Source organism: Eleutherodactylus coqui, chromosome 1 (assembly GCF_035609145.1).
Source record: "Eleutherodactylus coqui strain aEleCoq1 chromosome 1, aEleCoq1.hap1, whole genome shotgun sequence".
NCBI classification, from domain to species: domain Eukaryota; kingdom Metazoa; phylum Chordata; class Amphibia; order Anura; family Eleutherodactylidae; genus Eleutherodactylus; species Eleutherodactylus coqui.
Window position 1 is genome coordinate 192098639 of NC_089837.1, and position 487474 is coordinate 192586112.

The window sequence follows — 487474 nt, forward strand, 5'->3', positions numbered from 1 at the left end:
ATGGGGTGCATCAGAAGAGGTCATAGGGCACATGATGAGAACATTGTTCTTCCTCTTTTCAAGTCACTGGTCAGACCACACATGCAATATTGTATAGAGTTTTGGGCACTGATACTCAAGAAGGACAAATCAGAGCTTGAGCAGGTACAAAGGCGGGCAACTAAAGTAATAAATGGAATGGGCAGACTACAATATCCAGAGAGGTTATTAAAATTGGGATTATTTAGTTTAGAAAAAAGATGGCTGAGGGGGGACCTGATAACTATGTCTAAATATATCAGGACAATACAGAGATCTCTCCCATCATCTATTTAAACCCAGAACTGTAACAAGCAGCCCTCTAATAACTATGTATAAGTATATCAGTGGACAATATACAGATCTCTCCCATGGGGAAAACCTCATTGTTTTTTTTTCCTTGTTTTGGATCAACATTGGGGGGTTATTAGGCAATGTTATTTGTGGAGGAGACTTCAAATGTAGTTTCAGATATTAGCATAGATACAACCTTTAAACTGTGTAAACCTACCCAATCCCTAGGTGATAGATGGTAGGAAGAAGAACGTTTTGATGTTTGGCAAGCTATGCATAGCTCTAAAAAGGATTATTCCTTTTATTTATAGAATCAGAGAGTTGGAAGGGACCACCAGTGTCATCTGGTCCAACCCCTGCTCAATGCATGTCCATAACAGCTACTCATGGATTCAGATGTTTATCATTGATAGGAATTTATTATTGCTATTCTAAACTTTGATGATTGAATCAATTACATGCTCTGATCATCCAGTGATATCTTTAACCATTGGGGAACAATATAATCTAACACCAACATTCTTGTGGCAAAGTAGCAATTTTTTTGTTAGCTCAGCCTGGACACAAAACTGCACTTGAAAGAGACCTAAGGGAATATTAATTCATCCCCTGGGGTAAATACTCATGTCCTATGGAAAGCACATAAAGCCTGTAGGAAAGGCTGGTTCATAAGATTAGGGCACTACAGAAAAAAAGAAAGAACTAAACACCAAGAGGAGCTGCTCAATAAAATTAAGGCCCTTGAAACACAAAATAAATAAACACAACACAACAACCAAAAGAAATGTTTCAATAAGAGACAGGCTGCTAGGACTTGAACCCGGGGCCTTTTACGCTCCAGTCAGCAGCTCTCTTCCTTGGGCTATCAAGGATTTCAACAGTTCCTTGCTGAAACCCAGCCTTGTTCTATGTTTCCTTGCTTCTGCAAAATCCACTTCCCGTCTCCCTGTTTGGGCTCCACCCTGCTACTAATTAGGACTTCCTATAAAAGCCTGACCATGTCTCAGATCCAGTATGTGATTATTGTGGTCCACCACCTTGATCAAGCTCCTCTTTCTCCTGCTCATCTGCAATTGTACCGATATCTACTGCTGCTCATCTCTGGCTTCCATTTGACTATGGCTACTACATCTGTGGCTCCACTCCAGCATCGGTAACACTTAACAAAATGATCACTCACAAACATGGAGCCCGTAGTGAACAAGTTGCAGAGCTCCAGGAATTTTTTGCCTCCTATCAAGAGAAGTTCGCTGGATTACAGACACTGGTGCTGGATCAACAGAGGGAAATCATCAGTTTACAGAAGCAACTTCTTGACTTGCATCGCTTAGGCTCTGATGTCCACATGCACTGCCCACAAAGTATGGTGGGGATCGCCATCAGTATAGAGGCTTCCTCAATCAATGCCAGATTTATTTTGAAATGCAGCCCACACTGTTTACCAGTGACCGGAAAAAGGTATTCTTTATCATTAACCTCCTCACTGATAAGGCACTTGCCTGGGCCTCTCCATACGTAGAGACCAACAGTAATCTCCTCAACAGCCTCAATACCTTCTCGGCTGCTATGGGGCAAATCTTTGATGATACGAACCGCTGAGCCACGGCTAAAGAGAGGTTACATAGCCTACGACAAGGGTGATGTTCCGTTGCAGAATATACAACAGAGTTTGATCACTGAGCAAATGATTGTACCTGGAATCTTGCTGCATAACAGAACCAATTTCGCCAGGTATTATCTGAGTGGGTAAACGACAAACTTGCCAGAGTGGAGGCTTCCAATAACCTAGAAGACTTCATCCAGTTATGCATCTGGATTGACCAGAGACTTTCCAAACAGCGAAAGGAGAGACTGCAGGGTTCAGGCACCAGCACCCATGCTCCTTCAGTCAATCCACGTTGAGTCCCCACCCGAGGACTGAAGCTGCTCCCGAACCCATGCAGGTCATCCGCAAATCTCTCTCCACCATGGAAAAGGAAAGGTACTGGGCTGAAAATCCGTGCTTTTGTTGTGGGAGCTCAAGACATTATGCCCTAAACTTTACAAACAAGCTCTAAAGGACTCTCGCCTTAGCCCATGTTAAGCCCATGGCCAATCCAGTCATCGTGAAACATGGGGATGCAACCAAACATATCTTTCCACCAGTAGTTCAATAGTGTGAAAACCTTTCCCCCACGCCACCATTTTGTTCTCCCAATTGAGATTGTAACAGGCAATCAGAAGACACAGTGCTCAGTGATGTTAGATTTGGGGTTGTGGGGGGGGGGGGGGGGACTTCATGGACTTAACATTTGCTCGTGACAAAGATATTGCAACCAGACTCAAGTCCATGGAAACCCTGGATGGGTCAGCCTTGTCTTTAGGTCCTGTCACACAGGAGACAATTAAACTGGAGCTTCACATTAACCCTGATCATCAAGAAACCATCAGCTTCCAACTCATCTCATCCTCTAAATTTCCAGTGATTCTCTGGATTCCCTGGTTTTCTACCTATAATCTCTCTATCAACTGGGAGACCAGGACCATTGCCTTCCCCTCAGAATACTGTAAGGAAAACTGCCAGATAGCACCATCCACCCCTAAACCAGTACAGGACCTTGAGGATGATTAACAGGACTTAGAGAGATTACCACTTCACTACCAGATGTTCAAGGATGTTTGCAGTAAGAAGAAGGCTGACCTGCTGCCACCTCACAGGCTGTATGACTGTCCTATTGAGCTGCTCCCAGGATCTTCTATTTCATTTGTGTGTATCTTCAACCTCGCTAAACCTGAGTTAGGGCCCTTTGGGAACATCTGGATGAAAATCTAAAGAAGGGCTTTATCCGGCCTCCTTCCTAATCGGCAGGAGCACCCATTTTCTTTGTTAAAAAGAAGGATTCTACTCTTTGCCTATGCACCGATTTATTATCCATTCAGTCGCATCCGACCTTCGGTCACTCTATGGATCAAGTTCTCCACGCATTCCTGTCTTTCACTGCTTCTTTCAGTTCAGAAATTGACATATTTTTGGTGGCCTTGATTGTATCTAGAGCTTTCTATCTAGCTCATCTTGTACTTTGTCGTTCTGATCTCTTTCCACTGACCTTGCCAAGCATCAATACTGTTTCCAGTGAGTTAGCGCATATCACATGTCCAAAAAAACAGAGCAACTGTTTGATGATTTTGCCCTCTAGTGATCTTTTTGGTTTAATGCAATCTAACACTGCCTTGTTCATTGTCATGGCAGTCCAAGGTATTCGTAGCATTTTCCTCCAGCACCATTGTTGAAACGCATCAATTTTCCTTCTGTCTGTTTTCCTGAGCGGCCAATTTTCGCAACCATACGTAGTTATGGGAAAGACGATTGCATTGACCAGTCTGGTTTTTGTTGCAATGCTAATATCCTTGCTTTTTCAGATCTTTTCTATTCCTTGCATTACATCTCTACCAAGTGTAATTCATCTCCTGAACTCAGGTCTAGATTGCCCATTGCAATCGATTTTGGATCCAAGGAAGATGAAATGTTGGACCGACTCAACTTCTTCTTTGTTAATTTTTATATTCACAGTACCGTTGCCTACGGTGGTCATGACTTTCGTTTTCTTGCTGTTGAGATACAGTCCCATGCATTTGCTTTCCTTTTGCTCTTCTTGGATAAAGGTATTCCAGGTCCCTTTCTCTTTCCGCAAGCAGGGTTGTGTCATCTGCATATCGAAGGTTGTTGACATTTCTGCCACTGATTTTGACTCCGAATTTCTGATTTGTCCAGATTGTATCGCCTCATGATCATTTCTGCGTGCAGATTTAAAAGGACTGGTGATAGAATGCAGCCTTACCATACTCCTTTCTCGATTCTGAACCAATCCGTGTTTCCATAAGCTGTCCTGACTTTCACTTCCTGGTTGTTGTAAAACAACCTTATAAGCTGTTCGAAATGTTCTGGGACGCCCATTTGCTTCAGACACTTCCAAAGCTTGTAATGTTCGACCCAATCAAGTGCCTTGCTGTAGTCGATAAAAACCCATGTACACGTCCTTTTGATACTTTTGGTGCATCGATTACCGGGAACTAAGCAAGATTACTATCAAGGATTGCTATCCTATTCCATTAATTCCAGAACTCCTGGAGAGGCTTCAGGCAGCCAAGGTCTTTACCAAACTGGACCTTAGAGGAGCATATAACCTGGTACGAATCCATCCTGTAGACAAGTGGAAGACGGCCTGTAGAACAAGATATGGACACTTCGAATCCCTAGTGATGCAGTTCGGTATCTGCAATGCTCCTGCTGCCTTCCAGAACTTTATCAATGATGTATTTCGAGACCTGTTGAATCAATTCTTAGTGGCATATCTTGATGACATCTTCATATTCTCTGAGAATTTGGAGGAACATCGTGGACACAAGCTGGTTGTCTTGGAATGACTCCAAAAGAATAACCTCTACATCAAGTTAGAGAAATGTGAGTTTGAACAAGCCCAAATACAATTCCTGGGATACATTATCTCCCCAGAAGGCTACAGTATGGAACCCAGCAAGATTAAAGCTATCCTAGATTGGCCCATTCAAGAAATTTGAAGGAAGTACAGCGCCTGATTGGTTTCGTGAATTTCTACAGAAGATTGATGAAGGACTTCTCAAAGGACATTTCTCCCATCACCTCCCTCACAAAGAAAGCGCATACATTTTTCTGGTCCCCGGAGGCACAAGCTGCTTTTGAGAAACTAAAGACCCTGTTTACTTCAGCACCAGTACTGATCCACTCAAACCCGGAATTACCTTTTGTTATGGAGGTGGATGCCTCCAACACAACTGTGAGAACCATCCTGTCACAGCAAGTTGGAGATAAGATGCAACTACATCATTGCGCATTCCTGTTCTATACCCTATCACCCATAGGAAAAAACTATGATGTTGGGAACAAGGAACTTCTGGCCATCAAAGTGCTTTTCACCAAATGGAGACACCTCTTAAAAGGAGCTCATCATCCAGTAATGGTGTTTACTGACCATGAAAAATTTGAATTCCTTGGTTCTGCCAAGAGGTTATCTGAAAGACAGGCATGATTGGCCCTGTTCTTCTCCCGGTTTAATTTTGTTGTGTCCTACCGCCCAGGTTCCCGAAATAGCAAGGTAGATGCATTGTTCAGGATATTTTCAGAGCCTGAAGAGAAGTTAAATACAGACCACACAATTCTGTCTTCAAATAAGTTTCTTAGGTATCCTGTATTCAGAGGACCTCCTAACAAAGTTTAAAGGAGACTACGAAAGTGACTTTTTTCTGAATTGTCCTTCTAAGGACGTGAAGCTCTCTTTTGAGAATGGACTTTGGAGACATCCGGACTTTGGACATCAATTGTATGTCCCTGAAGCTGGTCAACTCGAGGTCATCAAAGTAGTCCACGACTCTAAACCTGCCGGTCACAAAAACCTTGTAATGTCTACTTTTCTTTTTCTGGTGGCCCGACTGCAGGAAGGATGTAAAGATGTACATTACCTCTTCTAAAGTATATGCTCATAACAAGACACCACAAGCTCGCCCTCTTGGTTTGCTACAGCCCCTTCCAGTCCCATCTAGGCCATGGGGGTCTATATCTATCAACTTTATAGTGGACCTGCCCCCTTGAAGGGAATGACTACCATCCTTGTGGTTGTGGACTGACGCACGAAGATGGCTCACTTCATCCCCATAGAGAAGATTCCCACCACTGAGCATGATTCGGGAAGTGTTCTGACTACATGGAATTCCTGAGGATGTGGACTTCAATAGAGGGGTTCAGTTCACCTCAAGATTCTGGAAACAGGTCTGCATGGCCCTGGGAACCTCTGTGAATCTTTCCTCTGCCTTTCATCCACAGTCCAACAGCCAAACTGAGGGAACAAATGAGACTCTGGAGCAGTATCTTCGTTGCTTCAACCCCTATCTCCAGGACGATTCGATGGATTACTTATCAAATGTGGACTTCACCTATAATAATGCTAAACACAGTTCTACTGCCCAGACTCGATTTTATGCCAATTACAGTAAGTATGCTGCCTTTATTCCTGTTCTCCCTATCAATACTCCGGGGCTGACTGTCACCCAGAGACTGATAGCGCTGGCTAGAAATCAGAGTAAAAGATAGCCTTACAGGAAGTTCAAGAGGCCTACAGAGATGCAGTGAATAAACACCGCTAAGCTGACCCGCCTTTCAAATGGGAGAAAAAGTTTGGTTATCAACCAAGAACAATATTTACAAATCCACAATTTTTTAACCTTATTTGTTTCATGGTAACCTGAACATATTCAAGATATTTTCCAGAGTAACGGAAATATAAGGGATAAAGCCTATTTATACCTAACTGCATGTCCCAGTAATTGTCCATAAAATATATCCACTAAAGGATATACTCAAGGATATGCTATATCCTAACTGTACAGTCAGCTGTTGGAGAAATTGTGTCATAGGGATTCATTGCTACATGTCTTGTGGAGAAGCCCATTTCTCCAACAATATTTGGACTCTGTGTTTGAGATGTTTTCCTCTTTGGTGGTTTGTGTAGCACTTAAAGCCCCGTCCTTAGATTTGTTAATATTGCAATTCCAACGGAGTTTCAGATACTAGGTTGCAAGATACTAACTTTAGCTAATCTCACCATATTGAGGCCATGGAAAAGCACAGATGTTCCCAGTATGGGAGAAACTGTATCCTCCATAAATCAAACATATGCATATGAGAAAATGCTCACATGTAATACCCCTGTGCTTCCCAAATTCCATCACATATGGAGAGCATGGTCAACTAGCACCTATTGTGTAGCGAGTGAATTATGACCTTGTCCTCCAGATAAGCCTCTGATTCATTAGGATAAGTTGGCAAGTGCCTGAAACACTAATTATGCCACTTGGCATAAAAGTGAAACCTGGCAACTACTTTTTATATCTAAATGCTTTCTCTTTTCTACTTCTCTTTCAAGTTATATGTTTTACAGATTTCAATTTAATTTTTGACTACTGTAAATCAATTTTGTAGGCTACACGATATACTCTATATTTCCTTGTACATAAAAGATGATCATATTTGTTGTACCCTGTTTTTAAATTAAAAAATGTAATAAAAATCATTGAAACAAACAAAAAAAGGACACTGTATAGAATAAATTTGGTTTACAGGTACACACGTTCATATATAAGCTCACTTTCTGCAGTTCCCTGTAAAAAGTTTCTACCTTCCCCCCAGGTTTTCTTATATTTTATCATGTATCAACATTAAACCAGTTTGGAATTAATTAGGATATTTTTATACATCAACAAAAAAGATAAAATAAAGCTGCCGGGAAGACAAATCTATTCTAAGTGGTTACATTGATTACAACTCTAGTAATTCCCTTGAGTTTAAAAAGTTGCACAAACTTTCAGGCCAAAACTTCCATTCATTCATTTCAGATCCCCTGATATGCAGTTTACAGCCTACCCCAACTTTCAGACTTTTTTCCTGTGGCAAATATTGTTATTTGATCATTGTTTGGTGACATTGCTAAGTCATGGCATGGTAACATCATTCTGTCGCATTAAGGCCGCCTGCACACGAGCGTTCCGGATTCCACTAGCGGATTTTCACGCGCGTATGGTACCTAAATGTGCTTGCGGATAGGTGCGGATGCGTGAAAAATCACGCACGGATATACGCGGATGTGTTGCGGAAAAAAACGCGCAGAAAATCCGGAAGACACCCTTATTGTAAACCCAACCCCTAGAGAACTGCCCATTCCCTGGAAAACAGCTTAAAAACCAACACCCAGACTCCGTTTTGTTCCTCTTGCTTGTGCAAGCACTGTTAAATTATTCTGGCAACATGCTTTCACCCGGTGAGCAGATGTCTTTGTGGGCATGGTTGATCCATGTAACTTTTTTCGGACGTACTATAAAAATACTATATAAGTGTGGTAACGTAGTAATCGTACTGACCCATAGAATAAAAATATCGGGTCGTTTTTGTTGCACTTTGCGCGCTGCAGAAACAGGACGCACCGAAAGATGGTGGAAAGTCTTTTTTTTTCTCTCCGATTACAATTTTTAAAGGTTTTTCAGTAAATTATATGGTACAATAAATAGTGCCATTGCAAAATACAACTCGTCCCGCAAAAAAATAACAAGCCCTTATACAGCGACGTCGATGGATAAATAAAGGAACTACGATTTTTTAGGGAGTAGGGGGAAAAAAAGGAAAAAAGCAAAAAAGCTCCGTCACTAAGGGGTTAAAAGTGGGGATGGAAAAAAGCACAATAAAAACAAAAGTAAAACTGCTTGGCCACTAAGGGGTTAAAATGAAAAAAAAAAGTACATTTGACGCAATAGCAAATAATACTCACGCAAGTTCTTCTGTTCTGCTTCTACTGCGTTCGTCCACGCATCCCCATAAACCTGCGCGGACAGTAGACGCCAGGATTGTTCCTTTCTGTTCTTGTCGAGGTATTCTGGGGAGTTACTGTCCCATAGGCTGGGGAAGTCCTGCATGATTGCCACAAGTTTCTCCATGTCGATCATTATGGCTTGTGGCAGGCTGGTGTCTGCTGGCTGCTCTCTGGTAGATGAGGGGACTGAAAGGACAGATCTGCAGTTGAAATGTGCCTGTGAAGCTCTGTGCTGTGTGTTGGGACGCCTCCTACCATGCCTACTTCCTGTAATCATAGCAACCAGTGACTCCATCCGCAGCTGCACTGCGGATGTGCTGCGTGAAAAAACGCACCCATTCACTTGTATTGGAGGCTTCACGCGCATGATCCGACCGAAATTAGAACAGGTCGCAGATTTTTTCACGCGCGTGAAAAAACGCGATACACATCCGTCTGTCTGGGGACAACTGCGGATCCTCATAGGAGTATATTGGCTGCGGTCTGGGGCAGATTATGTGCCTAAAATCACGCGCTTGAAATTCTGCTCGTGTGCAGGCACCCTAAGGTGGTATTATTCTCTGTATGATGATGTTATTTAGTTACTTTGTGGTGCCATTGTTCAGTCACTATACAATGGGATTATGATGACATTATTCAGTTTCTGGATGGAGAGATGCATCACTGTTTGGCAATATTATTCAGTTACTGTATGCGTGATATTTGGTCATTATATGATGGCATTAGATGCATGGTATTTTCGGTCTCTAATACGGTTTAATCATTCCTTCACAGTATGATAGTATTATTCATTCACTGTATAGTGGTTTACTCAGTAACTATATTGTGCTTTTATTCAGTATATGAAAGTTATTGAGTCATTGCATGGCTCTATTAGTGGAGCCAGGATTCTATCAACACCAATGATGGCACATGGTGAAAATAAAGAACTTATATAGATAACTTGGAAGACATTCATGAATGTATACATAGACCAACCGTCCATATTGTCATATAAAATAAGGGTTCAATAAGAATAACCCCAATGCCCTGGGTCGGGTATTTCTTAACTAGAGATAAGCGAACACCAAAATGCTCGGGTGCTCATTACTCGGGAGGAACTTTTCGCAATGCTCGAAGGTTCGTTTCGAGTAACGAACCCCATTGAAGTCAATGGGCGACCCGAGCATTTTTGTATATCGCCGATGCTCTCTAAGGTTTTCGTTTGTGAAAATCTGGGCAATTCAAGAAAGTGATGGGAACGACACAGCAACGGATAGGGCAGGCGAGGGGCTACATGTTGGGCTGCATCTCAAGTTCCCAGGTCCCACTATTAAGCCACAATAGCGGCAAGAGTGGGCCCCCCCCCCCCCCCGCACTGTCAACGTAAAGATTGTTCTCCTCTGCCACAGCTGTAACAGCTGTGGCAGAGAAGAATGATGTTTGCCCATTGAATTCAATGGAGCCAGCAATACAGCAGGTTCCACTGAAAGCAATGGGCTGACGGCGTGCGCGGGATGAATTGTCGGGAAGGGCTTAAATATATAAGCCCTTCCCTGCAATTCATCCAGAAATGTGTTACAATAAAAATATATACCGGCGTATAAGGCGACGGGGCGTATAAGACGACCCCCCAACTGTCACCTTATACGCCGGCAATACAGCGGAGCAAAGAATAAAAATCATTACTCACTTCTTCTGACGTTCTGTGGTGCTCCTGCAGGCTGTCGCTCCCTCCTGGTCCCCGGCAGAGCATTGCTTTCTGGACGCAGGGCTTGAAATCCCCGCCTCCAGAAACACAGGTGCCTTCAGCCAATCACAGCCATTCAATGACATCATTGTCATTGGCTGTGATTGGCTGAAGGCACGTGTGTTTCTGGAGGCGGGGATTTCAAGCCCTTCGTAGAGAAAGCAATGCTCTGCCGTGGACCAGGAGGGAGCGACAGCCTGCAGCAGCACCGCAGAACGCTCGGTGAAGTGAGTAATGATTTTTATTCTTTGCTCCACTGTATTGCCGGGGTATAAGGTGACAGTTGGGGGGTCGTCTTATACGCCCCGTTGCCTTATACGCCGGTATATATTTTTATTGTAACACATTTCTGGATGAATTGCAGGGAAGGGCTTATATATTTAAGCCCTTCCCGACAATTCATCCCGCGATCGCCGGCAGCCCATTGCTTTCAGTGGAACCTGCTGTATTGCTGGCCCCATTGAATTCAATGGGCAAACATCGTTCTTCTCTGCCACAGCTGTTACAGCTGTGGCAGAGAAGAATGATTTGTCTTCTATATGTTCTCAATGGGGTCGGCGCTGCTGCCGCCGGCCCCATTGAGCGCATATAGAGAAGAGAACAGAAATCGCAGATCGCACATAGGTGCGATCTGCGATTTCTATGGCCTTAAGAAGGACCGTTGGGGTTCTTGAAACCTAAAATCACTCCTAACACTCTCCCTATAGCAGCTCCACCAAGATACCACTTTCCCTGAACTAATGTCAGAATGCATCTGTGGCGAGCCGCGGGAGGGGCAGATTTTAATACTCGGGTGACACCTAATCTCGCCAGCCACTCACTGCAGGGGGGTGGTATAGGGCTTGAACGTCGCAGGGGGAAGTTGTAATGCCTTCCCTGTCTTTCTATTGGCCAGAAAAGTGCGCAAATTTCTCAGGGAAGAAAGTGAATGTAACCGGAACACCGCGTGGTACTCGTCACGAGTAACGAGCATCTCGAACACGCTAATACTCGAACGAGTATCAAGCTCGGACGAGTATGCTCGCTCATCTCTATTCTTAACTGTGTTGGTGAGGATGATAAACCACAAGTTGTATCTATGTGTCAGTAGTCCTGCATAATATATTAGGACTAACATTTCACAACCTTAACTTCACACGATTTTGGGTTTGCTCAAAACATCCATCCTATATTGATATAAGAGCTCTGTCTGCACATGATTTCATCTTAAATTAAGACGTTTCATCATTAGTTAGACAGGTCTGTGCAGACAAATCAGGACTTCATGCAACAACAAGCAGATGAGTAACTACTATACATTGTTCGACTGTTTCCTGAGGAGAGAAGAAGTAGCTTTGTTGGCAGTGCCCATTCCTGTCTGTTTGTAGCAAAAGATACAGAATAAGGATTGTTCTCCTAATTGTTCTTTTTGGTCCAGGTTAGAGAGAGTGCTTAGTGGGCTTTTGAGTGACTATGATTCTAAAATTGATATGTCATGGTTACAGCAGTACTTTATGTTCTATATTATGGTCTTAGTGTTGCAATGTGCCTCACTGGCTAAAATAGACTATAGTAGAGCACTGAGGTAGGAGCAGCAATCTTACAGGTTGTACAGCGTATGGTTCCTGATGAATAATGTTACATTTAGCATCTCTTGAGATGGCTAATGACAATTTTATATAATGCCAGTTCTTATAATAGTAGCATGGCCAACAAAGATTACTGGACATTCATATGTCCTACCTTACGTTGTGCTAGAAGAGATGCATTCATTTTTGATGGTGGGGAAGCTACAGGTACTACTACTGTCTAATACAACACAAGATTTAGAAGCCCAATTTTGTAAAAAAGTCCAAAGTCCCTATTAAAGGGAAGACTTAAATCAGTTTATGGGGTTATAGGACACGGGCTGAGGAGTCCAGGGATGTGCTTTTTATACATACCTGGCTCCCCGTTCTTTTGCTGTCAGCCCTGGAAACCATCACTTGCTCCGTGCATCAGACTCATCTCTGTAGTCCGTGTATGCACATACCCTAAAGAACACTGGGACTTATTTGCCAATACTGTTTAAAAGTCAGACAGTGCAAACTTAAACTAGAGAGTCTTAAAATGCAACAGATTTATCACTGAATAATAAATCTGTCACATTCTAGGACTGTCTAGCCTAAGTTTAGACCACCTATTAGTTGGCTTAGTTTACGATAAAAGTTGCGGCAAACTTTTGGCGCAATTTGCTGCTATTTAGACCACGCCCCTTTTTGGACCTGCCAGAAAAACTGTCCAAAAGTATCTAAAACGTGACAAATGTGACCCAAGCATGGGAGAAAGTTTTTTGTCATGATTTACTCCAGAAAACTGTCAAATAAGCCACACCGTGTGTGCATATGCAGAAAAGAGTTGGATGCAAGGCTGACAGTGAGGGAATGGGGTGTCGGGTAAGCATAAATAGCACATCCCTAGACGCCTTGGCCCCTGTCCAGTAAGCCCATAAAATTAGTTCATTGTGCTTATAGGTGATGACAGGTTCCCTTTAAGTACAGTACATGTAGCTGGTACCGTAGTTAACTTTGTGATTAAAGGGTTTAACCCACTAGGTAAAGCACAGTAGCTGCTTTGACTGTTTCCCTCTATTTAAAATGGGTCTCTGTAATTTTTTGCAGTACACCTGGTCACAAGCCATGTTGTGTCATAAAGTGTCAGTGACCACTATTTCTTCGCATTACTGGCGATATAAGAGGCCACATCCCCAATAACCAGACATAGAGGAAATATCCTATTGATATCCCATCAGCATTTCTGGTGGGGAAAATTCCTTAAGGGTACATGCAGATGGATGTTCTTTCTGACCAATTTTCAGACTGAAAAATCGGTCAGAAAATTAGACAGAACTAGCACCCATTTATTTGAATGGATGTATGTACATGGGCTTTTTGTATCGCAGCATGCCCTATACTTGTCCGATTTTCTGACGAGAATGACACATGTCATTGCACGGTCTACCAAATATCGAACAGCACCCGGGTGTCAGTGCTGCCCTATTCGAGTTGCGCCAAAGAGTTTTAAAATGCCCATGTGCATATACCCTCAGGTTATATGCACATGGATTGTTAAAAAGTTGTGCCTGAGTTTCTTGGGCGCAACTTGGATCAGACAGCACACGGACATCCTGTCCATGTGTCCTCCGAAGTAGAGGACCCTGCATATGTACAATTGCTATTTTTGTCCGAGAATCTCACAAGAATATGACATGCTGCAAATTTTTTTAGACTGTCAATAAAATGAATGAGTGCTATTTCTGTCCAATTTTTGGACCATAAAATTGGTCCAAAAATTGGACAGAAATGTCTTCCGTGTGCATATACCTTAATGTATGAAACCAGTCATTGTACCATTGCACATTACTTCTCTAAATGATAATGATTAAGCAAGAAGTGTCTGTTTAGCTAGAAAAGAGTTTAGTGGCGTTTACTTTTTATAGACATAGCAGTGTCAATTATTTCAACCATTTATTTAATGGTTTGGCTTATTTCCTGTTGATCTGAGTATTCTGTATCTGTGAAAGTCAATTTAACTGAACTTATACCTGGGTAGTCACTGAAGTGGAAAGGCCCCAGAAGGATATTCAGCTCTGTCTCTGTTCTGTGAATATATCGTTCTATATAACAAGTTCTACGCGTTTCGCCAGATGGTAAGCAGGAGACTCTGTGCTGTTGCTGCTTTGCTATTTTGGGCCTCTGGCTTTTGGGGTTATTAGGGCAAGCAGTCTTTTGATGCACCACATGCATCATAGATAGCCACTTCAGCTAACCTCATCTAAATGTAGATAGCTAGCTACAGGTTAGGTTGGTAGCTAATTTAGCACCTGTGACAACTATCGGAGACTAACCCTACCTATACCTAGATAGCTAGCCATAGTACAGAGCAGTAGAGGTTCGCCCCGTGTGGGCATCTCATAGGCTATATTGAGCCATTTTTGCTGTTGCTGCTTTGTTATTTTGGGCCTTGGGCTTTTGGGGTTATTAGAGCTAGCAGTTTTTTGATGTACTACATGCACCACATGCATCATAGATAGCCACTTCAGCTAACCTCATCTAAACTTAGATAGCTAGCTACAGGTTAGGTTGGCAGCTATTTTAGCACCTGGGGCAACTATCAGAGATTAACGCCACCTATACCTAGATAGCTAGCCATAGTTCAGACAGTAGAGGTTCGCTCCGTGTGGGCATCTCATAGGCTATATTAAGCCATTTTGGTGTCCATTTCTCATGACCAGTTCTGTTTCTGAAACCAATTTTGGTTCCTGATGAGTCATACATGACGAAATGTGTAGAACTTGTTATATAAAACGATATATTCACGGAACAGAGCTACGTGTACAACAGCCGTTGTAATAAGAGTATACACAATTTTACCCGAATATCAGTAGTCTATCTATGTGGCAACCGGCATATTTCTATCGCAGCATCATAGATAGAGAACTATCACTGATGGGTATTAGTCCGGTGACACACGTTTATCACTCTAATACTAATCCAAATACACAGGACCGCTTGGCCCTGGGCGGTTCCATTGTGTATTTTTGGACATTTCTTCAATACTGGCTTGTAGCCTAATTTGGAGAAGTATATTTGTTTGTGGTCTTTTCATGTTGGTCCCAAATATAGAACCTATTAATCATTAAATAAATCAATAAAGGTTACATTTTAGGGGTCCCACCCAGTGAGAACTTATACCTGGCTTTTGTAAATTGAATACTGTTGGTCGGTTGGTTGAATGGGCAGACAGACAGGCTAATTTATAGATACGTGTTGTATAATTAAACTGTTTACAAGTCAGAGACAAGAAATACATGCTGTCTTATATAACTGATTGATTTTCTACAGTACATCACCATGGTTCATAGCCGAAGTGTTTGTAATGCATATCATAAATTCAGCGTTCAGTTTGCTGTTGAAAACAGTACTAAAGTGATAGCTTTATTACTCTAATTTTATTAACATTCAAGTAAGTTTTTCTCTGATGTGCTATAGTTGTATGCCAAAAAGTCCAGAAGGAAGCAGATTAATAAATGAAAGTGCAGTGATATTTTACCTCATATATCACTCCAATCACTAAAATAGGGAATCAATTAACTAAGTTCACATAACTGTAACACTATGGCAGAGGAAATAGCTTAGGGTTAGCGCCAATGTTATTAAGGTGAGTCAACTCTATATAAATTCATGGGTCATCAAGCCCAGTCTGAGTTATTCTACTTGCATTTTGCCAGAGGCCTTCAGTTTAAACTACTTTCTTGTTTCCTCTGGATATAGAAAATTGAATTTTTCTTTTTTGAATAGTTTTGAGTGTCGGATGGAATTTAGTAATATCTAGGTATGTTATACTCATTTTAGACCGGACATCACTGTTATGTTACAATAGAAGTAATGAAACCTGTATAATTGAGCAAGACAAAATAGATAAGTTATAGAAATTTGAATATTAAGGGATCTTTCAAACAGTGTGAAATTGTTCCATAACACACAGCAGAATTTGCTGCTGCGGAAATCTGCATGTCTAAATAAGGATTTTGATGGGGAAATGCTGGAAGAATTAAGCCGTTTTTAATTCCACAATAAAATCCGCATGATAGACATTCAGATTTTGGTGTGGAATCTTCCAAACAACAGCTAATTCCATTGCCAATCTTATCCTGTGTGAAAGGCCCCTTAGAGTACAGTATATTCACAGCCAGGAGGAAGACAGTAGAGACCAGCTGAGCACTGGGCTAGTGCAGCACTGACCAGCTCCATGTAAAGGCCCCCTTTAGCCAGAAGGGGTTAACAGAGGGACTTTAGGTGTAGTAAGTGTAGTGGGGAGGTACCGTGTTTCCCCGATAGTAAGACACCCCCGATTGTAAGACGTATCGGGGGTTTCAGGGGGGTCGGCCAATGTAAGCCGTACCCCGAAAGTAAGACATATATCTTACTTTCGGGGAAACACGGGGGTATTGCCGCCTCCCTCTGATCTTAAAGGAGTTGTCCCGCGCCGAAACGTTTTTTTTTTTTTTCAACCCCCCCCCCGTTCGGCGCGAGACAACCCCAATGCAGGGGTTAAAAAAGAACACCGGAGAGTGCTTACCTGAATCCCCGCGCTCCGGTGACTTCTTACTTACCTTGTGAAGATGGCCGCCGGGATCTTCACCCTCGGTGGACCGCAGGGCTTCTGTGCGGTCCATTGCCGATTCCAGCCTCCTGATTGGCTGGAATCGGCACGTGACGGGGCGGAGCTACACGGAGGCGGCATCCTGCACGAGCGATCCCATTCATAAAAGTCGGCTCCATGGAAACGAGGACGCTAGCAACGGAGCAGGTAAGTGAAAAACGTCTTATAACTTCTGTATGGCTCATAATTAATGCACAATGTACATTACAAAGTGCATTAATATGGCCATACAGAAGTGTATTTTTTCCAATATAAGACATACCCCGAAAGTAAGACATAGTGGGGCTTTTGGGGATAAAAAGAAAGTAAGACACTGTCTTACTTTCGGGGAAACACGGTATTGGTAGCCTGAGAGAGAGATCTGTAGCATAACGTGGTTGCTGAGTAGTGGTGTCTACAATGCCCTATGTCTTGTTTGGAGAGACGCGTCCACTACATAATAGATAATACATTATCTTATACTCTCCTGGCTACCGGTATGTCCTGTGCTGCCTCTCCATGCCGGGTTTGTTTTGACACAGTCATCAGCCTGTGTGCGGGGCATCACAGGCTGCTGCAGACAATCATAGACCTCAGCATTCAAGTGCTGAGGTCTAATTATTGGTTAGACCTCAGCATTCAAGTGCTGAGGTCCATGCTTGGTTGCAGCAGCTTGTTACATCCTGTAAACAGACTGCTGCAGCTTTTAAGCACAGCGTCACAGGAGGGACATGAAGCCACCACTGTGAGACATGTAGGGAGTTGGCAGAGTGAGTATAGCCTATTTTATTTTGTTTTGGCACAGCGAACACTTTTTTTTTAAAACTCGGATAAACCCTTTAAAAAAAAAGAAGTGTTGCATGTTGTTCATTAACTCTACAAACACCATCTCATATGAAGATTACTTATGACACTTGCCGACATTACAATGGATTGCACCTGCACCGTACCATAGCTTTACTGTAGACAGGAAGTACAGTCACCTTTCTGCTGGTTGCTATTGGAAACAGTCTACAACCTTGCTGTCAGACACACCCCTAACAGTTTAATGAGGTTCCTACAATTCAGTAGTAAATTAACTTTTTCATACGGCAGTTTTCTAAGTACAATGCCTGAAGCAAGAATTAGCCCTCCGAGAATGCAGATAACCTAAGCAAGCGCTGTGCAGCCAGTAAACAATACTGGAGGAATTCAGTCCTGAACTGTGACAAATGGGGAATGCAGTTCTAGGCTACAATACAGATTACAATTCTGTAAATGTGGTTTTGATATCCAGATTTGCATAAACTTTACACTTGCAGTTTAGCGAACTGTTGCAGCACTCATTGCAGAGCATTATGTATATAGAAGTGAACTGCAGAACATTCTGTGGCCAAAGTAAAGAATGATCGACAATGCCAACTGTATTCTAACTAAACTCCAATGCTCTTATTGAGTAGATTTCTGGTGAATACTAATCACTCATTATTTTGATCGTACTAATTGCCAGTACCTGAATATTTCTGTGGTATCATTTTATTGATATCAGTTTTCTGCTAGGTCGAATGAAAAAATCACGTGAACAGTAGCAGTAGCATTTGGGGGAATAAAGCTCTGTTACTGACAGGCAAAGTATATCAGTCTGAGTTTAGAAGAATAAAGTGCTTTGCAGAACTGTTCACAATGTCACTCAGCGCAGACAACTCAGACAACTATAGTGGATTTCTTACAGTTGCAGCCTAGATGTCTCACCCTTCTCGATTCAAGTCTCTATTGTTGACGCTTAAATAGAAGATATAATTTATCAACAGAAATATTCATCTATTGTAAAGTAGAGAAGCGGGACATACTGTACTTTCCTCTAGAGTGTATGTGATAAATCACCAACTTTCTTCGGCTGCATATGAAAGTACCTGCAATCTGTCTCTTCACAATCTACACAGGATCACAGCATGACGTCTCTTGCATTCAGTGCATTTCTCTATACTACGTTATCATGTAATAAGAATACTTGAGACATTGTCTACATGTCACTAGTAAAGCAAATGGTAGAATACATTATAAATTGTATGGCATGTTGTCAGATTCACAATGCAAATGAAAAGGAATGTACACAAGGGATAGGAAATTCAGATGTAATAGATCAGCGTTTGTCATTTAGTACAACTATTAATTGTGATTTGATATCTGGGGATTTTTTTATGGAACTTGTGAGGATGTAACCTTTACCACCATTATTTGTATTATTTTTGAGTTGCTTTGTCCCCCTTGTGCTTGCCTGTTCTCTCTCTTGTGGTGTGCTCGACGGGCCGCTATGAATAGGATGACTGTCAAAGACTACAGTGTTGCTGGTTGCCAAAAAAAAAGAGTTTTCTGTTTTCTTCTTATCTGAACACTTCCCTTCTTAACTTAATTCATATCTGACACATATTGAAAGTTTGAATCATGCCCCCCCTCTCCCTTTTTCCTCCTGGCTATACAAATTAAGTCTTTCCTGATAGGTTTTGCTCTTGAGACCTTCCACCATTTCTGTAACCCTTCTGTCTCTCAACTTGTATTCACATCCTGTTCATTGTCAGCTGATACCGAATTCACCGCATGTTTTATTTTCTCGAAATCCCGGTACAAAGCATGAACAGCATCAAAATGTGATGACCATCGTGTGTCAGATAGACGCTTGACCACAAAATCTGTTCCTAAAGATGAAGTCAATACATTCCATCAATGAGTAGAAGCAGTGAAAAAGAAATACAGATGCTGAACAAAGTCAAAGAATTTTCCAGTTTGTAGACAACACTCTGCTTTTACTCCAACCAAGTTCAGGCTGTGTCCAGGACAGGGGACATAGATGGCGAACTCATTGAGCTGACGAATTTGTGCTTGTAGTCCAGTATATCGTCCAGACATATTTGAGGCATTGTCATTTGACTGACCACGGCAGTGGGATAGTGGAATTTTGTTCTCATTAAGAAAATCCACAAGAGTGTCTGTTAGAGTCTTTACTCCATGAGAAAAGATGGGCATGAACATCAAGAAACGTTCCACAGACTCACAGCCTTTAATGTATCGGACAGTAACTGTCAGATGATCTGTGTGTGAGATGTCTGGAGTGGAATCTACACTTACTGAATAATACTTTGACTCTTTTACTTCTTCATGAATAGTACAAAGAACCTGTTGTCCCATTACTTCAATACATTCTTCCCAAATGTTTGCTGATAAATATGTTGGGTTCCCTTTTCAAGGATTTTCATACAGTTAGAGATGTTCTTCCAAGAAAGGGGCAAATTCACTCAACAGCTCTAGTATGCCTTAATAGTTGCCATTTTTGCTGACCAAATCAGGTGATTTTCTCCACAAAATGGTAAACCTCTGGAGGCAAGAAAGGGAATTACATAAACCACACATGTCAACACTTTATGCCAATATTCCTGCTCTCAGCGATGTTGTTCAAGTAATAAAGAATCTGCAATTCCAGTTTTTTTATGCCTAATTAAATATGCCATCATGCAATTTCGATGTTCTTCTCCATTTTCATGTTCTACAATAACATTGCTGTGTTTCCAGTCATTGACTCCCGATGTAGCAAATGGAGATTCATTCTTGGACAATAAGCGATATACAAAGCAGTAAAAATGGCCTTGGCATGGGGAATAGAGTAGCCATTCTCGTTTTACACACTCGCCATTACGCAGTACACATTTGAACACATTATTTGATATGTACCTTGTCTTCATACTCTCGACTCCAGCTGTTTCATACACTCTGTGTGAGTTTGAAAGGTTGCGATCATGATTCTGACATGAAGAGGGCCCACTACGAATCCAGTAATCTACTGTATAAGTATCATTAAAGGGGTTGTCCCGCGCCGAAACGGGTTGTTTTTTTTTTTCAATAGCCCCCCCGTTCGGCGCGAGACAAACCCGATGCAGGGGTTTAAAAAAAAAATGGATAGTACTTACCCGAATCCCCGCGCTCCGGTGACTTCTTACTTACCTTGCGAAGATGGCCGCCGGGATCTTCACCCACGGTGGACCGCAGGTCTTCTCCCATGGTGCACCGTGGGCTCTGTGCGTTCCATTGCCGATTCCAGCCTCCTGATTGGCTGGAATCGGCACACGTGACGGGGCGGAGCTACGAGGAGCAGCTCTCCGGCACGAACGGCCCCATTCAGAAGGGAGAAGACCGGACTGCGCAAGCGCGTCTAATCGGGCGATTAGATGCTGAAATTAGACGGCTCCATGGAGACGAGGACGCTAGCAACGGAGCAGGTAAGTGAATAACTTCTGTATGGCTCATAATTAATGCACAATGTATATTACAAAGTGCATTAATATGGCCATACAGAAGTGTATACCCCCACTTGCTTTCGCGGGACAACCCCTTTAATGTTTCCACAGCCCAGGATCTGTCTCTTGGATTAGAAACTCATCTACTGTTACAAATTTGAGTATTTCCTCTTGTGAAGAGTAGCAACAGGTAATGATACTATTGGTATTATGTCTGCTGAAACTGGATGATTGGTAGCAAGAATGGTATTTGTGTCTGACATTGCACCTGTGTTGAACCACGTTATTCATTTTGAAAGTTTGCCAATTTTCTCTTTCTCCTCTGTAGCTCTCTTTCTCATCTGTGCTCTGCTCAAAATGTTCCGTTTCATTTCTGCTGAAAGGGTTATTCACCTGGAAATATGTATTATATGGGGATGCGGCAGGCATGGGAGGACGAACGAGTTAGTAACTGGTGACCTCGACTGGAGAACCAGAAGTCTAAGTCTCTAGGGTCCATTTTCCTCTTGCACTGTAGACGTCGCTTTGTTCATAGTGCCAAGCTACTTTACACTAGACAGTAACGAGACGATGTGCTACACTTCACAAGATGAACCTTTTGGTGAGAAAACTCTCATTATTGAAATTATGGATAATTTACAATAAGAATTATGGGTAATTTACAAAAGGAATTACAGGTAATTTGAAACTGAAACACAAAGTGAGAAAATGAAGGTCTTCACACATGGCATAGACAGATTGGAGCCAACTTCATATCCCACCACACAACATTATCATATATGATACAAGGTGCATTAAAATGTTAACATGCTTGTGGGGCCCCCGGGTAAGCACTAATCAGGCCCATGCGTTAAGATGGCACTGGCTGTAGGGTATATATATTATTTATTGGATCATAATATAGGGTACTGCTTAGAACACTAATACAACAAGGTAGTACATGACAGATGGGAGAGTGGAAGACTTCCAAGCTTTCTTTCCAATGATTTTTATTGGTATTTTCAATAACATAAAGGTGTATGGCTGCAGACATCAGTATTAATTACAAAGGATAGATTATACATTCATTTTTAAAAGGAAAGACTAGACGCAATGGGGGGGGGAAACTAAAAGGGAAGAGACACAAGTTAGGTATTAGAAAAAACTTTCTGACAGTGAGGGTGATCAATGAGTGGAACAGGTTACCACGGGAGGTGGTGAGTTCTCCTTCAATGGAAGTGTTCAAACAGAGGCTGGACAAATATCTGTCTGAGATGATTTAGTGAATCCTGCACTAAGCAGGGGGTTGGACCAGATGACCGTGGAGGTCCCTTCCAACTCTACCATTCTTTGATTCTATGATTATACAGCATATGGTCCAAGTATGCAGATTCTTTACATAAGTTTAACTGCAGCCTGTAATGCTCAGATTACTTTATTAATAACATTGTTAACATTTGAAACAAGAAGTAACATTTAACCAGTGTGTACCATTTTGATAGTTATTGAGCCTTTAGGTATTGATGAATGGGGTTGTAAGAAGAGGGGTTGAGTTCTTAGATTAACGGAAGATAATGGTTAAGCCATATGTTCCATTTGTCAGTGAAGGCGTCTAATTTCCCACCCTGGGCTGCTAGCATTTTCATATAAGCAGCTGTTTGAAACTATCAGTATGATATCTTCTATGAAAAATATTCCATTCCTTTTACAGTTTTGTGCTAGTGTAGGACGGGAAGCATGAAGTACATGGCTTGTTGTAGTTCTGAAATTCAGTGGGAGGATTTCAATGCCAAGCAGCAAAAGGGCCAGGCCCGGATTACTTTTAATTTGGGGTGAAGCGGAGAGTAAATTCAAGAGACGGAACCCCGAACTCCATAGATAAGAAATATGTGGGCAGCTACAAAAGATATGTAAAAGCATGTCCCTTCGCCCGCAGCCTCTCCAACAAAGAGGTGAGGTGTCAGTAAAGATATGCCCAAGTCTGTCGGGGTTTGTACCACCTTACTAGTAATTTCAAATATTGTTCATGGTGGGAAGCGCATGGTGTGGATTTAATAGCCCAGTTTATAACGATTTGCCAATCCCTAATAGAGAACTGGCTCGCTAGGTCTCCTTCCCATTTTAGGAAGTGCCCGGTTCTCGCCAGGAACATGTTATCTGCAAGGAGTGTATACATTTGTTTTGTATTTTTTGTAGAGTATTTGAAGAACAGATGACTGGGGCTGTTCTATATCGGAGTATAGATAGGGAGGAAAGTACACACAGCAGTGTGCAGAAGAGGGGCAGCTTCTCTCCAGCTTCTCCCCACCTAGCTCACCTTGATTGACAGGTCTTTCCCTATACACCAAATAAGGAGACTCCTATTAATCAAACTGAGCCATGTGGGAAAAAACCAAAGAGGACAATACTTCCCTGGTCCGCTGTTAACAAAAAACATGTTTTGTGTGAAAGATTACAGTGCTTCAGAGTAAAACTTGGTTGTTGTTCATAATAAGGGGGTGAAACTGTTGACAGGCTCCCTTTAAGTTAACTGTAAGAGTAGAACAATGATATAATACATTTTCAACATTATATGCAAAAAGATGAACTAAAATAAAATAAAATGCAGACCGTGCACAATGTACTAACGATTCTGCACATTTTTCAGGCTCCTACAGGAAAATATGATGATCTTTTTGCAGTTACTGGATATTCAAAGCAGATTTTATGACCACAACTGAAATATTCAACACAGGCATTGGACTCTCTGTACTAATAAAACAGGATTGCTGTGCCCATAGTCCTTCACTGAATATTAATATAACCAGTGTTATACAGCGTGGTCAAATGCAGAGTCACAAAGAGGGGGTAGAAAAAGTGGGAATATATAAACTCAATTTATACCTTAAACACATGAATTTACAATGCTGCATCTTTACTGAGCCCTACACCATGCTAGTATCCTCATGGCATTTTGGGGGCTTTATATTCTGAGTATTGGGTATGGACACTGGTGCTTTTGGGGGAATTTTAGTAGGAAAAACAACCTGTACTAGTCAATATGAAATATGTCAAAACCTGTGTTTTTATTTTTAAACTTTTTTGAGTTTATGGCATTTAGGTGTGACATTTTTTAATTTTAACGACACAAAAATTTCAATTGCATTACCTGTGTTGACATTTTTCATCCAGTTTTAATATTTTCTTTTTTTTTTTACATAAAATTATTGTTGCTTCAAATGTATTATTCAAGTGTATTTTTTTGTTACATTTTTTTGACTGGACACTCCAGATATGGAAGTAGGTATCAATATACAATATTTTGTGCAGAATTATTTAAAATGCTATATACTTAGACATTATACAAAGCAATTGTTGACTTCCTTGCTTAGCGGTAAAAACTGTAGTCACAGTCCAAACATGAAAATGTCTATGCATTACGCCAAGTTAATGCTTACAAATGAGATGCATGAAATGAGATTGAACACCTGGTCTTCTGTTTTACAGGTGTAGGATGGGACTATATTTATCTTCAACAGTAATTTAAATGAACGCTCAGCTATTAATACATAAAGTGAGTACACTGACAAAATCTTGGCAGCTGTAGATAGCAAGCTTCAATTGCTACACATATAAACCTTGTATTTTAAAGGGGTTGTCCAAGTTAAGGACACCCCTGTAATCAGGTCCCCCATGGTATAAAATAACATCAGCAGTTATTCACCTCTCCCCGCTCCCCCGTTCACCCGTTCTCCCTGTGACATCAATCTGCATGCTGAGCCCATCTACAAACAAGCTGAAGCAGCCAATGACAGCACTCAATGATCATGGCTGGGCACTGTCATTGGCTCATACAGCAGGTTTACGGGACATCACAACTGCCTTTAAACAGACAGCACAAAAGAGAAATGTACAGCAGCACTCAAAAAAAAACCTTCAGGGGAGGTGGAAACAGAAATGCCAGCCACTAAAGAGTCAGAGCCTCCAGACTCTACAAACAGTCCTCAGAGATAAAGAGAAAAGTGGCAGCATGCAGAGGTATGGTAAAGTCTAAATAATCTTTATTGTTCCATGGTCATTCCATAAAAGAGAGAGCAGGCCTACGTTTTGGCCTTAAAAGGGCCTTTTGCAAGCTACCCTCTACACACACAGACAACACTTAAATAACACCCAACAAAAAAGCAACCACAAATCACAGACAAGTACACACCCACATTAATCGAAATATAACACTAATCAGGTGCATATAAATAATATATCCCCATATATAGACATACATTGCACCAGAGTGGGACACGGAGGCTCCTCTGCTTCCAGGATGTAGCACAGTGTCCATATCTGACCACTGCGCATTTGTGAGAATAGTGAGTATCGCGGCATTTGCTGACAAAGGGTGCCCGTGATGTCTGCGCATGCGTCGTAACCATAGAAGCGGCAATACTAGATATAGCCCACAGGAGGCCACGCGGCCAGGTCATGTGACAAAAAAACTGATCACATGATCATCCTGGTGGGGAGAACACAAAAAAGGCATATATGCACATAAAAACGTAATATAATAAACCAAATTAAATAATAAAAAAAAATAATCAAAAGTATATTAACAACAAGACAAATTTTATGCCTTGTCTCAAATAGTGAATTCTTTATTGAAATAATGAAAAAAGAAAAGCAAAAGAAAAGCCAATTTAAAAAGTTTTTTAGTTTCATAATTATAGACAACTTAAAAGACAAACAGAGGCGAAAAAATATATATATCGGAGCAGAGGAGATATCAGTCCAAACCGGAGTAATCAACTAGAAAAAGACAAATAAAAATGTGGTTAAAACATGAAGCAAGGGGGGACAAATCATTAAAGAAACAGCAACGAAGAAAGAAAAGAAAAAGAAAGAAAAACAGGCCTGCTCTCTAGAGTTGAGCGAACATACTCTGGCGAGCTTGATGCTCGTTCGAGTATTAGCGTACTCGATGGTGCTCGTTACTCGAACGAGCATCAAATCACGTTCAACCCCACCCCAGCTTTTGGCCCCTCCCCTCTGTGACGTGCCTGTTTTGGCCCCTCCCTGCCGCGACGCAGCGCGCATCATTTGAAAATTTTTGGTCTGGCAGAGGAAGGGGGAGAGAGAGAGAGAGAGACGAACCAAGTAAAAGAAAAAGCTTGGGAACCTGCGTTCCACAAACAAAATTGCTCGAGTCTCCCATTGTAGTCAATGGGGTTCGTTACTCGAGTAGAGCTCTCAAATTTTACGAAAAGCTCGACTCGAATAACGCGGGTGCTCGCTCATCTCTACTGCTCTCTCTTTTATGGAATCACCATGGAACAATAAAGATTATTTAGATTTTACTATACCCCTGCATGCTGCCACTTTTCTATTATTTTTAAATAGACAGCAGAGACCAGAACCGGTGGCGGAGGATGACCGGAGGAGTGGAGATGGGTGAGTAACTGCTGATTTGTTATTTTATATCATGGGGGAGCCGGTGACAGGGTTTTCCCTTACTTGGACAACCCTTTAAGTTTAAAAAGAAAGCTATGTGGAAGGAAATTGTTCCATTAAGACTAGGTGCCCACTTGCATTAAAAAATTGTTTGTTACATCCACAAAAAATTGTCATTATTTCATACATATGCAGTTCTACGTGTCATCTGTATGCAGTCTATGTGTCAGGTTTTTTTACTTCTGTGTGCCATCCGATTATCACCTCTGAAAAAAACAATACTATAAATCTTACCTCCAGTTCATACTATATAGAACTCATGTACCCCATCTCATGATTCAAAATGCTCCAATCATATAAAAATTTTGCGGCCGATCTCCACCTCGCATGGGTTTACTAACACGTTCCATTGCCTAAAAGGAGAAGGATGTAAAACAACCTTGATTATGATGGGCAGAAGATGCCCGCAGCGCCATAGAAAGAATCAAGTTTTGATAATTCAATTATACCTCCTTTGGTTTTATAAAAAGCATAGAAGTCATTAATATGGGCCTTCATACCCATTTAATATATTTTGGACTATGCTGAATATTAACAAGTTTATTAGAACCCAAATAGCTATTGAGAGGCATTTTTTTAAAGGGACTCTGAGCCTGTTGATACTACCAATGTTGTGGATACCCATACTACAAATGATGATGTTGCTGTTGTAAGAGAGTAAACTTTGCCAAAAGAATTAGGCAATGAAATGTGTTCTGAATTTCCTGATCGCAGAATGTAAGCTGCAAACTACTGCTGGCTGAGCGAGGGCATTGCCACCTTGTTCTGCATGGCGCAGTGGGGTTTGAGGACTTTGCTGAAGGATTTGTGAAGAGTTTATTGGGGACTTCAATGGGGTCTCACTTTGCTTCCATTCTGTAAGGTTTCCGTGTTTTGAAGACATGAAAATAGCACAGTCTGCAGAATTTTTTTCCATCTAAAAAAGCAGAAATCTGACAGAATAGAAGCAAACTGAAGTTTTTCTACTTTTTTAAAACCCTATTGATGTCAATGGGGAAAAAAATTGATAATTGTTTTCTGTTTTATTTCAGTTTTTCGCCTCCAAAAATAGAGCAGAGAGGGAGAAACCCTGAACTAAGCACGAATGCAGGTGTGAAAGCAGCCAAGGAGAATGAGCCTGCTCATGGCTGGAATGTAGTTGGAATTTCTGGAAACTGAAAGCAGATGCTGATAGAACTCCAAGCTGGAATAGAGAAGAGAAAAGCAGAGACTCTGTGAGAGACAACAAGAGGGTTTCATAGGAGGCCAAACTGTAACCCTGCTGAGAGAGGGATTCCACTGAAGAGAGAGCAATAACTGCTGAGAGAAGGTGTTGTACACCATACGCCAAGATACAATTTATCTGTCTGGCACTAGTTTATATCTTCAAATTCAGGGTGCCCCTATGCACTGTAAGTTCTCACCCTCACTAACAAACTTATTGTCTTATCAGGAAGAGAATTACATTTTCACTCAGGTCAATACATTTCATGATGCTATTGTATGTTACGGGTGCTTCATAGATGACATGTCACTTATTGGCTTCTTGGTGAGGCACCCATACCAGCCTTTCATGTATATATTAATGACAACCCATATAATTTGAGATTTGTAGGACACTTTTGTGTTAAAGTTAAATCAAGAAAATTAACTGTATTAAATGGATACAGTGTTTAAAACAAAGTCTCTTCCTCAAGATATAGGAATCCCTTTTCAATTTATACCATTCTTCATGCCAAGTCTAGCCACTCCAAACACACTATAAAGTCAGTCCCCTTGGGAGAATATATTAGAATGAAGCGTTCATGTTCTGACGTCCATGATTATGCAGAAAATATTTATGATCTTAATCATCGTTTGAAAGCAAGGGATTATATAAACCATGGGTGCTGAGGAGAGCAGCAGGTATCGTGAAGGAAACACAAGGAATAGCTTATTAATTGTCACATAAAATGTGAATTCCTAATCAATGCCCACTTTTCCACAGCTGACAGTAATAAATACCATCAGATTAAAAAAAAAATGTAATAATTTACCAGTGTTATGTCAAGATGAGAAACTTTTTGCCATTTTAAATAAGGGACGCAGAATAGTAGCTACGCGAGGTAAAACCTTAGGACAATTACTGTTTCCAAGTGAGTTTTGTATATACATTCTACTTGGTTGTTAACTTACGGCTTTTTTTAAGTGTGGCCTAAATCAGTGCACAGTTTGCAAGTATGCGGTTAACCATACTTCATCATTTGTAACAAGTTCAGGTCAAAATGTATCCATCAATTTATACATTAACTGCAGAATAGAGATGAGCAAACGTACTCGTCCGAGCTTGATGCTCGGGCGAATATTAGGGTGTTCGGGATGCTCGTTACTCGTAACGAGTACCACGCGGTGTTCGGGTTACTTTCACTTTCCTCTCTGAGACGTTAGCGCGCTTTTCTGGCCAATTGAAAGACAGGGAAGGCATTACAACTTCCCCCTGCGTCGTTCAAGCCCTATACCACCCCCCTGCTGTGAGTGGCTGGGGAGATCAGGTGTCACCCGAGTATAAAAATCGGCCCCTCCTGCGGCTCGCCTCAGATGCGTTGTGACAGAGATCAGGGACAGTGGTATCGTGTTGGAGCTGCTATAGGGAGAGTGTTAGGAGTTAGTGTAGGCTTCAAGAACCCCAACGGTCCTTCTTAGGGCCACATCTAACAGTGTGCAGTACTGTGGAGGCTGCCTTTTGCAGTGGTGCACATTTTTTTTTTTGCTATATCGACCGTGCAGAGCATTGCGCCCTGCAGTAATACTACAGGGACAGAAGTGGTGGTTAGGCAGGGAGAGTGATAGGAGTTAGTGTAGGCTTCAAGAACCCCAACGGTCCTTCTTAGGGCCACATCTAACCGTGTGCAGTAGTGTGGAGTCTGCTGTTAGCAGTGTTGCACATTTTTTTTTTTCCAAATCGGCCGTGCAGAGCATTGCGCCCTGCAGTAATACTGCAGGGACAGAATTGTGTAGGCAGGGCCAGAAGACATATTTTATTAATTGAATATAGTCAGTGGGCCTTTCCTTTAAAAAAAAGGGAAAAAATTCTATTTGGCCTGCCTCTGACAGTCCTCAGCGTTCTGGGTACGTGTGTGCTGGGTGGAGAACTTAAAGAAATCATACGCAGCCAGCTAAGTTTAACAGCAGGCTTGCGCCAATTTATTTCCTGGCTGGGAAATCACCGCTCTGCTGCAGTTCATAACAGTGCAAGACTGCAGTTCTGTGACACACTGCAGGGCCACAACACATTTATTATTGATTGAATATAGTCAGTGGGCCTTTCCTTTAAAAAAAAGGGAAAAAATTCTATTTGGCCTGCAGGCTTGCGCCAATTTATTTCCTGGCTGGGAAATCACCGCTCTGCTGCAGTTCATAACAGTGCAAGACTGCAGTTCTGTGTCACACTGCAGGGCCACAACACATTTATTATTGATTGAATATAGTCAGTGGGCCTTTCCTTTAAAAAAAAAAGGGAAAAAATTCTATTTGGCCTGCAGGCTTGCGCCAATTTATTTCCTGGCTGGGAAATCACCGCTCTGCTGCAGTTCATAACAGTGCAAGACTGCAGTTCTGTGACACACTGCAGGCCACAACACATTTATTATTGATTGAATATAGTCAGTGGGCCTTTCCTTTAAAAAAAAAGGGAAAAAATTCTATTTGGCCTGCAGGCTTGCGCCAATTTATTTCCTGGCTAGGAAATCACCGCTCTGCTGCAGTTCATAACAGTGCAAGACTGCAGTTCTGTGACACACTGCAGGGCCACAACACATTTATTATTGATTGAATATAGTCAGTGGGCCTTTCCTTTAAAAAAAAGGGAAAAAATTCTATTTGGCCTGCAGGCTTGCGCCAATTTATTTCCTGGCTGGGAAATCACCGCTCTGCTGCAGTTCATAACAGTGCAAGACTGCAGTTCTGTGACACACTGCAGGGCCACAACACATTTATTATTGATTGAATATAGTCAGTAGGCCTTTCCTTTAAAAAAAAAGGGAAAAAATTCTATTTGGCCTGCAGGCTTGCGCCAATTTATTTCCTGGCTAGGATATAATCACCGCTCTGCTGCAGTTCATAACAGTGCAAGACTGCAGTTCTGTGACACACTGCAGGGCCACAACACATTTATTATTGATTGAATATAGTCAGTGGGCCTTTCCTTTAAAAAAAAGGGAAAAAATTCTATTTGGCCTGCAGGCTTGCGCCAATTTATTTCCTGGCTGGGAAATCACCGCTCTGCTGCAGTTCATAACAGTGCAAGACTGCAGTTCTGTGACACACTGCAGGGCCACAACACATTTATTATTGATTGAATATAGTCAGTGGGCCTTTCCTTTAAAAAAAAGGGAAAAAATTCTATTTGGCCTGCAGGCTTGCGCCAATTTATTTCCTGGCTGGGAAATCACCGCTCTGCTGCAGTTCATAACAGTGCAAGACTGCAGTTCTGTGACACACTGCAGGGCCACAACACATTTATTATTGATTGAATATAGTCAGTAGGCCTTTCCTTTAAAAAAAAAGGGAAAAAATTCTATTTGGCCTGCAGGCTTGCGCCAATTTATTTCCTGGCTAGGAAATCACCGCTCTGCTGCAGTTCATAACAGTGCAAGACTGCAGTTCTGTGACACACTGCAGGGCCACAACACATTTATTATTGATTGAATATAGTCAGTGGGCCTTTCCTTTAAAAAAAAGGGAAAAAATTCTATTTGGCCTGCAGGCTTGCGCCAATTTATTTCCTGGCTGGGAAATCACCGCTCTGCTGCAGTTCATAACAGTGCAAGACTGCAGTTCTGTGTCACACTGCAGGGCCACAACACATTTATTATTGATTGAATATAGTCAGTGGGCCTTTCCTTTAAAAAAAAAAGGGAAAAAATTCTATTTGGCCTGCAGGCTTGCGCCAATTTATTTCCTGGCTGGGAAATCACCGCTCTGCTGCAGTTCATAACAGTGCAAGACTGCAGTTCTGTGACACACTGCAGGGCCACAACACATTGATTATTGATTGAATATAGTCAGTGGGCCTTTCCTTTAAAAAAAAAAAGGGAAAAAATTCTATTTGGCCTGCAGGCTTGCGCCAATTTATTTCCTGGCTAGGAAATCACCGCTCTGCTGCAGTTCATAACAGTGCAAGACTGCAGTTCTGTGACACACTGCAGGGCCACAACACATTTATTATTGATTGAATATAGTCAGTGGGCCTTTCCTTTAAAAAAAAAGGGAAAAAATTCTATTTGGCCTGCAGGCTTGCGCCAATTTATTTCCTGGCTGGGAAATCACCGCTCTGCTGCAGTTCATAACAGTGCAAGACTGCAGTTCTGTGACACACTGCAGGGCCACAACACATTTATTATTGATTGAATATAGTCAGTGGGCCTTTCCTTTAAAAAAAAAGGGAAAAAATTCTATTTGGCCTGCAGGCTTGCGCCAATTTATTTCCTGGCTGGGAAATCACCGCTCTGCTGCAGTTCATAACAGTGCAAGACTGCAGTTCTGTGACACACTGCAGGGCCACAACACATTTATTATTGATTGAATATAGTCAGTAGGCCTTTCCTTTAAAAAAAGGGAAAAAATTCTATTTGGCCTGCAGGCTTGCGCCAATTTATTTCCTGGCTGGGAAATCACGCTCTGCTGCAGTTCATAACAGTGCAAGACTGCAGTTCTGTGACACACTGCAGGGCCACAACACATTTATTATTGATTGAATATAGTCAGTGGGCCTTTCCTTTAAAAAAAAAAGGGAAAAAATTCTATTTGGCCTGCAGGCTTGCGCCAATTTATTTCCTGGCTGGGAAATCACCGCTCTGCTGCAGTTCATAACAGTGCAAGACTGCAGTTCTGTGACACACTGCAGGGCCACAACACATTTATTATTGATTGAATATAGTCAGTGGGCCTTTCCTTTAAAAAAAAAGGGAAAAAATTCTATTTGGCCTGCAGGCTTGCGCCAATTTATTTCCTGGCTGGGAAATCACCGCTCTGCTGCAGTTCATAACAGTGCAAGACTGCAGTTCTGTGACACACTGCAGGGCCACAACACATTTATTATTGATTGAATACAGTCAGTGGGCCTTTCCTTTAAAAAAAAGGGAAAAAACTCTATTTGGCCTGCAGGCTTGCGCCAATTTATTTCCTGGCTGGGAAATCAAATCACTGGTAATACACCATGCTGAGGGGTAGGGGTAGGCCTATAGGACGTGGACGCGGGCGAGGACGCGGAGGCCCAAGTCAGGGTGTCGGCACAGACCGAGCCAGTGCGGTGGCCAGGGGTAGAGGCAGGGCCAGACCGAATAATCCACCAAATGGTTCCCAAAGCGCCCCCTCGCGCCATGCCATCCTGCAGAGGCCAAGGTGCTCTACGGTATGGCAGTTTTTCACAGAGACGCCTGACGACCGACGAACAGTGGTGTGCAACCTTTGTCGCGCCAAGATCAGCTGGGGAGGCACCACCACCAGCATGCGCAGGCATATGATGGCCAACCACCCCACAAGGTGGGACGATGCCCGTTCACCGCCTCCGGTTTGCACCACTGCCTCTCCCCCTGTGCCCCAACCTGCCACTGAGATCCAACCCCCCTCTGAGGACACAGGCAGTACCGTCTCCTGGCCTGCACCCACACCCTCACCTCCGCTGTCCTCGGCCCCATCCAGCAATGTCTCTCAGCGTAGCGTCCAGACGTCGCTAGCGCCGCAGTTTGAGCGCAAGCGCAACTACGACGCCACGCACCCGCACGCTCAAGCATTAACCGTGCACATTGCAAAATTGATCAGCCTAGAGATGCTGCCGTATAGGCTTGTGGAAACGGAGGCTTTCAAAAGCATGATGGCGGCGGCGGCCCCGCGCTACACGGTTCCCAGTCGCCACTACTTTTCCCGATGTGCCGTCCCAGCCCTGCACGACCACGTCTCCCGCAACATTGTACGCGCCCTCACCAACGCGGTTACTGCCAAGGTCCACTTAACAACGGACACGTGGACAAGCACAGGCGGGCAGGGCCACTATATCTCCCTGACGGCACATTGGGTGAATTTAGTGGAGGCTGGGACAGAGTCAGAGCCTGGGACCGCTCACGTCCTACCCACCCCCCGAATTGCGTGCCCCAGCTCGGTGGTGGTATCTGCGGGGGTGTATGCTTCCTCCACTAAACCCTCCTCCTCCGACGCAACCTCTGTCTCGCAATCAAGATGTGTCAGCAGCAGCACGTCGCCAGCAGTCGGTGTCACGCGGCGTGGCAGCACAGCGGTGGGCAAGCGTCAGCAGGCCGTGCTGAAACTACTCAGCTTAGGAGAGAAGAGGCACACGGCCCACGAACTGCTGCAGGGTCTGACAGAGCAGACCGACCGCTGGCGTGCGCCGCTGAGCCTCCAACCGGGCATGGTCGTGTGTGACAATGGCCGTAACCTGGTGGCGGCTCTGCAGCTCAGCAGCCTCACGCACGTGCCATGCCTGGCCCATGTCTTTAATTTGGTGGTTCAGTGCTTTCTGAAAAGCTACCCCCACTTGTCATACCTGCTCGGAAAGGTGCGCCAGCTCTGCGCACATTTCCGCAAATCCCACACGCACGCTGCCACCCTGCGGACCCTGCAACATCGGTTTAATCTGCCAGTGCACCGACTGCTGTGCGACGTGCCCACACAGTGGAACTCTACGCTCCACATGTTGGCCAGACTCTATGAGCAGCGTAGAGCTATAGTGGAATACCAACTCCAACTTGCGCGGCGCAGTGGGAGTCAGCCTCCTCAATTATTTACAGAAGAGTGGGCCTGGTTGGCAGCCATCTGCCAGGTCCTTGTAAACTTTGAGGAGTCTACCCAGATGGTGAGCGGGGATGCTGCAATCATTAGCGTCACCATTCCTCTGCTATGCCTCTTGAGAAGTTCCCTGCAAAGCATAAAGGCAGACGCTTTGGAATCAGAAATGGAGGCGGGGGAAGACAGTATGTCGCTGGATAGTCAGAGCAACCTCATGTCTATATCTCAGCGCGTTGAGGAGGAGGGGGAGGAGCATGAGGAGGAGGGGGAAGAGACAGCTTGGCCCACTGCTGAGGGGACAGATGCTGCTTGCCTGTCATCCTTTCAGCGTGTATGGCCAGAGGAAGAGGAGGAGGAGGAGGGGGAGGAGCATGAGGAGGAGGGGGAAGAGACAGCTTGGCCCACTGCTGAGGGTACAGATGCAGCTTGCCTGTCATCCTTTCAGCGTGTATGGCCAGAGGAGGAGGAGGAGGAGGAGGAGGATCCTGAAAGTGATCTTCCGAGTGAGGACAGCCATGTGTTGTGTACAGGTACCCTGGCACACATGGCTGACTTCATGTTAGGATGCCTTTCTCATGACCCTCGTGTTACACGCATTCTGGCCTCTACGGATTACTGGGTGTACACACTGCTCGATCCACGGTATAAGGAGAGCCTTTGCACTCTCATTCCCAAAGAGGAAAGGGGTTCGAGAATGATGCTATACCACAGGGCGCTGGTGGACAAACTGATGGTAAACTTCCCATCCGACAGCGCTAGTGGCCGAAGGCGCTTTTCCGCGGCCCAGGTAGCAGGGGAGGCGCAGAGATCAGGCAGCATGTACAGCGCAGGCAGGGGAACACTCTCTAAGGCCTTTGACAGCTTTATGGCTCCCCAGCAAGACTGTGTCACCGGTCCCCAGTCAAGGCTGAGTTGGCGGGAGCACTGTAAAAGGATGGTGAGGGAGTACGTAGCCGATTGCAGCACCGTCCTCGGTGACGCCTCTGCCCCCTACAACTACTGGGTGTTGAAGCTGGACACGTGGCCTGAACTCGCGCTGTATGCCCTGGAGGTGCTTGCTTGTCCTGCGGCTAGCGTCTTGTCAGAGAGTGTGTTTAGTGTGGCTGGGGGAATCATCACGGATAAGCGTACCCACCTGTCAACCGACACTGCCGACAGGCTTACACTCATCAAGATGAACAAAGCCTGGATTTCACCAGACTTCTCTTCTCCACCAGCGGACAGCAGCGATACCTAAGCAATACGTAGGCTGCACCCGCGGATGGAAGCATCGTTCTCTCTCACCATCCAAAACGGGGACATTTCTGCTTCATCAATCTCTGTATAATATTCCTCCTCCTCCTCCTGCTCCTCCTCCTGAAACCTCACGTAATCACGCCGAACGGGCAATTTTTCTTAGGGCCACAAGGCTCACTCATATAATTTTTCTAAACAATTTTTATACGTTTCAATGCTCTTGAAAGAAACTTTACTTGAACCAATTTTTCGTTCAACTGGGCTGCCTCCAGGCCTAGTTACCACTTAAGCCACATTAACCAAAGCGATTAATGGGTTTCACCTGCCATCTTGGTTGGGCATGGCCAATTTTTTCTGAGGTACATTAGTACTGTTGGTACACCAATTTTTTTGGGCCCTCATCTACAGTGTAATCATAGTAATTTCTATGTTCTTCGCCTGCACTCATGGTACAGAAAGGTGTGTGGGGTTGGCCTACACTTTAGCTACATAAATGTAACTGGGGCCTTGTCTATACTGCAGCTACTGAAATGTGAAAGAGACTGTTATCTCCCTAAACTGCTGCAATGGGAATGTTACTGGGGCCTGTCTTGAGTGCTACTATTACTGAAATGGAACTAAGACTGCGCTCCCCCTATACTGCTGCTAGAAATATGTTAGTGGGGCCTGTCCCTAATGCTACCGCTGAAATGTTAATAATTCTGGGCTCTGTCTATACCGCTGCTAATGGTATGTCACTGGGGTGTGGAAACAGAGGCTTCACAAAGACATGATGGCGGCGAGGCCATTTCCCACCAACACTGTTACTGTTAAGGTGCATATAACCACGGACACATAGTGCCTCCAAAACATCCCCCTCCTCCTCCAACAATGAAAACATTCTTGGCAAATACCTTTGCATTGGTCCGTCTGGTGGCAGTCCAAGAATTTCACCTTTAACGACACAACAAGAGAGCACCACCACGATCCCCCCGCCACGGCCCACTTAATCCTGGCCACATTCTGAAAACCAACTACATAAAACCGCGCTACCAGGTCCGCAGTCACCACCACATTACCACCAACGAGGTTACTGTTAAGGTACATATTACCAGTCTGACTGGGGCATGCAGTGTGGGCCGAAGCCCACCTGCATTAACCACGACATTACCTCAGCTGTGATGGGCAATGCAATGGGATTTATTTATGTACCGCCGGTGGCTTCCTGGCACCCACCCATGCTGTGGGTCCACAGGGAGTTTAACCTACATCTGTCCACTTGTAAAGAACCCCAGTCTGACTGGGGCATGCAGTGTGGGCCGAAGCCCACCTGCATTAACCACGACATTACCTCAGCTGTGATGGGCAATGCAATGGGATTTATTTATGTACCGCCGGTGGCTTCCTGGCACCCACCCATGCTGTGGGTCCACAGGGAGTTGTTACTACATCTGTCCACTTGTAAAGAACCCCAGTCAGACTGGGGCATGCAGTGTGGGCCAAAGCCCACCTGTATTAAGCACGACATTACCTCAGCTGTGATGGGCAATGCAATGGGATTTATTTATGTACCGCCGGTGGCTTCCTGGCACCCACCCATGCTGTGGGTCCACAGGGAGTTGTTACTACATCTGTCCACTTGTAAAGAACCCCAGTCAGACTGGGGCATGCAGTGTGGGCCGAAGCCCACCTGTATTAAGCACGACATTACCTCAGCTGTGATGGGCAATGCAATGGGATTTATTTATGTACCGCCGGTGGCTTCCTGGCACCCACCCATGCTGTGGGTCCACAGGGAGTTGTTACTACATCTGTCCACTTGTAAAGAACCCCAGTCTGACTGGGGCATGCAGTGTGGGCCGAAGCCCACCTGCATTAACCACGACATTACCTCAGCTGTGATGGGCAATGCAATGGGATTTATTTATGTACCACCGGTGGGTTCCAGGGAGCCACCCATGCTGTAGGTGCACACGGAGTTTAACCTACATCTGTCCACTTGTAAAGAACCCCAGTCTGACTGGGGCATGCAGTGTGGGCCGAAGGCCACCTGCATTAACCACGACATTACCTCAGCTGTGATGGGCAATGCAATGGGATATTTTTATGTACCGCCGGTGGGTTCCAGGGAGCCACCCATGCTGTGGGTGCACACGGAATTCCCATTGCGGAGTTGTACCTGCCTGTGACTATTTATAAAAAACCGCGGTCTGACTGGGCCATTCAGACACCTTGACAGAATGAATAGTGTGTGGCACATAGGTTCCCCATTGCTATGCCCACGTGTGCAGCTCCAGATGGAGGTGGCACAGGATTGGATTTCTCATTGCTTCTGTACAGCATTGTGGACTATCGGCCCGCCCCTTTTATGGGGGGGGGTCGCTGCCTAGCCATGCCAACCCTCTGCAGTGTGTGCCTGCTTTTCCTCTGGCAGACGCACTTATAAATAGACATGAGGGTGGCGTGGCATGAGGGCAGCTGAAGGCTGGGCAGGGACAATTTGGTGTACGCTGTGGACACTGTCGTGCCGGGGGGGGGGGGTTGGGCAGCATGTAACCCAGGAGAAGTGGCAGCGGAGTGTCATGCAGGCAGTGATTGTGCTTTGTTGGAGGTAGTGTGGTGCTTAGCTAAGGTATGCCATGCTAATGAGGGCTTTTCAGAAGTAAAAGTTGTTGGGAGGGGGGGGGCCCACTCTTGCCGGTATTGTGGCTTAATAGTGGGACCTGTGAACTTGAGATGCAGCCCAACATGTAGCCCCTCGCCTGCCCTATCCGTTGCTGTGTCGTTCCCATCACTTTCTTGAATTGCCCAGATTTTCACACATGAAAACCTTAGCGAGCATCGGCGAAATACAAAAATGCTCGGGTCGCCCATTGACTTCAATGGGGTTCGTTACTCGAAACGAACCCTCGAGCATCGCGAAAAATTCGTCTTGAGTAACGAGCACCCGAGCATTTTGGTGCTCGCTCATCTCTACTGCAGAATATGGTATATTGTGGTATATTGTATATCTTGTAAATGTTGTCATATTAGATACATAGCTGTACGACACACATGCACAAAATAACAATAGCAGCTAATCTTTTCTATATTGCCAAACAGATGCCACAATCCTCTGGAGCTGCACGTCACTACTTGGATGTACATGCAGGAGATGGTACATACTTCTCATTTTATGCCACGTCATGGGATAATAAACACATACAAATTGGAGATTGGCATGTTAATTTGTATACGAGTGAGTCATTTTGGATTATGAGATGTGGTACATGAGTACTCAATGGTATGAACTGGAGGTAAGATTTATGTTCTCTATATTAAATTTTGCTAGCAATTTTTAAATACAGCACATGTAATATTTATTAGGGCAAAGGTTCATAGCAAAATGTGTCCATAACCTTTAAAGAGCTAAGCTAAATATTTTATTAAAGTAAGACTTAAAGGAGTATTCCGGTAAGTCTAAGTTATGTCCTATCCACAGGACCCCACCAATCACCATTATGAGGGTCCCATATCCCCCTAAAAAACTGGCAAAATCAATGGAACAGAAGCGGCAAGCTCAGCCACCGCTACATTCATTTCAATGAAAGTGCCGAAAAGAGCTGAGTGCAAGCACTCAACAATCTCCGGTGCTGTCATTGTAAAGAATGGGAGCTCTGAAGATAGCTGAGTGCTTGAACTATGCTATTTTCAGCACTCCCATTAAAATGAATGGAGTGGTGACCGATTATGCGCGCTTTCACTCAATTAATTTTGCCAGTCTCTTAGGTGGATATGGAACCCCAGTTCTCGTGATTGGTGGCAGTCCTAGCAGTCAGATCCCCATCAATTAAATTAGTTTTTTTTTTTTGGTTTTGGGATAAGATATAAATGGCTATGGAATAGCTTTAAACGTAGAGATATATTTGGAAGCCACCATGCAAACATTATTAGTACATTTCCACTATAATTCTTAGTTATATTTTCATAGCAGCTCTCCAGTCATTTTAAAAGAGATTTTCCTTTTTAATAACCTGCCTCCTACAACTGGCATGTTTTAAGTGGTTATATGAAACATTTATTATATGCCATGATTGTGAAGGTTATATACTTTTAGAGTATAAATTCAATTTAGGTGATACTCAAGGGATATCATAGCCTTATCAATCAGGTATGTCTAATTATTTTTTGGTGCATCAGAGAAGAAACAATGAGAAACACTCAAGTGATGTTTCCAAGCTCTTCTGACGTGTTTTATTATTTGCGTAGTCTATATAGAGACATGGAAAGCAGTGATAATAATTGTTCGACTATCGTAAGTAATATAAGTACAGCATTTTTTTCCGTCATTTGTTGCAAATCATGAACAAGGTCTTCTATGACATTTGCATATATTAGTTCATTTCACATGCCCCCTGGTCAGAGGTGTAACTTGAAGCTCCTAGGCCCCAATGCAAAACCTGGAATGGGGCCCCAAACTATAATGCTTTATTCATGGTACTGGACTTCCTATATGGAGAAGAGAGGCCTTATGGGCCCCCCAAGGATCCTGGGCCCGGGTGCAACCGCATCCCCTGCGTCCTCTATAGTTACGCCCCTGCCCCTGGTTCTAGCTAGCCTGCTCGGCTTTCGACCATTTCATGAGTCTTTTAAGTGAACTATATTAACTTTGGGGGATAATGTCCAGAAGTCAAGTGAATTGTATTAATCCTGAGGTCTAATGTGCAGAAAGAACTGCTAGATAACTCTTACAATAGTAAATTGGTTACAAAGTATAAATGGCTTGGTATCCACATAGTTCAATTTAATAATTGCCAGATATTTCTGTTATTTACTTTGACATATCAATAACAGCCAGTGTACAAAGTACTATGAAATAACATTATGTCCATCTCATAAAACATTATAAGTTGCATTCCCAATGTAAGAACTCAACAATTATTTGTAAGGAGGCTTGGGTCAATGGGAAGCCTTGGCTCCTAGGCAGACAATTAATCATGAATTTTCCTCAGCTGCTTGCTTGCACAAACTTGGACTTTGGAAACCATGTGTGACTAAGCCCCTGGGTTCTCTACTTACTTGATGTACAATAGGCAGCACTTCTATATTTGGCAGTCCTAACAAGCTCTCTCTCAATCTCTATGGGATTTGCTTAGAAAGTAAAATAATCAGCCAATTTTACAGTTGTCACAAAAAAGCTAAACATAATGTACGGTTAATTGATAAACCTTATTGATCTCATAAATAAAAATCTGTAGATTGTTGCTAAACTAAGTATATAGACAAGAGAAATGTTTTGGTATAATCAAGATGGTACACTTTGAAAAATTTCTTGATATTACTGTTGTAAAAAGAAATTCTAGTGAAATATTGTATGATGAAGATGGCTGAAAAATACACAATGTGGACATGCATTGGTTGGCACAACAGCAATAGAGGCTCTGCAAAAATATTTCTGGTCAGCTGCAGCATTGTCTGGCGATATCTCCCATTGCTGAGAAGGCAACAGGGTCAGGAGAGTTGAGGTAACTATTGTGTCCTCCTCAATAATGGGCTCTGCTGACTCTAAGTTTCCACTGAAGTAGGAATCCACTTTGTTCTATTAAGCAGAGATGGTTGAACAAGCCAGATTATTTTTTTATTCAAATGTATTGTGTTCATTTTGATAAGAGAAGAATCAGGTTTTTTATACGTTCGAGTATCTCTGATTTCATATAACAAAGTGGAGCCCTGCCCCAGTGGATTTTTAGTCAGCAGTGCCCGTTATTGAGGAGGTGTTAAGACCACTGAGTGTGGACCCACTGTGACAACTAAAAGGTTTAAGGTTAGGCTAACCATAAGGGCGTTATACTGATGGTTCCCCGGTATTCATCCTTTACCCCCTGTACTGGGATTTGGCCTCCGCTGCAGGGAACCAAACAAGACATTACCTCTTGGGATAGTCCTGGTGTAGTTCGCGTCTGACACACATGGGTCGGCGACACTGGTGCAATGCTCTACAACATAGGCCAAAACAGGACACGGATATTGTGTCGGAGCAGGTGATATATAAACGAAATCCAGGTGATAAGTCCGAGGATCTAGGCAGGCAGAGTTCAAGTAAGTCTGGTAAACAGGTGCAAGGGTCGGTACATGGTAGATCAAGATCAGAAAAGCTAGCTGGGAGCAGGAAACAAACAACACCAAAGTTCAGGCAAAGAGGAGTGTCTCGGGTTCAGTTAAATAGAAGGGTAACAGCTTATTAGTTTTCAGCTGCGCTGGAGGCACTGGAGAGGATTAACTCCCACAGTGTTGGAGGAAAAGGCTGTTAGGTTGTGCTGGCTGGGATCTGTTGTTCTACTGGGTTCCAGAAGCACACCTGCACAGGTTGGGGTTAATTGAGCTGGCAGGGTGTGGTATTCTCCAGCAGCCAATCCCCTGTAGTCTGCAGCACATAAAAACCTGCATCTCTCAGTAGTTGATGCTGGTCTTTGTACTGTTTGGATGTATCTGTTTTGTGCCCACTCTGAGCTTTGCTTGCATGTTGGTCTGTTGTGTCTCTCTGCTTCCCAAAGACAGTTTGGACACCTGTAGTCCTTGTCTATATCATATGCAGACCCCCTCTTCCCTTACCCTGACAGGTGCGGCCTCCAAACGTCTTATGTCTCGTCTGTGTGTCAGTTGGTGGATCCCTGACACAGTTTCCTATGTCAGCTCAGTAGCTGACTGTGTTTCCCCCTGGTATGAGGACACTGTTAGTCTTGCTGTGGAGTTTCATCTATGTGCATATGAGCTCTGGGTGGAGTCCATGTTGTATGCACTACCTGTTGTAGTCTGGTGTGAGCAGTCTTGTTCTGTGCTCATTCTGTCTGTTTGTGGTGTGAACAGGTTCTATGTGTGGTAGCTGCAGGAAAGGCCTGCAGCCTGCTGACATGTTCTTAATATGTACAGCACTGTGCAAACATTTTAGGCAACAAAAAATGCTGCAAATTTAGAATACTTTCAAAAACAGAAGAGTTAATAGTTTATTTTTTTCAGTTAACAAAATGCAGTGTGAATAAACAAAATAGAAATCTAAATCAAATCAATATTTGGCGTGACCCCCCCCCCCCCCCTCAGTTCTTCTAGATACACTTGCATACAGTTTTTGATGTAACTTGGTAGGGAGCTTATTCCAAACCTGTTGGAGGAATAACCACAGATCTTCTGTAGATGTTGACTTGCTCAAATCTTTCTGTCTCTTCATATAATTCCAGACAGACCTGATGATGTTGCGATCAGGGCTCTGTGGGGGCCATATCATCACTTCCAGGACTCCTTGTTCTTCTTTACTCTAATGATAGTTCTCAATGACATTGGCTGTATGCTTGGGGTCATTGTCCCGCTGCAGAATGAGTTTGGAGCCAATCAGATGCCTCACTGATGGTATTGCATGATAGATAAGTATCAGCTCCATTTGCTGAAATGCAGCCCCAAACTTGCAAGGGACCTCCAGACACGCTGACTTCTTTTACAGCCAAATTCTTCACATTTTCACTAATCAGTCCACAGCACCTGCTGCCATTTTTCTATATCCCAGTTCCTATGTTTTCTTGCATAGTTGAGTCCCTTGGCCTTGCTTCCATGTTGAAGGAATGGCTTTTTGGCCCCATTTCTTCAATGAACAACACTTCTGGTCAGACATCTCTGAACATTAGATGAATATACCCGAGTCTTATGGGTTTCTGACGGCTCTGAGCTGATGGCACTGCTGGAGATCTTATGATTTCAAAGGGAAGTAAATAGCATGGTGCATAGAACTGTCCTAAGCTTTGCACAACATTTGCTATGTGTTTTTAACACTTTTGGACAATTTTTCTGATGGCAATTTTTGCATAAACTAAGCTAATAGGTGACCTAAACTTAGACTAGACAGACTAAAAAATTTGACAGATTTATCATTCAGCAAAGCTACTGTGATAAACCTGGTGCATTTTAAGACTTTCTAGTCTAAGTTTCCGCTGTCTTAATTTTAGACAGTATTAGCAAACAAAGCGGATTTTGGTGCGCAATTTACCATGGCTAGCAGTGCATCATGCAGCCTATTCTGTCCCATGTAAAAGGTTTCTAAGGACTAACTCATATGTGTGTCCAAATTCATTTTGGCTATCCATGAAAGTTTATGCTTTGGGTACACCATTACGTTTGTATTTTTTAATCAGGCCAATTTAACATTATTAAATGGTGGTCAGCTGGGACTACTTTGATTACGAATAACTTAACTCAAGGCTGATTACTAATGCAATTATACTTGACCTTTTTCAACATTATACTCAACCTTTTTAACCCTTTCCAATCCAATTTTCCTGTAACCCACACCTTCCCTAACTCTTATTTATTTTGAGTGGGAAAGAGCGTTGTATATTACTTGAAATAACTCAACAGAAACACATAAAAATGAACTCAATTGATGTTTTTATTACCAATTTTTCAAAAAATAAAATGTTTTCGTTTGGTTTTGTTTATAATTTATTATTTTTGAGAGCGTGGCCTTTTTTTAAGAAATCTCCAGGATGAAATCCAGGCTTTCTGCTGCATGTCTCGCAGTCAAAACTGGTGTCTTCTCCTTCCTCTTTTCTTCTGCTACACACCATGCAATCCTTTGTGGATTTTTTTCATTTTTCATGCATCTTCCCATTCAGTCTATCCTCAGCCTCCAAAATCGATGGTCTTCCCCTCTTTCTCGTATTTGTGTTCCTCACATTGCCCAAAACCTGAGTGATGAGGTTTTTCCTGTATGAAAGGTGGGTCAGCATTTTTGGGGCCCTCTCCTTCTTATCTAAGCAATACAGGATGTAGCTGTTCACAACTGCAATTTCTATCAGCCAGAAGAATAATTTTTTCCACCATTTGTAGGATCTTCTGGTAGAACTGTACCATCCACAGTACTGATCAGCTATGTCCACATCTCCCATAAACTTTGTGTAGTCCAAAACAATGGTGGGTTTTTCAATTTTAACTGTCTGTTTCTTCCTATAAGCAGTGACCGACTGTGTTTGAGGGACATAATAGTTACATTCATAGGCACATACTTGATATTCCTGATTTTTTTTTCTTTTTCAGTTCACTAGGAAAATCTTTTGTAGAAGCCATAAGTGTTCCTGTAATATGCATTTTCAATCAATGCAATTCACGAGCAAGTTGAGGGCTTGTGTAGAATCTGTCAGTGAAGTTATGATAGCCTGCACCACTTGTTTGGCCTTGCAGGCCTTGCGTCAAATGAACCATAATCTAAGACATAAATGGCAAATCAGGCTAAATAAGTCTTTCTAGTCTTGCCATAATAGGGAATGTGCGAAAATATATAGCTATTTTCAGAATTGCACGGGCAAAAAATTTGTAGGCCCCACTTTGTAGGGTCTTTGGATTCTAGCAATTGAATTCAACTGTGTGCTTTCTTTATAGCCACATTTCTTCCTGGGACATACAGTTCTTTGCATTTCTTGTTGATCTAATTACTGACGTTCGGGGACTCACACTACCTTGCGCAGCGTCAAGAAGAACTAAATGCAGCATCCAAAATACTTGTAGAAAACGGAGGCGGAGAAAACATCCTTGAAGAATGGGGTTTGGTCTAGTCATTCATTGGTAAAATAGTCCACTAAATGTTACTTCAATTCAGAGCCATATTCACTATGACTCCAAAGAACGCCTTCATTTCTTCTCGCGGAACATCCTTCCAGTAGTGCCATATTGAGTATTTTGGCAGTGGAGTCATTTTTTGAATTTTTTCTGCTGCATACAGATTTGTTGCCGCCACAATTTCGCCAAAAAGTTAATCTGCGAAAACAGCTGGAAATATTCTAGCTCCATTTTTGGGCAAACACTTCGTGGAAGAATGAATCCCTGTTATGTCATTGTTGTGCCACTATGTATGGGAACTGTATAAGATTACCATCATGATATTCCTTCCATCTAGCTGTAACAGGTAAAAAGTTATCGCCACTTTCTGTTTCATCACTAGTTTCAGCATCACTGGAAGTATTATCCTTGAAACAGTAACATGTTCTTCATCATGACCATTTTCATTGCTGAACTCTCCTTCACCCACACTCCACTCCATAATTCACCTTGCTTTATCCTCATCACTGGCTCTCTCCATCCCTGCCATCTTTTCCTCTCAAATGGTGGATCAGCAGAAGACACGCTGCCTGCACAATCACATAATGCATTATGTCATTGCGCCAGGCAGCCTCTGGCAAAACAGCGCAGGGACTCTAAGTACATGTAACTGTAAGTACATGTGCTGGACAGCCTCCGACATCAGAGTGTTGCCCGGTACAGTGTAAATAGATGTGTAGGACCTTGCCCGACATTGGAGCTATGCGGAGAATTCTGAATGTCAGATGAGGTTTTACACTGGAGTGTAAAAAAAAGGGTTGATGCACATAATATAGAGTCATGAAACTAGATTTACCACTGAAATGATTTCCTATTATTTCTTTGCTTTATGTGATATTATAAGCTATACTGTAAGCTGAAAGTTTGATGTATGAAGTGAATGAAGTTGGAGCACTTATATATAAGATAGCTTCTAGCCAAATAAGATTGTTTCCGATCTTCCCCTAAACATGAATACTTGGCTTGGCTTTTTCAGTGGGTAGAGGAAGACAAGCCCCTATCAGACCCAGATTGTATTCTGACAACATATCTGACCCTTGTTTTCCCACACAATTTTCCATCGAGTGACCATTGGACAGTAATAAAGGACAGTAATATTATATGCATGAGCAGCATTAGACATGCTTGCTTTCCCTATTTAAATACATGCCTTTAACAATATACAATTGTACCTTATCTTTCTAAAGTGCTCAATTACATTCGGCATGTCCACAAGCATTCCTGTAATGTTACTATTAATGCAGGAAGCAGTGTACTTACACTAATGTCCCGTAACTGTACAGCATTTCCTTTAAAGAAATTGAGTCAGTAAATGGACATATTTCTACTGGGATCTGGGTAAACTACACGTTTTATGAGGACAGTGGGTTTCAGTTCTCTACTTAATCAATGATGTCTAAATGCAGCAGCACAGTCCATTAGATTTGTCACATACAGTGCTGGACTTTCTAATTGCTACTAAAGTCTAGAAGGATTAGAAGGCTCATTGCACAAAAAAACTATTAGTAAAATAAATGTTATAACAATATGTTCCCAAAAACTCTATTTCTATGCCAGGCTGAATAACTTATTCATAAGTATGGGAAGAAGGGCACAGGGGTGACCCCGTCTGATGCATGTTCACTGTCTCTATTTCTATAGTAAATGTTTGTGATGGTTTTCTTGCTCGTACAAGCTCATCATCTATACTCAGCTGGAGCTCCCCTTTCATTTTTAGATGGGAACAAATGTTATATTCATTATAATGAAAGTAATTTGCAAAAAGTACTTAATACTTGACTTTGTTTTTATTGTAAAATTACTCTAATACATAGCTAAAATTGAATTAGTAAAGAAAAACTGGGTAACGCTTTTTTTCATTTCAGTTTTCTCTTATATGTGTATCTGAGTTATGTCATTACAGCGTGAAAGAGAACCGGCCTGCCAGGGCTTATAGACTACAAGTGATGGGAAAGGAGATGGTAGGTAAGGATAGAAATTGCTCATAATGTGGTGCAGCAGGGTTACTGCAGATTGTAGGCTTTTTTGAAGAGGTAGGTTTTCAGGTGCTTTCCGAGAAGGTGGAGAATTTGATGTGTTGAGCTAACAAGTTCCAGAATTAAGGTGACGCATGGGAGATATCCTGGACACAACTGTGTGAGGAGCAAATGAGAGGGGAGCAGAGAAAGAGTTCTTGTGAGTATCAGTGATTACACATGGGGAGGCATCGGACTATTATGTAAGAAATGTACGGATGAGGATGGTTTTGGGAAGACTTGCATGTCATTGATAAACTCTTGAATTGGATTCTGTGGATAACGGGTAGCCAATGAATGGATTGGCAGAGGAGAGAGGCAGGAGAGTATGAGGGAAAGGTGGATAAGTTGGATTCTCTGATGCTTCCCTTCTCCAGCTTTAAATCACTCCTGCATAACATGAAAGTATATTTGGAAATTGTCCAATATGAAAGTGTATCCAATGTAACTCAAACATCAATTTTAACCATATATTGCAAAACAAAAATATTGTTGTCATAAAAGGGTGTATTTGATATGCACCAATGTTTAGGTAAGTGGAACGTATCAGACTAATATCCATATAATTGCCAGGACCCAAGATTTTACAGCAAAACATGGCCCATCACACCGCCCCAATGGTCTTGTATTTTTCCCATAGTGCATCCTGGTACCATCTCTACCCCACACACACCCAAACTTGACTATTTACATAATGTAAAAAAAATTGTTCAATAGTCCCATTCTAAGGCTGACATGTCCATTGTAGGCACTCTGACTTATCTGCATCTATGCAGCCCCTTACACAGCAAGTTGCAATGCACTGTTTGTTCTGACACCTTTTTATCATAATTAGCATTAATGATTTCATCAAATTGTTCTACAGTAGCTCCTCTGTGAGATCTGATCATTTGGGCTAGGTTTCACTCCATATGTGCATCATTGAGTATTTGGTGCTCATGGTCTTATTCACTCAGTGTCCTTGTTTGAACCACTTTTGGTAAGTACTAACCACTGAATAACAGAAATACCCCATAAAAGCTCTAGTTTTGGAGATACTCTGATCCAGTGGTCATGAGAATTTGACCATTGTCAAAGTTGCTCAGATCCGTACTCATTCTTCTTGCCTCCAACACATCAACTTCAAGAGTTATGTGATAGCCTTGCTGTGTGCAGCTGAGCATTATCCTACTGGAAAATGCTGTCAGAACCGGCAACTCTCGGGGCCACTGTGCCCGCACTGCCAGTCCTACCACCCGGGTTGCAGAAGTGTGGCGCAGGGGAGCCCCGGTTCTAGTGATATCCCCTGGCCGCTGTAACTCTGGTCACCGCCGGGTTGCTAGGGACGCAGCGGGTGCCGTCCCGCGCGTCCCCATCTCCATGACTACCAAGCCTGCTTTCTTGGTATCCATCTGTTCAGCAAGGCTGCGGGCGGTGCTCCCAGTGTCTCATTGATTGGGTCCTGCTGCTGTCAGGCTCCCCGCCCCAGTTCTGACAGCATGTCTCTGTTTCCTTCCAGGTTTGCCAGTGTTAGTTTGGTCTCCAGCTGAACCCGCGTATTGTTTTGACTCCTGTTGTGACCCTGGCTTTCTGACTTCTGCTTTTGGACTTGACTTCGTTTTTGCCTTACCCCTTTGTACCGCGTGCCCTCCTATTGCCGACCCAGATAGTCTGACCATTCTACTGTTTGTTTGTCTCCAGTGTCTGTTTGTCTTTCCCGTGTCCCGCTTCCCTAGTGAGTGTAGGGACCGCCGCCCAGTTGTCACCCTGGGGGTTAGCCCAGGGGGGCAAGTAGGCAGGGACAGGGGTTGCGGGTTTTCTCAGGGACTTCCATTATCCCAGACCCTGTCCTGACAAATGCCTCTTGGAAGCCCCATGAGAGACAACACATGTGGCTGCAGGATGTCCTGAACATATCGCTGAGCTGTCATTGTCACAGAACGGCCCGGGTGAAAAGCTATTCGTCGATATGACCATCCAGCTTTTTGGATTCCAATAATGCGCATCCCTCAAACTCTGTTAACTGGGTGAAATCTCTTTGATTTCATTGCAGAGGCATCTAGTGGTCAACAAGCTCTACACAAGCAGAAAAAGAGGTCCACTACATGCAAGTAGCCTCTAAGAGCTTTTTATAGGCCAAGGCTGGAACCACTTGCAGGGCTTCAGTTCATCTAATCATGCCACAACTCTAATGATGTGCATATCTGCCTGAGATGTAACTGCATGCCGAGTTTTGCAGCAAAATGACAACTCCTGCTAGGTGCTTGATTTTTTTGACAAAGTGTACATAATAATAGTAATCTCTACTTGTATAGCGCCATCTTATTCCGCAGGGCTTTGAATATATTGAACAAACAAGAACAAACTAAAAGTAAAACATGTATTCTTCAGTCCACAAGTACTTCCAACAGTTGCAAGTTGTCAGGATAGTTACCACAGCCATTTTTTCTGTAGAAGATCTTTAGAACATCACCTATTGGGTTTTCTTGAGGCCTAGAGTGGCAAGACATTTATTTACTATAGGTGAAATAGCTTACATTTTATAGCTATACTTCCGTAATATACTTACGGTAGTTACTGTATCTTACAAGATTTTTCAAAACATGTTTCAAATGGGAAATGCAAAAAAAATCCGACTAATACATTTGACCTTTGCAACTGTGGTTTCAGGGCAGTAGAAATGCAATTTTCAATTCAGAACATTTTCGATCATTTCCACAACTTTCTGAGTTGTTTTAAACTATTTTAAAGCACATGATTCCTGATGGGAACTCATTATGATCTATTTTGCATTAGTGATCTGCAAATGGCCCAAAGTGCTTTTCCTGAGACTATAGACAGTGAGAATAATACATATGTATTTTAATTAAATTCAGATTTTATATTTCTGTAACACAGAATATTAGAATGAATATTATAGTGTATATATGCTTTAACATAGTTCATATTCCTGCTGTCGTTCTTGCTAAGATTATGGTAAAATACTTTATGTGTCCTACCCCACGGATAGATCAGAATTTTGTTAAGTGCGAACTTGCCTCATTAGTAATTTTGCTTGTTATATAATACGTTGCTTAAAGGGATATTCCCATCTCCTCCAATCATGACAGAGAGGGAAATACTTTTCTGTACTTGGCGGCCAAGTGGCCAGGCGTATGGAAACAGCTAAGCAGGCTGTGCTATAAAGTTTCTGTAACTTTCCTAGAAGTGAATGGGAGTTACAGAAAAGTAAAATTCTGAGATGGAAAGACCCCTTTGACCCCTTAAGAACATGGTCTATTTTGCTATGAGGACACAACGATTTTGGGGGGGATTTTCATCTCCACTTTTCAAAAGCCTTAACTTTTTATTTTTTCATTGACCTGGCCGTATGAGGGCTTGTTTTTTTGCATGGCGAACTTTAGTTTTTATTGGTACCATTTTTGGGTGCATATAATGTATTGTAAAACTTTTATTTATTTTTAGAACAGGGAGAGAAAACACATCAATTCTGCCATTGTTTTTTAATTTTTTTTACAGCGTTCATCATACAGCATAAATGACACAATACATTTTTTCTGTGGGTTGGTATGATCACGACAATACCAAAAATATTATAATTTTTTTAAGGGTTTCCACTTGTGCACAATAAAACTTTTTTTTTTTCAAATTATAATTATTTTTACATCGCTGCATTCAAAGTCCCATACGTTTTTATTTTTCCATGGACGGAGCTCTTTGAGGGCTTCCTTTTTGTTTGATAAGCTCTAGTTTTTGTTTGTACCATTTTGGGGTACATATGACTTTTTTGATCACATCTATTGTGTTTTTTGGAGGTGAAACAAACAAAATAAGCATTTTCCTTATTTGTTTTTAATTTTTTTGATGCGCAGGATATATACTTTTTAATAGATTACATCGCGGGGGTCCGCAGCATAGATCACAGCATATAGGGGTATAACAGTTGGGGTCGCTGTCCTTATGTACCCCCACTCTTGCAGTGGGAGACCGGTTATCGGTAGCAGCCATCTCCCGCTGTGAGATAGAGCGGACTCAGCTTCTGATTGCTCACCATCCACGGGATGTAAGCTTCCGTCCTGTTGCGTTAAGTACCCTGCAGACAGGACATAAACTTACGCCCGGTGGCATTAAGGGATTAAAGGTGTTTTTCGAGACATTTAAATAAACTGGCTATGGGCAGGGAATAGGTTAAAATAACAAGCTATGCAGTGCAGTAACTCACTTGTTAAATGTTCCACTGCTCCAGTGCAGTTCATTCACTCGAACACTGCCACTAATCATTGGCCTCACTGGTCACATGTCGTGCATAGCAGTATCACCACTGAAGCTAGTGATAGGCTGTAACATTCATTTGACTGATATACAGCATATAATTACTGCAGAAGCTTTCATGACCAGAGCTTCTGCACTGGAGCAGCAGGACATTTAACGCATGATTACTGGATAAGCTTTTTATTCTGTTTCCTCCTCTTAGGGTGGTTTTATAAACTTTTTTTGTTGCAGTTTTATATGCAGTTTTTTAGCCAAACCCAAAATTGAATTTAACCCTTTTTTTAAAAAAAAATTTTTCCTCACACCTTTTAAAAAAATCCTAACTCTTTTACTTATTCATCAACATAACTATCTAAGGTTGGCTTCACACGAGGGTGTTTTTGTGCGTGCATACGCGCACACAAAAACACGCTTTTATTAGAACCATTGCATTCCCTATGGTGCGTGCACATCTCCGTGCTTTACAGGCATGTGCCTGCAAAGATAGGACATGCATGCACCATATGGAATGCACGCAATGGTCTGTCGGCAGCCCTGAATTTATTTTCAGGGAAGAACTCTAAACATAGGCTCTTCCCAGAAAAACAAGAATTTTAGTGTAAAAAGAAAAAAAATACTTACCTGTCCGCTGCTGCCGTGTCCCTGCGAGGATGAAGAACGCATTCTGCCGCATGTGGAAGATGTGTCCTTCATCCCCGCGAGGAAAAATAATTCCCTGCTGCACCTGCACATCTGTGACAGATGCAGCAAAGGAATTCTTCATCCCTGCGGGGAATAAAGGATTCCCTACCACAGCTGTCACAGATGACAGCTGCAGTAGGGGATCCAGCTTCCAGCATCCTGCAATTGTTTTTCAGGGAAGGGCTTTAAACATAAGCCCTTTCCTGAGAAACAAGGAAACGTGGTGTTGAAAATAAAAAAAAAAATCATACCTTCCTTCAGCTGCTGGGGATCAGCAGCGTCCTCTCTGCGCTGTCCCCAGCTCTGTATTGCGGTTCTATCAGCAGGTGGGGATTTAACCCCTTAACGACTGCCCCATCGGGAAACTACGTCCTCAGTAAGTGGGCTCTAATCCTAGAGGACGTAGTTTTATGCAACCTCTTTGGATTAATGCCCACTTGCCTGAGGACGTGACATCTCCATGCTGTCGGTGCCCGCAGGTAGCCGACAGCTGGAGCTGTCATCCCAGGATGTGGGCAGTCCCCCCCCCCGGTATTGCGATCGGCGCTATCCAATGGATAGTGCCGATCGCAAAAAAGTAAATAAAAAGGTGTAAAAAGTAAGATATTCAGCTGCCCTGATGGATTGGATCCATCAGAGCAGCTGAAAATAATCACCGGGCTTGTCGGCGGTGTCCCCCGAAGATCTAGTCCTCCCGGACCCGCCGCCGGCCTTCTGCGCATGCGCGACATACGATGACATCACGCGCATGCGCAGAAGCCCGGGAGTCCCCGGCAAATTTAAAATCTCCTGGCTCCCAGCTCCTCAAGGTAGCCGGGAACCAGGAGGTGTTACCGGGTGCCCGCTGTGAGCGGTCCCCGGGCCCGCGATCGCCGCTATCCATTGGATAGCGGCGATCGCGAAAAAGTTTTAAAAGTTTTTTAAAAAGTAAAGTTTCACCTCCCCTCATGGATTGGATCCATGAGGGGAGGTGAAAATACTCACCCCCGGTCCTCAGCGGTGTCCCGGTCTTCTGGGACCGGAGTCCCCTTCTCCGCATGCACGCCCGATGATTGACATCGGGGACGTGCACAGAGGGGCTCGAGCTCCAGGAAATTTAAAATCCCTCTGCTCCTGGCTGCAATGTGTAGCCCGGAGCAGAGGGTTGGCACTGGGGACATGATCACTGTCATCCAATGGATGACAGTGATCATGTATAGTAAAAAAAAAGTGTAAAAAGTAAAAAAAAAAAAAGGTTAAAAAATAGAGATGAGCGAACGTACTCGTCCGAGCTTGATACTCGAGCGAATATTAGCGTGTTCGGGATGCTCGTTACTCGTAACGAGTACCACGCGATGTTCTGGTTACTTTCAGTTTCCTCTCTGAGACGTTAGCGCGCTTTTCTGGCCAATTGAAAGACAGGGAAGGCATTACAACTTCCCCCTGTGACGTTCAAGCCCTATACCACCCCCCTGCTGTGAGTGGCTGGGGAGATCTGATGTCACCCGAGTATAAAAGTCGGCCCCTCCCGCGGCTCGCCTCAGATGTCTTGTGAGTTAGCTGAGGGAAAGTGCTATCGTGCTGGAGCTGCTGTAGGGAGAGCGTTAGGAGTTAGTGTAGGCTTCAAGAACCCCAACGGTCCTTCTCAGGGCCACATCTAATAGTGTGCAGTACTGTGTTAGCACTGTATTTTTATTTTTTTTTTCAAAATTGGATCTGCAGAGCATTGCGCCCTGCAATAGGGACAGAAGTGGTGGTTAGGCAGGGAGAGTGTTAGCAGTGAGTGTAGGCTTCAAGAACCCCAACGGTCCTTTCTAGGGCCACATCTATCCGTGCGCAGTACTGTCCAGGCTGCTGTTAGCAGTGTTGCATTTTTTTTTTTTTTTCTCAAAACCGGCTGTGCAGACCATTGCACCCGGCATTAATACTACAGGGATAGAATTGTGTAGGCAGGGCCAGAAGACATACATTATTCATTGAATAGACGCAGTGTGGCTTTTCCTTTGAAAAACAAGGGAAAAAATTGTATTTCGCCTGCCTCTGACAGTCCTCAGGGCTCTGGGTACGTGTGTGCTGCGTGCAGAACGTTAAAAAAATCAGACGCAGCCAGCTACGTTTTACTGCAGGCTTGCACCAATTTTTTTCCTGCATGGGAAATCCCTGATCTGCTGTAGCGAATAACTTTGCATCACTGCAGTTCTGTGACACATTTGCAGGGCCACAACACAGTTATTAAACTTAGTAGTATTCATTGAATACACGCAGTGTGGCTTGTCCTTTGAAAAACAAGGGAAAAAATTCTATTTTGGCTGCAGGCTTGCGCCAATTTTTTTCCTGCATGGGAAAAGTAACCGCTGTGCTGCACTTCATATAACTGCATTTCTGTGCAACACATATCTTATCTGATTGAATATAGTCAGTGGGCCTTTTCTTTTTAAAAAAAAGGGAAACATTCTATGTGCCCTGCCTCTGTCAGTCCTCAGCGTTCTGTGTACGTGTGTGGTGGGTGGAGATAGTCCCTGCAAAGCATAAAGGCAGACGCTTTGCGCTCGGAAACAGAGCCGGGGGAAGACAGTATGTCGCTGGATAGTCAGAGCACCCTCCTGTCTATATCTCAGCGCGTTCAGGAGGAGGAGGAGGATCATGAGGAGGAGGGGGAAGAGACAGCTTGGCCCACTGCTGACGGTACCCATGCTGCTTGCCTGTCATCCTTTCAGCGTGTATGGCCTGAGGAGGAGGAAGAGGAGGAGCAGGAGGATCCTGAAAGTGATCTTCCTAGTGAAGACAGCCATGTGTTGCGTACAGGTACCCTGGCACACATGGCTGACTTCATGTTAGGATGCCTTTCTCGTGACCCTCACGTTACACGCATTCTGGCCACTACGGATTACTGGGTGTACACACTGCTCGACCCACGGTATAAGGAGAGCCTTTGCACTCTCATTCCCGAAGAGGAAAGGGGTTCGAGAATGATGCTATACCACAGGGCGCTGGTGGACAAACTGATGGTAAACTTCCCATCCGACAGCGCTAGTGGCAGAAGGCGCAGTTCCGAGCGCCAGGTAGCAGGGGAGGCGCAGAGATCAGGCAGCATGTACAGCGCAGGCAGGGGAACATTCTCCAAGGCCTTTGCCAGCTTTATGGCTCCCCAGCAAGACTGTGTCACCGCTCCCCAGTCAAGGCTGAGTCGGCGGGAGCACTGTAAAAGGATGGTGAGGGAGTACGTAGCCGATCGCACGACCGTCCTCCGTGACGCCTCTGCCACCTACAACTACTGGGTGTCGAAGCTGGACACGTGGCCTGAACTCGCGCTGTATGCCCTGGAGGTGCTTGCTTGTCCTGCGGCTAGCGTCTTGTCAGAGAGTGTGTTTAGTGTGGCTGGGGGAATCATCACGGATAAGCGTACCCACCTGTCAACCGACAGTGCCGACAGGCTTACACTCATCAAGATGAACAAAGCCTGGATTTCCCCAGACTTCTCTTCTCCACCAGCGGACAGCAGCGATACCTAAGCAATACGTAGGCTGCACCCGCGGATGGAAGCATCGTTCTCTCTCACCATCCAAAATGGGGACATTTCTGCTTCATCAATCTGTGTATAATATTCCTCCTCCTCCTCCTCCTGCTCCTCCTCCTGAAACCTCACGTAATCACGCCGAACGGGCAATTTTTCTTAGGGCCACAAGGCTCACTCATATAATTTTTCTAAACAATTTTTATACGTTTCAATGCTCTTAAAAGCGTTGAAACTTTAACTTGAACCAATTTTTCGTTAAACTGGGCTGCCTCCAGGCCTAGTTACCACTTAAGCCACATTAACCAAAGCGATTAATGGGTTTCACCTGCCCTCTTGGTTGGCCATGGCCAATTTTTTGGATGTACATTAGTACTGTTGATACAGCAATTTTTGTGGGCCCTCGCACTACAGTGATTACACTACAGTGTAATCAAATGAATTTTTAGCCCACCTGCATTACAACTGACGTTACATCCGCTGTGTTGGGCAATGCAATGGGATATATTTATGTACCGCCGGTGGCTTCCTGGCACCCACCCATGCTGTGGGTCCACAGAGAATTATAAATGCATCTGTTTCCACATCTAAAGAACCCCAGTCAGACTGGGGCATGCAGTGTGGGCCGAAGCCCACCTGCATTAAGCACGACATTACTACCTCAGCTGTGTTGGGCAATGCAATGGGATATTTTTATGTACCGCCGGTGGGTTCCAGGGAGCCACCCATGCTGTCGGTCCACAGGGACTTCACAATAGGGAGTTGTACCTGCCTGTGTCTATGAATTAAAAACCGCGGTCTGACTGGGGCATGCAGACACCTTGACAGAATGAATAGTGTGTGGCACATAGGTTCCCCATTGCTATGCCCACGTGTGCAGCTCCTGATGGCGGTGGCACAGGATTATATTTCTCATTGCTTCTGTACAGCATTGTGGGCTATCGCCCCGCCCCTTTTAAAGAGGGTCGCTGCCTAGCCGTGCCAACCCTCTGCAGTGTGTACCTGCGGTTCCTCGTCATGGCAGACGCACTTATAAATAGACATGAGGGTGGTGTGGCATGAGGGCAGCTGAAGGCTGTGCAGGGACACTTTGGTGTGCGCTGTGGGGGGGGGGAGGTTTGGGCAGCATGTAACCCAGGAGAAGTGGCAGCGGAGTGTCATGCAGGCAGAGATTGTGCTTTGTTGGAGGTAGTGTGGTGCTTAGCTAAGGTATCCATTGCTAATGAGGGCTTTTTAGAAGTAAAAGTTGTTGGGGGGGGGGGCCCACTCTTGCCGGTATTGTGGCTTAATAGTGGGACCTGTGAACTTGAGATGCAGCCCAACATGTAGCCCCTCGCCTGCCCTATCCGTTGCTGTGTCGTTCCCATCACTTTCTTGAATTGCCCAGATTTTCACACATGAAAACCTTAGCGAGCATCGGCGAAATACAAAAATGCTCAGGTCGCCCATTGACTTCAATGGGGTTCGTTACTCGAAACGAACCCTCGAGCATCGCGATAATTTCGGCCCGAGTAACGAGCATTTTGGTGCTCGCTCATCTCTAGTAAACACCATTCCACAGCCAGCTCTGTTCTCACCATGGGTCTTTATTTACAAACTGCAGTGCTAATGTGTCTGTATACACGTCAATCACGGACATTAGTAATTGGCTGTAGTGATCACGTCTGTATACATATACATCACTGCCATAATTTGTAAACAAAGACCAGAAGTGAGGAAGGGGGTGGCAGCGCTGAAACAACCGGGGAACAGAGCACTAATTTTGTTAGGGGGTCTAGTTTTTAAAATGGTGTCATTTGTGGTCGTTCTCTGTCGTTTTGGCCGCTCAATGGCTCTACAAGTGGGCAATGGGGCCTAAATCACCTTCATGCTAAATTTTTGTTCTGAAAGCCACCGACTACTCCTTTCATTTTGGGCCCCGTTGTGCATCCAGACAAAAGATTAGGGCCACAATGGGTATGTCTCTGAACACGGGAGAAACAGGGGTATCCATTTTGAGGTGCAAGGCTTCAGTCATGTGTGTGCTGTACAAAAAAAGCTGTTTTTAGAATTGACAACAGAATTGACAAAAAAACAAAAATCACAATTTTTTCCTTCTGCTTTGCTTGAATTCATTCAAAAACTGTGGGGTCAAAATGGGCAGTACACTCCTAGATAAATTCATTAAGGAGTCTAGTTTTCAAAATGGGGTCACTTGTGGGGGTTCTCTTTGGTTTTGGCCGCTCAAGAGCTCTACAAAAGTGCTATGGGGCCTAAAACGCCTTCAAGGAAAATTTATGTTCTGAAAACCACGGACTACTCCTTTCGTTTTGGGCCCCGTTGTGCATCCAGACATAAGATTAGGGCCACAATGGGTATGTTTCTGAATACGCGAGAAACAGGGGTATCCGCTTTGGGGTGTAAATCCTCATTTTCATGGGCACTATAGGAAAAAAATATGTCTTTAAAATGACATATTTGCAAAAATATGACATTTTATTTTTTTTCCTCTAAATTGAATTAATTCCTGAAAAAAACTGGTAGGGGCAAAATACTCATGACACCCCTCAGTGAATACATTAAGGGGTGTAGTTTTTAAAATGGGGTCATTTGTGGGGGTATCTATTATTCTGACACCCATGAGCCTTTGCAAACTTGGCTTAGTGCAGGAAAACAACAAAGTGCTCCTCAAAATGCTGAAAAGTAATGTTAAATTTGTACGTCCTCTAAATGGTTAAAAAAAGCACAAAAGTTTTTCAAGTGTGCATTCAGAATAAAGTAAACAGATGGAAATATATATCTTATCAAAAATTTGTACAGTATGCTTGAACATATTTGAGATATTACGGTTGAAAATATGAAAAAATGACAATTTTTTTAAAATTTTTCCAATATTGGTACTTTTAATAAATATACACAAATTATATCGGTTTCTTTTTACCACCTAAATGAAGTACAACATGTGGCGAAAAAACAATGTCAGAATCACTTGGATATGTAAAGCCTTTACGGAGTTATACTACGTTGAACGACGCATGTCAGATTTCCAAAATTTGGCTCCGTCACTAAGGCGCAAACAGGCTTCGTCATTAAGTGGTTAACATCCTCGCCTGCTGATGAAAAAGCTGCTTCTGATTGGCTGAGGTGCTGCTTCTGGGACAGGTAAGTATTTTTTTTTTACACTAAAATTCTTCTTTTTCAGGGAAGTGCTTATATTTAAAGCTCTTTCCTGAAAAGCAATTCAGCGGTGGCGGCAGACCATTGCCTTCAATGGAGCCACTAGCAGCAGCCGCGGCTCCATTGAAGGCAATGCACGGACCTTCATACACGCGTGTTTTTGCGCGTACAGAGGTGCGCACATATGTACGCACCTATGAACACACACTCACACGCTCGTGTGAAGCTACCCTAAGGGCTTGTTTTTTTTGCGGGATGAGTTGTATTTTTCAATGGTACTATTTAATGTACCATATAATGTACTGAAAAATATTTAAAAAATTCTAAGTAGAATAAAATGGAATAAAGTACGATTACTGCAATACAAATTTATATATTTTTTGGTGTGCTGCTTTTAAAATCTAAAATATCTTTGGAAATAACTGAAATTGTTTTCTGCAGCCGTCTTCTGACAGCCATAACTTTTTTATTTTGCCATTCACATAATTGTGCAAGGGATCATTTTTTTGCGGGATGTACTGTAGTTTCTATTGGTACCATTTTGGAATGCATGTGACTTTTTGGCATTGAGTATTTTTTGTCTCTTATGCCATCCACTATGTGTGATAAATAATGCAATACTTTGTTACTTTGACTTTTACAGATGTGGTAGTAAAATAGTAGTGGAAAATAAAACCAATGAAGGCAAATACAGAGTAAATACAAATACTAATAACATAAAGTTGCAATGTCTTCTGTAACACGTCCATATTATGGATTAATGTTACGGACATGTGACAATACATTCGTCTGAAACTGGTCTCATACAGAGTGACTGTGCATGTGAAGCAACTTTTCAGCCAGGAATGAGAAGCACACACCATGGGATTGATTGTAGTCAGGCTCCACTAATCAGACATATGTCACATAGTTCTCTGCAGTATTGATTCTGTTATATGCCCCACATACAAGAAATATAGTTGTAGCATGCCAACCAACAGATGTAAAGTCTGCTGCATTTGTATGCACAACAAACTAAATGCTTAAGGCTGGGTTCACACGGGGCGTGATTGCCGCGGAATTTCCGTGCAGATTTTCTGCACGGAAATACCGCTTGCTACTTTAATCCCGAGATCAGCCAGCAAAGTGGATGAGATTTGCAAAAATGTCATCCACACACTGCGGCTGATCCATTGCGGCCAAGCCTTGCTGAAATTGACATGCCGCATGGAATTCAAAGATGCAGCATGTCAATTCTGTCCCTGTTTCCGCGGCAGCCTCCCTCTTCTCTTTGGGGAGAGATGGCCGCAGCGGAATGCAGGCAGCAAAGCCACTCTAAACCCCGCAGCGAAAGGCCACAGGTTTTGAACCTGCATTTCTACCGGAGGAAATCTTGTGGTATTTCTGTGTGGTATTTCCGTGAGATTTCTGCCTGATTTCAATCCGGTTTGAACCCAGCCTAACAGTAGTTTTTGCTGTTTGTTTTTTTTAACGACAGAATTTTTGTGCCTTTTTTTTGTCTTCTTGTCCATATTTCTTCAGGTAAAAAATGGCACCTCTAGATGTAGCGAAAAATGAAATGCACTACAAACAGTTTGTTTTTCTTTTGGCGACATTTCTTTTGACTTTTTGTATGTTCTTTGGGTCAGTGGCATAATTTGGCAATACCACCAGGCTGTAGGTTTGGCATTTTTTTCTGGCATTTTCTAGCATTTTTGCATCTGCTTCGCTATAGGGCATGAAAAATAGCATTAAAATGCTTGTTAAAACGGTGTAACTAAAAAACAGCAGCTAGATATTATCTGCAAAAATGAATGCAGCAAATTGAAAAATGCTTGCTCTTTTAGGAACTGTCTTCTAGGATAAAAAAGGACACAAAAAATGTGTGAAGGAAGCCTCAAATCAGTTATATCTACATCAAGAAATCATGTAAGAGCGAGGAATGAAAACGAGTAGCAAAAGACTGCAAGATCAAATGACATAGGTTTATTGATAGTCTGCGACCATGAAATACCTGAGTCTGCATAGGAGCTGTGTACACAAAATGGTAGAATGTTTTTAATCAAACCATTGGCTAATGAGACGCCTAGGATGCTATCTTTTCTCCTTAGGGAGAGGACCTAGAAGGAGAGTGAGTGAGTAGAATTATAAGACATAGAATCTGCACCATGTTATCCACATAGTTATCACCAAGGCAGAGTGGTCTCAACTCAATATGTTACTCACAGAAGGAGAACCCTAAAACTGGTAGATTAGTGTTATACCCGCCTTCTTAGTCAGTGAATGACCCCTTAGGTCATACCAGGGCTATTTCTACATCTGGGCTCTACCCGTTATCTACTACTTAAAATTGGTATCTTCCCATTCTTTATTTGTGGAGAGTAGTTTTTGGATGTTTTCCGTCTATTTTGTCCTTAAGTCCCGTCTTTTAATTTAGTTTAATAAAAGCCAAGTTTTAGAGTTCTCTTTTTGTGCGTAAAATATTATCCACATGTGTATTAGCCCAACTAAATGCAAATCTTCTGCAGAAACAGAAATCCGAATCTCAGCCAGTTGATCCTCTACAAGCATTTAAATGGGCTTTCCAAGTTATACAGAATTGTAACACATGGCATGAAATGGTTAAAAACAACAAATAAAGGTATATTCAGTGCTCTGTTCCCCCGTTGTTTCAGCGCTGCCACCCCCTTCCTCACTTCTGGTCTTTGTTTACAAATTATGGCAGTGATGTATATGTATACAGACGTGATCACTACAGCCAATTACTAATGTCCGTGATTGACGTGTATACAGACACATTAGCACTGCAGTTTGTAAATAAAGACCCATGGTGAGAACAGAGCTGGCTGTGGAATGGTGTTTACTAGAGATGAGCGAGAACCAAAATGCTCGGGTGCTCGTTACTCGGGACGAAATTATCGCGATGCTCGAGGGTTCGTTTCGAGTAACGAACCCCATTGAAGTCAATGGGCGACCCGAGCATTTTTGTATATCGCCGATGCTCACTAAGGTTTTCATTTGTGAAAATCTGGGCAATTCAAGAAAGTGATACGAACGACACAGCAACGGATAGGGCAGGCGAGGGGCTACATGTTGGGCTGCATCTCAAGTTCCCAGGTCCCACTATTAAGCCACAATAGCGGCAAGAGTGCCCCCCCCCCTCCCAACAACTTTTACTTCTGAAAAGCCCTCATTAGCATGGCATACCTTAGCTAAGCACCACACTACCTACAACAAAGCACAATCACTGCCTGCATGACACTCCACTGCCACTTCTCCTGGGTTACATGCTGCCCAAACCCCCCCCCCCCCCCTGCCCGACCCAGTGTCCACAGCGCACACCAAACTGTCCCTGCGCAGCCTTCAGCTGCCCTCATGCCACGCCACACTCATGTCTATTTATAAGTGCGTCTGCCATGAGGAGGAACCGCAGGCACACACTGCAGAGGGTTGACACGGCTAGGCAGCGACCCTCTTTAAAAGGGGCGGGGCGATAGCCCACAATGCTGTACAGACGCAATGAGAAATCCAATCCTGTGCCACCTCCATCAGGAGCTGCACACGTGGGCATAGCAATGGGGAACCTATGTGCCACACACTATTCATTCTGTCAAGGTGTCTGCATGCCCCAGTCAGACCGCGTTTTTTTATAAATAGTCACAGGCAGGTACAACTCCGCAATGGGAATTCCGTGTGCACCCACAGCATGGGTGGCTCCCTGGAACCCACCGGCTGTAGATAAATGTATCCCATTGCAGTGCCCATCACAGCTGAGGTAACGTCCGATTAAATGCAGGTGGGCTTCGGCCCACACTGCATGCCCCAGTCAGACTGGGGTTCTTTAGAAGTAGACACATGCAGTTACAACTCCCTGTGGACCCACAGCATGGGTGGCTCCCTGCAACCCACTGGCGGTACATAAATATATCCCATTGCAGTGCCCAACACAGCTGATGTAACGTCAGCTTTAATGCAGGTGGGCAAAAAATTAATTGGATTACACTGTAGGCGAGTGCCCCAAAAAATTGGTGTACCAACAGTACTAATGTACGTCAGAAAAATTGCCCATGCCCAACCAAGAGGGCAGGTGAAACCCATTAATCGCTTTGGTTAATGTGGCTTAATTTCTAACTAGGCCTGGAGGCAGCCCAGTTAAAATAAAAATTGGTTCAGGTGAAAGTTTCAACGCTTTAATGAGCATTGAAACGTATAAAAATTGTTTACAAAAATTATATGACTGAGCCTTGTGGACCTAAGAAAAATTGCCCGTTCGGCGTGATTACGTCAGGTTTCAGGAGGAGGAGCAGGAGGAGGAGGATAAATATTATACACAGATTGATGAAGCTAAAAGGTCCACGTTTTTGATGGTGATACAGAACGATGCTTCCATCCGTGGGTGCAGCCTACGTATTGTTTAGGTATCGCTGCTGTCCGCTGGTGGAGAAGAGAAGTCTGGGGAAACCCAGGCTTTGTTCATCTTGATGAGTGTAAGCCTGTCGGCACTGTCGGTTGACAGGCGGGTACGCTTATCTGTGATGATTCCCCCAGCCGCACTAAACACCCTCTCTGACAAGACGCTAGCCGCAGGACAAGCAAGCACTTCCAGGGCATACAGCGCGAGTTCAGGCCACGTGTCCAGCTTCGACACCCAGTTGTTGTAGGGGGCAGAGGCGTCACGGAGGACGGTCGTGCTATGTACTCCCTCACCATCCTTTTACAGTGCTCCCGCCGACTCAGCCTTGACTGGGGAGCCGTGACACAGTCTTGCTGGGGAGCCAGAAAGCTGTCAAAGGCCTTAGAGAGTGTTCCCCTGCCTCTGCTGTACATGCTGCCTGATCTCTGCGCCTCCCCTGCTACCTGGCCCTCGGAACTGCGCCTTCGGCCACTAGCGCTGTCAGATGGGAATTTTACCATCAGTTTCTCCGCCAGGGTCCTGTGGTATAGCATCACTCTTGAACCCCTTTCCTCTTCGGGTATGAGAGTGGAAAGGTTCTCCTTATACCGTGGGTCGAGCAGTGTGTACACCCAGTAATCCGTAGTGGCCAGAATGCGTGTAACGCGAGGGTCACGAGAAAGGCATCCTAACATGAAGTCAGCCATATGTGCCAGGGTACCTGTACGCAACACATGGCTGTCCTCACTAGGAAGATCACTTTCAGGATCCTCCTCCTCCTCCTCCTCAGGCCATACACGCTGAAAGGTTGACAGGCAAGCAGCATGGGTACCCTCAGCAGTGGGCCAAGCTGTCTCTTCCCCCTCCTCCTCATCCTCCTCATGCTCCTCCTCCTCCTCCTCAACGCGCTGAGATATAGACAGGAGGGTGCTCTGACTATCCAGCGACATACTGTCTTCCCCCGGCTCTGTTTCCGAGCGCAAAGCGTCTGCCTTTATGCTTTGCAGGGAACTTCTCAAGAGGCATAGCAGAGGAATGCTGACGCTAATGATTGCAGCATCGCCGCTCACCATCTGGGTAGACTCCTCAAAGTTTCCAAGGACCTGGCAGATGTCTGCCAACCAGGCCCACTCTTCTGTAAAGAATTGAGGAGGCTGACTCCCACTGCGCCGCCCATGTTGGAGTTGGTATTCCACTATAGCTCTACGCTGCTCATAGAGCCTGGCCAACATGTGGAGCGTAGAGTTCCACCGTGTGGGCACGTCGCACAGCAGTCGGTGCACTGGCAGATGAAACCGATGTTGCAGGGTGCGCAGGGTGGCAGCGTCCGTGTGGGACTTGCGGAAATGTGCGCAGAGCCGGCACACCTTTCCGAGCAGGTCTGACAAGCGTGGGTAGCTTTTCAGAAAGCGCTGAACCACCAAATTAAAGACGTGTGCCAGGCATGGCACGTGCGTGAGGCTGCCGAGCTGCAGAGCCGCCACCAGGTCACGGCCGTTGTCACACACGACCATGCCCGGTTGGAGGCTCAGCGGCGCAAGCCAGCGGTCGGTCTGCTCTGTCAGACCCTGCAGCAGTTCGTGGGCCGTGTGCCTCTTATCTCCTAAGCTGAGTAGTTTCAGCACGGCCTACTGACACTTGCCCACCGCTGTGCTGCCATGCCGCGCGACACCGACTGCTGGCGACGTGCTGCTGCTAACACATCTTGATTGCGAGACAGAGGTTGCGTAGGAGGAGGAGGAGGAGGGTGGTTTAGTGGAGGAAGCATACACCGCCGCAGATACCACCACTGAGCTGGGGCCCGCAATTCTGGGGGTGGGTAGGACGTGAGCGGTCCCAGGCTCTAACTCTGTCCCAGCCTCCACTAAATTCACCCAATGTGCCATCAGGGAGATATAGTGGCCCTGCCCGCCTGTGCTTGTCCACGTGTCCGTTGTTAAGTGGACCTTGCCAGTAACCGTGTTAGTGAGGGCGCGTACAATGTTGCGGGAGACGTGGTCGTGCAGGGCTGCGACAGCACATCGGGAAAAGTAGTGGCGACTGGGAACTGAGTAGCGCGGGGCCGCCGCCGCCATCATACTTTTGAAAGCCTCCATTTCCACAACCCTATACGGCAGCATCTCCAGGCTGATAAATTTGGCTATGTGCACGTTTAACGCTTGAGCATGCGGGTGCGTGGCGGCGTACTTGCGCTTGCGCTCCAACACTTGCGCTAGCGACGGCTGGACAGTGCGCTGACAGACATTGGTGGATGGGGCCGAGGACAGCGGAGGTGAGGGTGTGGGTGCAGGCCAGGAGACGGTAGTGCCTGTGCCCTGAGAGGGGGGTTGGATCTCAGTGGCAGGTTGGGGCACAGGGGGAGAGGCAGCGGTGCAAACCGGAGGCGGTGAACAGCCTTCGTCCCACCTTGTGGGGTGCTTGGCCATCATATGTCTGCGCATACTGGTGGCGGTGAGGCTGGTGGTGGTGGCTCCCTGGCTGATCATGGCGCGACAAAGGTTGCACACCACTGTTCGTCGGTCGTCTGCACTCTCAGTGAAAAACTGCCAGACCTTTGAGCACCTCGGCCTCTGCAGGGTGGCATGGCGCGAGGGGGCGCTTTGGGAAACAGTTGGTGGCTTATTCGGTCTGGCCCTGCCTCTACCCCTGGCCACCGCACTGCCTCTTGCAACCTGCCCTGCTGCTGCCCTTGCCTCCCCCTCTGAAGACCTGTCCTCAGTAGGCGTAGCAAAGCAGGTGGGGTCAGTCACCTCATCGCCCTGCTGCTCTTCCTCCGAATCCTCTGTGCGCTCCTTCCTCGGACTTACTGCCCTTACTACTACCTCACTGATAGACAACTGTGTCTCATCGTCATCGTCCTCCTCACCCACTGAAAGGTCTTGAGACAGTTGCCGGAAGTCCCCAGCCTCATCCCCCGGACCCCGGGAACTTTCCAAAGGTTGGGCATCAGTCACGATAAACTCCTCTGGTGGAAGAGGAACCATTGCTGCCCAATCTGAGCAGGGGCCCGAGAACAGTTTCTGGGAGTCTGCCCGCTCCTCAGAAGGTGTCATTGTAATGGAGTGAGGAGGCTGGGAGGAAGGAGGAGCAGCAGCCAGAGGATTCTGATTTGCAGCAGTGGATGGCGCAGAACTCTGGGTGGACGATAGATTGCTGGATGCACTTTCTGCCATCCACGACAGGACCTGCTCACACTGCTCATTTTCTAATAAAGGTCTACCGCGTGGACCCATTAATTGTGAGATGAATGTGGGGATGCCAGAAACGTGCCTCTCTCCTAATCCCGCAGCAGTCGGCTGCGATACACCTGGATCAGGAGCTCGGCCTGTGCCCACACCCTGACTTGGGCCTCCGCGTCCTCGCCCGCGTCCACGTCCTCTAGGCCTACCCCTACCCCTCAGCATGGTGTATTACCAGTAGTGCAGAAATAGAATGCTGTAATTAAATGTGCCGCTTATTGGCCTGTGGTTGGAGGCTGACTTCACTTACGGAACGCCAGGAAATAATTTTGCGCAAGCCTGCTGTAACACTTAGCTGGCTGCGTATGAATTAGGAAGACAACTACACCCAGCACAGACCCAGAACACTGAGGACAGTCACAGGCAGCCCAAATAGATTTTTTTCCCCAAATGTTTTTGGAAAGGCCCACTGCCTATATACACTGTATATGTCTTCTGTCCCTGCGTCACCACTACTGGCCCTGGAGTATGTAAAATAACTGCAGACTGTTGCACTGTGGACTGGAATGTGATGTAACAGCCAACACAGAGCCAGGAAATAATTTTGCGCAAGCCTGCTGTAACACTTAGCTGGCTGCGTATGAATTAGGAGGACAACTACACCCAGCACAGACCCAGAACACTGAGGACAGTCACAGGCAGCCCAAATAGATTTTTTTCCCCAAATGTTTTTGGAAAGGCCCACTGCCTATATACACTGTATATGTCTTCTGTCCCTGCCTCATAATATATGTCTTCTGTCCCTGCCTCACAATATATGTCTTCTGTCCCTGCCTCACAATATATGTCTTCTGTCCTTGCCTCACCACCACTACTGGCCCTGGAGTATGTATAATTACTGCAGGGCGCAATGCTCTGCACGGCCGATATACAAAAAAAAAAAATGTGCAACACTGCAAAAAGCAGCCTCCACAGTACTGTACACGGTAAGATGTGGCCCTAAGAAGGACCGTTGGGGTTCTTGAAGCCAAAAATACTCCTAACACTCTCCCTATAGCAGCTTCGGCACCAACAGCACTTTCCCTCCTCTATGTCAGAACAAATCTGTGGCGAGCCGCGGGAGGGGCGGATTTTTATACTCGGGTGACACCTGATCTCGCCAGCCACTCACTGCAGGGGGGTGGTATAGGACTTGAACGTCACAGGGGGAAGTTGTAATGCCTTCCCTGTCTTTCTATTGGCCAGAAAAGCGCGCTAACGTCTCAGAGATGAAAGTGAAAGTAACTCGAACATCGCGTGGTACTCGTCACGAGTAACGAGCATCTCGAACACGCTAATACTCGAACGAGTATCAAGCTCGGACGAGTACGTTCGCTCATCTCTAGTGTTTACGTCTTAGTTCCTTGTTTGTAACTATTTCATACCATATGACATATTTTTAATGACTTAAGACACTCCTTTAATGTTGGCTTCAAATCACTCCTTTAAAGCAGTGGTATTCCTTATCTGGTTGTACAATGGAATGTTAGGAAGGTTAAGAAGAAGAGCCCAAGCATTAATTAATATCATTAACCCTTTCCAATTCAATTTGTATCCTGGTTTTCCTAGGGGGCTTACTCTTTTTCTGCCGTTATACAACGGCGCTATCTGCTGGCTAAAGCCAGTACTGCATGAGGTGACATGTTGGATAGGCTCCGACAGCAGAGAGGCTGGCAATATACAGTAAGAAAACCCTGACAGGCGTCTTCCAACATCGGAGCTGTACAGCCTTAAATCATAATGTCTTTAGACATCAGACAGTGGATTGGAAAGGGTTAATATGCATGCAGATCCTTAGTTTTCTTGGAAGTTACTTTTCTATGGTGTAAGAGATAGTTCTGAAGTTTTGAAGTTTGTGCTGTGTTTTATTCACTAATAATTATCCCTTCCTAATCTCCAAACATTAGATGTTAAATGCGCCAGATGTAAAAGAAACAGATAATTAAGCCCCATCTAGCGCTCCATAGTGAAAACCCTATAATGACACAGCTCTATTGGAGTCCTTGACATCATGAGCCCGTCTTTTAACAGTACATGTAGGTAAAATAACTACTATATAGCTGCACTTCAATATGGAAGCTTCATCCAATTTTCTCACCGCTTTGTGTGGAGTTCATTACAGTTTACGTGAACACATTTTAACACTTTGTTAGAAAAATAACCTATTTTTTATCAAAACCTTAGTTATTGTCTTCAAATACAGTTACTTTCTCACAAGTGAAGATATCAATGATTCATGATTTAAAAAAATTTAATGCCACAATTTCTGACTGATTTAAAGCAACCCTACAGTCTCTGGAAAAAATTGTTCAGAGACCAGAGAGGGGGAAAGTATATCATCAGCTGCCTTTCTTTCTCCCATGTTAGCTTCCTATCAACTCATTCCTGGGGACCCTCTTTATTCTTACAGGATGGCCACTACTATTGTTATACTACTTGATCCACTCTGAACACTAGTGGTGCATTGGTAGTTTAAGGCAGGGGCGTAACTATAGAGGATGCAGGGGATGCAGTTGCACTGGGCCCAGGAGCCTTAGGGGGCCCATAAGGCCTTTCTTCTCCATATAGGGAGCCCAGTACTATAAATATAGCATTATAGTTGGGGGCCCTGTTACAGATTTTGCATTGGGGCCCAGAAACTTCAAGTTACGTCTCTGGTTTAAGGAATTACACACTGCTCTGATTGGCCAACACTGATCACATGAACAGTGCATGCATTTCAAAAGAGTATGCCATGTCTAACTACCAATGCACAGTGTTTATCAAATAGTGACAGGAGCATAGCAGCCATCTTGGAAGAATAAAGTAGGCCACCAGGAAAAAGCAGACAAACTGGGAGATAGGAGGATGGCAAGTAATATTACCTCCATCCCCACCCCACTCGATCTATGGACACAAGGTCCCTTTAAAAAAAATTACACTCAAAACTAGAGTTTTGCACAAGATTTATTAAGGAGTTCCACACATTAACCCCTTAGCTATTCTTTTCTTGCCCCTTCTAAGACTAACTATCACACTAGAGCCTTTGCAAAGCAGTAGTCTGAATTAAGCTTCATTGGCATGCTTTTTGTACTTGAGTCTATGGGAATAAATCTATGTCTCTCATACAGGCACCAGTACCTTTTATTTGCAATCAAAATTATGTAACCCTCCATTGTTGAGTTTAGTTGCCAAATTTGCAAACTTTTGGATGTTGGTAAAAAAGCAATTTAAATAGCTCAACACAACTAATATAACAAGTGGTTTCTTCAAACTCAGCATAAAATGTCACTTTTAGGCTGCATTCAGACGAACGTATATCGGCTCGGTTTTCACGTGGAGCCGATATACGTTGTCCTCGTGTGCAGGGGGGGGGAGAAGGAAGAGCCAGGAGCAGGAACTGAGCTCCCGCCCCCTCTCTGCCTCCTCTCCGCCCCTCTGCACTATTTGCAATGGGGGAGAGGTGGGCCGGGGGCGGGGTTAATTCTCAGAACTTAGCCCCGCCCCCAGCCCGCCTCTCCCCATTGCAAATAGTGCAGAGGGGCGGAGAGGAGGCAGAGAGGGGCGGGAGCTCAGTTCCTGCCCCTGGCTCTTCCATTCCCCCCCCCTGCACACGAGGACAACGTATATCAGCTCGGCGTGAAAACCAAGCCGATATACGTTCGTCTGAATGCAGCCTTAGTGACTACTGAAGTCTCCTAATAATTTAACCACATTTGCCAATCAGCTGTTCTCTCAAGCAGAACTAATCAACAGCTTTATTAGTCATCTGGTGTGCTTGAGATAAAACACACTAAAAACCTGGATTGGCTACAGTTTTTTGATGTTTTATTGCATGTTAGCAATATTGCTAAGTCAAGAGACTGGTCCAAACGGTTAAAAGAAGAGATAATTGCCTTGTCCAAATGAGAAAACTCCTATCACAATTACTGGTGAGCATTAAGGTCCTTTTACACGGGACGCCTGTCAGGCACTCGTCCCAGCGATAATTGCTCCTGCGCTTATCGCTCAGTGAATGGAGGCAGAGCGAGCAGGAGATTGCTTTCAACCTTTTACCTCCATTCATAGTAAACAGGCAGTCGTTCTTATATGAACCACATGAGAGAAATGGTGGCTGGAGAGATCCGAAGGGGGTGCCTTATGATTTTACTAAGATTCAATTGGAACCATGAACATTAATTTGTAATAGCAATTAGAAGAAGGTGGTGTCAACCAGGTGGTTGCCTCACTTAGACAGCTTTTTGGGTAGACTAATGTATATCCACTAGTGAAAACAGAAACACCTAGTACATGGCGTAGCCCTCCAATAATAGTCTTGTGACTAATCCAGAAATGGTAAATGCACTTTAGTTCATGAATACCAGCAATAAACGTGTTTTGAGACAAATGGCCTCTTCATCAGTACAGCTGGGAGATGAAGATAACAATAAGGATATTTACAGAAACAAATAAGGGGAGGAATGGAAGTAAAAGTTGAGGGAGCATAATAATTATAAATTTAAATCAATACAATATAAGAATATGGCAATATGCTGTAATAAAAAATTGAAACAGAAAAGTGTCAAAAAATAAAAACAAGAATGTACACAAATAAAATTGGAAAATTAATAAAATCCTGCTTTCTCGAGGATCCGCAGGACAGCCACAATGTCATCCGCGGTTGTGTTGTGGATCGGACAGCTTCCATTGGCTTCAATGGAAGCTGTGGAAGCGTTCTGATGGGAAAATCATAGAAAATGGAGCATATTGCAGGTGTCTTCCCGCGCGTGCAATCCGCACACCTGGGGAAAATGACATCCGCAGGTGTTTAATTACCTGCGGGTGCCCAATGATTCCCTATGGCAGGGATCACACGTGCAGGAGACCGGGATGGATTTTTTAAATCCATTTTTTCCCGTGGACATGAGGCCCATGAAAAGATGTTGGCTTTTTCATTTGAGAAGATTCAAAAGATCACATTTGACAGGTGGAGTTGTAAGACAGGATTTCTGTTGCTGGTAGCTTCTGTGAAGATGTTTTAGTTGGAGGTGACGGTGCCATTTTAGAATTGAAAGTAGCCTATATAGACAAATTAGGTTTCTATATAGTTTTTTTTTTCCCTTTGGAGGATTGTCCTTTACCTTTGAAGGGGTTGTCCCCTTATAAGCTATTGAAGGCCTATCCATAGGATAAGCCAGAGAGAAGTAGATTGGCAGGGGTCCATCACCCTGAAGCCCCATTGATCAGCTGTTCACTGAGCAGTTGCGCTTATACACAGCTGATTTTTGCAGGAAGTAATCATCTTCATTCCAGCCGCAATGGCCCAGCTTGATATTACAGGCAAAGTTCCTATTCACTTCCATTGAAACCTTGCCTGTAATACTATTCTTTGCCACTACTTCATGCAGAAATCAACTCACTGCACAAGGACACCAGCTCAGCAAACAGCTGATTGGTGAGGATTCTGGGTGTCAGACCCCCACTGATCTACAATTGATGAGCCATCCTAAGGATAGACCATTAATAGTTTACAACTGGACATCTCCTTTAAGACTTTTGTACTATTTTGACTATGCAAGAATGCTGGATAAACAGAAGTCAATTGAAGTAACAAAGCCTTAGTGTAGGTGTTGCAGTATGTCAGTCACGACAGCGTCGTGGCTTGGTGGCCATGATACAGGGTCAGACCTGTCGCCCTGTTGCTATGCAGGACAAGGGTTAATGCATGTTGTGCAGAGATTGCTTTGCCATCTCTCTGCATGCTGCATAATTGCTTGCTGACTATTAGTCATACCTAGAAGAGGGTTTGGGGTGTGGTTCTCTACTTACTCTTCCTATCAGCAGGTGTGGAGAGCTTTTTATTCTTATACTCCGCTGTTTCGTCCTTGCTGGTTATTCAGTTCACTAAAGGAGAGCTTGGAGTTGGTGTGTTTCCTCTAGCCTGGGTGATAAGCTCCCATTTCAGTTAAGTGTTGCTTTATCCTTTCTATTGTTTTTCGTTACCTTTATTGTTTGCGTTGCTGTGGCAGTCCATCTTTCCAGGGGATCCTATAGGGATACTCAGGGCCCAGAGGAAGCCAACGAGGCTGTCCTTATCAGGACAATAACTGTGCTTGAAGGCAGGGACTCCTCACTTCCCTGTTTCGTAGGGACAGGTTCTTTTCATCTACCTGGAGTGGTGCTCACTGTCCTGCACTTCATGGTGTGTTTTACTTGCATTCAGTGTGAACATCACCCTGTGCCCATGCTGAGCGTGGGGCTCCTGTGCCACACGGACATTACAGCAGGACTCTTTTAAACTCACATTTAGGATTAAAGCATGTATGATCCTTTGAAATTTACAGTTTAATTAAACAAGGGGGAGGGTGGGCAACTAGGTTTACGAGCTTGCTTAATGGATTTTTGAACATTAGATGCTAGTTACAGTAAGCTTTGTTGAGTTCTCCTAAAAAATTGGGATGGTGACTTTTTAAATAATAAAGAACCTTTTAATGTACAGAGCTCTTTTTTTTAGACAAAAAATGAGTATCTTTGTAAGAATATAGCACAGTCACTTATTTTATAAATAGGAAAAGGGGGCTTCTGTGAAATAAAGATGCAGACCATGATATTATGGGTCTCAGAAAAATTAGGGTAGTGCCCTTTAAGAAACAGGACAGTCTTGAAAGATTACTTAACAAATAAAACAGGCTGCACAGTAAAAGTGGAATAAAGAAATGAAGGATCTTGCGGAATGGGGTTGATTGTCTTGTCAGCCTCTGTGGATGTTATGTTTTAGTTCCAGGGGGTTCCAAGTTACCGAAATAATAGGTCTACCAGCTACTCCAAAGCCAGGACTGCAGCTCCAGGGAATATACCAAGTTCCCCTCTTACCACAGCAGCTTGTTTCAATATAGTTTGCTGCCTCTGGTGTTCTGAAGGTACTGCTAACCTGAGGATAAGTTTTCCTGAAGGTGAGTATCTTGCGTGACTGCAAATCTCTCTTGGAAATCATGAGACGCAGTCTGACTATTGGGAGGATGGGAGGAGAACTGCCGGCACTTCCTTGCCAGGTCGCTTCACAGTCTGGGCACTTGGCACAACTCAAGGTGTAAGATTCAAAGCATGTAGTAGGCAGAAATTTTGACAAAATGGGCCAATAGTATATTCAAAGTGCTCTTCTCTTCCCGCTGAGCAGGAATCAGAGGTCAAAAAGTACAAAAATTATATAAGAGCGCAGGATAGTCACAGATTGTCTCTGCTAGTTTGGAGATTCTAAGACATCCTTCCAGGCCCTGCCTGCTGGGATCTCATAGTGTGAGTGCTTCTAGGGCACTTAAAAGACCTTGTATTCAACTATAATCTAGTTCTGTGTTTTCTGATGTTTTGTTAGTACTTTCTGAAGGGGAGCTGGGGGATAGTTAAGACTTTTTCTGTGAAAGCAATAAAGAGGATAGGAAATATTATCTCTCCATAGAGAACACTGAGATGCTACCCAAAGCAGTTAGCAGCACAATGGGTATTGAGGAGGTCCAGAAGCCAGGATCAGGGCAGGATGAAATGTTTTGAGCCTAGGACGTAAATAAAAATCCTAAAGACCTTTCTAGACAACTGTGAAGAAGCAGAAAATAAACTGGTTGTTCCTAGGGAATTTGTAAACAGGCTCCCCTTTTATCATGATGACTCTAAAGTTTGTGAAGCAATTTTTCCAGTATTAGTCAAGTTGTACTGTTATGACTTGACAACATGAAAAATGGGAATTAGTGCCCATTGGTAATTCGTTTTGTATGAGTCGATAATGGCAGCACCCTCATTTTCTCTCCCCTTTATTTGCATGTAGTCCTTGTCCCTACAGTGATCAATAGGGCATCTTCCTGAGGGCATCCTGCTATAAGCCCATGTGGTGCTTCTGATTTGATATGATGCATTCATGCACACAGACATCAATATAGTGCACATACAAACATATGGGCCCATACTGTATTCCTGTGAGTATTTGTCTCACTGATTCAATGCAAATGGTCCATTGATAGTTTGATTATGAAAGGATTCTCTTCTAGAAATATTGCTAGAATTATGATGTCATACAAAGACACCAAGTGCCAGCAAAGGGAGTGCCTACAGGTCCTTAATACTAGTCCATAGGGACTACATGTGTCGATTCATTAAATGTGAATAGAGATGAGCGAGCACCAAAATGCTCGGGTGCTCGGTACTCGAGTCGAACTTTTCGTAATTCTCGAGAGCTCGTTTCGAGTAACGAACCCCATTGAAGTCAATGGGTGACTCGAGCATTTTTGTATGGGACCGATGCTCCATATAGGTGATGACTTGTCAAACACCAGAAAACATCAGAAAGTCATGGAAATACCACAGAAACGGATAGGGAACGGCAGGGGCAGCATGCATGGCTGCATCTGAGGCTCCCAGGTCCCACTATTAAGCCAAAATGGGGGCAAGAGCCTGGCGGTCACCCCCCTATCAATTTACTTGGGACAGACCCTCATTAGCAAGGCACCCCTTAGCTAAGCACCACACTAGCTGCACCCAAGAACAATCTCTGCCTGCAAGTGACACCACTGCCTCTTCTCCTGGGTTACATGCTGACATTGCTGTCCAACCCCCCCCCCCCCCCCCCGCATGACCCTGCACCCACAGCGCACACAAATGTTTCCCTGCGCAGTGTTCAGTTGCCCTCATGCCACACGCTCGCTTCATAGCCACACCACCCTCATGTCTATTTATAAGAGCGTACCGGATGAGGAGGAGCCGGAGGCACACACTGCAGAGAGTTGGCAGGGCCAGGCAGCGACCCTCTTTGAAAGTGTGGGCGATTGCCCACAATGCTGTTGAGAATTGATGATAGATTGACGTAGGATCATCATTCTAATCCTGTGCCACCTCCGTCACAAAATTGTCAGGAGCCGCAAACGTAGGCATAAAGGGGACTCAGGTGCCAGCACTTTTACATATCTCCATAATGCAGCAGCACATATTAACACCAAAGATTGGTTTGAAGAAGGAGGTGTTGCAAAAGTAACCACCACAGGTATACAGTGACCCTGTGAAAGTCTCATGAAATCACTAACGCTTCCTGTGAATGCTCCAATCCTGTATCTCGGATAACTGGGGTAATTTGTAGCATGAGAGATAATATATGCCGACCAACGCAGATCCCCAGACCCCAAGCAGGAGGAGGAGGTGGCATAATAAGCCCGAGAAACCATGACCGAGGTAGGACCCGCAATACTCTGTGTGGGAAGCACGTGTGCGGGCCCTGGGTCAGGCTCGGTGCCAGCCTCCACCTTGTGTGACCCAAGGTGCCGTGAGTTACAAGCCTTCTGTGCCCTACCCAAGTCATTCAGTGTATTTGTGCCAGATAGCTAAAACACCACAATGGGAAATCTTTGTGCACCCACAGCATAGGCGAGCCCATGAAACCCAAGGAAAGTATTAAACATGAAGCAATTACAGTGCCCAAACATGGCAGACTTTCACTCCGCCCAGGACCTCAGCCTCTGCACACACCCTCAGCAATCATTGGCATAAAGCAGACTCGGATGCTAGTACAGCTGTGAACGTCTCATTAAATTGGTTACGGTTGCATTCATCGCTCCAAAGACTGGATGAACCACGAAGAAGTTCCACAGGCCAAACCTGGCGCAGTTGCATTTCCCCCAGGACTTCGGCCTCTGCCCACACCCTTAGTAATCGTGGGCATAACGCGGACTCCAATGCTAGTACAGCTGTGAACGTCTCATTAAATCAGTTACAGTTGTTTTCATCGCTCCAAAGACTGGATGAACCACAAAGAAGTTCCACAGGCCAAACCTGATGCAGTTGCATTTCCCCCAGGACTTCGGCCTCTGCCCACACCTTCAGCAATCATGGGCATAAAACGGACTCCGATGCTAGTACAGCTGTGAACATCTCATTAATTCAGTTAAGCTTCTTTTGATTGGTCCAAACCAGTGTTTCAGATAACTGTGGTAACACGAGAGCAAATACATGTCGACCAACACTGATCCCCAGACCCCAAACAGGAGGAGGAGGTGGCATAATTAGCTCGAGAAACCATGATTGAGGTAGGACCCGCAATACTCTGTGTGGGAAGCATGTAAGCAGGCCCTGGTTCAGGCTAGGTACCAGCCTCCACCTTGTGTGACCCAGGGTGCAGTGAGTTACACAGCAATGGGAAATCCATGTGTCCCAACACAATTCATTCTATGTAGGTGTCAGATAGCTGAACAACGCAATGCAAAAGCCATCTGCACTCAGCACGCTACCCAGGTCAGTCAGTGTATTTGTTCCAGACAGGTAAAACAACACAATGGGAAGTCTTTGTGCACCCACAGCATAGGCGAGCCCATAAAACTCAAAGACGGTATTACACATGAAGAAATCAGAGTGCCCAAACATGGCAGAGTTTCACCCGGCCAAGGACCTCGGCCTCAGCCCACATTTCTGCCCTAGTCAGTCACTGCATTTGTTCCAGATAGGTAAAACACCGCGATTGGAAGTCTTTGTGCACCCACAGTATAGGCAGACTCCTGTAACAAGAGTATAGGCGGACCCCAGTAACATTTCTGTAGCAAAAGTATAGGCAGACCCGAGTAACATTTCTGTAGTAAAAGTATAGGCGGACCCCAGTAACATTCCTGTAGCAGAAGTATAGGCAGACCCCTGTAACATTTCTGTAGCAAAGGTATAGGCGGACCCCAGTAACATTTCTGTAGCAAAGGTATAGGCAGACCCCAGTAAAATTTCTGTAGCAAAAGTATAGGCAGACTCCTCTAAAATTTCTGTAGCAAGAGTATAGGCGAAGCCCTGAAACATTGGTGAACCGTGAGTGTAGGCGAAGCCCGGAAGAATTAGTTAGATAACAGTATAGGCGAGGGCTAGAAAAATTGGTGTTCCAAGAGTACAAGTGCGCCCCTGAAAAATTGCTCAACCGCGAGGGCAGGTGAAACCCATAAACATTTTTTAAAGATACAGCTCGCTGTTGCTTAATTTGTAGCAGAGCCTGAAGGCAGCCCTGTGAAAAAAAATTAGTTTCTGGTAAAGTATCAATACTTTTGAAACTTTGAAAAATTGTAAAAAGAAATATAAACAGAGCTTTTTCGCAGAAAAATTGGCAGTTCAGCGTGATGACATTCTGTTTTAGGAGGAGGAGTAATAATATCCGAGAGTGATTGACAAAGCTAATTCCCCCCTTTTTTCTGGTGATAGAGAATGCTTTTTTTCTCCTGTTGCAGAGAAAAGAATCATTAGGTTCCGCTGCTTTCCGCCGGTGGAGAAAAGAAGTCTGGGGAAATCCAGGCTTTGTCCATCTTTATGAGTGTAAGCATGTCGGCACTGGCAGTTGACAGGCGGGTACGCTTATCCATGATGATTCCCCCAGCTGCACTAAACACCCTCTCTGACAAGACGCTAGTGGCAGGGCAGGCCAGAACCTTAAAGGAGATGTCTCGAGGAAGCAGTGAATTTTTTTTTTTGCCCAGTCCCCCTAATTAAACATACATTACTAATTACCCCTGTAAATTACTTTCCTAGCTGGTTTCTACTTACCGTTCCAGCGTTTCAGCAACTTATAAAACTTTTTCCCCAGATGGCCGCCAGCTCTTTTCGCATCGCTTGCTGTAGCCCGACGTGCGCGCTCCCGAGACGCTACCAGCTGTGTCTCCATGGCAACCAGACGCCCCGCAGCCGCCGACCGGACCCCTGGAGTGAACACCGCCGACCTGTCACCCACCGCCAGGCAGAAGGTAACCGTCACCCCCATCACAGCCCCCGCGGCCCAGCGACAGCCCCCCCCCCGGCCCAGCGCTAGTTCCCCCGGCGCAGCGGCAGCCCCCCCGGCCTAGCGACAGCCCCCCCCCATCGCAGCGGCAGCCCCCCCGGCCTAGCGACAGCCCCCCCCATCACAGCGGCAGCCCCCCCGGCCTAGCGACAGCCCCCCCATCGCAGCGGCAGCCCCCCCGGCCTAGCGACAGCCCCCCCATCGCAGCGGCAGCCCCCCCCCCCGGCGCAGCCCGGCGCAGCGGCAGCCCCCCCGGCCCATCACTTACCAGGACAGCTGGACGGCGGGACAGCTGGGCGGCTTCTCCGGACAGCTCGGCAGCTCTGCACCTTCCTCTAACAGAGGAAGGTACAGAATGGCAGCTCCAGCGCGCTCCCGAGCAGTGACAGCTCGTCTGCGCATGCGCAGAAGAGCTGTAGCGGGGAGCACACTGAAGCGGCTCGTGCTGAATGGAGAAGACCGGACTGTGCAAGCGCGTCTAAAAAAGCAAGCTGCTGGCGAATTTAGACGGAACCATGGAGACGAGGACGCTAGCAACGGAGCAGGTAAGTGGAATAACTTCTGTATGGCTCATATTTAATGCAAGATGTATATTACAAAGTGCATTAATATGGCCGTACGGAAGTGTATAACCCCACTTTGTTTCGCGAGACCACCCCTTTAAGGGCGTACAGCACAAGTTCGTGCCACGTGTCCAGCTTTGACACCCAATAGTTGTATGAAGCAGAGGCATCACGGAGGATGGTGGTACGATTGGCTACATACTCTCTCACCGTCTCTTTACAGTGCTCCCTCCGATTCAGCCTTGACTGGGGAGCGGTGACACAGTCTTGCTGGGGAGCCATAAAGCTGGCAAAGGCCTTGGAGAGTGTTCCCCTGCCTGCGCTGGACATGCTGCCTGATCCCCGTGACTCCCCTGCTACTTGGCCCTCTGAACTGCGTCTTCTGCCACTAGCGCTGTCAGATGGGAACTTTAGCATCACTTTTTCCACCAGGGCCCTGTGGTATTGCATCACTCTCAAACCCCTTTCCTCTTCGGGAATGAGAGTGGAAAGGTTCTCCTTATACCGTGGATCTAGAGGGGTCTACACCCAGTAATCCGTAGTGGCCAGAATGCGTCTAACGCGAGGGTCACGGGAAAGGCAGCCTAACATGAAGTCAGCCATGTGTGCCAGGGTACCAGTACGCAACACATTGCTGTCTTCACTTGGAAGATGACTTTCAGGTTCCTCCTCCTCCTCCTCTACAGCCCATACACGCTGAACAGATGAGAGGCAAGCAGCATGGGTACCCTCTGCAGTGTGGCCAGCTGTCTCTTCCCCCTCCTCCTCCTCCAAAACGTGCTGAGATATAGACATTAGGGTGGTCTGGCATCAAGCGACATACTGTCATCCCCCATCTCCTGTTCCAACCGCAAAGCGTCAGCCTTTATGCTTTGCAGCGAACTTCTCAGCAGGCAAAGCAGCAGGATGGTAACGCTAATGATTGCCGCATCGCCGCTCACCATCTGGGTAGACTCCTCAAAGTTTACAAGGACCTGGCAGATATCTGCCATCCATGCCCACTCCTCAGTAAAGAATTGCGGAGGCTGACTACCACTACGCCGCCCATGTTACAGCTGGTATTTCACTATTGCTCTACACTGCTCGTACAGCCTGGCCAAGATGTGCAGCGTAGAATTCCAGGGTGTGGGTACGTCGCACAGCAGTCGGTGCTCTGGCAGCTGAAACCAACGTTGCAGGGTCCTCAGGGTGGCAGTGTCCATGGTGGACTTGGGGAAATGTGCGCAGACGCGGCGCAACCTTGCCGAGCAGGTCAGACAAGTGGGGGTAGTTTTTCAGAAACCGCTGAACCACCAGATTGAAGACGTGGGCCAGGCATGGCCGCCACCAAGTTACGGCCGTTGTCACACACGACCATGCCCGATTGGAGGCTCAGCGGCGAAAGCCAGATGTCGGTCTGCTCTGTCAGACCCTGCAACAGCTCGGGGGCTGTGTGCCTCTTGTCACCTAAGCTAATTAGTTTCAGCACGGCTTGCTGACTCTTGCCCAACGCTGTGCTACCGCACCGCGCGCTACCGTGCTCACACTTCTTAATTGAGAGGTAGACAAGGCGGAGGAGGAGGAGGGTGAGGGTTTGGAGGAGGTGGCATAAAACGCCGCAGATACCAGCACCGAGGTAGGACCTGCTATTCTGGGTGTGGGTAGCACGTGAGCGGTCCCAGGCTCTGACTCGGTCCCAGCCTCCACCAAGTTCACCCAATGTGCCGTCAGGTAGATATAGTGGTCCTGCCCACCAGTACTTGTCCACGTGTCCGTGGTTAAGTGGACCTTCCAAGTAACCGCATTGGTGAGGGCACGATTTATGTTGCGGGAGACGTGCTGGGGTAGGGCTGGGATGGCACACCGGGAAAAATTGTGGTGACTGGTGACCGAGTAGCGCGGGACCGCCACCGCCATCATGTTTTTGAAAGCCCCCGTTTGGCAATGTGCACGTTTAAAGCTTGTGCGTGTGGGTGGGTGGCGGCGTATTTGCGCTTTCGCTCCAACGTTGTGTTAGCGACAGCTGAACGCTGCGCTGAGAGACATTGCTGGATGTGAGGGTATGGGTGCAGGCCGGGAGGCGCTCGTGCCTGTGTCCTGGGAGGGGGATTGAATCTGTGTGGCAGGCTGGGGCACAGGGGAAGAGGCAGTGGTGTGAGCCAGAGGTGGTGAATGGCCTTCGTCCCACCTTGTGGGGTGCTTGGCCATCATATGCCTGCGCATGCTGGTGGTGGTGAGGCTGGTAGTGCTGGCTCCCCGGCTGATCTTGGTACGACACAGGTTGCACACCAGTGTTCGTTGGTCATCCGTGCTCTCACTAAAAAACATCCACACCTTTGAACACCTAGCCCTCTGCATGGAGGCTTGCTGCGAGGAGGTGCTTTGGGAAACAGTTGGGGGATTCTTCACTCTGGCCCTGCCTCTACCCCTGGCCACTCCACTGCATCTTCCAACCTGTCCTGTTGCTGCACTTGCCTCCCCCTTTGATGCCCTGTCCTTAGTAAGCTTAGCAAACCAGGTGGGGTCAGTCACCTCATCGTCCAGCTGCTCTTCCTCCGAATCCTCTGTGCTCTCCTCCTTCGGACTTACTGCCCTTACTACTACCTCACTGACAGACAACTGTGTCTCATCATCCTCATCCACAAAAAGCTCTTGAGACAGTTGCCGGAAGTCCCCTGCCTCATCACCTGGACTCTGGGAACTTTCCAAAGGTTGGGCATCGGTCACGACAAACTCCTCAGGTGAGAGAGGAACCATTTTTTCCCACTCATGGCAGGAACCCGAGAACAGTTCCTGGGAGTCTGCCTGCTCAGAATATATCATTTTCATGAAGTGAGGAGGCTGGGAGGAAGGAGGAGCAGCAGCCAGAGGATTCAGAGTTGCCGTCCCTAGGCCGGGAGTAGTGGACTGCGTAGAAGACTGGGTGGTCGATACATTGCTGGACGCGTTTTCTGCCATCCACGACAGGACCTGCTCGCACTGCTCTGTTTGTAATAAAGGTCTACCACGCAGACCCGTAAATTGTGATATGAAGTTGGGGAGCCCAGAAACTTGCCTCTCTCCTAATCCCGCAGCAGCCGGCTGTGATTTATCACGCCCAGGAACTCGGCCTGTGGCCACACCCTCACTTGGACGTTCACGTCCACGTCCACATCCACGTCCTTGACCCCTACCCCTACTCCTTTTCATGGCGGATTAAGAATAGAGCAGGGCCCAAATAAATTACCCCTCTGTACAGCACTGACAACTGTGGCTTAATTCACCGCACACAGAGACTTGTAGATAGCGCAGGCTCTATACTGTGACTTGAAAAAATTTACCCGCTGTCTTGTGCTGACACCTAGGGGTAATTTACTGCTCGCAGAGACTTGTAGATAATGGAGACAATACCCCACCAAGGAAAGGGTATTGTGAGACGCTCTGCACAGCGGCAGAGCTTAAATACTTTACAGTGGCCCAGGAAATATTATAGTACTGTTTAGCGGTGAGACCTCTGTCTAATGCACTGCAGACACAGAACGGTATAAATGAAGTCGCTTGCAGTAGGCTAGGAGATGTTAGAGAGCAGTTTCACGGTGAGAGCTGGTTGTACGGCACTGCAGCCTGAGAACGCTATTACTGACAGGCTGGGAACTGGCTTAGATGCGTAATACAAAAATGGATGCACTACTACTCCCAGCCAGCCACAACTATAATGCACACTGTCCGATGTAGCCCTAAGAAGGAGCTTTAGGGTTTTTGAAGACAGGATCCTACTCTAACACTTTCCCTATATCAGCAGCAGCTATTTCTCTAAACTCTGCATAATACACTGCAGACTGAGAACACTATCGCTGAAATGGCCTGCACAGCCCGAGATGAAAAAAAAAATGGTGCACCACTGCTCCCAGCCAGCCACAACAGTAATGCACACGGTCAGATGTGGCCCTAAGAAGGACCGTTAGGGTTCTTGAACACTATCCCTGTATAAGCAGCAGCACTTTCCCTAACCTCTGCCAGCATGTGTCTGAGGTGAGCCGCGGGCGGGACCACTTTAAGTACTCGGGGGTCACCTGATCTCGCCAGCCACTCACTACTGTGGGGTGGAATAGGGCTGGCACGTCACAGCAGGAAGTGGTAATGCCTTTCCCGCATGTCTATTGGCTAGAAAATGGCGCTAAACATGCGGGGAAGGAAATGGAATTGACTCGAGTACCGCATGGTGTTCGACTCAAGTAACGAGCATCTCGAGTACCCTAATACTCGAACGAGCATCAAGCCCGGACGAGTGTGCTCGCTAATCTCTAAATGTGAACTTTACAGTCAATGAGGGGGTAATGCAGGAAGATATTTCAGTGCCTGGTTTATTCCAAGATGATTTTAAAAAGTGTTGCTCAATAGAAAAATAATTTTAGTACTGTTTAAAATAGAATGGAGATGACTGCTGTTGAGCATGTAAATGAGATTTCTAAATATAAGTGAATGATGGCTTTTTACAGAAAATCAATGCAACATAAATAACATAAATGCCTTTGATCTCTCTGAAGACAAATACAGTGTATATGTGTTAGGAAAATCCAAATCTTTAGACATCTCATTAAACATTTCCATAGATCTGCATGGAGAAATCTGCAGTGTGTTTCTGAGGGCTCGTTCACATCAGCGTTTGATTTCCATTTTCAATGGATGTATTTGTTGGGTTTTTTTCTCAAATGGAACTAATAGTGGGGTGAGACAGCCCCAAAACAGTGACCCCCTGTAAACATGGTGACACTACACCCCATGTGGCATATGCGCTCCTCTCATCACCACAGTCTTCATCCCCTGCTGCAGAGACTGCACATGCACGAACATATCTCTGCTGCTGTGTGAGCCCCATTACAGTTCACATAGCAAGTGCAAATGCTGCCACCGAGCCCTATAAGATCATAATTATTGTTACCCGTTTAGTAGTTGACGACCCTCCGCGACCCTAAAGGCGAGCTCCCTCCATGTTTTTCGGTTTTGCACTGCTTCCTTGAGTTGTGTGATATCCATGCCGGTATCAGCTCTGACAGTATCAGCCATCGTGTTCTTTGGCGACCAGGTCTTCTTTTGTCACTGATCTGTCCAAGCATTATAGATATTTCTAGCAACTTTGCTCACATTACATGGCCAAAGTACGTGAGTCAGAGTCTGGTCATCTTGTCCTCCGTTAGTCTGAGTCTGGTCCTCTTGCCCTCCAGTGATATATCGGGTCTTATACGATTCAGGACTTCTCTGTTTGTTACTCTCAACGTCCAGGGTATACACAGTAGCTTTCGCCAGCACCACAGCTCAAGCACATCAATCCTCCTTCTATCAGCTTTTTTTGCAGTCCAGCTTTCACATTCATACATGGCTATGGGGAAAATTATGGTTTGCACTACCCTGCATTTAGTCTCTACTTTTCCAGATTTTGTCCATGTTTATCATCGTGCTTCGCCCCAATGCTATCCTACATTTTATCTCTGGCATAGATTCTCCAGACTGCTCAATTTTTGAGCGAAGGAAGATGAAGTCTCACCCGCATTCTATGGCCTCATTGTCGATTTTGATTTGAATTTGGCAATTTTTTGCAGTTGCCATAATTTCTTCTTTGAATTCAGGTAGAGGCCCATTTTTTACTTTCAGTTTAAATCTTACATATCAGCTACTTCAGACCTGCTTCTGTTTCTGCAAGCAGAGTTGTGTCATCCACGTAACGGAGATTGTTGATATTTCTTCCACCTATTTTCACCATGATTTCCAATTCGTCTCGGTACATTTTCCGCATGATCAATTCCGCATATAGATTAAATAAGAAGGGTGAGAGGATGCAGCGCTGTTGGACTCCTTTGCTGATCCCAAACTAATCTGTGTCCCATATTGTGTTCCCACAGAGGCTTCTTGATTGGTGTAAAGGGATTTTATCAGCTTGACTAGATGTGCCGATACTCCAGCTCTTGTAGGACCTGCCATAGCTGGTCATGGTCAACGCAGCCAAAGGCCTTGATGTTGTTGGTGAAGCTCATGTAGATATTCTTTTGGTATTCTCAAGCTTTTTCCATGGTCCATCACAGGTTTGCAATATAGTTGTGGGTGCCACGTTCTCGCCGGAATCCTACCTGCACATCAGGGAGTGCCGCTTCAACTACTGATCAACTACTGGTCTTTCATGTATAATTCTGAGAAGGATCTTGCTTGTATGCAGAATGAGGGCTATTCGGTAGTTAGAGCAATTCTGGGAGTTGCCTTTCTTTGGTAGAGGGATGAAGCCAGATCTTTTCCAGTCCTGTGGCCATTGTGTGGATGCCCATACTGCCTGGCACAGCGCTGTGATGGTTTTCACTGGTACTGGCAGCAATAGCTCTACCGGTATGTTATCTATACATGGCGCTTCATTTTTGGCTAGTTGCTTCATTGCCATAACCACTTCTTACTCCATAATGGAGGACTCCAAGTCCACAGGCTCCACCTCATGCAATGGTCCAAATATGTGGTTGCAGGCATATAGTTCCTCTGAGTGTTCCCTCCACCTATCCTTGATACTCTGTTGGTCATTCAGTTCCTTCCCATTTTTTCCTTTGATTGTGCCGTTGCGTGCCAAGAAAGGTTTTCGGGCCATCTTGACCTGTGAGAATAGGCCCTGCATATCGTCTTTCATGGCTTCTGCTTCGAGTTGTTTGCAATGCTCATTCCAGTCCATTTCCTTGTCTTTCCTTGCCGCTCACTAAAAATCGGCATTTAGTTGCCGAACTTCGTCTTTGTTGCCGGCTGCCTTTGCTGCTCTTCTTTTATCAGCTATTCTGAGGGTTTACTCGGACAACCAATAGCGTTGTTTTTCCTGTTCCTTATAGGTGAGATGCTTACTGGATGTTTCCATAACTGTGGACTGTATATTGTGCCATAGCTCTTCTGGATGCTTTTCTGGTGTGTCAAGCAGTTCGAATTGGTTTGCTACCTCAATAGTATATGATTTTAGAGGTGTCAAATTTACTCAATGGAGCACCTTTCTACAGAATTATTCTTGATCTTAGCACCAAGAAGTTCATGATCAGTTCCGCAGTTGGCGCCAGGAAAGGTTTTTAATGCCATGACTGAACTTCTCCAACGATGATTACACAGGATGTAATCAATCTGATTTCAATGGAGGCCATTTGGAGATGTCCACATGTACAGTCGCAAGATTAGGGGCCATCTCTCCATTGTTCATAAACAATAGTTACAAAACAGTAAAGCACAAGTGTTGGTAACAGTTGTCAGTAGGGTTTCTGGCAGTTGTCAGTGACTACAGTTGTCAGCAATGTTACAAAAAGCAATGTTATTGACAGTTGTCAGCAATGGTTTTGGCAAAAAGCAATATTACTAACAGTTGATAGCAAAGTTACTGAGTGTTGTTAGCAGCATTACTGACATTTGACCATTGTCAGCAATGTCTCAGTTGTCATTAACTTTGCTGACACTTGTTAATAAAGTTACTGACAGTTGACCATTGTCAGCAATGTTATCAGTTGTCAGTAACGTTATGGATAATTGTATTATATATATATCCAGTTGAGTTTATATTATATCCACGTGAGTGGATGTGTATGTATGTATAATGGATAGGTGCATGTGTAACATGAAATTACATGCTATAGGGCTTGTTCACATCAGCACTAGGGGTTTCCGTCTTCCTGTTCTGTTGGGGGAGCAGGAAAACAGCCCTTCCTGGCCGAGCAGATTTTTCTTTTAATAGAACTACTGGGTTTCCCCGAAAATAAGACACTGTCTTATATTAATTTTTGCCCCAAAAGAGGTACAGTGTATTATTTTCAGGTAAAGGCCTTATACTCAACTAGTCCGCGGCGTCCCAATGACATCACTGAATGGCTGTGATTGGCTCATGGAGCGCCGGTTGTGATTGGCTTCTGGAGCTCAATTCGCCAATCACAGCGCTCGCTTTGGTGGAAGCGGGGTATTCAAAGCCCCGTCACCAGAAAAGCTGAGATGGCAGATGTGGAGGACTCTGTAGTTTGCCACAGTGCCACCGGGCACCATTGGGATGCCGCGGACCAGGTAAGTAGTGATTTTGGGGGGGCAGGTTAGCTAGGTCTTATTTTCGGGGGAGACCTTACATTTCAATGTTGATCTTGTGATCCAACATCTACATTGAGCTTCTGTATCTGGCAAAAAAAATTGTAGCAGGAATCTTTGCCTCACATTTCTGTTGTGGATTATGTTGGGGGCTGTAAATTTATCAAACTTGGATTACATTGTACATACGCTGTAGGGTGGATTGTTATGGTGCTTTAGGGGTTTTTTTATAGGATGACTGACGTCCAAATAATAATTGCTCGAAAGAGTGAATGCAAATGACAGTTGTTCCATGTCAGCTCGGCAACCAATATACTGAAGAGTCATAATTTCTTCACTAGTCATTTTGATTCACCTCAACAAAAAAAATAATTGCTGGCTGATCAAAAGTCGTCTGGTGTAAAGTCAGTCATTATTTGAACGACTTGCAAAAGGATTTGCATGGATTTAGTCTATGAGTGGTCTTGAGGGACAACTAATGAACAATAAGCGCTCTGTGTAGAAGCTTTCCAACAACAGTTGTTTGTATGCTTCAACAACTTTTTGAAGTGACTATCAGAACAATAGCTGCTAAATGTAAGTGTATGCAAAAAATAAGCTGAAACAACTCCAAACGAATACTGAATGATTTACTAGTGGATTATTTCCACTAAATTGCACACAGGGACTGGTGTATCAGGGGATACAGAAGGGAGAATGAGTAAGGGTAGCACTTAGGGAAGAAGTGGGCATCACTCATCTTTCATCAGATGACTGTGGGAGAGGGCGGTTGAAAGTGCAGGGAAACACAGGAGTTGGTGAAGAAAGCTGTACTTTACAATGGTTTTGCATGGTTGGTCAGAAGAGCTCAATGCTGAAAGTTACAAGCAGGACCTGTGATCAGTGTCTGGGGGGAGGGGCTACACAGCCAGCACAGGTAATCTGCATAGCAGAGTAAACAGACCCGCCCATTGGATGCAGAGTATAAACAGTAACAAAGGGCTCTCCTGGGATCACAGGGGCCAGGAAAATGGAATTCATTCACTTCAACAGGTTATACAGGATATGTAAAACATGCTTTCTTCAAAAAATGACACCTGTCGGCAGTTAGGCCAGCTTTACACGGCCAAGAAAATCATGCAAGATTTGTGCATTACAAGTCGTACAAATCTCGCTCAAATAGGAACTCCATTCTTTTGAATTGGGTCATACACATTAGCGATTAAAAAAAAAAAATTTAATCTGCATAGCACCGCAGTGCTATGCGAGAAACAAATCGCGGCATGTTCTATCTGGCTGTGTGATCTTGCATCGCAGCTAGAGATGAGCGAACGTACTCGTTTAGGGCAATTACTCGATCGAGCATCGCTTTTTTCGAGTAACTGCCTAATCGGGCCAGGGGTGAGCAGGGGGTTGCAGAGGGGAGTGTGGGGGGGGGAGAGAGAGAGCTCCCCCCTGTTCCCCATTGCTACCCCCCGCTCCACCACATAGATGGCAAGTGCAATATCGGGCCTTGATCCAGGGCCCGACATTGCCCTTGCCTGTGTGAAGTTAGTCTTAGTATGCATTATTGCTTCTCAGCCCAGTCACTTCAGTGGATTTGAGCCGCGAACCAGATGTTGTGTTTCCGAATGAAGGTAGCCATTTTATGAAAAACAGCCTAAGGGCTCAGTCACATGGGCTTTTGTAATAGGCGTTTTTCCGCGCATCAAAAAATTAGCACTAGATAGAACAAAAGCTTTTCAATAGCAGCGGTCACATGTGCAAATTTTACATGCAGAAAAACGCCTACGGCAAACCGATATTCTGTGTACGTGAACCCCCTGGATGCTATCGCATCCAGCGGTTTCACCTTGCGCTCAATGGAGCCAGCGGCAGCAGCGCCAACCCCATTGAGAACATATAGTGAAGATCGTGATCCTCTGCCAATGCTGTCACGGTGTCCAGTGACAATGGGACTTTCCGCGGAGATGACGAAATCCTCTGTCACAGCTGTAGCAGAGGATCGCAATGTTTTCTGTATGTCAATGGGGGCTTCCACAGCTGCTGCCGGCCCCCTTGACTACAGGTGAAACCCCTGGATGTGAGAGCATCCAGGGGTTTCACATCCAAGGAATCCCCTGCTGCAGCTGTCACAGCCGCAGCAGGGGATAGCAGGCAGCGCTCTTTTTGAGCAGATAAACACTGCCCTGATGCCCGCTTCGGTCACACGAATTTTTGAATGGATAACTGATGCGTTCAAAAATTTGTGCGTCAAAACGCGCGGTGTCTAAGCCCTAAGCGTGTTTTTACATGGGGCGGAAATGCTGTGGAATGTCCATGGCAGAAAATTCCACGGAAAATTACTGCATTCAAAACAGAGTCAAAATCTGCACCATAGTTGCGGATTTTGACTGAAAATCAGCTGCTGATTTCAGAAGATACCGCGCTCATCTTTGAAGTCTTCGGCTGCCAGTGTTGGACTGTACTGAGTGTGGTGTTGCTGGCCAGGTGATGTGGAAGTGCAGATTTTTGACTCTATTTTGGATGTGGAAATTTTTATGCTGCGGACATTCTGCAGTATTTCCGCCCTGTTTAATCATACCCTAAAGCCAGTTTTACAGGAGTGTATTCCGGGGTCATTTTTCTGATTTTAATATGGATTAGTGTCCTGGCTCAACCACGGGTCTACTAACCCGAACACAGAACATCATAAGGATCTATGATGTTGTGAGTTCAAGTCAGTAGATGTGTGAAACTGGGCTCATAGTAATTGCTATCATTGAGCAGCTGAACAACAAAATCTCCCGTTCACTCCATCATGTAAGTGGTATGATGCTGTAACAAAATGTAGTTTTCATGGAAAAACATAAATGTTCAACTTCTGATTAAACACAGCAGGCAAACAGAGGAGGAATCATTTCATAGCAGTGTCTTTACTTAGGAAATAAATCACTGAGTTTGAAAACAATAATTTTAGTGCCATTTATGAGATTACGTGAACAAGACTGGTTTTTGGAAACGAGTTTCCCCGCATATGCCAAAAAGCCTTGGGCCACTCATATTTTATTTAGTGTGTCACCTTGCCTTTAAAGCCCTTAACAGACACATTTAAGCCTGTCAAGGACAGTATAATTTGTTATAAGGATAGTTTTCTAGAAAACATGACCTTTGAAAAGCATTAGCATAGAAGATAGATATATTATAGAAATAACTATAATATAGTTATTATATCTTATAAGACCAGATTCATACAGGCGTATTATGGCTGCATTTCTGAGTTTGTAATATGGATGTGTGGCCCGGTCCAACCACAGGGTTTACTGGCCCAAAACGTTGACCACCAGGATTCTATGATGACAGTTTGAGCCAGTAAACCCCACATTCGAGCTCTGACACACTTCCGTATTAGGGATGCAGAGATACAGCCCTAATACGCTTGTGTGAATTTGGCCTTCAGGTCACAGAGCATTGTATGAAAACTCCAAATATAAGTTTCAGGAAATATTAAGAGAAGTCACTTTCACTACTTGTAAGTATGGAATATGTTTATAAAAGGAAAAAGTGCAGCCTCGTTCAGCTATTGAGGAGTCTTTGTGATGATCTTGAGAACTGCTCCCATACAAAGAAAAACTCAAGTATGAAGAGAAAATCTAATTTCCCATTACCCTAAAAATCTAATTTCCCATTAATTTATGCAATGATACCATGCAGCAAAGCATGTTTAAGCTCTTCCTGCAGCTATTAGTGTTGCTCGTCATGATTGGCCAGGAGGTAAAATCATCCCAATTTCAGCAAAATTGAAACGGGTAAGTCTAACCCAATTTTTGTCAAAAATCTCAGGAAAATTAAATTTCCCATAATGCCTGCTACAGAGGACAGCATGCAGCCAATCAGCAGCCAATGTCACCAAATATGTACTCTATCTTGCATATAGGCAGCAGTTTGATTGAACGCCTACATCACATGACCAGCCAGATATAATGTAGGAACTGTCTTACCAGCAACCATTATTCATCTAAGCACAGGATAGTTAAGCTACATCTATGTACTCCATGGCTTTCTGTTTTCACATATCATGCTGCCCTGGGATTACGGCCTAGTTGATGCTGGTGAGTTTTTGTGAATTAAGAAAAAAAGAGGAGGGTGATAATATAGGTCCAGAGGCAGGGGAGGGGCTACGCAATGTTGCTTCCATCTATCACTAACCCCAGCTATTCTATGCAGATGGTGGCACCAGCCAGAGGTACACTAAAGCCTGACTCGAAGCACTTAGGCACTTTGATGCAAATGAGTGCCTTTATGATGCAGTACTTGCAGAAGGACTTTTGCATAGCCCCCATCAAAACATCACATCATTATTTGGTGGCCACCCTCCTTCATCTCCACTACAAGGTCAAAATGACAAATCTCATTCCAGCAATAAAGAGGGATCTCAAAATGCAGTAGTTTCAGGATAGTCTGTTAAGGAGCTTAAGAAGAGCATCTCCCTATGAGAGTTGGGGTGCATCCGCAATGGATCACAGCTCTGTGGCTCATGGTGGACAAGCAGGAAACCACCACAGCAGCACCCCCAATGGTGACAGGGGAAGTTTAACAGAGTTAGGTATATTTTTTTCAGCCTGCAGCAACAGCACAGTACAGGACTCAGTCACAGGTATCACTTATCTCTGATGATCCAAGAGTATGCCAACTCTTGCATGGATATGACTTTGGTCCCTTTTGACTTCTGGGGTCTAAACTAGACAAATGGCCAGAGCTTGCATAGCATGCTTTAGAGGTGTTTGCCTGTGCCGTTTCCAGTGTGCTAAGGGTGTTCGGCACAGCTGGGGATGTTATAACTGATAAATGTATCCAGCTAATAATAATGTAATGGACAGCAGCACAACCACTATAATCACCGAGTGGCGGGATGTTGTAATGCGGTGCACTAGCCCGTAAGCCAGGTCCGGACCTAAAGACCCTTCAGAATAGTTACCATGTAGCAGATAGGACGGATCAGCATTTGGGAACTCATTTAAGAATTGTACAAAATCTTTATTCCTCCAACATATAGAAGCTGCAACGTTTCGGCCTGTTAGAGGCTTTTGTCAAATGTATCCACCTGTCAACGGACAATGTGAATCGCCTAACATTTATAAAAATGAACCAGGCGATGATTTCACCTGACTTCGGCACATTCCACTGATTAGTTAGCACACTGGCAATTTTTACTCACATATGACTGAGCATAGATTTATATCAAAGACCACACTGTGCTGCTGCTGTTCTTCTCCTGCTTCCACCATGTCTCCTCCTACTACTCCCCCTGATCCAAATGAAAAATATGGAAATACAGAGCTATAGCTTTTATATTTCTATGAAGAGCACACTCTGCTCTCAAGGTGCTGTTGATGGTAGTGGTGCTACTGCTGATACTGCTGTCCTTCTCCTGCTTCCACCTTGCTTTCCCTCCTACTTCCTTCCAAAGGAAAAATATGTCAATACGGAAATATGGAGCTATAGCTCTCATGTTTTCACAAGGAGTAGACTATGTCCTCAAGGTTATGGTCATGGTGGTGGTGGTGCTAATCTCCTTCTCCTGCTTCTGCCATGTTTCCTCCTCCTCATTTCCCTAAAACAATTTTTTTCAAGTCTAGGGAACAGTTGTAGCTCCACAACGTTTTCTTGGCGAAGGCCTGTGCTTGGCTGTTCTCTTTAGCTGGTAGAATTTGTTTTTTGCTTTTTAAACAAACAGCACACATAATCTTTGATCTAGGAGAACCTATGTGAGCCTTTTTTTGTTTTCAGTGACATCCCTGTGCTATGAGTGACTCCCTACAGCACTGTACCCTATATTTGCCCATTTTTGGGAGGAGCATAGTGTTCCTCAGATGTGTGGCTATACTGCCATGCAATATGGGGGCTTTGGTTGCATTAAGTACCTTCTGGAGGGTAAATTAGTGAACTCGATTTAAACTCTCTGACTTTAATGGGAGCCAGAATCAGCAGTCCCGAATCACGATGATTTGGCTGAAATTGGTCCAATTCTGACATAAATCGATTATTCCACTAATCAGTCATTACCAGTCACTATCTTTCAGATTCAGTTTCCACTAACATTTTACTAAACAAATCGTAAAATAAATACATCTACAACTTGCTAATATAATATGCTTCCTGCAAATACCTCTAAATAATGGGTTGGCACTAACCCTGGTAGTTGGAATATTTTAGGTATCATAGCTAGCAGTAAACAAACGCCAAAAATACCGTATAATCATCTGACAACTTACTAACAGTCCTTAAGGACACAGGGGGCTGTGTGGTACTTTTCTGTTGTTGGAATGTTTCAAATGTTTTTGCAAGCAGGGTTTTGCTCTAAAATTTTGCGGCTTTTTCCATTTACACACTTCTTACTTCTATTTTACTACATTTCTAGAAAAAGAGGTGGATTTTGAGTGGAGTTAGTTTTTCAGATTTAGGAAATAAGAAAAAATTGTCAAATTTGTCGCAATCTCACTCCAGTAGCTGTGCGGCATCAAAACTGATTCCACATCTTTAGACATATTGAGTTCACTCCATTGTAATGAAGCAGTGATTCTATTTATGTAGTATTACTAGCTCTTTCAACCTTATATAAAGCTTATATTATAGACTTTCTTTGCAAATTATTGGTTGTTCTCTTAAAGAAATATTGTTGCATAAAATTTTCATTATAAAAATATATGTTTAGTTTCCTTTCTTAAAATGCATCAATGACACCTATATAAAAACCTGCTGGAAAAAAGACACACGTTAATGTTATTAATTGATAGCATTATCGTAATTGTAAGATAGATAGATATATATATATATATTATATACACATATATACAATTTATGTATTATGCTTAACTTTGTCTATAGCTAATAAATTTTGGTAAATGATTTAGCTATAGCACCACTTTTTTTATCCCGACCCACCGAGTATTTTTTTCTCTAACTTTTCAGACTTTGATATATACATATGCCCACTGAGGACTAGTGAGCATATACTCCTGTACGCTTCTCTGCATCTTCTGGATCAGAATGGGATTCAAATGCTGACACCACTTATACACAGTGAACCAGGACTTAAAGGTGTGAGTGGGCTTTTCCTCATTGAGGAACTCCTGCTCGGCACCAGGTGAGTCCCTCTATGTTATGCACTAAAGAGTATTTGATGTATTACAATAGATATATCCATTACACAAGGCACTGTTCTTTTGTTTCTAATCCTAGATATTTAGGATCCTTTCTTTTTTGAAGACCATTTTTTGAAATTTTGGGTGATTGTCTCAAAGATGATGCTGCATTGAAAAGGTCACTCCCAGTCATAAATTAGGAGACTTGAAGTACAGAATACAAGTGATGTAAAGTTATCGCTGTGAATTTCTTTTATCCATGAAAAAGTTAAAATGCATCTCTACTATTTAGATATTATTTATTAGCATTATACACTACTGATCAAACGTTTTAGAACAACTCATTTTTTCCAGTTCTATTGATATTTACACAGTTTATTGTTTCAAATGTACTTTGAAATGAAAACATAGAACAAATAAACGAGTTAAGATGAATGAAATAATGGATTAACTTTGTTTCACCAAATGAAATCTAGATTTTTTTTAAAATCAAAATGCTGTGGTAGCCCTTTTAGTCCAGTGTGCCAGTCACCTCGTGCAAGTTGCCAACTTTGGATCCATTAAAAGAGCCCCAGTGCATTGCTCTTCCTTCTCCATGTTTGACAGTTGGTGTCACACACTTAGGAACCATCCATTTCACCTACTTGACTGCATACAAAACCCTGCATGATCCACTAAAGATGTCCTATTTTGATTCTTCAGTCTACAAGATCTTCTTCCACTCTTCAGTCGTTCACTGGAGGTGCTGCTTGGCCCAGACAAGTTTTTTTCTATAATGCGATCTTAGCTGTGGTTTTCTTACTGATACTCTACCTGTCAAACCTGAAGATTAAAGTCTCTTCACAGAAGGAATCAAACTTGGTTTATTTTTTGACTCTCAAAAAACAGTCATCTGATTTTGTAGTGGCCTGTGGTCTGCCAGACCTCTTCCTATCCAGTTTCCAAGTGTCTATTGATAGTATAGGAAACTGTACTGACTGCCACCTTAGTTTTCTCTGTAGGACAGACTTACACTTCTAAGGGTTTATAATTGCCGTCTTTGGTTAATTAACTTTTTCTTGCAGTAATGACAGCAATGTGATCTGTCCAAACCCTGCCCTAGAGAGTGTTGCAATGCAGTATGCTCCAATACTGGTTATGTAAAATAAGGGGTTTGAAAGTAATCTACAAACTTTGAGACACCTGCAGGAATAGTTTGCATCCAATTTCAAACCATAACTTTCTTTCTGGACTGCAGATCAGTTGTCCTTGTTGTGTTCCCTGAAAAAAGCCATTTGGTTAAAATTATGAATTCAGACTATTGTTGCATTTCAGGTTAAAATTTAATATTTATATGTTTTTAACTTACTTTTGAACCTTTGAACCATTTCCCGTTATTTGCTGGACTAGAACAGTAATTATATAAAAAATAATTGAAGACACTGAGATGTTCTAAAACTGTTGACCAGTAGTGTATATATTGTGTATATTACTATTTCTTTACTACTAAGCTGTAATGAACCAAACTATTCTCCTAGATGAACTAATAGCAGAAGAAGTACATGTATTTAAGAAAAGGTAGAATGTTTTTTTCAAATACAAAATATACAAGTTTCTACAGTTATTAAAACAATGTAGAACATTGTTCTAGGCACTCGTCCCATTGCCAGTAGGGAAGGAATTTCTCGGCTTTTGGACTATGCCTTATAAGGGTGTTTTTTTTCTTCCTATCGATCATTTGAGGTTTATAAATATGAATACTTAAACTCAATGGACATATGTGTTTATTTCAAGCCAACTCTGTAACTAACAAAGCCAATGCATACTAAACACTCCGAGCATTCACTTAATAGACAAAATCATGAAATGCATTACCAAATTTTTTCATCTCCACAGTGACTTATCTTAACCCCTTAGTGACCTCCAATATGCCTTTTTACCGACCTCACTAATGGGCTTTAAACCTGCATGTACATTTTTTAAATCAGTGGCTTGCCTGGCTGTTAACAGCCAGGCTCCTGCTCCAACTGCCAGGAACAGATAAACTTTAGATCCTTGCAGTTTAACCACCTACATGCCACATTCAATAGGAACTGCAGCATGTAAGCAGATGACAGGGGCAGGGGGCATCTTCTGTCATTCATCAGCCCCCAATAGAGCAATCTCAAGGTACCAATGAGTTCCAATGGCAGCTGGTGGCCTGACAAAGGACTTCATGTCTGCTATGTAACTCCACCTATTAGACCCTGCCTCCATCAGAGCTTAATAAGCTGATGTCATGGGCATAGTAGAATGCACTACATAAGTAATACAGTGTGCTGTTCTAGTGATCGAAGAATTGTATCTTCAAGTGCCCTTGAGGGCCTATTACATTGTCATAAAAGTTCAATAAAGTTTAATAAAAATTCAGTTTAAGAATACACATTTTGTTAACTAATATATTTTAAAGTAAATTAAATACCAAACAAATGCTTCAAAAACCAACACATCATATGTAATACTGTGTTTGTAATGACACAAAAAGTGAAAAATAATTAGTTATTTAATGTTACAATTGATTTTTTTTTCATTTGTCTATCAAAAAACGCAATAAAAAGCAATCCAAAAGTCACATGTACCACAAAATGGTACCAATAAAAGCTACAATTCTTCCTGCAAAAGCAAGAAAAATAAAAACATTATGGTTCCTAGAATGCGGTGATATTCAATTGCTTTTCAGCAAAAACATGTGTTCATGTGCTAAAAAATAATAGAAAAAACTGAAGAAAAAAAAATCGCAATAAACTTGGTATTGTAGTAATCGTGCTGCTCCAAATAAGAAAATTATGTTATTTTTACCAAATGGTGAATGCCATAAAAACAAAACCCAAAAAAACAAGTTTACGCAATTAATTTTTTTTTCTTGAAGATGGTATTACCAAAAATGTGCAATTCGTTGTTTTTTTTTTTTCTAATGACATTCGCCTAAGGGATAAATCATGTGTTACTTTGATAGATTGAATTTTATGGACCTGGCGATACCAAATACAGGAAAAGGGTTTTTTTAGACTTTTATATCCTTTTTTTTCGTACTTTATTCTTACATTTTTTTAATCCCCATAGGGGACTTGAACTTGCAGTCGTTTGATCGCTCATGCAGTGTAATTTAATTACATCATACCACACTTTGACAGGCAGTCTATGAAAGCTTGCCTCTGATTGCAGCTCTTGTGGGCGTCTGCTATCACAGACAACCAGCACCAGCCTTGTATGGAGTTAGATCATCTTGCGATTCCACTCCATATGAACTCTGCATACCCAAGATGTAAAATGTACATCCTCTGGTTTTAAGGGGTTAAAGCACCTGGGCCCCGAAACTGTTCCGCAGCATGCAGCAGAATTTGTATGTCTAATGTGTGCATTTTGATGCAGAATTAATTTAGTCATGCAGATTTTAATGCGTATTTTCGTAGTGGCAAATTTCGCTGCATGTTGTGGATCAATTCTGCTGCGTGTGACAAGTTCCTAAGGCTTTATAGTCTGGTACAGCTTCTATGTCTGTATTTTGTATATCTAGGCCTATATCAAATGATATGTTCACCATTAAACTTTACTTTACAGTTTAGACACTCCTTATCATTGAAATTGCAGCCAAAAAAGAAAAGTCATGGAATTATGAAAATCATGGGATCAATAAACATGTTAATGATATGCAAATGATAACAAATGGAAACAAAATATTCAAAACATCTTGATTTATTCAGTATCGAGTATGAGTGCCACACACAGAAATACATGCACTTACACACCTAAACATGCTATTACACCATCCCAGGATTAGGACCAGTGTAACGTTCCCTCGTCAAGGCCTCTTCATGGCATTGCAGACCAATCTCCATCTATCATTGCGTCCGAGACAAAAGCAGAACATATTCCTGAAGACGACAGAGCTCCATTCCAGCCTACATTGGCATCTTGCTCTGCACCATGATAGCCTTTGAGAGCGGTGGCATGAGGTCAATGGAACACTTGTTGCTAGATGTCTGGCTCATATCCCAATGTCTTGTAAGTGCTTCCTGATGGTTTTTGTAGACACTCAAAATCCCCGCCTCCAGGAAGGGCTGGCTATCATTGGTTCAGGAGCACCGTGCCTCAGCCAATCAGAGCTAGCACTTGATGAACCAATCACAGCAATTCAATAACTGAATGAATGGCCGTGATTGGTTCACCAAGTGTTGGCTCTGATTGGCTGAGTCATGACGCTCGTGAACCAATCACAGCCAGCTCTTCCTGGAGGTGAGGAATTTGATCCTCCAATCCAGGAAGGGCTGGTAGAAGACTGAAGACAATATCCGGAGTTAAAGAGGAGACTCGCACCGGAGATGACAGCACTTCTTAGGCAATGTATTATTTTTTTTTGTTTGTTTTTTACTGCAGCTAGGGCTTATTTTTGGAGTAGAGCTTATATTTCAAGCCCTCCCTCCCCCCTGAAAATCCTCGCACATGGTGCTACAAAGTCACGCAACTTTGTAGCACCACGTGCGACTTCATAGTGACACAAAATTGTGATATTGCCACGAGAAAACGCTGTGATATTGCACAGAACACAGATGCAATATCGCTGCAATTTTCTCCCAGTGATAGCGTTGTCGCCCATGCGGGTTTAAAGTGACCCTCTGGTCCTGGACAAACAAAGACGGACGAACCACATCTCTGACCACCTGATTCACATTATGTATAGTATGCATCAGTAGTCTAAGACACGACTATCCAGTGCTGCTCACATAGGTAGCACTGGTCAATGAAAGCAAGTGTAGTATCTTAGACTAACGATGCATACTAATGCACACTGTACATCAGGTAGTCAGGAAGAGCGGTTTGGCCATCCTTGCTTGTCCAGGACCAGAACATCACTTTAACCCTGGAATACTACACTGGGAGAAAATTTACTCAATCAAATTTTCAAACTGGTGCCATCAGAGCGCTATTAATTTGATTTCTCTTATTACAACAAAACTAAATACATGTATGACGATACAGTTGTCAATTGTTGTACAACAACTTTGAGAAAGAAAGTTATCATCTTCATATATTTTTTATTGTTTTTATGTCAAAAAGCAGACTGGGTGAAAATTCAATCTAGTGTAGTATTAATGTCTGTCCAAGAAGGTGTAGTATTACAGGGCTAAAGAGTTGTCCAGTTGTAAACTATGGATGGCCTATCCGCAACACAGATACAGCACAGTTCAATGGAACAAAACTTTGCTCCAGCGGGGGAACAAAGGATAGCTATAGTAAAATATCAGCCTTGCACTTGTTGCAGATATGTTATTAAGAACAGAGATAAACAATATTTGATATATACTCATGTCAAATATGGGCTTTACTTATTTTTGAGGTCCAAGAAACGGCGCCAGGATTCATTTCTTGTTAATCTTAACATGACAATAGAGGTATGGTACCTCTCTGATCCTCGTCTTTCAGGTTGGCAGTCTTTGCCACTTTTTCCACCACTTCAAAGAAACTAGTACATTTAGGAAAAGTGCCAATGCATCATGGCTGTCCCTTTTATAGATTTTGTACACAACTATGGGCATGCAACCCTTTCCAGGTTTAATTAATCCTTTCTCTGTGGAGCTTAAAATGATTATTTCAGACAGAGATAGATGAATTACGTTGTGCAGGAACAGGGAGAGAGAAAACAGACTCTGGCTTATGCCTCCCTCCCCAAGGTTACCCGCTGTGCCAGTCTAACAAGCAGCATCAATATAAGTTTTCAGTTTTAGAAATTGCAGATATAAAGTCACTTTTCTTGGTACTTTAAGAGACGTTGAATAGACGCCTGGAAGAATCACAGAATCTGTGTACTCATTTGTACCTAGATTGCCCATAGGATGTATTTGTATCTACCAGTTCCTGTAATCCTGGTACGCTTCCAGATTCCAATACAGTGTTTACTGTGCCTGGAGGAAATAAAGTTGAGCTTTACAATTTTCTCATAATTAATTTCCTTCCTTCAGACTGCGGAGAATTAGCCTGGTGAAAGTTACCAGCGGTTCAGTTCAATTAGCTGTGCGGGCACTGGAGAGCAGTTACTGTTCTAGGTCCCCGGGTTCCATCAGGCTCATTTTCTCATTCTAATTTATGGACGCATTGACTGTACATAGCATCAGGACATACATCACTTTGATCTTTTCAGTGTTATTCTTGCACACTCTCTTTACTTTTCAAGCAAAGTGGAGACTAATAGCAGCTTCAATATTGTGGTATTCCAAAGGACTTCTATTTAAATGTCTACGTTATTTCACTGGCAATTTACAACAGAGGAACCGACAGTGACAAAATGGAATGTTAAGTGGAGTGAAAGTGGAAGTCATAAGAAATGTTATTGAAGGCATTTTAGAAAATTCTATAAGTACTACTCTACTGAAAAAATGGCGTAGAAAGCCTTTTCAATTATCCTATGTTAGTTTGAAGCTAATGACAACTTTTGCTGTGTGAGTCCTAGTCTAAAATCACTACCGCAGCAGAATTACAAATCTTAGTACATTTCAGTAGGCTTGGAGAGCATCAAATGGCCTTCTACAAAAAAATAAAATAAAATTATATATATATATATATATATATATATATATATAATTTATTTTTTTTTGTTTCATGGTTTTTAAAACAGCAAGCAGCTATACTCCTCACCTATAATACCATACACTTTTTGGCATCATAGATGTGACTTTTGTACTATGAATCTAAAACGAATTACTAAAGACCAATTCTACCACTGGCATTATTAGGCATGGGCATGTGCCCTAGGTCTTTTGCATGGTTCTACACGTTTCTTGAGCTAGCTGTTGTCACTTTCAGTTGAATCCATGTTCTTAAAAGGCCAATGCAAAGCAAAATTAACTAGCAGGGAAGCATTCACAACCATTGACCTTGATCTGTATCTGTATGGGGTAATTGTGACTTTCAACTGTGGCTGTAGGGTCATTCTGGCTATCATGAGTCATATGTGGCTGGAATTGCTGGGAACACAGTGGCAGATATAGAGTCATCTGAAACTCTCCAGGAGGTGTATGTATATGGAATACTTGGGAGGCACTTTCCTTCTAACTTTTATGAGAGCACTGTAGTTCTTTTGTGGCAATCTGTGGCCATCATGGAGGGCCTCTACGGCTGTCATGAGGGAGCATGTGCTGCAAAAGTAAAGAGCCAAAGGAGTCATAACTGGAAATCATAGAAATTAATAGGAACTGTGGATTGATCTATCATGATCTGTTTTTGACAAAAAACACTAGTTAGGACAAAGCCTTAGTGGTAGCATAGTATGCAAGGCTGAAAAAAAGACAAATGTCCATCTAGTTCAGCCTATTTCCAGCCCCCCACAAACTTTTTTGTTACAAAGAATGTGAATGGTGTTCTTATCTAAGTCATGGGTGCTGAATTCGAAAATGAAATCAGTTTTTGCCTATCGGGCTCAGTTTTCTTGTGACACGCTACCCTTTTTATAGAAATCCTTGAAAACGCTGCATTTTGGTATTCTGCTGTGGCTTAATTTAATTCAGCAGTTGTAATTGTTGAAAAACAATTGAAATATACTAGGAATTACAATATAAAAGCCTTAGTTTAGAAAGCCACCACCAGGAAATAAGTGAGATTTGGCCCATGAGTCGTGCTGGAACATGTACAAACATGTTCTGTTGCGTCAGTTGCCACCTGTATCTCAGCATTGAGAGTTCAGTCAACAATTGCTGTTGGAAGTGACTGCTTGTAGTTCTATGTTTGTGAAGGTTTGTGTTTTGTGTCACTTCAGAAGAAATGCCTCGTACCTGTGCAAATAGCCCAATTTCTTTTTGTTATAACTGTGGAGAGTTTACTCTGAGATCGCGAAAACAAAAACTTAATCCTCTAGTAAAAAAGTGCTCCGAACTATATTTCAGGTGTAAGGTTGGTGAACAGGACCGCAAATGGGCTCCCCACATTTGTTGTTCGATATGTGTTACACTCCTGACAGGCTGGTTAAAAGGAACACGTCACATGCCCTTTGCTGTTCCCATGAATTGGAGGGAACCAATGGATCACACAACAGACTGTTATTACTATCTGACAAAAATAGCAGGAATCACCTCGAAAACAAGGAAAACTGCGCAATATCCTAACTTACCATCTGCTAGAAGACCTGTATGTCACAGTGAGGAATTGCCAGTACCAGTGCCTCCTGAGAATGTGATAGATGAATACAGTGACGAACATGCAGAAGACAGAGAAGGGGATATGTATACCGAGCCAACATTTCAGGACCTCTGGGAATCAAATGAGCTCCACTTTTTGACTCAATGGGATCTCAATAATCTTGCTCGTGATTTAAATTTGTCGAAGCAACAGGCTGAGCATTTAGGTTCGAGATTAAAAGGATGGAATCTTTTTTTCTTGCGATACGAAAGTGAATGTTTTTCGTAACAGACATGCTATTTTTTTTTTATATTTCTCCTAGGAAGGTAACATGGTCTTTTGTAGTGACATCGAATCCGTTATGGAGACGCTTGCCCATGATTTCACTGTAAATGAGTGGCGCTTGTTAATAGATTCTAGCAAAATTCATCTGAAAGCAGTACTTCTTCACTTTTCTTCAGTCTTATGTTGCTTATATCGTTGATTTCTTTGTGAACTGACAGGTTTTTTTGGAACTCTTGTAGCAGAAGTGTGTCGTTTTGCCAGATACATTTAATAGCTACATACGCCGACGCAAGCATTTACAAAACCATTATCACATAAAAACTGAGGCTGATACAGAAATTCTGAAATGAGATCTGGATTCAGGGAAGAATTATCTTCCAGAAACAGTGTGTTTTATTCTTGTAACAGAAAAATAGGTGGTTTTTTTGTAGACCAGTGATTTGAGGCGACGTATGACACATTGTCATTATCTGGAAAAAAAAGTTGTCCGTGTTTGAAATTTTTCATCGATAGTTGAAACAGGTGCATATCTGTTTTTTGTCTTTTTAGGGGGCCCATAAGGCCTCTTTTCTCCATATAGGGAGCCTAGTAGTATGTATAAAGCATTATAGTTGGAGGGCCCTGTTACAGATTTTGCATTGGGGCCCCGAATCTTCAAGTTATGGGTCCCTGAGCCTTTAGTTAAGCCCTTGGTTGAAGAAAAGACTTTTCCTGAAAAAACATTTCCACAATGTTCCAAAAAGCATTTTGTCCATGTATGGCCAGTTCAAGCTACTGTAAAATCCAATATGGAATAAAATTTGCAGGCATGCATCTGCAAAATGGTGATCATGCATTAGGCGATTGTTCAATTATCAGTCTACTTCACATTAAAGGGTACCAGTCGCCACCAAAAAGCCCCATAAACTAAGTTATCGTGCTGTTTAGACGGAGAGACAAGGGGTGTTTTTTTTTTTTATAATCATCTGCTCCCCTGTTTCTTCCAGTCAAGTCCCTTGACAGGTCCGAAAATCTGACTCTTAAGAACATTGTGCTATGAGAGTGCCTGCACACAGCGGTGTAAAAAATGTCCAATTTTCAGACCATGCCGGACTTCACTGGTCTACATACAGTGCAAAAATGGGGGAGCATAAATACATCCCCTGGCTCCCAATCACCTTCCTGAACCGCCCCATAACTTAATCTATGGGGCTGTTCGAAGGGAACAGGTTAGATTTGTTTCTAAAAAGTTGTTTCTTTTTGCTATTACCAAGAAACATAGTTGCAAGACCTGTTTCACATGAGCCTAATTTAAAACGGCCATAATACAGATCTGCAATACGGACGTATGATGCAGCAGGATGCATCAGAAGTACATTTGTATTCATTGGTATTTTCTATTGTGAAAAAATGGATAACATTTTTAAGCAATAGAAAATAAAATCAATGAATGCAAATATGGATGCAAATAAGGATGCAATACAGATGCACTGTATTTTACAGTATACCTAATTTTCATAAGCACTCTATATCATCAATAGCCACCATTTTGCTGCTGTTTGTACCCAGTTTGAGCTCTATCAATTCAGTTTTCTGTGTAGGTTCCCCTATTTTAGTGCCGCCCTGCTGTCTGCAATCCATTTACAGGTGGTGGCATGTCCTAAACCAGCCATTATGCTAGTGCTGTACCTGCAGGAACTTCTTCTCCCACACTTCCCATGCTGCCATGTATAGCCCTGCAAAGCAACATCTGGATATATGCAGTATCAGATGCATGAAGTAACCAGCAGTGTCCCCCATTACTAGACAGGTGCCTAACAAGAGGCAATGGATTGAAAAGCTGCTGGAGGGAAAACGCCTAGTGGCAGACACTTCAAACTTGATTTGTAGGGGTAAAACAACATCTTTTTTAATACGAGTATATTACAAGATTGATAATGCACACAATGGCTGTTAAATGAGCATTACTTGTATGAAAAATTAGTGTCCATTTAAACACTTTCCATTGGCTTCAATAAGCATGTTCCATCCACAAAATGGATAAAAATAGTGCATGCTGTAATAAAAATATATGCTTATTTTATATGCCCATGTAAATAGACTCAGAGAACAATGTTGGCTCCACATTACGGACAGCAAAAAAAAAAAAGTTTTTTTGAACCAACCTGAAATCTGCACGTGTAATTTTATAGCAGATATTGGTGTGGATTTAGCCACAGATTTCATTCATTGCATTCTCTGGTACAAATCCGCAAGAGATAGGGCATGCTATGGATGTGAAAATCCACGGCATGTATCGAGTAAAAAACTGTTTTTTTACTGATGGTTGTATTATCATTTTGTAATTAAATAGCAAAATAAAAAATATTGTCATAGTGCATGAAAATGAGATTACAGTTGTAAAATGTAATAATAACCATAACCAGTTTTAACATATTGCTTCCGACTTGTCAGTGACATTAGGCCATCTCTTTCTCCAATACCCTTCTCCAAACAAAATACTAACGATGACCTGTGCGTCCGTGAGTGAGTGGGTTTGTGAGTGACTTACATGCTCCGCCCCTGATCACATGATGATGATGTCACCAAAGGTCCTTCATCCCCAGTGATGGAGTTACATGCTCTGCCCCTGATCACATGACCCTGACATCCTCACAGGTCCTTCATCCAGAGGTCATCGTGAGGGAGTTATGCATCCACTACAAACCCCCGTGGCCTCAGTTGCTATTTTTTATGCTTTATCAGGAATAGTTTCCAGGATGGTGGTTAGGGTTGTTTCCAAACCTGAAGAATGGCTTTGCAGACTGCTACAACTGACACATGAAGAATTTTAATATTGCTAACAGAGATAACACCATTACTTTTATTAACCCAACTAATAATAGCCCAGCAGAGGTAAATGGCGCTTATGGTACTAAGTGATTGGAGACAAAGGCGTGGACTTCCAGGAGGGCTGAATGTGTGGGTAATTCCACAGGCAGTGATAAAGGGCAGCTTTTGCCTCACCACACTTAAAGCATTGTGAAATACTGTAAAGCCCCGTTGTGTGGCCTTATTGAGGTGTGAGATATGCTTTGTGATGTGTTTTGAAATGCATTTTAGTGAATCTAGACATGGGGAGGAAAGCATGTGAATATTTAATGGATGATAAAATAAGGGTAGGGGGTAAGACTTGGCTCATCATTGTGCCACGTATTTATAGCAAAGTGGGAAGTAGTAAAGTCTAATTAGGCAAATAGTAGTATATAAGTCCTCAGAATTAGAGACTTACGGAAGGCAGGGCCATGTTTCTTATTAGGCACTGCAAGGCACATGCCTAGGGCGGCTCATTGCAGAGAGGGCGGCCCAGCTGCCAATAAATGTTAACTATATGGATTTCTAACAAGCTCCATGCCCCGCTTCCTGCCGGATGTAGAACTAAATAGCCGTATCTAGTGATCAGCAAACCTGATCGGGAAGAGTGTTAATGAGTGAGGGCAGAATTTATTGTAATCTGTTTGACAGTATCTATGGATATATTAACTCAGCCCGATATCGCATATGCCTACGTGCATTTTTGACAGCGATGCAAAGCATTTTGATTCAAAAGCGCCTTGCATTACTTCTGTGAAATTGCAGTCCTCAGCCACCTGTTTCACGCGCATCAAAGGATGGCAAGTGTTTCCCATTGATTTCAATGGGAAACATCACATCGCATAGCATGCAAGTGACATGCAATGTCTTTTAGGAACCCATTGAAAACAATGGGCGAGACGTTCCGTGGGAATACCCAAAGATAGAACATGCTACGATTTTTTTCTTTTCCTTCACAGTGATGCTGCAATGAAAGACTCACTAATGTGAATGAATCGATTCAAAAGAATGGATTTCATAATCACAAGTTTTGTGCGCATTGCATAAAACTTGTGCGAGAATATCGCTCGTGTCAATAAACCCTTACATAGATATTTATAATCCTGGATGAAAAGAGAGATTGGCCAGTACGATTGAGGAAGGATGGGATCTTTTTGAGGCTTGAGAATAAGTATCGTCTTAGGTTCCATTAGAGTCTACTTTGCAGTTCTGCTTGTAAACCACTTTAAATAAGCAGGTTAGGGGCAAAATTATATCAGGTTGAAGTATTTTATAGCTTCACCACAGAATATTATCAGTGCTTGGAGAATTACCATTATGTGATGCTGCTATGACTTGCCTGACTTCTTCCTATGAGATAGTCATTGGACCTATACGTCCTTAACCCTCTCATTTCTGATTCCAAATTGGTAGTAGAATAAGTTTTAACGAGCTCAGAAAGAAATAAAGGCAGTCACCAGTGTCTTGTGGTATCAGATGATACTCTAAAATATTTATAGTATCAAGTTGCCCATATACAGAAAGTGACACAATCAGCAGAGATATACACCCTTAAAAGTGATAGGTATTCATGATAGGCTACAACTCTAATGATTAACATATGTTTACACCTTAAGAGGTGGGTTAACGGTATATTATTCAGACATGTGAATTCTAAGAAATGGAGATGAAATAAAGAGAATGAAACTTATAAAAGTGATCGCTAGCCTAAGGAATGAAAAGTGGGGCTTAAAGTTCTCTTTTTTAATCAATGGGAGGGGAGAAACTGCTCCTCAAGAGAAGGCAGAGAGTAGAGATGAGCGACCATACTCGTTTCGAGTACTTACGCACCCGAGTACCGCCATTTTCGAGTACCTCAGTACTTGGGTGAAAAGATTCGGGGGGCGCCGGGGGGCGGGGAGAGGCGTGGCGGTGCGGGGGTTAGCAGCGGGGAACAGGGGGGAGCCCTCTCTCTCTCCCTCTCCCCCCCCCCCCACTCCCCACTGCTACCCCCCGTGCCGCCACGGCGCCCCCCGAATTTTTTCGCCCGAGTACGGAAGTACTCGGAAATCGCGGTATTCGGGCGAAAAAGGGGCGTGGCCGAGCACGTTCGCTCATCTCTAGCAGAGAGATCAAATTAAGAGTTTTACCCTGAGAACAAAGCATGGGGGTGATTAGAAGAATCTTGCACATACAAGCGTATAATATTAAACACTTTAACTATTTAGCTGCTGCCTATTCTAGCAGGGTGCCACATATATTGCCCAGTCTACTAGACTTAATACATGTGTCCCTTTATCCCTCACACAAATCTTCAAAATAGTGAGACAAAATATCTACAATCTTGTTTGGCCCAGTCATTGTTTGGTGTGAAATAGGGTACTAGATTTTGAGTATTGGATGGCATGCCAAATTTGGTACAGTCAGAAGTGAAAGGGTAGGTAAAAATATACAGCTAATTAATACATTTGAGAACCTTGCTATTAGAAGTGGAAAGAAAGAACAAAGACAAAAAACTCAGAAGGAAAGTAGAGGAGCAAGAGACACCGATCACAAACTAAAATGTTTCTACACAAATGCACAAAGCATGGGAAACAAACAAGGAGAATTGGAGTTCCTAGCACAGGAAGAGAAATATGATGTCATGGGCATCACAGAAACTTGGTGGAATGATACACATGATTGGAACACAAGGCTTGGAGGACACAACTTATTTATAAGAAACAGACCTAAAAAATGGGAGGAGGTGGTGCATTGTATATTAGGAAAACATTCATCTCCACAGAGATTAAAGCTTCAGAGCATGGTAGTTCTGTAGAAACTGTTGGGTAAGAATACAGTACAAGGAGAAAACATCAGAAAGGACACTGTTGTAGGCATTTACTATAGGCCACCTGGACAAGAAGAAGATATTTATGAACTCTTTCTACATCAGATGTTCTCAAAAAAGCATGACATAGTGATTATGGGAGATTTTAACTATCCAGACATTTGTTGGGAATCTCTCTCAGGTAAAAGTAATGGATCCAACAAATTCTTTTCTGCACTTGCTGACAACTTTATCTTCCAAAAAGTCGAAGCTAAAACAAGAGCATCTGCTATCTTGGATCTAATTCTTACCAACAAGAAGAGAATGGTTGAGGAGGTACATGTGGCTGGGACCTTGGGAGTCAGTGATCCTGCTATCCTTGAATTTTGGATAGAAAGGGAAGGAAGACCTGAGAAAATTCAGACTTCAAGGTTGGATTTCAGAAAGGCAGATTTTAATGAACTCAGAAAGAGGGTAGGAAGGATTCAATGGCTGGATGTTCTTAAGAATGGAAATGTCCAAGAAGGTTGGGAAATATTGTGAAATGAGATTCTCAAAGCACAATCGTTAACAATTCCTAAAAGAAGGAAGAATGGGAAGCATTTAAAGAGACCAGCATAGAAGACTACAGAACTTGCACACATGTTAAAAGGAAGACAAATATGTTTATCAAATGTTAAAGGGGGAGAATATCTAAAGAAGAATATAATGCGGTCTGCAGAAACTGTAGGGCAAGTGTCAGAAAAGCTAATAATGAATTGAAGCTTGCAACAGAGACCAAAAGCAATGAAAAAGGACTGGGGGGGAAGGGGGGTATGTCAAAAGTCAAAGAAAAGTCAATAAATTGGTTAAGAATGATGCTGACAAGGCCAAACTTTTAAATTGCTATTTTGTATCTGTTTTCTCTGAGAAAGTAGATGTAATATCAACATCACAAAGTAGATGTAACACCCGTGCTATTGGGGGAATAAAATAATACAGGCTATCTATAAGCAGAGAGATGGTGAGAGAACACATAGCTAACTTAATTAAATTAAAATCTCAAGGTCCAGATGAATTACATCCTAGGATACTAAAGGAAGCAACTGAGGTAATTGCTGAACCATTTGCCATAATCATTGAAAATTACTGGAGAACAGGAGAAGTCCCAGAAGATTGTAAAAGGGCAAATGTTGTCCCTTTTTACAAAAAAGGGAAGAAGGTGGACCCAGGAAACTACAGGCTTGTGAGCCTGACTTCTATACCGAGAAAGATCTTTGAACAAATTATTAAACAGCATCCATGCAGGTACTAGGATGAGAATGGAGCAATTAACCAGAGGCAGCATGGGTTTGTACCAAACAAGTCATGCCAGACTTATCTAATTTCCTTCTATGACAGAATCACTGACTGAGTTGATCAGGGAAATGCAGTGGATATAGTACAGTGATGGCGAACCTTTTAGAGACCGAGTGCCTAAACTGCACCCCAAAACCTACTTATTTATCGCAAAGTGCCAACATATCACAATGTATGATTTTACCCCCATCGTTCTAAAAATGACAGCTTTTTGGATGTGGAAATGCTGCAGAATGTACTCAGCGGAAATTTCTGTGGAAAATTCTGCAGCATTTCCGTATCCAAAAAGCTGTTATTTTTAGAACGACAGGGGTAAAATCATAAGTCATGATATGCCCCGCCCCCTGACATGTTGGCATTTGCTGGCAATCAAAACCTGCACCCTGTCTATTTTGAAACAGCCCTGCCCATTTTGTCAACCTACCCCAGTGGTAATAGTGACCCCTCCCCCCCCAATGACCCGAGCAATAATAGTGACACCCCCCAGCGGCCCTAGTGATAATAGTGACCCCCCCACAGCGGCCCCCAGCATAATAGTGACCCCCCCCCCACAGCGTCCCCCAGTATAATAGTGACATCCCACAGCGGCTCCCAGTCTAATAGTGACATCTTACAGCGTACCTCAGTAGTAATACCCCCTAGCAACGCAGCTGAGTGAATGCCGGCAGGGGAGATGCGGCCCCTGACGGTTTTCACTAAAGTGGTGAGTGGCTGATGGCGGTGTATGCCAGTAGGGAGGGTTCTACGTGCCGCCTCTAGCATGCATGTCATAGGTTCGCCATTGATATAGTATATCTTGACTTTAGTAAAGCATTTGACAAAGTATCTCATACCATACTTATTGAAAAAATGACAATATGGAATTGACAAGGCAAATATTAGGTGGATTCACAACTGGCTCAAAGAGTGGTGATAAATGGCTGCACATCCAAGTGGAAGAATGTATCAAAGTGGGGTACCACAAGGCTCTGTCCTAGGCCCAGTGTTCAACATTTTTATAAATGATGATCTAAATGAGGGAATTGATGGGAAACTGGTCAAACTTACCGACGAAACAAAGCTAAGAGGGATAGCTAACACTATGGGAGAGAGATTATTCAAAGCTTAAACAGTAGGTGGTGACTAACAGAAGGGTATTTAACAAGGAGAAATGCAATGTCCTACATCTGGGCAAGAAAAATGAAGAAAGCACATACAGAATGGGAGAAATTGGGCTAAGCAGCACATGTGAAAAAGCTTTGGGTTTACTAATAGATCATAGACTGAACATGAGTCAACAATGTGATGCATCAGCCAAAAAGGCAAACATAATTCTGAGATGTATTAAGAGAAGCATAGAGTCTAGATTAGATCTAGATTAGTCAGACCTCACCTGGAATACTGTGTCCAATTCTGGGCACCCCACTTTAAAAAAGACATAGACAAACTGGAGCAAGTTCAGGAAAAAGTTACCAATATGGTGAGCGGTCTGCAAATCCTGTCCTATGAGGAACGGTTAAAGGATCTGGGAATGTTTAGCTTGCAAAAAAGAAGACAGAGGAGACTTAATAGCTGTGTACAAATATCTGAAGGGCTGTCACAGTGCAGAGGGATCAGCCCTATTCTCATTTGTACAAGGAAAGACTAGAAGCAATGGGATGAAACTGAAAGGGAGGAGACAGATTAGATATTAGAAAAAACTTTCGAACAGTGAGGGTGATCAATGAGTGGAACAGGCTACCACAGGAGGTGGTAAGTTCTCCTTCAGTGTAAATGTTCAAATAAAGGCTGGACAAATATTTGTCTGGGATGATTTAGTGATCCTGCACTGAGCAGGCGGTTGGACCCAATGACCCTGGAGGTCCCTTCCAACGCTACCTCTATGAGATTTGCTAAAAACGGAGGTTTTAGACTTTATGTAAATGTGTTTGTTAAACTTACATTGTAATATAATATTGCAGTCCAATTACAGCTTTTTACAAATATATATATATATATATATAACAATTTTCTTGGGTGCACAGGGCGCTGAATACATGAAGAGGTGCATGTCTCTTTTGCCTCTTCATGAATTCCACGCGTCCCCAACATCAACATGCTCCTTGACAAATATAGATTTCTGGCATAATTGATTCCAGTTTCGGGTGTAAATTGTTGGTTGTGGGTGGCCATGCCCCCTCCCAACAAGCCCCACAAACATTTAGAGAAAATGGAGGGGTTGGCATAGAAGTCTAAAAAGGCAAGCAGCCCTTACACCAAATTTTATGACTTTTCTACACCAGAAAACTGGCATAGAAGCCTTCTTAAATGTCCCCCATAGTATACAAGTCTGAAAGATCTGTAGTTATAACTATTGCTGAGCTTACATTACTGGTACTAAATGAGTCATTTATCATCCATTTCTCAGTTCAGTATTTAAAAAAAAAATTTTTTTAAACTTTCATTGATTACTACATTTTAGTTGTCTTTTGTGCTATAATCGTATAAAAAAAATAGATTAAGGCCGCCTGCACACGGGCGGAAATCCCGCGGCGGGATTTCCCGCGGGATTTCCGCCACTGAAAGTTTGCATAGGAATGCATTACAATACGCACTCCTATGCAGACGGCCGCGGTTTGGCCGCGCGAAATGTCGCGCGGCAAACAAACCGCGACATGTCCTATTTTTGTGCGGGGCACGCACTCACCCGGCCGCCGGCTCCGGTCTGCGCATGCGCCGGCTGCGCCGCAGCCGGCACATGAAAGAGCTGGGGCCGCCAGGCGCGGGAGAGTACGCGCTCGTCCCTGCAGGCTCTCGGGTCGGGTCCCGCGGCGAGAATTCTCGCTACCGGATCCGACCCGCTCGTCTGAAAGGCGGCCTAAGGCCAGATTCACATGGAAGTATGTCAGTTGCACCCAAGATTTTCAGGCACAGCTTGCAGCAGGCAGCACATGGACACACATCCGTGTGCTCTCAGATTCCTGTGAGCAGTGGACATTCTATATCCAATTCTTGTCCATGATATGGATGAAAATAGGACCTGCTGCAATTTATGTCATAGACCATCAGACTGTATGAAAAGGTGCCTGTGTGTGCCTAATTCGCTATAATGGGTCTGTGCGCTGTGCATACAATACATGGACAACACACAAACAAAAATAAGACTGAACGGGCCCTTAGGCTTGAAGCAGTAGCACCATGCAATGTCTCCTTTAAACATTTGACCACTAGAGGTCATCATAGGAAATATTACAATTACTGTCACAAAAGCGCTGACATGATAACATATAAAGAGCTATTGTTAAATCTAATTTCCTTTCTCTGTGCCCAAAATATCCATCTGTGATAATTAACATTTCAACCAATGAAATATTAGATGATGATACAAATAGCTGTTTTAATAATTAATACATGGAGCCTGCCAAGAGATTAGGATCCTTTTATAGTTTAACTCTGTAAATGCCTGTGATAACATATTTCTCCTTGTTCATTGTACCTTAAATAAGGAAAGTCTGAAGCTCTAACTGATTCTAATCAAAATACAGAATGATGAAACTCTTCTCCACAGTTCTTGCTGTTATAGGTTCATTAACAGCAGATCTCAGTGAGTGATCAGACTCGGCTTATAGTCTTCATGTCACTAACTGCAATTAAGGAGATCGGTTGTATAACGAAAACGACAAATACCAATTAAAGTGCATATTCTGTACTGTTTTATAGCTTAGTTAACCTTTTGCTTCTACATCACTATGTATTACATGACATTTTCCTCTAAATGAGTACATTTCACAAACATGTTACAAGTGAAAGACATTGCTGGTACATTATGTGAATTTAGATTCCTGTAAATGTTCTCTGTCAGGAGAAAAACAATCTATTACATAGAATATGCTAGTGAAAGTGTGGATCGAAATATTAATTAGTAGTAATTCTTCTATTAATTCTCTGGAGAAGAATATTACTTAACAATTGGGTGAACCTCATGGTGTTGTCCCACAAAAGTAAGTTATTCCCCATCCACAATATAGGGGATAACTTACTGATTGGTAGGGTTTCAATCGTTGGAATGCTGCCAATACCAAGAACAGCCATCCGAGAACGAAAGGAGCGGTGGTTGCTCATGGATGCTGCTGCTACTTTCATTTCAACTGCCAGAGATAGCAAAGTTCAAGCACTCGGCTATCTTTGGCATGTTGATTATCTGAATGGCTCCATTGGGTCTTGGAATTCATGCCAGCCTTGGAAAAGAAGTATCTACCAAAGAAGCCGATTCTGTTGCAGCTGCGGAGTCTTTAAATATGGGGAGCCCCAACTGAGTCTGGTCTTAATTTCCTTTCATAAAACACAGTGTTCACAAAAGTAACTCAAAAGTAGTTTCTTTGAAAGCGGAACTAGCTGAGAGTCTTCGCACACTTCTCTTCTACAAGGGATGTGAATGGTGAACAGGACGACAACAGGTTCCCTATGATAGAATAGAGTATTGTAGTGAGCAGTTCTTACTGATTCTGAGTTGCATAACCTTTTCATTTTTAATCATGTGTAAATTTAAAGATGTTGTATAGGAATTTAACACTATAGCCTTCATCCGTACAACCTGTCAGAAACCTGTCCTATCACAGATAAATGCATCTCTAGACCAGAGGAGGGGTAATCCAGTGGGCAGGATGGGGGGAGGAGCCTAAAACCATTCCGCCTAAGAGGATCAAACAGTGTGGCTTTAGGCTTCTTTCGTGCCCCCACCCTCCTTCCACCTCCAATCTAGAGATGCATTCTCCTGTACTACGGTAGGTTTCCACAGGCCACATTTGTTATATTTGTGGACAACCTCTTTAAGCCAGAGGTCCAGTGTTATTCAGATTTGCTGGATGGCATTAAAAATTCTGTCAAATGCTTGTCTCAAGGTATGTTCACACACAGCCCAAATGCTGCAGCGTTAAATTCCGTGGAAAAATTAGCATCATTTCAACATCAAAAATCATGCAAAAATCCACATCATTGGTGCAAATTTTGACTAGGAATCAGCTGCATATCTGTAGCTGATTTCAGCATCTACAGTGCTCCCCTCACCTTGGAATACTTCACACTGCCAGCACCAAGAGTGCAAAGCTGGCAGTGAAGCCTTTCACCCAGCAGCCACCAGTGAGTGCCGCTGGTCAGTGGATGCGGAAGTTGCATAACCTGATTGGTGGCGTGGCGCTCACTAGTGGCTGCTAGCGCAAAGTATTCGGAGGTGAGGGGAACACTGTGGATGCTGAAACACTGGTCAACACTGAAATTGTTACTGACGCAAAAAGGTCCTAATCTGTAGCATCTTGGTGTGCTAAACACGAATATGACCATGAACTTTTTTTATTGGCTCTCATTTAGAAGATACTTCATATAGTTCATTTTCTGTGTTTCACTATGTAAATTTATCCAGTAGGACTGTAACATTATCCTTACAGCTACACTTACAGATTGAGCCAGACAGCAGCCGTGTGCTTACAGGACCTATGATGTCACCATCATGTGATCAGTCACTGCCTCTGAGCTCATTACCTCACACTTAACCCCAACATAACCAGTACACCATGTTAACTCCCACAGTACCAATGTACATATCAACACCTAATCACTAATATAAAGCCCAGTCGGAAAGGTTGAGCATTTAAAATATTTTAGACTTTATGAGATACAGTTTGAGCTGCTGTTACATAAAACTATTATTTTATCCATTTAGTTAAAATACAGAACACTAATGCCTTGAAAGTGCATTAATACCTTGGACAATTTTTGCTATAATTGTGGGGAAGTAGCATTTGCCAACCAGAAGAAAAGTATCACTTCTCAAGTGAAGAGAGCATATCATCTTTACTTCAGATGGAAGATTGGCAACCAGGACAAGCCTTGGGCCCCGGATATATGCTGTGCTACATGTACAACACAATGCTCATAGTGGTTGAATGGCAAAAGACCATCAATGCTGTTTACAGTCCCCATGAGAGCCAAGAAACCACAAATGACTTCTGCTTGGTTCCTCCTCTTTCCAGCAGGATAGCAAAGCAAAAGAAGTGGAGAATACTCTACCCCAACATTCCCTCTGCATGGAGACCAGTTCCACATGGTGAGGGGCTTCCTATTCCAGAACCTCCAGCAGAGGTTATACTACGTCAGTACTGTAAGGGGTTAATCTTGTTTTTAAGCTACCAAAATAGTAAGAAAAATAAATGTATGCTTTAGATAGTGAAAGCGGGAACCAGGTGGTCAGGAAATAATTTGTCTCAGACATCCAAGGTCCGCTTATCTGTCCTTTTCCCCGGACTTAGCGTACCAAGGACATTTGTGGTAAAATGACAAGATGTTCTGTTTCAAGTTTTCTCCTTATACTAGCTCATTAAGAAGGAATGTGTTCTTGTTATTATATGGTAACTGTGGGATACGCCCATCCTGCCTGGGCAATGGTCTATGGTCTATATAATCTAATGTACTTGTTTGAATAAACCAGAACTCATTCTGAATCCACACGCTGCTGGTGGTATCAGTTTATGTCTTCTCCGAGTATACTCGCATGATTTAAACTGATTGGGAAGCAGACAGCATCAGCTGATGGGTCCCCTTGTGACCCCCCACAGTACTATAAATATACTATCTTTATTGTTGCTAAAAACCTTTTACTGGCACCGTCTGCAAGTGTAAATATGTGATAGACCATTGGTTTGCTGGTCTGGTGGCACCCTTAATTGTGGTAGCAGAGTCTTCGAGTAACTGAAACACCAGTCCCTCTTGCAAAGCAACCCTTATATCTATGTATCTCTGCATTTAACATCTACTGTATCGTACCAATCCTCATTTGTGCTATGTGTGTCTGAATATCCTTTCCAGAATAGTGTCTGACTCTCACAAGCTTAGACCATTGCTTATTCACCCATGTATACCTTTTGTGTCCACCTTTCCTAAGACAATATTACAGGCAATATATACAATAAGTGTGAAATAAATGTGCATATAGTTTGAAGTTATTTAAAGAAATAGAGTGGAGGGACAGATCTCGTTTAGTAGACTGGGAATGCATTCTCTTTATGGCATTTATTACTACTAATATACCAGTAATTAAGAAATGCTAAGCTTCTTGCATCTAGCTACACTTAATGGCTATCATTCATCACTCCACACTGTGCATTTTAACAGTTTGTTAATACGATATTAACTGGAACAAGCTTTCTTAATATTTATTTCTATAAGAGGGCTTTGAGGAAGGTAGCTTGGCGCAATAACAATAAACAACCTATTCTTTTTAATTTTTCATGTAATAGTACCTATAGAGTACAATACATTTCCATCCTTAAAAAGGTTGTCTCTTCATAGACAATCCCTTTAAAGTGACCAGTTGGTTTTGGGATACATTTCTGTCCCAGGACTGGAGGGTGGGGTATATTATCTTTTGTCATTCTTCTCTGATCCACTGGTTTGGGATCCTGCTTTCAGCAGTCAAGGATGGCCACTGCGATTTTCTAGCTACCTAATGCACACTGTGCACTGCTCTCTGATTGGTCAGCACTGTTCACAAAGGCAGTGCTGGCCAATTAAAGAGCAGGTAAAATGCATTGGTAGTCTAACACTACCAATGCACTATGGGATTCAGTAGTCTGAAAATTGCATCGGCCTTTTTGAATAGCTGAAAATTAGACCCAGAACCAGTGGATCAGTTGGGCCTCAATGCAGAAGAATAATAGAAGGTAGTATAACTACCTCCTTTCACCCCAGGACAAAATTCTGTCCTAAACCTGGAGGGCAGCATTGATACAATAGTCACTGCAGTAAACATCTGACTGCCATAGGTACAAGCTCCTGAAATCCCATCAAACAGATGATTTTGAGGAAAGTTGAAGTCAGCTGATCATTTCCCTAGCATCAGCTACATCAGCCAATATGTAGTAATACACATTGTATAAAGTAGTATACAAGTACATTACATAAAACCAGTGTGCATGAAACTGATCTTAGGAGGACGTTTGCAGCAAAAGCACTATTATAATTCACAACATTATATTTATAAAATACCTGCATATTTATATCATACCTAAAATACGGTACAAGGACTTATAAGAAGCTATTGTTTCAGTTATCAGCCCAAAGACCGAAGCATATTATATATTGTTCTGTTTTTTCAAATGCAATGTAGCTTACTGCATACTAATTGAGCCTTTTTAACTTCTTTTCCTTTATGCGTAAAATATAGTTTACTAAAAGATGTTTTCTTCTATCCATATTACATACCATCTGCTGAGCTATGTATCTAATCCACTCCAAGATGATAAACACTGTGTAATTGGATACCCAAAGGAATGCAGCTGTGATAAACCCTACTAACACCTTCTTTCTCCCCTCCCCAGGGGCGTAACTATAGAGGATGCAGGGGATGCGGTTGCACCCGGCTCCAGGAGCCTTAGGGGGCCCATAAGGCCTCTCTTTTCCATATAGGGAGCCCAGTACTATGAATAAAGCATTATAGTTGGGGGCCCTGTTACAGGTTTTGCATCGGGGCCCGGGAGCTTCAAGTTACGCCTCTGCCCCTCTCCCTTCCAAAGTGAAAGTAAATATATTTCCTGGTTCTTTTGTTTGATGAAGGAGATAACTTCAGACAATAGTGTTAATATCAGGTGAGAAATAAGGATTCACTTCCTATGTACTCTGGGTGTCCCTTCAGATGTCGGATTGTACATCAGTATCACATCTGTGCCTCCTAAATTAACATACAAGTGAAATGTAGTACAGGTTATGAGTGCAAACCAAACATAAGTGCACAGTATGAACCTGGCCTTGCCCTGTTTTGAATAGTTACAGCCATTCAGAAACCATATATGCTATATGAAGCAAATATTTTATTGGACATATCAATGTCAAATTTGCTATTCTCTTCTAAAATATATGACCTTGCGAATATGTCCTAGAACCAAGTAAGATAGCTAACACAGCTGATATCATGGCCCTGAGAAAGGACACAATTTTGTGCATGATATCATGTGATAACCACAGTGCATTACTATTAAACCCAATATCCTTGCCACCTTTTAATTAGATCTACTTCAGAACAAACTGCACAATGTAATTATGCTACAGCTGTTCACGCAGATTGCTATTATATATAAATTCATTTTATGCAAACCATTTTACTGTGCTGTCATTGCTTATTACATATTTTACTTCTGAACACAAGAATTTCATTTGATGGATAAAGTCATGCTACTTTAGCTATGCCAAATTAGTTGTAATATAATATATGCACTCATTGAAAAGAGTAAAAAAAATGTTTCCCAGTGGAACACTTTGAATACTGCTCTTTCGAGTCTGATAGCTTGGTGAAACCTGTTGTGATGTCATTACTGATGTCATCTATGCAAGTCATGTTTAACAGCAAATTATTGGACACCAAAAATCAGTGCTTATTTGCTGCCTATGTCCTCATAGGCTCTATATAGTTGAATAAGTCACCGATAACTATAGCAGCAATTTCCAATTATGACTATGAGAAACCGGGATGGAGATAGCTCTTTAACTCGGTTTGTTGCACCCCTTTCCCCACCAATTAAACTTAAGTAACTTTGCATTCCAAGAGCCATTTGTAGTGTGACAAGTCATATTTCTTAACAGAATCACTTTGGGGTACGTATCATATAATGAAGCTTTATTTTCTGGGGAGAGTAGTAAACTTCTTTCCACAAAAAACTTGTTAAAAAAATCTTTACCTTTTCTGTTGCCATATTCTAAGAGCTATAGCTTTTTATTTTTGTGCTGATAAAACTGTGCAACGGCTTGCATTTTGCAGGGAGAGTGGTAGGTTTTATTTGGAAATATTTGAGTTTTTGACCACTTATTGTATTGTTTGGGGTTTTTTTGTTCAACCCTCCTCCCAAAAAACATAGCAGCAATTGACCTGACATCAGATTGTAACTACACACCAGACTGGACAGTTGCAGAGACAACCATCCAATGCCCAGCAAGAATCAACCCTGGGTCTTAATTACCAGGACCCATGCACTAAACATATTTGACATCAGATGGTTGCCTCTGCAACTGTCCAGCTAAGCATGCTATTATCGTTTCCCACGTGGGATGTCAGATTGGACAAGAAAATATGCCTTTACAAGCCCTTTGATAAATTTTCCCTCTTCTGTACAACTCATGTTGGTAGCACTTACAGAACCAGAGCTACAGACCTTAGAAGTGGGTTAGGAATATTGAATTTACAGCAGTCACTTTTCATCAGTGTATGACAACAACAAAGAACTCATCTACAGCCGATTTATTTCCCTCAAACACAAACTCCAGAGAACACCAGAGATGAAAGAACATTTCTTCACCTTCATGGAAAGAATATTCCATAACAACCACGCAGAAGTGGCACCCGTGCTCCAAGACTCCCAGGAGTGTTGGTACTTGCCCATATTCGGCGTTTATCACCCCAAAAAACCAGGACAGATAAGGGTAGTATTTGATTCGAGTGCAAGATGTGAAGGCGTCTCGCTAAATGATGTCTTACTGTCCGGTCCAGACCTCAACAACAGACTTCTAGAGGTACTCCTCCACTTCCGCAGGGATTCTGTAGCATTTATGGCCAACATACAACAAATGTTCCACTGCTTTCTCGTCAAGCAAGAACATAGAAACTACTTAAGGTTCTTCTGGTACCGCAACAACGACTCTAACGAGGACATCATAGAGTACCGAATGAGGGTGCACATCTTTGGAAACAGTCCTTCCCCTGCAGTTGCCATCTATGGTCTCAGACACTCAGCCCGAGAGGGTGAAGTAAAATACGGGTCTGATGTCAGGTCCTTTGTAGAAAGGGACTTCTATGTGGACGACTGCTTGAAGTCTACACCCACGAACGAGACCGCAATCAATCTCCTGAAAAGAGCTCAAGAAATGCTCGCTCAATCTAATCTGAGGTTGCACAAAATCGCCTCTAACAGCCGTGAGTTAATGGAGGCCTTCTCACCCCAAGATCATTCAAGCGATCTAAAGGACTTGGATCTTAGCACAGACTCCCTTCCCATGCAACGGAGCCTTGGTCTGCTCTGGGATTTAAAGGCGGACACATTTACCTTCCAGATCAGCAAGGAAGAAAAGCCTTTCACACGCAGAGGGGTCCTGTCTACCATAAACAGTTTATATGATCCTCTGGGATTCGTAACACCTGTTACCATCCAAGGAAAAATGATGCTAAGAGACTTTACCACAGAGACGTCTGATTGGGATGATCCGCTTCCCATGGAGAAAAAAGACATGTGGACAGGTTGGAGAAAGTCTCTTGAAACTTTGTCCAGTCTTCATGTGACACGCCCATATGTTTCCGTGCCTTCAACGGAAGTCAAGATGCAAAGACTGTATATCTTCTGTGATGCATCAGTCAAGGCGATTGCTGCCATAGCATACCTAAAGACCATAGACGTCAAGGAACAATGCCATATAGGGTTTGTTATGAGCAGAGCCAAACTGGCCCCACTCCGCGAGCACACTATACTGGAACTATGACTATACCAGACTGGAACTATGCGCTGCTGTGCTTGCGGTAGAGTTGGCTGAACTTATAACATCAGGAATGAATCTGGAAATTGAGGAAGTCGAACTTTACACAGACAGCAAGGTAGTCTTAGGATATATTTGCAATGAAACCAGACGCTTTTACGTCTATGTCAGCAATAGGGTGCTAAGGATCAGGAGATCCACTTGTCCCAAGCAATGGCACTATGTTCCTACGTACCATAATCCGACAGATCATGCAACTAAATCTGTAGCAGCGGGTGGCCTTAAGAATACAATTTGGTTTACGGGTCCTGCATTTCTGTACCGTTCAACGTCTTGCAGCATTGGATCCGACTCATTCGAATTGGTAAACCCAGATACCAATGAAGAAATCCGACCTGAAGTATCTGCTTTGTGCATGGTGACTTTGGAACACCAACTCAAATCCCATCGTTTCAACAGATTCTCCACTTGGATGTCGCTCGTTCGTGCTATAGCCTGTCTAAGCCATATAGCTCAGTCTTATAGGTCGACATTACCTGTGAGTCAAAGACCTTGCAAGGGTTGGCATCACTGCAAATATGCCTTTACTGCTACCAATCTGGACAGAGCCAAGAGTATAATAAATCGCACTATACAACATGAATGTTATGCTAAAGAAATAGACTACCTCAGCAAAGGCCAAACAGTCTTCAAGGACAGCGCCTTGAAGAAGCTTGATTCCATCATTGACCAAGATGGGTCCCTAAGAATAAGAGGTCGCCTACAAGCAGCCCAAGTGGAATTTAAGGAGAAACATCCTATGGTAATTCCCGGGCATCATCACGTCACAAATCTGCTCGTACTCATCACCAACACATTCCCGAGCAAGGATGGGAAGGTACGCAAGTTCGAGGTCAAAGTGTGGAAGCCTGGGGAAGGCAAACTATTCCTCAGGACAGTGACTGAACTTGTTTTGTTGTTTTCACCGGAAAGACCCAATAGTGGCGTCCGTTGACGTCAGACGGGGAGTGTTCTGCCCCACATAAACCGAAGCTACATAACATTCCATTCTAGGTGTTTAGTGGTTACAGCACCATCTAGCTGTGTTACAAATGTATTACAACTTGTTTTTCTATCATAAAGAGTGATGTATTATGGGTAGTCTGCAAGGCATTGTGGGAAGAAGGAACTTTCAGCCAGAACTTCCAGTCAGAGACAGACCTATCTTTGCTCTCTCCTCTTCAAAATCCACCATCTTTGTAAAAGCATATCTGGTAAGAAAACTACCCTTGTTTCAGAGACAGAATGTTATGCAGACCTGTTTAGTGGTCAGTTGTATTGTTACTCAGGGAGTTATAACTGTTTAGTTAGCCATGCAGCACTATATGTAGCAGCCATTTTGCCATGTACCTCCATGTTAATGTTATGTAGTGTTTCCTATGCATCATACGTATGCAAATTATCTGTATTCTTATAGTTTTACCAATCAATCAATCCACGCATTATCACAAGCCTCAATCGCATCAAATGCACGCTTGTATGCTACGATCTGTTAACCAATAAACCTGTCAGATTAAGAAGAACAGTTTGCTTATTTGGAAGACAGAAATGGTTAAGCTGAATGTCGGACTGCACGCTGTGCGAACGTGTAAGAAGACAGAACAAATGTGCTGTTGTCATAACTGTAATGACCCATAAAATACAGCTAACATGATAATTATACCGCATGGTGAATGCAGTAAAAATAAATAAAAAAAAAAACAATGGTGAAATAGCTTTTTTTCATTGCCTCCCCAGTAAAAAAATAAAGTTAAGGGCTTATTCATACGAGCGTATATCGGCCGATATATGCTACCATCTGATGCACGGGACCACTACACAATCTACTACCACTAACTGCCAGTAAGTGACTAGTTTGCCAGCAGCCTTGCCATTGCCAGACTCCAAGTATTCCCAAGCAGCAGTAACTCCAACAGAGGCAGTGTGAGCGTCTTACAGCCAAGTGAGAAGTCCTGCACCCCAAAGCAGCTAAATGTTGCTGCTGCAGCCTGGAGCCGACGAAGCCACATAAAACGCTTACTGACACAGGTAGAATAAAACAGATGATTTCACCTGCTGCTTCAGCCACCCCTGCCAAATACACAGAGCACCTCTATCAGTAGCAAGAAACTATTTTATTCCATACTATGCAGAGACACTATTGCACTTGCAGTACAGAGATACCCTGCTACAGCTTACAAGTTTGTTGTACCTACCGTGTTTCCCAGAAAATAGGACCCACCCCGATTTCCCCGATTTCCGCGGGAGGCCTGAAATATAAGGAATATAAGGATGTCATTCACCGAGTGGCTGTGATTAGCTCATCGGGCACCGACTGTGATTGGCCGGCTGGGGCTCATTTAGCCAATCACAGCGCACCAAGCTGGAGGCGGGATATTCAAAGCCCTGTCACCAGGAAGAAGCTCAGCTGTGAGACGAGGAGGACGCAGTTTACCGCAGCACCGCCAAAGACCAGGTGAGTATAAGGTCCACGCCCCCCCCCCCCCCCCCGCGCGCGCGCGCGCGCTGAAAATAAGACACTGTGCCCTTTTTGGTTCAAAATATTTATAGTAGTGGTGCAGTATCAGAATAACCTGCAGCGTGTGCTAGTCAGGCAGTCTGATACCTGGAAAGTAGAAGTAAGGGTTAACACCTGATGGATGTAGCAGGAAATGGTTGCATTTAAGCCAGTTCCTGCCAAAAGCAAAGGAGGAAGTTACAGATTGGCAGTGCAGGACAGGCTGCAAGTTGAGGTCCAGTGTGGACCAGTCAGGCCTGTTACCCTGTGGGTTGTGAACCCTATTGCTTTTGTGGACTGTATATAATTTCCTTGTATGCTGTAAATAAAGGCTGTCAGGAGACATATTTAAAGAAAAACTTCTGTCGCTGGAGCATATTTCGTGTGAGGTGGCCATTCCAGTATCCCAAAGTGGGCGATCCTGTGGCAAGCAGACCCCAACTTGCCACATATGGTGGAGGATGCGGGCACGATCTGGAGTGGCGCACACAGGAGCAGCATGTGAAGTGGATGTCTGCTGGAAGCAGTGCTGCTGCATGCAGCATTTAAAGGGCCACGATGCCGAGTGTGCAGTTGTTGCTGGATGCAATTTAAAGGGCCAGGAGGCCGAATATACGGTTTCTGCTGGAGCACCATTTAAAGGGCCAGAAGGACGAAGAATTGCGGTTGCCATGGAGGGCAACAGAGGACCAGGAAGAGGACGTCTACGAGGCAAGTTGGTGAACTTGTTTGTTTATGTCAGACTGAGAAGTCAAGATGGCGGGTGGTGCTGGAGGCAACCACAAAGAGCCATGCTGGGGGTGTTTGCAAATGGACTGCTGCATGTACGGATGTCCAGTGGCAAAGTGGCCAGTAAAACCCCACTGGTCTGTGTTGGAAACTAACTGCAGGCCTTTGAGGACACAACAGGAGGTGTCCCCGCCAAAAGACTGGGACAAATATCCAGAGAAGACTTCATGGAGTGGTGAGGCCCCTAAAATGACTAATAGAATGTCTTATGTGCAGGATGGCTCAGCAAAAGCTTCACAATGTAACGAGACATTTGGTGAGGATTTGTCCAAGGACGCTATTGCAGATGATGTGTGGAAATTGTTGCATAACCAAATGTTTTCCTTGCAGGAGGGTACTAGGAAAACTACAGTATCTGCATTGGGTTAAAAGGAGTCCAATAACTGTAGTATGGATAATCTGTTGCAGAAACGTTTCTTTAACTCTGAAATGTGCGTGGAGGATTGTGGGATATTTTCCGTGTATGATATGGATAGAAATGTTCCCCACATAAAGCTACAGTGTGAACAGGTTGCAATGAGGAGTGCAGCCAACGCCCATGTGGGAGTCAGTGCAAATATACCTATAGTGAAAGAGGGGAGAAATAATGAAGATAGTGTGTGTAGGACTAGAAATGCTGGAGTTAGTAGTACTATGCCTTTAGCGAGAGAGAAGACAGATAGTACTAAAGGTGCAAAGAAGAAAGAGAAAAGCTGCTGCTAGTGAGACAAATGAGGTTGTCAGGGCAGATCCTGAGGTCCAGGGTGAGACAGCAAGAGAACGCTTGTTTAAAATTCAGGAGGTATCTGCACCAATGCAAGCTTACATAAAGTTTCTTGAGGAAGCATGGCAAACTGCTAATAAAAGATATGATGCATAGTTGGAAAAAGAAAGGGCCACCTTGTGTCTGCTTGGAGAAGAGGCCAAGAGGCAAAGGCTGTTAGCAGAGAAGCAGACAGGACAATTCCTGATAGAAAAGGAAAGTATTCTCCAGGAAGCTGAGCAGCTGAAAGCAGAGAACGCAGCTCTCTTTTAAAGAAGAATGAGTGTCTTGAGGGATTGGCTAAGGAGGAAGCTGATCACCGAGTGTTGCTGGAACAGAATAATGTTCAATGTGAACAGAGCTTAGAAGAAATAATAAGTGAGAAAAAGAATTATGAGAGATAGCTTTCAACAGCCCATAAAGAGATGGATAAATACAAGACCTCAGAGATGAGGCTGATCGCAGAGTATGTCTGGAGGCACAATCTGTGCAGTGTGAACAGGACTGTAAGAAACTGCAAATGAAAACCCTAGAGTTTGAGATGACGTGTTGCAAGTTAGAAACAGCTTCTACAGATGCACGTAATCAAACTACAGGTTTGCAGAATCAAGTTGCAGAGTTGAAAATGCAGTTAGCAATGAAAAATGGTGACTTGGAGTGCCAAATAGGTGAGCTCAAGGAGTAGCTGGAAATGGAGAAAGCTGCTTGCAGCTGGGCAGAGAAGCAAGTAGAGATCTTGAAAGACATACCGGATTACCGGATTACAAGAAAAACCAGGAAGCACTCCATGATAGACTGGTATCCCAGCTACAGAGGAGATTGAATTAGAAAGCTGAACTACATGAAACCCAGGTCCAGGAGCTGGAACGGAGTCATGCTGTAGTAATGGGGGAACTGTCAAAGCAGTTGGAGCAAACTGAAAAGGTGAAAGAAACGTTGAAAAGAGTGCATTGAGCTGACCCAAAAAGTGAAGGGGTTGTTGGAAGACAAACATGAATTTGAATGTAAGAGAAAGGCAGTAGAGATGCAGCTCCAAGAGCTACAAGTAAAAGTCACTGAAGGTGACAGAAGGCAGACAGCATTATCTGAGAAGGCGAACAGACTGCAGCTGGAGCTGGAAGCTCAGAGTGAGGAGTCTGAGAGGCTGATGCAAGAAGAGGCGCAGCAGAGGCTTGGTCTTAGTGCACACCTGAAGACAATGGAAGATGGGAGGAGTATGTTCCTCAAGAAGGTAGAGGAAGATGCAGAAACAAAGAGGATTCTGTCAGAGCAGGTTGCAACACTTTAGGCGCAGGTGTCAGTTCGGGAAGAAAAACCAGATGAGAACCTTGCATGCTGGGTCACTGCTGAACAGCAAGACAGTGAAGTCCTGGAAGAAGTGGAATCGATAAATCAGCTGTTTGTTCTTCAAACTGATATCTATGATGAACTTGAAGTTTACAGTGAGTCTTCAGTAGGAAGTAGAAGACATTAGTGTGGAGTTTGGTCACCAATGTCAGATTGTGTCCAACTGGAGGAAAACTCAGAAAATATGTGAACAGCAGCTTACTGAGGAGAAAATCAGGTCCACAAGATATGCCACTAAATGTGAGCGTGCTGAAGAAAGGGTCTGTAAGAAAGAGACTTAAGTGTTAACTTTGCCATACACCCTGAAACTGATGTCAGAGAAAAAGGTGCTGTTCCAAATGTACACAAAGAATTTAAGCGTAAAGAAAAAACACTGGGCAGCACAGTGTCATGATGCTGAAAAGAGGGTTCAGAGACTAGTTTGGTCTAGAACCCAGTTTAGACAGCAAGTAAAAGAAAAGAAGGTCTTGTGGAAGATTCCCAATAATAATGCTGGAAAGTGAACTCTGGTACAAGAAATATGCAAGGGCGTGGTCCAACAAGCGGTGGCAGGAATGAAGAGTTGTAAAAATAAGACACAAGTGGTAAAGCATACCAAATTATGTGAAAGTGACCTGGGTGCTACAGGTGAACAGTTTGTAAAGATTGGCATAGTCTGGAGGAAAGAAATCACTTCTGTAAACAAGAGAAAAGACATTGAGCGAGTGAGAGTTGAGCAAACGTTGAAGGGGGAGAGAAGGAGAAGGCGGAAGGTGAAACTGCTGAAGCAGAGAAGGCCACTAAAGTAGCAGAGACTAGGAAAAAGGCCTCAGAAATTACTCCTGTCCTGAATAAGGAAGTTGTACAAATGAATGAAAGTATCTCTGTGATAGAGGGCACACAGATGGAAATAAGTGCAGTCTGAAGAAATGGCTCCTGCAACAATTGAACAGATGAGTGATGTACAATGTGAAGTATCCAATATGGAAGCTTAGGAAGTTGCTGTTTCAGTGGAGATGCAGGATAAGGGAAAAGCCAGCCATGCTGTAAGTGAGGAACAGAGCGACATTCCTACTGCAAATGATGTACACATTAAAGAAAATGTGAAGGTAGTTACGGCTCAAGCAAATGAAAGTATTCTTAGTGTTAGAGAACATAAAGAAATTGAGCTTGAGAAAGTGCCAGTTTGGGCGAGAGACCCTCAAGCCGGGAGTTTTGACCCTGGAGGGCCAAAAGAAAGTGTGATATGGCCTATATAAAAGGGGGGATATGTAGTAGTGCTGTATCAGAATGACCTGCAGAGTGTGCTAGTCAAGCAGTCTGAAACCTGGAAAGTAGAAGTAAGGGTTAACACCTGATGGTTGTAGCAGGAAATGGTTGCATTTAAGCCAGTTCCTGCCAGAAGCAAAGGGGAAAGTTACAGCTTGGCAGTGCAGGACAGGCTGCAAGCTGAGGTCCAGTGTGAACCAGTTGGGCCTGTCACCTGGTCTGATGGAAGAAAACACCCTCCAGACACCCCAGGAGGGGTTAGTGACAGGACCCTGTGGGTTGGGAACCCTATTGCTTTTGTGGACTGTATATAATTTCCTTGTATGCTGTAAATAAAGGCTGTCAGGGGCCAGATTTAAAGAAAAACGTCTATTGTGGGGCATATTTTGTGTGAGGTGGCCATTCTCAAAGTGGGCGATCCCGTGGAAAGGAGACCCCAACTTGCCACTATATATACATACATACATATACACACACACATATATATAAGTATTTATACTGTATTTTTTGCTCTATAAGACACACTCGCTCCCCCCCCCCCTCCAAAATGGGGGGGAAAGGTTAGTGTGTCTTGTAAAACGAATGTGCCAAAATTCAAGCTGGCTGGCACTACTATACGTAGTGTACTATTGTCATAATATACCGCTGATTGGTGTTGAGCGCCAGCGGGAACTGCTGCTACTTCCCTGCCTCCACCAATTAGCTTATTCCCTTTAACTCGCCATACCATGAGCGCCGCTGTTACAGAGCTCCACTACTCCTGTTGTAGAAGAGAAAGTAAAAGAAGTATAGTGGTCCTCTGTTGCCCTGTACTATCCCACGCACTGTTACCTAAAGTCCCCAAGTGAGTTCAAAATATTTTCCACCTCTAAAACCTAAGTGCGTCTCATCATCAGGTGCGTCCTATAGAGCAAAAAATATGGTGTTTGTGTGTGTGTATATGTGTGTGTGTGTATATATATATATATATATATATATATATATATATATATATATATACATATATATATCATAAATAAATGAGTATCTGAGCAGTCCCTCAGCAAAAGAAACAAGATCCATGTGAAGAAGCTTTCAACTTATACAATGTTCCCTCAGCATACATATAAAGTGGAAATCAGTCAGAAATAGCTGCTGGAAGCTTTTAGGGTGGTTTCACATCTGCATCAGGGCTTCCGCTTTCCTCCTCCACTCGGATAACAGGACAGGGGAATCCTGTGGCCAAATGGCTACGTCTCAGGACGGAACAGAGCAGTGCCGAACAGACCTGATTGACTATAAAGGGGTCTATTTGCTTTCCAGTCAGCTGCCCGCCAGAAGAAAAAGTGCTGTATGCAGTGCTTTTCCTTCTGGTGTTTTGTGCTGGATCTGCCACGGAACCTCTGACCAGAGGTTCCAACACAGATGTAAAATTACTCTAAATCACTTTCTATGTAGAGGACAGGAGCTTCTTCAGGGTCTATACAGTACACAGTGTACCAGAAAATCACATGGAGCTGCCCTCACCTGTGTCCACAGGTGAAGAGCAGCACAGAACGTGTAGTACCACAATGTACTGAAGAGAGTCACTACCAGACAGTCAGTGAATGCATACAGTTCAGTAATGCAGGGGTTTTAGCAGTATAATACCCATGCTGATTGGCCTGATTTTCCAACAAAGTGCATATGTCACAGTTCCAGACTGTGTGAGACATTGTATGCTCGGGAAAGAGTACTGTAAGATGAAAATAACATCCCAAGCTCATTGTACATAACGTGAGAGATCACTGTCAAGAGGATAGATAACAGATCATGATCTACAGAGAAAGGTAGTTCGTTCACCCCTCTTACAAGTTTGCAGTATCGGGGCAATCTGGTAGGCTATATCATATACTTGGTGATGGGGACTGAGCATGTGCTAGTATCAAGCTGCAAAGTTCATGTAATTAAAGTGGTTGCTCACTTGTGTATTACCTCAACAGTGATGCTTTGTGTCAGATTTCATCTTTGACTAACATAAGGGGATCCTAAGAAGGATGCCATCACTTTATTTAAAGGAGACAACTGTTACGATCATGTGGCCAGCTAAGCACAGGGCCCACACGATCGTGACTTATAGCATACACACGGGTTTCAGACAACTGGCCCTGAACTACAGGAGGATGACATGGCCCTACCTGAGCGGGGACATCTCCCTGATGCAGGGTGGCCCAATGGTCTTCGGATCTGGGCCCTAGCTGCTCCTAGGAACCACGCCACCAGAACAGGACACATACACCTGCCACCACAACAGGTACAGAACAATAGGACACACAGAGCCAGAAAACAGCATACAGCAGCCAAAATGCAACCACTAGTAACAGGTGATAAGCTATATATAAATACCAGGTATTAGTTGACATTTTGATCAAAACGTGGAAGCTAGTGGGCCACTTCACGGCTCCTGGCTATACCGCTAGTCCCTACACCAGGAGTCCAGCGGCACCGGACACAAGTCACACAGCAAGCTGCACAGGACAGACAACAGAACACAAGTCACACAGCAAGCTGCACAGGACAGACAACAGGGCACTGGCTTTACAGTCACTGGCTTACAGCAGACTACAACATATAGGGCAAACCACACAGACTCCACCCAAAGCTCACATGCACACAGATGAAACTCACAGCCAGTCCAAGTGTCCTCATACAGGGGGGATAGACAGTCAGCCACCCTGTGGACATAGGGAACTGTGTCAGGGATCCATCAACTGACACACAGAGAGAGACCCAAGATGTTTGGAGGCCGCACCTGTCGGGGGAAGGGAGAAGGGGTGCTGCATGTGTCCAAAGGACTACAGGTGTTCAAACCGTCTTTGGGAAGCAGAAAGACACAACAGACCAACTTGCAAACAGCTCTGAGTGGGAAACAAAACAGAGATATCCAAACAGTACAAACACCAGCCTCAACTACTGACAGGAGCTGAGTTTATATGTGCTGCAGGCTAAAAGAGATTGGCTGTTGGGGAATACCACACCCAGCCAGCTCAATTACTCTTCACCTGTGGAGCTCTGCTGCTAGGAACTCTAGTATTACAGATCCCAGCAGCACACGTAACAACAACCTCTTTAATCAAGGGCCTCGTGAGTGTTAAAGGGGTTCTGACATGAAAAAAAAAAAATTGTACTCGCCTTGCCTGGCCTGGCCCGATCGCCAGGCATGTCCCCTCCAGCCGGAATCTTCTTCTGTGCCTTTAAAGCAGAGCAGGAGCGGTCAAAAAGACCGCTTCCTGCTCTGGTCCGTCCGTCAGGCACTTCCGAGGTCAACGGACGGACCGCCACAGCAAGCACGTCACAAGCAGTGCTTGCTGTGGGCAGCCCGTCCGTCCGGCTGAACTCCGGAGTGCTGCGCATGCGCAGTGGAGACGCAGCCCGTCCTGACTCCTGTCAGAGGGCACCTCTCCACTGCGCATGCGCGCGATCCCGGAGCGGCGCGGCTGCTGTAGGAAGAAGACTGCCTGCCGGGAGGTATACTAGCACTTTCTGCTTAGGTTAAGCAGCGCTGCTGATTAGAGCCACCTGATTGGCTTTTCGGCACCACGTGACTGCACAGCGTGCACCAATCAGGCGGCTCTAGTCAGGCTGCTTAACCTAAGCAGAAAGTGCTAATATGCTGCCGGGAGATGACCCCCCGATGTCAACAACAACAGGAGAACAGGTAAGTATAAGATTTTTATGCTTTAGCAGCCATTAACCCATGGGTTCTCTGGGTCCATTAAGCAGACCAGGGAACAATGGCTGCTAAAGCATAAAAAAATTATTCATGTCAGAACCCCTTTAAGACAACAGTCCCAAGCTGTCGTTCACGACTTGAAGGTTGCAGGCTCAATACCCACACGGTTCAGGTAGCCGGCTCAAGGTTGACTCAGCCTCCCATCCTTCCGAGGTCAGTAAATTGAGTACCCAGCTTGCTGGGGGTAATAAATTACCTGAAAGTGCTGCGTTATAAGTTGGCGCTATACAAATAGCAAGTCCCTTTCCCTAATCATAATATAATAGATTTGTGTGAACCAATTATTTGCTGACATGGAGAATTAAATGATCAACAGATATAAATGATCTGTTAATGAAATGTGGGCTCCTAGAGTATAAAGATGTGGGAAGATGGCAGGTCTCTTGTAAAGTTAATTCAAGTCCACAATTGCTTGCTTAAGGTCAGTCTTGTATCAAATTCATTTACTCACAGCTGTCTTCATATTTTATTATGTAGTTTCAAGAGAACCTTGGAGAAGCTGTACAATAGAAATATATGACACTCCCAATTTATTTTTCTGAGGACAGAGATAAAATATACCGGAGTGTAGTATATCAACAGTCAAATGCATAGCTTGGGAAAAAATATTTGCTATATTGGTAGATAAGGCCTGCCTTCCAAAAGAGCAAATGTGAAAGAAATGAAATTCAAAGTGTTAGCACTATTTAAAGCAAATTGGTTTTCAACCCAGTAATTAATCACAGTTTGTCACTGTTCGTGGTACATTTAAAGCCTCTGCTGGGAGCTATGGCAAGCAGTCAGTTTTCTGGGTTATAAGCCTGATGGTAATGTGGTGACTTTTCCATTTGATATGCTTTCATTTTACCAGGTAATTAACGGACCATAATTATAAAATCTAATCTTTCTACAGTTGCTGTTTATAGCTTTTTTAAAGGTTGGCTGTACAAGAAAAAACCTTGCATAAAGAGCTTTTCATTTGCAGTTGTCTGTATTAAATAAAATAATATTGTTTATGTAGAAAGTATCTGTGAATACCAGATCGTAATGGAAAAGTAAATGGGTTATCCCACAATCATTCTTTTTTTTAAGTCTCTGGAACCTCATATATGATGATATCTTGGCCAAGATAGTGTATGGGGATTGCCAGCATTCAGCAAGTACGCATGTCATTGCGTACTTGCTTTATGCTCATGTGCGAGAGATACATGTGCAGCTCACACCCATGTGAGAGAGGCCTAAACTATATCCCTTTATTAAATAAAATCATACAAAAATATAAATAAATAATACAAGATTGCACTATAAATAAGAAATATATATAACACAAGGAAGATTTCACCTAGGAATTGAACTCAGCTATTCTATGCAATCAACCAAAACTTTACTACTGGGCCAGTGTTTCCCAACCTTTTCAGCCTTGGGAAACCCCTACCAAAAAGGGGCATGGCTTATCGCGATATATGATTTTTTTTTCCTCTGGTACACCCGGCATCCATTGGCCACTAGTGAGCACAGTGCTGCTGGCTACCTTCGCATCACCTGAACAGTAGTGCTGCGCTCCCTAGAGGCCGCCAGGTGCTTAATGGAGGTGCCAAGTGTGCCAAGACTTTAGTGGTGAGAGAATCCGGTATTTTCTGAAACCAGCTGCAGAAGCGCAGCTGATTATAAATCAAAATCCACAACATTGGGCCATATTTACTCTATGTCTTTTGCGGAAATGCTATGGATTTTTCACGACGTGTAAACATACCCTAAGACCGGGTCCAACTGAGGTTCGTCTGTTGCGGAATGTCCGCAACAGATATTTTGCAGCAGATCAGCAATGGAAAGTCTGCCTCAAAACCTGCACCATTTGGTGTGGGTTTTATCATGTATTTTTGTGCGGAATTCACCTCTTATTGAGAAAAGGTGAATTCTGAAGGTTACTCATGTGATGTGTCACCTACCCAGAAATTGGCATGTGAGCACTGCGGCTGGGCGTAGACTGCAGAGGCTGGAAATGGGAGGAGCGACACGGGTGAAAAAAAAATTTCAGAATAAATATAACTGGCACCGCTACTGAGTGGGAGAGCTAGGACCTATGAGGGCACCATTACTGAGTGGAGACTGGGGCCTGCTTAGGGCATTATTACGGAGTGGGGGACTATGAGGAGGATTATTACTAAGTGGAGGCCTATATGAGATATTTTTACTGAGTGGAGCCTGTGAGGGGGATTATTACTGCTTGGAGCCAGCCAGGAGGATTATTACTGAGTGGGAACCTATATGGAGCATTATTACTGAGTGGGGGCCTACATGAGTCATTATTACTAAGTGGGGGCCTACATGAGTCATTATTACTGAGTGGGGGCCTACATGAGGCATTATTACTGAGTGGGGGCCTACATGAGGCATTATTACTGAGTGGGGGCCTACATGAGGCATTATTACTGAGTGGGGGCCTACATGAGGCATTATTACTGAGTGGGGGCCTACATGAGTCATTATTACTGAGTGGGGGCCTACATGAGGCATTATTACTGAGTGGGGGCCTACATGAGGCATTATTACTGAGTGGGGGCCTATATGGAGCATTATTACTGAGTGAAGCCTGTGACGTGGATTATTACTAAGTGGAAGCCTATGTGGATGCTTATTTGGGGCATTGTTATTGAGGGGGGGCATAACGGGAGCATTATTAAATGGGGGCAATTTTACTGTGAATATGGCATGAAAAGTGACACTTTTTATATGGGGCCAACAGGCAGCACAAAAAGGGAGATAATATTACTGTGTGGATCACCTCAGATGGCATTACTATTACCTGGGGAGATTATGTAGAAGTTTGGAAAATGAAGCTGGGTCCCTGGAAAATTGAGCAGTGAAAGATGTCTTTGTCAAATTCTGCAGAGACAAGTTATGACCGGCAGAAGTCATGGCAGTTTGGACCAGATCAAGAAGAAGAGAAAGTGAACATCCACAGTCAGAGGGAATGTCACCATGTCCTCATGTATATGGTCTGTAGAGTGCCTGTGTAGATCTAGTATATATTGCAATATGGTCACTGTGGGGGTAGGTAATATTGGTCTTTGTATAGTGTTGTTTTTCAGCAACACTGGTGGTATAATGTGTTCACGGTCTGGGGGTATTATCTGGCCCTCATATGGTGTTATTATTGGTAGTAGAGATCTTTGTAGTGGTCTTTATCTAGTGACAGTATGTTCGTATTAATCTATTTTAGTGGTAATTTGTGATTATGGTGTGATGTTATAATTTGGCCCTTATATAGTGTTATTTTTGCTAATGCTGGTCTTGGTATAATGGGTTTTGTTGAGTGACAGTATGGAGGTAAGTATACAGGCCATGATAATTACAATGACAACACAGGGGTACCAAGAATTTTATTAGACCATGACCTGATCTCCTCCACAGTGAGTGATATAGCCACAAACTGCGTAAAGGAGGATAATGTAGGGGTACAAGTACATATTTAACAATTATTCAGTTTTCTGCATTATCCAATGCTACAAGTGCTTCATGATGTTTAACAAACTTATTGTCCCAATCATTTTTCAACATACTACTCAAGCCCCAAACCCATAGTACCATGTCCATAACTAAAAGGATATGCATAGTTCTAGCGGATATTTCTGCTTCTTCTTCTTCTTTTTGGATGGAGACTCGTTTACAGTGGCTGGTGTGGATCCACCTGTCTTTTCCTTCCAATTGGACTGAAGTGGCAGTCATCAACCGGATCTGGTGTGGTTCATGAAATCTCAGTTCCAAACTTTCTTTTTCAATATGTCCTTTTGAGGACAACCCAGTCACATGAAAGCAAAACTATGCAACTCCTCTTTTGAGTCTGGATCTGTAATCAAGGAAAATATACGTTTATAAGTTACAGTAAACTCCTGATATAAAGCACTCGTGGGAAGTGAGGTCCTTGTGCTGGGCCTGAAGAAAGTATTGGCCTATTATGGAGCCGTTATTCTGGTGTTGGCATTGTTATTTATTTTATTTTACAAGCCATGACTCTAGTTAACGTAACTCTAAAACACCTACCTTTGGTAGCTGTATGCAGTCAATCTGCAGTAGGCTGAAACAGATAGTCTGGCCTTGTCTTGCAACGAGGAGGTATCTTGACCAATTGGCCCTGGTTGTGATGTGGGCATACCATGCAAGCCTGAACCAACAGGGTCTCAGCAGTGTTGAAGCCTGGGGCAATCCAAACAGTAGACACTATATCACACATTACCTCTTTGGATTGATGGGTTTCCCATGGCTCAGATGTGGCATCATGGATTAGAGCATGCAGGGGAGGCGCAGGAGCGGACCCTTCTTCCAAACCCCATCACTGTTGTTTTCGCTCCTCTCTTTTTCCACTCTTCCTTTTCTCCCTTTATGGCCTGTTCCTGCAATTTAAGCAACAGAGAGATATCCACACCTATTTCAGGTGCAATCAGGTTAACAGCCGTTACCTCAGCCAAGGGGAGTTGGGCTGCTGCTTTGGCTGCTGCATCTACTCTCTGGTTCTTTAGAGCCTCAAGAGTTACTTCTCTGGTGTGAGTCCAGAGCCTTATGGCAACCACCTGTTTGGGAAGAGTTAACACCACAAGGATGCAAATTCAAATGCAATTTCCAGAGCATACCTCGAGTCGGTGTAGACACTAACAGTCTTGCCTTATGCCAGTCTACACACTGCAGTGAGTGCCATCAACTCTGGCCTCCTGAGAAGACATCCCAGGAAGGGAGTGGGTTTTTCCCCTATACACTTTACCACTGCATAACCTGTTCTGCTTGTTCATTGTTAGGGCTCAGGGTGTGGACCTACTGTGCTAACCATCCAAACCTGGCTATTAGACCAGTTTTGGTATGACTGGCAGCTGACCCCAGAGGTCAGAGGTACAGAAGCAGGGACTAAGGTGGGTAACTTGCTCTTAGCTAAGCTGGAAGATGGGAAGGCCCTTACCTACAAGCAGGGCGAGTGTCCTGATAAGAACGGCCCCACACTGGAACATGGGTGCCGACTATCCCTGACATAACACAGGGAAGATGATGTGAATACAGGAAACCCAGAACACAGAAAAGGACTGACATACCAAGGAGATGGGAATGATGCAAAAGACTGGGAGAAAATGAACAGATGCACACAGGCTGAGGCACAAAGCAAAGAGCATACAAGATAAACAGATACTGATGTAGATACACAGATAGAATCGTCAGGGACTGGTGACCTAGATATGCTGATGTATGGAACAAACATACATCAATACTAAGGAAAGAGTGGGGTGTCCCCAGCTACCTTAAATAGGAAGGTAATTGCCACTTAAGCTGCAACTGAGCTATGAACACCTGAGCAGGGTTAACTAGTGCATTGCTGGATGAAAACAGAAACAAAGAGTATATTCATATGAAAGGAGCAGAGCAATGCCCATGTCTGCCTGGAATAGCAAAAGGGCAGCAGACACAGGTACCAGACCTAACACCATCTTCATGATTTTTGGAACCATCTAAGAAAACCTCAAAATGCATTAGCAATTGGTTTATCTTTATCATGCTCAAATCCAACAGCTTCCTGCATCATAAGGGCAATGCAATCATGTTGACATAGGACATCTTGTTCTGTGGGCCCTAGTGATTTAAAATACAGAGTATTTTCAGGCTGCTCCGTGATTACTATGTCCAATTCCCCCGTTTGAATCCAGCAAAAGTAATGTAGCAGGATTCAATGTGGTTTATTTTATTGCCCCAGCCTGTAATAAGGCATGAATTTTTACTTCAATGGTGGCCTCCTCCTGTGTGGACTTAAGGGGTTCTGGGGCATGCAGAGAGGCCAGCCTTTTCTTTTAGCTTGTCCAAAACAGGTGGGATTGGAGGTTTCCCAATATTTGTCTTGCTAGTTACCCATAGCATGTGGGACCTGAATAAGCTGGACTATATCTGCAGGGGGCATTGACGATATCTGCATTAGAAATGGAAGTTTAAACATTTTCATAACCCCAAGTTTCACTTACATTAATTCCAGACAATCATGCTCTAGAAGTTTAATCTCATGGTCTGCCCCTGCTGCCTCTACCTGCCCGCTTTTCAAATTCAGCAGAAGTAATAAATCAGTATTTAGAACTATTTTGATTGTAATGTGAGTGTGCTGGCAGAACAGACTTATACTTAGTGAATCTGTTAGTTAAAGGATTTCTAATTTGTGCTTAATGCAGAATTTTCATGTCTGCAGGAGGGATCTCGACAATAAGAAGGCTCACAACACCTCTGGTACCTGCGTAAAAACTTATTGCAAATAGTGGAAGAAATTTACAATGTATAAACATAAGAACTGCACAAATGTTGGTTAAATATGTTTAGAAATATATTCAGTTTCTGCTTGTATCGCTGTAAGTATATCTGCCCTAATGGATTGATTGGGCAGGTCTCTGTTGCCATAAATCTATCCAGATTGGGAATGTGACACTCTTTAAGTACTTTTTTTCCCTTAAAGGAGATGTCCCGCGCCGAATCGGGTTTTTTTTTTTTTAAACCCCCCCCCCGTTCGGCGCGAGACAACCCCGATGCAGGGGTTAAAAAACCCACCCGCACAGCGCTTACCTGAATCCCGGCGGTCCGGCGTCTTCATACTCACCTGCTGAAGATGGCCGCCGGGATCCTCTGCCTTCGTGGACCGCAGCTCTTCTGTGCGGTCCACTGCCGATTCCAGCCTCCTGATTGGCTGGAATCGGCACGTGACGGGGCGGAGCTACACGGAGCCGCTCTCTGGCACGAGCGGCTCCATAGAAGACTACAGAAGACCCGGACTGCGCAAGCGCGGCTAATTTGGCCATCGGAGGCCGAAAATTAGTCGGCACCATGGAGACGAGGACGCTAGCAACGGAGCAGGTAAGTATAAAACTTTTTATAACTTCTGTATGGCTCATAATTAATGCACAATGTATATTACAAAGTGCATTATTATGGCCATACAGAAGTGTATAACCCCACTTGCTGCCTCGGGACATCTCCTTTAATTTAATTCTGCTTGCAATGCACATATCAGGTCTGTCAAGTACCTAATTATGTCCTTTTAACATCATACTCCAATAGTATTCAAATAGGTAGAACCCAATGTTTTGAAAATACCATGTACTTGTGTTGTGTATATCAAACATTTTTTTTCTTTCTTTGCTAGACTGTATTGAGGAGAGGCAAAACAATTACGTACTCTTCTTCACTTCCTTTTGTAAAATACATCATCTAGCTCCACTTGTTGTAGTCTGGCTTTCTTTTAGATCATATACATGGTTTCTTCTCTTTTAGAGCTTATCTTTCGCACTTCAGGTCAAGTGCTCTGAGAGTACACATCTCATATATGACATATACACGGGTCCTCCCTCACACATATTTGATTCACATATTTTGTACAGGCAACTTTAAATGTCCATACATAAACATCCTTTCAATTCCTTTCCAAATAATTTTTATTTGCTTTTCATAATACAAATGGTAGCTTTGCATTATTGTATACAGCATTACAACAACTAGTAATCATAGAAGAAAGATTAACTGGACCTCAATCTTGCATCTCAAATAGACAATTAGATTACGCTAATCAGTTAGAAAAGGTCACATACAACATAATTCGCATTGTCTTGTACATTTGCATTGAATTGAAATTGGCTGTTCCAAATAATATTTATTAATGTAAAAATGTCAACGTTTTAACATACAACTCAGTTCAACAGTTACTCAAATCAACTGATACCCTAAAATTGCCGCCAAGGATTCCACATGGAATTAAAGCTATTCAGGTTGTCGTTAGACTTGGCATGTATTTTTTCATATATATAATGATCTGCCAAAACGTATAGTAAATCTTTAATGCATGGAGAGGAGCATTTTTTCCATTTTTTAGCTATGATAAGTTTCGCCATCAGTAGGAAGTGACAGGTCTATTTTCTATGTAACCTAGGGATAAGATCACTCTCCAGCAGTAAAAGTGCCAAATGTGGGCTACTCCTCACACGAATGCCCATTATTTTTTGAATGTCGTTAAATACATCTTTCCAGAATTTTTGAACTTGAGGGCACTCCCAGAAAATGTGATACAATGATCAATCTGGACTACAGTTTCTCCAACACTCTTTACTCATTGTAACATCTTTTCAATTCAATTTTCTTCTGCATACACTTACTGAGACACTTTAATTCACTTCATTTTTTTTCATCACAATCTGCTATCCAACGTCCACCTTTCACTTCCTCAAATCACCTATATCCTTTCTCAAACCACCTATGTAATGTGCTTATTTCTTTGTGTGATTCATTGTGCATAATTCTATGCACCAGTAATACAATTTCTTATACAGTTATCTGAAGCTGACAGCCCCTCCTTTATCTTTGAAGCGAAGCAAGAAACCGTTAACCCTCTCTAATCAAGACTCTATATAACAAAGCTCCCCCCACCCCCACTTACAAACTGCAAATCTACACTACACAAATAGCAGAAACATTTATTCATTCTTAAACAGATGGAAAAGCTTGGCTAGTAGAAACTGACTCCATAATTACATAGAACGGAAGATGGTGAACAAAGCACGGGTAAGAAAGGTCTTACTCACCGTAGTTTGATGTGTTTGTCCACTATCGGTCATCCAATGCTGCTGATGATCCACAGAACCCAACACATTCCCGATTTTCATTTGTACAACTGTCCAAATATGCTTATCTCACAATCTTGGACACAGGTTCAAAGTCCTGTCTGGTCGCAATTGGAAAAGCCTATATTATGCCGGCACTCTTCTAAACACTGCACCCTTGGCAGTATTCCATACTGTACATTTGACAGTGTACTTATTCCAGGGAATAAGCAGGTGACCAATAACTTTTTAAGTTACCCAGAACACAAAAATCACAAAAACAGCAATGCTGTAGTTATCAGTAGTGCAATCCTCAGTTCCAATCCCATCTCACAACAGTTAAAACAATATCCATCATCTACATGGGTTACTATTTCTCCTGGGCAATAGATTGGCACTTCTCCAAAAGGACTATATTCTCTTTTTTCAATTACTAAATTCCACAGCTTTAGCTGATAAGAGCAATCAGGTCTGACATGTAATCTGCCAGAAGGTACATCTCCTTTCTCTCCATTAAAGTCACTTATGAGTACAGTCTGTGAACAGTATCTATGGAAGATCACTTTCTTATTTGCCTTGCGAGACAATATGACACTACACACTCATGAGGCACACCAGTTCTCCATTTGGAAGTGAAAGACAGAAGTTTCTTATATCTATATATATTAACCAACAAAATCACGTTCCCGTCATTCTTTCACACAGCAATCACTCAACCACACCTAAAATATACCTCTGTCTGATTCATTGACATGGATCTCAAAGCACGATAGTAGTTCCCTCCTTAGCCAGCACAGGGGGATAATCACAACCTCAGGGAAGGATAGATAATTTTTTAAGAAATAAGGTTTCTTACCTTATATTTATAGAGTGCTCTCTGTCCTTCCCAGAGAAGAGAAAGTCATTGAATTATTTGCTGGGATCTGGAGTGAGATTCTGGTCATGCCTCATATTGGGAGCCAAATTTGTTACCACAATACCTATGCTCCAGGTATATTTTGGGATTTTAAATTTTTAAAATTATGAGATGAAGTACCTCACAGAACTAAGACACCTCACACTCAGCTAGGTGTATTTGAGATCGTTCTGCCCTTTATTAGTACTGCATCTCAATTCATAGTGTTAAGTAAAACAGAACATATACTTGGAAAACTGGTGCTGATAACGTCATTAGTCTGGATTTATTGTACTACTTCGGCAAGGCTAAGATATTATGTCTCGAATGCTCTAGTTATGGAAAATTATAAGTTTTATGATATAACAGATTGAAGTATATAAGATGGATACAAGATGGATACATATTACTGCTCTCACATCAGTGTTGCAGCAGCAGGACCTAGTAAATAAAACTGAGGGAGCAGGTCCATCACTATCTATTCAGTCAATTAGATTGAAAAACATTGAAAATTAAGGTGTGGTTAGATCATCCAACCTGCATCCTGTGAAATCATCTGACAAAGAGCTCATGTCCATAGGCGTATGCGTAAAATGCTGCGTGGCTCATGGAGTCTTATACAGCTGTGGTGTCAGTGAGCTGTCTATCGCCGCATAGGGCAGCAAAAGTGCCCTGCTCATGACAGTGTAGCTCACACATGCTGTCATGCACAGTGTGACTTGTTTCTTGTTTTTTATTTAAAATTTCCCGCTCCGTCTCATGGCATATGCAACTCTGCCCATAAGCAATGTATTACGTATGGACAGCATTGACTATGCTACCCATAGAGAATACGGCTGTACGCGCATGATACGTGGTGAAATGGAGCATGCTGCGATCTTTTTCACACGCCTATTTACATACAATGTATATTTACTAATGTCAATGGTTCAATGAGAATCAATGTGCTTACATTGACTCTATTCACGGTGTATTACACAAGCATACATTGCACGCATAATACGCGATTAAATCACGCTTGTGGACATGGCCCTTAGAAGTATACCACTATAATAAACAGTAGAAACATAAAAATAGTTGGCTGGCATATAGTGAAGAAAAAGGAGGTATATTTTGTAAACTATTCCAAAATTTCATAAACAATTATGTAAACGTTCTGCAAAAGACAGGTGGGATGTTTATAACCAGTCGATTCACATCTTTTAAAAAAGCTTTAGGAAAAATGGGAAATTAGGAAAGCATGAACACTCTTTAACTTAGAGTGCTTTCTGACGAGCGTGTGCATGTGAATACATAGGTGCACACAAAACCACGCGTCTATTAGAACCATTGGTTCCCTATGGTGTGTTCCCATGTCCGTGTTTTACAGGTGTGCAAACGCACGTACCTACAAAACATAGGACATTTGTGCACCGTAGGTTCGTGATGTGTGTCAATATTTCCTGCGGGGAGTCCCCTTGTCACTGAACACTGACAGCACTGTTACAGTGTTCAGTGACAAAGAAACTCCCCGCGGGTAGTAAACAATCCCCTGCCACAGCTGTTAGAGCTGTGACAGAGGATTTCTTCATCTTGTGCAGGAGCACAAGAGCGTGTATGTGCGGGGACGAGTGTCGGGCATCAGGCATCCTTTACCTATTGTAAGGATAGTTTCACATTTGTGTTGAAACCTTCGTCCGGAGATTCCATCCCTGAACGGAGCAAGAAAGCGTAATCCTGAGTGCAGGTGTGAAAGCACCGTTAAGCAGCGTGGAAACATCAACAGTGACTTGCAAATAAATGTTTAGTGTAAAATAATGGAAAAGTTCGGATTTAAACTGTGCCTGATTACTGATGAAGATGCGAAGAAAAAGTTCAAAGGGATGAATGAATGGTGTAATAGCGTCATCAAAGACTGGTTCAGCGACAGATTAATTGATATACTTGCAAGTCACTTTGGGACCTTTCAGTCATTAATAGATTTACAAAGCATCAAAGTTTTATTTCAACTTTCCGATACTTAATGTGAAAGCTGTACTCACGGACCTGAAATCCAATTTTTTTATGAAGTCCATGTTTCATAGTAAAACATGCAAAAGCAAATGAAAGTCAATTGGCAAGAATCTTTGACACTGAAAACCCTTTAATTAAGGGATATTGCTAGTTTCAAATGATCTGTGAAATCTTTCTTGTCATTCCCATAAGGACATCCTCGGGGGAAAGATGTTTCAGTATGAGGAACAGAATACTGACTAAGACAAGAGACAGAATGCTACCAGGAACCTTAATGCATTGTATGATTAAATCATTGAGGGACCTGTGATTCAAACTGAGGAAAGTCTAGTGAAAACAGGAGACTCCTTTGAAGATTTGGCTTTATTTTATTATTTTTTTTAATTATCGCTATTTTCTGTATTTAATAAAATTAATTTTTGTGAATTGACATGCAGACATGTGGGTGTGCTTTTTTAATCAAATTATTTTTATTGAAATTATATATTTTTTTTTAATTACTGTATATACTCGAGTATAAGCCTAGTTTTTCAGCACATTTTTTTTGTGCCAAAAAAGCCCCCTTCGGCTTATACTCGAGTCTGGGAAGGCTTTAAAAAAAGCCCTCCATACTCACCGCCCAGCCAGCCTCTGTCTCTCCGGTGGTGGTGCGGCAGGCTGCTTGAATTCTCTCCGCTGTCATCCCTCGCCGTCCTCTTTGCTCGGCTCTGTCATCCCCCGCCGTCAGCGCTGTGTAAGTAAGAGCTATGATTGGATCGAGCGTCAGTCAATCACAGCCGGTGCTCGATCATTCACAGCCAATCAAGCTGATTTAGAATTCTCCCCGCTGTCATCTTCCTGCTCGGCTTTCAAATCCCCTGCTGTCAATGCTGTGTAAGTAAGTGCTGTGATTGGATCGAGCGCCAGCTGTGATTGGTGCTCAATCCAATCACAGCGCTTACTTACACAGCACTGACAGAGCCAAGCAGAGAGGATGGCGGGGGATAACAGCAGGGAGAATTCAAGCTGCTTGTCGCACAGACACAGACGCCAGCTTGGAGGTGAGTATGGAGGGTTTTTTTTACCTAGTATATACTTGAGTACAACTCGACTTATACTCGAGTCAATAAGTTTTCCCAGCTTTTTGTGGTGAAACTTATTGTCTCGGCTTATACTCGGGTCGGCTAATACTTGAGTATATATGGTTTAACTTAATTTAATAACATTTATAGATGTGTAAGTATCATATACATAGAACATACCTTTACCGCAAACAATACAATCAATCATAATTATATTTAAGTATTTAAGTAAATCATAATCTCCCCCCGCATAAAAAATAATATATTTAGGCACATAGAAAAAAAAACTCTTCTCGACCTTCTCACCTCAAGTGCAACCAGTACTTGATGTGAACTATCCATTACATATATATCGGAGTCTCTTTCCCACATTTAGTAAAAACAGCCTCTATTTTGATACACCTTTCTTTCCAAAGATATAACTGCTCTTATTTTTACAACAAAATCTCCTACTCGGAGGGGGGGGGGGCAGTCTGCATCCAACAGGCAGTAATCAGCTTTTGTGCCTGATACAATGTTCTCTGAATATTTAGAAGAGTATGTCCATCAAGCCCATCAACAATACCCGATATACAAATTCTGGGATTAAGATTAATATTGACAAGATATATTTTTTAAATCATCTCTAGTACCTCATTTCAAAATGCACATGATTTCACACAATTCCAGCCCATTTGCTTCATACATTTCCAAAACTTGTCCTGTTCGACACAATCAAATGCCTTGCTGTAGTCGATAAAACACCTCTTGATACTCCCGGGTCTTCTCCATGATCCAAGCACAGATTCGTAATTTGTTCTCTGGTGCCACGTCCTTTGCAGAAGCTAGCTTGAACATCGGGCAGTTCCCGTGCAATAATTGTCGCAATGCGTTTTTGTATGATCTTTAAAAGAATTTCGCTTGCGTGAGGTATGAGGGTGATGGTGCGCCTATACCCATCACATTTTTCTCTTTACTAGTCGTTATTAAAAAAAAAGGGCTGTTTAAAAAAAAAACAGGGAGGAACAGTGGAGCACTAGATGGGCTATTAATATATTTAAAATTAACATGCTGCAAAATTAAATTCCGCACCACATGTCAATATCTGCATGGGTTTTATGCAGATTTTTTCCACAGTGTATGGATGAGATTTTTAATATCTCATCTACTTTGCTGCTACAGCTACTGTAAATTCCACAGCAAATCCAGTAATAGTGACGACCTAGATTGGTGGCCCCAGTAGTAATAGCCTCCCCTATATTGGCCCCAGAAGTAATAGCGACTCCTATATTTGCCCTAGTAATAATAGCAACCCCATATTCCGATCCCAGTAGTAATAGTGTCTCCTATATTAGCCCCAGCAGTAATAGTGTCTCCTATTTTGGCCCCAGTAGTAATAGTGTCCCCCATTGCAGCCCCAGTAGTGATAGCACCCCACCATTGTCACCCCAGCAGCAATAGGATCATCCTTTGCTGCCCCAGTAGTAATAGGGTCCCCCATTGCCACCCCAGTAGTAATAGGGTCCAACATTTCCACCCCAATAGGGATAGGGTCCCCCATTGTGACCCCAGTAGTAATAGGGTCCTGCATTCCTGCCCCAGTAGTATTAGGGTCCCCCATTGCCACCCCAGTAGTGAAAGGATCCCTCATTGCCGCTACACTCTTCAGATGCATGGAGAGAAAGGGATTAAAAGAGTTACTACACACTGGAGCAAGATCGCAGGCATCAGAGGTGGAAGGCTGCTTAACCCTTTCCTGTACCTGAAGCTAGAGGTTTAGCAGTGTGGATTACAAAAGGTGTGAGTGCGACAGCTGTGGGCCCCCCTGGAGTCTTGGGCCCTATTATAATCTGACATTGGTCCCCACTCTAATCACTGCTGTGGCCGTACAAAGAAAAAACTTCAGCAGCATCAGCGGTGCAATTCCATATAGAATTTTATTCCTCCATCACACACAGATAAGCGACGTTTCAGCCATCTTGGCCTTTCTCAAGCTTAATCACTGCTGTGGCGGTGTCTGGACAGGCTGTACTGAGGAAATGAACGTCCAGGACCTGCGGTCAGCATAGTGAAGAAATTGGCTGTGGATTGAGCTGTGGGGAGTTACTTATTTTATTTATTGGAGCTTAATTTAAAAGCTAGTTAGAGTGCATTAATCTTTGTCTCTATCAATCTATAAGTATATATATATATATGGGTCTTGAATGTGATAAACGCATAATGAGAAAGCAACATTAAAAAAATCTCAGCTTGCTCCATCACATGCCAGAAATCAGATGTTCTCCCCTTGAAGCACTGAATTCAGTGTTTTTAGAGGAAAAACCTGTTAGAGGAGTCAATATGAAAGCATTTTGTATGCTTAAATCCGTCGTTTCATATAGGCCTATACTAGTAATTTTCCATGTCTATTTTTCTGCTCACATGGAGATTTTCTCCTACAGCTTCCTCATTTAACAGGAAAACACTCTGCACAAACTAATAATAAGAGACATAGCCAGACACGGATCACAAGTGCTATGAGACATAAAACTATTTCCAGACTAATGAAGATGACTGCTAATCATTAAGAAATATGCAGCTTGGAAAAAAACTCTGCCTGAATACAGATGACCAGCTCTCTCTCCAAGACAAGAACCATACCATATATGTAGATATTTGCTGCAATCACTTAGGCTGGGCTCACACGGGTTGGATTTGCTGTGGAAATTCAGTGTGGGAATTTCTGTTCGGCAAATCTGCCTGTGGCTCCTAATCCTGGGATTAGCCAGCCATGTGGACGAAATTGTGCAAAAGTCTTGCCCTCACTGGGCAGCTAATCCATCACAGCCAAGCCTGGGCGGAACCGGCGATGCGACTGACGGCAATTGACAGCCGCAGTATGTCAATTCTTTTTTTTTTCCGTTGCAACCTCACTCCTCTCTATGGGGAGAGAAAGCCACAATGAAATGCTTTTCAGTGCGGCCAAGCTGCAAGATTTCTGCAAGATTTCCGTCCTGCGGGAACCCAGCCTTACTGCGCATGTCAGAAACTCCCTTGTTTATTTGTTAATATAAAATAAGGAGGAACTATCTTGAGTAAACCAATTTGAGTGTGACTTGTCTAGTTTATTGTAGTACTTCACCTTCACCCAAGTGGCCACGTTATGGTATGTAATTACAGCTCCACTATGCGTGCCATATTGTGAGCCATAATGCAATCTCATATATGTATGATTTTGTCATCACTTAGGCTTCATAATACTCCAGAGCAGAATTCACTGAATTCACCGTTCTGCAATCGGTTATTTGGTTTGTAAAATTCATTTTCAAATACCCTTTTAATTAAAAGAGAGGATGTCTATTGTTCAGGATATCCATCAATCAAAGAAGCATCTTTCACTTAGGCCTCACACAAGCGATACGTTTTCAAGCAAAGTTGCATCGACGTAATCTAATTCCAAAGGGAGTTAGCATTTTTTTGTCCCCTCACACGGCTGCATTGCATGAAAAAAAGGCTGCAGCGTCGGTCAGCAGAATGGCTCTCTTCAGCTAAATGGAGCCATTTGTCTTCTTCAACGAGCGCCGGACCCAGGTGTACTCAATCCCCCTCCCTTTTATTTCAACTCCCACAGGAATCAATGGCAGCTCCCTGCGATTTTTGTCAAAGATAGGTCATGGAAAAATCGCAATGATGGAATCCAATGCTTTACATGGTCACGATTTTCCGGTGGCTTTTTCTTAGAGCTAATAGCATTACACTGACAGTCCACGTATTGTATCATTTCCACTATGGTGATGCAGGGGAATTGAACACTTGGTTTCACTGCAGGTTACAGATGATTTCTGATTATCAAAAATGTAAAATGGTGTTCAAATGTGAACATGCACTTTAATTTGAGAAGCAGGATATTAAATATATAAATGTCAGTTGATATGGCAAGCTGCAGGCAATAGCAGAAAATAATAATCATGTCATTTACTTTGAGTTTCTATTCTGAAATATTAGATCAGTGTCCTAATCCAGACATGTGATGACGAAGCTATTCGGAAAAGTAATAATAAGTGTCATTTTATTGTCTCCCAATTAAGGACATTCATCAGGGCTGAGACTGCATGTTGTTCATTTTACATTGCCTGACAACCCAGCACTCTCCATAGTCTAATAAAGCATTGTCTTTACACTGGCACACAGGAATGAATGCTAATAGTTAATATGGGGAAAGTGCCAAGGAAGCAGCTCATTAATCATTTAATATTTGCTTGCGTGGACTTTTATCAACAATGAGTTGTTTAGTGAAAGAAATTATATTAATGGATTTTCTCCGGGGACCTGAAGTCAGCACAATTTATAATTCATAAAAAAACATTATTATTTGAAATTATGTGTTCAAAACTGTATTTAGGCCAATAACTGCCAATATAGTTGGCGTATAGATTAATAATGTACAATAATGGCTTATATCTACATAGAGAGAGAAAAGTGAAAATGTGTTTGTATATTTGTTTCTTTGTTCTTCATAGGCTCCCACATGCCTTGATGAATGTCAAACAAATTAGATACACATTCTTCATAATCCAACTTAAAATACTGGGGGGTTTCAACTGTTACATCATAGAGTTAACCATGTGACCTGCTGAAGAGTCCATGATCCAGCTGATGCCTGTAGAGGTTGCATCTCCTCCATCCACTCCAGTACTGACCAGTCAGATCACACCATAGATAATACCGAGAATTGGCTTTATACATACTTGATGCTCTGCCTTCAACCCAGCCAGCACAATCAGAGAATGTTAAAGAGATGTTCCTGACATTGATGAACAGCCAGAGCATGTGTTCTGCACTCTGAGAATGCTCAGAATGTTAAAAGAATGTCTATGATTGGTTATTATGTACAACAAACAGTTTTTTACACCGTTTCAATAAATGAAACCTAATTAGTCGAAGTAAGAAATATAGTTAGAAAATATTTCTAATACTGGCAACGCTAGTATATAAACTACTTGATTATACTTATCAGATTATTATGGGGAAACGTAAATATTTCTAGAAACCGAAAGCAGTAGAAAAACATAAGTCAATATTTCACAAGCTGTCAAATGTAAAGCAAATATTTATTCTCTGGGATAGGCATCATTTTTTTACATACACTGAATAATTATCTCTTCTGTCGGAAATTGACATGTCTCGTATTGAAGTCAACGGAAGCCATCCGACCCGCGGGCCTTCCACAAATTAACATTGCGGAAAGGTAGCCGGACCAGTGTCACCGGCTGACTTGTCTGTACTGCACATGTCTGACGGTTGTACTGTAGAAGAAAGAAGAAAATGACAGGGATGCAGGGTCACCGGCCGGGCACAGGGTTGGATTCTGGTGCGGGTTAAACAAACAATCGCACACAGTTAAAAAAAATGAAAACATTTTTTGTTTTATTTTTTAAAAGTAAAATCTCACTCCCAATATTACTGCAGTCATCATGACCCGTATAATTACCTCCATACTGTCATTGAACAAACCCCACTATACCAAGACCAACATTACCAATTATAACACTATATAAGGGGCAAATTATACAGCTACACCATGATCACATATTACCACCACTTGGTGACCGAATAATACCCCTGTGCCGTTACTGAATGACCACTACAAAGATAAATATTTATAATGCTTTATAAGGGCCAAATTAAACCCCTAGAGAATGGCCACATAATACTTTCACAGTGTTACTGAAAAAGCAGTACACGAAGACCAATATTACCCTTACACAGTGATCATATAGCGGTTCATACTAGTGCTACACAGACACTACTCTGTAGACTGTATAAGTGATTACAGTACAGTTATGTTCAGTGATCACAGGTGATGTCCCCTCTGGCTGGGGTTGTTTACTTTCCCTTTTGTTCTCTATTTTTCCCAGACTGCCATGATGACTTCTCCCAGTCCCAACTTGTCTATGCAAAATCTGACACACAAACATCTTTGACTCCTCAATTTTCCAGTCCCTGTGTCTGTTTTCCAAACCTCTATACAATCTTGCCATCTACAGTGCCCCACATAGTAATTACATCCCCTTTTTATGCTCTCTGTAGGCCCCACATAGTAAATGCCATTTTTTGAACATTTCATTTTCATTGAAAAAGGTTTATCAATGTAGTTACAGAAATAATAATAAGCAAAGCACAAAACCTCGTTGAAATGGTCATTGTAGAATTTCTTACATAGAGGTTGAAATGTGTTACTTAAACATAATAGAACTAGAAACTTTTGGATCAAGTCGTAAGTGCCATTTTTACTGCTCCTCCAAACAATAATTATGCACCTCATGGCCTCCATTCAGTAATAATGTCCCCCATGGCTTTCTTTCAATAATAATGTCCCTCAGGAACATACCATCATTGAGGCAAGTTGAGCCTCCTGCCTCAGGGCCGCACCCAGTGGGAAGGAGGAGAGGGAGCAAGATGACCCTGGAGGCCCCTTCTAACTCTACTATTCTATGATTAAGACACACAGAAGAAGAGAAAATCTGCAAGGTAGAGGATAAGTTAAAATGGACATTTGATGATGTCACAGGGGGTGGAGCTCAGCAGACTAGACTTCCTATGATGATGAAGTCTTGAGTGAGATCATATAGCCAGAAAAACACTGGAAGTTGTAGTTCTCTCTTCTTATACCTACTGACTTCCCATAAAAAGAGCCTGATGTGCTGTGAGTTGTAGTTCCCTTACGAACAGGGGACATATAATATCTTCTAACATCGCACAGTAACGACTTTGGCATGCTGTAATTTGTAGTTCCCTCTCTTACATTCACCCTTGTCATTTTCTCTGAACACCCATAATGTCCTGATCATGCTGGCACGTCGTCTTTAGGGTATTGTTCACACGGGGCAGATACATTGAGGATTTTATGCAGTGGAAAATCTGCAGCATATTACAGTAGCAGCAAAGTGCACAGCATTTTGAGATATCGCATTCCACAGGTTGCTGAAAAAATCTTCAGCGTAAATTGATCTTGGTGCAGATTTTACATCCTCAGCATGTCAATTTTTGCTCTGTATTTTCCGTACAGATAGCACGTTTTTAAATGACAGGGTGAAATTCACGTCAAAATCCACGCTGAAATGGATCCACACCAAAATCCACCACAAAGTCTTACATGAGTTGTTCAGTAGTTTAACCCTTAATTACCCAGCCCTTTGTTTTTCAGTTTTAGTTTTTTCCTTTTTTTGCAGGATGAACTGTGTTTTTCAATGGTAATATTTAATGTACCGTATAATGTACTAAAAAACGTTAAACATTTTTGAAGTGGAGTGAAATTGAGTGAATCTGGAGAAGGGGGGGGGGGTCGTACAAACTACAGCAAAAATGATACAATAACTTTATTCTATACAATATTACATTTATATAGGTTTTTTGTACTACTTTCAAACAATTTTATACTTACATGTGAAGGTTTGTTTTTGATCAAGTGATCAAAAAGTTATACACACTCCAAAATGGTACAAATAGAAACTACATGAGAGCCGTCATGTAGTTTCTATTCGTACCATTTGGAGTTTGTATAACTTTTTGATCACTTTTTATAAAAAATGTATTGGAAATAGGCGGACCAAAAAAGCGCAGTTGTGGTGTTTTGTTTTTTTTTTCTGATGGCAAAATAAATGATTTGTTACTTTGATAGACCAAACTTTTAGAGACAGAGCAAAACCAAATTTTTGTTTTTCATTAGTTTTTGTTTAATTATAAGTACGGGTCTAAACTTTTATTATCCTTCATTGTTTATAGTAGTTAAAAAATTTTTTTTAATTTTAGTTCCTATAGGGGACGTCAACTTATGATCATTTGATCACTTATAATAAATCACAGACACCATAGTGATAAATTGCTTGCATGAGTTCAATCATGCAGCCTGTTTATACAGACAGGTAAATAGTTTGCAGTTTTGTTTGGGCACTACAATAAAAATGTGGTTATTTTTTTTTAAATGAGTGTATATGCCTTTAAGATGTTCATTGCAAGTTTGTTACTCACTACATAATCTGCCTGAGAACCTGCAGCATTCCTGATTGGCTGCCCATTCGCTGATTCCCATTGGCCTGAGTAACACCCAGCAATAGCTTATTGATTGGAGGACAGGATAGTCAGGAAATAGCAGGCCTGTGATTGGTGTGTTGCTTTCTCAGCAGTGCCAGAGCCTGCATGGGAAGATAATTTCAAGTGTGTGTAAGAGACAGTGGGCAGTTAGACAAGAGAGTTAGAGAGAGGCCGGAGAAGAGAGAGGAAGCAAAGACCAGAGCAGGAGAGAAAGACCTCCAGTGTGGCAAGGAGGCAGCGGTGTGAGTACTAAGAAAATGAGGAGAGAGAGCAAAGAATTAGAAGAGATAATTGATATAGAGAGATATAAAAGAAAAGATTAATTGACAATAAGAGAAAGAAATAACCTAAAAGAGAAGTTTCAAAGCCAGAAAGAGGGAAACAGAAAGAAAAGTGTAGTGTGCAGATGTGGTTCCTGTACTTATATAACAGGTGATTTACCTCAGGAAATGAAACGAAGTGTCAATGTATTGAAGACTGCTATAAAAAAAATAAATTGTTATTTTGGTTTACTGTTATCCCTGTCTCCTGGAGTACCCTCTTGCCACCGTAAGACCAGCAATGAAGAGTACCATACCAACACCATCCTCCAAAGGAAAGGAACCATTTTCTGACTTTTTTTTAGATTCGTAGAGATGAGCGAGCACCAAAATGCTCGGGTGCTCGTTACTCGGGACGAACTTTTCGCGATGCTCGAGGGTTCGTTTCGAGTAACGAACCCCATTGAAGTCAATGGGCGACCCGAGCATTTTTGTATTTCGCCGATGCTCGCTAAGGTTTCCTTGTGTGAAAATCTGGGCAATTCAAGAAAGTGATGGGAACGACACAGCAACGGATAGGGCAGGCGAGGGGCTACATGTTGGGCTGCATCTCAAGTTCACAGGTCCCACTATTAAGCCACAATAGCGGCAAGAGTGCCCCCCCCCCCCTCCCAACAACTTTTACTTCTGAAAAGCCCTCATTAGCATGGCATACCTTTGCTAAGCACCACACTACCTCCAACAAAGCACAATCACTGCCTGCATGACACTCCACTGCCACTTCTCCTGGGTTACATGCTGCCCAACCGCCCCCCCTCCCCCCCACAGCGCACACCAAAGTGTCCCTGCGCAGCCTTCAGCTGCCCTCATGCCACACCACCCTCATGTCTATTTAGAAGTGCGTCTGCCATGAGGAGGAACCGCAGGCACACACTGCAGAGGGTTGGCACGGCTAGGCAGCGACCCTCTTTAAAAGGGGTGGGGCGATAGCCCACAATGCTGTACAGAAGCAATGAGAAATAGAATCCTGTGCCACCGCCATCAGGAGCTGCACACGTGGGCATAGCAATGGGGAACCTATGTGCCACACACTATTCATTCTGTCAAGGTGTCTCTGCATGCCCCAGTCAGACCGGGCTTTTTAATTCATAGACACAGGCAGGTACAACTCCCTATTGTGAAGTCCCTGTCGACCGACAGCATGGGTGGCTCCCTGGAACCAACCGGCGATACACAAAAATATCCCATTGCATTGCCCAACACAGCTGAGGTAGTAATGTCGTGCTTAATGCAGGTAGGCTTCGGCCCACACTGCATGCCCCAGTCAGACTGGGGTTCTTTACAAGTGGAAACAGATGCATTTATAATTCCCTGTGGACCCACAGCATGGGTGGGTGCCAGGAAGCCACCGGCGGTACATAGAAATATCCCATTGCATTGCCCAACACAGCTGAGGTAGTAATGTCGTGCTTAATGCAGGTGGGCTTTGGCCCACACTGCATGCCCCAGTCAGACTGGGGTTCTTTACAAGTGGACACATGTAGGTTAAACTCCGTGTGCACCTACAGCATGGGTGGCTCCCAGGAAGCCACCGGCGGTACATAGAAATATCCCATTGCATTGCCCAACACAGCTGAGGTAGTAATGTCGTGCTTAATGCAGGTGGGCTCCGGCCCACACTGCATGCCCCAGTCTGACTGGGGTTCTTTACAAGTGGAAACAGATGCATTTATAATTCCCTGTGGACCCACAGCATGGGTGGGTGCCAGGAAGCCACCGGCGGTACATAGAAATATCCCATTGCATTGCCCGACACAGCTGAGGTAGTAATATAGTAACATAGTATGTAAGGCCGAATGAAGACATTGTCCATCTAGTCCAGCCTGTCTATCCTACTGTGTTGATCCAGAGGAAGGCAAAAAAACCCAAGGCCAGAAGCCAATTAGCCCTTTTGGGGGAAAAATTCCTTCCCGACTCCCTAATGGCAATCAGACTGTTCCCTGGATCAACCCCTAATAGTTCCTACCTGCCTGTATACCAGGATTGACACTTAACCTAATATTTATATCCTGTAATATACTTCTTCTCCAGAAAGAGATCAAGTCCCCTTTTAAACTCCTCTATCGATTTTGCCATCACCACTTCCTCCGGTAGAGAGTTCCCCAGTCTAACTGCTCTTACAGTAAAGAACCCCTTTCTGTGTTGGTGATGAAACCTACTTTCCTCTAATCGTAGCGGATGTCCTCTTGTTACCTTTGTGGTCCTGGGTGTAAACAGATCACGGGAGAGATCCATGTGTTGTCCCCTCATGTACTTATACATGGTTATTTGGTCGCCTCTTAACCTTCTTTTTTCTAGAGTAAATAGTCCCAATTTGGATAGCCTCTCTGGGTATTCCAGTCCCGTCATTCCATGTATTAGTTTAGTTGCCCTTCTTTGAACCCCTTCAAGCACTGTGACATCTTTCCTGAGCACCGGTGTCCAGAATTGTACGCAGTATTCCATGTGAGGCCTGACAAGTGCCTTATATAGAGGAAGGATAATGTTCTCGTCCTTCGCCCCTATACCTCTTTTAATGCACCCCAAGACTTTATTTGCCTTTGCAGCAGCTGACTGGCATTGGTTACTCCAGTTTAGTCTATTATCCACTAATACCCCCAGATCCTTTTCCATATCACTTTTCCCTAGTGGTACCCCACTAAGTGAATATTTGTGACATCCGTTCCTCTTGCCCATGTGCATAGTCTTACATTTTTCAACATTGAACTTCATTTGCCATTTTTCTGCCCAAACCCCCATCTTATCCAGGTCCGTTTGTAGCCGCACATTGTCTTCCGTTGCATTAATTATATTGTATAATTTTGTGTCATCTGCAAATATTGATATTTTGCTGTGCAGCCCCTCTATCAGGTCATTAATAAATATGTTGAACAGAGTGGGGCCTAATACTGAACCCTGTGGCACCCCGCTAGCGACTGTGGTCCAATCAGAGTACAAACCATTTATTACCACCCTCTGCTTTCTTTCGTTGAGCCAATTTTTTACCCACTTACACACGTTATCGCCCAGTCCAAGCTGCCTCATTTTGTATATTAGCCTATTATGTGGCACGGTGTCAAAGGCTTTAGAGAAGTCCAGATATACAAGATCAATAGATTCTCCCTGGTCCAGCTTAGAGCTTACTTCATCGTAAAAACTGATCAGATTTGTCTGACATGAGCGACCCTTCATGAATCCATGCTGGTGAGGAGTTATTCCCTTAATCTCCTTGAGGTACTCATCGATGGCGTCTCTCAGAATCCCCTCGAAAATTTTTCCCGTTACTGAAGTGAGACTTACTGGCCTGTAGTTACCAGGCTCACTTTTGCTCCCTTTTTTGTAAATTGGAACCACGTTGGCAATGCGCCAGTCCAATGGTACTACTCCGGTCTTGATAGTGTCTAGAAATATTAGGTATAGCGGCCTAGCTATCTCGTCACTTAGTTCCTTTAGTATCCTTGGGTGTAATCCATCTGGGCCCGGTGATTTATCAATTTTAGTTTTCTTTAGACGCTTCCGCACCTCCTCCTGCGTTAGGTATGAGATATTTTGTGAGGGGTTCGTTTTATTCCCCTGCATCTCGTGTGGCGTTTCCTTTTCTTTGGTGAACACACTTGAGAAGAAGCTGTTTAGTAGATTTGCTTTCCCTTCGTCATCATCAATGATTTCTCCTGCATTGTTTTTTAAAGGGCCAGCGCTCTCCCTGCAAATCCTTTTGCTGTTTATGTAGTTGAAAAATAGCTTCGGGTTGTTTCTGCTCTCTTTTGCGATCCGTCTTTCTGCTTCCTCCTTGGCAGTTTTGATCGTATCTTTGCATATTTTGTTTTTTTCCCTGTATGATTTTAGCGCTTCTTCGCTGCCTTGTTGCTTTAGTAGTTTAAACGCTTTCTTCTTTTCGTTTATTGCCCCTCGTACCGTCTTGTCGAGCCACATTGGTTTCCTTTTAGCTGAGTTTCTTTTATTTTTAAAGGGAATTAACTGCTCACATGAGGTGATTAGGATCCTTTTGAACTTTTCCCATTTTTCCTCCGTACTGATATTTTTGAGGATGTTGTCCCAATTAATGTTACCGATAGTAGTTCTAAGCTCATCAAATTTTGCTTTACTAAAGTTTAGTTTCTTTGTCTCTCCCTGATAAGGCTTCCTATTGATTGACAGCTGGAAGTTGATTATATTGTGGTCGCTGTTCCCCAAGTGCCCCTCAACTTGCAGCCCCCTTATACGTTCCGGTTTGTTAGTTAGTACTAGGTCCAGAATGGCTCTCCCTCTTGTTGGTTCCTGCACAAGTTGGTTCAGGTAATTGTCTTTAATTACTCTCAAGAACTTATCACCCCTGTGAGATTTGCAGGTTTCGTTCTCCCATGTTATATCTGGGTAATTAAAGTCCCCCATGATAATTACTTCGTTTCGTTTTGACACCTCATCTATCTGCCTTAGTAGTAAGTCTTCAGTTTCTTCTGTTGTTTTTGGTGGTCGATAGAAGACCCCTATCAGGATTTTGTTATTTTTTCCTCCCTGTATTTCTACCCACAGAGATTCCACCTGTTCGTCTCCTACCCCTATATCCTCCCGTAGCCTCGGCTTCAAGTTCGATTTGACGTACAGACATACTCCTCCCCCTTTCTGGTTCCTTCGGTCTCTTCTGAAGAGATTGTACCCCTGCAAATTCACCGCCCAATCGCACTTATCATCAAGCCATGTTTCAGTAATTCCGACTATATCATAACTTTCATCAGTCATTCTTGCTTCAAGCTCGCCCACTTTACCGATCAGACTTCGTGCATTCGTGATCATACAATTTATATCATTTTTTTGGTTTTTTAAATTTGTTTTGTAGCTATTCGTACTTATGGCTGATTTATCAGTTCTAACTGTACTAACCCCACCCCCTGCTCGTCCCCCATTCCCTTTGCTTGGACCCAGATCGCTAATTACACTGGCTACCCCACTATTTCTCATTTTGCCCTCCCCCCCAGTCCCTAGTTTAAACACTCCTCCAGCCTTCTAGCCATCTTTTCCCCCAGCACAGCTGCACCCTCCCCATTTAGATGCAGCCCGTCCCTACAGTAGAGCCTGTAGCCGACCGCAAAGTCAGCCCAGTTCTCCAGGAACCCAAATCCCTCCTTCTTACACCAACTCCGGAGCCACTTGTTTACCTCCCTAAGGTCCTGCTGCGTTTCTAGTGTGGCTTTAGGTACAGGTAGTATTTCCGAGAAAACTACCCTGGAGGTCCTCGCCCTGAGCTTGGACCCTAAGTCCCTGAAATCATTTTTGAGGGCCCTCCATTGACGTGCTTAATGCAGGTGGGCTCCGGCCCACACTGCATGCCCCAGTCTGACTGGGGATCTTTACAAGTGGAAACAGATGCATTTATAATTCCCTGTGGACCCACAGCATGGGTGGGTGCCAGGAAGCCACCGGCGGTACATAGAAATATCCCATTGCATTGCCCAACACAGCTGAGGTAGTAATGTCGTGCTTAATGCAGGTGGGCTCCGGCCAACACTGCATGCCCCAGTCAGACTGGTAATATGTACCTTAACAGTAACCGCGTTGGTGGTAATGTGGTGGTGACTGCGGACCTAGTAGCGCGGTTTTATTTTGTTGGTTTTCGGAATGTGGCCAGGATTAAGTGGGCCGTGGCGGGGGATGTTTTGGAGGCACTACGTGTCCTCTCCACGTGTCCGTGGTTATATGCACCTTAACAGTAACAGCGTTGGTGGGAAATGGCCTCGCCGCCATCATGTCTTTGGGAAGCCTCTGTTTCCACACCCCAGAGACATACCATTAGCAGCGGTATAGGCAGAGCCCAGAATTAGTAACATTTCAGCCGTAGCATTAGCGACAGGCCCCACTAACATATCACTAGCAGCATTATAGGGGGAGCACAGTCTTAGTTCCATTTCAGTAATAGTAGCAGCCTACACAGGCCCCAGTAACAATTCCGAAGCAGCAGTATAGTGGGAGCGCAGTCTTCGTTCCATTTCAGTAATAGTAGCAGCCTACACAGGCCCCAGGAACAATTCCGAAGCAGCAGTATAGGAGGAGCATAGTCTTAGTTCCATTTAAGTCATTGTAGCAGCCTACACAGGCCCCAGGAACAATTCCGAAGCAGCAGTATAGGAGGAGCATAGTCTTAGTTCCATTTAAGTCATTGTAGCAGCCTACACAGGCCCCAGGAACAATTCCGAAGCAGCAGTATAGTGGGAGCGCAGTCTTAGTTCCATTTCAGTAGCTGCAGTATAGCAAAGGCCCAAGTTACATTTATGTAGCTAAAGTGTAGGCCAACCCCACACACACTTCTGTACCATGAGTGCAGGCGAAGAACATACAAATTGCTATGATTACACTGTAGGTGAGGGCCCCAAAACATTGGTGTACCAACAGTACTAATGTACCTCAGTAAAAATTGGCCATGCCCAACCAAGATGGCAGGTGAAACCCATTAATCGCTTTGGTTAATGTGGCTTAAGTGGTAACTAGGCCTGGAGGCAGCCCAGTTTAACGAAAAATTGGTTCAAGTTAAAGTTCCAACACTTTTAAGAGCATTGAAACGTATAAAAAATTTTTAGAAAAATTATATGAGTGAGCCTTATGGCCCTAAGAAAAATTGCCCGTTCAGCGTGATTACGTGAGGTTTCAGGAGGAGGAGCAGGAGGAGGAGGAGGAATATTAGACACAGATTGATGAAGCAGAAATGTCCCCATTTTGGATGGTGAGAGAGAACGTAGCTTCCATCCGCGGGTGCAGCCTACGTATTGCTTACGTATCGCTGCTGTCCGCTGGTGGAGAAGAGAAGTCTGGGGAAATCCAGGCTTTGTTCATCTTGATGAGTGTTAGCCTGTCGGCACTGTCGGTTGACAGGTGGGTACGCTTATCCGTGATGATTCCCCCAGCCGCACTAAACACCATCTCCGACAAGACGCTAGCCGCAGGACAAGCAAGCACCTCCAGGGCATACAGCGCTAGTTCAGGCCACGTGTCCAGCTTCGACACCCAGTAGTTGTAGGTGGCAGAGGCGTCACGGAGGACGGTCGTGCGATCGGCTACGTACTCCCTCACCATCCTTTTACAGTGCTCCCGCCGACTCAGCCTTGACTGGGGAGCGGTGACACAGTCTTGCTGGGGAGCCATAAAGCTGTCCAGGCCCTTAAAGACTGTTGCACTGCCTGGGCTGTACATGCTGCTCGATCTACGCACCTCCCCTGCTACCTGGCCCTCGGAACTGCGCCTTCTGCCACTAGCGCTGTCGGATGGGAATTTTACCATCAGCTTGTCCGCCAGGGTCCTGTGGTATAGCAACACTCTCGAACCCCTTTCCTCTTCGGGAATGAGAGTGGGAAGGTTCTCCTTATAGCGTGGGTCGAGCAGTGTGTACACCCAGTAATCCGTAGTGGCCAGAATGCGTTTAACGCGAGGGTCACGAGAAAGGCATCCTAACATGAAGTCAGCCATGTGTGCCAGGGTACCTGTACGCAACACATGGCTGTCCGCACTAGGAAGATCACTTTCAGGATCCTCCTCCTCCTCCTCCTCCTCCTCCTCAGGCCATACACGCTGAAATGATGACAGGCAAGCAGCATGGGTACCGTCAGCAGTGGGCCAAGCTGTCTCTTCCACCTCCTCCTCATCCTCCTCATGCTCCTCCTCCTCCTCCTCAACGCGCTGAGATATAGACAGGAGGGTGCTCTGACTATCCAGCGACATACTGTCTTCCCCCGGCTCTGTTTCCGAGCGCAAAGCGGCTGCCTTTATGGTTTGCAGGGAACTTCTCAAGATGCATAGCAGAGGAATGGTGACACTAATGATTGCAGCATCGCCGCTCACCACCTGGGTAGACTGCTCAAAGTTTCGAAGGACCTGGCAGATGTCTGCCAACCAGGCCCACTCTTCTGAAAAGAATTGAGGAGGCTGACTCCCACTGCGCCGCCCTTGTTGGAGTTGGTATTCCACTATAGCTCTACGCTGCTCATAGAGCCTAGCCAACATGTGGAGCGTAGAGTTCCACCGTGTGGGCACGTCGCACAGCAGTCGGTGCACTGGCAGATTAAACCGATGTTGCAGGGTGCGCAGGGTGGCAGCGTCCGTGTGGGACTTGCGGAAATGTGCGCAGAGCCGGCGCACCTTTACGAGCAGGTCTGACAAGCGTGGGTAGCTTTTCAGAAAGCGCTGAACCACCAAATTAAAGACGTGGGCCAGGCATGGCACGTGCGTGAGGCTGCCGAGCTGCAGAGCCGCCACCAGGTTACGGCCGTTGTCACACACGACCATGCCCGGTTGGAGGCTCAGCGGCGCAAGCCAACGGTCGGTCTGCTCTGTCAGACCCTGCAGCAGTTCGTCGGCCGTGTGCCTCCTATCTCCTAAGCTGAGTAGTTTCAGCACGGCCTGCTGACGCTTGCCAACCGCTGTGCTGCCACGCCGCGCGACACCGACTGCTGGCGACGTCCTGCTGCTGCTGACACATCTAGATTGCGAGACAGAGGTTGAGGAGGAGGAGGAGGAGGGTGCTTTAGTGGAAGAAGCATACACCGCCGAACATACCACCACCGAGCTTGGGCCCGCAATTCTGGGGGTGGGTAGGACGTGAGCGGTCCCAGGCTCTGACTCTGTCCCAGCCTCCACTAAATTCACCCAATGTGCCATCAGGGAGATGTAGTGGCCCTGCCCGCCTGTGCTTGTCCACGTGTCCGTAGTTAAGTGGACCTTGCCACTAACCTCATTGGTGAGGGCGCGTACAATGTTGCGGGAGACGTGGTCGTGCAGGGCTGGGACGGCACATCGGGAAAAGTAGTGGCGACTGGGAACTGAGTAGCGTGGGGCCGCCGCCGCCATCATAGCTTTGAAAGCCTCCGTTTCCACAACCCTATACGGCAGCATCTCAAGGCTGATAAATTTGGCTATGTGGACGGTTAACGATTGAGCGTGCGGGTGCGTGGCGGCGTACTTGCGCTTGCGCTCCAACACTTGCACTAGCGACGGCTGGACTGTGCGGTGCGAGACATTGGTGGATGGGGCCGAGGACAGCGGAGGTGAGGGTGTGGGTGCAGGCCATGAGACGGTAGTGCCTGTGTCCTGAGAGGGGGGTTGGATCTCAGTGGCAGGTTGGGGCACAGGGGGAGAGGCAGCGGTGCAAACCGGAGGCGGTGAACGGCCATCATATGTCTGCGCATGCTGGTGGTGGTGAGGCTGTTGGTGGTGGCTCCCCGGCTGATCTTGGCGCGACAAAGGTTGCACACCACTGTTCGTCGGTCGTCAGGCGTCTCCGTGAAAAACTGCCAGACCTTAGAGCACCTCGGCCTCTGCAGGGTGGCATGGCGCGAGGGTGTGCTTTGGGAAACAGTTGGTGGATTATTTGGTCTGGCCCTGCCTCTACCCCTGGACACCGCACTGCCTCTTGCAACCTGCCCTGCTGCTGTCCGTGCCTCCCCCTCTGAAGACCTGTCCTGTGTAGGCGTTGCACACCAGGTGGGGTCAGTCACCTCATCGTCCTGCTGCTCTTCCTCCGAATCCTCTGTGCGCTCCTCCCTCGGACTTACTGCCCTTACTACTACCTCACTGCAAGACAACTGTGTCTCATCGTCATCGTCCTCCTCACCCACTGAAAGGTCTTGAGACAGTTGCCGGAAGTCCCCAGCCTCATCCCCCGGACCACTTTCCAATGGTTGTGCATCAGTGACGATAAACTCATCTGGTGGGAGAGGAACCACTGCTGCCCAATCTGAGCAGGGGCCCGAGAACAGTTCCTGGGAGTCTTCCCGCTCCTGAGCATGTGTCATTGTAGTGGAGTGAGGAGGCTGGGAGGAAGGAGGAGCAGCAGACAGAGGATTCGGATTTGCAGCAGTGGACGGCGCAGAACTCTGGGTGGATGATAGCTTGCTCGAAGCACTTTCTGCCATCCACGACAGGACCTGCTCACACTGCTCATTTTCTAATAAAGGTCTCCCGCGTGGACCCATTAATTGGGTGATGAATGTGGGGACGCCAGAAACGTGCCTCTCTCCTAATCGCGCAGCAGTCGGCTGCGACACACCTGGATCAGGAGCTCGGCCTGTGCCCACACCCTCACTTGGGCCTACGCGTCCTCGGCCGCGTCCACGTCCTCTCGGCCTACCCCTACCCCTCAGCATGCTGTATTACCAGTGATTTCCAAGCCAGGAAAGAAATTGGCGCAAGCCTGCAGCTAAAATAGAATTTTTTCCCTAGTTTTTCAAAGGACAAGCCACACTGCGTGTATTCAATGAATACTACTAAGTTTAATAACTGTGTTGTGGCCCTGCAAATGTGTCAGAGAACTGCAGTGATGCAAAGTTATTGGCTACAGCAGATCAGGGATTTCCTATGCAGGAAAAAAATTGGCGCAAGCCTGCAGTAAAACGTAGCTGGCTGCGTCTGATTTTTTTTAACGTTCTGCACGCAGCACACACGTACCCAGAGCCCTGAGGACTGTCAGAGGCAGGCGAAATAGAATTTTTTCCCTTGTTTTTCAAAGGAAAAGCCACACTGCGTCTATTCAATGAATAATGTATGTCTTCTGGCCCTGCCTACACAATTCTATCCCTGTAGTATTAATGCCGGGTGCAATGGTCTGCACAGCCGGTTTTGAGGAAAAAAAAAAATGCAACACTGCTAACAGCAGCCTGGACAGTACTGCACACGGATAGATGTGGCCCTAGAAAGGACCGTTGGGGTTCTTGAAGCCTACACTCACTGCTAGCACTCTCCCTGCCTAACCACCACTTCTGTCCCTATTGCAGGGCGCAATGCTCTGCAGATCCAATTTTGAAAAAAAAAAAAAAAATACAGTGCTAACACAGTACTGCACACTATTAGATGTGGCCCTGAGAAGGACCGTTGGGGTTCTTGAAGCCTACACTAACTCCTAACGCTCTCCCTACAGCAGCTCCAGCACGATACCACTGTCCCTCAGCTAACTCACAAGGCATCTGAGCCGAGCCGCGGGAGGGGCTGATTTTTATACTCGGGTGACATCAGATCTCCCCAGCCACTCACAGCAGCGGGGTGGTATAGGGCTTGAACGTCACAGGGGGAAGTTGTAATGCCTTCCCTGTCTTTCTATTGGCCAGAAAAGCGCGCTAACGTCTCAGAGAGGAAACTGAAAGTAACCGGAACACCGCGTGGTACTCGTTACGAGTAACGAGCATCCCAAACACCCTAATATTCGCACGAATATCAAGCTCGGGCGAGTACGTTCGCTCATCTCTATTCGTTTCCTTTTTTATTTATTTTTGCCCCGAGCTGATTTAGGCCGGTGTAAGGGCTGGTGTCACGAACAAATTAATAAATATTACCACTATACCTTGCCCGACCAAAAGTATATGACAAAAAAAGCCTTGAAAACCATGAGATAAAACAATAAGTAATCATTGGACTATGGTGTTGGGGAGTTATTATGTGCATATATGTGATTATGGGATCCATCGCATGTATCACCTGTGAGCAAGCCCAAGTAGTGCACACTTTGGAGTTTGATTATGTTTGGACTATGATTTTTTCACATTTTTCGAAGTGGGCATTATGAAATGTCAGAGCTATTTGAGAATAAAGCTGAAGCATTTGGATTTACTGAAGCAGAGAGACGCTATATTGCAGCAGCGCAACCTGGCTGGTTTGGAGTTTGTAAAGGTGGAGGAATCTACAGCCATTGATTATGCAAGAAAATTAGAAAATGTAAAAAAGAAGGAGGCTTCTTTATTATTGCACGTATCTACCCTCACCGAGTCAGTTCTGCCTGCAGTTGGCCATTGTAAGCGTGCCATCAGATATAAGTAAAGCTGATCGGGAGTTAATAAAAGTGTTACTTGTGGCTGAATGTGAACGGATTCATGAGGAGTTGGAAGGAACTATTGGAAGATTAAAGACCTCTGTTTAGGAAAGTAAATTGAATAAATGTGAAAGCGACACTGGAGATTATCTGTTCAATTGAGTATATACCTGGGCAGAAGGAAAACATAAATTTAAAAGAAGTGTGAGAGCTAAAACAGAATTGATGAGTTCAGATGGTTCTTTGACGGATATTGATGGCTGCGGGAACAGGTGCGTCCGAGAGATGATAACAATGATAACAGGAGAAAAGACCTTTTTTTTTTAGAAAAATGAAAAACAGCGGAAGAAACGGATTCTTCAAATGAAAGTGTATGGACACGAAAAGGCAACAAGAGCTGCAAATCAGAAGAAGTAATGGGAGAGTTACTTGGGAATATTTAATGTAAGGCCAGTTTCACACGACTGAGAAACTCACTCAAGATATGTGCTTTGCGAAACGCACAAATCTCGTTTGAATATGAACACCATTCTTTTCAGGAGTCATATACACAGGCAATGTGGTGCGGGAAAAGAATCGCTGCCTGTCTTATCTTTTCAAGTTCCTCGGAATGCATCGTCATTGTTTTCAATGGGACAGGAAAACACATCGCGCGGCATGCGATGTGCACGCAAGTTCGATGCAAAGTTTGCCATTGAAAACAATGGGAAGTGCTTGCCGATCCTCCAATGTGGCTGAAAGGATTGCTACTTTACTGCCCAGTTGACTTGTATGTTTGATTTCCCAGGTTCTGTAGATCTAAGAGACTGTAAGACTGAGAATGTTTGTTTTTCAGGGATCTAGTTATGGTAAAATATTAGAGTGTGACCAGTTCACTATTTCTTTGAAAATGAAAAATCGAATTCATCCGAATGTGAGTAGCAAGAATGCTGAGATTTTCCAACATGTGTTTATGATAGAAGTTATGCAAAGTTGGGATCTGGGACATCGAAGGGGATATATGAACTTATCTGCAGAAGAGAAAAAAGCGATTGACTGATCAGTTATCAAACTATCAATCATCATCAAAAAGGCAGACTAGGGCGGTGCAACAGTTGTGATGAAAGGACTATTGTAATGAGGAAGAACGACAACTGATTCCAGGTTTACAAACAGCTGACTTCTGATCCAATGTTTATATTTAAGGAGACTGATGGATTGCTGAAGGATGCAGTAGAGATGGAAGTTATAGACTGGTGTGTGAAAAGAGTGTTATTAAATGAGCATCCTATGGTGCCTGTATTTTGTTCCAAATTACATGAAGTGTTCCCCGGGATGCTCTGTAGTGTCCAGGGTGAATTACCTGCTATATCTTCTAGCAGTTAATGTTGATACATTTTTACAAAAAATTGTTGCTCAGCTACCTGGGTGCTTAAAAGATACCACCATGTTTTTGGATAGAATTGATTCCATAGATTTGTCCGATGTGGTGTTATTTGTCACACTTGACATTCAAAGTTGATACACAAATATTTCTGGCAATGAAGTTATACAGATAGTCCGCAAAAAAATGTGAGAAAGTGGAAATCATTTGATTCGATCCATTCTATTATTGGAGATGATCCTTGAGAAGAATTATTTTTGGTTTGGCTCTACATTCGACAAGGCTGTTCAATAGGGTCACCTATGACTCCCAATTTGACTAATATTTTTATGTGGTATTTTGAAGAAAAGTTTGTTATCAACTCGGTGTATGGTAATCTAATCAAAACGTGGTAGAAATATGTGGACGATATGTTTATATTATGGAAATGGACAAATGATGAACTTTTATTGTTTATGAAATATTTGAACCAATGTCACAAATTAAGTTTTCTAGTGAGGCTCTCGCAGCAAAAATTCACTATTTAGATGTAGTGATAATGTAATTTCTACCACTTTGTATTCTAAAGAATCTGATAAGAAAAATTTATTGCAGTAGCATAACTATCATGCACCCCAGACGTTTAGGGGGATACCGAGGGTCGGTTTATCAGGGCCAGATGTATCCGTACTGAGGATGATGAATTATTGAAAAAGATAGAAAAGATGATTAGATGATTGACGAATTTGTAAAAAGGGGTATCCAGAGAAAGAATTTAGAAGTAGAGATGAGCGAGTGTACTCGCTAAAGGCAATTGCTCGAGCGAGCATTGCCCTTAGCGAGTACCTGCCCGCTCGAGACTGAAGGTTCGGGTGCCGGCGCGGGGGAGCGGTGAGTAGCGCTGTCAGCAGGAGGGAGCGGGGCGGAGAGAGGGAGAGAGAGATCTCCCCTCCGTTCCTCCCCGCTCTCCCCCGCAGCTCCCTGCCCGCCGCCGGCACCGGAACCTTCAGTCTCGAGCGGGCAGGTACTCACTAAGGGCAATGCTCGCTCGAGCAATTGTCTTTAGCGAGTATACTCGCTCATCTCTAGTTAGAAGTATTACTTTTGCTTTTCCAATGACACTGTCAGAATTGAGAACGAAGAAGGAAAATATTCTTACTTTCATTTCAAAGTATGATCATTTTAATAATATTAGGAGCATAATTTACAAGTACTGGGGAATATTAAAAACTGACACAAAATATGGCTATTTGTTTCAAGAAGTTCCTAGATTTATAGGAAAGATCACTAGCTAATGCTCTGGTGCGGACTGATAAAGGTTTTATGAAAATGTCTAGGCAGATGTTTTTAAAAACTAGGAAAAATTGAACTTTTCCATGTTTGTCATGGCAGAATTGTAATTGTCTTGTGAAGGGGGTGTGGTACACATTCCTTGTAGTGGTACTAACATTAATGTGAATGGTTATTTCACTTGCAGTAGCCAGGGAGATGTGTCTTGCAGCAAGTCTTACATTGGACAGACTAATCAATTAGTAAAAGTTAGACTGAATGAGCATTGATCTGCTATTAAATTATATTTTTAGAGGCTAGCCAACCAGGAGGAAATGGGGGATAATGGTGGGAAGTTCTATGGTGAAACAGGGGTAGTGAGGCAATTCTTGGAAATGGGACATAAGGTTTTTGATCTAAAATGGAAAGCATGGGAGGAGATTACAGGACGTGATGATAGAAAAAATTAACTGCTTCAAAAAGATACGTTTTGGATTTTTCATGTAGATACAGTGGTCCCGAAAGGGTTAAATGAGATCTGCAACTTTGGTGTATTTTTATGAACCTAATCAATTTCTTAGTTGTTGCATTCTTATGATGATTATTTCTGTGTCTATGAGTTGTAGTTATTCATATTTGTATAACAGATGGCATGTGAACTATATATATAAAGGCGAAAGCCCTCACTGACTGACTGACTTACTGATTGACTGGCTGGCTCGCCACTAATTCTCTAACTTCACGGTGTCGTATAAATGTGAAATTTGCCACAATCATTCTTTAGGTCCTAAATAGAGATGAGCGAGCGTACGCGCTAAGGCAAATTACTTGAACGAATATTGCCATTTTCGAGTACATGCCCGCTTGTCCCAAAAGATTCGGGGGGCGGCGGGGGAGAGTGGAGAGGAACAGGGGGAAGCTCTCTCTCTCCTCCGTCGCTGCCATATGCTCACTCCCGCAACTCACCACTCACCCCTGCCAGCCCCTGAACCTTTGGCACGAGTGGGCATGTACTCGAAAATGGCAATACTCGCTCGAGTAATTTGTCTTAGCGAGTACGCTGGCTCATCTCTCGTCCTAAATAGTAAAGGTAAATAGGTCACAACTAGAGATGAGCAAGTATACTTGCTAAGGGCAATTACTCGAGCGAGCATTGTCGTTAGCGAGTACCTACCCGCTCGGAAGAAAAGATTCGGGCGGGTGAGCGGTGATTTGCGGGGGTGAGCGGGGGGGGGGAGAGAGTGAGAGAGAGATCTCCCCTCCATTCCCCCCCGCGCTCTCCCCCGCCGGCACCCAAATCTTTTCTACAAGTGGGCAGGTACTCGCTAAGGACAATGCTCACTCGAGTAATTGCCCTTAGCATGTATGCTCGCTCATGTCTAGTCACAACTTGATTATTAAATTCTAAGCGCAAAAGTTAGTGACCAAGTGACCTCCTATATTATGTAACTTCCCGATGTTGTACAAGCGTGAAATTTGGCATGACCATTCTTTTAGTCCTAAATTGCAAAAGTAAAGGGGTCACAACTCGATTATTTAATGCTAAGTGCAAAAGTAAGTGCACCACTATGTAATGTACCTGATCTAATTCTCTAACTTTCTGGTGTCGTACAAACATGAAACTTGACACAACTATAGATGAGCGAGCATTGCCTTTAGCGAGTATCTCCCCAAATCGAGACTGCAGGTTCGGGTGCCGGCAGCGGGCACGGAGCTGCGGGGGAGAGCGGGGCGGAACGGAGGGGAGATCTCTCTCTCCCTCTCTCCCCCTCGCTCCCTCCTGCTGACAGCCGCTACTCACCGTTCCCCCGCGCCGGCACCCGAACCTGCAGTCTCGAGCGGGGGAGATACTCGCTAAAGGCAATGCTCGCTCGAGCAGTTGCCTTTAGCGAGTATACTCGCTCATCTCTAGACACAACCATTACTTTGGTCCTGAATAGGTAAAGTAAAGGAGTGACCTCCTATGTTATGTAACTTCCCCGTGTCATACAAATTCTTTAGGTCCTAAATAGGAAAAGTAAAGGGGTCTCAACTGGATTATTCAATTCTAAGTGCAAAAGTATGTGACCCCCTATGTAATGTAACTTCTCGGTATCATACAAATGTGAAATTTGGCATGACGATTCTATAAGTGCTAACTAGGAAAAGTAAAAAAAAGTCACAACTGAATTATTCAATGCTATTTGCAAAAGTAAGTGCACCACTATGTAATGTACCTAATCTAATTTTCTAACTTCCTGATGTCATACAAACTTGATATTTGACACGACCATTCTTTAGGTCCTCAATATTAAAAGTAAAGAGGTCAGAACTTGATTATTCAATTCTTAGTGCAAAAGCAAGTGACCCCCTATGTTATGTAACTTCGCGGTGTCATACAAACTTGAAATTTGGTACGATCATTCAGTAGGTCCTAAATAAGAAAAGCAAAGGGGTCACAACTGGATTATTCAATGTTAAGTGCAAAAGTAAGTGCACCCCTTTGTAATGTAACTAATAACACACATCTGAACCTCCCAAACATGAAATCTGCCACGTCCATTCTTAACATCCTAAATAAGAAAAGTAAAGGGGTCGCAACGTCAAAAATCAATTCTAAGCATGAAAAAATCTGTGATACATGAGATAGTTCTTCTCTCAGAAACCTTAAAGCCTAGGGAAATGATTTGTATACGGAGTAGAATCTACCTCACCTCTACGTGTATATACTGAGGACAATCTAACACTCCTCTATGTGTACACTATATGGACAAAAGTATTTGGACACCGCATGTTTTTCAGAAAAAGTGCTGTATTCTTCTATTTAGTAACGTGTCGGCCCTCCATTTGCTTGTATTACAGCAGCAACACAGCGAGGCATACTTTCCACAAGTTCTCTGTAGGCCTGGGCAGGAATAGCTCGCTATTTCTCTTATAAGGCTGTGAGAAGAGATTGTTGTGAGGATGGACGTGGGTGGTGGTGTTGTACCTGTCGCTCCAGTTCGTCCCACAAGTACTCGATCAGATGAATGAATAATTATTACAAAATGAGCAGCTTTTTATTTTACCCATGCCCTTCCCAGCATACCGTTCGGCAAACTCAGTATTTAATAATAATAATAATAATAATAATAAACTTTATTTGTATAGCGCCAACATATTCCGCAGCGCTTACATAGACAGGGGGGAATACAGAAAGACAAAATACAAACATTACAGAACCACGGTTACATATAGTAATCAGTTGATGGAAACAATAGGGGTGCGGGTCCTGCTCCAACGAGCTTACATACTACAAGTAATGGGGTGATACAGAGGGTAAAGGGGCTGGAGATGTGCATGGTATGGCGAGGTGGAGAGTGAGGGGTGATATACACATAGACAATGGTCAGACATTTGGCCGTGTGACGGCAGAAACGGTGTGACTGCAGGAGCGGTTTATGATGGCTAGCAGGGATTGCAGTCAGTAGGTCAGGGAGCATGTTATCAGGCGGAGTACAGAGAGGTTTGTTTAGGGAATGCGGTATGCCTCCCTGAAGAGGTGCGTTTTTAGAGCACGCCTGAAGTTCTGCGAGTCCTGGATTGCTCGGGTAGCCTTTGGTAGTGCGTTCCAGAGGACCGGTGCTGCTCTGGAGAAGTCTTGGAGGCGGGAATGAGAAGTTCGAATGAAAGGGGCACTCAGTCTGGTTTCATTAGCAGAGCGGAGAGCCCGGGCTGGTTGATGGATTGAGATGAGGGAGGCGATATAGGGGGGTGCTGCACTGTGGAGGGCTTTGTGGATGAAGGTAGCGAGTTTGAATTGAATTCTGTATTTAACGGGCAGCCAGTGCAGTGACCGGCACAGGACAGAGGCGTCCGAGTAGCGGCTGGACAGGAAGATGAGCCTGGCTGCCGCATTCAGGATGGACTGGAGAGGGTAGAGTCTGGTGCAGGGGAGGCCGATCAGCAACGAGTTGCAGTAATCGAGCCGGGAGTGGATGAGGGCGACAATAAGCGTTTTTAACGTCTCCACAGTGAGAAAAGAGCGGATTCTTGCGATGTTCTTGAGGTGCAGCTGACATGTTCGGGCCAGAGATTGGATGTAGGGGGCAAAAGAGAGATCAGAGTCAAATATGACCCCAAGGCAGCGGGCGTGTTGTCTAGGAGTTATGGTGGCGCCACACACTGAGATGGAGATGTCAGGATGAGGTCAGTTAGTGGAGGGTGGAAATACCAGTAAGTCAGTTTTAGAGAGGTTTAGTTTTAGGTAGAGAGAGGACATGGTGTTAGAGACAGCGGACAGACAGTTAGTGATGTTTTGGAGGAAGGGTGCAGAGAAATACCCCCAGAGTATTTGCATATTTGCTAATTTTCTGCAGTGTCCAAATTCTTTTGTCCATATAGTGCATATACTAAAAAGACTCTAAGTCACCTCTGTGTGCATTTACTCAGCAGAAGCAATCGGCCATGAACTGCAGGCATGGAGCATGTCTTTAAGGCTAAGAAGGGGCAGCAACCTCCAGTCTGGGGGTAAATTTGAATAAAAAGGGGATTTAACTTTAAAGGTAAAAAGCTTAATGAGGAAAGTAGGAGGGGTGGCAGATTCTGAGGAGGGAAATCTGTACATGCAGTCTAAGGAGAATCTAATGCTCCTCTATGTGTATACATATTTTATTCCTCGGTTATTCTTAAGTAACCATGACTTCATAAAATGAAGTAAATTAAATGAATTAAATCACTTTATGGACTACAAGCACTTTATGGTGAAAAAAGTATTGTGTATGTATGCCTTAAAAACACTGAGATAAAAAGAAACAAGTCAGCATTGGGCTATGGTGTATATGATTTATTATACTGTATGCATATCTACAGTATAATTGTGGGATCCATTGCATGACATCTATGAGCAAGCCTGAGAAGTACACACTTTGGAGTTTGATTGTGTTTGGCAGTTGATCCCTTATAACTTATACTACAGTACTCCAGTATTGCTGTATATGGTATTCTGCAGACCACAGGTCTGTCTTAGGGCTCAGTCAGACGGGCGTTTTTTCGCGCGATTTGCGCATGCGCATGCGTCCGGCGATTTTATAAAACCATTGCTTTGCAATGGTATCGGACACATGAGCGCTTTTTATGCGCTCGTCCGATAAATTATAGAACAGAATTCGCAGATCGCACCTATTTGCTGAATACTACTCAGAGCAGTTCAGGAGAACTGCCGGCCGGCCGCGCTGAACTCCGTCTGTCGGGACCAGGTGAGTATATATACACTACCGTTCAAAAGTTTGGAGTCACCCAAACAATTTTGTGTTTTCCATGAAAAGTCACACTTATTCACCACCATGCGTTGTGAAATGAATAGAAAATAGAGTCAAGCCATTGACAAGGTTAGAAATAATGATTTGTATTTGAAATAACATTGTTTTTACATCAAACTTTGCTTTCGTCAAAGAATCCTCCTTTTGCAGCAATTACAGCATTGCACACCTTTGACATTCTAGCTGTTAATTTGTTGAGGTAAGCTTGTGAAATTGCACCCCACGCTTCTAGAAGCATCTCCCACAAGTTGGATTGGTTGGATGGGCACTTCTGGCGTACCATACGGTCAAGCTGCTCCCACAACAGCTCAATGGGGTTCAGATCTGGTGACTGCGCTGGCCACTCCATTACCAATAGAATACCAGCTGCCTGCTTCTGCTGTAAATAGTTCTTGCACAATTTGGAGGTGTGTTTAAGGCCATTGTCCTGTTGTAGGATGAAATTGGTTCCAATCAAGCGCTGTCCACTGGGTATGGCATGGCGTTGCAAAATGGAGTGATAGCCTTCCTTATTCAGAATCCCTTTTACCCTGTACAAATCTCCCACCTTACCAGCACCAAAGCAACCCCAGACCATCACATTACTTCCACCATGCTTAACAGATGGCGTCAGGCATTCTTCCAGCATCTTTTCATTTGTTCTGCGTCTCACAAACGTTCTTCTTTGTGATCCAAACACCTCAAACTTGGATTCATCCGTCCACAACACTTTTTTCCAGTCTTCCTCTGTCCAATGTCTGTGTTCTTTTGCCCATCTTAATCTTTTTCTTTTATTGGCCAGTCTCAGATATGGCTTTTTCTTTGCCACTCTGCCCTGAAGCCCAAAATCCCGCAGCCGCCTCTTCACTGTAGATGTTGACACTGGTGTTTTGCGGGTACTATTTAATGAAGATGCCAGTTGGGTACCTGTGAGGCGTCTGTTTCTCAAACTAGAGACTCTAATGTGCTTATCTTCTTGCTTAGTTGTGCAACGCGGCCTCCCACTTCTTTTTCTACTCTGGTTAGAGCCTGTTTGTGCTGTCCTCTGAAGGGAGTAGTACACACCGTTGTAGGAAATCTTCAATTTCTTAGCAATTTCTCGCATGGAATAGCCTTCATTTCTAAGAACAAGAATAGACTGTCGAGTTTCAGATGAAAGTTCTCTTTTTCTGGCCATTTTGAGCGTTTAATTGACCCCACAAATGTGATGCTCCAGAAACTCAATCTGCTCACAGGAAGGTCAGTTTTGTAGCTTCTGTAACGAGCTAGACTGTTTTCAGATGTGTGAACATGATTGCACAAGGGTTTTCTAATCATCAATTAGCCTTCTGAGCCAATGAGCAAACACATTGTACCATTAGAACACTGGAGTGATAGTTGCTGGAAATGGGCCTCTATTCACCTTTGTAGATATTGCACAAAAAACCAGGCATTTGCAGCTAGAATAGTCATTTACCACATTAGCAATGTATAGAGTGCATTTGTTTAAAGTTAGGACTAGTTTAAAGTTATCTTCATTGAAAAGTACAATGCTTTTCCTTCAAAAATAAGGACATTTCAATGTGACCCCAAACTTTTGAACGGTAGTGTATATATTTTTGTTTTTAGACATTTCTGGATGAATTTCCGGGAAGGGCTTATATTTTTAAGCCCTTCCCGAAAATTCATCGTGAGATCGCCCGCAGCCCATTGCTTTCAATGGAGCCGGCTGTATTGCCAGCTCCATTGAATTCAATGCGCTGGACAGCTCCGGCCCGTTTCTATTGAAACGCGGCTAGGAGCAGTTTTTTCGGGCGATTTTTCGGCCCCGGTCACGAGATTTGCGGATGCGCATCCGTCATGCGATCCGCAAATCGCGGGAAAAAAACGCCCGTGTGACTAAGGCCTCAATAGGTAGAAACACTTGGCAGCTTTGGGGACTTTCAGAAGGCCCCCAGTTGCCATGACAATCAAACAGCACCTTGCGATCTTATCAAGACGGGGCAGTTTAGAATCCTTAAACACTGTTAAGGGCTTTTAAATACTGTTGTCAGAATTGGGCAAATCTTTTTCTAAGATGCAATGGAGTAAAGCTTTCAGTTGGGCCCACAGTACATCCTTCTGCGCTAATTTTTGGAAGTACATTATAAAGTTCTAGTCTGATGATATTACCATCCTCTAAGGCTGGACAGGTTGTTCTCAGGCTCTTCCTGTCAGTGCTGAAGATCCAGTGGTAAAAAGAACTTGCTTTAATACGCTTTTTGTGAGTGGCTTGTTATTACTCTATTGTGGCTAGTGGTGTTTTTACTTGGTTCATAAAATTAAGGGACTCACTTTACTACCAAACCCAGCCTTTGCTATATTACTTTTGCGAATAGAAGACACTCCTGTTAAGTAGAGGAAGCTAATATCTTACTTTTTTTGTGAAGCTTTTTATAGCAGACCACAGACTGGAACTCCAGGAAGCTAATTTACATATTCCCTGTTCACAATTTCAACATTGCTGTGTTTTGCCAGGTCTATCTGCTCGGAGGATATCTCCAGATCATACGTCGCTGGTGCGTGAAGTTGTACACTTACTAGCTTCTGATACATTATGTATCTTGGACATATACTGACAACATGGAAGAGGAGAGGAGCCATATGATGAGCTGCAATATATGCTACCTTATATGTTTACCGCCCTCCAGAGGAAAAGCCAAACTTCACCTTCCAGAAATGCAAGCTTGTGTGTCTGCTGGAGGAAAAGGTGCAAAGTGTTCAGGAGAGAACAGTTACATTGAAACTTATTCAAGGATTTTTCAGGCGATTTTCCCCATCTAACTAGCACATTTTTCCCCTTTTCCTTTTTTCCTTCCTTGTATGTGATATCGGATGGGCGCAACCATTTCCTAGTATCTTGGGGTGGTTTACAGCCTTGCTTGTGATGACTCCAACATATTTTCTTATGGTGTAACCCCTCTATTTGAGCTGTACTAGGGGTGAAGCACCTATTTTGCCACATGTACTTGATTGTTTGGTAGATAAATACCCACCTATGTTCAATGTTCATTGACCCCTTGAGAAATTAGGTGGTGAAACACGTGCCGGCCGCAGGAACGCACTATTAGTATATTTGCAGTATTAGTATATTTCCTTTCTTTATACATATTGGGATTGAATTATTGCATATATAAGGACTGAATATTTCTATATTCTTTATGCCAATGCATTAGCTTGCCTAAATGTAATATTTACCAGATTGTGTGAACCTGTTTATATGGACACTGCATGTGATGTTTTTTTAAAAAGTTTAGCAATCTTGAGTTCTAATAAAATTCTATTTCTTATGCTTTTGTGTCTTGTGTGTTGGACTTAGTGGTTTGGTGTAGCTTATATTTATACCCAGACTTTTTTTGTGATTAAGGTTGTTTCCCTTTATTGTGTTTAATACAGTTTTTTGTGGGCAAAGTCATGTCTTGCTGTACATACTAGGAGCACATGTAGTCTTCTCATCCATCCTCCCAGTGGATAGCCATGGAATAATAAGATAGAACAGGATTCTAGAGGTGAACTGGCTACACTGATGGTGCTGTCAACAAAGGTTTGGATTTCTAGACCATGGAGTGAATTACCTATATGATGGACTGCTTGTTGAGACGGGTTACACCTTACAAAAACAGGTAAGGTGTAATATTTGGCAGGCACCATGCTACACTCATCAGAAGGGCTCTAAACTAGAAGAACTTGGGAAGGGAGGTGAAAGGCCAGGTAAAAATATACAGCTAATTAATACATTTGAGAACCTTGCTGTTAGAAGGGAAAAGGCATAACACAGACAAAAATTTTGAAAGAAAGTAGAGGAGCAAGAGACACCAATCACAAACTAGAATGTTTTTAAACAAATGCACAGACCATGAGAAACAAACAAGGAAAATTGGAGCTCCTAACACAGGAAGATAAATATGATGTCATAGCCATCACAGAAACATGGTGGGATGATACACATGATTGGAATACAAGGATTGAAGGATACAACTTCTTTAAAAGAAACAGACCTAATAAAAGAGCAAAAGGTATTGCATTGGTTTTTAGGAAAGCCTACATCTCCACAGAGATTCCGAGCATAGTACCGTATATACCGGCGTATAAGACGACTTTTGAACCCCGAAAAATCTGCTCTGCAGTCGGGGGTCGTCTTATGCGCCGGTAATACAAAAAAAAAAAAAGTGTAAAAAAAAAAAATTTTATTACTCACCTCCCACGGCGTCCTGTCGCGCTCCGGCAGGATGTCGCTCGCTCCGGCAGGCTGTCGCTCGCTCCTCGTCCCCGGCGCAGCATAGCTTTCTGAATGCGGGGCTTGAAATCCCCGCTTCCAGAAAGCTAATACACACGCCGGCAGCCATGACAGCATTGAATGGCTGTGATTGGCTAAAGCACACGTGGCTTCAGCCAATCACACTATTCAATGACATCATTGAATGGCTGTGATTGGCTGAAGGCGCACGTGTTAGCAATCACACCCATTCAATGATGTCATTGAATAGTGTGATTGGCTGAAGCCACGTGTGCTTTAGCCAATCACAGCCATTCAATGATGTCATGGCTGCCGGCGTGTGTATTAGCTTTCTGGAAGCGGGGATTTCAAGCCCCACATTCAGAAAGCTATGCTGCGCCGGGGACGAGGAGCGAGCGACATCCTGCCGGAGCGCGACAGAACGCCGTGGGAGGTGAGTAATAAAATTTTTTTTTTTTTCTCCACTGAATACCGGCGTATAAGGTGACAGTTGGGGGGTCGTCTTATACGCCCCGTCGCCTTATACGCCGGTATATACGGTAGTTCTGTAGAAACTGTTTGGGTAAGAATACAAAGAGAGAACAACAGAAGGGATACCATTGTAGGCATTTACTATAGGCCGCCTAGACAAGCAAGAGATATGGATGAACTCTTTCTACATCATATGGCCAAGCTCTCAAAGAAGCACAACATTTGTTGGGAATCTCTCTCAGGCAAAAGTATTGGATCCAACAAATTCTTATCCACTCTTGCCGATAACTTTGTCTTTTTTAAAAGGTCAAAGAGAAAACAAGGGAATCTGCGATCTTGGAACTAATTCTTACTAACAGGGAGGCAATAGTTGAGGAAATACGGGTGACTGGGGTCTTAGGAGGCCTTCTATGACAGAATCGCCGACTAGTCTGATCAGAAAAATGCGGTAGATATAGTATATCTTGACCTTGGTAAAGCATTTGACAAAGTATCTCATACCATACTTATTGGAAAAAATGACCAAATATGGGATTGACAAGGCAACTGTTAGGTGGATTCACAACTGGCTGAGTGATTGTACTCAAAGAGTGGTCATAAATGGCTGCACATCCAAGTGGAAGAATGTATCAAGTGGGGTACCACAAGGCTCTGTCCTGGGCCCAGTGTTCAACATTTTTATAAATGATCTGCAGGAAGGAATTGAGGGGAAACGGATCACATTTGCTAACGACACAAAGCTAGGAGGGATAGCTAACACTAGAGAAGAGAGAAACAGGATTCAAAAAGATCTAGAAAAGCTTGCACAGTGGGCAGCGATGAACAGAATGGTATTTAACAAGGAGAGATGCAAAGTTCTGTATCTGGGCAAGAAAAATGAAAAAAGCGCATACAAAATGGGGGGAATTGGGCTAAGCAGCAGCACATTTGAAAAAGACTTATGTATACTAATAAATCACAGACTGAACATGAGTCAACAATGTGATGCAGCAGCCAAAAAGCAAACACAATTCTGTGATGTATTAAGAGAGGCATAGAGTCTATATCATGTGAGGTAATTACCCCCTCAAATCATTCCTTCAAATCAATGCTGCCATCCAATAGGTGGCACTGCAAAGGTATTGTTCCATCTTCCTTATTTGCATTTTATCCAGAGCAGCATCGATGGCCTTATAAGTCTCCTTACTCACCTTTTTGGTGCTCTCCATAAGGAGAGATGTTACTCCTCCCGACCCACATCACAGGTCTCTCACTAGCCAAGTAAGTATCCTACTGCATATTGATGAAGAGCTAAAACCCGAAACAGCTGTCTGTGTATGGATTCTGGCTTGGTTTTTAATTCCGAATCATTCCTCTACAGACCTGTATAAAGGGTCAAGCATTGATTTGAAGGAATGCTGCCATCCACTAGGTCATGCTGCAGAGATATTGTTCCATCTTCCTTATTAGAATAAACAGAGTAATGCATTGCATTCATTATACCCTTCATTTGCCTCCCCTCCTCCTTTTTCCAAGTATTCTGTTAAAAAATGTTGCAGATATAATTTATGCTTATTTTTTCTTCTTAATTACTTTTTGTTACATTTCAATAAAAATGTATTGAAACATAATAGGAACTTCCTAAACAAGCATTTGACAAGGGTCACTAATGGTGGCAACTGTGCTCTATATTTTTAAAATTTCACTAAATAAACTATTTTTGCCATTTTTATTAGCACCAGCTGTAACAATGTGTAATATATACAGGACATTTTTAAGACTGTAAAATGTGTGCAGGTTGCCATTTTTGCTCAGAATGTGAGCATTATGTTGTTCTAAATAAATCAGCATTATGTTCCGTTATAGGGAATTATCTATCATTATCTCATAGCAGACTCTCATTCACAGATGACATGTGTAAAATTATGTGCATATATAAATGAACATTAATTGCTGCTTTGGGATTAGTGTGCATCCAGTAAATTAAACAAATGTCCAATGCCAGTTCTCAGTTTATTACAGTTCCTTTTAGAATTTTCTAAAATTCCTTATTAATAAATTCCCAGGGAAAGTGGCCATCGAAATGAAGATAATGGGTTTTGACAGTAAAAAAAAGACTTAAAGAGCCATTCCAGTGATTTTTTTAAATTCATTAAATAGCTATCCCCCAGTATGTATATGTATATGCATATATATATCAACTACATCAACTACTAATGACCTATCTGGGATAGGTCATCAGTTAAAAAAGCGCAGAATACCCCTTTAAACATATAGATATTAGACACAAAAGGGTTGATCACATTGAAGCAAAGACTGATATAGGTAGATCTGCAATACAGAATATATCGCACTATAAAAGAATTATAATGAAAATATGTTTCGAGAAGCAGAAATGAAAACGGTAAAGTAGGGAACAGGAAACTCTTGTAATATACAAATTAATGTCACTTCAAGTAAAACTTGAGAAAATTATTCATAATAAACACTGATATTATAGAACAAACTATTACTCCATCCAATAAAACATAAAAAAATGGGCAGAGAGAGGTGGTAAGTGACCTGTTCTCTTTCCAAGAAGATCTTTCAGCGAGAATCAGTGTATATCTGCTCAGAACAGAAAATGTTTCAGAGTGAATTGCCACTAATACCTGACAGATGAAAGTCCGTAGATTTATTTCAGTAGAAGCCTCTCCTATGGGAAGCCAGGTATATCTACAAATGGACAACTAACAGACTGCACAACATTCAGCTTGGCGTACTTTTTTATGATTACAAATCAGTTTTCTTTGACGGAGACCATTTTTCATGGCAGCGTCTTGAACTCCCTGCTGGTCCTGCCAAATGTTATAACTTCATCAGCGCATGTGGGAATACAATCACGAACAACAGAAAAATTACAAAAGAAATTACAGCTCACCAACTAACGTGATAAGAAAAGGACATAGCAAAGAAGTGTTCGACCAACCACATGTAGATCAGTAGCACCAATGGGAAAATCCAGCTCAGCCAATGGTAGAACAAGAAATTTAAAAATTACCTTTTATTACAAAAATATAAAAAATATGGAACATTAGAAACCCGACCACAATACATAAATAATGCTAGTTTTCTGGTGCGTTTCCGGTGCGAATAACCAGGACTGTGACTGTTACAAGTGGGCATCATTGTAGCTATGACTAAGCATGCTGTTTACACTGGAAATGCACTGGAAAACTGACATTTTTTATGTATTGTGGTCAATGCTCTAATTTTCCATATTTTTTAATAAAGGTACTTTTTACATTTCTTGTTTCACCATTGGCTGAGCTGGATTTTCCTCTTGGAACTAATTACAAAAAATGCCTTTTGCTGAAAGACTGTTAGTTGTAATAAACATGAAAAGCATCTATGTTGGTAAACATCAAAGTATGTATGAGAGCAGCACTCCAGGGGTTAAATAAAAGAATAAATCTTTATTGTGCCCACACTATGTTGGTAAACATAGTGTACAATAGTGGTATTACAGGTCTTCCAAGACCTTGCCGTGGCGTCTGTCTTCCATAGGATATAATGACATACTGTGAAAAAACATATCCGTTTAATAGATGACATTATAGCATATGGGTAACATAGCATATTATGTAAGGCTGGGAAAAGACATATGTCCATCCAGTTCAGCCAATTACCCTGTAATGTTGATCCAGAGGAGGGCAAAAAAGTCCCTGAGGTAGAAGCTAATGTTCCTCATTTTATGAAAAATATTCTTTCCTGACTCTAAGTCTGGCAATCAGAATAATTCCTGGATCACCGACCCCGCTGAAGTAATCAGTGACTATTACATGTAATGTAGTGTCCAAGCCTCTCGTAAACTCTTTTATCGATTTCGCCATCACAGTGTTCTAAGATAGCGAGTTCCACAGTCTCACTGCTCTTACAGTAAAAAACCCCCTTCTATGTTGGTGAAGAAACCTTCTTTCCTCTAGAAGTAGAGGATGCCCTCTTGTTACAGTCACAGTCCTGGGTATAAATACATAATGGGAGAAATCTCTGTATTGTCCCCTGATATACTTATATATAGTTATAAGGTTTCCCCTCAGCTGTCTTTTTTCTAAACTAAATAACCCCAATTTTGATAACCTCTCTCGGTATTTTAGCCCACCCATTCCATTTATTACTTTACTTGCCCCCCTTTATACCCGCTCAAACTCTGATATGTCCTTTGTCAGTACCAGTGCCCAAAACTGTACTCCATATTTCACGTTTGGTCTGACCAGTGCCTTATAAAGAGGAAGAACAATGGTCTCGCCATGTGCCCCTAGACCTCTTTTGATGCACCCCATGATGCTATTTGCCTTGATAGCAGCTGCCTGATGCTGATTGCTTTAGTAAAGCTTATAGTCAACTAAAATCACCAAGTCCTTCTCCATGTCAGTTTTACCCAGTAGTTCCCCATTTATCCTGTTATAATGACATGTATGTAGGTCAAATGAGTCCTTGTCTGGTTAATCTAGATACATCAAACTATAGATCAGTTTGATGTATGTGTCAGGATAAAAGATGTAGTATGTAAGTAGATAAGCAATAAACATACAGCTATTTATTATCTGAAGCAGTTAAGGTAAATCTAGTTCACATTCAATGACAAGTGTGTTCATTTTGGCAAGGCTTATTATAATTGGGCAAATTGTTCGGAATTTTATAGTGAAATATCACAGGACAGCTGGACTGTAGTTTCTGCCAAGGTAGGTTAAAACAGGAAATCACACAGGGAAAGATTAATTATTTCTGTTGCAGCATTGATTAATTATTTACTCGTTCACAAACAGTTCCCCCCTCCTAATTTGGGCTAAATTAGTAAATTCAACAGTTCATTTAAGAAACTGACTTGCATTTAGGCAATTATTAAAAAATGAGATGAAAGTATAAAGTAACATCGGTCAACATAAATGTAATGGTAAACTAATACTTCTATGTACAGATATTAGTTGTCATATCTACAATTAATATGTAATATGTACTCTATGTACACATATACAAACAAAATTGAATGACCTATTGAATGAACATCTATATTGGTTTTAATAGGATATATGTACAATCTAATGTGAATGGGGAGAACCCAACTGTCTCTCCATGTCTCCCATGGAAGAAAACAATGGCTGGACAGGATGGATTATTTGCAGTCTGATCTTTTAGCTAAACTAATCTGCATTTTCCTACTTCCAGAGATATATCCTTATGTTCAGCTAAGTCATAGAAAAATAGCAATATGGGGCTTAGCAAAGACATGTCAGACAATCGTTCTGGTGGTGATCACATGCCAGATGGGGTCAAAGAGCTTCAAGTTAGACCTTATAGTATCAAAATTATTATCAATGTACCAGTATCAAATTCGTCTGGCTAAAATCACTTTAGAAAACACACTGTAGCTATGCAAATAGTTGTATTTAATTCCCCTAAAGAGGATGAAAAGATAAAATGTGACATTAGGTTACAGGTACTGTCAGCACTCTATACACATTTTTGATTAGTTGCCCCAGTCAGTGAAAACTGCAACGGCAGTGCTGTTCACAAAAGTTTTTGCTGGCGTCATGGTAACTAGCCTGAGGAATGCTAGGCCATGTAGATGTTATCAGCTGCAGATACAGAAAGAGATTGGCTAGAAGTAATTCACCTTCTGATTGGTTCTTCAGGTTGTGCTGGAACTTTTTACTAAGGGAGAGGAGAGAGAGCTGCTACATTCAACGTCTGATCTGGTCACATTGCTGCAGTAGATTTAAAAGAAAAATATGTGATATTGGATCATTTTCCTCAATAAATAAGTAACCAAGTCTAATATTTTTGACTCATTTATTTGATTTAGTTCTCTTTATCTAGTTTTAGGACTTGTCTGAAAATCAGATGTAGTTTTAGGTCAAATATAAGCGGAAATATAGAAAATTCTGAAGGATTCACAACCTTTCAAATACCACTGTAATTCCTTCCCTGTGAATCTATACATTTTCACAACTCAATATTAGACAGTCAATTGTTTCATGAATCCTGTGGATCTATATTGGTTTTTGTCTGTTATCAAGCAAGAATTTATATAACACATCAGTCAAGACATTGTGGGTAAAGGATAAAGAGATAGAAACACTGGTATTAATGGAGGTAATGCGCATATCATCTAATGAGCTGCTTGTTGAATGGGTGTAAATAAGAGCTGTTAGTAGCTTATGGTTGTTGTTAGCCGTTTAGTCGTTTTTCGGTTTTGCACTGCTTCCTTCAGCTGTGTGATATCCATGCCAGTATCAGCTCTGACAGTATCAGCCATTGTGTCCTTTGGCGGTCAGGTCTTTTTTTGTCACTGATCTGTCCAAGGATTATAGATTTTTTAGTGGCTCTTCTTGCATTACATGGCCAAAATACGTGAGTCTGAGTCTGGTCATCTTATCCTCCGTTAGTCTGAGTCTTGTCATCTTGTCCTCCGTTAGTCTGAGTCTGGTCATCTTCCCCTCCAGTGATATATCCGGTCTTATATGATTCAGGACTTCTCTGTTTGTTACTCTTGCTGTCCAGGGCATGGACAGCAAGACTTAGTAGCTTCTTTCAGTATTAATAAAGAAGTGGTAGACCAAACGTCTTGGTGCCCCATACTGACTGGATTATGGGGGGGATGAATGAAAATCTTTGGTAAATTAGAAGCACTTGTTTATATGTTAGACTGTCAATCATTGAGTACAGTAGCTTTATATAGAGCAAATACTAGTACTAAAGACATTATTACAAAACTATTACATATGTATGCATATATTTAAAACTATTTCAGCAATAATATTTAGTACATGCCAGTGTTAGTATAGCACAATAGCTTGTAGTCAGCATTTATTTTTCCCTTTCCTTTTGTATTTTCAGCATGCCTTGTATGAATTCCTTTACTTTCCTTCACTTTGAAAAATATGTCCTAGAAAACTGACAAAACCTATTCTTTCTGCTCTCACTTTAATCTGATTCTATTTGATTGATCGGCCTGAAATTCAACCGTATCTTTGTAATGTGCTACTAATAACTGATACCATCATATTACAATCTATAGTAGTATTTCAGCTGTCCCACATACATAGGAAACCGTTTTTTCCGTTCCCTTGCTATATGTAGGGGATTATAAAAAGACTTCCTGTATTATTACTATTTTGTTATATATATATATATATATATATATATATATATATATATATATATAAAAACACATGTGCCGTTTTGTATTCTTAAAGGGGTTACTCCACTAATTAATATCACGATTGTATAGGTCATAATGATTTACATTTTCCATTTGCATTCTGTTATAAATGATCCACTGAATATTTATGGCATTTAGGCTGCCTGCACACGAGCGGGTCGGATCCGGCAGCAAGAATTCTCGCCGCGGGACCCGACCCGAGAGCCTGCAGGGACGAGTGCGTACTCACCCGCGCCTGGCGGCCCCAGCTTTTTCATGTGCTGGCTGCCGCGCAGCCGGCGCATGCGCAGACCGGAGCCGGCGGCCGGGTGAGTGCGAGCCCTGCACAAAAATAGGACATGCAGCAGTTTGTTTGCCGCGCGAGATTTCGCGAAGCCAAACCGCGGCCGTCTGCATAGGAGTGCATATTGTAATGCACTCCCATGCAAACTTTCAGTGGCGGAAATCCCGCGGGAAATCCCGCGGCGGGATTTCCGCCCGTGTGCAGGCGGCCTTAGGCTAGTTCATATGGGCATATTGTCACCACGTATTACGCACACCTATATCCTGTGGGTAATATGCGGTAAATGGAGTCAATGAAAGCCAATGGTTGATCCACGCACACTGGCGTGTGGACACTGCGTATCAATACGCAAGAGAAATAAATCTCAGCATGCTCTATTTGTCTGCGTATGAGGCCTATACATTGGTATAGGCTGCGTATGATATGCTGTGCATACGCAATGCATTGCGTATGGGCAGCATTTTCATACGCTTCCCCACTCTGAACATAGCTGGGATTAAAAAAATAAAGGGGTCACAAGGCACATGTCCGTGAGCGTGTTGTACGCAGCCATTTGCAGTGCACTTGCAGCCATACACGGTCTCTACAGACTTCTGCCAGCAGAGCGTATGCGTGGTAAATGTGTAAAATACTGTGGGTAGACCTGCCTATTTTACACATACGCCCCTGTGAACGAGCCCTTAGGGTGGCTCTATACGGTACAACTATATGCTGAAAAATCATGCAAATGCGCAATTTTCAGCTAACGGTATGGAGTGAGATATCCCTCGGGAGTTGCTAGTTTCTTGGTTCAAGCTCACCTAAAGGTGTGTTCCCATCTCAGGTATCCTATTTCAATATATTCAAAATCACAAAACAAAAAAAAATCACTCCTAAGATGTTCATTTCCACAATTCTCTCTTCTCAAGATATTGCAGCTATTGATTCCTCTGCCCTCTTGTTTACTGCATGTTGCCAGGGAAACAGACCACTTTTTTTTAATGAAAATAAGTAGCCTGTATAGTTGTGGTCCGCATTACTGACACCCTTGATTATGTAGTAAACAGAGAATTTACTTAGACAATGCCTTTTTTCTGTAGTTAAAACAGCAGCACACACATGTGGGGTTAAATCCCTAAACTGCAGTTTGGATGAGTGATACAAAGAGTTAATAATTCAGTGCATAACAGATCCTCAGCCACTCCCCTCTGACATGTATATGACAACTCAAGAAAAACATTTATTAAGACAAGACAAAGCTGTATGCACCTGTTTGGACTGCAGGATAGAAGAATTAGGTAAGTAAATTCTACCTTTCTTGGATGTCCTTTACAGCAGCACGGGGGATGTAGCAAGATTACCCCCTTTGTATAACATAGTAACATAGTATGTGCGGCCGAAACAAGACATATGTCCATCCAGTTCAGCCTATTACCCCCAATGTTCATCCACAGGAAAGCAAAAAAACAAAACAAAGCAATGAGGTATAAGCAAATGTTCCCCATTTAAGGGGGAAAAAAATCTGGCAATCGGAATAATCCTTGGATCACTGACCCTTTTAAAGATATTAATGATTATAACATATAATATTGCTACATCAAGATGAACCCAGCAAGCAAAACAGAAAACCAATGCGATACACCAAAGAAATTTTGGCCATTGGATTTGTAGATGATATGCACAACTTTACAAATTGGGATGGCAGGACTAGTAATTGTAGTGTAGGACCAAGGGAATTAATGTAGTGACATTTATGCAAATATTGAAACCATATGTAATGTCAAACTGGGACATGAACACTCAGCAGAGTCTTAATGAATTGTGGACTGCAGAACTGAGAACTGGACTCGGAAACAGTGGACATAATTGAGCAGCAGACATAAAACACTGACTGAAAAACTCTCAAAAAACTCACCAGCATACCCGCACGAATAAACAGTAGTTCGTGGATTGGCCAAGTCACTTAAGCCGCGAGTCCACTTTAAGGGTCCTCGTGGTCTTGTGGTCCCTACTCAAACAAGATAACTAACCCCAAGATAACTAAGGACCTAACTAGCCCTAGATGGTAAATGATCGACAGCAAGACAGTTCACACCACATGTACCAAGAGCCACACAGACATGCAGGAGCATGCCACTGTTTACACTGAAGATTGTGAAAACTGCACAGACACCTCATGTCTAGTCACATGCACAGAAGATATAAAAGACTGCACAAACAAGAAAGAACACAACACAGTTCACACTGAACACACTGAAGACTGCGCAGACAAGCAGGAACACAAGACTACTCCCACTGCAGGAGAGAAACCAGCAGACACTGGAGCAAACGTCACCTAGCCAGCTTAATCAACCACACCTGTTGAGCTGTGCTGCTGGAAACACTGTGGTACAACAAATCCCAGCCAGCACAACCCTTATAGTACCTCTCCCTTAAAGAGGTGCCTCTGGGGATACAGGTGCCTAACAGCATACCCCAGTCAGTGGGCCCGCCTCCCTTAATAACTCCTGTAGAGAACATATACCTGATCCAGACATCCATCCCCTTTTATGAGGCAAGGGAGTACCAGACTAGCCAGTAAATTGGATCTGTTGAGTAAGGTCAGAAAATCAGGATTACTAACAAGGGGAGTGATTGGGCCCAGCCTCGAGATCAATCCCAAAGCTATCCAAAATCTGAAGAAGCCGGTTCAAAAATGGCAAGACCTCATTGACCAGCACCCCAAGGGAGCTAAAAAACACCAAGGGCCCAATAGCCATTGTGGAAAATGTCTAGTACACATTTACAGACAAATGCTTTGTGGTATAAGAAGAAAATTGGTAGCTCCACTCCCCCTTCTCCTTGTGATAAGTTAGTATACTATAGTTCAGATGCAGCAACATTCCTCGAGAATGCCACGGACTGTCTGTCTGCTGTCTCTAACACTATGTCCTCTCTCTACCTAAAACTGAACCTCTGTAAAACTGACCTACTGGTGTTCTCACCCTCTACTAACTGACCTCATCCTGACATCTCTATCTCAGTGTGTGGCACCACCATAACTCCCAGACAGCATGCCCGCTGCCTTGGGGTCATATTCGACTCTGAGCTCTCCTTCACCATCTACATCCAATCTCTCGCCCGAACCTGTCAGCTGCACCTCAAGAACATCACTAGAATAAGCCCTTTTCTCACCATGGACACGCTAAACGCTCACTGTTGCCCTCATCCACTTTTGGCTTGATTATTGCAACTCGCTGCTGATCGGCCTCCCCTGCTTCAGACACTATCCTCTCCAATCCATCCTGAATGCGACAGCCAGGTTCATCTTTCTGACCAGCCACTACTCGGACGCCTCTGCCCTGTGCCAGTCACTGCACTGGCTGCCCGTGAAATACAGAATACAATTTAAACTCACTACCCTCATCCACAAAGCGCTCCACAGCACCGCCCCGCCCTGCATTGCTTCTCTCATCTCAATCCACCACCCAGCCCGCGCCCACCGCTCCGCTAATGAAATCAGACCGAGTGCCTCTTTAATACGAACCCCTCATTCCCGCCTCCAAGACTTCTCCAGAGCAGCACCAGTCCTCTGGAACGCACTACCAAAAAGTATCCGGGCAATAACTGACACACTAAACTTCAGGTGTGTTTTAAAAACGCACCTCTTCCGGGAGGCATACCATATGCCCTAAACTGAACCCCTCTGTACTCCACCTGATAAACATGCTCCCTGTCCCACAGACTGCAATCCCTGCTAACTGTAATAAACCAGCACCTGCAGTCATCCCGATTCCCCCACTATACGGCCTGACCACTGTCTGTGTGTATAGCATCCCACACTCTCCCCCTTGCCATACTGTGCACATCTCTAGCCCCTTTACCTCCTGTATCTCCCCATTATTTGTAGTGTGTAAGCTCGTTGGAGCAGGACCCTCACCCCTACTGTTTCCATCAATTGATTACTTCATGTAACCGTTGTCATGTGTTATTTTCCCTGTATTGTAAGTGCTGCGGAATATGTTGGCGCTATATAAATAAAGATTATTATTATGTCATTTAGAGCCCCCCTCCCCCCAAGATTAAGTTTAGAGAAATCCTGCCTACACGGAACAAATAAAACCTAGGCCGACTGAGAGGGAGAGTTTGAAACAAATGGAAGAGCTTAGGAAGAGAGTCCATTTTTAGGACATTAATTCTACCAAACCATGAGAGAGTTAGAGGATGCCACCTCTTCAAATCTGCCTCAAGTGAAGAAAGCATGGGTTTGTAGTTTAGATCAAATAGCTGGTCTAGATTAGCAATCAGGTAAATCCCTAGATATTTGAAACATTCATCCTGCCAACGGATGGCGAATTAAAACTCGAGATTCAACAAATCAGTTGTTGATATGGTTATATTAAGAATTTCAGATTTGTGGATGTTAACCTTGAAATTGCTAACGCTGCCAATTTTTTCAAATTCGCAAAGAACATCTGGTAGGGCGATTCTAGGGGTCGTCATATAAGTTAAGAGATTGCCAGCAAACAGTGCTAGCTTATGTTGAAAGGTTTCCATCCAAAAGTCTCAAATATCCAGTTTTTATCTGAGAGCATTCTCTAGGGACACCATCACGAAAACATATAAAAAGGGTGATAAAGAACAACCCTGCCTTGTGCCATTATTGATTTGTAAAGGGGAGGATTTGGGACCCAGGGCCCTGTGTATCCGGTCTTTCTTGATGGGTGTATCCAAGGCATGATGACTTGAGCTCAGGTTTCTGACAGTGTGGTTACTACTTCCTCAGAGTTATCAATGTGACTTAAGATGTTAGCAATTTGGGTGGATTGTGCTTGTAAAACTTGGCTGTGTGCCTCCAGTATAAGGTCTGTTCCTGAGACTCCCTGACCGTATTTAATCTATGCCCCACTTGCTGAACCTCTTTCAATATGAGTGCTAGAGCTTGCTTATGGGAAGCTTCATAGCACTGAAAAAATGAATCTAGGTAACATTTAGTGGGCATAGCTTTAATATGTGCTTTCTAGTCCCACTATTTATCACTTGGTGAAGAACATTTGGACCTGTCGCATGTAATATATCAGCACTGCCACATGGGTAGAGTTCCCAAAAAGAAGAATTATAGGTCCCAGCGGGGGATCTAGGCTCAGTAGTGTGTAGCATATTAGTGCATTGAATGAGAGAGGAATTTCCCTTTTTACTCACATGCTTGTGATCATTTTGTCTTCTAGTCCCACATAGGAGATTTCTGTTGTGTTCCCCCACCGTTGATTTAGATAGGAAGGCTGAGCATGCACATGGTTGCATCTTCAATGCCGTTCCCTGATGTAGTGTTGAGTAAGCCCTCCAAAATATCAATGTCTCTTTCCAAGACCACCAGCTGCTCTCTCTCTGTGGGTCACCTCACCACAGGAGAGTCCCGCTGCACTGCTTCTGTCTGGTCTGGGGAGGTGACCCAAGAGGAAGGATTATATGTCCTAGCAGAGGATGGTGGGTCCGGCGCATGCAGTATGCTGGCTCTCTGTATGTTAAAGCGACTCGCCCTCGTTTCAACTGTGCTGGTGAGTGCTACTCTCCAGGTTCTCAAACCGGGGAGTACCACCGAGTTCCTCTCCCGTTGAGCCAGGCAGGGAGGCAAAACTCTTAAGCAGCAACAGCATCTTGGACGCCGGGCCCAGCATGCTCATAGCACTGAAGAAGCGCTAAAGATTATTAGGATCTTCTTCAGAGGTCACTGGTAGTCTGGCTGAGCCTCTTTTGCGGCCCATGTTGCCACAGGTCAGTCCTTTGCCACTGGGGATTCGGCTGGTGCTGCTGTGAAAGCCAATTATAGTGGGAGCTCGTCACAAGCTCCGACCAACTCCACTTTAAAAATCTATTTAGCCCATTTAACAGGAAAAGCAACAAAGAATCATCACAGTAATAAACAGTTCTATAACAATACTTTCCCAGAATTGTATTAACACCTTGCAGTGACAAGTCTGGTTCTCTACAATTCTATAATCAGAAAATCAAAACGGAATAAAAAAGTTGAAAATGTTTCTCTATGTGGGTTTAATTAGTAAAAAATATAGTTGATACATTCCCTATAAAGTTCCTGTGCTTCAATGCAAAATCTATAACAGGGCTCACCAACTATGCTTCATTTATAATGCTGGTCTTCCCATATGAAAAAAGAGGGACATTTTGAGCCTCCTTAGACTGTAGGACCCAGGTTTGACCATAATTTTCGCAACTCCGAGAGGTACTCCTCTCAGTATTCTTACAAAATATAAAATTCTACAACATATACTAGTGCTGGCTGACAATGAGTGATGCCCTTACAATTTTGGAGTATTGTATAATAGTATCACTGAACAAAATTACTCTGAGCTATAAAACAACAAGATGGCTGCTCTGCTATTTCTGTAGGTCTACAAAGTTTAAAAACTTTTACTAGTAAAAGCCAATGGGTATTGCATTTCAAGCCAATCCATTATTAAGTGATAAACAGAATAAGGGCTCTTTCCCACAAGCGTATATCTGCTGGTGTTTTCACGGCCGGCCGATATACACTACCATCTGGGGAATAGAAGCTCATGAACGGGCGCACAAATCTAACGTTTGTGTGTTCGTTCACACGGCATGGGCCCCCGGCGCATATGCGCTGAGGTCCCCATGTCGTCGCCCCTTTCCCCTCCCTTCCCATCGCAGGCTCACCTCTGCTCTCCTCCTTGCTTGTTCTTTGCACTGGGAGGGGATGGGGCAGGGGTGGAGCTAAGCGCCGTCCCGTCTCGCCTCATTCCATTGATGGCAATGGAGAAGGGGCAGGAAGAGGGCAGGAGCTTAGCTCCGCCCATGTCTTGCCCCTTGTCCACAGCCTGCAATGGGAGGCAGGATGGTGCTTAGCTCTGCTCTCGTCCCGCTCCCTCTCATTGCAAAGAATGAGCAGGGAGGAGAGTAGAGGTGAGCCTGCACGGGGGAATTAGAGAAGAGGGAGGGTGTTTAGTAGCTACGCTGCTAAACTTCCTCCCACCTCCTGCTGCTGCCATGGGCTCCCATAGGAGCCCATGCAGCGGCCAACGTATTCCGGCCTAAAAGATAGTTGCAGGACTATCTTTTGGGCCTGACGTAAAAACGCCCGGCGCTATATTGGCCGGACGGGTGCTTTTACATCTCAAGAATACAGCCATGTGATCTGATGCATTGGAATCCAATGTATCAGATCACAGCGTATATCAGCTGGCCGTGAAAACAGCTGGCCGATATACGCTCGTGGGAAAGAGCCCTAAGGTAATGAAAGGCACACTGAGTTCAGCACTATATTGGCAAGCGAATTTCATGATATCTTTTGGGTTTTGCTCCACTGCTTTCTTCCACCTTCAGCTATCTTTATGTATTAAGCGCACCATGCATTGGAAATGTCAGTTTTGGTATATTTTCCCCATGGAGCTTAAATCAGTATACCTGTCACTTCCTTATGCTACCATCAGAGAGGGTCACATAAAGCTGGTCAGAGATTCTCCTTAAAACAATTACACCAGTTAATTACTAATCTAACCCAATGTGAACATCATGGACACCCTGTTTGGATATCCAGGCTTCTGGACAAGTTGGTGGTTGGCATTTTTTTTTACTGATTTTAAAATTAATCCCAGAAACTTTTTGTTCAGATTCTTATTGGAAAAAAAAAATCAAGTGTTAAAAAAACAACTTTTTCCAGATTGCATTCTTTATACAAATGCATGCAATAATTTTGTGCTGTATTCCCTCTTTAATGTCACTGGATTCTAAACAGGAAAAAATATATAGGGGAGGACATTATTATGTGTTTGCTAACAAAGGAAGACAATTAATATTGTAATTACCTACTTTATCTCATTAAAGCACATTTTTACGGGCCAATATGGTATTATCCCCCAGGTTAATAGCCTTTCTTGACTCTCAAATTGAAAAAAAGATGCCAACCATTTTACAATTCTGCAATTAAATTAGTCAGATTAATGAGCAGCCTTTAAAATAATCTATTAATTTTTCATATGTCAATTATTAGTTAGAAAATGGTGAAGTTACTCAAAATAGGCTGCAATTAAAAAGAAGATACAAAAAATAATATTTACAATGTAGGTGAAACCTAAAAGTATGAGCTACTATAATGATGTCTCCTAATAAATGTTAGCTGGTCTTTTTGAACTCTTATAATAATGTTTGAGGAATTATTTTAAAAAATGCTTACCGTATATACCGGCGTATAAGGCGACGGGGCGTATAAGACGACCCCCCAACTGTCACCTTATACGCCGGTATTCAGTGGTGAAAAAAAAAAAAATTCATTACTCACCTCCCACGGCGTTCTGTCGCGCTCCGGCAGGATGTCGCTCGCTCCGGGAGGCTGTCGCTGGCTCCTCGTCCCCGCCGCAGCATAGCTTTCTGAATGCGGGGCTTGAAATCCCCGCTTCCAGAAAGCTAATACACACGCCGGCAGCCATGACATCATTGAATGGCTGTGATTGGCTAAAGCGCACGTGGCTTCAGCCAATCACACTATTCAATGACATCATTGAATGGGTGTGATTGCTAACACGTGCGCCTTCAGCCAATCACAGCCATTCAATGCTGTCATGGCTGCCGGCGTGTGTACTAGCTTTCTGGAAGCGGGGATTTCAAGCCCCGCATTCAGAAAGCTATGCTGCGGCGGGGACGAGGAGCCAGCGACAGCCTGCCGGAGCGAGCGACATCCTGCCGGAGCGCGACAGAACGCCGTGGGAGGTGAGTAATGAATTTTTTTTTTTTTACACTTTTTTTTTTTTTTGTATTACCGGCGCATAAGACGACCCCCGACTGCAGAGCAGATTTTTCGGGGTTCAAAAGTCGTCTTATACGCCGGTATATACGGTATTCATTTGGCGAAATGAAAAAGAATACAACTGATGGTCTGGTAAAGTCTATACAGGTTTCAGATACTCTGGCCATAATTAATAGTAACATAGTATGCTGGGCTGAATAAAAAGACAATTGTCCATCTAGTTCAGCTTGTTTCCGCCCAACCATGTTGATCCAGAGGAAGGCGAAAAAAAACCAATGAGGCAGAAGCCAATTTACCTCACCCTAGGGGAAAAAAATCCTTCCTGACTCCATAATGGCAGTCAGAATAATCCCTGGATCAACATTTTTCAGAGAAGGTTCCTTCCAGACACAAGTCCGGCAGCTGAAAGGTCCCCTGACAAGTAATCCATTTGGACTATTTAATGTCTATATCCTGTAATATCAGCACTCTAAAAAGTGGTCTAGTACCCTCTTAAACCCTTTTATCGATTTTGCCATCACTCCGTCCTCAGGGCTCTTCCATGCGGCCGTAAGAGTTTTTTCCCCACCCCTTGACCTCAGCCAGCAAGGGGAGGGGCGGAGCGGGTCAGGGCAAAGCTTAGCTCCACCCAGCCCCGTCCCACTGCAAAAAGCCGGAGGGGAGGATAGAAGGGGGAGGGAGTTTAGCAGCCGACGTATTCCAGGCAGAAAGATAGTTCCAGGACTATCTTTGCTGCCCGACACTATATTGGCCGGCCGGGGGCTTTTACGCCGCGGGAATATGCCTGTGTGATCTGATGCATTGGAATCCAATGTATCAGATGGTAGCATTTATCGACCAGCGGTGAAAATGGCAGCCGATATACGCTTGTGTGAATAAACTCGCAGGGAGAATTCCATAATCTCACTGCTTATTTGGTCACCCCTTAACTGTCTTTTTTTAGGGCAAATAATCCCAATTTTGATAGCCTCTCTTGGTATTCTAGTTCTTCCATTCCGTTTATTAATTTAGTTGCCCTTCTTTGAACCCCCTCAAGCACTGAAACATCTTTCCTGAGCACCGGTGACCAGAACTGTGCACAGTATTCCATGTGGGGTCTGACAAGTGCCTTATATAGTGGAAGAATATTGTTCTCGTCCTTCACTCCTATACCTCTTTTATGTTTAAACAGTTTTATTAAATTTTTGCAAATTAAATATACCATAACATAGAGGTCTCGCAGGACCATATAATAAGGTAGAACAATAAACACAAAACATTTACATAAGTATCTTTAAACCATCACTTGTAGGTTACTACCTTTTTGCTTGCTGATGTATAGTTTTTGAACTGATTACACTGTGCAACACAATTTTTGTAACCTATAAGCAGATAGATGGCTCATAGTAACTTTAGTACGCTGAATTCAAATATGATAGCTGCTTTTTTTCTGCCACGTAAGGTTTTCCAGTTATGGGGAATAATGTAATCCAATTGCCGTTGCACTTTATTTTTTGGAAATATGCCTATACAATTTATCCAGTAGGCTCACCATTAACCTTGCCTAATAAAAAGAATAACAAAAGTGATCGCGCAACTAATTTGCAATCACTGTTACACACCGTGTGCTGACTGAACACTATAAGGGTAGGTTTATGTAACATATAGGGTATGTTTCCACATGATAGAAACACTGCGGATCATCCAACAGTAAGTTGTAATTAATGAATTGTGTTTTTACAGCTCATTGGTTAGACTGGGACTATTTTTCAAAATTTATAACAATATAGCTGAGCAGCGCGGATGTCTGAACATCCCAGACAATTTCTGCTAAGTCTGCGGACAGTTCACAACAAAGACACATCGGAGGAAAATAACATCCTTGGTAAAGAGTGCCTATCGCAAGTATTTGGGAATAAAGCTTGGTGACCAAGATAAGAAGTGGCACTGCACATCATCTGTGTGTCATGTAACACTCATCTCACACGGGCTGACAGGCAAGAGTAGAACGCCATTTGCCATTCTGATGGTATGGTGAGAACAAAGAGACCACCAGACTGACTGTTATTAGTGCATGACAAATACCAAAGGTTTTTCCAGCAAACAGAAAGATAATCTGTATCCAGATATACCTTCTGCAATAAACCCTGTGCCTTATGACACAAGATAATCTATTCCTGATCCAATGGGAGGGTTGGTAATGGCGTCTGGCTGGGCAGCATCCCTGGAACTACTATGGTGGTCACCATGACTACTCTGGCCAATATAGCGGACACTGTTAATACTGCCACTACTATTACTGAGTCCACTGTGGGTGTCAATACTACTACTGGGGCTACCATAGGGGGTCACTATTGAGGCTCATTTCCATGGATGTAAGCGCATTTCAGTCGTACTAATGCGATATGTAATCGCTTACACCTGCGTTTTTCGCCTGCCCTGACATGTTTTTAAGTGCACAAATACGCTGCATATTTGTGCATGCAAAAAAGAACATAGCCAGTTTCATTGAAACGCTGTGCAAATAATCAGGTTTTCTAAATATTCACTGTGTATTTGTGCCCGCTCATTCACTTCAATGGCTTATTGCAGTGTGTAATACGCCCCAACAAGGTCATGCTGCGGGTTTTTTCATGTGATTGTAAATTGTGCGAAAAAATACGCACATGTGAACGAACCCATTCAAATCAATAGGTACTATTCACTGCGTATTACGCACACAAGACATTGCAGTCATTGAAGACCATTACAAAGGGAAGTACAATCTGAATATGATGGGCAACTTTTGCTGGTTCTTACAGAGGGAAAGTAATGTTTCTGTTCAAAAGTTTTTTATTAACTTATTTTCAAAAATAAAAACATACATTTGTCATTTGTGTTCAAATACGAGTTAACATATATTGGTGCATATAAATGAGATGAAATAAAGACTTTCTGTAACAATGAGGCGGGCATGTTTCCATTTTTTTTCCTGCTTTGACAGCTATCTGCCATCCTAACATAACAACACTTATACTAAGTGAGGGACAAAACCGACAGACAGGGGGGCAAGGGGAAGGGGGGTGGGGTTATAGAAGGAGGGGCTAGGGGACATTGGAGAGCGGTTTTGAATGGTGAGGTCTGTCTCTGGGGAGAGCCACACTCAGGATCGAGACCCCTCAGGAGAGCTCCTGATGATTTCTATAGACGTCGTGTGACCACCCAGTTTTTGAATCTTTCACAAAATAGTCCATGCCTGCCAAGTGTGATAGAATCTCTCCTGAGTGTCGCTCTCCCCCGCCCCCAGTTCGTCAAAACGCATGAGCTCGTTCAATTCCTCTACCCACATCACTCTTGATGGGGGCGTCGTGGTTTTCCAGAGTCTGGGAATGACTCTTCTAGATGCCAATATAAAGAATCTTAAGATACCTTTCTTAATATTTTTGATTGAACTTGGGAGGACCGAGAGCAGGGCCATCTCCTGTGTAAGATTTAGTTGTGTCATACAGATATGATTGTATAGTTCTATAGTTTCCTTCCATAAGTCAGACACTCCGAGGCAACTTCACCAAATGTGGGACATGCTCCCTCTATCCGCGTTACAACGCCAACAGGTTGGTGATGTCTGAGGGAAGATTCTGTGCAGATAATCGGGGGTTCTATACCATCTGGATAAAATTTTTAAATTTAGGTCTTGGGCTTTGCAAGCTGGGGACATTTTGTGACAAAGGATCCAGGCTCTCTCCCAGTCCTCCTCTGGTAGTCTGTATCCCATTTCTTTTTCCCAGGCCTCTATGTATGAGGGGTTCTGGGCCTCTGTCTCCCGGCTCAGCATCAGCTTATATAATGATGAAATCATGTGCCTCTGTGGAGCTGTGGACATGGCCAATTGTTCAAAGGGTGTGAGAGTGCCCATAAGGTTCACCCGAGGGCCCAGGGACCCCACAAACCCCCTCAGCTGGAAGTATTGCAGCCAGGAGCCGGGGGGGGGGGGGGTGTCTCTCCCTCTCCTGTGATCTCTGTCAGTGTCCTTAAGTTTAAATTAGTCATCACGTCTCTAATTCTTGGTATTGGTGATGTGTGTAAGCCTAGTATGGGTACTCCGTTTAGCGTTGTTTCGAATTGTGGGTTGGTTATGAGGGGGGATAGGGGGCCAGGGACCACAACCATGCCCTTTTTTTGCCTGAATTCTGTCCAGGTCCTGAATAACTGACCCACAAATGGGGCGATATTGGGTATTGCTTTTATGTATTTGGGCGGGATCCATCCTGCTCCTCGTAGGGTTCCCGGGACCAGTGTGTGTTCCGCAGTGACCCAGAGTTTGTGGTTGTCTTCTTTGAGAAGGTCTAGTACGCAATTTGACAGGCAAGCTCTATAGTAGAGGGTAAAGTTGGGTAGCTCCAAGCCTCCTTCCTTCTTTTGTCTGGTGAAAAGTGAGAAGCGCATACGTGGCTTCCTTCCTCTCCAGACAAACGCAGTAAAAAGGGTGCGAAGGCGTTTTAGATAATAGTTCGGTAGTTTCACCGGGACCGTCTGGCACATGTACAGGAATTTTGGAAGGGAGTCCATTTTGATAATGTTGACTCTACCGCTCCAGGATAGGAACAGTGGTTTCCATTTATTAAGGTCTTTTTCCAATTCTGACAGGCATGAGAGAAAATTAAGTTTGAAGGCCTGGGAAGCGTCCTTTGGGAGTTGAATTCCCAGATACTTTATTGAGGATTGTCTCCATTTAAATGGGAACTGTGCTTCCAACTGCGATGCCTCGGCCTGCGGCAACGTCACGTTCAGGATCTCTGATTTTTGGGTGTTTACTTTGTAATTACTGATCCTGCCAAATCGTTTGAACTCCTGCAGGACTACGGGAAGTCCCACGCGCGGATTGGACAGAAATAATAGCAGGTCATCTGCGAACAGAGCCATCTTATGTTCCAAATTCCCGGTCAGGATACCTCTAATTGAGTCGTTTTGGCGGCTCGCATTTGCTAACATCTCCATTGTTAAAACATAGAGGAACGGGGAGAGAGGGCAACCCTGTCTACTCCCATTTGTTATTTGAAAACCATCTGACAGGGATCCATTTACCCTGATTCTGGCTGTGGGGTTACGATATAGTGACATGATTCGGTCCTTCGTTTTCGGACCCATTCCTATTTTGTCTAGTGTGGCCGCGAGAAAGTGCCAGCTGACCCTGTTGAATGCCTTTTCTGCGTCAACTGCCAGGAGGCACGAAGGGTGACCGGTAACCCCTGCTCTGGCAATCAACGATAAGGATTTGACCGTATTATACCTGGCTTCCCTGCCAGGGATAAACACCACTTGTTCCCCATGGATCAATTGCGGGATGGTGGTTTGTAGGCGTGAGTCGATCAATTTTACTAATAATTTTATGTCTATGTTAAGGAGTGATATGGGCCTGTAGTTGCCGCAGGCCGAGGCATCTTTCCCCGGTTTGGGGATGACTGAAATGTGGGCCATCAAAGATTGCCTAGGAAATGGACACCCTGTCCCAAGAGGTTAAGTAATGTTTCTTACAGGAGGAAGTTAAGGTCCAAGCGTCATTCTCCACTAAAAAACAGTGTAATAGTAATATTACGGCACGTTCAAATTGTTATCTTACATAAAGGAAATGGTTCATAGCTTGTAAGTGAGATGTGCTGCTAGTATTCACTGTTACCAGTGGAATCAGCAGGTTTTAATTATACAGAAACATATCAATTACTTTGTTATGAAAATTTTTTTTAATTTGTTGCTCAGCGTTATTAGCATATAATAGTATGTGTATTCCATATACTGTGTTCAAAATTATAGTACTAATTCAACATTTATGTATGTAGCAGGCAGGGGTGCTCTCAGCGCCCTAGTTAAATCAGAGTGATTAAGGAATAGTCCCTTAACTGTGAACTTCTTGGAGCTGGAACCATATGAGGAGACCTCTGGGGATCCTTCTGCCACTTAAGGTACTAGAATCGAAGCAATGGCCTGTCTATGAACAAGTAAACATATAGAAGAGAGAGAAACATAGCAATAGAAAGAAGTTAGGGGGAGAGAGGGGGGGAAGGTAAGGGATGGGGTATGAGGGGATTAGTGTGAGAGAGGGCGCTCGCTCGGCCCCAGGTTTGCATCCACACTTGCTCACCTATTCCAAGAATTCTTGAAACTCTGTTAACTCTAGGAAGAGGGACCTGGTCATCCACTTTCCCAGAGAGTCTCCGCATTCTGTGTGGTCTTCTGCCATCAGTTCCTCCATATGTCTCAGGTGGCCCAATTCCTGTACAAATTCTATCGTGGGAGTGGGGGGGCGAGTGCTCCTCCAGTGTCTAGAAATCATCACTCTTGCTGCTGTGAGGAAATGACGCAGAAGGCCATTTTTTATTGTTAACAAGCTCCAAGGGATGACACAGAGCAGTGCCCCTATACCTCTTTTAATGCACCCTAAGACTTTATTTGCTTTTGCAACAGCTGACTGGCATTGATTGCTCCAGTTAAGTCTACAATCCACTAGTACCCCCAGGTCTTTTTCCATATCACTTTTCCCTAGCTGTACCCCATTTAGTATATTGGGGACATCTGTTTCTCCTGCCCATGTGCATAACTTTCCCTTTATCGATGTTAAACTTGATTTGCAGTTTTTCTACCCAAGCATGTGTCATATATAGAGAATTTAACTGACACCTTATTCTGTGCATCTAAACTTTCTATGAATGAGTCAGGATATCTGTACATATTGCTTTTGATTGGCTGTTAACACATGTGGATTTCCACTAATTACCAGGTTGCGCCTGGACCTTCCATTCATGTCCAGGTACCGCCAGGCACTAGCAGTCATCCGGTTACAGCAGATCACTACAGCGTGTACAGGAACCTCTAGACCCATATTTCCTTTCAGAGTATACTGCACTGTAAAAACTTGTGCTGATTTCATCCCACTCAGCTGATGGATTCCTATAGATTACAGACAGGACTGTTCCCACTGCTCCCTGCAGATCTGGATGTAGCATGAGAGTGTCCCAATGGCGCTCGACAAGTTCCCTCACCCTGAGAGACTCCAATAAATGTGGTAATAATCGACCAAGTCCAAGTTTTGTCACAGCAAAGGGCATTTATTTAAAGAAAAAAACTGCAATTAACATTTCTGGTAAAAATTAAATACCTGCATTTATTTCTGACTGGTGGCAACCCTAGAACTAACTCTGCAGGTAAGCTGCCCTAGCTCACATGGGCCTATGGGGCTGCGTATTATTCATCACGCAATACACAATTAAATACACGTCACATGCATATTTACTGTGCATTTTCACCCCCCATAGCCTATAATGCGTGTATTATGCACCAAAATAGGACATACTGCGTGAAAAAAGCTGCATGTCTGGCCTAATGTAAAATCAGTGGGCTTGCAGCCCTTATACTCCCATGTGAGTGAGCCCTTACCCTGGCACTGCAGCCTGCTAGAACCTGTAATTATTAAATATCAGAGAAAGTCTCCATTGTGCAGAGCAGAAAGATCCACTCATGGTAACTGTCTGACTAACTTCTCCTAACCAATATAATTAGTCTAATCAAACTGAGCTAAGCAGTATGTAAATATCCAAAGTCTCAAGAGGAAGCTTAGAGAAAGTGACTGAATGTTCCCGTGCTCTTGGCATTCGTTTAGCTTCAGTGGGTTAATAGATCTGGCATTATGTGTCTTTGCACTAGGGTTACAGTCATAAACAAAATGGGTTAGAAGAACCAATTATTGTAATTAATGAGTGTGCAATCAGCATTCTTGTGGTATGCAACTCTTCTTAAAGGGAATGTTTTACCTATATTTTTTTTTATTAAGGCCAAATAGTGAATCATTTTTCTAATCTGTTTTTATTTTCTGATTGTACATTTTTTCTTCTATTGTCTGTCCATGACTATGGGGGCTGCTATCTTGCCTGAACTGTAATTGCTGGCATTTAAAGATGATTTACAGCAAAATTCATAGAACATAGACACAATGGACAGGGGGGAACCCATTGACTTCTATGGGAGAGTGAAGCACTGAGCGAAAAGTGAACAATTCTCAAAAATGATCTGCCGTCTAAACATTCTGCACCAACGTGAAAAACCGTGAACGAATTAGCAGTGACGTCATTCGCCTGTGCGCTCATTCAAATGACAATCGTCTCATGTAAAAGGGGCAGTAGGCTGTGTTCACACCAAACGTGATACATATGTTGGGCACTGGTTTTCATAATTTGGCAATATGAAGACACATGTCAACCATTTGTGACTTTTGTAAAACCTTTTAGCAAATGTGGGCTAATGACTTTTTTAAATGGACATGCTTAAGAATATGGAGTTGTAGGAGATACAAAGAAGAAACCCTTTCAGCTGAGAAACTCTTTTGGAACAGCTTATTTTAAAAAGCCGATATTCACTTTCAACAGATAGTAATCCGAAGGATATCTCAAACATGCTGAGGTTGCAGATGCTATTTCATAGTGGGGCAATTCACATAATGTTGTAAATGAGCCCTCTTGTAGTGTTCCATTAGTGCGCTGACTTTCTGTAGAGTAGTTGTCCTTGCCACTTATTGTGGGCACGACTGGGCACGACGAGGCAGAGAAAATTACTGCCATTAGATTTGTTACAGCTGTGTTTACTGCATCCTACCGAAAGCTACTATTTAATTTAAGATAAGGGTGTTCAATCGCTGACGATGCTTCGTCTGAACTTGTAATTTGTAACTTTGTCACTTCAACTTCAGTTATGATTTGAAACTTGGTAAGAGGCACAACAAAATCAAGGGAAATGAAAGGCCTTTAACTAGGAAGCTTTCATCTCTACCATCTGTTTCTGAGGGTTTGTTTGAGCAAGATAATCGTCTTTTATCTGTTGCAGTAAAACAGACACTATAAATTATTTCAGAGGTTGGCTTCACACACAGACAACAAAATGCAGTCCCATCTCGCTCTTATTAGTTCTACACAAAGCATGGGATGTTAAAGAGCAACCCTGCTAATCAGCAAGCACAGATCCTGCTAACCACACAAAGGAAACATTGTCTATGTCGCAACGCACATTGGCCACAGATAAACTACTCTTCGATGAAAGTGGGCCCAGATCTGCTAGGAGAAGGGATATGCCATGAATTACCAAGCCATCGCCGTTCCTCTATTTTAAAACATGGTGACATTGCAGGTGATAAGCCGTGATTGGATTCCTATCACTCATCGGCACTTTCCAAGTGTTCCAGCAATACAAAAGGTCTGTAGCTATCTACGTTTTTACCAAGTCCAAAAATGTCTTTTTTATAAACTTTTAGGGAACTTTAGTTTGCACACATAGTTAGAACTAGTTTTATAACAGATTTACAAACAAAACCAATTCGAAATTACCCAATTCTAAAAACTTTTCCGGATTTCTTCCGCTCTGCTGTTTGCTTAATCTGACGATTCTTCAGCTCTAACTAACGGGAACAGAAGTCTACATTGCAGAGGGTTTTACTTAGAGATGCTTTAATATCAATTGGCACAGGGCAAGTTTGTGGTATTGTACCACAGTGGCCAGATATGCAGCATCAGTTCATTCTGCGGGTGTGCGGTCTCCACCTGTTATGAGAACATAATAGTTATGTTAACAGAAAAAAGGCTTTCATTTGTGTGTTTATTGCCATTTTCACACTTCTAATAGGAAAAACAATATGAGCCGTGCTGTTTTTCATAAGACACATTTGCTATAAAAGGTTTTGTAAAAACAAACAAGAGTCGCCAACAATTCCAACATCTTTGACAACTCTGTCTAGCCGTTATCAATGCATGGATGATAATATATGATTTGCATTGATGTAAGCACTCGTTGCTCTCACTGCTTACACAGGCACAAACTATCATCCATGTGGGCACCTACGTCTGCAGACTGAGATGTAATACCATGTGCCGTTGCCTGCAATGTGGAGGCGCTGTGACTGCTTGTCATATTTTATGCCAGTTGCTCATATGATTTATACATAAATATGTAGGTAGCTGCTCGACAAGCCACACCCACTTTTTTCAAGAGTAGCGAGGCAAGTGCATTCAGCCTAAAAGTTGCAAATTTCCACTTGTGCAAAAATCTGTGATTTTTTTACTGCCAGAAACTGGTCTAAAAGCCTTTGTGCATGATAGCATTGTGTGCCTATTCTTTAGCAGCTGCTTTTTTTTTGCTCTTGAGCTGATGTGGCAGCGATCCCTCTGTGATGCAAGTCGTGGTGGCTTGCTAATTAATTGTGTTCAGTGGCTGATCAATGTTTAAAACCACAGGGTGGAGCTGCTACAACGAAGATGCTACTTTAGTAGTTCTTCACTGGTAGATAATAAGCTTTTTCTTTCACCAGTAAATCCATACGTGAAAAAGAGATGCCATTATCTATTTAAATGGGCAAAATGTACAAGTACCCTTGGACTTCATCCCCGCGAGTGCATAAACGGCATTTTTACGGCCGACTGATATACGCGACCATTGGTTTCCAAAGCATATGTTCACATGGGGCGAAAATATGGAGCGCAGATATGTCAGACCGCCAAAAATGAAATATATGTGACCGATATTCGGCTGGCGTGTATATGGTGGCTAAAAAGATAGTTCTGGAACTATCATTTGCCCAATATACAGCGGTAGCTCCCATAGACTCTTATGGGAGCTGGGAAAAAAAGGGAGGGGAAGGCATTATTGCACTGTCCAATGCTGCAAAAAGCTTACAGGTGCCTCTATATAGGCATTGGAAAACATCCCGAGGAGTTTCGCAGAGTGAGGTTTTTCAGGGGTGCAATGTATTTTTTCGCTAAAAAGATCGCTCCTGATCATGTCAATGGGCAAGAAAGCACTGGCCGTGATCGTAGAAAAACGGGCGTTCATACAATGCTACAGCACAGACGAGAGAACACAAAAACACATATGTTTGTGTGAAAGAGCCCTTAAGTAGCTGACATTATCAAATGTTCATGTATTTTAACACCCCTACAGTTTAGGATGAGCTTTGTTGGTTCTGCAGGAAAAGAACATTAAACTATCTCCAAACAAAAGTACAGCTGACAGTGCACTGACTTTTTATATATCAATACCATTAGTCAGAGCTAAGTTTGTGATTAAAATTACTACAGTATATGAGCCCCCCAGACATGGCATCGCCATTTGACTGGCATCATCTGGTCAAAATTTGGATGCATCTGTCAAAATCAACCAATCCCAAGCCTGAAATGATATTGTCTTTGATGTTGTGTCCATATTTAATGGTTATGTGAGTACATATATCTGATTTAATTTGTTAGCGTTATTTACCTAAACTTACTGAATTATCACTTTGCATTAAAGGTGTTCTACCACTTCTAGCTATTGATAACTTATCCTCAGCTAAAATCATCAATAGCAAATCGGTGAGAGTTTGCTGCCTGGGGACTCCCAGCAAACAGCTCTTCCTTGAGTTGCAATCTTTGTGTACAGAGCTGGAGGTAAACAGCTTTGTACATTGTGCAGTGGCCCAGATTAGTATTGCAGGCCACGTCCCATTCACTACAGCAACAGACATCACTGGCAGTGGACTTATGGACCATTTACATGGGTTGATTATCGCTCAAAATTCTTTCAAACGAACAAAATCGAGTGATAATTGTACAGTGTAAATGAAAAAAAGTTGTTTACTATTCCTTTACTTCTCATTTTCGCTGACTTTCAGTTAGCATACAAACTAAATCACTGGATCGCGGGCTTATCGTTAAGTGTAAATGCTCCCCACTTCACATAGAAGGTGAAGCGCTGAGCGAGAAGCCAGCGATCCAGTTGTGAAGTCTGTCAGTCTAAATGCTCTGCACCTTAGCGGTGATGTCAGCCTCGTGCAGTCATTTAGATCAGGGGTCCCCAACTCCAGTTCTCAGGGACCACCAACAGGTCATGTTTTCAGGATATCCTATAGTAAGAACACCTGTGGCAATGTCTGAGGTACTGATGATAATTACATCACATGTGCAATACTGAGGAAATCCTGAAAACATGACCTGTTGGCGGTCCCTGAGGACTGGAGTTGGGGAACACTGATTTAGATGACTGTCATCCTGTGTAAAAGGGACATTGCTGAAGACTGTTGCCACTCTTGTGAAGTGATGAGGAAACTCTTCCTCTCGGGAATTCATCCAGGCAGACTGTGAGCTGGCAGGGCACAGACACTAGAGACTGGACACACCTGGAGACTGGCATGTATGGCAGACTGCAAAGTTGGTACAGCAGTCTCTGGAGCAGGGGCATAACGTTGCTGAAGTGTAGAAATGTGATGGCACAGTTCATATGTGTCCAGAATGGCCTTATGGAGAAACTGACAATCCACGGTTACCATGGCTTGCTGGAACTATTATGGGACATGGGTCCCTAAGTGAAATGTGGTCCTCTTGAGGATGATATCTTGCAGGGATGACAGATGCAGCAAAATATTTGGGAAAAGAAAACTTTCATTCAAGCAGGATTCTTAACAACAAACAGACTGAATCAAGATAAGAATTACAGAACAGAACTGGGAACAGACAAGGTAGCTTGGGTCAGGAATAAAACAAGGCAGAGACCAGGACATAGGAACATGGGACCTTGAACATCAAGCACAGACAATGGGAACAGACAGGGTTATGCAGCAGGAACTAAACAGAAAACAGCAAACAAGTGAGGAATGGTGGAGTCCAAAGCAGGAGAAATTAACAGTTTGTTCACTGGGGAGTCGAGAAAAGGTTTGTTACGGTGTTAGCCAGTAGAGCCAAGTGTGATTGTTCTCAGTAAGAGAAACCAAGTAATCTTGTAGATATGATACCTTTTAATGGCTAACAAAAATACATGATGTTAGAGCAAGCTTTCAAACCAAGCTTTCCTCAGGCATAATTGAACAAATCTAAAGATGTGTTTATATTAAAACATGTACACATGATCACATGGGAGGGTACAGACAGGCTGAACTTAATTTGCACTACATAAATACCAGAGAAAGGCCAAGAGGGCACAGACATTGTGATTAATAGCACTTAGATAAATACCAGGAAGGGATGATCATAACAGTAAATAATTAGTTCAGTTACAAGGAATGTGAAAGTTTATGGTCTATAAATTGCTGTTAGGGAGTCAACATCAGGCCAACATGTTACCTCTGCTTTGGGTTTCTCATATCTCAATCTTCACTGGTGTAAAAGTTCCCCTCCGAGATTCATATAATTTCTGATAGTATCAAAGATTGTTATAAATTTAAATGCCCAAATTCGTCTGTGACGTTGGGACTTAAAATTGCCTTTAAGTATGATAACTCATGTGGTGTATGTTGTGTCTGTGACTAGAGAAATGCTTTTCCACAGGTTATTCTGTCTTTCTCTCTTTAATTGTGTGGTGATGAGACCTCATCCTGGCTCTCAGCTTTTGTCCTGTTTCTCCAACATAAAGGGCCCCAACAGGACATTCCCTGCACCGGATCAGATACACAACCTCGGACATGGAACATGTAAATGTCCTGCTGTGTGTTGGGGATCCATATCTTGTTCCTAGTCAGTACATGTGAGCAGGTCTTACAGCTCTTTACATTGCAGGGATATGTTCCTTTTTGTGTGGCAGAGGGCAATGCACTCCTGATTATAAGATTCCACAAACATTTGCTGTAAAGATCAGACTTTGATAGATCCTTGTTCCGTAACTGCTTAAAGACCAGGCTACTTTGTACCTTAAGGACTGGACACTAAGTATTTTACCCATGTGGTGGTTTAACTGCCCTAGTTTTTTTCCTCCCACTACCAAAATTATTTTTTCTGCGTTTTATTTTCCTGTGACATGTAGGGCTAGTTTTTAATATCTTTTGATACCTTTTTTTCAGTTCTTTAGTTTCATTGGAGGTTAAAAAGCGAAAAAAAAAGGATTTTTTTTACATTTATAGTCTTTTAAAATTAGTATATTTATGCTAAAATAACGTATGGGAATGGCGTCCTCATTTTCTTTTAGACGTTTTGATATATAATATGTATGGTTTGGGATTACAGGACACATACGGCGATTGTTTTGGTTGGCGTCGGCTTTGGGTTATTTTCTTTTTTACGTACATATTCTTATTTTATTGTGCAATTTTGTTTTACTTAATTATTTTCTTTTTTACTATAAATTTCCCCCATGACATACTGGGGGACAGTCACATGTTTTTATTTTTACTTGACACTTTTCCACTGCAGCTGGGGCATCCATAGGAGTTACAGGGGAAAACATCCCCCAGTAGTGAGAATAGTTACTGGCAGAGCTGATAAGGATCTGCTAGGACCTTGTAGCTCTGCTGTGCCAGGGAATCTGGCTCATGTAGTGAAAGAAATACTTCCACTTATTAGTACATAGCGCTCGTTGAGCACTGTGTACTCGGGAAAGGAGAAGGCAGAAGGGGTTAAAAACCACTCCTGCCTTGTCCTTCAGATTCTCAGCTGTGACTAACAGCTGACAACCCGACCTGTTTTTGATTGATTGCAGAAGCAGGGTTTTTAAATCACCCCGCCGTAGTTTTACTATTGGCTGGTATTAAAGTCCAGGACCAGGCGCCATAAATTTACAGCGCTTGGTCCTTAATGGGTTAAATAAAACAGTTTGCACAGTTACATCTGATTGTCATACAATTGATTAAAAACATCTGCTTTTAATTTCACCTTCAAATTATCTACTAATCTCAAAGTTGCCAGGCAACATTGCATCATTATACTCAATAAATGACCCAAGTCTAAGATTTTTGACTCAATTGTTTGATTTGGTTCCATCAACTTTTAAAAGTTGTATGGAAATCTTATGTGGTTGTAGATGAAATATAAGCAGAAGTATGGAAAATGCTGAAGGGTTCAAAAACTTTAAAAGCACCACTCTACCCTGAGGATAGGTAATTAATAGCCAGAAGTCAGAGAACCCCTTTAATTTATTTTTTTTATCTTTCAAGACGTCTGCTACAATCTGGAAGTAAAAGAGGATCAGCCAAAATAGGGGCTGGAGGATGTTAAAGCATCTTTATAAATCAGCAGTGGTCCCAAAATAAGGACTTGGATCGATGCTAATCTTCAAAAATGTCTTATGTCAGAAGATATATTTAGTTAGAAGTCCTCTTTAGGATCAGCAGTCTTATCTTACCTCAGCCTATGACAACTTTTTGATCAGATCCTTCATGATTTATCAATACATTTTGGTTATATACTGAAAATATAATAAAGATACAAAAACTAATAAAAGACTAGAACATACAATTAAAACTAGTGGTCCACTTTATACCTCTACAGGAAGACATATTACTACTTTGGCCTACATTCAAGTCATTTAGAAATCACAATACTGAAATATTCAGGGCTAGCAGATACAATTTAAAACACTACAAGGTCCCTTTAAACAGCAGTATTTCCAGCAAGTCAATTTAGTAAGTCTACTTAAGACACTCTGCAGGCTGTAAATGTATTTTTCTGTACAATTCCAAACCATTATAATACAGTACGGAATATGGAGAGCAGAGGAGAAGTGTAATATGAGGCATGTGGTGCATTTCTTGCTTAATGTGCATTAGCACTGCCACACAGGAAATGGCTAAAACAGTTCGTATTGCAAGTCAAGTAATTACAATTTTTCATTACAGAGAACCACGTTCTAAGACAGACACGTGACTGTCAAAATGTGTTGCTTTATTTTATAAAACAATATGGGCGAACAGGTATAATAATAATTGCTATAACATTGGAGAGAATTGCTATTTATTTAGAGAATTGAAAAAAGTCAAGCATTTATATCCAGACTGGAACCTGTCTGTACCCTTCAATTGAATCAGGCTCTTATCCCTCCTTACAGCACTAATACCGAGGGGATACACGCTCCCAAGGAGCAGGTGAGGTGGAAAACAGGAGTCAAATAAAATTCCAGATAAGTCTATATGGGGTGTATTTCATCACTGTGGACGTACCAACCTCTGGGATCACTTCCTATTCTCACATAGAAAATGCCTCGGAAAGGCATCCTTGATATCAAACCATCAGAATTACGTCTGTAGGAGACCGAATGGTCCCAAAAATGGCATTGAAACATGTGTTGCCAGAAGTAACTAGGGGGTTGGATTGGATGCACCATGCTATGGGAGCAGAGCTGTATGGAGCAGTCAGCGGAGTAAACACAGGGCAGGTGCAGTGCAGGAGGAGTCCGCCCTAGGCATTTGCTCTGTACTGAAGCCTATGACTGGTTAGAGAAAGTGCCTGCCACATCTTAGTGGGATCAATAGACTTCCAATGATAATCCTTTTCTGGCTACTTCAATGGTGTGATTTTGAGGATGTACTTCTGAGGCACTTCCTATGTGTGGAGAAGAGGAGGTGATCCTAGAGTGTCATGGATCCATTGGATTCCTACAACAACGGTGAAGTATACGCCATATAGATCTATTCCATCTTTACAGATGTCGCCACTCTTGCCATCAGGAGAGCTCAACCCTTTTGCATATCCTAAAATCGTGTCATTAAAACAGTAATAAAGCATGCAGAATATAACAGGTCTCCTTCTCATAATGATCGGATTAGTTTTTAGCAGACTTATGTGACTTTTTGACATATGTCAGATTGATATTTTCATTACATATAGTACATCATCCATGGTTTTGCTTTGACATGATGGTTAATATCAAACGCTCAATAAAAAAGAAAAAAGAGATTTAAAAGAAAAAAACGGAAGCATTTAACCTTCTTAATCTTTGTGGCACTGATCTGCATCCACGATAAACATAGATATTATTAAGGAGGGGCACAGTAAAGGGGTTATTCCACTAACTTATTGTACTAAATTATTAAAGTAACCCCATGTACAATGCATTTCAATGAACATGGCCAGTGAATAATGTTTAAATACCCACATTTTTGATTTTCCTTTGCTCCCATGGAATCCCCTTATTTCTAGGACTTCTTGCTGAACTGTGGGCGTTCCAGGTAGCACAAAGCAGATCTCTATGGTGGACATGAACTGAGCCGATTCTTACCATCCCTCTGCGCTCTACAACTCCGATCTGTATAGGTGCCCCAGCTGCTACCACCATATAAGCCATAGGGATTGTACAAGACACCGGCATCATCACTCTTATTGTGTCCATCTAAATCATCCAGCAGCATCCAATAGTGCACAAATCTGGTGGCAACTTATTTGCTTTTCTGCATGTATACCCATGGGAATGAGGACTGTGCAAGCCGTTACAGCATCGGCTCAGCGCATGTGCAGGCGTAGTATATCAGCCAAAGTAGAAAGTATCTATTCCCTGCACAGATACTCCACACAGCGCTGTGCAGGGACCTGAGAAAGACCATGATCTGTACATCAGTGCCCCACAGGTGGATGTTTCCCCCTGGCAACACCATTCCTAAGCAAATTCTGGGCCATTGGTAAGGGAATAACTTTTGATACAGGCATTTCCTAAAATTAAAGTAAATGAGTAATTCTATAACTTTTCAAGATCCAATGAATTAACCACTTTACATTTTAAGAGAACATTGGCTTATATTAAATTTGTTAAAATGAAAACAATAGTTGTTCTACCCTAGACGAGCAACCGGGATCTTGTTCAATTGTAGCAAACATAAAAAAGTAATTGTCACACTCAATAATAGGTGTCAACTGTGCAGCATGCTAATTATATGATCATAACTTATCTCTTGAGAATGCCTTGTTCAAGGCTCATATACATCAATCATTGATATGACAAGTTAAGAGATACGAAAGCTGCACGTAAAAAAATATTCCAAGATTAGATTAAAATTCTTCTTTTCCACTGGATAGAAACAGAATCATCTTAAAGATGCAGAACGTAAGGAAGAACCTGGTAGGTCTTGGGAGCTGAATATCAGATCCCAGGGGAATTCCAGGTCTTTTTAAAGGTTGCCCAAACTCTCCACTGCATAGTGGCCAGAATCTAGACTTGTGTACGGTGTGCATGTCATGGAGATGGCAGACCCTCATCTGTATTTCATGTGACAACTGCCATTTGTCTTTTATATTCATTCACATTTGTTGTTTACTGGGAGAAGAGCAGTTTCCAAGTCTTACAAGCACAAGGGGCAGGAGATAGGCTCCTCACATCTTCAAGTAGGCAACCTGCAGAGACAAAAAAATACCCCATGAATGTGGCATACAGCTACAATATAAATACCAACATGTATTCACTGAATGTACAGCTTCTACTGAATGGCTTGTGTTCATTAGCATATTATAATCACATTTGGACTGATTACTGTTGATTACTGCCTAAAATATTGCCAGAGATCAGATGAAACTCCATGATCAGGCCCATTATTCATTTAGTGACATATTAAACAATATCTGCATGTAGCAAAGCTAAAACAGTCATTTACTGTATTAAAAGCAACAAGCATAAAACATGTATACAGAGATAGCGATTGTGTGCATGCATCACTATTTGCAGGGGTATTCCCATCTTCTAATGGAAATGCTATATTGCTAGGATACGTCATAGTATTATGGTTGGTTGGAGTCCGATCTGAAGAAAGAAGTCCCTCTGTTTTTTTCCGGGTGGTTGGGGCTATGTTGCAGTTCCCTGGAGTGTCGCTGTAAAACAGGAAACTAGTGCTGTGTCAGCTTCATTCTAAGGACTGGTGGGGGTCCTGGCCGTCAAAAGAATAGCGATACCCATAAAAAATGTATTATAACAATAGTACGAAACCACTTTAAGGGTATGTTCACACGGGGCAGAAATGCTGCGTAAAACTGCAAAACACTTCTGTACCACCTGACGAGTGGTGCTGCGCTCACTAGAGGCCGCCAGGTACCGAGTGAAGGGCTGCGTTGACTGCGTGATGAATTGGGGGGTGAGGGGAGCGCTATACGTGCCAAAATCAGCTGTGGATATACGGCGGATTTTGAGTCAACATTAACCCCAATAGTGCAGATTTTGACTCTTATGTTGGAGTCAAAATGTTATGCAATTTTCTGTAGAATTTGCCCCCCTTGTGAACGTACCCTAAAAATAGTTTATTAGAATAAGAATAGCAGCCTTCAGTACAGTAGCTTTGATGCAGACATATCACTGTCAGTAATACAGGCGTGACATACAGTGTAAACCACTGATGCGTTGTGCTTTGGTCTTCTAGTGTACCTACATTTTCAGAGTAAGCTGTCATCTGTATCTACATGAGGAATAACATGATTTCTGTCCAATTCTTTCCATATTTTCTCCACTCCGTGTATACCTCATTTAATCTTCTCAAGGCTGGTAGGTGGAGCCTAGCTGATGTGCTGTGTTCTGCAGACTGTGCAGAAAACTACAGATTCTGGTCTTTTGCTAGTTATCACACTGGCCACCATATAAGCACAAGTTGCTTGAAAGGTTAGTGTCTATCTAAACATGACTTGAACAGTGACCAGCAGGAGACACACTGCAGATAGCTATTCAGATCCAACAGATTGAAGCAAAGCTCTATGTCTGTTAGATGTATCGACGTGCTGCTTCATAACCGTATCTAAAATGAATACATAAAATTCCAGCACTTCCTTAAAAATGTATATTTTACTTCTTAATCCATAAAAACAGTTTCCACGGTGTGTGTATACCATAGCGAATACACGCTTCTTGCATTACCGCCCTTAGTCATGGCATCTTAACAATGAAAAGCTAAAGCATTAAAAGCAATCTGTGCCAATCAGAAGCTGTAAAAACAATCATGTGACATTACTGCTATATGAGCATCCACCATAAACTATTTCTCATTCCCCATTACTAACATAATATATATTTATATAGCAAATCGCTCTTGGAATTTCAACCAAATGGATATCGTGCTAACAATTTTAAAATCCAGAAGGCTTTGCGGTGCATAAGCCGCTTTTGCTTATCTCCTCCCCTCGATGCCGTAGTATCAAAATGAGGTCAGATTGTGATTGTGTGCATTCAAAAAGTGTTTTGCTGCTCCAGTTATATTCCTGTCTCCTATTTATATTCACAATATGTTCTGAAATCTGTGTTTTAGCTTTCTTGCTGTATATCAATATATTTAAGATTAGGTGCAACACATTCAGTCACATACTCCACGTGTTCACTATCATAAATACTAAGTGTCAGAATATCCTAAGAACATGAAATATCATCATTTTTACATTTCTCAATAATGCGTGTGTATTTACAGGTCCCATCAGCGGTGCGTGTGTATTTACAGGTCCCAGCCGCGGTGCGTCTGTATTTACAGGTCCCAGCCGCGGTGCGTCTGTATTTACAGGTCCCAGCCGCGGTGCGTCTGTATTTACAGGTCCCAGCCGCGGTGCGTCTGTATTTACAGGTCCCATCAGCGGTGCGTGTGTATTTACAGGTCCCATCAGCGGTGCGTCTGTATTTACAGGTCCCATCAGCGGTGCGTCTGTATTTACAGGTCCCAGCCGCGGTGCGTCTGTATTTACAGGTCCCAGCCGCGGTGCGTCTGTATTTACAGGTCCCAGCCGCGGTGCGTCTGTATTTACAGGTCCCAGCCGCGGTGCGTCTGTATTTACAGGTCCCAGCCGCGGTGCGTCTGTATTTACAGGTCCCAGCCGCGGTGCGTCTGTATTTACAGGTCCCAGCCGCGGTGCGTGTGTATTTACAGGTCCCAGCCGCGGTGCGTGTGTATTTACAGGTCCCAGCCGCGGTGCGTGTGTATTTACAGGTCCCAGCCGCGGTGCGTGTGTATTTACAGGTCCCAGCCGCGGTGCGTGTGTATTTACAGGTCCCAGCCGCGGTGCGTGTGTATTTACAGGTCCCAGCCGCGGTGCGTGTGTATTTACAGGTCCCAGCCGCGGTGCGTGTGTATTTACAGGTCCTAGCCGCGGTGCGTGTGTATTTACAGGTCCTAGCCGCGGTGCGTGTGTATTTACAGGTCCTAGCCGCGGTGCGTCTGTATGTACAGGTCCTAGCCGCGGTGCGTCTGTATGTACAGGTCCTAGCCGCGGTGCGTGTATATTTACAGGTCCTAGCCGCGGTGCGTGTGTATTTACAGGTCCTATCTGTGGTGCGTGTGTATTTACAGGTCCTATCTGTGGTGCGTGTGTATTTACAGGTCCTATCTGTGGTGCGTGTGTATTTATATGTCTTGCATACCCACATCTATAATTGCCTTTAAGATGTAACCATGCCTCTCTCATTGCTTCACTAGTAAAGGTACTCGTTGATAAAGCATCTCCCAAAGTCCTGTCCCTTTTAGCTACACACTGATATCCATTGTCTGTAATCTCAGATAATGTCATCCCGATATAATATCGCAATATTTCCCCTAACCAATCCAACAATTTCCTTGTATTCATTATTGTATTGTGTAGACTAAATAATCGCAGTTGTCTCAGTATTTTGACTTTTATGTATCTTTTTCACTTGTAATAATGAACTTCTGTTTTTATTGTGGACTCCATCTTTGGCGCTATTAGGAGACCATGAAGGACCATGAAGGACAGCCGCGTGAAGCCCTATCCCTCTAGAGCTAACTTTTCATGGGTTTTATACCTTTCATCACCCGTTCGCGCACGTATAATTCTTGTGAGCTCTCCAACTAGTATAGCCTTTATTGTGTGTTGTGGGTGATTGCTAGTAGCATGAAGTGAAGACTACGATTTCCTGCAGTCCTCACTTTACCCAGTGTCACATTCCCAATCAGAGAGACATCTAGGAAATAAATCATGTTTTTGTCAACATTACCAGTAACTTTCTACACACGAGCACATGTACTAGTGTAGCAATGGGTGAAACATGGTTACATCTCAAAGGCAGTTATAGGTGTGGACAGAGTGGATGCAGGATATGTAAATACCCACGCACCGAGGCTAGGACCTGTAAATACCCACGCACCGTGAATAGGACCTGTAAATACCCACGCATCGCGGATAGGACCTGTAAATACCCGCGCACCGCGGACAGGACCTGTAGATACCCACGCACCACGGATAGGACCTGTAAATACCCACGCACCGCGAATAGGACCTGTAAATACCCACGCATCGCGGATAGGACCTGTAAATACCCGCGCACCGCGGATAGGACCTGTATAATACCCACGCACCACGGATAGGACCTGTAAATATACACGCACCGCGGATAGGACCTGTAAATATACACGCACCGCGGATAGGACCTGTAAATACACACGCACCACGGATAGGACATGTAAATACACACGCATCACGGATAGGACATGTAAATACACACGCACCACGGATAGGACATGTAAATACACACGCACCACGGATAGGACATGTAAATACACATGTACTTGGGAGAAAATTTAAAAATTGATAGTTTATGTTTTTATGATATTCTGACAGTTCGTGTTTATGATCGTGAACACGTGGAGTATGTGACTGAATGTGTTAAATGTAATCTGAAATATGTCGGATGTACAACAAGAAAGTTAAAACTCAGAATTTCAGAACATATTGTGGATATAAATAGGAGACAGGAATATATCTGGAGCAGCAAAACATTTTTGAACGCACACAATCGCAATCTGACCTCATTTAGATACTACGGCATTGAAAGGATCATTAACCCCATGAGGGGACGAGATAAGAGGAAGTGGCTTCTGCGCTGCAAAGCCTTCTGGATTTTTAAATTGTGATCACAATATCCATTTGGATTAAATCATAAGATCGATTTGCTATATATATATAATTGATATGTTCATAATTGTTTATGGTAGGTGCTATTATAGCAGTTATCTCACATGATTGCTTTTCCAGCTCCTGATTGGGCGAGATTACTTTTAATGCTTTAGATGATCATTTTTGGGATGCCACGACTAAGAGCGGTAACGCTAGAAATGCGTAGGAGATACAGTATACACACAATGGAGACAGTTATTATGCATTAAGAAATAAAACCTATATTTTTAAGGAAGTGCTGGAATGTAATGCATTCCTTCTGCAGTAACACAAGTGCCAGCAGTCTACTGGGTTTTCCTTGCACTCCTGTGAATTGAACTGGTTGAAGTGAATTAAGAAGATCTGGTGAGCTTTCCTTCTACTTGATATATTGACAATCAATACATCTATACTATATTCTTCCTTCCCTTTACTGGGCTTCTTCTAGTGTGAACTATATAGAGTAAGATTACTAGCACTATACGTTTCTTTATAAACAGTGACTGCGCAAAGGATTCACAGAATGTTGGGTTAGGAAACACATGTGGTAGCACTAACTAGAAACTGTGCATTGATGCCTCCCATCAGGAATAGAACTAAAAACCCTTGGGCTTTTAGATGCAATACATTTAATATACATCAATATTTCACGTGTTTTTTAGGCTAAAACAGATTTCCCTGTGGAATTAAATGTTTGTAATCTCTGAATAATTGATTTGCTGCTGATCTTGTGGTGATGAGGTATAGGAGAACAGTACTCCACAGCCCAGGTGAGAAACTGATACCTTACAGTGATTGTACCCATGTAACACTGTCTATATGGATGGCTCCTCCAATGAGGGTATATAGTGAGCGATACACAGACAGAAGGCACAACTGTAACTGGTGTCTACTAAATGTTTCCAAACACAATCTTGGCTCCTAGAAGCATTAATAAAGGCTGTGAATCTCACACAGATTATACCTTGGTAACAAAGTAAAGCCCCATTCACACATGCGCCATGCATTTCCGCCCACCTTCTGCTTCCGTGAATAGAAAAATGAAAATAAACGTTTGTGACCGATCTAATTCATTTCAATGGGATTTTGAAGCTGTTTATTTTTGTTCTGTTACGTGTTTGTTTTTAACTGGAAAAATAGCGCTGCTTGCAACATTTACCAGTAAACAGAAAATGGAAAGTTAACAGAAAGCTTAAAAATTCAATTGAAATCAATGGGATCCGCCACAAACGTTTATTTCCATTTTTCAATTCAGGAAATGGAATAGAAAGGCGGAAAACAGGCACATGCATAGGTGGGAATGCGGTCTAACACAGCTGCTGCCTGAAACACTGGTTGTCAATAATGCAAAGAGAGAACATCGATAACTCAAGGAGCCACCACCGGGGAGCAGGAGACAGCTCACAGCTCTCCGCGCTGAAGGATAGGCTCACCGCAAAGAATCTCGGCTAATCGCAGCATGCTGTGATTTAAATCCCGCGAGCGGAGAATGGAAAGCGTTCACTGCGTTTCCCGCGGCCAGATTATCGCCGCGGGAAACGTGGTGAAAAATCACCCGTGGACAGGAGGCCTTATAGAATTAAAACATTTACGAAAACATTCATGAGCGTTTTAAACTATGACAGATTATACCTCGTGAGACCTGCATGTCTCAATCATAAATGGACGTTTCTTCCTGTATGTTTAAATAATCTGTATGGATCTGTTTCTCAGACTTATATGTTTTATTAAGCATTTCTTAATAAAAAGAGATGACCGTATTTTTCGCTTTATAGGACGCACCGGATGATAAGATACACCCCTGTTTTAGAGGGGGAAAGTATGGAAAAAATATCTTAATTTCACCCAGGGGCAGCGCAGGGATAGTGCCGGGCGACGAAGCAGCAGAGGTCTGAAACAGTGGAGCTCCGTGTCACAGCGGTGCTTCTTCAGCAGCTGAAGGATAAAAGCAGATTGGTGGAGGCGGGGGAGCAGCAGCAGTTCCACCGGCGCTCACCACTAATCAGCGGCACGTATGGGCGCCAGTGGGGAGGAGAGAAAACTGGTAAATGATCATTTGTTGTGCGACCGTGAGTTTTTTTGTGCGACAGCAATTTCGTTAGCACGATCGAGCAAACGAATGCCGATGCGACGAATTTCAGCATATTCGCTTTATAAGATGCAGCGACTTTTCCACCCTGCTTTGGGAGGAAGAAAAGTGTGTCTTATAAAGTGAAAAACACAATATATATATATAAAAAAAAAAATTCATTCTCTAGAAGGATGTTGGAAGCAAACTAAACTTTCTACGTGTGATTGTAATGTTGATTATAAGTGATTACTACATTAGAGCAAAAGGATAATTTATTGCAGAAAACTGAACACTTGAAGGAAGGCCTATAGCTTGTATGGAAGATGTGATACGGGCGGGGATGGAGGTGCTAGTACAGTACCCTGTTGGGCTGGCTCTAGCTTTGATACAAGATGTGATACGGGCGGGCATGGAGGCATACAGGTTCCATATGGTAGCCTGTGGCATATTAGTCCACATTTGCTGTAACTGAGCCTCTAGATACTTCAAACTCACAGGGTGTGGAAGTTGGTGTCCCAGATGGTCATATATTGCCGATAGATCTGGCGATCAGAAGACGGAAGTGTGACAATGTTGTGAAGACATTCCTGTGACCCCCTTGCTGTGTGCGGCCGAGCATTATCCTGCTGGAAAATGCCTCTTGGATGCCCTGCCATGAGAGACAACACATGTGGCTGCAGGATGTCCTGAACATATCGCTGACCTGTCATTGTTCCTTGTACCTCTACTAGGGGTGACCGAGTGTTATATGTGATGGTTCCCCTAAACCATCGCACCAGGGGTGGGGGCAGCGTGCTGCTTCACAGCAAAGGCAGGATTGAGGCGCTCACCCCTTGATTTCCAGACACAAACATGGCCATAGTCAGTGCCCAAACTAAACCTGAATTTGTCACTGAACACAATCCGATTCCACTACGTAGCAGTCCAGTTTCGTTGTTCACAACACCACTGCAAACAGAAGTGACAGTATGTGGGTATCAAAATCAATCCATGTAATGCATGCCGTGAGACCAAAAGTCCTCCGATCAAGTGCCTGGGATTGGTTCCGACAGACACAGGGGACTGTAATGATGATGCACCTGCCTCCGGATAGTTGGAGCTGCTCATGCTTGTCAGACAATCAAACTATTCTCTCTGCTGGTGGTCTGTTGAGGGCACCCTTAGTAGAGTCACCTTGTGTGTATGCCCTCAAGCATCCATTGGCCCCAACACCTCTTAACAGTTTGGTCAGAATAGCCAAAGTGTCAACAATTCGTCGATATGATCATCCAGCTTCTTGCATTCCAATAATGTACTCCCTCTCAAACTCTTAATTGGGTGAAATATCTTTGACTGCGTCGTAGAAGCATCTAGTGGTCAACAAGCCCTACGCAAGACAACAAAGAGGTCCGCTAAACACAGGTAGCTTCTGAGAGTCTTTTTATAGGCCAACAGTGGGACCACATTTAGGGCCTCAGGTGGCAAAACCATTAAAGGGGTTGTCCCGTGGCAACAAGTGGGGGTATACACTTCTGTATGGCCATATTAATGCACTTTGTAATGTACATTGTGCATTAAATATGAGCCATACAGAAGTTATACACTTACCTGTTCCGTTGCTAGCGTCCCCGTCGCCATGGTGCCATCTAATTTCAGCGTCTAATCGCCCGATTAGACGCGCTTGCGCAGATGGGTCTTTTCCCTTCGGCTCGGTCCGGCACGAGCGGTGTTCTGGCTCCGCCCCCTTGTACGCATCATCGCGTAGCTCCGCCCCGTCACGTGTGCCAATTCTAGCCTCCTGATTGGCTGGAATCGGCACACGTGATGGGGCGGAGCTACGCGGTGACGCGTAGAAGGGGCGGAGCCAGAACGCCGCTGCTGCCGAACCGAGCCGAAGGGAAAAGACCCATCTGCGCAAGCGCGTCTAATCGGGCGATTAGACGCTGAAATTAGACAGCACCATGGCGACGGGGACGCTAGCAACGGAACAGGTAAGTGAATAACTTCTGTATGGCTCATATTTAATGCACGATGTATATTACAAAGTGCATTAATATGGCCATACAGAAGTATATACCCCAACTTGCTGCCGCGGGACAATCCCTTTAACCTAATCACGTCACAACTTTAATCAATTGCACTTTACCTGAGATGTAACTGCATGCCAGGTTTTGCAGCAAAATTACAACTCCATCTAAGTGCTTGATTTTTTTTCCAACAAAGCGTATATTTCACCTATATACAGGATACCTAGCAGAAAATAATGGCAAGCATGCACACTATGACCTGCAGTGGGAGTGCATTGAGATGTTTTAATCATCTGTGCCTGGAAGAAATAAATCCTGCTTCTTCATTCCCTGAGCCTGGAGGACTACGTTTTCAAATTAAACCTTGAAAAACACTGGAAAAAAAACACCCAAGCAGGCAAAAACACACAACTCAAATTGTCCTCAAAGACATAAAAAACTATGAGGATAAGCCAATCTCATCAGACGTGACCTTTGCGGAAAGTGTATGGTAAGGATCAGGATTAATATGAATGTACTGTTCTTAAACCAAGGCAAATCATTTTAGGAGTCAACATTGACCCAGTGCTAGTGTAAGCCGTGCCTAACGCATGCATAACAAAGGCATACTCCATTGAAGAGTAATTCAGAAATTTCTAACTAAGTGTAAAACTGTCTATTTTCATATAGAGATGAGCGAACACGTTCGGCTCCGCCCCTTTTTCGCCCGAACACCGAACTTTGCGAACACTTCAGTGTTCGGGCGAAAAAGTTCGGGGGCCGCCGTGGCAGCGCGGGGGGGTGCGGCGGGGAGAGGGAGAGAGAGAGGGCTCCCCCCTGTTCCCCGCTACTGCCGCCCGCGCCGCCGCGCATCTCCCCGCCCCCCGGCGGCACCCGGACACTTACGCGCGAACACTGCAGTGTTCGGCAAAGCCGGTGTCCGGGTGCGGATGTGTCCGTAACGGACACGTTCGCTCATCCCTATTTTCATGTCATCGCGGTTACACCTTATCCAATAACCGCTCTGCCGAACATGCTTTGTGAAGAGAGCAATAACTCTTGTTTTCTAAATTACTTTAAAATGAGCCAAAATAATGTGTACATATTATATATTAATTGTTTAGAATTGCAGTTTTTAGTCAATGTCTACTGAAGTTTAGCTGTTTTTTTGGCAGAGCTATATTCTCCAATAGGCATCAGGGCTCGTAATATATAGGAATTCATTAAAATGAATCCTTTTGTTAACCATCTCGCTCTAAATGACTTTACAGACATATGGCTATAGCCCAGGCATAGTACATAGCTGCTTATAATTTAACTAGCTCTCCAGGGAAGAATGTGACAACAACCCAGTTATACAGTGACAAACAACTTTCCAGTGCTGCTTATTAGTGTTGGATGGAAGGTGAAGAGTATGAATCCCTCTCCGCACCACGTCTCACTCTCAGGCACTCACCTTGAGGAGAAGGGAAATGTTACAATTCAAGGTAAAACTCCTTAAAGAGAAGTTGCACTGAAAGGCAAAAGGAATTTATAAAGACTCTATAACTTATTGCACAGTGCTGTAGGAAATGGTGGTGCTTTATAGATAACATTATTAGACATGATAGTTAACCCTTTCATGACCAAGTGTCATGTATGCACCTACATCCAGGTCCCAGTCCGCAGCTCTGGTATCCCCCCACTTTTAAAAAACCATGACATATCTACATGAAGTCTTGTTCCTATTCCGCCTGTGGAATCCCGCACAGAATCCGTCACTGACCGTAGCGGGTGACCGTGTGTGTACCTGTCATCTCCTTCGCTGGCGTCCGTGCGGACCTGTCTTCTTCCAGCTTCTCTGTACCATCACACATGAGGAGAACAGGTTTTTTGGTTTTTTTTTAAACTCATGCTTTTCCCGCGGAATACATAGCCTGTCGGTAATTGATATTGACATCAAAAGGATCCGTGCGGACGCCGCAGGAGCATGGAGCGTAAATGGCAATTGGTTTCTGCTAGTGTGCAAGAAGAATCACTTTACTACAACATGCTATGGGCGGTATTTACTGCAGAATCCAGAGGCGGTCACCCAATTCAGATTCCGTAATTCAAATCCGCCCGTGTGCATTCACCTCAAGTTGTATTTTCAGTAGTACCATTAATGCTGGGGTCACACAGGACCGAATTTCAGCGGAATTCTCGCGAAATGGCCGCACAGAAAAAACGAGGCCTTTAGCCGTGGCTTTTGGAGCGGTTTTGCCATTGGCATTCCACTGCGGCTTTCTCTCGCCATAGAGAGGCCGCTGCTGAAACGAGAAAAGAATTGACATTCTGCGGAAATGAATTCCACGCCGCATGTCGATTTTCGTGCGGCTTTGCCGCAACGGATTGGCTGCAGCGTGTGGACGAGATTTTGGGAAAATCTCATCCACTTTGCTGGCTAATCCCGGAATTAGGAGCCATGGGCGGAATTGCCATGTGGACTTTCTACACAGAAATGCCGCAGCAATTCCGCCCTGTGTGAACGTAGCCTTAATGTATTGGAAGACTTTTAAAGACTTCTTGGTGCAGGGAAATGGGGAAAAATCTGAAGTTTTTGGGGGCTGGCAGGCTATTTTTATGGTACGATAAAAATAACTGTCTGTATTCTGTGGATCAGTATGATTACAGTGATACCATTTATGTTTTTTATGGTGTTCAGTGTGCAAAACAAATAATGTGATAACATTCTCGGCCAGTACGATCCAGGTATATCAAGTTTATACAGTTTTTTTTTATGTTTTGGTATTTTTGTGCCCCAAAAACCCCTTTTTTTTAAAAAAAAAAAGATTTGCTTTTGTAGCACTGCATTCCAAGAGCCAATAGCATTTTTATTTTTTGATGCTTGGAACTCTATGAGGGCTTGTTTTTTGCGGGATGAACTTTAGTCTAAATTTATCCAATTTTTGGGAACATATAAAATTTTGATTGATTGTTATTAAATTAACAAAATCTGCAATTCTGGCATGTTTTTTTTTAATTTCCGTTCACTGTGCAGTATAAACCATATGCTAAATTAATTCCGCAGGCCAGTACAATTATGCCAATATCAAATTGATATAGGTTTTTTTTTTGTTTTTTTGTGTGAAGAAAAAGTTTAAATGCAGCAAGTAAAAAAAAACAAAACAAAAAAAAACAAAAAAAAAAAAAAGACACCAAACATTTTTCTTTTTTTGTCAACTGTGGTGGGCAAGGTTTTTTTTATCTTTGCAGGAGGAGTTGTACTTTTCAATTGTACCATTTTTCGATCCATGCAACAGTTTGCTGATTACTTTCTATTTCATTTTTTATAGGGCGAAATAGGCCAAACTGGCTATATTTGCAATGTTTTTTGTAATTTTTCTTCATGACGTGCATTGTGTGGGTTAAAGGGGTTGTCCCGCGCCGAAACGGGGTTTTTTTTTTTTCAACCCCCCCCCCCCCGTTCGGCGCGAGACAACCCCGATGCAGGGGTTAAAAAAGAACACCGGAGAGTGCTTACCTGAATCCCCGCGCTCCGGTGACTTCTTACTTACCTGCTGAAGATGGCCGCCGGGATCTTCTCTCTCCGTGGACCGCAGGGCTTCTGTGCGGTCCATTGCCGATTCCAGCCTCCTGATTGGCTGGAATCGGCACTTGACGGGGCGGAGCTACACGGAGCTACACGGAGCCCCATTGAGAACAGAAGAAGACCCGGACTGCGCAAGCGCGGCTAATTTGGCCATTAGACGGCGAAAATTAGTCGGCTCCATGGGAAAGAGAACGCTAGCAACGGAGCAGGTAAGTGAAAAACTTCTTAGAACTTCTGTATGGCTCATAATTAATGCACAATGTACATTACAAAGTGCATTAATATGGCCATACAGAAGTGTATAGACCCACTTGCTGCCGCGGGACAACCCCTTTAAATGTATTAATTTTTTCCTCAGGGATATAACAAACGCAGCTATGCCAAGTACATTGTAAAGGGGAAAAGGTGGGGGTTCTGACATTTTTATTTTTCTGTATATACAAAATTAACTTTTTATTTTTGACCCACTATGGGACTTGCATATCACCATATTTTATAATTCTTCTAATACATTAATATACTTCAGTATAGCAGTGTGTCAGGAAGCCAATGCAGCTCAACCATAGCTGGCAGACCCAGAGGCCTTATTCAAGCGTCTGGGTGCTACAGCAACCAATCAGGACCACATGGTCACATAGTTGGGGTCTGATGGGTGAAAGAGGGAGCCCCCTCCCTCGATCAACGTTATACATGGTCAAACTGACTACAGCATGTAAAGGTTTCTCTGGTCCCCGCTGTTTCAGCAGGTGCCAGGCTGTTATCCAGCAGCGGAGCAATAGCTCGGCATGGCACAGGAGACCTCTGCCAGGCTTCTGATGCAGCTGCCGCCAAAAGACGGTGCATCAGAAGAAAGCCCTTAATAGCTGCCATCAAAAGGCACAGGGATGGTTGTAGAGGGGTTAAAGATGTGCTACAGGCACATCTTAATAGGCAGAATTACATGGCAGCCCTGGGGACTTCAGAAGCCCCCAGGCTGCCATGACACTCAGACGGCACCTTCGCAATCTTATCACGGCAGAGCCATTCACTCAGAATGGCAGATCTGGCAGAAGTCGTGGATGTTCTTCTTTTGTCACTCACTTTCAACCAGCATACAAACCATCGCTGCATGTAATCGCTCTCCACTCAGCACTTCACATAGAATGTAAAGCCATAAGCAAGAAGCCAGCGAGAAGCCAGCAAGGATCTGTCTGTCTAAGCGATAATTGTTGTGTGTAAATTTGCCGATCTTTCTCCTTTCTGCCGAACAATGGATTTTAGTTTGGCATGAAATCCATTGTTGGCCAAAACAGCAGATAAGAAGGACCACACGCTGTCTTTTGCCCAGGAGAGCTGATAACATTGTCTCAGCTGTCAGCCCCAGAGCGGAATAAAGGGAATGTATTCGGGGAACAGCGAGTTGCCTGTTCACTGAATAAGCTCCCAGCGGCTTACACGCTACTAATTTGTACTAATAGGCATTAGTACCAAGTAGTCTTTTGCAAAATGATCGTTCAAAAGCCATCTTTCAAGCAACCATCTGTGTGTCTAAATGCACCTTTACTGGGTTTATCCATAAACCAGACAACATGGGAGCCTTGAGCTGAAATATCTACTGACAAAAGACAAACAGCATGTGTATGGTTAATGTAATATCTGCTATGATTGGTTATATGCAAATAGGTTATTATTATATGCTAATACATTGATATAAAAATACAAGTTATGATTGGCTCTAGGTTATCCCAAAACTTGCTATTCTTGTGATTGGCGTTGTTTCTATTCAAAATAATATATGAACTGCAGAAATCCTATTATGAACCTAAATTGTGTTATTTCTCCGAACTCGTACTAACCACACCCAATTTAGCACCCACATTATATCTAACGGCTCAGCTGCACTAACACAACTGACGATAGGTGACACAGCTCACCTCCTCCCCCCTCCTTGCACATGCCATGGAGCAAGTTCACAACATTTTTCCATATAAGTCATTTTTTGACTAGGGTTTGTAGTGCCTACTATATGTAGCGCTGCAAATCGGAGCAGGAGCTCATACAAGATGCATGCCCTGACAGTCATGTACACAAAATCAAATCTAAAATGCAGATTACAACATTTCAGTATATGTTTTCCCGTTTTTTAATTAACTTTTCATCTTGACACCGAGGCAAACCCTTAATCGCTGTTGATCTGTCTCATGCATGTTTAATATTTCCATTTCTGAAGAGTTACAATTTGCTGTGTGATAATGTGCAAAATGTAATCTCTCCCCATGCAAAATAATAGGATTTTGAAATTTAACCCGCAAATATTTACATTTTCTATTTTCGTAGTGGTATGAAAATCTTCCAGTAAGTCATTTTCACGCTAGTGCAACCCTCTAAGTTTGCATTTCTCTTCAGTCTCTTCAAACCTGGCTGGTTGTTGTTCACACAAAAATGGTAGTGTTGAATCTATTTCATGTTCTGCGTAGTTTTGTCAACACACCAATAAATTGGTGGAATGAGAAATGTTTTACATATCCTAACAGAGCGGAAAAATGAGAACACATTTCCATGTCACAGCCAAATAAATGCACTGTGATGTTTATTACAAATATAGCAGGCAACTAAACGGTGCCCCCTGCTGGGTGTTGTACTGATAAACCCAATAACAAAATGCCTAACAAACTTGTCAGCTACTGTCACGCTGTTTGGGCATTTTCTTCAAAAGACTACATTCCTTAATTGCAGTGAACATCAAGGCCTACATAAGTAAAGGCAGATTTTGCTGGTTTTTTTTCTTTTAAGTTGCCGGCTTTATAAAACTACCTTCATGGCTTTGTGGCTTTTCTTTAGAATTAGTGAATTAATAGGAGAGAGTAAATCATAATAATTTCTACTACTATTTTAGCTATTATTGTGTTGTTTTGCCATGTGTTGCTTAGAGTTAGCAAGGCCGCCTTATTAATCCCATGCTGAAATTCATTACAACCTTGTCCTAAATAATCCCTGGATCATAGCATGCTTCCTGGCACTGAAGAACATGACAGCATTGTACAGCCCACAGGGTTTACAAGATACTGGCTAATGGCTAATTTGGTATTTACATGGCAATGGAAAATGAATTGCAATATGAACATAGCCTTAGCAGATGCCCCAAAAGAGGTTGAGATGCCACCTTAAACCAATATGATGAAGAGTTATGTTTCATGCACACAGTAGAGCCATTTTAGAAACAATGTATTACAATTTAATTAGAAATGTTTTGTAAAATCATATTATTTGCAATCTTGATGTGAAGGCCCATTTACAAACAACAATTATTGCTCAAAATCCATCGTTTGAGCAATAATCATTGTGTGTAAAGGCTCCCATCTTTCACATAGCATGAGAAGATAACACAGACCACATGCTGTGTTTGCTGTCCATGGTGCTGTATTCTCCACGGGATCGCTGATTACATTGTATTCAGCTTGCAGTCCCATGGCAGAACAAAGGAGCTGTATGCAGAGAACAGACCACCTGCTGTTCTCTGCATACAGCTCCAGGGGGCTATTTACATGCAAGTGAAGGTGATAAGCTGCTAATGGACATTGTTTTGCATAAACTGCTAATGAACACTAATCGCTCAGAACCTTTCTTTTGAACAATCTTTGCGTGTAAATGGGCCTTGAGACTGAAAATGCAAGCTTTTGTTTGCAAAGTTAAAGTTAAAAATGTGAATAAAAGTGATTTAATAAAAAAAAAAGCAAAAGAACAAAACACAACAAAAACACAGTAGAGCCATGTTCATAGAGCCTATACAGAAGCTCACACACTTGGTACAGCTCTCTACTACTGATATCATACGTGCCTCTGTACAGCACTGTTAATAATACTTCCAGGTGAGAATGGATTGTTACAGGGGTAGGATTCAAACTTTTAACAACCAACAGGTTACCTACTTGACTGACCAGAAAATGAGCGCAAGGAGCCCACGATGTAGTGTGCCATGGAACGTTTGCCCTAAACTTAAAGGAGATGTCTCGAGGAAGCAGTGAATTTATTTTTTTGCCCAGTCCCCCTAATTAAACATACATTACTAATTACCCCTGTAAATTACTTTCCTAGCTGGTTTCTACTTACCGTTCCAGCGTTTCAGCAACTTATAAAACTTTTTCCCAAGATGGCCGCCAGCTCTTTTCGCATCGCTTGCTGTAGCCCGACGTGCGCGCTCCCGAGACGCTACCAGCTGTGTCTCCATGGCAACCAGACGCCCCGCAGCCGCCGACCGGACCCCTGGAGTGAACACCGCCGACCTGTCACCCACCGCCAGGCATAAGGTAACCGGCGCAGCGGCCCCCCCCCCCCCCATCACAGCCCCCGCGGCCCAGCGACAGCCCCCCCCCCCCCCGGCCCAGCGCTAGTTCCCCCGGCGCAGCGACAGCCCCCCCCCATCGCAGCGGCAGCCCCCCCGGCCTAGCGACAGCCCCCCCCATCGCAGCGGCAGCCCCCCCGGCCTAGCGACAGCCCCCCCCATCGCAGCGGCAGCCCCCCCGGCCTAGCGACAGCCCCCCCCATCACAGCGGCAGCCCCCCCGGCCTAGCGACAGCCCCCCCCATCGCAGCGGCAGCCCCCCCGGCCTAGCGACAGCCCCCCCATCGCAGCGGCTGCCCCCCCCCCGGCGCAGCGGCAGCCCCCCCGGCCCATCACTTACCAGGACAGCTGGACGGCGGGACAGCTGGGCGGCTTCTCCGGACAGCTCGGTAGCTCTGCACCTTCCTCTAACAGAGGAAGGTACAGAATAGCCGCTCCAGCGCGCTCCCGAGCAGTGACAGCTCGTCTGCGCATGCGCAGAAGAGCTGTAGCGGGGAGCACACTGAAGCGGCTCGTGCTGAATGGAGAAGACCGGACTGCGCAAGCGCGTCTAAAAAAGCAAGCTGCCGGCGAATTTAGACGGAACCATGGAGACGAGGACGCTAGCAACGGAGCAGGTAAGTGGAATAACTTCTGTATGGCTCATATTTAATGCACGATGTATATTACAAAGTGCATTAATATGGCCATACGGAAGTGTATAACCCCACTTTGTTTCGCGAGACCACCCCTTTAATAGTGCAATAGTTCAATACAGAAGCACAACCAGGATACTAATACAAGTATACCCCCAGACTGAGGGCAGGTGGGCTGCATCATGGGCAGTGAGGTATTCAGTGGATCGGGAGGCAGCTGGCAAATGGATGGAATACATCAGGAGCAGTGAGATCATGTCAGAGTCAATGAAGCAGCGGCAAATACTAAAATGGCATGGGGTGGTGCAGTAAAAAAAAGGTCCCAAATAAAGGCATACAATAAAGGCTGCTGAATTCTGTGTGTGAGGGTGGGTGTGGGTGAGGGCTTATGGAATAAATGCTAGCAAGACACACCTTGGATTCTGAGGCACAAATACAGCCACTCAGTCTGTTAAATGGCGCCAGAGGGGCTTAACTCTGCTTCACACCCCATTATATATTAATAGCCAGCCTGCCCTTTACAACCTTGCTCTCCAATCACCAGTTGTTTAATTTCCCCATCATTCCTGCCCTGGTGCCACGGGGTACAGTGATCAAGAGAAGAGAGTGGGAAGGGCTGCTGTAAGTGCTGGCAACGCCTGTACCAGTGGGGATGTCACACAACAACTATTTTTTTTATATACCTGTACTAATTTTAAAATCTAAAATCTTTGGGGGGAAAAAAAATTCTTTTCTGCCGCCATCTGCTTACAGTGATAACTTTTTTATTTGTTCGTCGTACAAGGACTGATTTTTAGCAGAAGGCCCTGTAGTTTCTATTAGTTTATTTTGGAGTAGATATACCTTTTTGGATCACTTTTTATTACATTTTTTCTTGGAGGGTGGGGTGACTGACAAAGTGGACTTCTGGTGCCATTTTATTTTCCTGACGATGTTCACTGTGCAGGGCAAATAATGCGTTATTTTGATAGAACGGACTTTCATGGCTGCAGCAATACCAAATATGTTTCGGGCTTTTTTTTTTAGATATGGCAAAAGGGCTTTTTTAACTTTTATTTTTTTTAATAACACTTTTAAAAAATTATTTTTCCATTTTTTTTTATCCCCATAGGGAACATGAACTTGTGATGTTTTGATCGCCCCTGCAGTATGATGTAATACCATTGTATTACATTACACTATAATCTGACAGGCAATCTGCAATGGTGTCCCTGGGGGCTTTCAGAAGATCTTATTGCAAGGGACCCCCTAACTCCAATTGGGGCATTTCAAATGCCACTATCAGCATTTAAAGAATTAACAGCTGCGATCAGAAATGGTGCTAATTGAAGCAGTTGTGAGCAGATGTCAGCTTTAAAAAACAGCTGGCATCTGCATTTTATGGCACAGGATCGACCCCCAATTCCCCTTCATACAAACCCTGAACCTCCAGGACGTACATTTAATTTAAGGGACCACTACCACTCCCATGATTCAGAACCTCCCAGCTTCTTTATCCTCAGATGGTCATGTGATTTCAATTCTGACCAGCTCAGATCTACTTGGGGATTTTGGATTCCTTCTCTAGTCATTTTTTCAGTCTGTGTGATACTATTACATGGATCTAATATAGTTATAATAAAGAAGATCACAGCTCATGCTCCTGACTGTATACTTATGCTCTGTAGCTTATTTAGGTGGATATAAAAGAGAATGATAATTAAACTGTCCTTTAGGCAAAAATGGTATAGCCTTAACTAATGCTGGTGCAATGCATCATGGGATTGATTGAAAACAAAAATAAAAAAAATCTCATCAAGATGGTGTCTAATAAGGAGGCTGTAGATCATGGAAGTAATCCTCTTGAGCGACTCATCTCAGCATTCAGAGCAAGTGTGCAGGCAAACTGTTGTCTGTGCCGCCCTGTTCTACGAGACCATAAACTTACTTTATGGAGCTCATAGGACCCGACAGGTTCCCTTTAAGTCTTAATCAAGAACATCATTACAGCAGTTTAATTGCTCCAGCATGTGAAAGGTTTATGTGAAATATGCATAGCTATGGAAACAGGGAATACAAATAGCCTACCGTCAGCCCATACAACTCAAGCCAGACACAATGCTCAGGTCTCTGTCACACAAGTATTAGGCGACTTAAAGGGAAATTGTCACCAGGTTCAGGCTGCCCAAACTTCATAAAGCATAAACCCAGGACAGGTATGCCCATTGCCCCCGTATGTACTATTCTGAAATGCTATGGGTGCCCCAAGGCTGAAAAGGTTGGGAAACACTGGTCTACACAGTAGATTGTCCAGACGGATACAAATGTGGCAGGCGGTCATATGATGGGTACACTTTACTCAAAGAAGATGCCTCGCTGAAAACACTGATGATCCTGGTCTAGCTGCAGTTGTGAAGTTTGATCATTGTAACACTGACTTTTGCAGATATTTAAAAGGGATCGGCCACGGTCATTTATTTTAAAAATGTGCGCACTATAACGGTACCTTCTCACAGGGCGGAATCTCTGCGGGCATTCCACGACAGCATAGCCACAGCAATTCTGTAGGAAATCCATAGTGGCCAAACCCGCACCTAAATGGTGCAAATTTGGCCCAGTTTTTAATTGTGGAACAACAGCGGAATTTAACCCTTGCATTCCAGTAAACTGCACGCCACCGATTGGACATTTATGTCATAGCCAGGCAATAGATAATCAATACCTATCTTTCTGCTAGTTCTCCCATTGTTCTTCATGGGGCTGGTGGCAGCAGCACCAGCCCCATCGAAAGCAATGGGAGAACTCTGTGATCCTCTACCGCGGTTGTCACAGCCGCCATGGGGATTCCCTTTATCCCCGCAGTGATGCCAGGCTGTTCTCACATGACAGCGCCTCACATCCATAGGGCTAGTAAACGATAGTCAATCACAAATCTTCATTGGTACAAGTGATTATGCATGTACAATATCTATGAGGCTTCCTGAAATAACACTTTAATGCTAAAACATAGATGATGAGCACTAAATAAAATGGTCTATGTACCTGGAGAACGCTGATATGAAAGGACATGCTAAAAGTCTCATGTATCAGACGACGGCGGATGGAAGTCCTGGCGCTTCCATTGCAAATGTTTCTGTACTCTGACTCGCAGCACTGACAGCAATGAGAAATGATGCGGCTTCAGAGTCACGAAGAGCTGCAGTCGCTAAAGGTCACACCGAAGACGGGAGTTCGCAGTTAATAGGTACTTACTCTTTCTTTGGGACTTTGCATTTGTTATTTTAGTTTGCTGACCTCTGCATTTTCCGTGTCTGTCACAGAGGGATTCCAGCGGAGGACTGAACTACCTCTGTGAAGCTTGTTAGTGTAATCTTTCTGGATATCTGACATAAGTGGAGCCATTACTCTAGCAGACAATTTCAGCAAAGAACAAAAGAATCGCAAGTATATTCATTAATGGGCCGGTGTCCAAAAGCAGTCGAAAACTAAATGCTGAGTATTCTAGAACAGATACTAATTATATCATGTAGCGGACCTGATGCAGTCTCCTATGTACATGTCACTGCATTTGACAAAAGTCATACTCCCACATGAGACAACAACTGGTAGGTAATCCATAGTTGGAAGGCAAGCAACATCCCCAGAGAAGGGACCTGTAACAATGTAGCTGATACACAGTATCTGAGAGCATTTAATACAGACAATTCCTGTGCTACATACCCAATGATCTGTAGTGCCTTAGGAAAGCAAACTATACACTAGAATATCAATTATTTAACAATAAGGTAACATTTGATATTCCTGAAATGTATTCTAGAAGGATATTCATGGATGCCAGTGTTTGACATTTAGCAACACTGTTCTAGCTGTCACTTGTCACAGTTAGTGTAGAAGAGCCGAGTCAGGGAGAAGGCAGGCGATTCTCCACCGCGAGGAGGAAGCAGACAGCACTCAGACAATACAATGCCGAGACTGGCAAGGTAGAAAATAGCAACAACCCATCCAAACAGCTAGAGGAGCCTTTATTGTGGTCGTTGGGACAGCAGTTACCAATGAGTGGTTAATGGTTTTCTGAAAAGTTTGTGTACCAACTTACTCTTTACCTGCAATACCAGAAGATAATCCAGACCAAGTCTCTACACCTCCAGCGGCAGGATAAAGAGCTGTATAACTGCAGGAAGCTCCATCCTCCTACCACTGCCCTGTAAGTCAATCAGATGAATGCACGCTGCCAATTATGGCTGTACAATGCCTGAGTCTGCCTATGGGCTAAATCTGCAGGGAATCACGATTCTCTATGGATTTGATCAGATTTAATTTCCCAAGGGTATGTAATCAGTTGCCCTGGGCAACACCTCCAGTCTGTGCTACTTTTAATACATTTCATCTAATACCACTCAGGTTGTAAAAGTAAACTTGGTACATGTGGTCCAACAAGTGGCATCTTGGGAGTAACATTAACCATTAGGCAGAAAAATCTAGCATTTGCTTCTGTCTACCGCTTCACTTCCATGACTAATCAACCAGCAATGTTTTTTGTTTTTTTTTACTTAAACCAGTTACTTTTTCCATTAGTTTCATAAAATATAGAACATTGCCCTCATTTGACCAAGAGTTCATGCTTATACATAGTAAGTTATCTAAATAACAAACTGCAATACCTGGAATCTAGCCCTTCCTCCCTGCAGAGTCCGCAGCCAATCACCCTTTTACCATTTATCTAGTCCATTATCAAAAGTTTCTCCTAACATAATTTACTTCGCATAGGGAGCTATGTGTTCCTCCATTTGCATAGCTCTAGTGCTTTAAGGGCTTATTCCGATCTATCCAATGTATAAAATATTTTATTTATATTTAACTTGCAGAATAGAGGAAAGTGTGTGGAAATCCACTCTGTAAGGATTATTTTCTTAGGGGCCAATACAAGAACAAAATCCTTAAAAATGTTTATCACGTGCCCAAAGTGATTTCCATACCAGTAACATCCTGTAAATACCTCCCAACAACTGCTCACTACATATCCTTTTTATGGCTGGGTACCACTGCAAGGCATGTGGCAAATTTGTCTTGTATTCCCCCTCATTTTGGGCAATCCTGCTTAAAATCTGGTATATAATGATCCAATAGAATATTAAAAGGGAATCTGTCAGCTACTTTGAGCCCCATAATGTAGGCCTATGGGCCCAAAGCAGTCGTCACACCGAGTCCGGGGATCAATGTTTATACTTCCCTAGCATTCCCTCTGTATCAGCTCTCAAACCCGTTGCTGAACTCTTCTGGCGGACTACATGGTGCAAGCATAGCGTGGGCCTATCTAGTCGGCAGCATGCATTGCAGCGACAGGTTTAAGAGCTGGCAGTGGGGATGGTGAATTTAAAGCTTACATCCATGGATTCAGCATGTCAAATACTTTGGGCCCATAGGGCTCAAAGCAGCTGACATAGGGTCACAGCTCTATACACTCTACAGCTTACTTTCCATTGCTCTGACAAGGTAGCTCTCTGTAGATGAGCCCAGCCATACAGAAGACAGTTCAATTGAAATGAACTCTGCTTTACTTTTCTCCCACTCTTCCTGTAAATATACTTTCATACTGTCTAGTTAGCATTTTCTTTTATATATAATACTAGATGATATACCCGGCTTCGCCCGAGTTAATTTGGTACCGGTGTTTATCTGGTGTTCACACGGAAAATCTTATGAAGTCGTGCTTACTTTAGAGATACCGGAAAAACATATGTTCACCATTTTGCATAATTCTCTGCATTACCCAGGAAACACCACGTGGAAGTAACCATGTGACGTTTACTTTATACAAAATGACATCAGGAAGTGAGAGAATTAGATTACGTACATAAAATTTGGACACTAATTCTTTTGCGCATAGAATTGAATAATCAAGTTGAGACCCATTAACTTTTCCTATTTATGACATAATCAATGCTCGTGCCAAATTTCCCGTTTCTATGACACCGGAAAGTGAAAAAATTACATTCCGCACGTAAAATTTGGACGCTAATTCTTTTGCGCTAGAATTAAATAATCGAGTTGGGACCCTTGAACTTTTCCTATTTATGACATAATCAATGCTCGTGCCAAATTTCACATTTCTATGACACCGGAAAGTGAGAAAATTACATTCCGCACGTAAAATTTGGACGCTAATTCTTTTGCGCTAGAATTGAATAATCGATTTGGGACCTATTAACTTTTCCAATTTATGACATAATCAATGCGCGTGCCAAATTTCATGTTTCTATCACATTGGGAAGTGAGAGATTTAGATTATCAACAAGTTTAACACATTTTTTATCCTGTTCGGCAAAAAGCGTGAAAAAAAAATTAAAATCTGATGATAAAAGTGATCAAAAAAGCTGTATGTATTCCAAAATGGTACCTATAGAAACTACAGCTCATCATGCAAAAAACAAGCCCTCACAGAGCTCGATCCATGGAAAAATTAAAAAAGTTATAGGACTTTGATTGCAGTGGTTTATAAAAACAAAATAATTTCCAAAAAAGAGTTTTTATTGCAAAAAAGTGGATAACCCCCCCCCCCCACCAAAAAAAATAAAAAATTGGTGTCATTGTAATTATACCGATCCGCAGAAAAAATGTATTGTGTGATTTATGCTGCATGATTAACACCATGGGAAAAAAAAACAATGGCGAAATTGATTAATTCTTTTGCGCATAGAATTGAATAATGGAGTTGGGACCCATTAGCTTTTCCTATTTATGACATAATCAATGCTTGTGCCAAATTTCCCGTTTCTATGACACCGGAAAGTGAGAAAATTACATTCCACACGTAAAATTTGGACGCTAATTCTTTTGCGCGTTGCTGCGAAGACAGACATACATACATTCGTTTTTATATATCTAGATAACAACCAATCACAGCGCAGCTTTCAAGTTACCTCAGCGGTATAATATATAACAACCAATCACAGCACAGCAGCTTTCATGTTACCTCAGCAGTATAATATATAGCAACCAATCACAGCACAGCTTTCATGTTACTTCAGCGGTATAATATATAGCAACCAATCACAGCACAGCTTTTATGTTACCTCAGCGGTATAATATATAGCAACCAATCACAGCACAGCTTTCATTTTACCTCAGCAGTATAAGAAATTGCAACCAATCACAGCACAGCTTTCATTTTAACTCAGCATTCTCAATATCCAGCAATTGTCTTGCGAAACGCTCGGCGGATGCATCATTTTGTAGTTGAACATGCTTGCTTGTTATGCCTTTTGCTTTTGTGCTTGAGATGGAAATCAAACGATCTTTGTCTGGGGGGGCATAACTGTCGACGATGCTCGCACGCACGCCATTTATCATAGGATAGTTGTACTATGCCAGTAATCTTCCCAGGAGTGTACTCAACAACTTCCCAAAGTTTCATGGTGATTAGATGAATGGTGTAGTAGCGCCAAAAAGGACAGACAGACAGACATACATTCCTTTTTATATATATAGATGACATCAGGAAGTGAGAGAATTAGATTCCATACGTAAAACTTGGACGCTAATTATTTTGCGCTTAGAATTGAATAATTGAGTTGGGACCCGCTAACTTTTCCTGTTTATGACATAATCAATGCTTGTGCCAAATTTCAAGTTTCTATGACATTGGGAAGCGAGAAAATTAGATTCCGTACGTAAAATTTGGACGCTAATTTTTTGGCGCTTAGAATTGAATAATCGAGTTGAGACCCGCTAACTTTTCCTCTTTATGACATAATCAATGCTTGTGCCAAATTTCAAGTTTCTATTACATTGGGAAGTGAGAGAATTAGATTCCGTACGTAAAATTTGAATGCTAATTCTTTTGCGCTTTGAACTGAATAATCAAGCTGGGACCCATTAACTTTTCCTATTTATGACATAATCAATGCTCATGCCGAATTTCAAGTTTCTATTACATTGGGAAGCGAGAAAATTAGATTCCGTACGTAAAATTTGGACGCTAATTCTTTGGCGCTTACAATTGAATAATCGAGTTGGGACCCATTAGCTTTTCCTATTTATGACATAATCAATGCTCCTGCCAAATTTCATGTTTCTACAACATCGGGAAGTGAGATAATTAGTGGCAATGATGGAAAGCGAACGATCTACGTGGGGGGGTCGTAACTGTTGACGACGCATGCATGCGCACCATTTATCGTAGCATAAATGTACTATGCCTATAATCTTCCCAGGAGTGTACTCAACAACTTCCAAAAGTTTCATGGCGATCGGATGAATGGTGTAGTAGCGCATAAAGAACAAACAGACACGCAAGCAAATTCCGTACGTAAAATTTGGACGCTAATTCTTTGGTGCTTAGAATTGAATAATCGAGTTGGGACCCATTAACTTTTCCTATTTATGACATAATCAATGCTCGTGCCAAATTTCAAGTTTCTATGACATTGGGAAGCGAGAAAATTAGATTCCGTACGTAAAATTTGGACGCTAATTCTTTGGTGCATAGAACTGAATAATCGAGCTGGGACCCATTAGCTTTTCCTATTTATGACATAATCAATGCTCCTGCCAAATTTCATGTTTCTACAACATCGGGAAGTGAGAGAATTAGTGGCAATGATGGAAATCGAACGATCTACGTGGGGGGGTCGTAAGTGTCGACGACGCACGCATGCGCGCCATTTATCGTAGCATAAATGTACTATGCCTCTAATCTTCCCAGGAGTGTACTCAACAACTTCCAAAAGTTTCATGGCGATCGGATGAATGGTGTAGTAGCGCATAAAGGACAAACAGACAGACAGACAGACACGCAGACACACAGACAGACAGACAGACAGACACGCACGCATACAGACATACATACAATTTTATATATATAGATTAAAAAACTTTTCCAAGTTATTACTTTTATATAGCTTTGGGTCCCCCATGCCAAAAACTATATAAAAGTCACATACTCATCGTGGCACTGGATTGCCACTTTAGGGGGCAGCATAGTGTCGCAGCATGACAGGTGACGTCACCCGGGCAGAAGGCCTGCTGCACCCGTTATTACTGCTGCAGTGTTCACGTGGATAAAACATCTACGTCACTGCTGCAGCCAATGTGAACAGAAGACTAGAGCAGTGGCCACTGGCAGCAGGGAAGTAGTGCGCAGCCAGAGGTAAGTATTTCGCTTTTTTATTTTATATTCCAGGTGTCCCCCTACTGCTAATGTCAGGAGTTCTTGGAAAACCCCTTTAATGAACTACCAACTGACCCCTTTACCACCCTCCTGAAATCATCATTATTAAAGCCTATAAGCTGATTGAGATCTTCCATTTTCTTCAATTACCAGCCATCTGTATATAGTACTAATACGGATCTATGTCCAGACCATATTCATATTTCCTCAACTGCGCAAAAGTTTTAATTGCAGTCCGAGTAAGAAAATAGGAAAAATACATCTCGCTGCCCTCAGTCCTTCGGAGGAAAATATAATCAGCGCACGGATAGAAGTTCACTTCGCTGGATCCCAAGTATATAATACCGCACAGAAAATTATTAGATCCAGCACCAAAATCCAAAGATTAAAAAACATCTTTATTCCGAAGCAGATTAAAAATTCATGAATGCAGGCATGAAAAAGACATCCTATGCTTTCCGAAAACCACACATTGTGTTCTTACTGAGATATGCCTGAGACTAAAACCTTTCAGCAAGAACAGAAAAACAAGTGGTTATATCTGAAAATAGGTGTTGCTACCCATTAAAGTGCTTGTACTAGGATCACAAGGCATTCTGTATACTGTGGATCGGTGATAAAAGTCTGATCGTTGGGGGGCTCACAGCTGAGACCCCCACCGATCCCAAGAACCAGTGTCCCATGACCCCCAGTATATGGCTTACTCAACAAGCAATAGAAATCCATGTGTTAGGACACCTCGGCCTCAATAAAAAGTACCTAAAGCCCTTACTAATAACTCATACCACAGTACTTTTTAATTTTACGGCTTTATATATTGCTGTTTATTACGTGTTAGACATTCCTCCTTAAAGGGTTTGTCCACTTGTAAACTATTGAATGCCTATCCACAGGATACACCATAGTAGATCAGCGAGGATCTGTCACTAGGGGCCTCCCCTTATCAGCTGTTTTATGGGCTGGCACACTTGTGCACTGAGCCGTTTTCTGCAGGAAACAGACAGCTCTGTTCCCACTGCTGTGTGGCCAGGCTTGGTACTGCAGGTCAAGCTCTCATTGAAATTAATGGAAGCTTCACCTATAATACCAAGCCTGGACAATGCAAAGGGAACGGAGCTGTCTACTTCCTGAAACAAATAAGCCCAGTGCAGTGCAGGAGTGCACGAGTTCATAGAACAGCCGATCAGAGGAGGCCCCTGGTGACAGACCCTCGTTGATCTACTACTGATGACATATCCGGAGGACAGGCATTCAATAGTTTACAACTAGACAACCCCTTTAAGTAAACTTCTGACCAGTATGCAAGAGGTTTGAAAAGCCTTACACTCTTCACTTTGGGAATCGATGGGGAACTGGCACACCAATCACCCTGTAGTGGGATAGCAAAGTGTCAGTACATCAAGGATACATTTCCCTTCGACTCGCTATCACCGTTTTTGTCTGAGCAAGTAGTACAGCATAGCAACGTAAACCATACTTCATGTCATCAAATTTTATATTATCCTGTATAGCTGAATGGGCCGGAAAAGCAACATAATGATGACAATGTCCATTTAAATAAACCTCAGAGCACAATTTAATGTCCTCCAAACACTCACATATATAGAAGCTTTTAAACTCTATTTTGCTATATTGAAGCTCTCCTTTACAGAATGGCATTTCCCACATGCCTGGCTATATTTAGGCAATGCACAAATAGTAGGCGCAGGCAGAACTGATGCATCAGCAGTCTAAAGAGATATATTACTCACACAAGTAATATTGAACACTCCAGGAGCCACTGAAGTGTACTCAACCCATAATGTCACAGAGGGAAGGCAAACTAATATGCTGCATAAGAATTAGGTCAGAGGGGTAAGAGGGAAAAACACAATCTAATATACTGTACTTATTCTAGAAGAATAGACTATATATTGTTAGTACCAAAGCGCAAGAGTGACATAAAAAGAGCGCAATAAATATGAAATGAATGTATATGGCACTAATAGCAGAAGCCCTGGTCTGTTCGTTAACGATAGGCAGAGTTATTTAATCTGTGCCCCAAGTTGACAGATATATTCATACGATTCCAGAACCAGACATCTGCTATCAGTACTTTCACAATTGCACATCATTCATTTGTATAGCAAGGCGTCTTGCAGTATTGTTTAATGCACAGCACGACTGTAGACGGGGTCTATACCTGGGTGGGATGGTAGCTGGCAAAGAGGAAGTACCTCCTAAAGGAAGGCTATTAAATGCAAGCAGTCCTGGCTAAATGGAGTGGTTATACAGCTGCAGGCTACAGAAAATGTGCCATTACACAGAAACCTATGAGGCGTTAATATAAATATTACGGACAAAATATACAGCGTGACAGAACAATAACTGGAAAATAGGCCAAGCAGAATTTCCCTGTGTATGTATCCCATTAGTCTTTGGAGCACTGTGCTGTCAATGTCACAGAGGGCTAGGAGTGAAGGTCTAAAACGCGTCAGGAACCTATTTTTCCATCTAAATGTTCAGCATTTAATTAAATTATTTGTGCTAAATTTTAATATATAATGAAATAAAGAATTTGTGCGTTTAACCACATAGTGCTAAGCTTCACATCTCTACCGTGGAAGTCTTGCTGCGAAGGAGACCTGGGAGCGCCGCTGCACCATTTGAAATGTTTTTAGAGCTCTTTAATTCGAAGCTGTCAAACTTTGTACAATTTTTGCATATGAAAAAGACATTTTAAAATTAAAAATATCAAATATATATACCGAACTTTTTTTTTTTTAATGTGGCAACAATGGGAACTGAAAGGTGCACAATAACTAGATGGTCACAGAAAAGACTATATAAAGCCTTTAACCCTTTCCAATCCACTGTCTGACATCTTCCTACATTCTGATTAAAGCTTGTACAGCTCCAGTGTCAGAAGACGTCTGACAGGGTATTCTTACAGTCTATTGCCAGCCACTCTGCTGTCACAGCCTCTCTGGCACACACACACTGGCTTTAGCCAGCAGATGGCACTGTTGTATAACAGCAAAAAGAGAAAGCCTTTTAGGAAACCCTGAATCCAAAGTTGGATTGGAAAGGGTTAAAAGAATAAAGGAACTGTTAGGATGGAGGTATGTATGTCCACAAAATAAATCTAATGAGGTCTATGAGAATAGAGGAACACTTCTGCATTAATGCAGACGAACCATAGACACTTGTGGACTCGTTTACAGCACAGGAATGTTTTCATTTATTGACACAAATTGGAATATATTAACTATGGAGTTACGCAAAGCACAGTAAACGTCTGGCGCGGGGATGGAGCTGTGCGAGATGTGCAGCACGTCAGCTGTATATTACATGTACTCAAAATAATCGTGGCTCATAAAAAAAAGGTCTTCCTTTTTGGTAGTTACAAAATGTAAAAGTTCTGGCACATATGACGCAAAACAAAAATTATTTTTTGTACTGTAAAAGTTTTTATTGTGTTAGGGCTCTCTCACACAAAAGTTTGTCGGCACATACTGCACACATATCTCCCGTGCAAGAGGCATGCAGCTGTACGCAACATATTGCATTTTGCGTGTCAGAGGCAGCAGTACCAGTAATGTAAAAGGTAGTTACCACGTATTACAGGCGCAAAACCTGTCCATATCGTACATGGTAAAAAATGCTTGTATGAGAGAGCCCATAAAGTAGTATAAGAAAAAAAGTATACATTTGGTGTCGCTGTAATCATAATGACCTGCAGAATAAAGTTGACATCATTTTTATCAAAGTGAGCTTCCTAGAAATAAAACCCATAAAAAACAATGGTGGAATTGCCGTTTCTAAAGCCCTCAAGTGCTGTTTACTTATGTTTTTTGATTTAAAGGGAATGAATAAAATAGTTAAAAGGGGTTTTGCAGGGAAATACCATCGATGACCTAATCCAAGGGTTTGACACTCAGGACACTGGTTGATTAGCTGATCAGGTGCCCGCTAGACAATGGAATACGGATTGCAATCTGCAGGTTTTGACCCGTATGTAGGGGCTGGTGCTTGTAACTGCAGTTGCCATTGATTTTAATGAGACTCCGGGCTGCAGTTACAAGCACTGGCCACTACACAGGGGTTGGAGCAGCAGCTCCCGCTCTGTACCCCTGCGTGTAGTGGTGTTGAGAGTAGCTGCCTGATTAGTTGATTAGCCAGGATCTCCAGTAGTGGACTCAAGCTGGTTAATTGTTGATGACCTATCCTCAGGACAAGTCATCAATAGTATTTTCCTGGAAAACCCTTTTCATTTCATAATGTTATATAATTTTTATTGTATGATCTACCTAAGAAATGAGGGCTGTGATATTATCTGCTTGTAACTACAAGTGCTGGCCGCTGTGACCAGATTCCTGTCGGTGCTGTGAGCCAGGGCTCATGCAGGAACAGCTATTCAAGTCCCCCTTTCCCTTAATATCAAAACGCCCTTTTCCCCCAGCTGCAGAGCCAGTCAGTCTGACTTTCAGATTTTGCCGCCCATAGTTATATACTCTAAGCACAGACGGAAAATGGTTAAAAATCTATATATAATTCCAATTTATCAATGCATTTTTTTGAAAAATAATTTGCATAAGTGTTGCAGCCATAGCCTTTAATTGTATCTGGATTCTTTATAGCAGAGGTAATAATAAGCTTTATTTATATAGGGGTGACATATTCCGCATCGCTTACAAAACTGAAGGAATAGAAATAAAACTTCTGTTACATGTAGTAATCAGTTGATGGAGACAATAGGGGTGAGGGGTTCTGCTTACATACTACAAATAATGGGGTCATGCAAGGTAAGGCGAGGTGGCGAGTGATAAATGCTATACACAGACAATAATCAGACTTAGGCCTCATTCACATAGAAAAAGTTTGCTACGGAAGCGCTCACATGGACAGTGAATGCCGACTTGCCTATCAGCTCCGTGCTGCGGAGCTGTCCAACGTGCGGCCACAGGCCCCCATGGGAGCTGCGGCAGCACTCCGCTCGCAGCACGGACATGTGAACAGGCTGCTCTGTGGAGCATGGAGCAGCACGTTCACCATAGAATTCCTGCATGTCAGCAGCGTGGTTTACACGCTGCTGTAGCAGCAGGTACACCATGCTCATCTGAACGAGGCCTTAAGCTGTATAGTGGCTACATCGGTATGACTGCGGGGGCAGTTGATGGCGGATAGCAGGGATTGCAGTCAGTAGGACAGGGAGCATGTTATCAGGCGGAGTACAGAGGGGTTGGGTTTAGAGGATATGGTATGCCTCCCTGAAGAGGTGCGTTTTTAGAGCACGCCTGAAGTTTTGTGTGTCAGGGATTGCCCAGATAGTTTTGTGTAGCGCGGTTCAGAGGACTGGTGCTGCGCTGGAGAAGTCTTGGAGGCTGGAATGAGAGGTTCAAATTAAAGGGGCGCTTAGTCTGATTTTGTTAGCGGAGGGTGCAGGCTGGGTGGTGGATTGAGATGAGGGAGGCAATGTAGGGTGGCGCTGCACTGTGGAGGGCTATGTGGATTAAAGTAAGAAGTTTAAATTGAATTCTGTATTTAACGGGCAGCCAGTGCAGTGACTGGCACAGGGCAGAGGCGTCCGAGTAGCGGCTGGACAGGAAGATGAGCCGCATTCAGGATGGATTGGAGAGGGGAGAGTCTGGCGTGGGGCCAACCGATCAGCAGTGAAATGCAATAATCAAGCCGAGAGTAGATGAGAGCAACAGTGAGCGTTTTTAGCGTGTCCATGTGGTGAGAAAGGGGCGGATTCTTGTGATGTTCTTGAGGTGCAGGTGACATTCTCAAGCCAGAGACTGGATGTAGGGGGTAAAGAAGAGATCGGAATCGAATATAACCCCAAGACAAAGGGCATGCTGTCTGTGAGGTCTGGTGATGCCACACACTAGGTCAGTGATATTGTGATAGATTTCTCAAAAACACACACACAAAAAAAAAAAACTCTGGAGTGCTACTCTAACCATTTCAACCTATTTTTGGTCAGTTGTGTTAAAATATCCAAAGACAGCTTAAGAGAGACCAAAATGAGCAGTATTCAGTCATGACCATTTGTGCTTTTAGGCAGAAATACTTTGTGTACTCAGCAAAACCAAAATCACATCCATTGCTTTTTATTAAATTGTCAACTTGATAGCAGCAATTTCCAAGATAATTTCATTGGGGCATGTGGAGACGAAATGTCACGGAATCGCTTTTTCAATTGGGATAAAAACTTCGGAAGACAAGTTCTCAGAGCAGATTGTCCGCTACTCTGCATCTTGGCACCAATTCAGTAAATACGACAACACGAAAAAAAAATAAAAAGCAGCTCAGAAGCAAAAAGCACATGTATACAAATGCTGGAGATTAGTTTCCTTTTTTTACCATAGCGTTTTTATACAAAGGAAAACTGATTTATTGTAGATTTCACAAATAATCAGCTGAAGGACAAACATTATACTAAATAATGAACAAAAAGTTCTGACATAAAATCCATTTGTAGATCAGAAAGACTAAATCTCTTCTACATGACAATGGACAGAGAAAGAAGGGAAACGTTAATGGAGTTTTTTGAGTTTTTTTTTTTTTTTTAAGCAGTTGACCATGCAGAAAAATAATATAAGGGTTTAAACTCCCCAATCCCAGATCCACATAGCTCCAGCGCCGCCTCTGCCGATCTCTCTGCTGGGGCGCTATTAACATGCTGCAGTTAATTATAAGGAATGCTATAGAAGGATTGCAGAAAACGGAGCTGCCCATAGGACATCAACGTCACAATGCAGGTGGCATGATTATGTGACTGTATAGCACCACCTGGCTCTATGCCCCTCATGGGTACGTAAGTATCAGGTTTATGTTTTTCAATTATTTTAGCTTCTATTTGAGGGCCATATTATGTATATGTGGGCATTTAGGAGCAATATTACTAATAGGAAGCACTATCACTTTTAGGGGAGTGTCATTACTTTTTAGGGGGACACCATTACTGTGTGGGACACTAACATCACTATTTCTGTGTGAGGTACAAAAGCAGGTACTATTACTGTGTTGTGTGCTATTATCATCAGTGGCACAATATGAGGCACTATTTGACACACTTTTGTGGAGTCACTATCTGGCACTACTGTTTTCACACACCAGGTGGAATGCTTCACTAAGAAATTCATCTCATTCAGGCAATTAGTATGTTGCTCTATTACTAATCGAGGAGCAAGAACCCTAAAACAGCTATGTACAAATTGGTGCCTCTTGAGTCTCTAGCTTGACTGATGAGCTTCCTTTTGGTCATCAAGCACTGCCTGTTAGTCAGCCTCCATACTGTGAACTGTGAAGCATTTAAGAACAATTATAGGTTGCATAGTTCTTTCAAGTGAAACTGCAATTATGATGAATGGTATAAAAGGGAACTGTAGAAATAACAGGTGTCCCCTTTTTGAGTCACAATCTCCAAATAAGAGTGCATGGAAACTGGGATATGTATAATCCTTCCTCTGCTCTACTACCCTGTTTCCCCGAAAATAAGACGCGTCTTATATTAATTTTTGCTCCCAAATATGCACTACGTCTTATTTTCAGGGGGTGTCTTATTTCGCCACAGCAAATCCGTCTGTGGCCGCTAATCCCTCAATTGGCCAGCTTTGTGGACGAAATTTCTCAGAAATCTCGTCCACATGGGACAGCAAAGCCGGTGTTGTGGTACGGATTCACCGGCCACAGAAACGGAAAAGCGTGCAGCCAGGTCGCTTCAAAACAAGCGGCTGAGTGCCGTGGGTTTTGAAGCAGCGCTTTCCCGGCGGAAATCTCGCTGTTTATCGCTGTGGCCAAACTGCGAGATTTCCGCTGGAAATACGCTCTGTGAGAGCCCAGCCTTAAGAATCACACACAGAGCCATAAAAAAATAAGGGCTGTAAAGTAACCTACCTGTCTGCAGACAGAAGTTCCTGTACCACTTGTAAACAGGGATGGTATTGCAGCTTTCAGCCACCAGGGGGAGCTCATCACAGCAGACATGTACAGCAGGAAGAGAACGAACAGTATAGACTTTTCCAGCCAGCAAGGGGAGCTCACAACAGCACACTCTTATAGCACAGCAGGGACAGGATAACAGCAGACTGTCTGCAGATCTACCTATACATCTGGAGGTAGGAGACAGCGGGGATGGCAGCAGGGGACAGGCCTCTTGACTTGCCTGCACACTTTACTATGCCTTACTATCGGGGGGTGCCTTATATTTGGGACTTCTGCAAATTTCAGGGGGTGCCTTATTTCGGGGAAACATGGTATAAGAAATCTTATGGTATAGGTTGAACGACAAGTCAAGCACCACCTAAATGTGAGATCGTTCCCATTATGTATTAAACTGATGGATTTGTCAATCAAAACGCAATGCCATTTAGAATCTAACGTAATGGAAAGTACAAAACATATATATGTGGTTCCCGAACTATGATTATGTACATTAAATAATTGTTACTTCTGCATCTGGTACAAATGTGCAATTTTACCTGAGTGGGTACAAGAGGAACCGAAACACTGAACTTTTTTCCATATACAGTATAGACATTTTAATTAGATTACAACTGGGGCTACAAAAAGCTGGATAAAAAGTACAACTTTATATTGTTTCTACAACTGATCGCTAGATGTTCAACAGCCAACTGTATTTTGTGACCAGACTTTAAGGCCTCATGTCCACGGGGAAAATAAGATCCGCTGCAGATTCTCCATGGAGAATCTGCAGCGGGTCCCTCCTGCCCCGCGGACATGAGCGCCGAAAATAAGAATTTAAAAGCATTTACCTATCTGGCGTGGGCGGGGAAGGTCAGCTGTTCCTCACGGCCGGATCTTCATTTTCGGCCGGCGGATGAATTCCTGACGCCGGCGGCACGTCGCCGGCACGTCGTCGACGTGCCGCGCGCATGCGCCGGGCACATCCGCCGAGCCGAAGCAAGGAAGATGCGGCCGTGAGGAAGAGGAGACCTTCCCGGTCCGCTACGGATGGTAAATACTTTAAATTCCTATTTTAGGTCTCCCCGCGGGAGACCCGCACGAAAATGGAGCATGGTCCAGATTTTTCCATGCTCCATTTTTTTTTAAATCCCTTTTATTGACGATCCGCGGGTATTTATCTACCCGCGGGTGGTCAATGCATCCCTATGGGGTGCGGATCCGCGCGCGGGAGATCCGCTGCGGATCCTAAATCTCATTTTGCCCGTGGACATGAGCCCTAAAGTGTTGTGCTTTTTGTTTGTATAATTGGAATCAGGCCTCGTTTATTAAAGGAGAATACAAACATAATGCGAGAGGTTGAATGTCACACGCTGTATGCAAAGGGAGGATTTTATGGCTTTCTTGGGATTTCTCTATTGTGCTGAAATGTAGAAGCCGAACATTTTAAGCTACATTAATTTGGTCTAGAACATTTCAAGATGTCTCATTATCATTTGTGAAGCAGATCTGTACAACACCTTGGGAGAGATGCTGACGTAAATGCTAAGGAAGGGGAATAGAAGATTACCAATTATGTGATCTGAGACATACATCCACATTATGAAACAGGCAGGGACATCTAACAGAGTTTGCAGGCTCTCGAGCAAAGACTGTCTAAAGAACAGTGTAAATGTACAGTCACAATAATTACATTCAACATGTAGCTTTCTATGCGCACATCTCCATATAAATTGTGTGATTATGCACGGCACCGCGCAGCAATAACCTCTAATATAATATATAGGGAGCTGCTAGAGTTGGGGACTAAAAGACAAATACTGGAGAAATACAGAAAATGTGTTAATAGAGATCACTTCCACAAGAGCCACATTTAAAGAACAAAAAGGGACAAAGGGATTTGAGACTGCCACGGACACTTGGGAGGTTGGAAACACAAGTAGGTACTGTACCGATAGGTAAAAAGCAGATGAAGTGAACTATTCTAACAGATCCTAGATAAATAACCACTATTACAGGCGGCCAAACGCAGCTTTCCACAGACCATGAATGGCATATTAATCTAAGCTTGTATGCAATGTTGCATTTTGCCTTTTTCCTGCCCAGCACATTGTAAGAGACTTTATTCAAGAAGCTCAGAATGAATGGTGTTGGAAGGTCTGTCCCAGATAACAGGCTGCTGCAAAGCATAGAATTTTGGGAAGATCGGAAAACATAAAATTAAGTGACCATATGAATACACTGTATAAAATAATGCATGCTACTATAACAGTAAGCAATCCATGGGGCCATCTGCAACAGCAATTTAGCATTTTCTACTCATACTGAAGAAATAAATCTACAATTACATACATTTCAGGGTGTATTCAGATAAGCGTGTGCGTACATAGGTGCGCACAAAACCACGCGTCTATTAGAAGCATTGGTTCCCCATGATGTGTTCACATGTCCGTGTTTTAGAGGCATGCAAACGCACATACATGCAAAACATAGGACATGCGTGTACCATAGGTCCATGGTGCGTGTCAATATTTCCCAGCGAGGAGTCCCCTGGTCACTGAACACTGACAGCACTGTCACAGCGTTCAATGACAAGGGGACTCCCTGCGGGAGTCAAGAATCCCCTGCCACAGCTGTGGCAGAAATCAGTGTCAGAGGAATTCTTCATCTCCGCGGGGCTAAAGAATTCCTCAGCCATAGCTGTGACCGCTGTGGCAGAGGATCGCAATGTTCTCCCATTGCTTTCAATAGTACCGATGCTTCTGTAGTCCCATTGAAAGCAATAGGCTGCCGGCAAGCCCTGCAGGGATTTTCGAGGAAGGGCTTTAAATAAAAGCCCTTCCCTGAAAAATCATCCCTAGAATGTGTTATCCCCGCCTGCTGAAAGGGCTGTATTTGATTGGCTAAGCACTCAGCCAGTAACAGGCAGTACTCAGCCATTCATTAAATGACAGCTGAGTGATGCCTGTGATTGGTCACAGCACTCAGCCAATCACAGGCAGCTCTTGGCCATTCATTGAATTTACAGGCAGCACTCAGCTGTCATTCAATAAATGGCTGAGTGCTGCTTGTGATCAGCTGAGCGCTCAGCCAATCAGATACAGCCCTTCAGATTCAGAGCAGGCAGGAAAAAGATGGGACTGGACACGCCTGGCCTGAGCCCTGGCAGCTGAGGAGAGAGGGAGTATATATATTTTTTTTTTTTTTTAAACTCGTTTTATTAAACAGCATATTTTTTTGTACATTACATGAATAAACAATTGTTAAAACAGTGTGCATTACATACACTAACGATTAAAAGTAACTTTACATACATCAGAGAGTTCTTTGGTATCGGTGTTCGGTACACAAGTACGTTACATTTCTTTTATGTTTATTCAGCATATCTCAGTACATACGTCTGTAGTGTTCGTATTGGTATTACTCATTTTACCTGCCAAGCCTGGGTGTGTTCTGTCTCAATAAATTTTGGAACATTTCTTGCGTGAGGTTCGTGTTTGTTGTCCCGCACCAAATCCCCCATACTCTGTCGAACTTTTCAGGGTATTTCCTGTTTTTATACACTATTTTTTCGTACGGTAGGATGGTATTGATAATACTCTGCCATTTTGTAACAGTCGGGGGGCGCCTGTCCATCCATCTTAGCGCTATGACTTTGCGGGCGTAGAATAATACTTTAGTAAGGAATATTTTGTCATAATGTTGCCATTGTTCCTCATCCATAATCCCCAGCAGACACATCGCCGGATCCAGCGGTACTGGTATTCCCATCAGTTGGGTCAGGAATTCTGTGACCTCCTCCCAATATTTGTATACTATCGGGCACCCCCATATTAGATGGTTAAAGTTTGCGTTCGCTGCGCGACATCGGTGACACTGACTAGTCACTGATCTGTTCATTTTATGTAGTCTAGTTGGTGTTAGGTAACATTGGTGCAGGATATACGACTGGGTCAGTTTGTTGTTCGCGGCTGGTGAGACCCTGGTATAAATGGCCATTGCGGTCTCGCAGTCCTCGTCAGTCAGTGCTGGAATGAGTTCCCTCCATTTCTCCAGTACGACCGTTTGTACACTGGGGATCTTGGAGTATAACAGGTGGGTATATAACTTTGAAATTAGGCCCTTAGGGCCCTGTGTGCGCAGTATACCTATTAATGGGTATGTGGAGAAGGGTCTCCTGGGTTCTGGGAATTGCGCTGTCAGTGCGTGCCTGAGTTGCAGGTATCTAAAAAAACCTGTTCGAGGTACCTGGTATATTTGCTGCATTTGCTCAAAGGAGACTAGTACCCCGTCGATGTATAGGTGTTCCAGTGTGGTGATTCCCACATTTAGCCAAAATTGTCTGTCTGGGAGGTTCAATAGATGCGGCAATGCTCTGTTGTTCCATAGGGGGGTCTCCAGGGGGGTGTCCTCCTGTCCCGCCAGTTTCCTACATGCTCTCCAGACGCTTACCGCGAGCCTGTGTATAGGGAGCATTGGTTTCGTCAACAGCCCTGGTTTTTCCAGGATGATCCAGAGGGATGCCTCCGAGAGGAAGTACATCAGGTGGTGCTCGGAGTTCGGGAGAGGGGCGCCCGACAGCCAGTAACGTATATATCTGACCTGCCCTGCCAGGTAGTATATTTTGAAGTCCGGCAGCGCCATCCCCGCCAGCTCCTTGGGCTTTTGCAGGGTTTCCATGCGGAGTTTGGCTCTGGCCTTCCCCCAAACAAACGAAGCTATCAATGAGTTAGTTGTCTTAAAGAATTTTTGTGTGACAGTTATTTCTGCATGTTCTAGCCGGTATAGATATTTGGGAAGAATTATCATTTTAATAAGATTTATTCTTCCTGCCACAGAAAGCGGCAGGGAGCTCCAGGCTTTTAGTTTTTGTTGTAGGGTTGCTGTTAGGGGCGCGATGTTTAGATTAAAGCTTTGAGTATGGTCCCGGGTGATGTGGACCCCCAAGTATTTAAATTGGGGGACAATTTGCAGATTGTGGTACATCTCTCCCACTCTCCACTCCTCTTCTCTCAGCGGCATGAGGGTGGATTTCTGCCAGTTAATACGTAGGCCTGAAAAATTCCCGAATTCGTCTATCTGGGAGACAGCCAGGGGCAGGGTACTATGGGGTTCCGACATGTAGAGTATTATATCGTCCGCATATAATCCTATCTTGTCTTCTCTGGGGCCAATCCGGATCCCCCTATATTGTGTGTGTTGTCTAATTTTTAGTGCTAGGGGTTCTATAGCAATAGCAAATAAAAGGGGGGAAAGTGGGCAGCCTTGTCGGGTCCCCCTGCAAAGTGGGAGGGAGGCGGAGATCATGCCGTTCGCCACCACTCTCGCCGTCGGCGCAGTATACAGGATAGAGACCCACCTGATGAATGGCTCCCCGAATCCAAATTTTCGCAGGACTTCCACCAGATATGGCCACTCCACTGAGTCAAAGGCTTTGGCAGCATCCAATGAGGCCAGGGCCCAACTTTCTCTCCATCTCCGTCCCACCTGCGTGATCACCTGCGCCCTTCTAATGTTGTCTGACGTGGACATGCCTGGGATAAATCCGGATTGGTCTGGGTGTATAATATCTTTAATTGCTTGATTCAGCCTGAAAGCTAGTATTTTGGCGAGAATTTTATAGTCTGTATTTAAGAGAGAGATAGGTCTGTACGACCCACACTCCTCCGGATTCTTTTCAGGCTTTAGTATAAGGACTATATTAGCCTCCAGCATCGACTCTGGGAGGCGTCCTTTCTCAAGTATATCTTCATACAGTGAGAGTAATTGTGGTGTTATTTCCTCTCTGTACTGTAGATAGACTTCCACTGGTATACCGTCCGTACCCGGGGTCTTATTCTTTGCCATGCCCTCCATTGCCTCCCCTATTTCTTCTATTGTGACAGGGCCGTCTAACAAAGCTTTGTGTGTTTGCTGTATTACTGGGAATGTTATGTTAGTTAGGTAGTTCTCTAGCTCTGCTGGTGTGTAATTAATCTGGGACTGATATAAGTCTTGGTAGAATTGTTGAAATCTTTCTAGTATTTCTTGGGGATCTGTGAGTATTGTGCCCTCGACTGATTTGATCCTTAATATAGCCGGGGAAGTGGTCTCTTGTCGGGCCATATATGCCAGCAATTTACTGGACTGATTACCTAGCTCAAAAAAGGACTGGCGGGTGAAGAATAGCCTCCTCTGAGCCTTCTCTTTCAAGTGTAACAGATACTCCCTACCTACTTGTAGCCATTTATCTCTTTTATCGTTTGAGGGATGGGCTATAAATTCTTTTTCTAGTTGTTGGCATTGTTGCGCCAACTGTTCCTCCTCTTTAGCTGCGTTTTTTTTAATAAAGGAGATTGAGGATTTAAAGCAGCCTCTGAGGTATGGCTTAAAGGCTTCCCACACCAGCGTCCTATCTCGGTTCTCCTCATGCGCTTCGTAGTATATCTGAATTTGGTCTATTATTCGGTCATTTGGGCCAAGCAGTGAAAGCCAGAACGGGTGTATCCGTTGCCTCCCAACTGCAGGGGGGTCTGGTTTTTTAAGAACCATGCAGATCGGTGAGTGGTCTGAGACCCCTCTTGGGAGGAATTCTATGGACTCTATTTTTGTAAACAACAAGGGGGATCCAAATATATAGTCTATTCGGCTCAGTGCAGGATTATGCGCTGCATGACAAGAAAACTCCTGTTGGTGGGGATGGAATGTTCGCCATAGGTCCAGCCATCCCGCCACCGAGATCATAGAGGCCAGACGGGTCAGGCCCCCGTCCCCCGCTCCCCGAGCACCACCCCCAAATCTGTCCAGGTGTGGGTCCATAACCATGTTCATGTCTCCCATACAAATAGTTGTTACATCTGGTGTAAATGAGGCAAATTGTATACCCTCTGCCAGGAGGGCTGTTGACGTTGTTGGTGGGTTATAATAGCATAGGAGTACATATGGATCATTGTTTATTTTGGCTCTTACGAAGATGTATCTACCCTCTGGGTCTTTTTTTAGTTGTTCTACCTCCCATCTGATGGATCTTTCTATCAATAAGGACACCCCCCTGGAGTATGACGTGTGATGTGAATGTGCTGACCACTGAACCCATGGCTTTAGCAGGCATTTAAAAGTTTCGGGCGTGCGGTGGGTCTCCTGGAGGCACAACACATGTGGTCGCCAGGAGCGTATTAAAGAATTTATCATGACTCGCTTCCTGGGGGATCCCATGCCTCTGACGTTCCAGGACACAAAAGTTATCTCAGCCATCAGTAAGGATGGTGTAATTGGGTCCGGATGAATTGTTTATGTCATTTCGCCCGCCAGGAGACCCCCCACCACGCCCCACTACATCTTCATTACCTGTCATGCAATCGCACTTTAGTACATTTATATAAAACACATTGAACATCCGATGTATGCATTCTAGAAACATTATGGTAGCGTACTACCAATTTATAACTCTTACAACAACTTGTAACTAAACAGATTTTGAATACTGACTATAACCTCGTTGTGTTAGTATTCGTGGCTAACTTTAACTCGGGGTAACCAACTTAGCATAGCTCCATCGTCGCTATACTTGTGGTTTTGTTTGGTTATTGATACAGTGGTGTAAACCGACCATGTCATATTGCGTTTCGGTTAGGTGGACTCCCTTCCGGAGAGGCGGAAGGGGGGAAGTAAGCCTGGGGAGGGGGAGGGGGGGGGGGAGAAAAAACGGGGGGGGGGGGGGGGGAGGGGGGGGAGGAAGAGAGGTGAACACCGGGCGGTTATTGCCAGGGGTACCCTGGAGGGGGTTGTTCCCCCCCAGGCTAACAGCCTGCAGCACAATCAAGCGGCCTTGATGAGCCCTTTATATTTGGCATGAGAGTCCCGTCACCTAAAGGGAGGGCAGAAATAATGGTTAGGTTTTGTATACATTACAGTCTCTCTGGCCGTCGTCTGGCAATCAACCATTCTTCTGCCTCGGATGGTGATGAGAAGAAGCGGGTGCGATCTCCGTCGATCACTCGTAGTCGCGCTGGGTACATCATAGAGTACGGGAGCTGCAATTCTCTAAGTTGCCTTTTGATGTTGAAGAACGAGGCTCTTTGCTTTTGGAGGTCTGCCGAGAAGTCCGGAAAGATGGACACTGTGGCATTATCATGGCGTAAGGGTCCTCCTTTTCTGGCGGCTTGCAGAATATTATCCCTGTCACGGGAATTAAGTAACTTTGCCAGTAGCGGTCTGGGTGGGGCACCGGGTATGGGTGGCTTCATTGGTACTCGGTGAGCCCGTTCAATAACGAAGACCTGTGATAGTTCTGCATTGGGAAGACGTTCACGGAGCCATTTCTCCAAGAATTCTTCCGGTCTCTGTCCCTCGGTTCTTTCCGGGAGGCCAACTATGCGCAAATTATTGCGTCGTGAACGATTTTCAAGGTCGTCCGCTTTCTGTCTCCAGAAGTCAGCTTTCTGCGTAAGATCTCTTATTGCGGCTGACATTGGGGGGACGGTGTCGTCTAATGTAGATATTCTATCTTCTGTAGCTGTAACTCTTTCTCTCAAATTTTGAAGGTCTTGTCTAAGGAGACTGACATCCATTTTAACTTCATCAATTTTACTAGTGAGAGTAGTCGTGGATGTCTGGATTGCTGTCAGTAGCTGTTCGGATAATTGCTGTAGGGTTTGTACTGTCCCTTCTGTTAGGTTTGGATTGGTGTTCTTTGTCGGAGGGGATGAGCCCTCCGGAGCCGACGACGCAGAGTCAGAGCCTGCATCTCTACGGTTCTCGCTCCTGACAAATGCCTTTAATTTATCTGCTGCAGCATTCTGTCTAGTAGGCCCCATGTTGTTCTGTCGGAGGTGTTTAGGGACGTATTAGGTTGTTCACCTATGTTTTATAGTGTTGAATTCACCAATGTACTCAGTGCAGGGCTTCTGTATGTGGTGTCTGCCCTGTTCTTTGTGGCCAGTAATGGTGGTCTCTTGCAGGCCTTACGCACCTCTTCCTCCTTTATTTGGGGGGGTGCTCTGGGGTTGCTTCTCTGGCCTTTTCCCTTAGTTATTGCGGGGGGAGGGGGGTCCCACTCTTCAGCGCCCTGTTTATATAGGGTATAGCAGTTACTGTTCCCTTATTCCCCTTCCCTCTCAATGCACTTATCTGATTGCTGCCGCTGGCGTCACCTCTTTCCTCCAGGCAGGGGGTCTCTGATCCCTCACCGTCAGGTCCAATTGACCAGGTGATAGTTATAATGTGGGTCTGCCACCTGTATTGCTGTAGCTGCCGGTGTTCCAGCTACTTTGCCCGGTGTCCGGTCCCCTCTTTATGTGGAGAGAGGCGCCCCAGGCCCCAGCTATTGCCGGGCGGCTGGCCCCGTCCCGCAAGATGGCGGCGGCAGCTGCGGCACCGCGTACTCGTCCCCGATGTCTCTCCTGTCAGGGGGGTGCTTTACGGATGCCTCAGTGCTCCGCGGCGCCGCCGACCGCTCCGGCCCTCCGCCTCCCTCTGTGCGGCCTCTTTACGTGGTCTTTTGCCACTGGGCCGCCTGCCCCGTGCTCAAGGTAGCGGCCGTGTCAGTCGCGGCACCGCAGGTCCGTCGCCGGCGTCGCGATGGCTGCCGGCGCCACAGACGTCCCGCCAAGCACTCAGTCCTCCCCCTCTCTGCGTCGGTAAGGGGGGCAACAGATCCGGACAGCCGCCCGCTGGCCGGGAGTCCTCTCCTCAAGATGGCGGCCGCGGTTTCCTGCGCTCTCTCAGGGGTTTATTGCTGTGGTTCCAGGCAGGTGCCGCAGCGCTTCACGGACTCACCGGCGGTCTAGGCTACTCTCTCCTCGCTCCCCGCTGTGTGTATTGCTGGGTCCGGAGCCCGCCAGCCGGCTGATGGCACAGGTTCTGTAATGGCGGCGTTCCCAGTTTCACAGGCCTCCCCTCTAGCTTCGGTCCTCCTGCGCCTCTCCTGTCAGGGGTAAGTGTCTTGGGGTCCGGTCTCTCTCCCCTCCTCTCCGGTGGTGTTATGGCAGGTTTGGGAGTCCTCAGGATTAATGCAGGATCGTTATTTGGTCGGTTTAAGCAGGAGCCCTCCTTACATGCGGCCGGTCAGAACGGCTGCTTGGCCATGCCCCTCTATATTTTTTATTTTTAACACATTCAAGGGATGATTTTCAGCGAAGGGCTTATATTTAAAGCCCTTCCCCAAAAATCCCCGCAGGGCTTGTTGGCAGCCCATTGCTTTCAATGGGATTGCAGAAGCTCAGGCCCCATTGAAAGCAACGTGAGAACATTGCGATCCTCTGCCATAGCTGTGGCAGGGGGATTCTTTACTCCCCACGGCGATGAAGAAATTCTTTACTGGCTGCGGGGAGTCCCCATGTCACTGAACACTGACAGTGCTGTCACAGTATTATATTATATATATTTTTATTATTTTTTTTCCTTACACAAACGAGGGATGATTTTCAGAGAAGGGCTTATATTTCAAGCCCCTCCCTGAAAATCCCTGTAGGGGTTGCCAGCATCCTATTGCGTTGTTCAGTGGGGCTGCTGACAGCAGCCGCGGCCCCATTGAAAGCAATGCTGCACGGACCTGCATTCACGCGTTTTTTTGCACGTACGTGGATGCGTGGCTTTGTGGACACGTATGTACACATACATTCGTCTGAATGCACCCTCAGAGTGAAACTATCAATACAGAATGCAATGACAGTCATTTAATCGAATACTTGCAGACTGAAATAGTTTCATGGTGGCCATAGATATAATGATTATCAAACATTCAATATAATTTTATGGATATAAATAATGTGGCTGTGGTACTTAAAGCATACCTGACTTTTCAAAATAAGCTTCTGTGTACGCGCAAATGAGGAATAACAGTATTTCTGACTATTAGGACTTGTATCCTGCATTTTCTTTTAGCAGTTTTCCTTTTCTGCAGGGTCAATTTCTAATTGTCAACTCCAGGAGTGATCCTATTGAACCATTTAGCTACCCTTGAGTACAACTGTGACAAATTGTACACGGTCACCTGCCTTAATGATATTTTTGAAAACCTTTCGAACATATTTTGACACTTATTTTTCTAATGTCATTCCTGAACCCACTTGCATATTTTCATTTTACAAACACTTATTGTAGACGCTGTAGAAGGGGCACCTTTTTGGGCATGTCCCCTTGACAGTCCATTTATATGTGCAATGTCTCACATTATTCAGTGTTATAGGATAGAATTCTATCAATAGACATGGATAAATGCATGCAAAGCGATGACTACATGGTTCAAGTGTTCAATAAATATCCCAACAACTTCTTTCAGGACCTTCTTTTGCCATGGTTTTTCTGAAATCATAATGATAAATCTGCTAGATCGTGTACAAGATGCAATAAAATGTTAGTCTATTCCTACAGGTTTGCATTGTTAAGGCTGTAATACCGACGAATCAAAGAGAATCTTTCACCTACTTTTGGCCTACAAGCTAGGTTTATGGGCTAAAAGTAGGTCACCCGCTGAGTCAGGGGATATAAGTTTTATCCTGACTCCTATCATTACCCCGGTTTGAGCACTTGAAGGCAGCGCTCAGTGCATTGTCTGCCTTTTATAAAATTAGAACAAGCGGAGTGCTCTTACTGGGGAAACGATGGGGGGAGGTAAGTATACCCAGCCAAAATTGGGATTATTCACCCTGGAAAAAAAAAAAAGAGGGGACAATTAGGGGACAATACAAGGATCTCTCCCATGATCAAAGTACTAACAAGCACTTGTCTGTGAGTGACCGAGTTACATGAACCGCCCCTGATCGCATGACCGTGATGTCATCACAGGTCCTTCAATATTTTGACCAACTCCAACCATCATCACAGGTCCTTCAGTGAGTTACATGTGATGATGTAATTCACTACATTATATTACAAGTGGCGCAATGAAACACTGGTACTGTAAATAAAATACTAATAACTAGTCTATTTATACCCAAGACTATAATGGTAACAAGAGGGCATCCTCTACGATTAGAGGAAAGAAGGTTTCATTACTAGCACAGAAGGGGGTTCTTTACTGTAAGAGCAGTGAGACTGTGGAACTCTCTGCCAGAGGACATGGTGATGGCAAAATCCATAGAGGACTTTAAGAGGGGACTAGATGTTTTTTTTAGAGCTCTATGACATTACAGGATATAGACATTAAATAACCAGAAGGGTTGTTGATCTCAATTCTTGATCCAGGGATTATTCTGACTGCCATTATGGGTTCGGGAAGGAATTCCTCCCCCCCCCTGCCCCCAGAATGAGGGTAAATTGGCTTCTGCCCACTGGGGGTGTTTTTGCCTTCAAGGAGTGGGGGTGGGGGGTGGAAAAAGGCTCAACTGGATGGACATTTGTATGTCAGCCTAGCATACTATGTTACAAGAACGCTTGCATCCCTGGACTCTATGGGACACCTACTTCTAGCCCATACACTTAGCTTATGGGCTAAAAGTGGGTGACAGATTCCCTTTAACGTCTTTACAGTAAGTACATTTTGTGTGCCATTTTTCTAGGTATGTCCTGGATGGAAAATTCAACCACAGTCCATAATTTAAAAACAATATGATAAAGAATATGCTGTGCTGCATTACATATTACAATCAAAGTGTTCTTTTCAAGATTTTCAACACAGCTTCACAATTTACAATTCCTGCTAGCATTTGCAGAGTCACTGTGACAGTTTTCACAAAACTAAGTATGACTGTACTAGACAAGCCAGTAGTTGCTTGAGTAAGGAAAGCTACAGTCAATGATCTAATTGACACTAAATTCAGCATGTAAAAATACCAGTTCCCTATATTTAGCCTACTAGGAGTAGCTGAAGCAGTACCTTTAAATTGTTCTAGCCATTTGGAGTTAATGCTGTCAAATTCACTAACTTGCCTCCTTATAATAAATGGTGCTATACTTTTGCTTTCCATTGTTATTAGAATTTACAGTATTTTGCACTGATGGACTCTGGCAGATTTCCGTAGAGCTCTAGTACTTAGTCCCACATTCCCTCAAAAATAACTAGTCTGTTTTAGTGAACCATATTTTGACACTATGCAAATAAACTAGAGTACAGAATGTCATAAATCATATTTATTGGTTTACATGAATACATCAAGACAAAAGGTTTAGGGGAGTATTTCAGAGGAAGAGAGTTATACCCTGAACAAGAAAGAAGTAGCTGCCAACAAACTCTCAAACTCTGCTCCCTTGTCTAGTTTTGATGCTTAAGCTTTAGGAGGTGGACAGGGGTCAGTTGTGATGTCCCTTTCTGTCAAACTATTCAGCAATCTGTGCTACAGTAGCTCTTCTTTGTTATCTGGTTAGACAGGCTAGCCTTTGCTACCTAGGTACATGAGTGACTAACCAAGTTGTTGGTTCAATGGCTGTCCTCCAGTGGACCAGCTTTGGGAGGACATGCTTATTGGGAACAACCCATAAGGTTTGCTGGGTATTAGTGTATCTTGACGCCACCAGGAAGAACTGGTGGAGTCAAGATTGACAGGGGTGGTGATGCCCCCTGTAGCTGATTGGCTGCAGAGCTCGATGGGCTGAAGGTCCTGGCAGCCCACTAAACTCATGCAGCAGCTGCAGTGATTTCTGGCAGGGATGTTAGGTTAGGGTGAGGGGTAAGTGTAACAGTTAGCCTTAGGCCACCTGTCCACGGCAGTGATTTTGCCGGCGGTAAACCGCCATCGAATCACGCTGTCTGAAGCTTTCCTTAGCATTGCTATGGAAATCATCGGCCCCCTGTCCATGAGCGGAGAATGATTGCGACAGCATCTGGGAGAGCTTCTAGTCTCGTCGGCGCTGGTGTCCCCGGGTCCCACTCCTGCAGCACTTGAAAATATGCAAGGCGCTTCTGTTCCCCCAGCGGCCCAAGTAAGCGGCAGTGTTCTGACAGGTGTCCCCACTGAAGGCCAGGACTGTACGCTTTCTGTTCGGCTCCCCCTGCGGCCAAAGCAGGCGGGAGCGCTGTCACTGCCGCCCCTGGGTCCACTTCTCCTGCAGCATGGGGCCCGCTTCGGCTCCCCCGCAATTTTCCAAGCATCCCCGGCTCGTAGTTCCTTCCAGGACCGTAGCTTCTTGAGCCAATTGGGAGCTAGGGATGTGATAGGGCCGTTACTCCTGTCAAACCCCTAGCTTCTGGGGGCGTCAAGATACACTAATACCGGTTTGCTGTATATAAAGGGATACTTGGCTTTAAATATCATCTGTCATTGCGAAAAATGGCTTTATAATGTGTAGATAGTTCTAGAATGTATAGATAGTTGGAGAGACACATATTCCAAAATCTGAATTATAATCTCCAAACTCACATTCCCTTCCCTGCAGTAAGCTGCAAACGTCCTATTCTCTGCATTGTATTTCACCAGCAAGACTAAGCTGTGATAAACAATACAGCAGGACTCCCAAATGCTTCAATATCATACAGAGCACCGTTACACTGCAGGGGAGTAAAAGGGATGTCAAATAGAAGACTCTCATGGTTGGAATGTGTGTTCTCTAGATATCCGCACATGATAGTAATACAGGGTTGTTTTCCATTCTAACAGATTCCCTTTAAGCAGTGGCTTCATTATTGCTGTAAATGCTTCCAAATAAATACAAATAAAAAACTTCTGTGGACGTACTTTGGTCATGTCTATTAAAACAAAGTCATGTAGCAATAGATTGTTTAAAGCGTGCTGAAGCTTGGCAGCATTAAATGCAGGAAGGCCATGTCCCGTTTCTGCAGAATGCAAACGTGTTTTACTTTAATAATTCCAATGCCAAAAAACATAATTTTGCCCTATGACCTTACCAGTCCGCAGCTAGTAGTAAACCAGAAAGTGTGACATTAGGTAATAACAGAAGTGATCAAATGGAAATGTTGTAATATTTCACAGCTAAACAGGCCATATATCATCATGAGAAGCCAATACTGAGCAGAGAGTCTGTGCAGCAGCAAGTCAGGCTCAGCGAGAGGAGGTTAACCAAATAGGACTCAGATTGGGTGTCAGTTTAAAGCATTTCTCACACTAAGTGATTTTGTGCGGTTAGCAGAAAAGAAAGAGTGGTGTCAGGTCACATCTTGAGCGGAGCTATAATGATGGAACAACGCAGTGATACTATACAGCAATTTATACAATATATGCAAGCAGGGATCCGGCAGCTGAGTAAGCACATGGGGCTACCAATACCATCCAGCTAGACACAAGGAGAATTGGATTATGACATTTTATCAAGTAACTGTACAACTGACATTAAGAAAATGTCATCAATTAAATTGGAGACCTTGTGCCTCCCAGTGAGCTGGGGAGGATTAGCCTTACCCCACTTCTACTACTACTATCTGGCCAGCCAGCTGGTGTATGCTGGGTGGTGGCTGACTTCATCGGATTACAATCCGGCGGTGGGACTGGAGCGCAGGGTGGTGGGCTCCACCCTAGGATTGAGGGGTCTGCTGATGCGTGGCCCCTCCTCTCCTATTGCCCCCTTACCTGACCCCATGCTGGTAACACTTAAAATATGGCACAAGGCCTTGCAGCTGACCCCTGTAGTGGAAGTCACATGGTCCCCACATACTCCTTTGTGGGATAATCCACACTTGCCGCACCTGCAGCGCTTTACAGAGTCTGCATTCTGGAGAGCTCATGGTATTAATGTACTATCGGACATAGTCAGTGAGGGCATCTTCTGCACTTTCCTCCAGCTTCAGATAATCTACAACCTGCCTGGGCACTCCTATTTCAGGTACTACCAGCTACGACATGTGATCAGGGCTCAGTTTCAGGGCCTGTCCATACCGATGTCCCTGACTCGGTTGGAAGGCTTGGCACAGATGTGCAACCTAGTAAGACCACTGTCCAGTTTCTATGCCCACCTGATGCAGTGTCTTGCCCCGTTGAGGGAGAGGGCGACCCAGAAGTGGGTCATTGACATTCCAGATCTGTTAGCGGAGGAGAGTGAAGACATATTGGTGAGCTCTGGTCCTCCTTTGATTAGTGCTAGAGATAGGCTTATCCAGGTAAAGTTTATACACCGTATATACTACACCCCATCCAGGCTACATGTAATGGGTCTGCTCCCCTCAGCGACCTGTCCCCGATGCTTAATTGCTGATGGGACCATCATGCACATGTTCTGGGACTGCGGTGTCATACGAGACTACTGGGGGGACATTCTTGTATTTATGGAGTCTCACCTGGGGGCCCCGAGGATCATGCACCCTGGGGTTTGCCTCTTTGGGCTTGTTGGAGACCTGCCAGTGGCAGCCGCAACCCGCACCTTATATAAGCTACTGTTTTTCTATGCTAAGAAGGTGATTTTGTTAAATTGGAAGCACCCTGGTAGGCCGACCAGAAACGCATGGATCCAGGTGGTGAACTCTGTGCTTCCAATGTATAAACTGACTTATATGGCAAGGGGATGTCCTGAGAAGTTTGACAAGGTTTGGGGGCACTGGATGAACTGTCCGGCAACAGCAGCAGAGATGCCTGTCTAGATACTGGGAATGGATATGGTGAGGGATACTCGCTTGAACCAATCTACTGTTTAGGCTAATTCTTTTTTTTTTTTTTTCTTTAAGAGTCGCGCAGGGTTGTTGTTTAATGTGGGAGGGGAGGGGGGGGGGGGTTGTTCTATCTATTTGTTTGTCCCTTTTTTGGTTGTTTTGTCTTGTTTTTTCCTTCTTTTTTCTCCTGGTGTCTTGGGGCTCCAGACTAGGAGCCCTCCCTGGTTGGGTTTGTTCCATTATGAGTAGTTGATAAATGTGAAAATGAACAGCCAAGTATTATGTTTTACGAGAAATGCACACGAATATGCGAGACACTCAGTGTTTTCACTTTTGTCTTTTTTTTTTCAGTTCTCATGTACTGTAATGTATCAGCAAGGTGTGCATTCTTTATGATGTCTGCTGTTACTGTATATTTGTCTTTTGGCTAAATAAACGTTCCTTTAAAAAAAAAAGAAAATGTCATCAAAAACATCAAGAACCAATAAGCAACCTTCTATAATACCAATATTTACCAGCTAAAACCGATTTACAGTCGTTCTGAAAAAACATCCACCCTTCTGGACCTTTTCAGGTTTTTCTCAAGGAACAGAACAAAAGACTTTAAAGTGAAAAGAAATCTCTACAAAGTGACCTGTGTGCATCATATTTATTAACCCCCAAATTACTAAATGTATAACTATTTCACCTGCTAGTACAACTATATCATCTTTACTGGAACAACCCGCTGGTTTTAGAAGTCAAGGCGTTTCTTGTGAGTGTCGTACATATGTAGGTCCAACTGTTCACGAGTCCGTATCCTGACACAAACACCATGAAGGTTGTTGAAAGGTTCAAGTCAAGGGATGGATACAATAAAAAGCCGCTCACTATCCTCTAAGTATTCCTTACTATATAGTAAGCCATTACAATAAAAAAAAAAAATGTACAATGCATCTAAAACTTGCAATCTGCAAAAATTGTGCAGGAAAGGCACTACTGTGTTGGCAGGATCAGTGGACATGGATCCACTAAGCTACAGACCGGTTAGGGTAAAAACTTGAGGAGACACCTGAGGTACCCCGGTCTTTATCCAGTCGGGGTGTGGCCTTCACTGTGGGGTCCTCAGGCTGTAGCACTCAGAAAATGGTCCTAGTATCGTGGCAGTTGACACTACTAAAAGGCCTAAGTGCAGTACATGAGGGTGTGAACTGGAGCGTAGTCAGACAGTCCAGGCCAGACGGCACACTTCAGCATTAGAGACAAAGCCATAGATCAGGTTACAGTAAACAAGTTCAATAGGGGGTCCAAATCAGGGCATGCAGCAGATAGAAGCATAGTCAGATAAACGAGCAAGGTCAGGGAACAGGAAGTCAAAAACGAAGCCCCTTGAAAGGACCACAAGGACTTCAATACTCAGGCACCATCCACAAGGGAAATTGCTTGACATAGCCTGAAATTTCATTTCCCATAACAGGGGAAACATTTAGTTTGGGAGCACTGGCCTTTTGAAGAGATCAGCCAGGAGAGCATTTGTCTTGGCCACTGTCACAATCAGTGAAGACACCAGGGCCCCATGGCTGCAGGGCATTGAAACGGAGTGTGCTGCGGCCGCCAGGTTGGCGAGTCTTATAACTGGTTACGCCATACAATCTAACCCCTCCTCCTTGCTAAGCAACAGAAAGTAGGAGCATAACATGTGACTGCAGGATAAGAGGATATGTAGCTTTGTTTAGAACGATGGACACACATAGGTTTGTATAGGGGCTTTAGACACAGAATTATTGGATGTTTATAACTCAAGACTATTTACTAAACAGCTTTATGTTTAGATGGTTTGGATCAGTAATGAATATACTTGCAAGGCGGACATACCCTTTAGGCCGCCTGCACACGAACAGGTCGAATTCCGCATGTGGAAGGCCGCAGAGGAATCCAACCCTGTGCCCAGCCGGCGTCCGCACTTGCCTGTATTTAATTTGTATGCGAATGGTCCAGATAGCTCTACGTCGGACATACGCAGCAAAAAATTTTGTTTTTAATCCCTGCTTTTCCAACACCATTGCTAGGTGATGAAGCATAATCTGCAACTTTTCCGCAATGTCAAATGCGAAGGGCCATGGGTTGGGCGGCTTCCATTGACTTCAATGGAAGCCGTCCGTGCGGAATCCGCACTAAAATAGAACATTCTGCGATTTTTCCTCCTTTTCGATTACGCAAGTGTGCAGGAAGAAGGGTTTTTCAAAAGCATGTAACAAACAGTATTTCCTTCGATCCACGGTGCGGATGACGACCATAGATTCCACAATGCAAATCCGTCTGTGTGCCGCCGGCCTGAAAAGGTTTGTTTGGTGTGGACAACTGCTCTCCACATGCCCCATCAGTGTTTCCTTGGGCTTTTATTTAACCCCCAGAATTGAGAGCTCTATGAAGAGCAGCTCTCCCTCTACATCAGTCCAGTCCTCACGATCTCCCAACAAGTCAGGTTTTCTGGATTTCCTTAGTATTGCACAGGGGGTGTAATTACTGTCACCCTTATGGGTGTCTAGCTGCAAGTAGCATGGTATAAAGACAGAGTTGCTCATTTAAATGATCTGTGATTTATACTTATCCATTGAGCAGTTTTGTAAATCTTAAAAGAGGTATTTCGGTTGTGAAGTAAATTTTCAAGAATCCTGGCAATAAATTTTGTTTAAGCACAGCTGGTTATTGGGTATAAATTGAGCAGCCATCATCTACTTATTGCGCCCTCCATTTCTGATGTGTAACCATATCACTATTTTCCTAGATGGCCAACACACCCCTGCTGATATGCAGCGCGAAACTATATTTTTCACAATTCCTTCCTTTGTACATCCCCACTAAGCACTGCCCTGCAGTGGGTCAGCAATTGGGTCCCGAGAACTGCAGAGAAAAAGAGCCGTCCCAGGGCGTTCCTACTGAGTGTGCCCGACCTCTAGCGATGGAATGCCTACAGGTCATATCCAGCGCAACTTGGGAACAAACACCTCTGAAGTGCTAGGAGAAGGTGATGGTTTATAGACCTTCAGACACAAAATCTACAGCAGAACCACATGGCAAACTTAATAATTTTGATAATCATTTATTTGACAGCAACTTTGCATAACTGGAATGCCACTTTAAGTTGGAAAATTTGCAGCGCCTGGCAGAGAGAATCAGCTCATTCATATTCATATATTCCCTGCTCCCTCCGCCCTCCGAACAGTGATTGACAGGTCTCTCCATGTGCATAGCAACAAGGAGAAACCTGTCAATTAGCATCTGGAATGAGAAGAGCCCCTACAAGATGCCACTAGCCAAAATGTGCGACTTATTCCATAACCCTGTCATAAGGGCTGGAGGAAATATCCATTATGTGTTCATGGGAAAAAAGTGCAGAAGATTCTGACACTCCTGTAGACTCCATAGGTCGTATTTATAGGCCACCTCATGGTAAGGAAATTCAAATGAATTAGGGATATCAGGCTCGCCTAGAACTTTATAAATATTTCATACCATCTTAAATATTAATTGGGGGCTGCTATGTAGCAGTGACCAAGCATGTACTAATAGCGTTAACATAGGTCAGAGGCTGCACGCACAGCGCTATGTTGAAGTATACACCTGCTAACATACCAATGTGCACTATGACGAATTACAGGAGTTAACTAGTCTGTTCATTCCACTTAAACTGAACTATGTAATCATTTAAAACGCACTCTTCTTTCCTAACTCTGCCTTTATGAGGAGGTATAACGGAGCAGGTTACAGAGCAAGCAGGACGAGACGATTCTTCTATAACTTTATAGGGAATGGTCTAAACTAATAACATACGAACAATTGTGCAGTTCACGTCTTTTATTAAGCACACAGCATAGGGAGAAATGGTGAACCCTTGAACCTAATAGCATGTAGATCCCCTTTTAGCAGGAATCACCTCCACCTTTAGCTGCAAGGAAGAATTTTAGAACATTGCTCCCTGCAAATGTATTTAAATCTTGCTATTTGTATAGCGCCAACTTATTCCGCAGTGCTTTCGAGTAATTTATTTATTACCCCCCACCAAGGGGGGATGGAAGGCTGAGTCAACCTTGAGCCAGCTACCCAAGCCAAGCGGGGATTGAACCCACAACCTTCAGGTCATGAGCGAGAGCTTAGGACTGCATTTCTGCTTTCTTAGTACACAAGGCTCTCTATGCCTTGCGATACTTTGCGTGCGCGCCGCTCTTTGGGTCACCCATAGAATTACTGAACAACATTCCCCTAATAATTATTGTCTTACTTGGTAATCGAAAATTAAAAAATGTATACTCTCCCAAGGTTACCAGTTTGAGCTTGGAGGGGGGCATCCTCAAAGAAGGGTAAAAGACAGCCTTCTTTGCACATTTTAATACAAAGTATTTTAAAATTGCACCCAAGACCATGTTTTACGGTGGTTTTCCACTGAGGAGTGCTGGACTTTCTTCTGTAACTAATGAATCCCTAACGCTCATGTTATGTATATAGGTTATTATTAGAGATGAGCGAGCATACTCGTCCGAGCTTGATGCTCGTTCGAGTATTAGGGTGCTCGAGATGCTCGTTATTCGAGACGAGCACCACGCGGTACTCGTCTCGATTAAACTAGCACTGACCATTGAATTCAACGGAGCCGGCAATACAGCCGGCTGCATTGAAAGCAATGGCCTGCCGGCGAGCGCGGGATGAATTGTCGGGAAGGGCTTAAATATATAAGCCCTTCCCTGCAATTCATCCAGAAATGTGTAAAAAAAAATATATATATCCTCACCTTGTCCCAGCGGAACGATGTTAGCCCATTGAATTCAATGGAGCCGGCAAAACAGCTGGCTCCATTAAAAGCAATGGGCTGCCGGCGATCGCGGGATGAATTGTCGGGAAGGGGTTAAATATATAAGCCCTTCCCTGCAATTCATCCAGAAATGTGTAAAAATAAAAAATAGCTGTGAGTAGTATTCAGCAGCCGGGGATTTAAAATCCCCGCCTGCTGAATGAGCTGCCTCTAATTGGTCACAGCCTGACCAATCAGAGGCAGATTCCACTCACACACCCATTCATGAATTTATGAATGGGTGTGTGACTGCTGCCTCTGATTGGCTCAGCGGGACCAATCAGATGAGAGGCAGCAGTCACTCACCCATTCATAAATTCATGAATGGGTGTGTGAGTGGAATCTGCCTCTGATTGGTCAGGCTGTGACCAATTAGAGGCAGCTCATTCAGCAGGCGGGGATTTTAAATCCTCGGCTGCTGAATACTACTCACAGCTGTTCGGAGCCTTTCAGGAGGACTGCCGCTGGCCGCACTGAACTCTGTCTGCCGGGACCAGGTGAGTATATATATATTTTTTATTTTTACACATTTCTAGATGAATTGCAGGGAAGGGCTTATATATTTAACCCCTTCCCGACAATTCATCCCGCGATCGCCGGCAGCCCATTGCTTTCAATGGAGCCAACTGTATTGCCGGCTCCATTGAATTCAATGGGCTAACATCGTTCTGCCGGGACAAGGTGAGTATATTTTTTTTTAATTTTTACACATTTCTGGATGAATTGCAGGGAAGGGCTTATATATTTAAGCCCTTCCCGACAATTCATCCCACGATCGCCGGCAGGCCATTGCTTTCAATGGAGCCAGCTGTATTGCTGGCTCCATTGAATTCAATGGGCTAACATCGTTCTTCTCTGCCACAGCTGTTACAGTTGTGGCAGACGAGAACGATCTTTATGCTGACAGTGTGTGTGTGTGTGTGTGTGTGTGGGGGGGGTCTCACTCTTGCCACTATTGTGGCTTAATAGTGGGACCTGGGAACTTGAGATGCAGCCCAACATGTAGCCCCTCGCCTGCCCTATCCGTTTCTGTGTCGTTCCCATCACTTTCTTGAATTTCCCAGGTTTTCACAAATGAAAACCTTAGCGAGCATCGGCGATATACAAAAATGCTCGAGTCGCCCATTGACTTCAATGGGGTTCGTTACTCGAAACGAACTCTCGAGCATCACTGAAAGTTCGACTCGAGTAACGAGCACCCGAGCATTTTGGTGCTCGCTCATCTCTAGTTATTATGAATGGGTTTCTACTGAGGTTTAGGGATGTCTTCCCATCTTGTACAACTACCAGGTAGATGTAGACAAATAAGACACAGGGACATTACGGGCATTGCTATGGAAGCAATATATATAGTTTCCTCCATATGGATCCAAAAAGGACAGCTCTAGTATTCTACTGTAAGTACAGGTACACAGAGGCTTATGCACATTTTGGTTTATTGAATATACTGCATATTTATGTGATTGAAACTTGCAATTCCCTACGTATTTTGGACGTTCCTGCGAGTTTTTGTGTGCGTAAATATGCTGTGTATTTGCATGCACAAAAAAAATTATACAGAAGGGCCCATTGTTTTACTATGCAAATATGCAGTGTACACATAGGTTTTCTGCATATTCACTTAAATGACCTGGGACATGTGTATTTTTTCACGCGACCGAACATCCGGTAAAAAAAATATGCCCATGTGAATGAACAGCTTTAATCAATGGGTTCTATTCACTGCAGATTACACACATTAAAAAAATGGGGGTAATCTACTGCGTATGGAAGTGTGAATGAGCCCAGCAGTTCTTTGTAGAACATCATTCACGGACATATACAAATTTTACACTTTGTGCTGATGAAGCAATTAAAAAAAAAAGTTTTACTAATATACTAAATCTAGTACATAAACTCACATTCAGACAAAAAAATTACAAATACTGAGGTTTTTGTGCAATTCTATTGCTAATCTTTAAATCCACTGCATTGGACGGTAGTGCTCTGCAATGAACGCATTTAGCCATTATAGCACTACAGTATCCGATAAGCTTTATGCCTCTATCAATAAGAGTAGGTTATGTTTGGAAGCTCAGATGCGACTGGACGGATAATCATCATCATGTTTGGAAGTATAGTGCGCACAGGAAGGAGTATATATCTAGAAAAAAATCTTTCATTTATGGAAAATATGATCCTGTAAAAGCCGCAAGCTTTCCAAATAACAGTTTACTTTCCACTGACCTTTCTAAAATAGGATCGTACGGTATTAAAAGAAATCAATCTTTACAAAATGGCTTATCATTAAAAACGAGAAACATGAGGAAACCAGAGTATCTGTTTTAAGAGCTTTTATGAAAAAAAACAAAAAACGTGAAGGAGCGTAAGCAGGGTATAATTGCAATCAAAAGGTATTTAATCGTCTATTGCAAATTAGAGTTATTTGCTGAATTTACAAAGTTTCAGCTGTTTGAAAAAAAAAATAATAATCAAACAAGGACAATTTAAATACCTCAACACAACTAACATAACAAGTGGTTTATCCAAATTCAACACAAAATCACACTTTTAATGACTACCGCAGTCTCAGAATTAGGGCTCATGCCCACGAGCGTCATGGGATACGCCCGCGGATTTACGCTTTGGAAGTACCGCGATTAAAAACAAAAAAGTGCCTGCTGGTGATTGCAGAATTCCTAGGTCTTCATTATGCTATAGTCATGGAGACCTCCCGCGGCATAAATCTGCGACAAATAGAACATACCGCAATTTATTCCCAGCTGTGGAAATCCACAATAGAATTCCACATGTGAGTACTGGCAGGCAGAAAACTATTAGGTTCCATAGAACCCAATAGCTGCGAATTTCCGCCACTGCAAACGGTAGAAATCCGTCCTTTGGCATTCACCCTTATTCAACCATCGGAATAGAATCTCCTCATAAGAGCAACCATTTGTAAATCAGGTGTTGTCTCAAGCACACCTGATGCAACTAATCAAGGGCTTCATTAGTTGCATCATGTCTGCTTGAGATAAAACATCAAATACCTGGATTGGCTAGGGCTTTGTTGACTGTAACATTTGGCTGCATGTTAGATATATGGCTAATTCAAGACAATGGTCAAAACATTTTACAGCAAAGATCATTTCCTTGTACAAACAATTGAAAGGATACAAAAAGATAGCAAAGGCACTAAATGTCTCTAGAGATATGGTTTACAAGTTTAAAGTGAATGGAACACTGGCCACATTACCTGGACGTGACAGGCAGAGGAAGCCATCTTCAAGTGGCACCAGATTCCTGAGGCGGCAGGTGGTTAAAAACCCTCAAGTGATTGCAAAAGATCTGCAGCAAGATTTGCAGGTGGCAGCAGGTAGTGGGGTTTCCACTTACACAGTAAGCACGTACTAAACATCTTCATGGTTGGACTCCAACATGGACATCTCTACTGAACCAAAAGGCACAGGAGAAGTCAGCTCAATATGCTCAAAACCATATAAAATAAGGCACGTAAGTTTGGGAATTCAGTTCTTTGGAGCGATGAAACAAAACTGGAACTTTTCAGGCCTATGGATATGTCTACAAGTGGAAGAACATAGCACACACTTAAAAACATCCCGCCTACAGTGAAACCTAAGCTATGTGGTGGCTCAGTGATGCCCTGGAGCTGCTTAGCTTACTTTGGCAGTGGAATCCTGAAGTGTGTGGAGGGCAAGATAGACTCACTCAAGTATCAGGAAATGTCTGGGCATCATTGGACCTTCCAACAGGACAATGATCCCAAGCATATCTTAAAGTCCACCAATGCTTGTTTTCAAGAGTCCTGGAAGATTCTATAGTGGCCATCACAGTCACCTAACTTGACCCCTTAGAAAATCTTTGGAGGGATTTGAAGAAGGTGGTTGCAGTAGGCAAACCCAAGACTATTAGTGAACTGGAAGCCATTACCCATAAGGAATGGGCTAAGATTCCTGATGAACGCTGTCAGAAGCTCCTGTCTGGCTATGCATTACGTTCTCAGCAGGTCATTACAACAAAAAGGGGCTGTACTGAGTACTAAACATGATTGTCATGAAGGACTGGAATAATTCTAAGACCACAGTAACCATTAAAAGTGCCATTTTGTGATAAACGTGGAGAACCACTTGTTATACCAGCTGCATTAAGTCATTTAAATTGTTCTTGTTTGATTTTTGCAAACCGGTTTATTTTTCAAAATCACAAACTTTCAGTTACTTTGCAATGAGTTCTGTCACTGACAGAGATCCACTATTACTCTCCTATCGCAACCCTTTCACTGTGAGAGATGGCTAAACGTAAGGGGAATCGGTCACCTACTTATAGAACTATAAGCTAAGCTTATAGATTGAAAGTAGGTGACCTGTAGAGTCTCACGATCATGGGCGGATTTCTGCTGCGGAATTTGGAGTGGGCGTTCTGCTTCGGATTCTGCAGCAATAACCTTCCACAGCATGCTACGAAAAAATGACTTTGCAATTGCGGTTTCCGCTCGCGGATTAAAAATCGCACCATGCTCCATCTTGATATGATTCCCACATGGGCGGCTTCCATTGAGGTCGATGGAAGCTGTCTGATACGTTGCTCATCCGCAGAGCAGGGGATTTTAAAAAAAAATAATTAAAATCTGTGCTTCGCATGTGTCCTGGCTGGCACTTCTGCAGTACAGAAGGAAGACAGAGACAGGTACACAGGGTCGCTGGCAGCAGGCACAAGCAGATTCCGTGCAGGATTCTCCATGCGGAATCTGTGTGTGCCCACTGACATGAGGCCTTATACTTACCTCCCCCATAGTTTCCCCGTTGTCAGTGGTGGAAGCCGCCAATCCTTGCATTGAGCTACTCTGCTATATAGTCCACCTGTTCTAATTTAATAATGGACGGACTATTTAGCAGTGCTGCTCAATGCACTGCAGCAGCGACTTCTAACGCTAAACAGCGGGGGAATGATGGGGAAGGCAAGTATAACATTTACATCCCTGGACTCCACAGGTAGCCTACTTTCAGCCCATAAGCTAAGCTTATACGGCTAAAAGAAGGTAACCGAGTCTCTTTTAACTTTTATAAGTATCTAGGATAAAAACAAACTGAACTGAGAGACAAGGAAAAAATACTGTCATATATAAGTGGCTCACTATAGTATGTAAATCCAAGGAGTAGCCCGATTTCTTCAAAAGAAAGGAAGAACGCACCCAAACTCGCTTATACAAGAACTCGAGGTTTAAATAGAATCAACCTACAGTGGTGCTTGAATGTTTGTGAACCCTTCAAGTTTCCTGCTTAAATAGGACGTAAAACTACATCATATTTTCACACAAGTCTTAAAAGCAGATGAAGAGAACAAAATCAAACAAATCAGTCAAAAATATTAGATTTGGTCATTTATTTATTGAAGAAAATGATTGAAAATCTCATGTCTCTGATATAACCCTTTAGAAGGACACTGAACAACAATGGAGTGCATGGCAGGACTACAAGGAGAAAGCCTCTGCTCTCCAAAAAGAACATTGCTTCCCATCTGCATTTGGCTGAAGATCACCTGGACAAGCCAGAAGGCTACTGGATCAATGTTTAGTGGATGGAGGAGACCAAAAAAGAGCTTTTTGGCTTAAATGAGAAACATTATGTTTGGAGACAGAAAAACAGGGCATTACAGCATAAAAATCTCATGTCATCTGCTTGGCTGCAGGTGGGCCAGGACGCCTTGCAATCATTGATTTTAAAAAAAACATGACTTCTGAATAATACCAGCAAATTCTAAAGGAAAAGGTCAGGACATCTGTCTGTGAGCTGAATCTCAAGAGCACATGGGTCATGCAGCCAAGCAGCGAGCCAAAGCGCACAGGTCATTCTACAAAAGGATGGTTAAAGAAGAATAAAGTTAAGGTTTTGAAATGGCCAAGTCAAAAAGACCTGAAGGCAGCATTTTCCTTAATAAATAATTAACCAGGTCTAACATTTTTGGTTCATTTGTTTGATTTGGTTCTCTTTATCTACTTTTAGAACTTGTATGAAAGTCTGATGTAGTTTAAGGTCAAATATAAGCAAAAAAATTCTGACGGGTTCACAAGCTTTCAAGCACTACTGTAAATATAACTATTATTGGTCTCCCTCCACAGCCCCTACAGAAGAGTCTAGCCCTGTTACTCCAATATGTGGAGTCTTTGTTTATGGACCTTACACCACGCACTAGATAAGCTGATAAAGTAGTACCATCAGTACTGCTAATGTGATAGCTGTGGAGATTTTCTAACAAAATAATCCTATTCTCTATGCGTTTCACCAGCTTTTTCCCTGTCTCATCGGAAGCACTAAGAGAAGCAGTAAAAGCTGCAAGGTGTGCAATAGTTTTGGAAAAGCGCATCGTTTACAAGTTCTGTCACAGAAAAGGTCTTCTTTAATTGGAAGTTTATTAATTGCCGTTCTCAGAATTTAGTCTGTATGACTTAAAGATGTTTAGGGATATTCCTACAATTTTTATTGCAACTAAACAGTTGCAATTCATAAATGTCTCTAAAGACCTCACTCCACTTAACCCTTTCCAATCCAATGTCGGGCCTGCCCCGACATCATAATTTCCCTCCACAACTCCGATGTCGGGGCAGGCCCGACACTGCAGTGCAGGAGTGCATCTGCACCCGATCATCAGACACATCGGGTGCAGATACACTCCTGCACTGGTCCTCATTGAGGAGCCCCGAGGAGAAGGCAGAAAGGGTTTTTAACCCTTTCTGCCTTCTCCTTTACACATTACATAGCGCTCATTTAGCGCTATGTAATGCACGGAGATTCGGGCCGGCGATCATGTGACCGTCGGTGTCACCTGACCCCCAGCTGTCACATGAACGCCGAGTCGGGAGCCTGCACCGTGGGGGGACCTGCTTACCTGTCCGGCGTCTTCTGCATTCTCCTTTTTGTCTCCCGGCTCGGCGATCATGTGACCGCTGGGTGCCACCTGACCCCAGCGGTCACATGATCGCCAAGTCGGGAGGCAGAAGGGAGAATGCGGAAGACGCCGGACAGGTAAGCAGGCCCCCCCACGGTGCAGTGAGCACCTGCACCCTCCTGAACTCTGTCAGTTCAGGAGGGTGCAGGGAAATGTATTTTTTCTCATCTATTCTCACCAGCTCCAATTTATTTGGAGCTGGGGAGAATGGCTGAGAAAAAATAATTGGATTGGAAAGGGTTAAACCTCAACTGCTTTTCTGGAAACTTTTGAAAAACGGAGTCACAGACATAACATCTGCTCTTTTTTTGCGTATATACATAGTAAAAGTCTACACCTCTTTAGGTTAAAAAGGCAGAATTTACGGCAGAATTCTGGTACAACACGAATGATAAATATGCCAGATTATAATTGGTGTATTACAGTGTACCTCCACTTAAAAAGGGTCTCCCTAAGTTGTAAAAAAAAAAAAAAAAATTGTGTAAATGCACAAGTGGTGATTAAATAACAAAAGAGGCTATGCTCACTGGTTTGTTCTGCCATGGCTGCTTCAGACCCTTGAATTCTTGCAGCGGGACCCGACCCGAGCCCCTGCAGAGACCAGCGCGGCACTCACCTTCTCCCGTGGCTCCGGCTCTTTGATGTGCCGGCTGCTGGCGCATGCGCAGACCGGAGCCCGGGGAGTGACATTTCTGTGCGCGGCTCTGTGAGCCGAGCACAGAAATAGAACATGCCGTGATTTGTTTTCTGCACGTGATTTCGCGCAGACCGATCGCGGCGTCTGCCTAGGATTGCGTTTTCTAACGCACTCCTATGGCAGCTTCCACGGGTGAAAATTCTGGGGGAAATCCCACCGCGGAATTTCCGCCTGTGTGCAGGGGGCCAAAGAAAGATATATCATCATCATAAAGGGCATTTTACAGAAGGACTGAGCAGTGGAGACGTGAATAAATACCAACAGACAACTAACCATTAGCTCCAGCATTATGTCTGCAAGTGTATTTTTTCCTCTCCTCCTCTTTCTCCTTACCTTCTGCTCTCATAGCTTTCATTGAGCATGACTCCCCCCTCCACTTCCTGTTATGCCATCTCCAGTAACAAACTAGGCAGCAGTGAGTAGATAGCAAGTGAGAAGGAAGACCCCAAGCGGCCAGCACATGAGTGATTGTTCAGCACAAAAACCTAATGTTAGATTAAGTAAATAGCAGTTTTGCTACTTATCACACTGGTTGTCATAGAAGCACGTTTAAGCATGTTTGTTAACAAATCCTCTCCATCTCACCCCTACAAGTACTCTTTACATGTTAACCTTGCAGCAGCGCTCAATTCCATATATGCCCTACCTCCCAAGTCTTTGCAATGCACTGGACACCAGTTCATGGCACAGTGAGGCTTTCTCCACCGCAGTGGCATTTGACACGGCTACATCAAATACAAGTTGCTGAGTGCATAATAAATGTATTAGAAGTGCTGCGGACGGAATAAGTTGGAGCTATACATATAAAGATTATTATTATACAGTTGTTCGATAAAGACGAGAGATACATTTTGGGCAGTATTAAAAACCTGGCTATAGGCAAAATGAAAACATTTGTGACAAATTACATTACAAAGTATACGGTGGTCATTACCTTCCAGTTGTTCATGAAGCGTAAGGAATGAGGCAATGCAGAATTGCTGAGGGAGAGGAGCAAGATGAGTTCCAGGCAAGTACTGGGTGGGAATGTAAGCGAATGGGCTCCAGTCTCATTCATCCAATTATCCACAAGTCTAAAAGTGACAAATATTTTATTAGAGAGAACTGAGCTTAGTTATCATAAAGTTGTTAGAACTCAAAGAAAGACTTATTTTCCGGCAGATGTTCTCCCATTAGTAACATCGAAAACTGATTAACACAGACCTCAGCTTTGGAATGACTTCTTAATATGTTCTCTAAAAATAGACATTTTAATTGTGCAGTATTTGCCATTAGAAAAATGTTCAGGTTTTTCATTCTGCTTCAGTCGTGTTGTGCGGCTGCTCTTCCTCCCTCTCCAGGGTCTCTTAACATTCCGGTGAGAGAGTAGTTGTGATTACAGAACTAATAAAAGCAAGACCAGTAGCTATTTACCTTTATGGAGGTAGAAAAACACCCGATTTACATTCTGCTCATTTTGTAAGAAAGGGATTAAGAATGTGTCTCCTCGTTTATACATGAGATGTATGAGGACTTGTGACATAATGACAATTGGACTGTGAAGAAAAGTTTATTTTACGTTATATTTGACTTGTGCAGAAAATGACCATCCAATTCACATCTTCAATATCCTTTCTTTCTAAGGAAACGTATATACTAACACTTAAAGCATACCTCTAGTGGAAAATAAAAAGTACATCCTCATGTGTAGCATCTTTTGGAAGCTTTTCCCTTCAAAGCTCAACCGTTTGTGCTGTACACGGATCCAGCTTTCTATTTCACTATAGGCTTCTTCAGATGGGTGTATAATGGGTTTGTGTGCTGTCCATGTATTTCATAGCACATAGACCCTTTATAACCTATGAGGTTATACATACAAGAGATCTTTAACACAGACCATCTCAGCATATGCCATTTTCATCTGTCTTCGAGCATAGCCCATGCACTGTGCAGAGGCTGAGTAGCTCCGACAGAACATAGGTGGGTGCCCTTGTGCTGTCCGATGCATGCTGTGTCTGAGATGCTTGGGCGTCTTGAACTTAATATGTTGAAAGCCAGTAAAATGGGTAAGGAAGGATATTTTGATGGTTAGACAACTGAACCAAAACATCTTCAAAACAGCATGTCTTGTGGAGCGTTTCCAGTATATGTTAGCACCTACCAAATGTGGTCCAAGGAAAGATGACCAATGAGCTGGCATTCGGTTTATGGGAGCCCAAAGTTCATTGACGGACATAGGGATCTGATCCCACAAAAGAGCTACTGTAGCACAAATTGCTGTGAAAGTTAATGCTGGCTATGAGAGAAAAGTGCCAGATGACACACTGCATCGCAGCTTGCTGATTATAGGGGTATAGCCAAAGACCAGTCAGAGCTCCCCTGCTAACCCATGTCCACCGTGAAAAGTGCCACCAATGGAGACATGAGCATGAGAACTGGAATGCAGAGCAATGGAAGAAAATGGCCTGCTGAATCTCATTTTCTATCTCATCATGTGAATGAATGGGTGCAACACATACCTGGGAAACAGATGGCATCAGGATGCGCTATGGGGAATAGGCAGAGGTGCTCTGGGCAATGCTCTGCTGGGAGACCTTGGGTCTTGGCATTCATGTGGATGTTACATTGACATGTAATAGCTATCTAAACACTGCCGCAGAGCAAGTACACCTCTTCATAACATGTTCTGAATGTAGAGATTGGAGAAAGCTTCTACTAGAAACCTCTGCCAGTGACTTATCTCCAACTGCTTATCTTCAGGAGAACAAAAGGATTGAGTATTAAACTCCAACAGCCCAATCCTTATGTGCTCAACTTCTGCCGCCAACCGATAGTCAAGAGGCCCCCTTACATATTAGATGATCAACGAGTTTGGTTGATATACATCTAATGTGTAAGGCCAGCTTTACAGCACTTAAAAGATCTGCCAGATACCACAGCACCCCTTCAGAGCTCTGGTGGAGTTCATACCTCAAACCTGTTTTGGTGGCACTAGGGGTATTTTGACAACATTAGGCGTGGGATTTTTAATGTTACGTCTGATCAGCCTACATTTCTTCTTTGGTAACTATTTTATTGACTGCAGTCCTGAGGTCTTTACTTCCAGAGTAGGTGGCCGATTAGGCTTTTTGCAACATCAAAAATGGCTAGCATACAACTCAAAGAAATGTATCAATTTTGTTAGCTGGCCTTAGACATGAGTATGTTTCTATAACATGCAACAATGTTACAAGTCAATCTTTTTCAATTCTATCTAATGTGATAAATACCGTGGTTTTAAAGCTGCAGTACAAAGACGAGGTCAGCTACGCAGAAACGAGGCAAAGAAATAGAACATTTTGTCTTGTCAGTCATAGCCATGCACATAATAAACAACCGGCATTAGCCAAAAACTACAAAGATATTGGCACTATGAAATACTGTTGTTTGATCAGCTTTGTGTACAGTGATAGAACAATCCAATCTCAAACTGAAGCTGGGAATTGGCTTTGTGATTTGCCAAGCGGTAACACACTAGAATGTGTTGGACAAAACCTTTACATAAATAAATTATTATAATGAAATTTCTTCAGCAAGCCACCTATTGATTTGGAAAAACACATCCTGCTCCACAAGCTAAAAATAAAACCCTGCCTTTTCTGAGTCTTGTTCAAAGCTTGTACTGATGAAATATTCAGCAGACTCTGAAGGAAAAACCGACACAAAGCTTCCAAACACAACAGATTTGTCTTATTTGTGAAAGAAAGAACTATATTTATATCGCTCCTATTTCCTTGCATTTTCCCCCATCAGTGTGAAAAGTAATAGAGACAACTAGAAAGCGGTCATAAAGGGACCCGAGAGCTCTGGATTTAGAGGTTTGTTTGTTTAAACTGCAAACCAAATGCAGAACACATACACCTTACCTGAGGGCTTGTTCACACCTGTTTTAGGGTATTCCAGCTCTCGCTTTTATTTAAAGAACACAAAAATGGAATTAAAATGGAATTAAACATTTCCGGTTTTGCCCCATTGATCGCAATGGGTTTTTCAAAAAACAGAGTGAAAACAGGCAGCTTTCATTTTGCTTCCATTAGGTTTTTGTTTTTTAAATGGAACACATTGTGCCACAGACTGCACAAAATGAGTTCTAACCAGCACAGAACACTAAGTGGCCATTTTGAAAAGGAAACAAAACACCAGCAGGGGGCACCATAACCAGTGTGTGTGGTTTTCAATTCCCAATCATTGTTATAAAGACCTGTATAAAAGGGTCTGACATTGATTTGCAGGAATGTTGCCATCCAATAGGTGGCACTGCAGAGTTATTGTTCAATCTTCATTTGCAGTAACAAGTTCTAGACATAGAAATCAGGTTTTCAACGGAAACCCCCTTTAAAGTGTAGGGCTCCTTATTCTATGGGCTTCAAGCCAACCCAGTATACTACATAAGGTCTACATTGGGCAGTTTCTGAAAAACAAAGAGGATTTAGTCCTTAACCTATATTTTCTATATATTAAATTTTGCTAACAGTATTAGAAAACGGATAGGCATATTTATGTGAATAAAGCATCAATAGATGAGATTATTCACATTGTTCAAGGGCTACAGTGGTTTGTACCTAAGAAAAGTGGTCTAAGAAAGGACAACCAGTGAACTGGCACTCAGGATGGTCATCAATATGAATAGGTGGGCATCCGTCGCCAGGGACGTCTGCAGATCAGATGTTCCCTGGGTCAATGCGCTTGTGCATAGAGCTGATTTCTGCAAAGAACAGACAGCTCTGTTACCACTGGCTTCTATGGAAGCTGCCAGCTGATCGCAGCCAAAAGATAGGGCAAGACCTATCTTTGCTGGTCGCGTAAAAATTTGGCCGCTGGATATCTGGTAGCTGCATCTTAGTTAATTATAGATAACGGATTCCGTAAACTAGCTAGCCTACCATTGCTCTCTACTTACTAAAACCTAGATCCTTGAGGGTTGATTAGTATTGGGGCTAGAGAGTCATCTGACGGTATTAAGAGTCCACCAACCCTCCACTGATTAAAGATCTGGGACAGCTATATTTTTAATCAGATAGATATAGATTAGTTGCGGTCCTCTAAATCTCTCTCCTGGAAAGCTCTATAGTCCTATCAAATTGAGTGAGGTCTTCTCTACCAGAGAGATTGACACTTCTATCAGAGAGCTATATGGGTCCCTGAGAAACTGAGACCTCCAGGAACACGCGTAGGTCCTGTTGAACATTTATCTCAACTTATCCTACTGTACTATGCTCTATTAGAACAGAACCTATTGAATTTAATATACTATAGGATTTATCCTGGTCTTAGACACTAAGATCACAATATTGAGTCTCTTGCCTTTATATGTATTTAAGTATCTTAGGGGTTGGACTCACCATATAAGAACACGATTATTGTAGCTTGAACAAATTGAACCCTGGTTGAAGGCGCCTTTTCCTCAAATGACTTGATAAATATAACACAGGGGGAATGAGGGCGTTGTATGCCAGTGAGCATAAGGACTACTAGGGGTGATAGGACCGTGTTAATCAACCCTCCTTTCATTGTATTAGGGTGTTTGGGATTTATGTCCCACCCCTTAACTAGTGCCTTTTTGCTCTTAATGGGTGGGTCTACTCATTATCATTCATGTGTTTGTCTGTTTATGCACACTATTGCCAGAGATGACTACATATCGGTATTTATCCTGCTCACTAGGGGTTAGCTTGCTGTTTTGTTTGTCTGTCTTAAAACCAGAATTTTAAATCATCATAATAAAAATTAGTTTTAAAGTAAGTCTATTCTGTAAAGACTACATATACTACTAGTGGACTTCTTCTGTTGCAGTGAATAAAGCTTGATATTCTAAAATCAAGCTAATTAATATTCATATGAAGACTGCATTTTAAATCTCATACTCATCCCTCAGCAGGTGAATTTATGGGGCTGCTCCAACTACCAGATAATTACTAATCAGAAGGGGGTGAAATGTTAACATTGATACTCTTCTAAAATCTATTCCTCTTGTGTTCTTGCCAATTCCATTACTCTAGCAATGAGTAAACCTTGCCATTGACTATTGTAAGCAAAAGAACATTTAACAACAGTGGGAGTGCTGAGATCATATTTCACATACTGTATATCTAAGATAGTGGTCAATTATATCATTACAGTGACCCAGGAGGAACGCGGTGTCTGAGCGCTAGATAAATGACATCAACTACACTAATTAAAAAGGAAGGTTTCTGCTCAAACTAGACAAATAATTATCCCAACTTTGCTAAATCCTTGATTTCTTTCGCATTATCCTGCAGATTCACAGATTTATTTATTTTTTCAAACAAACATCATGGGCCAAAAGGGTTTTATTGTGATTATTCTGAAACACAAATCTTAATAATTTAAAAGGGGGCTTTCCAATCTTATAGGGAAAATGTCCTACTGTATAAATCAAGTTTTATGTTAAACATATTTCTATAGAATGTTTAGTGAGTTTTTAAAATTTACAATGTCAGGATCTAGGTTTTAAAAAATCCGAATACCCTGCATTTTTCATACTGACCACTAAGCCAATAGACTGATACCTCCTGTTCTGGGGAGTAAAGTTTTCATCAGTCATCTAATAATTACAGGCCGGACTACAATGAAAGATAACACTAATAAATATAATTATATAATAATAAAAATAATAATAATAATAATAAAAATATATATATATATATATTATATATATATATATATACATATACACATATACACACACACACACACACACACACACAATTCATTAGGTCCCCTTCTGTTCAATGTACGAATGGCCCATAATTTCTGCTGTAAAGCATATCTCTACAGCAAAGGTAAGACGGCATAGTCCTTTACAGACAACAGAACTAAAAAAAAACAAACAAAAAAAAACTAGAAAAATGGAAAATGTTTCACTTTATGGTTTTAATTAGTAAAAAAAATATTTGATTGCTTATCTGTTCAGTCACATCCGACAATCGGTCACTCCATGGATCAATGCTCTCCACGCATTCCTGTCTTTCACCACTTCTTTCAGTTCGGCGATTGACATGTTGGTGGTGGCCTTGATTGTATCTAGGCATCTTGTTCTTTGTAGCCCTGATCTTCTCTTTCCACTGACCTTGCCAAGCATCAGTACTGTTTCCAGTATTAGCCTGCATCACATGGCTAAAAAAAAAAAAAAAAAAAAAAAAAAAAAAAAGAGAGCCGCTGTTTGTTGATTTTGCCCTCTAGTGAGGTCTTCGGTTTGACGCAATCTAACAATACCTTATTCGTTGTCGTGGCAGTCCAAGGTACCCATAGCATTCTCCCCCAGCACCATAGTTCAAATGCATCAATTTCCCTTCTGTCTGTTTTCCTGAGCACCCAACTTCTGCAACCATACATCGTTATGGGAAAGGCGATTGCATTGACCAGTCCGGTTTTTGTTGCAATGCCAATATCCTTGCTTTTCCAGATCTTTTCCATTCCTTGCATTGCATTCCTACCAAATGTAATCCATCTCTTGATCTCAGGTCCAGATTGCCCTCTGCAATCGATTTTAGATCCAAGGAAGATGAAATCTTGGACCGTCTCGACTTCCTCGTTGTTCATTTTTATGTTTTTGTGACTTTCGTTTTCTCGCTGTTGAGGTACAGTCCCATGCGTTCGTTTTCCTTTTGCACTCATTGGATAAGGTACGTATTCCAGGTCCCTTTCCGCAAGCAGGGTGGTGTCATCTACATATCGAAGGTCGTTGACATTTCTGCGACCGATTTTGACTCATGCAAATTGCATTGCCTCATGATCGTTTCTGCATACAGACTGAAAAGGACTGGTGATGGGCATAGGGCAAGGCTGCATTCTTTCTCAATTCCGAACCAATCCATGTTTCCATTAAAAAATATAGGCGATCTTTAATCAGTGCATAAATAGAAAGCTATACAACTTTCTAAATATCTACTTTGTGTTACATTTCCTCACCATTTTCAAGGTATTTGCTGCCAGTGAATAACAAAACTCTTGTTTTCATCCAGAGGCAGCATTCATTATACATACCTAGAAAGCTGTACAACTGTTTCCAGCCTGGGCAATCCTCTGTGAGCCAAGTGGCCGGGACCCCATATACTGTAGCAAAGGAACAGTGAAATTTGTGCAGTTGCTGCTGAGGTCTTCAGCTCACATAGCATTGCCTATACTGGGTACAGTTGTATCTACATCTCAGTTGAGAGCAGGGCTAGGTCTGCAGAAGGTTGTTCTCCTGTACTGACAGTAAATATCTCAGAAATGGTGAGAAATTGAAACAAAAAATGTATTAAAAATTTGTAGAAATTTCCATTTGTACAGTAACAGTAAAGTTTTAGTCATAAAACCAGAAGTATATGGGCATTGATCTACATTATCAAATAAGGCTAATTTCACACGGGTGAGTGCAATATGGGGCTGTGAAACTCGTCCCAACATTGCGCTCTCCAACATGCAATTTCCTCGCGGATAGGAGGCATTTTTGTGTTAAAACCATCTCACATCACTTCAGGGAAGTAGCGAAACTAGTCAGTCAGTCTTTAGTTATACCATTACTCTGATCATATATAATTGTATAGAGCATGGTAGAAGCACAATTGGGTATTCCTAGCTTGTTGTTAGTATATGTCACCACTTTGATTAGTGGGCATCTAATCTCTGGGACTCCCACCAAACCTGAGAATGAAGGGGCCACAGTTGACTTAGCACTTCATTCCCTTCTGAAGTTCTCCCCACAGTGGCACTCCCGGCTACCCAGCTGTACAAGGAACTGCAGCACTCTCCATTCATTGTAACAACAGGAGTCCATTTACATCTCAGGACTGGTGGGTTCTTAGAGAACAGTCCCAGAGGAATCATAAAGTGTTTGTATTTACCGTTTATTAATGTTCACAAATTAACAATTTTACATTGATGAAAGTATTAACCCCTTAACGACCGCCCATACATCTTTTGATGGTGGGCATTAAGGGGCTTTATTATGCTTGGCCATCTTTTCGGCGGCTACTTTAGTAGCCTGGTGCGAGTCTCCTGTGTGAGGGAGAGCGGGTGCTCGGCAATCGAACAGCATAATATATAAACTACCAATCACAGCACAGCTTTCATGTTACCTCAGCAGTACAATATATAACAACTAGAGATGAGCGAATATACTCGTTTCGAGTAATTACTCGATCGAGCACCGCGATTTTCGAGTACTTCAGTACTCGGGTGAAAAGATTCGGGGGGCGCGGGGAGGCGTGGTGGCGCGGGGGGTAGCAGCGGGGAACAGGGGGGAACCCTCTCTCTCTCCCTCTCCCCCCCACTCCCCGCTGCAACCCCCCACTCACCCACGGCGCCCCCCGAATCTTTTTGCCCGAGTACGGAAGTACTCGAAAATCGCGGTGCTCGGGCGAAAAAGGGGCGTGGCCGAGTAGGCTCACTCATCTCTAATAACAACCAATCACATCACAGCTTTCATGTTTGTGCGACATCGAGAGGTTAGAGAATTAGATTTTGTACATTACAGAGGGGCGCCAATACTTTTGCGCTTAGCATTGAATTTTCAAGTTGTGACCCATTTACTTTTCCTATTTAGAACCTAAAGAATGATCATCCCAAATTTCATGCTTGTACAACACTGGGAATTTAGAGAATTAGATTTGGTACATTACACAGGGGTGCCAATACTTTTGCACTTAGCATTGAATTTTTGAGTTGTGACTTGAGATGAGCGAGCATACTCACTAAGGGCAATTACTCGATTGAGCATTGCCCTTAGCGAGTACCTGCCTGCTCGGAAGAAAAGGTTCGGCTGCCAGCGGCGGGGGAGAGCGGGGAGGAACGGAGGGGAGATCTCTCTCTCCTTCGCTTCCCCCAGCTCCCCCCTGCTCACTACTGCAACTCACCTTTCACCCGCTCCGGCAGCCAAACCTTTTCTTCCGAGCGGGCAGGTAATCGCTAAGGACAATGCTTGATCGAGTAATTGTCCTTAGCAAGTATGCTTGCTCATCTCTAGTTGTGACCCCTTTACTTTTCCTATATGGGACCTAAAGAATGATCATCCCAAAATTCCTGTTTGTGCAACACTGGAAAGTTACAGAATCAGATTTCTTACATTACACAGGGGTGCCAATACCTTTGTGCTTAGCATTGAATTTTCAAGTTTGACCCCTTTACTTTTCCACTTTAGGACCTAAAGAATGAGCATCGCAAATGTCATGATTGTACGACATCAGGAAGTTAGAGAATTAGTGGCCAGTCAGTCAGTGAGGGCCTTCACCTATAATAATATATTATATATATTTGTTTCGGAATTCTATGTAATAAAATGCAAATGTGGAACAAGTTAGCAGAAGCTACGGATTATCTAGATGAGCAGATTTTTACTGCATTTGGTATAGTTAGAGATGAGCGAGCACACTCGTCCGAGCTTGATGCTCGTTCGAGCATTAGGGTACTAGAGATGCTCGTTACTTGAGTTGAACACCACGCGGTACTCGATTCAATTGCATTTCCCTTCCCTGCATGCTTAGCGCCATTTTCTAGCCAATAAACATGCAGGGAAGGCATTACCACTTCCTACTGTGATGTGCCAGCCTTCTCCCCCCCCCACCACAGTAGTGAGTGGCTGGCGAGATCAGGTGACCGCCGAGTACTTAAACTGGTCCCGCCCGCGGCTCATATCAGACGCATGCGGGCAGAGGTTAGGGATAGTGCTGCTGCTGATATAGGGAAAGTGTTAGCGTGGGATCCTGTCTTCAAGAACCCCAAAAGTCCTTCTCAGGGCTACTCTTCATCGTGTGCATTACAGTTGTGGCTGGCTGGGAGCAGTAGTGCACCATGTTGTGACCGATGCTCAACCTTTGGAAAGTTCCCGTAGTCCGGATGATGAGGCTGGGGACTTCCGGCAACTGTCTCGAAAGCTTTTTAGGGGTGAGGATGATGAGACACAGTTGTCTGTCAGTGAGGTAGTAGTAAGGGCAGTAAGTCCGAGGGAGCGTACGGAGGATTCGGAGGAAGAGCTGCTGGACGGTGAGGTGACCGACCCCACCTGGCTTGCTAAGCCTACTGAAGACAGGGCTTCAGAGGCTGAGGCAAGTGCAGCAGCAGGACAGGTTGGAAGAAGCAGTGGGGTGGCCAGGGGTAGAGGAAGGCCAGAGCAAAGAATCCCCCAACCGTTTCCTACAGCACCCCCTCGCGGCAAACCTCCGTGCAGAGAGCTAGATGTTCAAAGGTGTGGATGTTTTTCAGTGAGAGTGCGGACGACCAACGAACAGTGGTGTGCAACCTGTGCCGCACAAAGATCAGCCGGGGAGCCACCACTACCAGCCTCACCACCACCAGCAGGCATATGGTGGCCAAGCACCCCATAAGGTGGGACAAAGGCCATTCACCGCCTCCGGGTCACACCACTGACTCTTCCCCTGTGCCACAACCTGGCACACAGATCCAATCCCCTCCCAGGACGCAGGCACGAGTGTCTACCGGCCTGCACCCACACCCTCACCTCCACGGTCCTCCATGGCCTCTAGCAATGTCTCCCAGCGCAGCATTCAGCTGTCGTTAACACAAGCGTTGGAGCGAAAGCGAAGATACGCTGCCACCCACCCGCATGCACAAGCTTGAAACGTGCACATTGCCAAATTAATCAGCCTGGAGATGCTGCCGTACAGGCTTGTGGAAACAGAGGTTTTCAAAAACATGATAGCGGCAGCGGTCCCGCGCTACTCGGTCCCCAGTTGCCACTATTTTTCCCAGTGTGCCGTCCCCGCTCTACACCAGCACGTCTCCCGCAACATTACCCTTCCCTCAACAACGCAGTTACTGGGAAGGTCCACTTAATGACGGACACATGGACAAGTACTGGTGGGCAGGGCCACTATATCTCCCTGATGGCACATTGGGTGAACTTGGTGAAGGCTAGGACTGAGTCAGAGCCTGGGACCGCTCACGTGCTACCCACACCAAGAATAGCGGGTCCTATCTCGGTGCTGCTATCTGCGGCGTATTATGCCACCTCCTCCAACCCCCCTCCCCTCTCCACCTTTCAATTACGAAGTGTGAGCACGTTGCCAGCAGTCGGTAGCGCACGGCAGCACAGCGGTGGACAAGCGTCAACAAGTCGTGCTGAAACTAATCAGCTTAGGTGACAAGAGGCACACGGCCCCCGAGTTGTTACACATTATTTCCTATGGGTTTTCGCATGTGATTGGAATGCAAATGCAATGCGGTTTTTACCACTGAAACTATTGGAAACACTTGCAATGTTTTTCAGGTGCGTTTTTTTAAGCAACAATGTATTGCGCCTGCACCCAGAATTGCAGATTAAAGTACAATATCAGTCCGAATTTCTTGGACCAATATCGTACTCACGAGTGTGAATGCACCCTTAGGACGGACACCCACTGGCGTTTTTTTTCTCCACTGCACTGCGAGAGCAAGTGAAAACTCTCGCCTCGCAGTGCGAGAAAAAAAACAGGATGATGCCGGGATATCACCAGTCTTTTCAATGGGGCCAGTGGCAGCAGCGCTAGTCCCATTGAAAAGATTTGAAGAATACCGCGGACTTCTGTGACAGCTGTGGCAGAAGTGCAGCATGCTATCCCATTGCTTTCAATGGGATCGGCGCTGCTGCTGGTCCCATTGAAAGCAGTGGTTTTTGGCAAACCCTGCAGTATGATTTTCGGGGAAAGGCTTGAAATATAAGCCCTTCCCTGAAAATCATCAATAAGTGGTAAAAAAAAGTTTTAAAAAAAATTACTCACCTATCCGCCGCACACACGCGTCCTCCAGCTGGGTCCCCGACACTGCTATCCAGCACTTTCAGCAGGCGGGGATTTAAAAATCCCCGCCCTGAAAGGGCTGTGCTGATTGGCTGAGCGCTCAGCCAATTACAGATAGTGCTTAGCTATTCATTCATGAATAGCTAAGATAGGGCTATTTTTTTTTTTGCAGACCTGTGTAATCTGCATACCCTGGATGAACTCAAGGAAAACATCCCACACATTAGCAGCATTACTGTTGAAGAGCTGCAGGCAGTATCAGCCAACATGTTGTGACGTGCCCAGAGGTGCAGAAAAGTAAACAGGGACCACATTCAGTATCTATTGTAATGTGGGTAAATCAATAAAGCTTTGAAAAAAAAAACTATACACTTATTTGTTCTGCCTGTTACTACTTTTCCCTGGCCCACCCTGTATATTATTAGTGACAAGCAGCTAGGCTTGGTGGTAGAGGGGAGGTACTCTCTCTGTTGCTCCTAGTAGAGCTATCTGGGAGACCTGTACCACCTGCTGGCTGATAATTAAGTAAGCCACTGGGTAAAAATTTAAGGAACAACTAAGAGGTCAATAGTTGGTCTGAGTACAAAGATAGCTGGTCTGTGCGAGTCTTACATTTGGACTGCGAGTACCATTTCTAAAGCCAGACAGGCAAGGTATTTCTTTTGTTCTTGCTGTATTCTGTGTTTATTTTAATTGCACCCCAGCAAAAGCGATCCCAAGCTAATGTGCTTGCTTTTATTATGAATTCACTTTGCTTCAAATAGATTACCTAAAAAAGCATGAGTTTTATATATGAACCTATCTTGCTGGTGCTGGAGAATCTCTACTGAGGATTATCATTACATCCAGTAGCAGACCTGAAAACCATGCCCTCCGTGCATCGCTGCTAATCCTCTGTACAGCTGTATCTGCAAGTCTGTGAAGGCAGGAAGCTGAAAGCGCTCTTTTATGGCCTATGGTAGAAGGTACAGAATTCTAAGATCAACCTTTAACTACAGGTTTATGACGCAAAGTCGCAATTGTTTTATTGCTCGAATGCATACAAATTAAAAATTAAGCAACTTTGCAACCGGTGTTAATAAAAAAAAAAAAATCTATTGTTTTGCTGCCATTGCCCCTATGCAGATCTAGGTGTATGCATAGTAACAGACAACCTAAACCTCAGGGTAGTCTGATCCTGCTGTCAAACTCCTACTGGTCTACCATGCATTAGTAGATTAGCAAGAAGTAGGGAGAACGACACAGATCTGTGCTCTTCATTGTTTACACAAGTACAGTGGCTTGTCCATGTCAGTATCTGTGTTTGGTCCTGCAGCACATCTATTCAAGTGAATGAGATGATCTGCAGTAGCAGGTACAGCCCCTCCTTCTCAGCTCCGCTGTCTGGGATATCCAACTCAATCAAACCCAATGAATAGTTGGAATCACCTTCAAGCAGTGCCATCTTAACGCATGGGCCTGATGGTCACTAGCCTGGGGGCCCCCATACTAATCTATGTATGTTAACATTTCAATGCACCTTGTATATATGATAATGTTGTGGGGCAGGATATGAACTTGGCTCCAATCTGTCTATGCCATGTGTGAAGACTTCCATTGTGTCGCTTTCTGTTTCACTTTCAAATTACCCAGAATTCCTTTTGTAAATTGTCCATAATTTCTAAAATAAAAAGAGAGATTTCCCACCGAATGGATGTGTGGATCACCTTGTGAAGCGTAGTACATCGTCTCGTTACTTTCTAGTGTAAATCAGTAACAAAGAGATGTCTTCAGTGCAAGAGAAAAATGGACCCTAGAGACTTAGACTTCCGGTTCTCCGATCTAGGTCACCGGTTACTAACTCGCTTGTCCGCTTTATTCCTATGAGTAGTTGTCGCAGGGGCCCCAGTACACTGCTTTGCCCGGGGGCCCATAATGCTGTGTCTTCAAGACACTCTTTAATACTTAATACCTGCACTTTGAGTATATTTTAGCTTACTCGTTCTCATTACAAATACCCAGAGAACAAATTAGTTCAGTCACGAACATATTACACAAAATTAGAGATTTTCGAACCCTACCTTGAGATTCATTTTGAGGAACTGTACTGTACAGTATACAGTGGATAGATTGTACAGTGTGGGAGAAGGCAGTGGGGTGTGATGTCGGATAGGCATACTTAACGCAGATGTTGCACGGACTAATGATGGAAGGGTCTGCAGGTACATTTAGCATATTCATACTGTGTTCTATTTCTCTAACTTCCCTCCACTTAAGTGCAATTCCCCATCTTCATTGTTTTCCTGCAGGAATTACATGGACACAAACTGCTCAAAAATATGTCCAGATATCTAATGTAACTGCTCATTAACATGGTGGTATGCCATGGAAAAAAGATTGGTGTAGTTCCCCTGCAGAATATAATTTGAAAACCTCCCAGCGGTGAACCAATATGCCTTGCTATTAAAAGTTGAAAAGCACAGAAGCAGAGTGGGTGGTGATAGAAAAGAGCTTACGTTTCTGCTTTCTTATTGCAATGGCGAGCTATGAACAGGCATGTTCTGGCACAAAAGGTTGTGTTGTTCTTACTTCGTTGTTATTAACACAATCCATCAAAAACTGCTGCAGGTGTTGAGCTAACATTACAGTACATCCAAAGTTCTCTATTAGACGTTGAGGTGATATTGTTCAACATCTCGGGCTCCTCTGCGATAAGGAGGTAATCTAGTTGTATCCAGCAACTGAATTTCAAGAAATATTTTTTGATTTCTCTAGGAGCTGTAAGACACTAATATTACATATATAATACAGTATGTGCACATAGATCAGCACAAAATGAAGAGCGGAGAAGGCACAGAGAAAAAGAAAATATTTTGAGGGTCCACATGATTAAGGTGACAAGATGCATAGTATACACCAAATAGCCACGTTATTAGAGACATCTGCCCTTTAACACTTGGAGCGTCCCTATATTGGAAATTAGACATGTAAACCCAGAATGCTGCATAAAATCTATTAAGCAAGTTTGCCTTGGATCAAAAGAAGAAAGAAAAAAAAAAAGGTTTGGCACCGTGTTAGTCAGTAGAGCAAAATGTGATTGTTCTCAGTAAGAGAAGCCAAGTAATCCTGTGGATATGATGGCTTTCAATGGCTAACAAAAATACATGATGTTATAGCGAGCTTTTGAACCTCTCAGGGTCCTTCCTCAGGCTTAATGCATTAGGTATACATACATACACACATATATATATATATATATATATATATATATATATATATATATATATATACACACACACATACGGTATATAAAAAAGGCACAGACATGGTGTGATGAATTTGTACTTAGAACAATACCAGAACAGGAGGAGTAATAATAATAAACTTTATTTGTATACCACTAATCTATTCCGTAGCGCTTTTAAAACATAAGGGAACATAGAGTAAATACTTAGTCCGCTGATTAAGGGCTCCTTCCCACGGATGGATTTCCGCCGCGTAATACGCGTCACAAATCCGCTGCATTGCCCGCAGCTATTAGGTCCTATTGAACCTAATAGCTCAATGCTCACGGTGCGGAATTCCATCGCGGAATTCCGCACCGTGAAGTCACCCGACCTCACCCGCGGCATGCTCTATTTGGAATGGAAGCCGTCCGTCACGCTGTCTTCCGCTGTAGCACAGCGGAGGATAGCATGAAACCGCTTCCCCGCCCACCCCCAGCCGTGTCATATGACGCGGCCGGCGCGCCATGTGACGCTGTGGGTGTGTCATATGACGCGTCCGGCGCGTCACGCGCTCTATTGTGCATGCGCACTGAAGCGTCTTGCAGGTCGGAAGACGCCGAATCCGCAGGTAAGTATTGGGGTCTCTGGGGGGCGCAGTGACGGGCTCCGCCGTGGAATTCCGCGGCGGAACCTGTCACGGCCATGTGCAGCCGGCCTTAGGATGTGAAAATTTTAGGGTCTCTAAAATGATGTTGGAGGGAGGGGAGAAAAACAATCAATTGTAAAAGATTCCTGCGCTTATAGGACAGCTTGTTATCAACAGTTTTCAGTCACTGATGACCATATCGAAAATGGCATTGGCACTTTGGAGTGCCAATACCATTGGAGTGCTAAAGTGAGTGTCAATACCATTTTGGATATGGACATCAGACACTAAAAACTACTGATAACAGGCTGTCCTATGAGCGCAGGAATTTTTTTACGATTGTTTTTCTCTCTATGCATTTGTATACGGACTATTGAAGCAGGCTTCATAGTCTCCACTGTAGATAGAGCATTTGGATTAAAAGATTTCCATTGCAGCTAACTGCCTCCCAATGAGTGACATAGGAGCCTAACTCAAGCCTCTGACCCAAAGGTATTTTTCGGTCCACTGTAGTTATGAACACGGGAAAATGATAAGGCAAAACTGACTGTAAAACCTATTTTTCTTTTTACCCTTCCAGATTGTCATATGAAGCCATAACAAGATGAAGAACGCATCATGTGATTTTTTTTTTTAGTTTTTATGAAAATATGGAAGTATATGCAATTTTCACTAGTTAATTTTAATGTAACAATATATTACTATAATACATGTTGTCTTCCTAAGGCCTCACGTCCAGGCGCTTGGTAAAACACTGGGAGTCTGATGGGCAGCGAATGTACTGCGCATCCCCATGAATCTCAAGCATGCGGTCATGCGCAGTGTGACTCCGTCTTTTTTAATTCCCCGCTCTGTTTCATAGCAGAGTTGCGGATGAAATCACCGCCCATACACAATGTATTGCATATGGACAGCGTTTACTTTATATGGGCAGCGTATGACTAGAGCTCATGCTGTGTGGTACGCCGAGAAATAGAGCATTCTATCTACACGCTCATGTGCATGGATTAACGAAAGTCCATTTACCTTCATTGACTCCATTCACTGCGCACTACGCGGCTGTGTATCGCACGCGTAATAAGTGATGAAAAACCGCCTGTGGACATGAGCCCCAAAGGAAACCATTTTATTTTTATTAGTATTTCATCTGTCTGTTCAAAGTCAACAAATATTTAGCCTTCCCAGAATCCATTTTTATATAAAACGTTCTTACTACTTAGGAGTTAAGCATTTAGGATTTCTAGGTCGCTTTCTATATATCTGGAGAAAGTTTGAGCAATCCGGAGAAGCACGAAACTTTATTCACAGGGGATTTACCCAGGAAATATAATAGTTTGTCTTATTGATCTGAAGTGTTGCCAGGAAATATCAACACTTCCACCATCTCGAAGTTTAGAGTTAATGTTTGAGGATCCTCATTAATGGCAAATCCCAGACTCGTATCATGGAGTCCGCGAACGTGCCTCTTCCAAATAATTATCTAAATCAGACCCTTTTACAAAGTCTTCAAGCTTTGATTTGTTTTTCCCTTTCGTTCGGCGCTTTCTGCGTACGAGGAGCGGGGTCTGTCTTACGGTAATCTTTTCTTTGCACTGTTAAACACACAGGGAAATAGTTTACTTTTCATAAGGGCTTAAATAAATAATCCCAAATCCCCACAGGCCTCGTTATAGTAGCCTCATACACATTTTCACTTGTATATGAGCTCAAATAAAAGTGTCTACCTTGCAATTTGAGCTCCTGCTGACTCGTTTAGCCTTAAGGAAGAATTGAAATTCACGTTGCTCATTATTCCGAGCAGTTTTAAGCAGTCTATTGTGATAAATCATTGTGAGGGTTGTCAAATTAAAGATTTTTCTGAAACGAAAATAAACCCATTTTGAAAACACGCGTTTTCAGAGAATGTTCAAACTTTTAGATGGGAGACGCTTTTTTGTCACAGTGATGGCCACTGACTCGAAATAGAGCTCTTGAAAATTGATAGCAGGAATAGAATTGAGAAGAGACCAATTCAAATGGTAATTTTCAGAGAGGCAGGCAGAAAACACACAATTATAAGGAAAACAGTATTTACTTCGCTTCCGCCTGTCATTCAGAGTTTATGTTCATTTTATTCTTTATAATGCAAGATAATGCAGTTGTAGAACATTGGCAAATATGTCCTAAAAAAATCAAATACGGAAAGTGATTCAAAGAAGAGTATGCCTTACAACGGCGGAGGCAACACGGCGCAAATCGGACACTATCTTATGAGCAGAGCCGTCGATCTGGAGTCCAGATAATCAATGGTTTTCTTTACTGTGCATCTATCTATCTATAAAAGCCTGTACTAACATTACATATCAGATGTAACTCTCGCATTTACATGCTTTATCTTTTGTGGTTCAGTTGCACAAATAATAAAGTCGTTATCAGTATTCCTACAACACAGCTTTTTAGAAAAACTATTAGGCTGGGTTCACGACGGATTCCCGACGGAAATGTCGTGATTTGGCCGCAGCAAAAACCGCGACATTTCCGCCGGGAGAACCACCGCGGAAAAAGGCGTGGCTGCTTCGAAGCGGCCCAGCCGCTCGCTCTTCCGCTGTGGCCGGCGCTCCCATAGAGGAGAGCGCGGCCGCAGCGGGAAAAAAAAAAAAAAAAAAGACATGCTGCGTTCGGTAAATCCGCGCCGCAGCAGCGGCTTCTGCCAGCTTAGCCGCAGCGGATTTGCCGTCCCGTGTGGATGAGATTTCTGAGTAATCTCGTCCACTTGGCTGGCTAATCCCAGAATTAGCAGCCGTATGCGGATTTGCCGCTGCGAAATTCCGCATGGAATTTCGGGGGCAAATCCGCCCTGTGTGAAACCAGCCTTAGGGCAGATTTACTAATCGTGTTAATTGTTAGACCTATAAGTTGGCCTAGTTTTCCAATAGATATTGTGGCACATTTGGGTGAGAAGAGTAACATAGACGTTTCTAGTCTGTATGTGACTTTTTACATCCAAAAGTGCCAAAACGTCAGAGCAAAATCTATCAGAAAACTTTCCTCCAAAGACACGTCCCTTTTATTGACTTGGTGAACAGTGTATAACGCACAATATATGAGGTTGAAAACACGTAAGACAGTTTTCTGGTGCAATTTGCATCAGAAAACTGGTGCATTTTCAGTATTAAATTTGCCCTATTCTTCCTATAAAATAAAAATAAAATTAACAACGGTCACATTAATAATAACATTACTTTAAAAGGGAAAATACAACCTAAAATTAAGATTTAAATATAGTGCTGCTCAACAAAAGCTGCCATAGGACGCATGGAGGTGCAGGGTGACACCAATCTCATGAAGAATATGTAAGAGAACCCGGTGTCTGCATTCTGCATGTTGGATTTTAATAAAGTGACATAATGGAGCTTTGGATTTTATTCCTATTTAGGCGGAATTCGTTTATATGCATTGCGTATTATCCAGTGTAAAAAATCTGCAGCGATTACTAGGATACCAAACTCATAGTTTTGTTTTTTTTGGCTGCACTACTTTAACATTTTTTTCTGCCGCCATCTTCTGCACGCAATAACGTTTTTATTTTTCCGTGGATATAGCGGTGCGAGGGATCATTTTTTGCAAGACGTTCTATAGTTTGCGTTGGTACCATTTTGGAATGCATACGACTTTTTGATCGCTTTTATTGCGTTTTTTTCTTGGAGACAGGGTGGCTCAAAAAACGCATTTCTGGCATTCTTTATTTCTTGACGAAGTTATTCGTGCGTATAATGCGTTACTTTGATAGATCAGACTTTTACGGACACAGCAATACCAAATATGTATTTTTGTTTTATTATTTAGATTCTTTTATTACAAAATATGGCAAAGGTTTTTTTGAACTACTTATTTTTTTTTTAATAATTAGTAAAACTATTGTTCTTACTTTTACCATTTTCTTTAGTCCCCAGAGGGGACAACAACTTGCAATGCTTTGATCGCTCCTGCAGTATGATGTAATGCCATAGCATTACATCATACTGCAATCTGACAGGCAGTCTATCAAGCCACCCCATAGAGAGAGCTTGATAGGCATTCTGCCAGGACAACCCTGGGGCCTTTCAGAAGGCCCCCAGCTGCAATGACATCCGCATGGCTCCCTGCGATCTCATCACACCACATTTATATGCCAAGTCATAATAAGTGTCCTGTTGGGGGGCTTTATATCAGGGAAACAGGACAGAAACTGAGAGCAGGAGGAGATCTCATCGCCACACAATTAGAGGGGGAAAAACAGAATTACCAGTGGCAAAACATTTTTGTGGTCACGGACATGGCATAGAGCAGACCAAAGTTATCATACTGAAGGGCAAATTCAAGTCACAACGTCACAGAAGAATTTGGGAGTATCTGTTTATGGCCATGTTTGACACCCTCAAGAATGGAATGAACCTAAGCCTGGGTTTCTTGCATAAGTGAGGAATATGAAAGGTCTGAAGGAGGTCAAGACGGGTGTCCTCTCCCAATCATTTTTTGTTTTTCTCATAAGAATTCAGAAAAGGATTGTAAGAATGCTTCCATCCAATAAGTGGTGCTGTCGAGGTAGTATTCCTATCTTCTTATGTGTGCATTAGTGATAAGAGACATCATAAAACTGTCACGTTCCTCAGCTCAGTGGACCGATTTAATGTTTGTCTCTCTCCTTAGACTGTCTTGTGTTTTTTCAAGTCTCAAATTTCTGTGTGTGGACATTTATTTAGATCAAGAGCAGTGTGTTCCCCTCCCCTCCGCATCTGTATGATATAATTATGTGCCATCCAAACATGTTTCATATATTAGTCTGACGAAGGGAAGGTATCATATCTACAAAACTACTTGGTTTCTCTCACCTGAGACCAATCACGTGACACACCTACATGTTTCTATGGGCCAAATGTATGCACAAGACAATGGCAAACCAATCTGCTATATATAATAATAAAGTACCAGGAATAAAGTTACAAAACATAAAATACCTACTCCGTGTTAGGCTTGTCAACACACGGCATGTAGAGCACCCGTGCAACCTCCTGGACTGCTGGAGGGCTTTTGGCGTCACAGGATATACTTCCAGAGAAAAAGCAGGAACCGACACTTCCAGGTTTTATTAATTCCACCAATACTGTGTCAACGTTCAACAGCCAAAGCTAAAAGAATAGGGGAACGATCATGAAAAGAACATAAATCTCCCAGCATTAGAAGTGACAGAGGTTACCATGTGCAATCACTCAACAATGACAGCAGGAGACCCCTACGGTGATGCCTCATGACATTAAATAGATTTGTCCAGCACCTTGTGTTCACACACCTGTATTTTATTATATAATTTGCCATTTTAACTATAATACGCTCTGTATTAGCTTTGTCAGATAAGATTTATAAGCAAGCATTGCAGGGTGTCCCAAAAGTGTGGATATATGCATATAGAATGAAACCGCTTTTGCAGACGGTAATCCAATTCTTCATACAAGCTGCAGGGAAACGGGAAGCTCTGGTAGGCCAGAAAGACAATGGTGTGCTTTATTTTAACATAACTGTATTTGTTCCCATGTTAACACAGTGATTTTTCTTCATTATAGGCAATGTGAATGACGGTGTTCTCTCAAGCAGAACGTGTTGAAGTCGTCCTTAGGTCCGGTGGTGCAGCAGGTGTGATTTGTAAGGATGCTATATATGCAGAGACAAAAATCTGCTGTATGAAAGCACGGTAGACCCATATTCTTGAGACAAATGAGTGCTACATTGTACAATGGTTAATGATGCTTCATTAGTAATGGTTTTTGAGTGACAGAACTGCACTGTGGGTAATGGAAGATCAGGTTGGGTGCGCTGACATGTGTGCTTTGTTCACCTGGCATAAAGACGATCTTAACACGTTCTGCTTGAGATAACGCCATCATTCACATTGCCTGTAATGAAGAAAAAAAAATCATGAGAACAGGAGATTAAAAAAAAAAGTTATGTTAAAATGAAGCCCACCATTGTTTTTCTGGTGAAATTCTCTGCCAATTTGATATATCACATCCTACTTTCCCACTGGAAAATCAGAGTTAAATCCCACATGGTGGCATTCAAATTGGCTGTCATGTTGGCCACATGGCCTAACAGGATTCCCCTAGCTTATATGCAAAATTGGATCACTGTCTGCCAAACTATTTTCATTCTATATGGGAGTTTTCACACTTGTTTAGACACCCTATAGACATTAGAGAACTGAGAAGATTGTTATTGAACAAGTGAAAACGGAGTCCATGTGTTGAGAGCATCTGCTGTTTCCTTCCTCTGACCTTACAAATGAAGCGGACTTGGAAGAACTGATAAACGAAAGCAATAAGATATTAAAAGGCATTTCCTAGGACTTGGCTTGTACTTCTAAAACCAATTATTCCTTTGGTCTCTCACACTCTGGCGTGACAATGCACCCATGTTGTATTGGAATGGTCATTCCACATTACAATTACATATTAGGGAAGAGAATAAACTATTTTTTCTTCAATAATACAGTGGGAAAGCCTCAGGGAACAAGTACAATAATAGAATTGTGGTTTAGAAAATATACTTAGTCGGAGTTTATCATCAGGAAACTACATAAAAGGATATTAAAGTATAAAGGCCCTCTTACAGGGAACGAGGATCGTTAAAAAAAATATACATATATCATTCAAACTAGCGAGAATGAACAATATCGTTCAGTGTAAACACGGCCAATGACCAAACGATAAATTGTTTGCTTATCGTTCATTTCATAAAAATCATCGTTGAGGATTTAACCCTTTCCAGTCCAATTTGTATCCTGGTTCTCCTAGGGGACCTACTCTTTTTCTGCCGTTATACAACGGCGCTATCTGCTGGCTAAAGCCAGTACTGCATGAGGTGACACGTTGGATAGGCTCCGACAGCATAGAGGCTGGAAATATTCAGTAAGAGAACCCTGATGGACGTCTTCCAACATCAGAGCTGTACAGCCTTAAATCATAATGTCTTTAGACGTCAGACTGGATTGGAAAGGGTTAAACCCATTTGGTTTAAACACTGATCATTCAGTTGTTATCACTTTTATAATGAATGTGAGCAACTGAATCTGGTCTCATTTGAACGAGCCAACGATGTATCTGCTGTATAAACAACTCCGAAATCGTTCGCTCCTTCAAACAATACATCTTTTGGTGTAAACAGACCCCAACTTAAAAATATTTAGGGTTTGGCTAGGGCCATGGAGCTCTGATGGTAAAGTTATGAGACAGCTACCCTCTCTCTGCAAATTCCTAGTATTAGTATATTCTTACAATATGTATAGGAGAACAGAAAAATTATTTATTCAAAATGGAAGAACTAAACCCAGCCAAAGTGAGTCTTTGGGTTTATTCCCATTAGGTTTGTATTCCATAAAATGGTACCCATTAAAAAAAAGGATGTGTTAAGCCTGTGTTTTTTTTATTTATTTGCAATGGGACCCCATGGGTTAAGGAAGCCCCTGCATGGCATCCATTGGAGCCATTTATTTAATATACATGTTCTGGTGTATAGGTTAAATAGAGGCTAAACACATGATGTGAACAGTCTTAAGTGCACCAGCAAATTTAAGTTTCATATTCCTGTCTTTGGTCTTTGCAGTGCACTTCAGTGGGTGTTAAGTATAATCCATCTTCCACACACAGCAGAAAACCAATTACATCAACTCCTGTAGTTTTCTGAGACGCATTCAGTCGCAAAAAAAACCAAACAAACGAGAAAAATTAAAAGTATACAAGACATAATTTTCATAGTAAATTTGGCAACAAACTTGCTGATGAGTTATATTAGCAGTGGAAAAGTACAAAAAGCAAAAGATGGGGAATGTTAGAATTTACAGAAAATAAGAGATAAATAGTAATAAAGCAAAAACCAAGGCTAACCACACTGGTGAGCGCGATATCAGGCCGTGAATATCGCCCCCATATCACGCTCCCAACCATGTGAAAGCCCAGTGGATGTGAGGTGTTTTCATGTGAAAATAGCCTAGTATCGCTGCAGGGATGAAGGGAATCCCCACCGCGGCTGTCACAGCCGTGGCAGAGACCATGGAGTTTCTCCCATTGCCTTCAGTGGCTGCCAGCCCCACTGAAAACAATGGAGCTGTGACGTGAGATCTTGCAGCTAGTTGGACATGCTGCGATTTGTTGCCTGAATTGTCACATTGTCAAAAGAATGGGGTCCATATTTGTGCATCTCGCAAAGCACCAATTTCACGTGATTTTCCCGTCAGTGTGAAGGCAGCCTTAAAGGGATTCGGTCATCAGGTTCATGCTGCCCAAATACAGAGAGCTGTCAGTCGACATGATGCAGGTGGGGAGAGGAGAGTGTGGTCCGCCCCCGTGACTCCGAGCTCGGCTCCAAGTCAGACTTCAAAGTGTATTCATTCTGAAACGTTGCAGCGTTTCAGAATAAAACATTCATGGGGCAACATGCTTCCCTGTCCCGGGTTCATGCTGCCCATGAATGCAGCGACTATGCTTGACTGCCACTCCATTTATTTGGGCTACCCTGTTCTTGTTATTGACAGGGGCCCTAGTGACAGAAATACCACTGATCAGATACTTATGCCCTATCCTATGGATATACTGGAAAAGTTCAGATGGGCATACCCCTTTAACATATACCACTTACATAGGCTGTGTCCCAAAATACTCATCTACTGTGTTCCAAGTATGACTAGAGCATATATCCTTCAGAACACCCTGAAATTAATAAAGGCCCCAGACCAAAAACCAAAATAACTCCAGACTGCAGAATAACTCCAAAATACAGACCTAGAAATATAAACTCTAGAGCAGATTGCCAAGTGAATACAGACTCCAGAGCCCCTAAACAAGATTCAGATCAGACCTCTGAATAAATACAGATTCTAGACCAGAGCAGACCCCCTGGATGCATATAGACCCCTGAACAACTACAAACCCCAAAGCGCGCTAGCTTTAGGGCCTGCGCAAAATGCTCATGTGACCGGTTACATTTGGAATCATTGCAAATTGCAGTTCTTGAAGAGATGCACAACAAAATTAGAAAAAAAATGTTCTGCATCCCAGCCTATTTACCTTAGCCTACATCTCGGCCTGGCCCCACCACCAGTGTTGAAGTACTTTACAAATGAGAATCAGACTTCAATGAATTGTTAAAGAGAGTTAAAAACAGAACTAAAGCTGCCCATACACATAATGATCAGTCAACACTTCATTCCCACCCCCACATATGTACAGGAACGATCAGCTGTGAGTAGTTATTGCTGAAAATGTCACCATAGGTTTACAATAGAGGGTGATCTGGGAATCAGGGGTACATCTAAAGATTAAACTACAAAGTAATAAATATATGGCAAACTTCCCTTCTGCTCCAAGAGCATACCTCCGATGGGAGCGGACCGTGCGGCTGGTGTGGTGCACCTACCTATGGTGGGGGCGGACCATGCGGCTGGTGTGGTGAACCTACCTCCAGTAGGGGCGGACCATGCGGCTGGTGTGCTGAACGTACCTACAATGGGGGCGGACCGTGTAGCTGGTGTGTCGCTTACTGGTGGGAACAGCGTGGATATTCCAAATCCCTGTTCTACATGGGGCTCTTCCTCCAGCATTGCAATAATGTACAAGGCAAGAGATCAGAGATGAATTTGTTCCACTGATTTCTCATCAAACAGAGGTGGAAAAAGGGGTGAACAAGTGCTGCATCCTTCTATATAATATGACCCAACAGAAGGACGGGTCCCCCATTTTTAATTTTGATATGGGGGTACTTGCTTTTATGTCTGGTCTGAATTTACACTCTTCTGCAAATAGGAGCATTTGACTTTCTTACCAATAGAAAGACCTTGCCATCTTGTCCTTGAATACAGAACCTGAAGGTGCTTCTGGAGGCTGATAACTCCACGAGAAGCCGGACAATTATGTTCTCCACAAACTGCTTCCTGTTGAAACAAAGATCAGTCTTCACAGTGTGCGTCCATGTTAACTATCATTGGAAAGACGGGCAAGTTAATGGTAAGTGGTCATTAGGACAAAGTAAAACCTCTACATTATCAATTTTCTTTATTTGCTGTCAGCACCCTACTGTATATAATGGAAAGCACGCTAACTCCAGATAGAGAATATAAAACATGGGTCTCATCATTATCTATTATGTCATTTTACAAAGGAAACCCTTATTTTTGAGTCAGATCAGTAATGATTTGGTGCCAAGAACCAAAGCAGGTTAACAACCGTGCACTGTGTCATATGGCATAGTGGCCCTATATTAACAGGACAAGCAGTTTGTACCCATGAGAACCACAATGTACAGGTGTAGCAATTAACAGAAAAAAAAACACTTTTTTGTTTGCATGAAGCCTGAATTTTTTTTTTTTTTAAGTACCCCTCTGGCGAATTTTTTAATGCATTCATTAAGTAGCTAGCCCGCTCCCCTTCAGCACCCAGTATATATAAGTGGGCTAGTGTTATACCTTGGTTAGTTATTTCTGTCTGAATCTCCCAGCCTCTTTCTCCAAAAATGGTCATGTGATCAGAGTTCTGACCAGCTCCTATCTACTTGGGGGTTATGGATTAATTTTCTAGTCAAGGTCTCAGTTTGTGTGAGGCTGTTGCATGGATCTACTACTGAAACTGTGTTGAGGGGAAGACAGGCACTCCTGTCAGTTACTGATGATCACTCAGCTCCTGTCACACAGTTATAATAGAAGAACTCCCAGCTCATCCTTCTAACTGCATACTTATGGACTGTAGCTTAATTCACCGTATTTTTCGCTTTATAAAACACATTTTTCTTCCCCCCAAAGTGGGGGAGAAAAGTCAGTGCGTCTTATAGAGCGAACATACCGCTTGTTCGCGCGATCATCACGCGAACATTCGGCCAAAGAAACTCAGAAGGGGTCAAGCTGATTGGTGGAGGAAGGGGAGCAACAGTTGTTCCCGCTGGCGCTCACCACCAATCAGCTTGACCCCTTCCTCCTATGAGGAAGTGCTTACAGTTCTTTCATTATTGCAGGACAAAGCTGCCTTAGTCTCCTGCTGCATCCATCCAATTTTAGAAAGATGTCAAAGCAGAAACGACTAGCATATAAAATCCCTTTTGAACTGGAGGTAGTGAAATACGCCAAAGAACATGGGAACAGAGCAGCTGAGAAACATTTTGGCCCGCCTCCAACAGAAAAAATGATACGTGAATGGAGGAAACAGGAGGAGGAGCTGCAAAAAGCAGATAAAAGTAAGCACACTTTTCGTGGGCGTACTGCAAAATGGCCACAGATAGACGTGGAAATGAAAGAGTGGATAATACGTCACAGGAACAACGGATTTTCAGTCTCTACAAAAATGATCATCTTTAAAGCCAAGCGTCTTGCTGCAGAGAAAGGCATTGAGGACTTCACTGGATCTGCATCGTGCTGCTACAGGTTCATGAGGAGATGTGGCCTTGCTATGCGCACCAAAACTAGAATTGCGCAAAAAATGCCTAAAGAATATGAAGCCAAGATTGTGTCTTTTCATAAATTTGTAATTGATGCAAGAAAGAAAAATGGCTTTGAAATAGGCCAGATTGGGAATATGGATGAAGTCCCGTTAACTTTTGATGTTCCATTAAACAGGACTGTTGATTTGAAAGGTGCAAAATCCATAACTGTGAAAACCTCAGGACATGAGAAAACGCATTACACGGTTGTGTTGTCCTGCAGTGCAGATGGCACCCAACTTCCACCAATGCTAATCTTCAAAAGAAAAAGCATGCCAAAATAGGCAATCCCACGAAGAGTTATTGTCCATGTTCATGAGAAAGGATGGATGGATGAAGGTGGAATGAAAATATGGATCGAAAAGTTTGGTCCAGACGCCCTGGAGGGCTTCTGAAGAAACCTGCCCTGCTAGTACTTGACCAGTTTAGGGCACATATCAGTGAAAACACAAAAAAAATATTTAAAGAAGCAAAGACCCATCTAGCTGTAATTCCTGGGGGGCTTACCAGCCAGTTGCAGCCTCTGGGTGTTTCTATTAACAAGCCATTTTAAAGTTTTCATGCGAGAGGAGTGGAACAAGTGGATGGCTTCTGGGAATCATGACTTGACACCTACTGAACGCATGAAAAGGCCCACTATCACTCAGGTTTGTGAGTGGGTGAAAACATCGTGGCTGGCTGTGAAGGAGGAAATTGTGGTAGGATCCTTCAAAAAATGTGGCATCAGTAATGCCTTGGACAGTTCTGAGGATGGAATCCTTTATGAAGATGCTGACACCAGTGATAGTGAGTCACTGAGCTTGATAAGTTCGGACAGCAGTGAGGAGTTTTTGGGGTTTCCTGATGATTAGAGGTGTATTGTTCTAAAATAAAAATCTCTGCTCATCTGTTAATTACAGTAATAATAGTTCTTAATGCGGCTGTTGACTGACTGCTGTTCATGTTTACATATTATTCTGTTATTTTATTAAATATTTAAGCCCACTTTTTGGTTCAAAATATTTTTTTCCTACTTTCCTCTCTCTAAAACCTAGGTGCGTCTTATCATCAGGTGCGTCTTATAAAGCACAAAATACGGTAGGTGAATACAAAATAATGATAATTAAACTGTCCGCACAGTAGGTAATATGGCATAACCCTAACTAATGCTGGGCTCACTACATCATGGGATAAATGTGAAACTGAAAGCGAAAAAAAAAAATCGAACTAAAAAAAATGTGTTTTTGCCACAGTGGCCCCTTAACGCTTTCCAATCCAGTGTCGGGCCCCGTTCGACATTAAGATTTCCCTGCAAAGCTCCGATGTCGGACGAGGGCCAGAGGCTGTCCTGCATATGTATGTTACGGTATACAGGACAGTTCTGGAACATTGTCCTGCATACTGTAACATACATATGTAGAACAGCCTCTGAGATTGGAGCACTGTTCTGTATAGTGTTAGAAACATGTGAAGGCCCTGTGAAGGTTAAACAGTTTTTTTTTTGTGGCATTTTGTAGTTAGATGTTTTTTCTTTAGAAAGAGTATTCTAGGCTTGCTCTGTAACCTGTGCAGAAGCATTTAAAAGAGACCAGGTTGGATGAAGACAAAACTAAAAAAAGGAAGAAGAAAAAAATATGTATTAAATGGAAAGATGGGCGCATATCGAAAGACGACTATAATGCGGTCTGCAGAAACTGTAGGGCAAGAGTCAGAATATCTAAAGCGAATAATGAATGGAGGCTTGCAACAAAGGTCAAAAGCAAAAGAAAAGGTGCTTACAGGAGGTTTACAGGACAAAAATGGTGAATTAGATAAAAATGGTGTTGAGAAGGCTGAACTTTTAAACCCCTATTTTGTATCTGTTTTCTCTCAGAAAGTAGATGTAACATCAACTGATCTTCTATGTGCTATTGGGGAATAAAAGAATGCAGGCTATCTGTAAGCAGAGAAATGGTGAGGGAACACTTAGCTAAGTTAAATTAATTCAAGTCTACGGGTCCAGAAGAATTACATCCTAGATCAGTGAAGCAAGCAGCAGAGGTAATTGCTGAACCTCTCGCTGTAACCTTTGAAAATTCCTGGATATCAGGAGACGTAACCTTAGATTGGAAAAGAGCTAATGTCATCCCTATCATTAGAAACGGGAAGGTGAACCCAAGAAACTACAGGCCTGTGAGTCTGACATCTATACCGGGAAAGCCCTTTGAACAGATTATTAAACAGCATGTATGCAAGTACTTGGGTGCTCCCTGGGAACCGGAACTCTGGGAGCTCTGAATGCGGGAAACCTTTGGAGGAGGTGAGGGGTAGTCAAAATATACACCAATGATACAGATTTTGACTGCTTTTTTTTAGATGTGGAATTTGCTGTGGAAATTTCCACTGCTGATATTTTGCAACATTTCTGCCATGTGTAAACATCTAAGTCAGCTTGAGGTATGCTGCCACGTGCACAGTGGCCTTAGTGGCAATAGTGTCCCCCACAGTAGCCTCAATAGTAATTGCGCTTCCCTATATCAGCCCCAGCAATAATAATGACCCCCACAGTAGCCCGAATAGTGTGAGTAGTCCACTATACCAGTCCCAGCAATAATAGTAACCCCCACAGTAGCCCCAATAGTATTAGCGCTCCCTATACCAGCCCTAGCAATAATAGTGACCCCGACAGTGGCCTCAGTAGTAATAGTGTCCCCTAAGACCCATTTACTTACCCTCCTCCTGGGTCTTCACAGCGCTGCTGCTGCTTGCGGAAGTCTGTGCTCCGCAGCAGCACCTTCTCTCTTCTCTTGCGAGACCAAAGAGGAGAGGGGAGGAAGATCCCGGATGCACACGCTGCCATTCGTGCTTGTATCTGGCTGTGGCGCTGCAGAGTGATTACCGGTCGGAGAGCTGCGGCACCACGGACAGTAATCACTTTAATGGTGACCAGACATCCTGGGGTCCCGGTGGAAAGTAGGACACAGGGTCCCAAAGCGGGACTGTCCCACCCAAAACGGGTCACCCTAGTTTATATTATACACACAGACATACCTATGCACATAGATTTTCTTTTTTTTCTTGCAACCATAGGCAAAATAACACTAACAAGTTTTTGTTAACTTTAAAAGAAAAATGTAGCCATTCAAATGAGTGATTATGTATGCAATGCAATGTTTTGTGGGGATGTCACACAAGGGGAGGGGGGTTGCGGGGTTCATCTATATGCTCTAATAGGACATATGGACAGGTGTTGTCTCGGAGAGAAACCCCCTTTAAGTGAACATTTGGTGAAATTATGCACACAAAAAAACTGCTGTTCATAGAGTTCAGGTCACTACTTTTAATCCTTGAAGAACCTCTTGAAAGCACAAACAGGTTGGTTACTGTTCTCTTAAACAAGTTGAACAAGCCTTGCTGGAAAAAGGGTTAATATTTGGAAGAACCAACGACTACTTTTAAATGTTCACCTTGAGATCATGTTGTATGGTTGAGAGGACGGCTGAATCATCACTTCGGTAATGTAATACTTGATAGCATCTAAAAGGGATTAAAGAGAAAACCACAACTTCAAGTAGGAACAAACAAAGTGAGAGGTTAATGTGTGTATCATTTAAACTACTGATATGGTAAATATTGAGACTGGTAGGAAATCTGGGTTCTAAGACCACCACTAGTGACTAGAATGTAGATGAGTGATGTGCTCCGTCTCCCATTGGTAATCTTTTGCAGCATGCGGAGAGCTAAAGACAAGCCATACACTTTGTGCAGAAAACCCCAAATAACTGCTCATGACCAGCAGAAATAGTTTTTATCTTTTGTATGATGGATACACTATAACCCGCCAAATCTATTATTTGAAAACAAAAAAGTTAAAAGGATTCTATCTTCAGGATAGATCATCAATAGACCTCCCATGTAGTGACCAGCGCTTGTAACAACAGGCACGATTCTCATTGATTTCAATGCCATGCCTGCACTTACAAGCGCCGGCCACTACACAGAAGTCGCCGTGGAGTCTTCCGCTCCGATCTCTGTTATTGCAGCGCTGACAGCATGCGCCTGCTCAGCTGATCAGTTGGGATCTAGAGCGGCGGACTCCCAGACAATTGACTATTGATGACCCTTTAAAGTCAATTTCTTCCCTCGAGCACCATTATGCTTTTTTATTTTATCTTAATCTGTCTCAGATTAGTTCAGATGAATTTTTAGTATACATTTATAGCAAATTGGAGCTCCATTTTTTATTTATTTTGTTAAATGATAAAAGTGAAATGTTAAAATTCTGGTTGCCGCAAGCCATCAGTAAGGTGATCAGAATGCTGTTTACACATTGAACAGTAGCAAGAGGCTCCCCCTAATGGTATGTGATGGTAGCCCAAATTGGATCATGTCACGGTTACTCTAGAAATTGACTCTGCAACTCTGCAAAACGGAGCACCTGCTGCTAAGAAAATCAATCAGTGAAGAATGTTGGAACTAAAAATAACGTTATGTTAAAAGGTGGAGATGTTAATAGATCCACTATAAAATCAAACCTGAACATTCTGTTGGTATTGAGAAGTGGACTGACCACCATCAGCATGTAAAACCAGACAGAGTCCTCTTAGGGCTTGGCTTGCTTGCTCTTTTGCCCACTACTCCCAGGCCTAGCATGAGTGGTGTCACAAAGCACAGTGTCATTTGTATGAAATACTGGCTCTGCTAGGAGTGTTTAGTACAGAGAGAACTCTTTATACAGATGACCTAGTGAGTGATGACAGCGTGTCATGTAGAGGCGATAGTGCCAGGACTCAGATCAGAAGTTTCCAAGAGCGTGGTTTAACAGGAATGTGAGATCAAACATCAATTTTCAAGTTTTGCCTAGTGAGTGACTGGCTAACTAAGGATAAAGCAACAAGGAGCAGAATCAGGGTGGTAGAAGATAAGGTTGGCATATTTTTTTAATTGATTGCAGGGTAGTGCAATTTTGAAGGAAACCAGCAGTTTGACCTGAAAATCCACAAGCCCAAAAACAATTTGAAATAGTTTGTTGTTGAAATTGCTGTTGCCCTGCCAAATCATGTTGCCATTTCATCAAGGCTTCTCCACCCGAGAGTCTCTCCGTGTGGTCACTGTCAAGTAAGGCCTCCCTCACACAAAAACGCTGCATTTACTGCAGTTTCAGCAACGCTGGCATGAGTTATGGCTGCATTTTCAGCACAGCTGAAAATGCAACCAAGGAAGCTGAAAAAAAAGCAATACTCACCTAGCCATTGAATGGCTGTGATTGGTTCATCGAGTAATAGCTCCCATTGGTTCTCGAGCACTGGCTCAGCCAATCAGGGCAATCTCTAGCTGGAGGTGGGGTTTTCAATCGCAGTTACCAGCAAGAGATCCTCTGTCGGCGGTGACAAGTGCACTGAAGCCTGCAGGAACACTGGAGAACAGCGGGAGGGACCCGGAGGGCGCCTGCTAGATGAGTTTTGCCTTTTAATTTTTTTCACGTAGTGTAGCTAGGGCATTTAATGCTGTCAAAAACGCGGTGCCAAGTTGAGCCATGTTTTCAGCAGTGCTGAAAACGCTGCCGACTCATTTCCGTGGGCGACGCACAGCTTTTAAAAACCCTGAAACGCCCAAAAATAAAACATAAAATGCTGAGTTTTAACACTTGTCTGAGAAGCCCCATTGAAATGAATTGCAGTGTTGTACAGCATTTAGCGCAGCGTTAAACGCTGAAAAAAAAGCCTGTGTGAGGGAGGCTTTAGGGCTACCCAGCGATTTTGGCTGCATGACACTTCGCACCATCAAAGATCGTAGCATCGCTCTACTTACATCGCAGTTAATGAGAGTCAATGTTGCGAAAACCGTGATAGAACACTTTGGATTTCCGTCGACGGTCATGTCGTGGTAGCTTGTGAGTCACAACAGGACCGCATTTACTTTCATTAGCAGGCAGGGCAATACTACGAACTTTTGCCGTGTCCTGCAGCCAAAATCATGATTTAGCCCTAGCCTTACTGGTGGATCAAGTGCCGCAATCTGCCTTAGGTGTTTATGATAGCCACTTAGAATCCATTTACTCACTATATTCCTTTAAGCAATCTCATACAACCCCCAGCCAAACAGTTCCTGCTCTTTGTTCCATAGACCATCATCAGAAACGCTGCAATCATTCATATCCTGTGTAAATTGTATTACGTCCCCTAGGAATTCGAACATGAAGAGAAAGACTTTGTAAATACTATACAAGGCTGTATGATCAGAAATAACAGACCACGAGGCTGGAGCCTACTAGCAATATAATCTGGGTCACCAATGCCCTTGACGATGAGCGTGTGAATCTACCTGCTTCATTCAAGATGCAATGCACTGATCAATCATTCCACCACGACTCTCATGGGTTTAATTTGAAAATAATGAGCCATTTAGAGAAGGGATTCAATGAGTATCACATTCTACATTTGTTCAACAGTACAAGAAAAAAATAATTCGGCAACAATAGGAAGTGACTTGATGTGCTGGGAGTCTGAAAACTTTGCCTTATCTTCCAGTTACAATACTACAGCCTATGTAAGAAGCAGCTGGCCGTGTCCATTACAAGAAAGCCGAATGTGCCTCTTATTGTCAGCTGCTATTAGGATGGCTGCGGCTTTACATACCTGATGACACAGTCTCGCCCAGTATTGCTTTGCAACGTTTGCAAATGACTTTGGTATTTTCCTTTGATTTCTGCAAGGCACAAAAAAAGAAAGTCACTTAAATGTCACATTACACCTTTAGTCTGCACTCCAGGGAGGATATGGAGAATTATACATTCTTTAACTAAACTTTATTGTAGTGCTGACATTAAGGGATATCTGTCTTTCTGCACACACTTGTCCAAACTCTCCGTATAGTAGAAGGTATAATCTACCACAGATAAGCAAATGTCAGTTCATCCCAACACATGCTCATTTATTTACTGACTGGCACATCTGCCCATTGCTGGTTCCTAATCTTATAACGCCAAGTCCCCAGTGTGAAATACACAACTGTAAAAATGGACGAGGCAACCACAAAGGAAACCAAACTAAAATGAGTACGCACAAATTAGTATATCCTTAAGGGTGGGCAGGCATAAAGACAAGAAGTCAACTCTCTTTTTGGATGAACTCAAATATCTCTTGGATGAACTCAAACCCATAACCTAAGCCCTAGCTGCAGGAGAAAAAAAAAATTTTCTTAAAAGTATACATCACCTTAGAAGCGCTGTCCAGGGCTCCGCTGCAGCTTCTTCCCAGTCCTTGGCACTGTTCTTTTTCATCTTTTCTGGCAGGGGATTGAAAGATCCCTGCCACCTGGAAGCACTGCCTCTGAGTGGCTGACTCTTACGCCTCATGTCCACTGGATAAATCTATTTAGGAAATCCGTGCGGGTGTCCCACACGCGTGATCCGCGCCCATAGGTATGCCTTGGACACCCGCAGGTAAGTAAATACCTGCGGATGTCAATTTTCCCTGCCGCGTAGATCGCACGTGTGGGAAAACATCCGCAGCATTCTCCATTTTCTGTGGGTCTCCCGCGCGGGCGGCTCCCGCAGGCTTCCATATGGAAGCGTTCCGGATTCGCGGTACACCCGGAGCTGAATTTCTGCTATCCGGCGCGGGAGAGCAGGAGTTCAAAATAAAAAGGAGTGCACGGTGCATGCCAAGCACATCCGCCGGGCAGAAGCAAAGAAAATTCGGCCGCGACGGACGGGAACCCGCAGCGTCCAGACAGGTGAGTCAATTCAATTTTCAGGCCTCATGTCTGCGAGAAAGGAGGGACCCGCTGCGGGATTCTGCATGGAGAATCCGCGCCGGCCCGAATTTCTTAGTGGAGATGAGGCCTTAGCCAATCAGAGCCAGCGCTCAATAAATGGCTGTGATTGGTTCATTGAATGCTGGCTCTGATCGGCTACACTGCAGCAAATCAGAGGCGGCGCTTCCAGGAGGCGGGGATTTTTCAATCCCCGGACAGAAGAGATGAAAAGACTAATGTCGGGGACCGGGAAGAAGCTGCAGCGGAGCCGGACAGCGCTTCCAAGGTGATGTATACTTTTTTTTTTTTCCTGCAGCGAGAGCTTATTTTCAGGGTAGGATAAGCCCCCCTTACCTACAAAAAAACCCCAGTATGCGGTGCTACAAAGTCACGCGACTTTGTGGCACCACTTGCAACTTTGCAGCGCTACAAAATCATGGTATTGCTGCTATTTTCTTGCGGCGATGCCGTGTTGCCCATGTTAAGTAGGCCTTAAGGTATTACTACTAATTCTGAAATGAAAATTACACAGATATTGAAGTTGTATCAGTAGATTTCACACAGCAAGAAATCAGATGCCAAGTCTCGACCACACAAGAATGACAATTCTGAAGGAAAAGCTGATGGATAATTCCTTATTTCATCCACTAAATGATGTCACTTCCAATTACTGTTAAGATGATTATTAATTCTTGACTCCAGAACCTGCATGAGGATTTGCCAAGTGTCGTGTGGATTGCTAGCTCACCTTCTCGGTTTGTCTCAGATCACTTATTGAAGCGGATATGATTTCCAGATGACGTTCTGATTTAAAGCCCCTAGAGTCAAATTTCGAACCGTGTAGTCAATGCGTTAACCTCTTCCCGCAGAATAAAATGCTAGCAGCAGGGCTCACTGCCACTCAGCTCCCACAGGAAGACATGATCTAGCGCCGACATGCAATATTGTCTGGGAAAATAAATGCCATCATTCCCCCCACATGGTATTTGATAAGCGCTCTCGGAAGCACCAGCAGAGATTAAGGGCCCCCTTCTGCCTGAAATAAGCCTCATTTGAGATAATAAAGTTATACTGGGCAATATAAATGTACCAATTAGTAGATGTCATTAACACTAATAACTTACGGAGACGTTTGCATCAACGGGATGAGGAACAGATGACATCTCATTAGTCTCTCCAGGGGGGGCTGAAATATTTGCTTTATTCACCAAAAGGAACGTGTCTCCCAGAAAGCAGTCATTAACCTTGGGCAGGCAACTTCGATTGGCAAAGGGATCAGGGTGGCAGCACCATTCTTCAACCAGAGAGCTCCAGTTTTCGCTGGGCAGAGGAAGTACTCGGAGAAACCGCCTGGAAAGGAACCAGAGAGAGGCAGTGAATGTGTCAGAGCGCGCCATTAACAATTATACCATCGGTGGAGAAAGAGCGGCTAATGTCTGTCTGCAGTCACAGCAGTGAACGGCTGTTCCTTAGTCACATCCCTACTGCTTTTTGATCCCATTTTCAGTGATTTGTTCTTAAAATTGGTTGGGGCTGGACTGGGAATTAAATTCAGCCCTGGCACTTGAATGCAAATGCATGGTGAACGTGAAATTCGTGAAACAGATCATTTTCAGTGTGCGAACATAGCGAACCAAACTGCATGAACTTGGTATCGCCAAAAATCGTGTAGACCCACAGAGTAAGATTATTATTCAGCATGCTGAAAAAAGTTAAAAAAATTTTTTGCATAAAAAAAAAAAAAAAGGCAGAATTTTCATCTAGCTCTGCCAAAAAGATTAATAAAGGTGACGGAAAATGTAAAGATTTACAGCTTTCGGAATGCAACAATAAAAAAGGTTGAATAATGAAAAACTGGTTGGTCATTAACGCCTAAAATGAGCCCGTCATGAAATGGTTAAAACGAGCGTCTGCTTTTGGGCCACAATGCTGTCCCAAGACATGAATGGGATTGGAGTATATTATCAGCAGTTCTTCTCTGCCGCCCCTCCGATCTGCCGGTTTCATGCTCGGTTTTTGATCATGCAGATTGATGCACAATCTTCTATCGACCTATGAACTGCTCTCTGATTGGTCAGTGCTGATTGCATGAGCAGCTCTGGTCAATCGGACACCAGGTATAGTGCACTAGTAATCTAACATTATTAATGTGGGGATTAGTTAGTATGAAGATTGTGTTGGCCAACTTGGATGGTTGAAAACAGGACTCTGAAGCGGCAGATCGAACGGCCGGCAGAGAACTGTAGGTAATATACCCCCCATTGCTGAGCGCGATATCGGGCCAAGTGTCCCATCCAGATATCACAATCGTCCGTGTGAAATTAGCCAAATGGTAGTTCTCTACTGCTGCCATGGACTCCACGTGAAATAATCATTCTCACATAGCGTCTATGTATAGGACAACCCGGTAAAAGTGTCAGGACTACTTCACAACCCCGTCACTGTAATCGAGCATGAAGAGAAGCTGAGCGCCACACGGATAAACAAGCACTGAAAGGCAGAGGGTGGAACCGACCAATCATCACGCACGGTGTTGGAGGTTGTATTGCTGCGTGCGTAACAAGTAGAAATGTTAATAGTGTGAAATCTGCATCTCCTACAATCCAAGGCTCTTTTACTGCTCTTCCAAGGATGTATTTCGATAAGGGGATAACTCTCACTCTATCTTCTACGTGGAAGAAAACTACAGGAATTCTTCACAACTACATATTAACTATTCCGTAACTGGGCGGCCTAGAAGGAGGAGTTCCCCTACATCTCAACGGTCTATACTGTAGGATTATACATTTACACACACACCTATTTCTCTCCTACAGTATAAAAAGTTGAGACCTAAGGAAACCCCTCCTTATAGGCCGCCCCATTTAGTATACGTGTGTGTTGAGAATTACAATTCTACGTGGAGCTTCCAGTCTTCTAATCACCAACTTAGCTTGAGAATCCCAATTCCGCCGAGAGAACTACACCCCCCGGTGATAAATATCTGCATTTAAATGCTACAACGGATGTGTCCGATCAACGCTGTGGTGCTAAGGAGAACGCGTAGTGCTATAATATACTTGATGTATAGCGCCACAAATTCAATTACACTGAAATAGTGGAGAGTTCTCTACACACCGACAATGGAAAAAGGTAATATATCATGCTTGTTATCCACTGCTTACATTATAATCCTAGGTGACTGTTTGTATTACGCCATCCTCATGATTTTTCAGATCGTTGTATAACTAGTACGGCTTGAAATATACTAACAGCGCGCTTCATGGAAACATTCATCAGCGAAAAAAAGACTCGGCCTTCACCTGCACTGCAGCATGGGTATACCCAGGACACGTCACCAACGTGCAGTGCAGCGGGCACGCAACTGCAGTTTGATACCCGTTCTCTAGGAGGTGGTGGAGGAGGAGTGCGGTTTCTATTGGGTTCAATCTGTAATAATTCATAGCTAGAGTATATATCAAAAACAGCAGAGCCATGTCATAGATCACTCAGCAGGTCTCAATATATAAATTAACGGATGCCACTACAGACCGAATTGGTCAGACATATGTGCCGCTCTCCAGTACTGGGCAGTGTCTGGACTTGCTTCTGTTAATATATTTGGTCTCTGAAGTTTGTGTCCAATAGGTGGTTATGGGGCAAGGTTCACCGTTCTGTTGGTCTGATATGACAGTAGGATGGCACTATTACCCACTCCTAAGGCTGCCTGTCCACGCCGATGATCCGCCGGCGGATCCCGCTGTGTGAAGCTTTCTATAGCGCTGCTATGGAAAGTGCAGCGCCGGCGTCCACGAGCGGAGAATCATAGCGATTCTCTGCTTGCGGGATTTAAATCATGGCATGCTGCGATTCTCCGCGGTGAGCCTATCTGTTAGATAGGTTCACCTCTGAGACCTGTCAGCTCTCCTCCTCGGCAGAACATTGCTGGCGATATTCCGCCACGGCCATGGACAGGGGGCCTTAGTCTGCCCCTTTTGTCTAAAAAAATTGCACAAGGCAGTGTGGCAGGTGGCGACCATCACCTGATATGTGGTCCTCTCCTTAGACTTATGATGTACATGCCAATATATATAGTGCTCTATTAAAAGAGATATTCAGAACTTAACTGCCTTTATATAGTGCAATGAACAAACTGATTTTCATTACGCTTTAAGAGGTATACATCTTCTTCAATGCAACATCATCCAAGATATTCCACAAAATAGGATCATTTTTGGACATCTTTAGGGGTTACCGAACATAGCAGACACAAATCAATCTAAAAACATTTAAAGAGTTACCGTAATCATATGCAACTATAAACGCGAGATATATAAATGTAGGTGTATAAATGATGCAGAAGTGTCTAATGAGTAATGTTCTAACCAACAACACCCCCAGCAATCATGAGACAAGGTTGTCAGTCACTGCTCCAGGCAAAAAAAGGCCATGTATTATTCAAAGATTAGGTGGTCACTGATTTCTCAACAAACTTGTGCTTATGTGATGGTCGATGTAATAATTGGCAAAACTGCAAATCACTTTACTTCCCTAAAATGACAGTTCTGTGCTGAAAAAGCTGTCTGAGACACTAAGGGTCTCACTATTGTGTAATTTGCCATCCACTGCCTGTTGTCAAGTGAAGTCTGTCTCTAGTTACAAAAACACAAACTAATTGCAGGAATTATGTTTGTGGGGGGAGCCTTTGCTTGCTGCTGTCTCATGCAGAGACAGTGTGGAGGTAGGGGGGGGTGCTTCAGGAGGGAGGCAGGGAAAGTCACACATAAGGCCAAAAAAAAAAAAACCCCAAAAAAACATACATGTCCATCGAGCTCAGCCTATTACCTCCCAATTTTGATCCAGAGGAAGGCAAAAAAAAAAAAAAAAACCCCAATGAGGCAGAAGCCAATTTTCCCCATTTAAGGGCAAAAATCCCTTCCTGACTCCAATCTGGCAATCAGGATAATCCCTGAATCACCCACGCTTCTGAAGTTATTATAACATATAATATAGTATTGCTCAAGAAAAACATCCAGGCCCCTCTTGAACTCTTCTATCGAGTTTACCATCACCAAGTCCTTGGGCAGAGAATTCCATAGTTTCACTTTACAGTAGAGAACCCCCTTCTATGTTGGTATAGAAATCTTCTTTCCTCTAGACGTAGAGGATGCCCCCTTGTTACAGTCACATTCCTGGGTATAAATAGATGATGGGAGAGATCTCTGGATTGTCACCTAATATATTTATACATAGTTATCAGGTTGCCCCGCAGCCGCCTTCTTGAGTACCGCTGCCCAAAACTAGACACAATATTCCATGTGTGGTCTGACTAGTGACTTGTAAAGAGGCAGAACAATGTACTCGTCATGTGCCACTGCACCTCTTTTGATTCACCCCATGATCCTATTTGCCTTGGCAGCAGCTGCCTGACACTGGTTGCTCCAGTTAAGCTTACAGTTAACTAAAACACCCAAGTCCTTTTCCATGTTGGTGTAACCCAGTGGTTTCCCATTTAGTGTGTAATGGTGACATGTATTCCCTCTGCCCATGCAGAACCTTACATTCATCAGTGTTAAACCCCATACGGTTTCACAGCTACTGGAATGACATCTACAGTCTCAGTAATGCTGTATAACGTCCTACACGTTGCTGTTACAAAGAGAGATGCTAACCTCCCTGCTGTGTGTGCTCGGTATGGAGACATTACAGAAGCAGTCTTCTCCCACTGGCTCAAGCAAGACAGAGAATTAGAGATGGAGTCCAGATGAGTAAAAACTTGTGATGCCATAAACAAGTCATAGAAAGGGCAGAAATATTGTTACTCCTCACACACACAAGAGCTTATTCTGAAAACTTACCTCAGGCCTCCCTCACACAGACGTTTTTGTACAGCGTTTAGCGCTGCCATTTCAGCACTGTGCTAAACGTTGTACAACGCTCCCATTCATTTCAATGGGGCTGCTCACACAAGCGTCAAAACACGGTGTCTGCAACGCTGCCCTTTGACAGCGATGCATGTTCCATCTTTGGCAGTTTTCAGCCCTGCGTCGTCCATTGAAATGAATGGGCAGCGGTTTCAGTGCTGGTGAAAATGTGGCACAACTTGCTACCACATTTTTGGCAGCACTAAACGCAAACGCTATCTGCACGACTTAAAAAAAAAAAAAAAGGAATACCCACCTAGCTGCCGCCGTCGGGTTCCGCGCCACTGCTCTTTGGAGCTCCGGGCAGGCCGCCGGGCACTTGTCAAGCCAACAAAGCATCTATTGCTAGTGACAGGGATTAAAATCCCCACCTCCCAGCGAGAGATTGTTCTGCTTAATTGTGATTGGGGAATCCAGCGCTGGCCGTGATTGGCTGAGCCTGCTGACACTCAGCGGGCTCAACCAATTAGCGAAATTTCTTGCTGGAGGCGGAGTCTTCAAACACCGTCACCAGCAAAAGATGCTCTGTTGGTGATGACAAGTGCCAGGAGCTCCAGAGATAAGCGGCAGGGATCCGGACAGCGCCAGCTAGGCGAGTATTGATCTTTTTTGTTTTCTGCTGAAAACACAGCCAAAACGTTGTCAAAAATATATGACAATGCTGCTAAAAACCGCAGTTGAAAAATGCTGCGTTTCTGCAAACGCCTGTGTAAGGGAGGCCTTAAAGTTATAGCTCGCTTTAAATGTAGTTTTGCTGAAAAGGGGGCGGTGGGAGTGGGGGCCGGGAAACTGATCTTTATTTTTATTGTTTGGAATAGAACAGATAAATTGAACTGTCTTCAATGTTACATTTTCTGGTATACAAGGTTGAGCTACAGAACAATGGCCATCAAGATCTGCAAGAACCACAGAAGAACAGAGCATTCATCAACTGTATGTATAAAAGATTTGTGGATAGGATTGGTGGGGGCAAGGCTCTTAATTGGTCTTTGAGAAGTACCAGCACAACACATTAATTCTGAAGAAAGTGAATTAAAAACCACTCTCCTGAACATCCAGAGTAAATCATTGCAAAAATCAATTCCATAGAGTACATACTTAAAACCAGGAACTAGAAAACATATAAAGTAGTGAAGGAAGGACTACACTTTCATCGCTGCACTCAAAAAGTCATATTTGTATGTATTTCTTCTTAAAGGGCATGATCTTTAGAAGTTAAGAGTACTGTACAAACTCGTATAATGAGGGGGTCTCTGTGCTCCGAAAACTTGCAAATATAATTCTTCTGGTTGGCCAATAAAGGAACCGCTCCTATAAAATCACTCCGGTAATAATTTCATCTTTTTTGCACAAAACTATTAACTAAAAACACATATACTGTATGTTTCTGGCTAACACTGTACTAGGCCATTTTAGGGGGAACACCGCAAAAGAAAGAATATTTAGAGCTCAGTCAGACGAGCTAGCAAATATACAAATAGGGCCACAAAACCACCGCATGGGTTTAAAGAAAAACAAAAATGCTAAAAAGTGTCCAGTCCTTTAGGACTGAAACACTCTTGACTTTGAAAGGGATTAAACTTGACACAATAGGGCACATTAATGCAATTATACCAGTTTTCTGTTTGGCCCCACCACACATTTTTTTACACCTAAAATGGGGGTTACGCCGATGCTATAACAACTTTTTAATATGTATCCAACTCTGTTAAAAATAAAAAAGTAGGGGGGCGTGGCTTGGATATGGAAGCGTGAGCACCCTCTACCTTAAGCTCCCGCCGATCCCGATAAAAAAACCCGCTTAAATGAGCATACAGCAGCCGAAAGCCCCTACCTCCACAGCGATGGGACGCAGGAGAGCCTCTAGCCGCTCGGCGGCACCTCCAGAAACCGGACCGGCAGGTATCCAGCGCTTCCTCCGGGTCTCCAGCGCGGCAGACGCCGGTCCCAAAATGGCGTCGGACCGCATGTGCAGCTCCCCCTCATCCCCTACCAGCGGCAAACAGGCGCGCAGCACAGCAAGCCGCGCCGGGGATCGCCGACACTCCAACTCAGCGGAGGAAGAGGGAGAAGAAACAGCGCACAGCAGAGCACCAGTGCCGGCAGACAAGGTGACTCCACACCAACACGCAGGGTCCCTGGGAGGGGGGGAGAGCAGAGAGGAGAGCGATATGCCCTCCAGCCCAGACAGTGGGCCTGCGCACGAGAGGAGCACGAGCACTGTGAGTGACAGAGCCCCTGCACCACAGACACTTGTATATGAAGGGGACAATATATCTGCTCACCATAAACAGGGCCAGGACAGCAGACCCAGAGAGAGCCCAGACCCCAGCAAACAACCCACTACACAGTCCTGGTTCTCCACTAATGTGAACAGGCCTGAAAGCAGCTACTTTCAAGAGGGGAACCATAACAGCACACTAATGAGAGGACAGGCTGACAAGCATAAAAAGCTTCCCACACCACAAAGACAGAGGACCCCTGATGACTGGGGCCAGGGCCCATCAGAAACCAACAGCCGCTACCAGGCTAGGGGCCAAAAAGAGAAGGCCAGCCACAATTCCTCACCTGACCATGACCCTCCAGATGACCCAACACAGGAAGACGCATGGGACTGGAGGGAGCATTTAAGATCACTACCCACAAAAAGTGACTTCCACAGGCTAGAGAACTCCCATAAACAAGCCTTAAAGGGGTTGTCCCGCGCCGAAACGGGTTTTTTTTTTTTTCAACCCCCCCCCCCCGTTCGGCGCGAGACAACCCCGATGCAGGGAAGTAAAGAAAGTTTACCGGAGCGCTTACCTTAATCCCCGCGCTCCGGTGACTTCAATACTTACCGCTGAAGATGGCCGCCGGGATCCTCTGTCTTCGTGGACCGCAGCTCTTCTGTGCGGTCCACTGCCGATTCCAGCCTCCTGATTGGCTGGAATCGGCACGTGACGGGGCGGAGCTACACGGAGCCGCTCTCTGGCACGAGCGGCTCCATAGAAGACTGCTGAAGACCCGGACTGCGCAAGCGCGGCTAATTTGGCCATCGGAGGCCAAAAATTAGTCGGCACCATGGAGACGAGGACGCTAGCAACGGAGCAGGTAAGTATAAAACTTTTTATAACTTCTGTATGGCTCATAATTAATGCACAATGTACATTACAAAGTGCATTATTATGGCCATACAGAAGTGTATAGACCCACTTGCTGCCTCGGGACAACCCCTTTAACTCTAATACAACAAGAGCTGAAGCATGTTGGCCATAGGCTCCAAACAGTGGAGGAATCTCAGGAAGAAGTGTTTACGCTGCTAGACGCTCACAGCCAAGTCATCAAAGCCCAGTCTCTACAACTGACAGACATCCTTACACACCTAGACGACTTGGAGAACAGGCATCGACGCAACAACATCCGTCTACGAGGCCTGTCTGAGGAAGTGATGCCCCCGCAACTGGAAAACTGGGCACGCAACATGCTCACCTCTCTCCTGCAACGCGATCGATCCAATCCGGTAGAGATAGACCGCATCCACAGAAGCTTGGGGCCCAGACCAGAAGACCCAGGAAAGCCGCGAGACGTGATATGCCGGATCCATTTTTATAAGGACAAAGAGGCGATCATGAAAGAAGCTCGAGACAACAATCCAGCCCTGAGCCATAACGGGTCCCCCATAACAATCTTCCCGGATCTCGCTCGGCGCACATTACAACTCCGAAGAGCAGTGAGACCACTTCTAAATGCGCTACGAGAACGCAACATCCTATACAGATGGGGCTATCCTTTCCAATTGACAGCTACCAAGAATGGCAAATCAGCAACATTTAGAAGCCCAGCGGACTTGCCAAAATTCCTGGGAACTCTGGAACTCCCCATGGTGTCAATACCTGACTGGCCCACACTACCAACGCTACCAGTCACAGCGCCCAGGGAGACATGGCAAGAGGCTCATCCAGAAAAAAGAAGGGGCAGGGGTCGCCCTGGAACCACCCCTCCTACCTGATACAATAAGGACGTACACCACGGAGGCAGTCATTACGTTAAACCAGGGAATTACCCTGCTCGTTGTGGTCCACACTCGGAAAGGCTAAGGAAGAAACAAGCTACTGAGTCCGACCAAGCCACGAGAAGGCTGTTTAAAGTTTTGAACGTTATCTTAACAAAAAGTTGCGGGTTCTACAAAGATCCCCCATAAGGGGATCCCCATTTCTAAGTTTATACGGTGGAAGAAGCGGGAGGCTTGCGCTCGAGTCTCCATCCACCTCCCCTAGTAGGCTAGACGCCACTAAGTGCCGTCTAATTTCTGGTTCACACCAGACGAATACCTACACACGAGAATCTGGGACACTTTCCCCAGATTGGCAGATTCCTACAAATCTGCCACCCTTCCAACCCCCCTATATTCACCCTCTTCTTCTCTCCCTCAACCCTTCCACCGGCGGCGGCCAAAACTAAAAATTTTCCAACATGACGAACACATCCTTCTGCACTTTCAACGCTAGAGGACTAAACTGCCCCTCTAAGAGAGGGCAGATCCTTGCCCACATGCGCAAAAAACGGATCCTAATAGCCATGTTCCAAGAAACCCACTTCAAAACCGGCAATGTGCCGAAATGCAACAACAGATCTTATACCCAGTGGTACCACAGCACCCACCCCTATAAAAAAACATGTGGCGTCTCCATAACCATACACAAAAACCTCCCCTACAACCTCCTCGCTACCGAGGTTGACCCGGAGGGCAGGTATCTCTTCCTAAAAATAGAACTAGGAGCGAAAGTAATTACATTAGCTAACGTTTATTTCCCATTACATTAGCTAACGTTAATTCAGGTCAAACAGCATTCGGGATCCGAGTCCTGGGAGAACTAGCTCGATTTGCCTCAGGTACCGCGATTATCCTTGGAGGGGACCTAAACGTATGCATGGACCCATGTCTTGACTAGTCGTCAGGTAAGTCTGGCGTCTCCCTGGCGGCTACACGTAGACTACGGAAACAGCTGACTGCCCTTAAGCTCGTTGATCTCTGGAGGACTTTGCATCCGGAGATCAAGGACTTTAGCCACTACTCCTCCGCACATAACTGCTATAGTAGACTAGATTATTTATACGTCTCACATGCTCTCCTAGACCTAGCGCCCACAAGCTCGATTGGTAGGATTGTATGGTCGGACCACGCACCGGTATATGGGGCTCTAGAGAAGAGTGACACAGGAAACTTACAACGCTACTGGCGCCTGAATGATAATCTTCTTGGAGACTCATGCTGCCTAAATGAAGTACGTCAGGTTATCAAAGATTTTATAGAAATACACAAGACAGACGAAACAGCCCCACCCATTAAATGGGAGGCCCTGAAATGTGTCATCCGGGGGATCTTTATTCCACACGGAGCCAGACTTAAAAGAGAGAGAGCTGGTAAACTAACAGATCTTTTAACAAAGCTAGACATTGCAGAGCAAGCTAATAAAACTAAAGCAACACCACCCCTAGGCACAGAGATCTCACTGTTACGCCACCAAATCCTAGCCTTGATGGACCAGACCTCCCTATGCGCCAGAGATAAACTGAGAGGGGGATACTATGAATACGGGAATAAGTGCAGCGCCTGGCTGGCGAGAGCGCTTAACCCGCAGGAATCACACTCATACATTTTTGCGCTTACCTCTCCTGAGGGAAAGAAAGTCCATACAAGCACAGAAATAACTGAGTGTTTTCACAGATATTATAAGGACCTTTATAACATAGGAGAGGGCGGGAAGACCCACGAGAAACCCGGAGACGCGGGTATGGCTGCGTACTTGGATGAGTATGCCCCAGACCCCGTCCCCAGCGAGGAGTCGGAGAAACTAGAAGTCGACATAACGGAGCAGGAAATACTGGAGGGAATACAGAGTCTCAAAATCGGTAAAAGCCCAGGACCCGACGGGTTCACACCCAGATTTTATAAAACCGTTGGGGACCTGCTGGCTCCCCTAATCACCCAATCATTTAATGCAATCTCCAGGTCCTCCCCGTTCCCACCCCAAGCACTACAAGCAACCATAACGGTGATACCGAAACCAGGCAAAGATCCACTTCAATGTGGAAGCTATCGGCCCATATCGCTCCTAAATGTGGATACAAAAATTTGCGCCAAAATAATTGCCACGCGACTGCAACCCCTCGTGCCAGGGCTGATACATGGAGACCAGGTGGGGTTTGTCCCGGGCCGCGAGGCAAGGGACAACACCATACGAACGCTGTCACTGGTTGGAAGAGCCCTACGTGAGGAGACGCCCCTATGCCTTCTCTCGATCGACGCAGAGAAGGCATTTGATAGGGTGGACTGGGGTTTTTTAGCGGCCACACTCCAAAAAATAGGCCTTGGACCCAGGCTACGTAGCTGGATCATGGCCCTATACGACAGTCCTACGGCACGGATTCGGATCAATGGCAGACTCTCAGACCCGGTAGCTATACACAATGGCACGAGACAGGGCTGCCCCTTATCACCCACCCTCTACGTGCTAGTCATGGAATCCCTCGCAAACGCGATAAGACAAAACACAGGCATAAGAGGATATCAAACCCCAAATTCCGAACTCAAAATTGCATCATTTGCGGACGATTTGCTTATATACCTGACCGACCCCAAAAATAGTATACCAATCATACTACAAGAGTTCAAAAAATACAGCCAGTTTAGCAATTTTAAAATAAACATACACAAGTCGGAAATTCTAAACATAACCATACCTACCTCAGAAACCACCAGACTAAAATCCACCTTCCCGCTGAGATGGAAAGAGGACCATATTAAATACCTTGGAGTCCATATCCCTTCCAAATTAGGCAATCTATTTAACCTCAACCACGAAGCCCTCTGCGCATCGCTGGAGAGGGACCTGGGGAGGTGGAGATCACTAAACCTGTCATGGTTTGGCAGGATCAACACGATTAAAATGAACGTCCTCCCCAGGTTCCTCTACCTGTTTCAGACTCTGCCGATCCAGGTCCCAAAAAGCTTTTTCACAAGACTGAGAAGAGCACTGACGAGGTTTGTTTGGAGTAATTCCAGAGCTAGGTTAAGCTACAAAATCCTAATACAAAAAAAGACAATGGGGGGAATGGGACTCCCTGATCTCACAAAATATCATAAAGCAGCAATAAGTAAGTGTGTGCTTGATATAATGCTACGGAGAGATTCAAAACGCTGGGTGGAACTTGAACAGGACTCAACCCTATTCAAAGCACAGGGAGTGTTCTGGCTGAAAGGGAAGCTAGGAAGAAGAGGGATCACAGTATCACCATTCCTGGAAACAATATTAAAACAATGGGATAGCTTCGCAGCTAGATCAGGGCTGGTATCAATACCCGGTCCCTGGACACCGATAGTAGGTAATCCAGACTTCCCGCTGGGAACACGGGGTTTGCCACTCCTGGAAAGGTTGGAGATACCGGTTCCTAGACTCCGAGACGTAACGAAAGAGGGTAGGATCAAATCAATAGAAGAGATAGGAGGAGAAGGAGCCCTGGTAGCCGGTGCGTGGTTCCAACACATGCAACTAAACCATTTCATCCAAACGCAAGGTCAGGCTTCAGAATTAACGCAGCAACCCACACCATTTGAAGAGCTATGTGCGGGGTCTCCTGACAGGGGAGGTGAAATCTCCGTGGTCTACGACATGCTGATAACTGGGGAGGCGCGAGACACTGAGATGAGATTCAAAAAGGGCTGGGAAAGGGATCTGGGACGACACCTGGAGGAAAATGACTGGGCCAAATCGATAACCATGACTCATAAAATGTCGATCTCTGGTAAATACCAAGAGCTAAACTATAAAATTCTATCTAGGTGGTACCGAACCCCGGAACGCCTGGCTAAAATGTATCCCAACACCAGTAGTAGCTGTTGGAGATGTTCGGACAGCCTAGGGTCGATGATCCACATATGGTGGGCTTGCCCAAGGGTCTCCCCGTTATGGAAGGAGATAAACGCCCTATACAACTCTCTCACCCGGGGAAAAATATCCCTCACCCCGGAGATCGCCCTTCTTTCCATTCTACCAGGCTCTATAAAATCAAACAAGAAGGGAGTACTCAGATTCTTCCTATTGGCTGTAAGACAGGTGATACCCCAGTTATGGAACTCCACAGAACCCCCTACACGCCTGATGTGGGTAAAAGCCATGGACGATATCATGCACATGGAAGAACTGAGGGCGAAAGACGACTCTAAATACTCCGAACACTACGCCACATGGGCGACTTGGATAAGCTTCCGCTCATCCCCCAAATTCAGTCCATGGGTAACGAACGGTGTGTTCCAACCTTAAACATTAACAATAAATGCTAACATGACAGATGACATCTGCACCTGGAAGGCCGCCGCCGGTTGGTCATGCCCCTGCCCATTCTGACCCACATAGGGCCGCAAACGAACCCCCCCCCCTCTACCTCCCCGATAACCCCCTCTGTACCTATCTTTTTCCCTCACCCAATGTTGTTCTCACCTTATTTTTTTTCCCTTTCATTATTTGCAAGGTTGGCGCTGGAGATGGAAGCCCGACGCCAAGTATATAGCTGGAGTTGGGAGGCTCACCCTCCCCACCCAGAAACCTAAGCACATTAAATTCTAGGTTATTTGGTTACATTATATTAATAAATGTTAAGTATGAAGGCACACATATCTGACTTGGGTACACCTAAGGAAGAACCTAGATAAATAATTAAAGGAGTAAATACAGATGTTGAGGGACTTCCGACAATACTGTATTGCGCCAATGATAGTTTTTATTAATACTTTCTTTTCTTTCTTTCTCTGTTTGTTTGTTGTCTAATGAGAAATTCCAATGCAAATATGACTGACTGTATACCTTACTGATTTTCAATAAAATATATATTGAAAGATTTAAAAAAAAAAAAAAAAAAAAAGTTAGTTAGTCCAAACCTGCACCAATAGAAATTACAACTCAACAACAGAAAGCAATATGTCACATAGCTTCATTGGTGGAAAAAAATAAATAAATAAAAAATGATGATATGGATCGTGGACTGACTATGCAAAAGCAATTTTTTTTTTTTAAAGAGTCTTTATTGTAGAAAAAAATGCTAATACATAGAGAAAAAAAAAACTATATAAATTTAGTATTGCTGTAATCGTATTGAGTGGCAGAATAAAAGTAATATTTCAGTTAAAAAAAAAAAAAAAAAAAATTTCCTATATTTTCAGAACTGGCTATCCAGCACTGCAACCCTGTGCTCCTCCAGACCTTTGTTGTGGCTTGGCTGCAGCCAATCAGAGGCCACAGTGGTCAGGTGCCGTTCTCCATACGTATCCAATCACAGGTATGCCAGGACAACATATATTGGCCTAATCTAATTTGTATGGGGGCCCTCTAGTATATGTGGGGGAAGAGATGGATCAGGGGTATTAGTGTAGTTTGATGCCACCGGAAGCTAGGGGTTTGACAGGAGGAACGCCCTCTCACACTCCCAGCTCCTGATAGGGCCAAGGCTGGCAGGTCCTAGCAGCACAGTGTGGTTACATTACTGCGTTGTCTGCAGGCTTACGGTCAGGGTAACGTGTTATTAGGCTTACATTATTACCTGTAACTGCTGCCATGTTACTGCTGTAACATGGGAGCATTAAAGGGGTTGTCCCGAGGCAGCAAGTGGGTCTATACACTTCTGTATGGCCATAATAATGCACTTTGTAATATACATTGTGCATTAATTATGAGCCATACAGAAGTTATAAAAAGTTTTTTACTTACCTGCTCCGTTGCTAGCGTCCTCGTCTCCATGGTGCCGACTAATTTTTGGCCTCCGATGGCCAAATTAGCCGCGCTTGCGCAGTCCGGGTCTTCAGCAGTCTTCTATGGAGCCGCTCGTGCCAGAGAGCGGCTCCGTGTAGCTCCGCCCCGTCACGTGCCGATTCCAGCCAATCAGGAGGCTGGAATCGGCAGTGGACCGCACAGAAGAGCTGCGGTCCACGAAGACAGAGGATCCCGGCGGCCATCTTCAGCGGTAAGTATTGAAGTCACCGGAGCGCGGGGATTCAGGTAAGCGCTCCGGTAAACTTTCTTTACTTCCCTGCATCGGGGTTGTCTCGCGCCGAACGGGGGGGGGGGGGTTGAAAAAAAAAAAACCCGTTTCGGCGCGGGACAACCCCTTTAACATCTAATAATGTAAGCCTAATAACACGTTAGCCTGACCCTAAAGTCCCCCGCTCACATTTGCCGGCCTCAGCGCTTCTTCTCTGCTGCATGGATAGTCAGCTCAGTCTCAGCCGCTCACAGCTGCCACGCTCACAGTTGCTCCACTGCCGCCATGACTGTGAGAACCCAGAACACCCCTCCCCTACTGAGAGATGCAGATTCTTCTCCGCCGCGACAGTAAGATGTGTGCCGCAAGCCGCTGAGCGATTATCCTCTGCCACCAGGAAAAGCTGCATCCGTTGTGTGTAAGGAGGGGGAAGGGGTGGGGGTGGAGACGGCGGCGTGTGCTCCTGCACTAGACGACCACCGGATAACACTGTGTCCCCCTGGCCATATCGCCGGTATGTGGAACTCACTTCGGTTGCAGGTGGGGGTACAGTGCTGCCGGCTGTAGTGCCCTTCCAGGACCTATGTGGCAGGCTGCTGTGCAGCCAATTATGTCCAGGGGGTGTGAACCTTCTGTCAATCTTCTGTCAGTCCAGGGGGTGTGAACCTTCTGTCACCAGTACCTGGTGGCGTCAAGATACACTGATACCTGGATCAGGTAACTGAATTTCAGTCACAGCCAAAAGGCATCTGGCAGTAGCTTAACCCTTTCTCCTCATTCAGAACACACCCATATTCATCTGAGCTCTGTATCTGCTGTCTTCCAAATAAGAAGTTTAAATACAACATAACACATCATTTGACAAGATCGATCTGATAAAACTATGGCCAGCAGAATGAATTAAATATTCGCTCTGCAGAAATAGCAGCGCACTGGGATTAAGATGCAATGCTCTGCCTCATTCTTGCGCTCTTCGCCCGTGGGTTATGTTGTATTAACAGCACAAACTCCTCATTCATTTCCATCCAAACATCAGTCAAGCACAACATCTGTCAGTACCGTACCCTCCCCGATAGTCTTTAATCAAAACAAATCCCAAACGTTACGAGGAAGGGCAGGCTCCCCTCCTGTAACGGCAATGAAGTGATGATTCAATTACTCTCACACTGGCCATCAATCAACAGATCGCAAAAAGTTTTACAAACTGGATTACATTTAAATTATCAGAGCAAGCAGCAGAACTGACAGTGACAAGCGAGGAGCGTTCGCCTCGGGATTGTACAGCTGCTCTCCTCACTCAGCCCATCAAACATCTGTACACTGCCAGGTCCGTACAGGGGATTCCACAGCTTATAGATGTATCAGGCACCTTCACCAACTAGATTGTCAGATCTAATATAGTACACTGCCAGGTCCGTACAGGGGATTCCACAGCTTAGAGATGTATCAGGCACCTTCACCGACTAGATTGCCAGGTCTAATATAGTACACTGCCAGGTCCGTACAGGAGATTCCACAGCTTATAGATGTATCAGGCACCTTCACCGACTAGATTGCCCCATCTAATATATTGCACTGCCAGGTCCGTACAGGAGATTCCACAGCTTATAGATGTATCAGGCACCTTCACCGACTAGATTCCCACATCTAATATAGTGCACTGCCAGGTCCGTACAGAGGATTTCACAGCTTATAGATGTATCAGGCGCCTTCACCGACTAGATTGCCAGATCTAATATAGTACACTGCCAGGTCCATACAGGAGATTCCACAGCTTATAGATGCATCAGGCACCTTCACCGACTAGATTGCCAGGTCTAATATATTGCACTGCCAGGTCCGTACAGGAGATTCCACAGCTTATAGACGTATCAGGCACCTTCACCGACTAGATTGCCAGGTCTAATATATTGCACTGCCAGGTCTGTACAGGAGATTCCACAGCTTATAGATGCATCAGGCACCTTCACCGACTAGATTGCCAGGTCTAATATATTGCACTGCCAGGTCCGTACAGGAGATTCCACAGCTTATAGACGTATCAGGCACCTTCACCGACTAGATTGCCAGGTCTAATATATTGCACTGCCAGGTCTGTACAGGAGATTCCACAGCTTATAGATGTATCAGGCACCTTCACCGACTAGATTGCCAGGTCTAATATATTGCACTGCCAGGTCCGTACAGGGGATTCCACAGCTTATAGATGTATGAGGCACCTTCACCGACTAGATTGCCACATCTAATATAGTACACTGCCAGGTCAATACAGGAGATTCCACAGCTTATAGATGTATGAGGCACCTTCACCGACTAGATTGCCACATCTAATATAGTACACTGCCAGGTCAATACAGGAGATTCCACAGCTTACAGATGTATCAGGCACCTTCACCGACTAGATTCCCACATCTAATATAGTGCACTGCCAGGTCCGTACAGAGGATTTCACAGCTTATAGATGTATCAGACACCTTCACCGACTAGATTGCCAGGTCTAATATAGTACACTGCCAGGTCAATACAGGAGATTTCACAGCTTGTAGATGTATCAGGCACCTTCACCGACTAGATTGCCACATCTAATATATTGCACTGCCAGGTCCGTACAGGAGATTCCACAGCTTATAGATGTATCAGGCACCTTCACCGACTAGATTGCCAGGTCTAATATATTGCACTGCCAGGTCCGTACAGGGGATTCCACAGCTTATAGATGTATCAGGCACCTTCACCGACTAGATTGCCAGGTCTAATATAGTACACTGCCAGGTCCGTACAGGAGATTCCACAGCTTATAGATGTATCAGACACCTTCACCGACTAGATTGCCAGGTCTAATATAGTACACTGCCAGGTCAATACAGGAGATTTCACAGCTTGTAGATGTATCAGGCACCTTCACCGACTAGATTGCCACATCTAATATATTGCACTGCCAGGTCCGTACAGGAGATTCCACAGCTTATAGATGTATCAGGCACCTTCACCGACTAGATTGCCAGGTCTAATATATTGCACTGCCAGGTCCGTACAGGAGATTCCACAGCTTATAGATGTATCAGGCACCTTCACCGACTAGATTGCCAGGTCTAATATAGTACACTGCCAGGTCCGTACAGGAGATTCCACAGCTTATAGATGTATCAGGCACCTTCACCGACTAGATTGCCACATCTAATATATTGCACTGCCAGGTCCGTACAGGAGATTCCACAGCTTATAGATGTATCAGGCACCTTCACCGACTAGATTGCCAGGTCTAATATAGTGCACTGCCAGGTCCGTACAGGAGATTCCACAGCTTATAGATGTATCAGGCACCTTCACCGACTAGATTGCCACATCTAATATATTGCACTGCCAGGTCCGTACAGGGGATTCCACAGCTTATAGATGTATCAGGCACCTTCACCGACTAGATTGCCACATCTAATATAGTGCACTGCCAGGTCCTTACAGGGGATTCCACAGCTTATAGATGTATCAGGCACCCTCACCGACTAGATTGTCAGGTCTAATATAGTGCACTGCCAGGTCCGTACAGGAGATTCCACAGCTTATAGATGTATCAGGCACCTTCACCGACTAGATTCCCACATCTAATAGTGCACTGCCAGGTTCGTACAGAGGATTTCACAGCTTATAGATGTATCAGGCACCTTCACCGACTAAATTGCCAGGTTTGTACAGGGGATTCCACAGCTTATAGATGTATCAAGCACCTTCACCAACTAGATTGTCAGATCTAATATAGTGCACTGCCAGGTCAATACAGGAGATTCCACAGCTTATAGATGTATCAGGCGCCTTCACCGACTAGATTGCCAGATCTAATATAGTACACTGCCAGGTCCATACAGGAGATTCCACAGCTTATAGATGCATCAGGAACCTTCACCGACTAGATTGCCAGGTCTAATATAGTGCACTGCCAGGTCCGTACAGGGGATTTCACAGCTTATAGATGTATCAGGCACCTTCACTGATTAGATTGCCAGGTCTAATATAGTAGACTGCAGAGAAATAGGTTACCTCCAAATACAAAATGTTGCTGCAGAAGGATAAGCTGGTGACTGTACAAAGCAGATACCACTGAAGAGAGTGCAGTTCTAGTGAAGGGGCACTCCAGGGGTTTTGTTTCACAATGAACTCTATAGTTGTTTTGAGACTGACACAAGTTCTGTTTGTTTTAGATCTTTTAGTCAGATATTTCAATGGCATAATTAAGTTCAATTATAAGCATTTCATAAGTTTTCAAACTTTTGACAAATATCAAGTTTAGGCAAAGATTTAGCAATACGGGGTTGACCTTTTTTCTCCCTAAGACTTCTGCACTTCGCCCTGGTATGCTGGAGATCAGCTTCTGGCCCAAATCCTGACTGATGGCTACCCAATAGTGCCTAATCAGTACTTGACGTTTATCACAATTTCCGTGGTTTTTTGTCCACCCACTTTGAGGATTAACCACAGGTTCTTAGTAGGATTGAGATCTGGGGAGTTTCCTGGCCATGGACACAATGTCAATGGTTTGTTCACCAAGCCACTTAGTTATCACTTTTGCCTTGTGCCTCATCATGCCGGATAAAGCATTGCTCATCACTAAACTGCTCCTGGATGGTTGGGAGAAGTTGGTGCTGGAAAAGGTTTAGATCCCATTCTTTATTTGGGGCAGGGTATTAGGCATAACTGAGTGCGCCAGCTCACTTGGGTAGAAAGCGACCCTACATGAGTGGTCTCAGCGTGCTTTACAATTGGCATGACACATGACTCAAAATAGTGCTCAACTTTTCTTCTTTGGACAATCCTTTTAGCAGATGCTCTAAACCAGTGATGGCGAACCTTTTAGAGACCAAGTGCCCAAACTACAATCCAAAACCCACTTATTTATCGCAAAGTGCCAACAAGTCAGGGGGCGGGGCTTATCACGACGTATGATTTTACCCCCGTCGTTCTACAAAGGACAGGGCCGCTTCAAAATAGACAACGTGTAGATTCTGACTGCTTTTGGACGCGGAAATGCTGCAGAATGTCCTCAGCGGAAATTTCGGTGGAAAATTATGCAGTATTTCTGCATCTAAAAAGCAGTCAAAATCTGCACGCTGTCTATTTTGAAATAACCCTGCCCATTTCTGCCACGTGTAAACATGCCCGGTGGTAATAGTGACACCTTCCCCCCAGCGATAATAGTGACAGCCCCCAGCAGTCCCCCGGCAGTAATAATAGTGACACCCCCCCATTAGTCCCCCCAGCAGTAATAATGCCCGCTCCCCCTTCCCCCCCAGCGGTTCCTACAGCAGTCATAATATTCCCCCAGTGGTCCACCAGCAGTCACAATGCCACCCCCAGCTGTCCGCCAGCAATAATAATGCCCCCCTCCCCCCAAGCGGTTCCCCCAGCAGTCATAATGCCCCCCCCCCAGCAGTCATAATGGCTCCCCCCCAGCGGTTCTCCTGGCAGTCATCATGCCCCCCTTCCCCCCCCAGCGATTTTCTTGGCAGTCATCATGCCCCCCCTCCCCCTCAGCGATTCTCCCAGTAGTCATAATGCCTCCCCCCAACGATTCTCCCAGCAGTCATGCCTCCCCCACCAGTGATTCTCCCAGCAGTCAGAATGTCTCCCCCCCAGCGATTCTCCCAGCAGTCAGAATGTCCCCCCCCCAGCAAGTCTCCCCCCCCCCAGCAATTCTCCCAGCAGTCAGAATGTCTCCCCCCCCAGCAATTCTCCCAGCAGTCAGAATGTCTCCCATTCCCCCCCCCCAGTGATTCTCCCAGCAGTCAGAATGTCTCCCCCCCAGCAATTCTCCCAGCAGTCAGAATGTCTCCCATTCCCCCCCCCCAGCGATTCTCCCAGCAGTCAGAATGTCTCCCATCCCCCCCAGCAATTCTCCCAGCAGTCAGAATGTCTCCCAACCCCCCACCAGCGATTCTCCCAGCAGTCAGAATGTCTCCCATCCCCCCCCCCAGCGATTCTCCCAGTCAGAATGTCTCCCCCCCTCCCCCAGCGATTCTCCCAGCAGTCAGAATGTCTCCCCCCCAGCAATTCTCCCAGCAGTCAGAATGTCTCCCACCCCCCCCAGCGATTCTCCCAGCAGTCAGAATGTCTCCCACCCCCCCAGCGATTCTCCCAGCAGTCAGAATGTCTCCCACCCCCCAGCGATACTCCCAGCAGTCAGAATGTCTCCCACCCCCCACCCCCCAACGATTCTCCCAGCCGTCAGAATGTCTCCCATCCCCCCCCCAGCGTTTCTCCCAGCAGTCAGAATGTCGTCCCCCCCAGCGATTCTCCCAGCAGTCAGAATGTCTCCCACCCCCCCACCCTCACCAGCGATTCTCCCAGCAGTCAGAATTTCTCCCCCTGCCGTCGATTCTCCCAGCAGTCAGAATACCCGCCCCCTGCCCCACATACTTACCCTTCCTCCTCGCGGGAGCGCCGCTCCTCTCCTGCCTGATCTCAGGTTCTGAAGGCTGTATGCTTCTGTTGGATGCCTTCTCCCCCTGCTCTTGCGGAACCAAAGTAGGAAACGACGAGGGAAGAGGATCCTAGTTGCACACTGACTCAGTGTGCACCGGGATCAGCACAGATAGCAGCGCTGAGTGAATGTCAGCAGGGGAGCCGCGGCCCCTGCAGGCATTCACTAAGGTGGTGAGCGGCCGATGGCGACGCGTGCCAGCAGGGAGGGCTCTGCGTGCCGCCTCTGGCACGCGTGCCATAGGTTCGCCACCACTGCTCTAAACAGTCTGAAAGGGGTTTCAACGGAGAAACTAACTTCCTACTGAACATCACTCTACTTGGCATTGTCTTGGAGAGATACGGCTTCTTTGCTGCCCTTCTTGTCACTAGGCTAGCCTCAAAAAGCATTTGTGCCACTGTGTGAGCAGATGCACAGACAACTGCCCGTTAACATTCCTGAGCAAGCTCTTGTACTGGTGGTAAACCGAATCCTCTTAAGGACGGCTTCACACTGGCAAGAAAAATGTGCGAGATTTGTGCGTTGCGAGACACAAATCTTGCACAAATATGAAACCCATTCTTTTGGATAGGTTCATTCACATAGCGATGTTTTCCTGCATAGCACCGTGTTGTAATGCTGTGCAGAAAACAAATCGCAGCATGTTCTTTCTTTTAGCGATATCGCCCATTGTTTTCAATGGAAGAAGATCGCAAAGGAATCCCGCATAGTAAAGAGAAGGTGGGGTGTGGGAGCGGAGCTACAGGTGATCTTCTAGAGATCTCGCCATAGGGGGCAGGGCTAGAGGGGGTTCACATAGTGGTTCTTCTCTAGCCGATAGTGGGGCGAGGCTAAAGGGATCCACCATCTAACCTCGCCCCCTCTCTTGGCTAGAGAGGAATCACTATGAGAACCCCCTGTAGTCCCTTGCACCCACCCTGCACTCGGGGAAGCCCTCTAACCCTGCCCCCCATCTCTCCCAATATGGGGAGATCTCTAGGAGATCCCCTGTAGCTCCACCTCCCTCTCTCTCATCGCTATGCGGAATTCCTTCAGCCCCGAAGGGATGCAATACGGTTTCCATGTAGAACGCCTCGCATCCAGGGGTTTTCAGAAGGACTGCAAGTGCGATATTAGGCTGTGAATCACAGCCAGATATTGCCCTCGCCAGTGTGCAGGAGCCCTTAGGAGACGTCCTGGCACTTGCTGGACTATTGGGCACCCTGAAGCCTTCTTCACAGTAACTGAACCGCTCTCTTTGAAGTTCTTCAAGGCAAAAATATTGCCTTGCAATTTATTGCAATTCACCCAATTACTCTTCATAATATTGTAGAGTTAATGCAAATTGCCAAATCTGAAGCAGCAAACTTTGTGAAAAACCCGGGTCCCGATTTCAACACCCCAGTAGTCAACTGATTTTGTCAATCAGCAGCCACCTACACACTTCTCCTGCTACAGGACAGCCATTTACACTAAAACCAGGATGGCAGACGGTCTGCCAGAATGGGAGCTACTCTTACAGAGGCGCTCTCCCTTCTGGGCCATATAGGGGGTCCTGAGCAAGACACCCCACTCTATGTCGTCATATAAGCTTCTAGGGCTTGTACTGTAAAACTGCATGGAGGTGCATGTGACTGTACGGTACTGAAAGGCAGTTTTAGAGCTTTTACCCGCTAGCGTTTTTTTAACGCTGCAGCATCGCTCCGTTTTTTTAATGCAAAGGTCAATGGGACTTTCTAATGTTAAAATCGCAGAAGCACAAACTTGCGATTTTTGTGTGATGAGATTTTAACATTAGAAAGTCCCATTAAAAAAAAGGCAGCGATATCGCAGCGTTAAAAAAAACGCTAGTGGGTAAAAGCCTTTACAGTATCAGATGTCTACTTTCAAACAAAAATAAAAATTAACATAAAAAGGTATAACATGGTTATTGTATTTTGCAATTCAGATTCTAATTTTGCATGTCTGAAGTGCTAAAATGGTCTAGAACCCCCTAACAAAAGGTTGTAAGGAAATCGGAATCTTCATTGACAATTCTCCAGTTGCTTTTCAACACTCATCAGCAATACCACTGCACAAGCATTCACTATATTATGGCACAAAAGGATTGATCGTTATATAAAATTGTATCACAATCCACAGAAGAAAGTTTATTCTTCTAGAATGCACCTTTTCGGCATCATTTAAGGACCTCCAGTTATTACATCACTTTAACCCTTTCTAATGCAATTTGTATCCTGGCTTTCCTAGGGGGCTTACTCTTTTTCTGCCGTTATACAACGGTGCTATCTGCTGGCTAAAGCCAGTACTGCATGAGGTGACACATTAGATAGGCACCAACAGCAGAGAGGCTGGCAATATACAGTAAGAGAACCCCGACGGATGTCTTCCAACATCGGAGCTGTACAGCCTTAAATCATAATGTCTTCAGAGGTCAGACAGTGGATTGGAGAGGGTTAAATAGCATGTGGGAAACAGACAGCGGCCTGAGATGGGACAGCAAGAACACTTCCCATTCACTTGATAGGGGACTGGGACTGTAATGCCATGGCAGCTTAGCTCATCAGTTGTTTAGTGCTTGAAACCCCTTTTATTTTGACCATCCTTGGTAGAGCTTACTTTAACAAAACAGCCAATGACATATGGCTGACATATATCCTTGTGTGGCAAGGAAGATAATAGATACTAGTTCTTGTTAGGAATTACACTGTAAGGCCGAGTGTCCACAGGCAATTTGTCATAGCGTGATTTGGGGCGATAAATCGCACGCGAAGCACACAACACGTTTTCCATTAGGATAACTATGGAAACCGCAGCCCAATGTACAAGAGCGATTTTCCACTTGCGTCTAAAAATTCCGTCCCACCCAAGGTCACTCAGCCTAAAGAGATCAGCACACTATGTGATGGAGAACATATAAAGTGAAATGCCTATTTCACTGTCTGAGCCAGCAGAACACAATGTTCAGCCACATCCTGTCTGCCGACCATTATCAGAATATACAGCTTGATAGAAGTACACGCACATAACCTCAGGGCACATTTTTTACCCGCACAAAACCCTCAGGCGTCATTTGATGACACGCTGCTCACCCCGCCCTGACCACCTCGATCGAACACCCAAGATGTTGCCTGCATTTCACCTGAAACCACGTGATGTTGGACGCACAAGCAGGAGCGGATGTAAGAAGACCTTAAATGGTCCTCCCAATCACATGCTTTCATGTATTGCATACACAATTTCCAGCATGCCCATAAAGGGCAGGTAACTCACAATGCTATAAAAGCTGCCATATGCCTACTACCGTAATAAACCAGAGTCAAGGAAGACTTTCTACACTGACAGTCTGTCTCTGTGTCAATTTTCTTCCATTGTGCGCACAATCTCTGAACGTGAATCAGGAAAGGTGCAAACCTTCCTATTGATTACGCCATGGATCCCAAATAAATCCATGACAACTACATGTAGTATGCAAACATTATGTGACATTAATTTGTTATTCTGGAATTAACCTCTTTAGAGCCAACAGAAAATTAAACTGGCTTGAAAAGAGCAATAAATGAGTCTTACTGTTGCTGGAGCACCACAGATCCACAGGAATGACAGTAAAAGGTGAATTCCTCTTCTGTGTTTAGGAGTTCTTTAAATGTTGGAGCAATTTCTGCAAAACATATGAAACCAGTATATATTAAAGAGCGAGTGCAAGAGAACCCAAAAATAAAAGCAATGTATTGGAGAAAGCCAGAGACCATTGCATGCCCGTACGTTCACAGTAACAACTTGTATACACATGACTAAAAATGAAAAGGCAAAAATAAAGTTAATGTGGCTCTTCTAACTGAAAAGCATAGGACTCTGATGACTTGACGGAACGGACAGAGTACATTCCACCTGAGCCAGAATTGAGCTGGAAGTGGAGGCTCCGACACCGCTGGTCCACGTTAGGATTCTGCCCTCTGGACAACCTAGAAAAGCCGTTATCCAAAGCGCACATGAAAAAAACCACACGCGGTTTTGTCACAATTTCCACTGTGGTAAAAACTGCAGTCACATAAATAACCACAAACCGTAAAAAAGGCGGGTTTTGTAATGTGGTTTTTGGTGCCCTTCCACTGCAACGCCTGAATACAACCGTAACCCCTTACTGATGAAGCCCGATTGCGCCTTAATGACCCAACTCATTTTTCAGTTTTTTCTCATAGTCACATTCCAGAAGCCATGACTGTAATTTTTCCATCAGCATGGCCATAGGAGAGCTTGTTTTTTGCAGGACAAGTTGTATTTTTTATGGCATCATTTTCTGGTACATATAATATGTATTTCATAACTTTTATTATTTAAAATGTAATTATTTTTTCTTAGAGGAATTGATGGGGGGAAATTTCTACCATTTGTATTTTGGATTCATTTTTACAGCATTCAGTATGCAAAATAAATAATGAGATAACATTCTCTGGGGCGGCACGATTCCGGCGATACCAAGTTTATACACTTTTAGGTTTTACCATTTTTGCTTTTTTCTTAAGATTTGATTTTGTATTGCCGCATTCCAAGAGCCATAAAGCTATTACTTTTCCATTGACAAAGCTCTGTAAGGGCTTGCTTTTTGCTGGAAGATTTCGAGCCTTCATTTTTCCAACTTTTGGGAACATAACATTTTGATTGTTTTTATTTATTCTATCTTTTTTCCGAAAGGCAAGATGAACTAAATCTGCAATTCTGGCATGTGTTGTTTGTTTTTTTAATAGTGTGCACTGTGCAGTATAATCATATGTTATTTAATTCTGCAGTCTAGCACAATTATGTAAAAAAACAAGTCAATGGGACCCCGCGATCACATTGTGGGTTTCCGATGGGTGACAGAAGTAGCTTTGTCCCTCTGTCAACCTTTTACATGCCATGGTCGCTCTGACTGTGGTGTGTAAAGGCTTAGACACCCGGGATCTGAAGTTTGCTGGCGTTAGAGCAAGTGCCTGGCTGTCATCCGAACAACTGCTCTCCATAAGGACAGGCGACAAAGTCGCGCGATTTTGTAGCATTGCTACGATGCTACAAATCGCATGTATGTGAAGCCCATGGTTTCCTATGGGTTCCTTCACACATGAGATGTTTTGTAGCATGCTACAAAATGACACACTAACCTCGCAGGTTCGGCGATATGCCCGCGACACGCTAGGTTTTGTAGCCCATGTTTCTCTATAGAGCCTTCCTCTCTGTTGCATCGCATCGCACGAAAACGCGGTTTGCATGCGATGCGATGCACCTTTGACAGTAGCAGATGCTACAAAGTCACGTGATTTTGTAGCGTCACATGCGACTTTGTAGCGCTACAAAATCGCGGTATTGCTGCGAGAAAATTGCAGCGATATCATACGGTGCAGCGATGCGATATTGCTGCGATTTTCTTGCAGCGATGCGGTGTCGCCCGTGTGAAAGAGGCCTAACATGGGAGACCTGCACCAGGCTTCTCATGCTGCTGCTGTCATGGCGCTGCAGGCAAAAAAGCTCCTTAAGGCCTCCTTCACACGGGCAACACCGCATCGCTGTGAGAAAATCGCAGCGATATTGCATCGCTGCACTGTATGATATCGCTGCGATTTTCTGGCACTACAAAGTTGCATGTGACGCTACAAAATCACGCGACTTTGTACATCTGCTACTGTCAAGGTTGCATCGCATCGCATGCAAACCGCGTTTTCGTGCGATGCAACAGGGAGGAAGGCTCCATAGAGAAACATGGGCTACAAAACCTAGTGTGTCGCGGGCATATCGCCGGACCTGCGAGGTTTGTGTGTCGTTTTGTAGCATGCTACAAAACATCTCATGTGTCAAGGAACCCATAGGAAACCATGGGCCTCTAATACATGCGATTTGTAGCATCATAGCAATGCTACAAAATTGTGCGTGTGAAGGGGGCCTAATAGAGATAAGCGAGTATACTCGCTAAGGGCAATTGCTCGATCGAGCATTGTCCTTAGCGAGTACCTGCCCGCTAGGGAGCAAAGATTCGGGTGCCGGCGGCGGGCGGGGAGGTGCGGGGGAGAGTGGGGAGGAACGGAGGGGAGATCTCTCTCTCCCCCCCGCTCACTGCCGCAACTCACCATCACCCGCGCCGGCAGCCGAACCTTTTCTCCGGGGAGATACTCGATCGAGTAATTATCCTTAGCGAGTATGCTCGCTCATCTCTACTCCTTAACAGTAGTCGTCAAAAGACATAGGCTATCATTAAGGGGTTAAAGATTGTGAAAGCGAGGGGGTTAGGAGTTTGGCCCTTGAAGAATCACCAGAATAAAACTATCTTTTGGCTTTTGTTTAAGCACCAAGGTCAGCTGGATTTCAGCTACAAACATGGATGGATGATGAAAGTTTTAGCAGCAGCAGCTATGTAAGGTAGGCGAAGCATAGACCAAGCCATGAGATGCTGAACAAGATATTGACCGTACACACTAGTCCTTCATATGGATGGCGTGGACTCCTCTTACTATCAAGGACAAGCGTGCCTAGGAGCCAGTCAGCCAACAAAATAATCACAACGGGAACAGAAGGATAAGAAGTTCAGCAGACAGAACTGTGATCCCAACCAATTAGATGGAGAGAAAAGCTTAGCACCCAGATACGCTGGAAACAGAAGACTGTGTGGTTAGCGGCGCGGCCGTCCTGTCCTCCCCCATCACTGGAAACATGTCACTTATGAGGGGGGACCTGACTCGGATCACACGCTGGAGCTGCAGACACCAAGGCCAATAAGTCTCCGAAACCGTTAGACAATGCTTTTGCAAATACAAAAAGGGCCAAAGGGATTGGTATTATTTTCAGCCCAGATACTGTGTGAAGCAGTTGCTCAATAGCACCTTTCTCTCCGTGAAGCTCATTAGAACTGGGGCTTGCTAAAATGATTGATTTTCTTTGCTTCTGTATCAGTACAGAATATTACAGGGAAAAGAGAGCAGATGAAACTAGAAAGGAGAGCGACAGTGAAATACTGCCCTCTGCTGGCACAGACGGTGGCACTACAAGCCACTGGGTTTTAATACTTCAGCCACACCAAATGTAAAGATGTCCACTAAAACACAGAATATGCATAATTAGACCTTTTGCAACAAAGGAATACCAAGTTACAACAGAGACAGAAGCTTACGACACACTTACAATATTAGCTTAGTGAATGGTCAGGTCTCCATGTGTCGGAAGCAGGAAGATTGAGCAAGAATCCGAGCGGCTTTCACAAGGGTGATGGTTAGTCAAATGGGTCAAAGCATCTCCTAAACAGCAGGTCCTATGGGGAGTTCCCAGGATGCAGTAGTTAGTACCTACCAAAAGTGGTCAAAGGAAGGACAACTGGCAACAAGGTCACCCCAGACCTCACTGATACACTAGGAAAGCATAGATGTGTCAGAACATCCCAACTGGCTGAGTAAGGGGCTGGCTAGCCAGAGACCAGTCAGAATGCCCATATTGACCCTTGCCAAGAATGAGCAAATGTACATCAAACTGCACCATGGAGCAAAAGAACAAGCCTGATCTGATGAATAATGTTTTCTTTTACACCACATGGATGGGCAGTTGTTAAGTGGGGCAGAGATGGCATCAGGAGGAGCTACAGAGAGGAGACAAGCTGGTAGAGGCAGTGTGATGCTCTGGGCAGTGTTCTACTGGGAGACCTTGGGTGCTGGCATTCATGTGGATGACATGTACCACTTACCTACACATTGCTCAGACCAAGTAAACCACTCAAAGGTAACAGTGTTCCCTAATGGCAGGATAATGTCCTCTGCCACACTGCAAACATCATTCAGGGATAGTTGGAGGACAAAGAGCTCAAAAGTGGGGACTTGGCCTCCAAATTCCCCAGATCTTAATCAGACTGAGAACCTGAAGCATATGTGATCCATGGAGGCCACACCTTGTAATTTACAAGTGTACCTGACTTTTCAGAATAGATTGCCATGTGTGTACATGAGGAATAACACCTTCACGCCAATGTCTTCTATCCTGCATTTTTCCCCTTTGTAGTCTGTACATCCGATTTTCAGTTCCAGAGGTGTAACTTGAATCTCCTGGGCCCCAATGCAAAACCTGTAACAGGGCCCCTAATTAAGAGGCCTTATAGGTCTCCTGATGCTCCTGGGCCCGGGTGCAACCGCATCCCCTATAGCACTGATGGCGAACCTTTTACAAATCGAGTGCCCAAACTGCAACCCAAAAGCCACGTATTTATCGCAACATGCCAACACGTCAGGGGGCGGGGCTTATCACGATGTATGATTTTACCTCCGTTGTTATAAAAGGGACAGGGCAGTTTTAAAATACATAGGGTGCAGATTATTTACTGCTTTAGGATGCAGAAATGCTGCAGAATTTGCCACGGAAATTTCCACTAAGCACATTCTGCAGCATTTCCTCCAGCAGTATTAGTGACAGCCCACAGAGCGGCCCCAGGGTTAATAGTGACAGCCCACAGAGCGGCCCCAGGGGTAATAGTGACAGCCCACAGAGCGGCCCCAGGGGTAATAGTGACAGCCCACAGAGCGGCCCCAGGGGTAATAGTGACAGCCCACAGAGCGGCCCCAGGGGTAATAGTGACAGCCCACAGAGCGGCCCCAGGGGTAATAGTGACAGCCCACAGAGCGGCCCCAGGGGTAATAGTGACAGCCCACAGAGCGGCCCCAGGGGTAATAGTGACAGCCCACAGAGCGGCCCCAGGGGTAATAGTGACAGCCCACAGAGAGGCCCCAGGGGTAATAGTGACAGCCCACAGAGAGGCCCCAGGGGTAATAGTGACAGCCCACAGAGAGGCCCCAGGGGTAATAGTGACAGCCCACAGAGAGGCCCCAGGGGTAATAGTGACAGCCCACAGAGAGGCCCCAAGGGTAATAGTGACAGCCCACAGAGAGGCCCCAAGGGTAATAGTGACAGCCCACAGAGCTGCCCCAATGGTAATAGTGACAGCCCACAGAGCTGCCCCAAGGGTAATAATGACAGCCCACAGAGCTGCCCCAAGGGTAATAATGACAGCCCACAGAGCTGCCCCAAGGGTAATAATGACAGCCCACAGAGCTGCCCCAAGGGTAATAATGACAGCCCACAGAGATGCCCCAAGGGTAATAATGACAGCCCACAGAGATGCCCCAAGGGTAATAATGACAGCCCACAGAGATGCCCCAAGGGTAATAATGACAGCCCACAGAGCTGCCCCAAGGGTAATAATGACAGGCCACAGTGCGGCCCCAGGGGTAATAGTGACACCCCATAGAGCGGCCTCAGTGGTAATATTGACCCCCGGAGCGGACCTAAGAGTAATAATGACATCCTACAGAGCTTCCTCAGCTGTAATACTGAGCCCCCACAACTGCCCCAGTGGTAATAGTGCTCCCCTTCCCCTTTCATAGCACCCTCAGCGTAATAGCGACATCCCCCAGAACAGCCTCAGAATATAGTGACCCCCTCCCTACAGAGCGACCCCTGTAGTAACGGTGGCGTCCCGCAGCAGCCCCCAGTCGTAACGGTGACGTCCCACAGCGGCCCCGTCGTAATGGTGACGTCCCACCATCAGGACGGGCTCAGCGTTCCGCCTCTGGAACACATGCCATAGGTTCGCCACCACTGCCATAGATAGAAAGAGATAGATAGAGAGATAAATAGAAAAAAGATAGATAGATCGGTGGAAATCTGCAGCGCAATAACACAGCTATTAGGTTCTATTGAACCCAATTGCTTTTCTGCCAGTCAGTGCTCACAAGTGTGATTCTGCCGCGGACTTCGGCTGCGTGAAAAAAATCGCAACATGATCCATTTCAACGTGTTTTTCTGCAGCAAGAGGTCTCCATAATATTAATGGAGTGCGCGAAAATTCGTGGTGGTATTCCACGATTACTCACGGTCACTAGCGTGTAAATCCGTGGGTGTACCCAGCTCCGTCCGTGGGCATGAGCCCTAATTCCTTGTGGACCGTTTTGTTTGTCAGATTCATCACATGTCCTGAAAGCAGCTTCAGGCCCATTTATGTTAAAGGGGTTGTCTCGCGCCGAAACGTTTTCGGTCTTTTATTCAATAGGCCCCCCGTTCGGCGCGAGACAAACCCAAGGGATGGGTTAAAAAAAAATTTATATATATTTTTATTTATATATATATATATATATATATATATATATATATATATATATATTTATTTATTTATTTATTTATTACTTACCCGAATCCCCGCTCTGCGACGACTTCTTTCTTCCTTCTCCAAGATGGCCGCTGGGATCTTCACCCACGATGCACCGCGGGTCTTCTCTCATGGTGCACCGTGGGCTCTGTGCGGTCCATTGCCGATTCCAGCCTCCTGATTGGCTGGGATCGGCACACATGACGGGGTGGAGCTACGATGACCAGCTCTCCGGCACGAGCGGCCCCATTCACCAGGAAGAAGACCGCACAGCGCAAGCGCGTCTAAAAACGCCAGAAGACAGCGAATTTAGACGGATCCATGGAGACGGGGACGCTAGCAACAGAGCAGGTAAGTGAATAACTTCTGTATGGCTCATATTTAATGCACGATGTATATTACAAAGTGCATTAATATGGCCATACAGAAGTGTATAACCCCACTTGCTATCGCGGGACAACCCCTTTAAGTTACTATACCAGGCGGAGGTGCTATACAATGTATGGCGCTGTATCTGAAATGTACTGAACTGTCCACGGTGCTCAATCAGGCGCTGCAGGTTAAACAGCTGATTGGTGGGGTAAATGATCTGATAATGATAGCCTGTGCTTAGGATAGGTCATTAACATCTTATGGCCTTTATATATGGGCCAACAGTCATTTAAATGGCTGCACAAGCTGCTGACGTTACCACTAAGGTCTTCAGCACTCGTACAGAACGAAGGATTCAGCGCTGGATCACGGAGTGCGCAAGGCAAAACCTGTAACCACAGCTCCTGGTTACCCATGTGAATAAGGGATTAACCCACTCCTAGTGTACTCTGACTACAAGACGGGTCATTTCTGCATGTGCACTGTAATTATGGCAGCGTGTAAAGGACTGTGACCTGCAAGTACATTTGGGAAAAACCTATTGGGCTGAACAGAATTCAGGAACACCAACATTGATACATTTACAGGCAGTCTCCAAGCACTGTAAATATTTAACCCTTCACTCACTGTAGCTGTGCAACACATAGAACACAATGACAGGACACTGCACATCCCATCTACATAAGACACACATGCATGACATTTATGGAGGGGGCCAGTAAATGATATACTGGGACACTACAGGCATATATAAGTGATAATTGTGGATTTATCATTGTTATAATCACTAGAAATGACTACAAAATTACACTATGGAAATAATGATATTATCGTCCAATACACAAGATTTTTGGGGGTGAATTTAGAGACCATTTTATCTATATGGTATTTGATTGGCTGCTCAGTCTCATCTGGTGCTAAACGGCTGCAGCATGTGATGTCACGGAATGTTGCAGTTGTTGGCTCCTCCCCCTCCCATTATCACATTATGTCATCACCCAGGTTATATAAGGCGCTGCAGCGCCAACATTCCGTAGAGAGTTGTAGTTCTCGTTGGAGGTATGTACGCTGTTGTGTCCCCCACTATCTTCTATCATGTCTCCTGTTCTTTAGTTCTGATTTCTTCTTTATGCCTTGAGTAGTATGGGATATAAGGCCTCCTTCACACGGGCGACATCGCATCGCTGCGAGAAAATCGCAGCGATATCGCATCGCTGCACCGTACGATATCGCTGCGATTTTCTCGCAGCAATACCGCGATTTTGTAGCGCTACAAAGTCGCATGTGACGCTACAAAATCACGCGACTTTTTAGGATCTGCTACTGTCAAAGTTGCATCGCATGCAAACCGCGTTTTCGTGCGATGCGATGCAACAGAGAAGAAGGTTCCATAGAGAAACATGGGCTACAAAACCTCATGAGTCGCGGGCATATCGCCGGACCTGCGAGGTTAGTGTGTCATTTTGTAGCATGCTACAAAACATCTCATGTGTGCAGGAACCCATAGGAAACCATGGGCTTCACATATATGCGATTTGTAGCAACATAGCAATGCTACAAAATCGCGCGACTTTGTCGTCCGTGTGAAGGAGGCCTTAATGTATCATGTGATGTGATCGTTGTAGGGATGTAAAAATGTCATGTCACCTGGCAGCACAGTTCTGGGGTTGCAAGTTTAGGTGACATGGAGTCCCGGGAGCCTATTTTCATACTTACCCATTTCCCCTTTGTGATGGGTGATGGGGTGCATTAAAAAATGTGGAAAAACTTGGGCCACACAGGAAGGTTCAGGGCCTCCACCTCGCACATCTTTCAGCTGCTGTATCAAATTTTAAAATCCAACACCTCTCGTCAAGACCGTTAACAGAATTTGAAAAATTAATGAGTAACCAAAATAAAATTCCAGGAAGATTTCACAGTTTTCACAAAAAACTTCACCTCGTCTCATGCATTAAGCAGACCAACTTATATCTCTTCATAGGAAAAGGAATTGGACATAATGCGGAAATTAGGACAATGTTTAAAAACACATATGGGATCTCACCTTGTGTCCGTCTTCAGGAGAATCTTTACAAAGTGCTTACTAGGTGGTACAAAACTCCGGAGTGGTTACATGCATATGGACTGTCGGAGACGGACAGATGTCGGAGGTGCCTAGAGCACACAGGATCATACTTACATATATGGTGGAACAGTACTAAGATCAAGACTTTCTGGGCAGAGGTAGAGAGGGAAATGGGCATCATACTGAAGGCAAACATACATCTATCCCCTGACATAATCAGGACCTACTCTCTGGTTAAAAGGCTGGTGGGTTAAAATCTGGCGGGCAAAATTATAGTGGCCCCCGACGTCACTAAGATAATGGGGAAATTGTTAATTGCAATTTCAGTTCTCGTGAAGATCGCTTCTTGTTTACTTCTCTTTAATTACGACAATTTCCTATGCATATAATGGGATCATATCTAAAATTAATACTGTAACCAACAGGAATTACTATAAACCAGAAGTTGTGTACCTCCATAAAGTCATGTTGATGGCGTTACTATTTCAACTGAAAGAGCAAAATTCCCCTATTATTATATGAATACGAAAATGCAAGAATATGTTTGTAATTGCTTTGTTAAATGAAAATCTTTTGATTAAAAAGTGATTTAATTAAAAAAAAAAAACGTGAAAACACTGAAAAATAGGACAGACAGCACTTGAAAATCTCGGCGTTACAACGCTGCATTCAAGCGCAGGTCTGAGAAGCCCCACTTTTAGCTTGCGGTAAAAAGCGGTGAGTGTGAGCGCGGCAGATTTACCATAGTGCTAATTTTCCATGACAGAAACCTTATATATATCCCCACTTCTCTGACCCTGAACTTCTGGCTTCTGCCACATTAGACCTCTTCCCTGACCCTCCGTCCTCCAGTATTCCCCAGTGACTCACACTTGTTTTCTTCTTTATTTAGAGCCTTCGGACGACTGTTTTTCTGCTGCGCCTGCAAAACTTCAGATAACAACTGAAATGTCCTGCTTCACCTAATCCCCCTCCTCTCCATCACCCCACTCACATAACCCTCTCCCCTCTCCCACCCAATAAATCTTTCCCTTTCCCAATCACCTCCACTCCCTCATCTTCATCCCCAAATCCCAGTGTTCGATGTCTATAGCCATTCTTAGAAAGATAGATAGGGATACGAGCTAGCTAGGGACATGAAAAAGATAAGAGATAGATAGGGGTATGAGCTAGATAGGGACTTGAAAAAGATAAGAGATAGATAGGGGTATGAGCTAGATAGGGACTTGAAAAAGATATGAGATAGATAGGGATATGAGCTAGATAGGGACTTGAAAAAGATATGAGATAGATAGGGATATGAGCTAGATAGGGACTTGAAAAAGATAAGAGATAGATAGGGATATGAGCTAGATAGGGACTTGAAAAAGATAAGAGATAGATAGGGATATGAGCTAGATAGGGACTTGAAAAAGATAAGAGATAGATAGGGATATGAGACAGATAGATCAGGATATTAGTTAGAGAGGGATATAAGATAGATATGACCACATAACCCTCTTCCCAATCCCCTCCACCCCCCACCCTCTATCACCTTCATAACCCCCCCCCCCCCTCCCCCATCAGAAATCATATTTGAGAGGCAAGGGGCAGTCGTGACAAAGAAACAACATTGAACAAATGTTAATCCATTCATTACAGTGCACGGCTCCATTCCACAATCTTCCTCTTGTACCCCACCTCCATAACTCTCTACCCAATAAAAACATTTTTTTAAAATGGATGGACTTGTACTGGACTCTTTCAGCATAAGTGCACAAGGAAGGAGTGAACCAGACTCTTCGTCAGGGCCGGCTCTAGGTTTACATGGGCCTTTGGGCAACAAAGTCTCAGTGGGCCACTTTAGTAATTTATAGACCCCATTCTGTAACCTGAGTCATTAATGAGGCCCCATTCTACCCTCTAAGTCATTATTAAGACCTCACTGTGCCTCATACTCACCTCCATCACCATCCTACGGTATCCCCCATCCTCTGTCTTGGCCTTTTTTGTCCAAGCTCATGTGGAATACCACAGACTGCATGATGAAATCTTTGTACGTGGTGTGACAGAAGACACCAAGCAACGGAACAGGAAGTGCTTGGCTTATTGTATTGCTGCTTGCACAGTGATTTGTATCTGTGTCTTAAAGATGTGGCTACAATTAATTTAAAAGAATAAAGACCGGATCAATCCCATCCCTGAATGGGCCCCCCCCCAGAGTCAGTGGGTCCCAGCACCTCTCCGGGGTAGCTAGGTGCTGACGCCAGCCAAGCCCTGGGGGTTACACCAACTTTGCTCCCGAGATGGACCAGCTTTGTCCATGACCTCTTTAAGCTTCTCTTATGATAATCTGCTTCCTCTTTTCCCTTTAAGTCTGAAAACTTTGTATTTTTGCATTGAGTTTGGTCTTGTCATAATTTCTCCAGAACGTAACACTTGGTCATTGTGGTTCTCAATCAGACAACTGCAGATCTGGAGTGCATTAATACAAACATGACAGTGATATATGAAGTAGTATCCCAAAAGGGAGGATGGAGTATTGGAATGACACACTGTGGAAAATTAGAAACTGCAGGATTTTTGTCTAGGGGTGAGTGAGATTAAGGTCTTACAAAAAATCCTTAATTCAGCAACGATTTTAGTAAATTGTTTAGCTTAAACATACATATCTCATAGCAAAAAGTTTTTTCTGTCCAGAATACCCCTTTAAAGTTGGAATCTAGTTGAATGGATGAATGGGAATGCACATACATGCAAAGCCTTCTAAAAATAGTCAAAGTGACTTCCCCAGAGGACACCTCAGGAATGGGGGACCAGGTGAGTAGGAAAAGAGGGCATAGGACTCCACGTCACCTAAATTGTAAGCCCCGTAACTAGTTCATGGTAGTCATAGTCGATGACAGCTTCCTTTTAAGGTTCATCAAAAAAGAGTGGAGGGTAAAACAGATGCAAGACCTTTCTGTTCTTGATATCAAAATCCAGCACTTTAATAACAGGCCCATTTTGATCTTTGCTATAGGACTCTATCAATTTTATGGCAAGACTTACATTTATTAACCACTAGCTTACCCGTCATGCGTTGTTGCGAAGACAGACAGACATACATTCGTTTTTATATATCTAGTGTAGTAATGCATAAAGGAAAAACAGACAGACATACATTCATTTTTATATATATATATATATATATATATATATATATATATATATATATATATATAGATGACATCAGGAAGTGAGAGAATTAGATTCTGTACGTAAACTTTGGACACTAATTCTTTGGTGCTTAGAATTGAATAATCGAGTTGGGACCCATTAGCTTTTCCTATTTATGACATAATCAATGCTCGTGCCAAATTTCAAGTTTCTATGACATTGGGAAGTGAGAAAATCAGATTCCGTACGTAAAATATGGACGCTAATTCTTTGGCGCTTAAAATTGAATAATCGAGTTGGGACCCATTAACTTTTCCTAATTATGACATAATCAATGCTCGTGCCAAATTTCAAGTTTCTATGACATTGGGAAGCGAGAGAATTAGATTCCGTACGTAAAATTTGGACGCTAATTCTTTGGCGCTTAGAATTGAATAATCGAGTTGGGACCCATTAACTTTTCCTATTTATGACATAATCAATGCTCGTGCCAAATTTGATGTTTCTACGACATTGCGAAGTGAGAGAATTAGTGGCAGTGATACAGGTATAGACATTCCCACAACATGGGGTAACACTGATTGACATTCTGCAGGAATACTCTATTTCAGAAACAGTCATTGGAAATCCCCACTTTCTGGTCACTAAGTGGCGCACACACTCTGTACATCATCTTTTAACTCTCTGGATTTGTTTGCTTTTCCAAATAAATGAAACATATGTTACAATATTACGGCTTTCTTTATTTTGCCATACTGGATACAAGTAGTAACAGCCTGAAGCTGTCTGGTAATAGGGGACTACAGTAGTAGCAGTGGGAAGAGTAGAGTAGGGGGCTGTACAGTGTTATTAATCAGGGGGATATGCATGCAGCAAATAGGAGCTGAGCCCATCTCTGACTCACACACCTGCGTAGACACATATGGCATTCTTGTATCTGGTCACCACTAGCAGAATGGATGGAAAGCTAGTGAGGGCCTTTATGCGTCCAGTGCACGCCCACACGCTGCTGATTGGCTGTTTGCAGCAAGGTCCTCAAAAGTCCTAGCAGTGTGGAGATTTACTTAATGCTGGGACAGAGGTTTAGGGGTTGTTTCTGCATTAGGGTTACATTATTAGAAGTTAATCCTTCTATGTCAGAACGCGGCTGCTGTAATATGGAAGGATTTATATGTGTGTGTGTGTGTGTGCCTCCCCTATGGGGCTCTTTGGTGCGCAAACAAGCACAAGATAGGGCAAGTCCTATTTTTTTACACCCCCAAAAAAAGTGAAAATGAACCAATTAAAGGAGATGTCCCGAGGCAGCAAGTGGGTCTATACACTTCTGTATGGCCATAATAATGCACTTTGTAATGTACATTGTGCATTAATTATGAGCCATACAGAAGTTATAAAAAGTTTTATACTTACCTGCTCCGTTGCTGGCGTCCTCGTCTCCATGGTGCCGACTAATTTTCGCCCTCCGATGGCCAAATTAGCCGCGCTTGCGCAGTCCGGGTCTTCTCCTCTTCTCTATGGGGCTCCGTGTAGCTCCGCCCCGTCACGTGCCGATTCCAGCCAATCAGGAGGCTGGAATCGGCAATGGACCGCACAGAAGCCCTGCGGTCCATGGAGACAGAGGATCCCGGCGGCCATCTTCAGCAGGTGAGTATGAAGACGCCGGACCGCCGGGATTCAGGTAAGCGCTGTGCGGGTGGTTTTTTTAACCCCTGCATCGGGGTTGTCTCGCGCCGAACGGGGGGGGGGGGTTTAAAAAAAAAAAACCCGTTTCGGCGCGGGACATCTCCTTTAAAGTCAATTCTATTCCCCGCGTTAACACGCTCATCTGGTTAAGCTCTATGACACATGAGCGTATTTTACCGCGTAAGGTTGGTCTTACATGCGTGAACCGGATTCCATTCGTGTGGTGCAGAGTTTAAGCTCTCGCCTACGACCTGAAGATTGCAAGTTCGATCCTCGCATGGTTCAGGTAGCCGGCTCAAGGTTGACTCAGCCTTTCATCCTTCTGAGGTAGGTAAAATGAGAACCCAGCTTGGTGGGGGTAATAAGTAATAAATACCTGAAAGCGCTGCGGAATATGTGGGAAACCGTCCGTGACAATACCGAGGATGCTGTGATTTTTTTCCTTTCGCAGAATATGCAATTCGTATCCACAAGAGTGTACAAAAAAAAGCTAAGGTACATGCCTTTCAATGCCTGCACAATTGGAATCCATTTGTCTGAGCCGGGCCTAATACGCAGGAGCAATCTGACATTAAGGGCTCCTGCAAACGGGCAATTTTGCGCATATTTTTGCACACAGAAAAAGGTCACAGGAACTGCAACTATTAACACTCATAGGATTCAATGGGTTCACTGATACTGGTTTACTTTCGGTGGCGCATTTTTACCGTGAGAATACACCGACATGCTTTATTTTTGACCGCATTTGCACACCTGAGACTCCATAGGCGACTGTGAGGTGCGCAAATGCATACTTGTTCTGAATGAAATTGCGCTATTATATATGAGCCTCGTGTGGTGCAGAGTTTAAGCTCTCGCCTACGACCTGAAGATTGCAAGTTCGATCCTCGCATGGTTCAGGTAGCCGGCTCAAGGTTTACTCAGCCTTTCATCCTTCTGAGGTAGGTAAAATGAGAACCCAGCTTGGTGGGGGTAATAAGTAATAAATACCTGAAAGCGCTGCGGAATAAGTTGGCGCTATACAAATACCAAGATTTATTTTTTTTTATTTATTCACAGTAAAATGTTGCCGTATTAGTCGATAACATCAACAACTTTTTAGGCTGGCCCGCCTACTCATTAGAATGCCACGTCTATTCAAACATGGTGCGGATGTGTCCCGTGCCGATGTGAACAGGGCCAATAGCAGGGAAAAGTACAGCAAGGAACCTGCATCCGCTCTCCAGAAGATGGAATCAGACTCCATTCAGAGCGCAATGAAGTCCTCCAATGGCGAGCGCGATTACGCTTTCGCCTGTGCGATGGAGCCCTTCCTTGCAATTCTGCCTCTCACACGGTGCGCGAATTGCGCATGCAAAAAGTAATGCGGCATGCAAACCAAGATAGTGTATGGGGGTTGTCGGGACCCCACAGCGGCCCCCGGTACCAATGGGGACATCCCTCGGCGGCCCCCAGTACCAATGGGGACATCCCTCGGCGGCCCCCCTGTAGTAATGGGGACATCCCTCGGCCGCCCCCCTGTAGTAATGGGGACATCCCTCGGCCGCCCCCCTGTAGTAATGGGGACATCCCTCGGCCGCCCCCCTGTAGTAATGGGGACATCCCTCGGCCGCCCCCCTGTAGTAATGAAGACATCCCTCGGCCGCCCCCCTGTAGTAATGGGGACATCCCTCGGCCGCCCCCCTGTAGTAATGGGGACATCCCTCGGCCGCCCCCCTGTAGTAATGGGGACATCCCTCGGCCGCCCCCCTGTAGTAATGGGGACATCCCTCGGCCGCCCCCCTGTAGTAATGGGGACATCCCTCGGCCGCCCCCCTGTAGTAATGGGGACATCCCTCGGCCGCCCCCCTGTAGTAATGGGGACATCCCTCGGCCGCCCCCCTGTAGTAAATAAGGCTAAGACTGCAGAGGAACATTGTACGAACACATCACATGACCAAAGCCCTAAGTGTTGCGCTGCTTTCATTGCCTGTAATGTAGCTGCGTTACAACTTGCTCACTGCCGTGACCTTCATACAACAAGCACAAGAGATCTAACAGGCGGATTTCTTGTAACGGTCATTTTGTGGTCGCGGCAACTTGCAATGCGACCACATTCACGTACATAACGTGATGACAGCCGTGTGACGAGCATCACATTCAAAACCACCAGCTAGCCCTACCGTAAAGGGGGATTTTCATATACATTTATGACATACTCAAAGGAGGTCACAGAAAATGGAATCAAATCTAGCTTAAACATTACAGAAAAAGGGCAACACTTATGGATAAAATGGTACAAGGGCGGGTACGAACATCAAGTCACAGAGCTACACTATCATACAGGGCGGGCGCGCCTTGTGAGGTCCCCTACAAAAGAAGACAACTGCAAACCAAATAAAATGTTAAGGCTGGGGTCACATGGGTTGTATTCCTGGTGGAAATCTTGCGGTTTTGTGAAAAAAAAAAGCGAGTTTTCCTCCGGGAAAGCGCAGCTTCAAAACCCGCGGCGCTTACTTTTCTGTTTCAGCCGGCGCTCCGATAGAGAGGAGCGAGGCCGCAATGGGAAAAAAAAAAATAGACATGCTTCTGCCAGCTTTGCCGCAACGGATTGGCCATCCCGTGTGGACAAGATTTTTGACAAATCTCATCCACATGGCTAGCTAATCCGCAGGCGGATTTGCCACAACGAAACTCTGCACGGATTTCCACGGCAAATCCGCCCTGTGTGAACCCATCCTAACAGTTCAACCTTACGGCAAGCAACTGCAGATACATTGGCGCACAAAGCATTGTGGTTTCTGGTGCTGTAACCCCTCCTCTCTTCGCCAGTTTTGGCCTTACTAATCAGGCCCCATTTTTTAAATCTTACAGGTGCCACTTTAAGTGGTAATCATTGTGGAATGCTTTCACTTCTGCAAGCGATCCGGGGAGTGTTTTTCGTGACGCATTGCACTGTTAGTGGTGAATGTTGGTCGATAGCTTTGGCATTTATTTTTAAAAACAATTAGCAATATCCAAACTGAATTTTTCTCCTTAATATCACACAAAATAGTTAATAAATAACATTTATGCACATATGTGCACCGCATCTTGGCTAGAGATGAGCGAGCATACTCGCTAAGGGCAATTACTCGATCGAGCATTGCCCTTAGCGAGTGCCTGCCCGCTCGGGAGCAAAGATTCGGCTGCCGGAGGCGGGCGGGGAGGAACGGAGGGGAGATCTCTCTCTCCCTCTCCCCCCGCTCCCCCCTGCTGACTGCCGCAACTCACCTGTCACCCGCGCTGGCAGCCGAACCCTTTCTTGCTTTGTGTTTTGTTTTTTAATAGCGTTTGCCGTGAAGGATAAAAAATGTGTTCAATTTATTGCACATTTTGTTCTGGTAATGCTGATACTGAACATGTATATTATACTTCTGTACTGCAGTGTATTATCGCTGATCAAGCAGTCACAGGCCAACAGTGTCTTGTTGCTATGGCAACCCATCGGATCTCCGCAATTACATGATGAAGGGCCAAAAACATCACAAACAGTGTGCTCTGCCTGTGTGAGCCTGGCATATGCTGCAATCAACATTGATTGCAGCATATAAGGGGTTTAACAACATGGGTCAGTGTTTTCCCCGATCCTGGCTGCTGTTGGTGTAGGCTCGGGTCCTGAGCCCTGCCATCCATATGACATAAATATATGGCATTTCACATTCATCCCTTCCTCCCCATCAGGAGTCAGAGTTCCATTTTGGTAGAGTCGGAGCCAGTAGAAATGTACCGACTCAGGATAATTCCACACGGGCAATCGCAATTTTGCCGCGAGAAAATCTCAGCAAAAATTGCATCGTTATTCACTGCAATTTGTGAGCATCAGCGATGCTTTTTTTGGAGAGTAACCTTGCATCGCTGCCGCCTGCGATAAAATCACGCAATTTTTTTATCACAAGAGCCAGTGGCACTTTGTAATGTTGAAATAGACAATCGCAGCAGGCGAAAATTGCGTATTTTTTCTAGTCCATGTAAAACCACCCTCAGACTTATAAGAAAACAAACAGTATATAGCATATTTACAATTTAGTAAAGCTTTGTGTTCTGAAATTATATTCCAATAAATATATCTTGATTATTTTATCATAATGGGGAAGAAAAGCCTGATGTAAATTTATGAGTCATATGAAGGAGTTGGGAGTTGGAGCCAGAGGTTTGGGTATCCGACTCCACAGCCCTGCTCCCCATGACATATATGTGGCCATTTACAGGGCCGGGATTACTCTGCGGACATGTCCACTTTACCCTCCTCGTGAGCACATCCTATATATACACGTTATGTGATTACAAGGGGTGTATGGACTGTGCTGGGAAGCCGACTCCATTCAATACCCGACAACTGCGCCCCGTTAATTGCTACCCTAGACCAGCGTTTCCCAAACTCCATTCCTTGCACCCCTTAACAGGTCATGCTTTCAGGATCTCCTCAGTATTGCACAGGTGATGTAATTATTGTCGGTGCCTCAGACATTGCCACAGGTGTTCCTTCTGTAGGATATCCTGAAAATATGACCTGTTGGGGTCCGTGAGGACTGGAGTTTGGGAAAGACTGACCTAAAGTTTCCAACTTTGACTTTGTCCAATTTCACTTATTATTCTCTAATAGGTCCAACTCCGTAGCAGTACCTGCAGACTCCACGGCCTGGACCTTCAGCTGCATATGTAGTCCTTCCCCAGAGATGTGCTGTACATATCGGCATGTGGAGGGCACCAGCTTCACCTCCCGTGGTAGAAGGAACTCCTCCAGGTTATCCGGAGACTGGATTTGTAAGGATGACTGGCTTACTGAAATGTCAATTGGAAATCTTTTGCCTTCAAGGCCACTAAAACAAAAAGAGAAACATGAGGAATCACAATTAAAGAATATCCTGTCTATAAATACATTATTCAATTAGTTCACAAATTGCAATAAATGAAAAAAAATGCCTCTGAGCGAAGTATAAAATTCATATTTAATTAAAAATGCCAAATTCAGTTATGTTCAAATGATGAAAAGCTACAAGACGGGACGGGAGCTCCGCTGCGCGGGCAGTCAGGTCCTCTGCAGCGCTCGCCATAGTAGCCCCGAGGTGCCATCAGATGCAATGGCTGCAGTAAACCATCCACATTAACAGTACTGATGACATGTCCTTAATCAGTGCCGATGGGGAGGACAGATATTTATCTGCAGGAGCCTGTGACGCCATGGTTTCTTCATTCCCCATGTTATTCGGCCATTCTTTAGTTGTGGCTCATAAGGTTGGGAACATCTGGTCTGCATCATATTACAACAGAACAAAACTAAAAGGACTTTATATGGAAGCTCGTTACTTTACCCAATTAAGATTGGTTAAACATAAGAACTATTTAAAGGGATTGTCCTCATGAGATCGCGCCATTAAATCTAAAACGGAACACAAGGCATACTTGTAGGAAACAACATCAGGGCGGTGAAGAGGAAGCAATCAACTATTACCGTATTTTTCGCTTTATAAAGACACACTTTTCATTCTCCCTAAAGTGTGTGGAGGAGAGGGGGAGAATCAGTGTGTCTATTAAAGCAAACGTGACGAAATGTGGACCCGGCCTGTTGCTGCGTGAAGGATCACACAGCTGCCAGCCGAAACTGTATCTATGGCAGGGGAGGAGGGCCGTCCGGACTAACAGCTGATTGGTGGGGCGGGGGAGCAGCAGCAGTTCCCTTCAGCTCTCACTTCAATGCAGTTTTGGCTGGAAGCTATGTCACAAAGATGGCAGGTCCACTCCATAGCAGGGGAAGAGAGCCGCCCGTAGGTACAGCCAATTGGCAAGTGCCAGCAAAAACTGCTGCTGCTCCCCTGCCTCCACCAATCAGCTGTAGGTACAGGCGGCTCTCCTCCTCTATTCATAGCAGGGGAGGAAAGACGCCCAAAGGTATAGTTGATTGGTGCCTAGCTGAGCTGAAATGTATACCCCATACCTCAATATACTGAGACATGCCATGCAGGGTTTCCTGAAAAGTTGGGTGACAACTAATGGAGTTACCATTACATTGTCACTCAGCTCTTCCAGGATCCTGGATGCCAACTGCAGAGTTATGCTAGCATTTATACCACATACATCGCTATAACTAGTCAAACATGGCATTTGGGGCTTGTGGAAAGCTGGGTGACAAGTAATAAGATCACCATTACATTTACACTCAGCTGTCCCTGGATCCTGAATGGCAGGTTGACATAATGGTATATACACTTCATTCTGAGGCGGTACTACAGCGGTTTATCCCTCCCTCATTGCCTGGTTTGGGAGGGTTCAAAATATTTTTTCCTATTTTCCTCCTCTAAAACCTAGGTGCGTCTTATAGAGCGAACAATACGGTAGGTCTCATGTTGATTGTACAGGTTTTGATAAATTGAAATTACCCATTACAAATGTATGGTTGGCAGTGCCGCTCTCACGAGACACTAGCGCTATAAGCAGGAGCAGGTAAGTGACCGAGGGGCCTGATACAGAGCGGCACACGCTGAGCCATGTGCAGGGAGTACTGCGCCACTGTGTAACGATGTGTCAAGTGGAGTATGCATACATAAGTCAGCCTTCGTACAAACCAGGAGGAACGGGGCAGGGTTCATGCATACATCGATGGGAGTAGTTGTTGACCCAAAGTTAGAAGTGGATACAGCAGGAAGAGGAATAAATCCTCGCTTTATATTTTCTACTTCTTCTGACTGGCTTATAAAAACTGCTTCAAAAACTGCCACCAAAAAAAAAAAGTGTGTGTGAAACTACCCTTAGGGGTGGGTTCACACGGGCGGTAAAAACTGCAATGCCAGGGTGAATTACAATGCAGAATTATGAAACTAATGATTTTTAATGGTTTCCTTAATGGGATGGTCCCAACGGGATCCGATCATGGGATTATGCTATACATGTACCACACTTTGAAAGGCTTGAGAAAACTGAAACACGTTGCCAGCTACAGGTCTGCTAACTTGTAAGAAGGTTTAATACCAAGAATTAGACTCCTCTGTAATGTTTCAAAGCGATCACCTTGGTTTCCACCACCAGGAGGAGGGTTCTGTGTATGAATCCATACCCCCTCCACCAAGGTAAGTCTCTCTAATCCATATACCAGTTGTTACCTGTAATGGTCACCCCTCTTATGAGCACAAGGAATTTTTTCTATTTGCTTTGGACTATAGGTGTGGCAGGACTACAGGTGTGGTGCCTGTACTACAGGTGTGGCAGGACTACAGGTGTGGCGCCTGTACTACAGGTGTGGCAGGACTACAGGTGTGGCAAGACTACAGGTGTGGCAAGACTACAGGTGTGGCAAGACTACAGGTGTGGCAAGACTACAGGTGTGGCAAGACTACAGGTGTGGCAAGACTACAGGTGTGGCAAGACTACAGGTGTGGCGCCTGTACTACAGGTGTGGCAGGACTACAGGTGTGGTAGGACTACAGGTGTGGTAGGACTACAGGTGTGGTAGGCCTACAGGTGTGGTGCCTGTACTACAGGTGTGGCAAGACTACAGATGTGGTGCCTGTACTACAGGTGTGGCAAGACTACAGATGTGGTGCCTGTACTACAGGTGTGGCAAGACTACAGATGTGGTGCCTGTACTACAGGTGTGGCAAGACTACAGGTGTGGTGCCTGTACTACAGGTGTGGCAAGACTACAGGTGTGGTGCCTGTACTACAGGTGTGGCAAGACTACAGGTGTGGTGCCTGTACTACAGGTGTGGCAAGACTACAGGTGTGGTGCCTGTACTATAGGTGTGGCATCCCATTCCCACTGGGTCTAGGTGCCCATACCAGGCAAGTCCGAAACTTGACTGAATATTTTTTTCGTACTTATTCCCACTTCTCTTGAGGTGCTTTCCTAACTATACTAAATTATTTCTACTTGTGACCAGTTCAGGTGACCGCCACTTTCAATTGCGTCGGCATCCTCAAGACACCAATGCAATTGAACGCTATACTGGAACAGGGAGCCGTTAGTTCCTGCCTCTGCTATACACTTCCATGCTGCCTCTTAGTAAATCTATTACTCACCAAAGTCCCACGCCGAACAGTAATCAGTCTCTTCAGCCTTTAAGAATGCTGGAACGGGAGGTGCAAGGACACCATTGCATCCTGTCTCTCTGCAGGGGCTGTAGCACTGTTTGGCGTGGGAACAGGGCTGAGGTGACTAATATATTTAGGTCATTGAGTTGGTAACACTATTAAGTGGTCATGTATGAGGAGTGTGTGCTCAGTCACTCAGGCCAAAAGTATGAGAAGTGTGAGGGCACCATTAGTGCCAAGTAAGAGCACTAGGGGGGCATCAGTACTGAGTGAGGGGCACTATTGTTGAGTAAGGGTACTAAAGAGGCATCAGTATAGAGTGAGAGAACCTCTATATTTCTCTTTTAGGCCATATATCGACCATAAAGATGCCCATACTCACCAGGTATCTGTGCCTTTTTGAGGCTCTTCTGGTCCAGGTCCCAGAGGCTACCCTCAAATCTGTACAAGCTTCTGTTTTACAGTTTGTCTGGAACTACAGATGCCACCGCTCTCCCAAGTCTGTATAGACAACTAATACTATGCCTGGAGGTTTAGCCCTTCTGGATAGTGCCTTGTACTATAGCGCTGCCCACCTCATAGTGTCATGGACTACTTTCCCATCTCACAAAATGTGATTGTTCTCAGTAAGAGAAACCAAGTAATCTTGTAGATATGATACCTTTTAATGGCTTACAAAAATACATGATGTTACAGCAAGCTTTCCAACCTATGTAGGGTTCTTCCTCAGGCTTAACCCCTTAGTGACCAAGCCTGTTTGCGCCTTAATGACCAAGCCAAATTTTGGAAATCTGACATGTGTCACTTTAACATAAAATAACTCCATAAAGGTTTTGCATATCCAAGTGATTCCGACATTGGTTTTGGCACCATATAGTGTACTTAGGTGGTAAAAATAGACCGAGAGAATTTGTGTAGATTTATTAAAAGCGCCAAAATTGGGGAAATTTTGAAAAAATGTGTTTTTCCACATTTTCAACTGTAATATCTCAAATATGTGCAAACATACTGTAAAAATTTTTGATGACATATTCTGGACGCACATTGGAAAAAACTTACATTTTTTTAAACGATTTAGGAGACGTATAAATGTAACATTAATTATTAACATTTTGAGGAACACTTTGTTTTCCTGCACCAAGCCAAGATTGCAAAGGCTCATAGGTGTCAGAATAATAGATACCCCCACAAAGGACCCTATTTAAAAACTACACCCCTTAATATATTCACTGAGAGCTGTCAGGAGTATTTGGAGCCCAGTTTCTTTACAGGAGTTATGAAAAAAAAATTTTCTCCTCTTAATTGCATTATTTTTGAAAATATGTCATTTCGAAGGCATTTATTTTTCTATAGTACACATGAAAATGAGGCTTTACACCCCAAAATGGATACCCTTGTTTGTCCCGTGTTCAGAAATATACTCATTGTAACCCTAATCTCATGTCACAAGGGGGCCCAAATCAAAAGGAGTAGCCGGTGGCTTCCAGAACAGACATTTTGCTTGAAGGTGTTTTAGGCCCCATTGCACACTTCTAGAGCCCTTGAGCAGCCAAAACAATGGAGAACCCCCAACAAATGACTCCATTTTGAAAACTAGACCCCTTAACAAACGCATATAGAGGAGTACTGCATATTTTGACCCCTGATTGGAGGTAAAACTTTAACTTTTTTTTACTTTTACGTGATCACGTGACCAAAAACCATGTACTGCAGCCGCAAGTGAGATCTCCAGGCTCTCGGCTACGTTTGGTAGCCAACAGCAGGGAGACTTTATATCATCCAGGTAATCAGCTGCTTTTGCACATGCGTCCGCCGTCTTGGCGGACGCATGTGCGCATACAGCAGCTCCTGGTGACAGCTCCCTGCTACTCATACTAGCCAGGAGCAGGGAGTTTTTAAATTTCCCGCGTCACGTCCAGAGCCTGCAGGGTTTTAATCCCCAGAGGATGCATGTTTTTACGTCCTCTGGGATTAAAGCCCATTTAGGCAGGACTTAGAAACACTATGGGCTGGTCACTAAGGGGTTAAAAAGTAACTTCAAATCTCAGATTCATAGAAGAATTTGGGATTACAAATTTATAACCACCTTTGACACTCAAGACCGGAATTAACATCGGAAGTGGCTTCATGCATCACTGGAGATTATGAGAAATCTATAGCAGAGATAACACGCTGGCCTGGTAACCCCCTAACACTAATTCAGAGACCATAAAACATTCACATCCTTATCAGTGGACTAATTAAGTATTTACCCCTCTGCTCATCCTGTACTGGTATTGTTTTAAGTAAAAAAAATTAATCACACCACGTCTGTGCCTTGTCATATGTGTGTACATATATCTATGCTTCTACGGATTTGTTTCATTATGCCTGAAGAAGAACTCTACGTAGGTTGGAAAGCTCGCTATTATTACATCATGTATTTCTGTTAGCCATTAAAAGGTATCATAACTACAAGATTACTTTGTTTCTCTCACTGGGAACAATCACATTTTACTCTATGGCCAACACCGTACCAAACCTTTTTTTCCTTTCTCCCATCTTACAATGGAAAGTAATTGAAAAACTGTGGCTGGCTTGTTAATCCAGGGACCAGGACTACCAGTTCCCCAGAATTCTCTTCAGCATCCTATCCATTCTACAAGGGAGACATGGCACCGCTGCAGAATGCAGTGCCAGCTTGCAAACCTCACATCCCCATTCTTATACCCCACCTGGCAGTCTGTCTCATAACACGCCGAGGCCATGGAGTGGCGCTAACTTACTTTGATCTAGCAGCCTTGTGACTCCCCGCTTGCCTGGCCTTCCAAGATTCTCTGTGCTCTCTGAAAACTAGTCATCTCCACCCTCTGCAACAGTTGGATATATCCAGGTCCGCCATTTCTACTACTTACGTTTTTGGCTTCACATCTTTTACATCCATTTGAACACATTTATCGATCTGGACCCTCCTCCAGGGGTCATATCTCTTCTGTCGAAATTCTCAATACCACATTATCGGCTCCCCCTTAGGCCCCGTGCAAACGGGTGACACAGCATCGCCATGAGAAAAAGTGCAGCGATATCACATTGTTGGTCCATGCGATATTAGGGTTAAGTGGGGTAAGGCTTGAAGTATAAGCCCTACCTCGAAAATAACCCCTAACTGCAGAAAAAAATAAGTATACATCACCTTAGAAGGGCTGTCCGCCTCCGTTGCAGCCTCCTCTGGTCCCCGACACTGGTCTTCTTCATCTCTTCCAGCCGGGGATTGAAAAATCCCCGCCTCCTGGAAGCACTGGCTATGATTGGCTGATGCTTAGCCAATGAGAACCAGCACTCGATGAATGGTTGTGATTGGTTCATCGAGCACTGGCTGTGATTGGCTAAGTGTCAGCCAATCAATGGCAGCGCTTCCAGGAAGCAGGAATTTTTTAATCCCTGGCCAGAAGAGATGAAGGATAATAGTGCCAGAACCTGGGGGGAGGGGAGGAGACAGCACTTCTAAGGTGATGCATATTTTTTTCCCTGTAGCTAGGGCTTAGCTTATGGCTTTGACAGTAAGATTTCTTACTGTCAAAGTTGCATCACAACGGAGAGGAAGGCTCCATAGGGAAACATGGGCTACAAAACCTCACTAGTTGCAGGCATATTGCCAGATCCGCAAGGTTTTTGTGTCAGGATGTTGCATGTTACAAAACATCGCATGTGTGAAGGAAGTCATAGGAAAGCATGGGCTTCACATACATGAGAATTGTAGTAGCGTGACATTGTCGCCTGGTGAACAAGACCCTACAAGCATGTCTACATGGATAAGTGGGGGAGGGGCTGGAAGAGACTTGTGCCCTAAACTCTTTAGTGGGATCTGATACGGAGACGCAAAATGTTTTCCCTTGTACCCTCTACAAAGAAAACCAATACAAGATTTTGAAGGCTGGGTATCACACACCCTCCCTGCTCTGTAAATGTAACCCCAGAGCCCTCCTGTAGATGTCACCCCCAGAGGGTTCCTGCCAACACCTCTTCTGGGACCTTGCCTTCTGAAGCAGGTAATGTTCTGTACATGGGTATTATTGTATCTTGTCACCACCGGAAGCTAGGGGGTTTGACAGGGCTTGGATGGAGGAACGTCCCTAGCTCCCGATAGGCTCAATAGCTGAAGGTCCTACAATGGATTTGTGCCTGAAGCGCCGTGGCATGTGAGGGAGCGGCACTCAGTGTGTTACCCGGCGATATGCTCCACTGCTGTTACCCGCCTGTGTGTGTGACTGTCCTCTCCGGCATAAGTGGAAGCTTCCTCAGCGACCGCCGGCCTGTCATTCACTGTCCCCCAGACCCGGCACTGTGGCCTTCCTGCTGTCCTCCTCCAGTCTGCAGGGGCTGCATATCACTGACAGACCCCCGGCGTTGTGGGGTCCCTGCTGTCTGTGGCCGCTGGCTATCACTCTCAGTCCCCCGGCGCTGTGGCCTCCCTGCTGTGTCCTGCAGTCTATGGCCGCCGGCTGTCACTAACTGTCCCGCCGGCACTGTTGCCTCCCTGCTGTCCTCATGCACTCACTGCGGGAACGCATGTAACGGTCTGTCCCACGCGGCAATTGGGCTCCCTACTGTGGTCCTGCGGTCGCCGGCTGTCACTGACTATTCCCCCAGCGCTGTGGCCTCCCTGCTGCCACCCGCCCTTTGAACCACACCTTAGGTGGGGGGACATCTTCCCGTCCCCTTGCAGCTGGGGCAATGCATGGCTGCAGCGGGGGCCGCTATCTGCATGGGAGAATGGAGCTATAGGATAACCTTAGTGGGTTGCCAGGACCTGCAGCCGAGCCAGCTGTGCAGCCAATCAGGTACAGGGGGCGTCACCCCCCGTCAAGCTTATCTGCACCAGTACTTCCTGGTGGCATCAAGATACAATAATACCCTGTACATGTTCTATAGACCCTTCATTCCTATACTACATGCTCCAAGAGGGCTTCCCCAACAACAGGTGCCCAAAACACGTGGGCCCATCCGCAGTTATAACCTTACTGGATGGCTTCCTACAGACACCTCTCTTTGGCCAAAGGCCTCCAATAGACTCAGGGTAGGCTGGATGGTAGGGTAAACTCCCCTGGCGCAAGCACTGAGTCATGACTGACTCCTCGGGTGAGGTCACATTGTGACGTGTTCCTGGCAGACTTTTTGCGGGGTGGTTTGCCATTGCCTGCCCCAGTCATCTTTACCACCCCAGCAAGCTGGGTACTCATTTTACTGACCTCAGAAGGATGGAAGGCGGAGTCAACCTTCAGCCGACTACCTGAACAATGCGGTCCTCCAATAAACTCGGGGTAAGCCGGATACTTGGCTGTATGCGGTGACGGACAGGTGTGGTGCGTTGGTGGAGCTGTGGCTGCCCTCACCCGTCCGTCCCGGGTCACCACATACAGGTATCCAGATTCCCATTCATTCCTGAACCCCCACAGACCCCCAGTACGGACTGTGAGGTAACGTCTACAACTCCCTAATGTGCTTCAAGATCTTTGCATGCAGTCAGTGAATAGAAGCACTATCAGGAGCCCCATGCATCCACGAGGCAGGCTAGCCCCCAGCAGTGGGGATGTGCCCTGCATGCATGTATATTTACCTGAGGATGAGGACGGCGCTCCGCAGGCTCCTCCTCACCTCCAGCCGCACGTTGCATCCCATGTCGGTGCACTTCCCGGTGGGAGCAGTGGACCGTGGACCGCACCACAGCGCCACCTGCCTGCAGCTCACACTGTAACTCAGGGTAGTCCCTATCAGTCTCTGCCACTGCTGATGCTTTCATGAAGCCACGCTAACACCAGTCCAGTCACACAGCAAGACTCCAGAGAGCAACATCAGTACTGGCGCTCTGCCAGCCTCAAGTATGGCGGGGATCGCACATGTCACATGTAAACACTACTTCCTGTCGCATTCCCCTGACGTCACTCAACCACCCCCTCGCATCTGGTTCCCCATTGCATGCCGGGAGCTGTCAGGCAGCGGCGCCGCTCCGCTCAGGTGAGATGCCAGTGATAGGGGGGGCACTGGGGGGTTTGGGAGGTGCGGACCTCCTGCAGCCACCTCTCCGGGGAGGACGGCTCAGACTGCAGGAGGTGACATAACCGTGCCCGGTCTGTGCTGTAGATGCAGTGTGACCTCTGCTGTGATAAGAGGTGCGGGCACTAGGCACCTGCCATGTTATCTGTCCTCACACTGATGCGCCCTCATGGCTGCTCCTGTGATGCCATCTTCTTGTCTGTGCCATCGCTAAGGTGTGCCACATGCTCAGACTGAGGGGGTCTCACACCTGCCTTGGGGATTCTGCTTTCCTTCCGGAAGCAGGAAAGGGGATTCCTTGCAGCTGAATGGCTGTCTTCAGACAGAACCAAGCAGCGCTCGGGCGGACCGCATTGGCTATAATGGGTCTGCCCGCTTTACGCTCAGCTGCCCGGTTTTTAACCAGAGATTCCAATGCTGATGTGAAACCGGCCTTATCCAATCCGGGGGCAATAATAACACTATATGCCTAGACTCGTAGGAAGCCGGTCCGCGGACAGTGACTACAAGCTATATATATATATATATATATATATATATATATATATATATATATATATATATATATATATAATGACCAGGGGATATACCTATGTGTTGTACGGCGATATAGGCGCAGGGATTGGTTATTGAAAATTGGGCTTTCTAAGTTATTTGCTACTTCTACATAATAAGTGATGTTACTACGCCATTGTGCAGGGTCCCACATCATTCGTATGTCAAACATTTGATTGAGGCGCTGCGTAATTAGCACATCAAATCTTCAGTGATATTTCTTTTAGCTGAAGTGTTCATTAATGTCAATAGTTATCTGTGTTGCCCATAACAACCAATCACCACGCAGCTTGCATTATACCTCAGCAGTATAAGAAATGAAAGCTGCACTGTGATTGGTTGCTAAGGGCAAACAGGAGGAGCAGAAGTACTACAGATAAGAGCTATAGAAATCAGACATGTGAGCTGAGCAAGTGTGCGTGGCTGTCTTCTAAGTGTGCCGTGTCTTAAGTGTGGGACTTAAGATTAGTGACTTTGGATTCAGGGACTTGGGAAGAGTAACTTGTATTTACTACTTATTGTTTTACTAATATTTATAACATTTTTTTATCTCATCTATCTGTCCGATCCTCATTCTGAATGAGCTCCATGACTGACAATGCCATCCAGTGTACATCGTATGCCATGTGTGCAGTCCTTGAACACCCGCTGGAGGGTGCAAACTGCTGTACGAGAGCTGAGCCTGTCGTGCACTTGTAAGCCCAGATCCTGGACCTAAATGGAATGGAGTTTGCTGCTCACTGATAAGGCACCCGCTGGGGTAGATGTGGTGGTGGATGGTAGTATGGGAGTGCAGGATGAGCAGGCAGCTAGCTGGGTGACAGGAGGAGGGGTAGAGGGAAGAGAAGGCTGAGGGCTTACTCCAACTGGCGATCCGACTTCCCTGCGATGCGAGAGTGAGTGAAAACGTATGATAATGAAACCAATGACTTTCAATGGTTTCATTCTCATTTGCGATATCTTCACTGTAACCTCGCGTCGCAAAGAAGAATGGGTGATATCGCCCATTGTTCTCAATGGGGCTGGCAGCAGCAGCGCTAGCGCCACTGAAATCAATAGAAGATCACGAAGCAGGCTGGAAATTCCCCAGCGAGAGAAGAGAAGGGGGGTGGAGCTACAGGGGATCTGTGACATATCTCCCCATATTTGGAACCCGCTAGCCCTGCCCCCTATCTCTTTAAATATGAAAATCATTGCTTTCATTATCATGCGTTTTCACTCACTCTCGCATTGCAGGGAAGTCGGATCACCAGTGGGTGTGAGCCCTAAGTTTGATCAGCTCAGAGATGCCCTTAACCTTATGGACTGGGACAATCTCCTCAAATATAAGAGTACAGACAATAAATGGGAAACATTTAAAATATCCTAAACCCTTACTGTGCCATATAGGGGTAAAAGGGGTAGGAATAGGAGAATACCAATGTGGCTCAATAAAGATGTAGAGGGGGCAATAAACAGCGAAAAGAAACTGTTTAAACTACTAAAACAAGAAGGCAGCGAAGAAGCACTAAAACCTAAAGGAAAAGAAATGGAGCATTAGACTACTTGACATGGAATGACTCTTCTGACAGACTCGGGTCAGTAATGATGATGTGCGTGGCCTGAGCGCGGTCCCAGTGTGGGCGTCCTGAGCGCGGTCCCAGTGTGGGCGTCCTGAGCGCGGTCCCAGTGTGGGCGTCCTGAGCGCGGTCCCAGTGTGGGCGTCCTGAGCGCGGTCCCAGTGTGGGCGTCCTGAGCGCGGTCCCAGTGTGGGCGTCCTGAGCGCGGTCCCAGTGTGGGCGTCCTGAGCGCGGTCCCAGTGTGGGCGTCCTGAGCGCGGTCCCAGTGTGGGCGTCCTGAGCGCGGTCCCAGTGTGTGTGTCCTGAGCGCGGTCCCAATACCTCCTTACATTCTGGTCAGAACGGCCCAGGTGACAGTCATATCAGCAAACTAGATGATATACCCCGCGTTGCATCGCGATTATATGAACAGCAGTCCCGGAATATACAAAGTGGGCCACAACAATGAGCCCGGCACCGCACTGTTATGGAAGCTGTCCAAAATAAAATGTTACCCATAGCAACCAATCACAGCGCAGCTTTACCTCAGCAGCATAATAAATAGCAACCAATCACAATTTACATGAACTACTATACTCACACTAGGTGATAAATGTAGGATCACTGGGCTTCTGACTGCTGTGACCTCCAGTGGCCATAAGAATGGCGCACTTTAAGGCCCCCTGTCCACGGCAGTGTATTCGCCGGCGCCAGCCAACACTTCCCATAGCATTGCTGTCCATCATTGCGATTCTCCGCTCGCGGTGGGCAATTCCTGAATGATGTCATTTACCTAAGGGTGCCGTCACACTTGCGATCGCGATATCGCTGCGTTTTTTTTTTACGCAAATGTCAATAGGACTTTCTAATGTTAAAATGCATCACACAAAACTGCCAGTTTGTGCTTAGCGATTTTTGTGTGATGCGTTTTTAACATGAGAAAGTACTATTGACAGTTGCGTTAAAAAAAACGCAGCGATATCGCAAGTGTGACGGCGCCCTTACACTGGAAGAAAAAAATACACATTGCCAGAATTGTATGCAGGTTTTTTTGTTGTTTTTTTCTGGTCACACTGTCTTCAAGCAAAAATAGAATAAAAAGTGATCAGAAAGTTGTGTGTTCCGCAAAATGGCATCAATACAATCTACGGATCTAGGCGCAGAGGGAGCGCTCATACAGCTGCATCTATAGGAAAAGGGAAAAGGTGTAGGGGGCGAAAGGTGGCAACAGAAAATAGGTTTCTCTTAAAATGTGTTTAAGTCCCACTACATTAAAGAAAAAAACTGGAAAAATGTATTCTCCCAGTAATCGTACGAACCAACAGAATATAGACGCCATCTTTACTTTAAAAAACCTTTAAAAAATGGCATCATTGGATCTTTTCCATCTTGCCCCACTTAGTTGTTAAACGTTTCCCAGTACATAGTGTGGGGCAGTAAATGGTACCATTCAATAGCTGTATGTTATAATAAGACATATCCTCTTGTAGTATGTTGCCGTAAAAATGAAAAAGTTACCATTTTATGAAAATGAGGGGGGGGGGGGAGGGCTGCAGTAGGAAGGGGTTAAAGCTGAGGGATGGATATAAATGTGCCATTTAAAAACCAAAAAGTGTCAGTTCCACTTCCTGGGCTGACTCTGATACACTGTAGCAAACTCTCAGCAGTGAAGGACTGGCGGTATACAGCAGATGGACAGTGGTAAGTGGGGCTCTCCTCATCTCGGGGTTCTGCAATAGGGCGCATATATTTACAAAAAACAATTGTCTATATCTTGGCACAATTTCTGTCCAGGGATATTTGATGAACATTCTGTGCTTGAGGTGGTAATTGGCATTCCCCACTGACATGAGCTTCTGGGTTGTTTTTAGTAATAGCTTTCAGTTCCCATTCTCTGGTCATAGATGCCGGGGCTGCCATGTATCGCATCGCTGCAGAGCCACACGTGTAAGACCTGCGTAGTACAGGAAGCTGACATCCTCCAGGACTGTGCCACTCTCTTGCTGCATGGCTTATTGTAACACCTCTGCTACACTGGCATAACTATAGAGGATGCAGGGGATGAGGTTGCACCCGGGCCCAGGAGCCTTAGGAGGCCCATAAGACCTCTCTTCTCCATATAGGGAGCCTAGTACTATGAATGAAGCATTATAGTTGGGGGGCCCCGTAACAGATTTTGCATTGGGGCCCGGGAGCTTCACGTTACGCCTCTGCTCTGCTATTAGTAAGGTTTAATTCCATATGATTTCCACAACAACTTATATCCACGCCAAATCTGCATCCTGTTCATTTTAATTGGAATCCGTGACGCTTCACAATGCGGTTTTACTGATGCGGGTTAGAAATCTACATAATGGGGAAAAGTAACACGTCACTTCTTATCCGCATGCAAATCGATGGCAAAATCTACGGAAGGAATACGCAGTTTAGCTGCAAACTTCTGCCATGGTTTTAGAGGTGGACTCTGCGCAGAAAAATCCATTTCAAATATTGCTGCGTGAACATACCCTTGCATCTTCCGTATTAGCTAGTAGTAAGGCTGAATGCATGTGACCCTGTGCCCAGCCGGTGACCCCGCGTACCTGTCCGCAGTCTTCTTTATCTGTATGCGGATGTGCCAGACAGCAATTGATATCTGCTCGTGAACAGGAAAAAGTGATTTTATTTATTTATTTTTTCAATAGCATGTTTATGGGCAGTATTTGCTGTGGAATCTGGAGCGGGTGTCCGCTTCCGGATTTCGCAATGCAAATATACCCATGTGCATTTGGCATAAGTATCAAAGTACTAACAACACTTGTCCGTGAGTGAGTGAGTTACATGCTCTGCCCCTGATCACATGATGGTGACATCATCACAGGTCCTTCATTAAGTGAGTTGTATGCTCCGTCCCTGATTATATATCGGCGATGTCATCACAGGTCCTTCATCCCAGCCATGATTTCACCTCAGTGAGCAGCTGAATCACCGAAGCTCTGTGCTCCAACCCGGATCACATGATGGTGACGTCATCACAGGTCCTTCAGTGAGTTACATGGGATGATGTCATTCACTGTATTATATTATAAGGGGTGCAATGACCAGAAATACTGGTACTATAAATAATACTAATAACTAGTTACCTTAGGAGGACAGAGTGCCGCCATATTCTTCCTTCAGCCTTGCTTGACTCTCCTGTGTTTCCAGATTCCTTTCTCAGTTTAGTGCTGAGTGGTTCCGATGTCGCACTGTTACATCGTGTCCGGTGTGTTGCTCAAAAGTTGCCGTCACAATCTGACTTTTTATATGCCCCATAGATAAGCAACTTGTGCCCAACCGAACTATCAAAGAATTGTCACTTACATTGAATACCTGCTTCTGTGTTTGGGCTCTTGCTGCTGGCGATCATAGTGACTCTCATGTTACTCATTCTCTGCCAATACTTGGTTTTACCCATACCAGCTCTGACATGGGTTTTATGATACCTGACGAACCAGATTGTGTACAAAGGTCCTGTGGCTGACTGCTGCATTAGTATTTCCGTGTTTCCCTGAAAATAAGCCACTGTCTTATATTAATTTTTGCCTCAAAAGAGGCAGTGTCTTATTTTCAGGTGGCGTCTTATAATACTCACCTAGCAGCCAGTGTTCGGTCCCTCGCGCTGGTCTTCGTCGCTGCTGCAGGCTTTTGTGTCCTCCGGCATGCCGACAGAGCAATTCTACCTGGTAGCGGGGCTTGAATTGTGCGAGATTTGTTTGAATTTTTTGAATGGAGTCATACACATGAGCGATGTTATCCCACATCGCAGCGCGATGCAGGAGACAAGTCGCAGCATATTCTGTCTTTGTCCGTGCCCTCGCATCGTATCTCCCATTGAGCCGCGGGGAGGATTGCGTCTTCCCTGAAGTGATGTGAGGCGGTTTTGACTTAATGCCTTGCATCTGCTTGGAATTCACACGTTGGTGAGCGTGATATTGCGCCGTGATGCAAGCCCAGTATCATGGGCGCCTGTGTGAAGTTAGCCTGAGGGCTCACTCACACTGGCGTATTTACAGACTGAAATGCGTGTATTCCCTGCGTGTTTTGGGGTTCTTTGCACGTGTAAATACGCAGTGATCATTCCTAATTAAGGGTGCAGGAAGGTGTAGGAGAGTTGTCCTTCCTTCCTGTGTAAATACGCAGTGATGCGCGTGTATCTTGCATATTCACTGTGGCACTTTTTTTTTACGGCTCCCATAGACTTGGGTTATTTCAGTCCGTAACGTGGAGCAAAAGTGGACATGCTGCCATTTAATCTTCTTTATTGTTTTTACACACGTGAAATATATGTATGTTTTAATATCCCCAATGCAAGTCTACGGTATGTAGTATGAGCACTGTGTATTAGGCACGTACAAAATGTGTGTGATATGCAGACTAAATTCTCTTGTTCGAGCGAGCCCTTAAGAAAGCTTTGTAAAAGAACGTTATATGCCATTATAACAGTTTACAGACCCAGAATACGCCCATTATATCTGCATTAGAATCTCCATCAGATTTCACATACCAACACATACAGTATATTTCACCCAGTATATTTTATTTCCATAACATATTAGGCCATATTTACATGAAGGTCCGCAGCAGAAATACGTAACTTGGATTTCTGTCGCGGATTGACCAGCAAGTCTAAATGCAGATTACGCCCATCATAATACAGTGCGGCTAATCCGCTGCTGTTCCTGGCGGAATCTGTGAAGAAACCTAGTTTATAATACGCAGCATGTCTGTTCTGCGCAGATTTATCCACATGATTTCTGGTGGACTTTCCGCAGATTCTGTCGGGCTGCTCTTACATCTACGACGGGGGTTCTGGTCAGGAAAGTGGAATCCCCGCGGCCGAACGGTTTTGTTTTATGACACGACTGAACAGCGCCAAACAGACCTTATTGAATATAATGGGGTCCGTTCCATTCAGAAAGATGGGGCAGCCAGCGAATTCCAAATCTTGCAACACAGCATGATAGGAAATATCGCAGATGTGAATAACGTCATTGAAAAACATGGGTTTTATAATTCTGCGTTCTCTCGCATCGCACAAAAATCGTATATTCCCACGTATCAGAAATACGGATTTTCTGCAGCTGAAAATGCACAGCTAAATTCCCCATCATTTGTGTCAAAATGCAATGTGGATCGGCAGCAGAGACACCACTTCTATTGAAAAGCTGAAATTGGCTGCAGATCTGCACCAATGTGGTGCAATTTGGTGCAACTTTTCCGCTATGTGTGAACGTACCCTTTCAAGCTTAGAAACCATTGCTGTCCCCTCCCAAGTAAGAGAAGGCTTTCTTTCTAGCGTTGCTATGCTGCATGCCATTGTTGATGCCCTGAGCTGTGCGCTCCGTGTCACCATGTACCTCCTATAGGACTACCAGACTTATGCCAGTGTCTGCATGTCATCCCCAGGTGATGGTTTCTACTGAGTGTAGAGCTGGTCTCTAGCGGACGTGGAGGGAGAATGAACACTGAAGAAGTGGAGTTACTGAGTGACTCCAAGTACAGAAACTATGTGGCTGCAGTGGACAAGGCACTAAAGAACTTTGAGTACTCCAGTGAATGGGCCGACCTCATATCTGCTCTGGGGAAGCTAAACAAGGTAGGTGCAGATAATGTAGAGGGGTGATTATTATTGCGGGCACCTATGGTCAGATGAACTGCAGTGGGTACCTCCAGTTTATGAGTCTCTGAAGAACGCAGTCGGGCACAAGGTTACAAGTATTGTATTAACCTATTTAATTGGAGTATAGTGCTCTGTTTTAGAGATGAGCAAGCATACTCACTAAGGCTCAAATGAGTAGTGCCTTAGTCAAGTATCTGCCCGCTCGTCTCTAAAGATTCAGCTGCCGGCGGCAGGCAGGGGAGAGCGGGGAGGAACGGAGGGGAGATCCCTCTCTTCCTCCCCCCCCTCACACCCTTCGCTACCCCCTGCTCACTCCCGCAACTCACCTGTCACCCGCGACGGCAGTCGAACCTTTAGGGACGAGCGGGCAGATACTCGACTAAGGCACTACTCGCTCGAGTAGTTAGCCTTAGCGAGTATACTCGCTCATCTCTACTCTGTTTCTTTACTTCCTCTCTGAAAGTGGCCTCAGCCTTCTTCACGTTGCTGGTTGAATTTGGAAGCCTCTATACCTATTGATGGTAGATGAGAAGTAGTAAAGATGTGTTTCTGACTTCTGTTATGAAAGTGTTGGATTAATATATTTCTTATGTACACGGAAACTGTTTATATAAGATGAATGCAAATATGGAAGATGGAACAATACCTCAGCAGCGCCACCTATTGGATAGCAGTATTCCTTCAAATCAATGTCAGACCCTTTAAACAAGTCTTTAAAACAATGATTGGGAATTGGAAACCAAGCCAGAATCCATACACAGACAGCTGTTTCGGGGTGTTTGCCCTTCATCAGTGTGCAGTAGGTTTCTGGCTTGGCTAGTGAGAGGCCTGTGACGTGGATCGGGAGGAATATCATCTCTCCTTAAGGGGAGCACCTAGGTGTATGGAGGATACCCCTTCAAACTCATGTCACAGGCCTCTCACTAGCTAGACCAGAAACCTACTGCACACTGATGAGGGGCAAAAACCCCGAAACAGCTGTCTGTGTATGGATTCTGGCTTGGTTTCCAATTCCTAGTCATTGTTTTAAAGACCTGTATAAAGGGTCAGACATTGATTTGAAGGAATGCTGCCATCCAATAGGTGGCGCTGCTAAGGTATTGTTCCATCTTCCTTATTTGTATATATTACCCAGAGGAGCATGCATGGCCTTATAAGTCTCCTCACTCAACTCCTAGGTGCCTCCACACACCTTCTAGGTGCTCTCCTTAAGGTGAGATGATACCGCTCCTGATTTATTCCATGAGTTTAACAGGCATTTTCAGTGCATCATCTGGACTAAGGTTATGACTCTGATTTAGGGTGCATAGATATGGGTTTTGCCATAGTAGGACGATCACAACCAAAATCTGTAACAAAAATGACTGCAGTGAATGCACCCTTCAGGGGATTGTCTGCTAAGAAACCAGTTGTCTATGTCCTGTGAATAGCAGCTCTTGTCATGGGGTCATCCTAGCAGCCACCCCTTGGTGAGCAGAATATAGCTACAGCGGCTGCCTCTAAGAAGGAGACTGTCCTAGCCGCTGACCCCATGAATTTACGCTGCTTGTCTTTTTTTATTTGGGCTAATGCTAATTCATGATTTCTATCTGTCATGTTCTTAGAGTACAAGTGTTCTGTACACGGAGCAGCTGTTCAGACAGTATGGCACAGAGCTGAGAGAACTGAACTCCTGCCACAATCTGAGGAACTGCTGTATTATGTACTGATCATACATGTCATCAATGAATTGTTCCCACTGTTACTTAACCTATGCCAGGGGGATGATGTCACTGATTTCCTGTGGGTATACATATATCCTCGTGTGGATCTAGAAACATACTGGTGGAGTGACTCCCTAACCTTTTAAGGGCCAGACACATTCTAGGGATGTGGTGGTTTTACTGCCCTATTTTTTTCTTCAACTCCCAAAATTATTTTTGCTGCATATTTTCGTGGCACTTAGGGCTATTTTTTTTATTTTTATTCATTGACTTTTTTATGTTATATTTTTTTTCTTTTTTGGGGGGGGGGGGGGGCGGTAAAATGTTTTGCTGTTTAATATGTATAGTCTCACATTACAGGGCGCATGTGACGACTGTTTTGGTTGGCGTCGGCGGTGGGCCATTTTCTTTTTTTATGTCTGTATTTTTTGAATTTATTCTGTACTTTTGTTTTGTTTTATTATTGTTATTATTTTTGTAACTATTATTTTTACTATCTATGACCCCCATGATGTTATAGAAGACCTATGGGGGTCATTCACATTGTCCTTTTTTTTTCTTTAATTTCACACTTTTCCACTATAGCTGAGGGATCAATAGGAACCCCAGTTACAGGGAAAACATCCTCCTCTAGTGATATCAGTCACTAACAGAGCTGATCAGGGTCTGCCAGGTCACATGATCAATGTCGGTGTTGATCGCGGCTGTTACTGGCGGGTCTCCGCTGTGAGAAACAACTGGTACCGGTTTTGTATGGAGTTGGATTGGCTCCCGATCACCCTTCAAATTCTGACCCTCCATGACGTAAATGTACGTTCTAGAGTATTAAGGGGTTAAAGGGAATCTGTCATGTCCTTTATGTTGTGCTCACTGAGGGTAGCATAAGGTTTTTACAGACATGCTGATTTCAGTGGTTTATTACATAAGGTAATGTGCAGTGATTTTTAACCCCTTAATGACACAGGACGTACAGTTACGTCCAGGAGATTAGGGGTATGTATGCAGGGGGATCGCGCCTCTTACAGCTGACACCCGTAGGCAACAGCCCCGATAAGACGTGTCACTTAGCGGAGCTGTTAATCCTTTAAATGCCGCCATCAATTCTGCCAGTGGAATTTAAATGCCCCAATTGATGTATGGGGGTCCTGTACAGCCCCCATGGTGAGATTGCAGCATGTCATGTGGTTGTAATGGCAGCCGAGGGCCTTTTGAAAGGCCCCAGGGCTGCCATTGCACAGTGCCTATCAAGCCATGCCCGTGGCATGTCTTGATATAATGCCTGTCGGATCGCAGTATAATGTAATGCTATGGAATTACATCATACTGCAGGAGTGAACCAAGGACCATAAGTTCTTTTTCCCTCTGGGGACAGAAAAAAAAATGAAAATAAGTTTTTTTTTTAAAGTTTTACTAATTATTGTAAAAAAAGGTAATAAAAGTTTAAAAAAAAATTCTTTTGCCATATTTATAATAAAACAATCTAAATAATAAAATAAAAAACATATTTGGTATTGATGCGTCTGTAAGAGTGCAATCTATCAACATAATGCATTATTTACCTTGCTTAGATAAACGTTGTCAGAAAAAAAAATAAAGAACACCAGAATTGCGCTTTATTTTGTCAACCTGTCTCAAAGAAAAAATGCAATAAAAAAGTTGTATGTATTCCAAAATGGTACCAACACAAACTATATGACGCCTGCAAAAAATGAGCCCTCGTACAACTATGTTGTCAGAAAATATAAAGAACTATTGAGCGCAGAAGACAACGGCAGAAAATCATTAAAAAAAACAAATTCAGTCCATTATATGGTAGATTAAATAATACTATTGAAAAATATAACTCGTCCTGCAAAAAACAAGCCCTCATACAGCTACATCGATCGATAAATAAAGGTGTTACGATTTTTTGAAAGGGGGAGGAAAAAACAAAAATGGGAAAACAAAAAAACGCTTGGTCACTAATTAATGGCATTAAAGGGGTTGTCCCGCGCAAGCAAGCGGTGTTAAGCACTTCTGTATGGCCATATTAATGCACTTTGTAATATACATCGTGCATTAAATATTGGCCATACAGAAGTTATACACTTACCCCCTCCGGTGTTGGTGTCCCCGTCTCCATGGCGCCGACCGAAGCCTTCTTCTGCCTCGATTAGATGCGCTTGCGCAGTCTTCTCTTCTGTTCTGTTGAATGGGGCCACTCCGGCGTGCTTGCGTCGCACAGGTCTTCTGCGCATTCGCTGTATAACTTGGTGCAGATTTATGAAACTGTCTAAAATAAAAACTGTGTTAGTTGCCCCTAGCAACCAATTAGAGATCTGCTTTCATCTTACCAGTGTAGAATACATAATAAAAAGCTGCAACGTGATTGGTGGTTGTTAGCAAATAAGATCCAATGGGCGGTCCTATCAGTGATTGACAGCTGTGTGTGACTGTACACATAGAGATGTCGTGTCTCCCTCAAAATAGGACACTGTCTTATATTAATTTGTGCCCCCCCCCCCCAAAGAGACACAGTGTTTTATTTTCAGGGGGGGGGGTGTCTTATACCCATCTGGCCTGTGGCATCTGGGTCTCTCGTAGTGGTCTCCGGCGATGCGGCAGTGTAATCCTCAGCATTAACACAGCACTCTGTTTTTAGTGACGAGGCTTTGAATACCTGGCCTCCAGCAAGCAAGTGCTGTGATTGGATCACGAGTGCCGTTGCTCAGCCAATCAGAGCCAGCGCTAACTGGCTGTGAATGATTGATTGCCGGCTCTGATTGGCTGAGCCAGCGGCGCTCATGATCCAGTCACAGCACTCGCTTGCTGGAGGCAGGGTATTCAAAGCGCCGTCACAAGAAAGAGAGTGTTGTGTCAATGCTGAGGATTACACTGCACCCTGCTGCAACGCTGGAGACCAGCATGAGGGACCCAGATGCCGCCGGCTAGGTGAGTATTTCTTGTAGTTTAGTTAGGGCTTTTTTTTTTTTTTGTGGCGGGGAGTTCTTATATTTCAAGTACCCCCTACCCACCTGAAAATTGGAGTAGGACTTATTTTCGGAGAACCACGGTAGCTGTCAATCACTGATAGGACCGCCCATTGGACTGATCAGCTCAGAATGAGCAGAGATATAAATGAATAAAACACACGTTACACAGCATATTCAAGCCGACCGTCTCCCGTGTTTCCTTTTTGGAAATACAGAAAGGCAGGCTTCACATGACCGGACCTGACTCCACATGCGGGAGGCCCGCAGCAGATTCCGGCTGTGAGCCCGATCTGTACCCTACCTATACTTTTCTGTATTGCATATGACTGCAGCGGCTCGCCGTCTGTTAGTTTAGTTATAGGTTTTTTTTAAATATTTGTATTTTCCGCGCCATCCCTTAATGAAGAAATGGTTAATTGCGTATGGGATGTGGGTCAGACAGCCTCCATTAACTTCAATGGAGGCCGTATGCGTGGAGTACATAGCAAAATAGATCATGCTGTGATCTTTCCTCCACTCGCAGAATAAGCCATTTGTATCCGCAAGTGAAAAAACTATTTTACATGCCTTTCAATGCGTACGATTTGCTGCGGATCCTCTGCGCAGATTCCGCTATAGGAATCCGCCGGTGTGAAGCCGGCCAAAGCTCCAGCATTCATCTCAGGAAGGCTAGTATTCAGTGAGAGCGGACTGTAGCCAGACAGGTATCTGTGAAACGCTATGTACTTTGTGTTTGGGAAGTAACACCCATAAAGGGTGAAAAGCAGTGAGTATAAGTGAGCGCAGGACTTCTGACCCGCTGGGGATTTCTTGCTGACATCGTAAGAACATTCTCGTCTTCTCATGTGTTTTAAATGAATTTGTCTTTTAACGGGAGCTGTAATTGGGTCTTTAGAGATGGAGGAGACTACTGTAATCTTAGATTTTGTCACACTTGCGTGTGTCCCCGTTCTGTGGTGTAAATGGAATCTGATCACATTCTAATCTCCTGGGTCTCTCAGGGAAAATGTCTCTGTCTTTGTACTGCGCATAATGACTCTGAGTGTTTTTGTTGTCACTTCGGGTATAGTATTACACATTGTGAGACAGTCAGGGATCATTGATTTCAGAGGAGCTCCTTTTACTTGTGCTATTTAATCTGCGAAGCTAAATCGCTGTCAGATGGATAGCATTTTACTGGATGAGAACCATGCATCTTGTCTGCGACCGCTCCTACATGTTATCTCCACTAAGGCCTTTTCAGAGGTTGACTGCGTTCTTGAAGCTGTATATGCACATGCGCTAGCGATATTGATCAATCTTTTCTGCAATTTTTTCTTATGCATTTTGCATAAAAAACGCACAACTTCCATCAGATTTACTTGCCCTTCTCACAAACGTGAAAAAAATCACAAGTTGCTGCAATTGTAGGATGATAGAAAACTGCATCACACTCAGATGCAAATTGCATGGCACGTGACTGCAGTGCCTTTTTTTCGCTCTCCCATAGGAAATAATGGGCAATTCTTGAACAAGAATCTCCTAAAAATAGGACATGCTGCTATTTTTCAGTTTGAGAGAAAAACTGCTCATGTCTATAAACCCATTGGCTACTTTTCCCATCCGAGTTTTGTCCATATCGCAATCGAACAGAACTCCCAAGGGAATATTGTCCATGTAAATACAGCATTCCTTGTATAAAGTGTAGTTACCCAACACACACTTCTTCAGTTTGCACTCACCCCACCACACAGCAATGCCAGCCATGAAAGGTCCCATTGAGGATTGTCCTCCAGCTTCTAACAGACCCAAAAGGCATTTAAATTGGGTTACTTCCATGTTTCCTCTTTTTATTTACTGCTTTGTTGGTATAATTGTTAAAGGGTGATTCCGGTGAAAACGCCTTTTTCCATCCCTGGACCCCTTACCTGATTGCCTGTCACAGTGTAGACCTCTATTAATATTACAATCACAGTGCAGCCTCCTGTCTAGTGCTTATCACACATCATCTTGATGTTGAGATTTGTCCCTGCTTTCTCTTTCACTATTCTGTGCTGTCCATCCAGCATGACACCACATGACTAGCTAGAGTTTATACCATCTCTGCCTGCTGGCAGGACATTGCAATTATCACTATTCTGTATATTCACCTAAGTAAGCTACAGACCATAAGCAGTTTAGGTAAATTGTAGTGTTTGCTCTGAATTGGAGATATAGATGGTTTCAAGATGATCTCTAGCTACAGATGTAGCATTGCTGCTACCTCCTGAATAGCTGCTTTGCAGAATTGAATCTGGATGGGCATGTATAATTCAGTATTTAATTCCAGACATAGATGATTGTTATGGGATGGGTCTAGTAATGTCCTTCTGCTAAGTGCTGCACGTAAGATTGACAGTTCTGTTTTGTTGACAGGTATTACAGAATAATGCAAAGTATCAAGTTGTCCCTAAAAAATTAACTATAGGAAAACGACTGGCACAATGCCTCCATCCAGCATTGCCAGGGGGCGTCCACAGGAAAGCTCTAGAAACCTACGAAATTATTTTCAAAATCATTGGACCAAAGCGCCTGGCAAAAGATCTTTTTCTGTACAGGTAATGGTCTATTGCATGTACACTGAAATGTTGAGGGCACTTGAAACAAATCGTAAGATTCTCCATGAAATGCATCCATATGTTACATTGGCCTTCTTTCTTTTTAGTGCCGGCCTTTTTCCGCTACTGACAAATGCTGCAATGTCTGTGAAACCAGTATTACTTAGTCTCTATGAAATGTATTACCTACCTCTGGGCAAGACCTTAAAACCTGGCCTGCAAGGACTGCTCACTGGTATTCTTCCTGGCTTGGAGGAGGGATCGGAATATTATGACAGGTAAGACGCTTTCCAGGTATGTTTACCCTATGCTCCGGTAAAGCTCCTGGCTAAAGATAAGCGAGCGTACTCGTTAAGGCAAATTACTCGAGCGTGTATCGCCATTTTCGAGTACATTCCTGCTCGTCTGAAAAGATTCGGGAGCCAGCGGGGATGAGCGGTGAGTTGCGGGTGGGAGCTGGGGGGGGGGGGGGGAGAGATCTCCCACACCCCCCGTTTTCCCCCCGCTCTCCCCCGCCGGTCCCCAAGCAGGCATGTACTCAAAAATGGCGATACTCGCTCGAGTAATTTTCCCTAACGAGTACGCTCGCTCATCTCTACTCCTGGCGCATTTTGTACACTAATCCATAGTGCCTTCCCCATTCCCATGACAGTCCTTCAGGACTGCAGATTGCAGACATGGAGTGAAAGGAGTCCATGAAAAAGGCTGTCTTCTACAGCATTGTGTCTTTAGAATAGTGGCTGCACAGAAAATCACGTGGCTGTGCGCTCATATAAGTACATACAATGGACGCAATGTCACTCATGCCCAAAATGTCCTAGCTATTAAGAGGCTTATACTGTGTTTCCCTGAAAATAAGCCTAGCCCAATTTTTCAGGATTTTCGGTAAGGCTTGAAATATAAGCCCTACCTAAAAAAAAAAAAAAAAAATGCCCTAGCTGTGTTACATAAAATACATTACCTAGCAGGCTCGGTCTCGATCCCTTCCACTGCTCTCCGGAGCTCTGGCTGGCTTACTGCAGTCCTTGGCCGCCCATTGAGCACCTCATTGATTGGCTGAGCAGTGTGGAGGCAGGTTTTATGAATTGGCTTAACCGCGTATTGATTGGCTAATTCATAAATCTCGCCTCCACAATGCGATTGGCTGTGCTTGGTTCTCGAGCGCTGCTCAGCCAATGAATGTAGCACTGGATGTACCAATCACAGCCATCACATTGGTACATGGAGTGCTGCATTGATTGGTTCTCAAACACTGCTCATCCAATCAGAGCCATCGCTTTCTGGAGGCGGGATTTATGAATCCCATAACCAGGAAGCAATCTTTTGCGGGTGGCCGAGTACTACAGGAAGCCTGCCGGAGCTCCGGAGGGCAGCAGGAGGGACACCAACAGAGCCTGCTAGGTAAGTATAATAAGACCTAGTGCCTCTTTTGGGGCAAAAAATAATGTAAGACAGGGTCTTATTTTCGGGGAAACACTGTATTTGTCTCTTCATGCTACATAGTGATTGTGCCTAGATTGGAACTGCATTTCTTTTATTCAATTCTCCTTTTATAACTAGGACGAAAATATCTTAGGTCAAACATATTTAGGGATTAACGGAGATAAAGCTCCACTATATTTGTAAGCTGGGAAGTGTTTGTTGGTGTGATGGGATAATTGATCACTAACCTTCTTATTCTGGTTTCCATCTTTAGAACAAACACCCTTCTGGAAAAGGTGGCCTCGGCTGTGGAGCAGTCTGCCTTCTATAGCGCTCTGTGGGGCAGTCTACTCACCAGCCCTTCTGTACGCCTGCCTGGTATCACCTATGTCCTTTCCCACCTGAATAGGAAACTGTCAATGGAAGACCAACTCTATATCATTGGAAGTGACATTGAATTAATGGTGAGGACTGCGCAGTATAATAGAGCTTTACAAAACCAGTTTACCTCCCTGTTGTGTTTTTGAATCAGGATCAGGCAGTTGGATTCCAGAGGTGGTTGGCAGGGGGGCATTGGGAGAGGCAGCCGTTGGCCAACAAGACAGATAAATAGGCTGTCTTCACATGCCATTTTATAGTCCGGCTTGTGGAAGACATTCAGTATTTTACACCATAAACATTTGTATTTATTTCATAGTAATCACATTATTGTACATACAGTATATTGAATTTTAAGTAGATTAACATCCTAGTGTAATTCATCACAATATCAGTGTTAGGTTTTTCCAATTATCTTTTGGAATGACTAGGTTGGAGTCATTTATTGCAATGTTGGTGGTGTGTAACGCTGTGCATGGGCTGTTTTATTTTCTCCATGCATTTTAATGAGCCCTTTGCTCTCCGCCATCCATGTTCATCACTGTCACATGACCCTAGTCATTGATTCACCTTCTTCTCCATTCATTGCCGACCAGCGCTTCTTGATCAGACCTGGAAGATCTCACCACATTTTGGGAAGCTTTTTTTGGTATTTGTTTGCAGAGCTGAATTCTTATGTTCTGTTTTTTAATTTTTAAACCCACAATTATTTCTGAAATTTCTGACCTCAGCATAATAAGATGCATCGTATGTTTCATGTCTTATGGTTGGTCTTAGAGTGCAGAAATCAGGAAATAGGGAAATATCTGTCAGCGACCTGGTACTTCTATTACCACAAACAAATAAGATGTGCCCCCCTGCAATAAAATGTTTGTTTTTTTTCTGGTATTAACACTGAATATCTGTCCGGTGGTTAAGTGATAAATGTTAAAGAGTAACTAAAATTTTAACTTTTCTCCCTAATTTGCATGCTTTGTTAGGGAATATGGGCAACTTTTTGGCTATAAAGTTAACACAACTAAAGCTGAGGCACGCCCACTTAGCCTTTCAGACACCCTTTTAACTCAGTCAAATCCAATTTCCCATATCAGTAGCAGGATACTTCCATGGCTTATTTGGGAACTAGGCTGACTAATTCCTATTCGTTATATCACGCTAACTTCCCCTTTTTGGATAAAGATATGCATTGTCTGTTTGATACGTGGAAGAGACTTCCGCTCTTCTTTTTTTGGCTGAATCTCCACTCTTGAAGTAACCATAATGGCCAAAGTTCTATGTTTATTTGAGACTCATTCTGTCCCAGTTCCCCTTTGTGATTTGGAAGCGGCGATGCTACACTTTATATGGCTTGGAAAATGCCATAGGGTAGCTAAATCAGTAGAGATACTGGAGGTCTACTAGTTCCTAATCTGCTATGTTACTACTGGACATCCCAATTTAGGAGAATTACAGCTGGGTTGTCCCTCCTATAATACACCAGATGGATGGAAATAGGATGGGTCAGTGCTAACCATAATTTTTCTAATTTCCTTCTCCAGAAGAACCCTTATGACCCTCCACCTAGTGCGCTCCTGGCCCTATGGCCTTACTGCGAGCCATTTGGAAAAATCTGTGTGCAGAGCTTTTCTCTGATATCTCCCAACTCCCCCTACTTTTAATTCCATCCGTGGTTTCCTGATAGTCTTTCACAATCTCAAAGTCTTGGTTTCAAAACTCTACTTACTTTGCAGATATTGTCAGCTTTAAATCCGTTTATAGACCTACAAGTGAAACATCATTTGCCCTCCCAAAGCCAGTTCTACTTCCTCCCAGATTAGTCATTTTTGGTGGCATCGTTGTGTCTCCTTATACATTGTTCAGTAATCTATTACCTCTGTAGATTTAATACCTCCACACAAGATCTGTCGGCTATTTACCGTATTCCCATAAGCTCTCCCCTAGAGTCTATTACTAGGCAATCATATATGGCAAAATGGGAAGAGTACTTCTCGAGGATTTGTCTTATGATGTGTGGAGACTCCCTTGGAAGCAGGCTGCTAAAACTTCCCTATGTGTTGTCAATAAGGAGAATCAGTATAAATTGCACTTTCATTGGTATTACACATCGGAACTTCTCCATAAGCTTAACCCTACCATTTCACCGACATGCTGGAGGTGTGAAAGGTCCACCGGGACCATATTTTATCTTTTCTGGCATTGCTTTCTACTACAATCTTTTTGGAGGGAAGTTTGTCAAGTTGTTTATCAACTTTTAGGACATGATATACCATTATCACATAAAGCTTGCTTACTCACTGTTTTTCCTCTTAGGCTACCAAAAACTCCACTGAGTTATTGCATATCTTGACAGCAATATGCTGTTTAATAGCAGTCTTCCTCTCCATCTAAACTTGATCTTTAGGCTAGACTGAAGGAAGTCAGGAATTTAGAGTGCCACTGTGCTCTCAACAAGAATAAAGTTCATTAATTTGCTGCTGTCTGGCACTTGTAGGAGACCTACTGGATAATTCACACAATGTAAAGATTTCCCCCTTTGGGTCTTGTTTCATCATGGCTTTTCCCCTTCTTTTTCTCTTTATTTTAGCTTAGGTGTTTAAACCATACATGGTGATATTTTATATATTGTGTTACTCTTTGTTTTTATATTGCAAACAATCACTGAAAATGGCCATATACTTACTGACACAGGGGGCCAACATGTGCACCAACCTCAGCGTGCAGGCTGCCAAACTACCAAATGAGGGAGCCAATTACACCTGTGGAGGACACCAATGAGACAGCCACTCATACAACCTCCTATATATAGAGGGGGTTGGCTGCTTGGTGTATACTCCTGCAGAGAGTAGATACGAAGTGTTAGACCATCCTGGCTCCCTCATTTGGCAGTATGTTTGCCGTCCTGTGTCAGTAAGTATATGGCAGTTTTCAGTGATTGTTTGTTTTTATATTTCCCTTTCTGTGTTACTATTATTATATTGCACACTCCATGTTGGGTATCTGCCCGCCTTTTCCTCATTACACTTGATAAAATTTGAAATGTTATCATAAATCAATAGTACAAGCAAAATATAAGAAACTTTGTAAAATGTCTCACTAGAGAAATAGCTTTTTTTCTGCACTTATGAGCCATTTCTTGCCTTTCTCCCTCCTTCACTGATCACTCATTGTAAATTTACTGATAATGTCTGTACACAGAAGTCTATCCACAGACAGATCAGATGACAGCTGCAACCTATAGACATCTATGGGAAGCAAAGAAGTATCTGATAAGTGGAAAAATAAACCTTTTTCTCCGATAAGATATATTACAAAGTTTCTTATATTTGTTTGTACTATTGCTTTATGACAAAAAGTTCCAAGTTTAAGTATTCTTTAAAGGTGTTTTCCCACTGCTTTAAATTGCTTCACAACCACTCTGTCCTTCCTGGTTGCTGCTCACCAGGACATGTGACTGCTGCAGCCAATCATTGGCTATAGAAGGTCATTGCTGTGGCCAGTGATTGGCTGCAATAGTCACATGTCCTGATCAACAGCAACCAGAAAGGACAGAGAGGACAGAGTGCTTGTGAAGAAAGTTTAAGTCCTGGGAAAAACCCTTTAATACTAGGAAAACCCAGGACGAGTCAATTCCAGCTCCTACTTTTTTTCAGAGGCCAGGGCTATATAGTGACTTTGACCGTGACACAGGTCTCCTGGCTAAAGATCGCATTGTAGACTTGCGATCTCCTAATCTAATAAAAGTAACTGTGGATCATATTGTGACTTGCAAGTAGCTGCAACCCACAGTTCACAAAAATTCCGTACTTGCTGGATTTTTATTTCTTTTTGTGATTTCTGGGTCGGAGCTACTTGTGAGTTGCGGTGTGACCCACATTGACTTAGTATGCAAGTGGTAGTTGGTAGAATGCCTCGAAGTGCTCTTCACAAGGAGAAACTATATCCTCCTGACCTTCATTGACTTCTATTACATTAGGAGATTGCCATCGATTGCCGCATGGCCAAAGTCGCCATGTAGGCCTAAGCCCTAAACCATGAAATGTTTTGAAGTAGTTGGATACTTTTTGTTTTTCTTCTAACATTCTTCCTTTAATTTTGTTCCTAGGTGGAGGCAGTGAGCACCTCCGTGCAGGACTCCAGCGTGCTGGTCCAGAGGAGCACATTAGATCTTATCCTGTTTTGTTTCCCCTTCCACATGAGTCAGGTATTGAACCTAAAATCGGTTTAGATCCTTCATTTAATTACATAACACTGGTAAAAATTAATTGTGTATAGTGAGCATTTACTAGGGAAGGAAGAGGCTCCCCTAGAGGCTGGACAGACGTCTGTCTGGGATGATTTAGTGAATCCTGCACTAAGCATGGGGTTGGACCGGATGACCCTGGTGGTCACTTCCAACTCTACCATTCTAGGATTCACTGCTGAATTACTTTTTAATTGCATTGTTTCCTACTCCCCATTCCAAATATGTGTTTGGTAACAGAAGTTGTAGTACAGTTGGGGCTTACGTTCAGTAAGAGGGCCAGCGGTGCACATTCATTTATTCCATAAACTTTTCCAATCCCGAATCCCATGGAGGAGAAGATTACCAACCAGATGCAATGCTGAAGTAGTAAACAACTCCATATCACCAATTAACATATCTGCTGAATTCTATCACTAACCAATCCACTGTTGCCCTATATGATGCAGAAATGTTAAAAGTACATCTACACTGTTCATCTCGCAGGCTCTCTTATGGTTCCTCTATACTAGGCTTCTTTCTCCTAGATCTTTAAATCTGCTTACTCCATATGCCCTTGAGCAATTTCCACACGTAAAGGGTAGTCTATGACTCTGTAGTATAGGTTAAAGCCTTTAAGCCAATTTCTGTGCCAGTACATCAGGATCTTATTGTGAAAAATGTCTAATGTAGAAGTTGTGTTTTTCAAATACTTACTGTGTTACAGTTAACATTAAAGTTCCATCTCATGTTTCACTCCTAAATCTTAGAGAATCTCCTACCAGTCAGAAATCTTTAAATCCAAGTTTCTCAACCTTCTTCTACTGGGACATCGTCTTCTATAACATGGTTCACTGTAACACAGCATTGATTGTAGTCCACGCCAACATTAGGCTCTGTTGAGATCCCAACCTACATGCTACCATAATGGGCATAAAGGTGTTGTCTGGGTGCAACAGAGTTTTTAACCATAAAAACAAATCACTGAAAGCAATAAAACTAGCAGTACTTGCCCATGCTCCGCCTCGGGGATCCGATCCTGCGGTCCTCCTGGTGTTTCTTTTGAGTATTGAAACCATCTGACTGCTGCAGCCAATCAGAGGCAACAGCAGTCGGGTACTGTTCTCCGCTCATATACTGGGAGCCATGATGCCAACAGAATGGCACCTGATGGCCACAGAGGTTAATTGGTTTTCATTTTCAGACAAACACTAGCAGGACTGCGGATCTATAGCGCTGGATCGTCAGGACTGAGGACATGTTGCATGGGTCACGCAGCGTTCTGCAGCTGTGGAGCTGCCGATGGCCTGGCATACTGCCGCGTATGGCAATGAGATTGTACTGCGCATGGCGGTGTATCTCACGAACACGGTCAGGCGCAGTCCACCAGTCTATTTTTGTTTGTTTAGATTTCCCGCAACATTTATATTTCCCACCAGCGGCTCACTGGCTTGTCGTCTGCTTCTTGCTCAGCGCTACACCTCCTATGGGAAGCGCTAAGTGGGGGTCTTTTTCACAGAATGACAAGCCAGTGAGTGCTAAGAAGCTTTTTTAACCTGACCGAAAAGTCAGCTTAAACAACTGCAAACGACAAGTGAATGATTATTGCTCACTTTTTTCTCATTAGAACAAATTTTGAGGACTAATCGTTGGTTTTTAATTAGGCTGTGTTTACTGTGCTTGTCAGGTTTTCGTCAGGGTTTCTGTATTTTTGATGGTAAGAATAGCAATGATGGCGTGGATTATGCTTTTCTTGCTGTCCATAGATTCTAGAGGCCCTGATGGAATGTGTGAACATGGCGTTATTACTGTGCTTGACTATAAAATATAGACCTGTAAGTGATCCTACTTGTCTCTGTTTTCTTTGCCCCCCTTCACCAGGCGACCCGTCCTGACATGGTTCGTATTTTGTCGGCTTCTCTACATGTGGTCTTGCGGAGAGATATGTCATTGAATCGAAGGCTTTATGCCTGGCTGCTAGGTGAGCTGGTGGATGGCTTATAATATATTATGCAGGGAAGGAGCAGTAAGTCATGGCTGTTAACCCTTTACTTATCTAGGATCATTACTTAATGGATTGTTATTAAATCTATTAAGCTTCTCTATTCAGTAGTAAAGCCCCATTTACACCAGCAGATGATCGCTCAAAAATCGCTCAAAGGACAGTTTGAGTGACGGCTTTGAGCGATCATTTTGTATAAACTATTAAGTAGCTACTCAGCTACTTAAATACCATTTAGGTGTGCAAATTAAGCCTTTAGATGAATGCACTTAAGGCCCATTTACATGAGCAGATAATCCCTCAAAGATCGCTCAAACGACAGTGTGAGCAACAGCTTTGAGCGATTGTTTTGCAAAAAAAATAATTGGTATTCAAATAGCTACTCAGCTACTTAAATACCAATTATGTATGTAAATGAAGCCTTCCTGAGCACAGGATAATAGCCCGAGGCTATTATCTGCGCTCAGATCCTTTGTTCTCCCCCGGGAAACAATGCTATCAGAACTCCCCCGTGGAGAACGACTGATAAAAGTGATTGTTAAAATCAAGTGAGCTTGATTTTACGAATCAGCAAAAAGTGCCCGAAATGCGGGTGCCCTGCTCCCATTTACACGCACCGATTATCGCTAAAACGATCGCTGATTAGCAAATTTTTAGCGATAATCGTCCAGTGTAAATGGGCCTTTAATAGCCCAAGGGCTCTTATCTGCACTCAGATCCTTTGTTCTCCACGGAGAAACAATGCTATCAGCACTCCCCGTGGAGAACTGCTGATAAGGCTGACTGACGATTTTTAGGTTAGCTTGAATTTAATGATCAACTAACAGTGCCCGAAAAGCAGACGATGGCCGCGCATTTACACGCACTGATTATCTCTAAAACAATCGCTGATTAGCGTTTTTTAGCGATCATTGGCTGGTGTAAATGGGCCTTAAGAAGCTGATTGGTGCAAAGCGATTAAGGGAACACAATAACATAGTAGTATACTGTAAACATTAGAGGTTAGCAGCTTCTTAGTAACTGGCAGTGTCATGGAGGGAAACCAGTGGGAAACGTATTTCCAATCGGACATGCACATCAATCCCAAGTCTCCCATCAATCTCCTGTCAATGTCCATGGAGAGCAGCGGCCGATAAGTGGCCGCCACACACCTCTGGTGTTGCTGATTTACAAGGAGAAAAAAAGGTAGAACGCAGGAGATCCTCTAGTGGGAGTTCTTATCATAGACTTTTGGATATTCCAAAGGTATAAGATAGCGTTGTGCGACCAGCTAAACGCGTAATTGTGGCCAGTTAATAGGGGTAGGGCTTATTCATGTTCTTGTGCCGTCTGTGTGTCCTACAGGTCAGACATGAACCCATAATAGCCAAAAAGAATATTCATATATGTGCTTTTTTTTTCACTTCACACAAATGAACCATTCATACAAGAAAAAAACCAAATCACAACAATTTTCTTTACAAGCACAACATGAGCTTGCTCTTGTGAATAAGCCCCTATTCTCACCTAGTAATGTAATGGCATGATCTCTGGGACCCCTCACTCATTATGGGAATGATAGGGATGTAGTGGTGATTTATTGCTGCATCTCCTTCTAATTTTCCCTTTTACAGCAGTGTTCCCGTCTACACAGCCATACTAGGAACTGCACCCGACCCCATTCAGAATCAGAGTGGCCGCGGAGGTCAGCCCCCACCGATCATAAAGTGGTGGCATATCCTTGTGACATGCCGTCACTTTACAAGATTGGAGTAACCTTTTTACATTATGATGCCACGTTTAATGACCCAACAACCACTTAATTAATATCCCAGGTGATTTATAACTGACCATGTTAATCTCCCCAAGTGAAATATCTGTCTTGTATAACCTCAAGCATTGTTATCCTCATTATTATTGACTAGTTTAAATGGGTGTTTAATCCTCTATTCTCTCCCAAAGTACAACCGTTAGTGATAAATTTCTTGACTTGTCTTTGAGGATATGCCACACTTCTTACTGCTCACCATTGGTAATGAGTGTTGGATGACTATTTTGGAAGCTGTATAAGCCCTTTGCTAACGAATATTATTGTGTTCTCTTATGCTGTCACTCTGGGGATGACACGTGGTGAGTGACCAGTGATCATATGTATTCTGTTCTTGATGTAATACAAGATGTAACTTAGTTTGACATTATACCATTTGCATTTCACCTCAGGGTTTGATAACAATGGGACCATTATAGGACCAAGGAGTACAAGACAGAGCAATCCAGAGGAACATGCTTCTTACTACTTCAATACATTCTCGAAGGATCTCTTAGTACAGGTGAGTTTTTCTTATAGACAAAAAAATAACATAAAACCTAAGTTATTTACTAATTAGTGCATCCAAGGCTCTGTTCACCTGTGTGTACATAACAGAAACCACAGTGTGGTGCCACATTCATCGTACAATGGATCTCGGTGGACTCCATTGGCTTATAGCAGGGTCAGTTGTTGCGCTTGATGTACTGTGCTATTCTTGCTTTTGAATGAGGTGAAATTGACAACAGAGGCTACAAATGAAGCCTTCAATACAAATGTGAATGTAGCCTTGTAACACTGGACTATACAGCTCAGGCCTCGTTCACACGAGCGCTGTTTTAGCGCAGTATAGGTGTGGCAAAAAAAAAATTGCACCTATACTGCACTACCAATCATATGAACGGGCAGCTGCTCCAGAAGAAGAGAGAAACTAAGCCTCGCAGGGCTTCGAGATTTCTCCATAGCAGGGAAAGAGAGAGAACAGGGCTATTGGGGATTAACCCATAGCCCTGCTCTGTCTCTCCCTGCTATGAGTTAATCCCCCATATCCCCGCTCTCTCTCCCTGCTCTGGGAGTCCCTGAGGGATATCCCCATATCGCAGAGAAATTGGTGGGGCTAGAAAGAAAGGGCCAGGGCAATGTGGATTCTCACAGTGATACCCCATAGCAAAGATAGAGGGGGTAGGGCCAGAGGTGGATCCCTTTAGCCCTACACCTCCTCCCACGCTCTTGTGGAAGCCCTGGAACGTGGAGGAATACCCCGCAGCTTACAGCAGGACATTTAAAACATGCTGTTCAGAAGTATATTTTAAATGTCCTGCTGTAAATTCCTGTTAGTCTCTGCCGGGATTAGGGGAACTGTTGGGGAGTTCCCTCATCCTTGCGGGGATTAACAGGAGTTTACAGGGGACATTTAAAATGTGCTTCTGTGCAGCACATTTTAAATGTCCTGCTGTAAGCTGCCGGGTATTCCCTCGGTCAGTAGAAATCTTTTTTTTTTTTTTTTCCCACACAGGAGTTTCCATTGACTCCTGCTCCCATAGGAGTTTATGAAAACTACTGCTCAGCTTGCACCAAAGATAGGTCAGGTCCTATCTTTTCTCACACCATGGACTTTAGATGTGGGCATTGTAGCCATGTATGTCCTATCTTTTTGATTGGTGCGAATATTTAGTGCGTCTAAAATTCCTTCATGTGAACGCTTCTATAGGAAACCATTGGTTCTTATAGAAGTGCTCTTTTCAGGCGTCTCTAATGTGAGGGGCTCATGTGAACAAGGCCTCACATAGGTGTGATGGTCAGGTATCCACATTTTTATTATAAGTTGTATTGATCTGTTTCTGATATCCAACATGTATGTTTGATGGATGTTGGCGAAGAGTTACACATACAAAATTAATATTCTGTAATGCAAAATGTATATAGTAGCTCGTGTGCTAACACATCTTTGTGTTCTTTATGCAGGCAATGGTGGGAATCTTACAGGGAAAAGAATTGACCATGGAGAAATCACTAATGCAGGATCTGAAGCCCTTCCGCATCCTCATCAGTTTACTGGACAAACCTGAACTTGGTATAATTAGCATTTTATTTTTAACGATGTTGGCTGAAACTTTCCCCATTCGGGATTACATTATGTTATGGGCCTTCTATTTACGCACACTCCATACTTTCTCCATTTATAATGAAGGATCCTGTGGCTGCATGATGGTCACACAGTATCATCATTCATCATTATTTACAGCTATTTCCTCAAACCTTTTGTTGCTGTTGCATGCTATTCGTTCAGTCAATCCTTCTCTATGGCCATTTTATTTAAAATGTGTTCTTCAGCTACCAAAACTAGTAACTATTAGCAAAACTGATATTAGTATCCGGGAATGACAGATTTCCATCCTCTGGAGTTTTCCATAATTTCTCTTGCAATACTCGATGTTCCATTTGATGTACTGTACATGTTCCTGGCAGGGTGGTATTGTTTACTGTTGTATGGTTGTATTGGTGCCAGGGCCGGCAATTCTGGAAGACGTGTTAATCGAAGTATTCAGAACGTTATATACGCAGTGTAAAGCAGAGCTGGATCTTCAGACACAAGCTCCTTTCAGCAAGGACCCTGCACAGCTGAGCAGGTAACCGATATTGGACAGGATCCATATAGATTGAGTCTGAAATTGTTTCATTACACTCTAAGCTCATCAGTGTCAATGACTATTTAAAGAGTATCTATCAATACACAAGCTCTTATGTGCCATACTGGGGCTATGCTAATGCAACAAAAAAGTCAGCACCTTCAACAAATAAATTAAATGTGTTAGTGCACACAAGCCATGGCTGCAACAAGTACAGTAACAGAAACAAACACATCCACATTCAATATTTGAATGAGAATTGATAACTGTTCTATAAAAATGCAAGTCTCTTAGAGCATGTTTTGATCAAACATGTGGGCCCACCTGCCTATGTCCAAGCGACCACTGCTTTCAGACAGGTTCCCAACTCTAATAGACACCCCTCACTTGGCCCAAGCCTCATTAAACATAATTAGACTATATAGCCAGTTATGCTGCTTTCCCTGAGGTTTGGGCCCTAAAACTGGTTTCTGTTAGATTTGGCAACCTGTCCAAAAGCAATGGATGCCTGGACGTGGCAGATGACCCACATGTTTTGATCAAACTATGCACTAAGAACCTTTCATTTTTATACAGCTTGTATACAGAACAGTTATGCAGTTTCATTGAAATATTTAATGTGTATGAGCACTGAAGCATTACTAGACTCAAACTATGCTGACAAGTGTAGCAGTATTGATTACATAATCACCCAAATGCCTAAGTGTGCATTTTGTCTGTGATATAAAATAATGATGCCTATTTATTTTTTGTTCCATTAAGTAAACTGCGGGAAAACAAGAGGACCGCAGAGCTCATTAAAACAGCCAACCTTTTATTCAATTCCTTTGAGCCTTATTACATGTGGGATTACATTGCGCGCTGGTTTGAAGAATGCTGCAGGTAAATACAAGTCTTCCATTGACTACAATCCAGTGGCTTTACTGTATTGTGCTTTGTAGTTAATATCCCTCAGACTGTACTGATGATTGATTACCGTATAGCTAGCTTTGGTCCTTAAAGGGGTTGTCCCGCGCCGAAAAGGGTTTTTGTTTTTTTTCAATAGCCCCCCCGTTCAGCGCGAGACAAACCCGATGCATGTGTTGAAAAAAAAAAAAACGGATAGTACTTACCTGAATCCCCGCGCTCCGGTGACTTCTTACTTACCTTGCGAAGATGGCCGCCGGGATCTTCACCCTCGGTGGACCGCAGGTCTTCTGTGCGGTCCATTGCCGATTCCAGCCTCCTGATTGGCTGGAATCGGCACACGTGACGGGGTGGAGCTACAAGGAGCAGCTCTCCAGCACGAGCAGCCCCATTCAACACGGAGAAGACCGGACTGCGCAAGCGCGTCTAATCGGGCGATTAGACGCTGAAAATTAGACGGCACCATGGAGACGAGGACACTAGCAACAGAACAGGTAAGTGAATAACTTCTGTATGGCTCATAATTAATGCACAATGTACATTACAAAGTGCATTTATATGGCCATACAGAAGTGTATACCCCCACTTTGTTTCGCGGGACAACCCCTTTAAGGCAAGTAAGCGTTTGTTAACACCGCAGTGACAAATCCCCTCCGATTCAGCTGCAGCGCTGACATATTATTGAGTTGTTGTTTTTTTTTCTTCAGGTCTTTAAGTTTTTTTTCTTTTTAAATGTCCCTGTAAGAATTCCGGGTCCATTTAAGGCATGCAGTTCACATAGCTGATTTTGCATAACTCTGAGCCTTTTATAATTGAATTTCAAGTTTTATTGTGTGGCATGAAATGTGAAAACATTCGTGAGCAATTGGTCACAAGCCTATTTCTGTCTTGAAATGCTGTTTGGTTTCTTTTAGGAGGACGCTACATGCCAGGCTCCAGCCTTCATCTGGTGACTGCAGTAATCACTCCGAGTTACCACTTATCAATTTCTGTTTACTGGTGGATTTCTTGCTAGATATAGTGTCTTTGGTAAGAATTTCTGCACTTTCCAAATAAGTTGATAATATAATGTATTTTTCGCTCTATAAGACGCACCAAGGTTTTAGAGGAGGAAAATAGGAAAAATATATTTTGAATTCATCCAGACCAGGCAGTGAGGGAGGTGTTCCAGGAGGAATTAAGAGCAGTAGTACCGCCTCGGAATGAAGATCTCCTATAATAAGGACCCAGTATGTCCATGCATTATATGAGCAGATCATCGATTCCAATTGGACCTGTGTAATGCAGACAATCATGAGAGCTCCCAAAAATGAACCCCCGAGTGTATGTTAGAGAACATAAGTTAGACAATCGATAGCAAATGTCTAGGTACATCTGTTATCAGTCTTCTAGATTTGGAGAAAACATGCCAAAATTCATACCCAAACGACTGCTGTGTGATAAGGATCACACATCTGCTCCATGGCAGGGGAGGAGAGCTGCCCGTACGAATTGCTGCTGCTCCCCTGACTCCACCAGTCATCTGTACGTATGGGCAGCTCTTCTGCCCTGCTATGGAGTGCACCAGGTTGGCAGCTGTGGGATAAGAGTGTGTGATCCTGAATTTCTGCATGTTCACTCTATAAGAGGCACTGACTTTTTCCCTCTACTTTTGGGGAGGAAAAAAGTGCATCCTATAGAGCGAAAAAAACAGTAGTACTTGATGTCAATCTCAGCCATTTTATAAACTTTGGTGACCTCATGAAGGTGTAAAAGCCACATGTAGGTAATGCTGCAGTGCAAGAACAAGCGACATACCCATTTTGTTGAAGAAAAAAGTAAGCTCACCGCCCTTTAACCAGACATATCTGTGCATTCGCAAGAAAGCTGTGATCCCTCCCTGCAGACGGAACGCACAGGAAGTAGAAAGCAACCAACATTCCATCCCAGAAACTTTACATGCAGTATTTGGGCCATCACAGGGGGCTTCCTCAGGCATGCTACACTCCTGAACATTAGTTATCTGATTACAAAAAAAAACTTTGTTTGGGATGACCACAGCAAACCAGTGGGTTATGGCCCATCGACTTATTAGAGCAGTGCAGGTCTATTGATGAAAAGGCAGCTGCCCTAGAAAAACATTGTAAATACTGTACACCTTACATCTAGTATTAATTGTTATGTTCTATCTCACACCCACCCACCAGCCGCTGACATCTTGCTTTCCTCCTGCTGCTGTTAACTCTTTTTACAGTATGAAGCCCTGTTATTTTCTCTGTGCATTGTGCAATATAATAACCAGTGAACCTGCTCTTTCCATTCTTTAAATCTTTTGCTTTCCTTTCCCAAGCCTACTAGAAGTATGAGAGTGATATGTCAGGTACTGTATGATGGCCTATTCTGTCTTTCCTAACTATGCTGATACAAACACATCTGTACTTGTTACCAACACAAAAAGGTCTCACCTGTTTATAGCCGTGTCCATAAATACATATTATATAGAATTATAAATTAGTGATCATTGCGGTTTATTCTGCTGTTTTCAGTATTTGGAGTAGTATACAGTTTTTCTCTCCAAGTCTCATTGTTTTACTGTCAGGCACTTAGTTGTTTGCTATAAATGGTAGTTATTGCCGCCATTATTATAATGCTTTATTAGCTGGATAGGGATTACTCAAAAACAAAAAATACTATCGCAGCTTCCATTTCTGCAAAGGAGTCAAAAGGACCCTCTCCTGTATACGATGTCCCTTCTTCAGTAGTTCCCTGGCAACTGACAAGTGCCATTTTGTTATTAAGGGCATGTTCACATGGGACGGGTCCGATGCGTATTTTCCATGGGAAAAATCCACAGCATTTACAGTAGCAGCAAAGAGGTTGAAAATAAAACACATTTCACACATATAGCGGATTTTAAATCCACAGAAAGTTCACTTATGCTAAGAATTTTGAAACCCACATCAATTCTGCCCTGAATTCTGCAATATATCCCTACTATATGGAGTGTATTTTTACACTGGCAGATACACTGCTGACTTTCTGCATAAAATCTGCATCAGACCCATTCCATGTGGATATTCCCCTAAAGCCACATGAAAGTAATGGCTGTCAATTCCTAAAAAGTGATTTCAGAATCAGATGCTGGGACCTAGAATAGTCTATATTCCCCCTAACTACCCGCAGCAGTTTATAGTACGGTAGCCTGTGCTCAGCTGTTGGTCTCTGACTACAGGCTACTATGACATTGTCTGTAGTTGGGCACGAGGATTGTTTAATTCCCGCAGTGACCTGGCATTGTATTAATCAATGGAACATAATTGGTCATGCATATGTTTTAGGATATTAGAACTACCAACTAGAGCTGCATTTTGTCAATGTGGATTTCTCTTTTTTTTTTTGTATAAATTCTTTATTTATACATTTTTGGGTGGGTACAGAAAGAAAAAAGGGAAATCCGCTTATCCGGATGGAAACCTTATGGCATATGATAAGCATGGTGCCGTTATACCAGCATAGTTAACTATTAGGAAATGATCTTATTACGCTCTCAGCTCATAGCATTGACATGTGAACATTGTCAATTCTAATTCATGCACTTTCACACTGTGATGCTTCCTATAAATGTATCTCCAGACAGTGGAATGTACTAAACACACAGTGATGGTAACACAAGCACAGAAAATGATTCATTTCCATTAAGTCTATGTTGCTAAAATAAAAGGTTCTGGCCAATAGCAGTATGTTCCATCAGTAACTGATTGTGGACTCGCTTTAAGTCTCCTTGGTCAGCACTGAATAAATCCTACAATCCTAGTACCCAGTCAGTTGTAACAGGGGAATCTACATGTGCAGCAATGCACAGGGACAATATATTTGATGATCAGATTGTTTTTGCCAGTAATGTACAGCGTATGCCTATTTAACAACCAGTATCCCCAAAAACAGTCAAAATTTGGATTTTAATTCAAGGCTTTATTCTACAAGTCCTATGTGATGTGACACTAAAGGAATATGTAAAGGATTCTGCAATATTGTACAATTTAGATATCTAAAAGGTTCAACAAACCAATTTTTATTTTTTTTTATAGTATTTGAGTATTAAAGAGTAAACTCTTTGAAAAAAGATAGAGAGTCTCGAGAATGTTATTGTTAGAAGATAACGTAGGAAGAGTTTCCCTAAGGAATAGTGGAGGAGACGTCCATAACTGGCTATGCTATTAAGACCTTTTGGGCAAATCCTCTAGCAGTTTTGCTACATCTCCCCCATAGCCTTATGTAATTGCCATAAACACTCCTATATCCACAGATTATTGGAAATGCATGTGACTATTTATCGCACTTTCCTTCCCAGGAGACCTATATTGAAATACAGACTGAACATCTGCCTCAGCTGCTCCTCCGAATGATTTCTGCCCTAACTAGCCATCTCCAATCTCTGGACCTCAGAGAACTGACCGATTCACTAAGGCTTTGCTCAAAGATCCTCAGCAAAGTGCAACCTCCACTGCTTTCTGCCGGCATCGGAGGCACATTTCAGCTTCCCAGTGGCCAAAATGGCTCAACTAAAGAGAAGGAGGACCGGAAGGTAAGGCATGGGCACTGCATCCAGTGTGTACACTGCTTCTGATGCTCTTTATGTGCAGGTCATTTCTTTGTATGAACAGAATGATTTAATGTACATGTGAGGCAGCTGGTTTTGTAGATACAGCTAGTTGCAGACCTTTTTAAGACATGGAGCTTTTCTCAGAATGTCACTTGTTATGGGGAAAGTTGAGCAATTAAACTTGATGAATCCGAGACTGCTGCACGATCTCTTTGTAGCTTTAGCATTATTCATAGCCTCGGACTGTGGTAGGGAGTCTCTATTTTTAATATTTGGCCATTTAATAATTAATTTTTGTGAAAGGCAATTCAAAAAGAGAAACTTGTTGTTTCCAGCAATGCTAATGCATAATTAAATCAATCAATACGCGTTAGTCACAAACTTCACATTCAGACAAAATCAGGGACCAGCTCACCTGATGCTCCACACTTCAAGTAATGGAGCACGGACAGTCTCTTGACCAGCTATAAATGCATATAGTGAAAAGGGAAAACCCAGGTCCCAGGAAGGAAGTAAAAACATTGTAATCAATGAGTCTAAAGAAAACTTCACAGGAGTTTCAAATGCATATAGTGTTCTTAATCATGGTATGTATCCATAATATCCTGACTTATATATATAAAATAACCATCAATGACAAGTTAAATAAGTGGAGAGCACAGGAAAAAACACTGGCAAACCCTGACATGGGTACATTGAGATGACGAATATCTTTATAATTAATGTCCAACCCCCTCCTGACCCACGTCATAGGCTTCTCACTAGCCAAGCCAGCAAAACCCCCGAAACAGCTGTCTGAGTATGGATTCTGGCTTTGTTTTCAATTCACAATCCTTGTTATTAAGACCTGTATAAAGGGTCGGACATAATTTGGAGGAATGCTGCCATCCAATAGGTGGCGCTGCAGAGGTATTGTTCCATCTTCCTTATTTGCATATATTTCTCGGAGGAGCATGCATGGCATTATAAGTCTCCTCCCTCACCTTCTAGGTAATCTCTTTAAGGTGTGATGATACCCCTTCAACTTGGAAATAACACATGCAACTGATCTGACTTTGTGCAGTAGACTATAACGTTCCAATATAGGAACAGTTATCTTGACAATATATATATATATATATATATATATATATATATATATATATATATATATATATTATGATGTGTACAAGTTTACTAGGCTATGTCGTAATTCCCTATAAAGCTCAGGTCTGAGGAATAAAATAATAAACTCTCCAGTACTCACCTGTTAAATATCCTGCCACTCCAGCACATAGCCTCTATGGTCCTGCAGCGGTCACATCATGTTCATCAGCCCTGTGTCCCCTGCAGTCAATCACTGGCTTCACAGGTGATGCTGCCCTGTTTGACAATTGACCAGTGAGGCCAGTGATTGACTGTAACAGTCACTTAATCAATGTACAGCACAGGATTGGAGCAGCTGCATTGTAGTGGGGGCATATTGATCAGGTGAATCTTTGATATTTTATCATTTTATGCCTTGAAGTCTTGTTAACAGATTATTTTTTTTATTATACATTATGTAATCCATCTGGGAACGAGAGAAACTAAGGCAGAAGTATAGTGCTATACTAGTGAGTTCAACTGTAAGACCATACTATATGCACTGCCAGTAAGGTCATAGACATTAGCACTTCTGAGTCCTGTTAGTATATTGTTATCATGGGGTGTCTACATGTACCTCTTTGAACTACATATAGAGGCTTCTGCTTGTGTGGATATATATGAATGGGGGATATGCATACAACTGCAGCTCCCGAGATGTCCGCTCAGGCCCAAAGTTGAAGGGCATTCATGTAATAAACTTTCAGCACTTATGACATTGAATGAAATAACCTGAACTGGCGGACTCTGAAGAACACCTTTAAAATTAAACTGTAGATATGTGAAAATAAATGAAGAACTAATTAAAATGCCATTCTGGATACTAGCAAACTTTACAGTGGGAGAGCTTTACAGTGCTTGCATAAACTGGACAAACACTTCTGTATCCTCTGAGTATTAAAAGTAGATTTATGGAAATGTCAGCTAGAAAATAATACAACATTGATGTTCCTTTATACCAATTCTACTTGCAACTACTAAAGTAACTGTATGCAATGCTGGCGCTATGTAGCAGGACATTCCATATCTATGTAAGGGATCATTTTACAATGCCAACACAAATGCCCTATGCATTTGTCCTCTTATACATCTGTTTGCTGATGGATTGCGCAACTAAAGTACATGTATTACACTGTAATGGAGAACAATCCATTGTGCTCTCCAAAAAGCTGCTAGATGTGCAGTAAAAGTATAAAAACAGCAGAGGGCAGTCTTGTGATTGTGCTACTCAAATGTTTTCAGAAAATCTGCCTATACTCTGCTCTTATTCTGCTGTCTCACAGAAATAATATAGGGGCACATGACGAGAACATTGTTCTTCCTCTTTACAAGTCACCAGTCGGACCACACATGGGATATTGTGTACAGTTTGGGGCATCGGTACTCAAGAAGGACATATCTGAGCTTGAGAGGGTACAAAGGTGGGCAACTAAAGGAATAAATGAAATGGGCGGACTACAATACCCAGAGAGGTTATCAAAATTGTTCCCTCAAAAAAGCTTGAGGGGCATCCTTATGTATAAATACATCAGGGGACAATACAGAGATCTCTCCCTTGATCTGTTTATACCCAGGACTGTGACAGTAACAAGAGGGCGCCTTCTACTTTTAGAGGAAAGAAGGTTTCTACACCAACACAGAAGGGGGTTCTTTACTGTAAGAGCAGTGAGACTATGGAACTCTACCTGAGGATGTGGTGATGGTGAACTCAATAAAAGAGTTTAAGAGGGGCCTGGAGCTTTAAGATTTCTCAGGATCCTTCCTCAGGCTTAATTATACAGATCTGGATGGGATGTGTGTGTGTGTGTGTGTATGTATGTATATATATATATATATATATATATATATATATATATATTATTATACACACACATATGAAAAGGCACAGACATAGCAAGATTAATTTGCACTTAAAACAAAATACAGACAGGATGAGCTGTGCAATAAATACTTAATTACTGTATATACTCGAGTGTAAGCCAAGTTTCTCAGCACACAAAAAATGTGCTGAAAAGACCGCCTCGGCTTATACTCCAGTGAGGTGTAGAGAAAAAAAAACTGCAATATTCACCTCTCAGCCAGCGACGCTGGGTATTATTGTATTATGTCACCGCCGGAATACAGCACTGTAAAAAAATGTTAACGCCCCCAGCTTTGGGTTGGCTGGGGGCGTATTTCAACCATGAAGTGCCATCCTGAGGCCTGCGGCAGCAGATTGCCACGACCTGTGAGCGGGGGAGCGGCCATGACTGACCACAGAGGCGATGGGCTGGATGGAGCAGGCAGCCGCTGGTCGGGATGCACCACACCACGCAGGCCACGGCTGGAGGACCCATCCGCCGGGCAACCGGCGCCCATCACAGCAACGGCGCAAGGGACGCTGCACAGCCACACTGGCCGGGAGTTTCCTGGCCGCCTCACCTAAGGGGAGAGTGCAGGGGCCGAGGGGACAGAGCTGCAAACGTTCACACTGCACCGGGTGAGAGACAAGGAGCCGAGGGGAGACTGCAGCAGCGCCACAGCCTTAAGAAGAGACAGCTGGAGCCGAGGGAAGAAAGCAGCAGGCGATTCCACTGTGGCAAGGGGAGACAGCAGGAGCCGAGGGGAGAGAGAGAGAGCAGGAGCTGGCCTTACTCACCGCAGCCAATGGGGAAAATTCTCTGAAGTCCAGGCAGTACACACAGCAGCAGAGGGGTGAGCCAATCAGACACTGGGTGCGTGACATTGCTGTCAAGCTCCCTAACACTCAGCTACACCCGCCACATCCACTGACGTCAAGATACAATAATGCCGCGTTGCTGTCCCTGGCGTGATGCTCTCCCCGATAGTGCAGCTAGCTGCTTCAGTCTTCTCCCCGCTGTCATCTCCCTGGCTCATTCAATTCCCCCGCCGTCAGCGCTGTGATTGAATCAAGCGCGGGCCAATCTCAGCTGGCGCTCGATAAACCAATCACAACCATTCAGTGATGTCACTGAATGGCTGTGATTGGTTTATTGACCACCGGCTGTGATTGGCCGGCGCTCGATCCAATCACAGCGCTGCCTCCTTCTCCTGACGCACAGCCATGGAGTAGCTGGTAGGTCTTCTCCTCCTCCCTCTGTCGGGAGTCCCCATCCCTCGGTGCGCGCTGCTGCCAGTCCTCCTGTCCTATAGTACAGAGTGCACAGTCTGCCGCGCCCAGAGGACAAAATGGTGAGCGGCTCTGTGGCACCGGAGATCATACTGCACACGACGTAGGGAAGATTCATCCTGCTGTATGTATGGTGTATGTAGTCTGTCCATATTGGGGGTATATGTCTACTATGTATGTGTGCATATATGTGTAGTCTGCCCATATGGGGGGTATATGTCTGTTTATATGTGTGTATATATGTCTGTATACTACACTGTACAGTCTGTGTGTGTGTGTGTGTGTGTGTGTGTGTGTATGTGTAATATATATGAGTATATGTGCCATATCCCATATTGCTATATCGACGGTGTGTGTATAATTATATATTTACACACACAGACACCCTCTATATAGGAATAAGGGGTCTGACACATATACTCTCAAATATAAATGTGTGTGTGTGTGTGTATGTATATATATATGCCGTATATACTCGAGTGTAGCCAGGCTTATACTCGAGTCAATAAGTTTTACCTTTTTTTTTTTTGTGGTAAAACATATTGACTCGGCTTATACTCGGGTCAGCTTATACTCGAGTATATACGATAGTCCTCTGGAAAGGAATGTGACAGTTTTTAATGATTTTTTAATTGGTGTTAGGGGGTCACCAGGCCTGTGTGTTATCTCTCCTTCAGACCTGCAAATAGGGAAGATGGAACAATACCTCTGCGGCGCCACCTATTGGATGTTGATTGTTCTCAGTAAGAGAAACCAAGTAATCTTGTAGATATATGATTTGGGGACACTAATTTGATGCTGAATCAATGAGAATGAGCCACAGCAAATTCTGCTATGTGAACATGGCCATAGACCAAGAGGGCTCCTTTAATTTTGTTTTGGTATCGTTTCACAAAATCGGTCATTCTTGTACACTGGGTTAGATTGATTTTGAGAGAGAAGCGTTGACTTAATGCCATTCATTTACTTCCTAGTTGTCTCCAGTTTCCGCTGAAAATCCAGGTGATACGTTTGAAGATGGTGAAAACCCTCCAAGCAGCCAGTCTTCAGAAAGTGGATTTACAGAATTTGTGCAGTATCAGGAAGACAAAGCAGATGATCTAGACAAGGTGCCGAGTGATGGGCAAAGTGCAGCTGGTCTGCCCTTGGGTCGCACCTTATCGGAGATTGAAACCGCATCCACTGTAGGGTCTGAAGAGTCCATTGTACAACACCCTTGTCAGAGCCCTAAAGCTACACGGAATACAAAGGCAACACAGAAAACAGCAATGCAATGCTGCTTAGAGTATTTCCAACAGTTCCTCACAAGACTCATAACTCTGTACATTCTCCCAAAGAGTGCTGCACCTAAAGCTCTCACGGTAGAACAACCCTCAGGTGGTCAAACCGATAAAACTAAATGGGAGACAACAGTAGAAAACTCTAAAGAAAAGAGAATAAATAAACCGGTTTCTCCAAAAGAATGCCGTCCAGCCTTCATTGCTGCATGCCAGCTGTTCCTTGAATGTTCCAGTTTTCCTGTGTATATTGCTGAAGGAAGTCACTCTGCAGACATTCATTCAGATAAAGGAGAAGGGGGTAAGTTCAGGTGGTGTTCTAGGCAAATTTCTCCATATTGTGTGAATCACATGGTCATATAGCAGAGTTTGAAGCTTGCCCCTCCACCACAGCTGACAGAACGAAGAGTGTATCTCAAATTGTAGTTGTGATAACCTAAGGGAATTATATAGATTGGAAGTGCCATACACTACGCGGGAAAATAATGCCAAGAAACTGGCTTGCTGTGACCATATCTGCCATACAAGACCCAGAAGAAACTTTACATTGCCCAGATATACAGTCCTATGCTTGCAGCCCTCAAATAATGCCCTACCTTATCCATACTTCATCAAGTTGTCAGTCCATGCTTGCTTTTCCATCCATAGTCCATTTGTTATGGCACCCTGAGCAACCCCGCTTTTACTGATGGAAACATCTCAGCTGTTGAGCTGATGTGTTAGTGAGGCTATAGATGTACTGATTGATAATGAGACACTGACATTTACAGAGCTGCTAAAATCAATCAGTGCTTCCCTTACTTAAAAGGGTTGTACCAGAATATCAACTTATCCCTACCCACATGACAGGGAATAACTTGCTGATCGTGGGTGTCTGACAGCTGAGGCCCTGTCGATCTGGAGGACAGTACTCCCCTGTCCTGCTCTTCTGTCACTGCGGGAGTTGCTTTTCCCCAACCTGCAGTGATGTCACTCTAATGGAGTGCTGGCCGAGCATGCGCAGTCTGCGCTTCATTGATTTCCATGGGAGTAACGAAAATACCCAAGTTGGTATTCGGCAGTCCCATTGAAAGAGAATTTAGTGCTGGAACCCTTGCAAGGCCAGCACTCCATTCAGTCTCCTTTAGATGCAGTAACCCTACCACCACCACCAGTCCCAAATTATTTAGACGATCTCTGTCTATTCTGTAAATCGAATTTTATAAATCCAACATCCGCTTTCAGGAGCAGCGAGGAAAGCCAAAACAGTATTGCTTTTAGTCAGAGCTAGAAAAATATATCATTTTGCATATCCACACCACTAGCTTGTGCTGAAATCACCTGCATAATAGTATTCGCAGAGGCAGATGAAGCATATAAAACAGGGCCATGCTTACCCTTCTCAATTACATAGTGAGATAATGTATTTAAATTCCCACCAGAGGAGGCAAGTACAACTGTGGATATTTCATGAACATTTTCTTTAGTAGGGTTGCAGAAAAACTTAAGCAATCAAATTATGCCAACTTGTTCTCCGCATCACGGCATTTCGCAGTAAAGCAATTGGAATGGTCACAATGTTCGGTGCCTTCCGCACAATCATCCCTCTCTATATTGCCTCCAATGTTGCACAGGCAGCCTCATAATGCAAAGTTTTCGCAGTTACGTTCAGAGTTGCTTGATCACCATTATGAACCATTCATGCACCGCAGGCTTCATTTCTGCTCGTCATTGAAATCTGGTTAGACAACAGACAGGCCTCTACTACCACTACTCCCCCACAAAAGGAACCATGGTGCAGCACAACCAAAGATCCAGGGACCAGCACGGCAGCCAGCACAGCAGATTTAAAAACACTGCCTCAGGATACGAAGCAAGCATAACAGATGGGAGCTCTCCTGGTGTGTCTCCACCACTCGCATCCTGCTCTAGGTCACACCCTGAACCAACTTAACTTCTTAAAGTATTTTTCTGGGACTTTTTAAAAGTGGCTAATGCAGAGAATGGACTAAGATATTAAAAAAAAAAACTAAACAGTACTCCCAAATGAAACATTCCCCTGTTCCAGCACAACCGCTCTGGTCTTTGACCTTCTTGCAGTGGTCATGTGCCTTTTATCATTCACATGGCCAATGCAGCCAATCATTGGCTTCAGTGGTCATATGCGAGGGGCGTACTACTTTAATTTTATTCTATTACCTGTCCTTAGCAACTTTAGAGAAAAAAAGTCCCAGAAACCTGAAGCATAAGGACCAAGTTGCAAAAAGACATCCAGGGTGACCTATTGACGCATTGTTTCTATTTTGCTGAATCTTGCAGACTTGTGTGTATTGACCTATGCAGTATTAGTATACTATAGAATGGTGTATGTTATTTCTGTTTTTATTAGATTGTGAGAAGGTACAGCCACCCTCGTGGCTTCAGACTCTCATGAACACCTGCAGTGCAGCAGTAGACTTCAGCATACAGAGCGTTGCCATTTCTCTTGTTATGGACCTGGTTGGCCTGACACAGTCTGTGGCAGTTGTCACAGGAGAAAATACTAATAGCCTGGAAGCCTCACAGCCCTTGAGCCCAAACCAAGGCAGAGTGTCTGTTGTTATCCGACCTCCCCTTACTGAGGGCAATTTGAGGTATATGGCTGAGAAAACAGATTTCTTTAAGGTAAGTGGAATGATTTGTATATATATTTATCAGTTTACGGTTTAATTTTAGATAATTGAAGTTTTCTAATCACAAATGTAGTTTATTTAAAATAGCTGAACCTGAGATAATGCACCGTTTTATTACATCCATCCATTCTTCTGTTCTATTCTGAACCACTTCCAGAATGTGGCTATAACACTGTGGCAACAGTTGGGTGACCGGACCCCACAACACCATCAAAGAAGTGTGGAACTCTTCTATCAGCTGCACAACCTGGTCCCCTCGTCTAGTATATGTGAAGATGTCATCAGCCAGCAGCTGACACACAAAGATAAGGTACAGATTCATATTACATATCCAGAGACATATATGCTTCAGTAATAGTAAAGTTTCTTAAAGCTTCACAGAAAAAAAGATGATATTCCAGTTTTGTAATGGCAATCAAACATTGCTCATCGTTCTTCATCTTCGTTGTCTTATTCATCTTTGTCTTATTTGTAGTTGCTGTCTTTTTCACAGTTGCGGTCTTTTTCGCCATCTTATTTGCTGTCGCCGTCTTATTCCTTTTGTTCATTTATTACTTTTTTTAAAAAGCATGCTAAAACTGTTAACAAAATATCTTGCCCTATGTACTTCTACAGTTCATACTCCTAGCAGCCAAAATGATAGAGCAAATTTACTTAGTGAAATTTCTTTTTTCCTGGAGTTCTATGACATCGCAAGCACGAATGTGTAAAGTCTCCTAGGGGAACTAGACAGGTTAATAAGCAGTAATTAACTAATTAAACAATTAGCCTACCCTAAAGCAAGGCAGAGGACATGTGGCAAAATTTGCACATGCAGTACGCAAAAGTCCCCATAGACTTCTATGGGAATACATAAATCCGCACACAATATGCAAGGAGGTGCGCAGTATGCGATACAATTCTGCTGGAAGAAGAATATATCTTGAACTCATTAAGCTAAATAGCCATTTGAATCGAGGCATGGGTATGCCCCATGTGCAAAAAAACATGACATGCGAACACAAAAAATACAGTAAAATACAAAGACACAAAAAAAATCATTCAAAGCACAAATACGTTGCGCTGAGGTGTGTGTAATTGCGCATACGCCATGCAAAGGAGTCTGTGTATCTTGATTAACCAATATTAAACTATAACTCGTGGTGGAAGACTTCTGCTGCCTATGGACTCCCGTAAATAAAAAATTTTGGTAGATTTACAGTTTCCTGATCGTCCTACAGCAGCACAAGCTCGAATAGGAGTTGTGAAGCAATAAACCTCTTAGATGGGTGGGGGAGCAGATACTGGTTCTTGCAATCGGTTGTCAAAATTTGAGATCTCTGTTGAGACTTTGTCTTGTATGTAGTATGGGTGAACGCTACCATGTGGTAGCCTGTCATGTTTAGTCTAACGGTATACACTACCGTTCAAAAGTTTGGGGTCACATTGAAATGTCCTTATTTTTGAAGGAAAAGCACTGTACTTTTCAATGAAGATAACTTTAAACTAGTCCTAACTTTAAACAAATGCACTCTATACATTGCTAATGTGGTAAATGACTATTCTAGCTGCAAATGTCTGGTTTTTTGTGCAATATCTACAAAGGTGTATAGAGGCCCATTTCCAGCAACTATCACTCCAGTGTTCTAATGGTACAATGTGTTTGCTCATTGGCTCAGAAGGCTAATTGAAGATTAGAAAACCCTTGTGCAATCATGTTCACACATCTGAAAACAGTCTAGCTCGTTACAGAAGCTACAAAACTGACCTTCCTGTGAGCAGATTGAGTTTCTGGAGCATCACATTTGTGGGGTCAATTAAACGCTCAAAATGGCCAGAAAAAGAGAACTGTCATCTGAAACTCGACAGTCTATTCTTGTTCTTAGAAATGAAGGCTATTCCATGCGAGAAATTGCTAAGAAATTGAAGATTTCCTACAACGGTGTGTACTACTCCCTTCAGAGGACAGCACAAACAGGCTCTAACCAGAGTAGAAAAAGAAGTGGGAGGCCGCGTTGCACAACTAAGCAAGAAGATAAGCACATTAGAGTCTCTAGTTTGAGAAACAGACGCCTCACAGGTACCCAACTGGCATCTTCATTAAATAGTACCCGCAAAACACCAGTGTCAACATCTACAGTGAAGAGGCGGCTGCGGGATTTTGGGCTTCAGGGCAGAGTGGCAAAGAAAAAGCCATATCTGAGACTGGCCAATAAAAGAAAAAGATTAAGATGGGCAAAAGAACACAGACATTGGACAGAGGAAGACTGGAAAAAAGTGTTGTGGACGGATGAATCCAAGTTTGAGGTGTTTGGATCACAAAGAAGAACGTTTGTGAGACGCAGAACAAATAAAAAGATGCTGGAAGAATGCCTGACGCCATCTGTTAAGCATGGTGGAGGTAATGTGATGGTCTGGGGTTGCTTTGGTGCTGGTAATGTGGGAGATTTGTACAGGGTAAAAGGGATTCTGAATAAGGAAGGCTATCACTCCATTTTGCAACGCCATGCCATACCCAGTGGACAGCGCTTGATTGGAACCAATTTCATCCTACAACAGGACAATGACCCTAAACACACCTCCAAATTGTGCAAGAACTATTTACAGCAGAAGCAGGCAGCTGGTATTCTATCGGTAATGGAGTGGCCAGCGCAGTCACCAGATCTGAACCCCATTGAGCTGTTGTGGGAGCAGCTTGACCGTATGGTACGCCAGAAGTGCCCATCCAACCAATCCAACTTGTGGGAGATGCTTCTAGAAGCGTGGGGTGCAATTTCTCAAGCTTACCTCAACAAATTAACAGCTAGAATGTCAAAGGTGTGCAATGCTGTAATTGCTGCAAAAGGAGGATTCTTTGACGAAAGCAAAGTTTGATGTAAAAACAATGTTATTTCAAATACAAATCATTATTTCTAACCTTGTCAATGTCTTGACTCTATTTTCTATTCATTTCACAACGCATGGTGGTGAATAAGTGTGACTTTTCATGGAAAACACAAAATTGTTTGAGTGACCCCAAACTTTTGAACGGTAGTGTATGTCCACCTTCAACCCAGAATATAGCTGTAGAATGTGCTGTGATATACATGGGGGACAAGGTAGCCCTGAGAGGTCAAAACCTTTTTCCATTGACCCTTTAATACATCTTGTGAGAGTTTCTTTGCTTCATAACAGTTATCAGTATACACATTCCAAAACCCAATTTCAGACTATTTAGACTTGAGTCTTGTGAATTTTGCACCTTTTCTTACCATAGCAATATCTAATACTGACTACTAAGTAACTTTTTTTGTATTTCAATGAACCAATCCTCCTATTATTTTTTTTACAGAAAATTAGAATGGAGGCTCATGGTAGATTTGCAGTCCTGTGGCACCTCACTAGAGACCTTCACATCAACAAATCCTCCTCCTATGGCCGTACTTTTGACAGGTTTGTGATTATTAACTCTGCGTATTAAATTATGTAATATTAAAGTACACAAACATTAAAAAAGTAAACTATATACCAGATCTAAAAAAAATTGAAGGCAACTGATACATCAGTCTATGAATGTGTTCTCACAGAGTATCCTTCTTCCTCACTTTTTTGGGGACGTAATATAAATAAAATAAAAATATATATTTAGAGTTTTGCAGGTTTACACATAAAGGAAACCCCAGAAAACTTAAATGTATCAGCGGTATCTTTCTGGTAAACTCTGCAATGCCATATATTACATTGACGATCATTTAGCGGCCGCTGCAGTGAAAATGTATGCATATTCCTCCATCAAATAACAGTTTATAAAATAAGTTTTAAAAAATCTTGTTATTTGTATAGCGCCAACTTATTCTGCAGCACTTTCAAGTAATTTATTTATACTCATTTTACCGACCTCGGAAGGATGGAAGGCTGAGTCAACCTTCAGCCAGCTACCTGAACCACGCGGGGATTGAACTCGCAACCTTCAGGTTTTGAGCGAGTGCTTAGGACTACATTTTTGCTGTCCTAGCACTCTGCACCACACAAGGCTCAAGTGTTAGACAAGTTGGCTTTATTTTCAAAAGGGTCTTGTAGTTGTCTTTGTGATACAACCCCTAAAAGTATGAGCCGTAACTTGCTGAAGAGGGGTAATGTACTACAGGAACTCTTTCTGGATTATTCACATAGATAAACACTGAAGTACTATTAATTGAGTTTTTCAAAATGTTTCTAGATTTACATATTACTTCCAAAACAGACCATTCATCTCCACCATCAAGTCATATACCAGCAATGCTTGAGGCACATTATTGATTACTTATTGTCAATTACAGGTCATTGTTTATTATGCTGGACAGTCTGAATAGCTTAGATGGCTGCACATCCTCTGTGGGTCAGGCCTGGTTACATCAAGTGCTTCAGAGACATGATATTGCTAGAGTCCTTGAACCACTCCTACTTCTGCTTCTTCATCCTAAAACTCAGCGTGTATCTGTACAGCGAGTCCAGGCTGAGAGACACTGGAGTAAAACTACTCGACACTTGGAAGAAAACCGAAAGGTGTTCAGCAAGGCATCTAACAATAATGATGGTATGTATGACTTTGTAGTGAGGATCTCTATTAAATCGACCCTCTTTTATAATTGCCTTATTGAGTGCTTCTAATTAATTCCCTGGTGATATTATAATATCTGTTTGATACATTAAGCCCCAATAATAATCATGTCTAGACAATGAGATGTACACGTGTTTAAATGGGTTGTGTGCCCTCCTGATGAACAGGGGTCTACTCTCGGGATCCCCATGCATCAGCTGATCGCCGATCACCTTCTGCAGTGCAGTGAGACAGACATTGTCATAAACAGTCAGGAGAGGAAGTGGGAGCACCAACTTTACTCCCATTTAAATCAGTGGTAGTGCCGCTCTCCTACTCCACTTCCTGCTTCTCTCCTGGTTAGGACTGGATGTTACGTACTGACCAAGAGAGAAGCAGGAAGTGGCGCAGCTGTGTGGCACTCCCATTGATTTCAGTAGGAGTGAAGCCAGCGCTTCCACTTCCTCTACTGATCAGAGATGATTATGTCCAGCCTGCTGCACTGGACAGCAGGCTTGGACGATCAGCTTGAGGATAGCTCATCAGTTCAAAAGAGAGCAGACGACTGTTTTTAACTTTGAAAAGTGTTGTCATGCCAATGATCGCAAAATTGTTAACCCCTTCCCAATAACCATACAGATATATATGTCCTAACCGCACATACCCCATTCAATTAGGACATATATAGATGTTCCCAACATATGCTACGTATGCAGGAGACAATCCTGCTCAATACACAGTGGGTATCAGATGTCTTTGATAACCGACACCTGTCTGCAGCACTTGCGATCAGAGATAACCATGATAAGATTGTAAAATTGCCATCTGGGTGTCATGGCAGCTTGGGGCCTGGTAAAGGCCCTGAAGGATGCTATTATTGTCTGCATAGTAAAACATACCGTATCTGTGGCACATCTTTAATATGCAGCCTGTTAAAAAACATTCCATTTCAATACCATAGTATTGCATTATATTGTATAAGGGATCAAATGATCGCCAGTTCAAGTTAACTATGGGGGCTACAAAAAAAAAAAGCATAAATAAAACAAACTTTAATTATTGGTAAAAATAATAATTCTTCAAAGTTTTTTTTCAAAAAAAAAAAGCTTCCCAGTTGTCACATCAGAAAATAAAGAAATATATAAAAATTGGTATCGCTGCATCCATAAAGGTCCAGTTTATTAAAAATAACACATTATTAATCTCGCACAGTGAACGCTGCCAGAAAAAAAATGCAATGCCACAATTGCAATTTTTTGAGTAAAAGCCAATAAAGTCATGTGAACCTCAAAATAGCAACAATAAAAACTATAAATTGCCTAAAAAAACAAGCCCTCACACAGCCCTATCAACAGAAAAATAAAAAAAACGTTATGGAGGTCAAAAGATGGTGACAGAAAGCAATTTTTAAAATAAATATTTTATTTAGTAGTACTACATTAAAAAAATATAGAAAATTGGTATTGCTGTAATTATGCTGACCCACAAAGTAAAGATAATGCGTCAATTTTACTGCACTGTGAACGCAGTAAATTCTTTCACCCCCCCACCTCCAAAATGGTGGAATTGTGTTTTTTTTCTCATTTCACCTCACTTAGAAATTTTTATAAAGTTTTCCAATAAATTCTCCGCAATATTAAATGGTACCATTGAAAAATATGATTTGCCCCACATAAAACAAGCCCTCATGTAGATAGGTCAACAAAAAAAAAAGTTACGATTTTTTTGAAAAAGGGGGAATGCCACAACCATAGAATGTGACTTGGACACAGGAGCATCAATGACCCATGGTCATGAGAGGGTTAATGTAATTGTTTATGATGGCATTTTATTAGTACTCATATATATTAAGTCAAAATATGTTTTTTGTTCATTCTTTCAGCTTTTTCCAGTGCACGACTTTGTTCCGGGACAACATCTAAACAGGTTCTTATGGACGAGATGGAGAACTTCAGCCTTACAGTCAACCCACTGAGTGATAGGCTCTCGCTGCTAAGTACAAGCAGTGAGACCATCCCGATGGGAATATCAGACTTTGAACTTCCAGACCAGCAGATAGAAATCCTTCAGAGCTCAGATTCTGGTTGTTCCCAGTCTTCTGTTGGAGAAGAGGTGGATGCCGAAAGTTTGACCACTCAAGAGAACTGTCCGAACTCTAGAGAGGACTCTGCTGAGGAGATAGTTCAGCACATTATCACTGACTTGATTTGCAGTGTTCTTAAAACCGTTGATGAAGATCCTGAATCTAATTCCTCTGATGCGGATCAGGTTGATGTGTCTGACAGAATAAATACATGCAGCTCTTTAGTAGATGAAGCTCTCTGTACTGAGGTAGAAGTCCCTCAGGGGAACGAAAACAACCGCTCAGTCAGAGATCCATCTAACTTTCTGTCTGTCTCTGCAGAGGTTGGCATTGAAAGCTTGGCCAGTGCTATAACGAGAAACCTATCTTCTCCATCAATTATGGCCCAACAGATACCTACAGAGTTTAATTCCAACACAATTGTGGGGCAGCACCGAAAACGGAGTCATAGCAGCATCCAATTTAATTTTAAAGCTAAAGCAGCAGAAAAGGACCTACATAGCAAAGAAGAGGGCAGCAAAGCAACAGGGACAAAACCAAAAGTAAAAATACCGAGAAGGAAAGATGAAGATAAGAAAAAAGCCCAAAATGAGAAGTTGAAGCAGACAAATGTTTTTTTCAGTGATGGCTTAGATTTGGAGAATTGGTACAGTTGTGGGGAAGGTGAAATTTCAGAAATTGAGAGTGATGTTGGATCTCCTGGTATACGTAAATCCCCTCATTTCAATATCCACCCTCTTTACCAGCATGTGCTCTTGTACCTCCAGTTATATGACTCCTCAAGGACATTATATGCTTTATCTGCTATAAAAGCCATATTAAAAACCTGTCCAATGGTGTTTGTCAGTGCTATATCCACCACCATTGTGAACAATGCATACACTCCTCAGTTATCTTTACTCCAGAACCTTTTAGCACGCCATCGGATTTCTGTGATGGGGAAAGACTTTTATAGCAACATTCCCTTGGACTCGAATCACAATTTCCGAAGCTCCATGTATATAGAGATTCTTATTTCATTATGTTTGTATTTCATGAGAAGCCATTACCCTACACATGTGAAAGTTTCACAGCAAGATCTCATGGGTAACCGCAACATGCAGATGATGAGTGTCGAAATCTTGACCCTGCTGTTTACAGAGTTGGCAAAGGTCATCGAGAGCTCGGCTAAGGGCTTTGCCAGCTTCATCTCCGATATGTTGTCCAAATGCAAGGTTCAGAAAGTGATCCTCCACTGCCTACTGTCTTCAATTTTCAGTGCTCAAAAGTGGCACAGTGAGCGCATGGCAGAAAAGAACATAATGGCAATTGAAGAAGGCTTTTCTGAAGACAGTCTCATTAATTTTTCAGAAGATGAATTTGATAATGGTAGTACACTACAGTCTCAATTATTAAAGGTCCTTCAAGGTCTGATCGTCCTAGAACATCGTGTCTTGACTGTTCCAGAGGACAATGAGGCAGGCTTTGATTTTGTAATAACCGACTTGGAACACATAAATCCTCAACAGCCATTGACTTCTTTACAATATATGCACTCGCAGCCAATCACATGCCAGGGGATGTTCCTCTGTGCGGTGATAAGGGCTTTACACCAGCACTATACATGTAAGATGCATCCTCAGTGGATAGGACTCATCACATCCACCTTGCCTTACATGGGGAAGGTGTTACAGAGAGTAGTGGTTTCAGTGACTTTACAACTTTGCAGAAACCTTGATAACTTAATTCAGCAATACAAGTATGAAACGGGCTTATCCGACAACAGGTAGGTGTGCGAGAGTAGCCAGTTTTATGTCTTGTTGCTTGAAGCCTTCGGACTTTAATTTTATGTATTCTTTTCAGGCCTCTGTGGATGGCATCATTCACCCCACCCGATATGATACTGACACTATTAGAAGGCGTTACAACAATTATTCACTACTGCCTGCTTGATCCTTCTGCTCAGTACCACCAGGTAATGTGAACATATCAAGGATTTCTTGGTGCACTCTGCAAGAGGGATGTCTAAGATCCAGATGTTTGCAGGGTGCAGATTTTATATGTTTTTAATACCTTTAAATGTTTTTAATACCTTTAATACATTTAGTGTTCTGCACAAGCATTGTGTTGCTACACTGATGTAAAAGAGACTCTGCAAAATGGTGGAGCTTGAAAGGAACCAGGCAGAGTTTTAGAGAGAGAATCTATGCAAATAAGGGCAACTAAATTAATAAACAGAATGGGGGGGGGGCTTGAATACCCAGAGAGGCTATCAAAATTGGGTTTATTTACCCTGAAAAAAGACGGTTAAGGGGCGACTGAAAAATGTTATGTATAAATACATTAGGGTGCAATACAAGGATCTCTCCCATGATCTGTTTATACCCAGGACTGCGACGGTAACAAGACGGCACCATCTACGTCTAGAGGAAAAAAGGTTTAATCACCAAAACAGAAGGGGGTTCTTTACTGTAAGAGCAGTGAGACTGTGGAACTCTCTGCCTGAGGATATGGTAATGGCAAAATCCATATAGGAGTTTAAGAGGGGACTAGATGTCTTTCTAGAGCTCTACAATATTACAGGATATAGACATTAGGTGACCAGCGGGGTTTTATCTCAAACTGTGATCCAGGGATTATTCTGGCTGCCAATGGGGTCTGGAAAGGAAAATTTTTCCTCCATAAGAGCTAATTGGCTTGCAGTTTTTTTTTTGCCTTCCTCTGGACCAATAAGGGGGAGGTTAAACCAGGCTGAACTAGAAGGTCATTGTCTTCATTCAGCCTAACATACTATGTTACTATGTATGTATTAGGTCCTCATATGGGCTCATTCAGACATGAGCGTGCAAGAGATTCTCAGGCGCAACTTGCTTCGGACAGCACATCGATGTGCATCTGAGCGGTGGGGGCCATGAACATTGAATGTCTTACTCTCGTCTGTGATAAGGACCAGAATAGGACATGCAGGGATCTTTTTCATGTGGACTGATGCATATACTATACGATGCAAGTTGCACCCAAGAAACTCAAGCAGAACTTGCATATTCCTGTTTGAATGGGCCCATAGGAAGAGAAACTAATAGACGCTCTTTCTGAAACTCTGAAAAGCGTGCATGTGAATAGCCTAATTGGCCTTAATGAGTACATGTGCTGTCTGTAAAATACATGGATTGGATATGCGGCCATCTGGGACCAATATCACATCAGTAGGCACCAACCTTTTCATGGCTGAAAGGCACAATGTTGTAGCTGTTAAAGTGGACTTCACTGCTCTCAGTGGTGGAAAACATGGTTTTGCGAATGAAGGGCATTGTTGAAAACCAAGGGGAACTTGTTGAGCATTTGAAGCATGATTTGCATAGCTTTAGCGCCACCTATCGGTGGCTTTTTTTTTCAGTAAAATTTTTTTCCCATAAATGGCGAGAGCTTTGTATCAAGTGGTCATTTTCTTATTTTTTTTTCAAAATATTTGTATTAATTTCCTTATTTAGCATCAAATACATGAGATAATGTACTTGCATAACAGATTTGAGAAATTATGTAATACATTTTCTGAATTTTGACTCATTTGGAGCAGCAGAAAGCCCTCCAAAGGCATCTGAGTTGGCCAAGTTTAATTTAGCTATCCCTGTATATATGTGGCTGGTAGAAAAGATATAGTGAAATGCTGTTCAGTGTAACATGCCCTCTGAAGATAAAGGATTCGCTCCCCCCATCTGGAGAAAAGGGTCAATCTCTAGAGGCAACAGGCAAGGGCTGTAAATATGTGGTATAGCCTACCTCAGGCGGGATCACAGCAATAACCGCTGATGGCCTCAAGTAAACACGGAGATGATCCCTTAACCCTTTCCAGTTCACTGTCTGACGTCTAAAGACATTAGGATTTAAGGCTATACGGCTCCGATTTTGGAAGACATCCGTTGGGGTTCTCTTACTGTATATTGTCAACCTCTCTGCTGTCGGAGCCTATCCAACACGTTACCTCATGCAGTACTGGCTTTAGCCAGTATATAGCGCTGTTGTATAACAGCATAAAAGAGTAAGCCTCCTAGGAAAACCAGGATACAAATTGGATTGGAAAGGGTTAAACAAAATAACATTAGCACTTTTGGAAATGTGCTGAATTTTGTTCTAAAAGTTGAACCAGTATGATCGTCACTTGGGATCTGGAGGGAATTTTCTTTCCCTTTTGGGGTAGATTGGCTTACGCGTTATGGGGGGAGAAACATGATTTTAGAGTTGGATGGAATTGTAGTTTTTTTGTTTTAGTAATCAAGAATATGTACAAATGTGCTTGCTGCTAAATTCAGTCCGATTTCCTGTAATCTCTTGTTCTCTTGAAATGTTCTACAAAGAATTACTCATTTTCTACCTCCTGTATTGCAGCTTATGGTCAATGTAGATCAGAAACATTTGCTTGAAGCCCGCAGCGGAATCCTTTCTATCCTTCATTTAATAATGTCATCAGTCACCCTGCTATGGAGTATTCTGCAGCAAGCCGACTCTTCTGAGAAGAACTTTGCAGCCGCCGCAGCCTCCGTCACTACAATTAACCTTGGTTCAACAAAGGTAAAAGAGAGCAAATGAATTTGCCTGAAGAGGGCCAACAGGCTTCATTTATATTGTTCCTGACGTTTATTTTTTAATTAAATCTCATTTTCTGTCTGTATGTCTGCTGATTGGGTCAATAATTGTAATTCAAATTATTCTTATATCTGAAGATTCTATAAAGGACCTTGTTTTATTTAGTTGTCATAAAAGACTATGGAAGGGAGTGAGCATAGCTAGATTTAAAGGGACACTCCGGTAAAATTAGTCAGCTAGAATTACCTTGTTCAGGTATTCCCTTCTATTTTAAAATTTTTGGAATCCTTTTTATTTGGGTCATATAATCTCATTGTGACTGCCTGAAAATTACTTGTCTCTACGTTCTCTCCAGGAGTCACAATTTACAGCACCGGAATGCCCCTTATGATAAAACTACATGGACTTACCACATGGGTTTTTACAGAGCTGACAGTGTTTTATCACAGTATGCAGCTACTGTCACACTGTTATAATGAAAATGACAGCTCATGCTCCCTGACTGTATACTTACAATCTTTAGCTCATTTTGGAAAGTATAAGGCTGGTAATAATAATCACACTGATCACTCCCAGCAGGCAGAGATGGTACTGACTCTAACTGGTCATGTGTTGCTGTGCTGATGGGATGCATCATGGTATTGCTATCACAGGATAAAGGAAGGGAAAGGGAGACCCTAAAAATCAAGATCTTGTCTGATAAGTATGAGACTGGAGGCTGCACTGCAAGGAAGTGAGGGCAATATGCATAGGGGACATCCAGAGTATGACAGAGAATCAGATAAGGGAGTGCAGTGATTGAAAAATCAGTCTTTTCACTACGCCCCCTCCACAACAGCACCCATTGATCCAGGGGTGCTGTCGTAAAGGCCTAGTGAAAAACAAAGATAAATAAATTGTGTTATTTGTATAGCGCCAACTTATTCCGCAGCGCTTTTGGGTAATTTATTTATTCCCCGCCCCCCAGCAAGCTGGGTGCTCATTTTACTGACCTCTGAAGGATGGAAGGCTGAGTCAGCCTTGGAACAGGATAATTCCTTTTTTTTACTGGAGTGGCGCTTTAATAGGACTTGATATTCTCATCAATATGGCATGTTAGTTAAAAGGGTTATCCACTTCTGTGGTTGATGAACAAAAGAGATACTAAACAAAGCTGCAAATACAGATTTTATTCAATCAGATAATTTTTTATTGAAACTTCTTGTTTATAAAATATCAAACCTCGTAAAGGCAAAACTAACCCACACCACCCTCTTGAGAAATAGCCACCTGACTATTGCAGGTACTTGCGTAATATCTTTAATGGGGTTGTAGCAGAATTACAAATTATTCCCTATTCACAGGACAGGGAAATACTTAATGGTCAATGAGGGCCTCACCACTTAGACCCTCACCAATCCTGAGAATGGTGGTCTTGTGTCCCCCTGTTCTTGTCACTGCAAGAATGTCTCTCGCCTACAGTGACGTCATACTGAATGGAGCACTGGCCGAGCATGCACAGTCCGTGTTCCATTCATTTCAGTACGGTTCGTAGAAATCCTTGCAGTTTGGCAATCTCTGTCAGTTTAATTAAAAGTTAATGGCATGGCAGTGTGCTTGTGCAGCAATCGTACTGTTCAGTCTTCTTACTGCAAGGAGTGCAGTAAGCCTGCAGTGAGGACAGGTGACACGGGTCCCCCATTTTCAGGATCTGTAGAGATCTCCGTGGTGAGACCCCCCACTGATCAGCAAGTTATCCCCTATCCTGTGGATAAGGCTAACTTGTAATTCTGGTACAACCCCTTTAAGGCATAGAGTATACATATATTTATAGGAACCGTGGAATTTACAAAAGTTTTACTAAAATGTTGTAATAATTGCATTTTTACTATTTGTATTTGGAAGCCCAAGCAGGACTGGGTCCAAAGTCAGGAAGTGGAGCAAATGTTTCCATTGTAATTTGTTTTTCCTATGTGTTCCACTCTTGATTTTGACTTCCAAATACTGATGCAAACTACTGACCAGAATACTGTAGTGAGAATGAGGCCTTAGAATATACCAGAAGAGCATGTTCTGCGTAGACAGTGAACCAGCATGGGGCTACGAGGAAAGGAAGCGTGGATGAAAACTGCTTAGCCAGTAAAGCTAACAGTGCTATACATTGTGTGTTCTTTAACACAAAAATAGTTGACATTTTGAGTAATTCAAGATCACTGCAAGATACTTTAGACAAGTATTTGCAAAGAAACTTTAAATCTGATGTAAAGTATAACACAAATGGTTAAAGAGTAGCTACACTTTTTTAATGTAAAGAATAGGTGATTTTAAGCATTTTTACAGTAGGTTTCATCAGCCTATTTTGTACATTTTTCTTACAAAACCTTTCTTCAGCTGTGCAGCTACATAAAGACGTCATCTTCACCTCGCTGCATAGCAGTAGACGGAGCTCCATCCAGCTGTAGACACGTTGTTTCCAATATACAGTTCCATTTTATTAACTGCATTTTATTTAATGTGATCTCACATTCTCCTGTGTCCCCCAATGTTTCTGTCCCACCGCCGGGGTTTTCTATAAATCCTCTCGCTCCTTCTGCTGTGCCCCGCCAGCGTGCTGTGTCAGGAGAACCCACCAGGCCCAATGCACTGTCAAGGGCTCAGTGCATCAGTTTGTGACATACACTACTTCATACCTGAAGCACTTGACACCTTGACAGCGCATCAGGTCTGGCAGGAAGCGGTTGCACTGTGAGGAGGAGAAGCCGTCTGCAGAATAGAATGGCTTCTCCTGATACAGAATGCTACCAGGGACAGTAGCAGGACGGGGATTTTTAGAACACCCAGTGGTGGGACACATTGGGGGATGCCAGAGAGTTGAGGTTACTTTAAATAAAATACGGTTAATAATAAAATGGTCCTGTACATTGGGAATAGCTGTGTCTAGTTGTTCTATAAGGGACAGCCACAGCTGGAACTCCCTCTTCTGTTATGCAGTGAGGTGAATACAGTTTTCCCAGCTGTATCTTCCCCTACCAGTAACTGCACAGCTGAAGAGGGATTTTGTTAGAAAAACATGCAGAATACCCTTATAAACCCTAATAGCAAAAATATTTAAAATCGCCTATTCTGTACATTTTAAAAGAGAAAAATGTTGTTTAAAGGTGAATGTAAACATTAAACGCATGCTAACAAGAATGCATTTGATTCCCTATTGCATAAGTAGTGGCAATATATTTTGTAGCAATGTGTGCAGATTGTGTACATGTCAGTTACTGTTGCCAGTGGCTTTATGTTTCACACAGGCTACAAAATCATCGCTACAGAACACATGTATGTGAGGCCCATGGTGTCCAATGGGTTCTTTCACATGAGAGATGTTTTATAGCCTGTAAGAACCCATTGGAAACCATGGGCTTTACATGCATGCGTTTTGTAGCCAGTGTGAAAAGGCCTAACAGTCTGAGTTCTCCACCTCAAGCACACTGGAGCCACTTATTCTATCGGTATGTTTTAGTAGAGATTTTTTTTGTATTTTAATCATGATTTTTGAATCAACAGAACTTAAGACAACAGATCCTGGAGCTGCTAGGACCGATATCCATGAATCATGGGGTTCATTTTATGGCAGCCATCGCCTTTGTATGGAATGAGAGAAGACAAAACAAAAATTCTTCACGTACAAAGGTAAAATGTTAACTTTTACAGCATAGAAGCCTAGAAGATTGACATCAGAAAAAGGCCTCATGGTCCACCTAGTCTGCCTTTATATTATCTCCTTTTTAGTTCTCTCCTAGGATAGATATATGCTTACCCCAGGCATGTTTGAATTCATTTATTGTTGATTTTCTGATTTTCCTACCACATCTGTTCCAAGCATCTGCTATGCTTTCAGTACAAAAATATTTCCTGACATTGCTTCTGATATTATATACCCCAACTAATCTCAGATTGTGTCCCTTTGTTCTAGTGTTTAGCTTCCTAATAAAAACACTTCCTTCCTGAACATTATTTATACCTTTAACCCTTTGCAATCCAATTTTGGATTCAGGGTTTCCTAGGGGGCTTTCTCTTTCTGCTATTTTACAATGGTGCCATCTGCTGGCTGGAGCCAGAACTGCGGTATGGGACATGCTGGAGAGGCCCCTGACAACAGAGCGGCCAGTAATATACAGTAAGAATACCCTGCCGGACGTCTTCTGACATTGGAGCTGTATAGCCTTCAATCAGAATGTATTTAGACATCAGACAGTGGATTGGAAAGGGTTAACATGTTTGTTTAAAGGTTTCGATCATGTCCCCCCTCTCCCACCACTTTCATTCTTAACTCACCCCGATTGCTGTAATCTGAGTGGTCTCAATGGGGCAACAACCAATTGTATTTGCATTTAATTTTGTAATTCCCATCCATTGTGTATTGCTTACATTTCCAGGGTATACACTTATACATATTTCATGTGTGTTTAGGTTATTCCATTAGCAAGTGAAGAGCAACTTCTCCTGGTGGAGTTAGTTCGTTCAATCAGTGTGATGAGGACAGAGACGGTGATTCAGACAGTGAAGGAAGTGTTAAAGCAGCCGCCAGCTATAGCTAAAGACAAGGTAAATCCTTATGTCCACGCTTATACTATCACACCTGATGTTTGTGTTGTAGAGTGGGTTCTCCTGGAATACTGGTAGTAGTCAATAGAGACAGTAATTGAGTTGGGTATTGTTTGTTTCCACTTGTCCTTGGACCTGGCATATATATACATATAGTCTAAACTTCCAACACAGACAATGTCCACGTGTGGGAAATTTGCTGTGGATTTTCTGTGCGACACCTCCGCACAGAAGATCTGCGTCATTTACAGCAGCCGCAAAGTGGATGACATTTTCAGAATCAGGTCCACACACCACGAAGAATCTCTGCACAAAATTTGCCCTGTGCAAACATAGCCTTAATCTTCATCCATGGAAATACATGGTTCTTTAATGGGCAAGGAGACCATGGCAACCTTCAAGATGAATGACGAACGTCTTCCAAAGTCATGTGACTTCCTGTCACAAGCTTGCAATTGCAAAATGTACCATGACAACATTTACAACATTAGTCATGAGGCCTGCATTCATCTGGTATTACATGGTAGGTGTCATTAACCCTTTCCAATCCATTTATTTTTTCTCACCCATTCTCCCCAGCTCCAAATAAATTGGAGCTGGGGAGAATGTGTGAGAAAAAATACATTTTCCCTGCACCCTCCTGAACTGACAGAGTTCAGGAGGGTGCAGGGAGGGACCTGCTTACCTGTCCGGCTTCTTCCGCATTCTCCTCCTGCCTCCCGGCTCGGCGATCATGTGACCGCTGGGGTCAGGTGGCACCTGGTGGTCACATGATCTCCGGGCCGGGAGACAGAAGGAGAATGCGCAAGACGCCGGTCAGGTAAGCAGGTCCTCCCACAGTGCAGGCTCCCGGCTCGGCGTTCATGTGACCGCCGGGGGTCAGGTAACACCGGCGGTCACATGATCGCCAGCCAGAATCTATGCATTGCATAGCGCTAATTGAGCGCTATGTAATGTGTAAAGAAGAAGGCAGAAAGGGTTAAAAACCCTTTCTGCCTTCTCCTCGGTGGTCCTTGATGAGGATTGGTGCAGGAGTGTATCTGCACCCGATGTGTCTGACGATCGGGTGCAGATCCACTCCTGCACTGCAGTGTCGGGCCTGCCCCGACATCGGAGCTGTGGAGGGAAATTATGATGTCGGGGCAGGCCCGACATTGGACTGGAAAGGGTTACTGTATACAGTGCTTTGGGTTGATGGTTATATGGTTAAAAATGAAGTTCATCAGTATAGTGTTTACATGTAGTAATTGCTTATTTGATTATTTTAATATATGAATGTTCACCAGTGTCAAAATCAAGCTTACAGGGGTTTTCCAGGAAGAATACTATTGATGACCTATAGGTCATAAATAGTCGATCCGCTGTGGTCCATTGCTCGGGACCCTAATGAACAGCTGATTGCGCGCCGGCTGACAGCACCACAAATACAGAGGGGTTAAAGCAGAAGCAGCAGAAGTCTTTGCTCCGACCTCTGTGAAGTGGCCAGCACTTATAACTGCAAGTGCAGCTCTCATTGAAATCAGACTGCTGATCAATGCAGCATATATACCATATTTTCTGGCGTATAAAACGACTTTTTAACCCGGGAAAATCTTCTCTAAAGTCGGGGGCGTCTTATATGCCGGGGATACACTGTAGAAAAAAAAATCAATACTCCCCTCCCGCGACGCTACTGCAGGCTGTCGCTCCCTCCTCCACGCTGACAGTGCATTGCTTTCTGGATGTGGGGCTTGAATGCTATGTTATGATTGGCTAACTCAGCACGGCTTCAGCCAATGAAAGCCGGCGCTGTGTTAACCAATCACAGCCATTCAGTGATTTGGTCTATTAAGCCCTTCAAGGCTAGAGGGATTTTTTTTACCTTTTTTTCTTCTATTTTGTTTTTTTTTTGCCTGCCCTGTCTGGGGGTGCTTTTTTTTATGGTGAGCTGTAGTTTTTATTAGTACCATTTTGAACTACATACATTTTTTTGGGTAGCCAGTAACCATTTAAAAAAACATTCTGAACTTTTTTAATGGTACTCACCATGCATGATAAGCGCTGCCAAGGCTTAATAGTCATCCTTGCACGGCATCCCTGGGAGCCTTCATTACGCTCTAGGCTGTCATGCTAAACCACAGGCACCTTGTGATTCCTGGGGAAAATTATGGGGCAGCAAGGGGGGCCCATCCCCTCCAGCTGGTAGTTTTAGATGCATGGTCAGTTTTGACTGCAGAATATAACTGGCTAACTGCCAGGATCGGAGCTAACTAACGCAATCTGAGCTAACGGCGGTTGTAACAGTTGCTGACCGACCTCTGGGTTTGTAGAAGGCGCAGCTAACCTCTGGATGTAGAGTGGTCAGCTCCTGATCACTCCCCAGATACCATGCGTGAGTCTGCCGTACATTTACAGCAGGTGGTTGCTAATGGGGTAATATAATACTGTAAAAACTGCTTAAACAATAGGTCAGTTTCTGATTTATGTACTCTTTTCAAATAGATTTACAAAGATAACAAAAAGTGCCAAGTTGCCTTGGATACTAATCTAATTTCTCTTTTTAGAAACATCTTTCCCTTGAGGTCTGCATGTTACAGTTCTTTTATGCTTATGTACAGAGGTAAGACTAATGCTTACTTTTTGAACCAAAATCAAAAGGAACGAGATATGAAGGAAGGATTTCTACTCCTCCTTCCTGCAGAATGCACTTCTGGCTTTGACTCAAAAAAGTGATTAAAAACCCAGCATTTGTGTTAGCAGCCTTAGGGCTCACTCACAAGGGCGTATGTTTCCTGCATATTAGAACCCTTTTTTTCACACATATAATACACACCAAAATAGGATATGCTGCATGATTGAAACGCAGGTGTGAGTGGCCCAATAGAAATCAATGGGCTTTTAGCACCGCATAATCTGTGGGCCATATACGCCCGTGTGAGTAAAGGCCCATTTACACGGAGCAATGATCGCTCAAAGATCACTTCAACGACCGTTTGAGTGACAGCTTTGAGCGATCATTTTGCATAAACTTTTAAGTAGCTACTTAAGAGCAATTAAGTGTGCAAATGAAGCCTTAGCTAAATGCAGTTAATAGTCCGAGGGCTCTTATCTGCTTTCAGTTTTTTTTTGTTCTCCAGCGGGAAACAATGCTATCAGCGCTACCCGCGGAGAACTGCTGATAAGGCTGAAGGACGATTTTTAGGTTGGACTGAATTTAACGATCAGCTAGCAGTGCACAAAAAGTGCATGATGGGCGTGTGTTTAGACACAACGTCTATCGCTTAAAAGATCGCTTTTTTGCGATTTTTGAGCGATCATCGCTCCGTGTAAATGGACCTTAAGCTCTTATTTTGTGTATTAAGCCATAGTTCCTTCTATATCTTAATATCAGTAGGGTATCCATATTGGCCATAAATCCATATGCTGTTAGGATTTGGATATGTCATGCTATGTTAGAGCACATATACTTTACAGAAACAGCTGAAATATATGTCTAACTATGTCTTGGTGTTCTTGCAGGATTCCTGTGTCTAATCTGGTGGATAGCTGGGCTGCTTTTTTTGCCCTTCTGAAAGAGTCCATACAGCTTAATCTTCCAGCTCCTGGGCAATTCCTGATCCTTGGGTATTTCATTTACCAATATATGACATTTTCTTTGTTCCAAAACTAGGATAACACCATTACCATGCAAAATAAATTATGCTCAATCAAATACAACTTTTTTGTATAGTCTGGGCATTGTAGTTAAAAAAAAATTTTACGTAGGGAAAAACTTTTGGGAATTGCTTTTCTAAAACTAAATTACTCCAGAGATTGAGTGGTAGTATAGTAAGCCAGTGTGACTGCTCTTGTTTCAGCAGTTTTCAATGTAGGATTATGTTAGTGATTGAAGCGGGTTCCGGATATGATGCATTTTGTATAGAATAAACCGAGACTAGTTGTGCTAGTTCTGTAGAAGAGTAGACTGGTTGAGGGGTCACAGCTGTAGTATTTCCCAGTGTAGCTGGGCTCTTAGGCAGCTGCAGAGTTCGCTCTAGAACTAAAGTAACACCCAGCATCTCTATAAAGATACATCCTATCTACATCACATTAACATTAGACTTTTTGATATTCAGGTGAATTGTGGTTTTCCACCAGTACTCGTTATTAACTGATTGTGTTTTTCCTATGCATTTTGGTATTTTAGGGTTTTGAATGAGTTTATCATGAAAAACCCCACGCTAGAGATCAAGAAAGACCAGAGGGATCTCCAGGTAAGTAAAGAGTATTAAGTGATTTGTAGCGGTCTAATTTTGTCCAACAACATGGAATTCAGTTATTTTCTCCTCCCAATGTACTTGAGTAATTGCGTTGAGGCCAGTCTAGTTGATATTGTGAAGAGTATACCTCATATTATAAAATGGCTTACAGCCTATACTATTCGTTATAACTACATACACAACACTGCTGGTTGTTGTGGCAGACAGTCATCAAACATGTTGACTAGAGATGAGCGAGTATACTCGCTAAGGCAAACTACTCAAGCAAGTAGTGCCTTATGCGAGTACCTGCCCGCTCATCTCTAAATATTCGGCTGCCGGCGAAGAGTGGCAGGGGAGAGCGGGGAGGAACGGTGGGGAGATCTCTCACTCTCTTTCCCCCCGCTCCTCCCTGCTCACTCCCGCAGCTCACCGCACACGCGTGCTGGCAGCCGAATCTTTAGAGACGAGCGGGCAGGTACTCGAATAAGGCACTACTCGCTCGAGTAGTTTGCCTTAGCGAGTATGCTCGCTCATCTCTAATGTTGACACATTCCTTAGCTGACCTCATATAAAACAAAGGGAAAATTAGTTTTATTTCACTAGATTAGTATACAGAGCCTGGTATAAAGACAGCATTTCAAGTAATAAATGCTGTGAGATTTCTGCAAATTGTGAAATAGGTGCAGGATAAGCAAGGTCTGGAGGGAGCTTGCCTTTAGGGTCGCAGAGGGTCGAGTTAACTGCTAGCAAACACAAGCAAGGCATTATATTTACAAACTCACTTTCAAAGCAGACCATTTTATATAAATAATTAGTGTTCAAAGGTGAACATGTGCTGCAACTACAAATATATATTTCATGGAGTCAGTGCAATTAAAATAAATTAAAGGGGTTGTCCCGCGCCGAAACGGGTTTTTTTTTTTTTTAACCCCCCACCCCCCCCCCCCCCCCCGTTCGGCGCGAGACAACCCCGATGCAGGGGTTAAAAAAACCACCCGCACAGCGCTTACCTGAATCCCGGCGGTCCGGCGTCTTCATACTCACCTGCTGAAGATGGCCGCCGGGATCCTCTGTCTCCATGGACCGCAGGGCTTCTGTGCGGTCCATTGCCGATTCCAGCCTCCTGATTGGCTGGAATCGGCACGTGACGGGGCGGAGCTACACGGAGCCCCATTCAGAAAAGAAGAAGACCCGGACTGCGCAAGCGCGGCTAATTTGGCCATCGGAGGGCGAAAATTAGTCGGCACCATGGAGACGAGGACGCCAGCAACGGAGCAGGTAAGTATAAAACTTTTTATAACTTCTGTATGGCTCATAATTAATGCACAATGTACATTACAAAGTGCATTATTATGGCCATGCAGAAGTGTATAGACCCACTTGCTGCCTCGGGACAACCCCTTTAAGCATTTTTGCAAATAGTGTCTAGTAAAAATATCCTACAGTTTTGAGTCCACAGCCCCTACGTACACGTGTGTCTTCACTAGCCACAGGCAGTTAGACTCAGTGTAGACTGATTCTGCAATTACATTCTCTTTCATCTGTTCTTTGCTTTTACTTAAAGGCATATTCGGGGACAATTTGAACTTTTGCAGTCATCAATAGATGATCGACGGGAAGCTGCTGCTTGGCTCAGCTAATTCTCGGTGCCACTGTAGCTATGGTCAGTGGAGGAAGTAAAAAGTGCTGACCATAGCGCAGTGGCCCAATTTGATACTGCAGCTCAAATCCCATTGAATTTAACAGGATCTGTTCCTGCAATACCCACCTAGGCCACCGCATTGTTGTCAGCGCTTTCTGCTTCCTTCACTGACTATAGCAATAGCAGCATTGGGAATCAGCTGATTAGTGGGAATCCAAGTGGATGGTCCCCACCGATCATCTATTGATGACCTGTCAGTCATCAGTAGCAAAGTTTTGATGTCCCAGAATAACCCTTTTAAATACAGATGTCAGATTAGAATGGGACATGTGGCTAGGAACTACAAGATCAGACTCCAGTTTGTCTGTCTGTTACTGTAGCAACATATAGACCTGCATAGCCATTATGTACACAAAGCAGTAGTGTGTTTTGTCTTTAATTAAAGGGCCACTCTGGTGATTTTTTTTTTAATTTTTATTCATTATGTAGCTAATTCCCCTGTACATATAAGTGAGCTAGTGTTACCTTGGTCGGTTAGTTTCTTTCTGTCTGAAACTTCTGGCATCTTTTTTTTTTCTAAGGGTCATGTGATCTCAATTCTGACCAGCTTAGAGGTACAGACATTCCTGTCACAGTTACTGATGATGATTAGAGACTCCTATACCACAGTTATAATAGAGGAGATCTGGACTATATACATATGGTCTATAGCTTACATGGGTGAATATAGAAGGTAATGATACTGTCCCCCCAGCAGGCAAAAAAGGTATAGCCTCAGATAATGCTGTGCTGATGCATCATGGGATAGATGTGAAACAGAAAATAACAAGCCTCAAGATGGTGTCTGATAAGCATCAGATAGGGGTCTGCACTGCATGGTAGTGGCTACAATATGCAGAGGAGAGCTACAAAGTGTGACAGGCAATCGGATAAGGTGGGCAGGGACATTTTCACCAGAGTGGCCCTTTAGGACTATTTTCAAAGTTGCTTTATTTTTTTGTAGTTCTTGATTGCATTATAGCAGTAATAATGTTGGTTGTGAAGGTGGACATTTCCTTTAAGAGCTGATCTTATCTGAAATGCACAATACTAATGGTAGTTAGTAATGGTAGTTTTAACAGTTTTGTTAACAAATCGGTACCTCATGATGTTCTTTGTGCATTCCCTTTTAGGATGTTACTCATAAAATTGTAGATGCCATTGGTGCAATTGCAGGATCATCATTGGAGCAAACAACCTGGTTAAGAAGAAATCTGGAAGTGAAGCCTTCGCCTAAGATAACTGTAGATGGGCCGGCTCTGGAATCCAATGCAGAAGGTACGACTTTATTCGGCTAGAGCTGACCATAGCTGTAACAGAACTCGCCTAAAGCCTGGCAGAAGGCTGGAATGATGCGCTGAATCTCACACATCTAGATTTGCATAAGAACTTGAAGACCTTGATATATTACTGTTAAGAATCACACATGCTACCACTTACTGCAGAGAAGATCTGCAGTAGTGGGAATGACTTTCTCAATGGAAATGATGTGGGCTCCACTAGTTAAAGGGGTTGTCCCGCGAAAGCAAGTGAGGTACAGCACTTCTGTATGGCCATATTAATGCACTTTGTAATGTACATTGTGCATTAATTATGAGCCATACAGAAGTTATTCACTTACCTGTTCCGTTGCTAGCGTCCTCGTTTCCATGGTGCCGTCTAATTTCAGCGTCTAATCGCCCGATTAGACGCGCTTGCGCAGTCCGGTCTTCTCCCTTCTGAATGGGGCCGCTCGTGCTGGAGAGCTGCTCCTCGTAGCTCCGCCCCGTCACGTGTGCCGATTCCAGCCAATCAGGAGGCTGGAATCGGCAATGGAACGCACAGAGCCCACGGTGCACCATGGGAGAAGACCTGCGGTCCACCGTGGGTGAAGATCCCGGCGGCCATCTTCGCAAGGTAAGTAAGAAGTCACCGGAGCGCGGGGATTCGGGTAAGTACTAAACGGGTTTTTTTTTAAACCCCTGCATCGGGTTTGTCTCGCGCCGAACGGGGGGGCTATTGAAAAAAAAAAAAACCCATTTCGGCGCAGGACAACCCCTTTAAGTGTCAAAAGACTGGTCAGATCATAAATTGAAAAATCACCCATAGGACACTGTATGGTCGCGGCAGGGACTTTTTTGTTTGCCAGCCCTAATTTTAAGGGTTGCTATCACCTAATTAAATATTTCACTTCCCTATAACACTTTGATATAGTTATTTATTTTGAATATGTACTGTACTTCTGGTGATAAATCACGATTTCTGGTTTCTTACATTTGCACCTACAGATCATCATGTTTTTAAAGTAATGTCACCATTGATAACTAATCAAACACAATACAGAAAGTTTGTGATAAGTTCTGAAATTAAAGGTGCCCGTACACTGTAGATCCTGACAGTGCAGCGTGTATGGGGGGGCTACTCTCCCCTGTGGACAGGATGATAAATGGATGCAGTGTATAAGGACAAACCTTTTACTATGTTCCTTTCTTCTACTCTTTAGACATTATGCTCTCTCCGGCGATAGAGACACATTTCACCCCTTCGGTGTACAGTGTACATGCCCTCACTTTACTGTCTGAGGTAAGAGGCGCTTGCTCAGCTTTAAAATGTTATTCTGTATACGAGGAGGATTTCTTCATTGACCATGTATTTTTTTAGGTTCTTGCTCATTTGCTGGATATGGTTTTCTACAGTGATGAAAAAGAGAAAGTTATCCCATTACTTGTCAATATCATGCATTATGTCGTACCCTATTTACGGAACCATAGGTAAGGTTATTGTTCAATTTATCTGCTTTATTGTGACATTATTTTAATACATTGAAAAGTAATACACGTTATTACATTAACCCTTTGCAATCCAATTTTGGATTCAGGGTTTCCTAGGGGGGCTTATTCTTTCTGCCATTATACAATGGTGCCATCTGCTGGCTAGAGCCAGTACTGCAGTATGGGACATGCTGGAGAGGCCCCCCAACAACAGAATGGTCAGAAATATACAGGAAGAATACCCTGCCAGACGTCTTCCTGTACAGCCTTCAATCAGAATGTCGGAAGACGTTAGACAGTGGATTGGAAATGGTTAATGCGCTTCCTTATTGTAGTGGTAAGGAGCACTTATGGGTGCAAAATAAAGAATAAAGCTCACTTCACATCCTGTTTGGGCACTACATACAGTCTAAATGTTTGCCTGTATGCAGTTCTGTGCCTATTCAGTTGCACACATCTGGCTTTGCTCCCATTGGAATAATAACAGATCACACAGTAAGCTGTTGCTTTTAGGGATTCATTTGTATTGAATTTTATACCAGCACCATATGCTAAAAGGACAGACTTTTAGCATCCATCTGGCTAATAGAAATGGACATGTTGGAGGTATTTCATGATGTATATGCTGAGTGTAGTGCAGGAAGTGTCAACTATTATTAGGTTTAGTATTCAGTGTGAAAACTGCAGGATTTTGTAACGTCGAAATTTGAAAGGAAAAATCATTAAAAAATTCTCCAAAAATATATGGTTAACATAAAAACTTGACTTGTACAATAGGTCATTTTCTGATGACCTATTCCCTCTAGCATTTTTTGGCAAAGAACAGCCTGGTTTGAATGGGACCCCTGCATTTCTTTTTATTATCAGATTTGATCATGCTTGTCTTGAAGGTATTAGGGGGGTTTCACATCTGCACTTGGGGGTTCCGTTTTCCTGCTCCATTCATAGAGCAGGAAAGGGGAATCCCCTTGTTGAACAGCTCTGTCTTAGGACGAAGCCAAACAGCGCTGGATGGACCCTATTGACTTTAATGGGGTCTGTTCACTTCCCGCTCAGCTACCTGTTTTTTTACTGAAAGAAAAAGCACTGCATCGGTGCTTTTTTTCCGGTATTTTGTGCCGGATCTGTGACGGAACCTCTGACCGGAAGTTCCAATGCAAATGTGAAACTAGCCTTATGCAATTTTCCGTCCACTTCAGTGTGAGATAAAAGTATTTGTTCCAACCTAGAATGCAGTTCTCCAGGGTTTCATATTCATAGAGAATGTAATGAAGCAAGGCCATGCTTTCTAACATAATGAACCATCTTCTGTAATATGTTGTTGCCTTCTCCGTTGCAGCGCTCATAATGCTCCCAGTTACCGCGCCTGCGTGCAGCTGCTGAGCAGTCTCAGTGGTTACCAGTACACCAGGCGCACGTGGAAGAAGGAAGCGTTTGACCTCTTCATGGATCACAACTTCTTCCAGATGGACAGCTCCTGTGTTAGTCAGTAAGACATCTCTCTTCTTGTCAATGTGTTTGGGACAAATTAACATAAAGTTCAAGTTACACGAGGTTCCTATGATGAGAACACTCTGCAAGCTAACGCAGATATAAGAGGTTAAATCAGATTCCACCTCTGATCAGCTCTTCTTTACCTTGTCATACAGCTGGAGGGCCATCATGGACCATCTGATGACACATGACAAAACCACATTTCGGGATTTAATGAGTAAGTTGTCTGAATGTATTTTTTGTTAACTTTTTGAACCAGTATATCCCCTGCACCATATTGAGTGTACGTCAACATCTAATTTAACTGAATAAGACTTCTAAACTAAAAAATTTATAAGCCAAATAAAATTTTTAGTCGCCAAATCTAAATACATAAAGGAACACTTCTGCTTTGGGGGAAGTGGGAGTGGCTTGTTGAGTGGGGGCAGCATGGCCGCCACAGACCGACAGCCTGTGTGGGTGATTTTTATTTTTTGCATGGCTAGTCGCAAATAGTGACTAGAAGTATACATTTTTGTTGCCACTTGCAAATTTGTAGTTGCATTGATGACCATTCTGGTCACCATCTGAAGCTCCGAATATATATTGCCATTCTGCATATCCCACATTGCTATCTCCTGCACATGTCTGTGTGCTGGCTCTAAGTGAAGTGTTCTCGTCTGCCGTGCTAATGATTTATTTTTTGTTCCTCAGCTCGTGTAGCTGTCGCTCAGAGCAGCTCCCTCAGTTTGTTCACGAACCGAGATGCTGAGCTGGAGCAGAGGGCAATGCTGTTGAAGAGACTGGCCTTCGCCATCTTTAGCAGTGAAACTGACCAGTACCAGAAATTCCTACCGGATATACAAGGTGAGGCCGCAATGTAATCTATTGTGCATCTGAAAATAAACCTGATGGTGGCATTCAGAGGAACATTTATCACCTACCTGAGTGAAACAGAAGCAGCACTACTATCCCTGAAATACGTTACCCAGAATAAGTTTGTGAACTGAAGAAAGCGGGCACAATCCAGAATAACCATAATTTGTGCTGTCTTTGTTTTTAAGAAAGGCTAGTGGAGAGCTTACGGTTGCCACAGGTGCCTACTCTACATTCCCAGGTGTTCCTGTTTTTCCGAGTACTACTTCTAAGAATGTCCCCACAACATCTCACCTCTCTCTGGCCAACCATGATCACTGAACTGGTGAGTACATTGTGCTTTTTTGTTATTTTCCTGTTTTATGAGTTTTTATTGGAAAAAAAAATCACAATATGAACAAATAAGTACAAAAATGACTCAAGTACAGACAGTCAGGGTGACCCTAGAGGCCCCAGTAGAATCCCACCAAACATAAAAGTCATGGGGAAAAGTATGAAAGCAGCAATGAGGAGACTGAAGTTAAAGGAATATCTACCATCTCAGTTCAGAAATGCTGCTCACAAGCACAACTGTTCTGACTGATATTTTGAAGTTTGTGAAATTGTAACTCCTTGGCACATACGGTGGTCACATCTAGATGATACCCAACAGGGATTTTGCCTACAATGATGAATCATTGCTGTTGAAATATTGTTGCCTTGGTCAATGAGTATTGTTTATAGTTGTGTACCAATTTGATTTATTTGTGTATTATCAGGTACAGGTTTTCTTGTTAATGGAGCAGGAACTTACCGCAGATGAAGATATCACCAGGTAGGTTGCTATTTTTCTATAAAAAGTAGTAGATATTTCCTGTATTAGCCCTTTCTGACGCAAGAGACTAACAATATTTATGTCATACAGGCATTAAAAATATACTGCCTCAACTACTGCAATAGCCTCTTTTTGCCCCCTATTGATAGACTAACGCCTCTCCACATCAACTTGAACCATGCTGCACAACTCATGTACCCCTCCTGGCATCCCTCAATGTCAGTCCTTCCAATAGCTTCCCATCATACAAGTAATCAAATTAATAATGCTCCGTTTCAGTATAGAGCTTTGTGTTCACTGGTCCATGAGAGATATCTCTGCTTCTGGTGCTCATGTACACTCACTGTTTGTCTTTTTTTTCTATGTTCATACCCTATTCACTTACATTCTACTATACATTGCTGCCGAATTTTGGTGTGAAATCTGCAGTCAAAATTCTGCAGCAAATCCGCAATCTTGAACTCATCCTAAAAAAGTCCCCAACAGATACTTTAACATAGCACCACCTGACTTGTCTAGAACTGCATAGATCTGCTTGGCTGTGAAATGTTGAGGTATCATCAGTATGAATTTATTTTCTAATTACCATTGCTCTAGTTTCTGATTTAACCTATACTTTTATCCAACCTACTACAGGACTTCTGGGCCTTCTGTAGCTGGTTTGGAGACGACATACACTGGTGGGAACGGATTCTCCACGTCGTATAACAGCCAGCGGTGGTTGAACCTCTATCTGTCAGCCTGTAAATTTCTTGACTTAGCCCTGGCACTACCCTCTGATAATCTGCCCCAGTTTCAGATGTAAGTTGTTTTTTAATGTTTGGTGTCACTGTATAAGAATATCTTTCTCTCTAGTGTTACGACTAGAGATGAGCGAGCATACTCTCTAAGGGCAATTGCTCGATCGAGCATTGCCCTTAGCGAGTACCTGCCCACTCGGGAGCAAAGATTCGGCTGCCGGCAGCGGGCGGGGAGCTGCGGGGGAGAGCGGGGAGGAACGGAGGGGAGATCTCTCTCCCCCCCACTCACTGCCGCAACTCACCTGTCGCCCGCGCCGGCAGCCGAACCTTTAGAGCCGAGGGGGAGATACTCGGCTAAGGCACTACTCGCTCGAGTAGTTAGCCTTAGCGAGTATGCTCGCTCATCTCTAGTTATGACCCCACTGTGTGGAATCCTATGGTCTTCATACTATATACATATGTGGTAGACCTAATTGCACTCCTTATGCTTTTTACAGCTAGTCTCTAATCACACTTCCATATTCACGGGTAGTCATGTATACCAAACTTGAATATAGACGTAGTAACTATTTCCAACATGATAAGATGTTTAAAGATTCTACATGTACTGTTGCAATGACAGCCTTGTTGCTTGATGATCATTTTCCTTAGCTGTCCTGTGTTATTTGCTGTGTAATATGTAACATCTGTTGCTTATAGCATTTTCTACTGCTATTACTATAACTGTCTTTTAGGTATCGCTGGGCATTTATCCCAGAGGCATCAGATGATTCGGGGTTGGAAGTTCGAAGACAAGGAACACATCAGAGGGAATTTAAACCATATGTGGTTCGACTAGCAAAACTCTTAAGGAAAAGGGCCAAGGTATTGTTCCTGACGTTGATTCATGTATAAGAACATACTATATCAAAAGTAGTCATAAGATTAAGCTGATTTCACATTTGCATCATTGTTTCCATCATAAATGGAAGTCTCTACACAATGCGGGATCCGTTGTAAATCATTGGCCCATGTCCAACGCTATTGACTTATAATGGAATACTAATGCACCCGTATTTTAAGCACACTACATAGACTTCAATGGACGTTTTCCGACCGCAGAAAGGATAAAAGTAGTGCATGCTGCAATTTTAAAATGCGCACATATTTTGTCCACCCATTTAGGTTTTAGAGATTAACATTAGCTCCATATTACTGATAGAAAAATATGGATGGAATACTGATGAAAAGTATGCTTGCGTGAAAATAGCCTTAGGGAACCATGGTCAACATGAAATACAACTCCCTTCTTACAAGCAATTATGGTTTACAGTAAAACGTAGCTTTCAAAAAGAGCCGGACTTGGTAAGAAGTGTCCGCCTATTAAGTTGTAGCGAGAGACCGGACCACCAAGCTGAGTTTGGGAAAGAGAGGAACCGCCCAGCATTCTGCCCTTATATTCTTTCCTTTTTATTACTTTCTTAGGATAGATCTTTACTTCTCCCCATGGTCCGCTCTTCTTAACATTGTTTTCTCTGAATTGCTGCAGTGCTTCAGAGTAAAGCATAGCTGTCTGCAATCAGGGAGCTCGACTGCAAAGTGGCCCCTCAACACACAATATCGGTTCTGGGACGACCATTGTATGTTGAAACCGTTACTCTATGGAAAATTGGTTCTGAAGCCCTCAAAACGTCAGCCAAAAGGGATACAAAATGAAGATTAAAAAAAAGGAAGCAGATAATATATACAGATAAAGCAAGTCCCTCACATTACATAGAAAGTCCATGTTCCAGAAGGTCTTTCTGATTGAGGACAGGAGCTTCTTCAGGGTCTGTACAGTACACAGTGTACCAGAAAATCACATGAAGCTGCCCTCCCAGGAGCAGCTCCTCTTGCTCAGGTGAAGAGCAGCACAGAACATGTAGTACCACATTGTACTGTAGAGAGGCGCTACTAGACAGCCAATCAGTACATTACAGTAATACAGGTGTTTTACAAGTGATGCTGACCATGCTGATTGGTGGGATTTTCCAGCAAGGTGCACATGCTGCAGATCTGGACTATATGTGACATTGTATGCTAAATATGGCTTCATTTTCAATTGACGGAGAGAGAATATTCTACAGTACTTTGAAATTAGCGTAACTAGAGATGAGCGAGCACGCTCAGATAAGGCGGTTACTTGAGCGAGCATCGCTCTAACGAGTAACTGCATTCTCGTCCGAGCAGGCTCGGGAGAGGGGAAGAGAGAGAGATCTTCCCCTGCCACTCCCCGAGCATGCTCGGACGAGAATGCAGTTACTCGATAAGAGCGATGCTCGTGTGAGTAACTGTCTTATCCGAGCGTGCTCGCTCATCTCTAATGGTAACCCAAGGCCATTGTAACTTGAGGAATTGCTATATTTCATGCTGCCCATAGTCCAGGCAGCATGAAACTGCCAACAGGTTCCCTTTAAATACCCAAATACTAACTAGTTTGAATATAGGTAAATAATAAGGTCAGAAGCGGCGCTCCAATGGTGTGTAAGGAAATGAAAACAAGGTAATATGGAGAGGAACTCACCGCAACTGAACCGGTCCTATAGTTAAGAGACCGGTCAGTTCGTTGGTCCACTTCAGCTTTTTTGAAAACCAAATAGAGGCAGTGTATGTTGACGGTCCTAGGACATCCCCTAAGGGAGAGCTGCAGCGAGCGACTCCAAAACAACAGTGTCAAGGAGGAGAGAAATGTGCATTAGGAAAGAGAAAAAACTCACTTCATGCGCTCCATCAAACAGTGGCAGAATGTGGAAATCTTACTTGTTGAGGGGTGCCTGGACTCCTGGCACCCCCAATATCCCAAGGAGCAAAAAGGTTTCAACGATGCAGGTATAATCCTCATAAAGCGATTTATTATATAAAAGAACAGGTAAATGGGCGTTGCAACGCGTTTCGGCTTCTGTCAAGCCTTTATCAAGCATAAGGAACAGTTGGTAGATGGTCTCTATTTATAGCAAAACATACACAGAAGGAAAAGGGGAAGGGGAGGGGCAGGAAGGGAAACAACCACATTGTACACATTCATAATAATGACTATAATGTTATAAATGGTTTCCCATCCTCCTTTTTAGTGGCATGCTATTGCAATTGTTGATGTAATATATGTAAATTTAAATATATCCGACGTTACCTCCGGGTATCACGGCGTCACTCGGTCACATGACCGAAGGTCTGACGGGGAAGGGAAGCACTTCGATGTTACACTAGAAGGCGGGGCGTCCCCAAAGACCGTCCGAGTGCATATCGGGTATCCAAGGACGCAGGGGGGCGGTATCCCACCGCGTCTCTTCCTGGAACTCCTCCACCACGTCATCAGATGATCACGTGGTGTTGCGCCGGACGCAATGACGCCCACCCACATGGGCGTCGCCAAGAGGATCACATGGGGTCACAGAACGTAATGACGTATGCTTGTACTGGCATCTCGCCTCGCAGCAGTACGTTTACCTTCTATGTTGCGGGCCTTGGTCATATGAAGCTACGTAGCGCGTGGTGACGTCCTACATTCAAGGACGTTGTGTCACATGATTATACTGTCAAGGGGCCTTAGGGAATAGGTTTCTCATGTGACTTTGTACGGTGGCTTCTTCATATCAAAATTATATAGATAACATATCGATAGATACAGTAACATGCCAAATGGCTATATACAACAAGCAATCTAATGTTGTGTATTTAATATATCCCTTAGTAGAATGTACACAAAAATACAAACCAAGGGCTAGGTAACGGGATAACATGCATTGCAGTGCTACAAATAGGACCATCTGTCATAAAATTAAGATTCTAAACAATCCATAGATATATACAATAAATATTAAATAAATATCAGTCTTAAAATCGGGAAATATTCTCCTATATATAAAAATAAAATATCTTAATAAAATTTCTCTAGTGTTTCATTTAGTCCTGTGGGATGTAGTGTATTGAATTTAAATATATAAAACATTTCTTTTCTTACTAGCCTAGCATGGTTACCTGGTTGAATTTGCTCCAAAGGGGTAATCGATAATCTCGAAGGATCTGCATTGTGGTGAACCGAAAAGTGTTTAGAGACACTATGAGATAAAAATAGTTTGAATATAGAGGTAATCCGGGTATGGTAGTGAGATCCAGCACTGCTAATCCTATTACTATCAGCGCTCTACCATTATTTCAGTCTCTGCGCATGTTTGTGTCTTATTTTCTTTTCAACTGAAAAACCCTTAAGAATCTGTTTTGATCAGTTTTTCTCAATTTTATTAATCCAGAAAAACCCAGAAGATGACAGCTCAGGGAGAATACTGGACTGGGACCCCGGACATTTACTGCTAACCATTTCCACCGTTCGCAGCATGGAGCAGCTTCTGCCTTTTTTCAACGTCCTCAGTCAAGTCTTCAATAGCAAAGTCACCAGCAGATGTGTCGGAGACTCGGGGAGCCCGGTCCTTTACCAGAATTCTTTTCCAAACAAAGATATTAAACTAGAGAACCAGAAGATGTTCTCCAGCAAAGCAAGACAGAAAATTGAGGAGATGCTTGAGAGAGATTTCCTGGAAGGGGTGCTGAAGAGTTGATGTGCTCCAGGGTTCTTACCACTGCGTTGTATAGAGACTTTTTTACTCTGTATGTATTGTAACAAATCTGCTTCTTATGTCTGGACTCTTATTTAAATCTTTTTTATTTGTAAATAAAAGTGAGACTTCTGGATGTGAACTAATCATGTTAACGTACTATCTCCTCATGGTGCACAAGGTATGTCTTATGATGTCATTGATTGCTCGAAGAAAATATCAGAAATACAGATCTGACCATTTTTCACTCAGGCTTAGCTTTTTATTTCTACTCCTAATTCTCCAGCTAATATTTAATTCACACATTGACCTGTTAATGCAGTTTTAGAGCAGAAGTGAATCCAAAAGGAAGGAAAAGTATAAAGGAAAGACTGATACCTCTCTCCTTTTGTATCCACTCCTACGTGTGATTCAAAATACTGACTGCATCATAAAATTGCATGTGTGATCCCAGGCAAAGGGTTTATGTTTTCATGTTGTCGATTTTTGGTGCAGATCTCACCTTTTCATTTTAAGAGGCGAAATCCATGGTGAAAATTTGCAGCATAAACTGGCATGCCGCAAATCTAAAACCTGCACTGCAGGGCAATTTAGAGCAAACACCGAGGAAGAATGTAATATTAAAACAAACTAACTTTATTAGAAAAATTAAAAATGGACAGAACAAAACATATATAATCCAGATAGGAACTCTTGGATATAGAATATTCCCTAATTCCACACGGAAAACCCATATACAAGTAGTGTCCCGGATAATGGACACTAAATCACTTGTGGGGCCTATGACCAGAAAAGTTAGATGATGACCTCCCACTCATGATCAAACGTTGTTCTATGTTCGGGAAGGGAAAAAAAAAGATCCTCTTTATTACAATCTTATCTGTGGTCCACTTTATTAACGGAACCCTTAGATTGTAAAAAGCTACAAAGACTCAGAGAGATAATGTGTCTTTATGCACTCAGCCGCCTAGACGTGCACCCATTGGTTGTAATCAAGATTCCCCAGGGGAAGATGCAAAGGATGAGTATTAGATATTTAGTCTCACAGTTTTCTCATGCAAATCCCCCTCTCGCTAGGGTGTAAAATGGGGAAAGGACCAAACCGAGATTTAATGTTACTAGTATAGGTTTAGGTAATAGCACTATGTGTTGTTGCCCAGAAATAATCACATCATATATTCGGTGTTCAGATCGTAAAGGGTTAATATCTCCCCTGTATTACAGACACACTTGATTCCTTAATAAGGTTATTGAGAGCCCCGGTTAATAAAGAATACCCACTTTCCTTATTTTTGCAAAAAGTGGCATAGCATTCCAGCGTTGAAGGGGTTAAATGTGTGCACATTGTTCAGTATCTGACGCACACATATGATCCCACTAGGGCCCTGTGTAATATACCACCTTAGCCCCAAAGATCATTCCTTTATTCATGAAGTCACTGGAAACTGGCACACTAACCCCCCCCCCCCCCTTTTTTTCAACGTCCTCAGTCAAGTCTTCAATAGCAAAGTCACCAGCAGATGTGTCGGAGACTCGGGGAGTGTTTCTACTGGTTAACAAGGAGTTAACTGCTTCATCAGGATGGAATGAGGAGCAGCCGTGATAGTTGGTGAAAATTTGCAGCATAAACTGGCATGCCGCAAATCTATAACCTGCACTGCAGGGCAATTTAGGGTGAATGCAGACGGCCAGGTCAGATTCAGACTGTGAGATTCACACAGCAGGATGCGACCCATGTCCCTGCATTGACCTCTCGCTTACCCGTCCGGCATCTTCTCTCTCTGCTCTACAATGTGCTGGCTGGCGCACAGCCCCACATGCGCAGTGTAGAGCCGGCACGTCAGCGCGAGGGTCTCGCTGAAATAGGACATACCCTTGTGTGATTTTTCATGTGGTCAAATCATGGCTGTCTGCCTGGGATTGCATAAACTAATGCATTCCTATGGCAGGGTGTAGCAGCGGAATTTCCACACGAAATCTCAACAGGGAATTTTCGCCCGTGTGTATTCAGCCTTACAGAGCGAATTTATTTCCTCAGTGTGTGGATGAGATTTCTTGAGTTCTCAGCCATGTTGCCTGTACTGTAAAATGCTGCTTGCTGAAAATCCAGGGCATCAACATGAGGGCGGTTTCATACAGTGCTATGGGGAAAATCTCCACTGTAGTTCTTGATGCCATTGTTTGAGTCAAAAAAAAAGAAGTGGATCCACTAAGGGCCTCCTGCACACGACAGGGTCAGATCCGGTAAGCGGGATCCAGCCGCGGGATCCTACCCTGTGCCCAGCCCGTGACCTCACACACCTGTCCGGATTCTTCTTTTTCTAAATGCAGGAGCGCCATCCAGCGCACACGCGCAGTACAGATAAAGCCACGCCGTCGCAAGTGAATGACGTGGATCCCACAACCCTTCTGCAGTACTCCCTGTGGAAGGGACACGGGATGGACGGCTTCAATTGACCTCAATGGAAGCAGTCGGTGCAGAAAACCACACAGAATGGAGCATGCTGTGATTTTTCTGCCACAAGCAGAAATTTACGCTCATATGCAGGAAGCAGCAGTTCTCCATAAGAGGCTATGGGCGGTATTTGCTGCATAGTCCGGGGCAGCCGCCGGCCCCAGATTTTGCTAATCAAATCCGGCCATGTGCAGGAGCCCTTAAAAGGAGAAGTAGAAATCCTTTCCTTTTTATATTTCCCATTCCTTCTGATACCAATGAAAAATTGGTCCAAAATCTGTGTGTGAAATCACCCTAAGGCCGGCTTCACACGGGCAATAAAATCGTCTGAGATTTGTGCGTTTTGAGACGCACAAATATGAACCATATTCTTTTGAATGGGTTCACACACAGGTGCGATGTTTTCCTGCATGGCACCAGGATGTGGGGGAAAAGAAAAAAACCCGCCGCATGTTCTATCTTGTTGCGTGATCTTTCATTGTAGGCCCATTGTTTTCAATGGGGCCGATGGCAGCAACACCAGCCCCATTGAAAGCAATGGTAGAAACTCTGCGATCCTCCAACGCAGCTGTGACCGCCACAGCACAGGATCCTTGGCTTTGATGCTAGGGTTTGTTGCTCATGAAAACACCTCACATCCCTTTGTATTTCACATGGTGGGGAGTGCAACATGGAGGCAGGATTCACAGCCCCATATGGTGATCACCCATGTGAAGGAGCCCTAAGAAGTATATTCACAAGGTGTGGATTTGCCAGCATTTTAGCCTTTACATCAAAGGTTAAAGTCCATAGTCAAGACCAGCAGCATAAATTGATATACTGCATATTTTTAAAATTCACAGTGTATTTCAATTATTATGCAAATTTTGTGCAGAATTTTTCCACACATTGTAGGTATTTCTTTTAATATCTCATCCACTTGGCTTATACTGTGGCTTTTCTTCAAGAAATTGCAAAGGTTCATAGGCTGTGTGAAGGCACCCTAAAGAAGTGCCATCACTGATTCTTTTAATAGCAATTAAAGTGCTCTTAGGGCTTTTAAGATACATGTCCTCCAGAAGTTCATCTTTAAATGATGTATACAAGGAGCTAAGCAATCATTGCTGCCTCCCCCATAACTTGGCCCACACTATAAAGGCCCTTTTACACAGAGCAATTAACGCTCAGATTTTGGCTAGTTTGCGTGAATCGGAAGATAATCACTCAGTGTAAATGTTGACAGCTACTAAACGCAACAAGAATTTGTTCGCTTATCGTTCTTCACTCCGTTTTTGCAGGCATAAAAATCAAATGTCTATTCTCCCGTGTAAACAGCAGTTGTTCTACTCTAAAGAACTGCCCGTTTACCGTGAGTGGAAGCGATCTATGGCCAGTTCCACCTACAAATCACTGAGCAATCAGCGCTGTTCTGTGAAAGCACAGGAGTGATTAGCACCAGGACGACTGTTAAGCACCAAACAGTTAACCAATGTAAAATGGCACTAGCACTACTCTCTCCAACGCCACCTTTAACCTTTTTTTTTTTTTTTTTTTTTTAAGAATAGAATAATCCAGCTTTTTTCCACCTTCTGCACTGAAGAATTAGAGTACCTGCTTTCTAAAACTAACTGTCCCATGATGCTTTATCCAGGAATAGTCTAAGCCAGTGTGGTCATATCTGTCAGAAGCTAGAGATATATAGTTAATGCTAAATTGATTTTAGTATGAGGCCCTCCAGGATCTTGCTCATCCAGGAGGAGGTGCTGATAAGTCTTTGGCTTTACCCAGAAAGAAACGAGATAGGAAGATGAAACTTTACATTTATTCCACATACTCTCTACTGATGTCAACACACTTCTTACATCGGTATTCCAAGTTCTGTAAGCCTTGCAAAAAGAAGGATTTCTGTTGTGTCTCAAACCAGTAATCCGTAGTAGCTATGGCATCAGAAATGGTGTGAAATTTGGTACCCTTGAGGTGTTTCTTCAGGTTTAGAAACAAATGATAGTCAGAGGGAGCTAGATCTGGTGAATAAGGTGGGTGGTCAACCAGCTGGAAGCCTAGCTCCACCAGTTTTGCAGTGTGAGCAGAGGTGTAGTCTTGCAGGAACAAGATTCATTTGGACAGCTTGCTGCACCTTTTGGCCTTCAGAGCTGCCTTCAATTGGTCCAAAAGTCCAATGTAATACCTTGCATTGATGGTGGAACCATTTTAAAGGTAGTCCACTAGCAGCACTCCCTCCTTAGCCCAGAACACAGACACCATCACCTTAGTGGCTGAACTTCTTTGGGCGAGAACCATTGTGCCTCCACTTTTTTGACTGCTCCTTGGTTTCAGGGTCATACAAATGAATCCAGGTCTCATCCATAGTGACCAGTCGATCCAGAAAGTTCTTATCAGTCCAGAAACGCTGACAAAATGGACTGGGAAGTTTTCACTCGCATACTTTTCTGATCGGTTGTCAAACATTTAGGGACCCACTTTGCCGTGGTTGTTTTGGGCCCTATTCTTTTAATAGACTTATTGATGACCTGGTAGAATTTTTGTACAGTAAAATTGCAATATTTGGAGAGGATACAAAACTACGTAAAGAAATTAACACAAAAGGACACAATGCAAATTGACCTGGATAAGTTGGGCGCAGAAAAGTGAATCACCGACATGGAAAAGGGCTTGGGCATTTTAGTTAACTATAAGCTAAACTGGAGTAACCAGCGTCAGGCAGCTGCTGCCAAGGCAAATAGGATCAAAAACAGAGGTTTAGGGTTACATGGCCAGAACATTGTTCTTCCTCTTTATAAATCACTAGTCAGACCAGACATGGGATATTGAAGACCGTTTTGGGCAGTGGTACTCAAGAAGGACCTAGCAGAGCTTGAGCAGGTACAAAGCTAAAAGATAAAAGTAATAAATGAACTGGGTGGACTACAATACCTAGAGAGGTTTTCTAAAAAATTTTTTTTCTTCCTAAATTAAAAAACCCAAACAGACAGTTATTAGGTCACCCCTTAGCCATGTATAAATACATCAGGGGTCAATACAGAGATCTCTCCTATCATCTGTTTATATGCAGGGCTGTAACAAGGAGACGCCTTCTACATCTAGAGGAAAGAAGGTTTCATCACCAACATAGAAGGGGGTTCATTACTGTAAGAGAAGTGAGACTGTGGAACTCTTCCTGAGGAGGTAGTGATGGTAAACTCATTAAAAAAAGAACAAGAGGCACTTAGCTAGCTGCCTTTCTTGAGAGATGTTATCATTAAGAACTTCAGAAGGGTTATTGTTCCAGGGATTATTCCAATTGGAATAAATCATTGCATGTAAAAACTGCCAGTGTTTAATTTTCAGCTGAACAAGGATTTTTAAGGTGATCTTAAAAATCGAGAGGAGAGAACACGAACCACATGCTGTGTTCTCCACGGGAGTCAGAGATTACATTGTATTCTGCTGACAGCCTGTGCGAGAACAATGGAGCTGTGGGCACAGCTCAGACCACATGCTGCGCTCCGCAAACAGCTCCTGGAGGCCCTTTTACATGCAAGTGAAACTGATAATGGACACTAATCTTCATTAACACTTTATACAAAATGATTGCTAAAACTGTCAATCTTTCAATTGTTTGAAGATTGTCTTTGCATGTAAATGGGCCTAAGGCTGCATTCCCACGAACGTATATCGGCTCGGTTTTCACGCCGAGCCGATATACGTCGTCCTCATCTGCGGGGGGAAGGAAGAGCCAGGAGCAGGAACTGAGCTCTCGCCCCCTCTCTGCCTCCTCTCCGCCCCTCTGCACAATTTGCAATGGGGAGAGCCGGGATGGGGGCGGGGCTAATTCTCGTAACTTAGCCCCGCCCCCGTCACGCCTCCTTTCATTGGCACCCTACGTGCAATCATTGGGCGTCTCTGCACGGAAAGTGGCCGAATGCCAGGGAGCAATATGCTCAGCACATAGTATTCTCATGCTATTCCTGTAGAAGCCCATTTCACTACATTTCTTTTTCTTTCAAATCTCCCCCCAAAACAAACAATTCAAACTGAAGTCCGCCACGGGGGGTCAGTGACTGTGTAGTGACATGAACAGGTAAAAAATGTAAAGACTTACAATTTAAAAAATACACAAGTTAGAGCAAATAGCAAAATAATGTAATTACAAATAAGATTTGACAACTTATCCTTCAAGGCATCGTATAACAAATAACTACTGTCTTATAGATCTGAGCTATAGCACCCTAATTATAAACCTTTTACAATAGAAAATTCCAGTTTCATAGAACATTATAAAATTCTAAGCAGTCTGTACAAGCAGCATGCAGTCTACTCAATGGCACTTCATCTTAAAGGTCTTGGTAGATCTCCAACTCCTCCTGCAAGGTGATAGACTGCCAAGCTCACCGCATGTGCCAAGGCATCTGCATTTTCCTGTCAACACAAAGTAAGAGAAGCAGCTTTATGGGCAGAGTTAGATCATGGCCGGACTAACAGTTACTAGGAGTCATGTATTAACACTACACACAAAGTTTCAATCGTTCCACAGGGACCTTTCACACGGGACAGAATATTCAGCAACACTGTTGCAGAATGTGCCGTCCTAGAATTCTGCACTGCTGATTTTAATATGAAATTGCAGCAGAATTCTGATATTTCCAATTTTGCATCAAAATGTGCAGCACTGCAGATTTGGGGGCTGAATAGTCGATCCCATGCGAAAGGTCCCTTGGAGTCAGATAGTGATGACTGAAGATAAAGTGAAATACATTATTAAATATACAAGACATACTAAATGCTCCAACAGAAGAACCCTGATGTGTGCAATTAAATATTCTTACTCAAGTTATATGCAAAGGCCATACTGGAAATGATGTGTATTCTAGTGTAGTTGTATTACTAGCTGGGCACCAGTTATGTGTATCTAGCTCCGCTCTTGTTGGTTTGGAAGTAGGTCTCACCTGGGTGTCTGCCTCAGCATATACACGGACTACATCCTCAGTCCCTGAAGGACGCACAAAGGATCTGGCCAGATTGTAACTCTTGACAAGTTCATCAATCTTCTCCTGCAGTCCTGGTGGTTTTACAGTACGTCTCTCGGCATCAGTTGTGTCTATTACTTTTCTATCTGAAACCTGTACAGCAAAGAAAATGATTTTAGGAAGATTCTTCACGATGTAGAAAAAGTGGCACAAGGCAATACACTGCAACCTACAAACAACTTATGCCCCATCAATAGCCCAGTGGGTAATACTAATGGTAATGTCAGGGCTTCACACAGCATTATCCCTACTATAGTCTATGTGATTGGAAGTTAGCAGCTGCTGTCCAGCTTGTTTTATTTAACCCCTTAAGGACGAAACAGTAAATTTAAAGGGCTTGGTCCTGGGCTTTCATTCCAGCCAATAGTAAAAATATAGCACGAGATTAAAGCTCTTGCAATTTAGCTGGAGCGGGTCTGTTCCTTGGCTGTTGGTCACAGCCAAGGACCTGAAGGGCAAGGCAGAAGTACATTGAGTGCTATGTAGTGAAGATAGAAATCAGAAGTGTTACTTCCACTATTAGACCCGACAAACACGTGACCCCTGCCAAGGCAGGGCTACAGGATCATAGCAGATCCAGATCAGCTTTGTTATTGCCTACTATCACTGCAGGGGATGTTTTCCCCTGTAATTGGGGCTCCTATGGATGACCCAGCTACAGTGGAAAAGTGTAGGACCTCACTGACTAACAGGGTTTGTTAGGTTCTTGTCATAGAGTCTGTGATTTTAAAGGGAAAAACAAGACTGCATGCTGCAGTATTTTTTCTGGAATTTTGACCAAACTATGATAGAGGCTCCAACGCAGGTGTGAACACAGTCTAAGCAGCCATTGCTGGGGAATATTAAACAGTTCTCATCCCACATGCCTTTTCCAGAATTAATACAGAGCACCTGCATGACCCACTAACCGTTACTTTCAGCTGGCGATTTGGGAGGTCGGTATACATTTCATCCCACTTCTGTACAGTAAGATTCTTGAGGAACAGGATGGCTTCGATGACCAACATGTCCGAGATGGCATCTCCCACCGTCTGCAAACACAAGATTTCAGCAAAACAAGTTTGAAAAAAATTGCGTAAATCCCAAGTGCTCCTTAGTTTCTAGCATGCGTTCCATAGACGTTGGATAATCCGCTGAGGGTGTGCTTCTGTCTATACCAGAGGTTCCCAAATTTTTTACCCCATAGACCACTTGCCAATAAAAATTTCCTGAACGCGCAGCAGAATAAATTGGCGCCAATTGCTAAGAGTTATTTATTTTTAAGTGGGTTTTTTCCCAGCTGACAGTGCTGCTCACTTTGAATTGTCTACTCTGCAAAAAAAACCTAACAGAGAATTTTTTTATTCAGATCTTTATTGAAAAGACCCAAAATGCAAGTAAATATTTGGATTTGGGATAAAAAAAAAAAATAAAAAATCAGAACCTAGTAAAATTCTTACATAAAATTACTACACAAATAATGCTGTTATCGGAGCATCAGGCTCATCCCTCCATTAGCAGCTGTTCAATATTTGGCTTCACATTAGTGAGGTCTAGTCTCAACTCTCCACCTCCCGTGATTTTTTTTTTTTCCGTAAGATTGGTGACTGTGCAAAAACCCCTTTCCGTGAGGTATGAAGATGGAAAAGCCATCAAAAACTTTCTTACGATAGTCCATAATGCAGGATAAGTGACAGGTACGAGCGCAATGCATTGCTGCTGGTATGAAAACTTGTAAGAACCGGCACATGAACATAGCACACCACTACGCAGATGGCTATAGTTAGCGTAAAGCTTCTTGGGCTCTGGCGGATCACGTAAAAACGATGAGCAGTAGAAACTTTATAAGTAAACTAGCTACTGCGCAAGTCTGTGTTGTCTATCGCCAGAGCCCAAGAAGTTTTGCGCGAACTCTACATAGAAATGACTCACCTCTGATATTTCATAAAATAGTTTATTATAAGTATTATGTACACAATCTGTGTGAGGTATTATGTCATTTACAGAACACCTAAATGCTGATGATCTGCTTATATGGGATCTGCTCACGTAGACCCCCATTTATAGCTCACAGGGACCCCCCCAGCAAGTCAAAAATCGACACCGGGGGGGGGGGGGGGGGGGGGGGTCCATATAGACCACTCTGGGAACCATTTATCTATACAGTTTACTCTCTGTAAAAATGCAGCAGGTCAGCGCTGTGTGAACGGACCGCTATTAGTTGGATCTACAGAAATTAAACGCCACCCAAATCTTTCTTACCTGATTAATCAGATTGATGACATTTTCAAGCATCTGAGCAGCTTTTCTTATTTCTTCACTGGCTCCCATATTGGTCAGCTGTCTAATCTGCTCTTCAGCCGTTTTACTGAACAGTACCTGTAAAATTTCCACAGTATATTAGTGTTATGTGCAGACATTGCAGAGAAAATCCCCAGCGGCGTTCACTCACTGCAGTGCGATGAGGCCATTCTACTGTGAAAATCAGCGCCATTTCTGCAACAAATAGAGCATGCTGCGGCTCTCAACCCCTGCAGTATAACTCTTCTGCTGCTGATGGTTTCCACTCACTTACATTGCTGCAGAATTTCCATACGAATTCTGCATCCAGAATTCCATAACAATCCCACAATGTACTCGCCCATAGTGTATAATCAACTCTTGATTACAGCAACAGTCTTGTGCATCGTACTGGTGTCTTCAAGAGGATCTCGCTCCACAATCTTGAGGTTTTATTTTAAAAACGGACTGTCCCCACCAACCCCAAAATAAACATTTTACCAAATGTGAGCCAAAAAACACGAAGTTCGACTGCCAGCTTGCTAATTGCCTGACTCACCGCAGAAGTCAAGCATGATCTTCCACTTCATGTCCTCCCAGCATGCCCTGCAGCCATCTATACTCTTTTCTGTGTTATCGTTAAGTAACGTTAATTGATAACTTCTTTATTAATACAGAAAATAGCGTGTTTTAGTCAGAACTAAATGAATGAACGATGATTTCTCAGTCTGCATAAAGTTGCCGACAAACAAATTCTCGTTGGTCGTTGGCTTTGTTTACATTGCCAGGACTCCCCTTATATAAAAAGGTTACTGCATAGAAAGCCACCAGCAAGTCCTCCTTTACATAGAATAGAGCATGCATTTCCCATGCAGTGGCTTAGGTTTTAGAAGTATAGCTATATAAATATATATAACATACGCAGCAAAAATGCTTGTGTATTTGATGTGCATTGCTTTTTTTTTTACTTTTTAAACACCTGTTAAAATTTGCGCGCAATACCCGAAACACATACGCCTGTGTGAGTGAGCTCTTATTCCTACTTGTACTATAGATTGTCCTGTTTCCCAAACTGTTAAAAAAGTAAGGGGGAACAGCATTTTCCTAGGCCGGACCCAACTTGGCATTGGCTGCAAAGCATAATTACATCCATCAATACATTTGAAACACTGTTCTTTAATGAGCAACACAATTTTGCTTATCATTATACTTACTGTTCCGTGACCGTTTGCTTCAAAATAAACTCCGATATCAAACTCTTGTGCCTTATGATGGAGGTGCTTTACACCAGTTTTTGCACAGTATACAGGAACCTGGAGCAGTTTAAGGAGGAAAGAAAAAAAAAAGCATAAAGACTTCTTAAAAAAAAAGAATCAGATATTTTATATTTGCATATTTTTGACACAAGGGAGCATTCACACAGTTTCTATACATGCTCCGGTAGTCCGTCACAGGTGCCAGAAGACACATTTTGATGGAACCTCCGAACCCAGTTACACAATTATATTATCCCATATAGATTTTCTTCTGTACTTTCTGTAACTACTTTCTCAGTAATATTTTATAAATAAGTCATATCTGTAAATCTATGATCAAACAATATAACAAAAGTAATAGTTCCATGTACCTTCATAATGTTTTCCAAGTACCGAGTGGAGCTGCCATTTGCATAGGCTGTCTGCACAACTCCCATATTAAGCTTCAAATCAACCTGCAGTAGCAAAACAGATAACATTACATACAATGATATTCAATTGTAAACACCACAACACATGGCAAAAACGTAATTTTCTAAAACTATATATGTCGTATAGAACTAGTCTACATTATGATACAAGCTAGGGTATACACGCACGGTAGTTTAGGCACTGCCCGCTTGCAGGCTAATGCGTCGGGTCTTGATTTACACTTTTATTTCAGAAAGAGGTTCTGCATCCCATGTAATCATACGGGTATTTTAAAGGTGTTTTGTATTCTAATATCTTAGGTAATGAAAGGACAGGGTGCAACTGTATGATATGCAAACCAGGGGTAGATGCACTGAGGGTCACATCCTGGATATCTTATGCAAGAAGTACTCATCTATGTGTATGGTCTATAAATATTCATAGCTTCTCCCAGAAAGCCCCACAATCAATCTGAGAGAAAGCAAAATCAGGGTACGCTGCACCCCTTTGGTGTAGTATTTCACTCAATTGTAGGATCCTTTTATAGGATTCGCATCATGTTAAATTGTCGTTAGCAAATAGAGCACAATTCTGCTAAATCCACCTTATTAAAACAAAACGTTTAGCAAGGTTATTGCATTAATAAATAGGCAATGGCAGATGTCAGAGGCAATACAAATAATGGGTGCCATGAGACCAAATGTCCTTCACTCAAGCGCCTAGAATTGGTTCCGACAGACACAGGAGCCTGTACCAATGGAGTCACCTGTCTATGGATGGCAGACAAAATAGTTGGAGCTGCTCGTGTTTATCAAAGAATCCTCTCTACTGGTGGTCTGTCGGGACGTCCTGAGCCCGGTCACCTTGTGTGCCCTCAAGCATCCACTGGTCCCAACACCTCCTAACAGTCTGCTCAGAACAGCCCAGGTGGCGGGCAGTTTGTCTATTCAACAATCGAGCTTCACATTCCAATAACGTGCCCCTCTCAAACTTTGTCGTATGTGTGAAATCTATTTGATTGTGTTGTAGAGACGTCTGAGAGACTTTATAGGCCAAGAGAAGAACCGCTTTTAGAGCCTCATTTGGCAAAACCGTTCATCTAATCACTCCAACCCTAAGCATTTGTATATCTGCCTGAGATGGAACTGAAGGCAGAGTTTAAAAAAAAAAAAAAAAAAAATGACAACTTGTAGGGTTAAGAATATATAAATAAAAAAATTTAAAAATCAAGCAAAGAGTGTACAAGTAAAACTTTCCAGTCAGTATACCTTCAATACCAACCTTACTAAGCAGGTATTGAACATACACTGACTGGGTGAGTTCCTTGTTTTTTAATTCGTCTTTTGAGTTATTAAATAAGTGCAATAACTTCAATAATAGTTCTGCATTAATAAGGTGGATGTAGAAGAATTGAGCTATATTTGCTAGTGGCAATTTATTAAATGCGCTGGGTAGTAAGCTTGCATAACATTATCAGGGTCAGCTGTTTGAACCAATCCTTTTAAAAGGTGCAAAGTCCTCAACAGAAGAAAATACACGCAAAACAGCACCCGATCAGCTTAGAAAAAAACAAAACATGAAAATTACTTATTTGGACCAAAGTGTAACATAATAGAAGGAATGGGGTTTGTTAGGGAAAAAAAAAATTCTATACTCACTTATTCTTCCACAGGCAGACTCCTTACCACATCTTCTCCTCACTGATCTTAACCAGTCCCCTGTGTCAGCTCACCACAAGCAGTCTGGATCCTCTTGTTATGAAGCATGCATTCCTCACATTTTATCTGGCAGGTCAGTGAAAGTCACGTCCCTGTGACGTAGTGTTCACTGGCTAGGAAGAAATGCTGATCTATTGCAGAGACAGCGGACAGGAGCAGTTTGTGCAATAGTTCGGTGCTCCCTACTAGGCTGTGAACTAGTGACGCTACATACATTGCTGGGCAGGAAGGAGACGGTCTGTGAATGTATGTATGTAACGTCACAGGAAGCAGAAGAATCATCTGGCTTGTGGTGAGGTGACCCCCTCCCCCTCCCCGGGACTGCAGGAGACAGGAGAGTTTTTTAATGACAACCCCCTTTAAAGGATCTGAAAATGTTTAGCTTGCAAAAAAGAAGGCTGAGAGACTTAATAGCTGTCTACAACTATCTGAAGGGCTGTCACAGTGCGGTGGGATCAGCCCTATTCTCATTTGCACAAGGAAAGGTTAGAAGCAATGGGATGAAACTGAAAGGGAGGAGGCTCAAATTACATATTAGATAGTGAGCGGATCAATGAGTGGAACAGGTTACCACGGGAGGTGGCGAGTTCTCCTTCAATGGAAGTGTTCAAACAAAGGCTGGACAAATATCTGTCTAAGATAATTTAGTGATCCTGCATTGAGCAGGGGGTTGGACCTGATGACCCTGGAGGTCCCTTCCAACTCTACCATTCTAAGAAAAAGGTTAAGTGATGCTACTTCTATATTTGCTCTTCATTTATAGTAAAGACACTGGTCACACATGTATCACCTTCACTAAGAGTCCTTTAATAAAAGTGCTTATCAGCGTGGCAATCTTATCTCCATCTAGAAGGTGGAAGCGGTCATCACAGTCCTTGTAGTAGTAAACGATACGGTCAGCATCACCATCAAATGAACAGCATCGCTCACCAGGCTTCATATCAATACCTAAAGTCACAGAAGCAGGAAGAATATGCATTTACAGTGAGACATACGGGACAAAAACTACAGACACAAGGCAGAAGCTACAATTAAATGTACTTGACGCAAACTAGACAGACAGTTTACCCTGCTAGAGACCCATACCATAGGTGGGACTTCCAGCCACCACTAGCAATCTGTAGAAGGCTTACAAATCTAGACAGTAGGTTCACCAAATATGTGATGTATGCAGTGCTGGTTGTGAAGACGTTTTGCTTGGATTTCATTAGTTAGAATTAGTTAGAAATGGAGTAGTAAACAGACTGCCATTAGATACAGAACTATGCAAAAGTTTTAGGCAGGTGTGGAAAAAAAATAAAAAGCAAGAATGCTTTTAAATATAGAAGTGAATAGTTTTTTTGTTAAATAAAAAATACAAAGTGAATGAACAAAAGAGAAATCTAAATCAAATCAATATTTGGTGTGAACACTCTTTGTTCTTCTTTACACTAAAGATAGTTCTTAACAACATTTGGATGTTTTGGGGTCGTTGTCCTCCTGCTGAATAAATTTGTAGCCAAACAGACGCCTTTTATTTTTTAAAGCATTCTTACTTTGCAGTATTTTTCCACACACCTGCCTAAAACCTTTGCACAGTTCTGTAAATGTGATGAGAAGAAGCCTCCCATATCAGTCAGTGGGGGCTAAGATACTGTATGGATCCACTGCCTCCCTTACTAAACCAGGGAAATAAGGGTCAACAATAAGAAATTTGAACACTGAATTTTCCGTTTGTGGCATCTTTAATGATTAGACTGTCATTACTGCTACCACAGCAAATCCGCTAATTATGTAGCCACGTGGAAATACAGAATAGATCACTATAGAATTTGGCAGATTTGTTGTTTGGGAGTCCAGTAAGGCCTGTCAATCAATTTAAAGCCCATGACCCTAAAGTGTCAATAGTAACTCAGGAGGTCACGGTCTTTAGACACACAATGTGAACTTGGAACAGCTTGATTTACCTTCGGGTGGTTTCTGCTGCACCTTCACATAGTCTGCTCCGCACGCATGGTTTAATTTGCCTTTAGAGCCATCGTTAAACAGCTGTAAGAGGAGTATGGGCTGAAGATGTTCTTCCATCTCCTTTACCTTCAAAGCACCAATGCCGTTCGCTCCATCTATGCTCAAGCACCTCTGTTCTGCTCCACAGTCAGGAGACTAAAGACAAAAAAGTTGAACTGAAGTTATGTTTTACTTGATCAGCAATTCAATAGATTTTATTGTTTAGCAATATCAGTCATGAGTTGTCTGATGGAAGTGGAGTTGGTACCTGTTCCACTAAATCCTTAAATGCTTGTGATAGTTTTTGGTAATATCCTTCAACAGTTGGTTCCCCGTATCTTCCATCTGTATTCCGGCAACAAACAACATAATGCAGCTGCGGTGTCGTCACCAAGCCATAATCTGGAAAGACATTAACACCGAGTGCTGCAATAAGACGTTTGCTGGACATAGAGTGAAACATTGGAATTATTCAATAGAGTGACCTAATAAAAGAAATCCCTTAATCCCCCGTTTTGCTGTGTCCCCCACATAAAGTGTACTGAAGAGCTCCACCAGCACTTGTAGTTCAGTGGCAGAGGAGATGGTCACCTCTTCCCAGTGCTGGAGTCAAGAAAACCAAGATACAGTTTCCAGATCAGTTTGTTTTATGCATTTCTCTAGTCTTGGAGGAGCTCAGAGGGATTGATCTTTGAGTGGCTAGATGTAGCAGCACAATCCAAGGATCAATCGACTTGGTAAAATAGAGGAATCACTGTCGATGACCTGCAATAATCTGCACAATGGTGTTCTAGATATACACATCAATGGAACTTGACAACCTTTGAATGCCTTATCCATGTACAAGTATACTAAGCATCCCCCCCCCCCCCACCCTATATGCAGTAGGCGTGCGAGTGGTTACTCATCAGTAACTTGCATTTGTGCAATGCTCCTCCATACAGCAGTCTGCCCCTGTATTCTGCTGGGAAGTGGTGGTTGCACCTGCCCTTGTATATTATTCTATTGGTACACAGGTAAATATGGCCGCTGGCAGTGATATTTTAGTTCATTTTTCCCTTTGCAGCGACAGGTTACAGATATTTGCATGGCCCATAGCAAAACCTGAAAGTAAGCCTAGCAAATAGTTAGGCTAGGATGATTTTATGGGATTTACCTTGCATGGTTTAGTCCCCTGCACCCTCTTTCTCTGAGTGTGTATTCACACATTCAGTTCTGTCTGATTTTAAGATACACAGAGCTCGCACAGGAAAGAACCCATTCATTTGAAGGAGTTAATTCACACAACCCTTATTTCTCTTGGACCGATAGATTGAATTAGAAAAATCACTGTGTCATAATTCGTGCAATTCTTCATTATTTTCCATTGGAAGGTAAAAAAATAAAAAAAACGCATCGCTATCACATGCCATGCAATTTTAATGCAGGTTACTATAAGGACCACATAAAGCAAAAAAAGAACAGGACATACAGAGCCCAAAAAATGTGCCATGAAAATACATGAACTCACATGACAAATGGTTAGTTTTGCACTGAAAAAAAAAAACATGCACTCACCCGTGTGAATACAGCATTAGTGCACTGCATACCTTTTCAGTCTGCCTCTCCCCTCCCTTCACTTAGGCTGCCTGCACACGGTTTGGTCGGATGCCTCATGCGGGATCCTGCAGCGAAATCTGACTCTGTGCCCTGCCAGGGACCCACACGTACCTGTCTGCAGTCTTCACAATCTGTGCTGCAGATGCGCACCAAAGATTATGCCGTATTGTTGCTAGGCGATGATACTGATCCTGCGACTTTTGCAATGCTGATTGCAGAAGGGTTGCAGGGCGGATGGCTTCCATTGACATCAATAGAAGACTGCCGCACAGAAGCCGCACAGAATCGCAGCATGCTGTGATTTCTCCTCCACGAGCGTAAAAATTGCAATTGATTACCACTCGTGTAGAGTAAATTGCTTTTGCCATAGCATGCTATAGCTGGCATTTGCTGCGGAATCTGGAGGCAGACGCCCCGCTCCGGATTCCGCAATGCAAATCCCCCCGTGTGCAGGCGGCCTTACTTTGCTCCACTGTTGAAGGAGTAACAGATCCTATGCCTGCTGCCCTTGTAGTCAGACAATCTCCTACGTGGTCCCTTTCCAGGTCCAGGTTCTAGAATGTCTTCTAGTTCCACCAGACATAGGGAACCTATAAACCATAACCAGTGCATCATGCATCATACCTTGGTACTTGGATTCCAGAGCAATCACTCCATCAAGAACTGCAAGGGAAAGGTTTTCGCTGCTTGGCCTGCAGATACAAGTAGGTACCCGATAAGTGACTGGACAAACAGAATTTTTAGTATTAAATATATTTTACAAAACATTAGCAATTGCATAAATAAGTCTACCAAGCAAAGAGCAAAGGCCAGATTAGCTAGAGTTGACAATGTAGTCCCAGTACTGGCTGTCAGGAAAGGGCTAGTTAGTCCAGCTGAAGAAAAGGCCTTAAAACACACCAACTCCACTTTGTATGGAGCAGTAATGGGGCGCCCATGGAGGTAAAAGGGGCCTTACTTTACCTCCAATTTCATATGAAGGATTATGGGAGGTTTTCTTCATATGACTCATACAGCAAAAACACTGTAGTTGTGCATTTAGTGGAGAAGGTACAGCGGACATGAGCCCCTGCAGCTCAATGGTAGAATTCTGTGTACCGCCACACAGCCTCATACCACCATACAGGTTACCTGATACATAAACCTGTGAACAGAATTCTGCTACAGTACAAGAAACCCGACAGACATGCTGTATATAAAGGGGAAGCAGCAATAATCAGTAGCTCTTGGGAAGAAAAAATTATATATCACACAAATCATATATACCGTATATAAAGGGGAAAGCCCTCACAGACATGGCGACACAACGGACCTCAGTGCGCATACACCGAGGGGAACACAACTGACCTCAGTGCGCATACACTGAAAGGCTGTAAAGTACATAAGGAAGCGGCCATGGATTGCAGGGATGGAGCATGCAGTCTGAGGAGAATCTAACTAGAGATGAGCGAACGTACTCCGATAAGCACTACTCGTCCGAGTAATTTGCTTTATCCGAGTATCTCGCCGCTCGTCCTGAAAGATTCGGGACGCTCCGCTGCTGACAGGTGAGTCGCAGCGGGGAGCAGGGGAGAGCGGGCGGGAGAGAAGGAGAGAAAGATCTCCCCTCCGTTCCTCCCCGCTCTCCCCTGCAGCTCCCCGCTCCGCAGCGCGTCCCGAATCTTTCAGGACGAGCAGAGAGGTACTCGGATAAAGCACATTACTCGGACGAGTAGTGCTTATCCAAGTACGTTCGCTCATCTCTAAATCTAACACACTAATATATAACACACACACACACTTTTTATTCCTCGGTTCCTCTGAAGAAACCACAACTTCATAAACTTTTCCGTGCGAACATGTAAGCACCTGCCCTATATTAACTGGGGCGAAGCCAGGTATATCAGCCAGTTAAGGTATAACTGGCATCAGTTACCAGTAATCTACTCTGCTACAGTCAGGTTTGCTGCTTTGGAGGCTCCATTTCTGATGTCGTCATATTTGACGGATGAGATTGTGGTTCAATGGTGTTCGTTAGGAGCCAGTGATATCAGTCATGTGACTGAACCGCCCATGCGTCATGGTTTCCGTCATTAATGGAAACCACTACACAAGTGTGAACAGAAGATAACCAAAACATTTCTCCATGCTTACCGCGTATCTCTTCCAATGGCTACACAGGACTCAACCTGCATGCTGATGGCCTCCTGCTTGATTATGTTGGTTAGCACTGTCTGTAATTCATGCTCTTCAGCATTCGCCAGATTCGTAGCATGTAGCTCCCACTCCTGGACAAGCATTTCTCCCATGGGATCCACTAGCTTTACTCCATTATCTTCCTACATAGGAATGGTTTTATGAGGTCATCTGGTAAATAATGATGGGAAAGAATTGAACATCAGCCATTTCCACTAACCTCAGGGTTATGAGAGGCAGTAACCATAACTCCAATAACCGATTTAGTCTTCTTTGACCTAAGCACAGCTAGTAAGCCCATGCGGTACATGACATGGTCCAGGTGTTCTGCTTTGGTACGAAATCCTGCAGTGCCATACTGAAGTGTAAGCCCGGCAGGCTTGCAGTGGTGTGCGGATAATCTCAACACGGCCTCCAAGTGCATCCTGGAAGAGAAATCGACAAGTCTCTCAAAGTGATGTGTAGGCCTACTAGCTCTTGGGTGCGCTCATTTATCAAAAGGCTTGATTACCACACGAATGATTGCTGGAAACATCGAATTACAGCAATAATCGACCCATGTACATGCAACCATTGACAGGGCACAGAGCAAGAAATCGCTCACTAGTTGTAGTTGCTTGGTTTTTAGCAAAACTATCATTCAATGTTTACTGTGAAGGGAGATGGCCAGTCGGAACAATCCCCAGCCCCTAGGACTTCATTCAATTGGACCACGATCACTCCTGTAGAGTGATAGTCATTCAAGTAAATGGAAGAGGAGAGGCCGGGGATCATGTGGGGTGATAAGGTGAGTTTACAGAGAACGATTACTGGAATGCTTGAATACTACTACCACCACTTTTTCGATACAGTATGCAGGACAGTGCCCCTTCTGTGGTGTACAAGCCCCATCCTCTCCTACCTGCCCCCTTCTCCATACAGGACAGTGCCCCTTCTGTGGAGTAGGAGCCCCATCCTCTTCTACCTGCCCCCTTCTCCATACAGGACAATGCCCCTTCTGTGGAGTAGGAGCCCCATCCTCTCCTACCTGCCCCCTTCTCCATACAGGACAGTGCCCCTTCTGTGGAGTACAAGCCCCATCCTCTCCTACCTGCCCCTTCTCCATACAGCATGCAGGACAGTGCCCCTTCTATAGAGTACAAGCACATCTGCTCCTACTTCCCCCTTCTCCATATAGCATACAGGTTAATGCCCCTTCCATATAGTACGAGCCCCATCCTCTTCTACCTGCCCCTTCTCCATACAGCATGCAGGACAGTGCCCCTTCTGTGGAGTACAAGCCCCATCCTCTCCTACCTGCCCCTTCTCCATACAGGACAGTGCCCCTTCTATAGAGTACAAGCCCCATCTGCTCCTACCTGCCCCCTTCTCCATATAGCATACAGGTTAGTGCCCCTTCTATATAGTACGAGCCCCATCCTCTCCTACCTCCCCCTTTCTCCATATAGTATACAGGTCAGTGCCCCTTCTATATAGTACAAGCCCCATCCTCTTCTACCTCCCCCTTCTCCATACAGTATACAGGACAGTGCCCCTTCTATAGAGTACAAGCCCCATCTGCTCCTACCTGCCCCCTTCTCCATACAGTATACAGGTCAGTGCCCCTTCTATATAGTACGAGCCCCATCCTCTTCTACCTGCCCCTTCTCCATACAGCATGCAGGACAGTGCCCCTTCTGTGGAGTACAAGCCCCATCCTCTCCTGCCTGCCCTCTTCTCCATACAGGACAGTGCCCCTTCTATAGAGTACAAGCCCCACCTGCTCCTACCTGCCCCCTTCTCCATACAGCAAACAGGTCAGTGCCCCTTCTATATAGTACGAGCCCCATCCTCTCCTACCTGCCCCCTTCTCCATACAGTATACAGGCAGTGCCCCTTCTATATAGTACGAGCCCCATCTTCTTCTACCTGCCCCTTCTCCATACAGGTCAGTACCCCTTGTATATAGTACGAGCCCCATCTTCTTCTACCTGCCCCTTCTCCATACAGGTCAGTACCCCGAGCCCCATCCCCTCCTACCTGCTCTCTTTTCCCAGCCAGGAAGATGACGATCCCCGGCTGACGTAGCAGATGATGTGGACAGGAGGGGCGGGGATCTAGGGAGGGAGTGACGGCACTCAGCCACGTGTCGTCTGTGCTGTCAGACTGCATTCGTGGCCCCACCCATTAGAGGGCGTTGACGACAGCAGCCAATGAGGCGGGATACACAGGTCGGTTTGTTTTGCTTTCGTTGCCCCGTTATACGTTATCACAGCTGATGGACGCTGTAAGCGGACGGAATTGCTGCTAGCTGGGAGGGGGGAGCGGCTGTGTGTACTGCGCTGTGCCCGCTAGGAGGGTAGAGGCTGCAGGACCTCCGCTTGTGGAGCGCCACGTCCTCTGCCCAGTTATTTGATGAAACTGCCGGTTACCTGCAGCCATAGGGTACTAGACTAGAGCCTCCATGCCTGCCGGTATCACACCTTGTATCCAACATAGAGGCCATACAACAGGGTACTAGAGCCTCCATGCCCTCCTTATCACATCTTGTATCCAAGCTAGAGGTGGTACAACAGGGTACTAGAGCCTCCATGCCTGCCTGTATCACATCTTGTATCCAAGCTAGAGGTGGTATCACATCTTGTATCCAAGCTAGAGGCCATACAACAGGGTACTAGAGCCTCCATGCCCTCCTTATCACATCCTGTATCCAAGCTAGAGGTGGTACAACAGGGTACTAGAGCCTCCATGCCCTCCTTATCACATCTTGTATCCAAGCTAGGGGCGGTACGATAGGGTACTAAACTAGAGCCTCCATGCCTGCCCGTATCACATCTTGTATCCAAGCTAGAGGCCATACAACAGGGTACTAGAGCCTCCATGCCTGCTTGTATCACATCTTGTATCCAAGCTAGAGGCCATACAACAGGGTACTAGAGCCTACATGCCTGCTTGTATCACATCTTGTATCCAAGCTAGAGGTGGTACAACAGGGTACTAGAGCCTCCATACCCACCCGTATCACATCTTATATCCAAGCTAGAGGTGGTACAACAGGGTACTAGAGCCTCCATGCCCACCCCACCCGTATCACACCTTGTATCCAAGCTAGAGGCGGTACAACAGGGCACTAGAGCCTCCATGCCTGTCCGTATCACATCTTGTATCCAAGCTGGAGGTGGTACAACAGGGTACTAGAGCCTGCATACCCACCCGTATCACATCTTATATCCAAGCTAGAGGTGGTACAACAGGGTACTAGAGCCTCCATGCCCACCCCACCCGTATCACACCTTGTATCCAAGCTAGAGGCGGTACAACAGGGCACTAGAGCCTCCATGCCCACCCGTATCACACCTTGTATCCAAGCTAGAGGTGGTACAACAGGGCACTAGAGCCTCCATGCCCACCCATATCACATCTTATATCCAAGCTAGAGGTGGTACAACAGGGCACTAGAACCTTCATGCCGGCCCTTATCACATCTTATATAAAAGCTAGAGGCTGTACAACAGGGTACTAGACCCTCATGCCCAACCGTATCACAGCTTATATCCAAGCTAGAGGCGGTACAACAGGGTACTAGAGCCTCCATACCCACTGTAGTCACATCTTGTATCCTAGCTAGGGGCAGTACAACAGGGTACTAGAGCCTCCATGCCTGCCTGTATCACATCTTATACCCAAACTAGAGGCGGTACAAGAGGGGTACTAGATGCTCAATGCCCGCCCTTATCACACCTTGTATCCAAGATAGAGGCGGTACAACGGGGTACTAGAGCCTCCATGCCTGCCTGTATCACATCTTGTATCCAAGCTAGAGGTGGTACAACAGGGTACTAGAGCCTTCATGCCTGCCTGTATGACATCTTGTATCCAAGCTAGAGTCAGTACAACAGGGTACTAGAGCCTCCATGCCCTCCTTATCACATCTTATATCCAAGCTAGAGGTGGTACAATAGGGTACTAGAGCCTCCATGCCTGCCTGTATCACATCTTGTATCCAAGCTAGAGGCGGTACGATAGGGTACTAAACTAGAGCCTCTATGCCTGCTCGTATCACATCTTGTATCCAAGCTAGAGGCCATACAATAGGGTACTAGAGCCTCCATGCCCACTCGTACCACATCTTGTATCCAAGCTAGAGGTAGTACCACAGGGCACTAGAGCCTCCATGCCCACCCGTATCACATCTTGTATCCAAGCTAGAGGTGGTACAACAGGGTAGTAAAGAATCCATGCCCACCCTTATCACACCTTGTATCCAAGCTAGAGGCGGTACAACAGGGTACTACAGCCTCCATGCCCACCCGTATCACATCTTATATCCAAGCTAGAGGTGATACAACAGGGCACTAGAGCCTCCATAGCCACCCGTATCACATCTTATATCCAAGCTAGAGGTGGTAGAACAGGGCACTAGAGCCTTCATGCCCACCCTTATCACATCTTATATCCAAGCTAGAGGCGGTACAACAGGGTACTAGAGCCTCCATGCCCTATCGTATCACATCTTATATCCAAGCCAGAGGTGGTACAACAGGATACTAGAGCCTCCATGCCTGCCTGTATCACATCTTGTATCCAAGCTAGAGGTGGTATCACATCTTGTATCCAAGCTAGAGGCCATACAACAGGGTACTAGAGCCTCCATGCCCTCCTTATCACATCTTGTATCCAAGCTAGAGGTGGTACAACAGGGTACTAGAGCCTCCATGCCCTCCTTATCACATCTTGTATCCAAGCTAGAGGCGGTATGATAGGGTACTAAACTAGAGCCTCCATGCCTGCCCGTATCACATCTTGTATCCAAGCTAGAGGCCATACAACAGGGTACTAGAGCCTCCATGCCTGCTTGTATCACATCTTGTATCCAAGCTAGAGGCCATACAACAGGGTACTAGAGCCTCCATGCCTGCTTGTATCACATCTTGTATCCAAGCTAGAGGTGGTACAACAGGGTACTAGAGCCTCCATGCCCATCCGTATCACAACTTGTATCCAAGCTAGAGGCGGTACAACAGGGCACTAGAGCCTCCATGCCTGTCCGTATCACATCTTGTATCCAAGCTGGAGGTGGTACAACAGGGTACTAGAGCCTCCATACCCACCCGTATCACATCTTATATCCAAGCTAGAGGTGGTACAACAGGGTACTAGAGCCTCCATGCCCACCCCACCCGTATCACACCTTGTATCCAAGCTAGAGGCGGTACAACGGGGCACTAGAGCCTCCATGCCCACCCGTATCACACCTTGTATCCAAGCTAGAGGTGGTACAACAGGGCACTAGAGCCTCCATGCCCACCCATATCACATCTTATATCCAAGCTAGAGGTGGTACAACAGGGCACTAGAACCTTCATGCCCGCCCTTATCACATCTTATATCAAAGCTAGAGGCTGTACAACAGCGTACTAGACCCTCATGCCCAACCGTATCACAGCTTATATCCAAGCTAGAGGCGGTACAACAGGGTACTAGAGCCTCCATACCCACTGTAGTCACATCTTGTATCCTAGCTAGGGGCAGTACAACAGGGTACTAGAGCCTCCATGCCTGCCTGTATCACATCTTATACCCAAACTAGAGGCGGTACAAGAGGGGTACTAGATCCTCCATGCCCGCCCTTATCACACCTTGTATCCAAGATAGAGGCGGTACAACGGGGTACTAGAGCCTCCATGCCTGCCTGTATCACATCTTGTATCCAAGCTAGAGGTGGTACAACAGGGTACTAGAGCCTTCATGCCTGCCTGTATGACATCTTGTATCCAAGCTAGAGTCAGTACAACAAAGTACTAGAGCCTCCATGCTCGCCTGTATCACATCTTGTATCCAAGCTAGAGGCGGTACGATAGGGTACTAAACTAGAGCCTCTATGCCTGCCCGTATCACATCTTGTATCCAAGCTAGAGGCCATACAATAGGGTACTAGAGCCTCCATGTCCACTCGTACCACATCTTGTATCCAAGCTAGAGGTAGTACCACAGGGCACTAGAGCCTCCATGCCCACCCGTATCACATCTTGTATCCAAGCTAGAGGTGGTACAACAGGGTAGTAAAGAATCCATGCCCACCCTTATCACACCTTGTATCCAAGCTAGAGGCGGTACAACAGGGTACTACAGCCTCCATGCGCACCCGTATCACATCTTATATCCAAGCTAGAGGTGATACAACAGGGCACTAGAGCCTCCATAGCCACCCGTATCACATCTTATATCCAAGCTGGAGGTGGTAGAACAGGGCACTAGAGCCTTCATGCCCACCCTTATCACATCTTATATCCAAGCTAGAGGCTGTACAACAGGGTACTAGAGCCTCCATGCCCAAAGGTATCACATCTTATATCCAAGCCAGAGGTGGTACAACAGGATACTAGAGTCTCCATGCCTGCCTGTATCACATCTTGTATCCAAGCTAGAGGTGGTATCACATCTTGTATCCAAGCTAGAGGCCATACAACAGGGTACTAGAGCCTCCATGCCCTCCTTATCACATCTTGTATCCAAGCTAGAGGTGGTACAACAGGGTAGTAAAGAATCCATGCCCACCCTTATCACACCTTGTATCCAAGCTAGAGGCAGTACGACAGGGTACTACAGCCTCCATGCACACCCGTATCACATCTTATATCCAAGCTAGAGGTGATACAACAGGGCACTAGAGCCTCCATAGCCACCCGTATCACATCTTATATCCAAGCTAGAGGTGGTAGAACAGGGCACTAGAGCCTTCATGCCCACCCTTATCACATCTTATATCCAAGCTAGAGGCGGTACAACAGGGTACTAGAGCCTCCATGCCCAAAGGTATCACATCTTATATCCAAGCCAGAGGTGGTACAACAGGGTACTAGAGCCTCCATGCCTGCCTGTATCACATCTTATACCCAAGCTAGAGGCGGTACAAGAGGGGTACTAGAGCCTCTATGCCCGCCCTTATCACACCTTGTATCCAAGATAGAGGCGGTACAACAGGGTACTAGAGCCTCCATGCCTGCCTGTATCACATCTTGTATCCAAGCTAGAGGTGGTACAAGAGGGTACTAGAGCCTCCCTGCCTGCCTGTATCACGTCTTGTATCCAAGCTAGAGGCGGTACAACAGGGTACTACAGCCTCCATGGCCGCCTGTATCACATCTTGTATCCAAGCTAGAGGCAGTACAACAGGGTACTAGAGCCTTCATGCCTGCCTATATCACTGCTTGTGTCCAAGCTAGAGGCAGTACAACAGGGTACTAGAGCCTCCATGCCTGCCTGTATCACATCTTGTGATCAGCTGTGATGCACTGTGTGATCCAACACCTTTCAGTCATAGCCAGCATTAACTTAATCAGCAATTCGTGCTGCATCAGCTCTTCCGTGGGGTTGGAGCATAAGGGCTAGCTTTCACAACCCCCCATGCATCAGTGATATTCGGGCACCTATGAAGATGTAACCCATTCAGGGTTTTCCTTGTTTGGACATCTTTTAGTAGGTACTAAACACTGCATGCTGGGAACAGTCCACAGGACCTGCTATTTTGGAGATGCTCTGATACAGTTGTCTAGCCATAACTATTTGGTATTTAGCAAAATTGCCACATCCTCACACCTTGAAGAACGGACTGTTGACTGACTGCCTACTATTATCCCACCTCTTATAATGACATATACCCAGTGTTCTTCACTTCGCCTGTCAATGGGTTTAATGCTATGGCTGATCAGTGCTCTGTATGTTGTACTTACGTTGCCCACCATGAGCTGTACACAGTCCTTCCACTAGATGGGGCTGGTGTCCCAGCAATCAGAATAAAAAGTTTAAATCACCCCCCCTTTTGCCATATCTATAATTTAAAAATCTGAATCATAAAATAAAAAAAAATATTTGGTAACTCCACGTCTGTAAAAGTTCGATCTATCAAAGTAGCACCTTATTTACCCCACACGGTGAACGTTGTCTGAAAAAAAAAATAAAGAACGCCAGAAATGCACTTATTCAGTCATCCCTCTCCCAGAAAAAACGCAAAAAAAAAAGCAATCAAAAATACGTATGTATTCTGAATTGGTACTAACCGAAACTACAGGACATTTCACAAATAATGAGCCCTCGCATAACTAAGTCGATAGTAAAAGAAAATAGTTATGCAGAAGATGCAGCAGAAAATAATTGAACAAAATTAAAAGTCTTTGAAAAAAAAGAAACAGTAGTATAGTAAAAAAAAACTATACAAGTTTGGTATCGTAGTAATCGTACTGACCCATAGAATAAAGTTATCATGTCGTTTTTGTTGCCGTTTGTGCGCCGTAGAAACAAGACGCACCGAAAGATGGCAGAATGTCCTTTTTTTTTCATTTTACTCCACTTAGAATTTTTTAAAAGTTTTTCAGTACATTTTATGGTACTTTAAATAGCACCATTGAAAAATACAACTCGTCCAACAAAAAAAACAAGCCCTCATACAGCGACGTTGATGGATAAATGAAGGAGTTATGATTTTTTTAAGGGGGCGAGGAAAAAACGAAAATAGAAAAAAAAGGGGCCGCGTCATTAAGGGGTTAAAAAGGTTATCCAGGCCATACAGGCCCTCAGTGCCCGCATATATCGGGGACGGAGTGGAAGCTACTGCACCAACCTCGGTGTAGTGGCTGGCGCTCGTAATTGCAGCTCAGTGCAGTTATCTCCAGTGATCACAGGTGATATCTTCTCTGGAGTCGTTCTCTTTCCCTTTTCTTCTCAGCTGGGCCAGACCACCATGAAGAGTCCTTTTAACCGTTACTCTTCTCTGCATACTTGAACCATCCTCATCCTGCCACTAAGTACTAGTGCTCCCTTTTGTGTTCCACAAAGTAATTGTGCCCACCACAATGCTTCCTATGTGTCCCACAGTAATAGAACACCATATACTGCCATTTAGCACTTCTTGGCCCGAAAAAGTACTTGTGCTCCCTTGTGTACACTCTCTTGCGTTCTCATTTTTCCTAAACCAGTTATGTAGATGATTACAGAACTGGTTGATAATGGAAGCACATTCTCTGGGGACATTACCTGCTCCAATACAGACTTCCCCCTTCCATGCTGTAGAGATAAACCTACTATATGAACAATTAAAGCTGCTTTTCTGGACTTAGTTCAATATGTATAATCTTGGACATGATGATGGACAACTGGCTTTAATGTGTTTCTTGTAGAGTATAACAGCCGTGCAGATGGATTCTGGCTTGGCTTTCTATTCCCAGTCATTGTTACAAGACTTGTATAAAGAGTCTAACACTGACTTGCAGGAATGCTGCCTTCCAATAGGTGGCACTGAAGAGGTATTATTCAATCTCCTTTATTTGCATATTACCCAGAGGAGCATGAATGGCCTTATAAGTTCTCCTTACTCACTCACCTTTTAGGTGCTCTCCCTAAGGAGGAAAAATAGCGTTCCAGACCCACATTCCAGGCCTCTCACTAGCCAAGCCAGAAACCCACTGCTCACTGATGAGGGGAAAACACCCTGTAACAGCTGTCTGTGTATGGATTCTGGCTTGACTTTCAATTCACAGTCATTGTTACAAGGCTTGTATAAAGAGTCTAACATTGACTTGCAGGAATGCTGCCTTCCAATAGGTGGCACTGCAGAGGTATTGTTCCATCTCCCTTATTTGCAGCCTTTCAAAGCTGTCATTTATCATACGTTTTCTCTTTGTACAGGTAGAGTCGGCCGGTCTTCTGTATTACAATGAGTACAAGCCTGAGAGAATGCCTTGAACTTCAGCTTTTAGAAATGGAAATGCTCTTCTCAATGTTTCCTAGCAAAGAGGACATTGTTATAAATGGGGTGAATTTACTTTCCATTTTAAGAAGGTATTTAGAAGGAACATCTGAGTCCCCGCCACCAGCTATTGAATTTTCAGTTTTTGTTAAAACTGAGGATCTGAAGGTAAGATTGTTCATTTGGATGTAAGTTTATTAACCTGTTCAAGGGCAGTGATGTACCCAGAAATCCTAGAGCTAATTAGCAACACTCAGAATGGGCCCATCTCCTACTGACAGCTGTGCCAAAACACTAGTTCTACCATATTTAAAGGGGTTATCCAGCTCTTAAAAAATTGATGGCATAGATTCAAGATGGCCATCAATATCTGATCAGTGGGAGTCCGCCTCCTGGGACCCCAGCATATCCAATGGGTGGCCTCGTAAGTGTATACTGCTAAGAACAATCTGTTCATACTTAGAATGCCATACTATTCATAGCATCCATTCTGCAGCTTTGTCCCAACGCAGTGAATGTGACAATGTCGCAGTACAGTTTTCTGAGTACGAATTGGATTGTAGTCACATTTAAACTTTAAAGAGTCCATGGTGCTCAAACGAGCCCTACGGCCCTTCAATCAGCTGATCAGAGGTGGTTTCCTAGCAGACTCCCACCGATCAGATAATATTGGCCTATCCTAAGGACTGGCCATCAGTTTTATGGTTTAATTTCTTTCTGAAAGCTTGTACACTGACTCAAATGATAGCACGTCATTACAATAAAGTTTGTCAGTGGATACTGTATCTCATCAATTACTGAACAGCTTCCATATAATATTGAGACTAATATTTTAAGATAAACATAACTGGGGAACAAAGAGAATCAGAAGGAATAGAGAGAACGAGGGGAAAACAAAGAAAGACACAAGACTAGGACCCAGCAAAATGAAGTGACTTAAGGGGGAAGCGTACCATTAAGCAACCAGGCTGCCATTCCTGGAGAGGAGCCAATCAAATGCCACAACCTCCAAGTAGCACATAATAACGTCAGGAACCTGCACCCACATCAACCGAGATCGCAGAGAGGTTAACCTCCACAGTCTGGGTATAACGTGGCACAGTGCTGAAATAAAGCCTTTTTTAATTTTATAAACAGGGACCATGAATAATGACGCCATTTTGGGAAAGACAGGGATTCATATATCATCAGTATGTCTCGCCGAAGAGGAGCAGGAAGGGGTCAAGACCGTCATATGTGAAGTATTGTTCTTGGGGCCGCCACACAGCTATAGCACGCAGGCGAAGACTGGGTGAACATGTGCGATAACTTCACAAGGGTCCTATACCACCATGAGATGAGCTAATAGTTTAGGCCATTAGTTTTTAAAAACTGTATAACCTCTTTAAAGTCCACTGTAATTTTATGATATGAAATAAAGCTCCAAACCCCCTGCTTATCTTCAGAGTTAGATGATGAAAACCCCTCGCTACCTGCAGTCACCACTAGGGGGAGCCCACTGCATAGGATATTTACTGCTAGTATAAATCTCAATGAGCATGTAGTGATCTGTACCGCTGAGTGCTAGACTAGGCTATAAAGTGGTTATTATTTATCTAAGCATGCATTGTAGACTTACAAACAGCTCAGATCCAACAGAGCTACCTTTTCAGTGTTATATTGCTAGAGCCTGTTCACATCTCATTTTTTGTATTATGTTTAGTGTTTTTGCCAGAAAAATTCCCAACGTAACTGCTAAATGTGTCCATAGGACTCCTTTAGTCAGACAGTGACTAAAATGGCATCCTATTGGCCTCTATCTGGACAGTAAACATCAGTATACCACAAAAAAGGGCATGTAATGTCATTGTAAGTTAGGCTATTCAATCCTGTGGAGTCCTGTTAAAAATGTATACTTGAAACGGAGCTCCAATTATGGCTGTTGAACTGCTTAGATGCCTCAGTCAATGCTGAAGTATTGCAGTATGTTGTACAAGTGATCAGGAGATCGCAAGTTCAAGTTCCCCAGTGGGACTGAGCAAAAGTTTAAAGTGTACCTACGTGTTCAACAAGTTTTCTAAAATAAAACAGCCCTCCTTACCCTCTGATTTGCTGCTGTTTACACCCGGTTTCATGTTTATAAGTTCTGATTTTCAGGTAGTCTTTCCAATTTTTCTGCTGCCCTGCTGTTTCCAATCCACTTTCAGGCAGAGGACATGTAGCAAGATTAGCATTCTGCCAGTAGTTCACTGTCCTGAACTTCCTTGCCCTTACTTCCTATGCTGCATTGCACTGTCTCTGGTCCAATCAGCAAGAAGGCAGTACCTGACTGCTCACCCCTCTGCTTTCCCAGGATGATTCAGACCAAATGGTTAGTGAATCCAATTAATGTGTACACACACAAGTGCTGTAACAAAAGGAGAGGCAGAGAATGTGGAGATTGTAAACACTATATTTACAGATCTGTCAGCCTGTGAGTTCACAGGAACAGCCTGTGAAAATAGCCCTCCCATACGTTTTAGCATCCCAGTAACTACAGAAGCTCAGTAGCTAATGACAGACAGTGAGGCTGGAATGGAAATCGCTAGTGGCAGCCACTTCAGACTTCATTTTACTGGTAAAACAACATTTTTAATAGAAGTATATTACAAGATTGATGAGACATACTCAAGCTGTTACATGAGCATAAGTTGTCTGAAACGTTAGTGCGCCTAACACTTCTAAAAACGCAATGACAGAATCGCTTAATTTTTCTCACCTGAACTCTCAAAATATTAAATAAAAAGTGATCGAAAGGTATTATGTATTCCATAATGTTACAAATAAAAAACTAAATCTTGCCTCCCACAAAAAACAAACCCTCGTACAGCCTCATTTATGGAAAAATAAAAAAGTTATGGGTACCAGAATTTAGAGACAAAAAGCAGAATGTCTTTTACGTTTTATAATTTTGAGTGCTTATTCAGACGACCGTATATCGGCTCGGTTTTCACGCCAAGCCGATATACAGTGTCCTTGTCTGCACGGGGGGTTTGGAAGAGCCAGGAGCAGGAACTGAGCTCCTGCCACTTCCCTGCCCCTCGCCACTATTTGCAATGGGAGGGCCGGGATGGGGGCAGAGCTAAGTGTCAGTACTTAGCTCCACCCCATCTCACCCCCTTCTATTGCAAATAGTGGCGAGGGGCGGAGAGGGGCGGGAGCTCAGTTCCTGCTCCCGACTCTTCCATCCTCCATCCCCTGCAGACAAGGACACCGTATATCGGCTCGGCGTGAAAACCGAGCCGATATACGGTCGTCTGAATAAGCCCTAAAAATCAGTAAAACATGCTAAAACCTGTATAAATGTGGTGTCGCTGTAATCGTCCCGCCTCAGAGAAAAAAATTTGCATGACGTTTTTACTGCATTATGAACACCGAAAAAATATAACCCCCCCAATCCTGCCTAAAATCTAAAAACGTTATTACCCTAACACCACAGGGATGAAAAAACAACAAAAAACATAAAAAGTACCTTGTTATAAGGGGTTAAAGAAACCTATAAGTTCTGTGGTCTATAGATCATTGAGTTCATGCTAGCGTGCACTTTGCTAGTGATTAAATGCATATTATCTGCTTTACAGGAGAAGGCCGAGATGCATGTGTACCTTCCTCACAGCTACCCTACGAAGGAACCTCAGCTGTTTGTCCGCTCCGGCTCTTTGGACAAGCTGCAGCATAATGATCTCAACAAATGCCTGGCAAGCTATGTAGGATCCCTGGATCGTGGGGATCTGTGCGTCACAAATGCTATACAGTGGCTGACAGACAATATCTCTTCCTACGTGGAGAAATCCAAACCCACCAACGGGAATGAAACTGACCTGAAAGAAGACTCGATTACTTTCCATCGCATGTGGATCTACAGCCACCACATATACCGCCAGGAATTACGGAAGAAGATCTTGGAATATGCCAAGCGACTAGACTTGACAGGTTTCTGCTTGACAGGGAAGCCCGGCGTGATCTGTATAGAGGGGGATAAGGAGCGATGTGAGGAGTTCTGGCGGGACATCCGCTACCCCAACTGGAAACATATATCGTGTAAGCACACAGAGAGCAGAGATGTGACCGATTCCATGGATGCGCTAAGACTCTTCCAGTCCTTTGAAGAGTTGATTTTTGAGGCACATGGAGACTATGGACTGAGGAACGACTACCATATGGATCTGGGGCAGTTCTTTGAATTCCTCCGAAAGCATCAGAGTGAACACATCTTTCAGATTTTATTTGGCATTGAGGCAAAACCTTGATCAGTTCCGATTCGCTAGATAAACCACAGCGTTTCTTCAGACAAGTCCAAAAGAATGAAGAACAGAACCAATACAAAATACAGTATTTTTTCTTTCGCAGCCGCATTAAAAATGTTTAAATGAAATTGTGTTGGTGGTAATAATATATTTCACTCAGTTCTCAGGCCCCAATGGTCTGGCTGTGGTGTTAGCACAAAGGGGGTCAATACATTCAGTAAACACACAGAATTGAAAGGAGGCTTTGTCTTTTAAAAAGTTGTCCTGTTAACGGCTGTATGCATTGCATCACATGGGACGATTCTGTCTGACTGTTCTTAAACCATGCAATATTTTTCTACTAATGAAGTATATTCATTATATATGGTAAAAGTAATTTATGTGATACAACTAACATCACTTTTTGTCCATATGCAGGGGCGCAGCTGGAGGGGGCAGGCAAAGCCTGTGCCCTAGGTGAAAGCAGAAGAAAAGGCAGGGGATGCCATCAGCAGGACTGGCCATTAACTGCATCGGGAGAAATCCTGGTGGGTCATTTAGGTCACAGGGGGCCCGAGCTGCTGAGTCGGCACAGCAGTCATGCGCCCCTGATTTTATTTATTTTTTTAAGCATTTTTTATAAAATAATAAACAGTAAGTACTCACCTCCTGTCTCGCTCCCTGGTTGCTGTAATAGGCGCCAATGACCCCTGCTGACTTCTGTATTGTGTAATCATGTGACGTGCACACGATTGCTGCGGAGTCATGTGTTTTTCACATGACCACACAATGCGGAAATCAGCCGGGGATTGTGGCCCCTATAACATTGGCTAGGGAGTGCCACAGGAGGTAAATATGTACTGCATTTTTATCACACACTAAAACGGAAAATGTGGCATATATAACATGGGGTAGAAGGTGGCAGTATATATAATGGGAGCAAAAAGATGGCATATATAACACGGCAAAAGGTGGCTTTATATATATCAGGGAGCTAAAAGTGGCATTATATATAGCAGCTGGATACAGGTAGCATTATATCTAAAGCGGGGCTAAAGTTAGCATATATATCTATAAAGGGGACATTATTTCTACAAGAGGGCAAGAGCAGGTATGACTAATGGGCAAAAAGGACATTAATATTAGCTGGAAGCAAAAGGGGCCATTATTAGTGAATGGGGACAAAAGGGGATATTATTACTGAATGGGAACATAAAGAAGGCATTATTTTTAAGTGGGGGCACTTTTACTGTGTGAGAGTGACTATAAGAATCACTTTATGGGGTCTACAGAGGACACTTAAATGGAGATACTATTATTGTGAGGGGTACCACAGGTGGCATTATTACTATCTTTGGCATTGTAGAAGGGGGATTGGGTAGATAATGTAACAAGGATGCTGGAAAACTGAGCACACAAAGATGTCTATGTGTCAAATTCTGTAAAGAAAAGTTATGGCCGGGGGAAATCATCATGGCAGTCTGGGCTTGATGCAGGAGAAATGAGAAAGTGGATGACTCCATTCAGAAAGAATGTGATCACTGGCGCCTGTGTAGAACTGGTATCTACCACTATATGGTCACTGTACGTGAGTAATATTGGCCTTTGTATAGTGTTTTGTTATACAACATATGCTGGTATTACATAGTCACAATCTGTGGGTATTATTTGGCTCTCAGGGTTATTATTAATACTAGTTTTTATGCAGTAACTGTATGGTGGTAATTTGTGGTCACAGTCTGTGGGGTATAATTTGTCCCTCATTATAATATTATTAGTACTAATCGTACTGGCTCATGTGATCAGTATAGAGATATGAATAGAGACAGGGATGAACAATGAACATCATGAGCAGAGATATTTGTTAGGCTCTTTTCACATAACAGTTTTTCAATCAAAAGCTAGCTCTGCTCTGGTTTCCATCTTTTTTGCATAAAACTACATAGGAATGAAACCACAGGCTTCAATAAGTGAGATGGAGATCTCTTTGGTCTCAGTCTCACATAGTTTTTATCCCTCGCAGTTTTTTAGATGGATAGAAAAGTACCAACATGGACAGTTCTCTGCATAAGAGATGGAAACCAGAATAGAAGCGGCGCTGGACTGAAAAAATGTTTTCTTCAAGCATCCCTTATTTGTCAGATGACTTTTCACAATAAGCTGCCGTGTGTATACATGAGAGATAACGTTCTTTCTGGCCATTATATGACTTGTATCCTACATTTATTACCATTTTCACTTCTGCTGGCGGTATCTGTAATTTTCATTTCTCTCTGTCCCGGTGGAAAGAGCCTACTGTTATGCTGTGTTCTATACACTTTGCAAAGAGAAGACTGCAAATTCTGCCACTCAACTGCACATAACACATACACAGAGACAAAACATCATCCTAGAGAACACTAGAGAAGTTCCGAGCAGTGGAGATGTGAATAAATAACATCAAATCACTCACCATCTGCTCTAGCAGCATGTCCCTGTGTGTCTCTGCTTCTCTCCTCCCTATCCTCTCTACTCTCCCTAGACTTCTGTGGGGGCAACATGAGTCATCACCCTACTCCACTTCCTTTTTCATCTTATCTCTGTCACTAGAAAGCAGTAGCATTTGACAACATGCAGTGGATAGCTGGAAGGGAGACCACTAGTCACCAGCACTTTAGAGTGATTTTTCTGCACAGAAATGTAATTTTAGGTAAATTAACTATTTACACTTTTGTTAATTATCACATTGTCCATCAGACATGCTTACCATACATGGAACCAATATACTTCCTCCATATTTTCTTGTAGTAAATTCCCCCTTCTGAGCCATGATTGGATATTTTTTACACCAACGGATACAACTGTTGCTCTCCCACTGCCAGGAGACACCTTAAGTCTTAAGGCCCATTTAGACACAACGATTATCGCTCAAAATTCGCTCAAAAGCCATCTTTTGAGCGATAATCGTTGTGTGTAACTGCACTGACATCGTGCAGTTTTCGTTTTACCATTGCTCATCGTTGTCTTTCAGCATGCTGAAAGAGAACAATGAGCCTTATCAGGTATTCACAGCGGGATACAGCTGATACTATTGTTGATACTCCCTGATGACAGGCTGGGTGTGAAGAACAGAGAGGTCCAGCTTCGGAGCGTTCGGCGGTATAACAGCCAGGCGCGTCGTGCACAATATAGCTGTATGGAGAAGACAAGCGGGGACACCCCACTTGTCTTCTGCATACTCTGCTGGGAGTGCTCGGCTGTAGGACAGCTGGGCGCTCGGGGCAGGAAACAGCTGGATGCAGAAGACAAGCGGGGACATCCCACTTGTCTTCTGCATCCTCCGCTCATAGCGCAAGGTGATCGCTCATCCTAATCAACAAGTTGCAGCCTTTATGGCATCCTCCATTTACACACTGTAACATATTGTTCACCCTCCTATTTAGCATCTGTAAGAGATACTTGGGATACTCAAAAGACCTTATGATGTAAAAATCAGTGTAAACAAGTTCATGAAGTACATTCTGTTCAGCCAGGCACCCAAACCCAAGACTCTCCATCTTTAATTCACATAAATGAAATGCCCTATACTATATCACATATAGTGTGTATAATAAGGTCCTTATTTCTTACATAGAGCCAAAGGGACTTTGTGTGTTGGCATAGTACCTTCACTTAGCACTGTATTACTGGATAGTCTTTCTTTGAAGCATTTCTGTTGCTGGGGTCTTAGGCCCCATACACACAGTGGCATTCATTATCCATATCACATACATGGCACCCATAGAATTTAATGAGCTCATTCTTTGTACTAAGAGGATAAAAGAGGTTCTTGTTCTCCATTAGAAAAAAATGTGGCATGTCACAATACATTCCATATTATGGTGCTGTTCCCACTAGAAGTATTGCTTTCACAGAGGCCCCATATAGTTGTACACAGTGTGCCTATAAGTCTTTAATCCATACACCACTGTGCATGTCTGTATAGACATGGGCGGGCTGAACAGGGGGGCGTGAGCTTTCGAGGCTAAGTAAATATTTGCCCCCATAATTTATCCACAGAAGGAGTCCTTTATTAAAGGGGTTGTATTATTACAAAAAATACATTTTATTAGCTGGGCATGAGATGAAATAAGAAACAAAAGCATATTCACCTGTCTTCAACCCCCCACAGGATCCAGTTAAGTCAGTCCCATTGCTCTGTGCCCTGGCGCAAACAGCCCCCGAAGGTCAGTTGATGATAGTGGCCAATTAGAGGCCAGAGCGCCACCGTTCAAGTTCCTGGCATCAATGTTCACATCCTGGGCGCCATGATGCGAGGAGTTTGGTGACGCTGTAGCCTCTGATTGGCCGCAACGGTCCCCTAACTGTGGGTGGCAAGAGTGGCTCAGCTGGGTCCTGAGGGGGGGTTGAAGACAGGTAAGTATGGTTTCTTTCTTTATTATTATTTTTTATTTTATCACAAACCTAGCTGTTATATATTTTTTCTTGCAACAACCCTTTTTATTGTAGAGCAGCGGGTGGACCTATTACTAATGGGGGCTGCAGAAATGGTCCTATTACTAAGTGGAGCCATAGACGGGGCACTATTACTTATTTTGGCCACAGCATGGGCAATATTCCTCAATGGGACTGCAGTGGGACACTTATGTAGTGGGTCCGCAGCGACGTTAATGTTACTTGGGCCTTTTGGCACTGAACGATTATCGTTCAGATGTTTTCTGGATCAGGGGAATCTGAATAGTCGTTTACCTATAAATGGCTGCCTGTTTACTGTGAATAGAGGTGGGTGGGTCAGAACGATCTTTGTTCTGCTCTGCTTCTATTTACTGAACTATGATCGCTCTTATGTGAAAACACAGAAGCGGTCATCACTGGGATGGTTGTTAGGCACTAGTGTACCCAACAGTTGTCCCCAATAAAAGGGCCCTCCGCTGGAACACAGCAGGGGCTCTATTACTTAGTAGAACCACAGAAGGCAGATTAATGCTATAGGGGGCACTGAGAAGTTCATTAGCAGATGTGTCAGAATGGGGAGAGTGTGCAGAAGCAGGTCATAGCTTAAAGAAGTCTCAGTGGATGTCTGGACCCAGAGAGAAGAAAACCGAATATTGTTGACTCCAAACAGATGACGTCACCTGTGATCTCTGGAGGTAACTGCACTGTAATCACTATCACTACGCTGAGTACATTATACGATAACTGTATCATTTAGGATACACTAGAGCTGAACTTTTTTTTTGGGGGGGGGGGGGGGGGTATTTCAAGTTATGCTGTAGGGTCCCATGAGTTTTTTTGTACACCTCTGCTGCTACTCACAGCCCACTCATTTCATGGAACCCAATCATGCCGTGAATTAGGATCAGTAGACCCATAGTTGGCCTGGGTCGCTTATTTCTAAAACGCTCACTTAGGCTGCTTTCACAAAACCAAGAAAAGCGCGCAAGATTTCTGTGTTGCGAAATGCACAAATCTTACATGACTATGAACCCCATTCTTTTGAATGGAGTCATATAGATAAGTAATGTTTTCTGTAATCGCATTATGGTGCGGGAAAAAATTGCGACATACTCTATATGCGTTCCTCGGAATGCATCGCCCATTGTTTTCAATGGGACCGTGAAACACCGCACATCGTGTGATGCAATGTTTCCCATTGTAAACGCAACTGTACTGAAGTGATGGAAGGGGTTTTTGACACTAAACACCTTGCATCCGCAAGGACATAGCACATTTCTGATATCGGGCTCGGACGTGTGCAGGAAGCCTTAAGGCTGCTTCACACTGGCGTTTATGATATCACTATGAGAAAATCATGGCAAAATCGCAATTTTGCTCATGAGATGTCTGAGTGTCAGAAATGCTTTTTCTTGCAAAAACATCACTGCCGCTTGCGATTTTCTCATGATAGACAATAGGAGTTTCTAATGTTAAAAACTAGAGATGAGCGAACATGTTCGTTTAGGACAATTACTCGATCATTGCTTTTTTTAAGTAACTGCCTACTCAGGCGAAAAGATTTAGGGGGCGCCGGGGAGCGGGGGGTAGCAGGGGGGAACAGGGGGGAACTCTCTCTCTTTTTCCCCCACTCCCCACCACAACCCCCCGCTCACCGCCGCGCCCCTCGAATCTTTTCGCCCGAAAAGGCAGTTACTCAAAAAAAGCGATGCTCAATCGAGTAATTGCTCTAAACGAGCACGCTCGCTTATCTCTATTAAAAACGCATCGCACGAAAATCGCAAGTTCATGCTTTGCGATGCAATAAAAAGGAGACTCCATAGGGAAATATGGGATCTAAAAAAAGCAGAACACAGAAAGATAGGACATGCTGCAATTTTTTTATTCACTCCATATCGCATGAGTGAAAACATTGCAAATGGGAATAAAACCGTTGAAAATCATTGGTTTAATAATTCTGCATTTTCACTCACTCATCATTCAAAAACGTGCGATTTTCTCACAGATTCCGAGATGGACAAAACAGGAAGAAAAACCATTCACTTGAATGAGTGCATTCACACAAACGATTTTTCACTCAGACCGATGGCCTAAGACTGCCTGCAGACGGCCGGGTCGGATCCGGCTGCGAGAATTCTCGCAGCGGGACCCGACCCAAGCATCTGCAGAGAGCAGCATGTCACTCACCTGCTCCCGCGGCCCCAGCTCTTTCATGTTCGCATGCGCAGAGCAGAGCCAGCGGCCTGTGAGTGACGTTTCTGTGCAGGACTCGCAGAGCCCCGCACAGTAATAGAGCATGCTGTGATTTGTTTGCCGCGCGACATTTCGCACGGCCAAATCGCAGCCGTCTGCATAGGATTGCGTTTGTTAGCGCAATCCTATGGCAGCTTCAAGGGGCGGAAATTACGCAGGAAATTCTGCCACGGAATTCCTGCCCGTCTGCAGGCGGCCTAAGTTTGAAAAATCACTGCATGTCCTATTTTTGGGTGATTCCTGTTCAAGAATCATCCATTATTTTCTAGCATTATAAATCCCACTCACATGCCATACGGTTTGCATGCTAGTGCAGTCTGCTTTTAAAGCATTTTCCTACACAGCCCACATGTGTTTTTTTTTTTTTTCACACATGTGAATCGGATGCAAAATGTAACATCCATGCTTAGAAATCGCTGTGAAATTGCTGGAAAAACAGTCAGTTTTTTGCTGACCTACATCGCACTTATGAATACAGCCTTAATACGGTATTGTGAAACTGTCCATATAGAGGAGAAATATATCTCTTAGTTCTGGTGCTGTATTTAGGTCATGAGCTTGGTTATGGTTCTGCATTTATGCATGAATTTGGTTCAGGTACTGCATTTATAGTAAGAGCTTGGTTTTGGTGTTGTATTTACTTTATGAACTTGATTCTTGCACTGAATTCATGAATGGGTGAGTGAGTGCTGCCTCTGATTGGCTCAGCGCAGGGACCAATCAGGGGCAGCTCTCAGCTGCGCTGAGCCAATCAGAGGCAGCACTCACTCACCCATTCATGAATTCATGAATGGGTGAGTGAGAGCTGCCTCTGATTGGTGAGGCTGTGACCAATCAGAGGCAGCTCATTCAGCAGGCGGGGATTTTAAATCCCCGGCTGCTGAATACTACTCATAGTGGTTCAGGAGAACTGCCGGCCGGCCGCCGGGACAAGGTGAGTATATATATTTTTTTTACTTTTTACACATTTCTGAATGATTTTCAGGGAAGGGCTTATATTTTTAAGCCCTTCCCGAAAATTCATCCCGCGCTCGCCGGCAGCCCATTGCTTTCAATGGAGCTGGCTGTATTGCCGGCTCCATTGAATTCAATGGGCAAACATCATTCTTCTCTGCCACAGCTGTTACAGCTGTGGCAGAGGAGAATGATTTGTCTAGTATATGTTCTCAATGGGGTCGGCGCTGCTGCCGCCGGCCCCATTGAGCGCATATAGAGAAGAGAACAGGAATCGCAGATAGGTGCGATCTGCGATTTCTGTTCTATAATTTATCGGACGAGCGCATAAAAAGCGCTCATGTGTCCGATACCATTGCAAAGCAATGGTTTTATAAAATCGCACATCGCATGCGCATGCGCAGATCGCACGGAAAATCGCCCATGTTACCGAGGCCTTAAAGGGGTATTCCCTTCTCAGTTTCATGGCCAAGATGGGAAAACCCAGCCCTTTGTCTCTGATCACCTGTCTGAAACAGCCTAGTGCTTCAGCCCCAGGCTGTTTCTGTAGCTCTCATTGAAGGGCATGAGAGCTACAGAAATGACAAAGCACAGTGCTGGGCAGAAGCGCTTGGCTGTTGACTGTTTCCTTAGGCTTAGGCCAGATGGGTGATAAAATGCTGCTAGCAGCATTTTCCCATCTTAAACAGCCAAGATGGAAAAACCCCTTTAAGGTGAACTATTAGTCATGTTAAATTTGCCAGCCAGCCCCTGTGTGTAGATATCATTGCTGTGGGCATGAGCCTTAAATATGATATTCGCCATAATTTTACAACCAAGAGATGGTCTAAATAGGAGTAGAGTATCTAGCTGTCCCCATTGTCCCCAGTTCATATATGATAGTGCATCCTTATCCAGCATTTTTTAGGAATTTTATTTTAAAGGCTAATTTATATATTAAGTGGGGGTACTATGTTACCCATCAGCGAGGTTTTCATTACTTGGGGCAGAGATTTAGTTTGCCATCTTAGTCCTGTGTCTTAATCCCTTGACCCATCCTTGACACGCTCCTTCATACTACTCCCTCTGCTCCATTTTATATGAAATCAGTAGAGACCCAACTGTATTGACCCAACAAATGAGAAATATTTCACTTTTATATTGTCAAAATTTTTCAAGAAATTGTTGGCATTTTTTCTTTTTTTGGCTGCAGAATCAATCTGTAATGCATATTTTCCTGACAGGTTTGAATGGAAAAAATGTTAACAACTTGCAATTACTACCATAACTCTTACTTCAATAATTGTGAAGTAGAGGCTGTTGTGACATTAGCCAGTTTATTATATTCAGCACAAGAACATGCTAAAGAGAGAATGGTAATGCTGACTTACTGCACAAGAGGAATCATCGATTCAACATCGGTACTGTAGTTACATGTATCATTAGGACCACTCCTCACAAGAAATGCCCACCATGCAGTCAGCTGATTCACATGGATCTGCAACTCAGGAACAACTGATCGCTTGTGGATTAACGGAGAAAGCTGTGGGCAGCCACATATTCATTACGTAGGGCAAATACAGCATTAAATGTGACCAATTAAAGGGAATAGGGGACTGTGAAATACATGGTCATGCTATGTCCTCCACAGAAGAAGTCATATATTTCAAGCAGTTATCTAAGCTAGATGGCTAATACTCCTGAGCAGGTGACCCACAATTTTTGATTTTACATGCAGCAGTGTGAGATATTTCTCCATAGAAGTGGATCTACACACTGGTGTAACTATAGGGGATGAAGTTGCACCCGGGCCCAGGAGCCTTAGGGGGCCCATAAGGCCTCTCTTCTCTATATAGGAAGCCCAATACTATGAATAAAGCATTATAGTTGAGGCCCCTGTGACAGGTTTTGCATTGGGGCCCAGGAGCTTCAAGTTATGTCTTTTGATCTACGCACAGTTTTCTAGAACTGTGTCTCTTGCCCATTGCAAAAAAAATGTATTTTTTAGGCCTCTTTCACACTGGCTACAAAATCATTGCTACACAATGCATGTATGTGAAGCTCATGGTTTCCAATGGGTTCTTTCACATGGGATGTTTTATAGCCTGTAAGAACCCATTGGAAACCATGAGCTTCACATACATGCATTTTGTAGCGAGAGATTTTGTAGCTTGTGTGAAAGAAGCCTTACATATGTTATTGATGCTGCAGCTTATTTGCCACACAATTATTTTTGCACCCAAATGTCAGGGGCCGGCTCTGAAATTTTATCCTGGGAGGGAGGCAAGCACATAGCACTGGCCATGAGTTAAAGGTCCATCCTAAAGGTGCAAACATATGGTGCAGATGGCTGCACAAAGCCAAACTATGTCTGCGCGCTAATGGCAGCACAAATTATTGCAAATATTGTTCGGCCAGTAGCCACCATGGATAGGTGTAATTTGCCGCTCAACACACCATTTGTTTCTACCCGTAACTTATTTAACATAAATATTGCACCAGAGCAAACGTCAATATGTAAATACAGCACCAGAATCAAGGCCATAATATATATGGTACTAGAACCAAGCTCATTCCATAAATACAGTGTCAAAGCCAGGAACTATATTCAATCTCTATATACCCAATTTCTGACAAATCAATTATGAGTGAATTTTTGCACTCATAATGAAGATGAGTATCCCAGCTCAAAAGCAGATCTACAAACTGGAAAACTGCATCATAGAAGCGCATCGTAATCATATTATACAAAGTGGTTATACAAAGACCATATTACCACAATAGGGTGACCATATAGTGGTAGATACCAGTTGTTAGCGTGTGCTGCTGGGATCTGTTGTTCTACACGGGTTTCCAGCAGCGCAGCCCCACAGGTAGGGGTTGATTAAGTTGGCTGGGTGTGGATTTCTCAAGCCAGCCAATTCCCCAGGTCTGCTGCTCATATATACCAGCTCCTCTGCTGAAGGCTGCTGGGCTTTCCTCTGTTGCACCAGTGTGTTCAGTGTAAACAGTGTTATGCTCCTGCGTGTCTGCGCAGGGTGCCGGACATGAGGTGTGGACAGTCCTGTTCAGGGTGCATGGTGTGCTGTTGTGTATGCAAATCCCTGGCATGTTGGTGTGAGCTGTGTTCAGTACTGCTGCGTTTCGTTTTTCGTCTAGGTAGGTCCCTAGGTTACAGCATTAGGGCGATCACCCCGCATACAGGCAGGTTTCATGTGAAAGTTGTCTCGTTAGAGTAGCGACTTGCGAGACAACGAGGACCCTTGAAGTGGGCTTGCGGGCTTAAGTATCTTGGCCAAAATACGAACCAATACCTCGCATCGTATCTATTTACATCTGTTTATGCATGCGGGTATGCTTGGTGTTTTGGGCATTTGTCAGTTAGCGTGTTTTGTCTGTCCATGAGTTATGTCTGCTGTTGCAGAGTTTCGCCAGTTCATGAGTATGAATGACATAACACCAAATCTACACAAGTGTTCTGAAGACTGTGTAAATTAGTACGGTACAGTTATATTTAGTAATTCACAGGTGACATCCTCACTAGAGTTTATTTACCCAGTTTTTTTCCATCCTGCCAAGACCGCCATGAAGGCTTCTTCCAGCCACAACTTGTGTCTGTAAAGTTTTCAACAATTTTCCTGGATCCCAATAAACCTTTTTCAACCTACACAAATCCTGCTGTGAATTATGTGCTTATTGCTAAAATAATAGGTAAGGCATTCAGAGGGAAAAGCCAAAAGATAGAACATTCTGGGTTTTTTTCCTTCAAAAGAATAGAGTTCATATTTGTGCGAGTTTTGTGCTTTTTGCAACGTACAAAACTTGCGCAAGATTCTTGCCCGTGTGAATGTAGCCTAAGTCTTTGAAGCATTTATAGTGCGGTTTTCTAGTGGTCATTTAGTAGTAATAGTGCCCGTTAATAGTGTTCCCAAGTATTCTCTTAATAGTGAAAATATCCCAGGTGGCCCCGTAACAGTGTCCTCTATATTGTAAGTGCCCCTTAAAGGGGGTTGTCCCGCGCCGAAACGGTTTTTTGTTTTTTTTTAACCCCCCCCCCCGTTCGGCGCGAGACAACCCCGATGCAGGGGTTAAAAAAACAAACCGGGTAGTACTTACCCGAATCCCGGCGGTCCGGCGTCTTCATACTCACCTGCTGAAGATGGCCGCTGGGATCCTCTCTCTCTGTGGACCGCAGGGCTTCTGTGCGGTCCATTGCCGATTCCAGCCTCCTGATTGGCTGGAATCGGCACGTGACGGGGCGGAGCTACACGGAGGCGGCATTCTGCACGAGCGGCCCCATTGAAGACAGCAGAAGACCCGGACTGCGCAAGCGCGGCTAATTTGGCCATTAGAGGCCGAAAATTAGTCGGCACCATGGAGACGAGGACGCTAGCAACGGAGCAGGTAAGTATAAAACTTTTGATAACTTCTGTATGGCTCATAATTAATGCACAATGTACATTACAAAGTGCATTAATATGGCCATACAGAAGTGTATAGACCCACTTGCTGCCGCGGGACAACCCCTTTAATGGTCTTCATAGTGCTTCAAAAATGCCTTCAATTTAAGCTGCATTGATAATATTGTAGTAGTAATAGTGCCTTCAGATGCCATATTACACTATTTGTAAAAAATAAATAAATAAAACACCTAGAAGGAATTGTGGTTTTGCTGCAAAGCTCACATGGGAAGATGAAACAATACCTCTGCAGCACCACCTATAGGAAGGCTGCATTCTTGCAAGTCAATGTTAGACCTTTTAGACAAGCCTTGTAAAAATTACTGGGAATTGTAAGCCAACGCCAGAAAACCTACACAGACAGCTGTTTCGGGTGATTGACCCTCATCAATATGCAATAGGTTTCTGGCTAGTGAAATGCCTATAGATGTGGGTCAGGAAGGGTATCATTACTCCTTAAAGGGGTTGTCCTGCGAAACAAAGTTGGGGTATACACTTCTGTATGGCCATATTAATGCACTTTGTAATGTACATTGTGCATTAACTATGAGCCATACAGAAGTTATTCACTTACCTGTTCCGTTGCTGGCGTCCTCGTCTCCATGGTGCCGTCTAATTTTCAGCGTCTAATCGCCCGATTAGACACGCTTGCGCAGTCCGGTCTTCTCTCTTCTGAATGGGGCCGCTCGTGCCAGAGAGCTGCTCCTCGTAGCTCCGCCCCGTCACGTGTGCCGATTCCAGCCAATCAGGAGGCTGGAATCGGCAATGGACCGCACAGAAGACCTGCGGTCCACTGAGGGTGAAGATCCCAGCGGCCATCTTCGTAAGGTAAGTAAGAAGTCACCGGAGCGCGGGGATTCGGGTAAGTACTATCCGTTTTTTTTTTTTAAACCCCTGCATCGGGTTTGTCTCGCGCCGAACGGGGGGGCTATTGAAAAAAAAAAAACCCGTTTTGGCGCGGGACAACCCCTTTAAGAAGAGCACTTAGAAGGTGTTTGAGGAGACTTATGAGGCCAAACATGCTCCTATGTGAAATATGCAAATGGCAAGATGGAACAATACCTCCGCAGCACCACCTATTGGAAGGCAGCATTCAAAGCTCGGCGTGCAGTTACATCTCAGGCAGATATGCAAATCATTAGATTTCTAATGTGATTAGATGAACGGTCTTGCTACCTGAGGCCCTAAAAGTGGTTCCACCCTTGGCCTATAAAAGGCTATCAGAGGCTCCTTGTGTGCAGTGACCTCTTCTTCTGCTTGTGTAGAGCTTGTCGACCACCAGACACCTTCAATACACAGTTATCTACTTGAGGCCAGGCTCGTAGGCTTCCGCCACCCTGCCCCCTCCAAATGTATAGTTAATGCATTACATAGTTAATTTATAATTGTATTACAAAACAAAAAATACTAATCCAAAAACGTAAAAAGAATAAAGCCAAATACACAAAGCAGCAGTAAATAATTTTGAGACTAGGTTAACCAGATTTCGTATGATTTGATTAAATACCTGCTTTACATATCATATTTAAACTGAAAATGTATCATGCAGTAAACCAAGATGGTAAATAAACATAAAGTATATTGAAGATATTCACTAGGGATGAGCGAACGTGTCCGTTACGGACACATCCGCACCCGGACACCGGCTTTGCCGAACACTGCAGTGTTCGCGCGTAAGTGTCCGGGTGCCGCCGGGGGGCGGGGAGATGCGCGGCGGCGCGGGCGGCAGTAGCGGGGAACAGGGGGGAGCCCTCTCTCTCTCCCTCTCCCCCCCACTCCCCGCCGCACCCCCCCCGCGCTGCCACGGCGGCCCCCGAACTTTTTCGCCCGAACACTGAAGTGTTCGCAAAGTTCGGTGTTCGGGCGAAAAAGGGGCGGAGCCGAACGTGTTCGCTCATCTCTAATATTCACCAAGATGGTGCAAGAAGGAAGACATTCAGCTGCACAAGTAACCAATGGGTTTATTATTTACAATATTCCTGTAAATCCGCTCTGCTTTAGATGTAGGATGCCTGAATGCCACGTTTCAAGCCTGGCAAGTGACAGTGCCCCAATTAAGACCTAGGCTATATTGTTACATGTACTTGTATTTATACAGTGTTTCCAGTTCTGTATAATTGCTATGAGGTCATGCCAAGCGTTTCTGCCTACAAAACCTATCATTTTGCTAAGCATTCAATCTGCTGGAGATAATCATGTACAAAATGTGACAGCTGGAAGTTTTTGCCATTTCTTGCTTTGGGTTACAAAGAAACGATAAAGCTTCTTGGACGCATATACTTTGACCAATATTTAAGCCAACAGTCTTACATTTGAAGATTTTACACAGTCTCAGTACCCAGTGGTAACACACTGGCATGATGACATTGTTAAATAGCTTTTTGGAACTATTGGGAATGTAGTGAGCCAAAAATAATGTCAAGTTAGTTAAAAAATGTTTATGTTACATAAAGTGCATTAATCACTGTAAGGGAATATTTAACTGCAAGAGGCACTTGGTGCTTTACATGTGGAACATTACATGCTGGAAACCTTCAGAAAACACTACATGGTGTCTTGTTTCAAGCGACCCTCTGGTTTCAGGGCAAAAGTCTGGCCGTGACTCAAGGGGGGAGCCATGAACCAGTCTCTTCAAAGAATGTGTCTAGCAGCTTGTACCCATACTACAGGTTGTTCTGAGGGTAACTAGGTACTAGAAAAGTGCACTTAAAGTTACTGCTGGAGGCATGGAAACACTGACATCCATTTCACCAGACTATATTGAAGCTGGTAATGACCATTACATTATGAAGAAATAGCATGTTACTGATGATTTCCAACTTATATTAGGGATATTGTACCGTTTTGCTGTGATATATAAGTATAATAAGAGTCATTTGTGAGTTATGTACCAATATAGCAGCTCTCATGTCTCACAACTTAGTGAATTTTCCATTGTGACACATAATTAGCTGTCTTCAGTTGGGTTCAGACCACATTTAGGGTCAAAAAGTGATATTTAAACAGAACTGAGAATGTAATCACTGACTTTATGAAGGCAAACAGAGACCAACAGTGCAAACTTTATTCTCTGTTTGACCTTATTTGTGTTCACTTCCATCTGTTTTGGAAGACCTAACAGCAGTCATGTACTGCATTTGACTTTTTAAATGGAACCCTGGGATGGAAAGGTTTGAGGAAGACCTAAACAATGACTGAGCCCATCCTTATTATAAAGCAACTTAAAATACTCTATCACTTTAATGACTGGTATATTGTTTTTCCTTCTACTTTATTACCATTACTATCTTGGTTCACCTATAGGAAAGCTACCAACAGAGGTGTGCATAAAATATAGATGTCACTGTATGTTCAAATTGTGAGCCTTGCTCTACTGACTTCTTACCTTTAAATTGTCTGATTTTAGGAACATGTACATAACTGTTATTGACAGTAAGATATTATATCAGGACAGTATGATAAGAAGAGGAGCATCAGTGTTCTTCTTTGCTCTATTTTGCTGCATTCCTTTTTAATTGGACTCTAAATGGGTGGGCCACACAATCTAACCCTCATGTATTACTTTTTATAAAATGTTTAGAATGCGGAACACACCCTGTATTCACAAAGCATTAAATCTGTTTACAGAAAGGGGATGTTATAAGGGTGTTGCTTGAAGATACAACACAACTGGCCTGTTAAACAGATGTGTAAGGAATTGTCATTGACCGATTTTAATACATAATAATAATGATTTGCACTGTGGGCCTACATGTACGATCCACAGTATCGCTAAAGGCCCATTTACATGCAATGATTTTTGATGGCAAATGAGCGATAATCGTTGCGTGTGAATGCGGTCATCGTTCACTTCTCGTCTAAACGATGATTTTAAGGTGAGCTTAAAATCCATCCTTCAGTTGGAGAGAGATAATACAGACCGCACGCTGTGTTCTCAGTGGGTGCCAGAGATTACATTGTATTCTGTGGACAGCCTGTGCGAGAACAATGGAGCTGTATGCTAAGCTCAGACCACATGCTGTGCTCTGCCAGCTCCCAGAGACTTTTTAGACACAAATAAAGCTGAGTAAGTGTTAATGGACATTAGTATCTACTAACACTTTCTGCAAAATGATCGCTAAAACTGTCAATCTTTCAATCATTTGAAAGATCGACTTTGCATGTAAACGGGCCTTAAAAACCCTACCCCATGTTTACCATAAAGCATATTAAACTACAATGAAAACATATTGCAATGTGGGCAAAATGGAAATAACTTATGAGGCCACCAAGCTTATCCAGTTGTCATATCACGCAATTATCAGGAAAGAGAGTTTATATACTAAGTGCATTTTACATTTTACCTAAATATTTTTTAGCAAATATGAGTATAATATCTCTTGTATTACTTAGTTCCATGATTCTTAGTTTTGATTTTATGTATATTTATTCTTTTTATCCCTATGCTTTCTCTACTTATTCTGCAAAAGTGCCAGAGATATTGACTTATGCAAGATTTTTTTGCATACTCATCCATGGTAACTTGACAAATAAATGAAAGACAAAAAAAAACTTGAACAAATAAATTAAAGGCTGTAAAACTGTAGATAAGCAAATTCTTGGAAGGATTTCTGTTTAATCTTGTGCATGAGAAGCTGTAATTTAACATGAAGCCAATAAGACGTGATATGGGGGTCAAATAGCTGTATTAAAGAGATTTGCTTGTATTTCAATGTGATTGCCCCTGGGGCTGGCATTTATTCTCAAATATTTCCATTTATTTCCTCTACCAACCTCTTTTACACAAGCGTATATCGGCCGCCGTTTTCATGTCCGGCCTATATACGCTACGATCTGATGTATTGGATTCCAATGCATCAGATCACATGGCCGTATTCCCGCAACATAAAAGCGCTGGGCCAATATAGTGCCGGGCGTTTTTACGCCAGGCCGAAAAGATAGTCCTGGAACTATCTTTCCGTCCGGAATATGTCAGCTGCTGCATAGGCTCCTATGGGAGCCAATGAAAGCGGCTGGAGAATGGAGGTGGGAGGGAGTTTAGCAGCGTGACTACTAAACTCCCTCCCTCTTCTCTCCTCTCCTCCCCCTGGCTGTTTGCAATGGGAGGGGATGAGATAAGATCTGCCCCTCCCATTGCTGGCTGCAGACAAGGGGGTGCTTAGCTCCGCCCCTGTCCCACCCACTTCCATTGTAAACAGCCGGAGGGAAGCAGAGAGGAGGCAACGGCATTGCGGCCTCAGCATATATGCATCGGGGGCCCGTGCTGTCTAAATGGGCACACAAACATTAAATTTGTGTGCCTATTCACGCATTTTAGAAAGGGTCCTCAAAGATAAGCTGATCTCAAGGTGTCACACTGCTGGCTGCATTAACCTGCAATTCATTTGGAAACTTAGCAGTAAGTGACACTTTTTTCTGTAACACCACCACAGAGAACAAGTTGGGGATTATGAATGGTCTATTCCATGTTCCTAAAACTCTTAGGCCGTATGCAAGTTGCACCCAAGAAGCTCAGCACAACTTGTATCAGACAGCACATGGACATAGGTCTATGTATTGTCCCATATTTA

At 43.6% G+C, this 487474-nt stretch overlaps 4 protein-coding genes across 6 annotated transcripts; 2 read left to right on the forward strand and 2 right to left on the reverse strand.

The window, feature by feature from the left end:
• Positions 1-207830: 207830 nt before the first annotated feature.
• UBE3D (ubiquitin protein ligase E3D) lies at positions 207831-362859 on the reverse strand. 2 transcript variants are annotated; one of them, XM_066604954.1, is made up of 10 exons: positions 362579-362859; positions 353581-353777; positions 335099-335189; positions 310285-310510; positions 308041-308110; positions 304870-304939; positions 299801-299909; positions 294953-295119; positions 274300-274438; positions 207831-210286 (listed from the first exon to the last, which is right to left on the reverse strand). In XM_066604954.1, the coding sequence occupies exons 1-10, from the start codon at positions 362638-362640 to the stop codon at positions 210266-210268; spliced, it is 1152 nt and encodes a 383-aa protein (XP_066461051.1). In that variant the 5' UTR covers positions 362641-362859; the 3' UTR covers positions 207831-210265. The 2 variants fall into 2 exon arrangements, with proteins under 2 accessions (XP_066461051.1, XP_066461058.1); XM_066604961.1 differs by lacking the exon at positions 362579-362859 and adding an exon at positions 362211-362276.
• A 52-nt stretch (positions 362860-362911) lies between these two features.
• Positions 362912-437242, forward strand: DOP1A (DOP1 leucine zipper like protein A). 2 transcript variants are annotated; one of them, XM_066604972.1, is made up of 37 exons: positions 362912-362976; positions 370536-370725; positions 377819-378000; positions 378108-378278; positions 379697-379886; positions 383903-384001; positions 385901-386000; positions 388221-388330; positions 389773-389881; positions 390317-390437; positions 391200-391319; positions 392258-392372; positions 395674-395907; positions 401155-401758; positions 403826-404100; positions 404266-404418; positions 407419-407519; positions 408386-408642; positions 410528-412493; positions 412571-412682; positions 415094-415276; positions 418826-418951; positions 419732-419866; positions 422410-422465; positions 423365-423469; positions 424032-424098; positions 426901-427045; positions 428250-428329; positions 428408-428517; positions 429857-430006; positions 430167-430228; positions 430705-430857; positions 431055-431191; positions 431625-431680; positions 432317-432481; positions 433155-433284; positions 436689-437242. In XM_066604972.1, exons 2-37 carry the CDS (start codon positions 370588-370590, stop codon positions 436992-436994), a joined length of 7323 nt encoding a protein of 2440 aa, XP_066461069.1. In that variant the 5' UTR covers positions 362912-362976; positions 370536-370587; the 3' UTR covers positions 436995-437242. The 2 variants fall into 2 exon arrangements, with proteins under 2 accessions (XP_066461069.1, XP_066461074.1); XM_066604977.1 differs by having other exon boundaries at positions 388248-388330.
• Positions 437243-443557: 6315 nt separating this feature from the next.
• Positions 443558-457943, reverse strand: PGM3 (phosphoglucomutase 3). Its single transcript, XM_066604982.1, has 13 exons — positions 457876-457943; positions 456077-456281; positions 455815-455999; positions 454306-454373; positions 452351-452484; positions 452043-452238; positions 450887-451044; positions 448339-448422; positions 447926-448024; positions 446694-446810; positions 445361-445483; positions 444372-444545; positions 443558-443844 (listed from the first exon to the last, which is right to left on the reverse strand). Exons 2-13 carry the CDS (start codon positions 456278-456280, stop codon positions 443755-443757), a joined length of 1632 nt encoding a protein of 543 aa, XP_066461079.1. The 5' UTR covers position 456281; positions 457876-457943; the 3' UTR covers positions 443558-443754.
• Positions 457944-457994: 51 nt separating this feature from the next.
• RWDD2A (RWD domain containing 2A) lies at positions 457995-469952 on the forward strand. Its single transcript, XM_066590539.1, has 3 exons — positions 457995-458066; positions 465520-465748; positions 469180-469952. The coding sequence occupies exons 2-3, from the start codon at positions 465548-465550 to the stop codon at positions 469846-469848; spliced, it is 870 nt and encodes a 289-aa protein (XP_066446636.1). The 5' UTR covers positions 457995-458066; positions 465520-465547; the 3' UTR covers positions 469849-469952.
• Positions 469953-487474: the final 17522 nt, after the last annotated feature.

Excerpts from the sequence above, each read along its gene's own strand:
- DOP1A (XM_066604972.1), top strand. The coding sequence starts at position 370,588 with ATGAACACTGAAGAAGTGGAGTTACTGAGTGACTCCAAGTACAGAAAC. Across the intron at positions 430,229-430,704 it reads CACATTTCGGGATTTAATGA|CTCGTGTAGCTGTCGCTCAG; the intron begins GTAAGTTGTCTG and ends TTTGTTCCTCAG. Across the intron at positions 433,285-436,688 it reads TCTTAAGGAAAAGGGCCAAG|AAAAACCCAGAAGATGACAG; the intron begins GTATTGTTCCTG and ends TTATTAATCCAG.
- RWDD2A (XM_066590539.1), top strand. The coding sequence starts at position 465,548 with ATGAGTACAAGCCTGAGAGAATGCCTTGAACTTCAGCTTTTAGAAATG. Across the intron at positions 465,749-469,179 it reads TTAAAACTGAGGATCTGAAG|GAGAAGGCCGAGATGCATGT; the intron begins GTAAGATTGTTC and ends TCTGCTTTACAG.
- PGM3 (XM_066604982.1), bottom strand. The coding sequence starts at position 456,280 with ATGCACTTGGAGGCCGTGTTGAGATTATCCGCACACCACTGCAAGCCT. Across the intron at positions 452,485-454,305 it reads TCTGGAATCCAAGTACCAAG|ATTATGGCTTGGTGACGACA; the intron begins GTATGATGCATG and ends ATGTCTTTCCAG. Across the intron at positions 452,239-452,350 it reads TTAAGGATTTAGTGGAACAG|TCTCCTGACTGTGGAGCAGA; the intron begins GTACCAACTCCA and ends TTTTGTCTTTAG.
- UBE3D (XM_066604954.1), bottom strand. The coding sequence starts at position 362,640 with ATGGGATGCAACGTGCGGCTGGAGGTGAGGAGGAGCCTGCGGAGCGCC. Across the intron at positions 310,511-335,098 it reads TCTGTGGTGCTCCAGCAACA|GCGGTTTCTCCGAGTACTTC; the intron begins GTAAGACTCATT and ends GTTCCTTTCCAG. Across the intron at positions 299,910-304,869 it reads CCATACAACATGATCTCAAG|GAAGCAGTTTGTGGAGAACA; the intron begins GTGAACATTTAA and ends TTGTTTCAACAG.